This window comes from Molossus molossus, unplaced genomic scaffold, assembly GCF_014108415.1.
Source record: "Molossus molossus isolate mMolMol1 unplaced genomic scaffold, mMolMol1.p scaffold_m16_p_11, whole genome shotgun sequence".
Taxonomy (NCBI): Eukaryota; Metazoa; Chordata; class Mammalia; order Chiroptera; family Molossidae; genus Molossus; species Molossus molossus.
The window spans coordinates 48,862,825-49,310,569 of record NW_023425346.1 but is presented as its reverse complement, the minus strand read 5'-3'; the positions used below and the strand labels follow the sequence as shown (position 1 = coordinate 49,310,569).

At 43.4% G+C, this 447,745-nt stretch overlaps 1 protein-coding gene and 1 non-coding gene across 5 annotated transcripts; one reads left to right on the top strand and one right to left on the bottom strand.

Annotated features, from left to right (window-relative positions):
• Nucleotides 1-135,428: 135,428 nt before the first annotated feature.
• STK39 (serine/threonine kinase 39) lies at nt 135,429-427,253 on the top strand. Of its 4 annotated transcripts, none has more exons than XM_036253502.1 (18): nt 135,429-135,782; nt 196,153-196,265; nt 210,790-210,898; nt 214,403-214,544; nt 215,962-216,017; nt 239,464-239,573; nt 239,804-239,905; nt 242,000-242,133; nt 250,572-250,620; nt 250,723-250,788; nt 304,534-304,656; nt 304,755-304,784; nt 312,493-312,555; nt 314,613-314,680; nt 360,620-360,672; nt 364,884-364,952; nt 414,487-414,551; nt 425,730-427,253. In XM_036253502.1, exons 1-18 carry the CDS (start codon nt 135,569-135,571, stop codon nt 425,802-425,804), a joined length of 1,641 nt encoding a protein of 546 aa, XP_036109395.1. In that variant the 5' UTR covers nt 135,429-135,568; the 3' UTR covers nt 425,805-427,253. The 4 variants fall into 4 exon arrangements, with proteins under 4 accessions (XP_036109395.1, XP_036109396.1, XP_036109398.1 ...); XM_036253503.1 differs by lacking the exon at nt 135,429-135,782 and adding an exon at nt 188,739-188,847; XM_036253505.1 differs by lacking the exon at nt 135,429-135,782 and adding an exon at nt 191,793-191,820.
• LOC118625974 lies at nt 184,578-184,684 on the bottom strand. The gene has a single exon (XR_004958807.1). It is a non-coding gene; the product is annotated as a U6 spliceosomal RNA (small nuclear RNA).
• Nucleotides 427,254-447,745: the final 20,492 nt, after the last annotated feature.

Here is a 447,745-nt window from a genome sequence, read left to right as displayed (position 1 = left end):
AGTTCTGAGGTGGACCAGGAGAGGTGTCCTTGAAGTGAGTCTTCATCAGGGACCGGTGTCACCATCCCCAGCTGAGACCATGCAGCCAGCTGCTCAATGCTGCTCATGACCCTCCAGGAAATTGCCCTAGCATCAGCTGCATTTTTATAGGCCACAGGGAGGAGGCTTGTTAAGGTCTCTTGCCCCCTTTGTGGCAGGAGGTCATGTCATGGTAGAGCCTGGCCTTCAGGGCCAGCCAGACTTTCTCCATGGCTCCCTCTGATCCTTCACATCACTCTCAGGTAAGACCTGACAACATCTTGCTTCTACCCTAGGACTTCTCTGTGGCCCAGCAGGTCCCGCTGTGTTTCCAAACTCGTGCAACAGGAAGTGTTAGTGAGTTAATGCCCTGGGGCCTGAACTTTGGGCGAGGGCGGTGGAAGCCCTTGTGGGTAAATATTTATACCTTTTCCTCGCCTGCCCACTGGGCTACACACAGTGACTTCAAACAGTCGCTCTGGAAATATCCTCCGATACAAAGCAGTCAGCTCGTTTCCAACTTGTGGCCCTAGTAACTCACTCTTTTCTATTTGCTCTCTCTCTTCCTCTGCCTCACTCCTTTTCCCTCCTTCCTGCTCTCTGGAACTACACTTCCCTGGAATTGCATTTCTTCCCTTTTTTTCCTGGAGAAGACAAGGTAAGATCATATTCCTTTCCTGTTTGTTCACCAACTTTGAGAAGGTGGTGGGAGTTCAGGAACATTTTCAAAGATGGGTTTTGTTGGGCAGTGGAATGATCATTCCCGACTTCTCTGTAAATCTTGTGCAAGTCACTCAGTTTCCAAGAACATTTGGTGCCCTCCAGTGTGTGTGGTGCACCAGTAGTTCCTGTCTGGCCATGTTACTCAACACTCATGAGGCTCACGTGAGGTCACTCATATGGGAAGGGGCTTGTAAACTCTTTTCCTCTACACACGTACATTGTAGCAAACTTCTGCTCCTTGATCTGTCCAGCATGTCTTCCACAGGCAACAGCCCCTTCCTGCCACCCTGCATCCAAATGATTACCCCATAAATACAATAGAATAAAATATTCCACGTTGGACCGCATTTTATTGGTTCCAGGATGGACTCTTGGCCCAAGAGAGCAATGAAAGTTTTTCTTCAGTATTGATTGGGACATGGGTCAAGGCCATCTTTCTCTGTACACCTGGGCTCTAAGAGTTCAAACTCAGAAGCTGTTAGCCCCATGCTTCATCATATGTACAGGAGAGTAGAAGCTAGTCTGCAAAAAGGGAGAATAAAGCAAACCTGTAGAATTAAATAAACGTAATAGATATATTTCCACATGGTACCTGGGGGCCAACTGCTTTCTCATCCATGAAACAGTCTTGTATCTTCACAAAATCATTCCTCTTTTTTTATTGAGTTTCTGTGATTTTAATCCAAAGGAGTCCCATGATAGACAAGACATTGCTCTTCCAGTACATATCTTTAAAACTATGCTGACCTGCCCTGGCCAGTGTTGCTCAATGGTTAGAGCATTGGCCTGCCCACTGGAGAGTCACGGGTTCAATTCCTGGTCAAGGGCACATACCTGGGGGTTTGATCCCGGCTCCAGTCAGGGCACGTTCAGGAGGCAACCAATGAATGTGTCTCTCTCACATAGATGTTTCTCCCTCTTCCCCTCCCTCCCTCCCTTTACTCTCCCTAAAAATCAGTGGGATGAATGTCCTCAGGTAAGGATTGACAAGAAGAAAAAAACTATGCTGACCTCAGCTCAGGGCCCAGGGAAGGTTGGTCACCAGAAAGGCACAGCCCAGCACAGCTCCCAAGGAGGCCACTTTATACCTGCGCAGAAAAGACGTCTAATTGTTGACCCAGGAAAGCAAACTACAATTTATTCATCAGATGTGTTTGTAGCTCAGTGAGAAAGCCAATAATTGGCCTATAAATAGAAGATTTAAGGAGGGTAAAAAAAAAGTGAGAAAAGGTTTTGTTGAAGGGCGGGTTGAGACTATCTATACTGCATATTAAGGAAGCAGGCTTTGGGTCCCGAATATGAAACATCATGTAAGAACTCACCCTTGCCCTGGCCGGTTTGGCTCAGCGGTTAGAGCATCAGCCCACAGACCAGAAAGTCCCAGGTTCAGTTCCCGCTAAGGGCACCTACCTCGGTCGCAGTTTGTCCCCAACCCCAGTTGGGGTCGTGTGAGTAGCAACCACTCGATGTGTCTCTCTCACACTGATGTTTCTCTCTCTGTCTTCCTCCCTCTCTCTCTCTCTCCCGCTCTATCTGAAGATAAATGCAAAAATGTCCTCGGATGAGGATAAAAAATAAATAAATAAAATAAAAGAACACACCCTCTTTTTTCCAGGCAACAAAGCTGAGCATTACTTCTCATTCTTGGGCACACCCAGGTCTTACTCCTTCTAAATGTTTCTGAGCCTACTTCTTAGATGCAAGAGAACAGCCAGAAGTCTCACTGAATCGCCACTGTGAATTGTATAACACAAACTTGTGCTTGTTACAAAACGAACACAGAATGTATTTGGGGAGTAGGTGTGGTCATGTGAAAAGCCAGATAGCAAGACACACCAGCACCCATCCGGACGGCACCGGGCAGTTGATGATGATGGGTGCCCAAGTGCTGCGGATACCAAGGGCGTCCTGCTCACAGGAGGAGGAGGTTTTGTGTTGAAGAGGTCAAGGAGGGCCCGGAGGAACGGGCAGACCTGAAATCAGACTTGGAAGAGTGAGTAGATTGTGGAAAGGCATGAACAGAAGAAAAAGTGAGGAAGATTTGCTCAGGGACAATAAACAAACTGTAGCTGAGAAGCCAGATTACAAATGACTTTTACTGTGAGGCAAAGGAATACTCCTACTCACTTTAGTGAGAATAGTATTTTATCTATGATAATAGCATATAAGTGATTCTATAGCACAATGTCATATACAATGCATGCTCAATTATTCTAGGTTTTTAACAATATACAAATAAATTTAGTTATTGCTTAAAACACAGGGCAGAGCCAAGGTAAGCACTGAATTCAAACACTCAAGTCATTGATTTTAAAGGAAGCTTGTTTTCACTGGGAATAATATGGAAATATTGCCAAATGTTATTTCTGCAGTCATTTCTCATGAATAGATAACCTTCTTGCTGTGGTTGGCAAAACTATCGTAAATATTCTCCTGTTTTTCATTGTTCAGGTGGTAATCTCAGGTTTTCATTGATACAGGATGCAGGGAGGTGGTTAGACAAGGATTGGGCAGGATTCATTAGCACAGTGAGAAAACCACTCATAGCATTGCAGAAAACTCAGCATTTCCGCCCTGGCCAGTTTGGCTCAGCGGTTAGAGCGTCGGCCTGTGATCCAGAGAGACTCGGGTTCAGTTCCCACTAAGGGCATGTACCTCGGTTGCAGTTTGTCCCCGGCCCTGGTTGGGTCATGCGGGTGGCAGCCACTCGATGTGTCCCTTTCACGTCGATGTTTCTCTCTCTCTCTCTCTACCTCCCCACTCTATCTGAACAAAAAATGGAAAAATGTCCTCGGGTGAGGATAAAAAAAAGCTGTAAAAAAAAACAAAACTCAGCATTTCCTGCCCTCCTAAGAAAAGGGTGAGTGTTTAACTCATGGCATTGGAATTAAGCTAAGTCAACGGTGTAACCTGGACAGGAATCGAATATACATTATTTGCTGGACGTTCTCCATCAGGACTGCTCCCTCCCATGCTCGGTCTTCCTTACGACCATGTCAGGTATCAGAGGTCTGAAGATCTTTCTCCTCCCTCCTTCCCCTGACAGTTCCTCTCTCTGGAAAATCTTTTCTAATACTGACAACTGTCAATTACTCTTATTGCTCTCCTTATTCCTAGCTAAACTGAATCACTGGCTGGATTTTCTGTCTTCTCTCAATCAAAAGCTAGTTTAAGTGTTCATTTTCTCCCTTGCCATTTTCTTTAACATGCTAGTGTTATGTCAGCATCCCACGAAAATTTCCAGCATGCCAAATGTGTTGTGAAACTAACAAAGAAAAGTGGGGAACAACCAGGTCATCTTACTGGGTAGGTTAGTTAGGGATTATAGTCACCTTAATTATACATCTAAAATGCCATAGATATGGTCCAGCCGATGTGGCTCAGTGGTTGAGCCATGCACCAAGAGGTTGCTGGTTCGATTCCCAGTCAGGACACATGCCCAGGTTGTGAGCCCGATCCCCAGTGGGGGACATGCAGGAGGCAGCCAGTCAGTGTTCTCTCTCATTGATGTTTCTATCTCTCTCTCCCTCTCATTTCCTCTCTCGCTAAAATATCAATAAAGGGAAAAAAGTTTTTAATAAAAAAATAAATAAATAAAATGTCATAGATATGTGCAATAGGTATGGTCAGCCATGATGGCCTTTTCGATGTATACATATAGATGAATAACACTTAAGGAGCAGGGCATCAGAATTACTATCCAGAAAGCCCGAGTTTAACTTTCACTGTGCAGAGGTTTTTATAACCAAAAACAAACAGAAAACTTAACTAATCCTCTGGCTAATTTATGGGAGGAATGAGTAACCTAAAGTATTGCTTGAAATGATTGACTTTATATAGAAACAATATCAGGACTGGAAGTGACCTCATATACCAATGAGTACAATTCATTCTCTGTGCCCATTGAAATTATTATTAAGCATCTCTGAAGACAGGGAGCTCACTCCTTAACAAATTGATTTATGTCATTTTGGCATGCCTATGACTAATAGAAAATCCTTTAATGAAGTCACCTTATCTCAAGGGGCCTAGCAAAATCTCCTTAGGTTTCATATTTGTAAAATAGGGATAATATTTTTATGTTGTCTAGATGAACTTAGAACTCAAGGACAAGATTCATGTCTGGTCACATCACCTTGAACAAAACACAGCATTGTGTATTTGACTAATTACGTCTACAGAAAGGCATTGGGGATACCTCTGAGTGAAAGTCCATGTCACCTAGGCATTCCTTGTCCCTGTGAACAGCAATAAAAAAAGTTTAACTTGCCTACAGTATGATCAACCACTTGCCTAGTGATTTACGGAGAATTCTGTGCTTCTTTCATTTTAGACATAAGAAGAGCGACCAGCCAGCCCTGAAAATTTTTTAAGAGGTGGGCATCATGGGAATCGTCTGTCAGCTGTGTTAGTACAGAACAAAATTGTAATTCTTGAAGTTTAAATCCTATGATCTTCATGAATTCTACAGAGCACGCAGGACTTTATAACATATAGTCTCCTGAATAAAATGTAAAATGTGAAGACAAGTAGAGGACAGAAAGGTCACGTTAGACACAGAAGCTGGTTGGCTAGCTCGTGCCACACAGCGGTTGAGAGGGCAGCCAATCCATATTCATCTGCAGCGGGGTTAGGAGTTACCATGACCATTGGCCTATTGAGTTGCTTTGAGAAGAACCACCACTCTATCAGATCCAAGATGGATGGCAGGAATATGCTATGTTTTTTAAAAGTAGGGATTGCAAACTCTAATGTCTTTAGGGGCCAGATAGGTAACCAATTGCATGGAACAAGCCGAGCAAAAGAAAAAAGTGGTGGACTGGAGATTATATAGGCATTTAAATTCTTCTTTTCCCTTCTCTTCTCCTGTTTTTACTTTTTTTTTTTTATCCTCACCCGAGGACATTTTTCCATATTTTGTTCAGATAGAGGGAGAGGGAGAGAGAGAGAGAGAAAGCGACACATCGAGTGGCTGCCACCCACACGACCCAACCAGGGCCGGGGACAAACTGCAACCAAGGCACGCGCCCCTAGCAGGAACCGAACCCGGGTCTCTCCGGACCGCAGGCCAACGCTCTAACCGCTGAGCCAAACCGGCCAGGGCTGTTTTTACATTTTTAAAAATTATTATTAAAAACAAGAGTTGGGCAAATCAAACACATCTGTTGACCAGTGATTATAATCTTCCATTATTTTCTTGTCTTCATACCTAAAGGACTATATTCATTTAGGAGGTTATCTTTTTTTTGTTTGTTTAGATAGAGTGGAAGGGAAGGAGGGAGGGAGGAGGAGGAGGAAGAGGAGGGGGCAGGGGGGGGAGAGAGAGAGAGAGAGAGAGAGAGAGAGAGAGAGAGAGAGAGAGATCTCACACAACCCTGACCTGGGCCGGAGATCAAACTTGCAACTCAGGTACATGCCCTTAACTTGGAATCAAACCTGTGACCCTTTGGTTTTCGGCCGACACTCTAACCGCTGAGCCAAACCAGCCAGGGCTAAGAGGTTATCTTTTAAAAGGAATACAGTTTTATTTTTGTAAAAAATGGAATTTAACAATCAGAATAGTGAGGAATGTGTACATCTTGAGGAGGCATTTAGGGTACATATTAAGTGGACTAACTTTGGGGTTTAAAAGAAAGTAGGTTTTTAAGTACCAGCTTTGGAAATAATGCCTTTTTTTCATTATAGAAATTACTGGACCTCTTGAAACCTCAGTTTCTTCACATGTACCGAGGGAATAATGTTAGTACTATCTAGTACATGGGGTTAATGTAAGAGTAAAATGAGATAATTGAAGTCTTTAACATTTAAATGGAGGCAGTTAATATCACTATGTATTATAACAATGTGTATAAAATTTCATTGTTTTAGGGAAGGCAGACTCAGACTCTGTGGGGATCACCTACCTTCTGAGCAGGCTGAGCCTTTCACAGCTGATAATGACTAGGCCTTTATTTCTGAGATTAGTAGACTTAGCTCAGCAAGAGAAAGTGAAGATGATAAGAGGAAGGAGCCAGACGGATGGAGGGAGGTGTCAGAAGCCCATGCACCCTGCTGTGTGATTTCTCATGATTTTGCTGCTAAGCTGCCATGAACATATTAGACACAAACTGCTTACAACCAGTGATAGCCCTGGCCAGATAGCTCCGTTGGTTGGAGCGTCGCCCCATACACCAAAAGGCTGCGAGTTCCATCTTTGGTTGGAGTGTGTATGGGAAGCAACTGATTGCGCGCGCGCGCTCGCTCTCTCTCTCTCTCTCTCTCTCTCTCGTCAGTAAACATATCCTCAGGTGAGGATTAAATAAATAAAACCAGTGATATGTTGTGGAAATTCATAAGGTGACTGGGTTTTGATACAAACAATGTCTACAAATAAGGAAGCTGGAGCAGGGATACTGAAGCAAATTTGAGAAACTGTGGGAATGGATTTTCAGTCTCAGGAGGTCAAGAAACTGGAATCTGAGTCAAGTGTAAAGCTGACCAGAAATTAATCAGCAGCTTCATCAGGCAGTGAACTTCCTGTCATGGGAAGTGTCCAGGCAGAGGCCTACCTGTTAGGAGTGCTGGAAAAGGTATTCCTGTCTGAAACTAACTTGGAAATTGACATCCTCTAAGTTCCCTTTAATATTTTGGAGTCAACACAAGGCACTATGAAGAGAACCGCAGGGGTAAACACAGAATCTGCCTAGTCCTCAGAAGTTTCTCCAGTTGGAAGAAGACAGTCGACAATGAACTAATGTTTTAGGACCTCTTCCCTTCTAGATTTGTACTCTCCTACAGGGTGCAGGGAAGACGGACTAAAGAGGGGAAATGGGGCAGGAAAGGAAAAAAGGAGGAGGTTATTACTGTTGGACAGAAATACGTTCAAAAGTTACAAAGAGAAATTTGAAGTCCAAAGAAAGAAATCCTTCTTGCTTCACCCTGTAACATACCCCAAAATGATCAGAGGGACATATTGGAATATCTTGCTAACTGCCGGCAGGATCACATGAGAAAACAGAACCAAAGGTCTCGGGCTGCATGGTTACGTTGGCAATGCCTGTTAGTCACCAGCTTCCTCCCTGGCACTCTGAACATTTTTCTGTGCTGTTCTTAATAGTGGAAAATTAGACATTAGAAATCACTCTATTATATACTATTGGAGAACTGGTACTACCTGAAATGATCATGTTCTTCTTTTCCCTCATGTGTTGATCCAAGGAGGGTAGAATTTCAAAAGTAACGTTCCCTTGTAAGGATTATTCATCATTTAGTTTTGCCTTCAGAAGTGCATCTAAGGCAAATGTTCATGTCCAAGTCTAAAATAATCATTATCCAGCCATCAATAACATATATTAAACTTTACATGCTTATATTTGGAAAGTACACATAATTTTAAAAGTCTTTCCCCTAAAATTGAGAAATATACCAATCTACAGAAAAACCAAACTGATCAGCTGTCGTTCATTGTTAAATTAAATTCAGTGCAGTACAGATAGGAGAAGCATATCGTAAATATTCCAAGAAATTAATTGATGTCATTTAATTGAATTGGAGACCAATAAACTGAAATACCTTCTGCTGCTTTAATTGCACGTGATGTAAGCAATCAACCCCATGTGATGGATGTGTCTAGGCCGAGATGTTTCCATTTGTCTTGCTTTTTCATTATCTCTAAATTCACTTTAAGATGCAATTAAAATACAGCATCGTCAGGATTTAGAAGAAAACAAACTTTCAAAAATCTGCACAGATGTGTGTTATTAGAAGATGTAGGTACTCCAAATGTATCAGCTATATATTTTTCGGAAAGTCTCCCCTGTGGTTGCCACAGAATTATTAACAAAATCCAGAGGCCCTGGAGCTTCCTAAATGCTTACAAATGATTTAGCTTAAAAGATTTTTTGCAGTCCTCATTTACATTGTAAAACGAAATGCAGATCTTAAGTGTAGGGAGAAGTTTTAGAAGCTTTGACTTGGCAAGTTGCCAGGAGGATATTTCCCCTGTGGAGAAACAAAACTCCAGTGTACTAATTAAGGGTGCTTAATATCCCTCAAAATTAATTCTTTGTTACCTGCAGTGACTTAATTACTCCCTTATGGAAGGCTCCTCGCATCCTTAAATAGCAGTGGGCCACTCACTGATAAAGTCAACGTTCCCTTTAAGAGGATTTCCCCTACTCATTGGCAACAGCAATGGGCAAAGAGAGAAGGATTTCACATGTCACAATAAAACACGAAGACAAATTTCCACTGGTGGTTTGTGAAATCAGTGTCATTGATGTCATTACCCCTCACATTAAAAGAACCTTCCAGAAAAAAAAAATTACTATAGCAAAAAAAATGCAGGGAGAGAAAGGGTTGTCGTGAACACCGGGTGATCTAGCTAAGCTCTGACACCAGACGCAGCCGGCCCTTTCTAGGAAAGTAACGGTCCGATGTCCTCGGGGGATACTTGCAACCACACAAGACTGTTTATCTTCAGCAACAGACTTGAGTGCTATTTAGGATCCTGGAATTCTTCCTGAGCCAGATACCTGGGTATAGTAGGAACACAATAAAAGCTCTAAGTGTAGGTACATATCTTGAACTCAAGTGTCACTTTCCCTGGCAGCCAACTCTGACCACACAACCTAGAGTAGCTGCCCCGGGGCTCTATCACCTCACTCACTGCCTTGGGCAACCTCCTCCAGGGTTTACGTGTTTACCAGTGGTCAGTGTTCCCACCCGAGCGCCAGCAGGGGCTCTGGGAGAGCAGGGCCTGGCCGCCTTGGCCACTGCGCTCTCCTTGCTTGAGTCACACTTGGCACGTGATGACTGCTCAGTAAATCATTACTGAAGGAGTAAAGTGCAGATTTTATTTTTAATGTCACACTTCTGTCTAACAATCAAAAAAGAAGGTGTATTCTGGAGCCTGTGCTGGGACAGGAGCTGGAGATTCCGTGTAAACACCTGGAGCCGGGGCGGTGTGCGGGCCTTGGGGAAGGTGTGCACACGCCTGCGCTCCACCTGCTCAGGGGAGTGTGACGGGAATCCGGCAGGGCTTTGTCCAGGTGGGGCACTTGGAGACGTGGTGCGACTCTCCCAGGCCTGACGGTTCTCAGCTAAGTCCTCACCTGTGCCGTGAGCCTGTATAGATTCTCGTATTTGACAGTTAACGAGTGTTCAGGTCAATCCTCTGATGCTGCAGAAAGGAGAACGAGCTACTGAGTGCTTCAGGGAAGAGGGGCGCTCAGTGCCGACAAGGCCCAGGACAGGTGGGCTGCAGCGTTGTGCATGGTTCCTGGGGCGTCCGGGCCTCCAGGCCCCGCGGGCGGTGGTTCCTGGGGCGTCCTGTCTTCCTGGCCCCGTGGGCGGTGGTTCCTGCAGGCTGGGACTGAGGAAAGGGGAGGGGAGTCCTTAGCTCTTCCGTGCGGGGAGCGGGAAGGTCATGTGAGGCTTGCTCATTTAATTCTTTGAAACTCCCAGTATATTAAAATAAATAATAAATAAAAGTGGCTTTACAGAATTACAAAATTGGCATCTTAGACACTCTCATATTAACATTATTTACACAAACACAATGCAATATAATTGTGCCATCATAAAATAATTGTAAAATCTATTTAAAAAGAACACAAACTCATAGAGTGCAATGGGTGGTACGCTGGAGGCTGATGTGGACTGTCTCCACCCTCCAGATATTTTCACTGACCCCAGACCTATATTCCATAAGGTCAATGCCTCTGAGCAGGCACCCAGCCCCAGCCCCTGGGTCCACATGTTTCCTGCCGTACCCCTGCCCTCCTGCTACCCCTCTAGTCTTAACTTTGCTTGGGCCACAGAATCAATGGGTTCAGCCTACTGACTTGGTGAATAGTTTGCATAGGTGTGCATGTGTGTATTCTATTAACTTACATGTGAATGTTAACTTACTTGAACATACGGATATGGTCTCCAATGCCTTCTACACCACCCTCATTCAGTTTTCAGCCAATAACTCTTCAGACCGATGGTTGACCTTCCACGCTCAAGCCAGGCGACCCAGCGGGAAACAGCCGCTCCTGTGGAGTTAGACCATTTGTAAATTATAGAAAGTGTGAAAAAAGAAATTTCATTGAGGCAAAAGCCTGCTTTATCTCTTCACAAGATCTGATTCCACCTGTTCTATTGTAGCAGGAAATGCAGATGAAGTCATTTGCTGAGGCTTTCTAAGGTTTTCCAAGATAAAGAGAGAATGTGGTCATTGCAGACATTGTTTTTCTGGACTACAGACCATTCTCAGAAATGCTAATTCACTGGGACGCATCTCTTCTTAGGTCTCAGCGAAGAATGCCTCTTCTTCTCAGTGTCAAAAATGAATAACAAGCCCTGGCCAGTTTTGCTCAGTGGTTAGAGCATCAACCCTCAGACCAAAGGGTGGAAGGTTCAATTTCCAGTCAAAAGCACGTACTTGGATGGCAGTGAACCTGGCCCCAGTTGGGGTCATGCGAGAGGTAATTAATCAATGTGCCTCTCTCATATCAATGTTTCTGTCTCTCTCTCTGCCCCCCCTCCCTTCCTTCTACTCTATCTATCTAAATAAATAAATCATTTAGAAAAATGTCATGTCTTAGCCTTCAAACAATAGAAGGCTAAAACAAAAAGATGAACAAATGCTATTGAAAAGCTCCAGGGAAAGACCATAAAGGTGAAGATACACTTCTTTCATCCCCCCCTCACACACACACCTCCCTTCCCTAAGTCACTTTCAGGTGAGTTTTATCTCCCTCCATATACATTCTTTGCCCCAGAAAACTTTGCCCCATCCAGCAATGATTATGGCTGGTCAACATTTGGCCTTGGCTGAGAATTTAAGCACAAATCTTAGCCTTCCTTTTGCTACAAAATAAGTAACATGAGAGCCCTCCAAAATACAAAGCCACAAACATCCAACTCAAGGGAATAAAATAGAGCCCTAGCAACAGGAGACAAGGTTTCCATGGTTTTCTACCCAATGCATGTGGCCTTCCCTTTGGGCTGCCCCAGCCAGCTTGGCAGTACGCCAGGTGGATCCTATCATCCATGGAGGATGAGCTCCTGAAGAAGCAGCCTGGTATCTGAAACACCCAGTTTGCCCACTCGTCGGTACCAAAGGCTCCGCATGGCCCTCCTTGTCCGCAGGACAAATCCAGGTTTTTCTGTGGGCAAGCAGGGCCCATCATAGCTGGCTGCCCATCTCTCCTTCCTAATCCACCTCCAAGGCTCTCACCCAAACCACTTCACTTCGCACCTGTTACCCAACAAGTTAACTTTCCTCTCTCACACCATATGTTTGAACAGGTCTTTTTTCTTTATGTTACTTCCTCTGTTTAGAATTACTTTTTCTTTCTTCCCTACCTGTCAGAATTATATTTGTAAGCTAATCCCCATCTCAGAAATTATCTTCTGGAATTTTCCCTAGATCCCATCAGAGTTTGAATGGATCCTTCTCTACTTGGGGCTTCCATAGGTCCCTAAGAGCTCTCCCACAACGCACGCTGTCTTCTCTCGTAAACCACTGGCTCCCTCGGTGAAGAGGCGAGTTCTTTTTTTCCTAGACCTTCATTTTTTATCCTCACTCGAGAACATTTTTGCATAGAGCGAGAGGGAGGGAGGAAGGGAGGAAGACAGAGAGAGAGAAACATCGCTGTGAGAGAGACACACCAACCAGTTGCCACCTACACGACCCCAATCAGGGCTGGGGGCAAACTGCAACCGAGGTACATGCCCTTAGCGGGAACCGAACCTGGGTCTCTCTGGACCGCAGGCCAATGCTCTAACCGCTGAGCCGAACCGGCCAGGGCAAGAGGCGGGTTCTTATTTCCTCTGCTATCCCAGGGCCTAGTGCCCATTGGTGCATGTGGTAAGTGTTTTCAAAGTTTGGTCTAATTGCATTTCATGGGAAAACAACAGCTAACAGCTAACATTTGGGGTGAGCGACAGCTGATAATAATAGCCTAAGAGTTCAGGAGTAAGACTGCTTGGGTATAAATCCCAGCTCCACCTCTTACAAGCTATATGGCCTTCTTCATCGGAAAAAAATGGGGTATTTTTACATCCGTACATACATAACAGCATTTACCTCACATCACTATTGGGAGAACTAGATGAATGCATTTAGCACAGTGTCAGCACTTAGTCAGAATGTTGCTTCTCCCCTCCTGTCCCTCTTCTCCTCCTCTTCATTGTCGCTGTTACTACTGTTGCCACCACTGTAACCTTGACCCCGCAGGGGAGGCCATCCGCGGGACGGAAAGCCTTCTGCTGCCTCTCCCACAGCGGGGCTCCCCTCTCTGGCTATGTCTTAGGGAGAATTTTCCTTCTTGCTAAGAGGACTGTAGCTGTGACCAAAGGTGGCCTCGGTATCTTGATGGAGTCGAGAGGAGCCTGGGAAAACTATTATTCACAGCTTTGGGCAGAGAATTTGTCTTTGGGGTAAGCCCTCTGTGGTTTTGGGAAAACGTTCTCAGGAGTTCTTTGAGGTATACAAGTGAAAAGTAGGTGGCTACCTGTTGTTTTGCCAGAAACCACCAAGTGACCAAAAACTGGAGAACCCATGTTTAGCCCTCAGAGTCGGGGTTTATATTTGGTGCATAATTTATTGCATGGCTGAGCTGAGCTTCTTGCTGTAGACTTGTTGCAGATTTTTTGTGGGGTTTTTTCCCTTTGTTTTTGGTGTGTGTGTGTGTGTGTGTGTGAGAGAGAGAGAGAGAGAGAGAGAGAGAGAGAAGTAAAAAGGTAAACATTTCTAACCCCTGCAGCAGTGAGATCCAGGCTGAGTTCTCTCTTGTTGCTCTGGGCTTGGGAATGAGGTGAGGGGAGTTGTTTTGCTTTGTTTTATGAGAATCAAAGACAGGAACGTGAGAATGGTGTGAGGTCTACGTTGAAAGGATGGCTTTCATCGGACCCTGCTGCTCTCTGGGAAGGGCAGTGCTGGTCCTCTGCCCAGGCGACAAAACGAAGTGTGATCCAGAGTTGAGCAGGTCATGTTCCTGCCTCTGTGCAGAACTCCTCTCCCCACGGCACCCCCGCGCTCTGGCAGTGAGGGCCCAGCTTCCTTTCCCTGGTGTTCTCTCAAGTCCCACCGTTGGCCCAGGAACCAGAAAACAGCCACTGTCACAGTGGCCCGGACAGCGGACGGGTTGTGGGCATCTCTAGGAGCCGTAGAAATCGTGGGAAAGAAAAGGAAACAGTCCTGGTAAAAGAGTGAGAGGTCACGCACTTGAATTATTAGAGGCTTGAGCTTTTATAACTTGGACTTTAACATTATTGTGACCTTATATTACCATCCCCTGCTGCAGGTTTATGAAATCTGTAGCACACTATTTAAATGAATATTTATGTATTTGAAGTAGGTTTTTTTTTAAAAAAGTCTTTTAACTTACAGCTGGGAGATGGAACAGCCGAGTGATTCCGGATACTGGAAACCAGCAGTTCTGTAGCTCCGAGTTCTCTCCCGGCATTTCTCTTCACTGGTTGTGTGATCACAAGCATGTGTTTACCCCCTTTAAGCTTCTGTGTTTGTTTTTTTCATCTATAAAATAAATATAGGTGCATGGCAGACTGTACTCTGCATCAATGCATAGTTCTTCCCACATTCTGTTCTCATAAAGTGACATTCGCATTTCTTCATCAAGAGATGGGATCCTTGCTTGGAAGGGGTGAGCAGACAAGAAAGCTAATCTCGCCTCCAGTCTCAGACCCCAGAGGGCCGTGGACCCAAAAACAACATGTCTAAGAGAGACCCAGTGAAGAGTGCAACAAAAGGAGAAGCGTTGATTGGAGGTTAATATGAAGAAGAGTTACCCTGCCCCTCTCTCCAACATTAATACTTTGTAACTGTCTCTCCACTCAGTAAGGGAAGGATTTGCAGATATATTTGCTCCAAGAGGAAAAATGGATGGTTCTTCTCAAAATAAAGTAAAGGAGATATCTGGGGATTTCTGTTCCACCTATATGGATGTCTGAGCTCATTAATAAAAGCCTTCCCATTTTAGCCCTGGGCATGAAGTAGGGGAAGGACCTTGCAGCAGGTGGCACTCTGTCTGCGTCCTGGAGCACACAGAGCCCCAAGTCAGCCCTCCTACCAAAGAAACTAAAATAAAATGTGTGAGGACAGCCAGCCAAGTGAAAGGTTAAACAAACTAAAAAAACTAAACTCAAAGGGAACAGATAAATGAAAATAACAGAAAGAACTGTAAAAACAAAGCCAAAACAAAATTCCCTTTAATAATTCTTATCAGAGATATTTGAGAACATATAACAGCTATAAGGAAAGAATGGTTTTTTCCTTAAGTTTTTCTTTCCTATAAGGAAAACTATACTCTAAAAGTAACAAAGAGCTCAAAATTATGATAGCTGAAAATTCAATTCAGAAAAAAGAAATCAAAGATAATGACACAAATGTTTATATTTGGGGAAATTGTACCAGAAATGTTCTCACAGGACATAGAGATGGGAAATACAAGATGAAAGGTATGTCTCAATTTTTAAAAATTACAAAAAATAGAATAAAGGTAAGAGACATAGAGAATCAATTTAGGACATCAAACATCTTTCAAATCATAGTTCCACAAACAGAAATCAGAGACTGCAAAGAACAAATTGACAAAGAAATAAAAACAAGAACATCTCCTTCCAGCTGGTGTGGCTCAGTGGTTGAGCATTGACCCATGACACAAGAGGTCACCAGTTCAATTCCCGGTCAGGACACATGCCCAGGTTGTGGACCCGATCCCCAGTGAGGGACATGCAAGAGGCAGCCAATTGATGTTCTCTCTCATCGATATTTCTGTCTCTCTCTCTCCCTCCCTCTCTCTCTAAAAATCAATAAAAACATTAAACAACAAAAAAAGAACATCTCCTGGAATAAAGAGAGTTAAGTGTGTAAGTGAAAGGACTCATTGAATACTAAAGTTGAAATGAGAAAGACCAATACCTAAGAAATAATGAAGACATTTTATACATACCTGGGGAGGGAAACGATCCTAAAAGTTTCCAAAGAGAAAAACAAACAAAGCGAATACTAGGTGGTCGACCAAAGAGAAAAAATAAGACAGGCATCAGACATTTATCACGGAAATAAATACTAGAACATGGACTAAGCATGGCCTTTAAAAATTCTGAGACAAATTTAATTTTGGTCAAAAATTCTCTAGTCGATCACCTCTTCAGTGGGATTTGGGAGAGAAAACAAAATGATTCCTACTTGTATAAGCACATTTTATTTTTAATTTCCAATGAACCTTTTCTGAGGCCATTTCTTGAGGATATACTCCAGCAAAATAAAGATGAAAACTGAAAAGGCAGGAAGGCATGGGATATAAAAAATGCTAATAATAATCCAAGATCCAAATAACAAGAAGTATCAACTATACACAATAGAAAAGGAAATCAGTGGTTGTTAGAACGTATATCTTGAAAGACCAGACAATAAGCTAGAAGGTATTATAGACGGCTTATTCTTTTCTCGCCCAAAGAAATAGAGAAAGGCTATGAGTTATTTCAAGAAATATCAAACAAAATGTACAAGAGAATAATTGTCCCAATATAAAGCAAATTTAAGCATGACGTAGTTTTAAGCAATTGATGAAGTATAATAAAAGAGATTCAGTTTGAGTAGCAATAAGGTTAGACCATTCAGCCCACAGGGAAAGAACAGTAACCATAGATCTCTACTTGACTCTGCAACAAACAAGACTCATAGTCATAATAATGTAAATCCATTTATGGCCTTTCAACTTTTATAATCAATGTTTAGATAGCCCTCAGATGATTTTATTGATATTACAGAACAGAATGTAAATATTACTACCAGATGTCTAAATAAAGATTACTTTTCTAGTTAAAGGAAAACTGAGAGAGATGGGATCTGTATTCCCTTCCCTTAAATCTGAGCGGAACTTTGAAATTGCCTCCACCTAAAAAGTGTGGCAGAAGCCATGTGGCTTCTGGCTAAGTCACAACAGACACAAGGCTCTCGCCTGGCTCTCACTCGCTCTCCCACACACAAATCATAAGAGATAATAAATGATTATTGTTGTTTTAAGCCCCTATATTTTGTGGTAATTTGTTATACAATGACAGATAACTAAAATAAAGGGTAATGGTATGTAGTCCATGGTGGTGTCATAAGGATTAAAAGAAATGGTACAATGCTTAACACAGTAGTGAGTGCTCAATAATGTTAGATACTTTTATTATGGCATAAAAAGGGCAATTACTAAACAAAACTTTGAGGTGAATAAGAGTTCTCGGTGGACACCCTTTCTGGCTCTCTTATCAGACATCCAGGGGGAAAGGAAGTTGAAATGTACAAAGAACCCGGTTTAGAATCCAGAGGTCTGTGGTGGTTTGGCTTGAATCAAGTCATGTGTAGACTTTGTTTTTACTCCTCTTAAAATTCCTGGAGCCAGCACCTCAGGATGGGAGAAGGAATATATTTGTCAGGGCCACTGTCGTATCTGGGGCCCTCAGAGTTGTTGGGCCGCCACAGGAGAAGCTGGCTTCTGTATGGAATTACAATGGCCTCCCCCGTCAGTCCGCCTCAGCCTGTCACGTGATGATCTGATATCAGTTTCTTGGGATATTTCAGCAAGGTATCAAACTGTCAGAAGGCCCTTCCGCAAGGACTGCTTTAATGGAAACTTGGGTGTATGCCAACTTTCTCCAGCATCGCCAAGGTAATTGCAACTCTGTCATCCTCAGGATTTGCTCTAGTTTCCATCCATAATTTCTACGAACATAGATGGGGGCCACCGAACATTTTCTTAGGGCTCCCAATGACCAACAATATCAACAGTAAAGAAAAGAAAGTGGCCGGTTTAATCTTCTAACCTCCCCCTACCCCAAAAGATCATAAAGTCAATCATGGAATAAGAGCAGTGAAAATCAACCAGAAAATGTATTTCTTCTCTGTTCCTGAATATATGTTGTGTAGGATTTGGGATTCACTCCAATTATAAGCAGTTGTTTTATAGGCAATGATTTGAGAAGAGCAGCAAGACTTTCATGGTGGGGTCTCTGGCACAGTAGCTGAGGAAACGGCTCTGAGGTTAAATGTTGTTTTAACATCCTCTACATCATCCTTCAACCCAGCGATCGTCCACATACTAGTAAATCTAGACACCACATATTGAGTGCCTTTTCTTGTTTTAAGCGCTATACTAATCTCCTTGTCTACATGACCTCATTATGGCCCTCATTACAACCAAATCTATGAGACAGGCATCACTAGTCCCAATGTGTTTCATGGAAATGGAGAGCGAGTCAAACAGCTTGGAAGAAGAGGCACGTAGCTGTGAGCCGAAGGCTGTGTCTTGCCCATTGCATGGACTGCCCGGAGCTGGCTGCGGTCCCTTCTCTGTATGTGCAGAGGCCACTTCAGGACTCAGCGCAACTGCTACCTCCTCTCAAACAGTGTTGTCTCACCATCTCCTGTTCTGTATGTCACTCCAAACACGCCAGCGGTACTCTCCCCCCCTCTCCATTTCTGTAGCAATACTGTCCAGTAGAATTCATGGGAGCCACGTGTGTAATTTTATTTATTTGTTTGTTTGTTTGTTTATTTTTTGGTACGTGCCCCTAGTGGGAACCGAACCTGGGACTCTCTGGTCTGCAGGCCGACGCTCCAACCGCTGAGCCAAACCAGCCAGGGCACACATATGTAATTTTAAATTTTGTAGTCGCCACATAAAAAAAGTACAAAGAAACATGTGAGATGAACCATAGACTCTATTTAACCTAATATAGCTAAAATATTATCATGTCAACATGTAATGGATATCAAAAATATGAATGAGATGCTTTGTATTTTTTGTACATAATCTTCTAAATCTGACTCAAACTCACCAGTACATCTCAGTTTGAACCAGCCACATTTCAGATGATCAATAATCAGTGGCTGTTTTACTGGGTTGTGCAGTTCTGTAGCATTTAGCACCTGTGGTTTCCGTCTTATTTCGTGTACGTAAGTTTCTTGAGGCCAGGAAATGAAGCAGACTCATTTATGTATTTCCCAACATCCGCAGAATATCATGCATAATAAATGTTTGAGTCAATGTGTGAATCAAGAGAACAAACTATCGTGCCTTCCTGGGTCCCTAAAAGGGAAGTGTCTGTACCACATCAAGACTTAGGTGGCTCTCACAAAGAGACACTTCTCGCAGGAGAGTCTTGGGAACTGCAGTTGGCTTAGAGAGCTGAACAACAGCCTTGAAGTCAACATTATGAAACTGACAGGGAAGACAAAGACAGACAATTGCTGCAGGGGCCATGAGAACAGGAAGACAGACAAGGCACCAGGTCACTGGTTAGCATTTGAAGAAAGAAGAGATAAGCAGAAGATGATGAGAGGGTACCAAGTGACCCAGCCATCTGAAAATAACAGAGCAGTAATTGATACTTAAGTGTGAAAGGGTTCTTTCGTGATCTCCAGGGTGGTTTGTACACTAGAGACACATCTTGAGCAAATATTTCTTGCATATAAAAGTGGCATATTTGAAATAATAAAATAATAAGTCTGTTTTTTTTTTTGTTTTGGACCACTCAGGTTATATCTGATTGACTCAAAAGTAAGCAAGCAGAATCCATTTTATAAATTAATCTATTTTTGTTACAGATGTTTCTCCTTTCTCCCCCATTGACACCCTCCTACAGACCACCCCCCCCCCAGCATTGTTGTCTGTGTCCATTGGTTATACATGCATGCATATATGTTCTTTGGTTTATCTCTTCCTTCTATCCCCCATCCCCCTCTTGTGAGGTTTGTCAGTTTGTACCCTGCTCTAATGTCTCCGGGTCCATTTTGTTCATTAGCTTATTTTGTTCATTATATTCCACAAATAAATGAGATCATGTGGTATTTGTTTCTCTCTGATTGGCTTGTTTCCCTTAGCATAATACTCTCCAGGTCCCTCCATGTCGTCTCAAAGGATAAAAGATCTTTCTTTCTTAACAGCTGCATAGTATTCCATTGTGTAACTATACCACAGCTTTTTTATCCACTCATCTACTGATGGAGACTTGGGCTGTTTCCAGATCTTAGCAATTATAAATAATGCTGCTATGAACATAGGAGTACATATATTGTTTCTGATTGGTGTTTCAGGCTTCTTAGGATATATTCCTAGAAGTGGGATCACTGGGTCAAATGGCAGTTCAATGTTTAATTTTTTGAGGAAACACCATATAGTTTTTCCTAGTGATTGCAAAATCCATTTTAAAAATTAGTTATTAATTACTGTCCTAAGAAAGTTCCCAGTTTTTTTCAGTTTTTCGTTTTTACAGTGTGTAGCTGTGACAGTTTTAGAATAAAGCTTCACAATATATTTATGGTATCATTTATGTATTTGTATTAAATGATTTTTCTATTTCCCAGGTGGTTATTACAATTAGTAGCATGTCCTAAAATACCTTTCATTTTTGTAGGACTTTACAGTTCACGTTTGTATGTATTATCTCCTCTTGATTAAAAAAATTTCCAGGACATGTTGGGTCACTCCCATGGACTTCTTGAGTAATCAAATCAAAGTCCCAGGCTGTTGATTTTGGACATTATGTTAATTCTACAGTTTCCACGTGCTTGAAGTTCAGTCTTCTGTAGAATCACAGGTCCCCTTTCAAGCGCACACAGGTCTTGCAGCACCAACAGGTTGATTAAAGGCAGGAAAATCTCAGTGCTGCCTCTGCAAGCTCAGATGGTCAGGGTTTGAAAAGGCATTTTATTGATACCTTTTGGTTTCCAGTAAAAACATGTAAGACTAATATCATCCGAGCAGAGAGGCCCCTAATGAAGCAGGGTGAGACCCAGATGTTTGGGGTTTCATTTTGTTTTTTAATTTCCCTGGAATGTCATCCTCATAGTTGTTGTCATTCAAGAGGAGGCCTGGAACAGGTGAGGTCCCTGAGCACTGTTGGCTGGAGCAGGGCTTCCTTTGAAATCTGGCTGGGGACACCTTGTCCTGAGGAGTCTCTCTGCGCCTCACCATGAGGTGGCAGCCCAGTAGCCCCTTCTGCTCAGAAGTTCAGCAACAGAATTTCATGGTTGGTAACAGAAAAGTAAGACGTAATGCAATTTATTTTCTCTTTTTCAAATCCCATGCTCATTTATATTCAAATTATTTTAAGCAACCAGGGTTGAAGCGAAGGTTTTTCCCCTCATGTGGTCACTAAGAGCAGAGTGTGGGTTGTGTCTCTATATGACATTTACACCCAGTAAAGTTCCCACAGGACTGAGTTCCCAGGAGTCTGCTCGCTTTACAGCCCATCCCACCGCCTTGTATCAATATTTGAAATGTACCATGAGATCTTCAATCAGTATCAACCCAAACTGTTATGGGTGTAGCTTAGTAAGAATAGAGCCATTTTTTAAAAGGTGTTTATGGCCCTGGCCAGTTTGACTCAGTGGTTAGAGCGTCGGCCTGCAGACCAAGGAGTCCCAGGTTTGGTTCCCACTAAGGGCACGTACCTCAGTTGCAGTTTGTCCCCGGCCCCAGTTGGGGTCGTGTGGGTGGCAGCCAGTCAATGTGTCTCTCTCACATCAATGTTTCTCTCTCTCTCTCTCTTCCCCCCTCTCTCCCTCCCGCTCTATCTGAAGATAAATGCAAAATTTTCCTCAGGTGAGGGGGAAAAAAGGTGTTTATGTATATAACAGGAAGAAAAAAATATTTTTAAAAAAATTTAAAAACATTCTAAATTCTATACCAATATATCTTTAGTGACAAACGAGTGGGAGTGTGATCAGTGGGGAGAGATCCTCATCTTCACCTGTTGCTTGCGGGGTGGATTTCTTGCGATAGCCCAAGAAAAGGAATTGTCTGAGGCTCACACAGGAGGATGAGATATTGTAGAAAGCTTTGTTTCTGTGGAATCAACCCCTGAGTTTCCAAGTCCCATGTGCCTTTGTCCCGCCAAGGAAGAAATGTAGCTGGATCTCCAGCAGAGCTAAAATCAGAGCCAGTGTCCAGTGTTTTCATTCCGTAACTGAGCAGTGTCCAGTCCAGCCTCAGACTAACTTAGTTTAGGTTTCCAGCTGCAAGTCCATTAGTCCGTCGTGTGTGGGATCTGCATGGCGTGAGCCATATGGGCAAATGCAAGAGAGTCAAGAGCAACAAGAGTGAGAACTCCTTTGCTTAGGGGATTATGTATTCCCAAATGTCCATGGGTTTGCAGTGGCTCCACCCACTCTGGCCAAGGATCTCTGTTCCCAGGTGTGACTGACAGGTGAGTACTTTTCCTATGTCACTCAGCTTCAATGTGCATGCATCTAGCTCCCCTTGGTCGGACCCCTTCCCTCAGGGATCTGTGGGGAATCGGCCAGTGGTTCCGTGGGGAGTATGAAGTTGCAGCTTCCTGGTGAAGATGCTCTAATGACACGCCAATAACATCTGGCTTCCCCTTTTGCTCCTTTCCTAGTATTAATAACTAGCTAATTACAACTGTATTGGGAGGGCGTAGGCTAAAGATTGTGGGAAATAAGAGAGGGCTTTAGGGTCACAGTTTGCAACTGTATTACATCAAACACCTCATTTTATTTTATTTTATTTTTATCCTCACCCGAGGATATTTTTCCATTTTTTGTACAGATAGAGTGGGAGAGAGAGAGAGGAAGGGAGAGACAGACAGAAACATTGACGTGAAGGGACACATCGAGTGGCTGCCACCTGCACGACCAACCAGGGCCGGGGACAAACTGCAACCGAAGTACGTGCCCTTAGCGGGAACCGAACCCGGGTCTCTCCAGACCGCAGGCCGACGCTCTTAACTGCTGAGCCAAACTGGCCAGGGCTCAAACACCTCATTTTAATAATAAGTAATTTGGATTGCCACCTTGACTATCCTGAAATGAAATTCAGGTGATCTTTTTTTGAAAATTTAATATGCTCCTCTAACTGTAAGATAAAGAAGAAGAAATAAAAAGGAAGTAATTTAGGAAATACACAAAAATATAGCTCCGCCAGTGTGGATCAGTGGTTGAGTGTCAACCCATCCACCAAGAGGTCGCCGGTTCAATTCCTGGTCAGGGCACATGCCCAGGTTGTGGGCCCGATCCCCAGTGGGGGACATGCAGGAGGCAGCCAATCGATGCTCTCTCTCATCGGTATTTCTATCTCTCTCTCCCTCTCCTTTCATCTCTCTCTAAAATCAATGAAGAAAAAAATGTATTCCATATGCAAATGCTTGGCCGTGAGGACACTAGAATCCATAGTGAAGGAATCAGATGCTTGTGCTAATCATAGGGTCCGGTAAGTGCAGCCTGTACCTTTGCCTGTCACACTGAGCACCATGGTCACCCCTGACGGGACATCCCCACCTAGTAAATGACTCTTGGGGAAGTTCCAAACCTAATGCAATCTTCCTTCAAAAAGTCCCAAATATTTTGTTTTTATATAGAAAGCAGAGTCTGATTTTAGGTGCAAATCATAAACAGGATTTATTTTTACCTACGTAAGTGTAGGGGGATGTTTGAAAGTGGCACAAGATGCCAGACAATTCTTCATTGGATGGGACTATTTTAGCATCTCTGCCCCGCTCCCAAATGTCAGCATTGCTCCCTGAACATTGCAATATCCAAAAGTGGCCACAAATCCCTCTGTGTGCAGAGCACTAAGGAGAAAGAAGGCCGACGAACATGGCTCGTGGCAAGATTTCTAAGAAGAAAGATTAGGCAGTGAGCAATTTTCAGAGAAGCCTTTCATTCCATTTTAAGCTATTTCCTGTTTTACACTATGCTGAAATCTCCTATTCTAGGCCCAAACTCCAGCAAAGCTGGAAAGTCATGCTTGCAGACGGTGAGCCGCAAGCAATGCCCCCGATCACGCGGTGGTGCGGGTTTGGCGAAGCCCCTACCACTGCTGCAGGGCTCAGAGCAGCGCGCAGCTCCACCGCGGCCCTGGGAAAGGGACCGCAGCTGGCTCCGCAGCGCCCCCTCCACGCGCGAGGACTGCGGGCAACCCCTTCTTCACGCCACTGGCTCTGCTTGGCTCAGCCTGCCACGTGTCCTTGTCTTCACCGAGAGGGAGGCTTGGAAAGAGGAAGGACACCGTCAGTTCCTCTCCTCTAGTGGGGGCAGGCCCTGTGTTCTCCGAGCCTAGGAAAAGGGTTCAGAGGCCGAGCTGCCTGCAAGAATGACCAACGTTCACTCCGGCGGCCACGTTCGTGCCATCGAAGATGGACGATGGGATTCAGAGCAGACAGTGACCACCCCGTGGAGGTCTGGTCACGGAAGGCTTGACGCAGGAGGGGCGATGTGGCCCGGTCTGGAAGGATGGCCATGGGGAAGGACTGCAGAGAGATGGAGGGACTGACCAGAGCGCAGAGCTGGGGAACCAAGGCCGGCGAGGGAGCCCAGCGCCTGGAGCTGAGTTTCACGGAGCCATTAGGAGAAAGGACAGACCTGGCCTTGAGGAGCCATGAGGATTTGGCAACATTGGATTTACGTGTTCAAAGTGGTGTTTGATGGGGGTATTTGCCTATTTTTTATTTACTTTCATTGCTTTGTCCATGTGAATCTCATTCTTCGTCTTTAGGAGAACAGACCTGTTTTTATGAATTGCCAGGAGCCTGTAGGTTTTTTGTTTTGTTGAACTCAAAGAGTCTGGAGGTTTGCTGGAAATAAATGACAACGATTTGTTCAAGGGTCTTAGAGTTTCCAGAGCGGAAACAAAGCCAAGCAAAATCCCAGAAATGTTACGAAGAAGAAACAAAAGTTAAGAGGTTTATCTTTGGTTTATCTCTCCCCCCCACCTCCCACCCCCCTGCTCCTTTGAGATTTATTAGTCTGTTCCCTACTTCCAAGTCTCTGGATCTGTTTTGTTCGTCCGTTTCTTTTGTTCATTAGATTACACAAATAAGTGAGATCATGTGATACTTAAAAGGCACATCCTTGAGAATAATTACTCCTGCATGCTTAGCCCTGGAATTGGTCCAGGGTGGTTATCAGTCAGATGCCAGTGGTCTGGATGGTGGATGCCAGGTGGTTTGGAGGATGGGTTCCAGGAGATCTGGATAATTTAACTTCAAGCTGTTTCCCATTTTATACCATCACATTCATGTGGATGCTGGACATTGGGTGGATGTCAGGTGATCTGGATACATGAGTCCTTCAGAGGGGAGTCAGGGGCTTATCCAGAGGTCTGATGTATGTTCAGGTATTGAAGCAAAATTAATTGATGTATATGCAGGTATTGACACAGGACTGGAAAGGTCAAAAGTTTATGTTCCCTCTATTCTTAATTTAAGGCTACTCAAAACACAGAATCATTCCCTCATGCCTCGACCTCCTTGATTTTAGTAATTTAGAAGCTTGACTATAGTGACTCCATTTTATTTCTTCACTCTATTCCTCAGTTTATATATTGCTTGTTATTTTCATTGTTGCTGCTGTTTTTATTGTTTGTTTGCTTGCTTCAGATGAAGAAGTGAACTCCTTTATACTTTGAGTTTGTATTACATGGTAACCACAGAGGAATTTCACAACTATCTTTTGGATGATTCTAAGAGAGACCCCATCTTCAGCTTTGAATCAAACTAGGTGTCATAATCCACTTTCAACACTTGTTGCACACCTAACAGGTACCAAGCTTCCTGTTTAACGCTTTCATCCACATATGCAGTTTAATCTTCAAATTTCTCTTTTATTTATGACGAAATAGGGTCTGAGAAAATAATTTGCACAATGGCCAACCTGATGCACCTTGAGTGACAGACAGTGACACCTGAGGGCAGGACCGCACTCTTGTCTGGTCCTCTGAACAGGGACTTCAAGTCCTAGAGAGCACTGGTAAGAAAAACCCAAATCCGTGCACTAGGGATTGGGACGAGAAGCGTGGACGATGGAAGTCCAGTGGTGATCTAACAACCTATTTTTGTCCCCACCCCATCCTCCACCCCCACCAAAGCTTGAGCAGAAATTTGAAGGTGTGACCTGCAACATTTGGTTTCCTGTTTCTATTTTCTGTCTTTATTCACTCTTTGGGAGAGAGAGAGCAACAAGCATTAATTTTTTTTTAAATCAGGCAATGGGAGGAAAATGAAAAAAGAAGCAATCTGAGGGCCCAGCCGGTGTGGCTCAGGGGTTGAGCACTGACCCACACACCAAGAGGTCACTGGTTCGATTCCTGGTCAGGGCACATGCCTAGGTTGTGGGCCTGATCCCCAGGGTAGGGCATACAGGAGGCGGCCAATCGATGTTCTCTCTCATCGATGTCTCTCCCTCTCCCTCTCACTTCCTCTCTCTCTCAAATCAATACAGGGAAAAAAAATTTTTTTGAAAAGAAGGTGACTTTAAAAAAAAAAAAAAGGAAGAAGCAATCTGAGGTTTCAAGCTTAGCTGGACGTCTGCCTGCTAAGCTGTCCTTAGTGAACTGGACTGTGTGGCAGGTGTCAAAGTCACCACCCACCTCAAGCCCTCAAGCCCTAGACCCCTCGACCTGCCGCTCACGTTAGCGTCTATTGCACTGAGATCAGTGGTAGCTGTTGGTCCGTCTCTCCTCCCCGCCCCGTGCACCCTGTAGGAGAGTGTGCCTCCCGCCTTCAGAGCCAGCTTTTCCCCAGGCCGCTCACACCAGTCCCACCTACATTCTTCTGTGACTTGCTCAACAAATGACCTTTATTTTCATTTCCCAGCCTGTCCGTCCACAAACATATTCAAGGGCACCATATCTTAAAAATAAACACACAAAAGGTCTTTTCTGCCACATCCCACATGCCGTCGGTTTACTTCTTGTTCCCATCTCACAGGCTTGCTGAGAGCGTGAGGCTTCCTCCCTAGTCTGCGTCGGTCACTTCCCACTCACTCCCTGACCAGTATCGCGTCTGATGGAGCTGCTTCCCCGGGCAAAAAAGGGGTTGCACATCTGGATTGTTGTTGTTGTTTACTAAAGTATAGTTGACATACACCATTATATTTATTTCAGGTGTACAACATAGTGAGTCAACATGTATATACCTTATGATGGGATCACCCCAATAAGTCTGGTAGCCATCTGTTACCATACAAGTGACTTGCTCAAGTTTGTTTTGTTTTGTGTTCTGTCTGGCTTTTCTGACAGAGGTCTCCTAGTGGTCACAGTTGGAGGGGGTATACACAGAGGCCAATCTGGGCCGTTTGGAGTTCCCTGCTCTAGGATTTGACACCTGAGCAGAGACACACAAGGAGGGAGGTGTGAGAGCTGAGCACCAGTTGACAGCACCATAAAGAAAGTCTCCCTGGCCCTGGCCGGTTGGCTCAGCAGTTAGAGCATCGGCCCGTGGACCAGAGAGTCCTGGGTTCAGTTCCCGCTAAGGGCACATACCTTGGTTGCAGTTTGTCCCCAGCTCCGTTTGGGGTTGTGTGGGTGGCAACCAGTTGATGTGTCTCTCACGTCGATGTTTCTCTCTCTCTCTTCTTCCCTCTCTCCCTCCTGTTCTATCTGAAGATAAAATGCAAAAATGTCCTCGGGTGAGGATAAAAAAAAGAAGAAGAAGAAAGGATAGATGTGAGCATTCAGTGACAATAGCTAAGCTTCCTAAGAGAACGTAGCAACGTGGTTACTATGGAAATAGTTTTGTTTGTTCTTTACTGAGGAAGAAACAATTATGTTTAACACATCATTTTATAGGTGTGAATGTTTAGGGCTCCTGATTGTTCAAGGAAATAAAATAATGGGGACAGTGTACTGGACTCAGAGAGAAACTGAAGGTGACAATGGCAATGAGCACTGTATAAAACTGCAGACAGGTGAATGCCGAGTGGGTCCCAGCCGTATGTCACATGGAAATGTGAATGCTGCACCCAGGACAGCTTCAACAGGGTGTGACTGAAGCAATAAGAAAAATTGTAACCGAGTAGAGAAGTATAATGCTGGGGCTTGATTCAGTGTTTACAGGACCCAAACCTGGTATCTTTCTCTGTTTGTGTCACTACAGAGCAGTGTTAAAACAAACTGCTTGGATATAGTATCAGAGGACCAGGCCTTACATCTTTATTCTACTGTTTAGTACTTGTGTGGCTTCGGACGAATAACTTACTCTTTATGCCATCTGTAAAGTGTGGCAAATCAACAACTACCATACTGACTTCAAAGAACTATTGAAAACATCCACAAAAAAATAATGAATGTGTTCATACTTTATAAATTATAAAGCAGGAAAAACATGTTTTTGTGATTATGTAAAATATAGTGGTTAATGAATGGTTAAACACTTTACATTTTATTTTATTTATTTTTATTTTATTTTATCCTCACCCGAGGATATTTTTCCATTTTTTTGTACAGAAAGAGTGGGAGGGAGAGAGAGGAAGGGAGAGAGAGAGAGAAACATCGACGTGAAGGGACACATCAAGTGGCTGCCACCCGCACGACCAACCAGGGCCGGGGACAAACTGCAACCGAAGTACGTGCTCTTAGCGGGAACCGAACCCGGGTCTCTCCGGACTGCAGGCTGACACTCTAACCGCTGAGTCAAACTGGCCAGGGCTACATTTTATTTTAAGGGTACTCTTTTATAGTAACAGCAGCATTGACTTCACCATAAATTTATTTAAAATACATATATGTGTGTGTGTGTGTGTGTGTTTGTATATATACATATATGTGTATATATACATATATATCTTGTATATATGTAAACTGTGGGATTCAGCATTAGGCACCACCTGGTGGCCATTATGAGTAATGCAAGTACATTGCTGAGCTGTTCATATGTCACAGAAAAAGTAAAGTAGGTGGAATGGATCTGAGAACATCAAGAAAGGGCTGAGACTAAAACAAGCTGTAAGGAGACTGAGCATACTTAGGATTGAAGCTATAAAGGGGCTCTAGGGTTTGGTGTACTATGAATTGTAGAATCAAGCCACGGCTGGCTCAACTAGCTACATAGGGGAAGAAGGTTCAGCCTCTTCTTATCCTTGACTTCCCACTGACCAGCACGGTAGTACTCAACAAGCTTATTAAATGAAACAATAAAAAGGAGTAAAAGGAAGGGAAGAGGAGGAAGGAGGGAAGGAAGGAGGGAAAATCTTAAACTATAAACTAGTTTATTTTGTTAGGTTTTTGTTTTTTCTTCTAGTCGCCAATTCAAGTTTCTTTTGAGAAAATCCAGCCCTGTGCTAACTGAACTACATCAAAAGGGCTGAACTGGGAGAGAAGAAAGGAACAATATAACTTTATGGGCCCTTTGTGATGAGACAAATCTGCCCTAACTAGAGTGTTAGAAAGAACCCGGGAAGTAGGGCAAATCAGGCTTTAAAATTGAGACCAGCTGTGGCAGTTCACGTCAGCAGTTCCTTCATGCCTGGATGAGTTTCACATCAGCCCCCAAAGACAAGGGTATCTGCTCCGACATCTGCTCCCTGCCTTTGGATGCTAGCATCTCCCAGCAGAAACAGGGGCATGTCCCCCGCAAAGCCATCACCTTCGTGGCCATCCCCGTCTTCTCTTCCCCAGAAGGTCTCCACCACGCTCCCCGCAGCAGCACACACAACATGACTTGTCCACGATCACTTTTCACAGCAAGGAGATGTGGGGAACCGATTTCTACATCATACCAACCTCACAGACGACCAATAACTTGGGCTTCAAATACAGAGCGAAGTGATAGACATCTTCCAACCAGCTGGTCAACCCCAGCCTTTCACATACACATTCACTCAGTTTACAAAATGTTGTGAAGTGGGTACATTATACCCTTCCTTTGCAGCCTGTAAAGATTTTTCCTTCCTGAAGACTCACAAGGTATGCATACCTTCAAAAATGGTATAACGTAGAACTAGAAAAAAAAAAAATCATGAAACATCTATTGGAAATCTGATAGGATCCCCCAAAGTCATGGCTGTTATGACAAAGACATTCATAAAGGAAAGACAGAGATGCAAATTGAGATGACTGACTTTTTTTTTTTTCTTTGTAATGAATGCTAGGTTTTGGAAATGGCTATTCTTAAGGCTTCTGATATATATGTCAAATTGTATTTCAAAGCATGGATATAATCTACAGTCCTACACAAAAGTCTTGAGAATACCTGTTTGATTTCATAAGGCCTTACACAGTTTAGAGTATTTGCTGCTTTGATATACAAGAAAATAATATTTGAATGATTTTGCATTTCTTTGACCATTTTCTTACATGTGTGCTAAATATATTTCCTCTTCTATGTATTATCTATTGTCTTTTTATATTTAGCAAAATTTAATATTTTAAATGATTTTATAATAAATATATTAACCTTTTAAAAGAAAACGAATGCAGATTGTTGTTAGTTACATTCTGAGCTAGAAGCAACCAATACTATAGCATTCGAATCCATGAAAAACCCTGTAGGAGGAACATCTGTTAACTTTCAACAATAAAGGTACATTAAAAAAAAAAAAAACTGTAGGAGCTGATATAAAAAGATAAAAGATGAGAGAGAGATTGATCCCAAACAGGTTAGAGAATGAAAAGCAATCCTAAGAAATATAGATAGTCCCACGGCTGAAATTGGCAGTGGTGGTAGGATGGGAGGGCAGATGAGATGATCTGAAATAGAAGAAATAACCACGGTGTGTTTGAGAAAGCTGAATTAAACACGGGCTGGGATAACATTTAACAAGTGATTCCACTGTGCGACCAGATTTGAGAGCACTGATTTAACTGATTTTTGCAGTCTCTTTCTGCCGGCATCGTCTTTGAGTTTGAATTCCAGCAATGCATTTATATTTCATCACACCCACTTCCTTTCTGTCCATGGTCACTTTGGAGGGAGAGTGCAGGAGAAGTTTCCACAGGAACTTTTGGAATGTAGTGATTTCGAAATAACATGTGGTCTCAACAGCTTCATAGAAACAAATGTGTGACTTGATAAAAAAAAAAAAAAAATCAGGTGATCTTATAAATTTTTTTAAACAAAGTTCTTTGAGGCATTTTTCCAATTAAAAGAACCCATTATCTTGGGGGGGGGGGCGTTAAACCTTTTACTATCATTGGATTTTACTTGCTCTAATTTTTTTGTTTGTGAAGTTTTTAAAAAAATTAGAAATGAATGATTAATGGACAGAAATATCCCCAAGTGCTCTTACACTAATTAATCTGAATGGAATTAGGGACAGACAATGGCAACCCAAAATGATGACACAGAGGGAGAACCTTCAGACTTTCAGGGGATTTTCTGTTAAACTCTTGACGAGCGACCCACGGTCCTGGGACTGTCCAGCAGCCTTCCCGCGGAAACAGCCTCACTGTTGGGAGCTGGTGCTTTTCAGGGCTTTTTAGTCAAAGGTCAAGGGGACCAGCTTCTTACCAGAGTCTAAATTAAAATAGTTTGCTTTTACATTTTGTTTTGTGTTGTTGTGTGTTTTTTTTGTTTTTGTTTTTTTCTTTATCAATTTTAGAGAGGAGGGAAGAGGGAGAGAGAGAGACAGAAACACCGATGGGAGAGAACATCGACTGGCCGCCTCCCGCAAGCCCCCAGGGGGACCTGGCCCACAACCTGGGCACGTGCCCCGACCAGGAAACGAACCTGCGACCTCTTGGTGATGGGTCGATGCTCAACCACTGAGCCACACCAGCTGGCCTGTTTTGTGTGTTTCAAAGTTGCTCTATTCTCTTGTTGAATTGATATTACATTTGTAATGAGATATAATCCACATTGGTTTCCCCTTTGCAGGGAGCTTGATCTTCTAGATCCCTGTCGGGCCTTCCCCCTGTTCTTTCTTCCCATTTTCCTCCTCCGCCCTCCTGCCCACGTTCGAAGAGGCTGACACAAAGAGGTTCATTAAATTCAAATGTTGGTGACATAACTTGGTCTCTCTTCTCTTCCCCTCTCCGGACCTCCCAACACAGCCATGGCACCCAGTTACAACTGTCCCCTCTCGTTTAGGGGCAGCAGGAGGAGCGTTCTCCACTCTCTGATAACAAAGTAGCAAGCGTGCAACAATTCTCCTGACCCTGCAAAACACCAAGGCTGAGAACAGCTTATGCTTTCATCTTCTTTCTCTTTGTTATATATGATAGACTTTATCTCTTGGGAATGGGATGCCCAACGCCCGAGGTCTTTCCCTTCTATTCTCTCTTAGTAATAAAATACTGCTCCGGGATTCCAGATGAAGAAAATATTGTTGAATGACAGGATTTTCTAACAGTCTACTCATACACAGTCCCTGTAGGCTCAGACATTTTAGAGTTTTATTATACTTTTATTTTTTTATTTTATTGTTATTTTTTTATCCTCACCAGAGGGCACTTTTGCATTTATCTTCAGATAGAGTGGGAGGGAGAGAGAAACAAGAGTGACACATCGAGTGGCTGCCACCCACATGACCCCAACCAGGGCCAGGAACAAACTGCAACCGAGGTACGTGCCCCCAGTGGGAACCGAACCCAGGACTCTCCGTTCTGCAGGCTGACACTCTAACCACTGAGCCAAACCGGCCAGAGCTTATTATACTTTTAATAACACTTTTTTAATGGGGTACCTCTAATAGGCCTGGTGGTATATTTTCTGGTCTGGGTGGATTCACAGAGATGTGCACCTTACGGACATCCTTCACCTGCATGGGAGGCCCGTCACACTCAGACCACCTCTGGACTTGGGCTACAGGGATATGGGGGAACCTCACCCCTGGTGCCCACGCCTAGATCCTCATTCCCTAATTCACAGAATCATTGGTTTGGCATCTTGCCTCTATTTGTCCAAAACTCCCAATTCCTTCCCTCTTCCTGGGGCTTCTTCTATGAACCTGAGGACCCGATCCCCGCCACTGCCGCCCCGACTTAAACACAGGGGCCTCATCTGAGGACAGGCTTTGTACTTTCAGGGGTGGGGGAGTCACGGGGGAAACCACCACAGTCCTCCGGCACATTCCCGAAAGTGGCACATTTTCAACAGTTCCTCAAAGTAAATGTGAACATGACCGTTGTTAGGACATAGAAAAAGACCTTTGGAGAAGTGAAATGTGAGAATAAAACATGGTGATCGGACCATGAGTTGCATGAAGAAGCTGGTTCAATGCTCAGCCCGCCCGTCCATTTTTTATCCCACGGTTCTTGCACCGAGCACCAGGCTCGAGGCTGGGGCAGTTAGACCAGGCCCAGCAGTCTCTGCTCTGAACATCATTCCCGTCTGGACCTAAAACATCTCCCCCGCCGTCATCCTTTCTGAACTTGACCTTTCTGTCCACTAGTCTAGCCAAAGCCTTGCTCTGGTTCCCCTCCTCCTCCTGACCTATAAGACACCGTCATTTCTCTCAAGTTGTCTACAGTTTGGTTGGGGATCCCCACGAGCAGAACTTAAAACAAGGGAAGAGGGGGGGAGGCAAAAGAAGGCCCATTAGACCCGATCCATTTATCACGCAAAAAAGTCAGCTGTAGATATTTTGCCTTATCGTCTATTGAGATATTACATAAAGCACAGAAAAACTAACAGGATCAAAAAACAAAGACATTCATTATAGAACTGCATATCTTAGTCCCATTATTGGAACAGACTTCCATAGTGCACTATGAATTGATTTTTTTTTTATAATGTATAGCTGTGACCACTAGCGTACTTATATTTTATTATAATTTGTATTAAAAGCATTATTAACTGTAAACACTTCATATATAGTTATTTTTCATTTATTTTGTCATTTCATCATTTTTTAAATATGCTGGAGGCTCAAAAAATAAAATGAAATAAAAAAGAAGTGGCTCGAATCTCTCTTGGCCTCTGAGAGGCTCGGTCACCCTATGGCAAGATGTGATGGATGTTAGGTCGAGTCGTGTACTGTTGCTACTCAGAGCATCACGTTAGCATGGACTGGCGTAGAGCAAGGCTTTCTGGAGGGTGGACGTCCGTCTTCCCCCTTCCACCGTGCCTTCCCAGAGCCATCCGCTTATCACAGGAAGAGTGCAATAGTCCTTACCAGTGACATCTTGCCGAAGCTTCAAGGCGCCTCTGCCGTATTTGTTCTTTACTCCCTCTGCTCACGGAAGCATCGTGTCTGTGCTCTGTGGGCATGGGGGACACCGGGCGAAGTCTCCGGAGGTAACTCCCCTCCACTTCCCCTCCACCCCTCTCCCCGCCGTGGGAACCAGGTCTTTCTAAAGGAACTCAGGGTGCTCACACATGAGTTTGGCTTTTGAACTTTCCCTTCTATTTTCTTTTCCATACGTAACCAGGAGGATGACATGATTAGTCTAATCAGGGACCTTTAGAAAAGAAAATTCCAAAGGTTCTTTGGGCATTGGATCTGCGTGTTTACACTGTGTAAGAAGGAACTTATGAGTACGTTAAAAAAATTTGTGCTTAATTTTGAGAGTCAAAGGAGAACAAATTTACAAAAAATAATAAATATAGCAACTATCTTAATTATTCTGAATTAAACATTGTTAATATTTTGTCTCATTGGCTCTCATCCTTTCATTCATTTATTGGCTTAAGAAATAACACACTACAGATATAGGTCAGCCTCTCTTAAACCCTATCGCCATGGTATTCCCCCCCGCCATCCTCAGCACCCTCTCTTCTACTGTGTTTGAAGTATTGTCTGTTTTATTCCAGTTTGTTCTCAAATAGAGTTACATGTGGTTTTGTATAACTCTACATATAGAAATATGTGTGCATATTTTTGTGCACACATATAATATGTCTGAGCATTAAAATGCTATGCATATGAGGATAAATAAAAATACATATAGGGGTTGCTCTTTTTATATGGTGAATGGACATAAATAGCATCATACTACATGTACTAATCTCCATTTTGCTCTTCTTTTTCGGCATTGCTCTTGGCATCTATTTATATTGATAATTATAAATGTAAAGATCTTTTTAACTGCCACTGAGTATCGAATTGCATAAATATAACACACTCTTAGTATATATTAGACACTTAAAATTATTTGTGAAATGAATGCATGTGTAAGTGAATAGTAGTTTCAAAGCAGATTTTGTGTCAGGGTCTCTGTTTAAAACTTGCTGTGGCCGGTTTGGCTCATGTTAGAGCATCGGCCCATGGATGGAAGAGTTGGGGGTTTGATTCCAGTCAAGGGCATGCACCTCAGTTGCGGTTCGGTCCCCGGCCCTGGTCGGGGTCGTGCAGGAGGCAGCCAGTCGATGTGTCCCTCTCACATCAATTTTTCTCTCTCTCTCTCTCCCTCCTTCCCTCTCACTCTATCTGAAGATAAATGGAAAAAGTATCCGCTGGTGAGGATTTAAAAATTTTTTAAAAAAAAACAAAAACTTGTCTAATGCTGATAGAACGACTCATTGTTCATTCCCAGGCTTCTTTTTCCCCCCAACTATCCAGCTGCTTGCACTGATGTGCCAGGTGCTTCTTTGAGGTCCCTGAGCCTGCAGAGTTCCCTGTGGTCCCCTGGCTCTCCATTCACCGCACTGGCACATCGCGAAAATCAGGGACATTTTCTAAAACTAGACTTGAAATGTTACTCCAGTAAACACACCACCTGGTAGGTATTTTCTTCAGTTTTCATCCATGGGAATGAATCACAGGCTTTTATTTATCCTATAAGCCACAGCACAGTTCAGCAAGAGACTGTTACCGAGTTGGGAAACAGTGACTTCTCAAGACCAGAGGTAAGGAGGGCAGCAGGTGGCTCTGGGGGGCCTCCAGATCCTCAACCACCAAACAGAGAGAGGCACTTACGTCCCAGAGCCTCGGACAGTCCCAGCAGCTGTGTGAACCGAGGTAGACAGTTTCTGTTTCTCTGATCCCCTTTCCCACCAAAGGCTCCTGATTTTCAACACAATTACTGAAGTTTAGGCTAGTTCCATGCAGTGTGTAACCACTGACTGAAGATTATCTCGTTCTTTGCCTTCAATTACATCTTGAGAAGGTTCTAGGGAATTACAAAGCTTTTTTTTCTGAATTCTTAATAATATACACATCTTGATTAAGAAAAGGAATAGCTACCTTTGCCTGTAGTGACATTTTAAAATTAATTAATTTTACTTACTGTATATCCAAAAATAATTTCAGGGAGTTGCAAATTTGTTTGCACCAATGATTAGGCTACCAACAGTGGTTAGATTTATTAAATGCATGGCCAAAATAACATCATATGCAAAGTTTGTCAAGTTTACAGTTACGGTTTACAATTAAATCCGGAATGAGTTGTAATTCCAAGGGTGATTATTTTTAATGAACAAATTCATTTTTCTCATAAACAAAAATAGAATGTGTTCATTAAAGTGTTTATCTTTTGAATTACAACTTACTCAGGACGTATTCTGTGTTGAAACCTGTTCCTGGTGCTAGACACAAAGTGAGTGTGTTCCCTGCCGTCATGGAACTTGGAGACTAGTCAAAGAATGGGGGGTTTTGTACTGTGTCAACTTAGCTAAGCTGAAACCATGTCCCTTAGAATCCTGTGTGTCTGGTTCTGGTCTGGTGCTGGACAGGAAACATCGCGATGTTCGGAAGGGTCAGAAAGGGAAGCAGCAGCTCTGAAGGGTAGTGTAAGGCACAGGGGCGCCCCACTCATACACATCGTCCCTGGGCTGCTGCTCACTGTGCTGGCATCCGCCAGAAGCCAGACTGCACCTCCTGCCTCTGCTGTCTGACCTCCTCCTTCAGCTTCTCTGAGTCCTGGGCCAGACATACTGCCCCCCACGGTGCAGGGCACCGGCTCCTGCCCATCTGACGCACCATCCAGGTTGGAGATGGCTATAAACTGAATGCTGGGGTACACTCCAAATTCATATGTTGAAACCTAATCCCCAACATGATGGTATTTTGAGGTGAGGCCTTTGGAAGGTGATTGGTATAAAAGAGACCCCAGAGAATTCCCTCTTCCCTCCCACCAGGTGAGGTTACAGAGAGAAGACGGCATCTGTGCACCAGGAGGCGGGCTCTCACCAGACACTGCATCAGCCAGCAGCTTGATCGCAGACGTCCCAGCTTCCAGAACTGTGAGAACTACATGTCTGTTTCCTGTTAAGCCAACCAATCTATGGCATTTTATTACGGCAGTGGCACAGACCAAGACAGAGGTGGTGTGAGATGGGTGTGTGGGTTTCAGTTTTTCTTCGTGGGTTTTGTCTGTTCCTGATCTCCCCATTTCATGACTAGAACGTCCTCCTGACGGCTGGTCCTGCTGACCAGGAGGCATCAGGGCCACCGCCAGAGTCAAGGCAGTGGTCTTCCCTAGATTTCTCCTCAGCACCCACCACTGCATGGGTTCTAGTCCCCATAAGTAGTCTTGCTTTGATATTACTCAGGGCGGCTCTATTTCTCCAATCAAATCTGACTGGGAGAAGAAGATAGAAATCGATCAAAGAATCATATAATATACAATTACCAATTGTTTTAAGTGTGTAAACAAGAGTACCAGCTGCAATGAGACAATATACGTATAGGGACTTAACTTGGATTGGGGAACGAGATGTCAGGGTAGACCCCTTCGAAGACGTTTTAGCGGAGACCTGGAGTTCAAGTAGATGTTAGCCATGTCAGGAGCCGCACCAGAGGAAGAGCAGTGTGTGAGAGGGCTGCCCGTGGCAGGGACCGAAAGACGACCAGAGTAGCCAGAGCAGGGGAAGGAGGTGGCGGTGGTAGAGGTCATCAGGGCCTGTGTTCCAGCTTACGATCTTCACATTTCTTCAAAGGGGTAGAACAGGAGCTGAGTTCTGTTTTTAGACGCTTACTCTGGCTGCTATGTAAAGAAAGTGATTATATATTTGAAAATGATCATCTGATGGGTAATGACTAAGTACTTTCAATAACAGAATTTGAAATTCAGCACTTGCTGCCTCTTGAAATAGAAATTACCTGCCAAAAAAATTCAGAGCTTGCTGGAAAATAAAGACATGGCCCCAGAGTACTCAAAGCCTGACCGTCAGATACACGAAAGACGGCTTCATTATTATTATTGACACATCATCTTATAGTATCCGAGATACCTTTTGCCTTCACATTGTTGGCAAACTCTTTGAGATTTTGAAATAAGTAAGGAAAACTCTACAATGTTGAGATCATGACTGCAACAATAAATTAGAAAGAGAAGATTATTTGAATTCAAGTGGAAAAACACAGAGGTCCCAAATAGCCACTGAATCTCTTTCCATTATATCTTGACTTAGCTACATGCTGATAATTTTTCCCACAAAAACATCTTGTTCAAGAAATGTCGATGCTCTCCGCCACCTCTATTGCACAACAGAATTTTATAACACCGTTTTATTCCTTCTCGGGAAGGGGCTTTGAAGCCATAAATCACCAGTATCAAACTTGAAAAGTAGATTTGCAAATTGACTCCGTGGTAGCTTAAATGGCCAAAATCCAAATCACATAAAGACAAAATAACAGTGGTGATGACAGTGATGCTGATGATAATAACAGTGATGGACTGCGGGGAGGTATAAGAAGACACAGGCTTAAGAACACGTTTTAAAAATGGAAAAGCTTAAAGAAAATATAATTATGGGTTTGGATTGGTTGTTTTTCCCAAAGAAAGAAAATTCTAAAAATGCAGAAGTCTGATAAATACTGAAAAACAGAGATGAGAACTAGGAGGTGAGTACGACGGGCCTGGGGGGGGGGGGGGTCGTGGGGACCACGGGCTGGGGAGGCTGGCAGATGCAAGGGTCTCCTGAGAAGTAAAGGCAGCAAGACCCGAGCCTGATGGGATGACCCGAGCCTGATGGGACGTGAGCAGTAGGAGAAGCAGTGACTCAGTAATGACAGAGTTGAAATGGAGGGTCCGGGAGAAGACATTTTTTATTTTAAAAAAGAAATTGAAAACTGCTAAGGAAGAAGGTGATAACTCCAGGCCTTTTCTGTAGGTCAGCAGAAAAGGTGGAACTCCTTTTCCAATGTAACAGAATTTCCATTTTCTTCAGGTGCTCAAATCCAACCAAATGACTTCAGCCTGAAGACCAGGAGACCTCGGATACCCGAGAAGGGATCGCTTTGCTTTTCGGGATAGCACAGCACGTAGACACGGTCTCGGGCCAGAATGGTCGCGGCCTTTCATTGCGCCGGGCCTTTCCTGTTTCGTTAAGCGTGCAGCCTCGGTTTAATGAGCGCAGAGGGATAATGTTTCAGGATGGAGTTGTCATGATAATGACAGGATGGGCATCTTGACTGGTTTTCGTATTCATGCGAACATACCTATGATTATGTTATAAGCCTATGACCGTGAACTTGGATATTCTCCTATTCATGTTAAAGGCAGCCCTTGGTATTCACTGTATTCCAGTTCCCCTACAAGCACCTGTTCTGGGGGGACGGGGTGTGAGGAGGGTGGGATTTGCTGCCAGCATCCACCTGGCTCCTCCATCCCAGCTGTTGTGCCGCCTGGATTCCTCACGGCCCTCCTCCCTGTCTGGGCTTCCTCTGCTCCCAGCTTCATAAGCAGGGGAGAAGATCTCATTATTTATCCAGCTGGCAGGAGAAAAATAGCAATTCTTATCTGTGGTGAAAAACTGCTCAGATGGGGGAGTTGTGAACATTCCATTACTGTGCTCAGAGTCATAAAAGGCTGGGAAGCGCGGCCAGGCATTGCGTGCTGAGTCGGAGGCGTAATCCGCCGGAGTTAGTCTGGAGTCCATCACCGAAGGGCTGTGGCTGCAACCCCGGGACCCAGGGGAAGCCTTCGGAGCCAGTGGAGTGTGGTCCAGAGCTCTGCTTCTGGACAGCTCTGGAAAGGGGCGTGTTTGGCCCCTCTCATGCTAGGCATTCTGATTCTTTAAAAAAAGTTTTCAACAGAAAAGCAGTATCAGTTTCAGCCTTAATTCTCTTTCAAGCCTACCATGGATGTTCAAAATCCTCTAAATATTCAAACAGCCTCAAGTAGCTTCAAATTTTCTGCTTCCACTTTCTCCCTTCAAATCACACAAAATCATTAGGTTGCACATGTTACTGTTTCTTTAAAACCTTATCTTTGGAAAGCCCAGAACTCAAGAATATCTGATACATTCTTTTTAAAAAAAATTTTTTTTATCCCCACCCGAGAACACTTTTTGCATTCATCTTCAGATAGAGCGAGAGGGAAACAGGGAGGAAGAGAGAGAGAGAGAAACATCGATGTGAGAGAGACACATGGAGTGGTTGCCAACCACACGACCCCAACCGGGGCTGGGAACAAACTGCAACCGAGGTACGTGCCCTTAGCAGGAACCGAACCCAGGACTCTCTGGTCCACGGGCCAACGCTCTAACTTCTGAGCCAAACCAGCCAGGGCTCTGGTACATTCTTAATCAAACTGTCCCAAGAGCTGTTGTTTCATGGGTACAAAGCGTCAGTTTGGGATGAGGGAAAAGCTCTGGGAATGAAGAGTGGTGACTGCACAGCCACGTGAACGCACTGAACGCCACCGAACTGTCCACGTAAAAGTGGTTAACGTGGTACATTTTATGTTGCGTGTACTTTACCAAAGTTTCAAAATAAAATAGTGAGGCCAGTGGGGGCCTGAAGAAGGAAGTCTGGGGTGTGTTTGGAAGCAATGCTGGGCATTGCTCGTTTGCTCTGGTGACTCCATCTGTTCAGTGATTATACACGTACCTTTGATTTATATTGTGGGGTATGATTGTGTTATATTTCCCAATAAAAAGATGAAAAAAACTATTCCAAGTGATAAGAATTAGGAGGCCTTGGGAAGTCCCTTCTTCTGCTTCAGGCCTCATTTTATATTTTTTTATGTGAAATGAATGAGTTAGACTAGAAGATCCTGGAAGCAAATTGCCAGCATCCTGTAATTGTAACTGTAACTGCTTGTGAATGAAACAGTGACAAAGAGCAAACATTCCAGGCCCCTCCTTTGTTTTGACTGTGTTTTCCTTCACAGAAGTTGAAAAATCAAGGGGAGAAAACCCTTGGGGCAGTCCACTGGCTAACGGGAAGAAACACAGGTGGCCTAAAAAGAAACCTATATCCAATGCCAATCACTCCCCATCCCCCACCCCTTCAGTCCTAGGTAAACACTAATCTACTTTAAGTCTCTATGGATTTGCCTATTCTGGACATTTCAGATATATGAAACCATATAAGATGTGACCCTTTGGGACAGGTTTCTTTTACTTAGCATAACATTTTCAAGGTTCATCATACTGTAGCATGGATCAGTACTTCATTCATTTTTACTTCTGGATAATAAACCCTTTTATTGTTATTTCATTTTTTCTTTTTAATCTTCTCTTTAAAAGTGGTGGTACATATACACAATGGAGTTCTATGCAGCTATAAGAAAGAAAGATCTCTTATCCTTTGAGACGACATGGAAGGACCTGGAAAGTATTATCCTAAGCGAAACAAGCCAAACAGAAAAAGACAAATACCATATGATCTCACTTATTTGTGGACTATAATGAACATAACAGTCTGAGGAATGGGGTAGTCCCAGAGACGTGGAAGTAGGGTACAGACTGATCCCCAGAAGAGGGGCTGGTGGGGGAGAGATAAACCACAGACCTTATATGCATGTGTGCATGACCAGGGACGGGGTGGGAGGGATGGGGAGGAGGGTGTCAATGGGGTAAAAAAGGAGAAACATCTGTAACAAAAATAAAATAATAAAATAAATAAATCAATAAAAGAAACCCAGGTGGCCTGGAATGTGGCCTGGGTGAGGTTGGCTGCTCTGATACAAACGGGAACACAAAGGGCTGCTTGTCATCTCATCTGGGGGACCAGGGGAAAGAGAGCTCCGCAGAGGTCAGGGGACAGAGAAGAGAGGCAGGCGCACCTGAGTGGGAGAGACTGGAAGGGTCTTTTACCATCTTAGGGAGGGAGGGGCTGGCACCCACTGTTGCCCTAACCCTAGCAAACACAGGCTCTGCAGTGCCAGTCTGCTTCCACACAGAACCACGTTCTCCCCCACGAACCCTTCTTTTCCAGACCTACCCCGGAGCTCAGCGGACAGCCACACCGCACTGAGGCCTCCCTTGTGTGTCCCGTTTCCCAGTGTCCTCGTCATGCTTGGATGCCCACCTGGAGTCTTCACCCTCCTGGAGGCCCTAGTGAGTCACCCTGTCCCTTTCCTCGGGTTTCCATGACACACTGTCTCCTGATTTTTCTCCTCCTTCTCCATCCCTCTTCTTCCCTAACTCCACTTTTTCTCCCACACCTAGACTTCCCAGAGCACTGAATATTCCAAAAGCTCATTCGGAAACGCCACATATCATCTCAGGGTTTCTGCTCACAAAAGGGTTGGTAAACCCGTGGCCTGTAGCCCATCAACGGTTTTTATAAATAAAGTTTTATTGGAACACAGCCACACTCATTCACTTATTCATTTTTTTATGGCTGCTTCTGTCCTCCCACAGCAGAGCTGAGTAGTTGCCACACAGACCATATAATCCACAAAGTCTGAAATATTTACTGTCTGGCCCTTTGCACAAAAACTTGGGCTCTGATGAAGGAAGCTGTTACTATTTCTTTTGCATAATTACCTTTGTTAAGTCTGTTTCTTTTCTCCAACTTGAGGGCCAGGACCGTGTCTAATATGCTTTTGTGTTCATTCAGAGTCCACCTCACAGCCTGCTCCTTGCTAGAGTCTCAGTAAATAACAGCCAATTAGTTCATGATTAATGAATGAATCATTGAGATGGCATTTTCGTTGTTGAGATAAAATTGTCTGAGGTAGAGCGGGACTTTCTCCCAGCTCCCCACCTGGGTCTGTCTCTCAGCGTCCGTCCTCCTGAGGCACCAGGCTTGCACAGTGGTGGGGCACAGATTGGGGGGCCAGAGCATCCTGTGCCTGCCTCTGGCGAGCCATGGGACCTTAAACAAGTTCTTAACGTTCTCTAGGAGTCACCTCCTCACTGGTGACATCGTGAAAACATAGTAATTAATCATAGGATTGTTGTGAGGATTTTAAAATAACATATTTTAAGTACTAGGTCTGGTTTCTAGGACATAGTAAACCATCTAAAACTGGTTGGCAGTTGTCATTGTCCTGTTGTAATGGTATCTCATTCCCTTCCATCCCCCTTTCTCTACCTAATCAATATTCTTTTCAAATGGGTATATTTTCTCTATACTTTTTGTGTTTTAAATTCTAGGGTTATAAATTGGAGTTCTCTGATCATGAAGGGAGGGCGGCACTGAATAGATGGCTTCCTGTTGACTTGACTTAACTCTGTTGTCACAGAAAAGCAATAACCATTTTTGCCTAGTTATCAATTCAGATACTCAGTAAATTCAATGGTTTTTTAAAAATGGTAGCCTACTAAAGCAGTGAATGTGGCATGGTTGCTTAGAGGACGAGTAGCATATTGTGTGCTCAATTCCTGATGAAAAGTAAAGGTGCAACAAGGCTAAAAAAAATCAAGGGCAAACCTGCACGGAAATCAAGTCCCCAAAAGCCAATGAAATAGGAAAAGAGAGTGCTGTAGTATGTTACTTTGATGATAACATTATTTAACACAGTGGATTACTCCCAAACTTAACAGTAGTCTACCAAGCACCATCTGTGTTCCAGGCTTTGTTTTGGATGCTAGGCATACATCAGTAAAAATAATCAGATAAAAATCCCTGCTCTCGTAGACATAGGAGAAAATATACAGAGGGATAGAGAGGATAGGTAGGCAGGTAGATAGATGAATGGATGGATGGATAGATAGATAGATAGATAGATAGATAGATAGATAGATAGATAGATAGATAGATAGACAGCTTTTATGGTATTTGAAGGTGATAACTGCTATGGAGAAACAGAATGAGACAAGGACCTGGCTGGTTAGATTCTTGGTCGGGACACATGCCCAGGTTGTTGGCTCGATCCCCAGTGGGGGTGTGCAGAAGGGATCTGATCAATGTTTCTCTCTCACATCGGTGTTTCTATCTCTCTCTCTCCCTTCCTCCCTCTCTAAACAAATCAATTTAAATTTTTTTTTTTTTTTTTAAAGAAAAGGATGGGATGTTGTCTGCAATTTTAAATAAGATGATCGGAAGACATTTGAATAAAACTGTGAAGGATCTGAGAGAGTGAACCGCAGGGACATCTGGAGGAACAAAATTACAGTCAGAGGGAACACACACAAGTATGTCTGCTTGGACAAGGAACAATAAGGCAGCCAGTGTAGAGGCCAGAAATAATAATAGGAATAAAGTGGTTAACTTCTGTTGAGCCCTTCCTAATCTCTGAGCATTCTTCTAAGCTTTTACATGTAATCCTCAAAATAGTGACATAATGTAAGCAAAATTATTCTCTCCATTTTATTTTCTAAATTAAATTTATTGGGGTGACTTGGTTAATAGGATTGCATAGGTTTCAAGTGTACAGTTCTATGATATTTATCTGTATATTGCACTGTGTGTTCACTACCCAAAGTTAAATCTTCTGTCATCATACACTTGATCCCCTTTCCCTCTGGTAACCACTGTACTGTTGTCTGTGTCTATGGATTTTGTTTTTTTCTTTGTGTTCATTTGCTACTTTCAGTTTTATATCCCACATATTCTTGAAATCATATGGTTCTTAACTTTCTCTGCCTGACTTATTTTGCTTAGCATAATATTCCCAAGGTCCATCCCTGTTGTTGTAAATGGCAGCATTTCATCTTTTCTTATGGCTGAGTAGTATTCCACTGTCTCTATATACCACATCTTCTTTACCTAATCATCTATCAAAGGACACTTTGATTGTTTCTATGTCTTGGTCACTGTGAATAATCCTGCAATGAACACAGGGGTGCATATATCTTTGCAAACAAATATTTTCAATTTTTCAGCTAGACACAGGGTTGCTGGGTCATATGGTTCACTCCTTTTTATAGATAAGTAAACCAAGATATTTCAAAAGTTGAATAACTTGCACAAGATTGCACAGCCAGCAACTGACAGAGTCAGATGTGTCTGATTCCATCGCACATGGTCTTTGCCACTATAACTTTTTCTACTCCATCTTTGACTAAACTGCATAAACTGCATAATTCTTTGTTGTGACCTCTTTCACTGGTTACCTTGTCTTTTAGATGCATTTTAACTCAAATGCAGAGTACAAAGCATGGCCCCTTTAGCACCTTATGACATTTCCAAATTCTCTCCTCTTCTTTCCCATTCTGATCTTCTGTAACTTTACCAACTCTACCTTTGAGTGCAAACCAGGTCAGCCTCAAGGGCAAATCTTCATGCCAGTGAGTACTACATCCTTTCGGACCTTCTTCCTCCACAAATCAACAGAAGTATGGTGGAGCCTCTTCAAACTCATTTTTATTTTGTGACTATAGGATTGTGGACAATTAATCATACACGGACACGTTATTTTTACAAGTTGTTTTGGTATATCCTTCTTTCCGCCTGGCCGTGTTTTGGCCTTTGACAATATTACTTTAATAATTCCTAAATTCTCAAACCTGCCTACCCCTTCTTCATCAAATACAAGTATATTAATAACAAAGCCAAGAAATAGTACTGAAATTTGAAAAGTCTGTTCTCTTCTCTGTCCACTGATGAATGTTTTTTCATCAGAATTCCTATGAGCATCATTGCTGTCCAAATGAAATCATTTCCTTCTCTCTTCAAAGAACACAAGAGGATTGAGCTACTTCTTTTCCTTCTTTGATACACATAAAATATTTTCTCCTCCTAAAAGTTGCATCAAATTTCAAACCAGGATCAGAAAGATAGGCTGTTCATTTCTCTATCGGGTTATAAATCCCTGAGCTGGAAAGGCAAGGGACATTACAAAGAAGGCACTGATCTTTTTGCAACAGTTTTTGAACTGAAATGGAGAATAGAGTAGAAAACATGGATATTTCCCCCGTAACAAATACTTAAAATCAGTAGTTGCTCTGGTACTAGTATTCTTGAAATGGGCAATGAACTAGATATGGGTGAAGGATATTATGGGTTTGTGAGTACTGTTTTTGAATAAAGTTCTAATTTTTATTTTTATTTTTTTTTATTTTATTTTATCCTCACCCGAGGACATCTTTCGATATTTTATTCAGATAGAGTGGGAGGGGGAGAGAAAGAGAGAGAAACATTGACACATGAAAGGGACACATCGAGTGGCTGCCACCCACACGACCCAACCAGAGCCGGAGACAAACTGCAACTGAGGTACATGCCCTTAGCAGAAACCGAACCCGGGTCTCTCCGGACTGCAGGCTGATGCTCTAACCACTGAGCAAAACCGGCCAGGGTTAAAGTTCTAATTTTTAAAAAGTGAAAAGACTTAAGTATGTTGGCCAAATTTTTTCTATTGATGGCATAAATTTCAATGGCAGAAAGCCAATTTATGATAATTACTTTCTTCAGAAGCTAAAAGTACTTACTTTTTTAATCATATGGAAAAAGCAGGCATAAGGAATAACCAAGCCCATCTTATCATATATTTTTAATTTTTTTTTTATTTCAATTACAGTTTCCATTCAATATTGTTTTGTATTAGTTCCAGGTGTACAGTGGGCACCTTATCATTTCCAGTAGAGGCCCAGTGGTTCTTAAATCATAGCAAAGCTGATGCCTACGGAAATGATCTGGTTGAACTCTTCAAGGAAAACCACTCATGTTTTTATTGCCCACCTAAAGTGATTAAAAGTCATATATCCCTGAATAAATATAACTTTACACAATTTCTTCTGCTTTATCCGTTCATTGGAATTTTCAAATAGAATCAGAGAGAACATTTTAATGAATCCTCAGAGCCCACTACCCAGCTTCAACCCCTATCAACACATGGCCAATGTTGGTTCATTCATAGCCCATCCTTATAACACCCTTCCCTACAATCATGAAGCATATTTAAGACAGCATATCATTCTATCTGTAAATACATCGTTTCTTCTTAAATTTAAAGAATGGACATCTGAAACATGCAATAATTCAATGTTTAAAAAAAGTGCTAGAAATCTCTCTGGTGTTTAAATGTGCTCCCTGGCTCCCTTGGCCAACCATAGCTTCAAATTTTAGCCCAAAAAGATAAGAGCACAGTTTCAACCAAGCCTAGTAGTCAGTCTATTGCAGAAAAAGTCAAGAAACTGAAGATGCCCTATGTAGTAGACAGACATTATTATGCTTGTCTGCCTAGCTAGCGTCTGAATACTTTTGTTCTGTCTTTAGAGACTTGCACACCTGGTGCTTCATGGGAGTCAGGGTCTTTTTCTCACTGTAAGAGCTGCAATTGCAAAAGGCCCACTTCTTGGCTGCCTTGTATGTAGGGCCAAGGCCATAACTGAGGCCTAGCCATGAGATACACCTGCCCACATTTTATTTTATTTTATTTTTGTTTTTGTAATCCTCACCTAAGTATATTCTTCCATTTATCTTCAGATAGAGTGGGAGGGAGGGAGGGAGAGGGAGAGAGAGAAACATCGATGTGAGAGGGCACATCAACTGACTACCTCCCAAACAACCCTGACCAAGGCACGTGCCCTTGACCAGAGCTGAACCCACAACTCATTGGTCCACAGGCCAAGCTCTAACCGCTGAGCCTAACCGGCCAGGGCACACCAGCCCACATTTTATTTTATTTTATTATTATTTTTTCTTTTGTATTAATTAATTTATTTTTGTTACAGATATTTCACCTTTTCCCCCTAGACACCCTCCTCCCAATCCCACCCCCACCCCGCTCCCCAGCCAAGCATTGTTGTCTATGTCCACTGGTTATGCATACATGCACACTTGCCCACATTTTAAAAGACCAATGGGTGACCCAAAGCAGGGACAGAATAAATAAGTCATGAAGATATAACAAACAGCATAGAGAATATAGGCAATAACACTATAATAACATTGTATGGTCGCAGAAGGTAATTAGATTGTCAGGGTGATCACTTCATAATGTATATAAATACCAAATCACTATGTTGTATACTAATTATACTTAAATAAAAAGGGACTCATTATTTTTCCCTAGCAGCTCTTGTTCTCATTAGTTTAATTGGCATATTTATAATGTAATTATAAAATTCCTACAAAGCCTCAACTAGAGTGCAGTACTTACACCAAATGGATTAAATGATTAGTTTTTTGTTTTTGTCACTTTTTCCTTACAAAAATAATATATTTATTTCAAACTCAGGTAATTCTAAGAATTAGTGAGTTTATAGTTCTCCGTATTTTTTCTTTTCACTCTTCACTCAAAATGTCTTGACAGTATTGCTCAATATTGTTATGGTTGGCATTGAATCCATTGTTTCACTTTTTAAAGCTATTTATTGTGCTAATGTTAATGAATATATGCCAACAAAGGCAATTAACAATAAAATAAATAACAAAGGTATTAACTTTTAAAGGGCAATTCGTCAAATGTTAATATTTACGTTAACGTTATAGAGCTTTGATGCCTTTAAAATTCGGCCCAAATGGTAGATAATAATAGAATAATTTCTAGTTTAAGTGTGTCCTGTGTTTGAAACTCATGATCAGTGTATTTTTGTTTACCTATGTATGTTAATGTCAGGAAATAAATATTTCCTCCACTGTAAAAGGTTCTTCCGTTTTCGTTGTTGTTATATCTAATAACTTCAAATCTACATCTCCTGATGTACAGAATACATGATGGAAAAGTACTCACGGATGATAACCTGTACAGAGATGCTCTCTCCAAAGATTAAAGTGATTAACAGGCCTGGGAAATAACCCAGCCAGAACAACAAAAAACAACAACATAGTTTTTTTATGTTTGTTTCTCAGCCTCCTTAAAAGCAAATGACGGGCAATTACTTCTATTCTTTCACTGGCCCAACATGAATTCACGCTCATTAGAGGGTTGAGTGTACAAAGCCTCGCAGGTGTTCTTTTGTAACGTGGGAATATTAATTAAGCCTTTGTACAATATCCAGTCACTAATTACTATTTAGCTGTACTAGTTCACGTCTCAGAGTCTTTATGTGTTGCTACTTTTCCTGCTCAGCCAGCCCCCTTTGCTTGGGAGTGTTTTGCATTTGCCTTTGCCTTGTGTGTTTGTAACAGTTTCTCTGGTGTAGATTAGTCCCCAGCCTTCACAGAACTTCAGCAGCACAGTGGGTATTATTTTGATTCCATTGAAAGTCTGTTACAAAATTTTCTCTCCACCTCCTCCCACCGCCCACTACTTTCATGTTGATCCCAATGACATCTTACCAACATTTTAGTTTCCTGGGAAACTTTATGAAGATTTTATTTTCCCCTGAACTACATAATCATAATGTTAATAGGTGGATCTGTTATCGTAGAAAAAATGTAAGGAATGGTTTAATCCTTAGGAAAGAATGTAATTGTGCAAAAGTTTTTAAATTAGAACATTTTACTCCTCGTGTAGAGTGGTTAGAGATCAGCTATATAAGGAAGTATCATTGCTCTGAGAGTCTTCAGTTTCGGCTGTCCCTGTATGCTCTGGGCAACTGGTCAACTGGAATGGTTTCAGGCTCTGAAAAGCTACTTGGCCCCGAATATTTCTCTGACCCTTGTTCCGAAGAACCACTCTTTTTATTTATTTATTTTATTTTTTTATCCTCACCCAAGGACATTTTTCCATTTTTTGTTCAGATAGAGCGGGAGGGAGAGAGAGGAAGAGAGAGAGAGAGAAACATCGATGTGAAGGGACACATCGAGTGGCTGCCACCTGCACAACCAACCAGGGCCGGGGACAAACTGCAACTGAGGTACATGTCCTTAGCGGGAACCGAACCCGGGTCTCTCTGGACCGCAGGCCGACGCTCTAACTGCTGAGCCAAACCGGCCAGGGCCGAAGAACCACTCTTTACGGATTTCCTGATAAAAATGTTTTAGGATTAGTAGCTCATCTACTGGGACTAGTTAAACCTGTTATCATTCACAGTTATCTAGTACAGAACAGGTGCTAAAGCAATGGGACCTCACGGCAGACCGTTTTTGGACAAACTGGGAGAAAAGACAGAGAAAAGCCCAGAAGATGCCCGGAGGGCAGTGCAGTGCCAACAGACACCTGAAGGTCCAAGCTCATCAAAGGAAAGGAGAAGTAGAAAAGTTGTAGGGAATGTTGCACAGTTTTCCATAGAGAGATATATGTTTATCATCTCTACAAGGTTCTTATTGTCTATTTGTTTATGGTCCAATTAAATCTTCTGGTATCAGCTTTGTCAAGTAACAGTTTTCTACATTTTTATTTTAGTGACCTCTTTTCCAACACAAGTTACACCTACTCCCAGTGTGAAACCCAAAATGGAAAGAGAGCTCTTTGGATACTTTGTTGTGAACGAGGATTGCTCTCCGCAGCACCTGGCTTCTCCTGTCCCCCCACGCACCCCCAGCAGCCCCTGAGGCAGCAGTCTGATTAAAGGCTGTCAGAGTCATCATCTTTGAAATGAGAGGTATTTATTCCATAGATTCATGATTTGAACCACCATTTGGGGAAGAAAAAGCACTCTTCATTGAAGTTGGCAAATTTGAGAGTGTTGATGCCCCCATTGCATTCATTCATTCACCCCTTTTTTTCCCCAACAAATATTATTGACAAATATTCTGTACCAAATAACCTCCTATGTGCCAGATACTGTGATAAGTTCTGGACACAGCAGAGTGGCCGCCTGGTAGGACTCACACTCGTGAGAAGAGTCCACTGTGGGCCTCCACACCCACTCTCTACCCACCATGCTCTCCCCCTGGCCAACCACACTTCGTTCAAAGCATATTTTCAACATCCTTCAATGTCTTATGACTACTCGCTAATGTTAGAGTAGGTAGTTAGATATGAGCAGGGCAGAGAAAGGACAAACTGACCAGACACCATGCTTAAATAAACAAGGGAAAGGGAGACTAGAAAACTAAAACAGCCATCATAGTTAGACCAAAAAAGGGAAAAGAAATGCAATAAAAATCACTCCCAGCACCAAAAGGACAAAATCATATGAGACACCTGTAGGCACAGGAAGTTCTAAGAAGCCCCCTAGTTAAGCAGACCTAGGATATTTCTAGGGAGCCCACCAGCTGCAGGACGAGTGGTGCAGGGAGGTTAGGACAAAGTGTGGGAGGGGCAAGGATAGGACCAGAGCCAGGACCCAGACCCATTCAGAGCACTGGAGCCTCCCTGGGGTTGCCAGCGGAGAGGCCCTGGGATGCAATTTCACTGGAACAAAGCTTTGCCACTCACTGCCGTTCCCCTCTCTCTGTTGAAATCTTTCCTCCCAGAGACAAGAACCTGGTCTTGCTGATCCCCAGCACCGCTGACACTCATGCTATATGAGGTTCAAAAAAACTATCCAAGAAGGGCTAGTAGAGCCCTTGGAGGACAATGGAGCAAACTGGAGAATTTAGTAGAAATTCTACTAAACTCAAAAAGGGCAACTCACTAGGTCTGATTCAGGAGGAAGAAATAGCACCAAGGAGAAGAAATGGCACAGGCAGTCTGCAAACAGCAAGGAACAGTCTTACCTGTGTCATTTAAGTTCCTACCTGCAGTTGGCTCTACCTCCTATATGCCCCATAGGCCAGTTAATTCCTGGTTGTCTCCCAGCCTGCCAAGGAGAAAGCCCACGAGGCAGGATGGAGGGATGTGTCGGGTGAGGATCTGCGGTCAGTGCATCCAGAGGGAAAAGCAGGAGGTGAAGACATCAGGATGGGAAAGGGAAACTGTCGAAGAGACAGAATAATCAGACATTAACAAAGGAAACTTACACGTGGATGCAAGGGTGACGGTTCTTTAAGAACTTGGAAGTGCACTCTGAATCATATAAGTTTTGTTTTCAGAAATTCCAGTAATGCATTTTCTATGAGACTGAATGCTGTGTTAGAAAATTAGTCTGTAAAAGTATATAACTCTAAAAGGTATTATTTACTGATGAAGAACAAGAGAGAAACTGTGCTGTCCACAGATAGTATTCTTCACTTGTTCCTCTGACCAGATACTTGCCATACGTACACTATTCCTTTCCGTTCTTTTTTTATTCTTCACTCTATTCAAAAGACTATGTTTCCTTTCTGTCTGATCTATGCATTTCTAAACCTAAAATCACAGTTATTCTATCCTCTGCATTGCAATGTCATTTTTCTCTGTCTAGGAGGAAATAATCAACTCTTCCTGAATCCTCAATTAGGTTTTAGTTGATTATCCTGTAAAAGCTATTTGTAGCTTACGCTTGGGAACATTGTCCACATTGATTTGTTTATATCGCAGAATAAAACCTCCGAATCTTCAAACTTCTCTTTCTCACCTGATTTTTTCAGGCTCAAATATTTAAGACAGCCTTCTGAAAAGCAGGCAAATCTCTCAGGTGAATTTTCAAATAATGCAAAAGTAATCTTTTGCCTTAAAGAAATAATGGGAACCTGGTTCTTTGGCTGTTTTATAATGAGGTTTTTCTCTCTAGTGCTCTCTGAAGCTCAATGCTATATTGTCCTTTGAGGGAAAGCAAGACGGTAGCTCTGAACCTGGGTAAACCCAGAGGCACAGATTAGGGCTGCAGACTCAAGCCTCAGAATCTATACACTCATAAAATGTAAGCCCATGACCTACAGAGAAAAGAATAATAGTAAAGAAAGAACCCAACTATTCTAAAAAAAATACAGCTAAAGGAAAGAGTCTTTAAAATTATTTAAGACTTCGTATGTGTCTGTACCTACTTATTTCTATTCAACTTGTATTTATTGGCTATCGTGTTTCAGGCATTCTGAGTAATTCCGGTAATATAAAGATAAATACGTTTCACTGAGTGTAGGTAGTAAATAAAATAAACATGACCTTTCTCAACCTTTTTTACAGAGAAAAGTAAACATGACACCATAGGTGTTACCAAGTCCCCAAAGAATAGGACTGTACACTGGAACGGGGCATTGGAAGGGATTTTTTTTTTCCTAGTTCAAAAAAGCATCTAATGAAGAAGATCTGTCACACAGGTATAAAGCCCTGTATGGAATTTAGGAGGGCACAGTGGCAAGTTTATATTTAGTAATGGCAGGCTGGAAAGGGTCATACTTCTTCTTGGTGTGCCATTCTACCCAAAGAAGAGCATCTCATAAATCCTTGGTTTCGCTTGTTGACAGTTTCTCCTATGTCAGTGTAGGGAAAACAAACAGCTACACTGGCTGAGCTTCTGACCTCCACAGAGGAACGGTGAGGGACATGGAGGTGACAGGAGTCATGGAGGAAAGTGGCCCCATCACATGATGGTAACAAAAGGGGTAAGTCGTGAGTAGCTAAGCATTTCCTGGGACTTTGACAAAGCAGACTGTAGAATGTCCAAAGGAAATGTACATATAATCCATCATCTGAGACTCAGAAGAAACATGGCTAAAGAGATATGGGAGGTTCTACAAAGCAAAATGCTGACAAGGTCATCAGAAAGAGAAAGCAAATGGGGAGGCGGCCGTAGAGACCACTGCAGGCACATTGGTACTCGTAGGACTTTGGATTTTGAAAGAGATGCAAGTTGGATGGAACGTGAAGGGCACCTGAAATAGGACCACCTTGACAGACGACCAAGAATCAGCCTATACAGTCAGATGGGACAGGACACTGGTTTGACACATTAACAGTGACGTTTCCCCCAGAGAATCCTTGTTACCTTCTGACGCTTCCCCATCAGCAAACCAGACACAAGGCACCAATTATCTCAGGTAGGATCCTCACAGCACACAACCAGAAAATTTGTCCAATTCTGGGGTCTACTTCGTTGTAGTGCTTTGTCAGAATGAAAGATACCCTTAATCCCAATTCTGTCCCGTGGCTATGCCAAATCAATTTTATTTAAAAATCAATAAAATAGCCCTGGCCAGTTTTGCTCAGCGGTTAGAGCATCGGCCTGCAGTCCAGAGAGACCCGGGTTCGGTTCCCGCTAAGGGCATGTACCTTGGTTGCGGTTTGTCCCCGGCCCTGGTTGGGTCTTGCGGGTGGCAACCACTCGATGTGTCCCTTTCACGTCTATGTTTCTCTCTCTCTCTCTCCCTCCCACTCTATCTGAACAAAAAGTGGAAAAATGTCCTTGAGTGAGGATAAAAAATACAAAATATAAAATAAAATCAATGAAATAATTTCAGAAATTATGGTTGCTTTTTTTCTTGAAGAAATAATTGTCCTACTATCCTCTCTTTTTCTCTAAGACAATGTTAACAGTAACAGATATTACTCATGTTATTTTAAGACATTTTCACTACAAATGAATTTTTTCATTGCAGTGTACATGCAATCCAGGAAACCACTCCCTACTTATTCCCACAACAACCCTCACACGAGCAAACACACAAGAACTCCGTGGGCATGGTCCACTGATTGCCACAAGGAAAGCAGGTGTTTGACTGCTTATATTTAGAGGCCTAGGGTGGGAATAACGAGCTGCGGAGACACCACCACCTATTGCCAACTTATCTTAGGCAGTTTCCGTGGGCAAGTCCTTCATCATGCTTTATTAAACTCAAGTTAGGTTAACTTCTAACAAAGGAAGTTCTCAAAGAAATTTGGCAATCGTTATACGGTCTCTTCCATTTTGCAACATACAGATTTTTATCTTCTGGCAAAGGGTTTATAGATCTTACTGAGACCTACTTTTCAACCATAGTCAACATCATAAATTGCTAATCCTATTTGTTTCTTACAATAAAATTATCATTATATTAATTGCATAATAGTTCTTCTAGACTGTTGGTCAAAGAATTAAATATAATTGGCTTATGTCCAGCCAGTGTGACTCAGTGGTTGAGTGTCGACCCATGCACCAAGAGGTCACCAGTTCGATTCTCGGTCAGGGCACATGCCCAGGTTGCGGGCCTGATCCCCAGTGCGGGGCATGCAGGAGGAGGCCAGTTGATGTTCTCTCTCATCGATGTTTCTGTCTCTCTCTCCCTCTCATTTCCTCTCTCTCTAATAAATAAATAAATAAATAAATAAATAAATAAATAAATATAATTGGCTTATGACATTGGTCCCTCCTGGTACATGGATTGGATTCATTACGTTTGGATAATTATTGTAAAAGAGAATCATTTTATGGATGAATGGCAGCATGAAAAGAAGCTTCTAGCCCTGGCCAGTTTTGCTCAGCGGTTAGAGCGTTGGCCTGTGGTCCAGAAAGACCCGAGTTCGGTTCCCGTTAGGGGCATGTACCTCAGTTGCAGTTTGTCCCCAGCCCTGGTTGGGTCGTGCGGGTGGCAGCCACTCGATGTGTCCCTTTCACATCGATGTTTCTCTCTCTCTTCCTCTCTCTCCCTCCTGCTCCATCTGAGCAAAAAATGGAAAAATGTCCTCGGGTGAGGATAAAAAAAAAAAGATGAAGAAGAAGAAGCTTCTAGTAGTATCTCAAAGGAATCTGTCCTATTAAAAAAAATGTTTAACAATAACTAGAATGAAGACATGACAAGCCTAAAGAATTATAATAACACAAACAAAATACAGCTGGTGGGAGTAGATAATATACCAGTAGGATCAAAATAAATATCTCAGCTGATTGATAAAGTGGGCTGAAATCAATAACTGAGGAAAGAAATGTTAATTCCTACATTGGAGCTAAAGACAGTTTTTTGTTTTTTTTCAAATCCAGAGCATGAGGAAAATACCTTAAGAGTAGGTCTTATGAAAACATTTTCGGTGTTTATATTGACTAGAATGTCAACTTAACACGATCAAAGGGGCCACACCAAGCAGCCGGCCCAATCAGGACTGCAGGGCATAGTTTGTTAATGCTGTCTCTAAATTTAATAAAGTTCTAGAAAACATGTTAGGCAGATTAAACATAAAAGTATATCGTGTCTAAAGATGTTACATTATAAATAGCACAAAGACATAAGGGAATATTATTCTAATTCTCAGAAACTATAATCTGATTCAGCAAAAAAAAAAAAAGTCTTTACAAGAAGAGGGAAGTTCCCACAATATGTACTCATTAGCTCACTTCCATCTTCCTGGCTTGCATTGGTCAGCTCGGGCCGCCGTTACACAGTGCCATAGACTGAGTGCGTTAAACAACAGAAATCTGCTTCTCGTGGTTCAGAGGCTGAGGAGTCCAAGAGCAACATGCCAGCAAGCTGGGTCTGATGCTGAAGTCCTCTCCTCGGGGTGCAGGCAGCCTCCACCCGCTGGGCTCTCACCCAGCCGCTTCTGTGCGGAGAGAGATTCTCTCTTCCTGTAAAACCACCCCCACACCGATGGATTAGGGTCCACCCTTACACCTCTTCTAACCATGATCACTTCCACACAGACCTTATCCCCAAATATCTCCACACTGGGGTTGGGGCCTTATCTTAGTCGGCTCAGGTCGTTGTAACAGAATACCATAGACTCACGGCTGAAACAAGAGGCATTTATCTTCTCACAGTTCTGGAGCCTGGAAGCCGGAGACCAGAGGGCCAGCAGATTGGGGTCAAATGAGGGCCTGACCTCCTCATCGCGTCCTCAGTGAGGTCCAGTGGGAAGAGAGAGGGGGAGGGAGGTAAAGTGAGAGAGGGAACTCTGTTGTTTTTTTTCCTTTTCTTTTTTTATCCTCACCCAAGGACATTTTTTATTTTTATTTTATTTTATTTTTGCATTTATCTTCAGACAGAGCAGGAGAGAGAGAGAGAAACATCAATGTGAGAGAGACACATCGACTGGCTGCCACCCACATGACCCCAACCAGGGCTGGGGACAAATTGCAATTGAGGTACGTGCCCTTAGAGGGAACCGAACCCGGGACTCTCTTGTCCGCGGGTGACGCTCTAACCGCTGAGCCAAATTGGCCAGGGCTTGTTTTTCCTTTTTTATAAGAACACAAATTCTATCACAAAGACCCACATGTATGACCTCATTTAAGACTGAGCACCTCTCAAAGATCCCACCATCTTTTTTCTCTTTTTATAGAGAGAGGAAGGGAGAGGGAGATAGAAACATTGATGTAAGAAATATTAATCAGCTGCCTCTTGCACACCCCCTACTGGGGATCAAGTATGCAACCCGAGCATGTGCCCTGACCAGGAATTGAACCAGGACCTCTCAGTCCATGGGATGATGCTCTATCCACTGAACCACACTGGCCGGGCTCGAAGGTACCAGTTTCTAACATTATCACATAGGGAGTTAGGGCTTCAACCTGTGCTCTTTGGGAAGACACAAACGTCGGCCCATAACAGTCTTCAACATAATGAATCTGTGAGGGGACACCGTTCAGCCCATAGCACTTCCTTTCTTGTAAAATAAAATATCCACTAACATTCAAGTCAGAAGGCTGCACCCATTCTTCAGTAACCACCATATGTGGCTACAGATGCAAGAGTTTGGCAAATATCAACAAAAGCATTCGATGACAGCCCTGGATGGTTTGGCTCAGCGGTTAGAGCGTTGGCCTGTGGTCCTGAGAGACCCGGGTTCGGTTTCCGCTAGGGGCATGTACCTCGGTTGCAGTTTGTCCCCGGCCCTGGTTGGTCATGCTGGTGGCAGCCACTCGATGTGTCCCTTTCATGTCGACGTTTCTCCCCCTCCCCACTCTATCTGAACAAAAAATGGAAAAATGGCCCTGGCCGGTTTGGCTCAGTGGTTGGAGCGTCGGCCTGCGGTCCTGAGAGACCCGGGTTCGGTTCCCGCTGGGGGCACGTGCCTCGGTTGCAGTTTGTCCCTGGCCCTGGTCGGTCGTGCGGGTGGCAGCCACTCGATGTGTTCCTTTCAAGTCGATGTTTCTCTCTCTCTCTCTGTTCCCCTCTCTCCCTCCCACTCTACCTGAACAAAAAAATGGGAAAGTGTCCTCGGGTGAGGATAAAAAAAAAAAAGGAAAAATATCCTCGGGTGAGGATTTTTTAAAAAGCATTCTATGACAATAAATTAGATAAATCAAATTTCTAGAAAGAGGATTATATATTTTAGTAGTAGTGGTAAGTTGTGTTACACATCCTTTATATTGGTGAAATTTAGAATAAGCTTAAGTATGTACATACGTAAACTTGTTTTCTTCAGAAAGCCAGGTGTTAAACGTTTACCCGCCCACCCCCTGGGCAGAGACCGGTAGAAATGGAGGCCGGAGGAGAACCGAAGGGACGTTGGTAAGCCCCTGGATCCAACGGTGTCTCTAACTGCCAGGCCTGCCCTGTGTTTTCCAGCTACACAAACCAGTACATTCCTTTCATTTCGGTGGCCTAAAGCTCATCATAATTGGATTTCTGTCATTTTCCTCCAAGAGTCCTGACTAATACCATGTGTCATAGGCATGTTCGGGGAAATTTTTTAAGCCCGAGAGAGAAGTTTCTATATTATCACTTTCAGGCTCAATCAGACTTTCAGTAGAGGGGTAACGTGCTCTGTTCTGAAGCTCTGGGTTCTGCACTGCTGGTTTGACTTCCTTGCCTCCCCCATCCTGTCCCACTTTGGTTCCAGGTCCATTTCTGAGCCCAGTGCCCATTTTTCACCCAGCTCTGCAACTAGGTCTCTTCTAGTTCTTGTACCTGACTGCTGTGTCTGGGGTCAGTGCTCTAGGGCTGGCTCTGCTGCTTCTGAGCAGATGCTCCAGGGCCCAGCTGCTGGAGCACAGTATCCTCAGGACGCTGGCCTGCCGTGTGGCTATGTGAAACCTGTTTCCTTCTGATTTCCGAAAGCAGTGCTCCTGGCCCTTTCTGATGTGAACTGCTGTTCTTAGAACCACCTCCCATCGGTAAGGGGACCCATCGGACAGTGTCCTCCCTGCCCCACAGACCCGTCCCTGAGCCTGCTCACTGGAGCCACCCGGCTGGCCCTCTGCGCCAGGCCCCCCTTGCACAGCGGGCTACCTCCAGCCTCTGGGCGGCCCGTCCAGCCCGGCCCTGAGAGGTCCCGTCTCAGAACGCAGTGCCGATGTCGTCTTGTGGAGAAAAGCACACACTGCAGTTTGGGTGACTGCTTTCCAACTGAGGCCTTGGTGTTCCCCTCGATTACGGAGAAAAAGAACAGATCTACCTGTGAAGGTGAAGTGCTCATTATTCCTTAACCGTATCGTTAAAAAACAAATTAATTCTCGGTTGTAGGTGGACGTGTACTTAGGTGATTCTACAAAATAAGGCTGAAGATCGCCCCACTGGGCTGTTTGTAACTTTCCTTCACCCATCCCCTCCCCACCATCTGTTCTTTTGAAATGTCAGAGCCACTAAAATCGAGGGTGGGGAGGGAAGCATTTTTCTAAGAACTCAAACAACGACACAAAGCTCAGCTCCCCAGTCCACAGGACAGGAGCCCTCCGTCGCTGGTCTTGGTTAGTGTATTCCTTCGCACAGTGGCTGCAGACACAGCCCAGCATCTCAGTAATGGGTCTCATTCGATCGCATTTTTACGTTTTGCTTGAGAAAAAATATAGTGTGAACCTTCACATTACGTTATAATGCGTCAACATCGAAAAGCGTGAACCGATGAGTTCCAATGATTGACAATAGGGTACAGTCGTCCCTGCCACTTCACGCTTCGACTTTCGCAGCTTCACTCTATCGCAGTTTTTTCAAATATATTCATTAAAAAGTTGATAGAGACAGTGAAAATGATACAGCACACTCTCGGTTGTCTGAGTCAATTATACACCCCTGTATTACAATTAAAATTAAAATTAAAATGAACTGTAGGCCTATGGATTCGAGCCCCAGGAATCCTTCAACGCCAGGTGCAGCGCTAGAGTCTGGGACGAATTAACCGTGATAAACGAGGGACGACTGTAATTTCACTTGTTCCACTTAAGAGAAAGGAAGAGATGAAGCAAAATGGCACTAGTGAATAACCTTAGCCTATTTGTAATTTTCTTCAGACACTACAGAAAAAACAACGTCTTTGAAAAACAGATGTTGAGTGACTGACGTCCTCTTCCCCGGGGCTTGGCGTGGGAACCACTCAGGGAGCAGCCGAAAGATATGACCCAAATCGGGACCGTTGCTCTGAGGGTGAGCGGCCGTGTACTGAGTGCAAGAAATTCAACTCTCCCAGCAAGGGGCACTGTGTTTGTTGCTGGGCTTGAGGAAGGAGACACACTCAGATTGTTCTAAGTTAACCCTTTCTCTCTCCACATCTAATATCGCTGTTATCCCCAAAGAGAAGGAAAGTGAAGGAATTGATGTCCCCGATTGCCAAAGAACCCTATCAGCTCGGTTGTTAAACCTCAAGGCGGATATAGAAGGGAGGAAGACCCCGAGCTCTTTGACCCCTGCGGCGCGGTGGAATTCGTGGATTTGGTGCACAGTTCTGAAGGCCGAGAGACCGCATCAAGCATAGGAGAACAATCAGCTGACGTTTTGTCAACAGAACAGTTCTAGAAGGCATGAGGGATTGCCGGACTCTCCTGAGAGGACCAAGAAACAGGAATGTTACTCATGGGAGGACGAGCCCTCTTGGCGCTTGTTTCCACCGGACCAGAAGTGAGAGGAGGCGGGGGCTTCGTGTCCGATTTGCGAGAACGAGGGTGTTGATAGCCTGGCTGAGTTACCGGAATATTCGCAGGGTCAGATCACGTATCAAATCGGCAGTTCTGAGCATCTCCATTCGGTCGGAACCACTGTATATGTTCACTTATTCATATAAACACCTTTGTTCCAGGATATTTTTGCTTCAGATCTTACATGGAAATTGAGAATGAGTTCTTTAGAACTAGAGGATTAATATGGAAACTCCATTGACATAAAAAAAACACATTAATCATGTTATTCTCTCTGCCAAGACGATCTGGGAGAAAGCAAATACCAGTACAAACAAAAATACATTCATTCACTTACCAAACTACTTGAGGATTAGTCATTTCTTTAGCTAAGTTTATTCCCTACTCTTACTTTCTGTTAGGGAATTATTTTTTTATTTATTTTTTATTTATTTTTATCCTCACCCGAGGACATTTTTCCATTTTTTGTGTAGATAGAGTGGGAGGGAGAGAGAGGAAGAGAGAGAGAGAGAAACATCGACGTGAAAGGGACACATCGAGTGGCTGCCACCCGCACAACCAACCAGGGCCGAGGACAAACTGCAACCAAGGTACGTGCCCTTAGCGGGAACCGAACCCGCGTCTCTCTAGACCGCAGGCCGACGCTCTAACCGCTGAGCCAAACCGGCCAGGGCAGGGAATTATTTTTATTTTTAATTAAATGGCAGTTGACATTCAATATTGTATCAGTTTCGGATGGGCAGCCTAGTGGTTGGACATTTGTATGGCTTGTGGGGTGGTTCCCCCCACCCCATGAATCTGGTGCCCACCTGACACCGTGCCTGTTGCCCCCCCACCATGCCCATGAGGCATGAAGTTCCTGGTGGCCAGTCCCCCTGGGCACAGAGCAGATGGACAAGACAGAGAATGGACGTGAGGGGCAAGTGGAAAAGAACCTACACTGAGCATTTCTTTCTGCACAGGCTCTGCCGTCCTTCTGCCCAAACCCATCGCTCTGTAGTCATTGGCAGCGTGGGTGGACCGGGAGAATCAGTATGCTAATTCTTTCTGAATGTTGTTAGGCTCTCGGTTTTAACTTGGGACAGATTATTTTATTGAAGGAAAACCACCGTCAAAATGAGGGCAATAAAATTTGGTGTCTGTAGGCGAAAGGCAATTGAGGTCAACAAATGGTTCCAAATTCTTTCCACTTCGCTCAGTTGCGTGAGGGCCATCACCCAGCAGGACCTAGAGAACAGAGGTCCTTGCGACGAGGCTGGCTGTTCATCGCCTCGGAAGGAGCTTATTTCTTCCTTTGGGTGAAGTTCGAAATGTCAATGAATAACTCAGCTTGACATGAACAAGCCCCAAAAGGTTTCAATTCAGTATAAGAATAACATTGTTTTACCCCGTTATCCGGCAGTCGGCACAGAAACCTCACTTTGCTGCCTGGGTGCGAGAGTTTCTGCGTTTTCCAGACTTGTCACTCTCCTGGGCTTTTCACGTTGCCAAGGGGTCAGGTGAGAGAGACAAAGCTGTTAGCCTGCCCTGGAAAGGCCTACCTCACCTTTTGTTAAAGTTCATTTTCTCACCAACACAGTTTTATTATAACGTTTAAAACATCCTGTTAAAAGTTAGAAGTGGTGGGTAAAAAAAAAAATGTTCTATAGTCAAATATTGTTAGGAAATACTGATAATCTTTGATTAAACAAAAATAAATGGGTTTCGTTACTACAGAAGTTCTCATAGCCTTCACATTCTAACATGAACAAAGAATTTTCGTGAGCGGCTGATGGAGTCAGCCGTCCCAGACTTTCGTGACCATGGGCCCTTGTGCCACACACCCCCTTGGAGACTAAAGTTTCAGGGAGCAATATTTGAACCAGTGTCCTAACAACAGCCCTCCAAGCCCCTATTTCTCTAGCAATAATCAACCAATCCTGGCAAGATGAGTGGTGAGACTAGGTTTTTAGGAATAACTATGGGCTGATGGAAACTTCTCTAATTGTAGAGTTGGGAGGAATTGATTTCTTTTTTATTTTACCACTTACTGGCTGAGTGACATTGTTCAAACCAACGTGATACCTCTGGGTCTGCATTTCCTCACTGCTAGGCGGGGCTAATTATGTGTACTTCACTAGGTCATTGAGACATTTTTGAAGACAGCCTGGCAGTTTTGTAGAACATGAAATATGCACCCGCCATATGGTGTAGCCACTGCCCCACTAGGTAGTTATTCAAAAGAAAGGGAGGCGTGTGTCATCCAGGAATGTTCATAGCAGCTTTATTTGTATTAGCCAAAAAAATGGAAACAACTTAAAGTGCCCATTAACAGGCAAATAGATAAACTGTGGTGAATTCATCAAACAGAATACTACTTGGCAATGAAAAGGAGTGAACTATTCATACATGAAACAACATGGGTAAATCTCAAAAAAGTATGCCCAGTAAAAGAAGTCAGACAAAAAAAAAGCATATATACTGCCTTGGCCAGTGTGGCTCAGCTGGTTGGAGCGTTGTCCCATATACCAAAAGGTTGTGGGTTCGATCCTGGTCAGGACACATACAGAAGGCAACCAGTCAATGTTCTCTCTCACATTGATCTCTCTCTCTCCTTCTCTCAGGTGAGGATTTATTTATTTTTTATTAATTTATTTTTGTTACAGATGTTTCTCCTTTTTCCCCCATTGACACTCTCCTCCCCATACCCCTCTCCCACCCCTTCCCCAGCTTTGTTGTCTATGTCCATTGGTTATGCATACATGCATATATGTTCTGTAGTTTATCCCTTTCCTACCTCCACTCCTCCTCTTCTGAGGATTGTCAGTCTGTACCCTACCTCTGTGACTCTGGGTCTATTTTGTTCATCAGTTTGTTTAGTTCATTATATTCCAGAAATAAATGAGATCATGTGCTATTTGTCTTTCTCTGCTTGGCTTGTTTCGCTTAGGATAATACTTTTCAGGTCCCTCCATGTCGTCTCAAAGGATAAGAGATCTTTCTTTCTTACAGCTGCATAGTACTCCATTGTGTATATGTACCACAGCTTTTTTATCTACTCGTCGACTGATGGCAGTTGGGCTGTTTCCAGATCTTAGCTATTGTAAATAGTGCTGCTATGAACATAGGGGTACATATACTCTTTCTGATTGGTGTTTCAGGTTTCTTAGGGTATATTCCTAGAAGTGGGATCACTGGGTCAAATGGCAGTTCAATTTTTAATTTTTTGAGGTAATACCATATTGTTTTCCACAGTGGCTGCACCAGTCTGCATTCCCACCAACAGTGTACTAGAGTCCCCTTTTCTCCACACCCTCGCCAGCACTTGTTGTTTGATGATTTGCTGATGGCGGCCATTCAGACAGGTGTGAGGTGATACCTCATTGTTGTTTTAATTTGCATCTCTCTGATAATTAGTGACATTGAGCATTTTTTCATATGTCTCTTGGTCATTTGTATGTCCTGCTTGGAAAGGTGTCTCTTTAGGTCCTCTGCCCATTTTCCTTTTGTTGAGTTGTATGAGCACTCTATATATTTTGGAAATTAACCCTTTATCTGATGTACCCTTGGCAATTATGCTTTCCCATATAGAGGGTTCCCTTTCCATTTTGTTTCTTTTGCTTTGCAGAAGCTTTTGAGTTTGATGTAGTCCCATGTGTTCATTTTTTCCTTTGTTTCTGTTGCCTTAGGTGATGTATCAGTAAAAATCCTGCTGTGTATGATGTCTGAAATTTTGTTGCCTACATTTTCTTCTCGGATTTTTATGGATTCACTAGTCACATTTAAGTTGTGGGTTCGGCCCTGGCTGGTTTTCTCAGCGGTTAGAGCGTCGGCCTGCGGTCCAGAGAGACCTGGGTTTGGTTCCCGCTAAGGGCACGTACCTCGGTTGCAGTTTGTCCCCGGCCCTGGTTGGTTGTGTGGGTGGCAGCCACTCGGTGTGTCCCTTTCATGTCGATGTTTCTCTCTCTCTCTCTCTCTCTCTCTCTCTCTCTCTCTGTTCCTCTCTCTCCCTCCCACTCTGTCAGAACAAAAAATGTCCTCGGGTGAAGATAAAAAAAAAAAAAAAAAGTTGTGGGTTCGATCTTGGTTTGGGCACATACAGAAGGCAACCAATCAATGTTCTCTCTCACATCGATCTCTCTCTCTCTCTTTCCCTTCCCCCCTCTCTAAAATCAATAAGCATATCCTCAGGTGAGGATTTTTTTTTAAAAGCATACATACCATATGATTCCATTTATATAAAATTCTAGAAAATGTCAATTAATCTATAATGACAGAGAAAAGATCAGTAGTTGCTTAGGGACCAAGGGGAAGAGAGTAGCAGGGGTTGACAGGAGGGAGGATTTATAAAAAGGGATGTGTAAACCCTTGAGAATGATAGATGTATTCACCACATTTTGCTGCATATAGAATTAGAGGTTGGCCCAGTCGGTGTGGCTCCGTGGTTGAGCGTTGACCCATGCACCAAGAGGTCACCAGTTCAATTCCCGGTCAGGGCACATGCCCAGGTTGTGGGCCCAGTCCCCAGTGGGGGGCATGCAGGAGGTGGCCAATTGATGTTCTCTCTCATCGATGTTTCCATCTTTTTCCCTCTCCCTTCCTCTCTCTCTCAAATCAATTTTAAAAAAATGTTTTTAAGAAATAAAAAAAGAATTCGAGGTTGACAGTTTTTGCTTTCAGCACTTTAAAGACGTCACTCCACTGCCTTCTTGCCCGTCTTGTTTCCACTGAGGAAATTGTCACTTTGACCTCTTCCTTTAGTACAGAACGTGCCTGTTTTTGTCTCGTCTGGCAGCTTTCACATTTTTTTCTTTTATTTACTAGTTTTGAGCGATTTGACTATGATGTGCCTTGGTGTCAGTTTTTTCTCATGCTTAAAGTTCATGGAGCCTTCTGGAACTATGATTTATAGTTTTTATTAAATTTGGAAACATTTTTAGTCTTGATTTCTTCAAATATTTTATTCCCCACCCCTGTCTCTTCTCGCCTTCAAAGACTTCAATTACACCTATAACAAGCCACTGGAAATGATCCCACAGCTTGCTGATCATTTGTTTAAAATTCCTTTTCCCTTTGTTTTATTTTGGATCATTTTTATTGCTACCTCTTCAAGTTCGGTAATCTTTTCTTCTGCAATGTATCATCTGCATTTAATATCATCCAATATATTTTTATTTTACCTCAGACATAGTTTTATACATAGAAGTCTGATTGGGATCTTTTAAAAATGCTCTTCTATGTCTCCACTTATCTTTGCAAACATGTGGAATACAGTTATAAAACCCCTTGCAACGCGCTCGTCTGCTCATTCCGGCTTCTGCGTCAGTTCTGAGTCAGCTGTACTAGAGTTTCCTCCTCGCTCTGGGTCATATTCTCCCGAGCCTGCTGGATGGGTACCAGACACCTTGAATTCTGCCTTGTTGGATGCTGGATATTTTTATAGTCTCACAAATGTCCTTGAGCTTGACTGTGGGACACAGTGATTTGAAAACAGTTTTATCCTTTTAGGTCTTGGTTTGATTTGTTCGGCAGGACAAGAGCCGTATTTGGTCTAGGGCCAAGTATTCTCTGCTGCTGAGGCTAGACCCTTCTGAGTTCTCTCTCCTCAACTCGGAATCTACTCACCGAGATGCGCTCAGCTTCACCCTCATGCACTGTGGCCCGGATTCTCGCTTCGGGTCACATCAAAGTCATGGCAGCTGTGGGGCTCAGCTCATCTGTTTCTCATTTCTTAGGGAATACTATCCTTTGTTGTCTGATGTACAAGGTCTCACTGCAACAGCTTTTCATTTAATGTTCAAGTCCTAGAGCCCTGACCTTATTAGGAGTTATAAAATAATGATGTTTAAGTTCTCTCTTTCCTGCATCTGTTAGATGGAATGAGTTTTAAAAGACATTTTCCATACCATCTAGTTTGTTACCTAATAGTACAATTTATAAAGAAAAGGAAGAACACATGCTGTCTTCCAATGTTCTTCAGTTTCAGAATAATCAGCTGTTGCACTAGCATCCTCTAAAGATAAATAGTGGGTTTTTCTTAAAAGATTATATTTAGGTTATCATTGTGAGGTCATAAAAGTTCATGTATTTGATATGTTTTTAACATTTTTTTTCTTATGTTCAAGCTGTTATATCTTTGGCCAAAGTGTGATTTCTATGTCCTCTGATATTACTTCAATAGCTTTTTATTTTTATTTATTTATTTTTTTATCCTCATCCGAGGACATTTTTCCATTTTTTTGTTCAGATAGAGTTGGAGAGGGAGGAAGAGAGAGAAACATTGACGTGAAAGGGACACATCGAATGGCTGCCTCCTGCATGACCCAACCAGGGCCAGGGACAAACTGCAACCGAGGTACATGCCCTTAGCGGGAACCAACCCGGGACTCTCTTGACTGCAGGCCAACACTCTAACCGCTGAGCCAAAGCAGCCAGGGTTATTCCAGTAGCTTTTGATAGCTTCCTTGATTTCTGACAAAACACAATATCCGAGGTTCATTTTCTATAATTCCTAACCCAGACATGGAATGAACGATTTGTCTAGGTGGCCCTCATTCTTTAAAAAGAAAATTTTTTTAATTGATTTTAAAGAGAGAGAAAAGGAGAGGGAGGGAGAGAGATAGAAATATCAATGAGAGAGAACATCGATTGGCCACCTCTTCCATGCTCCTCGCTGGGGTTCTGGCCTACAACCTGGGCATGTGCCCTGACCAGGAATCGAACTGACCTCTTGGTGATGGGTCAACGCTCAACCACTGAGCCACACCAGCCGGGCCTCATTATTATTATTTTTTTATCCTCACCCAAGGACATTTCTCCACTTTTTTGTTCAGATAGAGTGGGAGGGAGAGAGAGAGAGAGAGGGAGAGAGAGAGAGAGAAAAACATCGACATGAAAGGGACACATCGAGTGTCTGCCACCTGCACGACCAACCAGGGCCAAGGACAAACTGCAACCGAGGTACGCGCCCTTAGCAGGAACCGAACCCAGGTCTCTCTGGACTGCAGGTCAACACTCTAACCACTGAGCCACACCGGCCAGGGCTCTTTTCCTTTTCTTTTTCTTTTTTTAAGTAGGAAATGGTGCTTAGAGGCCATAAACTGGGTGTTCAGGCTGTTTGTTTTTCCTGAGTTGTCATTGCTTCTAAGCCCTTTTAGGGGGGACTTCAGAAATAAGTGTTAATAGAAGGACAAAAACAAATCATGAGTTCATACTGATATTTACAATTTAAATGTAAGATTATAGAATTTCACTTAACTTTTTGGTTTTATATTTGTGTTTTTCTCTTATGTTAAAAAAAGTGGGAATCTAATAAAATTATTTGCTTTATCATACATACATATATACACACATAAATATATATACATTATGCACACGTATGTGTGTAAGAAGTCTTATTACTTACTGTAGTAATAAGTAATAAGACTACTTAATGTAGATTAAAAATTCTTTGCATCATTTTTCCATTTAGGATATATTCCAGCAAAAATTTACTATGACAATACTGTAATTTAAAGTTACATGAAATGATTTTTCTTTCTATTGTTATGTTAGCTAAGTGATACACATTTGAGAAATGTGTTTATTTCAGTTTGTTTTTTATTTTTAGTGATTACTTTTTAAAATTTACATTGGCTTTTATTTATTTATTTATTTTTTATCCTCACCCGAGGATATTCTTCCATCTTTTGTACAGATAGAGTGGGAGGGAGAGAGAGGAAGGGAGAGAGAGAGAGAAACATCGACGTGAAGGGACACATTGAGTGGCTGCCACCCGCACGACCAACCAGGGCCGGGGACAAACTGCAACCGAGGTACGCGCCCTTAGCGGGAACCGAACCCGGGTCTCTCCGGACCGCAGGCCGACGCTCTAACCGCTGAGCCAAACTGGCCAGGGCTACTTTGGCTTTTAAATTATGAGACATATTAACATCATTCCAAAGCAGCAGTGTGCTGGTAAATATTTAACAACCAGATCTCGGGAATAAAAGCCCTCATTTTGCCAGTTTCTATGGTGTAAATATCACCATCATGACTGATTTCAAGCTGCCGGTGTCACGGTACTGAATGCAGAATTTGGCAGCTCCTAGTAGCCCTGCATTGTTTAGTATTTCCACCTCCCAGATATAATAGTCTTGGTAGCAAAGACAACAGAAAAATGTGGTAAACTAGTTAGAAATTGATGGTTTTTTGGCATTTATTATCCTTTAAAATATAATTTATTTAATATGAAGATTATATAATTTAATTTTTAAGAATGATTTTAAAAACTGGCTCACAAAATTCTTGAAAATTTAACAATTGGCTGTTATTAGCAGCGTGGCCTGGCTCAGCACTCACTGTTACAAGGTCAACACCACGTAACACACCCTTCACACCTGTCCTCTCGTCCCCGTTCTCTCCCTTGCTGTGTGGTGTCGTTTCTTATTAGACTTGTCTCATCCTTTCACGTTTGTTTCTGAAAATATAAGCACATGCTAGTATGTATGTCCCTACACAAAAGGTAACACACAATCAACACTGTCTGGCTCCATGTTTAGCTTAGAATCTTGATTCCAGTTAAATTGCAAATCCTTAGGAGAGGCAAAGAGGTAATGTTTAAACTATTGCCAACATCACACTTGAGCAGAAATTTGCTTCCTTGAGAGCTAAGAGGTATCTGAATGGGACCAGAGAGTTTCACCGAGAATAGGGATGAGCCCTGGCCGGTTTGGCTCGGTGGTTGGAGCATCAGCCCACAAACCAATGAGACCGGGTTTGATTCCGGTCAAGGGCAGGTACCTCGGTGGCTCTTTGTCCTTGGCCCTGGTCGGGGTCACGAGAGAGGTAACCAGTCGATGTGTCTCTCTTGCATCGATGTTTCCCTCTCTCTCTCCCTCCTAATCTGTCTAAAGATAAATGGAAAAATGTCCTCAGGTGAGGATGAAAAAGAAAAAAAGAATAGGGATAAAAGCAGTAATCTGAGCGCTGCATGGACGAGCCTCCCAGTGTCAGCGGTGATGGGAGCAGCGAGGCCCCGGGCTAGGGGTGTGTCGCAGGGAGGAATGCCCCAGGGCTGGCCAGGCTCCTGCCCTGCAGATCCAGCTGCTTCCACGGAAGTCATCCTGCCTCCCAGCTGTGAGACTCCTGGCCAGAAGAGGGAGGGATTTTTATTTTAATGTGTCAGTTGTATTTTTTTCAGCCAGTTAAATGTGCCAGGGCTATGCTTATCTTGTGAAAATCATTGCTGCATTATTCACACACTTACAATGTGTGAGACTGAAATCTTCCCACTGAAAGGAGATAGCGGAAACCTTGGTCCTCATCATGTGACCACCTTCACCGGCATGAGGTTTTAAACCTCTTGGTTTCCTAGGCTGAGCACAGCCCATCTTACGTTTGCTGAGAGCGTCGTAATGCTGTCCCATGTGCCTGACGGAGGCCTGGGCAACGCAGAGGCGCGTGACGCGATTCGGCCGTTGTCAACCAGGATGGGCTCTTTTATTCTGTGCAGCCTGACGTTATTCCTGGTTATTATTCAGTTTTTCTGTGAACTTTAGGGGAAGATATGCAATGATGTTTACATAGCTGGCGAAGACACACTGATACAGTGTTCTCCATGAACGTCTCCATTAGCCGGGCTGAGCTTAAGGCAAGTGATCCCAGGGCACACAGAACCTTTATGTGAACGCAACAGGGAAGAGATGAATCCAAGATGTTGTCCTGCAGTGCTGAGCCAGCGCTTTCTGTCCTACAGAGAGGAGGAAAAGGGGCCATGGCAAATGACCAGGGCATCCCATGGCCTTACGTAGCACTCCGGCCTGTATAATGGCCAAGCACAGTTTCCTGAGATTGGAGCATAGAAAAGAGGGTGGAAGGGAATATGCATATTCTCACTGCATGCTGCTTTACAAATCTTCATTTAAAGGACCTTAGGACTGTCTAGTCGGTGTGGCTCAGTGGGTGAGCGTCAACCCATGCACCAAGAGGTTGCCGGTTTGATTCCTGGTCGGGGCACTGCCCAGGTTGTGGGCCAGATCCCCAGTGGGGGGCATGCAGGAGGCAACCAATTGCTGTTCTCTCATCGATGTTTCTGTCTTTCTCTCCCTCTCCCTTCCTCTCTCTCTAAAATCAACAAAGATAAACAATTTTTTTTAATCCTCACCCGAGGACCTTTTTCCATATTTTGTTCAGATAGAGTGGGAGGGAGAGAGAGAGAGAGAGAGAAACATCGATGTGAAAGGGACACATTGAGTGGCTGCCACCCGCACAACCCAACCAGGGCCGGGGACAAACTGCAACTGAGGTACATGCCCTTAGCGGGAACTGAACCCGGGTCTCTCCGGACCGCAGGCTGACGCTCTAACTGCTGAGCCAAACCGGTCAGGGTGAAAAACAATTTTTTATAAAATAAAAAATAAAGGGCCTCAGGACTATTGACCTGCAGTGATTATTGCTGCTCTAGTTTAATTGGTTGGCCATTAATATTCGCTCCCTACTCTACTTACCTTGAAAACTAGATCTCAAAGAATGGGCCCAAGTCCCAATTTCTCTCTCTTGTCACTACTGGTTCCTACAATATGCTTGTTGAAATTAGTCCATTGATTGAAATGTAACTGATTCTAGCTATAATCCAGCACCAGAGAGTACCAGAGGCATAGTGTTTGAGCCACCGAGAGGAGTGACAAGTCACTAGACTCCTTTCATGACCCTCTGCGCTCAGCTGTGTTAACATTCAACATGCCACCAAGAGCAGAGGGTCTATATCAGAGACCCATGGCCTCCAAAATGGAAACCCAAACCTACTGCCCTTGAAAGCAGCGTGGTAGAGACTTGGGAATGAATGCAATTCATGGGAAGGAACTGGTGTCACGTGATTCTGTTGTTTACTTGTGTGTCCTTAAACACATTGCTATGGGGACGGTAACCTCTATTTCATAGGGTTCTTGTGATGTTCAAAGAAAATGTTTATGGTAAAGAAACTCTTTAAACCATAAAGCACTGTAGAGCTAGAAAGACTATCATAAGCATCATGGCCAGAGTTTGAAGAAAGGACTAGACTCACAGGAAAGGGTGAGTCAGGATAAATACACCCATTGGCTCAGGGAAACAATAAGGGTGCTTTTCTGCCTTGATCTGCGCTCTGGAGGAAAGAGGGTCCCTTAAGAACTTGTTGCCGTGGGTCTGTCATTACACTGGTTCCGAAAACACCCAAGCTGAGAAACAGACAGAAATTGAGGTGAGGGTGGTCATTTTGCTTGGCAGCAAGCAGACATAAATGCAAAACCCACTCACTGCCCTGGCCGGTTTGGCTCAGCGGTTAGAGCATAGGCATGCGGTCTGAAGAGTCCCGGGTTCGGTTCCCGCTAATGGCATGTATCTCGGTTGCAGTTTGTCCCCAGCCCGGGATGGATTGTGTGGGTGGCAGCCACTCAATGTGTACCTTTCACATAGATGTTTCTCTCGTTCTCTCTCCCTCCCACTCTGTCTGTACAAAAAATGGAAAAATGTCCTCGGGTGAGGATAAAAAAAAAAAAAACCCACTCACTCCGACTAGGTCTCTCAGGTTCCCTCCAGCATTCATGTATTGGAAGATTGTTCTTACATTCCCCATAAGTCTTATACTCTCAAGTCTTAATAGCCTGAACTCTTTCAACCAATTTGCATGTGACAATTTCCAGAACTGTCATCTGTTTTCTTCTGTGTTCTCTCTAATATGTCAGGGTTCCACTTAAAATGAACCTCTTTCTGCCCTGGCCGGTTTGGCTCAGTGGTTAGAGCATCGGCCTGTGTTCGGTTCCCGCCAAGGGCATGTACCACGGTTGTAGTTTGTCCCCGGCCCTGGTTGGGTCATGTGGGTGGCAGCCACTCGATGTGTCCCTTTCACGTCGATGTTTCTCTCTCTCTCTTCCTCTCTCTCCCTCCTACTCCTTCTGAGCAAAAAAAAAAGCACCTCTTTCTCCAGTTCAGATATAAAGGCAATATCCAGAAACTGTCTAACATGTGTAGGATACAATGGGACCATTATAGAAATATGATCATAAACTAATATAGCATCATATCACCATAGTAATTTATTAATATAATGTCACTGTAATAAAACTTTTATTGTACAGCAACTACTACAGAATGTGTTTTATGTGCCAAACACTATAAAGTTTGCATGCATTATCCTTTCTAATCCTCCTGAAATCCTAAGAGAGATTCTATTAACCCCATTTTACAGACGAGAAGACAGCTTAGTAAGTTGCCCAAGGTTGCAGAGTTAGGAACTGGTCACAGAGGTAGCAATGTGTATACATCCAAAGCCAGGATTTAAACCCAGACCTTTCTGCACTTCCTTTAATATGAGTCCAGGAAAATCATCTGAAAATCCAAATGCCATTTTTAGTTACTGTCACACTCTTGATTGCGTTTGCAGCGAACTAAAGTTCCTAGGATTTCTATTTCTTTAAAATTTAATCACAGTTACTTTTCGTGAAGATGGTTTTATAGAGAGGGTGACAGAGAAGAAGGAGGAAGACACTGGGAGAAAGGGAACAGAGGACCAGAAGCAAAGGCAAAGATAAGAGTGGTTAAGGACACTGTAATGTTTTTTATTTACCAAACCTGTAGCCAAACAGACCTGACAGGTGACAAGTAGCCACTTCATTCACATAGCCTGGAATTATGCCTGGTCTTAAAAAATATGTTGGTGCTTTTTATGTATTACATCCTTGAAGGTAATAGTAATATTGCATTTCTGAAAGCCAACAGTCACCTCCCTGGAATCACCTTTGTTTCTCAGGGAGCAATGTCTCTTTACGTTTGGGAACCCTGCCCCCTTGTGGATTTATAAAATATTACATGCCACATTTTCAAAGCACTCCAAAATTGGATATCATTTGTGAAGACGTCTAAACTGCTATTCAGAATTTTGGCAAAAATAAATAAATAAATAAATACAGGTTTTTTTAAATATAACTTTCCTGAGATTCCTGGATTATTTGCATAAAAAATTGGATGGCGCTTAGGGATTTTCAAATCATATCTGCCCCAAAACCTTAAGTAAATGATTTCAGGATCCAAAGATATAGTAACGATCACGGTAAATATTATATTCAGTGCTTTCTAAGTTCTAGGAGTGTGCAAAGTACTCTGTGGACATGGCCTCTTGCAACACTCATCAACACAGGAAGGGACAGGTTTTGTGCATTATCACCCACACCCCAATTTACAGAAAGGCCGAAAGCAATGGACACCTCCTCTACCCCCACGCTCACCCACCCTGCCACAGGCGGGAGGGAGCCCCTGAAGCTCTCCTACACATACTTCACCCCAGCACTGGCCAGAGCTGATTGCGCCAAAGACAGTGAATCAAGCTGGGTTACCCAGATTCTTTCTCCTGGAAATTTGGAATTGGACTTCAAAGAGAGTCATCAGTCTAAGCTGGTTCCGTGCGTGGAGGTCATATAACTCAACGGCTCCTTGTGTGAAAGCATCTTCTGTCGTGTGCGTGGAGAAGCAGGGAAGTGTGATTAAGAGAAAGACAAGAATACAGAGGTTGCTCAGAGAAAAAGCAAAGAGGACAACTTTCCTGTTCTTGGTCCTGGTGCCTCGGATGAGCTCTCCTACGGGTTTCATTGATGGAGCTTATTGAAATAGGCCTTTTCTACTTTAAAAAAAAAAGTGTATATTATCAAGTCACGTGAGCAATAATGTGTAAAAGTGAACCAAATCTGGTGTTATAATAAAATAAAATCTGAAGTTAATGTGGCGCACTGAATGATGTGCATAATTTTTATTGTACTCCATGGCAATTAGGCTCAAATAGGGAGTAATTAATGGAAATGACTATAATTATTGCCATGTCAACAAAGCCAAACCAAGCGATTCCAGAGTCAGCTGTAGGGAAGAGAATGTAGACAGCAGAAATTCGTTCTACAGTTCCTCTGAAGGACCCTGGATTTCAAAACCAGGCGGCCCAGTCCTTCCCTTGCCCCTGCTTCTCTGGGGACAATAGTCCAGGTGGCCCAAGCGATCCTAGCTGGCAAGTGTGCGAGCCCCTAGGAGCCCCTGGATCCTGTCCCTGCTCTGCCTCTCCCCGCACTACCTGTCCAAGAAGAAGAAACCTGAGAGTGACAGGCTGTGGCTGCGTCTACCTGAGGTCTGTCCTTTCCTCAGCGTGAGACTGGGGAGACACAGGGCATGGAGAATTTGAAGCCAGCCTCGGGAAGAAGCTGCCAGCCTGCTTCCCATGGTGTGCCGCTCCTCGGCTACATCTACCATTAGCACGAGGCATTATCATGCAGCCCCCCGGGGTCTGTGCTGAGGAGGGGGTGGACTCCTCATGGCAAGGAGAAGTGTGCAGTTGTGCACCTTGCTCTCTGAGCAAATGGCTATCTGCACTGGGCTGGGGTAGGGGTATGACACACGGTTGAGGGAGGGTTGTAGTTTGGTTGTTGAGAGTGCTGGGTCCCAGCCAAATATCACCTTCTTCAGTGAGGTAAAACTAACAAACAACATTCAGGACAGTTACCAACAGCCAGAATCCCAGACTCCCAGGACAGGTTTGGCTTAAAGTAGCCAGTACTTACAGGGAGAAAAATTCAGTGATGTGGAAATATTTCATGTTCCTCCTCCCACACAAGGCTAAGCTAATACTCCAGTGTGAACTTTGACCGATTAGAGGTGCTTTTGTGTTAATAAATAAATACATGTCAGATGTTTTAGATGTATTACTTTCTTGAATGTTTAAAAAATTGTTATTGATGAGAGAGAGATTTGTTGTTCCATCTATTTATACATTCATTGGTTGATTCTTGTATGTGCCCCGACTGGAGATCAAACCCGCAACCTTGGCGTATCAGGACGTTGCTCAAACTGAGCACCCAGCCACAGCCGAAAATTTTTTTTTTTCTTTTTGTCATAATTAGCTATGAGAGCAATGGGAATATAATGGAAAGGACCAAGAAAGATTTTCCTGAGACTCATTCAACATACATTTCTGAGGAACCACCATGTGTCAGGCATGGTGTTAGGCGCTAGAGAAAAACAATGACAAAATAACGTCTGTGCTCCCCGGGAGCTCCATGCGCCAGCCACTCACCGGCACCCATGCGACGGACGCCTAGGAGCACACAAACAGAAGCTGTCCGGATCTTGGAACATTTTCAGAACCTTCGAACATCTTATACAGATAAAGTTGGATTAAAATAAACATGGAGAGGAGTCTAGGAAAGAAAGGATGGGGGCGGGAGTGGGAAGAAAATTGTAGGAAAGGGAAGGGCTGTTATCTCAGAGCCGAGGATGACTGCGCACACATGCCTCCAGGGCTGTTTTTAACACTCTCTGAATCATCCCTGCAGCTCCACCTTCCACTGCCCACCCCCAGCTCGCCCCTCCGCCTCGGGCATCCAGATTGCCACTGCTCGCTTGGCAAGCAAGCGATTTGGGTGGATTCCCTACACCTGCTGGAATACCTCCACGACAGGTGGGGGTCCGTGCGAAGGTGGGCCCCGAGGGACAGAGGTTGCGTGACTTCTCCGTGCATGTGACGCCGTGTGTGAGACAACGCCATAATGCAATTCACATTTTAGTTATAATTAAGACATATGTGTTGCTTTTTTTAAAAGTAAAAGTAGAGAAGCATATAATATAAAAATAAGTCTTCCATTCTCTGCATTCCAAATGATTTGCAGTATATCCCTACAGACTTTTCCCTTGTGGACACAAATGTGTATTTACACACGGGGCATGTACCATTTTTACATGAATCAGCATTCTGGAGATATTGTTCTATAACTCACTGCACCTAACAAGAATAGCAGGGATAGACTTCCTTGTCAGAACCTATACATTCGCTTCGTTTGACCTCTCAAATGAGTATTCTCTGAGTATTCATATTGAATGAATATATTATATCTTATTTAAGTATTTCCTTATTGATAAGGGGGCCGCTGCTTTGTTTTATTTTGAAATTCAGCATCAGTGTTTTCTTCCTTGTCGTGGGCATGTGAGCTCTTAGTTTAATTCCTGCGGAGAAATTCTGAAATGAAAACCCAAGACTCTCTGTCCTCCATTTCTGTTCCCACTCCCCAGAGTGTGTGGTTGTTGCTTTTTTGTTTTTGTTCTTCTGGTGCTTAACATTGTAACTGAATTAGATTCTGATATTTATAGCTCTTGACTTCTGTGCGTTGGAGGAGACCCGGGTCTCGCCTCAGTGAGAGCTGAGCAGCTGAACGTACTTTGCTATCTCCACTTCTCTCTTCTCATTGTTAGCTCTATCACCATTTTAAATTATTCTAGTTACTTACATTCATACTTGTAAGTCTGTCTTCTGTTCCTTGTTAGAGTTTTCAAAACATATAAAGCCCCATCCCAATAACATTATGACGCGTTCTGATTCTGCAAATAGTATACACTGTGGTGCCGAGTGGGGGCTAGGATCCACGGAGAAGAGTACTGTCCTCCGGGACGTAACCACGCAGGCTGCTCAGGGGAGAAGCACTCAGGTCCGTGGGCTGTCTTTTCTATTTCTTTTTAGTTTCCCTCTAGGCCACACTGGGCTCCTATTGTTTCTTGTAGATCAGGTCCCAGCGAAGGCATCTAACCCCGAGGGCTCCATGTTCCCCAAAGCCTCTAATAAGCACGAGGGGCTGGGCCTTGGGGAAAGACAGAAGTTCCACTGTGTCCCCCGAGAGGAGACATGAAGTCCCAAACAGGGCCACTGAACAGCCAGGGACCACGGGTTGCATTCAAGAGGCTGCCAAGGGCAGAGCTGGGCTTAACCATCAGCGTTGGCTCTGGAGTTGAGAGCATAACATTCATAAGACCCACCAGGGCTAGACTATGCAGGGGGTCTGGATGCAGAACAGGAAGCTCATGAGAACCCACAGGTGCTGATCCTTCATATTCCTGAACCCCAGGCTACTTGCTCCCCAGCCCCAGACACCCGGTCACCGTTCTGGCGTGGAGCAGGAGAAGGGACAAGAAACAACATAAAGGGACCGTTGGAACCAGAAGAGATGAATACATTGAGACTTATCCAGCTTAGTTACTCCCACCCACACACCCAGTGAGAAAGAGACTTAGGAAGTACACTAGCTCACTAGATCATTCAACCCATTTCCCTTCCCAGAGACTACATTCCCCAGCCGTCTTTCTGTCAGGTATAGCCATGTGAATGTATAGCCATGTGAATGAGTTCTGGCCAAACATGAGTTCAGGCCTCATCCATAAAGATCTTTCCTGCATTGTTCTTTTTTTTTTTTTTTTTTTCCTTTATCGATTTTCGAGAAAGAGAAAGGGAAAGGGAGAGAGAGATGGAAACATCGATGAGAGAGAGCACCAACTAGACACCTCCTGTATGCCCCCCACTGGGGATTGGGCCCACAACCTGGGCATGTGCCCGGACCGGGAATGGAACCAGCGACCTCTTGGTTCATGGGTCGATGCTCAACCACTGAGCCACACCCGCCGGGCCCTGCATTGTTCTTCATGTGCTTTTCGCTTTCACAGTGGAAACCATATATGGAAAGAGGTGGAGCCTTGAAGGTTTAGGAGGACTGCCTGCCAGTCAGAAACACCCTTTTTTGGACTTTGAGGTTGTGTTTCAGTTATCTATTGTTACATAACGAACCACTCCAAATTTAGTGGATTAAAACAACATTATTTTAATCTGTATCATTTTTGTAGGTTGACTGGGCTCAGTTGGGTAGTTCTCACTTGCGGTGTCTCATATGGTTGAAGTCAGATAGGGGCATCTTTCTTTTGATTCTTAACTCATTCACTGCCTAGATTCTTTACCAGCCCTTGGAAATATGTTAAAAATTCAATTTCCCAGGCTCTGCTTCTCATTCATTAGGGCTGGGGTAGAGTCTGGAGGTTTGTATTTTAACCAGCATTGTTCGAGGAGCTTTTTTTCCTTTTGTTAACTCTTCCCGTTTCCTAAATCCCTAATTACCTAGAGAACACCAGAGCTTTTATTAATTAATTAATTAATTAATTAATTAATTTTTGTTCTGCTTTGATCTTAGTTTCTTCTTCTCCAACATCCCCTGGAGCTCAGCTCCCTTACTGAAAATTCTTAGCTCAGGTAGAGACCCAGAGGAGAGTTGCCGAGTCATAAAGCAGTTCTCTTCTTAATTTTTTTAAGGAACTGCTATGCTGTTTCCATAGTGGCTGTACTAGTCTACATTCCCACCAGCAGCGAATGACAGTTCCTTTGCTCCACAACCTCTCCAGCACTTGTTATTATCTGTCTTGTTGATAATGGCCATTCTAACAGGTGTGAGGTGGTATCGGTGTAGTTGTGATTTGCATTTTCCTAATAGCTAGTGAAGGTGAGCGTCTTTTCATGTATCTGTTGACCGTTTGTATGTCTCCTGGGAAGAATTGTCTGTTCAGGTCCTCTGTTCAGTTTTTAATTGGATGGTTTGTTTTTTTTGTTGTTGAGTTGTATGACTTTTTAATATATTTTGGATGTTAACCCCTTTCGAGGCGTTGTTTGCAAATATCTTCCCATTTGGTTGGTTGCCTTTTTGTTTTGTTGACAGTTTCTTTTACTGTGTAGAAGATTTTTAGTTTGATATAGTCCTATTCATTTATTCGTAAAGATATATGTACCCCTATGTTTATTGTAGTGTTAATCATGATGGCCAAGACATGGAAACAATCAGAGTGTTCTTTGATAGAGGATTGGATAAAGAAGATGTGGTACATATAGACAGTGGAATACGACTCCACCATAAGAAAAGATGAAATACTGCCATTTGCAACAACAGGGGACCTTGAGAATATCATGCTCAGTGAAGTCAGATGGAAAAAGTCAAGAACAATGCGATTTCATTCATATGTGGGATATAAAACTGAAATCAACAAATGAACAAACCAGAAAAACTAACAAACAAAAGCTCAGACACAGACAACAGTATGGTAGTTACCAGAGGGAAGGGGGTGGGGAGGTAAAGAGGGGAAAGGGAATCAAATATATGGAGATGAAAAGAGACTTGATTTTGGGTGGTAAACACACAATGCAATACACAGAGGATGTATTGTAGAATTATAAACTTGAAACCTATATACTTTTATTAGCCGATGTCACCCCAATAAAGTTAATTACAAATTTTAAAAAAGAAAGTAAAAAAATTCTCAGCTCATGTTTTCGGCAATTCCTCCTGGCTTTTCTGCTCCTTGCTGGGATATGTTTCCCCCACCCTGGCCATGCTACATGGTTACCCTCCTGCCTGGAAGAGCAAGGGGTACAGGGAGGAACAGGAGCTGAGGAATGAGGACTCTTCAACGTGCGGCTTTGCCACTTCCTGGCTATACTGCCAGATAACTTGAATGGCTGGCTTTGCCACTTCCTGACTGTATTAATAGAAAAATGAAGACCAATAACCTGATCTCCATTTTCCTGATCTATAAGATAAAATGAGCCCAGCCAGTGTGGCTCAGTGGACTGAGCGTCTTCCCATGGGCTGAGAGGTCCCGGTTCCATTCCTGGTCTGGTCCCAGGCCTGGGTTACAGTCTCCATCCCCAGTAGGGGGCGTGCAGGAGGCAGCTGATTGACGTAGCTCTCTCACATTGGTGCTTCTATCTCTCTCTCTCCTTTCCTCTCTCTCTAAACATTTTTTTTTAAAGATAATATTAAGCCTACCCCACAGGGCTCCAGGCACCCTGGTTTTCTTTCAGTTCTTAGAAGGAACATGCCCCCTCCTTCCAGTGGGCGTTTGCTCAGCATCCTCTCCGCCTGGACCATGGTGCCCCTCCTCACCCCTTACCCTGGTAAGTGCCTACCCTTCCTTTAGGTATCAGCTCAGTGGTCATGTCCTCAGGGGCTAGGTCAATGTCCCTGTCATACCACCACGTACCTCACCTTCAGGGCAGTGGGCACAATTCTAAATTTATATTGATTTGTGAGATTATTTAATTAGCATCAGTCTCCAATAATATACTGTATGCTTTCTGAGAACAGACACATCTCTTTTCTCTCACCATTTTATCTCCAGCACCCAAACTAAACACATACGTGTGGAATAAAGGAATGAACATGAATATGAATGAATGAATAATAGTCCTGAAAATAGAGGAGATGATGCATGTCAATCATTTACCACTCTTTTGTTACTATTAATAATATTATCCTTCTCCAGGTTTTATAATACCAACTATCAGGATCACAAGAACTGCAGGAGGTAAGGTATGCAAAGTTGTTTGTGAATGAAAGCACAAGACAAATATTAGCATTTTGTGATCATTGATATCCCTTAGCTCTTTTCCCGCGAACACCTGGGTTATCCCCTGCGGCCAGGCCATCGGCTGCCTGCGTACACACAGACAGCTGGGCTTCTGTAACCGGAGCTGTACCTCATCCGGCTGCTAAGTCCTCCCCAGCAAATCACCAGCCAACAGCAATGGCGCTCTTAGAGGAAGAAGGGGTGTATTTTAAGGAAATGGTTTCCTTAAAACTCAGACACAGAGGCTGTTGTTATGGAGCGGGCTTTGTCACGGAGGGTGAGGCCTCCCTCCGTGAGGGGTTGGGACTGTAAGGGCATTTGGGCAGCGCAGGCACTATGCCCAGAAGCGGGCAGCCGCTCAGGAGAAGGGCTCGGGCATCCATCAGTCCTGGTGCACCGTCTGTAGGACGCGGCACAGACCAAACGGGTCCAGCCAGCCACCGTGGGATGCTGACTGTGGTTGAAGCCATAGGTTCTTCATGGCAGAGTAGAGATGTCCTCACAATCTTTGTAGTGCAGTCTATGTCCTCTCTCTCGCATCTGGTCGGATGCTATGACTGCTTTGGCCAATAGAATTTTCCAGAAGTGATGCTGTTTCTGAGCCTTGGTTTTAGGACGCTAACAGCTTCCAAATTCTGCCTCGTGGAACATTCTCTCTGAGGGAGCCAGCTGCCCCGAAACCTCCATGTATGAGGCCAGGCCCTGATCTGAACGGTGAGCCTAGGTGGAGAGAGAGGGAGAGGAGGAGAGAGGTCTCTGAGGTGCCACACCATGAAGAAACCACAGTTATTTGAACCACTGAGTTTTGGGGAAGTTGATAATGCCGCAATAGATAACTGAAAAGTGACCTACTACCAAGAGACAGATAAGGACTCCACGCCCCATCAAGGCAGGTGAGGACATTCAGAGACGTGCTGAGGTCCCACAGGGAGCCTGAGCTGTTAGGTAACTCACCAGGCTGAGCCCTAAGGAGAAGTCAGGGAGATGACTCAAGTTTACCTGGCTCTCAGCATATCCCAAGACCCTGGACGCAGTTAACACAAGCCCACCAGGAACGGGCCTGAGCCCGTTGCCACACTTCCTGGCCACACAGGTGACTGGATGAGAAACTGCCAGAGACTGAGGGGAAGGCAAGACCACTCCGGAGGAGGAGGGGGAGAGAGAGGAACATGGGAAGTTGTAAAAAGATAAGGTGAAACAATGCAGGTGTTGTTAAGAGTTGTGAGTTCCAGTAAGTTTATGAGTTCCATAAGTTTATTAAAATAAATTACTCATCTTTATAAGTCTTAGAGTGTTTATATTACTATTATTACTACTATGACGACTACAAGTTTATTGAAGAAAACAATGGTTTCTGCTCTCTCTCTTTTTGAAATAATTCCTTTACAATGTAGAGTATACATGTTATAGGAGTTAATGTGATTTTGTTCGCAAAATCCAACTTTTTTTTTACCTTGTTTGAGTACCTCTCTGCTCCTGGAAATCATAGCAGTGAGACATGAAACTGAATTTCAGACTCTGAGACCCCACGGGAGGTGAGATTCCCAGGACCAAGTTATTTATATAAAGAGTAGGCAGGAAGAAAGGCTAGTTTGGTTCACAGTATTAAACAGAACTAAGAAAAAAACAAAATATATTCCTGTATAGCCTAGATTATTTTGCTTACTAACCTACTGCAGTCATTTCCATAAAAATAATTTTAATTAAGCAAGTGACAAGTTCAATAACATGTTAAAATAATGTAAACTTTTCCCATTCGAGATTCTAAATGCAGTGTACGCCTGTTCCGCGGGGAACTCGTTGTACTGCTTGTCCTTGTTTTGTGTCCAATCAAACTGAAGGACCTTGCCAAGTTTAAACAATCAGAACACCTTAGAAATGTTTCAAGGGGTGGGGACATAAACCTTTCCTGTTGATGGGAAGAATGTCAAAGAAATTACAACCATTTAAAAACCACCACAATCATACATTTTACTTCTCCTAACTTCCTAAAACCATTTACAGGTCTCATCTACCCGCTGGACTAGGCAGGGTTCTACAGAGAAACGGACCAACTGTAGATATATGTAATATTAAAACTGAGAATGTGGTATGGAGGTGATGTGATGGTTTTTCTGCCTTTTTGGTTTTATCAGCCCTTGGAGCATTCTCTCTAAATTACTGTTTGGAGAGACTGGAGGGTCACGTATATTTGATCCTATTATTCTCGGTTCCCAAAGAGACTCACAGAAGTAAAGCTGCACTATACTAGAACTCTGTAAAGCACAAGTTCAGGCTGGGGAGGAATAACCTCTGTGGTCTCCAGGTTTAAATCATCAGAGAGCAGCTAAAGTGGTAACTCCATTTATGTCTTAATGCAGATCCCAGTTCACATTTGTTATCCTGTTTCCGTGTCCCCAACACTCATTATTCGCATCTATATTCCAGTCTGTTTCCTGCTGGACTATTTCCTGCCTCACATTAATTGCCACTCAGTGTAGAGAGCTCTCAGCCAGTCAATAATTACACAAAGTTCAAGCCATAAAATCCAGGCATTCTGATGCACCGACACAAAGTCTGTCATTTGTGTCTTTGCTGCTCTATTTCTGCTTCTAGTAGTTATTACAGAAAATATGCGATGTAAGAACGGCAGAGGGGCAACGCGCCCAGGTGGCTGCCTTCAAAGGGGAGGAAAGCCCCGGATAGAAGCTTCTAATCGGATTCCTTGTGTCAGGGGCATCGATGGTCTTAAGCAGGAAAAAGAATCTTCTCGTCTAAGTGGTACCTGGAAAGCTCTCCCATGAAGCAAAACTCTGTTCCCTCACTCATGAAAGATTTTACTGCGAAGGAGTTATTTTTCACTAGAGGCGAGAGGCTCTTTTCTTCCAACACCTGCGTTGGAATACCCTGGACTAGGTGTTCAAGTGCACATTGGGGGCCTTACCTGGGCAGATGGCATCACAGTCTCTAGTTGGAGGGCTGCCTCAGGCATTTGATGTGCGTGCGTGTGTGTCAAAATACATGTGTCTATATGTACATATTTAAGTATATGCATAACATAAAATCTACTGTTTAACAATTTTTAAGAGTGCAGTTCAGTGGCATTGAATACATTCACATTGATGTGAAACCATCCCCATCCATGTCTAGAACTTTTCCTCATCTCAAAGTCAAACTCCATATCCATTCAATAATAATTCCCTGTTCTCCCCATTTCTCAGCCTCTAGTAACCTCCATTCTACTCTCTGTCTCTATGAATTTGACTATTCTGCGTACCTCACGTATATGGAATCATAAAATACTTGTCCTTTTCTGTCCAGCTTCCTTCACTTAACATAATGCTGTCAAGGGTCACCCATGTTGTAGCATGGGCCAAAATTCCCTTCCTTTCTAAGACTGAATAATATTCTGCTATATGTATATACCTTGTTTTGTATATGTATATACCTACCCATTCATCTGTTGACAGACATTCGGGTTATTTCCATCTTTTGGCTATTGTGGATAATGCAGCTATGAACACGGGTGTGCAGATATCTGTTAGAGCCCCTTTCAATTCTTTTGAGAATATAGGGAGAAACATTTGCATTTTATTTATTTATTTATTTATTTATTTTAATTTTTATCCTCACTTGAGGACATTTTTTCATTTTTTGTTCAGATAGAGTGGGAAGGAGAGAGAGGAAAAGAGAGAAATATTGATGTGAAAGGGCCACATCGAGTGGTTGCCACCCGCATGACCCAACCAGGGGCGGGGACAAACTGCAACCAAGTTACATGCTCTTAGCGGGAACAGAACCTGGGTCTCTCTGGACCGCAGGCCGACGCTCTAACCGCTGAGCCAAACCGGCCAGGGCGAAACATTTGCGTTTTAAACGAATTTCTCTAGTGAGCCTTCTTCCAGAAAACTTGATTGCCACCAGCTTAAAGGCTTTACTAGTAAATCGTTTTGTCAACTCTTGTGCAAATGCATCTTGAAATTTAGTTTTGTTTAAAGGAGAATGAATGAATGGGTTTTCGTACCATCTCTTTTCTTTTGCTATTTCCTCTTCCACATCTATGCTAAGGTCCTAAAACCACAACACAAATCTCCCACGGCGAGTCTTTCCCTTTTCCAAGTTTTTCTCAGCACAGAGGGTCAGGGTACCCTTCCTAAAACACCTCTCTGATTTCTCAAATCCATCCCAGCTTCTTCCAAAACTTTTCAGCCATTATCATGGCATAAATAACAAAGTTCAAACTCTTTAACCTGACATGTAGCCTCCATTCATCTGTTCCTTTCCTTAGAAATTCTCGCCTAGGGGTCCTCAGAGCATGCTCCCCGGACTACAGCATCAGCATTGCTGGGACCTCATTAGAGCCCCTCCTCAGTCTGATACAGACCTGCTCCATCGGAAAGGGTGTGGGGTGTGGGACTCAGCAATGCTCGGTTACTGAGTTTGAGAACCACTGCTTTAGCCCATGGATTTGGGAGTCTTCCCAAAACCCTTCTCATATTGCCAGCTGAGATCCGTTCTCTCCTGCCCCACCCGCCAGAGATGACCTCTCTATCCCCTCTGAGCCTCTCGCCACCCTCTTCACGCGGCCTCCGCTGAATGCCCTGTGGGAAATTCCTCTCCGGCTCTGCACTCGGACGGACCATTTGGCAGTTCATCCCGAATGGCTTGAGTCCTCTGTGTCTTGCACATGGCAGGTAGTGACCTAATTTATTCATTCGAGTAGATTTGCTTTATCTCTAGCGAATTCAAAAGGCAGCTGAGTTGCTTCTCAGTCAGATTAAACCTGGGTCCCTTCACACCAGTCCCAAATTATTGATGAGGATCCCCAGACTCTTTGAACAGAAATCCAACCACAGCTCACAGGCCCTGCACGGAAGGTGGGCGGTGTGAGCGGGAATGGAGGTCGGTCAGGTGGCACCTGAGAGACACTTCTTTCAGGAAATGCATGCGTGTGGCTCAGCTGTAGCAACGGACGGGGAGAGGGGGTGGGGAATCAGATCTCCTGCATGGACCAGAGGGAAGGGCTGGACTAAAGCCCAGGTGTGAGGCTTTGTTCCCGGGCCTGCTCCCTGGGGGTTTATGGGGATGTCTGAGAGCACCTCCCTTTTCTTTCAGGCCTTATGGCACATAATCTAAGGATCCTCGCTTCTTTGCAATTACTCAAAAAAGAATAAATAGTGAATTTTGTGTAGTAGACCTAGGAGGGTGTGCCAGGTTCAATTAAACCTTCTACAAAGCCTGTGAGAAGAAGCAGTGGGAAGGCGAGGTTTAATTTCCCCCAGACACTGAACAGGCCCCACACCCCACGGGAATGCTGTAATGTGTTCCGAATGGGAGTATGTATCTTTTTGTTCAACTGCTGCCTAATGCACTAGAAAATGAGGAGGAAAATGCTTTTCTACACACAATTTGATAAGAGGATTCATTAGCAATACTGTTGTAGGATTAATAAAATGTTGAATGATCTTTCCATCATTTTTCTTCCTATAGTTGGTTAATGAGGATGAAAAGCAATTATTTTTATACTACATTTTCATGTAATTGGCTGGTAAGTGTACTGAATAGAAAAATAATGAATGTACTCATTTGCAATGAATTTCTTTGAAAAGAATGAATAGAATTGGGAAGATTCTGGAGAATTTTACCCATTGGGCTATAAGCAGAGATTCTCCCCCGTCAATCATTACCCATAATTTACAATAGGTGGTGTTATTTCTTTAAAAAGCTGCCATGCTTGGAGAGTTCTGCATTTGGAATCAGTTTGTTCTGTTGCTTTAAATTCACAAGCTGTGTACGATGACAGGAAAAGCATGTTTGTTTTTGCAAGTTGGCTGTTGTCAGCTATCTAGGCTAAATGAAAAAACAATCATTTAAAATTATGCTACAGTTTCCTGATATATGAAAGGAAACCATTTTCACTAAATAAAATTCAAAAATTACTTAGTGCAGATGGAGGGGTGGGGGGTTGTTGTCAGTCTGTCTAAGACGGTCAAGTCCTCTGCCCAAGAAGCTCCTATAGGAAATAACCTCTCAATATTTATAGGCTGTGATCTCAACAGCCAAAAACCATTTAGAACCTTCTAGGAAACTGCTCTGGTCTATGTCTCTGAAGACTCGATATTTTCTGGGTTCTAGGAAAAGGTCTCAAATGTTTGAAGCACTTAGTAGTTTCTATTTATCTTTTCAATGTAACTATTTTTACTATTACATTTCACTATGACATATATAGCTTTAGGGCTCCCCCCACACACACATACATATACACACACTATTCCCTTGAAGACCGTTCTGCATTTGCGGGAGAGTGTTCTGTCGGGGGGCTGTCGGATTCGGGCCACGTCTGGAGTCAATGTGCCGTGGTGTTCACTGTGAGAGACGATAGCACAGCGCTGACATCTAGTTTCCATTCCTTCTAGAGGGGAACACTCTCCAGTAGCTATGAGAAACACTGGGATTGCTAGATTGTTCTTTGGAGATAGCTTGTGAGGTCTCTGTTTTTAATTTTCCTGCTGTTTTGCGAAAAGAACTTATATTTGTTAGTTTTGTGAATGAATTCCAATAATGTTACTTAAGTTGCTCTCTTCTTCCTATTTCAGAAACGCGTTTGGATTTCACTTTTTCTTTCAAACATATTGTCCTCTCTGGCCATTGTCTGCTTCTCTCCTGAGACATGGCCATCTTCAGTGACAAATAGTCTTCAATGACTCCGCCATCGACCGTCGGATAGGTGAGCTCCAAAGGGCTCCCACCAGGCCAGTGTCAGTTTGATGGGGACCGCTGTGGTCAGCAGCCCAAGAATCAAAATGTCAGTTTGTGGAGTAAAACTTGACAGTGACATTGTGAAATCTTGTATCACTAATGACGGTATTCATGAGTCACTTTGTTCCACCAAGCCTTGCTTTCATAATCCCATGCTTTATTTATGTGAATGTACTTTTCATAACAATATGCCTATTTCCTAAAAAGGCACCCGGTCCCTCCTGTCTGTCTCCACTTTCAGTCACTGTAAATATCATCCAAATTCAGATCTCTTGTGTTTTCCCCCTGGGTACATTCCCCACCTCCCCCCACTATCCACCTTATGTCCTCTGAGCAAATTAATCTTCCAAATCGAAGCTCTGTCGTTATCATTTCCTCGCTGGCCACCCTTCAGCGTCTCCGCTGTCTGGTGAACCTCCACTGGCACCCAAGGCTCTGCACGCCAGATCTTGAACCAGCTTTTCCCACCCTGTCTCCCACTCTCTCCGCCAAACTTGCAGATCCTTCAGCCAAAGGAAACACCCTGTAACTTCCCACAGCCACATCTTCACTCACGTGCCTACAGCAGGGGTCGGCACACCGCCTGCGGGGTTTGGTCTGCAGCCTGTGCTTGTACAACCCAGAAGCTGAGAATGGTTTCTCCATGTTGAAAAAGTAGAGGGTAAGACTATGCAACAGAGACAAGATGTGAACTGCACACATTAGAATGTTTATTATCTGGCGCTTTATAGAAACAGTGTACCAACCCTTGGCCTAGAGGACACCCTTCCCCCTCTCATTGCTACCATAAAGTCACATTTTTCACTGTAGGCTGCATGAAGAGCAGCTTCACACCACCCCCGCTCCACCCAACTGCCCAAAGGGTTCCTGTCTTTGCACTTCCTGAGGGCATTTTTGGACTCTCTCAGCGCTCTAACTTTTCTCTGTTATACATTAAGTGTAAGCGTAAATTTTTATTAAGCTGCAAGCATCTTGAGAATAGGGACTATTTTTACTTTTCCCTCCTCTTGTTATAAATTCCCTCCAGTGTTCCAGAATCTAGTAAAATGAGTTATAGACCAAATAAACTTTCTAAATATTTGGAATTAAATTCAATTAAGGTCAAATAAATATAAGCCATTTCCTGGGTTCCTAAAAATGGATGCAGTTTTCCTCTTTGCTTGGACCTCAGTCTTTGCGGCTCCAAGGAGAAGTCTTCACTCGCCTGGGGCCCGGATGTCATGTAAGGCTGAGCCTGGCACTGAGCGCACCCTCAGGGCCGTGTGAAATTCTCTCCGCTGAAGGACCAGTGCTGGTCGCCCCTCCCGAAGCTGCCAGGGCTCTCTCCCAAATGCTCCAATGTCTTCTGAGTTTTCTACTTAATAGTTTTCTGTTTAGATAATTTCCTATTTAGTTTACTTCTCTCGGTGTAAGTGATTTAGATCATCCCTCCCATGAATTTTTATGTTAGAATGTGGACATTTAAGTTCTGGATCCGTGAGGATCGAGTCTCCCAAGCCAGGCACTCCCTGTCGGTCACTAACGTGTGGCAGAAGTTATGGCATGGCGTAACTGGAATATACATACGCCAGGCAGAAGAGCGACGTGGTCATCTGGGGCAATGGGATTAATAAATTATTGAAGAGCTATGAGTGAGGCTGATCTTTGAAGCCGGGATAAGTGATCAATCATTGGATTCAGTGTCAGTCACTTCCACTTAACCATGAAGTAAAGGAAGTACCCTTCAGAAAGGAAACAAACCTAGTGGGTGGTCCCAGGAGGGACAGGAACTTGGTCAATGAAAGAAGAGCCGCTGCGTTTCAGACAGATTTCAGAGACAGCAACATGGTCATCAAGGTGAAGATCGCATCTCATGTTCATGACACATCCAACCAGACCGTGACACACACACACACACACACAAATAACACACTCTGAACTAAGATGTGAAGTCCAAAGATATGTATTAGGAAACTCGAGTCATATAGCCAGAAGGAGGGCTTGCACTTTAGTTGAGGAAGGAGCAAAATATGGAAGCCGGAAATAGCGTGTCCAATTTCATGGGTCAGGAGTGAAGCAAGGCCACTGTCCAATCAAAAGCATCCACATCAGAAGCTAGGAGGTTGGTGACAGCCCCAGATCCCGTGGGTGAGCCAGGGCAAGGAGACTGAGCCAGGGCAAGGCTGTGCCAGGCCTGAGGCTGTCAAGCACATGGGGTCAGTAACACGGGAAAGAACTTGCTGACGGAGACCATTCAAAAATAGGAATTACTTGGCCAGTGTGACTCAATGGTTGAGCATTGACCCATGCATCAAGAGGTCACTGGTTCGATTCCCACTCAGGGCACACGCCCAGGTTGTGGGCCCTATCCCCAGCGGGGGACATGCTGGAGGTGGCCAATCGATGTTCTCTCTCATCAATGTTTCTATCTCTCTCCCTCTCCCTTCCTCTCTCTCTAAAATCAATAAAGTAAAAAATACTTAAAAAAAAAAAATAGGAATCGTCTAGTGAAAGTATATCAGAGACTAGTCTGGGCTCTAACACTTTTAGCTCTACTGACCTTTTCTTAGGTAACCACAATACCATTGTCATACCTAAAAAGAAAACACACACAAAAGAACAATGATTACTGCCCTGGCTGGTTTGGCTCACCGGTTGGAGCGTCCACCTGAAGACCAGAGAGGCCCTGGGTTTGGTTCCCACTAAGTGCATGTAGCTCGGTTGTAGTTTGCCCCGGCCCTGGTTGGGGTAGTGTGGGTGGCAACCAGCCGATGTGAGAGAGACACATGGATGTTTCTCTCTCTCTCTGCCTCCCTCACTCCCTCCCACTCTATCTGAAGATAAATGCAAAACTGTCCTCGGTGAGGATTTAAAAAAAAAGAAAGAATAATAATTGCTTATTACCTAGGGCTCCTTCTACTTTTTTCATGTTCTCAATTGTTTTTAAAATAATAAAAGGAACCCTGGCCAGTTTGGCTCAGCAGTTAGAGCGTCAGCCTGCGGTCCAGAGAGACCCGGGTTCGGTTCCCGCTAAGGGCGTGTACCTCGGTTGCAGTTTGTCCACGGCCCTGGTTGGTTGTGCGGGTGGCAGCCACTCGATGTGTCCCTTTCACATCGATGTTTCTCTCTCTCTCTCTCTTCCTCTCTCTCCCTCCCACTCTATCTGAACAAAAAATGAAAAAATGTCTTCCGGTGGGGATTAAAAAAAAAAAAAAATAATAATAATAATAAAAGGAAAATTCTTTACACACTTCTTATGGTGTATATATTTTCAAAGACTGTGGTAGAGCCTAATGTTTATTGATGTTATGCTCCATCTGTGGGGGGCTGCCAATAAATATTTCAGAATCCTGTGGTGACAGAAGCGGTAGCATGATGCCGTATGAGACTCCAGCAAGGTCAGGAGCTGGACCAAGTGGTGTTAGTAGAAATGGAAGGGAGGAACGGGTCCAGACTACCCCCAGGTGAGTAAGCACCTGCCAACAGAGGGAAGGTTTCAGGGTAAAATTAAATCCTCTCCTATACTTCCTCCTGAGACTCCTTCTCCATCGACCCTGCATCCCCGTCCTGTTACCTGGGTGGCGCGAGCACAGGCTTGGGGCAGCAGTGGCCCAAATCTGGGTGCTCTGGCTGCTGCTTCCCAGGTTAGTTCTTTTCTCACCACCTGATCTGCCCTCCTGTCCTCTCTGTTCCAAGTCCTGGACAGCAGTCCCTCCCTTTTCTTTCCACGGTTTGAAAATATTAAATGGAAAATTTCTAGAAATTCGTAAGTTCTAAGTTGCATGCCGTTCTGAGCATAATCTCGCACCATCCGTCTTTTTTCCTGCCTGGGACATGAATCATCCCTTTGTCCAGTGCATCCACACTGTATTCCCCACCTGCCCGTGAGTCACTTCCCGGCTCTCTCGGATATCTGATCTACTGTAGAGGTATATGTGACAGTGCTTGTATTCAAGTAACCTTTATTTTACTTAGAATTGGCCCCAAAGTGCAAGAGTAGTTTAAACTTTATCATAGGTATGTATGTGTAGGAAAAACACAGACTAGATAGGGTTTGATACCATCCTTAAATTTCAGGCATCCACTGAGGGTTTCCCTCAGATAATGGGGGCCTACTCTACTACCCATTTGCTTCTTTTTTGTTGTTGTTCCTCACCTGAGGATATTTTTCCATTTATTATCAGATAGAGTGGGCGGGAGGGAGAGAGAGAGACAGAGAGAAACATCAATGTGATAGAGCCACATCGACTGGCGGCCTCCCGCACGACCCAACCAGGGCCAGAGACAAACCACAACTGAGGTACGTGCCCTTGATGGGAATCGAACCTGCAACTCATTGGTCCGTGGGCCAGTGCTCTACCACTGAGCCAAACTGGCCAGGACCCCATTTGCTTCTTAGCTCACCTCTTGCTCCTCTTCATTCTACTTTGACATTCTGACTCTTCCTTATCCATCCTTACATCATCCTGTTTCCTCCGGTCTAATCCCAGTTGCCCCTAAATTTGGGGTTTCCACCCATTGTCTCAATGTGCTTGCCCCCTATTCCTTAATAGTTGCCCCTGCAGCTCCCAGACTCCTCCAGTAGAGAGGCCCTAGTTTATCGCTGCTTCTGCAGCCTGGCCAACCTCTGGACTGCGACCGCATGAGAGACCTGAGCTAGAACCTCCAGCTAAGCCCCTCCTCAATTGCTGATCCACAAGCAATAGAAACCAACTTCCCCATTTCTTCCTACCTTTATTCAGTTAGTACAACTAATAATTATTGAGCCCCGTTGGCTTGATTGCAAAGTCTGTACATCACAGGTTACCTAGGACAAGCATCCATGGATGGAAACAGCGACAGCCCAGACTATGGCCACACCTGGGCCACTCCCAGCCTTGGTTGCAGAACAGCCCCTATTTCCAAAGAAGCTGCAATCAAGGAACCCCTACTAGACAAAAGGAGAACCACCCCATTTTTAAAAACATTTTAGAGAGAAGATTGTAGACATTCTCCAAGGAGTGCTTTCATATCTCATTAGTTGATTTAGGAAGTTTCTTCCCCCCCTCAGGCAAAGTTCTTGCTATTATTTGAGTCCTATCACTTCTTTGATGAATTCAGGGAACATGCTCAGTATAATAAACCCTTCACTGACTCCAAATTACCCATCTCCGTGTCTAAGTAGTTAATTTTTAAACGGCACAGATCCCACTGAGCTAAGTACAGCAGAAATAAATAATGTATATCTCTGTGTTTCTCCTGTGTTTGCCCCAGGCCATATCGCTTGCACGAGAGATTTAATCAATCCCAGTCCAGGCTCAGACTCCGAGCTAGTGATGCAGTGTTATTACCTTCCTCCAGAATCTGATTCTTGTCAGTGCTCAGCCCCACCGGACACAACTTCTGGGGCCGCAGCCTGCGTTTCCTGGCATTCGTTGACTCCCATGTCCCCGTAGGTACGTGCTGACACACACGCTGATATATGACTCTCCTTCCCTAGCAGGTATTTTCAATTAAGCCTGATTTTACATCATACTTGTATAGCCTGTACAATGGCTTTGCATTCTGGAATAAATCGTCGTTCTAGTCATGGCACATCTCTCAGATCACTTTGTTAGACACTCGAGTGGAAAATCTATTCTTCACATCGGCTAAGATGTTTGAGTCCAGTAGAAAATAATTTGTTGTGCACACTGGTCACTGAATAGGACTTCTATTCAAACAGATTCCTCCAGAGCCCGTTTTTAAAGCATGTGTAGAAGGCTCAGATATGCCGATCGTTTATTAAAAGACCTATTGACCACAAGTCACATAAATTACACTTCCTAAATATAGATATCTTTTCTAAGTGAAATTCCTTCGTCTTTCTGCCACAGAAGCAAAAGTGAATCATCTTTTCTTGCAGATTCACTTTTTGGCTACTCCAAAATAATGTGTGATATTTGAACATTGGAAATATTCCTGTGTGGTCAGACTTTTTTTTTTTTTACAGACTTTGAGAGACTGGGGCCCAGGGAGTGTGAGAAAAGATAAATGGATTTTTGGCAACTAACTTTAGCCCTTGTGGCAGAGGATACAATTGTCCAATATGAACACGTTTCTAAAAATAACATGGGCTAAACTGTGGCCTGTGGTAAATTAAAATACCTCCTGCTGAGGACAATCAAGCTTCATGTATATATTCAGCTTTTCGGGTGGGACATAACCCCAAGTCTGTTGGCTGAGACTGTTAACCAAACTCAGGCCTGTCTTAGTTTGGACGGCAAGTTGTCAAAGAGATTGTATGTCCGAGGAAACAACACAAGTTCACATTTATTTTTAAGTTTCAATTGCTCTACACAGTAGAGCCTTATTCTTAAGAGGTAAAAAAAAAAAAAGCACATTTCATAAATGAGTCAATTTACAGAACAGCTTCGTGAGACAGGTGTGTTGACAGAAAGATGGGTTGAGGAGGGGCAGAGAAGGTCTCTCTACGCTCAAAATTCGGTGTGTGTTAATTTTGGAGAGAAATTATTTATGTTACCACTGGGAATGTTTAACTTATAAGAGCCATGCTCTGGAAGAGAAAACGGCTGATGGGTAAGACTTATCCAGCAAAAATATCTGGTCCTAAAGTTTATAATAAGCTTTTGTTTTGATAAAAGAACAAAAAATACATAGTTTCAGCATGTGTGTTTTTCTTAATACCAGATGAAGTGTTTTGTTTTAAGAGGAGTCTATTTAAACTCAGAGTTTATGAAAAAAAGTTTACTCTGGAAATTGAATTTCGATTCGTTTCTATCATAAAGAATAGTTAAGGCAAGTAGTCTGTCCAATGCATCAGCTATTAGCCACACGTGCTATTTAAATTTAAATAATTGAAAATTAAATAAAATTAAAAGATCCTCGGTTACATGTGCCACATAGCAAGTGCTCAGGGGCCACGTGTGGCTAGTGGCTCCCATGTTAGACAGACAGACATAGAACATTTCCATCACCACAGAAAGTTCTGGATAGCACTGTTCTGTATCCTGCCTGGAGAAGAGACAACAATAGGTTCCATCTAACACTGATACCTAATTTCAGTACCAAAGAGAAGATACAAGTAGTTTACTGGAAACAACAGAGGTTTTTAAAAAGAGAGAAGAAGATCCTGAAGATTCCAAGACTACACAGTGGTGTAAAGCGATGGGGTGTCCTGTTGTATATTTAACTTCTATTTTGAGTCGTGTTGTTTTTGGTAGCACTGGTAGTTATTTATTTGTTGCTTTAGCAAAGCACATGCCAGATAGTCCCTTGGATTATCCGGAGCAGGAGAGCTGATCAGGGAAGCAGAGCAAGTACTTCCCATTAAAAATAATCTGGGTCCTTCTCAAAGGCAGGCAGGCTTTGTTTTCCGGCGAAGGGTGTGGAGTGAGCACCCTGTGTCTTGAGGTTCGGAAAGAGAGGCTGGCCAAGCCCTCCCCCAGGCTCCCTGAATTTCTGAGACTGGAAAGAGGGACAGTGTTTTGTGTATTCTATGACGGGCTCACCCTGTAAGCAGCTCAAGCACAGCACTCTAGACAGAAGCACTTAGCTGCACCGACCTCAGGGGATGTCCAGGGAACCCCGAGAAGGCACCTGGGTCAAGCGGAACCCCCAACAGATGCGTCCTCCTTTGAAAGCTGAGGATGACCTGTGGCAGAAGCTGGTTGAGGGTGACTTCCCTCTGGCTGTGGACTCAGGAGGAACGGGGTTGTAGCAAGGAACAAGGACCACAAGGAACAGCAGATCTTAAACACAAAGCTGTTCCCCAGACGGAAATGAAAGCAGATGGACCTCTTTCCTGAGTGAAAAGCCACCACAATTTTGGATGGGGGTTGGGGGACCCACAAGAGTGTATCGTAGGATTTCTTTCCAATTTGGTATGTAGGGGTTTAGCAATTTTAATGTACCTTGGGAAAAAGAAAATAGATTTGATGTTACTTGTTTGATACTTATTTCATGAAGACATACGTAACTGTAGTTTAACAACTCACCCCTGAGGGGTAGGTATAAATACCCAATATTTAGAAATATTCTAATTGGCAAGAGACCCAAATAACTGGTAAATAACTAGATATGCCCACCTGCTGAAAAAACTTAACTCAGGGATTAAAACAGTAAAGTTAATTTTAAAAAACTTTTTTGAGTAACAATGAAATTTTAAAATTTAAATTCTACTAAGTTATAATTTTGGTTAACAATTTTCAAACCCATACTATCTTAACAAATAGCATATTTGCACATATGGACTTTTTTGTTTACTAAGTTCTAAATGAAGCTTTTTAGTTCATTTAAATAGATTTGATCTGTATTGCAATAGGTTTCTGTACAAAACAGACTTTGTATAATGTGTCAAAATTCATGGCAAAATTGTCCTATTTTCGACGAGTTAACCCATCTTCCACATTGAAAGAGAGATTTTTTTTTAATTGACTTACAGTTTGGACAATGGTTCTGTTAATTTGAAATATTTCTATGATTGTCATAAAATGACTTTGTAAATGATAGTGATCTGAATTATCTGACTCATTCCAGACACATGCCTTTCTTAGAAATTTAACTCCTTTATTTTATAATTATAAAATTATATTTATTTCTGTACATAGATTATGAATGTCACAAATTTATAAACAAACCAGCTTGGCATCAAAATGCATAATGGCTTCATGCGTTCTCACTATGTTTCCCAGTTCTCCGTAACCTACTTATTACCTGTAACTCTCAGACGTCACCCTTCCCAGGGCCACATAAAAGATTTCAGTTGTTCAATTTTGTTGATTCCCAGGAGAAATGTTTACCAAAATGTGTTTTCAGATCAGCTGTGCTAGGCCTCACTCAGCCCCGCCCCGTCCCCAAAGCCTGCTGCTCCCACCTCTGTATCCTGGTCTCAGTGGCAGGGTATCTAAGATGATAAAAGGCGAAAGAGCCACAGTCATTCTCCTTGAGCTTTTTCCTAAACGTTTACAAAAGGAAGAATGATTGTCTTAGCCATAGGCACACACTCATACAACAATTAAATCCGTGTGGTTTTGAGAATGCCTAGCAAGTAAGCTGAAAAGTAAAATAAAGATGGGATGGGCTTAACACTTTCACGTTCGCGTTGGCTGCCGGGCCACGGAATGGGCAGAGAAACGTGCGTGCGCATCAGACAGTGAGTGAGAAAGAGAATCAAAGTTCCGTTCGGCTTCAGTAATCATCTAGAATACTGCAATCTGAAAATCCTGGAAAACTATGTTAGTTTCTCTTTCATGTAAACTGTACATATTCTGGCGTGGTGTTGCTTCTACTTTTAGCCACGTGTGTTGGGAAAGGGGCACCGTTTTTTTGTTTTGTTTTGTTTTGTTTTGCTTTGTTTATTTTCAATGCTCAGAGGCTCTACGCAGGGGAGGTGTGTTTGTGCCAAGTCAGGCCATGCCAGCCTGGCAGTAGTGCATGTTGGGTCAGGTATCATCAATGTATGTCCTCAGCCGCGCCAGCCAGAGACTCAGATGGGAGGACATCCCTGAGGGAGTGGTACTAACTACCCTACACATGCCCCTGGGGTCAGCCCCTATAACGTAGCTTTCAGTATTCAGGTAAATCCAGGTATGTGGTGTCTCTGCTGTCACTAGAATTCATAGATCTATCCGATCTACCATAACTCAGCTCTTGGGAGATTTTACCTGCCAAAGAGGCACTTCTTTCTTGGTTTGATTGTGATTTAAACCCTACATGCCCTGGGTAGGCCAGGGATCTCAGAAATACTTCTTTCTTTGGAAAAGAAGATAAATATCACCAAGTAACCTCCTTCCTAACTTGAATTCTTACCTTTGCCAGGGGCACTTTCTTTTCTTCCTCTTTTAGCCACTACTTTCTACCTCCATCAGTAGATTCTCTACAAGTGAGATGAGCGATTCTCTACTGGGGGCTTTGACACAGAGAAAATTCTAGCATTAAGATTTTATGTGCTGAAAGAAAGATTTGTCTCCCACCAAGAGTTCAAAAAAGTACAGCTACTTAACCAAGTCTCTCAATCTCCAACCCACATACATTTTTTTTAGTGAACTGACCCAGAATGTTTTCATTTAAACAGACATGAACAATGTCTTAAAACTATTGTGATGCTAGCACAAAAAACCCAGCTTTTCAATCCACGTAACACTGCTGATGTGAATGACTGCGTTTCTCCTGAATTCTGGCCTTAGTTACAGGATATTTATGATGATATGAGTCTTATACAATGAATGCAGGCAACAATCCAGTTGACTTAATCTGGCAAGATTTTCCTTAGGTATGAGTATGAGTTTGGGCCTTGAGCCAGCAATCAAAAGGGATTGTAAATTTAAATGATTACATCATCTAATGAACTCTGCTTTTTGGCTAGGACAGAGGCACCTTCTCCAGAACGTATGCAGAATGCATTGAATCATTCTAGCTGTGTGACCTTGAAAAAATTACTTGAGCTCTCTGTAGCTTTGTTTTCTTAATCTATAGAGTAAGTAAATGGCAACATTTATCTCATAGGCTTATTAAACAAGTTAACATATGGAAAGTACTCGGATTATCTGGCACCTACTAAAAATCTATTTAAGTATTAGCTATTTTTTACTATTATTATTAGATTGATAGAAGGAAGCTGAAAAGGTTTACATTTATTTTAAACCCAGGTAGTTATCTAGCTAATATAATTTCCACTTAGAGAACATTTGAAGACACATTTTGTATATTTAAGCATTTTCCACAAAAAAAAATCTTAAATCAAATATAAGCCCCTTTGGAAACAGTTTCTTTTTCAATTAAAAAAAAATTGCAAATAAATGGCTTATATTTGAAGGATGAAGGTAGAGATAAAAATGGGAGGGACATACACTGAAAAATCTTGACAAAAGCTCATAATTACTACTTGGGTCTTAAAGTTTTATTTTTCATTCACCTACATATCTACATAAAGGTAGCCACAGTTAAATACCCGGGAGATTTCTCCCACTTATTTTTTATTTACTTCAATATCCCTTTGGTGATTTAAAAATAATTTAAAATAGCCCAGCTGGTGTGGTTCAGTGGATTAAGCATTGTCCCATGTCACTGGTTCAATTCCCAGTTGGGACACATGCCCAGGTTCCTTGCTTGATTCCCCAGTAGTGTGCATGCAGCAGGCAGCCAATCCATGTTTCTCTCTCACTTTGATGATGTTTTTATCTCTTTCTCCTTCCTCTCTCTCTAAAAAAATCAGTAAACACACACACACACACACACACACACACGTGTGTGTATTTTTTAATCCTCACCCGAGGACATTTTTGCATTATCTTCAGATAGAGTGGGAGGGAGAGGGGGGAAAGAGAGAGAGAGAAACATTGATGCGAGAGAGACATATCAAGTGGTTGCCACCCACACAACCCCAACTGGGGCCCGGGGACAAACTGCAACCAAGGTATGTGCCCTTAGCGGGAACTGAACCTAGGACTCTCTGGTCTACAGGCCGATACGCTAACCGCTGAGCCAAAACGACCAGGGCAGTAAAAACATATTTTTAAAAATTTATTTAAAATATTTTCTAAAGTTATACCTCTTGAGGGAAAAAAAAATCTGGTTTAAAAATGTAATCTTGGAATTTAAGGTTTTTGCCACAATGGAGTATTGACATGTACTGGACTAATTATCCTGTGGTAAAACAGTTAGAAAATTGGGTAAAATATTTGAAACAACTATCTTTAGATACAGGACTGTAGGCAGTACAGGACTGTTATCTCTGAGAGAAGGAAAACGAACAAGGTAAACCCTACAATTACCCAGATTTACTGCATAGAGGCACCTTCCAGGCCAAGGGCAGAAAAGAAGAACCAAAGCAAAACACAATAGTCTCACTGAGCTGAGAAGACATCATCAGAAATTAGAAGCTAAGACAGCTAGAATTTGTGGCACAGAAACCAAGAGAAAAGAAAAATACACAGAACTCTTGATAGGGGTTTCTTAAATTGGCTGAAATTAATCTGTACATGCGTAGGTGACACTCAATGAGCCAGGCAAAGACAACAGGGAACTATAAACTGAAGAATCACTAGCACTTCCATAGAATAGAGACATTTTAAGTTCTATATTTGAGCCTAAGTGGAAAGACATCCTTGAACAACCGGGCATTCAATAGAGGCCCCAGAAAGGTACGGCATTGAGAGTAAAGCTCAATTACCACTACAGAACAATATAGATTACACTACACATACTCTAACAAAGCTTTAAACAGCTTCAAAAAGATCAAGGAGATTTGCAATAGATTGACTACTCATAATAATAAAACCCAACCTTCTTCAAAGAAAGATAACAAAATTCATGCACTATATAATATTCACAACACAAGGCATACAACAAAAATTCACTGACCTATAAGGAAGAAAAATATCAGTCAACAGAAGCAGACCCAGAAATGACAGAGACAATGAAATTAATAAATAATGACTTTAAAACAGTTATAATTAATATAATTAAGAATTAAAAGAAACATGTATACAATGAGGAAATAGACACTATAAAAAAGAGCCAAGCCAAACTTCTAGAACTAAAAATTAAAATATCTGAAATGAAAAATTAATTATATAGACTTGATATATTAGACACTGTAGAAAAGAGTATAAGTAAACTTGAAGACAGTGCAATGGAAACTATTAAAACTGAAATAGAGATAGATATGTTATTTTATTAAAAATAAACAGAAAACCTCAAATACTAGACTCAGTGAAAGAAGCCAGACACAAAAGAAAACATATTATATAATCTCATTTGTATTCAATGTTTAGAAAAGGCAAGTTATAGAGACAGAAAATAAATTAGAGGTTGCTTAGAGATGGATAGGAATGGAGAGTGACTGTAAATGGTAGATGATTCCCTTTTTAGATGTTGAAAATCTTCTAAAATAAAATTGTGGTAATAGTGCAAAATCTCTGTAAACCTACCAAATTATATGATTAATACATACTTTAATTTTTTTTTTATCCTCACCCGAGGACACTTTTGCATTTATCTTCAGATAGAGCAAGAGGGAGAGAAGGAGGAAGAGAGAGGGAGAGAAACATCGATACGAGAGAGACACATCAAGTGGCCACCACCCACATGACCCTAACCAGGGCAGGGGACAAACTGCAACTGAGGTACGTACCCTTAGTGGGAACTGAACCTGGGACTCTTTGGTATGTGGGCTGACGCCCTAACCAGTGAGCCAAATTGGCCAGGGCTAATACATACTTTAAATTAGTAAATTCTGTGGTATGTAAGTTAAAACAAGTTATTTTTAAAACAAATAACAAAGCACATATTGTCAAAGGAACAATATCAAGTAGTCTAACGTGTGATTAGTCTTAGAAAAGAGTCAGAAAAAATAACTTAAAACACTTTATTGAGGTATGCTTGACTTACAAAAATGTTTATATAATTAACATGTACAATGTATGAGTTTAAAAATAATTTCCATCTATAAAATCATTATTGGGATTTATGCCATAAATGTATTCATTGCTTCCAAGGGAAAGAAATATTTTTAAATGGTTGAAATTTTCTAGATGTAATTAAAAATATTAACCCAGAAATCTAAAGAGTTCAACATACTCCAGGCAGGAAAACCAAGACAAAGGTATATCATAATCAAATTGTTGGAAAAAATTATTATTATAAAGAAAAATTCTTTTTTTTTTTTTTTTTTATCCTCACCCGAGAATATTTTTCCATTTTTTTGTACAGATAGAGTGGGAGGGAGAGAGAGGAAGAGAGAGAGAGTGAGAGAAACATCGACGTCAAGGGACGCATCGAGTAGCTGCCACCCGCACGACCAACCAGGGCCAGGGACAAACTGCAACCGAAGTATGTGCCCTTAGCGGGAACCGAACCCGGGTCTCTCCGGACCGCAGGCCGAAGCTCTAACCGCTGAGCCAAACCGGCCAGGGCAAGAAAAATTCTTAAAATTAGCCAAGAAAAAAGATTCATTACATACAAGGACGTGAAGATAAAAACATTACTGACTTTCCAAAAGAAACCATGCAATCCAGAAAACAATGGAAAGCCATTTTTAAATCTCTAAAAGAAAATAAAATCTGTTAAACTAGAAATCTATACTCAGCAAAATTTACCAAGTAATTGGAAATGAAAACATATATTCTAAATAATCATAAGTCAAAAAAATCATGCAGGAAATTATAAAATATTTGTATCAAATGATAATGAAAACATAACATATCAAAAACTATGGGATTAGTAATGACTAGGAGTTTCAAATGCTTACATAGAAAAGAAGAAAGAGCTTTAATTGCAGACCAAAAATTGCAGACCTTAAGAAGCTATAAAAATAAGAGCAAATTAAGCTAAAAATGGAGAAAATAAAGAGAAAAGTTGTGAAATATAAACAGGGCAAACAATAAAGAAAAATCAATTAAATTAAAAGATGGTTCTTTGAAAAGGGAACAAGAAAATTTGAATATGATTATTAATTTTTGTATAAGCAATAGATATGATTAAAGTATACCATTGAAAACAGACAAAAATAAAAGGTTAAAAGAGGGTTAAAGGCATATACAGATGAAAAAAAGAGAGAGATGATTTTGTGTTTTGTTTAATATTAGAGAGTATGTATGTGTGTCAAATATAGCCAGGTTTCTCATTATTAGACCAAAAACTCCTGAGAAAATGCCTGATTTTACGACTTGGGCAGGGAAATTGCAAGGGGAGCCTGGAACATTGTATTAGTTTGCTACTGCTGCATAACAAATTGCCACATACTTAGCAGCTTAAAGTACACCTGTTTGTCCAGTTTGTTACCTCACCATTTCTGTAGGTCAAAAGTCCAGGTTCAGCTCAAACGGATCTCTGTTCAGTGTCTCACTAGGCTGAAATCAAGGGGCTGGCCGATGACAAAACTAACCAAAGGCATAAAGGACTTAACAGAGGGAAGACAGACAATTCCTTGTCATTTTTAACTGTTGATCTCAATAAGAACAGATATGAAAAGGAAAAAAAAAAAAAAAGTAAGGAAAACAGGAGACTGGAAAACTATAGAAGAACACGCTTCCTTACTCAACATATCCTTGACAATGTTGTCGAGCATTCATTTTTAACTGTCAAAAATGTAAGTAAAAGAGCTCTATTAGGAAAGGGGAAGGCAGTGTTAGCAAATCTAACCTGTCCATCGATGCTTGCTTCTTTGCAGAGAAATGCAGAGGAAAGGATTTCAAGTAAAAAGAATTATATTTGTAATAAAATTAAAAACCAGGAACTTGGGAACATTCTACTTCTATGTTTTCCTTAGGGCATTTCATTAATAAGTTGGACTTATAGTTTTGGCTTTAAAAGAAAATCTCACAGAAATATAAAGTCCGTCACTGATGAGTCACTTCCTGTTGAGGAGAGCTCAAACAGCAGGTATGAGTTGTCTGCAGCTTGTTTTCTTTTTCTTTTTATGAAAAGAGACGAGTAACAATAAAAAGCTGATATTATCATTTTATGAGAAAAAAATCAAGCAGTGTCTGGCCTTATTACTGTAACACAGATTTATAGAATCCTTATTTTAGAAAAGATATCAGAAACTTATATGTATGAACAACTGCAGAAGCAACAAAAACTTAAAAACGTAGCCCTGGCCGGTTTGGCTCAGCGGTTAGAGCGTCAGCCTGCGGTCCAGAGAGACCCGGGTTCGGTTCCCGCTAAGGGCATGTACCTCAGTTGCAGTTTGTCCCTGGCCCTGGTTGGTCGTGCAGTTGGCAGCCACTCGATGTGTCCCTTTCACGTCGATGTTTCTCTCTCTCTCTCTCTTGCCTTCCCACTCTATCTGAAAACAAAACAAAACATAGCTGTACCTTCCCCTCCGAGTACTGCGTGCTGGCAAGAGATGTGGATGTTTCTGAAGATCCTAAAGATTCTGGGGCTCAAAGGGAACTGATAGAGAAAATGAGAATGATTTCCAGAACTATCTTAACATAGAACACATTTTTTTTTTTCATCTTTTGAACTTCTCTTACTCATTTCTCACGGATTATCCATTTGTTTATTTTTTCAATTCAAATATTACATTGAATTCTCTAAAACATAATTTGTATTTGTTGAACTTGGCTTCTTCATGGGAAATGCAATACTTTCATAAACGCACATGTGAAACCCTTAACGTCCTGCAACTAAAGCTAACAGGTTAACTAAACACATGAATGCATAGAAGAAAAAGCCAAAAGATATTACATGTATTATTGTTAATTAGAAAATTGAAAACAACAGAACACACAGCATTTACTTATGTTTTGGTTAAGTGTAACACTGTGGATCAAAACAATTCCCTTCTAAAACAAACTGCCTTACGTGTAGAAAGGATGCTATAAATAACTGTAGCATTAGGTTGATTAAAAATTACAGCTACATGCACTTCAATCCTGATTAAAAAGCAAATATGCCAATACTATAATTCTCTTCTTCAAAAACAACAGTAAATTGTACTGATGGAAGTTTAGTAAAGAAAGCTAATACCTATCACAGTTTACCTTTAGATTGAGTACATTTAGGATGGATGTGGCCAATATTTCATACTAATGATGAAATATTTCACAGAATGTGTGAGACCTTTCAGAGAACTGGCAAATAGAAAAGAGATGTTGGACATTCCTTGGGCTCGGAATGTCATTGTGAAATGTTGCTGACCAAAGGAGCGTGCCAGGCCTGGCTCAAAGAACCAAGCTTCCAAAATCAGTCAGCTTACCACCAATTCCATAAGGAACAATGGAGGGGTGGGAAGGCTGGAGATGCCTGCTGTTCCGAGGGCTCTGAACAGCTTTCTAGAACCACTAACTTACGTCCTGGCAATAAGGTATCCCGACCATTTCATACACCCGAGGGCCCCCTGGTTTTACACAAAAACTTAACTATTAGAGGAGCCTTGTGTAGTAACAATCTCTCAGGGATTCTGCATACCCTTTGTTAGAACAAAGAATAGATTTCTATGTTTTCTGCCTGCAAACATGGTTTTCTCAAATGCTGATTTAACACTAAGCCTGGAATAAGTTTCTTCCCTAGCAATTATTACTTAAGTAAGTTTAATTATTTTAAGGGCTTTTTTTTAAGAGTGAGAAAGTGTTTTTTTGTTTGCTTGTTTGTTTGGATATGCTCCCACCTACTTCAGAGAGAGGAAGAGAGAGGGAGAGAGAAACATTGGTCACTGCTCCCCGCACCCGCTGATCGGGGACTGAGCCTGCAACGCAGGCATGTACTCCGACTGGGATCGGACTGTTGACCCCTCAGTGCCTGAGAGGACGCTCAACCAACTGGGCCACACGGGCCAGGGTTAAGGGTTCTTTGCTTTTTATTCTTTTAATTGTCAACCATCTGCGTCATAACAGCCTCTTTAGGAACGTCCCGACAAAGCCTGACCGGCCCAGGACCCTAGAGGAACCCCTAGAATCGTCCCTGTGGCCGGCCGGAGGTGATGCAGAGCCACCCCGAGGAATCGTCCTGTGTGTGCTGCACTCTCAGTCAGTTCCCACCTTCTCTGGTCACTGGAGGGAGGGGACACCTAGAAAGAGAACTCCACCCATCAGTCATTATTCGCTTCCTAGCACCAAGACTGAGGAGTTCGTATAGAGAAATCCAGTTTTGATGGCTACCAAGGGTTATGACTCTTTATACTCTATAAACCAAAATTTTAAAACACAAGATTTTCTAATATTCACTTGAAAATTCCATCACTCTGAGGTAAATCTTTATTTCTGTCTATTTTCTTTATCATTTTGTTTGTTTAATACACATTTTTAAAGTTTTTTTTTTTTTTTTTTTTTAATCTGGGCCAATAGGAACAGCACATTTAGAAAGTAGAGATGATCCCTAACCCAACAAATTCAGTGGACGAGGAGTCCAGAGCCAAACAAGTTTCCTGGGAATTCAGATGTATTAGGGAGGGCCCTGGGCTTTCTATTTTACTTTTTTTTTCTTCAATCCTCACTCAAGGAAACTTTTGCATTCATCCTCAGATAGAGCGAGAGGGAGAGAAGGAGGAAGAGTGAGAAACATCGATGTGAGAGAGACACATCGACTGGCTGCCACCCACACGACCCAGACCCAACCAGGGCCGGGGACAAAAATGCAACCGAGGTACCTGCCCTTAGCGGAAACCGAACCCGGGTCTCTCTGGACCACAGGCCGATGCTCTAACCGCTGAGCTAACAGGCCAGGGCAGGACCCTGGGCTTTTAAAAGTGCGTGGATGGGGAGAAGTGGCCTGCCAGCCCTGGGCCCATTGCCCTAGATCCTTCCTTTGCCTTCCTTGCTCTGTGTGCAGAGGGAGGCTGGCTGGGAATTCGGTTTCCTGGGCTCCTTGTGGCTGGTTGACAGCTGAGTTCAGCTGATAGGAGGCGCTGGAGGAGCTGAGAGGACTGAAGGGGGGAGATGCCAGGCTCTTCCTCGCCTTCACCCGCTGCCGTGGCGGGTTTCTTAGCAGGTGTCCTGGGTGGTGGAGGCGGATTCCAGGCAGTCAGGCCCGGTGTGAGTCCAGTTTCCCGCACGTGACCTTGCGTCCCCTGTCACAGTACCCTGTCCCTCTGTCCCTCCAGCCCGCACGTGGTAGAGGCTTCCTGCTGTTGCCGATCTCCAGGTTGCTCCAATGTCCCCACTTTGGCCTCTCAGCTTTTTTATTTCTGTGGATAATCAATTCTCTGCAAGACTCTAAATATTCACACAATTTCTGTCTCCAGGTTAACCTTAGCTGAAACACTGTGTGATTAAATAAAAAATTTTTTAAAAGCTAGTTGTTTTACATCAATTTAGGAATTTCCGCACAGTAGGCTGGAAGGCTACAGGGTTTTGTGGAGGCCCAGCTGAGCCCAGCAGCTTCTCTGGGAAACACAGTGAGCACCTGGGGTCGATGACTCCCCAGCGAGGCTTTCTCCAGTTAGGCCTGGAACAGGGTATGTGGAGCCCGCGGCTGTCCTGAAATATTTTGCCCCATCAAACTGAATTTCTTTTGTTCAGCATCTACGTCTAGGTGGGATAACACATTCCGTGAATGAAAGACAGAGAATGATAGCAGTATCGAGTTCCTTTTCTCTCCTCCAAAGTATTTGCCTCTGGTCTCATCTCACGTATTTCACCCTGTAAAACAAAACACCTGTAGTTATCCTTTCTTGGCAAGCAGGTTAAAAATCAACTAGTTATAAGCATACGAGTCCTTTAGAGGTTTCCCCTCACACCTTAAGGTCTGAAGGGTGGCGAATATGCCACGCCGAAATATGCCACTTTGGCATCAGGATTGTTTTGACCTGAAGGCAGTGGAGAAGAATTAGATACAAGAAAAACTCTCGCCCCTCTCTCGGCCTAAAAACCAGGACATAAATTTGTTAAGGTGTCCTCACTTCCCTCTCTACCAGGAAGGATAAAAATTAATCAACAGAGATCATTCCAGACCCTTATCAGCCCAGAGACGATGATATCAGAAGAAACTAGGTAACAAACGTGACTAAGTAGACCTCATCTTCCACTAGTTCTCCTGAAGTTTGTCCTCCCAGTTTGCAGCCCCAGAAACCCAGCCCTTTTCCTTTGTTCGGTCACTTCCCTAAAGATGTGTGTTCTCTTGTTAAGATGCTCATAAACTCAAGTTCTAAGCCCCCCACTTGAGTTCTTCATAAGTAAGTGCTCCCCTGTGTTTAAATATGTTCATAAACTTCTCATTGTTTTGTTCTCTTGTGAATGTCTTTTGTTTATCTAGAGTTTACAGGACCCCAGCCAGAGAACCCAACATGGGTAGAGGAAAAAGATCGTTTTTTCTCCCCTATACTTTCTCATTCATTCATTCATTCATTCATTCATTCATTTATTTTAATCCTCACCTGAGGATATTTTTCTATTTATCTTCAGATAGAGTGGGATGGAGGGGGAGAGAGAGAGCAAGGGAGAGGGAGGGAAAAACATCAGTGTGAGAGAGACATATCAACTGGTTGCCTCCCGCATGACCAGGGCCGGGGATGAACCACAACCGAGGTACATGCCCTTGACCGGAATCGAACCACCGACTCTTTGGTCCAAGGGCTGACGCTCTAACCGCTGAGCCAAACCAGCCAGGGCCCTGATAATTTCTTAATACATACGATTCTGTGCTTAAAAGGTCTTGACATATGCATTTTCTCCACATTACTGTATTTGCAGCGACGGTTTGGCCCCTGAGCTGGATTCCATTATTGATCCCGATTCTTTACCCCCTCCTGTAACTACACCTTTGCTGCAGCCTGAATGCCAGCGGACTGTCTTCCCTGCCCTGGACTTAGAACTCACCATATGACTCGTTATGGCCAGTGGGCAGATGCGACAGTGCACTTGTTCTAAGCCTAGGCCACGGGAGACTGAATCTTTCTGCATTTCCTCTTGCATCTCTGCCCTCGCCCCACTAGCACACTGGCCCAGAGGGAATAAGAAACACGCAGAGCGGAGTTGCCCCTTCAGCTGACCCACAGACTTAAGAGCAAACCCAGCCAACATGAATGGAATCATTAAACTCATCTAACAAAGATAAGCCAGTCCCTAACTAGCCTGTAGACACATAAGTGAAAGAAAATACTTGTCATTTTTAGCCACTAAATTTTTAGGTTGCTTAGTGTGCAGCAGAAGCTGATCAATATAACCCCCTTATATATTGGCAGCCCAAACACTGGCCCAGCTAGTTCAGCCATTAATCTGGCTTGGGTTTAGGCTCCATGTGGTGAGGATGGAAGGTCAGGGAAAGATCAGGGGTCTGACCATAGCTTGCTGATAATGAGGGTAACTGTGAGAGGCAACAAAATGGGATAGGACCCCAGGTGTCTTCATGCTGCTCCAGGGAACACGGTAAGTAATCATCCCGCTGCAGCTCCCCCGTATCACTATATTCCCACAGGATGCTGGACTTCTAAGCTAACTGCAAAACAAAAGCTCTGCAATATTGCTTGTTCTAGGTCTGAGGCTTTGCAACAGGAGCCTACAGAGAGATGAGCCACAATTGGTTCCAATGCCTCAGAGATGTGAATTGTTTAGAGAGATTTTATAAGTTCGGTAAACATGTAGTATTATTGCCTTTTTAAGTATTATTGCCTTATTAAGTCTGTAAAGGACGTAAAGAGAGTTACTTACTATGTCTCGGATTGGCTAGAAGATCAAAGCAGAACTGCTCAGCTAATCATAAGGAAGCTACAGCAAATTGGCGTAAGGCTGTGGATAACAGAAAACGCCAGGCTCTGAGGCAGTGGCTAGAGACAAAGTCTCAGACCCAAGTGGGGGAAGTCCACACTCCCTCTGGTCAGTGTTCATTCATTCCTTGCTGGTGTGCAGATTGGGATGGGGGCAGAATTCAGTGTGAAGCAGTCTTGTTCATGTGGAGGAACAGAGAAGTTGTAGTATCCATGGGTCCTGTGGATAATATTTAGCCCCCAGTTGTGAAGATTAAACAAATGGTATGTGTCAATCATGTAGCACAATCTTCCTGATAAGTGCACAATAAACATTAGCCATTATTATTAGCAGTATGATTAGAACCCCTTCTGTCAAAATGGTCAAATAGAGAAAATAATCAACTATAGAAAACTATACAACATTTTTTAAAAGCTGGAGCCAGTCTAAATCATCACATTATATTCCTGAGGAAATATAAAAAATGTTTGAAAATCTGTAATGTATGTTTTCAACATGATTCATAGACAATATATTGATGAGACTATAACAGGTAATCATGAAAAAGAAAATAAGAGTAAGAAAATGCTCTTGGAAATGCAAAGTACAATTGCTGAGTCATAAACAATAAGAAGCAATACAATATGATGGAATTAAATATGACATACATAAGTAAATTAAATATGATAGAATATTGATTCAGATAACTAGCAACCTGTTCAAAAAAATTCCCAGAATTTAAAAGGAAAAAGAAAAAGACATTCAAAATGATGAAAGAAAAGATTAGAGACAAAACTGAAAGAGTCAATATCTGTTTAACAAGAATTCTAGAAAGAAAGAAGTAAGCAAGTATAAGAACAAAAATACAGAATAGAGGAAAATGTTTGTAACCTGGGGGAAAAAACTGTAAGTCTTAGCATAGAAAGGACTCAGCAAGTACCAGTCAAAAATTAATTACAGGCTACAGATGCTTAGATAAATCATGAAGAAACTTAAATGTAAAATTAAAAGGAAAAACTCTAAAAGCACATTGAATTAGGTTGCAGAAAGATTACCAATTAAAAATAAAATAAGACTTGCATCAAATGTTTTTACAATATAAAATGCAAGAAAACAATACTAATATTTTGATGAAAACTTATTTTCAACTGAGAACTTCTAAATTATTTGCAATTTTGCTAATCTAACTGGTTATAAATGATATCTCAGTCTAGTTTTAATTTTCATTTCTCTTATAAGAAAAGTAAAGCATTGCCCTGGCTGGTGGCTCAGTAGGTTGTAGTGTTGCCCTATGCACCAAAAACTTTCAGGTTTGATTCCTGGTCAGGGCACACACCTAAGTTTTGGATTTGATCCCCGGCTAGGCATGTACAGGGGGCAACTGATGGATGTTTCTCTCTCACATCCACGTTTCTCTCTCTCTCGTCCTTTCTCTAAACATCCTTGAGTGAAGATTAAAATAAAAGGAAAAAAAATGGAAGCATCTTTCACATGTATTTCTTTTTGTGTGAACTGTCTGTTCTTATCTTTATTCCATTTGTTCATTGGGATTTAAGTGTTTTGCTTCTTAATTGCTAGGAACTCTATTTATTGGGAAGATAAGCACACTTTTTAGTATTATCTGTGAGTATCTTTCTCAGTTTATTACATAGGCTTCTTAAAATTATTTCAGGTAAATTGACCCAAAATATAAAGAAATTAAAATATGGGAAGTGCAGTTCAAATAATTAGTAGTAATTAATAAAACCTGCAGTGGATAATTAAGTAATTGTGTAAACAGTTGTGCACATGAATGTATGATTATAAAAATTAATATACATTTTGAAAATAATTATTTAATAATTATAATTGTTTGACTCAGCAATTAGAGCATCAGCCCAAAGACCAAACAGTCTTGGGTTTGATTCCAGGTAAAGGGCACGTACCTCAGTTACAGGTTAGATCCTTGGCCCTGGTCAGGTTTCGGGAGGCAACCAATTGATGTGTCTCTCTCACATAGATATTTCTCTTTCTCTCTTGCCCTCCCTCCCTCCCTCCTCTCCCTCTCTCCCTTCCATTCTATCTAAAAATCAATGGAAAAATATCATTGGGTGAGGACCAAAAAAAAGGAAGAAAAACAAATAATACTAACACTTGGAACTTAAAGGCCTGAATAATCCCACAAAAGAAAAAAAGTAATGGAGATGGCAGTAAAGACTAAAACACATGCTAAATCAAACCAAACGTACATGGATGTATGTTGACATTAATAGAAAAATTTATGTCAAATTTGTTTTCCAAAAATTTAGAGGTAACTGTCCTGGTGTCCTATTACTGTTGTGACAAATTGCCACAAACTTGATGCTTTAAAACAATTGTGGATTTAGTCTCTCACAGTCCTGGAGCCAGTACCACTGGGCTGAAGTCAAGGTGTGGGCTGGGCTGGGCACTCTCCCGAGCTCTAGGGGGGCATCTGTTTCTTGCCTCTTTCAGCTTCTGGTGACTGCCAGCATTCCTTCAGTTGTGGCCATATCACCCCAATTTCTGCCTCAAAGATTATATTGCTTCATCTCTCTCTCTCTCTGTGTCGGTGTGTCTTTCTCTTATAAGGACTCCTATGATTTTATGTGACTCTCTCAGATAATACAGGATAATCTATCTTAATATCCTTAACTTAATCACATTTGTAAAGACTCTTTCCCTTTAGGGAAACATTTACAGCTTCCAGATTAAGGCCTAATATTTTTTTCCCCCGAAGCGGGAGGAAGGGGAGGGGGGTGGGGTACGGTGGTGTTATTTTGCCTATCACTATAATCATTAGAAAAATTAAAAATTCAAATGACCGAAGGGGAAAAAAGCCAGAATACTAGCCTAACATATTAAATGATATTTTTAAAATAGCAAGAAAGCATAAAAAGATTAAATATAGAGTTAAGGAAAACCAAATATCTCTATTTTCACAATAAGTACAAATAGCTTGAATTCTACTATAAAATAAAATAAAACGAACCTTAGATTGGATTTAAATAAAAACAAATCAAGAAACAACCATCAAAATGGAAAGGCAACCCACTGTACGAGAGAACATCATTGCCAATGATACATCAGATAAGGGGTTAATTTCCAAAATATATAAAGTACTCATACAACTCAACAAAAGGAAGACAAAGAACCCAATTAAAAAATGGGCAGAGGAGCTGAATAGACACCTCTTCAAACAGGACATACAAATGATCAAGAGACATATGAAGAAATGCTCAACATCACTAATCATCAGAGAGATGCAAATTAAAACAACAATGAGGTATCACCTCACACCTGTCAGAATGGCCGCCATCAACAAATCATCAAACAATAAGTGTTGGCGAGGGTGTGGAGAAAAGGGGACTCTAGTACACTGCTGGTGGGAATGCAGACTGGTGCAGCCACTATGGAAAACAATATGATGTTACCTCAAAAAAAATTAAAAATTAAACTTCCATTTGACCCAGTGATCCTACTTCTAGGAATATACCCTAAGAAGCCTGAAACACCAATCAGAAAGAATATATGTACCCCCATGTTTGTAGCAGCACTACTTACAATAGCTAAGATCTGGAAACAGCCCAAGGGTCCATCAGTAGATGAATGGATAAAAAAGCTGTGGTACATGTACACAATGGAGTACTATGCAGCTGTAAGAAAGAAAGATCTCTTATCCTTTGAAACGACCTGGAGGGACCTGGAAAGTATTATCCTAAGCGAAACCAGCCAAGCAGAAAAAGACAAATACCACATGATCTCACTTATTTATGGAATATAATGAACATACCAGTCTGAGGAATAGGGTAGTCCCAGAAACATGGAAGTAGGGTGCAGATTGACAATCCCCAGAAGACGGGTGGTGGGGGGAGGGAAGAGATAAACCACAGAACTTATATGCATGTACGCATAATCAATGGACATGAACAACAAAGGTGAGGACCGGGCGGGGGGGATGGGGAGGAGGATGTCAATGGGGTAAAAAAGGAGAAACATCTGTAACAAAAATAAAATTAAAAAGCAAGCAAACAAACAAACAAACAAATCAAAACCCTACATCCAAGTATCAGCTCTTAATGAAAGGCCCAAGTAATTTTTTTTTCTTTATTGATTTTAGAAAGAGAGGAAGGGAGAGGGAGAGAGAGAGAGAAACATCAATGAGAGAGAACATTGATTGGCCTCCTCCCGCATGCCCCTCACTGAGGATTTGGGCCACAATCTAGGCATGTGCCCTGACCGAGAATCGAACTGGCAATCTCCTGGTTCAAGGGTCAATGCTTAACCACTGAGCCACAGCAGCTGAGCATGAAAGGCCCAATTAAAATAAAATAATAAAAATAAGTTAAAAAATAAAGGTATGAGCCCTGGCCGGTTTGGCACAGTGGTTAGAGTGTTGGTCCGCAGACCAGAGAGTCCCGGGTTCAGTTCCTGCTAAGGGCATGTACCTCGGTTGCAGTTTGTCCCTGGCCCCAGTTGGGGTCATGTGGGTGGCAAACACTTGATGTGTCCCTTCATGTCAAAGTTTCTCTCTCTCTCTTCCCCCCTCTCTCCTTCCCGCTCTATCTGAAGATAAATGTAAAAGTGTCCTGAAGTGAGGATAAAAAATTTTTAAAAAAGTAAAAAATTAAGTTATGAGCAAAAGATGAAACAGAGAAAGAAAAAGTAGCATTATTTGTATCTGAGTAGAATTCAAGGCAAAAATAATTAAATGGAGCAAAAAATCACTTTATATCAATGAAAGGTAAAATCCACAACAAAAATATAATATTTATTAACATTTACATGCCAAATTACATACCTTTAAAATATATGTGACTGACAGATACAAAGTGAAACCAGTATCGAGAATATTTAAGACGACTTCATCTGTTTTTGTAGGTCAATTAGACAAAAATTAAGGAAATTGAAAAATCAAGTATAATTTCAAAGATATACAGAATTTTTTTTTTTATCTTCACCCGAGGACATTTTTCCATTTTTTGTTCAGACAAAGTGGGAGGGAGAGAGAGGAAGAGAGAGATAGAAACATCGATATGAAAGGGACACATCAAGTGGCTGCCACCCGCACGACCAACCAGGGCCGGGGATAAACTGCAACCGAGGTACGCGCCCTTAGCGGGAACAGAACCCAGGTCTCTCTGGACCGCAGGCTGACGCTCCAACCGCTGAGCCAAACCAGCCAGGGCCATAAATTTTTTGAATCAGCTCTGCCAGTGGTCACTTCAGTTTTTCTACATAAATAAGAGAGTGAGTGAAAATGTTCAATGTCTAATAAGGAAACACCAGATGGAATGATGGGTTAATTAACACAAGTCTGATGAGTGCATTTACAACTTAGTAAGCAAATGCAACTTCTTACAACAAATACCTTCAGTAATATGCTGGTAAATGTTTTACAACCAGCTCTCCAGGGGAGAAAAGGGTCCTGATTTGTAGTATTTGCCCATTTCTGTGGTGTAAGAACTCCTACTACAGGTGATTTCAAACGAACAGTGAAGTTACTGAAGGCAGAGTGGTAAGATACATACGAGTTAGCTCTAGCATATGACTGAGGCATGCAATGACTTAGGTAACAGGCATATTTTCTTTAATGAACAAATTTAAGGTGTTTTTTTGGTCACTTAAGCTCCTTGAATAAACAGTGTGTTCTTGGGAACACACTTGAGGTAAACAGTTGAGTATCACAAAAATCCACTTACCCTATTATCAAATATAAAAGCAGGAACTGATAACTAATGCTAATGAGAAACAGAGCATGTATAAGTTTAAACTTACTGCTCCCTATGGTTAATTTCCAGTGGTATTTCTTGTTTATTATGTCTTGTGTCCACCAGAATATAAGTACATCTAAAAAGAATAATTTCCATTTAGCACATAAGTATTTATATCTACAGATTATTCTTTTCAAAGTTTCACTTTAGATAAAATTGTAACCTAATTTCTATCTTTTTTATTTATACATAAATATACGCACATAAAGATTTAATCCTACCAAGCATACATTTCCTTTGAATATTAATTGTTAATCAATATGCAATTTAAAAACCACAAATGGTGAAAAAAATTAGAGAGGACATGATGAGATTGAAATTATATATAGAGAGAGGCATACCTATAAATATATAAACTATTGCTTATTTGTTTTGTGGTAGAGTAGCCCTGCTCCAGGGTACGAGGAGAGGGACAAGGGCAGACTACTTCAATGGGAGGAGAAGAAATTTAGATTCATGTGACAGATGGGAAAATGGTGGGTAATGTTGATCAGAAGAAAAATGCCTCAGGTTAATGATAAGCACATAAATGTATTTTATAAGCATATAATTATGTAATTATGTGTTTGTGCATATTATGTATTATGTGACAATAGAAACAAAATGTACAAAATTAGTGCATCTATGAGAAGATGTCTTGGCCAATTAGATGTATGAAGACACTGGCAGGATAAAGAGGAGGCAACCACTTGTTTATAATCTTGAACCACAACAATGAGACACAGTTGGATTTTATCAAATTGGAACAAAGGATATAGCTAAGACTTAATTATTTAGACACCATTTCTATCTTCTTTCTTTTTTTAAAAAATGTCAGTCATTCCTTAACTTGATATATTATGTTCTACCAGGATATTTTTCTAATACACTTCGAAATGAGACATTATGGTCTTATTAGTTTCATGCTCATATTTATTTTTTAAATTAATTTATTTTTTATACTTGACAGTATTACAGATGTCCCCTATCCCCCCTTCTTTGTCCCCCTCCACCCAGCCCTCACCCTAGTGACTTAGTTAAAGATTAACTGAAAACCCAAACTAGGAGTCACTGTGACCGGACTCCTTCTCCCCGCTCCTCTGCAGAGCTGCCCTAATTTTATTTTACCAGGTGGTGGGCACTTGTTCCAAGCCACCAAGTGGAGGAAGGGGTGAAAGGGAGATGGTCGATGTAAGAAACGTCCAAACCTGCGGAGAATTCTTTTTAAACCACTAGTTTCTTCTGAAGATATAGAAGAAACATTTTCTTTTTTTGCCTTTAAAAAAAATTTATTGTTGAGAGTATTACAGATGTCTCCCATTTTCTCCCTTTTTGCCCCCCTCTGCCCAATCCCCACTGCACCCCAGACCTTCCCCATACTAATTGTCTGTGTCCATGGGTTATGCATATATGCATATATGTTATGAGTTTATTTGAGCCAAACTGCCAACAATTGTCTGGAAGCAAAATCTCAACGAACTGAGAAAATGCTCTGGAGAATGGCAGTTTTTCACCTTACTTTATACATTAGAATCAAAGGAGAAGACATAAGGGGATTACATGAAAGTCATGGGTGGCACATTAGGGAGGCGGAAGAAAGCAAAGCTGGGAAATCTCTGGGATTGGATAAAAAGTAAAACAGACACTTTTTTTTACGTGGGTGGGTACAGGACAATTAACAGTTAACACTGATAGCACATACAGATGGGGAGCAGGGTTACCATGAGGGGTTTTGTGGTCTGTGCTCTGCTGGGAGAGTGTGCCCTGAGGGGTCTGGAGAAAGAGAATGACCCCGACATTCCAAAGGCAAGTTATTGTAGATGCAAAAAGACATTAGACAGACTCAGTTAAGGGAAAGCCTTTCCTTTGCCAAGGAGGATGCCGGCCTAGGACGAGACTAGCCACCGTGACTTGCTCTTAGGAAGTTAGGAAGTGTTAATTTCAGGCCCTCCGATGTGGTTACTTTAGGTCTCTGAGCTTGTCAGTTTCCGCATGCGGCCCCTTTTTCCCTTTTTGAAACAAAGGGTGTTTTGGAGTTGTCGCTTAAGGAAGGTGTCTAGAAGGTGCTGTGCTGCGTTTCCTCCTCAGTCCCATTGACTACAGGACTAACTTTAGCAGAACAGGAGGCTCAGAAATGTCCTATTTGTTTCTGACTGTCATGGACTCAGCCAAATATTTTATTTTTGTGGAAGGAGAGAAAACATACTAAAGTCTTCCCCACCCCCTTCCCCAAGTACCAAAGAATATTGCCTTTAGAATTACTAAGAATATTCTCCCACAGCAGAATAAGGGGCTTTCCCCCATGCTGCATAGTAAAGTGGAAACAGGCACGTGTGAATCATACGGGTGCCAGTCAGTGGCGGAGGGATGTGTGACAGCATTTTGGTGAAATGCAGGAGCAGGGGAGATGAGGTGGAGCAGACTCTATGTCAAGTAGCAGGGACATTCTGGGCCAGTTTTCTCAAGGGCACCGCTGGCGCGTTGTCCGATATTAGTGCAGTGCTATTTGAAGTGCTTTCTGTACACTAATAGCAGCAGCAGCACCAAAAATTCTGTCAGAATGCACATCTGGGGTCCTACCCCAGACCTGACGAATTTCTACAGGGAGTTGGAGGGCAGGATGGGCATAGGAATCCGTGTTTTAATAAGCACTCCAGGTGATTTTAAGGGTTAAAAAAGCATTGTATTTGCAGATGGGCTTGAACGCTGAAACTAAACCTAGTGGTTTGAATCCAACCTGCTTCCCTGATGTTTTCTTTGCATAAAAGAAAACATTAGATGGAGCAGGATGCAGAAGTCAACATTAATAACATAAAAATGGAATGTTTATATATTTAAAAATAAAAATAAATCCTCCCCATACTATTTAAAAATAAAAATAAATCCTCCCCATACTTCCATATAAAATAGAATTTCTGTATTTATAAACATGAATATGTATATACATAGCCATGTATATAATTATTAACTGGCATTGTGCTTGACGTGAAAAAATTAGACACGTTCAATGTGGTCAGTTGTTGCTATTATTTAATATAGCTTTCCAGAGCTAACCAATGCAATTAATCCCCAAATCAAGATAAATACTGGAAAGAATGGTATAAATGTATCATTACTTATAGATATAATTGTCTTTTTAGAGAAATAAACTTGCTTGAAGGAATCATGTAAAAAACTAGCCCTATAACAATGCCAGTTTTTCACAGCCTAATCTAGTTAATTAATGATATTAAGTTAAAACTTGACAGCAACTTTTAGAAACCATTAACTATTCTAATTTTCAACCATTAGCAAAAATAGCTATGAAAACTCTGAAAAGAAATAAGTGGGACCTTGGTTTTATACGAACAAAGAAGAGAAAGAAAGGAAAACGCCGCCATCATCGCACCAGAGTGGGAGGGCAACACGACAACACAGAATGAAAATATCGAATCAGACATATACATACAAAATGATTTCATGCATGAGAAGGAGCTTTTGAAATTAGTGGGGAAGAAAGGCCCTAATCAATAAATGAAGTTTACACCTTGAAACTATTTATATGCTTTGACACAGAGATATGTATATAAATGGGTATCCCAGATATTTATGTATATGTTTGTTTGTTTTTTTTTTGTTTTTTTTTATCCTCACCCGAGGACATTTTTCCATTTTTTGTACAGATAGAGTGGGAGGGAGAGAGAGGAAGGGAGAGAGAGAAACATCGATGTGAAGGGACACATCGAGTGGCTGCCACCCGCACGACCAACCAGGGCCGGGGACAAACTGCAACCGAAGTACGTGCCCTTAGCGGGAACCGAACCCGGGTCTCTCCGGACCGCAGGCCGACACTCTAACCGCTGAGCCAAACCGGCCAGGGCTGTATATGTATTTAGTACATGACAATGGTGGCAATTTATAGGGAGGAAAAGGTATGGTTCACTGAATTTATGACACAGATAGTTGATTACATGATAGAATACAATTCTATTTCTACCTCTTATCTAACAAAACAGTATATTCTAAAAAGATTAGAATGAAAATGTGATTCTTTCTAAAACGTATCAGCTAAGAAGTTTAAAATCACACTATGGCTGGACCAGTGTGGCTCAATTGGTTGAGCATCATCTCCTGTACCAAGAGGTCACCAGCTCGATTTCCAGTCAGGGCCCATGCCAGGGTTGCAGGCTCAATCCCAGTAGGGGGTGTGCAGGAGGCAGCCCATCCATGCTTCTCATTGATGTTTTTATCTCTCCCTCCCTTTCTCTCTCTGAAATCAATAAAAATATATTTTAAAAAATAAATAAAATCTCACTATGTTGGTGAAGGCATAAGGGATACAAGCACTCTTAAATATTGCTTGTGGGTATATAAATTGGCATAAGCTCTTTGGAAAACTATTTGGCAATATCCATGAAACTTAAAAATACTTTTCCTCTTTGACTCACAGTATCAGTCAGGGTTCTCCAGAGAAACAGACCCAATAGGATGTGAGTATGAAGAGATTTATTTTAAGGAATTGGTACACATGATTTTGGGGGCCGGCAAGTCCAACTATGCAGGGCAGGCCAGCAGGCTGGAAACTCTGGCAGGAGTTAATGCTATAGTCGTGAGGCGGAATTACTCCGTTTTGGGAAACACTGTTTTTTCTCTCTCTCACTGAATGAGGCTCATCACATTGTTGAAGATAGTATTTACTTAAAGTCAACTGATTGTAGATATTAAACATATTGTGGATGTATGAATGTACTTCCACAGCAACACCTGCATTAGTGCTTGATCAATCACCTGGCTACTATACCTAGCCAGGTGATACATAAACCAAACCACCACACTCACTAAACTCACTTCTAAGAATTTACTCTAATGACATACTTGCACGTGTAAAATTTTAGACACACACACACACATACACGGAATAATTGCAGCATTGTTATAAAAGACCAGGATCAATCTAAATGTCCAGAAACAGAGGAGTTTTGTACAGTTGTATAAGAATGTTCATAATAGCTTTATTCTCTCTTTTTTTTTTTCCAAAATATGTTTTATTTTTAGATAGAGAGGAAAGGAGAGGGAGAGAGAGATAGAAACATCAATGAGAAACATCAATTAACTGCCTCCTGTCCGCCCCTTACTGGGGATCCAGACCACAACCCAGGCATGTGTCCTGACCAGGGACTGAACCAGTGACCTCTTAGTGCATGGGACGATACTCAATCCACTGAGCCACACAGGCCGAGCAATAGCTTTATTCTTAAAAGCCAAATCTTACAAAATTGAAATCTAGGTAATGATATGCATACAAAGTTAATACATAGTAAACACATATTAACTATAATAAATATTAAATATACTTTCAACCATCAAGAAGCATTTTGTTTTCAGTGTAAATATATAGTATTGGCTATGGTTCGGTGAAATGGGCACTGTTAAACATGACTGATGGGAATGTTCATGTGTAAAAATTATTTATTATGTTAATATTCATAAATCTAATTAATTGGAATTGATATTTTAAATTCAAAATTAATTATTATATATACATAAGATAGAATACTAAGCAAACTAAAATTCTAAAATATTATAGAATATCAATGGCATGGAGATATCACAAAATATTTGAAAATAAAATTTTTATTCCAAAATAGAATAACAAATTATATGCAATATTTAGAAAGTGGACTAGAAAGTTATAGACTCCAATTTTATCAGGAATTATCTTGCAGTAGAATATTATATACTATTTTATTTCTTTTCTTGCATTTCAGTACTTTTCAAATTTTCTACAATGAATATATTAATTTTTAATAGAAAATAAAGAGTAAGTACTATTCTTGGAAGGAAGTACTCCAAATATTTGAGGCAGTCAGGAAATGAAAACAAGGTGAACTGAGAGTAGTTAGCTTTGCTGCCCAACAAACCACCCAAAACTTAGTCTTTAAAACAATAGCCATTTATTTAATTCATGATTCTATGGGTCAGCAATGGGGGTTGTGCTAAGTCAGATGACTGTGTTCAGTGGCCTGATTGATCGGGGTGGCTGGTTGTTGCCTGGGGTGTCTTGGAACTCTTCCATGTTGTTTGTCATCCTCCAGCAGACTAGCCCAAGCTTGTTCATACAGTCACTCAGCAGGTTTCCAACAGAGCTAGTGGAACTGTGCAAGAACTCTTCAGGGCCTGGTGAAACTGACACACATGTTGCTTATATGCCATTCCATTGGCCAAAGCAAGTCAAAAGACCAGCCCAGACTACAGAGGTACAAATAGAGACTCCACTTGTTAATGGAAGGAGCTGAAAAGTCACAATATGGAGGGGTTTGGGTATAGGCAGGGGGATAATTTGTGGTCATTTTTGTATTATGCCGTTAATGCTATTATATGATAAACAGACAATATACTGAATATTAAGAATGTGAATAGAATGTCAAGATCTTTGGTGATAAAATTATAAGTAGCCAACCAGTTCATATGTAATTAATTATAATATTAATTTAAAAGATTACTTTTATAATAGTTATTCAACATAGTAAGGTACATCTACTTTGCTATTTTTTTTTAGATTTGGAAAACCTTAGTCATGAAAAGTTTAATGGGCCTAATTCATTTTAGGATAAAGGAATGTGGGAAGTAAATATAAGAATTCAAAATTAGACAAGAACATCAAGCAGGGTCCACTTTATTGTCAGTCTTTACCATTTATATTTGATTTCTGCTTGTTCACTTTTACCTAATTATAATAAATTTTATTCATGAAAAAGTATAGTGACTTGAGTTTACATGCACAGTACATTCACACATGTGTGTGCACACATGTTCCTATACAAATTCTCTCCCTCCAAAAAGTAAATCTACTTCATGTGCCTCTTTGAACTCTAGCCTGTTGAAAGTTTACATAGTGTTAGCACAGAAGTGCTGTGGAATTTCTATCCAGTATCTTTTCTCAAGAAAGTCCAGAAAACTATGTGGATATATACCAGCAGAAAATATCTGTATGTACAGATTTATACATTGTTAAAAGAAAAGATTCAGAATTTTAAAATTCAGAGTATGTTCTAGAGATCACCTCCAATCTTAGTTTTAGATAGATAATTAAGTCCCAGAAGTGAAGTAGTTTAAAAAATCTTATGCTGGTAATTTTTCAATTCAAGGAAGAATTTCACAAACTATCTGTACTAGATATGATGGATTGGTGTCTAACATCTGTCCTATCTTTCTGTACTGTGGAGAAAGGAAAACAAAGGACTATACTTCCCAGACTCCCTTGCAGCTAGGGTTCTGGATGTGTGATTTGGAATCAACCATTCAGATGCTCTTGTCACTGTGAAACCTTGGCTGTGCTTCTGCTGAAATCTTTTTCCCACTGATGGAAAAAAACAAGGATAGAGATAACTTTATTTTTCTGTGTGAGTGTTAGCTCAAATCTCAGTGTTCAGCTATCACTCCCTGGTTTCTTAAGACAAGGTTTGGACTGTTTGTATCAGCTGTGGCACCACTGTGGAGCCAGCAGCAATAATGACACTTCCTGACCATGGCAGTTTCCTCTCTCCTGTTGGTTTCCTGATTGTAGTACTTTCCTGATCTTTAAGTCTTATTAACTAAGGAGGTAGAAAAATGGAACTGGAGGAGCCCTGACTGTGAAAGCTTCAGCATCTCTCTCGGTGCCTGCATTAGTTTTCTAGGGCTTCCCTAACAAAGTACCACAAACTGGTACTTTTAAAACAATAAAAAATTGTTTTTGCACAATTCTGGAGACCAGAAGTCCTAAATCAAGGCATCAGTAGAGCCATGCTCTCTCCAAGTCTCTGGAGGCAATCATTCCTTGCCTATTCTAGTTTCTGGTGGTTGTGGCAATTCTTGAAATTCTTTGGCTTGCAGATGCATCACTCCAATCCCTGCCTCTGGTTTCCCATGCCCTTCTCTCATGTGTCTGTGTCACTTCTGTTTTCTTTTAAGGACACCAATCATTGGATTAAGCCCCACTCTAATCCACTTCAACCTCATCTTAACTTGATCACATCTGCAAGATCCTATTTCCAAACAAGGTCACATTTACAGGTTTCAGAAAGACAGGAATTTTGTGAGGGGATACTATTCAACCCAGTGCTGCAATGTAGCTATTGGAATCTTTTCTGAATGTTCAGCCCACACGCAGTCCCTTATTCCTCCCTCAAAATCTGAAAATCTTTTAATATCCTGTAATAAATAGTTTTCTTTTTAACTAGCTAGAAATGGATTCTATTCTTTGCAAATGAACTCTGACAATATGTCTTTACGCAGTATTTTTCCTTGAGTGTTCAATTTAAGGTTTTGTTTTTTATTATAGGTATTGGCAAAAGAAAATGCCCCCTAATTTGAAACCTAGGTCTTTCATAACCAATACTTTTGAAATCTCAAGAGTCTTGTTTTTGATTGTTACTTCTGGGTCTATCAATAAAGTCCTAATTAGACACAGATGGGAGGAAGAGAACCGACATTTATTGAGAGACTGCCATATGCCAGAGACTTTATTGGTTAATTCAGCAGTACAATTTGTTATGTGGACTTAACAGAAAAGAAAACTGAGGCCCAGAAAAGAGAAATAACTTTATCAATATTTTGTAGCTATTAAGTGGGAGTCTAATTAATTAAGCAGTAATGTTGTTTCTGTTATTCTAATGTTCCATGAAGTACTTTGTTGGAGGGGAGAGGGTAAACGATCTTAAGTATTCCTGATGGATATAGATCAACATGGCATAAATTATGTAATTATACAGAAATGGAACCAATTTTAAATAAGAAATAAATCTAAGGGATTATCGTTCCTTTCAAATAAGTCAAATTGGGAGCCACTTAGTGAAGTCAATTATTGCCCCAGGTATTTTCAGTCTTTTCTGTTGGATTTGCCATTAGAACCGGAGTCACATTATCTGAATGCCCTCAGTGGTGAGTTTTCTTTCCCTTTGCATTTACATTTTTCCTTCATAGAGTGGGTCTGGTTTTCAAGACCAAGAGTTGTTCAGGGCAAAGTGTAGTGAATAAAATGATCAAACGATGATTTGTGCAGCACACAATCCCACAAATGTTTCAGAATTTCTGCATAATAAGCCTGGCCCACTGTTTGACCTTGTAGATTAATTCAGCATGGACAATACCACTGATGTTGAAGAAACAAATTAACATTGTCTTCGTTTGTGATTCGGGCAGGCACACTTTCTTAGATCTTTGGTTTCTTGGAGTTTTCCACTCGAGATTTTGGCATCTGCTTTTCGGGTCATACTGCAAATATCAAGTTTCCTCAAGTTTCTATTGTCCCAAGGGGGAAAACAAAACACATTACTTTGTCCAGCTTCTCTTGAAAGGTCAGAATAAATGTCGTCTTCTGTGTGTCTTTTCAGTACTCCAAATGCATGGCAGTCTCCACAGCACCTTTGCATTTGTTAAAAATTTCTTTTGAAATGAAACTGTTTCATGGCTTTTAAATACAGGAAAAGATGCTCAGCATCCTTCCAAATAAGAAAAACAAAATTAAAACTACAATTACACTTTTTTCTCCTACCTGATGGGCAAAGATAAAAAAAAGTTTAATAACCATGGTATACTGCATAAATTGTTAACAGGAGTATAAATTAGTGTAAACCTTGTGGTAAGTAATTTGTTAGTATCCTTCTAAATTAAGAATGCACTTACCTTTTGTTCCAGAAATCCTACTTCTCAGACTGTTCCCATAGGTATATTTGGACACATACAATATCATATGTATATATATTATTCACTGCAATTGTGTGTATTACAGCAAAAGAGTCCATCAGTAGAGGTCTGGTTAAATCAGTCATGGCACATCCATGCAATGGACTATTTATTAGCTCTTAAGAAGACTAATTATTAAATATCATGTATATCTTGCTTTGGGAGGTAGTTATTCCACGTATTTAATTCTCAAAATGTATCAAATTGAATCTGTGCATCTTAGTAAATGCAAATTATAGCTCAGTAAAAAAAAGAAACATAAATAGCATAGAGTTAGGTTTAAAAAAAAGTTAGGACTCTATGATATCCTTTCCAAGACATTTGTTAAGTGGCTATGGATTGGTGTGTATATTAGCATTAGGATAGAAAACAATATGTGAATATAGTTGTAAACGCACAAGTATCGCTTGAAGGACGCAAGAACCAGGTAATAGCAGTTGCTTCTAGGAAAGAGAACAATGTGAGTAGAAGATAAAGGCAGGAGGAAGATTTAGTTTTCACTCTATACCCTGTCTACCTTTAAATTTTTATAACTTGTACAGGAAATATGTATTCAAAGGGAAAATACTTTTTTAAATGAAGTACTTTTGTAACCTAAACTTGTCATTAGGCACTATTCCCATGGTTAATTACATATTTGAAAGAACAAATCTCTAATTCTGTCAATAGATCTACGAACGCTTTGGGTTACTGGGCTACTACTACCTTCCCGTTCGCAATAAACATTCTTGCTATCTTTTCTTGTTTTTTAATTATTTTTCCTCATTGATTTTTAGAGAGGAAGGGAGAGGGAGAGAGAGACAGAAACATCGATGAGAGAGAACATCGATTGGCTGCCTCCTGCATGCCCCCCACTGGGGATTGGGCCCACAACCCTGGCATGTGCTCTGACCAGGAATCGAACCAGTGACCTCTTGGTGCATGGGTGGATGCTCAATCACTGAGCAACATCAGCCGGGCCAATGCTATCTTTTAATAAAGTGTTTGTGCCAATAAAAATTTTTGACATGATATCACTTCCATAAGATCTTTCTTTCAGTACGGTGAGTATCTCACTTGCGAACTAAATCCAGATAATATCTATGGAAAATACAAAATGGGCCACACATTTTTATGAAAGAGGATAAAGTGATGTCCTTTAAAAAAAAAATCCTCACCTGAGGATATATTTTTTCATTTATCTTCAGATAGAGTGGGAGGGAAAGAGAGAGAGAGACACATTGATTGGTTGCACGACCCCAACCAGGGAAGAGATCAAACCACAACCGAAGTACCTGCCCTTTACCGGAATCGATCCCACAACTCTTTGGTCCTTGGGCCGACACTCTAATCACTGAGTCAAACCAGCCAGGGCATGATGTCCATTCTTTATGCACACAGCTGGATAAGGCAGTAACCAACCTTCTTTGATAGCCCAGCCACAGGAACACAAAATGATAAGCTTGCTATGATTCTCAATATTCAAATAATATGTACATTAAATGACTTAAAAATAATACCCCCCCCCCCGAAAAAGTCATCATTTTCCCCTCCAAATTTTCTGTTATGTTTTAGTGTAATTTTTAAGTATTTTAACTAATAAAATGAAAAAATAATATTGGGTTATTTATTGAAATATGTTTCAAAGTTCTTTAGTATTACCTGGCCTTTTCTAGTCTCTTAAATTGCTTATATATACCACTATCCTTTGTATCTGAGGAAAAATTGATTTGAAGATTATTCACTACTTGACTGAATTAACTGCTCCATTTAGTTAATGAACCATGAAATACTGGTATATAGCTTCTACTTGATTTGGAGAACAAACTAATAAATTACTTATACTGATAATTCAAACAAAGAGTTACTTTGTCATTTTTAAAACACATTAACAATGGCCGTTGTTCACAGAGTATTGCCAAGGGTACATAAAGATAGTCTTGGAACTAATATTCATAACATTTGGTGGAAGAATAGAGGTATGTATGGAATATTTGTCTCCTATACTCCATTCTTGGTAATTGTTTTCTGACTACCTATACAGTCTACCTTCTGCTTTTACTGATTTTTAGAGAGAGAGGAAGGGTAAGGGGGAGAGAGAGCATGAAACACACATCGCTGCCTCCTGCATACCCCCTACTGGGAATGGAGCTGGCAACCCTGGGCATGTGCCCCAGATGGGAATCTGACCGGTAACCTTGTGGTGCACATGATGATGCCGAACCAGCTGAGCCACTGCAACCAGGCTACCTTCTGGTTTTAAATATCATTAAACTGCATAGCACATCAGGAGTCAGTTTTAATTAAAATTAAATTGTAATTTAATTTAATACAATTTTGTTTAAAAGTTGTTTTGTTTTGTTTTTAATTTTTGTTTTCTTTATTGATTTTAGAGAGAGAGGAAGGGAGAGGGAGAGAGAGATAGAAACATCGATGAGAGAGAACATTAATTGGCTGCCTCCTGCATGCCCCCCACTGGGGATTTAGCCCACAATCTGGGCATATGCCCTGACCAGGAATTGAATTGGTGACCTCCTGGTGCATGGGTCAATGCTCGACCACTGAGACACACTGGCCGGGCTTGTTTAAAAGTTTTAATGTAATGATAGTAAATATGTCTTTGTGAAGAAATAGAGGAATGTACTGCAGAGTGTAAGCCTCAGGCTTCGAGGTTGAACAGAGCAAATTTGAATCTTGGCTCTGCTACAGATAAACTGTGATTAGGGTTTGGTTTAAGTTACTTAACCATTGTGACCTTTGGTTACTCCATCTATAAAAATGCACATACTATGATTTCCATCAACAGGTTAGAAGAAGATCATTGAGACAATATATCTAAAATGCTCTGGACAGTGTCTCCATAACCTATAGCTATTGTTATTGTTGTAAAAGGAAATGTTTTGAATTATAGTTCATTCAAAAGTTAATGCTTTGAATTATAGACATTCCTGGAAATAATCCAAAGCAATACAACATCCAACATTATCTTTATTTTTATTTATTTATTTTATTTTTTTATCTTCACTTAAGGACATTTATGCACTTATCTTCAGATAGAGCAAGAGGGAGAGAGGGAGGAAGAGAGAGAGAGAGAAACATGGATGTGAGAGAGACACATCGACTGGTTGCCACCCATACAACCCCAACTGGGGCCAGAGACAAACCGCAACCGAGGTACATGCCTTTAGTGGGAACCAAACCCAGGTCTCTCTGGTCTGCAGGCTGATGCTCTAACCGCTGAGCCAAACTGGCCAGGGCTCTTTATTATTTTTTTTACATTTTTTTTCTTTATTGATTTTAGAAAGAGAGAGGAAGGGAGAGGGAGAGAGATAGAAACATTGATGAGAGAGAACATCCATTGACTGCCTCCTGCATGCCCGCCACTGGGGATCTGGCCCACAACCTGGGCATGTGCTCTGACCAGGTATCGAACCGGTGACCTCTTGGTCGATGCTTAACCACTGAGTCACACCAGCCGGTCCCAATGTTATCTTTATTATGAGAATTAAAATGTCATTTATTCACTTATGATTCATTCACATGTGGGTCTCTGAAAGAGAAAGTTATGGTGATATATCCTCTGTATTAAAGAAAAACAATCTCTCTATATCAAGGGAAAAGCTTAATTTTGTGTCCAAACCTGATTAATTTATGGTAAGAGAGTTCTTTCAAGACCTATCAGTTTTGAACACTTCATATATTAACAATGTTTGAAGTTTCAGTGGTTTTCAATGGCCCTTCCTCTTTATCTGCTCTTTTGGCCCAGCCTCAGGGATCTCTCCACCAAACCCAGGCCACCAGAGAATGGTTAAAACAGGGCCCTGTAGCCCAATAATTTGAATGTTATGGTTTTGAAGTCTTTGAGGCAAAACTATAATTTTACTCACATGACCGGTCTATTTCTCTCTCCCTGAGGCACAAATTATCTATGTATCTGTCCCCATTAGCTGTTAATCTCCTTTAAGAGTAGGGATGTGTCCCATTCATCTTTCCATCATTCCACTGTCCCAAGCAGAAAGCTAATACATGGTAGATACATAGTTTGTTTCTTTAAAAATAATGCAATAAATATTATTTTATTCAAACCCCTTTGATGACAGTATTTTTAAAAGTAGTTGTTATTTCAACAGTCACTTCAATTTCTTATTTCAAAAAGACGAAGTCCTTTGTAATGGGTATTTTGCTTACATTGCCATTTGTTATGACTAATTCAGGAAAGCTACCACTGAACTTTGAGGGCTGTCACCTCACTGGGAGCCTCTTGACTCGGTGCTTATCCAGTAGTGGCTTTCCTGTGTCACATCGCCCGCGATGTTCTCAGGGCGATCACAATTGTTTTCCACTCTGGCTGCACATCAGAATGATCTGGATGCCGAGTTTCCACACACAGGTTATGGTTTGGGAGGAGATTGGTGACACCCAGGCATGAGGAGCTTAACAAGATGCACGGGTGATTCTGATGCCCAACCAGGCTGCAAAACACTGGGATCACCTGTGCTTTACTTTGGGGCTGATTGAAGGACTGTTCTCCCTGGTCTAATCTGAGCATGGGCAAGGGCTGCAAAATGGGGATTACAATGGTTTGGCCTGCACAGTATTATTGTTTTATAATTGTGAAATATTTCAAACATACAGAGCAGTAGGAACAGTAATGTAATAAAAACTTATGGACTTACCAACCATTCTAACAAATCTTATCATTTTGCTATATTTATTACCGATTTTTATTAAAGTAATAAAACACTGCAGGTGCCATAGGAGCCCTTTGAGTGCTTTTCTCCTGCGTCTCCTCTGCGGGGATAATGACTACCCTGAATTTGGAGCTTATCATTCTGGCCCATGTTTTACTCAATATGTATTTATTCAGAGATCATGCTCAGTGTTTTCTTGTTTTTAAACCTTATGTGTATGGTATCAGAGTCTGTGCAGTATTTTATAAGGTTCGGCCAATATTTAAAAACTGAAACATTTCACAGAAAATCAGATTTGTTGGCTTCTCTTGACACAACCAGAAGATCTGGCAACGTTAGGTTAGCTTTCTGGCATGACAGCATGCTGCATGGGGCCAGCGCTGCTCTGTGTGACTCGGTCCCCCTGCTCACACTGTGGAGACATATGCGCTTGCACCTGGACTGTGTCTCCTCGGATGCAGGTTTGGCCCCTGAATCTGAACTTCCTTCCATTGTAATTCTTTTCTCTCTTCAAGGCCATTTCTGCTGTGCTCTCCTAACTGCCTGATGTCAGAGGCATCTACCCTCACCGTGTGCCTAGCTGCCTGGAACACCCACCTCTCCTGCTCTGGGCTCGCTTTTGCCTGGTCTGCATTTTAATTTTCTTGCCAGTTCTCTTAGGATTCTTGACTTTAGCACCAGAAGGGTGTAAGGTTTTTTTTTTTTTTTTTTTTTCATTTTTGTTTTTTACTTTGCCAGTCGATAGTAAAAGAAGTTATTTATTTTGGTCAGCAAATGAACCTGTCATATTACATCTCTGTGACCTCTGGTTTTGGCTAGTCTCCCTACTTTAAGCGTCACATGTTTTGGTAACTTGGGGGACAGCTGGGGCGCAGGAAGGCTGGGTTTTATGGGTTATACAATGCTTAAGGACTGGAATAATTTTGTCTTTTATTTTCCTGCAGCATTTGGCAAAGTGCTATGGAAACTATAGTCCCTAAAATGTATTTACTGAATGAGAGACTATTAATAAGTTGAATTATACGTGTTTTATTACATGACTCCTTATCCGAAGCTAAGGCAGCCCCTGGCCCTCGTGTGTGTTTTAGAATGCGGTAACTCAAGGTGCCTCTCCCGCAGAGCCCCGGGCCCAGCAGGGACGCCGAGCAGCAGAGGTAGGCGTGTTCAGGTTTGGTGGGTAGTTCTGGTGGGAGGGATTTTTAATAGCGAGGAAGAATGAAGCTTTGAGAGATTCTTGGTGTTTGGAAAACTCTCAAGATGAGAGGGCTGAACAAAATATTTTCAGGAAGCGCTTGTTTGGTGTACGGAGTGGGATTACTATTTATGGTTCTTCCATGGAGAGAGGATAAAAGAATCGAATTGCTTTTAATTACATTTGTATAACATTCTCCTTGGGACAGTTCTATCAGATTTTAGACAGATAACATCGTAAAAGAAATATGAATGCCGAGCAGTTTACTACAGTGCCTTTGGATGTTTTAGCAAAGGACGAGCCTTGCCAAATACAGAGGTCATCCCCACGGGCAGAGAAAGCAGGCCTTCCCGTGAGACCTCGCTCACCAGGACTCAGATCGTGGTCAGCATCCTCTGGGGGTAATGAGGAGGCGCTCTCACCAGAGCAGCTTGGTCTGTAATATAAAATGCAATAGGAAGTCCATTTCAAGGGCTGGTCGGGAAGTAAATGAAAATACATGTCTGGAAGTGATAACTTTAATTCTTTCAATCACATGTGATGAATTTAAAACAGTGTCTTTGCAATAATTCAACTTGAAATAGATTTAAGCCTCTCTTTTCATTTAAGGTTGGGAAACAGGGACTAATGACACCTCAACACTAAATTGTGTTAACCCTAATAAAATCAAATCACACCAGCTCTGGACGTTGGAAAATAGGTAGCATCAGCTGTGTCAGTGAAAAGCACATGACATCTCTATTTGTTATGCTAAGTGTAAGACGGCTCGGTCTTCAACGTTGGACAGGGTCATATATTCTTGAATACATTCTTCAGATGGACATTCGCCATCTCTGCCAATAATTCATTCGCATATTTGCTGCCTTTTTTTTTTTTTTTTAAATAATTTAAAATAACATTTAAAACAAGTTGTAGTATTGAGTGCAGGATTTCAGCAGAGTGGTGGCTCCAGAACAGGGGCTAAGTTCTAGCAGTGCTGACCGCTAAGGGCGGTCCAAGTAACACTCCGTTAGCTAAAGAACAAGCCCGGCGCTGTGTTCGTTCTCCAGGGCGGCTGCAACAAAGCACCACAACCTGGGTGGCTTACAACAACGGAAATGTATTCTCTCACAGTCTGAGGCTAGAAGTCCAAGATCCAGGTGCTGGCAGCCTCCGTGCCTACTGGAGGCTCTGAGGGGCAATCTGTTCCATGCCTCTCTCCTAGCTTCTGGTTGCTGCCAGCAATCTTTGGCATTCCTTGCCGTGTAGACACATCACTCTAAATCTCTGCCTCCTTCATGGCCACATGGCCTTTTCCGTGTGTGTGTGTGTGTGTCCCTGGGTCCAAATTTCCTCTTATGAGGATACCAGTAATTGGAATAGAGCCCAGCCTAATCTAGTATGACCTAATCTTAACTCAATTACATTAGCCAAAATCCTATTTGCTAATAAGGTCACATTCACAAGTATCCGGATTTAGGACTTTAATACATCTTTTGGGGGGACACAATTCAACCTATACTACTCACCTTCCTTGGAGACCACTACCCCTGAGTCCCTCCCAATCATAAATCCTGGAGCCACTACTGTACCACTCCAGTGTGTGCTGTGGGTCAGGTGTATGGCACATACCAACTCACATCCTTATAGCAACCCAACCATCTGGGGCTGACTGTCCCTACTTTAAGATAACAGTCTCAGAGAGTTTAAGCTGCCAGTGAGTGAGTACAGAGCAAATATTTAAATCCAGCTATTCCTGACTCAAACCCATGCCTTTTCTATTGTGCCTGGCCATCACCCTAACTCAAAAAACATTGCATCCTTGTCTTTGAAAGCAATCATTGAAATCAAATTCAACTCTTTAACAACTTTTCCCCGGAAACAGTTACTACACCAGTCAGTAGGAGAGAGCTGGAGATAGAAAACATTGTGACAGAGTTTCTTCACACCCAAGAATATCTGGTTTTTCCCACCAGGTAATAGCAGTGACTTTGCAGTAAATTACAGGTTAGCCATGGGAGAAAGACCATCTGTCAATCAAGAGAGCCTCCTATTCCTTCGAGAGATGAATTTCTAAGACAGTTTATGAATTGTACTTGTGTACATCTTTTTAACGCATTGGGACAATTTGATTTCTAAAGGAATTTCATCTGCCATCAATTTCCATTTCTCTGCTCCTTAAATAATTCTTAAATCTACCCCCTCACCATCATCCTCAATATCATGGCTTTATTCACATACACATTTTTCTAACTGGACCACTGCATTGGTTTCTAAATAGGTCTCTCCACCTCCACTTTCTTCCCATCTAAGCCACTCTTGCATTGCTATTCATTCTGATGCTCAAAAGCCTGGTTTTATACATTTCAAAAGTGTTACATTCATTGAACAAATATTTACTGAGTATACTGTGTGCCAGATGTTATTCTAGGAACTGGGATATAGCAGTGAACCAAAAGAACAAAATTTCTGCCCACAGGCAGCTTATATTCTGTACAGTTCATGTTTGCCATTGTTATATATCTTTCTCTTATGTATTTTGTAACATAAGATAAGAATGATGATGGTGATGATGTCATTGATGGGTTTTCATTTTATTGAACGTTTACTATATGCTAGCCATTATGCTAAGCTGTTTACACATAAATTATGTTGTAACAATTCATGTGTAAGTTACAATGGTGCTGATTTTGTGAAGGAGGAAATTGAGACTCAGAGTTTAAGTCCAAAGTCTGAGATAAAAATATGTTGGAGCCCTGGCCAGTTTGGCTCAGCCGTTAAGCATCAGCCTGTAGACTAGAGAGTCCTGGGTTCGTTTCCCACTAGGGGCACGTACCACAAAAATAAAAAAATAGAATAAAAATATGTTGGAGGCATAATTTGAATATGACACTTTCTTTCTTTAAGGCTTTGGCCCCTACAGTACACATTTTCTCTTAGATGTTCAAAGTGTTTCAGAGGATGAAAACACTTCCTCTAACCTCTCAGATTTAATAACTGGAGGCCTTCAAATGAAACTAACAGAAGACATTATTAACAAGAGAAAAAGGTTTATTTGCCAATGCAATAAATGAGGGAGTGCTCATAGATGAATAACTCAAAGGGTGTTTAGAATCAGGGTCTATATGCCATTTTAAGAAAGGGTGATAAATTGTAGAGACAAAGGAAAATGGGGTTTGGGCTCCTAGGAAGGGTAAACTGGGAAGGTGACTGGAAATATATAAGGAAAACTAATGGGAGATAAGGGTTGTTGATGTAGGCCCCTCTCAGTGCCATCTTGGTGATAAGAGTCATTCTCCTCTTCCTGGTATGGGGGGGGGGGTGCTTTTAGAAATGGAAGTTTGATCTATAAAAATGAAATTTACTCCCCGCTTTTAGGCAATAGGGGGAGGGCAGAGAGCCTTTCCTGTGTCTGTCGTTTGTTAATTGCCTTTAGCTCAAAATAATCCTTGTGCCAAAGTGGCATATTTAGGGGATACTCTGATCCCCTTCAGGATTTATGAACACATACCTGAACACTATTTAAAATTCCTGTAAAGCAAATAACGGCAATACTCTGTTTATAAGATGACAATTTTATATGTTCGGTTTACCTGAAGCAGTGTTTTGCTCTTAGGGGCCATTTGGCAATATCTGGAAACATTTTTGATAGTCAAGACTAACAGTGGGGGTGCTCCTGGCATCTAGTGAGTAGAAGCCAGGGGGACATCCTCTACAACACGGAGAATTATCTCACACCAAATATCGAGAGGGCTGAAGTTGAGGAACCCTGACATAGAATGAAACAGAAACACAGCCAAATTTAGACTCTTACCTTTTTTCTATCTTTTAAAGTCTGACTGAATGTGTTCTTTATGTATTGAAAGAAATCTTGTTTATATTTTAAGGGTTTCCTCCCCTGCCCTCTTTCAGTTTAAATTCAGTAACGCATTTTCCCTGAATTCACTGCATATCAGTTGAATACTGTATAAATACACATATTTCCACATTTTAAGTACCATTTCACTCAACTGTTTATGGAAATGTTAACTTAAAATTCTAATCTATGCTTTTATATAACTGGAAAATATAATTAATGTTCTGTTCTTCATATATAAAAATGATGCCAAGGGCCACTGAGAGTGGACATTCTTTTTTTCTTTCTTACTTTTTAATTTTATTTTTGTTACAGATGTTTCTTCTTTTTCACCCCATTCACACCCTCCTCCCCATCCGACATTCTCCTTTAAACTGATTTACTGGTAGTAGTGATGGATCTGCACTGAGTCATCGGTTCTTGCAAGTCATCACCCTGGTAGTCATTTGGAAAATGATTGGCTAGGTACAAATATCTGGTATGTGGCTATGAACTATTGTTCTTTGTGGGGAATTAAGTGATATGTGTTTGATTCTAATCTGTGCTATTGCTTTTTTTATTTAAAATTTTTTTTTTAAAAAAATTGATTTTAGAGAGGAAGGGAGAGGGAGAGAAAACATCCACGTGAGAAACTCCTATCACCTGCCTCCTGCACGCCCCCTACTGGCCATCCGAAACCGGTCATGTGTCCTGACGGAATCCAACCTTTTGGTGCTTGGGATGATGCTCAACCAAAAGAGCCACACCCACCAGGGCTGTGCTACTTACTGATCTTGACAGCATTATGTTTTCCTATGAAGTTCCAAGAAATCTCCCGACCTTCACAGTTCCACTTCGTGGTTTGAAAGTGAACATTTAAATTCATATGACAAGACGGAAGTAATATTCATTTGATCATTTTTCTTTTTCCTTAAAAAAAGTTCTTAGAAGTTCTTTGGGATACCACTTGAAAAGGTGAGCAGGTATAGAAAGCTGCCCTGTTTGCTATTCCTCTCCACTTAAAACATCAGAGGCCTAAAATTTATTGGTTCATGAAGCCTGTTTCTTGACAGACATTAAAATCAATACACAGTTTTGAACACCCATGCATAAAAAATGTACACTTTTTAAATTCAGCATAAGTTTCTGCTCATAGACCAGCGTACCATAGTTGTTTTATGCCAACGGTTCCATAATGCTAAGAGATTAAGCACACTTATTTTCAGTTTACATCAATGTTTTGATTAGACATATAAGGTTTCTCCTAATGAATTTCTGGTTTCCTCTGAATTATCTTTAAAGAAATGTAGGGCGATTTTTGTGCATAAATGCAGGAGACAAAGTATCACAATTATAAACAAAATTTTATGTTCATTATTCTTATTTATTCAGTCAGTAGTCATCACCATGAAAACGACATAAGATAATTTTGGCCAAAAGACCAATATGAGCATTGGTTCACTGCGTTGTTTCAGCTTAAAACAAGAATGGTGTAATTTTGGTCATCACAACCAAGGGAACACAGAGAACATTCAGTGTTAAATATGACACCTATAATTAGGAAGACCTATGGTTATCCCATAGCAATTTTAAGGATGAGGTAATTTGGGGAGAGTTGAAAAAGCAGCAATTAATTAAAAGTTTTCAATGCAGTTTATTTATGCCATAGTACATTCTTTGACATCCAGAGTGCTCTGTAAAAGAAACCCCTGCTACCTGTTGTCCTAACGGGTTAATGTGGCATACAATTGATGGTATAGAAATAGTGTCCAAATCTCTCTGCAATTTCTTATTCTAACTTCACAGGCCCTTACATCACTTCCCTAAGATCCTCGCGGCTTGGAACAAACGAAAAAAAAGTCTGTGAAACAGCCAGGGGCCTAAGGAATCATGTTTCACTAAGAAAAATAGAAGGGTGGCGATTAGATTAGGCAAGGTGGGAAAGTGATATTGGCAGGTAAAGCGTTGGAAAGTTACCACTTGGGTTAATTTTTTAACTGGCGTCTTACAAAATGCCTGCGTGGAGGTGTCTCGCTCGCTAAGTTGTAAATGAACTTCGGGTTCTGTTTAGTGGGGGTGACTGCTGAATCTGAGAACCTGGCGGCGGTTCAACGACCCCGCCCTCGGGGTCCCCAGGGGGCATCTTTTGGAGAGCCTGATTGTCTGGGGCGAAGGCGCAGGGAAAGCACAGAGTCCAGGGAACGAGGGACGCGGGCCCCGAGAGCAAACACAAACCGGCCTCGCTCCCCTTGGGTGGAAACTTCCCCGGCCGCGAGCAGAGCGGGTGGGGGCGGCCGTTCCCCTTGCGGAGGCAGAGAACCGCGCGCACGAGGTTCGGGGCGCGCGGCGAGAGCTGCGGCCGCCGCCTCCTCCCCTCCCCGCCTCCGCCGGCGCTGCCTCCTCCCTCCAACCGGCTCGGCCTCTCTCGCTCCCTCCCCTCGTTGCTGGCTCTGGCGGCGGCGGGTGGGGAGAGCGTGCGCCGGCCGAGAGGTGTCGGCGGCGAGGAAAGGGAAGTTTCAAGTGGAAGGTCGTCCGTCGACCGGCGCGTCCTCCTGCTCTCCTCCGGCAGCATCATGGCGGAGCCGAGCGGCTCGCCCGTGCACGTCCAGCAGCCCCAGCAGGCGGCTCCGATGACAGTGGCGGCGGCGGCGACGGCGGCCCCGGCGGCCGCGGCACCAGCGCCGGCCCCGGCGGCGCCCGCAGTCCCCGCGCCGGCCCCGGCTCCGGCGGCGCAGGCCGTCGGCTGGCCCATCTGCAGGGACGCGTACGAGCTGCAGGAGGTTATCGGTCAGTGCAGCGGGCGCAGCGGGGCCGGCCCAGGCTGGGCGCCGAGGCCGGGGGGAGGCGCGGCCGGGGGCGGGCGGGGACGCGGGATGCTGGGCTCGCCTGCATGCACGCCCGGGAGGCAGAGCGGCCGGCTTCGGGGCCTACCGGCTTCAACAGTTTTTTTTTTTTTTTTTAATTTATTTGTTCGTCTGTGAGCGCTGGTGCTGCAGGAGGCGGCGCGGCGGATGTGACTCGCACTGCAGACAAGCCGCATGCTGCAAACTTTTATCTCCCACATCGCCGGGGCGGAGGAGCAGGGGACCGGGCAACGCCGCCGCATCTCCCTCCACCCGCGCGCCGGGGCCGCAGCCCGTGGCCGGTGGCCACGCGGGTAGGCAGCCGCGGGAGGGGTGGGGTTGCGGGGGCGCCGCCCTGAGCTTCCAGCGCCCCCGCCTCGCGCCCCGGGGGACCCTGCGGACGCAGCCGCGCCTCTTGCTTTCCAAGCTCCGCGCCTCTGCCCCTAGTCAGCAGCCTGTCGCTGTGAGTAGCCGGGCTACGTAGAAGTCACGGAGGCCCCTGTTCTTACTCGAGGCCGGAGGATGCTGGGCTCCCTCCCTGACAGCCGCTGCTCCAAGCCCGCGGTGCAACTCGGCTCTCCGCGCCGCCCGGGTACCCGCCTCTCGGTGCCGGGGCGCGCCGCCTGCTGTCCAGCCCCGCCGCCGGGGAACGCAGGCGCCCTGGCCTCCTGCCCTGCACCGGGCGGATGCTTTCTTCTGGTACAGGGCCGAGCTCCGAGCTGCAAGGGTGAAACCCGAGGCTGTCGGTGATCTGCTCCTTGCCTTCGGTGCCTTCGAGTCGGCTCACAAATAACACCTTATCTTACATTTTTAAAAACCTGGCAAAGTCGACCGGCAAGAAGCCGGAGTTACTTAACTTGGGCCAAGCACGTGAAGGGCCAGGAGATTTGAATTGACCGTTCACTGAGAACCTTCCCTTTTGGATCATCCTGTATGAGAAGCCTGTAAAATCCTCTTAGGGAAGCTTCTAGGTAGTGTGCCCTCAGCCTCTAACCTTAACCCACGCTGGGATGGGATGCTGCCCTCCCACATCTTGATAGTTAAGTATGGTGATGAAAAAGGAATTCAGAATATTTATCGTAAATATTTTTTGGCTTTTCACTAAAAATATTCTCCAGCCCTTTTAAAAAAGATTAAAACATGAGAATTGCATTGTGTTTAAATGGGCCTTTATCACTTGCTCCAGTGTGAGTGAAACAGTGCAGACTGAAATTATATACATTATATATGAGAAATTATATTATTATATATGAGAAAATGATGGGCAGAACAGTAACCTAGGTATAAAAGCATCAAATAACCTAAAATGGCATCTCTACATAAAATTCTTTGAAATCCAATACCTTTCATAACTTTTGGCCAAAGACTCAAGGCATGGAACTTGGTCACTGCCTGGATTAAATAATGTGAAGGGTGTCTGAAAGCCTACAGTATTCAGTGAAAATCCCTTGAACCTGGCATATAAGCCCCTCATCTTTCCAGTTTTACTGCCTGCCCTCAACTTGTTTGCCCCCTCCCATATTCTGCTTCCATTGACAGTACCTGGACTGGCCAGCTGTCCCAGAACACATCCGTCTTCCATTTCTTGCTGCCTTTGCACAGGCTCTTCTCTAAGTGGCCGTGCTGGTAGTGAATCTCACTCAGCTCCCGAGGCTGCCACAGTGCATGTTCTGGTGGAGCCTTCTGCTTCTCCTGAGGCACATTCTATGCCCCTCTTTTTCCATACCTTATAGCATATAACTCCACAGTTTTTATTTGCTCTACAAAATCTGAGGGCCTTCTATGTCCCAAGCATTGTGCTAGGTGCTCAAAGCATAGAAGTTAATAAAAATGGTCCCTGCCCTCACAGAGTTAAGGTATTCATGTAAAGGCTTCTATAGGATGTGCCTAGTGAAGACTGGGAGAGCACAAAGGAGGGAGTGACTGCTAGGGGAAAGAAGGAAGCAGGGCATTCCACAGAAGACTGAATTTGAGCCAGATTTTGAAGTCTCAGTAAGAGTTTTTAAGGGGCTTACTTATTTCTCTTGCTATCTTCCCTAACCATCTGTGAACTACAGGGTGGTCTTATTTAACCCTCTGTCTGCGGCTTGTAGGGATGGTCCATAAAAGTTGAATGATGCTATGTACCCCGTAGGGGTCAGACTAGAATTTACTTATAATCAATTTATGTGTTCATTTTGTTAATTACTCGGGTTAAAGTGCAGATTTTGTATTTTGAAAAACATAAGACTTTTAGTTAACCAGTTTTGTGAACTAAATTGTGAATCTTATTTTAATTTAAGTAATGGTATTAATTGCAGGGTTTTTTTTGGCTTGTAGTAACAGCATTGTTAATTATGGTTGGTCAGTTTAATAATAATGAAAAGAATTTGAGGCCAGGAACACCTGCTCATTACTTCTATCCTGATTTATTCACGTTCACACTGTGGGAAGAGCTTTCCTATATTTTGAATTTATCCAGCTCATTTGGTTAGAGCGTCATCCTGATACATTAAAGTTGTGGGTTTGATCTCTGATCAGGGCACATACAAGAAACAACCAATGAATGCATAAATAAATGGAACCGCAAATGGATGTCTCTCTCTCTCTCAAAGTCAATAAACAAACTTTTTAAAAAGTTCTAAAATAAATAAATACATTTATCTCATATTTTTGCAACTAAAAGAGATTGCCTGTGTGGAGGACATGTTATTGAAAAATCAAATTGTTGGAATAGGATTTTGTAAGGGCTTAATGTTTATTGGGAATTACAAACCCATTTCCATTTTGTGTGTAATGCTAGTGGAGTAATTAAGAGTGAACCATGGTTAAGCACTTTTGCTTAAACATTATACCCAGAAGTTAGTAGTTCAAACACTGAACCAGTTTGGACGTGAATGTGGGTGGGCAGCCTTTGCCTCTCCTCATCCAGCAGCAGGTGACATCTGATAGGGCTCCAGCAGTGTGAACTGTGACCAGCAGGAGGCTCAGATGTGCCTGAGCAGAAGGCCAAGGTATTTTAACTTTCCAGCGTGGCACGGAGCACTTTTTCTTCATTTCCTTCTGGGCAGAGGTTGAGGCCTTAAGATTAGGAGAGAATAGGTTTGCTCAGATCCAAACAAAGCAGGTTCAGTTGTTTGACTTCTGATTTAGAAAAATAAACACAGGGTTTTGCATGTGTAAAAATAAAGTTATCCCTTTGTTGTATTGTTCTTGTGTTGTAAGAGATCAATGGAGAATTTGTAATGCTCTTTGGGGTAATCTGGTTCAGAACGTTTTATATAACCTAGAAATGATGGGTTAACAGTGTTGTGAAATTATTAAATTTTCCTTTAGCCATTGGTAATCTTGTCTTTGTAGATTTCAAATATTTATGTCTTCTGTAGGAGTAACTGCCGAGGCTTTCTAACCTATTTATATTCTTCAGGCTCATTAATCTTTGTTCCTCACCTCTCCCCACAGCTCACCCTCAAATTCCTTCTTTAGAAGTATAAGGGGCATCCAAATATATGCCAACTGAAACATTGGTTTATTTGTTGGTGATATTACTACTATCACCTTGATTCGATAAACAAAGACTAAAAGGTGAGTCATGTAAGTGTTGACTTGGGCATCCCTAATGGAATTGAACAGCCTCAAGGAACTTTTCTGTCAAGGAGTGGTGGTCACGGCAGGATCGGTTTCTGTGTTTCAATCAGACAGTTCTTGCAAGGGCTGTTCTGTTTGCCGGTTTTCCTCAGAGAAACCATAAATAGACTCATGCCTCATAGTATGTTTGATTTTCTTAGATTTTTTTGCAGAATGAACCTTTCTGTAGTTTTGCACTTGATTTCTCAGTTTTGTCCTGGGTGGTCATTTAGAATGATGAAGTAACACCTCCTGAATTTGCAGTCCTAGTAAACAAAAAGAATTTGGTTCCTTGGCTTCTAGCCCTAGTTTAAGGAGGGGTCCTCTGAGGACTGCATTTACTTCTCTCCATGAGGCTTTGTTTAACCATTCAGGTGCATTTCCCCCAGGCCCAGGTAATAGGCTTAGGGCCATGTCTTCAAGGAGTAACAGCCTTTCTTCCCAAAATGAGACCTGCTACTGCCCAGAGTACCCCTGCTTTGCTGTGTGCCCTCAGAGTTCTGTGGTGTTCCGTGCTTTAGGAATTAGATCTGGATTTATAGATGTTCTGGAGGGTTCCTGAGGACAGTAGGAGCCACACTGGGTCACAGCTGTCTTTGAATGACCTCAGAGGGCCAGAGCCCTGAGTGTGTATTCTGGTCTCCCAGACCTTTAAACTGGGCTTACGTTGCTGCTGCTGCTAGTTTGTTTGACTTCTTTTTCAAAAAAAAAATCCTCACCCAAGGATATGTTTTCTGTTGATTTTAATGAGAGAGGAAGGGAGGGAGGAGGGGGAGAGAGAGAGAAAGAGAGAGAGAGGGAAACATCGACGTGAGAAACATCGATCAATTGCCTCCCGTGGGCACCTCAACCAGGGATTGAACCTGTGCCCTAGGTATGTGCCCTGACTGGGAGTCGAACCTGCAACCTTTTGGTATACAGGATGATGCTCCAACCAACTGAGCCACCCAGCCAGGGTGACATTATGTTTTTTGTTTTTAACTAAGAGAGGCCTGAGATGCCCAGCATAAGTTAGGGATTTTGATATTTATATTTCACATTTTTTTGTAAAGAGAAAAATGTATCTAGAAATATTTTTTTGTATTTTTAAATCTTTGTAGTGAAATATACAAATATACATAGGATTTACCATTTTGACCTTTTTCTAAGTGTACAATTCAGTAGCATTAATTACATCCACAACAAAAATGCTCTTTTATTTATTTCTTTATTTCTTTAGTGATTTTAGAGAGAGAGGAAGGGAGAAGGAGAGAGAGATTGAAACATCGATGAGAGAGAACATCAATCAGTGCTGGGCCAAAAATGCTCTTTTAAATCTGTAGCTCAAACCTATCACATGTGAAAAATCTCTAGGTAAAAAACAACAACAAACCCACAAAAAAACAAAAACAAAAACTTATGGTAAAATTACTATGATACTTGCTTTATGCATTTGATTGTGACCAGTAACATTATGAAACTTTTTCTGACTCGTGTAGAGTTGTAGACTACATTTTTTATGGTATTTGAGAATAAATTAGAACATTGTGGGCTCTGGAGTCAGGCGGCCTGGTCTATTTCATATCTTGGCAGTGGCAGTCATTGGCCGAGCGACCTTGAGCAAATTACTTAGATGTGTCTGCATTCAGATTCCTCATTTGTAACATTGAGATGATAAAAATAGGGTTGTGAGGATTGAGAGAATGTAAAGCACTTAGAATAGTGCCAGGCACAGTGCGTGCTCTCAACTGGTCGTAGCCATAACTACTGTAAACCACATCTGCTAATCAGATTCAGGTTATCAGGAGAGACCACAGTCTGTCTCTGGCAAGATTTTGGAGTGGCTGGAAGAGTTTCCTCTGCTCAATTTCTACCATGGAGGAAGCAGGAGGAAGAGGGTGCCCGGTAGTCTCCTCCATCTGTGGGTGGCTAGAAGGAGAAGGTGGCTTGGGGCTGGGGGTCAGAGGCCCACACGGGACTGGCTTCCCCTTGCTCCTCTGCACCTCAGCCGTGGGAGGAAGCTGGAGAGGCCGATGGAGCTCCTGGCTGTTTGGACAGCTCAGGGGTTTCCGTGCCAAATGGCCCTCTGACAAGTGGTGAGAGCATCCTGCGGGAAGGTTGCTGGGAGGAACGGCCCATTGTGAAAGGGCTCTGGGAACAACCTGCTAAGACTGCACTTTTCCCCACCTCCGAGTTCGCCCTGTGGAGGCTGCCATACTGGCAGGAAATGCTGCTGACTAAAAGAAATAGTCACTGTCCCAGTGAGTGAAAGGACAGGGCATTTGTTTTCAGATAAAGTCATCACTATTGCTCCCTTGTCTCCTTCCTTCCCTTCTCTGCTTTTCCCTCAGTTGATGAATACTCTCAAGTCTCTCCCTCTTATCTTGAACAACAAAAGAGAACAAAACAAGACACTCTTACTACTCCTTCCTCCTCAAGCTACTACGTTATCTCCTTCCTTCCTTTCACAGCTAAGCCATTTGAAAGAACCTCCCATTCATGTCTCAGCCCACTGCAGCCTGGCTCTGCCCTTTTGCTAAGAACCTAAAGTTGCAGCCTCCACAGTTGTGACCCTTCTGTGGCCAGAGCCGGTGGACACAGTCCTTCTCCTTTTTCCTCTCTCTGTAGGACCTGACACCACCTGTCCGTTCTCCTTCTCCTGTCCTGCTTGAGCCTGCTCCAGGGTCTACATCTCTACCTGGAGGCTTCAACCACCACCTGCAGTGCCGAGGGTCTCCCTGGTCTTTGGATTGGTGTGTGGGCTACCTTTTATATGTTTTTGCTTAGATATTCCACAGAACTTCACACTTAAAATTAAACTCACTGTCTCTCCACTTTTGCCTCAATCTGAATTCTACTCCTGCAACATTCTCCACCTTCCTTAAGACCCTCAGGTGCGAAACAGAAACATGGTCATCCTCCACTTTCCGGTCTTCCTCCATCTCCCACATCTAACTGGTCATGAGTCCTAAGTATTCTGCATACTTGATTTCTCCTTTAATCTGTCTCTGACTCTTCCTCTTCACTATCACCAGCTCAGTTCAGGCCCTGATCAGCTTTTATTTTGATTATGGTAGGAACTTCCTACCCAGGTTCTTTTCTCCATCCTTGTTTCCAGCTCTAGTATGCATGGCTCCAAAGTGATGCTGCCACACCAGATTTTTTATCAGTTACCCCCAGGCTTGAGTGGTTTTCCTATCATCCTCAAGATGAACTCCAAGCACAGTGTTTAGGCCTTTTGGGAACTGCCTCTTGCCTCTCTTTTCCTCATACCTTGGCATTTCCATTCTTAGCACAGACTTGCAGCCAGTGGGAACCTTTGCAGTCGCTGAAATGCTTCGTGCTTTCTTAGCGCCTGCTTGGAAAACCATCCCACCACCCTTCCCTTCCATTTTCATCTATTTAACACACAGCCCTGTCTCCTTTATTAAGTCTGATGTGCATGTGGAAAAGTGTACACATCACAAATGTGTAGCTTGATGCATGTTCATAACTTGAACATACCCTGATCTGGGCTCCCTTTTAGGACTTGGAGTAAATGATCCCTTTCCACAAAAACTGTCTCTGTCCCTGAGCCTCCTTCCCCTTTGCCCTCTGGCTCTGTTGGGTATTTCACACCCTGGCAGTCCTCACACTATATGAGAATTGCCTCCTTGCCCATCCTGGCGCTAAATGGTAATTCTTAATCCCTCCTTGAGTATAGCATCTCTTGCTTTTATACGCCATACCCCATATCAAGTATTTGATAAATGTTTTCTGGATGAAAAGTCCGAATTCTGGGGTCAAATTCTCCCTCTCACCCTGTGGAAGAGGAACATTGCCTGACTTCTAAAAAGTTGCCTCTATGGTTCCTAAAGATTTGATCTTGTCTGTGGCTAATGATGATGCTTCTTCAGTTGCGTTTGAGCCAATCAGCTTAACAGGCTCTGCAGAAATTAGTTCATTAATCCTCCCAGATCAGGAGTAAGCACTTGGAGTGCTTCCACCTCCTGTGCTGTGCAGGTGGCAGGCAGAGGCCTGGCCTTCCTGAGGTCATCTTGACTGGGAGGTGGCCTCTCTGGATTGAAGGACCCGCGCTCCCTGCCACAGTTGCGCGTGCGTTTACTTGGGCATCGAAGAGCCACGTGGGGAGGTCCCGACGCTGCTCTCTTCTCTAGAGCTGGCCTTTCTTGAGTGTACCCATGTTCTCGCTCTGGTTTATGTGTTTCTATATAACCCAACCTTGAAGAAGTCGGTGAGGCCTCTCGCTGTGCAGAAATCAGGACTGCTGGAGACGACCAGGGACACAGGTGCAACAGGAGCAGGCATCAGGACAGGTGGTTTGAGAGGTGGTTGTGATGGCAGGAGTTGTAGTTTTGTAAATGACCAGGGCCTGAGGGTGATAGGCTTGGTGTGTTACATGCTAAATCCATAGAGCTGGGTCTTTCCTTCTAAGTGAAAATCAATCTCATAGATGTTATAATTTCTTTATGGTTTATTTTTGGAGAACTTTTTTATTTTGTTCTATTTAAATAGAATTCTCCACGTAGTCACGTGAGATTTTACGCCCCCCCCCCCCCCCCCCAGTCGCTCTCACCCCAGGACAGCTTTGTTTAAATTATACCCAAACAACTCCAAGATGGTTGAAGTGACTCAAGTGTTTCTTTCCCCAAATGTGCGTTCCACTGGTCAAGTTTTCTTCTACTGAGGAAGAATTTCATATATCAGTTAAAAAGGCATTTTAGCCCTGGCTGGTTTTTCTCAGTGGTTAGAATATGGGCCTGCAGTCAGAGAGACCCGGGTTCAGTTCCCGCTAAGGGCATGTACCTCGGTTGCAGTTTGTCCCCGGCCCTGGTTGGTCGGCAGGTGGCAGCCACTCGATGTGTCCCCTTCACGTCGATGTTTCTCTCTCTGTCTCCCTCCCTCCCACTCTGTCTGAACAAAAAATGGAAAAATGTCCTCAGTGAGGATAAAAAAAAAAAAAAAAGGCATTTTAGATTCGGCTTAACTGGGAAGCAGAGGAGAAATAGCAATACTTCAGAGAATGGGTTGGCAGTGCTTTAGTTCTAGAGTTGATTTAGATACACACTTTGGAATCTGATGTGAGTGCTGATGTAGTTCAAGGTTCTTCTCAATTGCCAAACAGTTATTTGAGAATCAAGTCTGACTTCGCTTTAAAAAAGTTCTTGGATATTGAGGAATGAGATGAATTGACCTTTTAAGCTGATTGTGTATTGGATATATGGGAAAACATCATTTTAAGATAGTTTTATTTTCAAACTTCTTCTAAGTAAGTGGCATTTATTATAACTCTCGGGCCTAGTACTGGGGGTGCTCTTTCAGTTCTTCCCTTAGGTGAAAAGAAACATTTTGGTGACATTTACAGGGTTTCTGTTTCCCAACTTTTAAGCAGCACTAGAGCTGCTTAAAGAACCGGAAGAACTGGCGTGGTAAGTAGAGATTGATGGCTTTCTGTTGTATGAGTGATCGAACTTCATTTGGGGAGTATTTTGAAGCCAGTGATCTGTGACAATCCTGAGACTTCTCACAATCGCTCTATTGAGGGTCAAGATCTTAGAAGAATTTGTGATCTTGCTTTGAACTGGTAGCATCAGTTGGTGCCAGGGCTTGTAACAGGGGTATTTCATTTGCTTTTGTTCCTGCCCTGTTTGGTTTGGAGATTGAAAAAGGATTTTATTTTCTGGATTGGTGCCTGTTGGCCTGTATTGTGTTGCTCACATTTTAATTTGAATTATTTGATCTGTCTGTCCTCCTTCCCTCCTTCTGTCTCCCCTTTTCTCTTCTTCCCTCCCTCCCTCCCTCCCTCCCTTCCTATGTCACCATCTACTTCGCTTAATTGTGGGGTGACTCCAGAAGCAGGGGAAGAGAGTGCTCAGGGGAAGGAAGGATAGGCCCATGCTGGCTTTTATAAATCTGTTCCTAAGGGAGGCATAAGCATATAGAAGGACCCTGAAATTTAATTTTGGAAGAGATGGAAGAGAAAATCCATTCCTACCCCTTTGTTTTACAATGAAGACCCTACCAGCCTAATTTGAAGCAATTTGTCTGTGGTCCAGAAATGTTTAGAATCTCAGGCCTCTGATTCGTACCTAGTTCACTATTTTCTTCTACTTATCTCACATTGGTTCCTCATTGATGGGAAGGAAAAAGTTTAAAAAAGTATTGATTGAATTTTATAACTACCGTTTTTAAAAATATGCTTTTATTGATTTTTTTTAGGGAGAGAGGAGAAGTGAGAGAGAGATAGAAACATCGATGTGAGAGAGAAACATTAATCGGCTGCCTCCTGCAAGCCCCCTGCTGGGGATCAAGCCACCTGGGCATGTGCCCTGACGAGGAATCGAACTGGGACCTTTTAGTCCATGGAACTCGCTCAATCCAGTGAGCCACTCCGGCCTGGCTATAACTACCATTTTGATAAGTAAAATGTATATCTATCTGGGAATATATTTACCATGTAGATATCATAGTAAAAGCCTTATTTATTCATTTAAATGAATAAACTAAGAGATGTTAAAATAATCTTTATATATATTTCTTTCTTCACCAGGGTATGTTCTTTTAACATGTAAACCAGGTGATACCTAAACATAAAATAGCTTCATGTTAACCATCATCTTTTGCCCGGTCTGTTACAATACTGTATTTTTAATCTTTGGTTTTAACCTGTCAATGAAGAAGGAGGTTTTGTGTGTGTGTGTGTGTGTGTGTGTGTGAGAGAGAGAGAGAGCGAGAGCGAGAGAGAGGGAGACGGAGAGAGGGAGAGAGAGAGTAAAAGGTTGAGGAGCGACATGTTGAGGATGAAGAAAGTATGTGAAGTAGATACACTTACAGCTGGTCGTGGCTGGAGCCAGGTCCCTTTCACAGGCCGATAACTTTCTAACAGAATGGCAGCAGCATTCCTAGCAGAGTGTCTCCCCCCAGGCTGTTCAGTACGGTAGCCACTAGCCACACGTCACTATTTAAGTTTAAAAGTTAATTAAAATTAAATTTGGGTAGGGGAGAAGGAGGAATAGGCAGAGCACAGAGTATGTTTAGGGTAGTGAAACTACTCTGTATGATAGCATAATGATGGGTACCTGTCACTATACATTTGTTTCTCTCTCTCTCTCTTCTCTCTCCCTCCCGCTCTATCTGAACAAAATATCGAAAAGATGTCCTCGGTGAGGATTAAAAAAAAAAGAAACTCTGTAAAATAATTAAGTAAAACACGGTTCCTCCGTTGCACTGGCCACATTTCAGGTGTGCAGTAGCCAGATGTGGCCAGTGCCGCGAAGGAACTGTATTTTATTTAGTTAGTTTTAAGTCTACAATTCTCATTATTCTGTAAAATACCTTATTGGGTACTGCCGATACTGACTGTTTCTATCACCACAAAAGGTTTTATGAGACAGTGCAGGATGGTCCTTTCTCAGACCTGTTAAAAAAACAGGCTCAGTGTCACTGCGATGGCTGTAAACGGCCCGAGGCCACCTCCTGGTGACATGCTGAGGCGCGGTGCCACTGACCGAGAAGCACACGCAGGAGACAGGCAGGGCTGACCTGATTAATAAGTGATCTTTCATTTTTACTCTGTCAAAGCTAACTGATTCATATTTCCAGAAGAACAGTCATTCCGTTTTGTGTGTGGTGAAACAGATGTCCCCGCTGACGTCGGACGCGGGCTGTGAAGCTCGCGTTTCTGTCTTACCCCTCACTCCCCCTGGGCTGTTCTCCCCCTGTGTGATCGCTGCACACACCAGAGAACCCTCCCAGCAAGTCCCGTGTCGTCAGAATGTCACATCCTAAGAGATCACTCAGAGTCTTGGGGTCGAATGTGGCTAGACAGAATCACTTCAGTTTTCCTTCTTTAACACTGGGAAGAAGGAACCGAGTAGGTTTTCTTTAAGTGAAATTTCAAAAAGGTTTTGAAATGAACTCTACTTAGAAAAAGTAATCCCTCTGTCAATTTTAGTCACTTGAACTATGTGTTTGAATCGTGGTCCCTTCTTTCCCTTGAGTTGAAAACATTTTGGTGTTTGAGTAATTAAAAGATTAGTGGTGTAGTCAGAGTTATATATCACAGAGTAAATGAAACATCCAATATTAAGTCAGTACCTTAATAGAAATTCAGACTTCATAACCACTGTTTGGGTGGGACACCTGCTTTGTTAGGAAAGGGAATGAATGACTGAGGGGTGAAAAAAAAATCTGTGTAGGGAGATTAGCTGGATTTAATTTGGGGCAATTCAGGAACAGTCTCTACTTTCTCACACTCAGCAGCCCTTGGGTGACTGGGCCCGTGAAAGAGAATGTTTTACCAGGTAATCCTTCTTTATATTTCCTTGTAGATGCCCTTTCAAGTTTCTGGAGCCCTCAATCCAGGGCCTGACCTTCAACAAGGGTTGTTGTGGAAACATTTTTAATATGGCACCTTTCCTGGGCACTTGGGTGGCTGAAACAGGGCTAGGAGAAGTGTTTCTGTGTCGTTTCAAATCGTGATCATTAGGACAAACTTGGTGTTTTTGGCATAAGGCAAGATCAGAGCTAGATTATTTATCTTTCCTAAAATAAATATTCATTAGTTGTTTAAAAAGTGACAGTCTCTAGGGCTAAGAGATAATGAGCCTCCCGGTTTATCCTCAGCCATCTTCTTGTTTCCATAGAAGCAGCAAGATTTTTTTAAGTTACAAGTCGGGCACTTGTTTTGCTGTGTTTATCGGTGGTGGCCCACTTAGTTTCCCAGATTAAGAGTGAATTGTTTTCAGTTGTGTGTCATTTAAAAATGAAATGTTCTTGCTGGGCCAGTGTGGCTCAGTGGATTGAGCATCGTCCCAAGGGCTGAGAGGTCCCGGTTCGATTCCCAGTCAGGGCACATGCCCGGGTTGTGGGCTCGATTCCCAGTAGGAGGCAGCTGATCGATGTGATAAATGTCTCTCTCTCACATCAATGTTTCTATCTCTCTCTCCCTTCCTCTCTCAAAAAAAAAAAAAAAAAAAAAAAAATCAATAGGGCTAAAAAATTAAATATTCTTTTGTCTCTTGGAGCTACTTGGAAGCAAGAGGGTGACAAAAATATGAAACGTGATCGTTATGAGAAACGACTGATTTTAAAATTGACCGTATCAAAATGTATTATACGTAAAGGGGTATTGTTCTCTTCAAGGGTACTTGGTGGGAGAGTGTCCACTTATACTTTATGGCTACATTTTATTTTAAATTTAAACAATTACCCATTTATATCAGCCCTCCTGTGGAGAAATGGGACTGATTTTCTAATGTGACATTAATTTGCTCTTCAGCTATTTCCAGAAATATTTTAAGCTGTTGTGACTTTCCTGGAATAATTACTTGACTTTGCAAAATGACTGTAGCCTGAACAGTGCTGTTAATTGTTTAAAGTCCGTTTTATCCACACTTATTTTTAATAGATTCTGCATCACTACTTCATGGGAGTAGTGAGGTTACCCTGGACTGATGTTTGAGATGACAGTGATCTGTTGGTCTAGAGGCAGAGCTAGCTAAAGCAGAAGCCGGTGGTGGACTGAGAGGATGAGGAGGAGAACTCCAAAATCCGATCTGTAAACCAGACACAAGACAGGATCACTGAAGGCAGAGGCTGCCCCAAGGCCCCGGAAGACCTCAGACCTGAGCAGGAGTGAGGAAGAGAGGACGAACTTGGGCATGTACAAATTTACAATTTTCAACGGTTCAGCAGGGGGTCAAGGCAAGTAGGGACAATGTCACTTTTTCCCCCGAAAGCTTCAGTGGCAGCATTTTGTTGAGGTGGGCACCTCATTTGAAGCTTTGCCCTCAAGGGTGCCTCAGACACACTGAAAGCCTCCGTTCTCTGAGTCTCTGTATCAGCTATGTATAGCTGTGTAACAAACCACCCCAAAATTCAGTGGCTTAAAGATAACAACCATTTTATTTGCTTACAATTCTGTGGGTTGGCAATTTGGGCTTGGCCGGGCTGGGCAGTTCTGCTGGTCTCAGGGCTGGAGCGACCTATTTTAAGATGGTCTTACTTTTGTGGGTGGTGGTTGATGCTGGCTGTTGGCTGACCCTCTCTTTCCACTGATTCCTCACTGGCAAGGAGGCTCGCCTGTACTTTATTCCTCGACTGTAGCATGTTCCAAGGCAGCTAGAGTGAAGCTGTAAGGACTCTTGAGGCCTAGACTCGATAAGAACATGGTGCCACCCTGCCGCATTCATTTGGTTAGAGCACATCACCAGGCCAGCTCAGATTCAAGGGACATTGATTTCCCCACTTGTTCGGAGGAGTGGCAGAATCACATGGCAAAGGGGCACATGTACAGGGATGGGCTGTTGCCATCTTTGCAAATTCTCTACCACAGCAGGTTTATTTTTAGCTCCAGAAGGATGAATTACATTGTTTGTCATTCATTTAATTTTTGTTTTTGACTTGTGATGGGGGAACTGAACATCCAATGACTTTTACCCTGGTTGTTGTAGTGTGGTTGATGATAGGTTTCGTAAGCTAATTTGCTGTGTGCACTATCCATTAGAGTTGTTTTTGCTGGAAAAGTGACTTTAGAAATGTATAAGTTGCTAAAAATCTAAAGATGTTGATTGTAATGTGACATGAAGGGCAAAGGTGTGTGTGTGTGCGCGTGTGTAATGCGGATCCTTGAGGTGTTTTATTCCAGACTGACCTTTTTAAACCTGAACACTACATTAAAAATACAGATTGTTTGCATGCATATGTAATTATTTCTCCTGCCACCTAGAAGTCAGCGAAGTAGAACTATCACCGACCTAAAAATAACTTGTCTGTGCCTCATCACGCAGTTTAAGGGTAGATTGGTACTAAGACAACTATGAATGTTTCTTTACTTTGAAGTCAATCCAGCAACATTTTACTGCCACTTATATTGTCAGTTTTTTAAAAAAGAATTATAGTTATTGACAGAATATGCTCATTTTTCTTTAGCTTATCGTATATGAGGGGCAGAAATAGGAGAAGGACAGGAAATGTGCCAGTATACCGTTTATTAAATTGCAAAATTTCTGGTAAAAGCGCTTATCATAAAATATATGCTTTTAGATGTGGGAAGAGGATTGAATGTTATCTTTACAAATTTACAGATTTAAAAGCTAAATGACTTGCCCTTTATTTTAGAAGGGAGACAGATCTGTACATGGCGGAGAATTGTGGAGAGCCCTTTCTGTAGTTGGCCGGCATCTCCTTCTCAGGCAGGGAGGAATGAGAACAGAACGTTACCTAGACCTCTGAGTTATTAAAAAAACAAAACAAAACTCCAAGCTGATTTATTTTAAAATTCCTAAATATTTTACAAGTAATTTACGTGATCACTATACAAAATTTATATAATACAGAAGAGCAAAAAGGGAAAAAAAATCACTAGTTACCTCACCACCTAGGGCTAGATACAAGATACTGTTTGAATATTGGTGTAAGGGTATAATTTGAAATGGGATAGAATTTTTTTTTTAAAGAAAAAGTAAATTGATGTTTTTGGAAATTGATGCTTTTTAGCATGCCCAGAGCTTTCACATTTAATTTGTTTAGAGTAAGAAAAATGAAATAAAAGTCTCATATTAATTCTTGCTTGGCAAAAGTGATTTGTTTCTTGAGAATTTGGTACACACTGAGCATGAGGCACACTTTATCATTACTGAACAGTCTATATGTGTATTTTTCTTATACTTAAGTGTTTGCAGAATCCCAGAATACATTTATAAATTAATTTTAACGCCTGTGCTGCCATTTAGCATTTCTTAGAAGTGTCTGCTACCCTTTGCCTTTCGCCCTGTGGGTGCCGTGGATCGCGTGTGGGTACTGAGCTCAGTACTGCCTTCTAGGTGTCACCCTGCCCTTTCGTACCAAAGACAGCTGGCCGTGTGAGGATTTTCTAGGTTGGTTAGATGTGTGATCTCTTTTCATAGAACTAGTTATTGATTTCATGGGAATGTGGGCAAAAATGAATCTCCATGAATGTCATTTGATGATCTGAATGTTGAATTTTTTTGTCGTTTAACTGTGAAGGATTCCATAGTATTTTAAACAAAATTGCTGTTGGCATGACTAGTCTTGATTTTATTAACAAAGGTTTTAAATTACTGAGATGTAATAAATAACTTTTATATCAACTAGGTGAAAATAAGGACCCTCAATTTTCATTTCCCAGAGATTCCCTTTTGTGGTCATTTTGATGTGTATCTTTCCAGATGTTTGTCTGTGCGTAAATATACACATAGGTTTTTATCCAAAATGTAAATATTTCACATGTAATATGGCAGCTAGGCATATTAGTCTATAACTTAAAAATTTGCTTCTACAACATAATACATTACATGTATATTTTATTTCTGTGTATTTTCTGGATATATTTGTAGTAAAATATGTACATTACAGATAATTCACAGCTCTCATTCTAGGTCATTTCTCATAGATCCACTTCATTAAAAAAATATGCCATTTTATTTCTGTTCCGGGTCCCCTTCTATTCTGTGGATGTACTTTAATCATTTATTGATTAACTTGTTGTTTGCCTCAAGGTTTCCATATTTCTTCTTCTTTTTTTTTTATCCTCACCTGAGGACACTTTTCCATTTTTTGTTCAGATAGAGTAGGAGGGAGAGAGAGGTGAAGAGAGAGAGAGAGAAATGTTGACGTGAAAGGGACACATCGAGTGGCAGCCACCCACACAACCCAACCAGGGCCGGGGACAAACTGCAACCGAAGTACGTGTCCCTAGCGGGAACCGAACCCGGGTCTCTCTGGACTGCAGGCTGATGCTCTAATGCTTAGCCAGACCGGCCAGGGCAAGGTTTCCATATTTCTGAGGGATGGTATCCAGAAGGAGGATCGCAGGGACAAATGGTATTGCATTTGTACTTTTGACAGTACTGTGAAAATTTCCTTCAAGTGTTTTGCTAACTAATTGCCTTCTTAGTTGTTCCCATTCTGCCTTAAAGGTAGAAAGGAATTAGAGTGCGGAGGCATCTTGCCTTATTTACTGCTTGACCCAGACCTAAAATATCTAAGACCCTGAGAGGAAAATGGATGGGCTGGGGGTAGGGGTGGTGGATTGGAAAAGAGAAACATTACCATCCGAGTTTAGGAAATGAAAATTGCATCATTTTATAGACCTAAATTATGAAATGTCATGAAATTTAATACTATGAGCAGATCTGTGGAAAGATTTTCTGAATTGGTGAAAAGTCTAGAGTATAGAATGTAACAAGTTTGATTAATATGACCTTTTGGTTACCAGGGCCAGGGACTCACTAAAATCACCCACAAGCATTCCTTATAAAGTTAGGTGTGGGACCAGGGAGACAGGAATCCCATCCTTAATCCCAGCTTGTGCAGTAGCCCAGGAAATACTGACCATCTAGGTCTTCGGGAATTGCAGTCAGCTGTGATCTCATGAACCTTGGAAATGCTCAAGACCTCAGCAGCACCTCACTTCTGGGTCTTCTGACCAGTCATTGTGGGTGTGTGCATGTGCCTGCTTTTGTTCACAGTTACCTGTTCATCTCTTTCTAGCCCATAGTTTCTGCTGAGTCAGAATTTTGGCTTATTATGGCCCTTCCAGCTTCCCCCTTCCTTTTTCCCTTTCAGCACCAGCTACAGCTGCGAATTGCTTTATTTCACAACTTTAATCCCAAAGATTGAAAATCCAGTTTTTACCAGGGTCCCCTGTTCAGAACACCTGCCAACCTATGAATTGCTTCCTAAGCCCAGGTGTTCTCTTCCTGTAAGGGTTGATGAGGGTGAGGACTTGGGTGTTGTAGCAGGTACTACGAGTTAGTATTTATGTAACATTACCCTTAGGTAAGGGACCTATTCAAAATGTAATTCTGATTAATGTACTTTGTTGTTAAAAATATTTATACTTGTGATGTGCTTAAAAGAAGTAGTTCATTCTTTAAAAATCAATAAATACTTCCCTGGGAAGTGGTCTCCCTTTTTCCACATGGAGTGTAAATTAGGAAAACTGCCCCATCTCAGTTGTAAAATGTCTTCAATTCTGAAATACCGATGCCTAGATTATCAAATATGGTTGTTCTTTTCTGCTGGACTTCAAAGTACTGTGGAATACTCCATCAACCCCAGTCTGCTTCTCTTTCAGAATAATGGCTAGTGCGTGAATGATTCAGTGGCTGTTGAATCCCCGAGCCCTTAACTCTGGTGTCTGTGCCTCTCAGCATCTCAAAGGGCAGTTTCCCTGTTATTTTTAAAAATGAGAACCATGCTCATAAAATGCTGTTTTAGCTTGGTTTCAGATCACTTGAAATGTAATCTGATTTGAGATGCAGCATTTCAGCTCCTGTTTACCAAAAGGTTTTGATGATCATTTTGTAGGAATTTTTGTTGGGTGAAAGGAAGATGAACAACATATTTGCCTTTGGAAAAGACAACCAAATGGTGTTATTTCATTTTGGAAGGTTTCTTCCGGTGGTCTTGAATTCTGTGTTTTAATCTGCTCAAAAATGCCTGTGAGCACATAAGTCAATTTAAACATTGTTTCATTAAAGTCTGCGCAATGCTCTTTATTATTTAGGAGAAAAATCTTTTAATTACTTTTTGGTAAGGACGTGTAATTTAAAACTTTAATTTTTGACAGCCTGATCTTAGCTGATAGACATGTTCATCTATGATTGTTTTGGTGTGGGGAGTTGAAAATGACCTAGTGCCTGGCTCAGGCTGCATTTATAGATGTGCTTTATTTTGTGAATTGTAAAGTAAATTTTCCTGCATGTTGTTTTATGATAGGTCTGATTACCAGATTTAAAGAAAAATCGTTTTTCCTTTTGGCTATATGTCCCCTTGTTTATCTTTTTTTTTTTAATCCTCACCTGAGTATATTTTTCTATTTTCAGATAGAATGGGAGTGAGGGAGAGAGAGAGAGAGAGAAACATCAGTGTGAGAGGGACACATCTACTCATTGCCTCTCACATGACCCCGGCAGGTATGTGACCTTGACCGGACACTCTAACCACTGAGCAAAACCGGCCAGAGCACCTTTTTTTTTTTTTAAATGCTGGTGTATGTGTGTATGTGTAGCGAGCTGCCCTTTCATTAGTTACTTTGTAGCATGTTAGTGCTCTAAGAAAGTGAATTTTCTTGTTCCATAAGAATTTCCCACTCTTTTCTACTTAGGTTTAATTTTCATTATGCTCTTCTTTCTCCCTTTGGAAGTGCCAGAGTGTGTAAAAATGATTACATATATATAACTATTTATCACTTTTATGTGTATAGAGGCAAAAGATGTATGTGTGTAAAATTATATATGACCAAAGAAAAATGATTGGTAATAAAAGTTATTTGACTCCTGGGGGAGAATTTTATTATATCTCTCAAGATAAAGTAATCTTTGGGGAAAAAAGTTGAGAATTAAATTTTGGGAGTGTTTTCATTCTTTACCATGAAGATTTGAGGACACGTGAAGGTGATTCAAGCTGACAGGATGATTCTGGGACAAATTTTTGGAGGACCCACTGTGTGCCAAGGACCAGACTAAGTACTTTACATATTTTATGTCTCTTCCTTACCTCATTCCTGCCAGGATTGGTACGATTATCCCAATTTTACAAATTAGGAAGCGGACTCAGGCAATCACATAATCTTTTGAAGGTCACACAGCTGGATCAGAGCCCGGTGATATCTGGTTGCCAAGCCCCTGCCCGTTCCCGGTTCCCTTTGCCTCTTTCACTCTTTGATCTGCCTTTAGGATTCTCAGGCTATCAGGGCAAGGAGTTAATTTCTAGAAGCAGGGACTCTATTTTTAAAGCAGCATCACATGGCAGTTAGAGCGGGAACTTGCACATCAGGCTGACCTGGGCTTGGATCCCTTTGGCATCATTTACCAGCTTTGGGACTGAGCCAGTTTCTTGGCCTTAGTGTGTTTTGTGGTGTTTCATCATAAAAATCAGGACCATCATGTCGGCCTTTCAGAATAACATAAGGCTAATAAATAATGTATAATGCATAATAAATAATAATGATGATGATTATAATAATAGAGGTTAGCACTGGGGAGCTTTTACATGTTAACCCCTGGGCTAAAAGCTTTTCATAGTTCATTTCATCTTCACAACAACACAGTGAGGCAGGTTCAGTTATCCCAGTTTTACATACAGAATTCTCACTATATTAAAGCTGTTTTTATTTCTATTTTCCACACCAGTGCACCCTTCCATGGGTATAGATAATTGAGCATTCACTGACTCAGAATTCATTGTCGTTCAATAAATTTTAACACCTATTATATGGTCATTAAGATAGATAAAGTTTCTCCTTCCAAGCCTTTTATTTTAGTAGTAACTTTTTACATATATAACTAATATTTGAACAGGTTTCTTTTGTGTTGTTAAAAACGGTTAGTCTTGTTGTAACTTAAGCACTGATTTAAACATTTCACAAATGGAAGATGGTGGCCAGAATTGTCTATATTCCAAACCAGCTAATGCTACTGCATTGGTAGAAATGGTTCTGGAAATTATATGAGAGGTTGAGGAATCTTTGAAAATGTCCTCTGCTGTTCGACCTCTCAGCCTTTCTTTATCACACAGAGTACCTAAGACTTTAATCAATAAATAGTGGTATAAAGCAACATTCCTTAGGGCTTGTCATCTACCTAAGTCAATGCTGGAGACATCGTGAGGTTTTTAAAAAGTTATTAGCATTAATGCCAACCTGTTGACAACTGTAAAGAACAGAATTCTGGCAGTGAACTCAAATACATTTCCTTATAGAGGAAAAAAAATCGTAGGGCTTTGCTCATGTACTTCCCCAAACTGAAACCTGACTAAAAAGTTCAGCCCAAACACCAGACTATTAAACATTTAAAAGAAAAAAAAAATCATGCAGACACATGCCTCTCTCAACACCCCTGTAACATGGTGGAATCACCTGGTAGGTGGGACGAGGCTCGGTGCTGGTGAAGAAAGTTCTTGCCCATTGGAGAAAGTGAACCATGCGTTCAGAACGTGAGGAGGAGGACAGAGAGAGTGATGGGTCTGTCCTTTAGAAAGACCTGAGCAACTGTGAGCTGGCTGAAAGTCGGCATTTATACCTCCCCGTGTTTACTTATCAAACGGTAGGTTGATTATCAGCGTAATTAGCTAGTTATTAATATTAATGAAGGGAAGAGAGCAAGAGGAAGTCAGAAATTGTTGGGCATGGTCAGCTGGGAAGCAGAGGCCTCTTTGTTTCACCGGGAAGCTACAGCTTCATACCCCAGGGAATCCCAGCATTGTCCCTCCAAGTGGATTAATACCCCTCCCTTCCCCCCTCCAGGCCTGGATTGCTGGGGGAGCAGGGGGAGATAGGCACGTGCAGCAGAAGTCAGGGTGGTGCAAGGGAGGTGCTTGCCTGTCAGTCTGGCCTGGGAACAGTGGATGGGCTAGCCGGGGGGTCCCGTCAGAAGAGCCTGCTGTCTTGGAGAGTTGGTTGGTTGGTTGGTTTGAAGAAGAACCTGGGTGAAATCTCCAGACAAAGAGTTCCCTCTTGTTTGTTTGCTCTCGTTCTCCGGCCTGTGTGCTGGCCTGTTCTCCCCAGAGCCGTGTGGCCTTAAGCAGCTGCCTGGCCTGTGGCTGTGCGGACCCCACACACAGTGGCCTGCAGCTGGGAGCACCAACTAAGCTGGCCAGATGCTGGACTGGACTTTAATATGGAACAGACATTCTGGGCAGTGGCCTTAATTCTGGCCCTGCTGAAGACAAAATTGGACTTCTCTCATGGCGAGACAGACAGAGATGGGAACTTGGAGGGAAACCCCCTTAATTTCACATCGTCCATAAAGCTTTCCATGAAACCTGATCCTCCCGTGGGAGCCTCAAGAAATTCTTTTCCTTGCCGTACCCCAAGAACTCCACTTCCACCAAGAACAGGCTGATGATCCTCCATCTGTTTAGTTGGTGTATGTTGAGCTCCAGTGTGTGCCAGGCATTGCTAGTGTTGGTGACATAACTGAGGGTCTAACTTTGAGGAATTTAGAAGGTCTGCAGGAGAAAACAGAGGGACCCAAGTACCCTGCAGTGAGGCATTGCTCTGCGGAGGTGGGTAACATTCAGAGCTAATTGCCCCATCTGCAGAGTTGTCCTGTTTTTCATCAACAGCATGTCACATATTTATTGTCAGAATCCTAAAGGAAGGGATTTCAAATCCAGTTTTTGGACTTCCTGCCACGTGCTATGTATTATGAAGTCTGTTCCAAGGCAGAATTGTACAAAGGGACAGCACTGATGTTTTGATCAATCGTAATAATCTTCATAAAAACAATTTCTGTCATTTAGTGCTGTCTGTGCAAACATGGCTTAAATGCTAATATTAGTTCACTATACAGGGTGGGGCAAAAGTAGGTTTATAGTTGTGAGTACATGAAACAGAGTTTATTCTTGTATTAGTATCGATTAATTATTGAATTATTTTCCATACGAACACCTGTAAACCCAATTCTGCCCCATCCTGTGTATATATAAGTACGTGTTTATGTGTATATATATATGTCTGGCTTTTTGATGTGCATGTGTTAACATCATGCTTTTTTTGTGTAAACTGTGGACTTGGAGACACTCGGTGTTTAAACTTTCAACAAGGAAGAGAAATAATGAAAAGGAACAATGGTTTTTTTGTTTTCCTAGTAACTAAATTTATCATTGTTCTGTGAACTCAACGAATGACCACAGGATGTGAATTTAATCAAGTTGTGCCTTTGAACAAAAGTGTCCTGGTTGTAGTGGAATTTTTTACTTCCCACTGTATGTTCACGACTCTCCCTGAGTTTAAATGAACAGTTCACGATGATTTAACCACGTTAACAAACAGTAATTTCAGTATGAGAGGAATGGAGTTGGCAAACAAAAGGAGGTTATTTCTGACTCTATCTTCTAGATCAGCATGTGAAGTCAAAGATTTTTACCTTTTACTGGGAAAAAACGTTTTTCTGTGTCAGGTGGCTCACTTTAAAATAGAACCCCTTCAGTGCAGCCTGGGTTTCATTGAAGCGCTTTGACTGGCGTGTCAGGGTGTATAATCTTAATCTTTAATCTCCTCAGTTGCACACATGTACAATTATATTATCTCTGACAATTTAAATAGAAAGTTGTCAATTATATTATCTCTGACAATTTAAATAGAAAGTTGTCTTTTTTTTTTTGCATTCAGAAGAAACTAAAGCATTTAGTGGAGAACAGTTAAAACCAGAAGTTTCCTCAGAACTTATATGCATGTATGCATGAACAATGGACATGGACGACAAAGCTGGGGACAGGGCGGGGAGAGTGGGGGAGGGGGTATCAGTGGGGTAAAAGGAGAAACATCTGTAACAAAAATAAATAATTAAATTAAAAACAACAAAACGAACAAAAAACCCCAGAAGTTTCCCTAGAAATATTGGCTTTCATTTTATGGACCCTTTTTCTTGATCTAGTTGAAAAGTCTTGCCCTTGAGTTTGTTCTCTTGGCGTCACCTGTCCATGTCATGGGGGGGGGGGGGACTCCGTCTCTTTGTTGCCCGTCACCTCTTACACTCCATCCGGGCTGTGTCTCAGCCCCTCTGCAGTCCCCTACGTGGTGTCTCGTCTGATACTCACACGTGCAGCCAGTGAGGAAACCAAGGCCTGAAGGTTAAAAACAAATTGGCCAGGGTCATATTTAGTTTCTGTCTCTTCTGAGCCCATCCTTTCCACCGGCACCGCGGGGGAGCCTGGGGTGGTGCTCTCTGTCGCAGGAGACCTCTCACCAGGCACACCTGACCCTGACGGCATATTCGCTGCGTCACTGTTGAGATGCGTTGGCACTTACTGCTGCTGCTAATGGAGACATTTAATTTCATTCCATTACTTTTCCTCACACTGAAATGTATTGATGATCATGGTTATTCAAATACACAAGGAAGTGGCGACTCTTGGACTCTTCTCTGGGTGAGAGCTCAGTCGTGTGCCGTCCTGTTTGGAGGTTCATTCCGCAGTAAGGTGAGCAAATAAAAGCTTACCTGATAAAGTTTAAAGTAGCTTGTGAATCAAAATGATATATATTGAAATTATACATATAAACTAGACAACAGCAAGGAAAACAGCCTCAAGAAACTTGATATCTTCCATCCGAACATCAAGGTGAGCAAGTGCCGGGATGTCGTCTGTGCAGCTGCGAACACAGCTTCATCTTTTTCAAAGGTTGATTCTAAGAAATGGCTGCTTTTGTTCCTAAACCTGGATCCCCTAGACAACACTGGGATCAGTAGGAAAGCATTTGCAACTGAGAGCCCAAAGGCTGTTATTGTTGTTGTTGGTGGTGGTGGTGCTTAGAGAGGAGTGTCAGCTGCCGCAGACCTCTTGGAGAGAAGAGTAAGACGCCTGAGAAGTGTTCTTTAGCGGGGGCATCTGTCTGGGTGGCCTTGGGCTTGGAGAGTAGAGGACAGAGGAGCTCCCAAACAACTCTGTGATCGGATAGGGAAGTAAAAGAACCTGACGGGTTCCTCCCTCTCCCTGGTAGGCAGGGACTGGGCTCTGTGACCTCAGCACGGGGTGCAAGGAAGACCCCTCAGTCAGGATTTACCTGTGTTCTGCAAGTCAGCCGACCAACACGTTGAGAGTTAAGCGTATATGGAAAGCATCTGAACATACCTAAAATACCTGGAAAATAATTTTTTTTTCCTAGTGGACATAAAGAGACATGTTTGGGACAACAAGGTGCTTCAGGTACTGCATGAGACTGGTAAGAGAATTGAGATTTTACTTGGCTAAGACGACAATGCTCAGAGGGACTCACGGGTGTGACCTTCCTGGGTACTTGGGGTCGTTGCTCATCTGTTAAATAACTGGATACCTCTTCTCTCCTAAACAAATAGTACTTAGTGGAGAAGGAACAGAGCAAAGCAACAGTCATCCCACGTGTCCTGCTGCTCTGTTTGGCTTCATTTTGAAGACAGTGCTGTCGGTGATCTTAGCAGGTGATATTGGCTGCCCTGACGTATCTCTGCTCCTCTGCTCCAGGCCCTGCTAGGATTTCATCCTTTCTCCTTGTGAATTATTTAAGCTCGTCCATGATCTGGCTTCAGTCTGCTTTTTTAAGTACTCTTTCATTACTCCTCATCAGTACTGTTTCCCACTCCTGAAGGCAAATGGTTAGTCCCACCTTTTTTTTGCTGCTGTTGCTCCTCCACTTTCTAGAGTGCTAGCATCTCTTGTTTGTTTGTTTTTGTCTCCGAATATATGTTATATGAATCTGTTAAGGTTCAACCCAAATGCCCCTCCCAAATTCTTGATTGATACAGTTCTTAGGGAGAACTCTAGCTGAATAATGCAGCTGTTTGGGCTTAAAGCTTATTTGCTCTGGTGGCTTTTACATTCCTTGAGAATAGGGAACGTGACTGTCCTGGGTTCATATCCTGAATAACGTTGAGCGTGGGTCACTCAGAGGGAGCTGGTCATTATCTGCATGGCTGCATGGACATCAGTCTATTGATGGTCCTGCAGGCTTCTGTCCAGTTCAGGCTTTCCCATCCCCCTTATAGACCTTTTGGAATCTGCTTTTATTTTTTTTCTCCAGGGAGACTCTTCTGTGCTCTTTCTTGCCTTTGCTGTCTATGCCTGGAATTACCTTTGGAGAAACATGACACCCTTCTGATTTTATTTTAGCCCTTCCAGTCTAACATTCAGGATTCACTCGGGCTGGGTGTGATCTTTAGGTGACTTGGCCCTTGCTGTCATGAACCCACCCTGGTTGAGTGTGTGTTGTGGGGAACTGGGAGAGTAGAGGAGTGGGCATCTCTGCCCTTACCTGGTGTGTGTGGTGCTTCTGAACCCCCACGGACACTATTTCTTTTTCTTCTTATTCCTCACCTGAGGATACTTTTCTGTTTATCATCAGATAGAGTGGGAGGGAGGGAGAGAGAGAGAGAGAGACATCCATGTGATAGAGCCACATCGACTGGTTGCCTCCCACACAACCCTGACCAGGGACGAACCGCAACCCAGGTACGTGCCCTTCATGGGAATCGAACCCATGACTCATTGGTCCATGGGTTGACACTTGAACTGCTGAGCCAAACCAGCCAGGGCCACGGACATTATTCCTGATGGTCGGACTTTGTCCAGTCAGCTTCCTAGAAAAGATGATACGTGAAGACACTGTGGAAGTGAGCTTTCCGAAGGCATTCTTCTGGGAATTTTCTCTGCTTTTGTGATTCTGTACAAGTTACTTGCCTGCGTTGGATCCCCAGGGCGGGCTACTGAACCCTCCATAAAAATGAAGCAAAAACCGCCGCGGTCCTGTGGGCCTTCGGTGAGTGCCGGCAGCAGCACTATGGTTCAGACGGGAAAGGCTTTGGTGGGCAAAGAAAGCCTAGTTAAGTCCTTTGTCCCTCAGACGCCCCGTCAGCAGGAATCACCCCAGGAACTTCCATCTTTCACCTCCTTCATGATGACATGTATTCTGTTTATGTGATCCCTATATATGCTGGTATTTGCAAAGTAGAGAGAACTGAAGTGATTTGCTGCTAGTAAGATGTTTCTGCCTAAATCAGGATGCTAATGTGAACTTGACCTTGAAATCAATAGTTATGCCTTTTTATTTTAAAACGAGAACTCAGCTTCCAGGGCTGGCTTTGAGATCTGTATCTATATATCTATCTCTCCTATCTGTGAATCTCCTCTGATAACGAAGGAGGACCTTGAGCAGGCAGGTCTGTGATGGAATGCATTCCCTGTGACTTAAGGAATTCCACCGCATTCACTTTCCAGGCCCCGTTAGTGTTCTTAGATAACTTGGGAGAGTGGGGTGCTTTTGGAGATGCTGTTAGAGCTGCAGTGAGACACCTGTTTGGGTTTGGGAGTTTGTTCAGATTCATAAGGACAGTGTGCCCTGGCCGGCCTAAGAGAGGTCCCCTTCACCTGACAGCGCATCTGCTGTGGCACCTGGGCTGACGTCTTTTTCTTTCTTTTTTTTTTAGAAATATGTTGTTATTGACTTTTTAGAGAGAGAGGAAGGGAGAGAGAGAGAGAACCATCAACGTGAGAGAGCAACATCAATTGGCTGCCTCCTGCGTGCCCCCACTGGGGATGGAGCCCAAAACCCAGGCACATGCCCTGACCAGGATTGAACTGGCACCTCTAGTCCTTGGGATGACGCTCAATCCACTGAGCCACACTGGCCGGGGCTGGGCTGACTTTTCAAAGAGCCTTGTCCCCAGGCATTGGTGGGGAAACTCCCCTGTGCTGAGAGGGGGTGGGCTGTGCAGGCAGTCACCAGGCTGGGGAGCGACACACGACAGAGACCTCCTTGGGAGAGCTGAGTCCTCTTCTGTTCTCGAGGTTGTCCCTGGATAAGGGGGGCCCTGGTGGAATAAACTTCGCCTTTAGAAGGTTGAAAGCACATGGGTAATGTCTTCTGTTTTTTAAATCCTCACCTGAGGATATGTTCCCAGATAGAGTGGGAGGGAGAGAGAGAGAAAGAGAGAGACAAACATCCCACACAACCCCGATCAGGGCCGGGGACTGAACTGCCCTTGACCGGAATTGCACCTGCAACTCTCCAGTCCACAGGCCGACACTCTAACCACTGAGCCAAACTGGCCAGGATGGTAAAGTCTTCTTTTGAAGGTGGCTTATAACAACGTTTCTTCGCTGAAAGTCTTGAATTTCTGTGAAGTTTGCTCGAGCTAAGAATGGGGATTCTCCACTTTTAGATGACTGACTTCCCTGAAAAGTGACAGCCTCTTCTGGACTGCCCCGACCCAGGAATTTCTTGCAGGAATTCCAAGGAGCTTTTTAAACAGCCAAACACTACTTGTGCCTTGGCGTGTAGGCGCACTTCTGTTCTGTCAAAATAAATTAGACTGGTAAGTCATAAATTAGGAAAATATTTTGTGACTTATGTTTGTTATTTAACAAGTAGAATAAATAGCTGGCCTCAAGAAAATTACAAAAAAGAACAAACAATTCTAAACCAATCCCAGGTTGCTTGACAGAAGATCCTTTTACTGTTTGCCAACAGCGAGGACGTACCCTTCTCCGGGAGGTGGGAAGCCCTTCCTCCGCCACCCTCTCCACTGTCCCTTGCGTCTTTCTTTGGTCACCTTGCTCCTCACTGCCTGAGCCTTGTGGTCTGGGAGCGGAGGTGAAGGCCTAAGAGGGAAGTGCCTGGGGGCCCTTTCCATATTGTCTCTGTTTATTTCCCTTCTTTCCTCCATGTTTCACAGTTTCTCCTTACTTTGCTTTTATCAAGTCCATGAATGACTCCCTTTGTCAAGTCTATTGGAATGCCCTGTGGGAGGGATGTTATGCGTAAAAAAAAAAAAAAAAAATTATAGTTGTATTGCATAACTGCTCAGTCCTTAGAGATGCCAGATTGTCCTTGGCACAGGAACAGACCCTCGGCTCTGGCCGGTCCATGAGAGCAGGGCACAGTGCATGTGAGGGGTGGCTCTGCCCTCCACCCCAGTGCCACGGGCATGACCTTTACCCCAGCGCTGATAAAAGGCTTATTTTAGATTTCTGAAGTGCGTCTTTCCTTAGCTCAGAGTGAATGTTTCCCTGTGTGTCTGTTTTCCCTGGGTGATTCTTTCCAGCTGCCATTTCTTCACAAATGTCAAGTTTTTCTCTCCCGTGTCACCTTGAGGCAGCTGACATTCATGACTAATTATTAAGAAGGCCGCCTTTTAGTTTATTTCAATGAAAACAAAATCCCAGGGAAGCCCTGGCCGGTTTGGCTCAGTGGTTAGAGCCTCAGCCTGCGGTCCAGAGAGACCGGGGTTTGTTTCCCACTAAGGGCACGTACCGAGGTTGCAGTTTGTCCCCGGCCCTGGTGGTCGTGCGGGTGGCAGCCACTCGATGTGTCCCTTTCACGTCGATGTTTCTCTCTCTCTTCCTCTCTCTCCCTCCCACTCTATCTGAACAAAAAATGGAAAGATGTTCTCGAGTGAGGATAAAAAACAAAACAAAACAAAATCCCAGGGAACTCTTAGATAAACTAGAATTGAGCGGGTGACACTTTGGTGTTGGGGGTTTGGAAAATAGATCCCAAAGTGAGTTTCCATCATGGTCATCGGAGAACCAGAAACTCCAAGGTGGAGTTCACAGGCTTATTACTGATACTGTGCCATCATCTGCACTAAGTCCAGGTCTTTAAACTTAATACCAAACAGCCAGGCCAGGCGGTCACCGGGCTCAGGGAAGGTCCATCTTGGGGCAAAGAATCATACAATGAGCTCCTGTGCCGCTGACCTTTTCTTTTCCCTTTCTGTAAAGTCAAATTAAACTGACTTCAATTTGGAGGGTGCGGAAATAGAGGGGGATGGGAGCGGTCGTGATTGGGGGAGAGGTTTGGCTACGAAGGACGCATATAAAATAGCTCTAAGAATGAAACTGAGTTTAGTGTAGGGTTTGATTTTGGTATAGGCAGTTGCATGCCATATTTGCTACTTTATTATTAAACTTTTATTAATTGGCATATTATGTATGATCAAGTAAAGGAAGCTGAGAATGTGCAGGTCATGATACCTGCCTGGAGCTTCAGAATGATAAAGGATGGTACGTACTAACAAGAAGAGAGTTCCAAGATATATACCAGTGGGTGGACACAACAAATGGCAAAGAATAGAGGTGAATGTCATTTCTTAAAACACATGCAGAAAAAAGCAGCAAAGCAAGACAGTGTTTGGCTCCCAGGTGTAGAGGGTTTGGACCTCCTGTGCCACGTGGCACACCGTCATTCTGTCCCCCCTTTGAGCCTTTGTGAATGCTTATGTTTACCCTTAAATCTGTATTTATTCTTGTAAAACAATTTGTTGTTTTACATGCATGTATTTTTTTTTCCTGAGGTGAAATTCACATAACATACAATTAACCCTTATTAAACAAATAAAAATCAGTTGCATTGAGTACATTCACAATGTTATGCAACCACCACCTCTATGTAGTTACAAAACTATCTAGTTCTAAAACTGCCATCACCCTATAATAAAACCCTGGACTCACTCATCAGTCATTCTCTAGTCTCCCTTTTCTCTAGCCTCTGACAACCACCAGTCTGCTTTCTATTCCTACGGATTTACTTATTCTAGATATTTCATATAAGTAGAATAATATTGTGTGTGTGTGTATTTTAAAATCAAGTTTATAGAGCCCTGGCTGGTTTGGCTCAGCGGTTGGAGCGTTGGCCTGCGGTCTGGAGAGACCTGTGGTCGGTTCCCGCTAAGGGCATGTACCTCGGGTGCGGTTTGGTTGGGTCATGTGGGTGGCAGTTACTCGATGTGTCCCTTTCATGTCAATGTTTCTCTCTCTCTCTCTCTCTCTCTCCCTCCCTCCCTCCCTCCCTCCCTCCCTATCTAAAACAAAAAATGTAAAGATGTCCTTGGGTGAGGATAAAAAAAAAAAAAAATTAAAAAAAATAAATAAAATCAAGTTTATAGAGGTTTACTTTACATAAGTAAAATACACACTTTTTTAGTGGACCTTATGTATAGGTTTTCTTTTCTTTGTTGTCTTTGACATATATTTACAGCAGCCCCGTGAGGGCCAGTTGTCACCCTCATGTCGCAGATGAGGACTGAGGTTCACGGAGGCTGGGTGATTTGCCCACAAGTGCACAGTTCCTGAGTGGCAGACAGGATGTGAACGTGGGTGGGCTGGCTCCATAGACCACGCTGCTGACCGCTGTTGTCCACCACCTCTGAGGTCTCTTACATACGAATTTCTAGAGCTTACTTTTTCTCACACAACAGTGTGCTGTTTTCCTACATTGACAAAGTGACCACAGAGTATTTTGCTATTTGTATGCGCCGTAATTGAACTGTTTCCCCCCACTGGTGGATTTGGGGGAGGTTTCTTTTTTTAGTCAGGAACTATATATTTTTATTAAATTGCATATTTTTTGTTATGAATTATGAAAGGAACACTAAAGTAATATTTATTCATCGTAGCAATATAGCCGAGCAAGGAGCATAAGCTCACACACACACAGTTCCTCTCAGAGGAACCCGGTGTAAATATTGTTAGCATAGCTTTCCCGTCTCTTACACGTGGGTTTAATCGGGGAGAAGAAAGCCCCTTAAGAAAGGGTGGCACTGTAAACGAAGCTTTGTGATAGAGGGGTTACAATAGAGTGTGAGCATCTGCTAACCTAATTAACAGTAGTGAATATTTACTAACTGCTTAAAAGGTGATAGTGACTATTTTTAGTGTTTTATACCATTTCACAAGTATGTGTGGTTATTACAGCAGATGAGGAGACGTGTATGTTTTGAATTTACATACATGATTTCGCGCCCTCGCCCTTACTATTTCTTGCTTTTGAAATTCAGCCCTGTGTTCTTAGGATTAATCTATTTACCTTGATGTGTTTGCCTGACATTGGTTTCCACCACAGATTCCCTTATCTTTTCCTCCAACTCCATGTGCAGGACTGTAGGGAACGCCTTGCACATGCCCTCATGGACCTGTGGGAGGGGTAACTGGCACATGTCCAGGGGCAGGACAAGTGAATCATGAGAGTGTATATGAGGGTGGGCAAAAGTAGGTTTACAGTATAATATAAATAATAATACAAGAATAAACTCCCTGTTTCCTGAATTACAACCATATGTACTCATGACTACACAGAGGCAGATTCTCCTCCAGAATGACTGTGCTGGAGTCTACACTCCTATATGTTCTGTGTGGTTTCAGAGATATGTGTGTAAATGCCTTGAGAAAGGACATACGCCAGACCTGCAACACCAGGGCAGATACAAGGGGACCAGCAGGGAGATGGTGGTCAGAGCGCACTTGAGCCTTATTGGCCATGAATTGATTATAAGGAGAATGTCTTTGTGTGCAACTTCTCATTATAATTTACTGTTTTGAAAAAGGTTGGGAAAGATGACCCCTAGCTAAGGTTTACAGTTTTGTTCTGTGAACACCTTTGGAGCTGCGAGTGCATGGGTGAGAAAGAGTCATGGCACATGGGATGAGTGTTTTTGCAGCTTGGTGCTATGTAGGCATGCTCTGAACAGTTACCCTAGTCACACCTGGGAGCCTCTTCAGACATTTAATTCAGGCCCCCAAGTGTCCGAGAGGTTGCGTGGTGTTCCCGAGAGCACAGGGTCAGGAGAGCTGGCTAAGTGTGCTGTGGAGAGGGGGTGCTGGAGAGGTGGACCGGAGCAGAAGTCTTTTTCTGGAGGCCTTATTGGTTCAGACCAAGGTTGGGAGGAAGTGGGTGCTGTTTTCCTGCAGATGAGATGGGGAGGAAACACCCTCAAGAACAGCAAGTTTCAGTAACTTCCTTGTGCAAACACTTAACTGAATGAACGTATTAGTTTGGTCTGTGTACTAAGCACAGGGTAGTAAGGTAACCCTTTGCCAAGCACTTCTCTAAAAAGGAAACCGTGTGGTCTTCAAGGGAGGACTCAAGCTTCCTTCTTTGCGCCTCTTCTAAAGTGAGAGAAATAAAGTGGTTGACTGAAGTGACACTTTTCAAAGGTGCCATTCAGATTCCTCTTGGATTTTAGTTTCACCCGAGATGCCTTGTTCTTTTTATGGAGCCCAAATGAGTGACACCGGGCATTAAAAAAATAATGGTGATAGATCAGGACAGTTTTCTACCAGGACCTCTCTGGTCTCTGGCCGCATCACCTTCACCACACCCTGAAATTGATGCGTGACTTGGCTTAAAATCAATGAGTGCTTGTGTCTGAATTTTACGATCGGAACTAAGAATAGGAATATTTATTACATGAATGTATTGTGCTGAAAGGTTCACGCACAGCTGCATGATAGGTTCTTTTTCACTCTAGCTCAGTGATAATACACGTTTCCTCTGATGAGCTGCTTGGAGACAGAAGACAGGATGTTGATGATGCTTTACGAAGTAGACATGTGTTTGCTACTTACAGCTAAGTAAAATAAAAAAAAAAAAAAATTGGAAGGCAGATGCAGATATAAAGTCACGTGTCTAAGACAGAAATGTTTCCTACCACTAAAGAGGTATAAGAACTCACTGGTTTAGAGGGCAAAGGAACAAAAGCGTGGTTGGGAAGGCAGAACTATCGGCTTATTTGTTGTTCCCAGGGTTGGTGAACTCTGTATAAACTGTAAAACAGAAATGACCCTTATAAACAGTTGCACGCGTGTGATAAGTACCTGATGGATGTGTGCTAGCCAATAAATAATTAATACTACTTCCTCTTGACTCGTATGGTTGAAATAAAGGGTAGTCACTCCAATTGCAATACATACTTGTTCTTGAATAGGGATGTTGAGCAATCCTGCCACATTTAGTAACACTCTTGAGATGAAATAGGTAGATTTGTCTGCCTTTTGGGTGAATCTAAGTTAAAATCTTTTTATTGCCTAGATTTATAGCTACTAGATAATCTTTTGTCCTAGAATATTAAAGGTGCAAGATTTTTAAGTGGGGTTGAGAGGAACTGAAGTTTCGGTTTGTCCCGTGTGATCAGATGACAATAGAGAAAATGGGCTAATTAATTACCCTTTCTTTTTAAACTATGTAATGCTTGCTTAGGATTCAAATGTTGGTGGGCACATTTGTGCTTTATTTCAGAGAAAGACAAGTGCAATGATCATTAAATTGTGTGTCATGTTGTGTAGACTGGAAAGATTTTTCCAACGCAGATTTTAGATTCATTCTTCAAAGGGTGACAGTTTGTTTAACTGGTAGATAAACAAATGGGAGTGTGTGCCTTGATGTTTCTGTGTAGCTTGTGTGATCTGAGAACTGGTAATGAAATTTGCAAAACTTGTAAGCTAGAGTTTTTTTTATGAAACCACACACGTGTTCTTTCATAGTTGTTCTCTGAACCTGCACGTATGGACCTCTTTCAGGAAGGGGTGGAAAAAATGGTAATAAATGACTTTTGAAGTGAACTTTTGATATTTGCATTACAATCCTGTGGGTTTCAGCTTTTAATTTTTACAATCGTAGGTGATATTTGTAAGGAGTGTCTGTTTCCAGTATGTTCTGAGGAGTGGCAGTGTGACTCTTAAAAAAATGTAAGCACATGCCGTTTTATCTGTTCTGATGTCTTCAGAGTTGTAATGCCCTTGCAGCCTGGGTGGGAATTGAGATTTGGTTTTTTTTCAGTTACATTGGTATCATGGTAAGAGTAAAGTTTCAAAATTATATATCTAAGTAGACATTCATCTTCATGATTGAGCCTTCTTCTCCCTTAAATATATGCTTTTCTGGTGGTCTCAATAATTTCCATTATTCTTTTATAGGTCTAACTTATTAACATTCGACTTTTGCTTAAGCCATTCATCACCATCAATAAAAATGTATCGAACTGCTCTGTGCAATGTCTTCATCCAGGCCTGTAGATACAAAGGAGAGGGGCCGAACCTAAGATTCTGGGGGTTAACCAGAATAGAAGGTAGATGGGCTTCTCTGGGTTTAGGAGGAGTAGGTGGAGAGTTTGATTTTCGATGGATTTTTGGTGCACTGGGCTGTCCACGAGGTTGTTTCAGCCAGGCGAGGCGGGGCTTCGGTGTGCTAACAAACACCCCCAGGTCACAGGAGCGGCCACAACAAAAGTGTATTTCTTGCAGTGAGTGCCCTGGGAGTCTGGGAGATGCTCCAGGTCAGCTGTCCTTCCTGCAACGACTCCAGGATCCAGGCTGCTTCAGTCTGGTGGCTTTGTCATCTGATTGCCGCAGGAGGGGGAGGGTGGCGGGGAGCTCTCCTCTGCCTCAGTAATGAAGAGTCACTCATCACTGCTCACATTTCATTGGGCCAGCCATTTACACGGCCCTGTCTTTTGCAGGGTAATGCTGAGCTTTTGTGCTTAGGAAGGAAGAAATGGTGAGCTGTGATAGTGTCCACCACGCATGTCTAGTCGAGAGCTGGGCTCTCAGAGAAGAGATTGGAACTAGAGATGATGATGCGAGAGAAGTCATCTGCAGTAGAGGAAATGGTGGAGTGAATTTATAAGGGAAAGTGTACACTTAGGGAGGGTTGAGTATTCTGTAGTGGTTTCTCTGCATGTAGTTTTCTTCACAACCCAGGTGGCATGGTGCTCCAGAAAAGTATAAGGATAGCAATTGCTGCTTTCAGGAAAGTCCGAAAGGTTCTGTTGGTCTTGCTGTTGACTTGCATTCTATGTTGACATTGTATGCCTCCAAAAGTATACTTGCACTTGGTTGATAGATCATTTTAGGGTGGTGTGATAATGTAGGTTAGCAGATCTTTAAATCTTGATGACAACAGGTTGTCTTGGCCAGAGCTTAAGTGATGATCTGGTAAAAATACTCATTATTGTTATATTATTTATTATTGTTATTTTATGATTTTTAATCTCAATAGAACTAGGGGAGAGTTTGTATGTACTCTTATGCATATTAAACATTAGGAGAACATTGGCTTTCTATTGTCTTTTTTTCCAAGAGTGTTTGTTACTTGACCTTGACATTGGAATGTATGACCATACTACTTTTGCCACTGTACCTGGAACATCCACAGACGAGCAACCGACGGGGTCAGAAGATGAGCCACTTTTGGCGGGTGTTTCCTGCTCTGGTTCTTCATCTCTGATCTTGCCTTTCCCACCCCTGTTCCTTCTTCTCAGCAACTCTTCTCTCCATGGTCTTGGGAGCAGGCAGACCTGGGTTGGGAACTCATTCCTGTGGCCAGCTGTCTGACGTTGGGCAGAACACCCTCCAAGCCTCAGTGTCTTTGTAATATGGCACTAAATAGCTGCCTCATGGGATTCTTGGTATTTAGGGATGTTTGCAAAATACCACAGTACCTGGTACACTTAAATTGCTCAATAAATGTCAGCAAGGGTTAGTCATTTCCCATAGCTCAAGGCACAGGTAAATAATTTTTTTCATGGAAACTTTTTCATCATTATTTCACCAGACAGTGGATATGATTTACTCCATTGAGCTGCCAAAGCACTTTAAATCTTTGTTGACATTTTGTGTTACTTTTTTTCTATACATATACGGTGTACTGAGTGAGTCTTAACATCCCACAGGGCAATGGGTATGCTTCACTCATTGCTCTGTCTGCTGCATTGCATGGTGCAAGTAATAGGTGCTCAATTAAAGGTTAAATTTTGCCAAAATGAGATATAAGGGGAGAGGACTCTAATATATTTATAAAATAGCCTCCCTATTTGGTGGGAATTCTCATAAGTTGGAAAATATAACCACTCTTGAAATAGTACTCAATTACTTTCCTGGTTAGAGTACATATATAATTCTCACCATTTATGTAATTGAAATTTTAATGCCAAAAAAAAAAAAAAGGAAAATGAAAAGAAATACTGAAAACCATGCAGATGACATAAAAGGTGATCACTCTCATAAAGCAGCAGTTCATGAGTACTCAGAGGAGAACTTATGACCTTGGTCATTTATACAGCTGAGACACTAGTTTTCATTTCTCTGTGCTCAGCAGCTCGAAGGCTCACAGCTTTCCGACTGGTTCTGTATGGGAAGTTACACCTGGTAAGGCAGAAGAGGTGTATTGAATGAATCTCTTCTGATGGAGTCTCATAAAGTGAGTAGGTTTACCTGGAGTTATGCTTATATATATAACACAACTTGTGTTAATGCAGTTGGTTTCCTTTCCTCTGGAAGGGCAGGGTTGGTCTTGCCTCTCTCTGCCCAAGGGCATCCCAGGAAGCTTGGAGATGATGGTTGAGTTCTCTCCCCTCAATATTGATCACCGTCTTTGAACACTGGATCCTCAGAGATACTCTTTTTTTTTTTTTTTGGTACGTGCCCCTAGTGGGAACCGAACCCGGGACTCTCCGGTCCGCAGGCTGACGCTCCAACCGCTGAGCCAAACCGGCCAGGGCCTCAGAGATACTCTTGAGGAAACACTTGTTTTTTCATTCCTTTATTCTCTCCCAGAAGTGAGTGCAGTGTTGGGTGTCTGCCTCATAGATCTGTGACTGTAAAATGTTAGAGAATATAGAGACACCTTAGTGTGCTGAGACAGGCATTCTTATTTTACGGTTAGGGGTCCTAGGATTTGCTCAGTTGCCCAAGGAATCAGGTATCTTGATCTCGGGTCCGCTGCAACACTTGACTCATCAGACAAGTCTGTGCTTGTGTTGGAAGCAGGTAATGTGCTCTGCGTACTGGACAGAGAAACAAGGGCAGACGTGCCAGCTGTGGGCTTCTGCGGAGACCAAAGGAGGCCCCGTCAGGACACTGCTGTCAGGGATTGTGCTGTGTGTTGGTGGTAAACCATGTGGACATTATGGGGCAGGTAGAATTGTATGAATTGGGGGCTTTGACCTAAAAATTTGCTTATAAGGAAATTACTGCTGAAAAACATTTCCGTTTCCTGCCTAAATTGTCAAGAGTAGGGCTTATAACATCATCGTCTGTTGAGTTACTTCTTCAAAAACTTGCTACTAAGGGAATTGAGTCTATATATAAAAAAATCCACTGCAATAAAACTTACTCCAGTCCATATAATTCTCAATAGTGAGTAATTTAGATTTGGCTTTAGAGGTTCTGTTTTTTTAAACTTTAATGTTATAATGTGATTTTTTATTGCAAGACAGTGCACGCCCATTGATTGAAGAAAAATGGGGAAAAATTAGGAAAGCACAAAGAAAAAAAAGTAACCCATAATCCCATGTCCAAAAGAGAAAATGGTATTTTAGTGTTTACCATATATTCACAAAACTGGGATTATATTAAATATATTATTTTCTACTTGTTATTACATATTATTTAAAGATAAATGCAGGTTTATTTAAAAATGGCTTTCAACATTTTCTTATGAATAATTGCATGCAGCAACATTAGAAGAATTGACTGTGTCCCTTGCCTGTATTCTACCCTCTCCATTTCCCTGCATTTCACAGTAAATTTCCGTATGGTATATTACTTTTAACCAAGCTAGTTTGCCTTCATAACTGTGTCTGGCTCACATCAGGGTTCAGGGGGTTTGTGTTCTCTGAGGACACACAAAGGAAAGCCCAGGGCACTTTCCAAGAGAATGTTGTTGGGTGTAGTGAGACAGGATACCCAGGGCTCGGAGACTGGCCGTGGAGCTCAGTGCGTCGTTCGCATCGGAGGTGGTGAATGAAGAACTGGGAGGATGGTCTCCTTCCCGCTCAGCTGCTTTGATGCCCAAGTCGACTCGAGCATGGGGCACGGGAATCTTTGGAGGGGCCAATACTTTTCTCCCTTGTCGTTCTCAACACTAGTGGTTAGAGACCCTGATGCTGGGTAAATAGTGAGCGTGGACTGACGTGTTGGGAGGAAAAGCCCGTCTGCACGGTCTCTCCCCGCCTGCAGGTGAGATGGTGACCCCCACCTGCCCCGTGGGCCCAGGAGCCCAGCTTCCCGGGGTAGGAGGTTGAGGAACTGCTGCCCTGCTCTGTAACTTCACTCTTGTTTCTGCTGCAGACAGGTTTCCTGCCGGTTCACCTGGCCTCTCTGCTTGAGTGACAGGTTCTTTCCTGTTCTGCCTGGTGTGGAGGAATGTGGAGGGGCCAGCGCCCGATGACCTCAGAGGGCACAGAAAACTGGTCTTGCTGGTAGCTCTCCAGTGCCCACTTTTAAAGTTGCCCTAAGCTGTGTATCCCACGGGGTAAGGGCAGGCGTGAAGACCTTGCTTTATGTACCGTTCCCATCCACCACCTTGTGTGTTTAGGCTCTTACATGCTGATTGACAAGTAGCTGCCCCGTTAAAGCCTCCAGGATCCCGTCGCTGTTCTCTGGGAGCACGTGGTGCCGTTCACCAGCGTTTCAGGAACACCCCTCGGTTCGCCACGTCGGGCCACCTTTTCTTGTGCTTTCAGTGGCTGCGGGCCCTGAGGAGAGCAGGCCCTGTGTTTGTCCCCTTGCCTGTTCCCACGTTTCTCTTCCCAGGGTGTTCAGTCTCAGTGTCACGTCAGCACATTCAAAACGATAAGAGGCCCCTACTCTGCCACCGGTGACAGCTCTCGCATGGTCTTTCTCTTAAACTGAACCTCGGCTGGAACGCCTTCCTAGGAACAGGTCTGTGGAGCCCTGGCTTCGCATAGCCGGGCCCCACGGGCAAAGTCAGTCCTCTCCCTGTCCTTGGTCTCCTCCTCTTCCTTTTTGTTGTTCTTCTGAGGACAGTCGATTTGGGGCCATCCCAGGCAGATCATCCGTTTCCAGGTTGTCCAGGTGCCTCGATTTTTCCTGCAGGCAGTTTCAGTCCTCGCTGGCCAGGATCTTGATCCTCGGATAGGACGTGTGGTTTCTGTCTCACCCCACCTCCTTCCTCTCCCCTCTTTCAGACGGTACCCCCTCTGACTCAGAGCTGTGGTTCTCAGCTGAGAGATTTTGACCTCCCTCCATCTCTTGGGACATTTGCCAGTGTCTGAAGACACCTTTGGCTGTTACTGCTGGGGAGGGCTTCGGGACAGCTGGGGGCCTCTGGTAGACAGAGGCCAGGAGTGCTGCTAAATACCCTACGATACACAGGACAGGCCCACACGACAAAGAACGGTCTGGTCCAGCGTGCAGTAGTGCCGAGATGGGGAAGCCCTGCCCTACGTATAAGGTGCTTTGTTTTTGAAAATCTTCCCATCGATGGCATTATATAGTCTCCATGCCAGTATTACACTGTTCGCTATCAGAAGGGTCATCTGCACATCTAACCTAAGTCCCTCATGCTTCAGTCAGTTGGTCTGAAGTGGAGATGAAAATATGTGCTCACCATCTTCTGCGTATGATCACATTCTCCCAACCTGATCTCAGTTAACTTTTACCATTTATTCTCTTATAGCCTCTTTCTCCTTTTTAATCTCTCGAGGTGTTTTCCAGACGTTTCATGTATTATGTCTCTTAAATTATAGTGACCCCATCCAGAGGCCACTTTCTAGCAGTTTGGTCTGTGATGGAAGTGGTTATCTTTGGGTAGAATTAGAGGCGGGGACGCATTGTGACCAACCAGGTAAATGACCAGGAGGAGGGCGAGACAACAGTTGGTAACTTCTGCTTAGTAGAGGGAGTCACGTGGAAGGAAACTTTTCCACGTATGAGAGACCTGGATACAAATCTTGGCTACTTATGAACAATTTCCTTGGGCCTCAGTTTTCTCAGGCATAAAATGGGGATAAAATACTTCCTAGGGTTGTTGGGAGTATAAGTGAGTAAGACAGTGTCTGTACTGGTGATCGTTAGCACTCGTGAGTAAGCAGGGACTTGGTGTTTTAATTCACTGTGCCCATGATTTCTGTTGGAGAAGGAGGGGCCTCAGCCTTCTTAGGAAGCTTCATCTCTGGCCAGTTGTTTTCTGTTTTTCTGGGACCACTGACAGAGAATAATGTTTTAGAGCTATTTCAAGAAGGACAAAACTGTTCTTTGTTCTTGTTTTTAATGACAACTAGAGATATCTTTTTATTGGATGGTCTCCTTGAACATTACTTTGACTTAGAGTCCTAAGTCTTTTGGGAACCAGCTCAGAAACCCAGGCTGGGGAAATCTGCTTGTTCATTGGCTGATGGAATTGTGATTTGGGGTGGGGATGGAGAGGGTTGGACTGAGGTGGTGTTTATTCTCAATGGGGGTTTTGGAAGGCTTTGGGGGGAAAAAGAGGTGAGACACGGACAGGATTTTTTCCTAGCTCCAAATTGCATTCCTTTAGGAAGGGGACGAAAATGACCGTATTTCATCCACTTGCAAATTGGGTCTAGTTCATCTTTTCTCTTGTTGCATTAGGCCTGGCAGCCCAGGATACTGACGGCATTCGTGTATTAGAGAGTTTCTGTTGGCTGTGGAGGTTCGAGGGGTGGGAAGCTGGCTCACTGAGGGGACCGGTGATGACCTGAGCTCGCTAACTCCTGAAATGCATGTTTGTAATTTCCTGACATAGGGACAAAATAAACATGCCAGGCCTGCCCAGAAATATATTTCAGTGCTTCTCCGAGCCGCGATGCTGGGTCCGCGAGCGTTCTCAGAGGGATCTTGTTCTGTGGGATAGTTCTACCCACCCTGTTCTTTCAGGCACAGTCCTGCTGCCAGCCAAGGCTTGGCCCCTGCAATGTGGGCTTTGAATCCAAAATATTTAAAAAGAAAATCTTGGAAGGAATGTTCATCATTTATTTAATAAATGAAAGTGTGAGGTAGAAATGAAAAGTTAACTGGGGAGTGTCGCTGGAAAATGTAAACCATGTGAGACGTGACTTTAGAGCTTGAACTCCTTGTTAACATTTTTTTTTTCCCCCTCTGAAAACTCCCTTGAAAGTCCTGTCAGTGGAATTTAATGAGTTTGAAGTTGTGATTGTGAGTCTCACATGAAAAGTATATAAATCAAAGGGTCAAGGTGTTCTTGGTTGTGTTTTTCAATCCCACGTATAAGATGTTTGTTGAATAAACCTTAGTCTAACTCAGTTAATAGATTGTTCTGTTTGATATTGTTGGGTCCCCGAGCCCGTGGCAGGTAGACAGTTCTGTGGATTTCATCACAATAAAACCAGGCAGAGGACCTATAGCTGCTTATAAACTGGTACAAATATAAAAGGTGAATGTTAAATGGTTAAATGTTAGCGAAAAATCTGAAAGAACCAGCTGAACTGAATGTTTTTAAATTAACAATTGAAATTTTTTTCCCTTTATTGATTTGAGAGAGAGAGGAAGAGAGAGGGAGAGAGATAGAAACATTGATGAGAGAGAACATCGATTGGCTGCCTCCTCCATGCCCCCCACTGGGGATCAGGCCCACAGCCTGGGCATGTGCCCTGACCAGGAATCGAAGTGGCAACCCCTTGGGCATGGGTCGACGCTCAACCCCTGAGCCACACCGGCGGGACTTAAATTCCAATTTTAGTTGGAAGTATCTCTTAAGTACATCTGCTTTAGAGTTGAGAGTGAGGTGCGGGGTAGGTGGGTTTTCATGTTTCTTGTAGATTTATAGTGCGCTGATTTCTAAGGCTCATGGCATTACATTGAATATTTCCAGGGATTTTTTTTTTTTTTTTTGTCTAGTTAGTCATAGCATCTCCCACTACTTAAATAATTTGGTGTATAGTTTTTGTTTGATACACAGATGAACAAAAGCCTGGAAATGTTATTTTTGAAGTTCAAGAGAGAAATGAGGGTGAATGGAAAATAACCTTTTTTTTTTTGTTGGCCCTATTTGGTCACTTTGGTTCTGGCTGGAGAATGGGAGGAATTGTCACGCGGGTCAGATACTGTCGTGAAACACGCTATGACATCCAGATACTCTTATAGCCAAACATTTTTCCAAGGCCCTGCTGACAGCTTAATTCTTTCAAGCAGTATCTGATATGGCTGAAGACCTGTCGTCCAAGGATTTGGACGTCCTTTGGAGTCTCTGTCCAGTGGAAGGCCTGGCAGAAGATGTGGAAGTCTGCATTGACACAATGTCAAAAGTCAGGGTTTCTGTGTCCCTTTACAAAGGGAATCATCTTGGAATGCCTTCACGTGGCATTTCTCTACCAGCGACGTCAAAATATGGTAGAGTTTACAAGACTCCCGCAGTTTTCCAGGGTGGAGTACCAGTTCTCCCATGATGGGGTCTGATCTGTCCGTAGATAGCCATCGCGTTTTCTCCCCCACGCATTCTCTGGACATGGTTGGACACGCAAGTTAAGGACAGCGAGCAAAAACACAGGAGAAGTGACCCATTTTGCCCTCCAGGGCTCAAGAGAGTCTTCACAGAGAGACTTCTCCTGGCCTCCTTTTAAAGCTGCAGACAAGCTTCAGTGGAGCCAGCCTCTGGTCTGCTGCACGGTATAACCCCCTGAGGATCCGGGTAGCAAGGGTTATGGGATTTTTCTTCTAAACATTTCCTGGAGCTAAAGTCCTGACGTTCCCCGCCCCACCTGCTACTTTTAGCTTTGCCCAGACTGCGATGCCGTGGCCAAGGCGCTGGGGGGCGGCTGGGAAGCTGCGTGAGCACGGGACGTTTTCTCGGATGTGCTTGGAGGAGTGAGGAAGCCTTAAAGGAGAGGCGCCTTTAGAACACAGGCGAGTAGCCTCCCCATACGTAACATGGATCTGTATGTTAATTACCCCTGTGTTTAAATATAGTAAACTATTTTAATGCAGTACTATTCTTAAAACATTCCCGGAGTCATCTCTTGCAGTGTTTCATTTGTGAACTCTTAAGAGTACTTAGCCACCTGGCGAAGGCTAAGACTTTGGTGACATTACAGTGCAGAGAATGTGATGTCCCATCTGAGTCCATATTCCATTCACTCATTAAAAAAAAAAAAGCTCACATTCTCTGGTGTAGGTTCAGCTGATTTCCTGTTGTGCTTTGTGAGTTATTCCAGTATCCTAGGTGAATAATCCCTGAGTGAAGTTGATGTATTTCTTTTTACTCACTTGGTTTGGCAAATCATTGACAGATAAGTGATTTTATAAGCAATGTAATGAGTTACCAAATATGGTGACTTTGTGAGAGCCTCAACACGTATGCGTTTGGCTTTGTTTAGCCTTTCTTTGCACCAAAGGTGGGTTATCCCATTAAAATTATTGTACAAAATAGAGAGGAAGGAGGGTTCAAATGTCCAATGTAGGGTTAAAGGTATTAATTTATGGTTCAGTAACAAGTTGGGATGATGAGTTGTAACTAATGTAAACATATTTTAGAAACATGAAAAATGTTTACAATCTAATTCACCATGCAAATAGCAGAATACAGAACCATAATTATTATGACTATATACGTGAGTGTATATATGTTGTGTGTGTTTCTGTGTATGAATAAGGATTAGAATGTAATAATATGTTACCATGAAAATAGTTGTGTTTGGGTAATGGGATTAATTTTTTTCGATCCTCACCTGAGGATATATTTTTACTGATTTTTAGAGAGTGAGGAAGGGAGAGAGCAAGAGAGAGAGAGAGAGAAAAAATATCGATGTGAGAGAGATACATCAGTCCGTTTGCGGTTTCCTCCCTTATGTGTCCTAACCAGGGATTGAACCCGCAATCCAGGTATATGCCCTGACCGGGAATTGAACCCACAGCCTTTTGGTGTATGGGACGATGCTCCAACTGACCGAGCCACCTGACCAGGGTTAGGTAATGGGATTTTTAAAAATTTATTTAAAACACTCTTTGTTGTTTAGTATGGTTTCATTTTAAGGAAGGGCGGAAAGACGTTTCATTTGATTGGTTAATTATTTCCTTTTAAGCCTCCACAAGGAAAATAGTGCTATGGAAAACAAAACACTTTTAAATACCAGGTATTTATATTTCTTCTTTTATTTTTATAAAATGTTTCTTCGTAGGAGGCAGTACACATAAATATTTTTTTGTAAGAGATGACTGAACAGTTCTTTCTTTCCCAGGACCATCTCTCGAACATGTGAGAACACATCCCCCTTCTTGCTTGCCTCTCCCCACGTAGAAAGTGGGAGATAGCAACAAGGGGGTGTTCGCATCTTCTCCTCCTGCACCCTCACCCTTCCTTGTTCTTGATGTGGTAGGTGGATCGAGCAATGCACGATGCCCAAGCCTTTGAAATCGTCATCCAGAGCAGTAAGAATATATTCTGTTGGATGGACCAGCTATGGTGACAGAGTTTGGGGAGGACTATTCATTATAAAATGCAGTGATGATTGTTGTAGAGGTGATCATATATTTAGTTTTAGTCCCTAAATATTTTTCCTCCCAGATAATTTCCAGTCTGTCAGCAAATCCTATGGTTCTGCCTCCAGGCCGATCTCTAATCCATTCGCTTTTCTCCTCCCCACTCCCTCACCCTTGCTCCGGCCATGGTGACTTGGTGCCTGGACATCTGCAGCAACTCCCCTCCGAGCATCTGCTCCTACTCTTGCCCACGCACATCCTTATCTTCGCAGAGCAGCCAGAATGAACTTTGTAAAATGTGAGCCAGGCCATGTAATTCTTCTTGTCAGGATTCTCCAGGGCACCTGTTTCGGTCCGCAGGGCTCCCTCCGTGTGCTCAGTCCCCTACCCACCCGTCCCCCCAGTGGTTTTCCACCAGCCCTCTCAGCGAACAGCGGCAGCAGGCCCTAGCCGCACCACCCTGGTCCGTCCCCGAAGCTCTGCAACGCATCCCTTCGCGTCGGAGGTGGACTGGTCCGTGCACGGAAGCCCAGGCCTTTGAAATTGTCATCTGGCGCAATAAGACTGTATTCTCGTGGCTGGACCAGCCCTGCAGGCAGAGTTTTGGGGAGGACTTCACTGCAAAATGCGGTGACGACTGTAGTAGAGGTGATCACGTATTTCGTTCTCGTTCCTAAATGCCCCCCCCCCCCGATAATTTCATCTTGGACTGCTTCACCCCTGGGCGTTTGCATGGTGGCTCCTTCTCAGAGCCCAGAGGTCACCGCCTCAGAGAGGTTTCCCTGGCCATCGTAGTTCAAGTGCTGTCTCCACCAATCGATATCATGCCTTTGTTTTATTTTAGTCACAGTACTTATCACAAACTGAAATGATCTTAAAATCCCCTCCGCCATTAAAATGTGAACTCTACGGGGCAGGCATTTCTGCCTCTTTCCTAGCACTCTGAGTAGTGCCTGGCACACCCAGAAGCTCAGTAAAATCTGCTAAATGAGTAAACAAGTGCATATTCTGCGTCATTACATGATTGTAGGAGCTGTACATTGGAAGGCCTGTCTGGCTCCAACATGCCTTATTCTCGGTGTGTTGAGGGCACTGTTAGTTTCACGTAGCTAGTAGGTCCTGTGCCTTGGGCTCTCCTCCCCACTGCAGCTCCATCAGCAGTGGTGGCCTTGTCACACCTGCCTCTCCATTGTGTTCTCCTCACCGAGGCCGGATGGGCTGCAGTAACAAAGTGAAGCTAATTGACAGGCAAGGAGGCAGAATCTGAAACTTGGGCTTTTTCAGCATTTTGGTCCACATACTGTAGCTACTAGGCCACAGCCCGGAGCCTAGACCTGAGGGCCTGGCCGTCATCATCAACAGGTTTTTATTACATGATGTGCAGGGGAGGTCATCTGGCCAGTCAACACAGCAAAGCAGGGGTAACCGCCTTCTGAGAGCTTAGAGTCAAGGCAGACGTGTTGGTTTACCAAGACCTTGACAGCAAAGATGTAAAACTAAATACTATTGATTGTTGAGAGTACATGAAACGGAAAAGAAATGAACATGTTTATCTGTTAAAAGATCAATTTAACAGGTAATTATCAATTTAATCAGCCTAGCTATCACAGAAAGGTAATAAACGAGTGACTAGAAGTCATATCAAAAGATATGCCACCCTAAGCAGCTCTTCAGGAATACACGGCAGCTCCCCATTAGAGATATGGTCACAGACATCAGGACCTCCTGCTGTAAGAAAGTAGTTTTAGGATATATTCCTAGAAGTGGGATCACTGGGTCATATGGAAGTTCAATTTTTAATTTTTTGAGGTAACACCATAGTGTTTTCCATAGTGGCTGCACCAGTCTGCATTCCCACCAGCAGTTACTAGAGTCCCCTTTTCTCCACACCCTCGCAAACACGTGTTTGATGATTTGTTGATGGCGGCCATTCTGACAGGTGTGAGGTGATACCCCATAGTTGTTTTAATTTGCATCTCTCTGATGATTAGTGATGTTGAGCATTTCTTCATATGTCTCTTAGCCATTTGTATGTCCTGTTTAGAGAGGTGTCTATTTAGTTCCTCTGCCCATTTTTCAATTGGGTTCTTTGTCTTCCTTTTGTTGAGTTGAAAGAGTACTCTATATATTTTGGAAATTAACTCCTTATCTGATGTATCATTGGCGATTATACTCTCCCATACAGTGGGTTCCCTTTCCATTTGATGGCTGTTTCTTTTGCTGTGCAGAAGATTTTTAGTTTGATGTAGTCCTATGTGTTCATTTTTTAATTTTTTTCTGTTGCCTTAGGTGATGTATCACTGAAACACAATCAGAAAGAATATATATACCCCTATGTTCATAGAAGTACTATTTACATTCACTAAGATCTGGAAACAGCCCAAGTGTCCATCAATAGATGAGTGGATAAGAAAGCTGTGGTACATATATACAATGGAATACCATGCAGCTTTAAGAAAGAAAGATCTCTTATCCGTTGAGACAACATGGAGGGACCTTGGGAGTATTATTCTAAGTGAAATAAGCCAATCAGAGAAAGACAAATACCACATGATCTCACTTATTTGTGGAATATAATGAACAAAGTGGGCTGATGAATGAAATAGACCCAGAGACATAGAAAGGAGTATGGTTCAGACTGACAAACCTCAGAGTAGAGGGGCGGGAGGGGGGGTATGGATGAGATCAATCAAAGAACTTATATGCATGTATGCATAACCAGTGGACATAGACAACACTGCTAGTGGTGTGTCTAGGGGGGAAAAGGGAGGAACAACTCTAACAAATATAAATTAATAAATAAATTGGAGGAAAAAAATAAAGTAGTTTTAATAAAAAAACACAGACAGTATTTGTAATGACTCTTCTAGAAATATCCTACCAGGTAATCTGTCTATGTGGAATTTATTTTTTATTTTTTTTTCATTTTAATTAATTTATTTTTGTTACAGATGTTTCTCCCCCCACCAATGATTCCCTGTCCCCCTCCCTCCTCGCCCTATCCCCAGCTTTGTTGTCCATGTCCATTGTTCATGCATATATGCATATAAGTTCTGTAGTTTATCTTTCCCCCACCACCCCCTCTTCTGGTGATTTCAGTCTGTACCCACTTCCATGTCTCTGGGACTACCCCATTCCTCAGACTGTTATGTTCATTGTATTCTACAAATAAGTGAGATCATATGAAACTTGTTTTTATCTGTTTGGCTTGTTTCACTTAGAATAATACTTTCCAGGTCCCTCCATGTTGTCTCAAAGGATAAGAGATCTTTCTTTCTTACAGCTGCATAGTACTCCATTGTGTATATGTACCACAGCTTTTTATCCATTTGTCTACTGATGGACATTTGGGCTGTTTCCAGATCTTAGCTATTGTAAATAGTGCTGTTACGAACATGGGGATACATATATTCTTTCTGATTGGTGTTTCAGGCTTCTTAAGGTATATTCCTAGAAATGGGATCACTGGGTCATATGGAAGTTCAATTTTTAATTTTTTGAGGTAACACCATAGTGTTTTCCATAGTGGCTGCACCAGTCTGCATTCCCACCAGCAGTTACTAGAGTCCCCTTTTCTCCACACCCTCTCCAACACTTGTTGTTTGATGATTTGTTGATGGTGGCTATTCTGACAGGTGTGAGGTGATATCTCATTGTTTTAATTAGCGTCTCTCTGATGATAAGTGATGTTGAGCATTTCTTCATATGTCTCTTAGCCATTTGTATGTCCTGTTTGGAGAGGTGTCTATTCAGCTCTTCTGCCCATTTCTTAATTGGGTTCTTCGCCTTCCTTTTGTTGAGTTGTATGAGCACTCTCTACATATTGGAAATATATCTGATATATCATTGGCAGTTATGCTCTCCCATACTGTGGGTTGCCTTTCCATTTTGATGATTGTATCTTTTGCTGTGCAGAAGCTTTTTAGTTTGATGTAGTCCCATGTGTTAATTTTTTTCCTTTGTTTCTGTTGCCTTAGGTGATATATCAGTGAAAATTCTGCTGCGTATGATGCCTGAAATTTTGTTGCCTACATTTTCTTCTAGGATTTTTATGGATTCATGGGTCACATTTAAGTCTTTTATCCATTTTGAGTTTATTCTTGTGTATGGTGTAAGTTGATGGTCTAGCTCCATTTTTTTGCATATAGCTGTCCAATTTTCCTAACACCATTTATTAAAGAGGCTGTCTTTACTCCACTGTATGCTGTTGCCACCTTTGTCAAATATTAATTGAGCATATTGCCTTGGGTCCATTTCTGGGTTCTCTGTTCTGTTCCACTGGTCTATATGCCTGTTCTTGTGCCAGTACCAGGCTGTTTTGATTACAGTGGCTTTGTAGTATAACCTGAAATCTGGTAATGTGATCCCTCCAACTTTCTTCTTCTTTTTCAAGATTGCTGTGGCTATTCAAGGTCTTTTTTGGTTCCATATGAACTTTTGAAGTATTTGTTCTAGTTCTGTGAAGTATGTCGTTGGTATTTTGATGGGGATTGCATTGAATCAATAGATTGCTTTGGGTAGTATGGACATTTTAATGATGTTAATTCTTCCAATCCATGAACAAGGTAGGTGCTTCCCCATTTTTATATCTTCCTCTATTTCTTTTTTCAATGACCTGTAGTTTTTTGTGAATAGGTTCTTTATTTCTTTGGTTAAGTTTATTCCTAGGTATCTTAATTTTAAAAATATGGAACGCTTTATGGATTTGTGTGTCATCCTTGTGCAGGGGCCATGCTAATCTTCTCTGTATCGTTCCAATTTTAGTATACGTGCTGCCGAAGCGAGCACTGTCTACGTGGAATTTAGACATAGTATTCCGACGTTGTTTAATGTGAGTGTGACTGGGGCCCCATATATGTTCAATTAAATCTGGCTGTTCAGCTTTGTTCACTGCGTGTCTTGATGAATCCATGATAGTGGAGGAATCATGTTTTCTGGATAAATAAAATAAATTCCTACACAACTGAAGCCCAACTAAATTTCAACCACAGTTGCTGAACATAATTCTGAAGTTTAAATTGCACTTGGTCCATTGAGGCAGGAAAGGATAGCTGCCCTCCTTTTTCATTTGTAGCGAATTTCTGAGAATGTACCCCAAAAATGGGATAGGAAGCTTACATGTTAAGGGAAGGAGTGTCGAATCTTCATTTTTGAAGGGCTGAATGAATGCACATACAATTCCCAAGTGTGGTTTCCTGGAGAGGAATTTGCTCCTTCTGGACTCTTGCAAGCCAGGGAGGACCACCGCCAGGCTGTCTCTCCTCGCTGACTCCCCGGGCAGCTGCTTTCCTCCCAGTCAGCCACAGGGACGGGGAGGTGGGTCAAGAAGTTTCTCAACTTTCTGCTCCTGTGTTAGGAGGTGGGTACCTGGAGACTTCTGGGTGATTTGTGTCAGCCGTAACCCCAATGCACTAGCAGTTCAAAGTGTGGTGTGTGGAGCAGCTGCATCAGATCCCCTGGAAGCTTGTACAAACGGACTCTCAGACCGCATCCAGACTTATTAAATCAGCACCTTCATTTTCATAGGAAATCCAGGCGACCCTTAATGCTTTCTGCACATCGTCCAATTCTTACATAGTCCTAACACTTTGGTGCCCAGACCCAAGACAGTGAGAGGGAGAGTTCTCCTGATGTCCTGCCAGGTTCCCACTGGTGGTGATGTGGGGTCTTGCTGGTGGCTTCCATTAGGAGGACCCACGGGTGGCACTGGTGGAGAGGCAGGAGCAGAAAGCATGCTGCTGCTTCTGTCTGGGCTGCTGGATGGCCTGGGCCCTTCAAAAGGTGTTTCTTTTTTTTTGTTTGTATGTAAATTCTCACCTGAGGCTATTTTTCCTTTGATCTTTTTAGAAAGAGTGGAAGGGAGGGGGAGAGAGAGAGAAGCATTGATGCGAGAGAGACATATTGATCCCTTGCCTCCCACATGACCTCGACCCATGGGAGTTTTGCATCTTCCTTCTTCCCAGCCATGTCCTCAGGGCCGGCTGGGGTTGCCAAACGCTGCTTTCCACCGCCCTGGACATGTGCGTTCCTGGCGTCAGCACTCCGTGTCCCTCACGCCTCGTCTTTCCTGCTGTCCTTTCAGGCTGGCGTCACCTGCCCGACTTGCGGTGAGCCTTTGTCCAAGGAGAGGGGGAGAGAAGAACGCGGTGCTGCAGGGCTGCCCTCGCTTCCTGTTGTGTGGCTGTAACGGGGGAGAGCCTCAGGTTGCCAGGGGAGACCAGATAAGCAGGAATTTGATTATGAGTAAAATCAAATCAGTTGGAGAGATCAAATCAGGTGGGCAGCATTACTGGGAAGGGAGTTTTTCCCTCTCTGTCCTTGAGCTAGGAGAAACTGTTTCTTACTACTGTGCTCTGTGGATGTGGTGGGCAGGACATATTTGATTACCGGAGAAGTGGATCCAGAACAATGAATCGTTTCTCTCCATAATTTCCTGTACCCGCAGTCACGTGGTGTAGAGGTTCGTTGTCCACGCTGGCTGCCGAAAGCAGGGTGCCACGAGATGGAGTTACTTAAAGAGGCTGGCAGGAGCTGAGGTGCCGGGGGTGTGTAAAAAGGCATTTTTTTCAGAAGCTTGTAGTACACTCGGTTCTAGTGTCCATCTAGCTGGCCAGGGTAATCCTACTGTGTATACTGTCAATTTAACAGTCAAAACAAAATTAAACACCGAAGTGCCAGGCATGCTCATTCGTGTAATGTTGGCATGCATGATCTCATTTAATGTTGATCAGCATCCTGTTGCCGTCCCGTCGTTTATAATGGATGACACACGGAGGCGCAGACGCACAGGGCGCTCGCCCAGGTCGCAGGGCTGGGAAGCGGTCTGCCCGCAGACCCCGCTCATAGCGACTGCGCCACCCACTGCGCCACCGGGACGAAGCGCAGTGGGCGGGGCTGCGTTTGCAAGCGCAGAGTGAACATTTGGGGGGCGTTAGACATGAGAAAGGGTCATCTTAGGAATTACGTTAGAAAACCGAGTGAAATGAAAATTAGAAAAAGAAGCCTGGCTTTTGCTAGGGGGAGCTTGGAACAGGCCCCAGCCTCTGGATACATGTCTGCACATCGTGCGTCTCCGATTAGGTGGTGGTCTTGACGCATTCGGTAGACCTTTCTAGACTGGCTGTGCATTGGGCTGGTCTTAGGTGAAGCACGTTTCTTTGCCTGGTAAACTCTCCTACTAGGAGGTAGAAGGGGGGGTCTAGGAAATTGGCGGCCGGGGAAGGGACATGCTTCATCCTGTCCACTGCCTTCCAGGAAGGGTCCTTCACTCTCCTGGCAGCAGGGGTTTTGGTCTCCAGCTTTCTTCTGCATCCTGGAACCAGCCAGTCCTCAGAAATTTGGTCCCAGCCCATGTGGACTCTCATTGACAGTTCCTCCTCAGGGATCCTGGCGGGTCAGCACCTGCCCCTCGGAGGTCTGGGTGCCCGCTCTGTGGGTCGCCTCTAAACTGTTAGGTTCTGATAATGCCACCCTCCCTCTTTGATTTCCCCAGCCCTAGAGGTGGGAGCTGATTCCTGAAGTTACTCTGGTCTGTGTCACTCAGTCTTTTCAGGCCTCTAACACCAACTGAACCAGTTCTTTATGTTAAATGATGTCCATTACAGTACCTCGTTTTCCCAGCTGGCCCCTGGCTGATACAAGTTAGGGTGTCCTGGTAGGAGAGCGAGGGAGAGGAGCCCATATCCCAGATTCGTGGTTCTCAGAGCATAGGGGAATCTCTGGAGAAACTTATTAAAAATGCAGATTCCAGGCCTCCAGTTGGAATAATTCTGATTCAGTAGATTGGATATGGGCTCAAGAATCAGCTTTATAAACAGACATTTTAGGTGTTTCTACCTGTCTCAGAGGCTTTGAGAAAATCTGCCTTAATCCAGGGCCTTCTCTTGGGGCTATTTCTTGAGTGTGGGGTTGTTGTCCTGGGGCTTAGAAACAAGCTTTACTTATTCTTTTTTTTTTTTTATAGTTTGGGGCCTATGGGTATGCTAATCTTTGACCAAAGGCTACCAAGGTCATACTTTGCCCCTGGAGGCTGAACATTTAACCCTTGTTTAGCCCAACCAGCTCTGAGGCAGTTTGCTGGAGAAAGGAGCTTCCCCTGAGCTGTGCTGTCTGCTGGTCAGGCCTTGCACTCCCAGGTCGCTGTCCGTCAGAGGGAAACCTTTTTCTTCTTCATACAAAGGCAACATGGGTATAACTGAGAAGGGGTGCATGGGACTGATGTCAACGTAGATATTGGCTGTTCTTTTTGCGTCTAGAGCCCTTCCCGTTTTCCGGTGGCTCAGGTTGGAGCAGTAAGGAATTGGAGACCACCGTTACGGCGTATTAGAACCAGGACACTTGCGTGTTCTGGCCTCTACCAGTGGTGGGCGTATCTGTTTATCTGTGTGAATAGCAATGGACATTCCTTTGTGGAATGTTGGCTTCTGTTTGGTCGATTTAATCAGTAAATGAGTGGGTTTTTCTGGGAGTTGTTGCTACCTCCCCAGAGCAGAACAGGAAGTTTTTCAGTTCTGCCAGATCATGGGGCTTTGAGATTGCAGGGCCCAACGACTTCAAAGTGACCTTTAACGGAGTATAAAAATCCAATTTGCTCTGTAGGAATGTGTCCCTCACGCGGTGTTTCCTGAGACGGATTTGGAGGACTGTCATCGGCAGCTATCTGTCACCTCTTCACGTTGTGCGGCGTTTTATATCTCCTCTTCGTGCTCAGTGGAGTCAGGGACGGTCCTGCTGTATTTCAGCCTGCCTCGTTTTGTGTGGCTCCTCCGTGCGGAGCAGGGCCAGAGCATTCCGCTTTTTAAAATTGAGGTTCTCAGCTTGTTCCGGTAGAACATTGCTCTTCAGTATGAGCTTTTCTGTGACTCTTGACTCCAGAATTGAAAGAGATGTTCTGAAAATCAGAAAAGCCTTCAGGCAGATGGCAGATGGCTTCCTTAGGTTCATTGTTGAAGGTAACTGTCACATCCGCTAACTACTTACTTAAAAACACATATGATACCCTCTATTTCTATCCATGTTGTCACAAATGGCAAGGGGTCATTCTTTTTCATGACTGGGTAATATTCCAGTTTGTGTGTGTGTGTGTGTGTGTGTGTGTGTGTGTGTGTATAAATGTGAACTCTCACTATGTTATACAACTGAAACTAATAATACTATATGTCAACTATATCTTAATTTAAAAAAACCTTTATATTCTGAATAAATATCAGACATGAAAAACAAACAAACAAAAGCAAAAATAAAAAATACCACACAGGGTAAACCATCCAGAGAAAGCATATTGAGCAAAGTGCTCTTCTTTGCGTTTAGGTTATATAGCCTATCCCAGGATGTCTTCTCCTGTGTGTAGACCCAGCTGTGAACACAGCTTCACCTCCCTTGTCTGCAGGTGGCCTCCCGAGGGAGGGGTTGATGTGCATTTCATTCACTTAGCAAACACTTACTGAGGGCCTCCTGTGTTCTAGGCAGGGGCCTCAGTGAAAGGGCTGATTCTAGGACAACGAGGCTGAGGGAGCCCCCTGAACATATGAGTGCTACGATGAGGTAGTAGTGAATCTTTGGGAGCAGAGAGGGCATGGCTAACTCTGCTTAGAGTTCTTAAAGAAGGTAGCATCTTGCCCGGCTGGTGTGGCTCAGTGGTTGAGCGTTGACCCATGCACCAAGAGGTCGCAGGTTCGATTCCTGGTCAGGGCACATGCCCAGGTTGTGGGCCTGATCCTAGTGGGGGGCATGCAGGAGGCAGCCATTTGGTGTTCTCTCTTATCGATGTTTCTCTCTCTCCCTCTTCCTTTCTCTCTAAAATCAATAAAGAAAAAAAAAGAAGGTAACATCTCAAGTGATTCATAGCCAATTCCTGGGACTAGATTATCAACAGCTGGGTCCTACACCCCCCAATTAAAATAGGATAGTCTTTTTCTTAAAAAATAAACTAACATTCACTGGCAGCAATTATATGTTTACTCCAGATTTCGTGTTGGTCATTTTCAGCATTAGGACTAGAATCCTAGAATCCAGTTTCACCTCTGAAGAGTCTACCTCTGAATGCTCTTCAGACTAATTGTTATTTTTTCTATTTTTATTTATTTTTGTTATAACTCACCCAAGGATATTTTTTCCATTGATTTTTAGAGAATGGAAGGAAAGGAAGGAGGAGGGAGAGAGAGCGAGATACAGTGATTGATTGGTTGTTTCCTGCACATGACTGAACTGGGGCTGGGGATTGAACCTCCAGTCCAGGTAGGTGCCCTTGACTCCTCGGTGTGTAGGCCGACACTCTAACCTTAACTGAGAAACACCAGCCAGGGCTAGTTCTTTCTTTTTTTTTAAATTGGCAAGTAGATATATTGACAGAGTATATTGTGTATCATTAAAAGAACAAAAAATGCCAAGTAGTAAATCCCAATATTAATCATGTTGAATCTAGTGCCTAGAATTTCCCTGTACCTCCTAATAACTTTAATGATTTTCTTTATGTTAGATCATCATAATCCACCCTGTTCAGATTTTAGTTAGTGTATTATAGGTGTTTTTTTTTTTTTTTAATGTTTTGGTTTAGATGTAGTTTGAGATCCCAGGTGAGTTTATTGACATTTCACTCATTCCAATTCAATTCTACACAACAGTTTCTCTCTCTCTCTCTCTCTCTCTCTCTCTCTCTCTCTCTCTCATGCTTAGAGCCCCAGGCTACATTTTGTTTTTCTGTGCTATTGGATGGTTCTTGCTGAGTTATACAAGTGCAGATTTTCTTTGGTGAGGTCTGTGATCACTAAAGACATGAACAAGCCATGCTTTCCCAAGTCAGGTGGTTTATCCAGGCCAGTGGTGATATGTGAGCACCTTCACTGAGTGGCCATTCTCCACCTCACCCTGGTCTTTATTTACCTATTTGTTTTGGTAAGCTCTCAGTGTGCTCCAACAACCCGAGAAGGAAGCTCTGCTCACTGGTTCTTTTGATGGAGGCAGCAGGACATAACTCAGCCAGCTTGGAGGTAACACAAACCAGGTCACTGAGGAGGGTCACCTTGAGAATCGTGACCCAGTCCAGTGTGTACACGAGGTCTGTGTACCATTTTTCCCGACAGGCCAGCAGTAGCATCTGTTTTTGTAAAGAAATCTGTATAGCAAATTGCACATAACACCTGTCTGACTGTTTCTGTTCTTTGTCTTTAACTTGAGAGTCAACTGTGCACCTGTTCCTTTCACATAGAACACACCCAATGACAGATGAATAGCTTGGAGACGTTTCTCCTTGTGTGAAATAGTGGAATGAGGTAGGTGGCAACGTGTAGTGATAAACCAGTTTGAGCCCATGACCTGAGTGCATTTCTATATTACACATGCGCCATAGGAAATGTGATTTTTTTTTTTATCTAGAAAAATGGCAACTTCATATGTATAATCTAATAAATAATTTCACATTTGAACTGTCCAGTAAGGAAGGGTACACCTTTGATGCCAAATAGCAGTAATGCAGGAAGCTAAATCACAGCCTACAGCACACTTTTTTGTGACTCATGATATTTTAATGTTTAAAAAAATTAATTGTTAGTATCATCCTATTAGGAAGCCTCACACAAAATTCCGATTTTCAGCCTTCCTGCAAAAACAAGGCTCTTGCCATGCTAGGTCAGCCGCCTCGCATAGGGACAGTGGGCAGAGCACAGTGGCAGCTGCGCCCCTGCGGAGCTCGTGTGTCCATTCACACCCTGGCAGCTCTGGCCCTCGCGTGACCTGATTGGCCGCAGGGGCTTTGAGGTTGGACACATGATATAAATAGAGCACATAGAGTAAGCTGGGTAAAGAGAGAGCTGGAAGAAAGCATCAGCTGGACCAAAGCCATTGGTTTTGTTTACTACACGCCACCAGCCAGCACCTCTAAAAAGAAAGCCTGAGACAGCCCTGGACTGTTCGCTGAGAAAGGACAGGTAAGCATCTCATTAAGGAGGCCTTTCATGTGCTAAGGAGATGGGCACAGGCTTATTAAACTGTTGGCCTGGAGCTCCTCAGCTCAGTGGGATGTGAGGGCAGAACTTCCACTGGCCATCATTCATGTGAGAGGCTAATGTAATACCTCTTTCTTTGGCTTATTTAAAAAACCCTGACATTTATGGGTTCCTGGACTGTTGACCACTTTATGTCCTAGCTTTACTATAAAGACACGTTTGTAGACTGACTATATTTTTTAAAGTACCAGATGTGTATTGCTACATTGTTCTTATTGGGAGGCAGCCGGGAAATATAGAGAAGACTCATCAACAGAAGAAGGGCTGAGTACATCGAGGTGCATCAACATGATGAAATATTTTGTAGCCTTTAAACGACAAATTGGCAGGACACCAGTTGAAATGACAAATTGGCAGGACACCAGTTGACCTGGAGAAATTTCCCTGAGGAGTAATACTAGCTGAGATTTAATTAGTGCTTCCTATGTGCTAGGCACAGTTCAAGGGCTTTCGATGTATTCACTCGTTTGATCATGGCAGCCACCCTGTGAGCTCGGTGTTATCACCATCCAGTAAATGAAGACACCGAGGTGCGGAGGAGTGAAGAAAAGTCACCCAAGGATAAGCAGTTAGTTAATATGTGGCCAGGCTAGGATGTGAACTCAGGTGCTCCAGATGGACAAAGGTTTTTTAAAATCATTTTTTAAAGGTCAGTAGAGTCCATTTTCGGTGAGAAGCTTAACTATAGAATATTAATTTATAGCTGTTCCTTAATTTTCTGAATTTTCTCTTATATTTTACACTCTTAGACTCTTTATGCTATATCAGACCTTAGAAATCATTTCGTCTTCTGATATTCCGATTTAGCCCTCCTTCCCCCTTTTAAACCAACTGAATGTTTTTGGTAAGCAAATGAAACTTAGTCAAAACCCGGAGCCACTTGGCCCTCTCTCTTTTCTCTTGGGCACCATACAAACTGCAGATAGATACTACCTCGTTCGTGTTACGGATGCAGAAATGAATCCCAGAGAGACGGGTGAACATGTGTGGAGTTGATGTTTCCAGATGTGAAGCATGTTATGTCATCAGGCCTTACAGGTAGATTCTGTTATGCCCATTGAGGAATCTGACATTTGTAGAGAAATCAGGCCCAGCATTACAGCCGGAATTAGTACCAGGGCTGGAGAGAATCCCCATCTAACCTGCTTTACAAGGATCTTGCTGACCAAGGATTTGGGAACTACAGTGGCCTACCAGAGGCCCTTCAGTTGAATCCTGCCTCTTCTCATTGTTCTAAACTTAATTAGGTTTTTGAGCACTTCTCATTTGTATGGCGTTATCTTCCATGGGTGATAGTGGGGCAGGGACTTGGAGGAGACAGTAAAAGGCTCTTGGATTAGTCAGTTTGGGTTGCCATAACAGAATACCAAAGAATGGGTGCCTTAAACAAGGGAAGTGTATTTCTCACTGCTGGAGGCTGGGAAGTCCTGATCAAGGTGCTGACTGATTGGGTTTCTGGGGAGAGATCTCTTCCCTTCTTCATTCATAAAATGAAGGGTTGGACGTGATGGTTTTCAAGGCTCCCTGCACCCCTGATACCGTTCCAGATCTCTCTCTAGTTGAAGGAAATCTTTGTATTCAAAGCAGGATCCCAAATTGTCCAGTCATGCTATGACAGTAATCTCAGGTCATGAAGTTCCATTTTTACTCTCTCTGGAGAGGAGAAGCTGCCAGTTGTTCATTAGTCAGCTGCAGCTGTAAAGCAGTAACAATTCTCCAGATGTAAAGCTCAGAGTAGAAGCTTCCCCCTCCATTCCCACCCCCTTGTAGAATTCTGTGTGTGTCCATGTTCTGCACGTGTCTGTGGACATGAAGAGGCATTTACAGCCTAGGACTTGACTAGGAGAGAGAGTCCCATGTTACATGCACTTGCTTTCTCCTTTCTGGGAATTTGTTTTCTTTTTTCCTGTCTTTCAGTTTCCCTGATTTGAGGATGCGCTGGAATGTGGATTTAGGTTGGGGGTGTGGGGGAGGTGGGATTGGAGGGAGATTTCCAACAGGTAGGGCTGAGATTGGCTTCCCATCAGCAGCTGGTTAAAGATGTTTGTTGATTTCTCTGCCGGGTGCCAGGCCCAGTGCTCACCAGCTCCTTGTCGCTTTCTGTACTGCTCCTTCAGGGATAGGCTCCTGTCCTGGAGACCTTGACTGGAAAATACACTTTATCAGCGGGGCTCTTTGTAGTGTTTGGCTCTGGTATCTGGAGTGTTTTGGGTTGAGCCCAGTATGCTGTGATCGGCAGGGCCAGGGAGGCCAATCCGGTGGGACTTGGAGTCACAGCTGATGGAGCGAGCAGCCAGGGTAGGGACAGGGAGGCCCTTTTTGGCAGTCTCTGACAATAGCACTCTTTCCTGGAATTGCACTCTGGAGGGAGTGAGGCTCACGCGAGCCTTCCCTCTAGGTGGTTTCTCTTTTCTTCAGCCGGATAGGACCGAAGGAATTACTTCCTTAGCAAGGCCAGCAGGAGCGGGGAAGGGAAGAGGGTGCTCTGGTGCAGGAGGAAGCGTCTGGAGCTGGAGTCTGGAGGACCTGACTCAGGTCCCAGCTCAGGTGCTTCCCAGCTGCGTGGGTAAGTTTTCCATGTCCCAGTTTTCTCATATATAAAATGAGGCTAATAAAAGTGTCAGACTTACAAGGAGAATGGTCTGAGTCAAGTGCCTGCTGTTTAGTGGAAGTCAGTGCGTGTGGATTTCTCCTCCGGAAACGGGTTGGACTTCCAGGAGTGGGGTCTTGACGTTGGAGACCTGGGTTTGGAGCATTAGGGTGGTTTGCTCGAGTCAGTGGGTCAGTTAGGGGGCCAGCGCTGATGATGAAATCACAGGGCAAGAGAAAGGGCAGACCTTTAGCTCTGCAAATACCCATTTGGTCACTTCCATGGGGTGTCTGATCCTTAATCAGACGCTAGAAATGTCCCGCCTTTCTGTCACATATGTAAGGAAAGCCAGTCCTGATCTCTCGTCCTTATCGCCAAAAGATGCTCCTTCTCCCTGTCGAAGACACTGGATGCCTCATTTGGGAAATAGTGCCTGAAAAAGGAAACTTGAAGGAGAAATGTGTACGGTCACACCCGGCCCCCTTCTGCACAATCCGAGCACAGGCTGTTGTTCTCATTGTCAGTCTTACGGTGGCAGAGGATTTATGTGATTAGAATGCGATCTTTGGTATTCTTTGCAGAATTGAGATACCTTAACCTAGAGGTCTTTCTTGCCCCTATGGAATATAAATCCGATTAGGAGCTCTTTGTGCTCTGCCACAAATCATTACATGTCTACATTTTGCTCTTATAAAATATGAATAATGACATGACTCGGTCTCCTAGGAGTTTGAGTGCATTAGCTAACGATCATGAAACCTTAGGAATAGGAAATTCACGTGAGTGCCGAGAGCTGTGGTAATTACACATTTGCATCATTTCGCTTGGCATCCTGGAAAGTCATGCTTCCCACATGAGGATACTCAGGTTGTTTCCTGTTTTGCTAACTGTAGCGCAAGCTCCGAAGAAATAAGCTCCAAGGGTGCTCAGAGCCGGCAAGCTAGTTGTCAGAGTACCTCGTGGAAACCCTGAAGTAGCTCAGGCGAAGTGGTTTGGTTTGGGCTGAAGTGGGAGAAGAGCCTGAGGTTTTCAAAAGGTGCTGAAGTTAGAAAATATCAGGACCTGAGGATGGTAATGGCTACCATGCAGGGTTGTCCTTGGATGCTCGTGTCCCTTGTCCCGGTATCCTCAGACCCGCCACTTTCTCAGCCTTGATCTGGGTGGCAGTAAACACACTGTATGGCAGTGGGCTCTTCGGATGGGGGCGGTCACCTTTTTTTTTCTTAATTGATTCTAGAGAGAGAGGAAGGGAGAGGGAGAGAGAGATTGAAACATTGATGAGAGAGAACATGGATTGGCCGCCTCCTGCATGCCCCCCACTGGGGATGAGGCACACAACCTGGGCCCGTGCCCTGACCAGGAATTGAACCGATGACCTCTTGGTGCTAGGGTCGACTCTCAACCACTGAGCCGGGCTGGATGGGGGTCACCTTTTGTGTCTCATAGAAAAGTCCAGTTTTTCCTTTGTTTTCCCTCCAGATAATTATTTTCACACTTAAGAAATTCTTTAAAAAGATGTCAAATGGTAAGGTTTTGAATACCTTGAGTAGAAGAGCTTTATTTATTTATTTATATATTTTAAATGGCTATCTAGGAAGGGGGTCATGAGCAGTTACCAGAAAGCGGGCCATTTGATAGCTGATGGTGTTTTCATTTCGTTTCAGGCAGCGGAGCGACTGCCGTGGTCCAGGCTGCCTTATGCAAACCCAGGCAAGAACGTGTGGCCATAAAGCGGATCAACTTGGAAAAGTGCCAGACCAGTATGGATGAGCTGTTGGTAAGTAAGAGTGAAGGGGATACCTGCCGCTGCTTTTGTAAACTTCCGGTAGCGGGTGGGGAATGGGTGGGAGACGCAGGAGAGGAGGGAGCGGAGGCAGCGTGGTGGGATCTGTTTGGACACAGGCGTTTCTCGGAACGTGGCCCACACCACCTTGTCCTCCCCCGACTCATGCTGCTGCACCACAGGATTGTGCGGGAGTGTTCGGCCTCCTTTGCCTTGACAAGCAGTATTTACCCCAGTCCTCGTAATTCCAGGGTGGGGATGGTCTCAGTGTTGACACTCTGTTTTATAAACCAGGAAACAGACCCGGGGCGATGACCTCAGGTCGTGTGCTACTGAGTGCAGGGCTGGATGGGAAGCGTCCGGCCCTTGTCCAGAATCGTGACACAGATAGGAACTACTCCCCGGACAATTTGTTGGTCATTTTGGCTTTCCTAAATTACAGAATCACCGACAGATTCCAGTTACTCAGAAGACTGCAGGGTAGCTTGCCTCTGGCGAGTAAGAGGAGTCTGTTGTTTTTTGTACGGGGCCACTTGTCCTTCTTGTAAGTGAAGTACATCACGTAGATAATGGGAGCTCGTCAGCTGTGACGCTGGCAGCCCTGGTTGGTTGGAGGGACATTTGCTTTTGGCTTTACTGTGACTCATTATTAAATGAACAGCTTGACAAATGGTTATTAGTTGCCCGGCAAACTGTGAAGGGTTTGAGAGTTTAATCTCATAAATATAGTTGTCGTTCTGCCTGCCAATTTTCTTCTTTGCCTTTTGGCTATTTATTTGGGGATAATAGAAGACCTCAGTGGAGGAGTTAACTGATTGGTTATCCCAACACTAATCCCAGTACAAATATTAGTCCAGTAGCCCCATACAAGCTACAAACTATAATGATGGTTGGCTTCAAATGAAGAAGGCTTTTGTTATTTTCTACATTGGGAATGGAATGCCATTAACAAGGGCTTTTTGTCTTCACTCAGAATATAGCTTTTATTTCAGGCTTAATTACAGCTCACTATAGTATAAATTAAGTACAAGGATAGGCTGTACTTTTCCAGATCTGTTTGGTCTCACATTTTAAATTAGACTACACAAGGCATAGATTTCACTGGGATTGAAGCATCAGATTGCCAGCTAAACTCAGACTGAAGCCAGGGTTTCCACACTTTAATGTTAATTTTTAAAAATCTGCATACATTTAAGGCTTTCACCCTCTTTGTGCTTTGCAAACTCTTACTGAGACTGTTACTGTGTAGTTGTGTTGCTTGCTGTTACCGTGACCAAGAAAAGTGTGCCTTTGTCATCTGACCGGTTTTCAAGGTCACTTTCTCTGAGTGGAAAAAGTGTTGAACAGACTGTAGGGAGAGTCAGGTCCTGCTTCTGCCACGAACTTGTTTTTTAACGGTAGTCAAGTTACTTAACAGCTTTGCCCTATTTAAAAAGAGTTGAATTGGACGATCTCTAAGATCGCTTTAGGAGCCTCAAATTCTGTGGCTATACTAAGTATACATTAGTTTTTAAAGGAAATTGCGAGTATGCCTTTAAACGTATGCACGGTTTGGAAACATCACTGCAGAGTTTGCCCACGTACCTGCTTGTGGTTCCCTGTTGTAATCTCACAGCTGACACTGTGCGGAACGTGGGCGAGCTTTGTGTGCCTGCCGGGAACCTGCCTTCCGGGCCAGTGCTGTGGTCCCTGGTCTCTGCCGAGCCCTCGTGGTTGCCCAAAGCCTCCATGTTTGCCCTCTGCTGGCTTCTCAGCGGTCAGCTGGGAGGGGTGGTAGCTGTGTAAAGGTCCAAGTGGAGGTCATGGGAGACAGTCATTCCAGGCCCTGCCCTCTGCTTCCTGGGACCAGGAAGCCCGTCAGTGTCACTGGGCGGTGCTCACGATTTAGGGGGAGCTGTCTGTGGCTTTGCGCTGAACTCTGTCGAGGACTTCACATTTATGAGTTTGCTTATTACCAGTTAATTTATCTTTCTCATCCCCCCCCCCAATGCCCACGTTGTGTTACTGTAACTTATATGCATAATTATTTATTTTCATTTATTTTTATCCTCACCCGAGGACATTTTTCCATTTATCTTTAGATAGATTAGGAGGGAGGGAGAAAGAGGGGGTGGGGAGAGCGAGAGAAACATTGATGTGAGAGAGACACGTTGACTGGTTGCCTCCTGTGTGACCCTGAGCTGGGGACGAACTGAGTTCTGCCCTGAGTTCTGCCCTTGGCCAGAATTGAACCCGGGTCTCATTGTCCATGGGCCGACGCTCTAACTGTTGAGCCAAAGCAGCCAGGGCTCTATTTTCATTTAAAAAGGTATAGTGTTTTATTGCTTTGAACTTTCTTTTATCTTGAGCCTTTGACCTTGATATTTCTAGAGATGGGGTTGTAGTGGCTGTGGTTCTTTAGGATGCACGACTCCCAGGTCCTTGTCAAACACACACAAATGCAATTTGTAATCTAGGCTGCCTAACGTGCCCGGCGTTGGCGGCCTAGCTGTGGACACACGGGTCTGTGTGGTGCAGCATTGCTGTATCCTTTCCATTTCCAGCACTGCTGCTGCCGCGCTTGTATTATCTCCGTGGGCTCACATTTTGGCAGGGTTTGGACATCCGGTGTCCTAGTAATCCTTTAATTCCGTGTGCACGCACATTATACACAGGTCAGTGCTCAGCATCGTCTCACACTCTGTGCCATGTGTTCGCTGGAAACCATTGTTTTTACAAGAAACAATAGTCACTGGAATCCTTATCTTGCGTGAGTGTTATGTCAGAGAAGTCACAATTATCAACTGTCTTCTGGCTGCTGGGACATCTGCCTCCCTTGCTGAGACTGGATCAGCTCCTACCCTACTCTCGACCCGTCCCCACCCCCTCGGACCTCAGCTCCCAGAGTCAGGTGGGATTTACACACACAGCTCAGATGGGATGGCTCTGAACTCTGCTTCTGGGTGGGGTGGAGGCCGCTAGATTTTCCTGCCGTCACAGAACTTGTTCCAGGTTTGGCTGAAGGAAGGAGTGAAGTGATTTCACGATTTCTGAAGCGAAGTGGTAGTGACAGTGCCAGCTTCTCTCAACGTGAAGGGAAGAACATTAGAGGAGATCACTGGTGCCCAGCAATCGGCAATTTAAATAAAATCTATGCTCTTGAAACGAGCACAGTGATGTTCCTCAAAGATAGTTTGGTTTTAGATCTAATATACATTTATTAACTTACTTGGTAAATGCCTAACGAATCTCAATAGTGTGTTTAGGCCTATAAAAAGGATGAGTTTGGGGTGTATATCTGGGGAAAAAAAGTACATGCTCACTAAACATTTCACTTTAACAGCAATTAAAACACTTTAGAATAAATGTTTTCCTTGGCATCACACAAATAGCATTTAGTTAATCTACATTAATTATTTTTGCTATGCACTCTTTTAAATTTTCATATATGTTTTGGACTTTGCCTTTAACTATATCCTAACCTCTCTAGGTATGATGATCTTGGTGGTTCATTTTGCAGGAGCTAAGGGGTATTACTGGCCTGTTCCGTGTCCCTGACAATCCTAACCTAGAAGCTTAGAGGATTTCTGAGATGTGTTAATCCCACATTTGTTGTTAACCCTGTATGTGATAATCCTACAGTAGTGTAAATGACTAATTATAATTAGTGTAACACCCTTTGGGAGATATTTGTTGTTTTAGAGCACAATGTGTGAAATCCATAGTTATTAAACCTCACTAGAGAGTAGGAACTGGACTAGGTAATGGGAAAACAAAGAGGTCCCTGTTCCTTGGGAGCCTTTGACTAGTAAATGAGTCATTTTAGTTTTGTGTGGGTCGGTGATATTTTATTTTCAGCTGTGGATATCTTTCTGCACCTTTTTCGTTTATTTGCGTAGAAATGGTCTAGCAGATTCTCTCATATATATCCCACTGAGGGAGCTCATACTTTCCAGTAGTAATTTAAGACTTGCTAAAAGGGTCTGACCCCCTGTCATGCAAACTAGTGGATTCCATGTGAAGAAGGTCTTGAGGTTTCTTGAAAAAGCTTGGTTCTCTGGTCTGTGGCCAACCTCAAAGGTCAGGGATGCTACTCCAGGGCATGCTTGGCTTCCCTGAGAATCCAGTACGTGAGTGAGGAATTAATCTGCCCTTTCCGAAATCATCTGCCTTTTCAGTCTTTGTCACCAGGTGACAATGAATTCCACAAATGCGAATAGGCCTTCTACTTATCCTAAAACCCACTTTCCCAACCTTCGGGGCCCTCTCCTTTATCTTTTCTGGGGATTAATGAACATTTTAGGTCATTACTGTACCTGACTTTATGATTTTTAGACTTGAACCATATCATTCTTATTTTTTTCTCTAGACTTGAGTTCTCATATTTGTAGTCTGTCTTTGGTACCTAGTCATAGAAAACCGAGTGGCATTTTCTCATTCTTTGTCATACATCAATGCCACCAAAACTAACAACGTCATTCTTAGGGGCGGGCACGCTGTGTGTGTAGGAGAAGTCATGCTTTGGGGCCAGGCAAAGTGCTGTTCCTTAAAATAAATAAATAAGTGAAAGAAAAAAATGTCTAGTTAAGTGATTATAAAACAATATATAATGACCATTAAAATATTTTGCTTTGTGCCCTGGCCAGTGTGGCTCGGTTGGTTGGAGTGCTGTCACCCTGTACACCTGTACACCGAAAGATGTTGGATTTGGTTCCCGGTCAGCGCACACACCCAGGCTGTGGATTTGGTTCTCTGTTGGGGCGTGTATGGGAGGCAGCCTGTCAGTGTTTCTCTCTTAACATTGCTGTTTCTCTTTCTCTCTCTCTCTCTCAAATCAATGAAAAGCATATTTTTGGGTGAGGATAAAAAGAAGAAGTTTAGTTTGTGATGTGTGATAAACTGATTTGAGCAAAGTAATTTCAAAAAGCTACACCGAAGTGATGCATGCTGGGACTTATGAGAGAGGGAAGAGAGCTTCCCATGTCAGAGGGCCCGTGTTCTTCCCTGGGGTCCCAGCCTTTGGGCAGACCAGTGTCACCTCTGTGTCCTTAGTGTCCTCGTTCATTCAATAAGGAATTCTACTGGATGGCAAAAATTCATTTTCATCATCAAAGTTCTGTGGCTCTGTGTATTTTAAAATTAATTATTTAATGGAATCACTTTAAAATTGCTTGAACAAAAACACTGATATCTAGTGAATTTTGTTTTATAACCTAGGATAGTGCTGAGCCACTTCAGTCTTGTGCTGTAACAATAAAAACCCACTCTCAGGCCCTGACCAGTTTGGCTCAGCGGTTAGAGCATCGGCCTGCGGTCCTGAGAGACCCGGGTTCGGTTCCCGCTAAGGGCATATACCTCGGTTGCAGTTTGTCATTGGCCCTGGTTGGGTCGTGTGGGTGGCGACCACTTGATGTGTCTCTCTCACATTGATGTTTCTCTCTCTCTCTTCCTCCCACTTTATCTGAAGATAAATGCAAAAATGTCCTCGGGTAAGGATGAAAACCAAAACAAAACAAAACAAAAAAACCCACTCTCGGTTCATAGATTTGAATTTAGAACATGCAGTCTGTTTCTCCTGTGTCTAGAAAGAAAGAGGCTCTCTGTGAAACCAGAAAAATTCCGGTATATTCCCTTCTCTTTCTGTGTCATCTCTGTAAAGATATTTCATTCATCTATCTCATCAATAGTATTGTAGATAAATCAAGAACTTTATTTCCTCCAAACAAGCCATTGCTCTCACTGTGCTTTCTGCTATAGTGTTATTTTATTGATTATTTTTAATTTCTCTGGGTCTGCTCTTTCCTCTCTGCGCCCCCTCCCCTCCTGTCTCTCCTCCCCTCCCCCCCTTCCTCCTTTCCTTCCATTTTTAAGTCTTTTTTTGTTTGGTTTTACCTAATCTCTGTAATTATGTTGGTACTTTTGCATATCTTGCTTATTATAGAAAAAAATTAGACCATTTTGAGAACATCAGCTTTGAAAGCTGGAAGCTATAATGTGTGTGTGTTTATTGCATCTGTGAAAGTATTTTTCCCCTCTTGAACTAACGAACTTTCTAATTAGTAAATTAATTATTCACATTCCAGTTCATTTCTCGTCATATGTGCTAAAAAATTACATTTGACTGTTTCTTTTTTATTCCTCACCCAAGGATATCCTTCTATTTATCATCAGATAGAGTGGGAGGGAGGGAGAGGAAGAGAGAGAGAGAAAAACATTGACATGAGAGGGACACATCGATTGGTTGCCTTCTGCATGACCCCATCCAGGGCCAGGGACAAACCAACCACGACTGAGGTATGTGCCCTTGGCTGGAATCAAACCCGCAACTCATTGGTCTGCGGGCCAATGCTCTAACCGCTGAGCCAAACCAACCAGGCCTACATTTGGCTGTTTCTTATAGAATATTTTATAGCAGGGGTACACAATGAAAATACAAACCTACTTCACTGTTTTTGGTACTGTTTTGAGCATTTCAAGTCTCAGTCATTGAATTTTGTGCTCTCATTTGTCCCTTGCTACTTAGCTTTGTAATTTTTTTTAAAAAAGTTTTTCTTTATTGATTTTAGAGAGAAAGGAAGGGAGAGGGAAAGAGAGAGCGAAACATTGATGAGAGAGAACATTGACTGGCTGTCTCCTGCAAGCCACCCACTGGGGATTGGGCCCACAACCTGAGCATGTGCCCTGACCAGGAATTGAACCGGTGACCTCATGGTGCATGGGTTGACCCTCAGCCACTGAGCCACACCAGCTGGGCAGCTTTGTAATTTTTTTCATGTGATCTGGTGTTTGTATTTACCCAAGTACACTCCAACTGAGAGCAGACTTAGAAATGGGAAATCTTGAAGGTGTACATTTTTTTTTTTTTTATCCTCACCTGAGGCTACTTCTACATTTATCTTCAGATAGAGTGTGAGGGACAGAGAGAGAGAGAGATGGAGAGAGAGAGAGAAACATCGTTGTTTAAGAGACACATTGACTGGTTGCCTCCTGCACAACACTGAGGCAGATGTCCTTGACTGTGAATCGAACCCTCCACACTTTGGTCTGTGGGCTGATTTAACTGCTCAGCCAAACTGGGCAGGGCTGCTTTTTTTTTTTTTTTAAATAGTTCTGGAAAAATGTGGTTGCTTGGGTTGTTCTTTTCTATGTTACCTTTTTCTTATTTTGGTTTGGTTATTTCCATGATGAATTAAGCTGCTGCTGAACAAGATGGACTCTGAAATACTCAGGAAGAAGGCTGGAGAGTGGTGGATGGGCTATCCGCCCCTTTGAGGGGTGTTGTTCCCTGGCAGGTCCCAGGCGGCGCTGTACTCAGGCGTGGGACAGCAGCACCGCAACCAAGGAGACACCTTTCTTCCGCCTCACGGCCTCCTCTTTTGGTGATAAACCCTGGTGCAGCTGTGCCAGCAGGTGTTCTGGTGGTTTCCCGCGGCATCAGTTTGGCTGAGAAGAATTCTTCGTGATCCTGTTGTCAGTGAAGTCTTCGGCTGTACTTTTTCCAGGACTCCCAGTCCTTGACGGTGAAGGGATCACACTGTAGTTGTTGATGACTGATTCAGATTCCATGGTGACCAGCGGAAGAGCCTTCAGAACCCAGCAGGCATCCTATGACTATTTGCTGAAGAACCTTTTCAGCCAACTCTGACAATGGCTCTTCCCCATTAAGTTTCCCTTTAGTATTTCAGCACCACTCTTTTTTATTATTGGCTTTCTTCCCCTCCTTATTTCTTTTCAAGAAAATAACTGCACCAGTGGCTTCTGCATTTCTAAACAAAATGCCGTAGCTTGTTTTCAGACAGTTTGTGCAGAATGCCTAGGGTTGTGACATCATACCCAACATCCTGGGATGTACATTCTATTATCAGCAAGTAGATATTGACCGATCGTGATTTCCCTGGGGGTTTCGCGGGTTTTTTCCTAGACCTCTAACTCCTAAGACACTTTACTTTTTTGCATCTGCTCTCTATAGCTTTAGAAATTTCTATAAACACGGATGTCACAGAATTTATGCTTCCCTTTTTCTAATTTCTTAAAATGTTTTCCTGATTTCAAGATATCTAGACTTTCTCCATTTCTAATCCTGGCCTCAATTGGACTGTACTTAGACAAACACAGATACTAAATTGCATGAAAATAATTACAAAACTAAGTGGTAAGGGATATTGGCTGATTCATTTGTAAGTTGTACAGGTCAGAATATTTGACTTACTCTTCCCTGATTCTTCCTTATTGTCTCTGTTATTCTAAAGAGGCAAGAGTTTTATGCACATGTGGTATATAATTTCTCATAATTTAAAAAACCCCACAGTGATATTTTTCATGGCCGAAAATGACAGTCCAGAAAAATACACTCCTCTTATATAGAAGCTTTGTCAATCTTTTTTTTTTTTTGTAAATGTGTTTTTATTGATTTATGAGAGAGAGAAACATCGATTGGCTGCCTCCTGCACACCACCTTCTAGGGATCAGCTGGCAACCCAGGCATATGCCCTGACCAGGAGTCGAACCGGACCCCTTAGTCCATCGGACTATGCTCAATCCACTGAGCCACACCAGCTGGGCTGTCAATCTTTTTCTTTTATCTTGGCTGACATTTGAAATCATTGAAGTTTTTGTATTTGTTTTTTTTTTCTTTTTGAAAAAATTCTGCTACTTAAAGTATTGGGTTATTTATGAATATTGATTCAATTACCATACCCTTCATAATGATGCTGATGTTCTGGAAGTACGAGCCCAAGAACAACTTTCTGTAAAGCGTTTTTATGTAACACACTACCCTCCTGTCATTTAGAGAATTCTCAACACTTGGTGGGTATTGAATACATTTGAAAGATGTGTTTGGTTATCTCTTGAACCTGGAAATACATATTTCACATAGTAGTATTAGCAGATCATATCTGTGTTTTCCTTTTGAGATTGAGTTGCGGAGTAGAAATGTGCCTAGGGGTACATGTTTCTCTCAGCAGTTCACGGAACGACTAATGCGTCTCCGTGCTGAGCTTGCAAGCAGTGGTTCTCAGCCTTGGCTGCACATTAGAATTACCTGGGAGCTTTTGAAAAGTGTTATTCCTAGGCTGTATCCTAAACCATTTTACATCAGCTTCCCTGAGGCTGGGATCCAGGCATTAGTCCATTTTAAAGCTCCCAGGTGATTTCACTGTGCAGTCAAGGTTGAGAACCCCTGCTTTAGAATGAAGTTAGATAGAGCATCTCCTTAGATTCAACTGCACATAATGCTGGAGCGTAGGTTTGAGTTCTTAACTAAGGCTGAGTAGGCTGTTTTGCCATCAATATCAGATAAAGAAGAATTTGCTTAGAATTTCTGTAAGTGGTGAAAATATGCTAATTTGGTTAAGTATAGTTTAATATTTTGGATTCAGAATTCATTTAAATGGTTTTCCTTTTTTTTTAAAAGTGTGAATCTTGTGGTCTCAAAGGGCGAAAGAATCTAGGCTTTAAACTCTTTCCTAATTCGTATGTCTTCCAAATCTTTTTATTTCTCTTTGTTCTGAGCCCTTTGGCTAAGTATATATTTAGACTTCTTGTTCCAAAAGGGTTTGAGGCAGTTTACCAGGATACATGAAGTGTGGCAAGGTGGAATCAATTCAGCGCAGGGTAAGGCAACAACCAGGAAAAACACGGGTGGGAGCAATGGAGACTTGAGAAGGAAGCTAAAAATCCTTGGCCCCGTGTCCCAAGCACAGGCGGTAAGACATTCCTCGACCCAACAGGGCCTGCAGAGCACGTCCTGTGACGTTTCTGTGGCAGAAGGTGAGCGCCCCTGCCAGGATCAGCCTCTGTGCCTTGGAGGTTCAGTCCAGAACTTGGGACCCTTGAGATTAGTGATCAGCATGGGGATGCTCACCGGCCAAGATGGGGCTGCGACCCAGAGAGACTGATCTGGACCATTTCTGTTACGTGCTAGGCATTTTATAGATCTCCTTTTGCTGATCTCGCAGCAACCCTCCGTCGGCGATGGCGTGATTCAGCTCCTTCCACAGAAATGGGGACTGAGCCTCCAAGATGCCGGGTCCCCTGCCCAGGTTATCACGCTGGTCAGTGGCCCGGCCAGGCCTTGGAGCCAGCTGTGTCAGCCTGGAGCCTTCTGACATGGCCCCTGCTGGGTCACGTCCCTGTTAATTACAGTTCCTGCCTGTCCTCGGGACTCTTTATAGGAAAATAATTTTTTTGGCAAGGGGATGGGCAACAAACGCCATACGTCAGTATCAGAAATCCCTTATAAATATTTAAAGAGGCTTCCCCCCACCCTATTTTTCCCTGTGTTTGTTTTTTTGGCAGTTATTTTTCTCCCAGCCCATTGTATGTGCAGGTAGGGATACTCTATGCTCTTTGTGTTCCCCCCAAACCTGTCCCTCCTGAGCCGCCTGTGTCGCCCCTGGGCTGGCACAGCCACACTGCGGTGTCCCTCTGGTCTGTCTGCCACCCACCGCGCTCCCAGCAGAGGGACACTGCTGTGGCTGCCACTTCAGTGTTAGCAGATGGAAAGGCCTTTTATTTGCTACCCCATTTTAGGTTGGTTTTCTCACTCTTGTGAAATTTTGACTTGTGACATGTTGCAGATGTAGCCGCATGAGCAAATCTAGCTCCTTAAACCCCAGGAAAGGTTAAATACTGTGCCATACCTTGGTTTGGCACATGGTGACATTTTGAGTCTTACTTCACTGGACTTCAAGAGAGCCAGTGTGTCCTATTTCTTGACTATTGTTATGGCAAATGTGTTGCCAGGATTTGAGACTCCCTTGAGTTCTTGCAACTCTGACCTCATGTTTCTCTCCTCTCCCTCTGAATGTGTTACCCTTTCCCGTAGTTGTGACATTCAAACCACTTTAATGCTACAGTCTCCCTTACTTCCAGCTTTGCTTCCTACCCCTTTTCTCAGGCCAGACTCAGCGAGGCGGGGAGGCTGGGCCCGCTCTCCTACCCAGGTCGGCCTTCACGTTCCCGCCGCCCGAGTCCGCTCTGCCTGCCTTCGGCCGCTTGGCCGTTCAGGGTCTGGTGTTTGAACCTGAAGCCTATTAGAAATGCAGACTCTCAGGCCCACCCCAGACCTACTGGATCAGAACCAGGTCCCCAGGCGATCTGTGTGCACATTCGGGTTTGTGCAGCACGGAAGAATCACACTGCTTCCATGGATGGCGTGCTAGTTAAGGGAATGGAATATCAGCCCTCGTTCGCTCTAAAGGAAGAATCAGATGAAAAGGTTTTTAAAAATCATATGCATGTCACCTTTGGCCAATACTTGTGCCACTTTTAGAGACAGGAAGAAATGAATGTGTTTGGAAGTAAATGGCTTTGCCCTGCCCTAGGAGTGAGGTCAGGGCCTTGGGAAAAGCTGGATAATTTAGCTGAGGGATTGTCACCATAAAGGGTTCATCACTGTTTTGAAAAGAAATGGAGAAAGTAGTTCTGAGGAAAGACTATTTGATACAAGAAATATTTATATTTTTCAGAATATAAAATTGTCTTAATTAGTTGGAGCTGCTATAACAAAAAGGCCATAGACTGGGTGGCTTATAAACAACAGAAATTGATTCTCACAGTTCTGGAAGCTGAGAGGTCTGAGGTCAGGGTGCTAGCCTGGTTGGGAGGGCATCTTTCAGGTGGCCGATTTCTCACTGCTTTCTCCCATGTGGAAGGGGCAAGTGAGTTCTCGGGGGTCTGTCTTATAAGGGCGCTAATATCATTCACAGGGGCTTCACCCTGATGATCCAATCACCCTCCAAGGGCCTCACCTCCCAATGCAATGGACTTAAGAACTTTGTAGAGACACCTGGCCGGTGTGGCTAAGTGGATTGAGTGTCATCCCATGGACGGAGAGGTCCTGGTTCGATTCCCAGTCAGGGCACATGCCTGTGTTGCAGGCTCAATCCCCAGTAGGGGGCGTGCAGGAGGCAGTAGGTTGATGCTTCTCTCTCACATTGATGTTTTTATCTCTCTCCCTCTTCCTTTCTCTCTAAAAAGAACCTTGTAGGGACACAAACATTCAGACCATAGCAAACATATAAACATACAAGTTGTGTACCTTTCTAGAAGGCAGCTACCCAAAAGGTTTGAATATAAACTAAAACAAGGGTTGGGCAGGCAGGTAGAGCACCTAGGTCACTGTCCTTTAAGTGTCTTTCCACCCCATTTGTGGAAGTATTTTTTACCGGGGCGTTCAGTGGTAGCACCAGGCAGGGGGACGAGTGTTTTCCTCTGAGGCGGGTTTCATCATGTCTTTAAGCATTAGAGGCTACGTGGACAGGCTGTGCAGTGAAATGGATGGCATAGGAATGTGGGGGATGTGGCCCCCACAGCCAGGCAGAGAAGAGGGACAGTGAGGGGCACGGAAGGAGAGGTTATGACGGATCAGACCGATGCAGGTCCATTCTTAGGCCTCCACCTCTTCCTTGATCTTCCATGCGGGTGTATTAGAAGTGGTGATATCTGCGTTCCTTGCCTTTTTTTTTTTTTTTAATCTTTTAAATCCTGAGGGCCTTTAAATGTCCAGCTGGTACCTGTAAGACCCAAGAAAGAGTTTCTCTCTCCCTTCATCCCCTCCTCCACTCACTCCCCACACACAGCCTCACAGTTTGCTCACCTCTGTGTCAGAGAACCCGATACAGGCCATCTCAATACAAAGGGCTCAAAAACGTGTTTTTCCAGACTCTGACCCAACTTTGCATAAGTGCAAAATAATTTCTTTTCATGTGGGCATTGGTTGTTTATTGTGCATGTTGATGAATGCTTTAAAAGTTTGAAAGCTGAAAGCTACAAAGGCACTCATTTACATTGAATATGAAATGGTGAGAATGTAGGGCACACATATTTTCAAGAAACGTCATTCCCATTTCTGTGAACAGTGGAGGCATCTGTTTAACCTGGACCCTGCCTGTTCCTGCAGGCCTTCGAAGTGGGCCATGCCCGCAACGAGCAGATGCCAGGGACTCCAGGAGGAATGGCCTGGGCAGCGTGCCATCTCTCCTTCAGAAGCATCTTATAGCATCAACACCCAACACCAGAGAGGTGGAAACTGGTACTCCGGTTTCAGATCTTGTTCAAAGGACAGGAGTTGCCGAATTGAAAAGTGTCAGATTTAGAAAGCCGGTACTCAGTTAAATGGATGAGGGGAATGATGAAGGGAAAGTGTTGTTAAATATGAAAAGAAAGTGGAAAAATGAGTGATTTTCTTAGGAGTTTATTCATTGCTAAAAGCACTTACGTAAGCATATATATTAAGGGGTGTGTGTGTGTGTGCGTGTGTGTGTGTGTGTGTGTTACAGGTCATGGTATCTTGGCTAAGTTGTCTGGCATATAGGGTCTTAGTAATTTGAGGATTAATTAGTACTGAATATGCAAAGTTTGCAGCCCAAATTGGAATATTATTGTCAGGCAATTTTAAGTTGACTTGAAGTTAACTAGATGCTCATTGTTACTGAAAATATTTATAGGATGCATAAATACACTTTTCTTTCTCCATAAACACATAATCGCACAAGTGAGTTTTCTTTGATGACTTAGGTTGTTCTTGTGGCCTTTGGACAGCACCTCGAACGTGAGTTACACCGTCTGATGCCTTTGATTGAGGGTTGTCATTTGGCAGGAGCTTTACCCAAGTCATCTGGCGACGTTGTAAAAGGGCAAACTGAAACTAATATGAACTTGACTATTGCAGAAAAATGTGGTTTATTGAAGTTTTCCATTTGTATGATTTCAAAGCTTTGCTGTTTTATATCTTTCTATAAAAGTTTGTTCTCTACGGCAGTGTTGCCTAAAGTAGGACACACACAGCGTTGCTTTCCTGCACTGTTAATCTGGATTCAACTATGACAGTGTACTGCAGGACTTCTCAGAGCCTGTGGCAGTACTAACATTCCCTGTGGTGAGATTCAGTATCTGATGCCTCCCAAGCCTGCTTCACTTTACCAGTGCCTCCCTGCCTCTTCATTTCCTTGATGGAATAGTTTGGGAAATGTTCTTATGTATTTTCTCGTCACAGCCATCCTGAGAAACAAAGTTTTGTTGTCCCTTTTTAGATGAGGGAGGAGCTAAGACACGCACCAGAATTCAGGCTGGCCCTGAGTCCCATGGTTCCTAATGACTCACCTCGTCTCTGGTCTGTCTGTGGAGGCCTCCAGTTCAGGTGGGGGCACTTAGACATGTGTACAGGGGTCTGTGCTGGCAGACGGGGGATCCTCTGGGCAGAATGGTGGTCTGAAATGCCTCTGTCCGGTGGCTGGTCCGCAGGGTTCTATGGGCTCCTATAGAGACCTTTCTAATTCTAGCAAGTTGTAACGGGGTAAGAGGGTTCTTTCCAGTGTAGCTTCTTTGAAGTAAAGGATTAGGCAGCCCCTCATCCCTGCCCCAAAAGGTATGCTTCTGAGTAGGAAAGTTAGCCAGATGCTCAGCTGTGGTTTACTGGTGTTTTGCTTCCCGATTTTCACACCATGGTACTACTGTGTCATCTGTTGCTTTTTTATTTATTTATTTATTTATTTATTTATTTATTTATTTATTTATTTATTTATTTATTTTATAGAAAGAAATTCAAGCCATGAGTCAGTGCAGCCATCCCAACGTAGTCACCTATTACACCTCTTTTGTGGTAAAAGATGAACTTTGGCTGGTCATGAAATTACTAAGCGGAGGTAAGTGGGTTTTGTCATTGTTGGTCTGTTTTTCTTCCATGCATGTGAGCATATGGACTGCGATTTCAGATTTGATCCCCTTCCTCCTATATTTAGAAGTTTTGTTTGGTTTATTATTTGTTTAGAGAATAAAGTCCGTTTAGCCTAACTTCCAGAATGTGTGCCCCCTTTGAGGCGTCGGTTAGACTCCCCAAATCCCTTCCGCTGTCCATGTCTCTGTGCCCTCACCTGCGGTGCTCCTTGCCCTCCGTCCGCCCTTCCCCCTCCACGCGTTCAGGTCCTAGAAGCTCACCTCCTCTCTGCAGCTGCCCCTCACTCACTTCGGAGAAGTTAGCCAGTCCGTCCTCCTTAAACCCTTCCTGTTTAACAGTATTCAAGTCCTCAGCACGCTGCAGTATAGTGAATTATTTCAGTGCGGTGGCGTCGGAAATGTTCTATGGCTGCGCTATCCAGTTTCTGCTAGTTACACGTGGCTCTTGAGCACCTGACATGTGGCTAATGTTACTGAGGGACTGAATTTCTCTGTTCCACTTTAATTAGCTTATATTGCAATAACTCAGGTGGCTAGTGGCTACTGTGTTGGCCCGTGTAGGTTTAGATTGTGGGTCATGAAGATAGCACAGTCTGGTGCACTTCTGATTCATTGAACCTGGTCCCCAGCAGGTGCCTAGCGAGTGTTTCTCCATTGAAATTGGGAGAGACTCTGCATGCTAAATTATTTGTGTGCAGTGCTGTTCAGACAGGGCACTGTTTCCATCACATGTTTGCACTTGGGCGGGGAAAGGACCTTTCCCTCCCGGGCCTCAGATCACTGAGGTTGTAAAAGCCATCGGCAATGCCATTGTTAAGGCACGCTGGCGTGCCTGTATTTTCCTCCCTCGAACCTTCTAGCATCACTAATTGACAGGGAATGATAGTGATAATCGTTAACTTGGTCGAATCCTTACTCCGTGGTAGACCCTGTTCAAGGCAATTTACTTACCTTGTTTCATCTTCTGTGGCCACCGTCCTTGAATGGCAGGTGTCACCGTCCCTGTCTTTCAGAAAGTACACCAAAGCTCAAGGAGTGAAGCAGCTCACCCCAGGTCACACGCAGTGACTCTTAGTGCTGGAATCTGTGACTGTAGGGCCTGCTGACGTCAAAACAACGCTGCATGAAGCCTCACCTTCGTTTTACAGACCCGAAAATCGAAGCATAGAAAGTGGAGTTACTGTCTTAGTACCAGCAGCATGCCCCTCTCCAGTGTGTCCTCTTTCCAGGGTGCCGCTGGAAGAAGCCAAAATCTGCGTAGCAGAATGTATATAGTAGAGCCCATGTCCTCTGCAGACCGTTTCCAGCTAAGCTGAACCAGGGAGACATTCTTATTAATTAATTGATTAATTAAATTAATCAATTAACCACCTTTAAAGAAGTATCTGGGATCAAGCAGAGCCCCAGAAATGAGATGACGAATGCACTGCAAGAACCTTGGGTCTGCTTGCGCAGGTCTTGGTAGGGAGCCTGGGGCTATTAGTTCGGTTCTGTTCCCAGTCTTGTCGGTCCTGTCCGCCATTGTTTCCTTGAGTGCCCACTTGGTTTTCAACTAAAGTGAAAGAAAAAAGTGAAAGGAAGCCTGTTGGAGCCGGACCACAGTGCAAGAGGCAGGCCTGCTTCTCGGTTCTTGGCAGGATGGCGCTTTATCAATGAGAGGATGTTAACCTAGTTTCTTTTTGTGGGCCCACCAGCTTTGAGGAAACGGGGAATCCTGGGACCCTGGGTAGCCCCAAATACTGTGTTCAAGCTGAGGATTTTACTTCCTCTCTTTGTTTCTTTATGTATGTATGTATGTATGTATGTATGTATTTCAATTCCTCACCTGAGGATATTTTTCCATTTATTGCCAGACAGAATGGGAGGGAGGGGGAGAGAGAGAAAGACAGAGAGAAACCTCGATGTGATAGAGCCACATCGACTGGTTGCCTCCCACGCCACCTGACCAGGGCCAGGGACGAACTGCAACCGAGGTACGTGCCCTTGACCAGGATTGAACCCGTGACTCATTGGTCAGCAGGCCAGCACTCTAACCGCTGAGCCAAACTGGCCAGGGCTCTTCATTTTTATCCCAGTTAACCTTATGTAAGACTGAGAATGCCCCCTCCCCACTTTCCTGAGGACTTGATACAAAATTTCTTTTTCTTTTTCAAAGAATAGTTTAATATCCTGGGCTCCAGTGAGTAAGAGGAACAGGTTTTAAACAGGTTTCCACAGGGAAGGGGGAGGTGGGCAGAGGTGGGCTATTGCTCAGTTTTCCTTCCTCGGCCAGACGTGCGTTTATGCCTGGTATGGTGTATCCTTATAAGGTGAAAATAAAATGGTTTTGGAAGAATAGTTTTCTGAATGATCCCCAAATCCAAGAGTCAATGAATAAATGGATGTCTTGTTTCTCTCTATGGTAGAACTTGTGTATTGGTTTCCTTTTATAATATTTTATCCCTTTAAATCTCCCGACGAGGGGTGGGTGGTTAGTCCGGTGTGGGAATAGCTGCTGCGGAAGCTGAGCCCTCTTAGTTAATCATTGAGAGCCCAGAGCCAAATTCAGGTCCTGAGGTAAGCCATTTGTTAACTCTTCAGAAATGTTGAACCCCCAGGTAATTATGGTTTTTTTTAAATGACCCAGAGATTTGCAATATTAATTACTAAGTGCTGAAACATGAATTCACAGTGCCAAGGATACTAATCTTGTTTATCATAGCAGAGTGCTATGTATTTATTTCTTTACTATAAAAGTCAGCACATCAAGCACCAAGTCAGTAAAAATGAAGGTCGCCTGGAGTCAGGGAGAGGACTCTCTGGCTGTAAGCAGGGCTGGAGGCTGTACACCTGCCCCCCTCCGTGCTGCCTGCTCAGAACACTGCTGCTCCCTCCTTGCCCGGGCCTTTGTGGGTTCCGACATCTTTTTTTTTTTATCCTCACCCGAGGACATTTTCCCATTTTTTTGTTCAGGTAGAGTGGGAGGGAGAGAGGGGAACAGAGAGAGAGAAACATTGACGTGAAAGGGACACATCGAGTGGCTGCCACCCGCACGACCGACCAGGGCCGGGGACAAACTGCAACCGAGGTACATGCCCTTAGCGGGAACCGAACCCGGGTCTCTCAGGACCGCAGGCCGACGCTCTAACCGCTGAGCCAAACCGGCCAGGGCGGTTCAGACATCTTGAACCCTCTTTTGCATCTGTATGTCTAGGGCAAAGGGACTCAGTGGGAAGTGGCCCTGAATGGTCTTCTGGTCCCTGACCCAGAATCCTTCTCATTGATTCAGCTGAGAGGGAGCTTGCAAACGTGTGATCAGTGTGCCTGGTCAAGGGCCGCCAGGCCAGTGTTGTCTGCCTTGGGAATGTTTGTGTTAAGTAAACAGAATACATGTTTGTATGTCCTCATTTAGTTTTCTAAATAGGGAGCCCCATTCTGGAAAGGCAAGGAAGATGCTTACCCAATTTTCTCAATTCTTCTGCCTGTCTACTTAGGTTCAATGTTGGATATCATCAAGTACATCGTCAACCGAGGAGAACATAAGAACGGAGTTCTGGAAGAGGCAATAATAGCAACGATTCTTAAAGAGGTTTTGGAAGGCTTAGACTACCTACACAGAAACGGTCAGATTCACAGGTATGACTCTGCAGAGGTGTTTACATTCAGCTGTGTCTTTAGCCCTAGTTCGTAAAGAATATTAGGGAAAGACATATTGTAGGTAGGTAGGTATCGACGTTATTTCTAACTTAGGCTAAATAGATGGGGGGGGAAAGTACTTAAGAAAGAAATTAGAAAGTACATTTTGATGAGTCTTATTGGTATCCTCAAAGTTGGTTTATCTGCTTTCCCTGAAGAAAGAACAGAATATAAAAAGTAGCGAGTGGACTCATTAAAAAATATTTGTTAACATGATGTTCTTGAAGTATGCTCATTTGAATTGGATATCATTTCTTATTTTCTAATGCGGGCAAGACTGTTTCAGTCACTGTACTGTGTTAATTACCTTTGACATGATGGTGAGAGGGAAGGAAGAGGCATTCATGTCATCTTCTTTGTGACATAAGATGCTGATGTAGAGCCGAGCAGCATAGAGCATGAGTGCTAGTGTTTCAAATGGGTTAGCATTACTTGGGTTCCTAGGAACAGTTCCAAATAAATAACCATTTACCAGTAATACTCATAGTTTAATTTCCCTACCCCAAACTTTCAATAATTAGAAAAAATATTACTTTAGAAATCAAACTTACAGATTGTCACTTTTTTTTTTTTTTTTTTTAATCCTCACCCGAGGACATTTTTTCCATTTTTTGTACAGACAGAGTGGGAGGGGGAGAGAGGAAGAGAGAGAGAGGGAAACATCGATGTGAAAGGGACACATCGAGTGGCTGCCACCCGCACGACCAACCAGGGCCGGGGACAAACTGCAACCGAGGTACATGCCCTTAGCGGGAACCGAACCCGGGTCTCTCTGGACCGCAGGCGGACGCTCTAACCGCTGAGCCAAACCGGCCAGGGCGATTGTCACTTTTTTTTAAAGTGTAAAGACTACTCAGCACACTTCTATATAGTGAAGAAATACATTGTAGAATATTATAAGTAGTGTTCATAATCAGTGTTTTCCCAGAGGAGAAGACTGATCACATCCGTTGCTGAAGGGGCTGATAGGACTCATTTGGAATTACACCACAGACAAATTTAAGTGGAAGTTGAACAGCTTTACATAAGCTGGGCTTTAATTCTTGATAAAGTGATAGTATTGTGGGTATATGGACAATCTCTAACATAAAATAAAGAATCTATCCACTATTAATTTAATTAAGTCTAGAAAATGATTGCACATAAAATATTTGTTACCAAAATCCTAACCATTCTCTACGAGCAACTATAAAATCACATGTATCTTGTAATTTTTGAAATCTGTGATATAACTTTAGTATTTACAAAATAATGTCAAATAGTTGCATTATATGATATGCTTCAAAATCTCCCTGAGTGAATTAATGCAATATAATATCAGTACTGCACAATTCTCTCTCTTTCTTTTTTTTAATAGGGATTTGAAAGCTGGTAATATTCTTCTGGGTGAGGATGGTTCTGTACAAATAGCAGGTAAAGCTGATAAAGATACAAAATCTTTACTTGTTTACAGAAGTGTTACATTTTCAAGGAATAGGGAATCGTTCCTAAGAAATGAATAAATGCACATAATCTCTTTTAAGAATGTATTCTGGCTGCTTTGGTATAGAGTGTTTGGTTCTTAGGCCTAACACTTTTTTTCTGTTGTTTTGATAAATCTTTGTTAGATGATCCTATAAATGCTATTTTAGAAGCATAGCCCTTTGATAAATAACAGTATTACTTTTACTTTTATTATATTTTCTACCTTTTAGGTTAAAGAATGGTGATATTTATGTAACTGCAGGAAAAGCACTTTGAGAGTTTATAGATGAGTTTGAGTTTACACATTGAACATACACATTGAAACCTTTTATTTCTGAAGAGGTGGCTGAAAGAATTGTGAGCTCTTAAAATCCAGGGTTTACTTTGCTCTTAAATCTGAGCCTGTCTGGTTTTTCTTTTCTTTTCTTTTTTTAAATTTAATTAATTAATTTATTTTTGTTACAGAGGATTTTCCTTTTCCTCCCACCAATACCCCCCCTCCCCACCCTGTCCCCAGCTTTGTTGTCCGTGTCCATTGTTCATACATACATGTATATAAGTTCTGTGGTTTATCTCTCCCTCCCTATCCCCTCTTCTGGGGATTGTCAGTCTGTACCCCACTTCCACATCTCTGGGACTACCCTCTTTTCTTTCTTTTTAACTTCTCTTTATTGTTGAATGTATTACAGATATTCCCCCTTTTATTTCCCCATTGACCCCCCTCCTCTCCAATGCCACCCCCCTTCTGCCTTCCCTACACTATTGGCTGTGTCCATTGGTGTGCATATATGCATAGAAGTTCTTTGGTTTATCTCTTCCTATCCCACCTCCCCTTCCCTTTGAGGTTCATCAGTCGTTTGGCACAAAGGCAAGTAAGTGTCTACTGGGTAAATGGATCAGCCCGGCCCTTCTATATCCAGAACCTCTCATTTTGTTATTGCTCCTCGAGCAGCCTGAGTGGCCCGGGGTACAATGTAGCCCTGTCCCTGTTGACTCTTGTTTTACCCCATGTCCACGAAGGTCTGTCTCAGCGGTCCTCTCAGCTGTGAGTGCTTTTGGTATTGGCTGGACAGTCCTTCCCTGTAATGGACTGGCCCTGTTGTTGAAGGATGTTCAGCCTTCTGGATCTAGGCATTAAATATTACTAGCAGCATCCTTGGTGCGAATCACTGACCTCACATCTGTTGTTGAAGAATGTTGACGTTTGCCCCAGGTGTTGAATCAGCCTCATCTGCTGCTTTTTGAGTTGGAGAGGAAGAACCCTGTGTGTGTCTTTTTAGCGTAGGTGTAGGGTCTTCACATGAATTTAGTAGTTAGACCAAAGCTGATCACAGTCCTTGGCCCCAGTTTTGTTTCTACATAAATTGGAGGGCTTGTGGTTATTAACAGAAAGCAGGAGTTCCAGCAGAAGGCAGACATGCACCCAACCCCAGGATAAGCCTTGAGTCATCGCTTTGGTTTATTGTTTGCCCCTCTCTGCTGAGTGCATCTTTTATAACATGTTGAATTTTAAACCATGTAGATAGAGCCTGACCTATTAAAACAAATGAAAGGAAATGATTCAGTAAACTTCATGAGCTCTCAATATTCAAAGGCATTTTCAAACCTGTTGTTAGGAAAAATTCCAAGCATAGCCCACAGTAGAGAGACAGTTGGAAGAACCCTCTTGTTGGCTTTAATAATTATCAGTCTTGCCCTGGCTGGTGTGGCTCAGTGGATAGAGCATTGGCCCATACACCAAAGGGTCTCGGGTTCAATTCCTGGTCAAGGGGACGTACCTGGGTGGCAGGTTTGATCCCCGGCCCTGGTTGGGGCATGTGTGGGAGGCAGCCAGACGATGTGTCTTTCTCTTCATCGATGTTTCCCTCTCTCTCACCCACTCCTTCCCTCCTTTCCGCCCTCTCTGAAAATCAATGGAAAAAAATATCCTTTGGTGAGGATTAATAAAAACATTTATTTTAAAAATTATCAGCCTTAAGAGGAGAAACATCTGTAACAAAAATAAATTAATTAAAAAAAATAAAAAAAAATAAAACTTGAAACACACACACACACAAAAAATAATGAGAGAGTAAATAGATGATAGCTAGATCGACAGACACATTTATCTATCTGTGTATACATAAAGATATTAAAAATATAGATATTTAAAAATAAAAATAAAAAAAATAAAAATTATCAGCCTTTGGCCCGTCTTGATTCATCTGTCTCCTCCCTCCTTACTTTGGTGGCTCTTAGTATTAATACTGGATTTTGTTCGTGAGGCATCCAAGTTAGTGCCTTATGTATGTATATCTTGGCCTCATTCTAAAGAGTGAGGCTATTCCACAGGCTGGGGACAGTTTGAAAAGAAAAAACCAAAACTTCAACTGAATAAGTGACAACTGAAAAAATGTGTGGACAAAGCTCCAGACCATCCAGCACCAGAGTAGCCTAGTAAAGAGTATGTGCTCTGGGATCACTGGGCGTGGCTGAGATTCCCAGGTCATCACTCAAGCTCTGTGACCTTCATCAAGTTACTTAACCTCTTAGAGACTCAGTTTCCTTAAAGGGGAATACCTCGTCATTTTTTTGGTGTGTGAAGTCAAATGAGGATCTTTGCGTCCAGTGACCTTAACAGTGGCCAGCTTGCATATAATAGGCACACAGTAAATATCAATAGCTGTTGCCTGATTGCAGCTGTTGCTGGCACTTCTAGTACTATTACTATTGCTGTTACAACCAACAGGATTATACGGACTCCCTTGCACTGCCTGGAGATCATAGGTACCTCGAACTTGTCCTGTAAGAGATTCAACTCCAAGGGGCTTTATGACTTATAAAAAGGTAATGCTTAGCCCAGATGGTGTGGCTCAGTGGGTGAGCATTGACCCATGCACCAAGGGGTCGCTGGTCAATTCTGGTCAGGGCATATGCCCAGGTTTTGGGCTCAGTCGCCAGTAGGGGGCATGCAGGAGGCAGCCAATCAATGTTTCTGTCTCATCGATGTTTTTCTCTCTCTCTCCCTTTCCCTTCCTCTCTTTCTAAAAATCAATAAAATATATTTAAAAAAGGATAATACTTACTAATTATGGAACTCAGAAGTTAACTTATTCATTTTGCTCTAAGCTGATAAAGAAGTACAACTAACTTTCTCTGTGATAAAATGATCATTTCCCACTAAGAAGATCAAAATAGCAGTGAACTGCCTTATTCTGCCCCTTGGTACCCCCCAGTCACCTCATCCCACATGCTCGTCAGGTTCATGACCTGAGCTCCTTCCCTGGGCCTCTGGAGCACATTGTCTTGTGCTTTTTCTCAGTGAGGATCCCCTGAGGTATGATTTCCTGACTTGGTGTCCCTCTCCAGCCTTTGGGTTTTTCCCTCGCCGTGGGTGGTGGTGGTGATTGTGACCCCATGCCCCTTGCTCGGTGGGATGCCGGCCCCCGGGGGGGGGGGGGGGAGACATGTGCAGAAAGCACCTGGGTGGTTGTGAGGATTAATGCATCAGTGTGAAGTGCTCAGAACAGCGCCTGGCACGTAGGCAGGACTGTGTGTACGGCCGTGCTGGGCTCTCCTTGGTACCCTTTTTGTGCTGTGACCTCATGCTTGTGTAATAAATAACACAAACGGGAATTGCCATCCCCAGATGCATAATGGTAGGTTAACAGGCACTCAGATTGCAGTCTGTACAGCTCTGGAGCTATAACTTTCGAGCATTCACGTTTAATTTTCTCCACAGTCTCTGACCTGAGTACAACCTTGAATTCACGCAGTATTTAAAATAAGTTTTTTTGTTTTAACTATTAAGAGTATTGCTTAACAAACACTTGGAGTGTTTCCTTGGAACAGGGAGATACTGTCCTGTCCCTGTTCTACAGGAGTCTGGCTGCTCGGTCAGGCAGGTGGTCACGGAGCGAAAGCTGGCCCCGGAGTCTGTGGGTCTTTGCTGGCATCTGTGTCTGGTGGGCGACGGGGGAGGGGAGGGGGGTCGAGAGCGGAGACTCATGGCGACAGCAGAGCTGGGCTGTCTCTCTTTGTTGCTACCTGTTATGTTTGAACAGACAGCACATCCCTGCCACTCAGACTGCTTGTGCCTTCTTCCTTCTGTATCTTTGTGCCTTGGTTTTGAAATAAAAGTTAAGCAGGAGAGAAGTTTGCATTTATTACTTTGAATATGATGTTTATTCACCTTGTATAATTATGAGCATTTTTTAAAGAAGAGTATTTTTGCTATTCTAATAGAAAACAATTTTTATTTTTTAAAAAATCACTCCCTCTATTGTATATGGACAGATATTCCCTTTCTCAGAACTTTTTGTTAGGAAAGGGAACATTAAGGGGCCTGGTTCAAACCATGGAAAACTCCCGTCTTGCTACGCAGCCAAGCGAGAATACGGCTAATATACTTGGGTCTCTATCCAGTGGTACAAATTCGTGGGAATAATGCACATTGTTATTGACTGTTATAAAATCAGGAACGAATATGTATTGAGTGACTCCCATGTGCCAGGCCAGGTACTGTGTGCTGATGCTTTGTGACTCATTCAGTCCTCTCCATGGCCCCATGGGGAAGTGCAGTTTTTATGCCCATTTTACAGACCAGAAGCTAAAGTTTCGAGGGGAAAGTCATTGCCCAGGGCACACGTGAACACGTGGTGGAATCAGACTGCAGATTCGGGCAATCTGGCTCCGGAGCGTGTGACCCATGTCCGTGGGAATTCGGGAAGAAACTGCCAAGTCTGGATTGAAATGATGTCATTGAGGTGGAAGACCAATAGCAGTCACTCACTCTTCTGCCTCTCTGCATGCATTGATTTCATTTCGAGCTAGGGGACACATTCAGCACCCTTTCCCCCTTTCCAAGCTGAGACAGTGTCATCTGTAAGGTTATAGGAAAAGCAGTCACCTTTGGTGTCATTTGGTGCAGAATTAAGCCCAGTAGTGACCCCACACCCCTCAGACGGGAAGGCTTCAGGTTGGACGTAGTGAATGAAAACCTGAGGACTGTCTCCTCTGGGTTTAAAAGACAATGCCTTTCTTCTTCTTACTCCTTCTGTGCTTAGACAGCCTGCCCGTGTGACTTCCGGATAGTGCACTTGGACGGGATGTCAGTGTAGTCGTTTTTGCTGTCATACGTGATGGAAGGAGGGGCCCTGCAGAAGTCATGCTCTTCCCACGGCCTCGCGTTTTATTTTCCAGTTTGATGCTCTGTCATGTTGTCAGGAAGAGCTTAGTGCCCTGGCAAGTGACTCAGCCTGTTTGTCTGGAATAAATGAGAGATGCTTTTCTAAGCCATTACAAATTCATGTAAAACAGGTACCTTTGGGGGTGGTCACTACAGATACATTCATTTTAGGAGTCTTTTAAATAGTGACCACTCTTTTTTTTTATCCTCACCCGAGGATATTTTTCCATTTTTTGTACAGATAGAGTGGGAGGGAGAGAGAAGAAGGGAGAGAGAGAGAGAAACATCGACGTGAAGGGACACATCAAGTGGCTGCCACCCGCACGACCAACCAGGGCCGGGGACAAACTGCAACCGAAGTACGTGCCCTTAGCGGGAACCGAACCCGGACCGCAGGCCGACGCTCTAACCGCTGAACCAAACTGGCCAGGGCTGTGACCACTCTTAATGTACTATAAAGGTGTTGATTTCACAGCATTTATTTTCTAAAGAACTTCCGAGAAGCATACTACTCTATATTATATAAGGTAGCGCTCACGCTCATGTTCACTTACTTTTGCCTTTTAGGCGTGTGTATGGGTGAGTCTGAATTGCCCATCCTCAGTTTTCCTAACAGAAACCAAATCTGATGCTGAGCCAGGGCCCCCAGAACCCGGGAAGGCTGTCACCACCTCAGTCGGTGTCTCGAGGCCCTCCAGGTCAAGCTCCAGCACTGTTTTCCATTGTGCAAGGCACATTGGTATGACTTGGGGTAGCATCTCTGTTTTCTGGGAGGGAGATGATATTCTTAGTCAGCCTTTGTATACATTTTCAGCCTTAGTCTGCATCTCGAACAACTGAAAACCCGATGACTAAAACGTCTGCCGGGAAAGCATACAACTAGACCTAACTTGCTTCCATTGCTCAGACATCATTCTCGAGGAGCTGGAGGGAGGTGTGCACGGCGGGGGAGTTTATGCCCATAGCTGCTAGGATCTTTGGCTCCAGTCAAGTGCACTTTGATGGGGGGGGGCGGGCAGTATTTCTTGTGTTGTAGGGAAGACATGCTGCTGCTTCAAGCAGGTAGTATGGGCTCCTTGTGTGCATTCTGGAAAGCTCCTGAGGCATCCTGTCAGGAAGTGATGATGTCATTGTATTTAGGAGCATGTGGGCTGACGCCAGACAGCTGTGGTTTACACCCTGGCTCTGCTGCTTCTAACACTGTAACCCAGATATTTAACCTCTCCGCACCTCAGTTTCCACATCTGTACAATGGGAAAATGCTAGAGGGTTAAAGGAGTTAACACGCATTCCAATTTAATGGGGATGGTGCCCTTTAATTATTTAGGCTGTTTTAACATCGCAAGGAGGTGGCTAGAGAGGCCAGGCTGTAAGCACCCTATCTGACCTCCTGCCATATCATGTTGTTCTTCCTTTTTCGTTAGCCCTTCGATTTCCCTAATATCCTGCAGTGGAAAGCCTACAATGCCAATCTGACCCCATAGCCTCCTGGCGTGAAGTTAAGAACCGTTGCTGCTGGAATAAAGCTGCAGCTCCCCGAGATGGCACATGAAGGCCCTGCCTCTTTTCCCTCCACCTGCACCTTCTGCTTCACTTCTTCGTGACCCCCCCTCTTTATCTGGCTCACTTCTCTTTCACGACTCCGTTCAGGGCGTTCTTTCTTTGAGAAGCCTTTTCTCACCCTTTATCTCCTGCCCCCGCCCTCACTACATCAAGCACTGTACCCTGGTGGCTTGAGTGTACCCTCCTTTACACACTCCAGTTAGGTGGCCCCTGTCTCGGCAATGAGGTTGGTTCTCTACTTCCCCCTCTTCCCTATGGATCATCTACTTACCAGTGCTAGACACTCCACGGTGTTCATCTCCGCACCCCCAGTGTGCCTGACACATGGCAGGTGCTCCCACACTTTTGGTCCATGCGATCTGAGCCGCAGGCGCGCTGGACACCCTGTCTCGGCAGGCTGTGCACGGACAGGTGCCCGACGGTGGCAGGGGTGCCTGTGAGTCACAGCTGAGGGCTCAGGCAAGTCCGAATGTATCAGCTTAACAGGCAGGGAGGCGGACATGCTTAAAATATTTAGGTATGTATGCTAGTGCATAGTTTTAAGGCTGAAAATAGTTTTTTAATGATCGTTTTTCAGCTCTGGTTTTAGGCAGGCCCTGCCGGAGCCAGCTGACAATGCAGTAATCAATGATGTTAAGGATGAGTGAAGCAGAGCACATGCATGCAGAGACACTGGGTACATTCAGAAAGCAGAGGACATGTGCAAATTAAAACCTTTGGGGGCATAAAGTGCTTTACTGTGAACCACAATATGTGGTTTGACTTTCAGGAAGTTTATAATTATGTGAATTATGGTTTAACAAACTTGCCAAAATTGTCCTATTCTTTTTTTTTCTTTTCTTTCTTTCTCGGTTTAAGTAAATAAGGACAGCACATGAGCATGGCCCCTGGAACACGGGGACCTTGGTGAATGGTAGCATTTACAAAGCCTCTGGCGGGACCTGAGGATGCCGTCAGGCGTGGGAAGTCTTCCACTCCAGCTGCACGCCGTCGCTGAGACATGCTCGGCGAGCCATTGAGCAGCTTCCCGTCCTGGGACAGCTGCTCGCAGTTGTTTGAGCAAGAGCTTTAGGAAGTCTTACTGGGCGAGCCCCAAGGGGGACACTCACTCTGCTCTGCTCTTGGGTGGAAGTTTTCCGCAGCTGTGCACGCCTCGCTGCGTGGAGGACGGGGTTGCGCCTCCAGGAAGATCGTCCAGGAGCGCACGAGGCAGGTGGCCTCAGCCTCCTCCTCCGTCCCCTCCCTCCTCGCCTCCCTCCCCTCTCCCCTCCCTTCTGTCCTGCCTTAAAGAGCCTTCTGTGCCATCATTAAATTAAATTTTATATATTACCACAAACTGTTACGGTCTGGGAAGCACAAGAGTTTTTAGACTGAGAGCAGAGCAATTCAAGTCAAGTGAGCCACATTGGGTCTAGTTTAGTAGGTTGTCCTGGGGATACGCCTTAAATATGTATTGTAACTGTGAGTGATTCAGGAACAGGCGTTGTTGCCTGATAACATCTTACAAGTTACTGCATGAATCCTAAATAGATGAGAGATTTTTAGGAAATGTAAATACAGTCAACGTGTATTTACACTCTGTGGAATATAACACTTGATTTTTATAGAGTGAGTACACTTGGGGAAACCATAGCCAAGGACTGTCTAGCCTCCTAGGTTCCTAACCTACACTGTGCCCTCCACCGAGTTCTTTGCTGGCCATGTGTCACCTGTAAAATGATCTTCTTGGCTTTTCAAGTCTTCTTTCAACTCTGTAGATTGTACAAGTGTCATACAGAAGACCTCTGTCACCCCAGAACCCCAACACACTGCCTTCCCCACCGTCCCCCCGACTTGTGTTAATGGCAGTGCCATCCTTCTGTTGAACAGACCAGAACCGTGGTGCTGCTCAGCTCTCTGTTTCCTCTGCCCTGTGTCCTCCAGCTTGTCAGCACCTCCGGCGGTTCACCACGTCACGCCACCTCCCTTGCTGTCATCCTGGCCCAGGCCACCATCGGCTCCTGCCTGGATTAATATGGTCACCTCCCAAGGGGTGCTCTTCTGCTTGTGCCCTCTGTGCTTAGGTCTCTCCCTGGCATCCAGAATGCTGCGTTAAGTCAGGTAAAGACTTGTGCCTTTACTCAAGAGCAAAGCCAAAGTCCTCATGGCGGCCTGCTGGGCCTTATAAGATCTGGCTCCTCATTGTCTGGTTGACCTCCTTTCCTGCTGCTTCCTTCTCCCTCCACTCTAGTCAAACTGGCCTCCTTGCCATGCCTGCTGTTGCCTTAGGACCTTTGCACTGGCTGCTCCCTCCATCTGGAATACTCTTCAGTACCTCCTTCAGATTCTTGGCTCCAGCGTCCCATCAGTGAGGCGTCCATGGCCATGCTGTGGTAAATTGCAGCTCCCCTGCCCCGGCTCTGTGTCCCCTGCTCCATTAGTGGTCCTCAAGGTGTGATTCTAGACCAGGGGCATCAACATCACCTTAGAAACTTGATAAAAATGCAAATGCTTATGTTTTTCACTCCCGGATCTGCTGAGTCAGAAACTCTGGAGGTACGACCCAGCAATCTGGATTTTAAGAGCCCTTTAGTGATTCTGAAATACACCAAAGTCTGAAAACCACTGCTGTCTATTATACTTCATGATTTTGTTTACTATCTGCATTTACCTCCCCACCCCGCCCCGACCCCAATTTAAAGTTGACCTCCATGAAGGCAGGGGTTTCTGCTCTGCAGGCCCAGTGTTTAGAACTGGAAATGACCCTTAGTCAAGAGCTCAGTAATTGGTGGTTGAATGCATTACTGAACATAGGACTGTTTAGTCAATTGTGATGAAAATAATACTGTGCAAGAGTTTAGTGTGTGATCCTCATATTTTAGTGACCGTTCAGTGTGGGAGTTTTAGCTGTAAGGTTTTCTTTTTCACAGATTAAAAAAAACTCCAGTCTAGTCCTTTGCAAAACTACATGGACATGATGTAAATTGTTGCTTTAAATACTGTGGCAACTGGAATTGTGCTATTTTAATCATCTCCCTTAGGGACCATCTCTTCAAATTGTACAGATGGGTTATTCTGGTTTGTTGGAAGCTTCTAATAGCAGAGCTAGTTGAGTGGAGATTTGTATGAAAAAGACCACCTGCAGGTATATGAATATTGCATTGGAAATTTAGGCTTATTAATATTTGATCTAAGTTACATGTGCCTGTTTTTGTGGCTATGGCCACTGACTACAGAGCGTGCGTTAGGCTTGGGAGAGGATGATGCCTGCGTAATATGCTCACCTAGTCTCTCCTTGTAGCAGCTCTGTCAGTTCAGCTGGGTAGGTCTTACAGATGAGGTGACTGAGGGCTGAGCGACTGGGGACTCCTTTAAGGTCATTCCGAAGATTGTAAAAGCAGATCACTCTCAGATCTCCTGGTGTGTCTTTCAGTCCTTGGCTCAATTCCTTACCCTTAACTGCCCTCCTCCCTCTTTTGCCTGTTAATTCTATGCCTTTTGACAGTTCAGCTGCCTCGGGGCTTGGTTTTTCAGCTATAAAATAAGGAAGGTTGACAAGACTTTTTCCAAGGACCTATCTTGCATCAAAATGTTCTGAGTATCCCTTTATTAGCCTTAGTCATGAAAGGAAAACATTCAAATCAGAGGATGTCAGGGAGGGAAGAGGAAGCCAAGTATCTGTCCTTTGGCTACTTTTACCAGAGCATCTTTAAATATCCCTCCTGCCCCCCACTGGGGAGCCAAGGAGTAATGGATTTGTGATCTGGGGGTTATCCGCGGGTTTTCGGTATTCATGCTTGATAGAAAGTTCACCACTAGTGAGTTCTTGGTCATGTCTGTCATTGGCCTTGAGAAAACTGGCTCTCGCCTGGCACCTGCAACACAGATGGCCTGGGATCACTGCTCCCTCCTGGGTGGCCCTCCTCCCTTCTGCTGCGGCCCCGCCAGGTGTGGCCTGTGGCTCCAGCTCTCACCAGAAAGTCACCTGCTTTGGGGAAGTTCTGTGGCTCTTTCACAGATGGGCACATTGTCTGCAGTTTGCTATTATCTTAAATTGGTGCTCTCCCTCACACCGTGTCTGATGTCTATGGTAGTCAACTGGACCGCGAGCCAATTGTGAATTGACATCGGCTGCCACTTCTTCTTCTGTCTCTTTGTCCTGTTAAGTCTATGTTGTATGGATTGTGAGAGGTTGGGGAATTGGGGAGGGAGTGGCAGCTTGCACTGCCTTGACATTTTTACCAAGAATCTTCCTGTTTAGGTTTTTTTTTTTGTAATTTGTCTATGTCATTGTGACTTTATATTGGTTCCATGTACAAAGGGCAGGGAAGTGCTGAGAACTTCTCTCCTGTGAGTAAAATTATAGCACATTTGAAGGAAGCCAGTTGATGGCAATTTTAAGAGCCGACCCACATAAGATGCCAGTCATGGGAAGGCTGGCTACTTTTGTTTCTTTTATTTTGAAAGGTGATACTCTACCTTTAGGGAATAAAAAGATGATGCTTCTGATTTCTTCTTCGGCTGTCAGAAAAGGCTGTGAAATTGTCACACTCTGATGCTTCAAAGAAGGTCAGGACTGTCTCTCTCTCATTCGTAGATGGGAAACATGGATTTGTCTGAGAAGTGACTGTCTAGGTCCCAGACTCTGGAAATAGGTCAGATTGTATTTTCTTTTTTTTTTTTAATCCTCACTCAAGGACATTTTTCCATTTTTTGTTCAGGTAGAGTGGGAGGGAGGGAGGGAGGGGGAGAGAGAGAAAGAGAGAGAGAGAGAAAGAGAAACAACGACATGAAAGGGACACATCGAGTGGCTGCCACCCGCACGACCAACCAGGGCCGGGGACAAACTGCAACCGAGGTACGCGCCCTTAGCGGGAACCAAACCCGGGTCTCTCCGGACCGCAGGCCGACGCTCCAACTGCTGAGCCAGACTGGCCAGGGCCAGATTGTATTTTCTGACTGTGGACACCTTGGACACCGTGCCGTGGGTGGGTGGGGGGCCACAGCCTATGGAACCAAACCAGATCATCGAGCACCATTTACTTACAAGAAGGAATAAATGGAGTGGAAAACCAGGACTATTATGGGAGGAAAGAAGATTGGGTGGAAAGTGAGGGTTCCAGAAAACTCCTTTTGGCTCTGTCTGGTCCCTCTTGGGGTCCTCCCCTCCCGAGCAGGACAGGCGGTGTGTCCCAATCCATAGTGAGGCGGTGGTGAGTAATTGATGACTAACAGTAGATAAGGTGCCTGCGTATTTACTACTGACCTGCTTAAAAGATGAGCAGGTTCAGTGTTGTCACTTGAATAATCGAAGGATATCACCTGCACACAGTTGCACTTCAGAGGTTCTCAGGAGGGCAGAGGGAGGAGGAGGGTTACGAACATCTGTGCTGGGAGTGGTGGTCACCGGCCGCTTTTCTCTGGGCTCTGGCACCTCCAGCGAGCAGCTGTTACTAATGGACTGTTAATAAGTATTATGATTACAAATCATTTTCATGTGTTAAAAAAAGATTTTGTACAAGTCTGAGTCTTTCCATAGACGTGTGCCATGTGTGTGACTTTGTCCTGCTTGACATACTAGAATCACTGAGTCAGACAGTTCTATGTAGGATGCGGTTTTTGATTTTAGTATAAAATTGCTCCCTTATCTGCAGGGAATATGTTCCAAGATCCCCCATGGATGCCTGAAACCACGGACAGTACTAAACCTGATATATACTATGTGTTTCTTATACATACACACCTACAGTAAATTTTAAGCTGCTCTCGCACTTTAGGGCCATTATTAAGTAAGATAAGGGTGACTTGAACACTAGCACTTTGTACCCCCACAGTCAGTCTGATACCGAGATGGCTGCTAAGTGACTCGGGTGGATGTGCTTAGACAAAGCGATGATTCACGTCTGGGGCTGGACGGAGCGGGATGGTGAGAGAGTTCGTCACACCACGCAGAACAGCAGGCAATTGAAAACTTATGGATTTGTGTTTTCTGGAATTTTATTTCTGGAATTTTCCATTTAATATTTTTGGACTGCAGTTGACCACAGGTAACTGAACCCGTGGAAAGTGAAATCTGGGATATGGAGGGACGACTGTACTGCCCTTGTCCTTACTGTGTCATAAGGTACATGAATGTGCACTGTGAGGTCTGTCCATCTCGGGGAGGAGGGAGCTGTGGGTGGGCTGTCTTGGAGTCGTCCAGGGGTACTGAATCACGCCCTGGCCCGGGTAGGCGGACAGTACTCCTGGGCAGTGCTTTTCCAACTTGCACATTGAATCAGCTGAGGCTCCTGCTATCATGCAGTTATTTTTGTTTGTTTGTTTTTTAATCCTCACCCAAGGACATTTTTGCATTTATCTTCAGATAGAGTGGGAGGGAGAGAGGGAGGGAGAGAGAGAAACATCAATGTGAGAGAGACACATTGACTGGTTGCCACCCACACAACCCCAACAGGGGCCGGGGACAAACTGCAACCGAGGTACGTGCCCTAAGCGGGAACCGAACCTGGGACTCTCTGGTCCACGGGCCATCGCTCTAGCCGCTGAGCCAAACTGGCCAGGGTTGTTGCTTTTTTTTTTTTTTTTTTGTTAATCCTCACCTGAGGGTATTTTTCCATTGATCCCCTTCCCCCCCTTTTTGGAAGAGTGGAAGGGGAGGAGGATGGGGGAGAGAGACACACACATCAATGTGAGAGAGACATTGATTGGTTGTCTCCCGAAGGACCCCAACTGGAACAGGGGATCGAACCTGCAACCCAGGTATGTGCCCTTGATGGGAATTGAACCCATGACCTTTCGGTACTCAGGCCAGGTCTCTAACCACTGAGCCAAACTAGCCAGGCCTGCAATGCAGATTCTGATTCAGAAGCACTAGGGTGGGACCCACGATTCTGCATGTCTCCAAGGCTCCCAGATGACGCTGACGGTTCTGGTCTGGGAACCACACTTTGAGTAGCAAGGGTCTAGACTAGTAGCAGGGGTCCTCTCCTGGTTCCCTAGACTTGTATTGTTCTGTTTCTGAAATGTTTATATAAGTGTAGCCCCGAACAGAAACTACTGGCAAAAAAGTGAAATAGCATCTCCATGCAGTATGCTTTTTCTGCCTGGAGACTGCTGTGCATTTATTTGTTTTGATTTGTGCCCCTAGCATTAAAAGCCATGCTTAATATTGGAGCTGTTTAAAACTCCAAAATTGCATTGTGTGCTAAATTGTTTTCTTGCTGATTTTTTACCAAGTCCTTTTGGGGATTACAGTGACTTTAGCCTCTGAGGCAATGCTTAACCCTTAGCAGGCAGAGAGGAAACATGTCGGGACTGGGAAGAACGGGACTGTAAGAGTTAAGAAGCCTTTAGGTACAAATACCAGAGTACTTGACTGGCAGGAGGTTAAGTAATCCAGACATTTAATGATCTCCCATAAGAGAAGTCTGGACGTTGGTTTCTAGTTTGGTGTAGAAGCCCAGGGACGCAGAGGTCATGGGCTCTCTCCTACTTCTGTCCTGCGCCTCAGCAGTGCCAGGGAGCGTGGGCCCTCGGGGGCTGCTCTTGCCCCCAGCATCACATTCTCACATGACAGTGCCCCAAGTAGGCAGGAGAGTGGGGAACAAAGGAACCTTATATGGTGGTTCTCGTATTCAGGCAGAAACTTTGCCCACAAAAGCCGGCACCATATTCCCCTCGCATCTCCTGGGGAACTGGGGCAGACCCTCAGACCGTTCACTGATGGGAGGAACCAAGCACCTTGATTGCCTAGATCCCTGCAGTTAAAACAGTATGGTGTTGAGGCAGCCAGTAGTGTGTACTACAATAGTGCTGTGGGCCTACAATATATATTCTCTGCTCCCCATTTTATAGCCTGTGAAACTATTGTCCAAAGAAGCTACGTAAATTGGCCGGGAGTGTAATTGGGATCCCACGCAGGCAGGCCCGTTCGATTGCAGAGGGCCTCCTTGGGTGGAAACGGCTGCTTTCTACTCTGGGCCGCCCCCTCCGCCTCTCCTCTCCCTCTTAGTTTCAGGGAGTGGGGGCGGCAGCCTCACTCGGAAAGGTCAGGACCCTGTGGTGTGCCTCTGCACTGGGCCACATGCCCCTCTCCAGGGCTGGCACTGTTTGGCCTCTGGCTGGGTAAGCTCACACTCATGGTACAATGAAGTACCACTACGAGAACCGTGAGAAACTGTTCCTGTGAGCGGCGCGGCATTATTTCAGAGGCAGTGAGCCCAGTGAGTGTTGGCAGCTGCTGTCCTAGATGTTGCCACATCCTGACTTGGTCCTCTGGGCTCTAGGCTCCGCTTTGCTCTGGGTTTGCTGAGTCTGGCCGAGCACAGTGGGTGCCCAGAGGTGTGGCTTCCACCTGGAGGGCTCCAGGTGTCCCCTCTGCGCCGTGCTCTGCCCCGCCTCCATGTGCAGGGGCTCCCAGCAGGCACAAGGGATGGCCCAGCCCGTTTCCCCTCACACTGCTCTTGCCTGGAGCTCTGATGACACTGAAGCCGGCAAGGCTCCAGGAGAGTGAGTTGTTCCAAATTACTCTAAAAACAGAAATGAAACAGAACCTGGTAGAAAATGATGGGTTTAATCATACAGTAAAAGCAATATGCCCAGTATGCTACACTCAGAGCTACAGGTGTCCTCTGTTTGCTGGTGCGTCCTAGATGCCCTTCCCCCACATTCCCAGGAGAGAGAAAACACCGAGCAGTCCCGGGCCCAGAGCCTCGCCTCTTCCACCTGCACGCCAGACCCCTTCTCTGTCCAGAATAACTTTCCTGACATGCATTTCTGATCCTTGCGCGCTCTGGTGCAGACCTCTCTCCCCACCAGGCAGGAGCGAAGAACCAGGCAGCCATCCCCACCTCGGTTCCTCACGTGGGCGGAAGCCAGCAGACTGCTGTGCTCCCCTGTGACGGCAGGTCCCTGAGCAGAGTGCTCTCAGCTTGTGTAGCCGACCAGACCACCCCACCCTGGCGGTTCACCATTCGAGGACGCCTGTGGAGCCAGGCAGGCCAGAGGCTGGTGGCCCGACAGTGCTCCTGGGCGCCGGGAGTACATGTTGGTTTTGCCGATAAAGTCTTGAGAGTCTCTTGAGAAAAAAAAAAACTGGGAATCAACCCAAATTATGAAGGAAGTGTTCTTTTTTTTTTTCCTTAATGATGTAAATATGACATTTAGGATTAACAAGAGAACCTCAGACTAGCTTTTCTGTGTTGGTTAATCACAGACTGATCTTTACTCAGGGAAGGTCTTAGGCGTTGGGGAGTGTAAACTCCTTACTCCATTGTGCATTTCCCTTTCAGTGCAGAGAGGTACACTGACCTCCCACAGGGGACACTGGGGCGACGTGGCCGACTCCCCTGGGCAGGACTGTGGATTTATTCAGACCCTCATCACTTGCTAGGGAGTCTTGGGCAAGTCATTTAATCTTGTTTCTTTTATTCCTTGCTCTTTTCCAATTCCAGTATCCACCAAAGCGCCATATTTTATTAAGGATCTGTCTGTCCTCCTGCATGTCCAGAGTCTTTATTCAAATACAGACCCTGTTGATTTTCCTCCTGGGCTGTAGCTGTGATCTCCTCGCCCTTAGTCTCCTCCTTTCCTGAACACCCCTGCGTGCTTACTGTCCCCCGAACTCCCCCTCACTAGAGAGAGAGCAGTACTACAGCTGTGCAGGGTGCTAATCGGACCAGCTTCCTTACCAGCTACTTAGACCCTTTGGCTGGGCTCCTCACAGGCCAGAGCTTCTCTGCTTTCTTAGATCGTGGCCTTTGGGGGGAAGAGGCTGCTTCCAGCGAGGAACCACTGGGGTCCCCTGAAGCTCTGGTGGCTCCTGTGGCCCCCGCCCCAGCCAGCCACTTGGAGGTCTGAAAAGATCAGTATCTACTGGACCCCATTTTGAAATCATTTTAGGATGCTCTGAACTGTCACATGTTGATTCCGTTGCTCTCTAGCCAAGTTTTGAATTGACCTAAGCTGTTTTCTTCATGCACGACTCAGGTTCCTTGTCACGGATTAAGTAGTACACGTTGTCGGTTCTCAGGGCCAGAAGGGTTGGCTGCTCAGTCGCCTCGGCACTTCCAGGTTTTAAGGAAATGGAGTTTCAGGCCAGATTTTGCCATTCATCAGCAAGCAAGCCCCTGAAGACCTCTCACAGTTTTTTCTGTCAGCTCAAGGGACTCCCCGCTCATTGTCCTTCCGAGTGAATGAAAAGTTCATCGGAAGCAGGCGTGCAAAACTTCAGCTGTAGTTTCCTTGTACACTTGCCCTTGACATCTGGAAGCTCGCTAGATCCAGAGCTGGTTAGGGCTTTAGCTTACACTCAGGCCCAGCTGGGATCTTCCCGTTCATGCAGGAGTGGAGAGTATATCTAAAATGCCTTAACCGCTTGCCCCGGCCGGCGTGGCTCAGTGGTTAGAGCGGTGGCCGGCACACCGAAGAGTCCGGGTTCAATTCCCAGTCGAGGGCACGTACTTGGGTTGCAGGTTTGATCCCGGCCCTGCTTGAGGTGTGTGCAGGACGCAACCGATTGATGTGTCTCTCTCGCATCCATGTTTCTCTCTGCCCCAGTTCTTTTCATCCCTTCTATTCTCTCTAAAAATGGAAAACATATCCATCCTTGGATGAGAATTAACAAAATGTGTGTGTATGTGTGCGCATGCACGTATGAATGAAATCCCGTTTCTAAAATGCGTCATGCCTGTCCACAGATGACTGTTGTCCCTGATAATAGCCTCATTTTGGACATTCACCTGGCTCACACTGACCTGTACTTAGACTTAGACACAGGTAGCAGAAATACAACCAGCAGCTGCCTCTAGCATCCTGAATCCCATGTTGCCAGAACCTCTCAGACTGGGCCCCTGGGTCCGAATGCCCATTGACTACCCAGGCCATAGTATCAACAGCAGTGATACCGGATGGTGTGTGTTGAAGTATTTTAGGTGAATTTTAGACATCAGAACAACACAGTTGGCAGACTAGTTTTGCAGGCTAACTCAGGCAGACGGAATTGCTTTTCCATTAAAAAATTTAAAAATAACTCACTGCCAACAACAACAACAACAAAAGAGGTTTATATAAAAGTCTTGGTGTTTGGCCTTCTCTGGGAAAACGGGGATCTTGGAGACACCCAATCCACATCTCTCGGTGGCAATACTTCTCCAGCTGGAGAGCAAAAGCCTGTGTCAGGCCTGGGGTGGGAGGGCGCTGAGAAGGGCTCCCGGGAAGGGCCCAGCACTGCCTGACGTCTCCTCGTGCTGAGCCCTCGACCGCGGAGATGGGCTGCCGGTGTTCAGGACCCTCTCCCCGCTCCGTGTTCCTGCCTGGCCCCTGTGGGTTCTTGAGTCTTTGACCCTTGCAGCTGTCAGGAAGTTTTTCTTGCTGTCTCCACACTTGGGCTTTGCTCTTGCCATTTCTTTGGAATGTCATTTCCCTTCAGGCTGGCCTTCCCAGTCTCTCTCTCTCTTTTTTTTTTTCCCCAAAAGTCTTCAAACCTTATTTATTTATTCAAAAATATTGGAGCCCTCTCTAGCCAGTGTCAGGGACTCTTTTGGCGTGGAGATGCCCTCTGAACAATCTAATCTTTTTATTTATTTTTACTTTTTTAACTTTTTATTATGAATTTGTGTTTGTTACAGATGTTTCTCATTTTCCCCCCATTGAGATCCTCCTCCCCTTCCCCCTCACTCCATCCCCAGCTTTGTTGTCTATGTTCACTGGTCATGCATACATGCATGTAAGTTCTGTGGTTTATCTCTTCCCCCACAAACCCCCTTTCCTTTGAGGCTTGTCAGTCTGTATCCCACCTCTATGTCTCTGGGTTAATTTTGTTCAGCAGTTTGTTTAGTTCATTATATTCCACAAATAAGTGAGATCATGTGATATTTGTCTTTCTCTGCTTAGCTTGTTTTGCTTAGCATAATACTCTCCAGGTCCTTCCATGCCATCTGAAAGGATAAGAGATCTTTCTTTCTTACAGCTGCATAGTATTCCATTGTGTACATGTACCACAGCTTTTTAATCCACTCATCTACTGATGGACACTTGGGTTGTTTCCAGATCTTAGCTATTGTAAATAGTGCTGCTATGAACATAGGGGTACATATATTCTTTCTGATTGGTGTCTGAGGTTTCTTTTTTTTTTATACTCACCAGAGGACATTTTTCCATTCTTTTGTTCAGGTAGAGTGGGAGAGTGGGAGGTGTGTGTATGTGTGGGAGAGAGAGAGAGAGAGAAGGGGAGAGAGAGAGAGAGAGACACACATCAACGTGAAAGGGACACATAGAGTGGTTACCACCTGCACGAACCAACCGGGACCGGGAACAAACTGCAACCGAGGTATTTGTTCCTTAGCAGGAACCGAACCCGGGTCTCTGGACCGCAGGCCGATGCTCTAACCATTGAGCAAAACTGGCCAGGGCAGTGTTTGAGGTTTCTTAGGGTATATTCCTAAAAGTGGGATCACTGGGTCGAATGGCAGTTCAATGTTTAACTTTTTGAGGTAACACCATATTGTTTTCCATAGTGACTGCACCAGTCTGCATTCCCACCAGCAGTGCACTAGAGTCCCCTTTTCTCCACACCCTCACAAACACTTGTTTGATGATTTGTTGTTGGCGGCCATTCTGACAGGTGTGAGGTGATACCTCATAGTTATTTTAATTTGCATCTCTTTGATGATTAGTGATGTTGAGCATTTCTTCATATTGTCTCTTAGCCATTTGTATGTCCTTTTTGGAGAGATGTCTATTTAGGTCTTCTGTCCATTTTTTAATTGGGTTTTTTGTCTTCCTTTTGTTGAGTTGTATGAGCACTCTATATATTTTGGAGATTAACCCCTTATCTGATGCATCATTGGTGATTTTGGTCTCCCATATAGTGGGATCCCTTTTTGTTTTGATGGTTGTTTCTTTTGCTGTGCAGAAGCTTTGGCCTATCCAATCTTAACCTCACCTCCCAGGCCAGGCCCGAGGCCAGGGGGGTGCGGAGGCTCGAAAGGCTGTTAAGGCCTCAGCTCCTGTGCTCTGCACAGGCAGCTTGGCGTAGAGCTTGGTTGTGCACACTGTTCTATTGTATACTGTTTCATGTCTGTTTTCCCGTACGTGGAAACATGTTTTTCTCATGTTGTGTATTCATTACTGTGAAAATGTCAGTGCTCCGCCCTCATCACCTCGTTTTTTAAAAGGCAGAGAACAGTTACCTTATTGATCTGCCTAACAATTATTGTAAAGCATATTTATACATGGTGAAAAGAAGTAGGACAGTGTTATAAATACGAAAGTAATATAAAAAGAGGTGTAACCAAGAAGCCTGAACGGAAACAGGCCCAGACAGGGTGAGCACCTTGCCGGATGGCCTGGGCTGGGCTCTAACCACTGTGCACCCGCCCTTGCCGGTTAGGGCTGTGCTGTTTGCTGGAGGATCTGCCCCTCTCCAAATCCGGTAGCTGGCTCCACGCCAAACCCTGCATGTCCTCCTTAAGGCTTAACATTCACCTGTCGAAACAAAACCATGTCCAAAGTGACTTACATAGTACCCTGCAAATTAGGCAGAGGTGTAGATGCCCATCACACTCACCAGGCCCTGGCACAAAGAGGGCTGTGGCAAAGCCCCCTGGCACCACGGGTTAAGATGCCAAGGATGCTTTGGTCAAGCGGAATGCCCTGTGCAGACGGCCAGCCCGGACGATGACAGGGCACCGGTGCAGCGGCAGCCGTACCAGGGCCAGGAACGAAAAGGGCGCAGTGTAGCGGGGCTGGCGCTCATGGTCTGCCTTTGAGAGTAGTGACCGACGAGGCAGGCAAGGGACAGAGTCAGATTTGTGTGTCGTGCTGGGGGAGCAGGGTGCCCTTAGAGGCTTTAGGAGGGGTCAGGTCTGCTTGCCGGCTCCTAGCGCTGGGGAAAGAAGGGAGGTGGTGACTCAGGAGGCTGGCACAGGACTCTTGGCCTAACCCAGGGCAGTGGCATTGGGGAAGGGAAGATGGATGGGTTCAAAAGATACGAGAGCCTTCTAAAAGGTTGCGGGATGACAGCATTCTTTCTGGGGTGAGATGCAGCTATTCCCGGAGATGGAAGCGGGGCTGGCTGACCCTGTGCAGCCTTTGAGTCCACGTTTCCAGAGAAAGGCTCACGGCTTCTGACTCGTGTCTCTGGCTCCGCTCCCGTTGGCCGTATAGATGTGACTTAGGAAACAAGGGCGCTTTTCACTGTTCCTGCGGGGCCACCTCCTCTTCACTGTCGTATGTAAGCTGTCTGCACAGAATATACCAATTTTCCTGTTTACACAAGCACACTATGTACGTTGGTCAAAAGGTCCTGTTTCTCAGTATATGTAAGTCTTTCTGGATACACATTAGCCATACATAGGAGCAAACTGTGCGTTTATTCTGGAGTCGTAAGTGTGAGTAGATGTGAAGAGTGGTGTTTTCTGCTTATGGAATTTTTTTGTTTTGAGTTTTAAAGACGTTTAACCATCTGTGTATGACTTTAAAGTGAGTGCTCTAAGTGGAGGCTATGAATAAATATGTGAATCATGAAAGATATATTGAAGGGGTATTGTCAATAATGAATTACTACTATACATCTTAGCTGTTTTTGCAGCGTTACCAAGGTCTAATGTAATCAGGTTAGGTGTTTTTAAGGAGTTAAAAACCTCTAATATTAAATCTAGATTTTAAAATCTGGATTACGTCTTTTAGGAAGAGACTTTGGGGTTGTTTCAACTGCATTTAAAATAATCTGTTTTTTTTCTTAAAGCAGCTTTTCCCATGTCCTTAATTATTTACAGATGATAATGTATTTATGTAATATGATGTTACAGAATTACTTTAATACAAATGGAAGGTCAGATTCATTGTTGAACTTCTTTTAAGAAATATAAATTAAGTTGCAAATAATATTTTTGAAAGCCTATCATATTGTCTTTTCCTCCAGCCAAACACATGATTCAGTTCACCTCGCTCTTCTATAAGAGAATGACTGCTATCCAGAGATTTTTTTTTTTTCACAAAGCTTCATTTTTCTGACCACAATATACAAATTCACAGAGTTTTAGAGTTTGGTACATGTGTGCAAATTAAATTTTATAGCATTTTGTTTATTTTTTAAAAATACTTTTGATTTTTAGAGCGAGAGGAAGGAAGGGGGGTGGGGGAGAGAGAGAAACATCTATGTGAGAGCGAAACATCGATTGGCTGCCTCCTGCCCGCCCCCTACCTGGGATCAAGCCTGCAACCTGGGCATGTGCCCTGACCGGGAATTGAACCAGCAACCTTCTGGTGCACAGGACGATGCCCAACCAACTGAGCCACACTGGTCAGGACTATAGCATTTTCAAAATACACTTCTCAATATTAATATTAGAGTAGCAGTTGTAACAAAGACTCCATTTGTCAATTTCTATTCCTTTTGTTGTAGTTGACATCCTGTGGGAGTTGAGTAAATTTAAATGTAAATAAAATGAAAAAACATATTTCAACTCAGGGAACAGTGTTATTGCATAACTTAATATTATAGACCTAAAGCAGATGCTAATTTTGACCTTGGTTTGTACTTGACGTTTTTCTTTGGTAATTGCTGACATCCTGGCAGTCAACAACGGGGCCCAGCAGAGGAGAATTACGAGAGCAGTTTGAAGGGGCTCACACTGCACAGTCCGAGGTGTTCACTGCTCTTTTTATTACTGTTCACCAGCTGACAATTGAGCTGTCCTTGAGCTGCTCTTACTGATAGGCCTATACTAGCCCTAAGTAGTCGATACTTACTAATTTTAACCTGTAGTAAACATTTAAGAAATGCATGCATTAATAATCATTGGCTATTTCTTTCTCTGCTGTCACATACAAACATTTTTGCCTCTATGCATGTCATATAAACAATATACCTAATTAAGTTATTTTCTCACAACAAAACTTTTAGTGTATAATGGATATGAAGAACTGTATTACTTCATTCCATGTATACCGAGGTAAATTGTCCAGAAAGCAAACATTGGAAAAAAACCACCTTTGTGGATTGAGCTTTTCCTTTGTGTTGAATCAGTACACGGACAAACCTAGGCAAGAGGGTGCTAAGTACCCGGGTTTGCGGAGCTGCTATTACGGTTCTGGCTGAAGTGTAGAGAACACTGTTTAAGCAAGGGCGTGGGGATGTGGAAGATGGATGTTATGCATCCTTTATTTAAAAAAAAAAAGTCCGCTCCCCAAATATTGATGACCTGAAATTAAAGAGGCTATGAAATAATCATAATAAAAGAAAAACCAAAAGGAGCTACATCACATACTGGTTTGATTGCCTCTGGTGCTTTGCTTATAAATTATTTTCTAAAATGAATCTTACCTAAAAGCTAAGCTCCTTTATATTTAGAGCTTTGAAAATGTGTTTATATTTTTATTGCTGTAATCATTTGTGGTTAGTTATGACTTATGATACCTTTCTGGTGGGAAATATAATTTGGTATGCTGAGTTTTTGGACCCGTGGGCTTGCTCACCCATCACAGTCATGGTGTCTCTAAAGTGTAGCTCATGATGGATAGCAGGACTGCCCTGGTGCATGCTGAGAGAGTGCCATGCTGTCTGGGACAGTTCATCACCACCGTAAAGGTCACCAGGAACAAAGGTGCTCATAAAGTCAAAATTTGTAAGCAATAATGTCTTACATAAAATGAAGGTGACTTTTTTTTTTTTTTCTCTTTCAGATTTTGGGGTAAGTGCATTCTTAGCAACAGGGGGTGATGTTACCCGAAATAAAGTAAGAAAAACATTTGTTGGCACCCCGTGTTGGATGGCCCCTGAAGTCATGGAACAGGTAAAGAAGAACGTGATGATTTGATTGCCTTAGTACAGTAGTGCCTATTAATACACTCACATTTCATTCAGAGCCACCGTTTTATCAGAAGGCATCGTGTAACTAAAGATGAATCCCCAGTTCCTGGGCCTTAACAAACTAACATCAAAGTTCTGCATACACATCTGTGGACTTCACTCAGTGGGACGTGTCTGCTGTGTAATTGTGTTTCCTCTTGATTTCTTCCTCAGGTGAGAGGCTATGACTTCAAGGCTGACATGTGGAGTTTTGGAATAACTGCCATCGAGTTAGCCACAGGAGCGGCGCCTTATCACAAATATCCTCCCATGAAAGTAATTATTGGAAAAAATATGTCGGGTTGGAAATACAGTTGAATGGAATCTATTGTGTTGTTCTCTGAAGCATAGTCATTTTTCTCTTAGACCTTGGGAGATTTAATGGAGCAGTGCGGCCAAGTTCAGTGTTGTCTGATGTCCTCAGTGGACAGAATAGGACAAAAGTAGTACAATGCCCGGCTTTGAAGCTTGCTTTACATTCTTAGCACAGAGCCGAGTAAAGAATGTGATCAGATTGGTCGATGGAGGTTGATAGCTGACAAATGCCGGTCATCACTCTTTTGGTGGCAGACTGTCCCCAGCACCCTAAGGAAAATCTAAAAATAGATTATAGTGATAGCATCTTTGCAGATGGATTTCCCTAATTTTCAGGACTTAAAAAAAAAAAAAGATCTATAACATTTTACTCATTTTCATAATGCCATGTTGGTGACTCATTTGAAATAAGCGAGCCCAGTATTTTTAGGAAAGAACATATATTTGGATACTGTTTTCAGATTTTTGTGACTCTTGTAACTGGTCTTCACCATTTTTCTCTTAGTTTTTGAGACAGTGGTATCAGGGCAGTTTGCCCAACTGGATTTTGTTTTGAGATTGGAGTAGCTGAGTGAGATTATGAAGGTATTTTACAGAGAATATGGTCCATGTTTGTTTCAACTTTCCCTAGGAAAATATTGGAAACATTTAGGAGGATTTTTTTAAAACCCTGAGGATAAAAAGGTTAAATAATTTTACTGATTAAAAAGTTAATACATGCTTATTGTTGAAAATCTGAAAGTACAAGAAAGTTTAAAGAAGAAAATAATCACTTAAAACCTCATCAACTACAGATAATCCCTGTTTAAGTATAGTTTATTACATTGTTTCTCTCTATATATTTTTATATAGATATATTTTTAATATAATGAAGATATTGGGATGTGTGTGTGTACATACCTGATTTTTTAGTAAGTGGAGGTGTAAACAAGTTGTAGTGACCTTTCAAAGGAAAATTACTGAAGCAACTCAGGATTTTTTTCTGCCATTTGATTTTTCTGTATGATTATTATTATTTTTATTTCTTGTTTTCTTTCTTTCCCTACTCAGTGTTTCCCACGTGAATCCAGAGTCACCTTGCTAACCCCAGCCTGAAGTCCTGAGGACTTCCCTTCAGACCTTACAGTTCTCCCACTTTCTTCTGTGTGCTATTATCCTCACAGACAATAGGCTGTCACTGTAATCCTTCATCCATTCACACATCTGAAAGTGTTTGAAAAGTGGCTTGGCATGTATAGCATTTGCATAAATAGAGGCTGATTTATGCATTAATGGGCTTTAGTCATTGTGTAGGGCAATCGTTGACTACAAACTTTTTTCTTAAGCAAAGCACTCTGATGTGTGACAGAGTGGGATTTGTATCTTTTTGATTTGAAGCTGTATTTCGATTTTGTCTCACCCTCTCCAAGAGCACCATGGCCTTTTGCTCTGGTTATGGCTTTTAGCAACTCAGCTGTATTTTGGCTATTTTTCAGTGTCTTTATCTCTGTCAGTTTTGCCAAGCCTTTAAGCAATTTTCTGTATTTTTTTTTTTTTTTTTCATTAAAAAAGAAAAGGAAATCATGTGTTGCTTTCTGGGATGTTGTGAATTTATTTTTAGGGTTGGTAATGTTATAAAGCCTTGAGGACAGGCGGTTCCTTGCTTATGAATGACCTGCACACATGCACATTGACTGCTGCTCTGTTCCCCTTTCCCCTCCACCACGCCCTTTCCCAGCCGGAGCCGCACCCCCCGCTCATGCTGGAGCTACGTGCTCCTCGGGGCTGTGTGCGGGCCAGTTCCCAGGAAGCTCTGTCCCCGTGGCTTTGGGAGATCGTTCTTAGCACATAGAGCAGATTGTATATGTTCTGTCAATGGAATAACAAAAAAGTTAAAAGGCACATTTGCAAAGAGGAATGAATCCTTTCAGTACACACTTTCTGTAGTTATCATCATGGGAAAGCACAGTTGTGCCTAATCAAGGTTGGTCTCTGATGCTTCCGTGCAACATTAAAAAACTCAGTGGTGGCAATTGCTATACTGAGGTTCTGTCTTTATGTTTGTTTCTGCTGCAGGTGCTAATGTTGACTCTGCAAAATGATCCACCCACTTTAGAAACAGGAGTAGAGGATAAGGAAATGATGAAAAAGTACGGCAAGTCCTTTAGAAAATTACTTTCACTGTGTCTTCAGAAAGATCCTTCCAAAAGGTATGTCAGACTTGGTGGATGAGTTATTGACCTGGGTTGAGTCATGACGGAGCTTTGTTTGTGGAAGTGGGAAAGCTGTGTGAGGACACCTGCGAGCTCTTCTAGTTCAAGGGAAATACATGCTGCTCTGGCCCCCGATTTGCAACCTGTTAGTTTAGCGGAAGACAGCGTGGGTCCAAAGGGAAAGAAGTAAATGGGGGTGGGGGAGAGGCAGAGGAAAATTTTAGTGGCAATAAGATTCACTGTGCTTATGAGGTGTGGGCTCCGTCATCAAAGGAAATGAAGTAAAACAGAAATCAAAAGCAGTTGGCCGTGGTGCATTCGGAAGCCGAGCTAATAATTCTGCACCGTGTAGGTTGAGCTGACCTCTCAGGAGCTGAATATCCTGCGAGCTCCAGTCTAAACCAGGCAGAGCTATTGAATTTTGCATGAGCTTCCTTTTAGTTGCAGAACAAGTTGTTTGTACTGTTATTTAAAAGATTATTAGCAAAGAAGATTAATATTTTTGCATTAGAAAGATTAGTCTTATAAACAGAAGTAAATTGTTTTAAATGAACTTGAGAATTTTCTCTTTATTCTCAGGCGGTTGGTTGCCCCGCATCCTGTAGTGTGTCTGTTTCGTGAGTTTGTTTCTTCCTTCTGAATTTCTTTGACTTTGAAATATCCTGAGTGGGACCTCATGGAGCAGCTGTCCTTTCTCACTGCAAGGAGAATATTAATGATGTGAACCACACACAGGCCTGGCCTGGGTAGAGTCTCTCCGCAGGGCTTGGTTGTGCACGGCACCATCCCCATGTGCAGCGAGCGCAGATTACAGACCTGGAGAGAACTCGGAAAAGTTACCTGCTACCCTCATCCACCTCAAGGTCCAATTCGATACTTATATTTTAAAACATAATAACTAGCTTCTCTTCTGGAACTTTCTTTTTAAGGGAAGGACTCTGCTTTTTGAAGTATTCCTTTATTCTGAAATTCTTTGTGAAACATAAGCCTTTTACCTTGACACAGTAATCTACTATTTGAGGAGGGGACCCTTCTCTACATTAAACACAGTGGACACTATTTTACCCATTCTTCCTAGCTACTCTCTTCATTCCTTTACATTTTACTGAATTGACCTTCAGTCTTTTCTGTGTCACTCACCTTTCTCACCGAGCCAGGTCTAAAGACAGTTTGCTGTTAAGCATCTTGAAATGATTTACTGTAAAAGGGATGATGATTTTGTCACACTTATAGACTGTTTCTGCTTAAACATCTCTGTTGCCCTTTGTGTTTGATTTTTAAGGCTTGTTTTCCCTCTGCAGTTCTACTGATCTTTCATTAAAATTACTTATTTACTCTCCGATTGGGTGAAAGTGCTCTTAGGTTTTACTTCTGTTCTGCAACACTTGCTTGCCTTCCCCTTGTAGTTGGTGTCATCTCCAAACATAAATTTTTGGCATCATTAAGGAAACAGAATTTAATCCTCCAAAGCCCAATGAGAGAAGTACTTGTGTTACTGATGCTCTCTGTGATTCTTGAGCGAGTGGAGATGCCACCTACTGGTGATGATGTGTAATGTCACACCATTTCAGTTCTTTCAGAAAATGATCCTGTGTGGTAGAATTGTTAGTGTGCTTAATGATGTCACAGTATCTTTCTTTAGGAGATTTGTAATTTGGTGAAAATAAATTAGACTAGGTCATCATACCTTATACTTAACAAACCATCCTTATTTCTTAATAATCTTGAAAGTCCTTCCAGGTTTGATTTATTTTGTGAACTAAAATATCAAGTTCCCCACTACTCCACTGGGATAAAATATTGTTTAGAAAAGAGCCATACACTCAGATTTGTACAGTCTTTCCCTCAGAGTCCTCTCTTAGAGACATTATTGATCTACAAAGTAGTTACGGTTTAAGGACTTCCTTTTTTTTTTAATCCTCACTCGAGGACACTTTTTGCATTTATCTTTCAGATAGAGTGGGAGGGAGAGAGGAAGGAAGAGAGAGAGAAACATTGACGTAAGAGAGACACATCGAGTGGTTGCTACCCACATGACCCCAACCGGGGCCGGGGACAGACAAACTGCAACCAAGGTACGTGCCCTTAGCGGGAACCAAACCCAGGACCCATCGGTCTATGGGTCGATGCTCTAACCACTGAGCAAAACCGGTCAGGGCTAAGGGCTTCTTTTAGATACGTTCTCTGTGTCATAATCTATTCTCACTATTGGTCAGTTGTCCTCTGTAACAGCATTGGTGGTACACAAACTTCCCACGTGACTCCTTTTAACGAAAAGATGTGGATATGGGAAGTTTGGAGGGAAAAAGCTTTATGAACTGTGAGAGGAGAAAAAAGGCAATGTTGTTGAATTAGTTCTTATATAGGATACCATTTTAAAATATGTATTCATTCTTGAATTAATAACTAAACATTAAATTGTTGCTCAACTTTGAAAGAAATCATGAATATTTCCTGCCTCTCTGCCTTTGCTTATGTCACCCAAGGGTTCTCCCTTTCCCTCTGCCCCCCTTCCACACCTGTCTTTCAACGCTAGTTCACGGGCTCCTTCTCAGAGTTAGACGCCCCTGGATGAGAGTCCTAGCTCTGCTTTATCATCACCCACATGACTTAGTTTCCATGTCTGTAAAATGAGGCCCCAAACTCCTACTGCATAGGAGTGCTGTGAAGATGCAGTAAAATAATGCACTTCAAACAGGTAGCACAGTGCTGGGGGGTCCTAAATAGTCAAGAAACTGGGATGGCCATTTATTATTGGCCTTCTTCTTCCGGGTCAAATGGAGTTTTTGCACATTTTAGTGTTCTTACCCTATGTTGAATGCATCTCTTGTCGCACTTACCACACCGTGTGCACATGTTGACTTACAGATCCGATTTCCTCACGAGTCTGTAGCCTTTTTAGAAAGAGAGCCTGTGCCACTCACCTTTCTGTCTTTCTGTCCAGTGTCTGGTGTGTCTTACACACTCGGTGGTATTTCTCGACTGATGGGAGACAACTGGGTGTTCGCAACTTGGGGATGATTTTGACTCACTGAAAAGAATTTCAGAAACAAACCTGATTGGAGTGAATGCAAGATTTAAAAAATAATTTGTATTTATTTCTGTTGCCTGCATATAGATTATATACTTGTAATCTGAAAGTAGGTGAATGGTACCAAAACCCTGGTCTTGCGGAATATCTTTTTAGCAGGGAACGCAAACATGTCCCAGGGGAGCAGGGGCCAGGACAGGATCACTCCTGTGCGCGAGCCCTCGGCTAGCTGAGAACGGGCTATGCTCTGTCTCCACCTTGAGACTCACGGGACTTTTCTAAGAAAAAAAGAGCTGGCATGTTGGAGCTCTTTGCCTCCTTTGAATCTCTGTGCCTGGCACAGGCGTAGATGAAGAATGACTTATATTCGCAGAGCAGGACATTTTGCTATTTCTTTAAAAGGTGAGCCTTCATCGTGTAGAGTACATGCTCCCTATGGACAGCAACTGTGAAAGGAACCAGCATTTTTTTTGAGCAACAAGGGTGTGGATGTTGCGTAGATCAATCTATTAGAAAGGAGTAAACCGCGAATATTTCATTTGGGGGCGAAGGCAGGTCTGCCTGAGGTCAGTGAGTTGTTAGGAATTATAATGCAAATTCTTACAGCTACTTAAACAGTGTCATATTCATCCCGAATCCTTTGAAAATTATTTCAAGTCTCAGTGGACTTGGGTTCATCCATATGTATTAACTGAGTCCTTTAACAGGTTTTCTTCTGAGAATGCTGGTATTTGCAGACTACCGCATTGTTTTCAAGGATTTAAAATGGAATCATCATTCAAAGCCGGGCACATTATTTTGGTTGCTGGTGTGACATTTCTCATAAAACAGTGTTTGTATTTATGCTACACTGTGTCACCTGATGATGGATGGCAGCCATGTCAGACATAACTGTGCTTGCAGGATTCCTTCTCCGTAGTCCTTAGCCGAGAGGCAGGCAGCACAGCGACCCCACGTTAACCCTGTGCGGGCAGTCGCTGTGACATAAAACTGAAGGAAACAAGACACAAGACCACTAAAGTCAGGTGGCAGCACGCACCTCTGCCTTTTTCAGACGACCTGTCACTTTCTTCCTTGTCTCATTTTCCTCATTCTTTCCAGTCCCGTTTTTCCGTACTTTTCAGGGGTCGGTTTGGCACATGGACTTCACTCCAAAGCTATAGACACCTGAATTCATTTGCACACCAGAAGGATCTGCTGCTTTGTTCTCTGTATTTTTTTTTTTCCCCATTTTTTGTTCAGATAGAGTGGGAGGGAGAGAGAGGAAGAGAGAGAGAGAGAGAGACATCGACGTGAAAGGGACACACCGAGTGGCTGCCACCCACACGACCAACCAGAGCCAAGGACAAACTGCAGCCGAGGTACATGCCCTTAGTGGGAACCGAACCCGGGTCTCTCTGGACCGCAGGCTGTCGCTCTAACCACCGAGCCAAACCGTCCAGGGCTGTTCTCTGTATTGAGTAGAAATCACCTATGAGTTAATATAAACATTAAGCCTATAGAAATAAAATGTGGCTTCTTTAGCCCTTTCTCAGTTCTCAGGTCATTGCATTTCTGTATTTATTAATGAAGCCAAGGGTGGAGCGCAGAGAAAGGACTTTTCCCTGTAGCCAGCTTTTCCCCTTTATAGTACGGTTACCATGGAAGTGACCTTGCTTAGGGAAGGGAAAGTATTTTCCCAGCCCTGAATCTCAAGGTATGTCTGGCATTTCCCAGCCTTCTCTCTACAGTGGTCCAGCACTTGACCCTTCATGTGCAGAAGGAGGAGGTGGGGTGCAGAGGAGAGACAAGCATTGTGGCTGTCCACCTCAGTACATCCACCATGTACAGACTTTCCCGTTCCGGGGGTGTGTGTGTGGGGGGGCTAGCATCAGTTTGTTTTCATTACATCTTTCTGCTGATTCTTACTATATTGCGCAGATTCTTAGACTTCTAGAGGTGACTGAGTCTCGCCCAAGGAGTTGTGGTTGTGTTCACGTGACTCGTAGCATTTCCTTCACCCCACATTTTATTGTGGTATGGAATTGGGCTGCAGCCATTTTCCGCTCTGTGTCAGGCATTGGGTGTATAAAAATGGACACTGTGGTCCCTGTCGTGGGAGGGGAGGGGAACAGACAGTTACACCTGGAGTGTGGCGGGGTTGGCGTGTGAGCGCCGAGAGGGCAGCAGTGCCGCGGACGTGCCGGAGCTGGGAGGAGTCTCTGAAGGCGCCTGGCATTTGGACGGGCTCTCTGCCTCCAAGCAAGGGCGTGCCGGTGACTTACAATGTCTAAAGCCAGAAAATCGGGGCGTGCTGTCCTGAAGGAGCAAGGTGGATGAGGACATCGCTGCAGCTGGAGGACGGCGTTCACACAGTCTGTGATGGGAACTGAGGATGGAGAAGTCAGAGCCTCTCAGGCCACCAAGAACCACTAGGATACATGAAATCGGGTCATTCTAGAGACCAAGTTCAGGGCCGCTGTGGACGTACCCAGTCTGTCCTTGGCTGCACCCAGGGACGGTTCCGGATGCGTCTGTGTGCTTGGGTGGCGGGTTGGAATGAGGAAGCGAAGTGGCAGAGCCCTGCTGGGAGGCTGGCTGCTCTGGCGGTTTCGGCCAAAGCGGTGGCCTTGAGTTTTTTGATCATCTTGGCTTTCCTAGTTTTTCTTTTCACTTTTAAGAAATTCATCTTAAGTCATTTTGTAAGCCTCCTGGTTCTTACACATTCTGTTTCATGTTGCGAGGCGCCAGGTCTTGCTCAGTCCATTGTGCAATGAGTGGTTCTCCCACGTGGTCCCGCGGTGGCCCTCCCCTCCCACCCAAACACGGTGCAGATGCTCCTCTGGGAGTCCAAGCCCACGCTCTCTTATCTGCTAGAGGTAAGCTGCGGAAGGTCGAATTTATATCTGTCATACTTACTCCAGCATGCCCGGCGTCAGGCATCATGCCTCATGAATAGTGGATGCTCAATAAACGCGTATTTACTGAGAGAATGAAAGGATGAATGTCAGTACCTGGAGGCCAGAAACATTGCCGATGATCAGTAAGAGTATCCGTTAAAACAACAGCCAAAGTTAAATCAAGATAAGAGTAGTCTCATTTAGGATCCAGAGCCTGTTTAACAAGGTAGACACTCATGAACTTGAACAAGCTGACCAGGGGATGTGCACACCATGTTTAAGCCGCAGCCCACCTGTTGTTTCGAGCTTTATTGACTCAGCAGTGAGCAGTTGGAGGCTGTTATTGCAGTGGGTACGGCCATCCAGGCACCTGTGACCAGTGTTTCACTGCAACTGAGGGAAAGAGCAGGAACAATTTAAATTTCTGTTTTTTCACACAGAAATACGGTTCAGGTCCCTCGTAGACTGGGCAGTCTGTGCCTCGTTGCACTTACTGACATTTCCTGATTCTTTTATAAGCCTGGGTTTGGTCCCTGGAAACATTTTAATGGAGCTTCCTGGTTCCAAAGGAGTGGTTTCGAACTCTTCAAATGTGAGAATCTTTTCGAACTTGCACCTCCCCCCAAATATACTGTTTGTGCCTTTGCTAATCATTGCCTGAGAGAATACCTAGTGATACTGTCGTGGTTCTCCCCCTCCTCCCCTTTGTTTTTATTATGAAAAATTTAAAACATACAGAAAAGGTGAAAAAACAGTACAGTGTTGACTTCTATACCACCGCCTAGATTCAGAAATTACTAACATTTTTCAGATCTTTTATATCTGTGTACCTGCATTTTACTTGCTGACCTGTTTGGAAATAAATCACAGGCTTCACACCTCAGCTTGCATTCCGTACAGAGCGAGACACGCTCCTACATAACCACAGTACTTTTCCACATCTGAGAAAGTGGGCAGTGATGTCCTACAACCGTCTTACCTAGCATATTCACTTCGGTCTGGTGATTTCCAAATGCCTCCTGTAGCCTCTCCTCCTTCCCGTACAGACGCAGACTGAGGCTAGGGCCACATGTTGCCTAGGGTTTTCCATTCCCTTAGTCTTTCTGAGTCTAGAACGGTGCCCTGCCATCTCCCCTGTTCCTTGCTGACCTGAGTTTGGGAGAAGATAGGCCAATTGTCTGGCTGACTGTCCTATAGACTGGATTTATGTGATTCCTTCCTCCGTTGCTGCTGGTTTTATTTTTATTTATTTATTTTTTTTTTAATCCTCATCCGAGGACATTTTTCCATTTTTTGTACAGACAGAGTGGGAGGGAAAGAGAGGAAGAGAGAGAGAGGGAAACATCGATGTGAAAGGGACACATCGAGTGGCTGCCACCCGCACGACCAACCAGGGCCGGGGACAAACTGCAACCGAGGTACATGCCCTTAGCGGGAACCGAACCCGGGTCTCTCCGGACCACAGGCGGACGCTCTAACCGCTGAGCCAAACCGGCCAGGGCTGCTGCTGGTTTTAGAAGGCACTATCAAGGAAGGAAGCTGTTCTGTATGGAATAACGCCAGAAGTAGAAAATCCATATTCTGCCACCTCCTATGAAATATTTATTTAAGGCACAGATGCTAAAATCATCCGGTAAGGGGTGTGGGGTAATAGATATTCATACAGTGCCAAAGTATTACCCAGCAGAACACTTTTTCATTGCAGGGGGTAAAACAAACTTTTACAATGAAGCGGTCTCAGGCCCGGGGACCGAGTAGTTAAACTTAGCATCACTCCCAGTGAAATGACCTAACGTTACGTGCCTCTGCCGTGCTGCAGCAGGATGTACACAGCGTCATCAGGGTAGCATTTTCCCCCAAAGGCTTGATTCATCCCAGTCAAGCCTTCAGGCCTGACGTTCAGTGAACAGGAAATATGAGCTGGAGAAACAAGTTCGGTGACACCAGGAGGAAACAGTCAGGCCAAACCAGTACTGCTTGCAGATGGATTTGCATTTTACTTATCACCATCACATTTCCCTTCCCCTGAAAAACTGGTCCGTGCACACCTGAGACAAGGTTACCTGAGGGGGCAGACAGCCTCACACCCGGTGCGCGGACCCCTTGCAGTTCCTACCTCTCTCGGGGAATCTTCGAGCACGGTGGACTGTAGTTTCTCGACGGGGTCATATTGCAGCTTGTACGGCTTCTTCGTAGGTAGAGGAATTTAGCTCATAGATACGTCAGTCTGACACCTTTTAGAAGCACTGCATTCACTGAGTGGAGTGTAAGGACGAAGGATGGAACATTGATCGTGCCCCAAATATTTAATGTAGAGGAGTTTGTGTGCTGCAGACGAGGAGTTTGGAATGAACCGGAAAATTGGCACTGTTTCATTCAGTGCCAGCTTGCGATGAATTTAGTGTCTGGTTTGCTCCTCCACAAACTGGTCGTCCAGAAATACTCTAGGATTAAGTTGTGTCGTCAAGGCAGTGTATTTATGCAGTGGTCATTGTTTCAACTCTAATTTATTATTGATCTTTCAGGCCCACAGCAGCAGAACTTTTAAAATGCAAATTCTTCCAGAAAGCCAAGGTAACACGCTTAAAAACCCAAGTAAATCTGCTATTTTGAAATCGCTATGAGTTTCGATGTCTCGGATCTGATGTTAAAGTGCTGGGAATATTTGTTTTGCAGAACAGAGAGTACCTGATTGAGAAGCTGCTTACCAGAACCCCCGACATAGCCCAAAGAGCCAAAAAGGTAAGCGCCATTGGCCCCGCCGACCCAGTAGGCGCGGCTCCCCACCCAGGGACATGACGCCCATAGGAAAAGGAGGACAGAGATTTCCACATGCTCAGGATATGATTCTTTAGAGGCGATCTGATTAGTGATTACTCAGATAACTGCATTCTGCCTTTTGGTTATCTCAGCTCGCTGTCATGTGTTTGGGTGTGGAAACATTGGGAAACTCTAATGATTTCATTTTTCCATTTATCAGCATTGCCTAAAGAAGGTCGGAGGGGAGGGCACTGTCATGAGTTCTGAACACTGGAGAGATAAAATGTCCTCGAACAGCTTTCGTTTGGATTTTGTAGGGGCGGAGCAGTCTTTTTAAAGTAGTTTGAAGCTTTAGTTTTCAATGGTTATTGGGAATATCTTTGGGGTATAGTTTCTTTTTCTTAAAAGACCCCAGGGTGCCTTTTATAGTTCACTTTATGTTAACTAAATTCTGTTAATGATTACTTGAAAAACTTTTCATTCTAGCTTTAAGATTGTTAAAATGGTGTGCATGTGTGAGTGTTTTTATTTATATGTTTAACCAGAGTTTTATTTATCTATAATTACTGATTTAATTATGATATGAAACCTAACAAAGTTAAACCTCTGTTTTTGGTTTAGTTTGATTTTTAAATTATATTAGATATTTATAATTTAAAATATTCATGCAGTCACAGATTTAAAAAGGGGGGGTCCTGTTTGCCCCCCTCCCTCGTTACAGTTATCAGGAAAGCTGATGTGAATCTGAGTGGTCTGCTATGGAAATAAAATTGGCAGATAAGTAGGCATTAGTGATCTCATCACGCCTAGCTATAAGTGACTTTGAATGTTGCCTTTTCTAAAACATTCGGTGTGAAATGCATTTCGGGAATGCTTAAGAATTGTTTTAAATTGCCCTGGCCAGTTGCTCAGTGGTTAGAGCGCCAGCCCACGGACCAAAGAGTTGAGGATTTGATTCTGGTCAAGGGCCTACCTTGGTTGCGGTTCGTCCCCGGCCCTGGCTGGGGTCATGTGGGAGGCAGCCAGTCGATGTGCCTCTCTTAATGTTGATCCCCCCTTCCCCTTCTCACTCTATCTGAAGATAAATGGAAAAATATCCTTGGGTGAGGATCAAAAATAAAATAAAAAAAAGAGTTGTTTTAAATGAGACTTCAAGAAATGACCCAGTCTGCACAGGTATCTGAACGCCTTTGCTGGACCAGCAGACATTGGGGCGGGCTGGCTCTGGGGCTGTGGGCTGGCTGCACGGACTGAGAGGTTGGCCTGTGGGACGTCTCGTCTCGGGGAAAGTGGAAGTTGGGCAGATGGTCCACCAGTATCAGCGTGGACATCTCCAGTGCAGCAGAGAGTTGAAACTTGGGTTAGAGGCAGTAGAAACCAGAAGTGCCCTTCCTGAGTCTGAGGGCAGAGGAGCCTGAAGGAGGAGCCTGGAGTGTTGCAGTCGAGCGTCGGGTCTCTTGATCAGATATATAAAATGTCAGCTGGAGTTGGAAAAAAGCTGTTAGGACGCCATTGGCTTATACAGTGTGTCTCGACAAAGAACATTGTTTTGTCTTTGCCTTCTTTTTTTTGCTGGATTCATTTGATCTCATCCTGCAGCTATTCCCTGAGAAGAGGTGTTGCAGGCCTGCGTTCTCCGGGAGATCTGGCGTCGCCCTCCAGCTGCTAGGAGGCTCCGGCGCTGCTCAGGTGCAGTGTCGGCAAAGGGCTCGCCTTCCCGCCCGAACCTCACCTTCCTGTGCTCCGGGTGTATTTCTGAGTCGCCAACCTCAGAACACTGGATTGTTCTTATATTTGAGACCCTCATCTTGTCTTCCCCATCTAATCACACTGCAGATCCTCTCCGCACTTCCCCGCGGCAGGCTCCCAGCCTTTCCTCCTGGTTGGTGGTAACTGGACGATCGCGGTAGATTTCCATCTGTCCTCCATCCTCCTTCTGTTCCTTCTCAGACACTCGTGCAAGATTAACGTTCTGGTCCCGTCTCTTAATGGCTCAAAAGGGGTTTCCAAAGTCAAAAACTAAAGCCAATAAATGGGGGGGGGGGGCAGGGATTCCTATCAAATAAGGCCAAGCTTCTGAGCCTTGAATTCATGGCATCCTTTCAGACTCCAGCCTTATATTCTAAACTTGAACCCTGTAGGGTAATCCACACTTTCCTTGGGAGCTTCTTCATCAGCTTGAGGAAATGAAGACGGCTGGGGCTGTGACATTAGTTCCTTTCTTTTAAAAAGATACTTCGGTGACTTATTACATGTCAGTGTGCTGTGCCTTCCAGATCCCATTTTGCACGTGTCCGAAGCAAGAAGCGGCTCGAGTCTGGGGAGATGTGATTTCCAACCACGTCATCTGCCATTCCCTCGCCCTGTGGGTTCAGCCTCAAACCTTGGGGCTGGTTTTGTCATCCATCCCTCCATCCAGAAAATGGCCACACATGTTGCTGTCACACAGAGGAGTGAAGGGAGAATGTAAATTGGTGCCTTAAACACTTTGTAGAAAAGAGAGTGACCCATTGTAAGGGCCCTCTAGCTTCGTTACATTCGCTGTTTTCCTGTCGTAATTCTCGTTTTCAAGTGCGCTTTGGTTGTGAGCTCCGCTCCTTGCCCGCAGGTCTGATGGCAGGGGCACCGGCCAGATCCGCGTGGATCCCAGTGCATGTCTGTCCATTGCAAGCTCCCAAAGCCGCTTGCTGGCTCAGTGAGCGCGTGTGCTTGAGCGCACCGAGGAGAGACCATTTGCAGCTGTTTCCCACTCTCTTGACTCCCCCTGGCAGCCACTGGTTCCTGGGAGTCCTATTAATAGCAGACCGACCTCCCTCCCCGGGGCTCCTGATGTTGGTGAGCAGCCATGCTCTTCCTTATTTGAAACTTCTCCTGCAGGTGTGGCCGCTTGGAAGTAAATATTATTTTAATCACCATGTGCTCTGAAAACCCTTGTTGTAGGATGTTTTCGCCTGTCTTAGGATCTTACCGTGTTGGAGTAAACTTAATTTAAAGGTTGGTGCGGGGAGTCTTTCTGTGTGTGGTCTGTGACTGGGTTTGGAGTCCTCTGCTCTGGCCTCTGCCCCGCTGCTCACTTCCTCTGCAGAGGGGCCTCTGGTCGCTGTGCTCCAGTTTCCGGGGAGGTCTGCTCCTCAGGGGCGACCTGTTCTTCCATTACGGTAACCAGAATGAAGAAACATTTTTCAATATGTATTTTGCTTGACCATGAATAATTTTCATGTTTAATGGAGAGAGGGGCTGGTGTGGTAGCTGTTCGCAGGAAGTCCCATGGAGCCCACCCGGCTCCCCTTTGGCGTGAGAGAGGCAGATGCCTGTCACATTCACGAGTTTGGCCAGAATGTGAAGCATTTGTTTTCTCCTTTAGATCAGGAAAAAAAAAATACTACATGAAAAATAGAAACAGATCAGTGTGGCTTTCCTGGTAATTTAGTGATGCAAAATGACTTAGGTGTGTGTGGTAATTACAGAAGTGAGGGATATTATTTTTTCTTCCTGGAGGCAGAGGATTAGGTCCATTCTGGGTCCTTTGGCTGATGGGCAGTGTGGTTTAAAGAATCATCTTCCTTTTCTTTTGCCCTAATTTTTCTTTCTGTGAAAGGGAACTTCCGTCTGACCCCAGGCGTGTGGTGACGGGTCGTGAGGGATTTGATACTCCCGGACCAGGAGACACGCTGAGTTCTAAAGGAGGACGCGCTAGTGACGACCCCTGAGAACAGTCATCTGCAGCTGCATAACCTCTGTTCCACATCTCACCTGTCCTTGTGCATGAGAAGAAGGCTTCATAGCCACTACCCCTTCTTGCGCGGCTTTCGAGGTCTCTAGCCGTCTTTTGGGGTCTGAAGGCTGGACTGTTTACCTGCTGGATTCCCTGGGCGGGGGAGGGTGTGGACTATTCTGTGTGCATTTCTGTCGGAGCACCTTCAGGTTGGCGGATGTCTCCACTGAGTGTTAGTGGGATGAACCTCGAGTCACCAGTTTATGCTCCTACTCACACATTTTCTGTTGCTGAAACCTGCCGATGGCAGGACAGGGCGCTGGTAGGAGCTGCACAGATGTCTAGATGCCAGCTGCTCAGCCAGAAGGCGTGGTGGCCGGAGCAGGTGTGAGGTGAGGAGACGCCGCTCACAGTTCTTTTTATGGTAGTTGCTGTGTTTTCCCAAGAGGTGGAATCGCTGACAGGTTTTTGTCTGAACTTCCCGAATTATGAAATGAGAAGTAGTCCCTGGCAGAAGGAGGAAAGGGATGTTTTATTACTGCTTTATTTCGGCGGGGCAACCACTGGGACCCCTGGGACCGTCCCTGCGGATCCCAGACTTCCTCATGTCAGCCTGGAAGATTGGTTTCATAGGAAGGACCCATTTTTTTTTGCTTCATTTCATCTTTCTTCGTGCTTAGGAAAAAATGGTAGGAATATTACAATTCACATTTATTTACTGTAGTTGACACTTGAACAACACTGGTTTGAACTGTGAGAGTCCATCCACTTATATGAGATTTTTTTTTTCTTTTTTGTAAATACACAGACAGCCCTGTGTGTCTGTGGGATTCTCATCCATGACTTCAAACTACCTCAGATCAAAAACAATACTTATTTTCCACCTGTGGTGGGAATCCGTGGAAGTCAGGGGCCTGCTATACTTAATATATGTTCCATATTTGTCCTTTCTGTGTTTGCGTTATATTTGGAAATAACTTCTGACTTATAAAACAATCAGGAAATGAACACTGATACAGTACTATTATTTAATTTTCAGCTCTTACACAGATTTTTCCCATTTTGCCACTGGTTATTTATCTGGCCCAGGACCCCATCCAGAAGCAGTTGGTTGTTATGTCTCCGTCAATGTGGAAGAAAGAGCCTTTGTTTTCCTTTCGCAGCGGTGACACTTTGAAGAGCACAGGCCAATTACGTTACAGAACGACCCGCGGTTTGGGTTTGTCTGATATTTCTTGATGATTAGAATCAGTTTATGCCTCTTTTGACAGAATGTGATGCTGTGTTCTCAGGGTATCAGTTAAGAGGCGCATGGCATTGATTTATTGCTTTACTGGTGACGCTAACTTTGACCACATGTTTAAGGTGGTGCCGGCTATTGCAAAATCTCCATTGTAGACACAATTACTTCTTAATAGGAGGGTTCCGTTCATATTACTTTCTTTCATTATATTAAACGTCCGAAGGTAAAGTGAATGTACTCACTGTACAGGATCATCTGTCTTTTTTCCAGGAAACGTGTGCTTTACGTCGTTCTGGTTGTACATTCATAGGATACGAATGATGGGGTTTCCTTGTGATTTCTAAGCGGTCTTGCAGACACTTTGCTAGAGTGGATGTTTGGATTTGGGCCGGAAGTGGGTATGGCCTCTGTGTCTGGTCTGGGAGCAGCAGTAGCTGGATCTGTGTCCTTCATCGGGGAGCTGCCTGACCTCTCTGGGCATAACCTGTCAAGTGGATGCCTGGCGCTGTGTTGGGCACACAGTGGGTGCTCAGTCCTGCAGAGGCTGCCAGGACTCTCATGTAAATAAAGAGGGTGATTATTGTGCTTACTTTAAAACAGCGATTTTCAACCGCTTGCCACAAGAATTTCTAAAACATGCAACACCTGACTATTTAGTCAGGGGCACTGACTAAATGACAACAGCCAACACATCAATAGCCAATCTATGTGAATGAATCAAAAGTCTACCTATTTTTTTTGTCAGATTGGCAAAAAAATCTACTTACTGCTGTGCCGCAGAATTGAGCAGTCGGTTGTGTGTGCCACAAGATGAAAAGGCTGAAAATTGCTGCTTGAGAAGTACGTAGTGAGGGGGGCGAGGGAAGAGTCCAGGCAGCCCTGGCCGGTTTGGCTCGGCGGTCAGAGCATCGGCTTGTGGACCAGAGAGACCCGGGTTCGGTTCCCAGTAAGGGCACATACCTTGGCTGCGGTTTGTCCTGGCCCTGGTTGGTGTTGTGTGGGTGGGAGCCACTCGATGTGTCTCTCTCACGTCAATGTTTCTCTCTCTTTTTCCCTCCCTCCCTCTCTATCTGAAGATAAATGCAAAAATGTCCTCGAGTGAGGATAAAAAAAAGAGTCGAGGCAGAGGGGCGGGTGAGGGTGGGCGATGAAGGTGGTTTCTCTTTCTCGGTTGCTTCGGACGGAATGGAGGAGAAGCCCCGGGGCTTACAAGGACAGGAGTGCCATCGCCATGGCCCGCTCGCCTGTCGTCATGTTTTCTTTTCTGCTTCGTCAAGGTGCTGGCAGGGGGCACCAGGACTCCTCCTCACTGCAGCCATCCCCTCTGCCAGCAGAAGTCTGGGGGTGTTTGTGAAGAGCCTAACAGTAGTGAGAATTAAATACACACATGGCTGGTGCCCTTTATAGCGCTGAGAACACTTGCACACAGGCTTCCTTATTTATTCTAAACAGTTGTGCTTAAAGACAGGTAGGGCAGGTATTCTTATCCACGTTACCGATGACAGTGTGAGAGCTGGAATGCCTTGCTGAAGCCACGTGGCTAGTACGAGGGATTCTTATTTCCAGTCCCACGCTCTTCCCACTAAATCATACCTCGGGAGGGAGGAGAGAAGGGAGAGGACAGGAAGGAAATATAGACGGGGAAGCGTAAGCCAAGTTCAGTGGGGTGAGTTGGAAAGGGGGGGTGCGTTTGTCATTCTCGGAGCAAGCGGTCTGCCATTTAACACGTGCTGGGGTGTCCACGCCATTCACGGTCACTCGGGGATGCTGTGAGTGTCATTGTAGGGACCCGGAGTTTGCGTGGTCCTAGCAGATGTGGAGGGAGTAGGTGATAAAAGAGCAGTAGAGATTCCGAAGAGAAGAGAGATGGCTAGTGAGAGTTGGGTAGCATCAGTAGTTGTGAAAAACCTGCCGGAAGCCCGGCTTCTCATTCATGAAATGGGGGAGGTAGTCATACCTACCTGTGCTTTGAGGACCACGTTAGGTGAAGCCTGGGAAGAGCATCCACAGCACTTGGCACGCAATACCAAGTGGCACTCACTGTTACCATAATTGTAGTAACTTTTATAGTTTTTATGACCATCCGTGCTAGTGGTGTGATGATAATGACATTATTGTTTCTGTGACATTCTCCTTTGCCGCTGCAGGTGTCACCGCTGCTCTCATGTCTGTGCTGCTGCTATAACAGTTGCTGCCGTTACAACCGCTGCTGCCAGTAACGGGCACTGAGATGCAGGCAGACAGAGGTCACGGTCCAGGCAGTGAAGATCGCCTTCGGTGGGGGACGCAGGGCCAGCCTTGCAAGCCATGTAAACCCAAAGAGCAGCGGAGGATAAGTGCTTTAGGATATGGTCATAGGACCTGTGCTGCAGGAATGGGAAAGGCCATGGGGCTGGTAGATAGGGGAACTGGGGGAGAAGAGAGAGAAACATCCTTTTTGTGCACCGTGCTAGACACTTGGTTTACATTGATCTCAATTACCGCAGCCTTACAACAATCAATGACGTCCTGAGTAATGGGCAGACGAAAGATACGTTCAGTTACCAAGACTAGTTAAAAAAAAAAGGAAAAAAAAGCTGTGAACATTTTGAACTATCAGTGGAAAAGAGCAACAAGGATCATAAAGATCTCCTAGTTCACAATCCTTCAATTTGAAGACCTGAAAATTGAGACCTAGGGAGGCTAGGCCCAAGGCCACATGGTCAGATGGTGGCAGAGTCTACCTTTTTGCTACCATTTGAGTTAATAAAGAGGGAAAATAACTCTGAATTTCCAAAAATATGCCTTATTTCTCTCCTGCCAGTTTATAATTAATGTATAAGATAATTGAAGGCTACATACTATCAAGAAACTGGAAAAGAAACAAAGTGATTTCAAATGCTTTATAAATGGATTTTAGTTTTGTTCCAAGTCTGCCCAGTAGAGGGCAACAGTGGGTTTTCATTCTGTGAGGTTGTACAAAACAAACTGAACAGATGTTTTTGACTTTGTTGCAGGCCTCAGATATGGAGCAGAAGGCTCAAAGGTGTGTTAAGTCCTTACTGAACCATGGATGTTAGGCCCCTTAGTTGGAGGTTTTTTGGTTTTTTTTTTTTCACTGGGTAGGAGTTGAAGGGTAGATGATTTTAAATTCTTGGAACTATTACCACTTTTATTTTATTCATATGTTTTTATTGATTCTTTAGAGAGAGGGGAAAGGAGAGAGAAATAGAAACATCGATGTGAGAGAGAAACATCTATCAGCCATGTCCTGCTTGCCCCCCACTGGGGATCGAGCCCACGACCCGGGCATGTGCCCTGACTCGGAATCGAACTGGAGACCTCTCAGTGCATGGAAGCACACTCAGTCCACTGAGCCACACTGGCCAGGCACCACTTTTATTTTAAGTTACAAATAAAAGTAATCTAACATTTGTATTTTACACAATTCATGTCAAAACTGAAAATCTCCATTTTGAAGATGGGACTGGAGAGCTCTAGTATGTTGTGGTCACATCGGTGCAGCTCTGGATGGTGACAGGCTGTTTGCAGGAAGTTCTGCAGTTCTCAGGGCTGGGTCGGCAGGGGAAGGAGGGAGCTGCAGGGTTTGGTAACTCAGAAGGACGAGCGCACTGACCTCCACACTATCACATTTATTATGGGTTTAATGTAAACACCCCGAGCACTCAGGCCAGAACGGGTGTGTTCTCTTATTACTTTGGGTTTCTTTCCCCGTCCTCTTGTTTACAAACAGCCAGATGTGTAGTAATACGTCTCATTGGGGAACTCACATGCTTAAAGTGAGGAAGGAGGACTGTGGTGGTTGAGGTTGTTATTTTTCCTACTTTAGCGAGAGCAGGTGGCCGGAGAGGTTAAAGTTACTGGTTTAACTGGGTCTGCCACTGGGACAGATGTTCCCCTAGTATAAGCCCATGGCTGTTTTCATTAGTTTTTTATTTTAAATACATTATTTTTGTCGGTTTAGAGTGTGGAGTTTATTTGGTCAAAAAAGTGCTTTTGGGCACTAGGGGGTGCTATCAGAATAGTTCATTGAGAAACTGTGGCCAGGAACTGCTTACCAGACTATGCATAACCCTCGCAGTTATAGATTTTTTCTTTTTGCACTGTGTCTGCTGTGAGGAGCTTGACTGGTGTTTGTGCTGGGGGTGAATGATGCAGACGTGGGGACAGAGGAAAGAACAAGTGGAAAAAGAATCATAAATGACTTTCAATTCATTTGGTAAAATGAATTAAAAATGTACATATTGTGGGTAAGTGGCCCCGTTCTGGTGGCATTTGACTTTGAGCCAAAACATTCCACTCTGGAAATTGTGATTTGCTAATCCTGATAGCCCCATTTAGGGGAAATACTTGTTTTTTTCAGATTGAAGTGTCTTTTAAAGACATGAGTTGCTTGAGAGAGCTTTTTAAAATTTTTACAGTTCTTATAGATCCACTTTAAGAAATTTCAAAATGACAACACACATTTTGCAGGTAGTATTGTGAGCAATGCTCTTTGCATGAGTGGTTTGCGGAGGACTGATTGTCTTCTTCTACTGGAAATGAATAGGCAGAATCAATGGCCTGTCGTCACACTCGCTTGATATTTGGGATCTGCGTGTTCACATGCGTCATGCAACTCGCTTCTCACCTTGGGGGGTTTGCTAAGTCTCTTCACAGCCGCGTGCGCCCCTCACCTCTGAAACTTAGCTGGCATACGTGTGCGCAGAGAATCCTGCCGCTCACCCCGTGTCCCCGAGCATCACTGCTAACGGATGAGGACCGCCTGCTAAGGAGGCGGTTAGCCCTCACTCGCCGTCCCCGCTCACTCTACTCGCAGACCCTTTCTTTTCAAGGTAGAGAAACCAGGGAGAATGGGAAGGAAATTGGCTAAAGTTGCAGAGAAACTAGTATAAAAAGTTAGTTGCCTTTTTTGTCTCATGAAAACTCAAATAGTATGATTGTACCTTCTCCCTGGTTCAGAACTCACTTATGTGTGGAACCTAATGAACAAAATAGACCGACAAACAAAACAGGTCCAGAGGCATGGATACATGGAACAGACGGACAGATCTCAGAGGGGGTGGGAGGGACAGGGAGAGATTAACCAAAGAACTTACATACATGTATGCATAGCCCATGGACACAGACAATAGTGTGGCGAAGGCCTAGGGTAGGGCAGGGGCTGGGGGGAGGGAAGCAAAAGAGGGAAAATGGGGGATACCTATAATACTGTCAGCAATTAAAAAAATATATATATATATATATATTTTTTAAAAACCTTCTATGGCTTCTTGCTAATTATAGGATAAGCTCCATGTCCTGCTGCTTATAGGATGAGGTCCACATTACTTGTAGGATAAGGACCGCTCCAGGTTCCCATGATCTGTGTTCTGGCCACCTCTCTAGCCTTTCTGTCGACCACTCACCATCTCACCCGTAACACACATCCTTAGAGCGTTACTGATTCCACTTTTCCACCAGTACACGCCTGAAGTTCTCACGTGTTTTCCACGAAGAGGCTTCTCCCTGAACCTTCATCTTGCCAAGTGTAGCACCTTTTCAGTGAAGCTTTCTCATGCCACCGCCCTGCACCCCAGACGGTGTATCAGTACTGCTTCTGTACCTGGGGCACAGTTCCCTTGTTCGGCTCAGCGTTGCGTGTAGTTTATTTCCTCACACTTTGCCTTCTGTCCCTGACCGCGAGTCCCTTGGGTGCAGGAATGGTGTCATATGGTCCCCTGTGTCCTCAGCATCCCGCACAGCACTTTGGTCAATAACTGTGGAACTGAAGTTCATGAGCCAGATTGCGAAGTGATGATGATGGCCTTTTAAAAAAATATTTGTATTTTTTATCCACACCCGAGGACATTTTTGTATTTTTATTTTCAGATAGAGCTGGAGGGAGAGAGGGAGGAAGAGAGAGAGAGAAACATTGATGTGAGAGAGAGAGACACATCGACTGGTTGCCACCCGCTCGACCCCAACCAGGGCTGGGGACAAACTGCAACCGAGGTACATGCCCTTAGCAGGAACTGAACCCGGGACTCTCTGGTCTGTGGGCCGGCGCTCTAACCACTGAGACAAACCGGCCAGGGCAGATGATAGCCTTTTATGGGAGTTGATGGCAGAGCCTGAGGGGAGGTGGAGCAAATCTGCTTTTCGTTTTAAAGGAGAATAGTTGGGATGTTTTTCATTTGGTATTGTGTTACTGTATTTCACAGCTAAGACTCAAAGTTTAGGTTTAAAATCCTTTATCACCAGCTTGCTAAGGGTGGCGAACCCATTAGTTTGACTCGCCTTTGCCGCCTTATCATAAAGTAGAATGGCTAGATTTCATTCTCTCACAATTGTGTAATATCTAGTTTGGATTACTTAATGGCAAAAATTTAGTTCCTAGCACTCAGCATATTCATTATTGGCATTTTTGCCTTTAGCTAGCCAGGCTCCTTAAGTTTTCCTGTTACCCGAAGCCTCATCGAATTAGAAAGATATTTCGAAACAAGATTTAAGTGAGCTTTTAGTGCTTTCTAATTTTGGATTAGCTGTCATTTATCTCCTCATTTAGAGGAAATAATTTAAACCTAACTCTTTAAGTTTAACTTTATACCGTGATCCTGTAAATCTTTAAAATGAGGATGACATTTTGGAGAAGGAAAGGTGAAAGAGACAGACAGTAATGGAACTTCTGTGCATAATTGGGACAGGAAGTTCGTGCCAATAGAAGGAATCCAGGCCTTTTGCCTTCGCCCTGGCTCCTTGCCTTGTGGTCATTCAGGAAATGTGGTGAGGCCAGCAGAGGGCGCCGTGCACATGCTTAAAAACATCCTGGTGTGCGTGCAGGGTGGGTGGGGGGCTCTCCTTGTTTTATGCTAATCAAATTTGATTGTTATAATAGAGATGCATGGCTTTATTTATTTTTTTAAAGCCCAGGCACATGTGTGTATATGTGTGTGTGTGTGTGTGTGTGTGTGTGTGTGTGGTATAAATTTCTTTTTACTTTGAAATTAAGTAGTTTTAAAACAAATTAAAATTCAAGAGGGCCCGTTAATGTTGCACTTTGATACGGGATTTTCTAAGCTTCCCGTTAAATTACTTCTCAAAAATTCGAATACTGATTTAGAAGAGTGCCTAATAACTTTCTAATTTTTTCCCTCACATACAGAAAGGAAAGGAGCCCTTGTGCAACTTACAAAGCAGTAATAGAGCTAAGAAATTCAAACAACAGCCTTTAATTTAACCCACATTTCAAAGGCCACTTGAAATTGTTCTGGTTGTTACACAACCAGTTTGTTAGCTGATATAACTCAGTTGAGAGGACATGGGCTGATCCTGTTTTACAGGACTGGAAGGGTCCCTTAGGGGATAAGGGTGAAGTCCTGGGGGGTGGGCCTTCTCTGGACTCGTCTCTGTGGCCAGCAGTACGAGTGGGGAAGGAGAGGAAAGTAGAGGAAAGTTGAAACACGCCTGGAAAGACGCAGGAAAGGCCCAGGAATAGCCCTTTGGGTTAGGAAGCTGGGATCCACAAAAGTTTGTGTGTGAAGGTAAGACCAAGCTTGGGCTCCTCGGCCAGGCCCAGCGGACCCTGGCTCTGCCACTTGCTTATTGGCTAACCGTGGGCATCAGCTGAACCCCACCCCACCTTGGCCTCGTCTGTGACGTGCAGTTTGTTCAGTGGCTTCTCACTGATCCTCTAGGTTGGAAATCAGATTCTTACTTGGGCCTTCAGTGCTTGGCATAGTTCAGTCCCTTCCTCATCTTAAAAACCTGTCTTGTACTCTCCACCCTCAGTTCTCGATGTATGCATGTACCCAAGGCCCTTGTACATGCCGTGTCCCCTCTGTTTGGAAATGTCAGCTGCCTCCGTCCTCAGCAGACCTCGGTGTCAGCTGAAAGTGTCATTTCTCCAAAAAACAGCATTGCAATCACACATTTATGGCTTTGTGAACTACCTGCATTTTCATTTAAGATACCTGTGGGTGTCTTTTTGTGTCAAGAAACATAATGGCTGCATAATATTCTATTGAAAGAATGGGTATAATTAACAATCAGTTTTTTCTTGATGTTCAGACTGTTTGCAATTTTTTTTTTTTATCCTCACCCAAGGACATTTTTCCATTTTTTGTTCGGATAGAGTGGGAGGGAGAGAGAGGAAGAGAGAGAGAGAGAGAAACATCGATGTGAAAGGGACACATTGAGTGGCTGCCACCCACATGACCCAGCCAGGGCCGGGGACAAACTGCAACCGAGGTACACGCCCTTAGCGGGAACCAAACCCGGGTCTCTCTGGACCGAAGGCCAACGCTCTAACCGCTGAGCAAAACCGGCCAGGGCCTGTTTGCAATTTTTAACTTGTTCATCACACTGGGATGAACATCACTGTGCATGTATTACTGCAATTAGGTTTACTTATTTTGTTAAAATATGTTCTTAAGAATGGAATTGCTTAGTCAAAGAGTATATGTGCCTTATAATTATTGATGCATATTGGCTTATCAATGTTTAAAATGGAAGATACTGTATTTAAATCCCAGGCTGAGTTTTGGGTCTTTCACTGTAGAATAATATATGTTGCTTACACACTCACAGACACACACACACTAAGTGCCTAGCATAGGATATTTAATGATATTATTTATTTTGGGTATTGAAATGTTGTTCCTGCAAACTTGTTTAATTTCATTTTTTCCCTAGATATGAAGGTAGCTGTTTGTAGAGAACCTTCTCCTGGCAGTTTTTGCAACCTTGAGACTTTGAGTAGCTTTGGAAGAGATAAGAAGGGGCCTGTTATGGAGGTCCCAGTGTGGAGTCCTCGGCTCGCAGGGCCACTGACGGTGCTTAGAGAGCCACTGGGGTGAGAAGTGTGGGGAGCCCTGTTGTTCTGCAGCCTGTTCTTGGATAAGGAATTGTTTAGAGTTAGGACAGGCTGAGTGTGCACTGTTACAAGGTGCTTTGCTCCTTGTCCTGTCACTGCTGTCCCTCCTGTCCAGAACAGAGTGGCGATCACACCATGTGCTCCATCCCTGGGGTTCCGGTTGGAGAGGGCTCCCTGTGCAGCTTCCCTGCCGTCTGTCCAGGTGCTGGCCCACCAGCACCTGCAGTCACGGGACAGCACCACGCCGTTTGGACACTGAGCTGTTCCTGCTGTGTTTGCTTCGGTCATTTACTAACGTCCTGGTTCAGATCCCCTATGACCTTACGCATTTATAGTTTTCAGAGTTGGAAACCCCATGTTTCTGAATCATAGGACATTTTAAAAAGTATAACCTTGAGATTCCATCCTCACTGCCCCTTGCCAGCGTTGAACCTTGGGTGAGTCACTGGGCTTCTCCAGCCTTGATTTCTTCACCTTCTCAACCTCTGGGGGTTTCTGTGGCGTGTAAACAGGACAGTTCATGTTGAATGCGCATGGAGCATCTGGGACATAGCAGGGACTCATAAATGCTTCCGCCTTCTCTCCTCCCTCATGCAGCAGAGGACCTTCGTAAGGAAGGAGCTGTGCGTTATAAATGTCATTCGAGGACTGTCGTTTATTTCCTTAAGGAAATTAGTGTCGAAGGTTAGTGATTTCATCCCAGTCTTTCCCTGTCTTCCTGTCTCTGTAGAGCCCCAGCCGCTAACCTTGTTCTTCAAATAAAACTGTCTGATCTCACTCTTCAGCCAGCACGTTCCGCCCTGCGTTTCCTTAAGGACTTCGGAAGCGTATTTGGAGCTCTATTGTTCGTTTCTGTTTTAATTGTAAGATTTCCGATTTCTTCATTTATTTGTGAATTTGTCAGTTAGAACTAGAAAGGTTTCCTATTTAGTGAACTTTTATGAACAGTTATGCTCTGTTAGAACAAAATAAAAGTTTTCTGAAATAAATTACCTCTAGATCAGCCCCTCCCACTGACCTGTTCTGTAGTCTGATGTCATTTCTGTAGGTTGACTCCTGCATTTCTGTCACACTTTGAGAGATTCTGCTGTCCCCAGGCCTTACGGAAGCTTAATGCCTACTTCTCTGAGACGTGCTGTGTAGATACCTGGCCCCGTAACCAGAGGTTCCTGATCAGTGGGCCTAGGGTCATGACCCAGGACTGCGGTTTTTGTTGTTGTTGCTAATACTCACCCAAGGATATTGTTTCCATTGATTTGCAGAGTGGAAAGAAGGGGGGGGAGAAATATTGATGTATCACATCGATTGGCTGCCTTCCTGCATATGCCCCAACCAGGCCAGGGTCAACCTGCAACCCAGGTACATGTCCTTGACTGGGAATCAAACCCATAACCCTTTGGTGCGCAGGCTGATGCTCTAACCACTGAGCAATACTGGGCACAGCAAGACTCCGCTTTTTTTTTTAATCCTCACCTGAGGATATTTTTCCCATTTATCTTTAGATAGAGTGGAAGGGAGGGAGAAACATCGATGTGAGAGAGACACATGGATTGGTTGCCTCCTGCATGACCCAACCAGGGCAGGGGACAAACCGCAACTGAGGTACGTGCTTTTGGTTGGAATCGAATCCCCAACTCTTTGGTCCAAGGGCCGATGCTCTAACCACTGGCCAGGGCAAGACTCCGTATTTTATTTTATTTTTTTATCCTCACCCGAGGACATTTTTTTGCATTTGTCTTCAGATAGAGTGGAGGGGTGAGAGGGGGAAAGAGAGAGAACATTGATGTGAGAGGGATACATCGAGTGGCTGCCACCCACATAACCCCAGCCGGGGCCGGGGACAAACTGCAACCGAGGGACATGCCCTTAGCAGGAACCAAACCCAGGACTCTCTGGTCTGTGGGCCGATGCTCTAACCACTGAGCCAAACCGGCCAGGGCAGACTCTGCATTTTTTAATAAGCAGTTGGATGGATAGTGGTGCAAGTGGCTGAGACTCCAGGTTTGGAAGGAAACCATTTCACTGAGCTCACTGTACAAAAATATATTTAATGCTATTTAAAATGTTTAATAAAATATTTAATATATATATATATATTTTTTTTTATCCTCACCCGAGGACATTTTTCCATTTTTTGTTCAGGTAGAGTGGGAGGGAGAGAGAGGAACAGAGAGAGAGAGAGAGAGAGAAACATCGATGTGAAAGGGACACATTGAGTGGCTGCCACCCGCACAACCGACCAGGGCCGGGGACACACTGCAACCGAGGTACGTGCCCTTAGCGGGAACCGAACCCGGGTCTCTCTGGACCGCAGGCCGACGCTCCAACCGCTGAGCCAAACCGGCCAGGGCAAATATTTAATATTTTTAAATAATTATATAGACATAATTAAATGCCTGTAGTTCATCTGCTGCTTTTCTCCCTTTGCCTCTTGGCCTGTGGGTGATGCCGTTCCCACCTCTCCGCCATTTCACTCTCTGGGCGCCACGAGCACCCGCCCTGGTTGCTGCACGTGAGGTCCCTTTCTGCCTCCTGCCCGATGTGAAGCAGAGCTGCAGCATCTTCCTAAACCTTGGCTTCTTTGGGTGTCACTTAGTACCTCGTATGTTCATTATGAAGGTGGGCATCTGTCTTCAGAGTGCTCTGGCTTCACTGGCATTATTAATGTAGGCACGCGTTGTACCATCCTCATGATGCCAGTTGCTTCGATGCAGAACGCAGGGAGATGTGTGGCGGTCTGACAGGCAAGACGGGGGAGTGAGCTTCCGGCCTACCCGTGTGCAGAGTGGGGGACGCAGGAGTGGATGGAGAGTTTACATTTGGGCACTGAGCTCATGTTACGGGAGAAGTTCTAATAATGGAAAGTAAAGATTAAATAGACTAGAATTAAAAATCGTGAAGGACCTGCAGGACTAGAAGAGACCCTAGCCGGCTTCTCAAGCAGAGCCTCCCACCCAGTGGCCAGAGCACACTGGGGGACTGTGGGTGGGTTACAGGCTGGCTCAGTACTGCCCCCCTCATCCCACAGGGCAGTTGGGCAGGGCTTGGGTTGGCTGGAGTTCGCTGTGAATTGTTTTAGCGGATGATCCCAGGATGCTGTATAGATACTATCATTTTCTATATGTGCCATGAGGTACACAAATTTCTATGAACACCCCAAAAAAAACCACAAAAAACCTCATCTGGAAGTCCAGCATTTTGAATATTGGAGATTTTGAGAAAGCTTAGTTAGGAGTTTGAGGACTATTGGTCTGAACCTGTCAGATACTGAGTTCGATGGAGATTGAATGGATTTTTAATCAATCAGTGACCAAGACCTCGATCACTGCATTTGGATCCTGGTTCAGTGCTATTTTTTAAATTATTATTGTGTACGCTGAAGTTGGATGACACAGATACAAAGAATTAATGGACTATACATTCGCTGAAGAGCAGGGACTGTCGTATTTGGTTGTCTTCAGTGCTTACCATGTCCTGTGACAAAATAGGGGCTTAGTGGATGTGGGCCGAATGAATAACTGTGGGAGCTGGGCTAGGTGTCTTTCAGTCCTCCTCCAGTAGGGGTCAGCTTCTACTTCTTAGCAGTGCTCGGAGGGCAGGAGGGCAGAGGTTTTTCTTTGGGATTGAGGATTGCGAAAGCTTACGTTACAAGCCACATTTAGACTTCCCGGAGCCCTAGGAATTACAGAAGAATTTGAAAGTGGAATTTAAATGGATATTGAAAACAGCTCTCTGAATTTATAAAGAGAAAATTGCTCATTTTTTGGGAATTAATTTTGCTTGTTTCAGAGTTTTTTGTTTTTTTTTCCTTCACTGTGTATATGTGAGAAATAAAATAAGTTGGGCTTCCTAATAACTAGGTCCTACTTCAAGCATAGATGACATTGTATTTCTGGGTTCACAGAAAGTAGAGACACTATGTAAAGAGGCAAAAGAAAAAAGAAGAAGCTGGAGGCTGAAATGTGAGTGGAGAGTTAACACAGGAGGCAAGGTCTGTGTGAGCTCAGCGGCGGGAGGGAGCTGTGTCTAACCTGTCGTTCAGCTCATGGATCCATGTTTCTTTATTTTTCAAGTTGACAATTAAGAGTTGAGACTGAGCCCTGGCTGGTTTGGCTCAGCGGTTAGAGCGTTGGCCCGCGGACCAGAGAGACCTGGGTTCGGTTCCTGCTAAGGGCATGTACCTCGGTTGCGGTTTGTCCCCGGCCCCGGTTGGGGCCGTGTGGGTAGCAGCCACTCAGTGTGTCTCTCTCACATCGATGTTTCTCTCTCTTTCTTCCTCCCCCTCTCTCTCCTGCTATATCTCAAGATAAATGCAAAAAAAAAAAAAAAAAAAAAAATGTCCTCAGGTGAGGATAAAAAAAAAAAAGAGTTGAGACTGAGACTCCTGAATTAAGGTGATAAAAAGGTGGCAAAATGTCCCTAAATGAATTCTGCCTCTTGGCTTTAGGCAGAAGCAAACACAAATATTCTCTTAAGGAACACTTTCCTCCAAACATAAATAAAACATAAATAAACGACTAATTTATGTACCTCCTAAGGAAATTCAGAAATTGGGCTCTGGCCCGTTTGGCTCAGTAGTTCGAGTGTTTGCCCACGGGCTAGAGAGTCCTGAGTTCAGTTCCCAGTAAACCCGGCCCTGGTTGGGGTCGTGTGGGTGGCAGCCAATTGATGTGTCTCTCTCACATCCATGTTTCTCTCTCTCTTCCCCCCCTTTCTCCCTCCCGCTCTGTTTGAAGATAAATGCTAAAATATCCACAGGTAAGGATTAAAAAAAAAGAAGAAGAAAGAAATTCAGATATTGGAATTATCTGTTTTCTGTGCTCTTCTGTGCTCTATATAAATAATTATATATGCAGTGTTGAAATAAATAAAGGATAGCCCTGGCCGGTTTGGCTCAGTGGTTAGAGTGTCAGCCTGCAGTCCGGAGAGATCCGGGTTCGGTTCCCGCTAGGGGCATGTACCTCAGTTGCAGTTTGTCCCTGTTCCTGGTTAGGTCATGTGGGTGGCAGCCACTTGATGTGTCCCTTTCATGTTGATGTTTCTCTCTCTCTCTCTCCCCCTCTCACTCTATCTGAACAAAATATTGAAAAATGTTTTTGGGTGAGGATAAAAATAAAAATAAATAAATAAATAAATAAATGATAGAATCATAGAAATAGACAAGAAACAAAATATAAAGCCTGACCTGGCACATTTGCAAAAGAAACAGCTTTTAGAAATGAATTCTATAACTTAAAATAATCACAAACTAACAAACAAAACCCTCAGTGGCCCTGTCAGTGTGGTTCAGTGGATTGAATATTGTCCCATGGGCTGAGAGGTCCTGGTTCAATTCCCGGTCAGGGAACAAGCCCAGGCTGCAGGCTCGATCCCCAGGAGGGGGTGTGCAAGAGGCAGCCGATCCATGTTTCTCACATCGATGTTTCTATCTCTCTCTTCCTCTCTCTCTAAGAAAATCAATAAAAGCATATTTAAAAACAAAGCGAAACCCTCAATGGAAGGAGTTAGGTGAAAAAGTATTTGGTGATTAGATAGATTAGACACAGGTAGAAAGAGACTTTGTGAAGAGAAGAAATCTCCAAGAACGCAACATAGATAGGAGAATGAACATGACCAGAGGGAGGTTAACAACATGTAGAGGACAGACTGCAAATGGTGACATAAATCTAATTATAGTTCCAGAGGAACACAGAGAAAACAGGTTAAGTAATATTCGAAAAGACAGCAGTCCACAGAAACAGAAAATGTTGTGAACAACAAAGATAAATAAAAAGAAGTCTGTAGTTTGGTATTTTGAAGTAAAATACTGAATGGCAGCAGATGTCTCAATAGCAACAATCAAAGCCTGTAGACAGAGGAATGACAGTATCTTCAAAGTATTGAGAGAAAATTAAGGTTTTTCAAGACCGAGAATGAAATAAAGACTTTTTAATATGAACACAAGCTGAGAAAATTGGTTCTTTTTTTTTTTTTTTTTTATCCTCATCCGAGGACATTTTTCCATTTTTTGTTCAGGTAGAGTGGGAGGGAGAGAGAGGAACAGAGAGAGAGAGAGAGAGAGAGACATCGACGTGAAAGGAACACATCAAGTGGCTGCCATCCGCACAACCAACCAGGGCCGGGGACAAACTGCAGCTGAGGCACGTGCCCTTAGCGGGAACCGAACCTGGGTCTCTCAGGACCGCAGGCCGACGCTCTAACCGCTGAGCCAAACTGGCCAGGGCAGAAAATTGGTTCTTAATAGACCTGCACTGAAGGAATCCTTAGGAAGAAGGAAAACGAGAAGGGGTTGGTGAAGGTCTGAGCCAAAAAGTGTGTGAAATTTGAAACAACGAGAGGATATAACAAATTAAACTACAAGTTCAGCAGAGACTAAAAAGAAACACAGTGGTGCGGTGACTTACCTATATGATATATATCTAGAGGAGATCGATGCATTCGAGGAAAACCTTAATTTACCTAAACTGAGTCAAGGAGCTAAAAGAATCACTGAGCAGTCCTAAAGGTTAACAGACAGAACAGGGTATTATTTATTATCTCTTATTAAATAAATCTAACAAAAGGTGTATAAAGATTTCAGGTAGAAACAAAAGTATAAAACTTATTAAGATATTGAAGAAGGTAGAGGAGAGGGCATAGAGGCGATAATGGTGATGAGAAAAATGTAAAATAAACAATTTTAAAAAGTATTGAAGAAAACCTAATAACAGAAAAATCATGCTTATCAATAAGAAGACTCAGTGTAAAGAAATTCGTTATCCTCAAATTGATTGATAGAGTCAGTGCTATTCCAAATCAGATTTTCTGCAAAGATTTTTGAGAAACTTGACAAGCTAATTCCAAATTTATTTGAATAACAAAGGCTCAAGAATATAGTGTCACTCCATAAGATATTGTGATACTGGGGAGAGACAAATGATCGGTGGAATAAAATAAAGCACCCAGCAACAGAGCCTTGATACATAGCAGGGATGTATTGCAGATCTGTGTGGAAAGAGGGATTGTGTTAAGTAAATTGTTTTGGAACAAGATATACATCCATATTGAAAAAATTCTGTCCTGTACCATATAGATAACTTCATTGCCGACTAACTAAAAGTTTAACATAAAAGCAAAAGTTTAAACTTTTTAGAGAAAGGAAACATTATTTTAGAGCAGGGAAGGTTTTCTTAGACAAGATTCAAAAGGTCTGTTTGTAAAAGAAAAGATGCTAATGTCACCTGCATTAAAATTAAGGACAACTGTTCATCTGAGGACACCATTCATTTAATAGAAAAATAAAACTACCCAGAAAAGATATTTTTAAGACACACAACAGACAAGTGATTGGTATCTAAAATATACAGAGAAATTCTTCATATCAAAAGAAAAATTAGTGTAAATACCTAAACAGGCGTTTCCCAGATGAGGAACTACAAATGGCCCAGAAACATATCAAGAGATGCTATCAATGTTGTGTTTGAATTAGAAAAAAAACAAAACAAAACAATGTTAACTTGAAGAAATTGGAAGGTAGGTGTTGATAAAGGCATGACAAAAATTGGCGAAATCTGCCCTGGCTGGTTTGGTTCAGCAGTTAGAGCGTCGGCCTGCGGTCCAGAGAGACCCAGGTTTGGTTCCCGCTAAGGGTGTGTACCTCGGCTGCAGTTTGTCCCTGGCCCTGGTTGGTCGTGCAGGTGGCAGCCACTCGATGTGTTCCTTTCACATCAATGTTTCTCTCTCTCTCCCTCTCTCTCCCTCTCTCTCTCTTCCTCTCTCTCCCTCCCACTCTATCTGAAAATAGAAATGGAAAAATGTCCTCGGGTGAGGATAAAAAAAAAAAATTGGTGAAATCTGAAACAACAAAAAAGATACCGTAAACAAATTAAAGTGCAATCTCAGCACAGATTAAAAATAAACTAGATCATATCCAGCATATCAGTATCATTAGTATTCAACAAAACGTGAACCAGAAAAACAGCACTGTATCATTTTACCCCTATTAGATCAGCAAAAATTAAAAAGCCTGGTATTAACCATATTTTGCTCAGGATGTAGCCTACTGCACCTCTTACAAATTGTTGGGGAGTGAAAAGTATTCCAACTCATTTGGAAGAGGATATGTTGCCTTCTTATAAATTATACTTCTGTATCTTATAGCTCAGCAGTTATACACATAAAGAATTCCATACCCAGAGAAACTTTGCACACCATGCTAAGAGATGGAGATAACACTTGTTTAAAAAGAGGCCAATGACAAACAGAAAAGTCATGGTAGTGGCCAGGACTGGGACATAACTTACATATATGGAACATACATGTATTCATTTGTATGTATCAAATGTCAGCTAATACCACATAAAGAGTGAGTCAGAGCACCTTCGTTCACTAGAGGTTGAACAGTGGACCAGTTACCCACCCTCTCCAAGCTCGGTTTCCTTATCTGAAAAACAGGTGATAGTAATTGTACCTGCATCACTGACTTGTTGTGATTATTAAATGGGACCTTCCACGGAATTAAGTTAGTGCCTAGTACAGAGTGAGCGTGCAGCATATTTAACTTCTGCTATTTCCTTGTTTTTTCCTTAAAACCTGACGCGTGGTGCTGCATGCTTCATCTGGAATTAAAGGAGCTAGCGCTGCCCCTCGCAATGCGCCTCTGTTCTGGTTGTACGGGAGACATGGTGTTCACCCTGTGCAGTGTCACGTACTGACTTATTCAGAAGGGCGAATGAGTGAAGTAGAGGTTCCTTGCTTCCTACAGACCAAAGAAGAGACCTTCTGAAGGGAGGAGCAACCTGTATGCCCCCCAAGTCTTTGAAATTCTGGAATATTAGCAAACGTGCTGCATCACTGCTGAAGTACATCAAAGGGGTCCCTGGAGAAAGGGGTTCTCTAGCAGTGGGTCACGGGCTCCACATGGGGTCAGGGCATTCCATGCTGTTTGTGCTCCTGACGCGGTCGTCACACACCTCCAGCAGTTCCGAATGCAGCCCCACAGCCCAGAGGATGCTTCAGGTCGTGTGCCTTGGATCATCTGCGTGGCATGTTGTTGCTTCCGGGGTGAAATCCGAAATGGGCCCCATACTCAGAGGGCAGGGAGAGGCCCAGCAAAGAGGCAGAGACCGCTGCACGTGAACAGGTGGCAGGTTTAGTAAGCAAGCAAACTTCCCAGGCTCCTCTAGGGCGCTCACATAATGAGCAGTTTTCTGCCTCTGCCTGCCAGAATTTTAACCTTTATACAGAGGCCTTAGTGGGGTTCAGTCATGTATACCTTCCAGATTGTCTCAACAACACATGGCTCTCCCAGGGCTTGACCCTGAAGGTTGGGGAACAGCATTCCAAGGAGAGGACAGGGTGACGAGCCTCCAAATGCCGGTCCCGCCCTCTTGATCAGCTCCTCCAACACGTTGGGTAATAACTAGGATTTTCCCAGGGTTGGTGAGACAATTGTGTTGTATTAGAAAGAGAACATTTCAAATGGAGGGTTTGAAAAGTTCCTACTGCACACATTGGGAAACACTAAGAGGATTCATTTACAAAAAATGGCATTACTGTCGCAAGAGCAGGAGTCATTACGAAGTGTGCGATTCTTTGGCTCTTAACCTGAAGCTTAGGAAAGTATAAAAATGTTTCTTTATGAGTGGTCACAGGACTTAGTCACCGTGAACAGTATACAGTGGCTATTACCACTGGTGGTGGATTAATAAAGAAGATGCAAGTGAGTAAAATTCCCAGTAATACTGCACGTTTTGGGTTTTATTGACACATGTTTTTATTTCACCATTCAATGTAATGTCAAGGCAAACAAAGGACCAGATGTTACACAAGGCAGTTTGTTTGTTCCAAAGTTGAGCGTAGGTACATAGACATGAAGTGGTTTTTTAAAGGTCAAGTTGGGAGCCGGTGAGTCAAGATCTCCAGTATTTGATGGCAGCTCCCTGATGAGAAGAAATGTTTGTGCTAATCCCACACTTCAGACTTTACAGAAGCCGACCAAGATGGTACTTGCCTAGCAATAAGTATAACTTGTCTAATCGCTTTTAGGAGAGATGCTTTCTTCTTTGAAGTAGGTACGTGGTAAGTGAGGTGAGACATCATCTGGAAAGCTACAGATTCCCAAAAGGTTTCCCTATAGCAGGCTGTGCTACAAAAGAGCCCCCCAAGTTCAAGACCTAAGGGTTTCGAAAAGGCCCATTCATCATGTTGTGAAGTTATTCATCTGAAAATTAGAATCGGAGAAAAAGCAAAGGTTGCGGTATTTGAGAATAAAGCCTGAGGATAAAATCGCAGTCACCCTCTGATTTTCAACTTAATAGCCATCAAGTTAACTAATGATTACTTTAGAAGTATTTTGTATGCAGCGTTGTGAATGCTAAATGGATGATTATGGTAAAATAACTAACAGATCATTTTTTAAAGTTAAAGCCATTTCATATGAAATAACTGCCGTTCTCCAGGTGACTCAGCTATTGTAAAAAAATAGATCATCAGAATGATTCTTTGGTTATTTTTCAGTGAGTTTTATATTATCATATATTCCACATAATTCTGGATTATAGTTTAAATTTTAACCCAGGTGCAACTTAATCTGGAATATAATCTAGTCCTTTCAGATTTTAGTTCTAATCTCTGTGTAGTCAGTAGGAGAGGAGGTAACAACCTTAACAGTAACAAGAATAGTGACAGTAATAGCTCATCTTTATTGAGCGTACACTAGACCCATACTGTGCCGAGTGCCTGACTGACGTCTCCTTGTAAGGCAGGTACTAATGTATCTCCATGTTGCAGAGAAGAAAACTGGGGTGCATTGCCTGTAATTCATCTGGTGCCTCACAGCTGGTGTTAGATTGGGGATTTGTACAGGGGCAGTCTGATTCTAAAGCCAGTATTTTAAAATATGCAGTCTTTGCCCCCACCCTGAGTATGGTTACTTTAGAAATACCTCCGAGTCTTGATATATTACTGTTCTCAAAATCCATACACTAGGACTGCAAGGCAAGACTGCCTTGAACAAAGCCCTCATTGTTCTTCAAAGGAAGACAGCATTCTTATCTTAAATTTCAGTGCTCAAGTCAGGTTCTAGAATAAATATAGCCCTTCAATAGGACTCTGCCGCTTTTATTTCTCCCAGAATTGGAGTCATTACTCACACAAGGTCTTGCCCTTTTGGTTATGAATCCTGCGAACTCTGGCTTTAAAAATCTCAATTAAATGGGTACCGCTTCACGAATCCTTCTGAAAGACACGCTTGGTATTTTCTGCGGATGTTAAGTTCCGCTAAGATACGGGGTTTGCTTATTTAAATTTTCCCTTTTAATTTTGCAGGTTTCATAGCTGCACCTTGTCCGTCCGAGCTTGTATTTGAAATTGATTTACTAGCCCAGACTCCCTTTCCCAAGACCCTTTATTTTTATGCGAGTTAGATCACATCCCATTGTGGGGATTTTCTGAAGTGTGCCTCGTTCAGAAGGCGGTATTCCAAGGCCTCATCTGCTGACTTCGTTGTTTTAGAAAATGACTTCAAAGTACCTGCATGGGCCTGGCTGGTTTGCAGTTTGCGGAATCGTTGAGTAATGTTGCACCTAGTGGAGCAGAGGCCTTGTTTTGTTCCCTGTGAGAACCAGGCTGGGGAAGATCGCAGGAAAGCTGAGAAGCTCGATGGAATGAGTAGGGCGGGTTGAGTTCTCTTTCCTTCTCACATTAGTGGATTTCCTGGCAGTAACTAGAGGTCATAATGAAGAAGCACTTTAAAAATCCAGCCTGCCTACCACTGCCCACCGTTGCCTCTTTGAAATGGTTTTTCATGTATGTGCCCCAAACACTTTTTACTCATTTTAACCCCCAGAGGCAACATATTATACAGTTCTTTGCCTTGCCTTTTTTCACTGAATGTATTTCCACATCTGTATACAACTTCCCTCATTTTTTTTTTTTTTATAACTATCTAATACTCTAGTATCAAACACATTACCATTTATTTAACCAATTCTCTACTCTTGGGCATCTGGGTGTTTCCAAACGATGGCAGTCACAAGCACCACTTCATCAGTTATTCTTCTGTACGTGTCATTTTGCGTGTGTTTAAGTTTTTCTGTAGAGTAAATACTCCAACTAGAAATACTCCAACCAGGATGGAAGAGTGAATGTGTAGGCGTATGTCATTTTGGAAGATATCGCCCAGTTGTCTTCCAAAACGTCAGGGTTTTTCAAACCCCCACTTCCCACGACTCTTCAGGCAGAATGCTCAGCTTTAGCGAGGCTAATTAGGAGCCCTTATTAGTGGCCCTGGAAAATAGATGGGTTTTCACCTGTTTTCTGAAGGCATTACCTCCTTGTAGTGAATCCCACACCTTCCCAGTTCCCCCCAAACACGCGGGACGCTGCTCCCTCGTGGGCGCACCGCTTCACCACGGAGGCTGCTTCCCTTACGGAGCTGTGAAGGTCTCTGCACTCAGAGCTGTGTTGACGCTCCATCTATACTACTTGCAACTTAGTTATTTCTTTGTCCCAATGTCTGGCCTTCCAAGAAGGGTTATCAGCTGCTTGAGAGTTCTTCGCCTTCTTTAACTCATTTTGTATTCCTCCTTAATGCCCAGGACAATGCTTTGCACATTGTGGGATTCTTTTTTAATCTGCTGAGGAAAATAGATGTATTGTTTTGGTAAAAAAGAATAGATCTGTATTATGATGGGAAAAAAATGATACAAAGCTTCCTGGAATATCACTATCCAGAAATAACTACTCTTACATTTTATTACATGTCCTGCCTGTTATCTCTTTATGAATACACCCCCGCCCCCCCGCCCCCACACACACACTCAGAGAGTTGTGTACAGTTATACACACGAGCTCAGCCTATCACAACTTTTGGGTACCTTGCTTTTCTTAAGTAGGCGAATTAGATCTTTCTCCATGTCAGCTGGTGTGATTCTGTATAGTTTTGAATGACTGCATAGCTGTTGGTACACACAGACGTCAGTGTGTATTTCAGTCAGTGCTAAACTGGTGGGTGCTTGTGGGTTCTAGTTTTCTGAGTTCATGTGGCCGTTGGCACTAGAGCCATGTGCAAGGTGAAATCTTCGACGTGAAAGAGCTGTCTTAAAGCGTGGGTACCCATTGTGGGGTCTGAATACATCCTTATAAAAGAGAAGAAAGTTGACAGAAGTCGAGAGTTTTCCCTGGGCAGCTGTCAAATTCTAGTAGCCGAGGCCTTCCATAGCAGCAATCGTCAGAAAGTATCGAGAACTTTTATTATGCAAATAAAAGGGAAAAAAAATCTCGAAGAGATGCTCCAGGAGAAATAACTTTTGCATGTATTCCCGAGTGTACAAACGAATCGTTGCTTACAAGTCCCTTTATCCTACCAGGAAGCAACTGCCTATCTTTCTCCTTCCCCAAACAGTTTTAGAAAGCTTGTCTAATTTAGGATATTGCAGAAGCCTCTCCCCTCCTGCCAAGGTACAGAGAAGATCAGTGTTTTCTGTTCTCAGGGAACCGTTTGCTTAGGAAAATACATAGTCTGCTGAAAGGGCCTATGGCTGGGGCCATTTTGAAACCCACTTAAAAACATTTGGGGGTGTGTATTTCTTTACTACTGTGTACCCCACTTTATTTCCGAGAAGATCTGAGTTTACAAAGATACACACAATAGGCTGGATAAAATGTATCTGATGGATGACGAAAAGGAGGTAAAGGGAGAAGAGGGATAGGGAAGTAAAAGCCCAGGAGGAAGGTTAGTTCACAAATACGCACGAAGCGTGAACCTGCTGTCTCTGCAGTTCCAAAAGGTTGAACACGGACAGTTTTCTACGGTTTAACCGCAATAATAAGACCTTTGTACTTGCTTGAGGTGAGCCTCAGATTTGCTTCTGAGTCAGCATGATGGGCTTGTAGTCTCGTCATCGTTATGACTAGAACACAAACCTCCAACTTAGAAGTCCAAATACTCCTGATACTAAGGCCAAAGAGAAAATTCACCTACAGAAGAGATTTTTAAACAGGGTAAATTCAGGATCCCTGAAAGTCACAGCTGAAAGGGCCTCGAGGGACTGTCCTGCTCAGCCTTCTTAGGATCGTGGGAGGCCTTGGGGTGTGCAGAGAGGCCTCTGCGGGGTGCATTCTGCCTGTGACTCTGACCTTGAGTCCGTTGCTTAATCTGTCCAACCCACAGCTCTTCTGTTTGCCAAATATACATAAGGATTGGTTCTCACCTCACAGGGTTGTCTTGAGGATTGAATAAGAATGCGAGAGAAATGCACATCAGCACCACAGTGAGATTCTACTTCATACCCAGTAGCTTGGCCATAATCTCACAGACGGATATAACACGTGTTGGCGAGGATGTGAAGGAACTGGAACCCTCATGCGTTGCTGGTGGCAGTGTAAAACAGGGCAGCTGTCTGGAAAAAAAGTTCTAGCCGTTCCTCAGAAGGTTAACACCTGACCCAGAAATTCTACTCCTATGTACATACTGAGGAGAAAATACCAAAACATGTACACAGGTGTTCACAGCAGCATTATTCACGAGAACCCAAAGTGGAAACAACCCAAATATCATCAACTAATGAATGGGAAAAGCGATGCTGTATCGCATGATTCTATGTACGATGTCCAGAATAGGCAACTCCATAGAGACAGAAAGTGGATCGGTTTGCTTAGGGCTGGAGGCTACGGGACATGGGGGGAGGGGGCATTGCGGTGGGCAGGGGGTTTCTTTTTTGGGGGTCGATAAAATTTTTCTAAAATTGATTATGGTGATAGTTGCACAATTCTGTGAATGTCCTAAAAACCACTGTACACTTTTAATAGGTGAAGTGTACGGTAGGTGAATGATATCTCAATAAAGCTGTGTATATATAAAAAAGATAATCATGACAAAGTTCTTAGTATCATGCAGTCAGCAGTGTACTGCATAAGCACTCTATATATGTAGCTGTCTTTTTTTTTTTTTAACAAATGATGAAACTGAGGCCCAGAGAGGTGAAATGCCTTATCCTGACCACGTGGCTCTGTTGGCCTAAACTGGACTCGAGTTCTTGCAGACTTCAGCTGGCACGCTCTCCCGGTGGACTGCAGAGGTGGGCACTCGGCTGGCTTTCCCTTCCAGCCTGGTCCTCAGCTGTTTCTGCTCAGTTGGCCTCCATTTGATCTTGTACTTCTCTGCTGTAAAGATTTTCAAGTTTCTCAATTTTGGATGCAATATAAACCTTGATACAGTCAGCAAAATCTTCAGTTAGCCACGATAAACTGTTTGGAAAATGGATTCATGGCCCTTCCTGCTGGTAACTTTTCAGAGGCTGAGTGGACCGCTTAAGAATTGCCCAGGCACTTTGCCCTTTTCCTGTTTGTTTTTGTTTTTGTTTTTCAGGCAGCCTGTTTTTGGCCATTTCCCTTTTCAAACTTTCCTGCTTGAAGTGGGCGGGGTAATCCGAGGGCCATGAAGACCCTTGGCTCTTGAGTTTCCTCAGAAGCAAATCGGGCATAGCCTTTGAATTTATAGTGTTGGTGTCAGGTGAAATTTGGGTTTCCTATTATTTTTTTGTATGTTTATGTTACAATATTTAAAAAAAAACTTTCTTTGGCCACTGCATCTGGGCAGTGCTGTCACTGTGACATGAAGAAATTGTGAAGATCAGTATCAACCTGGTATTCTTAATCCAGTGCAGCTGACAGGGTTGTACATCATTTGAGTTATATTGGTTTGCTATAGATTGGTCTTAGGAAAACACATCAGTTACCGACAACATGAACTATATATGTGGTTAACTTTCTGTAAAGCTTCGTGCCTTCAAGGGTAGCACCTGAGGGTTTCACACACATTACAGTAAAACGGAAGCTTTCTGAAAAGTAGGGTTCAGGAGTTCTCGGATTTCCAGAATAGCTCTCACTTTGGAGCTATTAATCTAGTACAAATGATCGTGTAGACTGATTGAGAAAATGGGCCTCACCGTGGTCCTTTCTCACTCCTCCTTCCCTTGTAACCGAAAAAGTAGTTGGGGAATAAAGGATAGCACCCCTCTCTGGAGCAGGAAAGTAGCCACCAAGTAATACGCATTGATCAGGTTAACGAAGAGATGAGCTCTTCGTGATAACAGCCCCCTTGGGTGCGGATGGGTATTCTCACTCTGTAGACGTCAGGGCACTCTGATGCTTTAGGCCAGGTGGATTGTTCTCTGTTGGTCATCTGTTGCTGTGTAATGGATCATCCCAACACTTAGTGGTCTAACTCAGCAGTAGTCATTTTATTATTATTTCTCAGGTTCTGGAGCCCGACTGGGCTCAGCTAGGCGGACCTCGCTTGAGCCGTCTCGGGTGGTTGCAGCCATGAGTGACAGGTGGCTTCTTGAGGCTAGCCCGCTGACATGGCTGGAGGCCACTGAGGATGGCTGTTGTCTGGGACGACCACTGGGACAGCTAGCTGGACACAGACCCTTGGCTTTGCCCTGTCGCTTCTCTTCCTCACAGCATAGCAACTGGGTTCCAAGGAAGAGTTTCCCAGGTGCACCAGGCAGACTCTGGCCTTTCTGAGCTCTCCTGGGAAGGCACGTGGCATTGCTCCTTCTGCGGTTGCAGGCCCACCCAGACCCAGGAGGAGGGAATATAGGCTCCACCGTTAGAGTCATCGACACATTGTGAAAAGAGCATGTGGGATGGGAGAGCCTGTGATTCTGTTGGAAAACACACCTGTGCAGGCCTTTTAAAATAAAAGGCAATAGGAGGAGGAGACAAGAAAAGAAAAGAAATGAGAAAAGGAACTCCCGGCGTTGGTCGAGGAGTAGCACCAGCGAGCTGCACCCAGCGAAGTGAGGGCAGAAGATAAAGGCAGGAGGCACAGGGCTCAGATGGGGGGGGGGGGGGCAGGACAGACACCCCTTGGAGAATGGAGTCTCCCTGATACTCACTGGACTCACGGTCACAGGAAGTGTACCTGAGGGTAGGCCCTTGACAGTGTCCCATGGAGGACAACAAGACATATTAACTACCCACGGCCAGCCAGGAAGTGGGAAGTGCAGTAGCGAAGTATCGAAATCCCCCTGTGGCTGAAATGGATTTCCAGTCTCCCTGGAAGGGGAAGTGAAGGAATCGAGTGCAAATGATCGTGTAGACTGTGAGTGAGACAATGGGCCTGACAGTGGTCCTTGTTCACTCCTCCTTCCCTTGCAACCAGTATTTATTTTTATTATTAAAACAAGGACACTTGATTAAAAAAACGTCAAATATGTATTGGGTGCTTACAATGTGCTAGCACTGTCTTAACTTGAGGTCTTTGACTAAAGAAGAATAAAGAAGCATAAATCTAGCAATTACTTGGTACTCACTGTTCTATACTTACTACTGTTTTATACAGTCATTTCATTTACCTTTTATGAATTCTGAGAAAGGATTCGTGTTATCCTGCTTCGAGGCATCCAGTAAATCATTTAGCTTCTAAAAGACTCCAAATTTCAGATTCTGTCTGCCATACCCATTTGTACAGCTCTTGTAGGTGTTGGAGAGGTGTTTGTGAAATGAAAAGCACACAAGGAAACACTTCATAACGAATTTCATACCTTTATAGACATCGATTCAATCAGATGCCCTAAAGCAGCATCCTGGGACATACTGGTACAGTCGGCCCTCGTTCATAGCTGTTAATTCCTTCCAGACTCTACTGCAATAAATGAATTTCCGCGAAGTAGGATTCTTTATTTATATACAGTCATCCCTCGCCACTCCATGCTTCGCGGCTTCACTCTGTCACGGTTTGTTCAAATATAGTATAGTAAGTATAGTAAATATAGGGTGAAGCTGCGAACATCGAAGCGCCAAGTGGCGAGGGACGACTAAGTTCAAGCGTTTAGTGATTGCATGCATTCCTTCCTTCCACTGATCTCCATTGCACACCTGGTGTGTGCCTGTGAGTGTACCACGCCCTGGGATTCGGGGATGAACAAGCTGGACCGGTATCTGTTCTGTGGAACCTACATGAGGAGGGTTCCTCAGTGAAAAAGATCTGAAAATGCTTTAAGACTCAGTGAAAAGGTGAGCTGGATGCACAAGGAAGTACAGTCCCTGTGTGCATTCTCAGAAGGGTGCTCACACTCAGGTGAACGTGGTGTGGAAAGGGCTGAGCAGCTGTGAAGCAGTCGTCAGCAGTGATGCTGGAGAACTCTGGTGTTTTCAAAGAAGTTGCCTCAGAGCGCAGTGTTTTGCTGACTGGTTTTGGATTGCTGGAGAAAAGAGTTTACTTGGTGCTGCTCATCCACGGGAACCCAGGCTGGTGTTAGGAAACCAAACCTAGTAGGACAAGGACATGTAGTAACGTGTGGTAAGAAGAAAGGATCCTGGAACAGTAAGGTAACAACAGCTTGTTTTTCTCTTGCCCCCGTAGTGTTGGGGCACAATTATATCTGTTGCAAGTTTTTTTCCCCTATGCTCCCAGATTCTATATATATGTGTATATATATAAGAGTATCATTCAGGATGGACATATGAAAAAGATTTCATAAGGAAGTTTTTCTTTAACTCAGATATTACATCATAAATCATTTAAATCTCATTATAACCCAAGTTGCCACATCCTTCTCCTGTAAGGAGACCTTGGAGAAAAATTATGGCCTGATGCCACCTCCATCCATCCATTCATTATCAGTGCTCAGAATGATGACCTGAAATATCCCAAAATAGCTCTATTAGGCAGAATAGCTCTAAGAAAATAGATGTCTGCAGTAGGTTTTTGAACTCCACGTATTTGGATGTGGTCCACAGTAATTCATTTACTCTGAGAGTTCTTGAAGCTGAGGACATTCCCAGTTTTTGTTTCTTTCCAGGGTAGAATTCAATACAAAACAGCATTTTTAGACACATCCCAAGTTTGGGGCCCTGGACTAAATGTTTTACACACATGATCTCATTGGCCCTTATAGTCTCTGTTGAGGTAGGTATTCTCGCTGAGTTTCACAGGTGACGAAGCCAAGACTTAGGCTAAGGAGTGATGGCCAGAGAGTGGTCACGTTGGAGCTCAGTGTCACAGCTGTCTCACGCAGAAGCCCTTTTCCTGGTGACTGCTGTGTTGTACTGCAGTAGGATTCTAACTTGGTCTTTGTTCTCTCCTTTATTTCCTAATTTTTCTATAATAAACGTGCATCCATTTTATATTCCAAAAAATATCAACCAATATATGTTAAAACATGTTGTGAGACAGGTAGATTAAAAAAACATACTTTTTTTGCGTGTGGTGTGAAAAATAGAAAACTACATAAACCTGAACACTGTAACCCTATATTTAACAAATTAAATAGATAGCATAATTCATGCTTAAAATGAAATGCATTAGACATATACTGTGCGTATTCAGGTTTCTGCTTCAGTTATTTTTCTTGAGAAAATAACACCTATTGATTTCATCTCTTTAGTCCCAGATTCTAAATAGATTTCATTTTATTGTCAGCATGATTAGAGAACTGTCTTTTGAGAAGGATAAGAAAGGTATATTCTTCCTGGCTTTAAGCATTTATGTATATGAAAAGGTCGTAGATGATTTTTGAGGAAGTTTGATGATTCAAGGAAGAGAGCGGTACCTGAGTGGCTAGAAGACTCAGTAAAGGTTTCTAATGATAATAGGATTGGAGCCTGTTTCCCTTCTGCCCCCGCCCCCACCCTACACCATCATTTGATTTTGGGTTCAGCTTTCAGGGCTGCAGGAAACAAATTAATTTAGATAATTAAATCAGCTAAATCAAGCTGTTTCTTCAGTTCTCCCCCTCTCTCCTTCCTCCTGCCCCACACCTGCGCCCAAAAGCTCCTTCCTTTTTGGCCTTGAGCTTGTCCCAAAGATTCTTGGAACGCCTTGTCTCCGTGGGGCTTGGGTAGCACCTGGAAATCTGAGTTTTAACAAGTGACCCAGGTAAAGTGTACAGTCAGGCATATTTGAGAACTGCTGGGCTGGAGCGAAGCCTGTACGATGAAAGCAGCCGGAAAGGAGGTTTTAAAGCTGGATTGGCCCAGAATGCGAAGGGCCTTAGATCATAAGCCATGGGCTCGGGAGGCGGTGCCGCAGGCTGAGGGAGACGATCGCACCGGGAAGCAGGAAGACGACCGCGGAAGGGGCTGGAAGGGGCGGAGCCCAGGGTGCAGTCAGAAGGAGGAGACGCGTGGGCAGAAGCACGAGGCAGTGAGTCCCCACTGGAACCCCGGCGGGGCAGGGAGCAAGAGACCGGAGTAAGCGCTCCCGAAGTGCCGGACCTGGAAGAGCCCGGTAAGTGATTGGGTGAAGGAGACAGAGCACAGGAAGGACACAACAGGAGGGCTGAGGCTGTGTAGGTAGGAGAAGGGGGTGACCAGGGGGACATTTGGGAGGGAAGGTGGATGCACGTTTGTTGGCACCTGTTCGAGTTTGAAGTGCCACTGGGACTCCCCCTCGAGGTGTCCTGCAGGCCGAAGGAAACGTGTGGCTCCGGAGCGCCCCCCCGAGGAGACCTCCATGGAGATGCTGTGGACACTGTGGTTAGATGGGACTGCCCAGGAGGACATCACGGAGAGGCTAGCGAAGGCCTGGGGGAGCAGTAATGGGACGGGGGGCGGGGGGGGCTGCTGGAGGACAACAGGGAAGTGCTGTGCCGGGAACCGAGGAGGTGGAGGTGGAGGTGGAGGTGGCCAGCAGTGCCGAATTTTGCAGAAAGGGTAAGGAGCGTGAGGTCCTATAAAAGAACAATGGATTTAGCTCAGTTTTAACAAAAAGGGGTGGAGAAGCTGGACAGGAAGATTTAACGAGTAAAGAGATGTTGAGGAGTACAAGTGGGTCCTTTTTGAAAGTCTCATGGTAAAGGTCAGGCAGAGACCTCACAGCTTGGGATGTGAGGAGGTTTAGGGGTCAGGGGAGACTTGTATCTGTTCAGAAGCTCACCGTGGAGGAGAGAATGATGAGGGAGGTAGAGCACAGGCCCTGGGGGATGCTGGAGGGCAGCGGTTCACAAAGACAGTTAGTTACTCATCGGGTGCACACCTAGTCTCCATGTTCAAGTCCCAGGATGCGCCAGGGCTGCAGAGATAAGACCGGGCCTCATTCTGTACGTAACCGCAGAGAAGGATGAAAGTTGACAGCACAGATTTGACCAGGGCTGACTCAGGGGCATTGGCCCACAGACGAGGGGAGGACTTGGTCAGGAAGCGGCAGCCCAGCATCGGGATACATGCTACGATGACATGACGTCCAGAGAGCTGGGCTTGTAGACGGGGCGGAGGGGGAGGTGGACAAGGACTTCACCGAGGACACAGTGCTCTAGTTACCCTGGGAGGACATGAGGCAGTCTCCTTTCGCCAGAGGCAAGGAAGCTTATCTCAAGTGGGGGGACCAGCATGAGCAAGTCCTAGGGAATGTGCTGGAAGAACAGTTGTGTGTCTGGTTGAGGCAGAGAGGAGACATTCACAGGTGAGGCTATAGGAGTGGGCAGGAGCCAGAGGAGAAAATGTCATGTCTCTTGATGAGGGGTTGAGGTTTCCTTATTTTCGTGTGTTTGTTTTCCCTGAAAGCTAAGCAGAAATGAGCAGTGAGCCAGTTTGCCTTCGTAAGGACCACCTTGCGGCGGTGTGGAGGGTTTAGAGAGGCAAGACTGGGAGCCGCAGCCAGGTTCATAGGCTGGTGTTGAGTCCAGGTAAGGAGTGACGGGGGCTTCGGGTAGAGCAGGCAGGGAACAGGTAGAAGAGATTTAGGACGCAGAGTTGATGTGGCCTAAGTTTTGAAAGCTTTTCATGGGGCTGGGAAATTTGGGAAAAGCTGAGGGTGGCGTCCTGCTTTCTGCAGAAACTGTTTGGAAGGTAGGGAGAAACATTTACAGGGGAAGGTGCTGAAGGTTTTGAATGTGTCGGGTTTGCGGGACGCCTCATCCCAAATGGGGGTGTCGGGGAGATGAGTTACATGTCTGCAGGTCCCGGGAGGGCGTGGCGTGAAGAGAGAAACGTGGACGTCCTCAGCCCCGGAGTGATAACGGAGGAGATGAGTGAGTGCAAAGGATGTTCTGGGAGTGCGGGCCCCCCGCCCCCACCGTACACACAACCTCGCAACTCAAGAACTAATCATCCGTCATTTGTATTTTCTGGGTGCCTTCTATCTGTAAGTTAGCCATTGGGCTTTTATTTTTTATTGGGATTAGACAGAAAAAGAAGGTGATGGTGCTCAAATATACTTATCTTTACTGCTGATCAGCAGATGTGATGAGAGGATTAGATCCTTAGAAGAGGATCATATCCCACAGCGAGACTTGGATTACTTGTGAAACTCATTATGTGTTGACTCTTGGCTTTCCTCCACCCCCTACCAAGGACTCTGAGTTTCCTTCAAAAAAAAAAAAAAATCACCCAATGAAAATATACAAGTATGTTATTTTGTTTTCTTTTTAAAATCAGTGGTTGGAGAGAGACTGTCTTTGTTTGGAAAGATGTGAATTCGAATATATAGTTTTTCAAGAGTATTTCATTTTGCCGCTCTGGCCATCTCTTTTTGGTGCTCAGTGAACTCACCGAAATAGAATGTATGGCCTTTTTTGGCATTGAACTGAAGCACAGTTGAAACACTGCCCCAGAAATAAAACTCCTGTCCAGGGCATTTTTACATCGGAGCCTTCCTCACGGCCTCTGCCCTTCATTCCCGAGAATTAATTTTCCCGGCGATGAGAAGGACGTGAATGTTCTCCCCGTGGAGGTGGCGTTGCTTGTGAGCAGCAGGAGAACAGTGATGCTCTTACACCATCCTTTTCATTGAAAAAAGCAACGTCTAAGTCAGAGTTTGCTCAAGTGGCATGGTGGCCACCTTCTTAGAGAGATCTTAGTAAAAAATGGTTATAGATTTAAGCGTGAACCATGTGTGGGTCTTCTTTAGATCCTGTTTTGAATAAGTAAACGAGATGACATTTTTGAGATCGTGGGACAAGATTGAACATAGGCCGACATTAAATCCCCCAAGGAGTTACTGGTGATTCTGGTGTTTGTGAAAATGATATCATGCACATGTTCTAAAATGCTCTTATCTGTTGGAGACGAGTGTTGAAGTGTTTACGGGCAAAATGGTACGATGTCTAAGATTTCCTTCACAAACACGGAAGGAAGAAGAGTTTGGGTGTGACAATGGAATCTCCGTGGCAAAATGTTGATAATGGTTGAGGTGGGTGAATAACGTTCATTACACTGTTCTCACCTTATAGGAACCTATGATGAATTCATCAGTTTCATTTAAAAAAGCTTTAACAAACGGGAATGGACTGAAATGTAGGCAAGAACAGGAGGGAGTTGAAGGTCTGTTTGTGCGCTGTTGTTGATGTGTCCTGTGGGTGGGGTGACCATCCTTCTGCCTTTCCGACCCAGAAACCAAGGAGAAGGGCAGCACAGCTAGAATGCGTTTCTGAGATCAGGATGCTGTGCCCCCGGACTTGGGCAGAGGTCTGGGCAGTGCCTAGCTCGCCCTCCTCGGAGGCTCGAGTCTCCAGTAGAAACGACCACGCAGGGGATTCCTTGTCTCCTCATATTTTTAAGACTTTTGAGCGAGTGAGACATGGGGCTTGAGTGCGGTGATCTGTGTAGACAGATGGAATGGGAAGGAGTAGAAATTGAAATCCGAGGCATGTTTCCACATGTAGACCTTGGGATGTAGTCATGGGCTCTTCTTAATTCAGACTTGTGCCGGGATCAAATCCTTCACTCTCTCAAGCCAAAGTGCAAGTCAGTGCTGTGTGGGTGTTTGTTTGTTTTTCCCCTAACTAAACTCCCATCTGAAGGTTCCGCAGACAGCAGGATAGTGAAGTGAGTCGCTTACCAAGGGAACGTGGTTTCAGCAGACCCACGCAGATCTGTTTGCTTCTTCGAGTCATTCCCAGCACAGTGGGATGTTCTGTGTCCTCTCAGAGGCACAGGGGCCCATCCACTTGGATCGTCATCTTTGCTGTCACTTGGCGTTTAGAATTAGGCCTTTCTTGACACCCAGAGTTTTTTTTGACAGTGACTGCTGCTTGCTTTGGGCAGGTGGAATACATTAAGCCCTCCCTTGGCTGCCCTGTACTCATCACCGCAGAGACCTCGTCCATGACGGCAGAAGGTAGTGGTTTCCAGAGGACATGATAAAATACCTTTGAGTTGCAGGTTGAGATATCCTGGCCCAGAACAATCCTGTGCCTGTGTGTTTTAGCCTCTTATTCACTCATTTGATCAACTAACATTTCTTAAGCATCTATGCGCTAGTAGTCTGTATGGGGTGCTGGTTCAGACCAAGGTTTTGTTCACGGCAGCAGATTTCTATTATGTTCTGGATCTGGGGAAGATGAGTAGGATCTAAAAGGGTTTCAGGAAGTAATAGGGTCGTAACTTGCCTTTCCCCTGACATCCCTTCAGTAACTCGGTGATGCTGTGTCTCCAGCCCTGGATGCCCTTCTCCAAGGGGAAATGGTGGGAGGAGGATGGGGAGAAGTTCCCTCCTGGTGCCAGGTTTTCCTTTGGCAAAGCTGTTTTGGGGGGTGGGGGAGAGTGGCAGCAGAAAAATGTTATTGATTCACTTACCACATTTATACTTGGTGCTTACCAAATACAAGGTACTCCAAATACAAGGACTCAGAATAGATTCAACTGCATCTTACCCCCAGAGCATGTGCTTTTCCGGCTTCAAATTTTCTTAGTTTGTAGCAATTCCAGATTAACGAAAACAACAGAACCCATTATTCTGTAGACATAATTTAGAAGAACACAAACTCATCTCCCTAGCTAAGAGAAATATGAGGGCAGAGCACTAATAAACATGAACTGTTACCATTACATTTCAAAATTTGATGATAGTTTCATTGACTGGTCCAATAGTTTATTATAATGAGTTCATTCCAGAATTCATTGCATAAAAATCAGATATTAAAAATGTTGGAGCCCTGGCCTGGTGGGTCAGTCAGTTGGAACATTGTCTTATGCACCAAAACGTTGTGGGTTTGACTCCTGCTCAGGGCATATACCTAGGTTGCTGGTTTGATCCCCGGTTAGGGTGCTGATAAGAGGCAACTGATGGATGTTTCTCTTTCACATCAGTGTTTCTCTCTCTCACTCTCGCTATCTAAAAATGTCAATAAACATATACCCTCGGATGAGGATTAAAAATTTTTTTGGAAATCCTAAATGATCACATTTATTGTAATAAAAGATGGTGAACATGAGTTGATAGTCTTGTTTTGATTCCATTGTGTTGTCAAGGTTTTTGAAGACTTTGCATTTGTAGTTCTTGGAAATTTGTTAGACAGCTCATCTTTCCATCACTCCTTCCCCTCTAGTAAAAGTCATAATCTCTGAACATTTTTTAGAAGTAGGAAGTGGTTACTTTTACTTTGTTTTATACACTACCATGGTGTCCGAATTTCTTAAAAGAGGTATGTCTTTAATTTTTAAATCCTTGGGTTTTGACTGACAGCATAATACATAATCATGATGAAAATTCAAATGATGCAAAGGGATATACTAGGTGAAGAAGCAGAGGGACCGTTTCTTCCCCGCTGCCAATGTTCCTTGAACAAAACATCCTTGGCTTCTGTCCGCCCTGTGGCTTATCTGATTGGTGAGTTTGGAGCAAGAAATCGGGCCCAGTGGCCCAGCCCTCCCCTCCCTCTCCTGGAGTCAGCCTGCTCAAACAGAGGGGTCACTGTGGCCCCGCCTGCTGAGGGAGGAAAGTGCCGGTGGTTATTCTTGCTGGGGACCTGGGAGGTAAGTCTCGTCTAAATCCCAGGGTCAGTTCATCAAGAGAGGTCGCTGGCTCAACATGTAAGCCACGTCCTCAAGTATCACCTTTATAAAGACTAACGGTGACATTTTGACCCCTCTATACTTACTGGTCTTATGTCTAAATTAGTTCAGAACTAGGGAGGGGGAGAGGGGTGTTACCTATTGTGGTTCCTTAAGTTCCCCCTCTCAGCCCAGACACCATCACCGAGTCCTATAAATTCTTCCAGAAATGCTCTGTGCATGTGCAGATGTGCCTAGAAATATATGTGTACCTCCCTTCTTTTCTACTGATGAATGTTCTGTTCTCTCCTGGCTGTTTCCATTCTGATGATCTGTTTGGTATTTGTTATTGGCTGCATACTTTTCCATAATATGGATGCTGTATCTTGTAACCAGAAAGATGAAACATGCCTCCATTTCAGCCTCACACCTGATGAACCTTGAGAAACTGTGAGGCTCTGCTGCTAGCCAACAGGCATAGCAACTGCTTTCTGTGACTTCTTTTTCATAGTGAAGAGGCATGTGTGTATCTCAAGGAGATAAGACTTGGCTCTTGGTCATGGGGAGCATCCTGGAAATCTGGTATGTAGGGACCTACTTTTTCCAGAAAACCTTCTGCTGACATTTAACTGGGAACAGTAAGCTGAGAAAAGCTAAAATGTGTCTTTAGGGCAGTTAGTCATACTTTTTACGAAGGAACTCCTCGGTACTGACATCTAAAGATTATTCTAAAATGTTTAAAAACCAAAAAAGAAATAAAATGTGTAAATGTGTATGTTTTAAAAATCAGATATCTTAGTGAAATTATATTACAAATATTTTCTGTAGCACATTCTATGTAAGAGTTGTAGAACTTGGATGTAGTTTTCATTCTACAGAAGTCAGTGCATTTGGGTATCTTTCATGGGTCATTATTCCCTGTGCAGAGTTAGTTCTTGCCAGAATGTTTTCCAAGGTGCTGGTGTTGATTACCTTACTCAGAGTTAACAGAATGACATTTAACCAGTACCCCTAATCTTTATGTTGGGTGTTTTTACAAGGCAAGAATACGGTTTGTATTAAGTTATGGTAGTTCATATCATCTTAGTTATTTTTTTATTTTATTGTCCTTTCTGTTCACCTCTCTTTATATTTCATTTGGGGACATTAACATATTCCATTAGCAAACACCAGTGGATGCTGTTTCTGGTACTGCTCTGCTTGCTCATTTGCCATCTGTTTATCAGAACCAATAGTGAGGCCACGTGGGGGGTGGTGGTGGTGGTGGTGTGTGTCAGTCATGCTACAGCTAGAGAAACTGTGTGTGTGTGTGTGTGTGTCAGTCATGCTACAGCTAGAGAAACTGTGTGTGTGTGTCAGTCATGCTACAGCTAGAGAAACTGTGTGTGTGTGTGTCAGTCATGCTACAGCTAGAGAAACTGTGTGTGTGTGTCAGTCATGCTACAGCTAGAGAAACTGTGTGTGTGTGTGTGTGTCAGTCATGCTACAGCTAGAGAAACTGTGTGTGTGTGTGTCAGTCATGCTACAGCTAGAGAAACTGTGTGTGTGTGTCAGTCATGCTACAGCTAGAGAAACTGTGTGTGTGTGTTTGTGTGTGTGTCACACTATAGCTAGAGAAACAGACTAGTAGGAGCTGTAGAAAACATTTTTTTTGCAAGGAACAGGCTCATGTGTTATGGGGGAAGGCTCGGCAAGTCTGGAATCCAGAAAGCAGGCCTTCAGGAAGGGCAGCTGAACTCCAGGGCACAGCTGCAGCTGTCGTCCGCAGGTGGAATTTCTTCTTCAGAGAAGCCTCCGCTCAGCTGTTGAAAGCCTTTCAACTGTGGAACTGGGCCCACCGAGATTATCAAGGATAATTTCCCTGTTCCAAGTCCATAATGGACTCGAGTCATACCTGCTAAATGCCTTCACAGCAACGCCCTGGTTCCTGTTTGGTTGAATAACGGGGGGCCATAGCACTGCCAGGCTGACACCGGCTGACCGCCGCCCGCGTTCCCCCGTTCTCGTTGGAGTTGGGGTTCCCGCGGTCAGGTCTGTGGCCAGCCTGGAGTTGCGTTCAGTCGGCTGGCTGCTCTCTTCCCCACCCCTCCTTCTTCTGCAGTTACGTTAACTTTGCAGTTTACTGCTGTATCCAGAGCAGCTTTGACTCTGCTTCAGTGCCAAACATGTATTTTTCCTTTTTTCCCCTTTGGTTTTTCGTGAAGTGTGCTATCTCGTTTGTGTTATTTGTCTACCCAGGACAGAACGTTCCCATTGTTTTCTTTATTAGCTGAAGTTACAGATCAGCCTGGCCCCCGTTCCAGCAGGAGCTTCAGTTCTCAGAGACAATAGTTGCAAAATTGGATGCCGCGTTCTTGGCTCCTGGCTGTTGTGATTGTTCATTGTCACCCTCACTTGGGGAAATGCCACATTGGAGGCTTGATAGGATTAAAACAGAATAAGGAATCTAATTGCTTCTCTGTGTTTCGTGCTGCTTCTTCAGAACAGCTTCCAGAACATTCTCTCTTGAGACATTGCGCTTTCATGTTGGATTTTTTAAATTACAAAATCCCATTATCATCATCTGAAGAGCAGCATTTATCAAATTTGATTCTTTTCACATTAGAAAATGCTCAAGTATTATAAGGAAGTTGCCGCAAGTGAGTCCTTCGCTGAGCTGGCCCAGTGTTTCGAATTGTTATTATTGAATTACAGAAGTCTTTGTTTCTCCAAATTTTTTCTAATTGCCTATAGAACATTTTAATATTCTCCTTTATCCTTCTACATTCGAGAAAAAGGAGATGCCACGTTTTGGCAGAACTAGATAAGCATTGAATTCCAAGAGGTCCCAAAAAAAAATGTTAATACAAATTACGGGCAAAAAGGTCTAAGATTTAGCTGTAGCCGCTTATCTGTGATTAATAGAAATGGACATTTTTTTTCTTGGTTTTTAATGAGTAATAACATGGTCAGATGGAAAAAATTGTAAGTATAAATTAAAATCTGAGTGCACGGACCAAGAAGCCAAGCATGGCCAAGTCTGTGGTCTTTTGTGGTAAAGGGTATCAAATAGGACTGACTAATTTTCAAAGAATTACTAAATATGCAAAAGTGAAAATGAAATTCAGTAGATCAGCTCCTGACCGTCTTTATTTTGGTGATCTGTTGCTGTGTAACCAATCAACCTAAATTTAGCAGCTGAAGGTCACGAGTCATTTTGTTAAGTTTCTGTGGGTCAGGGTTTCGGGAGAGCCTTGGGCGGGCAGGCTTCCGGCCTCACGCAGCTGCAGTCAGGTGGTCAGGCCCTTCTCTTTTCGGGGCCTACCCAGTCGGGCTGCCTGACAGCTTGGAGGCCTCGAAGCAGACAAGCCACTTCATGGTGGCTGAAGGCATCAATTGTAAGTATTCAGCTAGCAAGTGGGGGTGGCATCGTCTTCCTGTTCGGGCCTCGGTAGGCGCATTGCTTAGTTCTGTTGGTCAGAGGTGAGTCACACACCTACCGAGATTAATGGACAGGTTGCCGGACTCCATCTTTTGATGTTGGAGTAGTAAAATTCTGGAACACATGGGACAAGAGACACGGTTATGGGCCTCTTTGGAAAAAAGACTCTGCCACAGTCCACCATCTGGCCACAATAATTCACCTCTCTCTCTTGTGCAAAGTATACCCATACGCTTTCAAGACCCTCCAGAGGTCTCAGCCCATTCATTATGGCTTTAGATTGAGGGACCTGCCACCTAGATCAGGTCTGGGCACATATGTGGTCCCTCAGAACCAGTTCCTTGGGTGTAGCTTCTTTTTTTTTTTTTTTTTTTTTTTTTTTAGAGCGGGAGGGAGAGAGAGGAAGAGAGAGAGAGAGAGAGAAACATCGATGTGAAGGGACACATCGAGTGGCTGCCACCCGCACGACCAACCAGGGCCGGGGACAAACTGCAACCGAGGTACGTGCCCTTAGCGGGAACCGAACCCAGGTCTCTCCAGACCGCAGGCTGACGCTCCAACCGCTGAGCCAAACAGGCCAGGGCGGGTGTAGCTTCTTGAGTGATCTTCTCAGGGATCTGCCCGGTACCCACCCAAAGCACAAGAGGAAGACAGGCACCCTGAAGGCCTGCCCCAGCGAGGGGAAATGGAGCACGCAGGTCCGTGGCACCTGGGTTCCGGCCGCGTCCTGGTTGTCAGTCCCCGTGCCGCTGTCCTCCGTGCCCTCCCTTCCAGTCTCCGAGCTCTCGGTTCTGCTCTGTGTCATCCTGTTTCATAAGCAGGAGAGAGTGTTTGCAGCTGGGTAGCCAGCTCATCTCACTTCCTGCCCGTAAACCTTTGGGGCTCTGGAGGCTTCTCTGTTTCTCTTAGTCTAACCTGGCGGAAATTTCATAGCACAGATATCTAAATATTTGCGGGTTTCCTGTGAATCTTGCGGGGTCCACGCCATTAGACACGAGCCACGACCCCAAGACACTTTGTCCACTTTGGGCTCCCTGTGACACTGCTGAGGGACAGCGCCCTTAAGACTCGTAGAAGCTTTGTAATGTAATGTGGACTCGGCCAGGGAAGCTCGTGAGACGCTCACGTGGCCTTAAGTCACGTGGAAAGTGTCTGGGAGGCAGCGCCTGAAAGCGTTCTGAAGCCTGCACGGGTCCCGGATTTGGTCCCTGCTCCGAAGCCGGCTCTTGATTTGAGAATTGCTTGACATCTGGAGAGGCTGAGAATGAGAAACGGTTTTATACTTAACAGTGGCCCTTCAGCTCTTCCCTCCCTGCTCACATTGTATCTCAGGCAGCAAGCAGGTGTCACCCTCAGGATTCGCCTGGAAACCTCTGCCGCTCCATCACTGAGTTCCCCACTCTCCCATACGTACCGGTGTGGCCACACTGCCACTGCACAGAGGCTCCTCTTGTCCCCTAGCCAGCGTCCAATCACAGTCTCCTCACTTTCCTTTAAGCCTGCACTGACGACCTTCTTAAAACTACAGTCCTTCCATGATCTCGCACTGATTTTGTGCGGCAGGAATTGGGGAAGGGCTTGTCCTGACCCGGGGTTCTCTGGCGTTGGCTGTCTGTGGAGCTGTTGCCCGTGTGCCAGGGTGAAGCCTCCGGGAGCACGTGACTGCCCGGCTTCTGTGATCATTTGGGGCGATTGGGTACATGTCATAGTCACTGGAACAATGAACAGTCCTGTTTTCTCTCTGGCATTTGTCACCCTCCAGCCCCAGTCCATGCTCAGCTCTGCTTTCAGAACTCCAAATACGGTCACCTTCTTTCTGTGTTTTTCCACCGTCTGAGTTCCAAGCCCTCTGACTTGGTGTACAGCAGAAGGTACAAACCCACAGACGTGTCATCTCTTAGGCTGTGCAGAGGAAATTTTTTTTTAAACTCGACATACTTGTTAACATTAAAGAAAATCAAGACCATTCACATCAAAGCCCGGCTTACGCACTGCCCTGGAAGACAGGAGATCTGGCAGCACCGGGCTGCCTTCCTGTGGCAGTTCCAGCTGGTGCTGGGCTGGCCCGGGGGCAGGTCCTTTCAGGTCCTCCAGCCTTCACTGGCTCAGCTTTCCATTTCCTGCCTGGTCCGTAGTCCTTTACACTTGCTCTTCTTCCCCCCTCCTCACTTTTTTGTTATTCAGAGAGAGAGAGAAACATCTGTTTGAGAGAGAAACATCCATTGGTTGCCTCCCACATGTGCCCCCAACAGGGAACAAACCCCACAACCTGGGTATGTGCTGTGACCGGGAATTGAACCCGTGACCCTTGAGTGCACAGTGCACGGGATGACACTCCAACCAACTGAGCCGCACCAGCCAGGAATGAATTTGCCATTCTTGTTGTACCGGTTCTTCACACAGCTTTTCCAGACTTATTCACAGTTGTTTCCTTGACCCGACCCCCAGACTCCAGCACCTTGTGACCCAGCCAGTTCATGAGTGAGAACTCAGTAAGCTCTTGCTTTCCTCGGGCTGGAATAGCTCCTCCGTTTTCTCTGCCTGGTGAGCTCTCCCTGTCTGTCCACAGCCAGCCTCCATGCTGTCCTCCGCAGATGGACAGATGTTCCGCAGCATTCGTGTGTCCCTTGTAGCATTTACATTTTATTGAAATTATTAGCATAAATTTCTGTTCACTTCTCTGGATTGTGACCTATTCCAAGGTGTAGGCTTTTATTTTATCTGCCTTTTCTTTAGAACTTGTCATCAGGGTAGGTATTAAATAAAACTTTGTTGAGTGAATGAATGAGTAGGTGATTGATTTTTTAGAAAGGCTAAGGCTAGCTCTCTACCCTGAAGGAGTTTACAGATCACTGTGTCGTTTGTTAACTAATACGGAATAGAGTGCTATAAAGTGCAGGCGAAATGCCCATTGGGAGAACGGCAAAAGCCTCTTCAGTTAGGAGAAAAGAGATAAGTAGCAAATGTGGAAGGGGCAGATCAGGTCAAGGTGTGTCTGTAATTCATATGTAAAAAGGTACAGTGGTGGAAGTAAGTAATTTGTGCATACTGGATTGTGAGGTATCTAAAGGGATATGGTGGGAAATAAGTCTTGAAAAGGTAATCTGAAGCTAGGGGGTGGAGAGACCTGAATATTAAGGAGTCTGGACTCATTCTGTAGGCAGTGGTGAACTCTTGTTGGTTTGTTGTTTTGTTTTTGAGAAAGTGCTAACTAACATGTGACTAGTGGCAGAATGAAGGGTGAAGTAGGCAAGAGATTAGAGGTCAGAAGGTTGATGAGCAGATTGTTTGAATCGGGGAGGCAAGATCAGCACTGAAGGGGATGTGACCCAGCACAGCGGAAGCTGAGGAGGTAAAATGTGCTGAATCCAACGTGTGATAGATAGATTTGGGTTGTGAGGAAGATGAAATGTATTATGATAACAGCACCTGTCATGTCTTAGTGTTTATTATGTGCCAGGCATCATGTTAAGGACTTTATATGACGGCGCCTTTTGCCAAAATGACAGGTGGGAAAGTTTAGGAGGGTGTTATTTTTTTAACCCAAAGTGGGCTTTAATTTAATTTAATTTTTTAAAAATATTTTTTCTTTATTGATTTTAGAGAGAGAGAAAGAAGAGAGAGAGAGAGAGAGAGAGAAACATCAATAAGAGAGAACATCAATTGGCCGTCTCCTGCATGCCCCACACTGGGGTTTGAGCCCACAACCTGGGCATGTGCCCTGATGGGGAATCAAACCGGTGACCTCTTGGTGCATGGGTCGATGCTCAACCACTGAGCGACACTGGCTGGGCTGGACTTTAATTTTAAGTGCTTTGTGATTAAAACAATTTATAGGAACTATGTGCCATGTTAAGCCAATATCTAGTGAATGCTACAGACAAACAATTTACAACCATATAAACAGGGTGGGGCAAAAGTGGTTTATAGTTGTATGTGAAACAGAGTTTATTCTTGTATTGTTATGTATTGATTATTTTATTATTTTCTGTATGAAGAGCTGTAAACTTATTTTTGCCCCACCCGGGGTGTGTGTGTGTGTGTGTGTGTGTAGAAATGTTTAGTAGAAATAATACATTTATTTACTTTTGTTCCTCTGGGATTAAAAGGCACAAACAGCAATGTCAACTAGACATTGTAGTTCTTCATCTTTTACATTTTACTTCTCAAAAGAGTCTATCAAGTAATCAAGGTTTCAAATTGTTATAAACAAAGTGAATAATTTTCCAATGACATTTATGTTTATCATTCAACCTATTATTACTATTTACAGGAAGTCTGAGAGCCTAATTTCATGCTTTAAGTGCCAAGGATCTGTATTTCCATTTTGCAGAAAAATTATCAGGTGCAAAAATTTTTATCCTGTTTGCAAAAATATATCTTACATTCCTTATTATAGAGATAACTTTAAAATAATGTGATACTTTTCAAACCTAAAGGTTAGAAAAAAGTTTTCTGGTCAGTTTGAACATATGAACATTTGGGAACATAGATGAAATAAAATATGTACTTATAATTTATTAGTATAATCCTATATAATTTAAATAACATACATGCAAAACATTTTTATTTTGAAATACATTAGTTTTTTTTTTCTTAGTTTGTATGAAGCAATATTTTTTAGGCTCTTGACTTAAAGTTTTGGCATCGATCATCATAGAGCCGATTTTCGCATCATCTAACAGTTTTTCAGAGGGACACCCTTTTCACTTCATCAAAATTATATAGCACTGTGTTTCTTCATGATGCTTTTATAAGAACTGCTCAGCCATGTGTATCAATTTGAGTAATATTAGTATAGTCCCCACCCCCAGTACTTATATTGGTATGTGTTTGCTACATAAAAATCAGTTAGTGTGTTGCTTTTAAAAGTGAAATTTGAGAGGCTTGTACAATAAAATTGAGGCATTTGCCACTGTAAAGTAAAGTTGTTATTCCCTGGAATAACTACTAAATTCATGTTAAATGTGCCTGTCGGACTTTAGAGTTTCCATGAGCTGAGTTCTATCAGCAGTGGTCCTGGTGAACCCTGGAAACTGGCACCCCAGCAGTGAGGGCCAGGGTGCGGCATTTTCTCATTTCATTGTGTTAACGAACACTCCTGCTCTGGCCAGTTTTAAGTGACGAATGTGAAGTCAGCTGTCGGGCAGACTTTCTGAAATGTTGACAGTGGGCTTTCCTGAGCCAGTGTGAGGCAGCTGCAGCAGGGGGTGTTGTGATAGACAACAGCTGGAGAAGCGGCAGGAGGAGGCTGGGATGGGAGCCTTACGGATGGGTGGGAGATGGCGAGCTAGAAATTCATCAGGTGCTCATATCCACAAGAACATTTGGAAAACAAGACCACGAGTTCCTAAAGTCCTCAGCTTAAAGGAGCGCGGAGAGGGCGTGGCCGGGGAGAGGGCGTGGCCGGCGCCTGGTGCGCGGGCCACAGGAGGCCTGAGCAGCCAGGTGTGTGGTGGAGACCAAGAACCAAGAACAGCGGGAGAGGGGAGGAGGAGGAGAGACGTTGTGAACACAGGTTTGGAGAGAGCAGTGGAGTAAAAGAAGGGGATTCAGCTGTGTCTACAAGATAGCACTGTGGCAACCAGAAAGGAGCATTGAACCAGACAATTGCAAAGTCATTACATCCTTGGAACGAGAGAGAGAGTTTTGGTGGCCTACGGGGGACAGATAACATGTTGCATGAGCAGGAGGATGGGCTGAGGAAGTGAGGGCAGCAGTCAGGGAGGATCTTTAGAAAAATGTTGACAGTGAAAGGGGAGTGACCGTGACTGCTAAGGAAGAAGCACCATCTGCTCCCCCGCCACCCCCTTTTGAGAACAGAAGTACAGGAGAGAATGAAGCATGCTTATGTTACGCTGGATGCAGAGGAGAGGGCCTGACTGTCAGTGCCTTGAAGGAATAAATGAGTAGATAAATGAGGAGCACAGCCAGAGGCGTTGGTCTTTAAAGGAAAAGGAATCCGGTTTCCTTACCCAGGAGGGAAAGAGGCTAAGAGTGAGGAGACCGTGAGGAAGCTGACTGGGAATAGGATTGGCTATAAGTGGCTGCTCTCAGGGCAGCATGTGAAGTTATTCAGGGTGATCGGGGCTGGGTGAGATGGGGGCGCTCCTGTGACTAACAGAGGCGGGGTCGAGAGATGGAGAGTTGGGGTCAGTCTCCTAGCACCTCTCTCCTAGCTGTATGAATGTAAGCAGGTAGGAGCCACGCCTCAGTTTCCCCTCTGAAAAGTGGGTAACAAAAGTACTCAAAGTGTGGTTAACTCCTGTTACATTGTCAGCTGCTGGCATTTTGGGCTGGGGAGAGGCATAGGCTAACTGTGGGCGAAAAATCTGTTTCTCACACCTGCGTGAGCTGTGAGTCACCTGGGGATCTTGCTAAAAGGAAGATTTGAATTTAGTGGGTTTGGGGTGGGTGGGGCCCACCACTCAGCATTTCTAAGGAGCTCCCAGCTGGTGGTGTCACTACCCTTGGAGTGGCAGGGTTGTAGCAGTACTAATCCCCACAGTAGGCATGGCCAAGGCCATCTGTAAGGGCACCGGGCTGCTGGCCTCTTGTTCAGGAATGCAGCATGGGCGTGGGTCCTAGTACGTGCAGCATCGGGAGAGTCAGCTGGGAGCTCCAGATCCTGTATGACGGGCAAAGCCAGCAGGAGCCCATAGAAGCGGCAGGAGAAGACCCAGGGCTGCCGAGCACGGTGAGGCCAGGCCGAAGGTGTGGATGGAGGTGCCTCAGAGGTGGTGGTCGTGGGGCAGCGTCAGAGTGTAAGATAAGATATGTGACAGTAAAATGTTTACTGCTGAAACCTTACTGGGTCTGCATTTATTTTTAAATATTTGATGACTTAGGGAACATTACTTGGTAGTGCCTCAAGGACATTGCAAACAGCATTGATTAGAAACATGTTTTATACTTCCGGTCAGTAGAATGCGGGGTAGGAGAAAAGCTACCGGGTGGCGTTTGCTGCTGTGTCCAGCCCGTCCTCGGTGGGCACACATGAGGGGTGGGCTTCCTGCGGCACTCGGGCTCGGGCGCAGTCAGCCATGCCGTCTGCCTAACATGGGGGACTAGGGTGTGGAGTTCCCAGGGACAGGGACAGTCATTCCAAGAAGCCAAAATCCCACCTCCAGGGAGATGGTAAAGTGACAGCACAAGCTGCTGGCAGCTGCCTGGGAGGGGGTGTGGCATGCAGTGGGACAGATGTCCTAAATTTGGGTCAGTATATCTTTGTTTTCCGTCTTCCTGGGAGCAGCAGTGAAATCATTCAACAACAAAGAAATCACACTTATTCTTTTTTTAGAATGTATGAGAGAAACACTTCCATTTCTAACATGCAACCTGCAGAGGCAGCGCGCTCACATTTTCGTTCATATCCTCCTTCCTGTTGGGGGTGGGGGTCAGGGGCAGGAAGTTCCTGTTCTGAGGGGGAACCCCTGGGAAGACTGGTCAGACCGCTCTGGTGACTGCCTGGCTGCTGCCCTTCCCCCTCTGGCTGCTCCACCTTGCCTCTGACCTCTGACCCCTGGGCCACCAGCCAGCGAGCCAGGGGTTCCTGTCTGTCTGTCTGAGCCTGACTTCTTTTCTTAAGAGAAGCAGGACCTCAGTTCCTTTCCTTAGTGGATTTTCCTGAAGATGCTGTTGCAGATATAAATAGAACTGTTCAGTTGTGTTTTATTCCCAGTCTTGGGAATAAATGTTATTGCAGGTAAAACTTTTCTAACCTCACTATTGCCAGCAGCAGCCCGAGGAGTTTGTGGGTTTATGAATATCTCTAGCCAGCATTTAAATTGAGCTCCTTTCTCTGAGAATCAGTGGATTATATTTTTAAACCTGCAGTAGAGAAAAAAAATGTCCTTCTACCACCTGTTTCTTGGTTTTACTGAGTAAATCATTTCCTAGAATAATGAGCAATGTAGGGATGACGCAGGGGATCTGAGGGTGAAAACCTCCATTCTCCTCCTAGGGCCTGGGGAGAAGAACGGCGTTTACACAGCTGCTTTGAAGTTTTATTCTGTAGAATAGTCTTCAATCCCTAAATAACTCCACTTGTTAAACTATTGTGAAACTTAGTTGCCTTGGTTCGAGAATATAGAATTTGTTTCCTGTCCTCCCTACCAGCAAGCAGAGTGCCCTGCAAGGATGTAACTTTGTAAAATTGCTTTCCTGTCTCTTCAGGGGAGGTCAGTGCCACATAAATACATAATGAGGCCTGGGTGTCAAATTGTGCAAGTGTTTTCCCGTCCAGAAAACTGAGAGGACATTCTTTTTTTTTTTTTTGGTTCGTGCCCCTAGCGGAACTGACCCCGGACTCTCTGGACCGCAGGCCAACCAACACTCTTAACCGCTGAGCCAAACCAGCCAAGGCGAGAGGACATTCTTAATGAACAAACTTGTGTTCTTATCCTCGCTATTGTTATACCAGTATTTTATGTGACATATTTTTGAATGTTCTGTCTTAATTTCTACAGTTATTTGACAACTAGTGTTTATTACATAAAGGTCCGTTCCACCATTTCTTTCCGTGCTCGAGCCTATAACCCTAGACATTTTGCTTTGTCTTTCTGTCTCCCAGCAAATAAAGCCAAGAGGGAGACAGCCAAGTTCTAAAATAACAGAGAAATAGAAGACGGTCATTTTATTGTTTGTAGTTGGAGCTGCTTGAAGAAATGAAACTGATCGATCTTATAAACAGAGGGAAAGGAAAAGGAGCATAAACTAAATTTCAGGCTGTGAGGCTGAACTATCTTTGTGTATGTTCAGTAAGAGCGAGATTTCCTTAGTATAATCTTCTAGATGAGTACTTAAAGAATCCCAGTTCATTTCCATGCTTGGGAGTACCAATTCAGTAAAAGTAGCTTTGCTCTGTGTCTAAAACAGAATTTTATTTGTTTTCTCACTGTTCAGTTAATTTGCTTTCTCACTTTTCAGTTCTTTTGTTTTGTGATAGGTGTGGCTTTAAAGTCTTTTAAATGTAGTCATTAACAGATTTTCCTCTATGTTGCTGTCATGATTAGTGTTGTTAAAAAAAATAACTAATTTTATTGTATAAGTCAACAGAAAATTATTTCCTCTTCTCTTCTCCATTTCTGTGTAGCTTTAAAGTGGACAATCTGTTCTGAAGATTCTGAAGTGCATTTCAGCATTTTTTTTACCATACTTTGCCAGCATCTATAAGCACCATTAAAATCACTATCATTTGAATAGGTCTTTTCAGTGACTCAACATGCAATCGGAAAAAAAGAACTTATGCCACCCACAGAAGGGGTTTTACTAAGTACTAAGTGTTTCGAAGAAGAATTAGTTAAAAAAAGTTTTTGGTGTGGAGAAAAAGCTCTTTTTTTTCTTTTTAAATTGAGCATAATTGTTTGCAATTATAATAAGAACTTCTTACTTGCTTTTTAACTTCTTTTTTTTTTTTTAACTTTCTGTGTTGGAGCTCAAACCTTCTAGACAAGTGGTCAGGCCGACTTTTACAGGTTCCACGTGGCTGTGCCTTAAATCAGACCCACCTGAGCCTGCATTGCTTATGCCTTGCTGATGGGACTTTCCTCACTGCTTACTTTGCATATAAGACTGGGGTGTTTCCCTTGGGATTAGTGACGCTCCGCTGATATAACTAAGAAGTTTCTATTATGGAAAATAGCCATTCTTCACATTCAAAGTCTTCAGGGAACATTTTTAGACAGCTTTCTTTTTTCATAGTATCATGTGATGGCATAAGAAGACTCACATTTGAAAGGGAGTCTGAAGGCTTTTATTCTTGTCTTCATTTTGCCCTTAGAATTGTGGTCTTGGACCCCTTCCTGGGCCTTCGTCTTATCTGTAAAATATGGGGTTGAACTAGACAGTCTCCAAGCTCCCTTTCTACTTGAAATGTCTTTGAATCAGTGGATCACTGGCTGTTATAGTCACATCATGTTCATCTGCTGCATTGCTGTGTTTAATTATGTCTCAGTCTTTTTTTTTTTTAAGGCACATGACTTTGGTCAGAAGTTCATCATTCTCTCAGTCAGCCTGTCCTTTTAAAAGTTTTGCTTTTTCAACCACAGAGATGTTTGGAAAGCATGCCCCATAGATTCCATCTCTACCTTAGTTAAAAAAAAAAAAAAGAATTGCAGAAGAATTATTTTAATCTCTTTAGATTATCTGGTATGGCTGCTTCTTGTCTTTCTGCATTCCTAGCAGTCTCAAAGTGTGATACAAGGCGTATTAAGAATAGTCTGAGGCTGTTCTGTTTTGCTCAAGGAGGTTGAGCAGAATCTCGGGAAAACACGCATGATGTCAGGTTCTAAGGAAGAACAAGGTGTCAACAGAGGGGTATATTTGCTTTTCTGACCTAGGTTTTAGAGAGCTGGCCTCTAGTCCAGCAGCTGCATTCAGCTCTCTGGGTCCCTGCCTACCCTTGGTCAGCAGTCTGTTGCTTGTATGCATTTCCTTAGGCAATGTTGAAGCCCACCATATAGCCTTTTATGTATAGTAGTTAATAAAATGTTAACTGAAGCAAAGCTAAAGATGAACTTGATCCTTAATGGCTGATGCGCGTGCTATTCTTCCAAAACATTTTGTTCTGCGTGTTTAAAGCATTTCGGAAACACAGTGTCTTTGGAAAGTGGATGAGTGTGGGGGTCCGGAGGCCGTACAGTGTGTCTGGGTATTAACTGCCGCTGATCCCTGGATTTATGACCACTTGGGATATTTCCAGGGTAGGTGTATGCTTAGTAACCCGAGTAGCAACACCAGGGAGCACTGTTCACATTCGACTAGTGAAGAAGTGGTGGCTTTTTCTTATTCAGGTGAGAAGAGTTCCTGGATCGAGCGGTCACCTTCACAAAACCGAAGACGGTGACTGGGAGTGGAGTGACGACGAGATGGATGAAAAGAGTGAGGAAGGGAAAGCAGCTTTTTCTCAGGAAAAGGTACATGGCATTGATGGCGATGACCGGCTTACCTGTGTAAACTTCATTTTTGTCGTTTTTTGTGTGTGTGTATTAATGGATGCATGTTTGCTTTGCAGTCACGAAGAGTAAAAGAAGAAAATCCAGAGGTGAGTGGTGGTTATTTATTGATTTAAAAAACTTCTGCCACTTCATTTCCCCTCCCTCCCACCCCCTGCAGTATCAGAGTTTGATCCATTTGAGAAAGAGACTTCAAAATACTGTTCTTATGCAGTAGTAGAAAAAAAAAGAAAATGGACATAGTCCTTGCAGGTCCTGATTCTGTCTGAGTTACTTTTGAGTTGTATAAATTGGGGCAGGTTACTTTACTCTCTCAGCCTCAGTTTCCTCCTCTGTCAAATGGGGATAATCACCGTGTTTATAAAGTTGCCCTGAGAATTGGTGAAATCTACATAAAGCACTCAGTGGGGTCCTTAGTACAGGCTAGTAACATAATTAATTCTAATTCTTGGTATTCCTGTCATTTAGAAAACACAGTAGGCATACAGGAAAAAGTTTCTTTAGATTTCTAGTTTTCAGTAAGGTAAGATATTAAAATGGTTAGCAACTCTAGGTTGAATCTGTTAATCTTGATTTTTAAATCTCCTGGGTAACTAAGTAGGCAAGGAATACTCTTTTATCAGCTTCCCTTTGAGACCTGGTCATCTTTGATTAACTTTACTTCCTCCATCTGGTTAATTATCTTAGTGACTAATGACGACTGTAGTTCAAAAGACTTGTTATTTCTCCTAGAGGGAATTTGAGCATATTTAAATGGTCCAAATATTTTACAGACCTGTTAATTAATGTGTACCTTGATAAATCGTCACTAAGGACACAGAAGACTTTGGGTTATAAATGAGTCCACCCCAACTTTTAAAAAATTAGCATACATTTACTTTTGATTAAATGGAATAAATCTTATTCTGCTTAAAGTGGCTATAGCCAGCCGGACCTTCTGTGAAAACAGCATCAGAGCAGCAAGCCATGCCTTCCCCTGTTGTCCCGCCCACTGTGTTCTGCCATCCTCACGCCATGGTGACAGGCCTTCCTAAGGGGTTTCTCAGTCTGCCTGCCTCCTGTGGGTACTGTTTTTCAGATCCTGTTTCCTTCTGTCTTAGGAATTTATCTTTTCATTTTACACATGAAATATAAGCTTATCCCATCAAGGGAGTGATCCCGTGAGTTAGTAACATGGTGATGAACCCTGTAGTAGGACACACTGGCTACACACAGGTGCTGGGCATTTAGAATGATCTTCACCGGGTATCATGAACTCTGCCCTCTCCTTGTCCACCTTCCTGTTTTAGCTAAAGTAGAGAGTCAGCGTTTTCCATCAATACCTAAGAGGATCTCTAACTAAAATTGTCAGTTCCACTAAGAAATAGAGCAAACAACAAGATTCAGGTAGCACCATAGACCCAAAAAGCATTCGTCATTGGTTCACTAGAGGATATCCTCATTGGATAACAGTCACTGAATCCTTACCAGTTCAGACTGAGGATTTGTTAATTTTAATGTGACAGAATCTCACTGCATTTGTCAAAATTGCTCTGACTGATGTGTTATTGGGATAATAACAGTATCTTTTTGGAATATACAAGAGTATTTTCTGCGTAGACAGCAAAGAGTAATGTATAGCATGTTTTTAGGTGATCACGTATTACTGTTGACCTTCTTGAGTGGGGTTTGAAAGGCTTAGGCCCTTGACTATATCTAGACTCCTTTGATTTCCAGGGGCATATGTCTGTTCCTATACTGATTTACAGTTGAAGAAGCATGTACATAGATTCCTTGTTTCTGTGAAAGGATGCATGTGTCTGAATATAAACACTCTCACAAATTCTAGGAATAACCAGCCCACCTGCTGTTGCACAGCTTCTCGGGCAGTTTTTATGGAAGGCGGCATTTCAGTATCTCGAGCTGTGTCAAGAGCAGCAACAATGATGGTTCCTGTGTCCTTGAGCTTTTCATTAAAGTAATCCCCTGGCTTGCCAACCACCCCAAATCACTCTTTGTGAGCAAAGCAGAAAGTATTTTATTCACCTATTACAAAGGGAATTAAAATTGTTGAATATGTAATTATTTAACAAATATACATGTATAGATGTATATATAGATATGTACACGTGCGCGCGCACACACACACACACCCTACTATGCCCACTGTTTTAGTAGGCTTTGGGGATACATCAGGTAGAAAAACAGAATGAAATTCCTGTCCTTGTGAAGCTTACATTCTAATGAGGATACAGAATATTTAATAGCCTTCATAAGTACATAAATTATGTGGTTTGTTACAGTGGAGTAGGAATAATGGAAAAAAGTAGAACGGGTAGAGGTCCAGGTAGTGTGATGTGGGAGGTTGTCATTTCCAGCGGGTCCTTGTTGAGGAGGGATATGGAGTCAAGGCATGTAAACGGCTTGAAAGAATTAAGTAGAATAAACACTGAAGGGCCACTTTCGTCTTGCTACCCACCTCACCACTGGGACTTCGTGTCTTTCCACAGAGGTGTAGAATTGTGTTTGCTTTGTTTGAAGTGTCTGCTGATTTTGATTTTTTTATTGTTGAAAGTATTACAGACGTCCCTCCTTTATGAATTTTTTTTATAGCTGCTATAAAATACAAAAATAGTTTAAATGTCTTACTATTTATTTGTCAATTACACCTCAGCAAAGCTGGGGTGGGGGGAGATGTACCAATGTATACAACCACCAACATTGTACCTTCTTCCCTTAAACATCTTTGAGGGAGAAAATGCTTATCTGTGTCAAAGGGCACATTTAAATACCAGACTGTTTACATTTTACAAGCTTTCCAATAATGCTTGTCACTTAAATTGCAGTTTAGTGTCTTACTGGACTGTAAGCCACTAAAGGACTGGGATGATATTTTATTCACGTTTGTATCCCCTTAGTGTCTACTGGCCACACTGCACGTGTGTGTTGGGGACACAAGTTCCCATGCAGTGAGATACAGACATGCGTGAGTGTATGAACAGGCATGTCGTATTTCTTAGCAGGTCAGAAGTGGGTAAGGACCAGAAGATGATATACAAATGAAGTGAAACGCAGAAAAAGTAGCCTTAGTAGTTCCATGTTCAGATAGAGTAAGAGGCCACACTGAGGGAGGGGTGTCTGAGGAGTGCTGGCTGGCCAGGGGCTGACTGGCTTCCTGGAACGTACCGGGGGAGAATGTCCAGGTGATAAGTATTAGTCGGAGAAGATTGGGAAGGCCAGGGTGGGGTGTGTGTCAGCGGGGCACTGGATACATGTGCCTGGTACTGGGTCATATTTGGATCCCTAACTCCAAGAGAATTTTTAATGTAAACTGTGAAGCTCTAGAGTTACACCACTGATCTTGAGATTCATAGCCAAACCCATTGAAAAATGCGTCCTGTGTCCTCATGGGATTTTTTAGAAATAGCCTTGCAAAGGATGTCACCTACTAGTAATTCATAGTTTGTAGCAAGTAGTTAATTCATACGCATTTTGTTTATTGTATTCCACGTGAACAGTGGAGACTACAGGTTAGAATATAACGGCAACAATAAAGTTAGGTAGTTGAACAAATATTAATGTGTTTCTTTTTACATGGAGCTGTGTTAGGCATTGTGGGAGTTACACAGAAGAAGAGAGCTTGCTCTAGAAGGTTCTCATCTCTTTGGCCAGGGGTGGTATTTGCAGGAACTAGCTTCCTTAAGTGGGGTTTTCCAGCTTAAAAAACATCCTAGCTTATATAAGGCTTTTCAGGTATTGCCCCATTGATTGATTTTCTTTTTGACCAGTGATTTTCGAATCTTTTGGTCAGACTCTGTAATAATAAGTACGTATCTGTTTTATGGTTTTTTTGGGTCAATTTTGTTTTATACCTGAATTTTTTATATAAAAGTGAAATTGGCGTTGTCTTTGGACTCAATTTCTTTTGGTTTCATTTAACCAAGGAGAGTATTTGCAAGGCTTCTATTCAAGAAGCCTCCTTTTCATAGCAGCCCCTCCATCGGTGGCATGAAAACAGGTGGTTTGCAACCCTGGCTGCACATCAGAGGCACTGAACGCTTCACAAATGGGGATGTCTAGACCCAGCCCTGAGGTGATGGTTTGGGAGTTTGGGGTGATGTCCTGGCAACTCTAATTTTTAAAAAGCTGCCCACAGGATGCTGATACGTAGCTAGGATCAAGGACCACTGACTAGGAAAACTACACCAATCTCTCTGAATCCAGTAGACCAGGCTGGAATTTAAGAATTGTGTGCTCAAAATATCTGAAGACTTGTTTTAAATCTATCAAACATCTCCAAAAAGAAGAAGAAGAAAAAAGTTAAGAAAGATATTTCTGAAATCCTTTGGAAAAGTTGTCCTTATTTAATCATGTATAATGAAGCCAGGTGGGAAGGTTTGTTGATTAAAGCCCTGTATGGAGTGAATGTGTGTGTGTGTGTGTGTGTGTGTGTGTGTGTGTACACGTACATGAGTACACGTGCGCACACGCGCCTGAACAACAGAAATGTGTTTCCTCACAATTCTGGAGGCTAGAAGTCCAAGACCAACGTATTGGCAGGTATGGTTTCTCCTGAGGCCTCCCTGCTTGGCGTGCAGCGAGCTGTCTTCTTACTGCGTCCTCACAAGGTATTTCCTCTGTGAGTGCTAAACAAATAAAATAAAATAGGACCTTTAGGGTAAGCCCCAATAAACTCTGACTGGTGTCCTTATAAAGATGGAAATTTGGACACAAGAGACACCAGTGATACGTGTGCACACAAGGCGTAGTGAAGAATTTTGCTCGAGTCTGAGCTACATTCATTGTGCAGATGTTGTTTCCCAACACTGACATCTTACTCTGAGGAGAAAACACATTTGGTGTGGATTTAGGTTGAGCTAATTTTACTAGAGATTAGTTACACTGTGGAAGCTAAGTTTATCGCTTATATCACTCTATTGAATAACATGCCTGATGATTAATAAAACTGCTTTTAGCTTTAAAAATCATTTTCCTGATGACATCATGTTTTCCAAATGCCTGTTAGCTCTCATGCATGTTTTTATATATATCTCCATTTGTAGATGGCGAGAAACATTTGATTTCTTCTTCCAAAATTGTTATACTTAGCCTTTGAAATCACAGGTGGCTTTAACCTGATACTTTTATGATAACACTTTTTTTTTTTAATCCTCACCCAAGGATGTTTTTGCATTTGTCTTCAGATAGAGCGGGAGGGAGAGAGGAAGAGAAAGAGAGAGAAACATTGCCACCCACACGACCCCAACCGGGGCCGGTGACAAACTGCAACCAAGGTACATGCCTCTAGTGGGGACCGAACCCCGGGCCTCTCTGGTCTGCGGGCCGAAGCTCTAACCGCTGAGCCAAACTGGCCAGGGCTATGATACCACTTTCTAAAAGGTGTTCTTATTGCCGGTGGCTGACTTTCTGACTAGTTTTGATAAAACTTAGATATGTGATCAGAAATCCTCTGTATTTCTGAAAATCTTTTATTTGGGGATTATTTTAGATTTATGAAAAATTTGCAGAGGTGTGGTCCGGAGTTTCCATCTGCCCTCCACCCAGGTTCCTCCACTGCATTCGTTTCTCACGTAACCCGGAATGTCTGTGGCAGCAGGCAGCGCCGCCTTGCCCTCAGCCACCCCTCAGACTGTCCGCGTCCCGCTGGCTGCCCACGGACGTCCTTTCTCTCGATGCGTTCAGCCGCGGTGATTGTGGAAACAGGACCGAGCAGATGAGGCTGCGCTCTGTTAAAACTTGGAGAGCACACCTTGTCCCTTCTTCTCTCCATCCGGGATCTTTATCTTTCCCCTTCACCCAGCGCCGGGGCGTTCCAGGGAGGTGTCCCGCACGAATCTAGTATGTTTTCTTTCCCCCCTCCTGTCAAAACACAGTTTTCTCAAATGTTCTTATAAGAAACTGTTTGACAGCAAAAAAAAAAAAAAATTCCAGTAGACACATTTATTTGACACTGTTGGTGAAGGGTGGCTGCTTCACGTGTGCTTGTAAAAATGTGTGTTCGAAAGGCCTGCCCTGCACGGAGAGACTGGGATTTGTAATGGCGAAGTTTGGGGACTCCACCTGGTTTCAAGGAAGATGTTTGCTGGAGGGACCCTCCCCGCGACCACTCCTGTGCGCTCTGCGCGTTGTCAGAGTCACCCGCGTGGCTCTTGGAGCAGCGAGAGCCCGAGGCCGGTCTCTTCATGACGTGTGGTTCCGTCTGCTCAGTGAGTGAGGTTGCAGAGTGCCTGGGGTTCCGGCCCCATCCAGAGAACTCTCCCCCCGATGATGCTCAGCCATAAGGGGGCTCCTCAGGCGAAAGAGAAGTTGTCACCTTGACGAAATGCCAGTAAGGTTTTTCAGAACACAGTGGTTCTTTGATTAAAGGTAGGATATCCCACAAGCGCCTTTTGGTTGTATCTCAAACCTTAATTAGACTGTGGACTCGGCCCTGACCGTGAGCGTCGGCCTGCACACTGAAGGGTCTCAGGTTTGGTTCCCAGTCAAAGGCACTTACCTAGGTTGCAGGTTCGATCCCTGACCCCGAGGGGTCGTGTGGGAGGCAACCAATCAATGTCTTTCTCACATCGATGTTTCTCTCCCTCTCCCTCCCTCCCTTCCACTCTATCTAACGATCAATGGAAAGATATCCTCAGGTGAGGAGTAACCAAAAAAAAAAAATAGGAGAGAGAAAGAAAGACTGTGGACTCAGCCTTAAAGATTCTTTGCAAGAAATCATTTGGTGCAGGCCCAGGCCCTCTGGCTGGTTAAGGAACACAGGTCATTTGTTCTTCTAATGTAGTCATTTTCCCCCAACAATTTAGTATGAAAAATCTAAAAGATATAGGAACACTGGAAGTATGTTACAGTGATATCCACACACCTATCATCTGGATCCAACCATTACTACATTTCCTTAATCACTTGCACCTGATCTATATGCGCCATCAGTCTGTCTTTATTTTGTGATGCATTTCAAAGCACACTGTAGACATCATGCCCTTTCCCCTATTACTTCATTACTAACATAGTTATTTTTGAGGAAGCACAGAGTAAGAATTTTATACCCTTGACCTTTAGAAAACTCTTGGCACAAAGAATTTCTGCTGACTTCTGATTATTTTAGAATCGATAGTGAGTGGAGAAATGGGAACTCCTTTTCATTGCTGTTCCTCTTTGAATTTTTTCATCTTTCAATTTTTGTTCAGGGCAGAGTTCACAGAAGTAGGGCTTGAGGCCAAAATATTTGGGGTATCACATTAGGGTCGGGTTTGCAACTTTGAGAGAAAAACATAACCTATTACTCTGGCATTTCTGTTTGAGAAAATGTTTTAGAAACCCAACTATCCTTTTATATTTTTGATATCCAGTGAATCACTTGTTATTATGAAAGGGGTAGGTTTTACTAATCTTAACATCCTTTTATTTGGAGGCCCTTAAACTTTAGATGAAATTATGGGACAAGAAGACATCATCCTGGGCATCTTTCCGATACTGAGTTAAGAATAGCAAATAGCCCATGTCTTTCACGTCAGCTCAGTGGTTCTGTAAAGGCATGAGGCTCAGTCTGGTAAGATACAGTTCTTTCCCATCTCCATGAAATTCTGGTCTGGGTGGGGTGCGGGAACCTTCAATACACGTCTTAGGTAAGTTCAATGCAGAGAGCGAAAGGACCACACTTTGGGAAATACTGCTTTAAAATCACTTAAATTATTTGAAGTGGTTGTCTCTGCCGGGTGGGACTTCAGGTAAGCACTCTGACCCTGAGGTCTCGTTCTGGCTTCCCTTCGTGCTGTGACGTGAGTGGTCTCTTCACAGGTGGCGGTGAACGCCGGCAGCATCCCCGAGCAGATCCAGTCCCTTTCTGTGCAGGACTCTCAGGTATGTTTCATGTTTCTCCACCAGTCACGTGTAAGCTGCCCTGTGAACACATTTTTTTTTTTTTTTTAGAAAAACTAACACTTCAGAAAGACAAACAGTATCAGGGCAGTGCTTCCAAATCGGAGACTTTTTTTTTTTTTTATCCTCACCCGAGGACATTTTTCCATTTTTTGTTCAGATAGAGCAGGAGGGAGAGAGAGGAAGAGAGAGAGAAACATCGATGTGAAGGGACACATCGAGTGGCTGCCACCCGCACGACCAACCAGGGCCGGGGACAAACTGCAACCAAGGTACATGCCCTTAGCGGGAACCGAACCCGGGTCTCTCTGTACCGCAGGCCGACGCTCTAACCGCTGAGCCAAACCGGCCAGGGCTAAATCAGAGACTTGTAAACTCTCTTTTTTTTGATAGGTATGGAGAAAAGAATACTGTCACTATTGACCAACATTTTCAGGGCCTCCGACCTTTAAATGATGGGTTCAGGAGCAAGCATTGATTACCCGACTGCTTCTGAAGTGGCCAGGACTGTGTGGAGCAAGGAAAGGAAAGACAGTGACTCACCATTCGGTTAGAGTCCAGCCACAGAACACTGGAGTTAATTGATACTTTTCTTTTTTGCTCCTGGCTGGATTCCTGTAACCTGTTTTTCATAATTCTTTTATCACTGAATTTTATGGGCCAATATATCTCTACAACTTGCCTTGTAAAAATAATAGTTCAGTGACCGTGAAATGCATTTATATTAAATGTTCTAGGAGACAGGGCGTGTGCCGCGAGCTGTGTGGGGTGCTAATGAAGGGTGATGAGCAGGACAGGGAGAAGCAGTGGACGTGGAGCCGGATGCCGGCACCCATTCTGGTTCTGCCGTGAGATTGATGGGCAAGCCGTCTGCACTCAAGGCGCTTATACTGTCAAGCTTCGCTAGCCTTAGGAAGCACATCACCCCCCCCCACCCCCCCGCCATCTGCATATTCCATTTAAATTCATTTCTATCCTACCTGACCTGTGTTTCACGAATCAGCTGTATAGTGAAGAGACAGGGCTTGGATTTCATGGGCGCAGGAAGCCTGTTTGAGGTCGGATATCTAGTCCTTGGCCCTTGTTTTATAACCGAGGAAGCCCAGATCTGCAGCGGTTGAGTGCTCACGCAGGGTCATGCAACTGATTGGAGGCAGAGGGAGGATTCAGGGCAGGTCTTTGCACTGGATCAGGCAACTCAGTAAAACATGCATATAAACTGTAGGGATTAATTGAATGACGAAAGGCGAGGTCGACATAATGAGTCAGAGGCAAAGAGAGGAAACAGGAAAAGGGATTAGGATAACTAGTGTTGTGTAACGTGTTGTAGTTCATGCCTTATTTTCATATATATTATTGTGTTCTCCAAGCAACCTGTTGAGGAAGCCATTACCCCGTTTGTAAATGGAAAAGCAGGCTCAGAGAATGACTTGCCCACAGTCACATAGCTGGTCAGAGGCAGAGCCAAGGCTTGACTTGAAAGCCTGTATCTTTCTAGTCTTACAGGGAGATCTACTCACATCCAGGGATTCATTGGAGCGGGGATAGGCTGTGTAGTAGAGACATCCTGATGGGTGATCTGTAGTCAAGGAAATAGGCTATAGGTGAGGAAGGGGGAACGATAAATAGTGGCCTAATCTACTGGTCCCACCTCCTGCATCCTGAGGTTGCAGGTGCCCAGACAAATCTTTGTGCATCACCAAGGCCCAGTGGGGAACAGTCCACAGCTCTGGTTGCAAGGTGCCCGATTTATGGCTGAGCTGCCTTCTTCGGACTTACTGCAACTTGTACCAGTTGTTTACAGGGCTCATGCTATGCTGAGGCTTCCTGTATGAAGTATCAGTGTTCAGCGCTGGGATGGAATGAGGCATCCTTCCAACCTTCCCACAGAGGGTCATGTGGCTAAATAAGACCAGCACACGTCAAGATGTAGTTTTGAAATTTCCAGAAAGAAAAAGGAATGTATGCATCAAGGGATGTCATGCTTTTATTCGTCTGTCTCCTAAGTTTATAATATGGTTTACTGTTTGTTTGTAAAGGGCCTACCCAATGCTAATGAGGACTATAGAGAAGCTCCCTGTGCCGTGAACCTCGTTTTAAGATTAAGGTAAGTAGTGTTGTTCACTTTGCGTGTCTTGTCCTAGGGTACAGTATTCTCTTCGCCTTCATTAATGATTCATAATATTAGCATACAATAAGGTTGTTAACCTGTTTGATTTCCTGAAAGAGCCTGTGTATGCTGTTTTCCCAGGATTAATTGCTCTCATCGAGTTGCTTACAAAGAAGCAGTAAGAAGGAAAAGCGCCATCTGAGTGTGTCTGCAGGCTCCGTGTACCCTTCATTACGTTTTTTTCCCCTTGCCTTTTCATTCTTGGGTGTTTCTTTTCCTTTCTTTCTTTTTTTTTACAACATGAGATCACAGTAAGAGACTTTTAATGAGTTTCTTTCGCACTTCAGCAGTCGGTCTCGGTCAGAAAGAAACCACGCTCGTACGACAAGCTGCCCGCTCGGAACATTTCTCAGTGGCGGGTTTGATCCGCCACTGTGGAGAAATGAAAGATCTTTCCGAAAGACCCTCCGTCTTCTAGGAGATGGATGCAGATACGGGGCCTGGCAGGATGGTCTTTGTATCCAGTAAACGAAAGCCCTATTTTAAGGATTTTTGAATTTTAAGGTCCGTTGTAGTGTATATTCTTTGCTAAGAATTTGGTGTCTCAGGACAAAAGAAACTTGCCTCAGGTTAACTGCAAATAGCTGAATTGACCAGGTCAACCAGAATACGGTCACATTTTTTAAGGTGTTTAAAGTAAGCTATCCATGTTGTCCTTTGACAATTAAACACATAAAGAACATGGCTAATGGGCCATTTTCAGAGCTGTGGCTGTAAAAAGCAGGTTCATTTTCAAGGTTAGTTTCCAGTCCTCTGCGTTTTCATAGTCCGTCCGGGTGGATTATCGTTGCGGTGATCACCCCTTCCTCCTGCTGGCCATTTACAATCTGCGGTGCCTTTGCACGTACTTACCAGGGGACCCTCCCCACCCCCCTTGGTGTGATTTAGCTCCGAGTTGATTTCCCAGTCCAGAAGTGAAATTATCACAAGACCGTTTTCCTTATATTTGGAAGTAGCCTTGATTGTAACAATGAGTGCATTTTGCCATCCTGGGAGAATGAAATAGCTCCTGCCCTTCTCGTTGGACGTGGGAACTAGGTACTCTTTTCATTTCTTTTCTACTCATTCATTTATTCTTTCATTCCACCTGTATTCATGAGAGACCCACTCTGAGTGGGCTCAGTGTTTGTCATTGGGATGCAGAGGTGAACAAGACGGAAGGTCACAGTTTAGTCCACTGAGTGTGTGGGGTTGTAAGTGACCTTTAGAATCCAGTCATCCAGTCTCCTACTTGGTTTATGCAGGAATCTCTTCTCCAGTGTCCCTCTGGGCATCCTTCAGCTACTCCTTTTCCACAGTCACCCCTATGAACCAGAGAAGCTTTCACTGTGCGAGTTCATCTTCCTCCTGAAGATTCAGCTGACCCCCCTCTTCTGGTCTCTTCTGGGCTCAAATTCTGGCCTTCAGAGTGACTGTCAGTCTCTCTGCATAAAAGTCTCCTGAAGAGTGTGTTAAAAACGCATATTTCAAGCTTTACCTTCAAATATTGTTTTGCTCTAGGTACTAGAATAATATAAGACTGGTGCATTTCCTCATTTTTCTGAGGGCCATTTGTATATTTGCAAGGCTTGTTCTCTCTCTCCCCTTCCCTCTCCCTCTCACCCTCCCTCCCTCTCCCCCTCTCTCCTTCCCTCTCCCTCCCCCTCCCCTTCCCCCTCCCTCTCCCTCTCTTTAGGTAAAACAGTGCATGGAACTTTAGCCATGCTTCTCATAGTAGAGTTCTATGTCTCCCTCATAATCCTGGTTGTTCACCTTTATTGACATTTAGTCTGTACCTGCTTTTGTTACCTTTTTCCTCGTGGGTCTAGGTGGTGGTTTTCCTGGGTTTGGGGGTTAGATCACTACTGCTACAGGATGCTCCATGAAGAAAGGGTTCCATGTTCAAACAACTTAAACAGTGTGCATGGTATCCACCTATTATAAACACACACACACACACACACACACACACACACACACTCACACACACCTTTTTTTGAAATCACAAGGAATATTAATGTTAAAGTTTCTTGTAGGAAAGAAATGTATTTACTCTGAAACCTGTTTGACCTCAGAATTCTTTTTATGGAATTGTTTTCCTATTTAACATTATCCATTTAAATGTGGCACCTATATTTACATACAGGCCTCCAGATGTGGTCTGAGCAGGCTAGAATACAGCAGTACAATAGTGTGACCTTTGTACCTCACATGCTATATTTTTTCTAAATCAGCCCAAGTTTTCAATGCCTTTGGAATACCCATGTACCTTGGCACATTTAGCATGACCTAACAGACGAAACCCGATTTTGATGTTTTCATTTGAAGGGCTATCAAGCCTAATTCTGAACTGCAATTGTGTGTTTAATACTTTCTCTGTCTTAACCTTTATCACTATAATAATGAATCTGTTGGTTTTGACTCATTGCTTGCCCACCACACATTTCATTCTTGATTGTCAGTGTGTCATATTAGTTACAGTGTTAGGTTTATCAGATTGGCAAGTGATGATATCCACCCAGTCTTTGACATCTTTCTCCAGAATACTGATTAACATGTTCAACAATTCAAGTAGGACAGAGCCTCTGGCATCTGTTAGAAACTGCTCACTGTCCATGTGACTTTCACTAATTCACTAGCATTTTTGTGATATAGTTGTTCAACCAGAACCAAATCCTGTGAACTCCCCCGGCCTTTCTGCGGGTGTTAACTGATCAGCAGGATGTCATGAAAGGGTGCACTGGAAGTGTTGCTGAGGTTAAGATACAGTGTACCAATGGTATTTTCCTGAGTCTCACCACCTAGAAACACCATCATACAGAAATGACTTTTAGTATAGCTTATTTTTAGCGAACATATTGTTTATGTACATGTTTTCCCTATATTATTACAAGGTTTTTGTTTAAGTTGGTGTTTTTTCATATCGGAGAACTTGCGACTCTCTCAGAATAGACTGTTATACTCCTCAAAGGACAGTCTTCTTTTTTTTTTTTATCCTCACCTGAGGACATTTTTCCATTTTTTGTTCAGATAGAGTGGGAGGGAGAGAGAGGAACGCAGAGAGAGAAACATCGATGTGAAAGGGACACATCGAGTGGCTGCCACCCGCACGACCAACCAGGGCCGGGGACAAACTGCAACCGAGGTATGTGCCCTTAGCGGGAACCGAACCCGGGTCTCTCCAGACCGCAGGCCGACGCTCTAACCGCTGAGCCAAACCGGCCAGGGCGGACAGTCTTCTGCTTCAACTTGAGAAATCGCCTTTGAAAGTTAAAAGTTAAAATGTTATTACATTATTGTGATCACTCTGTGCTGATATAAATGTAAACAGCAAGTTTACATGCAACAGGGAGAAGAAACATAAAAGACACATTTCTTGCCCTCCGGGAGCTTACATTTCAGGGGTGGGGAAAGGGACAACTCAAATATTCATATGTTATGATGTGTCGAGGTCTCTGGAGGGTCTAAAAACAGCCAGGGCCCCAGAGTGGGCGAGTGGTAGCGGATGAGGTCAGAGAGTTAGCAGGGGCTGCATGATGTCGCCTGTGGTGAAGACTTCGGATTTTGCTGTTAGTGTGTAGGAACCATCGGAGGTTCGTGAATGGAAGGGTAATGTGATGTGAGTGAAATTCTGAAATGAGCACTGTGATTGCTGTATGGGGAGCCTGTTTAGGGTGGGAGCAGAGAGCGATGTGACCTGGTCCAGGTGGGAAGTAATGGAGGTGGTACACAGTTATTGGACTTTGTTTGGAGGAGTGAAAACTCAGAAATTACTGAAAGTTTGGGCCTAAAAATACGGATGTGTGGAGTTTCTGTTTTCTGAGATGGGGAAGAGAGTGGGAGTTGCAGGTTGGGATAGAATCAAGAGTTCAGATTCAAGCAGGTTAAATGTGGGTTGTCTTGTGGATAGCTACATGATGATACAGGTGCATGAGTCTCGACTTCAAAGGAAATATATTTCCAGGCTGTAGCTGTGAAAATCACGAGATCACCTGAAGAGTGGTGAAGGCAAAGGAGGGAAGTGGTCTGGCGTGCTCTCGGGGAGCCTGCCCGAGGAGCAATCCACGGGGGGCTGGAGAGGCAGCGGAGAGAACCGCGGGCCTGTGAGCCAGAGGCAGCGTCTCGGGAAAGGAGGTGAAAGCTGCTCCTGTTACTAGGCCAAGTACCACGGGAACTAAGAATTCACCGTTGTATCTGGCAGAAGGCAGCACGCTCTTGACCTTGGCAAGGGTGGTTTCGTTGCGGTGGTAGGGAAAAAAGCCTCATTGACTTGGGTTCAGGACCGAGTAGCAAGAGAGAACAGGAGACACAAGGGCGGATAACTGTCAGTACATCTAACTTTTCCTAGGAAGCTGCTGTATACAGGGGACTAAAGAAACAGCTGATAGCTCGATGAGAATATGGGGTGAAGGGAGGTTTTTTTTTTTTCTCTTTTGGAAAAGCGTTGTTTATAGGTTAATGGGAATGACCCAGTAGAGAAGGGAAAATGAAATGGGAGAGGAGACATTCTAAGGCTGCTGTCCTCGGGGGGGCGGGAAGGGATACCTAGGTGTGCACGGATGGCAGACTTAGGAGCATGGGGAGGTCACCTGCGGAACACGACAGCCACCCAAGGGAGGGCAGGCAGAGGTGTAAGGAGGCGGTGGATTTGGGTAGGGACTCGTAGACGTCCTCTTCTGTTGTTTCTGTTTTCTCAGTCAAATAAGACGTGTCATCATTTGAGAGTGAGGAAGAAAAAGAGGATCAAGGTTGGGGAAATGGGGAGACAATTGTGTAGGCAAGCCAAAGAGTAAATTTACCAGGGAAATGTAGTAGGACGAACACGCTGCGCCAGGGATCACTTGCCTGTAGTGATTGTGAATTTAAGGGCATTATCCTGAGGCCTCAACATAAATGTGCGTGTGACTGATTGTAATTGAAATGAAACACAACATTTAAAACATTTATAGAGATAGTGGAATACTATGTGGCTATTAAAAAAGGAAGAAGAAGAAGTAACTCTTACCCTTTGCGACAGCATGGATAGACCTGAAGTTTATTTTGCTAAGAGAATAAGCCTGTCAGAGAAAGACAAATATCACATGATCTCACTTATATGCAGAATCTAATGAACAAAATAAACTGACAGAAAAATAGATCTAGAGACATGGATGCATGGAAGGACTGACAGATCTCAGAGGGAAGGGGGGTGGGAGGGACGGGAAGAGGTTAACCAAAGAACTTATATGCAAATGTACATAACCCATGGACACAGGCAATAGTGTGGGGAAGGCCTGGGGTGGGACAGGGGCTGAGTGGAGGGGGGCAATGAAGGGGAAGACAGGGGACATCTGTAATACTGTCAAGAATTAAAAATAAATAGATAGAGGCTTCTGTGAGCACACCCACAGGCCCTGGTATTCCAATCACTGATTAAGTTGTAAATCAGTTGGGGTTATAGAGGTATTCTCATGGAGCTCTTGTGTGCAGGGTGGCCGTCTCCTGCCCTCTTCTGTCACCACCAGCACCCCCTCATAGGTCCAGCTTCCTTCTCTGGGAACCTACAAAGTCACAGGCTCATTGAGCGTCAGAAACCTGCCCTCCAGCGTTGGCTGCTGCCACCCGCTTTCTTCACACCCCTTCCTCATGTGACGTTGACTCTGCACCACGTGTCCCCCCTCCGGGCCCAGGAAAGCTGTCTGCAGGCTGTGCCAGACGAAACCGAAAGGCTGTCCCGGCCGGTGTTCATCAGATTGTAGAAAACCCATGCCCTCCTAACTCTTTGTACCCTTGTCATCTTCATATCAGGATTCTGATACACACACACACACACACACACACACACACGCATGCATGCACGCACACCCTCTGTCTTTGCAAATCACTGGTCTGGACAATGTGGTGTGGCTATCGGGTACTGTATTGGGAAACTGCTTGCCTTTCCTATTCCCTGAGATCATTAGGGCATAACGTGTGTGTGGATTCTGCTCCACAGGCTAGTGGGTGGAGACTTCAGTACAAGCCAGCCTTTCGTCAGTTCTTCACTCATGCTGTGTGGATGGCTGCCCTCTCCACCTCTCGGAAAGGTCATTCTGACTTTCTCTTTGACATAGCATTTTACAGACCTACCTGCGAGGAATGTGCCCCACCCACCCCATCCTCCGTCCCTGGTTGCCAGGTAAACCTCACCTTTATTCTGTAAGGAGGAAACTGGGAAATATCTTACTTTTCAAAATGTCATATTCCACATGAAAAGACAAATACATAGTAGCTACAAGTACTATATTTATTTCTCCATTTTTCACTATTCATGTCTGGTGATTATAAGCAAAAGACTGAGGAGAGGCAAAGGCTAATTCCTTCCTTGAAAAAAAAAATAATATTGCTTTAACTTGCTTTTTTATGAGACAAATAATTTTTATTTAAAAGAAGAAATATAAATGGGTGGATTCAGCCAAGTACTTAAGAAACATGACCATAACAACAAAGAACACAAAACTTATCAAAGGGCATTTGATTAGATACTGGAACAAATAACAGCTCAGGTTCAGATCTATGCTTTCTTTTATAATTATTTTCCTTTATTTTATTTTTTCCCGTCACCGTTTATCCCCTCCATGCCCTCTTCCACCTCCACACCCCCTGCAATCACCGCACTGTTGTCCATGTTGATGAGTTCTCTTTTTTTTTAAATGTTTTTTGCTCAATGCCTCCACCCCCAACACCTCCCCACCCCTGCGCTGTCTGCCTGCTCTGTATCTGAGTCTGCCTCTGTTTTTCTTGGTAGTTCAGTTTGTTCATTAAATTTCACGTATAAGTGAAATCATATGGTACTTGTCTTTCTCTGACTGGCTTATTTCACTCAGCATAATGCTCTCCAGGTGTTCATGCTGTCACAAGGGGTAAAAGGTTCTTCCTTTTTATGACAGAGTAGCAGTCCATTGTGTAAATGTACCACAGCTTTTAGAAAGGACCTGTTATATGTAAGATTGGCGGGAAAGGATTAGACCTTGGGAATGCTGGATGGAGATAGTTAAAACATAGATTTTTTTAAAAATTATTTTTGTTACAAATATTTCTCCTTTTTCTCCCATGAACACCCTTCTCCCCTGATCCCTCCACCTCCTGACTTCACAGTATTTTTGTCTGTGTCTGTTGGTTATGCATATATGCATATAAGTTCTTTGGCTTACCTCTTTCTGCCCTGCCCCCCTTTCCTCTGAGGTTTCTCAGTCTGATCCCTACTTCTATGTCTCTGGGTCTATTTTGTTCATCAGCTTATTTTGTTCATTATATTCCACAAATAAGTGAGACCATGTGGTATTTGTCTTTCTCTGATTGGCTTATTTCACTTAGCATAATACTCTATAGGTCTCTCCATGTCCTCTCAAAGGATAAGAGATCTTTCTTTCTTACAGTTGCATAGTATTCCATTGTGTACATGTACCACAGCTTTTTCATCCACTGATCTACTGATGGACACTTGGGCTGTTTCCAGATCTTAGCTATTGTAAATAGTGCTGCTATGAACATAGGGTGCATATATTCTCCCTGATTGGTGTTACAGGCGTCTTAGGATATTTTCCTAGATGTGGGACCACTGGATCAAATGGCAGTTCCATTTTTAATTTTTTTAGGAAACTCCATATTGTTTTCTATAGTGACTGCACCAGTCTGACAGGTGTGAGTTAATACCTCATTAATTTGCATCTCTCTGATGATTAGTGACATTCAGCATTTTTTCACATGTTTCTTGGACATTTGTATGTCCTGTTTGAAGAGGTATGTATTTAGGTTCTCTTCCCATTTTATAATTGGATTCTTTGTCTTCCTTTTGTTGAGTTATATCCGTACTCTATATTTTGGAAATTAGCCCGTTATCTGAAAAAATTTATACGGAACCAAAAAAGACCCCAAATAGCCACAGCAATCTTGAAAAAGAAGAACAAAGTAGGAGGGATCACATTACTGGATATCAGGTTATACTACAAAGCCATTGTATTCAAAATAGCCTGGTACTGGCACAAGAACAAGCATATAGACCAGTGGAACAGAACAGAGAACCTAGAAATTGACCCAAGACATTATGCTCAACTAATATTTGACAAAGTTGGCAAGACCATACAGTGGAGTAAAGACAGCCTCTTTAATAAATGGTATTGGGGAAATTGGACAACTACATGCAAAAAAAGAAATGAACTAGACCACCCACTTACACTATACACAAGAATAAACTCAAAATGGATAAAAGACTTAAATGTTACTTGTGAAACCATAAATCCTAGAAGAAAATGTAGGCGGCAAAATCTCAGACATCACACACAGCAAAATTTCACTGCTACATTGCCTAGGGCAAGAGAAACAAAGGAAAAAATTAATAAACGGGACTACATCAAACTTAAAAGCTTCTGCCCAGCACAGGAAATAAGCATCAAAATGGAAAGGGAACCCACTATATGGGAGAACATAATTGCCAGTGATTTTTCTTTTATGTACTTTTCTGCAAATGTTCTCTTGTTCATTGTGTATGTAGTAATATTATCCATGTTATTTAAAAAAACCCTGAGTATCATAAAGTTAGGTATAAGATAAGGAGATCCTCTTAAACACTTCTCAGGAGGAAACTATTAAGTGGGCTACCTCCGAGTTTGTATACTGTCAGTAGATGGTAGTACAATTTCTGATTTGAGCTAAACATTGTACCAATATTTTGTCATTAGTATATTTTTCATAAAACTGAATAGCCAAGTACTGGACATAAACATGTTTTTTAGAATCAGGCTCAGTGATGTGGAAACATGATGCACTTAGTTAAGTTGTCCATTTCATTCTGGTGGATACTGTTCATACTTGGTCAGCTCAGCCCTATGATTTGCAGTTACATTTCGGTGAAGGCAGCCATGCCCATTGTCCTAGGTAGATGCTCTGGGACCGCGTAGCCCATCAGATTGCTCATGATGAGCTTACCTTGCTATTGCACAGCACTGCCATTAGACCGTGATGGGCCGGTGCAGGACCCCAGGCCAGCGAAACAGCTTTTCTGCTTGGAGGGAAAAAGGATCTTTCAAATATGATACCTGTTTTAACACTTGAAGATGACAATACTGCTTAATTCAACTTACTATTCTAGTTTAGTAAATGATGAACTTCACTTAGACTTGGTAAATTATAATTTCATAAAGAAAGTTGAAGTTGATAAAAAACAATTTATCACTTTTAACATCAGTATGCCTGACTTCAGATTCTGTATCATCATCGTTCAGGAGGGATTATAATTTTTTTTTTTTTTTTTTTTTTTATCCTCACCCGAGGACATTTTTCCATTTTTTGTTCAGGTAGAGTGGGGGGGGGAGAGAGAGGAACAGAGAGAGAGAGAGAAACATCGATGTGAAAGGGACACATCGAGTGGCTGCCACCCGCACAACCAACCAGGGCCGGGGACAAACCGCAACCGAGGTACATGCCCTTAGCGGGAACCGAACCCGGGTCTCTCAGGACCGCAGGCCGACACTCTAACCGCTGAGCCAAACCGGCCAGGGCGGGATTATAATTCTTAATGTGTTCTCTAGCCGGTAGAACCAGGTTAATTGCATATTCTTGCTAGTCAGGTGGTTTGCAGGCCTGATTAATTTCCCCCCCGAAAGGTTACGTAGTGTAGCGATAGTGTTCAGTTGTGGCCATGATTTTATGTACCTGTTGGTCTTTTTTCCCCAGCAGACTACTTATTTATGGCTTTTTTGGTACAAGTCTTTGTCAAAAATCTAAAATGAATAAGACAGGGTTTCTACACTTAAAGATTACCGTGTAGGTGGAGAGATCAGACCCTGCACAAATGACTCCAGCTCAAGGTAAAAAGTGATAAATGCAATGGGAAGAGCTCTGGGTAGTTAAAGGAAGGTGAGAGCCCTTTTCTCTCAATGCTACCTTTGAGTTACTTGTTCCCATAGTAACCAGTGTTTATTTTTTTCAACATCCAGATTTTGGGAAGAGTGATGTCTAGGTTGAATTCAGAGGCAGTGTCAGGGTATGGTCTTTGTTCAGGGCCTTATCAGACTTCAGTGATTTTGGACAGGACCGTGTTTGTTTTCCACTATTGGTACATACTATTATATAGGCAGCAAGTGACTAGAAATAGAGTTCTTTAATATGAAAAACATATGGCATCTTCCATAATTTTTTTGCATGTTCTGTTTTGGTTGTTTCCATTTCTCTGAGAATTGAAGGCATGGTTGCACCTCTTGGCTTCGTTATCAGTGAGGTCCTGCCATGTTCCAGGCACTGTGATAAGCACTGTGTGCGCTTTGTGTTGTTTAGTTATCGTGAAGCCTCTACAGCATTGCCCTGGACAGCGTGGCTCCGCGGTTAGAGCTCCAGCCTGGGCATCGAAGGGTCTCGAGTTTGATCCCCGACCCTGGTTGGGGCACAAGTGGGAGGCAACCAATCGATGTGTCTCTCTCACATGGATGTTTCTTTGTCTTTCTCTCCCCCACCCCCATCACCCGCCCCCTTCTACTCTCTCTAAAAAAAAAAAATCAATGGAAAAAATATCCTCAGGCCCTGGCTCAGCAGTTAGAGTGTCAGCCCTTGGACCAAATGGTTGCAGGTTTGATTCCCGGACCCCAGTTAGGGTCGTGCAGGAGGCAACCAACAGATGTGTCTCTCTCACATGGCTATATCTCCCTCCCTCCCTCCCTTCCTCCCTCCCACACTATCTAAAAATCAATGGAAATACATCCTTGAGTGAGGATTAACAACAACAAAATATCCTTGGGTAAGGATTAACAACAAAAAACCCTCCATGTCAGTTCTGCTACTTGCATTTTGGAACTGAGGCAATCAAAGTGTAAAGTCGTGGCAATAACTTGTCCAGTGCCACGCAGCTCAGAAGGAGCAGATGGGTCTTGTACACGCTGGTCCTTGCTCCCTTCCACTTGGCCTGTGGACATCCTCCATCCGTTCCATTTTTAATGCCATAAGAAACTCCTGTACTTTTTGGATTGTTACACTTACCTGTCTTTCCATTCACATAAACACATGAACAGTGTTTCCTGATAAACTCATCATTAAATATGACCAGAATACCTGAAGTTGTTTTAGAGGAAATGCTAAAGATGACGGTGCAAAGAGCAGCCCACATCTGGAGTGTTCTGTGGTTTTGAAAGCATTTTGTCACTTGCCCAATGTGATTCTACCTTTCACTCTGTGTGTGTTGCCTACAGACCGAAAGAAAGGTTGAAAATGTGAAGTAACTTTACCACAGTCACAGCTGGAACACCCGGCTGGAGACTGGGTCTTCTGACGTTGATTTAGTGGTGATGGCGTGGTTCAGGGAGACAGTGTATGGATGATGTGGGGTAGGATGGGGTTACAGGCCTTTTGCACACACACAATTTTTCTGCTGCTAAACATGCTAAAGGAAGGCAGATTTATATTCAGAAAGAATGTGGTAATAAGGGAAGCAAAATAGAAGAATGAAAAACCATTCATTGTGAGATGTCATTTATTTTCTTGACAATGGAGCAGGATGTTTGTGAGCACAAATACCTTCAGCAATAGGGAATGTATAGTTTCTTATGTTAAGCAGTATATGATCATCTTAGAAATTCAGAAAATCAAAGTAAGTTAAAAGAAAAATAAGAACAAGAAAATAAAATCCTTTTTAATCTCACTATACAGAGAGACATCATGATTGGCGTCTTGCTAAATATTGTTCTAGTCTTTCTTCTACACTTACGTCAATATATAGTTTAAAATGCTACAGTGTTACTGTGTGCCCCAGGTAGCTCAGTTGGTCAGAGCATTGTCCTGATACACTAAGGTTGCAGTTTGGATCCCATACACGAATCACCTAGTGAGTACACAAATACGCGGAACAACAAATGGATGTTTCTCTCTCTCTCTCTCTCTCTCCCTCCCCCCCTTCTCTTAAAACCAATAAAAGATATTATTTTGCAAATATTTTATATATTTTTATTAAACACTGTTTTATAATCTTTATTTGGTAATATCTTTGATATCTTTTCATATCAGTGAGTATTAATCTATACATTCTTTTAAAGTGGCTGCCTTACCTACAGACCGGAGAGTCCCAGGTTCGGTTCCCGCTAAGGGCACATACCTTGGTTGCAATTTGTTCCCAGCCCCGGTTCGGGTCTTGTGGGTGCAGGCCACTCGATGTGTCTCTCTCACGTTGATGTGATGTTTCTCTCTCTCTTCCTCTCTCCCTCCCGCTCTGTCTGAAGATAAATGCAAAAATGTCCTCGGGTGAGGATATAAATAAATAAATAAATAAAGTGTCCGCCTTATATTTTGACTGAATACACCAAAACATATTACTTAAAAAGTTATTATTTGATATTTACAGAGTTCTCAGTTTTTAAGCATAGCAACATGTGAAAGTTTATATGTGCAAAAGCGATGTTTGAAAACTGCCCAGGAGAAAAGTCCCTTTTAGCAGTGAATTTTGACCTTTGTGAAATGCTCTGACTTTGAGAAACCTGGAGGCACATAGCTGCGTGAGCCCGGTATGGAAGCACGTGGGGATCATGAGGGCTGGCTTGGCCCTCGGGTCAGCGGAGGGTGTCACTCTTCAGCTCGCTCTGACACCTCTTCCTCCGGCTGGTTGGGGCTGAGTTCTCAGGGCCGTGTTCCCGCTAAGGCGCTGCACGGCAGTCACAAAAATGGGTAATTCCCGAGTGTCATTTACTCGCCAGTGACAGAACACAAACATAGGGTTCTGTTTTGTCACTGTTCTTTGGGGTTCTTCCTTCTAGTGCATATTCCTTTTTTTATCCTCACCTGAGGACATTTTTCCATTTTTGTTCAGATAGAGTGGGGGGGAGAGAGAGGGAGGGAGGGAGGGAGGGAGAGAAATATCGACATGAAAGGGACACATCGAGTGGCTGCCTCCCGCATGACCCCAACCAGGGCTAAATCACAACCAAGGTACATGTCCTTGACCAGAATCGAACCCGTGACTCACTAGTCCGCGGGCTGGCAGTCTAACCACTGAACAAAACCGTCCAGGGCTCTTCTAGTGCATATTCTTTCAGAAATTCTCCCCGGCTTGGCCAGTGCGGCTCAGCAGTTGAGCGTCGACCCATGCACCAAGAGGTCGCCTGTTCGATTCCCGGTCAGGACACATGCCCAGGTTGTGGGCTCTGTCCCCGGGGGGGGGGGGGGGGGCACGCTGGAGGCGGCCAGTTGATGTTCTCTCTCATCAGTGTTGCCATCTCTCTCTCCCTCCCCATTGCACTCTCTCTAAAATCAATAAAGAAGAAAAAAAAAAAATCCTGCCCTGGCTGCTCTCTGGGCTTTGAGGAAGCAACACGTGAGATGTAACAGTCGGAGAGGTGAGAGATTGTGTTCGTGCTCTCGGAGCCTTACACAGTGCCTGGCACGCGGCCGATCCTTAGTGTGTTACACAAGTGCCGACAGAGGCTTCCTAACTAGAGGCACGTTTCACAAGCTTTCAAGATGCCTCGCAAGACCATTTTTGTGCGTATAGCTCTTTATTTTTGATGTAGTAGAAATATCTACAAAAACTACTCTTTGCTAGACTTCCTCTACAATAATTCCCAAGTAAGGTACTACTTTGGATATAATATCTATGTCTTACTTTTAAGAACACCAAGCTGTAAGAGCTGAGAGAGAACTTCCGCGGCAGAGATGTGAAGACGTAGTAACTGATGGACCCTACCGAGCGCCCTCTGCCTTCCTACGCACCCAGCTGGGATTACTTCTCCTGGTGTCCTTGGGCTGCACCGATCTCAGGGTCGCAGGACCAAGTCTCAGCGCAGGAGTTTTGAAGTGTCGGTGTGATACGTTTCTTCCTCCTGACCCCCTCCCCGGTAGAGGATTCTCTAGTATATAAAAAAACAGAAGTCTTCCGACTCCGTAGACTGTTCAAGGGTGGGAGCTGGCGGGCCTCTGGGAGCTGACCCGCAGCTACCGCTCTGGTGCAGGGGAGCTCATCCCTAACCTCAGAGAACTGCAGTGACGTGTGCAGTGTCGCAGGACCCATCACTCAGTGCAGGAGCAGCAGCCTCCCTGCTGTCCTCTGTCTCGGTTCCCCAGGGCTCTGGCTGGCGGTCTGACTTGCCGGACTAATTATGTGGTCCCATTTCCGGGACTTTCACATCTTCCCTGTACTCTCCTTTCTCACGAGCTTTAAATTGTCATTGCACGGATAGACATGAAGAGGAAATGTCTTAAAAGTAGTGGGTACCTTACAAAAGCTTTGGTGGCATTTAAATCAGTATTAATCACATGATACTTTGGCAGGTAATAGCCTGAAATCTTCACAGATGCCGTCGTGGTGGAGCTACCCTCTCTGTGACTGGGTAAGCTGCCCCCTCACCCTCATAGTCTGCATTTCCTGGCTGCTGCTGAGGTGACCTGCCGCTCTTAGCAATCTAAACATTCCCCTCTCCGGTTTTATTGGGGAAGAGTGTCTCTTAGGACTTGTCCTCTTGATCACAGCTGAATAATTCTGAGGACTGTTTGCCAAGTTATTTCCAATCTCAGTTACCATGTCGCTAGAGATAACGAGTGGTAAGATTTTGCTCTTGAAGGTAACAAGCATCTTTCAGTTTGGGGGCTCTCTTTGCATTAACTTTTTTTTCCCCATCCAAACCAGACTTCCTGGAATATACGTTCAGCTTTTTGCTTGGCAATTCCCAGAGTTGTAGAAAACTTTGTTCTCCGTACAGTTGTTAACTGGTGGTATAGTGGGACATCTTTGCTGCCCAGTGAACTTTTTTGGTGGGTCTTTGCATTCGCTTTCATCTCTGCCCTCAGAGATTACCACACACCATGAGACCCAAAACAGCACGCACTGACCATCTCCCGGGTCTGTAAGTCAGCACGGTCTCCGCGGGCTGACACCAGGTTGACAGCTGGGCTGCGTCCCTTTCAGGAGGCTCTAGAGGAGAAGCTGTTTCCTGGGCTTCTGTTTTAAGACTTTATTTTCTTTATTTATTTAATTATTTTAGGTTCACATCAAACTTAAGAGGAAGGTATAGAGACTTCTCATTTTACCCCTGACCTCACATGTTCATAGTCTCCCCTGTTATCAACACTCCCAAATTAATTTGACACGTCCCTATTACACAAAGTCCACAGTCTACATTAGGGTTCACTCTTGGTGTTGCATACATATACTTTTTTTTAATCCTCACCCAAGGACATTTTTTCATTTCTGTTCAGATAGATTGGGAGGGAAGGAGAGAGAGAGAAACATTGATGTGAAAGGGACACATTGAGTAACTGCCTCCTGCACGACCCCAACCAGGGCTGGGGACGAATTGCCACCAAGGTTTGTGCCCTTGACTGGAACCGAACCCATGACTCATTGGTCCGCTGGCCGACACCCCAACCGCTGAGCCAAACCGGCCAGGGCGATGTCGCATATTCTATGGGCTTGGGCAAAGGTATAATGACCTGTACACCATTCTAGTGCCGTACAGTGTTTTCACTACCCTGAACACCTGTACTCCGGCTACAAACCCTCTCCCACACTCCTGACAACCTGAGCTTTTTACTGTCTCCATAGTTTTGCCTTTTCCCAGAATAGTTGGAACTATACAATATGTGGCCTTTTCAGATTGGCTTCTTCCACTTAGTAATGAGCATTTAAGATTCCTTCATGACTTTTCATGTCCTGACAGCTCATTTCCTTTTAAGTGTGAATAAGATGCATTGTCTCTATATTCCACAGTTTATTCCTTCGCCTACTGAACGACATCTTGGTTTGCTTCCAAGTTTTGCAATTACACATAACAGCTGTCACAAATATCCATGTGCAGTTTTTTTGTGTGGACATAAGTTTTTGATTCCTTTGGCTAACTGCCAGGGAACACGATTGCTGGATCATTGGTAAAAGTATGTTTAGCTTTGTTAAGGAATTGCCAAACTGTCTTCCAAAGTGGCTGTACCATTTCATGTTCCACCAGCAGTGGATGAAAGTTTTGGTTCCTTCACATCTCGTCAGCATTTGGTGGTAGTGTGGTCACTACCAGTGTTCCAGATTTTGGCCCTTCTAATAGGTGTGTGGTGGTATCGCATTCTAATTTGCATTTCCCTGGTGACATATGTTCCACATCTTCTCATGCTTATTTGCCATCTGTACATCTTCTTTGTGTTACATGTCTGTTATGGTATTGGCCCTATTTTTCTTTTCTTATTGAGTTTCAAGAGTTCTTTGTATGTTTTGGATCACAGAACATTATATGTCTTTTGCAAATGTTTTAATGAAGTCCAGGTTACCAATTATTTCTTCATGGATTGTGTCTTTGGTATTGTATCTAAAAAGGCATCACCATACCCAGGGTCATCTATGTTTCCTCCTAGCAGTTTTATAGTTTTGCATTTTACATTTAGATCCATAATCCATTTTGAGTTACCTTTGATAAAGGATGTAAGGTCTGTGTCTAGATGTCTTCTGGATGTGACATCCAGCACCATTTGTTGAGAAGGCTGTCTTTGCTGCATTCTGTTGTCTTTGCTCCCTAGTCTCCTTCGTCACAGGTCAGTTGACTATATTTACAGAGTATATTTTTGGGTTCTCTATTCTGTTGCATTGGTCTATTTTTTCTGTTCTTGCACCAATACCTCACTGTCTTGATTATTGCAGCTTTATAATAAGTCTTAAAGTTGGATAGTGACAGTCCTCCATCTGTGTTCTTCCCCTTTAATGTCACCTTAGCTGTTCTGCATCTTTTGCCTCTCCCTGTAAACTTTAGAGTAAGTGTGTTGATAGCCACACAATAACTTGCTGGGAATTTGATCAGAATTGCATTGGATCTAGTTGGAAAGAACTGACATCTTGTCAATATGGGTCTTTTTATCTAGGAGCCTGGAATATATCTCCATTTATTTAGTTTTTTTGTTTCTTTCATCAGATTTTTATAGTTTCCCTTGTATGGATCTTGTACATATTTTGTTAGATTTATACCTAAGTTTTTTATTTTTGGGGAGTGCTAATGTAAATGATACTATGTTTTTAATTTCCAGTTTTACTTGTTCATTGCTGGTATATAGGAAAGCAATTGACTTTTATATATTAATGTTGAGTCCTGTAACCTTCCTATTATTACTTATTAGTTCCAGGAGTCTTTTTTTATCTACTTTTTAAATCTTCACCTGAGGATATTTTTCCATTGATTTTTAGATAGCGTGGAAAGGAGGGAGGGAGGGAGAAACAGAGAAACATTGAGCTGAGAGACACACATCAGTTGGTTGCCTCCTGCAAGATCCTGACCAGAACTGGGGATCGAACCTGCAACCCAGGTATGTGCCCTTGACCAGGAATTGAACACTCGACCTTTAGGTCCACGGACGATGAACTAACTGCTGACCAGCCAGGGCTTTTGTCTATTTAAAAATTTTTTCTACATAGATGATCTTGTCATCTGTGAAGGCAGTTTTATTTCTTTCTTCCTAATCTATACTTTTAATTTTATTTTCTTACCTATTTTTGCTTGTTATATATATGTATGCTTTTTTAATTTAAAACTTTTTATAAAAAATATTTTTTATTTCTTTTTATTTTATTATTTTAGAGGGAGAGAGAGAGGGAGAGCTAGAAACATCGATGAGGGGACATCAGTCGGCTGCCTCCTTCATGCCCCGTACACGGAGGGTCAAGCCGGCAACCTGGGCATGTGCCCTGACCAGGAATCAAACCAGAGACCTCCTGGTGCATAGGACGGTGCTCAATCCACTGAGCCACGCCGTCTGGGCTACAATTTTTAATGTTGACATAATTGCAGGTGTCCCCTTTCTCCTTACCCTTTGCCCACCTCCACCCACCCCAGCCTCCCCCTCATTTGGCCTTCACCAGAGTATTGTCTGTGTGCATGGGGTTTGCATATAAATTCTTCAGCTAATCCCTTCACCTTCTTTATCCAGTCCCTCCCGCCCCCGCCCCTCAGGCACCTGCCAGTCTGTTCATGTGTCCGTGCTTCTGGTTCCATTTCGTTTGTCAGTTTATGTTGTTCATTAGATTCCACTTAGCAGTGAGATCACGTGCTACTTGTCTTTCTCTGACGGGCTTATTCCACTGAGCACAGTGCTCTGCAGGTCCCTCCGTGCTGCCCCAGAGGGCAAAGCTAGTGCTGCCAGTGTGCTGTGGGAAACAGGCGGTGAGGGGGTCCTGGCTGTCCCCGCTCTCGGGGCCAAGGCTTCGCGTTTCTCGCCACCAAGGGTGAGATTTGCTGTAGGTATTTTTAGACTTTTTTCTTTTTATCACGTTCAGGAAGTTGCCCTCTATTCCTAGTTTCCTGAGAGTTTTTATGATTAACTTATCTGAACTTAAAAGCATAGACGGAGGAGGAGGTAGAAAATATCCACTCTGTTGTAGGGAACAATAACAAAGTAAAAACGCATCACTTGATAAGGATCTTGACTGTATTAGAACCTGGCCACACAGAGTGACTAGAGATTCTCTGCAGAGTGCCCCGTCCCTGGGCCACGTGGAAACCAGACAGCCACACAAATATGAGAACTACTCCTTTTAAACTGTTTCAGAAAATAAAACTCTGTACTCTCCTCTGGTGATCTCCTTATTTCAGAGAGTTTCCCCAGTGAGCTAAGTAGTTAAGTAACTTTAATCTCCAAAAGAAAATAGGAGTTTTGGTGGAGTTTTTAATGAATTTGGAAGCTGGAGATGCTGTAAAGCATACCTGGCCATACGATATTTACGTAAGTTCTTCAAAACCCTTGGCTTTTTTTTTTTATCTTCACCTGAGGACATTTTTCCATTTTTTGTTCAGATAGAGCAGGAGGGAGAGAGAGGAAGAGAGAGAGAGAGAGAGAGAAACATCGACTTGAAAGGGACACATCGAGTGGCTGCCACCCGCACAACCAACCAGGGCAGGGGACAAACTGCAACCGAGGTACGTGCCCTTAGCGGGAACCGAACCCGGGTCTCTCTGGACCGCAGGCTGATGCTCTAACTGCTGAGCCAAACTGGCCAGGGCTGGGTCATTTATTAAAAATCCATCTTCATTGTTAAAAGTATTACAGATGTCCCCCCCCCCCCCCCCCCCCCATTGACACCCTCCTCCCTGCTCCTGCCCTTTGGCTCATTTTTATTTGCAGAAGTATGTCTCTTTTCAAGAGAGCGTTGGAGGGCTTCTGCCCTGGGTAGGAAAGCAAACCACTTTCTCTGACACAGGGAGCCCTGGGGATCTAGGGTTGGTTTCCCATACCCCCAGTTTGGGCCCTGAGTTTGCATAAGTCAGAGCATGCATGGGTGACAGTTGATTGTTTTGCTGTCTTTTCGTTGTTGTTGTTCCTCGAAGATGTTTTTTGTGTGATCTTCATTATAGTTTTTTATTTTATTTTATTTTTTAATTAATTTATTTATTTTTGTTACAGATGTTTCTCCTTTTTCCCCCACTGATTCCCCCCTCACTCTCCCTCCCTGTCCTGTCCCCAGCTTTGTTGTCCATGTCCATTGTTCATGCATACATGCATGTAAGCTCTGTGGTTTATCTCACCCCTACCACCCCCTCTTCTGGGGATTGTCAGTCTGTACCCCACTTCCACGTCTCTGGGACTACCCCGTTCCTCAGACTGTTGTGTTCATTATATTCCACAAATAAGTGAGATCATATGATACTTGTCTTTCTCTGATTCCCTTGTTTCGCTTAGGTAATACTTTCCAGGTCCCTCCATGTCGTCTCAAAGGATAAGAGATCTTTCTTTCTTACAGCTGCTTTGTTGTCTTAATGGAGAAGCTCTGGGTATTCAAACAAATCAAATTTAGCATGTTTGTCTTGAATTCTAGATTTTCTCTCAGTGCAATAGGTACAAGGTCAGCTCAGTGGAGAAGACATTGGGTTTTGTACTTTGATACAGTCTCTTTTTTTATGGCTTGATTGTACCATTTTGCTCCCTCCCTCAAAGAGAACTTTCTCTGAGAATGTTCAGATGAAGTATTAGTCTTTTAAAAGGTTTAAAATGAATGTTTATTACCACAGCATGGGCTCTCCCATTTTAAACCCTTACATTATAAATCACACCACGGACCCTTGTCTTGTTGGCCCTATGACTGCGTTAGACTAACTGCTCTGTTGAAGGGAAGTGTAGCATTTACTAAGAGTATTTTTAGCAATAGCCAGGTAACGAAAATGAACCTTTTTTGCTTCTCAAAATATTCAGTCTCTCTCACCCAGAAGATCTAAAATGAAATGAGGAACTGAAAAAAATGAGGGCTGCAAGCTATTTAGTAATCCTTTATGCATTCTTTTGCAATCAGTTTACTGAATAATCTATACTTCCTGGTATAACAAATTGAAAGTTTTAGTTTTCTTCAGTCATTGACTTCAGTTTTGTTGAATCTTCCATTCCCATCTTTTAATGGCACAGTGGGCATTAGGCCATAATTTCCCAGTCAGGATATAAAACAGTGGAGTCTAGTCTAGACGTCAATCTTACGTTCAATTAAGCCTTTATCCCCTCCCCCACCTGTGTGCTCTGGCTGAGGAAGGGACACCGTCAGCTCTTTCGCCCTTTTCACCCTCTCCTTCCTGCACTTTCCCTCTGGATGGTCAGTTTCCCTCAGAGACTCTTGTGCAAGGCTGGCTCTTTGGTGGGGACCTGGGTGGGACACTGTCGGTGGGAATGAAAATTGGTGCAGCCACTATGGAAAACACTATGGAGGTACCTTTAAAAATTTTAAATAGAACTACCACATAATCTTGCAATTCTACTCCTGGATATGAAAAGAAAATGAAAAGCCTTAATTCAAAAAGATATCTGCACCACCCTGTTTATTGCAGCATTATGTACAATAGCCAAGATATGGAAACAACCTAGATGTTCATCCGTGGTTGAATGGCTAAAGAAATGGCTGTGTACACACACACACATTGGAATGTTACTCAGCCATAATAAAGAATGAAATTTTGCCACTTGTGACAACAGGAGGACCTCAAGGGCATTATGCTAAGTGAAGCAGTCAGAGAAAGACAAATGCTGTGTGATTTCTCTCTTATATGTGGAATCCAAAACAAAACACACCAAACTCGTAGGTACTAGAGAACCTTGCAAAGAATGGGGGGTAAGATATGAGCCACCTGTTTTTGTTTGTTTAAATAAATTGAATAATTGTTTTTACAACGAGGCAGTGAATAAAATAACGCAACATGTTGCATATATGAACAAGGGCTTTAAAACAACCTCTCTAGGGAATTGAATAATTATTTTTAGAAAATGCTGCCCTCCCCTCAGTTTGAGTGGTTGCGTCCCACTAGCTAAATCCACAATAATAATGCCCATGTGTATTATTGTTCTTATATAAAGAATCGTGTGGGCATTATTTTATATAAAGTGATTCTCACTGTCGGGGATTTCTCTACTGAATCATCTGCAGCCTATTGAGCTCATATAAAAAAATGGAAATTAGAATCCTCTATATTTCAAGTTTACATAAAAATGCTGCCAAAAGTACAAGGTCAGACATCGTGAGAAGTTAAGACTATTCACAGAGTAGTACATGCTTATAATGAAGTACAGGGGAGAAACCAGGAAAAGGACTGCAAAAGGATTCTGCTGGCATTAGCAGCATCCTTGTCGGGGTCAGAGGTGTGCCGGTTTGTCGCCGGAAGCTAACGGACCCGTCTGCTACATCACTCCTGCAGAGGAAACTCGCACTTGCATTGCTTCCGTGTTATAAGGTTTAAAAGCAGCTGCAACATGATTTAATCAAGCAGGGAAATATTGCTTATATTTAAAGGGTTGTTTGTTTGCCTTGTTTTCCTGTACATATACACTTAATTGCTCCTATTACTGCGGTTTATGTTTATTTTCAATTAAAAATTAGGAATCATTAGCCTCCAATTTAGACTTGCCTCTGTTAGTTATTGGTGAGTGTTTTTTGTGTTGTTCTTTTTTTGGCTATCGACGACTAATAAATAGAACTCCATAGATTAGTTAATTCTCTTTGTTCAACAGTTTTTTTTTTAGTGCCCGTCATATATCAAGCACTGTGCTTGGGGGTGCAAAAATGAATAAAAATAAGCCAAAAGATAATGGGAAACTTGCCCTGCTTTCTGAGTGAAAGGTGGCCTTTGTGTTTGTGGTTCAGATGCTGGTAGTTGATGATTGATTAGGTGCAGTCAGACATTTGGGACAGGTAACAGTTCAGCAGTTCTTAACCTTTGCAGGGGACGGTTATAGACTTAAAAACAAACAAACAAACAAAAAACAGATTAAGCTGTGGCAGGCCGCCCCCACCCCCACCCCCAAGTGCACAGTTAACATTTGCACAGCATTTTGTGTGCAGCTGAGGTGGGTGTGCTGATTCTCTGAAACCCACCCATAGACCCCCAAATCTCCTGGGTTAGAAGAAAGGGAGCTAGAATTAAGGCCCTTATAACCTGTTGTTACTGTTGTTATTTTCCCATTAATGCCAGACTCCATGAAACCCCTGCCTTTGAACTCTGCCAACCTGGCTTGACATACGAATCTGTGTTGCCATGTATCCGTCGGCTGTCTTGAATATGCCGCGGGAAGACTGCTCCCGTCTGCGTGGAGTGTGAGCCTGGGCTTGTGCACGGGTGACCTCTAGGTGGAGAACTCTTGCCCTGGCTAGTTTGGCTCAGCGGTTAGAGTGTTGGCCTGCGGTCCGGAGAGACCCGGGTTCGGTTCCCGCTAAGGGCATGTACTTCGGTTGCAGTTTGTCCCCGGCCCTGGTTGGTTGTGCGGGTGGCAGCCACTCGATGTGTCCCTTCACATCGATGTTTCTCTCTCTCTCTCCCTTCCTCTCTCTCCCTCCCACTCTGTCTGTACAAAAAATGGAAAAATATCCTCAGGTGAGGATAAAAAAAAAAAAAAATTAGATGGAGAACTCTTTCGTGGACAGACGGGCCGATGTGGCTGATGCTAATCCAGTGGCAGAGCAGAAGAATGAGAACTGCCATAAATATTCACAAAATAATGGCTATGCATCTGACCCCTGTTTTAGTTTTAACTTCTGCTTATTGGTCATTGAAATAATTAGACATTTGTGGAAAATGGAGCAAGGAAGGAAGTAAGCACTGATTCAAGCAAGGGGACGTGAATGGAGATCAAAACAAAACAAAAAAACCCCAATAAAACTCATGCATTTAACTCAGGTGCCCACTGGAGCCCCACAAGCTACAACCAACAGTCTCCTTCCTGAGCCTTTGCCCAGCATCTACCGCCATGGGCGTTTGCCTCCTGCTTGCTTCCCTCTCTCCATTCCCAGAGCCCTAGATCACACTCTGGCTTCTTACCTTATTTATTTTTTATCCTCACCTGAGGACATTTTTGCATTTATCTTCAGATAGAGCAGGAGTGGGGGAGGGAGGAAGAGAAAGAGAGAAACATCCATGTAAGAGAGACACATTGAGTGGCTGCCACCCACACGACCCTAACCCAGGCTGGGGACAAACTGCAACCGAGGTATGTGCCCCTAGCGGGAACTGAACCTGGGACTCTCCAGTCTGCGGGCTGATGCTCTAACCGCGGAGCCAAACTGGCCAGGGCTTCTTACCTTATTTTTGACCGATCTGGTTTGGTGAACCCCTTGGATTACACTCCTGAGTTTTTGTTTTTTTTTGGGGGGCGGGGGGGAGGTTGGTTCAGGCATAACTCTCAGCTCTACTTTTTTTTCTATCTGGACTTGTGTCTTCCTCTATCAGAGGCTGGAAATATCCCACAGTAGCCAGTCCTCGGCTTCTGAAGGAGCGCTGGTGGACTTGGACATAGAATTCATGTAAAATTATGGGAAGGCTAATATGCTCCATAAAATACATGTTTTGAGAGCATGTCACCCACTTATGGAAATAGGGGAGTAAACATTGTAAGAAATACAATTTTTAAATAGTGCTTTGCCCGGCCTGTGTGGATGGAGTGTCGTCCCATGGACTAAGAGGTCCTGGTTCAATTCCTGGTCAGGGCACATGCCAGGGTTGTGGGCTCAATCCCCAGTAGGTGGCATTCAGGAGACAGCCAATCGATGTTTCTCTTTCACATCGATATTTCTCTCTCTCTCTAAAAAAAATTAATAAAAAACATATTTTAAAAATTGTGTTGTTTTAAACTAAGCAAGAATTACTTAACCAGAGGAACTTCGTGATGTGCATAGAAAACATATTGAATAACGACTGGGAAAGGGGGAACTGATGTGACATACCATAGAGCTATTTAGCAGAACCAAACCTGAAGTATGCATTGATTTAACCACATGATATAAATGAATGATGTGTTATTTCTGCCTTGCCTTTTTCCAGAAAAGATTTGAGGCAATTTACAATATGAAAACATAAAGTAGGAGAAAGAAAACGAAGCCAACATGAGATTTTAAAAGTATTTAGAGAATTGGACCAGGAGCCCAAAGTGATAAAATTATAATCACTGAGAAGTAAATTTAGCAACCAGGAAATTATAGTTGTCTATATAGTTCTCTCCTGATAAAAGTAAACCTGCCTCTACAATGAAAAGATTATATAGAGAGGCAAGCTTTTGCTTGAAAAACTGAATTCAGGAGAAATTTATCTCATGGTTCTTTCTATAAAGAACCCTGGATAACATAGCAGAAAATGTGACCTATTGTATTTTTGCAGAAAGTGCAAACGTGTTCTCGAATTGCTTTTTCTTAGATTGACCGTCCTTAGAAGTCAAAGGCTTGTCCTCATTGAATTACAGCATAAAGTTAATACTTTAGGGGCTTATTTAAGTTCATGTCCTTTTTTTTTCTTTCTGCTGATCAACCCGGAGAGGGCTGAGCTTAGAGAAGTTAAGGAAATGCTTTTGACAGGAAGAGGAGAGCAGCAGTTAGTCCAAGTTAAGGGCTCTGACAACAAAAGTGCCTGTTTGCAGTGTGTTGATTGAAGGGAATTCTTACGTGTAGGTATTATAGGAGCTATAGCAATGCTGCCGTTCTCATAGGGACATTCAGAAAGCTGATTTATTTGTCTTGGCACCCAGAAGGAGGAGCCCTCATTTGCAAATGTGCTGCAGAGAAGGATCTGTGGGAACAGATCCTTTTTTTTTTTTTAATGAGCCCCTAATACTTTTTCCCAGCTATTCAATTTGTACCCCATAATTCTAAACCATAGAATATAGGAAAAGTGCTTGTGGCTTGGGCAGATCACTTTGCAAGTAGATGTGATCAATGGCTTCCTCTTCCATAAGCCTGAGGTATATCCCTGGGAACTTGGATTACACTAAATGCTGTATTCTAAATCCATCTCCAAGAGTTTGGCTTTAAGAGTTGGAAAGATTAGATAATCTTTCATTTTAGTGGCAGTTTATCATCACAAATGATAATGTTGGTTTTAACATGCTAATATTTTACTTGTTGGAAACCAAGTCAAAAGGATCAGCTGTTCCTAGTGAGACTGGTCCTGTGATGTTCGCACTAGGTGGTAAGCTGTGGGCAGGCAAGGACCAGGTCTGTTCACCACTCTATGTTCCGTGCCTTGCATGGTTTCTGCCAAAGAAGAGCTTAGGAAACACTTGCTAAAAAATAAATGAAGCACGTTCTTACTTTCCTATATGCTGTGTTAAATAGGCATAACACCAAGTAATTTAAAAACCAAGATATTATTTAGATGTATTAATGAAAGAAATTAGAAACAAGCCCTTTGAAAATAGAATTGATAAGATATATTAGAAGATGCGTTATGTCCTCAATTTCCATAATGCATAGAATTTAAAGGGTCATGTGCATGGGACATGTGCAGCTTGAGTTTCATGTACTAAAAGAGTGCTCTTTTCACTAAGCCTAATTATTTTGAGATTCGTCCGTGTTGCATGTGGGAATAGCGCCTGACTTTTCATTGCTGAGTAGTATTTCATTAGATTCACAATTTTCAACTGGTGTGCCCCGGCAGGCACTCACTCTTATTTCCTCCTACTCTTTCCTTTGTTTTCTTCTCGAAGTTTTACCATTTCAGCTTTAACATTGAGGTCTGAGAATCTTTTTAAATTAATGTTTGTATATGGGGTAAGGTAAAGGTCAATGTTTACGGTTTTTCCTTACAGAAGAAATTCAGTTGTTCTGGTCTCATTTGTTCAATGAGCTAAACATTGGAAATAAATTTGTCATAGTGAAAATAATGTGGTTCTTTTCTGCCCAGGCGGGGATTGGGTCAAAAGAATAAATGTGGAGTCTCCCACCTAACCAGTACACCAGTCAACGTTTAGGTGTTTTTCTGTCTTTCCTCCATGCTTCCCTATGTGTTTGTAGTTTTACCATAGACAAGGCTTTGTGACCCAGTCTAGCCAAGGTCATGGAACATGTCTCTGAATGTTTCCTATTGTCATCTAAATTTTACCCAAGGAGTCCCTATTGACTGCCCAACCCCGCATTGGCGACCAGAGACACTTACTGGATTGCTTTTATTTTTTAAGTTTTAGCTCAGTTCTTTGCCTTTTCTCTTTAAGCCTTTTCCACCCAAATGATGATGAATCGCAGCACAGCATCTTTCCAATCTCAGTGAATCTTTTAAGAGGAACTTTTTATTCCCCTGCATTATAAAAGTAATAGGTGTTCATTAGCGGAAATCTGAAAAATGCAGACAGTTATAAAAAAGAAAATTACGCGTCTAACCACCACTCAGGGATAAGCAAGATTAACATTTTGGTGTATTTTCTTCTGTTTCTTTTACTCTGCATTTTTTTTATTGTTCCAGTTATATTACATACGAAGTTTTGTACCCTGATTTTTACACCTAGTATTACATTATCACCATTTCTCATGTCATTAAAAATCCTTCATAAATAACATTTTATAACTCTTTTAAAATTCTGGAAACATGTTGCCAACCAACCCTCTCAAAAGATAGTATCACTTTATACTCTCAGTAGCAGTGAGGGAAGGTCTGATAGACTGTTTCCTTGTGGGCATTTCACGTTTCCTATTATCATTTTGTAATCTTTGTTAACTTAACTTGGTAGATTAGAAAGTAGTGATTAGATTTTTTAGTTTGCATTTCTGCTGAGCCAAATCTCAAAATCCCCAATGTGGACAGAATCGGGGGTGGGGGTAGGGGATGAAAAGACCCTTTGATCATTCCAGGTTTCCAAGCCCAGTAACATAACTTATTCCTTGTAAGAAGAAATTGATATCTCTACTATTACTTTAAAAGAATTCACACCATGTCCCAAAATGTGTGCATTAGTATTAACAAAGCAAGCCCAAGGCTTTCCTTAGGAATTGAAAGTTTATCATGTTAGCAGAGAAAGAAATGAGGTTATCCTGAACTTACTGTTCTTAGCGCTTACCTGCTGAAGTCCAGTGATTGTTATTTTCTCTTTTGAGTGCTGTCTCAAATGAGCCCTTTAATAATGCGATGCTGAGGCGTAGTCTCTTCATAGCTGTCTCTCTGTTCCTGTCCTTTCCTAACTTTTCCCTAAAAAGAGTTTGCATACTCTGCTTTCACCCTATTCTGTCCTTGGCCAATAGAAACCCTGTCGCTAGGTGCCCCGTCTGGCTTGTAGAAAGCAGAAGCAAGGGAAGCCCTTGACTTACCAGCGTCCAGCGGGCACTGCTCTTCTGAGAGAGAGCTCACCAGCCAGAGACTCCGATGAGTCTGGAAATATGTCACCTTCTCTCCTTAAAATCTCTGCTCCTGCACCTGCTGTCTAATTATGAGGGGAAACATTTTTCCTTCACTAAGAACAATAAAGCCCGTTTTCAAAGAGAAAGCTTCGTAGAGCTATTGGGCCAGTACTGTTTTCTCAACTCCAGGCCTGCCTGACGCCAGGAAGAAGTCAGTAATGTGGCACCTGTTGTCCCTGAAAGCGCCTGGGGATCTGTCTCGGGCTTCGCTGGAGTTCTGTAGTGTGACCTAGTGATGAACAATTACCAGGACGCTGAAGGGCGGGAGCTCACTCCGCAAGCCTTCCTCTGCTTTCTCCTCTTCCGACTGAGGCAGCAGGTCTGGCCCCACACAGCCTCGCTTTTGTAGTCTGGTCTTGGCAGAGGAGCCACATGGACCTGGGCTAATCCCACAGGGCAGATTCTGAGTTATGCATTGTTCCTTGGTGAACCTGTTCTCGTCTGTCTTAATGTAAGAAACCTGCAGAGACTCTGAAATCCCTTGGTCATTTTGTCCCTAGTTTGATAGACTTTTCTCTATGCTAAGTGTCTACCTGTGAGTTCATTTTAGGAAATGAGTCTAGGAAATTACCTTGTTCTGTTACCATTAATCTTACAACATTGTAAGCTGTTCCCTTGTTCTTCAAGTATGTTTAAGGAGAGGACGGTGGGAATGGGGGTCGCAGGATGTGATAGGGTGGACATTTGAAAGATAAAGAAGCATTCATGATCCCCGTGTCTGAGATGATAATTCTCCTAAGGGGCAGCACTCCTCACCCCTTTAATGTATCTCAGCTTGTGCACCTGTCGAGTTTCTTTCCAGATCTGAATTCTGTGACTGGCCATAAGCTCACGGAGCACAGTTGGCGTCTCATCTCACCTCTTTACGATCTCTCCTCCCCACTCCTGACATGGCCCTCCTGTGTTTTGTGTATCTAAACTGAAGGAGTGTATCTGCTCAGCTCATTCTTAACTCACCATCCACGTAGCATCTGTCTTAGTTCCCAGATTTGGTCACATCTATTCAGTTAAAAGGCATATTATGCATTTTGTTTGAAGTTTAAAGAATTATATTTGATGCATATTTTTGCTTATGTCATTTTTGTCAGAAGAAAGGAAAGGCAAAATAAAATGCAAACTCTTCCCTGATTTTCTTTTAAGAACTACCCATTGGGTTATTTTAGAATTGTAAGAGTAGTAATGTTTTTTATTGTAAATTATTAGTCTAAGATCGAAAGGAGCTCGTTGGGCAGCGTGTCGGTGGTCCCACATCAGGTACTGGAGTGAAATTAAATCAAGTCCTAATGTGTCCCAAGCAAAGCAAGGTCATCATCACAGGCATCCTTATTTCCGGCTTTTAGAATTCTGCAAGAATGGAAATCTTTTTTTATTTGTAACGAATCAGAAGTATAAACAGCATTCTGGATATAGGAGGTTCCCAGAGCAAGCTTGTATCATCAACAGCCAACTATGGTACCAATACCAAGTCTGTCAAGCACACAGCTGTTTGGCAGCCAGATCCAGGCTCTATTTCACAAAAAGCCTTTCCAGGTCATTTTGAAATGTTTTATTAATGGCCACATCAACAGGCTGAAGGGGGTCAGAACGCTGAGGCGCAGATAAAAATATCATGTTTTTTCTCTCCCAGTTGGCCCAGTGGGAGAGCCCATTAGTGTTCTCAAAAGTTATATAATTAGTGTGGCACCCGCTGCTCATTTGGGGAGCCAAACTGGTTTTTAATGTTCAGAATACAAAACATGGAAATGTCATCTTCATAACGCTCCATGCTGTCACTGATCGCCGAGAGCGTTTCAGAACGACAGAGCTGCTGGGGACAGCGGCGATTAAATGGCACTCTGAGCTTGGAGCACTGTTCCCCCGGGCCTTCCTGAGTCCGGAGAGGCCCTGGGTGGTGGAGAGTATATGATATAAATGACGTGTGTGCCACACTGTCTTCTGGTGCAGAGGGAGGAAGTTGCCAGAATGCTGGCCACATAGATGTTTTTCTTCGGTCTCTTTTCTTAGGGAGCTCCCCTCATCTGGCAGAAGGCTTGCTGATCTTTTCTACTTCCCATAAACTGTGATCTTTGATTTGACCAAACTAAGCGGAGGATGTAAATTATTCATACGGGAAGGGGGTACGGGATGGATAACAGGAGGCGTCTCCGGTCCTCATGTGTCTTTTGCCCCCTCCGAGGATAATCAAGGACTCCAGGCAGCCCGGTGACCAGTGTCTGTTTTCTTTAGAGTCTCAGTTGGAGAGCACTTTCTCCAACCCCATGTGACTAGGCCCCATTCATTTAAGCAATGGTGGGATTCTTAAGGAGATATTGTGACCTGTACCCTCTGAAATCTTGTTATAGGTGTTGGGGTTTATAGTTAGAAGCTAGAGGGGGATTCAGTGGAGGTCTGGACAGCTACCTCCTACTCAGGTTAGGTGAAGGGATGAGAAAGAACGGATCTCGGGGCAGGCTCCAATATCTGACATGGAGAACCCCATGGCTAAAGGTTGTATTTATTCTTACTGCTGCTGTTGTTATTGAGCCAGTACTGCCTGGGTGCTTGCTGTGTGTCCGTCACTGTCTAGGCCTTCGTATACTAAACCTCTTAGCTACCTGTGAAGTAGTTATTGTTACTACCGTATGTTACAGATACTAAGACTTGGAGAGTTAAGTGAATTGTCAGAGGGTCTCATAGGTAGTCAGTGTTACAAGTCAATGTTACAGTTGGTATATAAATTCAAGATTGTTGTCTTCAGAAGCCAAGCTATGACAGGCTGAATGGACCTAGTAAGAACGCATGTTCTCTTCTCCTTTAACTCCCCACAAAACCAACTTGAAGATTAGAGGTAGGGGGAAGGGGAGGAGATGAGGTGGAGAAGCAGCCTGTTATCAGGACCTGTACTCCCTCGCCTTCTATACTTAAATAAAAGTAAGTGTGTTGTGGACATGAGAATAGCCGAGAGCTCAGTGCACAGGTGGTGTAGCCGCAGCATTTCCTAACTGTAGGTGTGACACCTCTTCAGCCACCTGGTGTCAGGCAGACTAGTCCACAGCTGATATTTAACATGAGTCTTGTTTGGGTTGAATCCACTACCTTGGGTGTTGACTGTTGGCTTCCTGCTCATGGGGAATAGCTCCTTGGCCAGAAGTCTCTTCAACAGAACAGACCCTGCTGACCTCGCCCAGATTCGTTCCTAATGTGACATCGACTCAGTTGGTCATAGCTCTGGCCCCCGTAGCGACTTGAATGTCCTCATCCCGCAGATGTTCTTTGCTGTTGTTACTGAGTTATTTATATAGGGTTGCTTACCTCCACACCTGGGAGTTTTGTGAAATGTTCTTACATTTGATATAATGTCATGCAGCAGGTAAGAGGAATAAGGTTTTGCTTGGTCCAGTTCAGTTTCCTGACTATTTATTGAGCGCTTCCCTGTGTGCCAAGCCCTGTGCTCGGCCCTCTTAAGGAATGGTCCACCATAGCATCATAGCTCCTCTGGCCCATCTTTTGAATTCTGTGTGCTTGCTTAGAATCCTCATAAGTCACCTTTACCATCCTTTTATCTTTCCTGTGGATAGTCAGTGATATGCCACATTCCGTATCAGCGAATGCTCTTTAATTAGACTAATAGTCAGTGTTATTTTATTTTGCCCCACATCAGTAGAGAACGGCTCCACTGTATGTCCGTTCTTTCGGAGCCCCCTTGACTTTTCCTTCGGAACCCCTTTCCCCTCCCAAGTCCAGCGGCCCTGTTTTTTGTGCTTCCTTTATGAGAAGCACATCGATCCATTTACAGTAAAGAAGCAAGTAGAAAGAAGTGTGTGGGATGCACTGTATAAATATTTCTGTAGAGCCAGAACTCTCCTTTATCCAGCCTGGCCTCCCTTATTAAATGTTTACTTAAATCAAGAGATCTAGAAAGCTGAGTTAGTCTTAAATTTGTCAGTGACCAACAGCCTGGTTATAAAGGTCAATTATTGAAAATAAAAACACCAAAAAACATCATGAGGGAAATTGTTGGGTATATCATTCTTTTTTTTTTTTTTCATCACCCGAGGACATTTTTCTATATTTTGTTCAGATAGAGTGTGAGAGGGAGAGAGAGAGAGAGAGAAACATCGACGTGAAAGCGACACATGAAGTGGTTGCCACCCACACGACCCAACCAGGGCTGGGGACAAACTGCAACCGAGGTACGTGCCCTTAGCGGGAACCGAACCCGGGTCTCTCCGGACCGCAGGCCGACGCTCTAACCGCTGAGCCAAACCGGCCAGGGCTATATCATTCTTATTAGTGATTCTTAGGTAAGGAAAATGCATGATCCCCACAGTCTCAGTAAGTCCCTCACTTTGTGGTGGTTACATACGTGGGCATCACTTATTAAACATTTCAAGCATGTTTATCAAAAACCATCAAAATGGGAGGCTGCAAAACATGGATTCCATGGCTCACACATGAAAATCAATTTCGTTATTTGACAACAGCACATATTTGAACACAGGCAAACAATTGTTTTAGGGTGAGATCCCATGTTACATGAGTCTTCTTTGGGTTCTTGTCCTCAGCTGTGCTATTCATGGTGGAGTTGGAGCTGCACCGTTGCAGAGTCAGCTTCAGGATTAAGCCAGGGGTCTTGCCACTTGGGGTGACTTATAGGTACTTGGAATTTTCCAGTTAGGATGGTCTTATTTCTATGCCAAGTGATCAATGGCACTTTATTTACCTTATCTGGGATTACTTTATTTGGGGATGGTGTTTTTTTGTGTTGTCCCCCCCCCCCAAAACATCGTGATAATGAGTGCCATAAATTAGTGCTCCAAAGACCAAGAACAAACTTAGTGTTTGCTAAAGGCATAAAGTTGACTTTCAAAGCCTCGGCCAGAGCCAGATGAGAAGACTGTTGCATTGCTTGGTGGGTGCATTTTAGGGACCACGGGACAGTGGTAAGAAGGGTTGTGCTCGAGATCTGGGGGGTGGGGGGCTTTCAGAAGGGCACCGCGAGCAGCAGACGAGACCAAACCCCGACCTCCCTTCTCCCCTTGTGGCAATCTTCAGGTGTCGAAAGGAAACCAACCCTGTAAGAATACCTGGAACGATTTCAGATGTCAGGCCCCGCTTTACATCATGTTATGCACATAAAGATCTCCTTCCTGTCCCCTTGCCTTTCTGGGGTCTGTCCCCCACTCTGCTCCCACGTACCCGCCCTGCTCTTCGTGGGTTTCCAGCCCTGAGGTGTGGGTGTCAGTCATCGTTGGAGGATCACATAATTTGAAGCAAGTGGATAGGGTGGTTTTTTGTTTGTTTGTTTGTTTTTTATCCTTACCTGAGGACATTCTTGCATTTACCTTCAGATAGAGCAGGAGGGAAAGTGGGAGAGAAACATCGATGTGAGAGAAACACATCGAGTGGCTGCCACCCACATGACCCCAACTGGGGCCGGGGACAAACTGTAACCGAGGTACGTGCCCTTACTAGGAACCGAACCCGGGACTCTCTGGTCTGCGGGCCACGCTCTAACCGCTGAGCCAAACCGGATAGGGTGGGGTTTTTTGTTTGTTTGTTTGTTTTAATTGTTTGTTTTGTTTGCCATGAGAAAGTTTTTGGATTTTCTAAATTTTGTTTGTACATTATTCAGAATAAAAGCCCTGCCTGACCCAGCCTCCTGACCACTGCAGCCTGATGCGCTGACAGACCTGTTTCCTTCTGGTGCATCAGCACCCCAGCAGATGCCCAGTAACAAGGTGATTTTGCTGAAGTAATTTCAGAGAAATCCAGCTTGAGGATTGATGATGTCTTTGCCAAAGGGTCATCCACACTAGGCTGGACCTACATTTACTCATAGGTCATTTCTGTGAGATGATCAGGAGGGATTGTACCTGCTCATTCTCACTGATCATCAAATGTGATTGTCTTAAGATACCATCTGTGGAAAAGTCAGTGCGGATTCTGCTTACATTTCTAACCTAGAGGACACTGATTATTCATTAGTTCTTCCTATTTTTCTCTTTTGTTAGGTGGTTCTTTTAAACCTAGTTGAAAGCTAAATTTGGTCATCTTGAGTGTAGCTTTCCCTGGATATGACTCTACGTATAAATTAACAGGAAAATACAGGAATAGGAAAGTTAAAATAGAAGATGGTTTGTGCCACATTTGTGATCACCTGGCTAAAGTTTAAAGCATTTTATCCTTGTCTGCTCACTTTATAGTATTTCAGCGTGTACTAAAACTTCTTTTATGGTTAACTCTCTTGATGAGTAGCGCACATTCTTTAAAATTTTTAAGCAGAATACTGTCCTGAAGCAACTAAGTTTGGTGTTCAGCTGAGTATGCATCCAAGTTCTTGGCCAGACACAGAGCTTCCTTCTGAAGTTCAGACACGCTGCAGCCCACCTCCCTTTGCCATTAGCCAGCTCTCTAAGGGAGGATCAGTCTCCCACATGTTCACCACAGAATGTTACTTCTGCTTCTCATGTATGTTTAGCTAAAGTGAAAGGTCCATGTTTAATCAACACACTGTCGGGCGCCTTCGGATACTTGTCAGAGTTCAGACATGAAATCGCCCGTTGCAGAACTTGACAAAGATGCTTGGGGCATCAGGAAGCAGCAGTCGGTATAGGCCATTCATTCTCCGGGTTCTTGGAGCTTCCTCTGTTGAGCTAAATCATCAGGAAACAATGTACCTCAGCTCTATTATTTCCACTCTCAGCAGAAACGCCATCACTCAGGTAAGATTTAATATTGTGCCTTCAGCACATGGGAGAAAAAAATCCCCATCTTTTGTACCACATAGTTGAAACCATTTATATGAAAAAAGTTTCTGTTTTTTTGCAACACAGAGTTGAAGACATTACTCAGTGTCTCTTATAAAGTGGCTTCCATAAAAAGTTTCTCCTTGGTATTAATGCCGGGGTGGGGGTGGGGGATTGGTGCCTTGCATGTTTCTTTCCTGATGAAGTAAGGACTGGGTCATGCAGTGTCCCTCCCCACTTCTTTCCTTAGCTGCAAGCAAAGCTAAAGTCAGTGCTGTGTGGGAGAAACTGACATCTCCAGCAGGTGTCGTCCCTCCTGCACCCTTCCCGGAATTAATTTCTGTTGTTTTTCATAATCAGATGTTCAGTTGATCAGTATTCGGTTTCATTTTGAAACTACTTACCATCCTTTTTGCAAGAATTAAACCAAATACATTTTTGGCAAGGAAGGTGATAATTGCCAATCATAATTAGAGTGCGTAACACTTTGTACCTTAAAGAAGTCAACTTCCATTATCTTGAAAATTTACTCATCCTGGACCAGCCACCTCCGCACATACTGTATCAGTCTGTATAAATATACCTGCCATGACATGATGTCTCGTGTCCAAATCGACATGTTTTGAATCTGTGGCTCAGAGATGCCTTCACGGTTTTAGTGTAATGGACTCGGCATGTTGACGGGAGCCTGAGGCATAGAAGAGAGGTACCCATCATGGAAGCGTGGACACGTCTGGGTTTTCTGCAGTAAGCCCAACACACCCTAAACTTTCGAGCAGGAGTAATGCTAGTGAAGGCTGCTAGGCTGTTCCTATACTATGTCAGTGGGTTTCCATCAAGAGACATACACAAAAAACTCTTAACTAATAAGTGTACTTAACAATTTTCCTGCCACTAAAAAACGTGGACTTTGGCTAGGCCATAATGCTTCTGCTCCCACCAGCTGTACATATGATTGTAGTTTTTATGTGGCCATTCCATTTCGCCCTACAGGTGAAAAACCAGTTCAGTAAATACGGGCACAGGACATTCTAAATGCTAAAAAGAGCTGCTACCCATGAAAATCTAGTTCTATAATCTTGACAGGAAGCAGAGCCCGTACACAGTAATGTGTTCACTCATGATTTACCACAGTGGGATGCAACACATTCAATTTTGTATTGTGTAGGTAAAACAGTATTAACATTTTATGTACTGAGCTCTGAAGTAAATATGACAAAATGTTACCATTTTAAAAGTTCTGGATGGCAGCTCATGCATGTTTGTTTTATTACTCTCTCCACTTTCCTTTACGTTGAAGTGTTTTTCATGATTTTCCAAAGTATGGACTGGAGGGAAAAGGACCGTGTTTGCTTAGGTTGGTGAGTGGGTAGAGAGAGGGAGAGGAAACAGCTAAGCCCTCTACCTGGCTGGCGTGCAGATTTTCAAGAGGTTTCTGTTAAAGAAAAAAACCCTTAAGTCAGTTTGGTTTCTTTCCAGATGAAAACTATTTTTTTGTAGACAGTAAAGGCAGGTATTTGTGACAGTATTTTTGCATGGGATTTGTTCATGGGTGTTCACCGTTTACAGCGTGTTCATTTCTGTATGCAGGGCTGTGCACGCGCACCGCTCAGTCCAGCTGTGTGAAATCCTGTGCCGCAGACGGCTCCCTGTGGGCTACAAGTCAAAGGGTCCCTCGGGCTGCCGATGGCCGGTGGGGTGCATCGGGCCCTTAGCCTGACGTTTTAGTTGCAGAAAAACCTGCAGACAACCAATGTGGAAGGTCACATTCTTTAAGATATGTCAAGATGCCTCGTTTGAAGAAAATTTTGCATGTGTGTGCACACGCACGTACATGTTAGTCACCGCTGTCTTTGTTGTTCTTAAAGGGAACAGTAAGAGTACCTCCTGATCTATTTGACGTTGGTCGTGGGCTGTGTGATGGTGCATTGCTTGCTGTAGACTGGAATTCTGGATGCTACCAACTTGTAATTTCTGGGTCGTAGGCATATTTCCGGGGGACTGGAAACACAGTGCTGAAAGAGATTGTCACTCTCACTTTTTAGGAGACTCGCTGGTCCAGAGGGCTCTTTTGAGGCAAGTCAAATGCAGGCCAGGGTTGGGGGTGGGGGTAGGTATATAACTCAGTTATTCACACGCGCTTGGTCACGTGGCTCATGTATGTGGAGATTGTTTCTAGGAGAGCTTCCACTTCGGCAGGGCTTGGAGTGTGTGCCGATGGGCACAGCGGGGGCTCTCGGCCTGTGTGTCGCCACCGCGGTCACACGGAAACCTCCTCCTCTGTGGCCTCTCTTGCGTGCAGTACTTCTCAACGAGGGCGGGGTGTCATTAAGGGGGATTCTTTCTGCCTGCACTTCGGGAACCGCCCGTCGAGAATGGAAAGCAGTCATCCAGAAGCCTTCGTGCCACGCCTGAGTGTCATTTCGGCCACGAACGGCTCCTAGGAGAGGCCTGGCACCTAGCGGGCGCTCAGCAGGTACTCGTGAGGGGCGCCGTGGGTGAACCGTGGTGGAACCTTGAGCCACTTCATCCCTCCGGCTCTAGTTGCATCCCCTGTGGAACGAGGGCAGTGGGTTAGGCGACCTCCAGGACCCCTCCCAGGTGTGACATTTGATGATTCCGCAAATGGGCCTTTCCCTCGGGCAGATCGATGTGACCGGAGTGTGACGGGTGAGCAGAGCGAGGGAGCAAATAACCCTTTCTCTGAATTAGTCTGATTTTTCCTTTTTTTTTTTTTTATCCTCACACAAGGACATTTTTCCATTTTTTTTTTTTTTTTTCAGATAGAGTGGGAGGGGGAGAGAGGAAGAGAGAGAGAAACATCGACGTGAAAGGGACACATCGAGTGGCTGCCTCTCGCACGACCAACCAGGGCCGGGGACAAACTGCGACTGAGGTACGTGCCCTTAGCGGGAACCGAACCCGGGTCTCTCTGGACACAGGCTGACGCTCTAACTGCTGAGCCAAACCGGCCAGGGCTGATTTTTCCTTCTTGACTCACCATTCTTAAACATTTATTTAACTTGGGTTTTTCCGGTAGTTTTACATATGTCCGCTGTCCTCTGGGAAGATTGTGAAGTCTTTAAGGACTCCCCCTACTTCTGTGTGCCTCAAAGTAGAAGGTGCCGTCATGCCAAACAGCAGGGCGAGGGGATCCACACGGGGTTGGCACATGGCCCCTCTTTCTTGCAGAAGACACTGACGGTCACAGTGGTGAGTGGCTCACCGAAAGTCATGGCTGGGGGGTGGCTGCATTGCCCTGAGCCCAGCTGATCCGTGTCCAGGTGAGGGTCTCCAGCTTTGAGGTGGTCCAGGCGCTGACTTGAAGACTCGGCTCTCGGAGAACCCCAAGAGGAGCATGGAGACGGCTTCGGTGCTGCCGGCCTGGCCATAGGCGGCTTCTTTGTTCCGTTCCTAATTCTTGGTTTCTGGCCTCATGTGATAGGGGTTCTTCAACCTAGTGTTCTGTTGGCATCATTTTTCACATCTCATTAAGTCCAGCAATGTTCTTCCTGGGCTACAACAGGTTTACCGGTCAAAGATTACCCTGAACAATAGGTCCCTCAGCCTCTTCAGGCCCTTTTCCCTCTGCTGTGCACCTGTAACTCTCCTGTGTGTATACCGGTGGGGTCCGTAGGTGTGGATGAAACATCCTCTGATCATCTAGGCATTTATCCTCGTCTTTGGCAGGTAGTGGTCTTTGGTCAGTAGTAGTGGAGTTTCAGAGAAATAGATGATTTGAGAAATCTTAAGGGGATAATAACCCACAGGTCATGCCACCATTTACTGCCACAAGGAGCAGAGAGGAAGAAGTTAATTTGAAAGGAAAAATGATACATCCCAGCGCTGGCTGGTTTGGCTCAGCAGTAGAGGGTTGGCCTGTGTACCAAAGAGTTACGGGTTCGATTCCTGGTCAAGGGCAGGTACCTGGGTTGCAGATTTGATGCCCAGCCCCAGTCAGGATTGTGTAGGAGGCAACCAATCGATTTGTCTCTCTCAAATCGATGTTTCTTTCTTTCTTTCTTTCTTTCTTTCTTTCTTTCTTTCTTTCTTTCTTTCTCTCTCTCTCTCTCTCTCTCTCTCCCTCCCCCCCTCCTTCCCACCCATCCTTCCTCCCTCCCTCCCATCTTCCCTCCCTCTCTTTCCTCCCTCCCACTCTGAAAATCAATGGAAAAAATATCCTCGGGTGCAGATTTTTTAAAAAAGCATCCCATTTTGGATATGGTGAGTTTTCTGGTGCCTGTTTGGACACTGCATGGAGAGACGCTGTACGCTCATGGGTTTATAGCTCTGGAGCGGCCTGGGTTTGAGTCATGGATGTGGAAGGAGTCGTCCAGGGAGAGAATGAGAAGACAAGAGGGTGGAGGATGGAGCATTAGCAGTGAAGGCACTAGCAGACAGATGGGGGCATGTTCGGACACACAGGGAAGGGCAGCTAGGGAACCGGGGAGGACCAGAAGAAGGTGGTGTCACAGAGGCCAAGGGAGAGGCACTCCGTGAAAGCCGAGCTGGTCAACTCTTCGTTCACTCATTGATTCCGGTTGATTCATTTGACAGATGCTGTCCGAGTGTTCCCTAGGCTCTGTGCTGGGTGCTGGGGGGAAGAGCAGTGAACAAGGCAAGAGGAGGGTCTTCCTCTTGACACCTATGTCTAGGGGATGCACTGGCATTAAAGTGATAGCCACATGATTACATGTGTGCAGAATTGAGCACAGAACTGGAGCCTAGGAGAGCACACAGGAAAGGGCTTACCTTTGTCTGGCCGCCCTGAGCCTCCTTCCCTGGTCTCCCAGCAAAGACACAGCCGGTACAGAGCATGACTGGAGCCAGTCGGGTGGAGGGTGGGTGAGGGTGACAGATCTCCAAGCTGGGGGAGAAGCTGGCTCCCCCAGAATGCCCCCCCTCCAAGAGCAGTCCTCTGTTCCTCCTCATTCTGTTTCCCTCTTTATATGTTTACCAGCACTCAGATATGTTTCTTTTCTCCCATCTTAAAAAAGCCTTTTCTCCCTGACCAGTTTGGCTTAGCAGTTAGTGTCAGCCTGCGGACCAAAGAATCACAGGTTCGATTCTGGTCAAGGGCACGTATCTCGGTTGTGGTTCAGTCCCTGGCCCTGGTCAGCATCATGCGAGAGGCAGCCAATCGATGTGTCTCTCTCCCATCGATGTTTCTCTCTCTCTCTTTCTCCTCTCTTCTCCCTCCCCCTCTGTCTGAAAATAACTGGAAAAGTATCCTCGGGTGAGGATGTAAAAACACACACAAAAAAACTCTTTATTTTATTACAGCTATTTCTCTTCATCCCTTTACAGCTAAACTTCTCAAAAGGATTGCTTCTGCCCTGGCCAGTTTGGCTCAGCGGTTAGAGCGTCGGCCTGCGGTCCAGAGAGACCCGGGTTCGGTTCCCGCTAAGGGCATGTACCTCGGTTGCAGTTTGTCCCCAGCCCTGGTTGGGTCATGCGGGTGGCAGCCACTCGATGTGTCCCTTTCACATCGATGTTTCTCTCTCTCTTCCTCCCAGTCTATCAGAACAAAAATGGAAAAATATCCTCAGGTGAGGATAAAAAAAAAGAATTGCTCCTGACTTTATTCCTTTCCTATCACCGTCTCCTGAATCTATTCCTGTCAGGCTTTTGACTTCCCTGCACCATTCAGACTGTTCTTTGCAAATACGTCTGGGGAAGGAGGGCGGGTGGGGATGGCAACAAGGTGAGCAGGGGAGGAGAGGCAGAGGTGAGGGAGGGAGGTGGAGGAAAGCAGGTGTTGGAGGGTCATGCTAAGGACTTTGAATTTTGTTTTAATAATAAGGGAGGGAAATGGATACTTTCCACAAAGGAGTGACATGATCAGACTTCAGGGAACGAGCTGACTGACTGCTGCAGATTGTGAGCTTGCATGCAGAAGGGCCCGTTAGGAGCATCTGCAGATGTTCAGGGCAGGCTGACAGCGGCTGAACTAAAAATGGTGTCCTGATTCCTGGCCCGTGCTGTTTGAAAGGTCCCCATCCCGCTCCTGATACAGAGGGGCAGTCCCTCTGGAATTCCTTCAGCTTCCCCCTGACCTGGAATCTCAGGTTAAAGTAAGGAGGGAAAGGGCTGTTGGCTAAGAAAATCCTCAGCTGCTTGGGAAGGGGGGACCACCTCTGGGTCCTGGGAAACACTGTACCTACTGGCCTTCCAGGGTTCCTGGGCAAGGTTACCCTGATTGCAGCCTCCATCTCAGAGTGTGGGGAAGCGGTGGACTCAGGCTCACTCCAGAGCACCCCTATAGTGGGAGGTGCACAGTGCCAGTGACACACTTTATAACACCCTTTGTCAATACCTGCGGGGCTTTGGCCTTCTAAGCCTTTTGGTCACATCTGCTGCCCAGGGTGTGTGTGCCCCCATGCATTAGTTGGCATGGGCAACCAATGTGAAGCTGGAGAATGCAAACAGTCCTCAGCCAACATTTTGGCTTTGGCGCCCTCCGGGAGCAGTGACTCTGCCAGGCTGTCCTGACGTGGTGTATTAAGAGCTGCAGAAAAATGCTACATCCCATAAAACAGGCACATCTACCACATGGGCCTCCTGCACCCGGACCACCAGGAAGGGTTCCGTGTTCACCTGTGTGTTCCTTCTCACCAACCTCATTTGAGTGTCCACTCTGTCCCTTGCAGATGAAAGATCAAGAAGAAGAACCTTACACATGACAATCTGTATCTCTGAACTTCTCATTTTGCATGGACATAACACTGTATCAATTTACTTACCAAAACTGAGCCCACATTCCTATCTGGCCTAACCAGCCAGTTCTGAGTACTAGTTACCCCTTTAAATGGCTAATAAGCTTTCTGGCTGGCAGAGTTCCCATGTCTCCTGATTTTGCTTTTGTTTTAAATACACTTCCTGCTTTAATTCATTTAAAGTTCCTGCCCTGGCCGGTTTGGCTCAGCGGTTAGAGCGTCGGCCTGCGGTCCGGAGAGACCCGGGTTCGGTTCCCGCTAAGGGCATGTACCTCGGTTGCAGTTTGTCCCCGGCCCTGGTCGGTCGTGCGGGTGGCAGCCACTCGATGTGTTCCTTTCACATCGACGTTTCTCTCTCTCTCTCTGTTTCTCTCTCTCCCTCCCACTACCTGAACAAAAAAATGGGAAAATGTCCTCGGGTGAGGATAAAATAAATAAATAAATAAATAAATAAAGTTCCTGTGGTGGGGCATACAAAACACTGGTGAGAGTGTAAATTGGTACAAGGGAAACTTAACAATATCTACCAAAGTGCAAATGCATCTATCTGATCAAGCACTTTGCTTCTAGAAATTTATTTTTATACTGTATAGTCATATTTGCAAAATGGCATGAGAACAAGGTTATTCATTGAAGCGTTGTTTATAATAGTGGAAGACTAGAAACAGCTGGTTTTTAAAAAGGATATAGCGTACAGTGAAATACTATATATCTATAAAAAAGGAATGAGAAAGCTTTCTATGAACCAATATGGAGAAATTCCAAGGTACGTTACTGAGTTTAAAAAAGAAGGGGCAAGGTACATAACGGTGGTTACAGTAACACTACCATTGTATTAAACAGGCGAGAGGGAACTGTGTGTGTACATTTGCTCATCTGTGCATAAAACATCTTAGGAAGGATGCAGAGAGGGCCTGAAATATTGGTCACCTCTGCGAGGGCAGTTGAGTGACAGGAGCCAGAAGGCTAGTTTTTACACACTATCCTATTATCGTTCCTTTTGATTTTTAAACAATGTAATCGTATCACCTATTTTTTTTTTTTAATTTCTTTCCTGAGTCCTGTAGGCATTTGCATTTATGATGCAATATATACATACAGAGAAATGAGAAGTGAGGGCTTGTATCTTACCAAATTTAAGTGTGGTTTTTGGTATTTACTTTTTTAAGCTTTAAAGGGTTTTTAATAAAAAATTATCACAGGTGGCCTGGGTCTTGCAGCTGTTACTTCCAACTTTTTAGTTTCCTCTATATAATCGCACAGACTTAGTTTCTGGCCTTAAATCATACCTATTTTCAGCTTCCCTGAAATCAAGGGTACCCTGTGCCATATCAATTAAAGTAAATGTACTTTCAATTAAAGGTGTTAAGTATGAGTCTGAAAAGATTAATTCTTTATAAAAGGATGACCTTCAGTAGTTAGATCCAATTAGGCATTTGTCCAACTATATTTCATCTTGATGGGGCAAGTCTACCACTCACAATCAATCACTGTGCTCTTTTCAAAGGTGGGTATTTTAGGTTCAGAGTCCGAAAAGAATGACTTGATTAGGCAACCTCTATACTGTGAGCCACAGATGATGTAGATAAGAGATTATGGGTGTTGGATATTACTTTTGTGGTATTAACATTTAAAGATTCGGGTTGTGCTTTACAATATTCTAAGTACCGTTCTTACACCCCTCTTCTTAAGGCCTCAGTAGAACAAAATAATTTAGACAAGACTGATCCAAGGACAGAGAGGAAAGGCACAATGATATAAATTACATCAAACCAAATTCCTTTTCACCTTTTTCTTCTTCTGTCATTTCATTATGAAGTCACTATAAGTACTTGCCTTCCTGGAGACCGTTTTTTCTTATTGGACAGTTTTCGCTGTGATTCGGCCTTTGCTGACACGGTACGCAAAACCATGGCTATTCGATAAGCAAATGCTTGCTGATCTTTTTATGATAATGTAGAATCTTGAGGGCTGTTGTTTCTTCTCAAAAGTGGAAGGAATTGAGCATTTCTATTTGTATCAGGTATTTCCAGTATGGAATTCTTGGTCCTCACTCTGCCAGTTGTCAAATTTGTAAAGTTGGAAAAGCCTTTGATGTACCTAAACAATGGAAAACAAAGTAATACCTACTTTGTGTCCCTCAGAAGTTGCTCGTTGGATAAAATGAGATTTGATTCATGAGATTTAATATCAGTGTTTCTCAAAGTGTGGTCCTGTGATCCCTAGGGGTCCTTGAGACCTTTCAGGGAGTCCATGAGGTCAAAACTGTTTTTATTATAATGTTAAGAAATTGTTTGCCTTTGTCACTCACATTCTGTCTCACATGTACAGTGAAATTTCCCAGTGGCTGCCTACATGACATGCAGTATTGCAACAGTTTGACTACAGAAGCAAATATAAGAACCCAGCTGTCTTTTTTTAAAATGTTTTTATTGATTATTTTAGAGAGAGAGAAACATTAATGTGAGAAACATTGACCGACTGCCTCCTGCACGCCCCCTACTGGGGATCAAGTCCACAACCCCGGCATGTGCCCTGACTGGGAATCAAACCAGGACCTCTCAGTCCCTGGGACCACGTTCTATCCACTGAGCCACACCAGCCAGGCAGAACCCACCTATCTTAAACCAGACATTACAGAGGCTTACAAAAATAGAAAACAATGCACTCTTTTCACCGATTTGTTTTTCTTTTGGAAAGTAAAGTAATATTTAAAAAATTTACATTAACATGTGACACGTTAATTATTGTTACTTTCAAATAAAGTAGTATTTTTAAATTTGTCAGTTTTAATTTCCAATACAATCTATCTTGATAGAAATAATCAACATAAACAAAAGCTCCTTAGGGGTCCTTAATGCTTTTTAGGAATGGAAAGGGGTTCTAAGACTAAAATGTTTGAGAATTGCTGATGTATATGAAAGCACTGTGTAAATGTGTTCTCACATTGGTAGTTTATTAAGAAAACCTGGGTTGTTTAAACAGTTCAACATGCAAATAGCTTCCCCACTGCCGGGCTGATTGCTGTGGCACAGTCCACCTCCAGGGCAGGGTGGCTCATTCCCGGGTACACAGGGATCTCTGAACCATCTACTATTGTCTGCAATTTCCTGTGTCGGTGATGTGTCGATATTTTTTTTTTTTTTTTGAGAGTTCAGAATTTTCACTGTGTTCAGATTCTCAGGAGGCCCTAAAAGAAGCCCAGCTTCAGGAATTGCTGATGTCCTCCAGTTCATTCTCTCTCTGGGAGGAGTAGCGATCAAGTTAGATTGGGGACACCTGAGAGGAGACGTAGCGTTGTTCGGTGTACTTCTGTCTGTGGTCTGGGCTTGGGCATCCCTGGCTCTCATGACTCTTGACTTCTGTGCTTGTGGAGAGGTGTTAAACATGGGCCAGTTTCTCTAGGCACCGGGGAGAAGGGCTTCCTCTCAGCCTGCACCATGCCTTTGTTGTCTTTCTGGGCTCCCTCTCACTTAGTTCGGTGGATGTGGTTGGACATAAAGAACCAAGATCAGGCTATGGGCCAAAAAGGGGCCCAGGGACTGGCTGGCGTCATCACGATCCGGGACTTGTACATAGAGGCCAGGAGGTAGAGTCCTGAAGCTGGAGTACTAAGCAGGATGTGATCAGTGTTTAGGGATGGGTATTTAGGCTATTTCTGTCTGCTTTTGACCCCCTAGACGGCTGAGCAAGTAATGAGTGCTTACAGAAATTACTATTTCATATTTTCTACTGCAGTTCTTTTAAGGTGTTTTTATTAACTTTAATTTAGCATCGGTTGAGTGAGTTATAACACTTAAATATTCCTATGAAAATTTAAAACCATTCTAATTATTGCTCACTGCTACGTTTTATCAGTTTTTGGAATTAAAATGAGTGGAAAAGTTCATATCTTATTTACTCACGCTTTATTTCCTGTCACTTAATTTTTCGATTGAATATCTGCAGTGTGGGGCAAAAGTAGGTTTACAGTTGTTCCTATGGAAAAGTAGTATAATAGCCCGGCTGGTGTGGCTCACTTGAGTATTCATTCATGCACCAGGAGGTCGCCAGTTCAATTCCCAGTCAGGGCACATGCCCAGGTTGTGGGCCTGAACCCCAGCGGGGAGCTTGTAGGAGGTGGCCAATCGATGTTCTCTCTCATCGATGTCTCTATCTCTCTCCCTTTCCTTTCCTCTCTCTCTCAAATCAGTAAAGAAAAAAGAAAAAAATAGTACAATAATTAATAAATAATACAAGAATAAATTCTGTTTTATGAACTCAAAACTGTAAACGTACTTTTGCACCACCCTGTATGTATATATTATAGTTTTATATAAGCATTTTATTTTTACTTAACTAAGGTTTTATATATTCTATGGGTAATTTTATAACGTTCAAAGGTACCCTCTATTCAGATAAAAAAATTTAACTACAAAATACATATTTTATTCTTGGCATTTTGTTGCATGATTCAAGGTATAATGCTGTCATGAACTTCATTGCTTCAACTATCTCTGTTTGTTTCGCTTTAAAAAATAAATTGATATGGTACTAGTTTCTCAGAAAAATATGAAAAATATATTGAATATGATTTATTCTAAACTTAAAAGCTTCTGAAAATTTTTATTATGAAATTAATCTAAGGTTACTAATTTAGTGTAGATTTATTAAATGAATGTTTTATTTTTGGAATTTTGTGATATGAGCAGGTTTATATAAGGTAAATTCAATCAGTTAAACAAATATCTGCCTTTATTATTGTTGTAACTATCACTTTCAGTTGACAATAAAATGCTATCTACATGTTAGTAGCATCTTGTAAAAATTATAATACATTTATCTAGATTAAACTCTGTTCATTAGATTTTAATGTTCTATATGTTATGTATTTCAGAAACTCCAGAAAGGAACTTAATGATATACGATTTGAGTTTACTCCAGGAAGAGGTGAGTTTTAATTGAAATTATTACTTTATTGCTACAGAGAACATTTTGGAAATTGATTACAAGCACACGTTTATAATTTGCTTTCAAAACTGCGTTCTCCTAAAACAAAGTAAGGAAAGAGGTGGGGGGAGGGAAGAAAGGAAGGGGAAGGACTTATAGTTGTAGGGAATCCAAACTGAACCTTGCTTGACTACGTGAATTCCACTGCCATGTGCTTCACAGAGTGTATGTGTGTGTGTGTGTGTAGCATATTAGCTCAGCCATGACAGGAAGTCCTGGCACGGTGATGTAGGGCCTACCGGCTATTATTATGAGTGCGGTGAGAAGCATACAGCCCTTCTAATGAGGGCTGAGCAGCAAACAGTGATATCATGCAGCAGGGATTGTACTTTGCTTCTGTACTCAGATCAGATCACAGGAAGCCTATGTTAGGGAGCGTCTGTGGCCTCTGTTTGCTCTTGGCAGAACTGGTAAGCTCGGTAGGAATAATGCCTTTCTTGCATGGGAACATACTTTTTAGTATTTCATTTTGTTATTAAAACAGCTCAAAGGCTGGACTGGTTCCTTTTTCAGCTCCTGGATGCCTAGGAGTCACAGAACTGTGGCATATTTCTTGGTATCACCTGGCAAGAGGTGGTTTTGGTTAATTAATGGATGAGTAACATATATGTAAACAGACTTCAGAGACCCCAAGACTAGTTGTTTAACAAAAATTGCTATTTCTACAGTTTAGTTTATAACCAAAACAACCTAGAGACATGAAAATAAGATGCAAATGCTAAGGCTGAACGGTTATCCCTGATCTCTGGTTTTAGATTTTTATGCACATGAAAACAGTCTCGATATCTATATTGAATATCTTTCTAAATATGTTAGTCTTCTACATTTGAATGTATTACCATAGGCTGATAACATTGTATTTATTTTATGTTATTAGTTCTCCATGTAAATTTTGATGGATTAATAAATTGTATTTGCTAAAATTTTTCAAACCCCGAAGTGTACAAGACTTTCTTTCTCTTTTTTTTCAATTTATTGAGATGACGTTGGTTAACCCTTTGACCTCCCTGCTGTTACCGCCTGTAAGAAAACACAATCTCACCTGCTCAAAGGAGCCAAAGTAATGGTGAGGACTCAGGAAAGTAGAGTCTTGTCTACATACAATCAGGTTCCGATTTAAAAGAATCAGAATGTGTTCCAGGGCCACATGTGGTCACGGACTCACTGGCTCTGATTTAGTGCTGTGTAATCACAAAGACCTACTGATTCCCCTTGTATCAAAATTAAACCAACATTTGAAGCACCTTTTACCCAAAAATATAAATAAGGCCCTACTGAATTTGCTAACTGATCTTTCTGGGAACATCCATCTTTAAGTTTAGAGCCAATCTGTAAAAGTGTACGGTGCCAGTCACTGTTATCAAAAAGCTATCTATTTTGTTATAATGTAAAAATATTGACCAGTCAATGCATTGATAAAATCTAGTAATGACATAATAAGTGTTTCAAGCACAGTAAGTAAAAGAACAGATTCTTATTTTAAGGTTTGTTCTTTTCATCTGATTGTTTTAAATGGACGATGCCAATAAAAATCAATTTCAATTTAGAGAGCTAACAAAGAAATTAATTTCTGAGTGGAGGATTTTGGGGGATAAGGCAGCCCTATCCGCATTGCCTGGCTTTTTGTGCTGGTTTTGGCAGCCTCGTTTGTCTTAGTTAGATCAAGAGTCTCTGCTTTTTGTTGCCCAGACAGGAACCATAGCATTAGCTTCTGGATGATGACTGACCTTCCCTGGGCAGCAGGCACAGGCCCATCAGTAATGGGAACACCATGGATATATCGCTGTGCCTCTGTGATTACTGATGCTGTCTGCAGTTCAGACATTGTCTGCACTACCTCTGTGCGTGCACACCACAGGTATACTCTGTGCTGTGTATACACTAAATATGTACATTATGGCCAGAAAACATAACACAAAGGTATCCAATATTCTCTGCTCTCCTTTGGGGGCAAGCCCTTTGTGCTTCTGATGTTCCCTGATGTTCTGGAAACCAGAACATACACAGTTATTTAACTTGTTTACATATCAGGAATGTTAAACAGCTTAAAGAAAAATAAAGTACCAATTACCTTCATGTTTCTGTTCTAAACTATCACTGATATATTACTTATGTGTGTACTCAATAACTGCTGGATGGCACACACAGGCGTGGAGCATTTCCATCCTGGGCCAGCCAGCACGATCTGCTTGCGATTTTAATATGACTCGTTTGGTCCCCAGGAGTCCTGAAGACAGGAGGTGATGCTGCACACTTGAACCATTTGTGAATGTCATTTGCTCTGGTTCTGTTTTGAGTGCTAACCTTCAGTGTGCCTTTGTTTGATTGTTCCACTACATTCTGTGATTATAACTCCTTATGCAAGTGCAAAGTCTTACTTATACTTTAGAGATGATGGTAACACATGCAGATGCTTTAACAAATGATCAGTCAATAGAAATACAATGACTGCCTGCTCCGTGCCCCAGTAAGCCCTTTAATTCAATAGGCTTCTCTTCCCGAAGTTTCCTGTGGCATCCGGGAAGCCAGAGATTGTGAAGCTGAATGTTCTCGCAGGCTTCATGAAGCCAAACCCCATTCTGAGTAGAACCTTCTGTTAGCTACCCAAGGTTTCATGGTGGGGGATAATTTTATTCCCAAGAGAACTAGTAAGGTGTTTTCTAGCAGTAAGGACAAGGCCTAAGACAAGCCCACCTTATATGGAATTTCATAGTTTAGTGAGATTTCTGTGTGTTTATTTTCCATTTCCATTTTATTTCATTCAGTGTGAGGTGGAATGAATGAAAGGATAGAATACCACAATTTCTTGGCAGTACAAAGAATATACATTGGCTCTCAGATTTTTATTGGAGATTTGGGAATTTGGGCTGTGTGTGAAAGGGAGAAAGAGAGTGCACGAGAGTATAAGATGCGTCTCGGATGATCTTGGCTGCTCCATCATCACCCTAGTTTTATTGAGCAATTACTGTGTCAGACCCTGGACTGAGCCCTCTAAAGCCCAAGAATTATGCAAGATGATTGTACCTCTAGTTACATGCTTACGTTTGCGTGCATACACACACACACACACACACACATTCACACATGCACTCGCACGGTTACACCTGAAACACAGGTTAACGAGGAAACACAATCTGTGTTGAGGGCAGCCCGTGGCCTTGCAAACTGCAGTTCCGTTGAGATGCTTGTCTGATTCTGCAGCTATCCTTGCACATTTTCCCTGACTGTAGAAGATACGGAAAGGCAAACGTCCCTCTAGGCTGCTACCAGCTACTGAGCTGGTTTCTTTTTATCCAGCTACCGTTCTGGATGTTTCTGAAAATATCAGAAGGCCGTGGGGACCACATCATCTCCCGAATAAAAACACAGGGGTTCCTAATGGTTCTTTTGAGCACATCGCAGATTATCAGTTTCTCTTTACAAGGTCTTCCAGCAGACTGCTCATTATTATCATGTTCATTCATAGCCTTACAATTAAGTAATTTCAGCCATATTCACTTGCTACAGCCTGTTCCGCCCCCTTTTCATGAAATTGCTAACTCCTGTCACTTCCCATGGGGAACTGTATTCTTTTCTTCAACCCCATTTTCTAAGGAAATGAATCAGTTGCTGTCAGGTGATCAGTGGTCTTGTTAAAGGAGTTTCTTAACAGCAGACATTTTAAATAGCTCATCTTAATAGTCCAACAAACTCATCGGATATTTATACCAACTATATGGTTGTATCAAATGCTACTTATTCAACCTTGGCCATAAATCCAGACTCGGTAGCTACTAACGAAGGAAAGGATCGATGCTGGCTGGAATGGACCTCGGAAGGGAAGAAAGCCGGGCCCTAGGGACCGGTTATGAGATAATCCTGGAGGTGATTTGAGGATTAATTGAGATCGTAGTCAAAGGGCACACGTTTCTTGGTTCATCCAAAATGAAACAATGATTTTGTGTAACGTCTGTTGAATAAATAACAAGATGCATATTGTACATGGCGATGATTTTTCCTCCTGCTAGAATCTGAATTGTTGAATTAAAGCACATGTGGGTAATTTTTGTAAATTAAAATAATATGTTTTACATTGCCCTGGACTGCTGTTTTCTATTTCATTTTATTTTTTTTTTTGGTTACTAATACATATTCATTTCATATTTGGACAGATACGGCAGATGGCGTGTCTCAGGAGCTCTTCTCTGCTGGCTTGGTTGACGGCCATGACGTAGTTATAGGTAAATCACTTCTTAGTATGCAGTGTCGTTGTGTTGACATATCAAATGGAAATTCATTTAGAAACAGAAGTTTTCATAAAGGTATAATGTAGTCTGTGAATTTTTTAAAATTTCTTTTTGAATTCTCCTCTTTTATGTGAAGGAAGTGGATTTAAAGACTCATATTTAATTTTATTTTTTTAAAAGCCTTTAATGTTCTCTGGCTGGTTTGGCTCAGTGGTTAGAGTGTCAGCCCATGGACCAAAGAGTCACGGGTTCGATTTTGGCAAAGGGCACATATCTCTGATGTGGTTCACCCCGGCCCTGATAGGGGTCATGCAGGAGGCAACCGATTGATGTTTCTCACTCACATCGATGTTTCTACGCCGCTGCCCCCCCCCCCCCCCCATCCAAAGATATTTGAGAAAATAACCTCTGGTGAGGATTTAAAAAAAAAAAAAGCTCTTAATGTAACTTAATATAATTCTTTCCCATTTATCTGGATGTGATTTAGCCAGTAAGGAACCTCACTTGTTGGAAACATAACTAGAACCTAGAAGTAAGACTCAGAAGTCCACCACATAGCAAAAATAAGATGCTGTCAATTCTGCGCACCAACGTACGGGGACCTCTGAGGTCCGTTTATGAGAATTTCTCAGTTTTTTCTTGGGACACGGTTCTAATACTCTTAGATGTTAGTTTCTTCAGCCCTTAGCAAGATCCCTCATAAAGTCTTAAGGTTGGACTTAAAGATCATTCAGGCTAGTTGTGTCATTGTGTAGACAAGGAAGCCAATTCCTAAAGCGATCCAGTGGTTTGCCCAGGGCCATGATGCTGGTTTGTGGCCGAGCCAATTCACTGTGAGACTGGGGCTCTTTCCACCACTTTTAGAATCAAAAGAGAGCCCTGGGGAGACAGGGAAGCCTGCTAAATAAATAACACACGGGATGGAGCAGGAAACGGGGGGCAGAAGGCTGGCTGAGGCCGACACTGCCATCTGCGAAGCGCAGCCTGAGCCCACCCAGCTGAGGGTGAGCAGCTTCTCACTCCTCAGACAACTCTTAGCGGTGAAGATTTTATAATTTAGTCTGTTGCTGGATATTCGTAATGATGTCCCTAAGTAATCCAGATTTGTCAACACATTAATTTTTTTTTTTTTAAATATCCTCACCCGAGGACATTTTTCCATTTTTTGTTCAGATAGAGAGGGAGGGAGAGAGGAAGAGAGAGAGAGAGAGAGAAACATCGATGTGAGAGAGATACATTGAGTGGTTGCCACCCACACAACCCAACCAGGGCCAGGAACAAACTGCAACCGAGGTACATGCCCTTAGCGGGACCCAAACCCCCAGGTCTCTCCGGACCACAGGCCGACGCTCTAACCATGGAGCCAAACCGGCCAGGGCAACATTATATTAATGTTAATCATGATATATTGATTATATTGTGAGTTATAATATATTGTATTAAATAATATAATATATTAAAGAAATATGTATTATGATAAAAACTTTCTTCAAAAATATTCAAATCAAAACCGATGCTTGAAATGAGTTAGACCCCTTAAATGACATGTTTTAACTAAGAAACATCACATACTTGAAATAAATCCTTCCCTAATAATACTGGAGTGTGTGACTGCGAAGAAGCTTGAAGCAGGTATATTACCAGAATGATTTCTTCCTAGAAACTCTGTAACATAGATCATTATGAAGTGAATTATTTTGTTTAAATCAGAGTAACTGGGTTTTTAGTGGGAGATGAGAATTCTGGCTAAAGTATCAGTATCTAATATATTATTCAGATCCAAACAATATTTCATTTCATAAATATAAGAATCTGTCTTTGCAATTTGAAAACAATAAGCTTTTTCTTATTAACTATATGAAGTGTACATACTGACTTTGTAATGAGGCTCTGAGTCTTCTGCCAAGTGGTGCATGTATAAGAAGATAGAGAGGTTTTTTATTTTATTGTTTTTGTTTTTAATTTATTGGGGTGACATTGGTTAATAGAAGCATATAGGTTTCAGGTACAGATTTCTGTGTTACAAGATCTGTATATTGCTCTGTGTGCATACCACCCAAAGTCAGATCATCTTTCATCACCATATATTAGACCCCCTTCACTTGCTACCTCCCACCCTGTTCCCTCTGGCAACCACCACATTGCTATTGTGTCCACGAGTTTCAGTTTTATATCCCACATATGAGTGAAATAATTTGATTCTTAGTTCTTTCTGCCTGACTTTTCACTTAGTGTAATATTCTTAAGGTCCATCCATGATGTCGCAAATAGCAGCATTTCATCATTTATTATGGCTGACGAGTATTTCATTGCATCTATGTACCACATCTTCTTTATCCAGTCCCCTATCGAAAGACACCCTGGTTGTGTCCATGTCTTGGCCACTGTGAATAATGCTGCAATGAACATAAGAGTGCATATATTTTTGTGAATACATGTTTTTGAGTTTTTCAGGTATATACTCAGGAGAGGGATTGCTTGGTCATGTGGTAGCTCTGTTCTTATTTTTTGAGGAACCTCCATACTGTTTTCCATAGAGCCTGTACCAGTTTACATTCCCACCGGCAGTGAATGAGGGTTCCTCTTTCTGCACAACCTCTCCAACACTTGTTATTGCTTGTGTTGTGGATAATGGCCATTCTGACAGGTGTGAGGTGGTATTTCATTGTAGTTTTGATTTGCATTTTCCTAATTGCTAGTGAGGTTGAAGATCTTTTCATATATCTGTTGGCTGTTTCTGTGTCTTCTTGGGAGAGGTGTCCAGGTCCTCTGCGCACTTTTTTTAGATAGGTATTTTAAAGTAGAGTGTTGATGTGTATCTCTTTATACATTCTTTCACATTTTCCTTTAAAACCTTGTGAGATCTCATGACCAACAATGTTTTTAGCTAAGTTTTCTTAACTGGGTAAAAAGGTCAGTTCAACTTTGGTATCTATTATCAATTCCATATCAGAGTTCTTTATGTTAATAGTTCCTAGGTAAAATAACACATGAAAATAATAATATAAACAACTTCTTTTAAATACCTAATAATACCTCCTATTGGGCAAGAAGTCGAGGATCAGATAATCTTTTGATTTGAGTTGATCCTGGCATTTGATGGGGGGAATATGGAGAATAAAAGAGATTCATGAAAATATATTAGGTTACATCTTTTTTTTTTTTTTTTTTTAAGAATTCTTTTTTTAATGTTTTTATTGATTTTTAGAGAGAGAGGAAAGGAGAGGGAGACAGATAGAAACATTGATGAAAAGGGAACATTGTTCGGCTGCCTCCTGCATGGCCCCTACCGGGCATCGGGGATCGGCTTGCCACCTGGGCATGTGCCCTGACTGACCAGAATCGAACTGGCGACCTCTTGGTGTGTGGGTCGACGCTCAGCCACTGAGCCATACCAACTGGGCAGGTTACATCTGTTTTGAAGCACTGTCTTGCTTCAGGTACTACAGTGAAATTTAGTGTCCTTTTCTTTTATTTATTTTTTTACCTCATGCTCAGCTGACTCTAAACTAGAAGATTTTTTGGTTGAGGGCATTTTTTTTGTTATGGTTGTTGGTTATTTTTAATTTTATTAAAGTAGAGCTGGCATAATTTTACATCAGTTTCAGGTGTATAACACAGTGATTCAATATTTATATACCTTACACTGTGATCACCACAAGTCCGAGTAACCATCTGTCACCATACGTAGTTATTACGATATGATAGACTGACTCTCTTCCCTATGCTGTACATTACATACCCGTGACTAACTTATTTTATAACTGGGTGTTTGTACCTCTTATTCCCCTGCACCTCTTCACCCAACCACCTCCCTCCTCTCTGGGCAAACATTAGTTTCTCCTCTATATCAATGAGTGTTTTTCTGGTTTATTTGTTTATTTTTATTTTAATTTTTTTAGATTCCACATATAGGGTGGGGCAAAAGTAGGTTTACAGTTGTGAGTACACAACAGTTTATTTTTGTGCCATTATTAATTATCATATTATTTTCTTTACAAACAACTGTAAAGCTACTGTTGCCCCACCCTGTATAAGCAAAGCATTGCATATGGTATTTATCTTTGTCTGATCTGTTTCACTGAGCGGAATACCCTCTAGGTTCATCAGAGTTGTCACAAATGGCAAGATTTCATTCTTTCTGTATGGCTGAGTAATATTCCATTATATATACATCTGTATACGTGTGTGTGTGTGGACACACTCCTATGTTCACTGCAGCATTATTTACAGTAGCCAAGATACAGAAGCAGCTTAGGTGTCCATCCCATCGTCTCTTTCCACTCGCCTATTGATGGACACCTAGAATGCTTCCATATCTTGGCTATTGTAAATAATGCCTCAGTGAACATTGGAGGGCATGTATCTCTTTGAAATAATGTTTTTGTTTTCTTCCCAAAGTGGAACTACCGGGTCATGGTAGTTCTGTTTTTAATTGTTTAAGGAGCTTCCATACTGTTTTTTATAGTATCGGCCCCAGTTTATAGTCCCACCAAAGAGTGCATGAGGGTCCCCTTGTTTCCACATCCTCGCTAACACTTGTTATTTGTTGACTTTTTAATCATAGCCATACTGAGAGGTATGAGGTGATACCTCACCGTGGTTTTGATTTGCATTTTCCTGATGATTAGTGACGTCGAGCATCTTTTTATGTTTATTGGCCATTGGTATATCTTCTTTGAAGACACAGTTATTGCCCTGACCGGTGTGGCCCAGCAGTTAGAATGTTGGCCCGCAGACCAGAGAGTTGGGTTCGGTTCCCGCTATGGGCATACATGTACTTCGGTTGCAGTTTGTCCCCGGCCCTGGTTGGGGTCATGTGGGTGGCAACCACTCGATGTGTCTCTCTCACATGGTGTTTCTCTCTCTCTCCCTTCCTACCTTTCTCCCTCCTGCTCTATCTGAAGATAAATGCAAGAATGTCCTCAGGTGAGGATTAAAAAACAAAACAAAAACCTACATAGTTATTCAGGCTTTCTGCCATTTTTTAATCGAATTGTTTGTTTTTTGCTATTGAGTTATATGAGTTTTTAAATATATTTTGGATATTAACCCCTTACTGAATATATGATTTGCAAATATTTTCTTTCATTCAGTAGGCTGTTTTTGTTTAGTTTTGTTTTGTTTTGTTAATGGTTTTCTTCAGTGTGCAGAAGCTTTTTAGTTTGGGGCAGAAATCTCTTTATATGCACTAATAACAAACTATCAGAAAGAGAAATTAAGAAAACAGTTTTATTTATAATTGTATCAAAAAGAATAAAATACTTAGCAATAAATTTAACCACAGAGGTAAAAACCTGTATTCTGAAAACTATAAGTAAGACACTGATGAAAGGAATTGATGACACAAATAAATGGAAGGCTATACCAAGTTCATGGACTGGAAGTATATCCTTAAACTATCCCTACTGCCAAAGCAATCTACAGATTCAGTGCAATCTCTATTAAAATACTAATGGAATTTTTCACAGAACTAGAACAAATAACCCTACAATTTATATGGAACCACAAAAGACCCCCATTAGCCCAAGAAATCTTGAAAAAGAACAATGTTGGAGGTATCACAGTCTGATTTCAAACTATGCTACAAACTTATAGTAATCAAAGGAGTACAGTACTGGCACAAAAATAGACACATCGATCAATGGAACAGAAAAGAAAACTCAGAAATAAACCCTATTGATATCAATTAATCTGTGACAAAGGAGGCAATAATATACAATGGGGAAATGACAGTTTCTTCAATAAGTGGTGTTGGGAAAACAGAGCAGATAGATGCAAAAAAAAAATGAAACTGGACCTCTTTCTTATACCATATACAAAAATAAAGTCAAACTGGATTAAAAACTTATATGTAAGACCTGAAACCATAAAGCTCCTAGAAGAAAACAAAGACTAAACTTTGAGTAGGTCTTAGCAATAATTTATTTGGCTATGTCTCCCCTGATACGGGCAACAAAAACAAATCAGTTGTTGAGTTTTTTAAAGGTGGATATTAAGACATACTTCATGTACAACTTATGAGTGCATTTTCAATATAGTACATAACCAGAATGCTGCTGTTTTTTCATGATTTAATTCTTCTTCCAAAGTTTTTTTGTGTTTTTTTTTTTTTTTTTCTTAATTTTGCCTTTTTTTCCCCCTTCTTGGCGCTAAACAGTAGTGTTGGAGTAAGACCCAAGTTTGTGGGCTTCCTTATTGAGTAGCATTAACAATGCCTGCCTTAAAGGGGTATCACACCTAAGAGATTGCATATTTCATTTGGTCATCACATCAATTCTATAAGGTAGAGAGGACAGACTGTTTTTGATCAGTATTTCATGGATGAAAAAGGCAGATCAAAAGAAGTCTGAGATATTGCAACTTGTCCTGGTCCTTTAACTCGGATCTTTTGACATTCTCTCTGCAATTAATCTGATACCTTCAGCCTTGAAAAGTAGGTCCAGATGCATTTAAATGATGGTCATTTTTGTGTCTCCTGGGAAACAAATAGCTTGTCCTTCCTTACTTGATTTTCCTACATCAGTAGATGATTTTATTTTCATTGTTGACTACTTAACAAACAGATTAAATGTGTTTACTTCTGTCTCCGCTAACCTATCGCAGCGATTCTCTGCTTCCTCCCTTGTCGTGTTTCCCTCTTACTGAATTTGTCCCTCCAGCATATGAAAATATTTTTATTCCTCACATCCTAAAGAAGCCCCTCCTGCCTCACCTCCCATTATAACTAACCTCCAGGAAAGAATTGCCCTCCCTTTCCCTTCAGTTCCTTTTCCTGCCACTGTCTCTTGAACCCACTCCAGTCGGTTCTTTGACTTCCCATCTGCCTACCAGTTCCTTCAAAGCCATACCTGGGTGAAGCACAGCCTGGCAGATGAAGTGGCGAATACAAAGGTGTGGCTAGAGCCGGGGGGGAGTTAAGTGGCCTGTGAATGACTGGAATGACTGCCGTGTCCCTCAATCCAGTCGTTAATTCTTGGGAGTGTTTGAAGGTTCTAGCAAAACAGCTCCTTCATATACCCTTGACCGAAGACCAGTTCCCTCCTCTGGGGGGAGGTCGTCCTCTTCGACCGAGCACGCGGCTTCCGGAGAGACACACATGGATCGGTGAGGGAGGAGGGGGACACCTGCCTAGGCAGCCAGATCAACCGAGTCAGCCCTGGCAATCAGTGGGGTGACAGATGTCGCAGCCAGATCGCCCTCCATCCTCCAGTGGTTACTGCTTTGTTCTTATCTTACTTGACCTGTCAGCAGCGTTGGGCATAGTTAACGATGCACCTCTCTGTGGTAGGTTTTTTTGTTTGATTTTTAAGACTATTCTGTCTTTGTTCTCCCTTCATTCTGGTGTTTTCTTCTCAGTCTCTTTTGTTAGTTCCTTCTCATTTATCTGACCTCTGAATATTGACTTGTCCAAGGACTCTTCCTCTAATTACTTACTCCTTGACAGCCTCATCTAGTTTCAGGGTAGCTATGCCTTTCCTTCTCTGTCTCCCAGCTTTACACCTCTAACTCAGACATCTCTTTTGAATGTCAGACTCATACCCAGCTTGCTTTTTGGTGTCCTCACTTAGAAGGCTAATGGGCACCAGGTTTAATTAACATCTCCAAAATCCGGGCCCTGGGGTTTTCTCCCAGCCTGCCCGGCCAGTAGCCTCACACTTGAGGTTGACGAGGTGACATCATCTCCGTCTTTTCAGCACTCCAGCCAGAAACCTAAGAGTTGTCCTTAACTTTTCTTTCTCTCTTACCCGAAATCCAGCCGATCTGATTGTACCCAGGATCCAGCCATTACTCACCATCTTGCTTTGAAGTCTCTCTGATCCCTCAGCTGAATTATTGCATTCATCCCTCCACGGTCTCTCTGCTTCTGTTCTTGCCGCCCCTCAGCCTTTTCTCACCTCGGAGCCAGAGAGAGCGAAGTCCAGAGTAAGTCACGTGCAGAAGACCACATAGTTTGATGCCATTTATAGGAAATGACCATAATAGGGAAACCCATAAAATCAGACAGTAGATTGGTGGTTGCCAGGGCCTGAGGGACAGGTGGGAAAGGGAAGTGACCCTTAATGGGTATGGGTTTCTTTGGGGGTGATGAAAATGTTCTGGAATTAGAAATGGTAATGATTACACAACCTTCTGACTAACTAAAAACCAGTGAATTGTGCACTTGAAAAGGGTGAATTTTATGACATGTGAATTATATCTCAAGGAAAGTAAGCCAAATCACACTAATGCTTTAAATAAAACTCTCGAATCGCTTTCCGTCCCCTGCATCATCCGTCCCGTCACTTCGGACCTCCTTCCTCTCTCTACTCTCCCCCTTGTTCTTTCTGCCCCAGCCACGTGGGGTTTTGCACTTCCTGTTCCTTCTGCAGGGTGCTCCCTCCCGAGTACATCCGAGTGACTCCTAGTGCTTAGATACTGCCTCTCAAGGGTGCCTTCCCTACCAGGCTGGTTACACTCTCTGCCCGCCTCCCTACCTGTATTATCTTACCTGCTCTCTCCCATCTAACAGGCTGTATGTTTCATTTATTTATTTTGTTCACTATACCAGGTTTCCCTGGAGAAGTTTCTTGAAGGGCCAGGATTTGTATCTGCTTTGTTAACGGCTATGGTCCCAGTTCCCCAAACTGCATTTTCCATAGTAGGTACTTCGTGAACACTTGTTAGAGATCAGTTCCATTTTGAAATATACAGATATCCCATCACATGTACTTTAGAAACAGAGACTATTTGGAATGTAGGATTCCAGCATTTTAAGAATCTTGCTTTCAGGCAGCGCTTTATAAATATAAAATACGCTCACTTGACCAAGCTGTACGTGAGAAAGTCCAGTTCGACTCAGAACGTTGGCTTAAAGAGGTTGGAGTGCTTTCTTGTGTGCGCATTTTTTTCAACTTCCATAATATAAAACAAGTAACATTTAAATAGATTTAAAAACAATGTTTTCCCATCAGAATTTTCTCTTGAATTGGAGTACATGCTTAAGGCAACATGAAAAACCTGAAGAAAAATTTTTAAAAAGCAACAGTGTATGTTACGGAGCAGTGAACGCCGTGACTTTTACTATAATGTAGCAACTGTTACAGAATATTCTTCCCTGCCCAGCTGCAGGGCCCCCGGCCTGCGCCGACCTTTCCAAGGCAGCTGGCTGGAGGAGGGCCTGGTGTGGGACGCGGAGTGACGGCTTCCATGCAGCAGCAGGGCCGTGCAGAAATTCGGTGCAGTGTTTATAGACTGTGGGCTAAATAAAATAATCTCCCTCTCACCTCCTAAGTTCCTCTAGCTGGGCTAATAATTAGTAGGAGAAAATGGCCAAAGTGTATTACATGAGTGCACATTCAGGGGTGCCATAAGAATGAGACCCAAAATGTATTGGGCACTTGAGAATTGTATGCCATGTGGACAAAGGAGAAGAGGGGACAGGGTCTGGGGCTTCGGAGGGGAAATAGGCAGTGTACAGGTAGCCCAGACAGGGCTGAACACGTCGGTAAACACATTCCTGCCCAGCAACCCAGAAACAGTGGGACACTGGGGTCAGCCTCGCTGACAGGCCTCCGCTGGGATCCTTCCCGCGAATGCTAAAGTGCACATGCTAAGAGTCCCCTCCGAGGCAGGCCTTTCAATCACACATCACACTTCCTAGGCTGAAGGGAGAAAGTCAAAGGCCCTTTCTGAGTCTTTTATTTCGCAATAACCAGCTTAAAATCAATATCCCGAATGGCATGTATTGGGGAGGCAAACGAGCCCCCTTTAACTTCAGTCATGAACCCCCTCCATGGTGCTGAAGTGCCACACGCCCTTAAATCTTGCATAAAATGGAAACGGACAAGGTTTGGTGTTGGGTTAGAAAAATAAGTTAGCTTTGCAAGAGGCGAAGGAGATGATACACCTGTATAAATTTGCATATCTCACCTGGCTGTGGTGACTGACAAATGAAATAGACCCATCTGAGTCCCCATTCCAGTGGTTTCCAAGAAGGATCCCAAGGATGACTGGGAGGCAGTAGAGAAACTTGTGTCCTTTGCCTCCCAGTGAAAAAATGGCAATCAGAAGTTTTCTTGGCAATAGAAACACAGGGGAGGGGGGAAAAAACAACTCATGTACAAAAGACAACCAGAGTTCTGAATTTCCTTCAGGCCGTGTGATACATGGTATTTTTGAACCTCTCTTGAATAAATGTTAGAACCCCTATAGGTGTTTCCTAGTTACCTGGCCTGCTCACTAGCTCCTACTAAGCTTCCAGGGGCCAGGGTGCCACAGTGCGGGAATGTAGGAGAGGAAGCCACTTGGCAGCTGCTTTCCGGAGAAGCGCCTACCAACCGCTCTTTGCTCGGTTTCTATATCAGCATTTCCTGGCTCTGTGACAACATATGTCTATTTTTTCCCCCCATTCAAGTGGAGTTTAGAACCAGATGTTGGCATTTCTGTTCCCTGAGAGGGGAACATCCGTTTGTATAATTTTCCTTTGGTGGATTTGGAGCCCAGAGGACTATTTATCACTGCCCCAGAAGCTGAGATTAGCGCTAGACATCCTCATGGCCCGTCAGTGGACTTCTGAAATCTGCTGCTGTCCCTGGTGTGCTCTTGTCCTGCACGTGGAAAGTCCTCTTCACCTGTCTGCCCTTCAAGAGTCACCGTAAATGCCACCTCCATGAAGCCTTTTCTGATGCTCACCCTCGCCCTCGCCCTAACAGCTTCTGGAGAACATCTTTTCCTTGTCTTGAATGCTGGAGAACCGTGTTTTTACCCTTGTTAGTGACACGTGGTTTCATCCTGCCATACTTCCTGGTGTCTGACTTCTCTCTCAGTGGAGGTCAAGGGCGCCTTTGGAGCCGGCCTGTCTTCCATTGTATTGTTCTCTACCATCCTTATCACACAAAGGCACTTAATAATTATGCCTATGCATAAGCGAATACATTTAATTCCATTTAGCAAATTGAGTACTGGAATCGTTCATGAACTGATGATTTGGACAATACTAATATAATTGTACCCTCTAAACTGAAGAGTAATTCACCATAATTGATTTTTCTCTCTCTGCCCCTTTTTCTTCCTTCTTTCCTTCCTCCCTCCCTCTCTTCCTCCCTCCCTCTCTCCTTCCCACACCGACTTTCCATGTGACTTGAATCCTGCCTCTTGGGAAGGAAGTGTAGTTGGTCTAGAAGCCTCTGACCTCTAAGTACTTGCAGAGGTTACACCGTTTGTCTCAAAGTATGGACTGTCAGATGCCTACAGCAGAATCTTATCATGGTTCCCTATGAAAAATGCACATTTCTGGCTTCCAGCCTAGAGCTACAAATCTGGAGTCTCAGGTATAGAGTGTGGAAATTTGCGTTTTGAACAAGCATCTAGGTGATTCTCATACACGATGGAATTTCTGTGACCACTTCTTTAGTTTCTACGTGCGGTGAACTTGGAGACTGTTTTAGCTCATTTTATCATCTGAATCATCGTTCTAATTTCACTGGTTTCCTTTGGTTTTCTGCTTTACTTGATTCTCTTTTCAGAGTATTTTAAAGCTATGCCAGTTACCTTTTTAACGTAGCACGTGTGTGTAAGTGGTTTTCGAGAGTATTTTAAAGCTATGCCAGTTACCTTTTTAACGTAGCACGTGTGTGTAAGTGGTGTAGACGTGTGGAATAGCATCATTGCAGGTCTGAATTTTCACCGTGCTGAGCTGCTCCAGTTTTTATTAGAACCACTGTTGCTTCTCAGGGCACAGTGGACCGTGCAGGCCCCCCTCAGCGTTTGTATTTCTGTGTCACAGCCAAGTACCTCTGGGCTCCAGCATACGCAGGCAGCAGAGTCTCTGCTCGTTCGTGAGCATGAGGCTGGTGTGAGAAGGGTGTTCCCTGGCTCAGTTGGGGTGTTTAAGTCTGGGGTGAGTGGTGAGGAATTGTTGGCTAGCAGCACCCTTTCATAGCGAAAGACTTGGAAAAGAGTGAACATATTCTCTCATATCAGTTCACTGATCATGCTGTGATGTTTACTGATGCTGAACTTCACTGGAGGAAACTTTTGTACACAAATTAGTGTCTCTATTGCACAACTGTGCTGTGATTTTAATATGGTGACCAAAAGAAAAAAAAAAGGAAGAAAATGCCTTAAGATGCCCTTTTGGGGCTTAGGTAGGCTCGGGGTTGAATGATATTAATAAATACAGTTGAGTGATTCCTGATTAAAAGTTGTCTGTATGTTTATTTTAATAGTCTAGGGAACTAGGAACTAGAAGTAGCTTGGGAGCCCTAGACTGATTACTTTCCTTGTCTATTTTTAGCAGAAATAAATATTGAACAATTTAGTATGGCAGAAGGTTACCATTCTCAGAAATGTGCCACTGCTCCTGGTTTCCCAAATATCTTTTTTTTTTTTTTCCTTAAAAAATACCTCTATTGAGATATACGTGTGCAGAGAGCTGGCTCCCCTGTGTGCATGCTCGCTCTCTTTCTCCTCTCTCTCTCTCTCTCTCTCTCTGAGCATTAAATTGAAATTATTGGCCTATGGGTTGTTATATGTTTAAGTTTATTCAACTGCCACAGAAAGACAGATTTATAATCAGGGGACCATACTCCCCTGCCCCCGCAAATTCAAAACAAACAGAAGAAAAAAATTTCCTAACAAACCACATCAGAAGCCAAAATAACTCCTGCGATTGAATCCATTACCAGCCACAGCCACACCCTGTGCCTACTTGTCTGCCATTTCTAATGGAAAATGATAAGAGTTGGCAGAACTATTAATAAAGACATTCTGATGGGGGGGGGTGATAATTTAGAATTACCTTTCAAAATATGGACAAATGTTATTTCCAGGAAATTATGAAAAGCATAAAATAATATCTGCAGTATCCCCAAAGGTGTTCTCAGTTTTTCTGGTACATGATTCGGAAACAGTGCAGCAGTAAATCACATGGTAAGCCTTGGTTTTCTGACTACCTTTGTCACTTTTAGTTAGGACTTGTGGGTCCTCTTTAAAACCACAGCTATCGATAGACTCCAGGTTAGGTCTATATTGTATTTCACTGACGTGAAGCTAGAGCTAGCTAGTAGGTTAGTCTTAGATATTCACTAAGTCAGTAGAGTCTTGCTTTTCTCAATTACACTAAATTATTCTGTTTTAATTTGTTCATCTTCCCTTTAACTCTAGAATTATATATGCATTCAGATTACACTCAATCCATCCAAACTTTCTGACTACAGAATTAAAGTAAGCCCCAAATTACTGGTCCCCATTTGTAACAGAGTATCTTTCTGGTGGAAGTAAAGTAGGTTTAATCTGTTGCAGGACACCTAGTCTTTCTGATAGGATACATTTTTCTAACACAACCAGCTTTGTAGTATTTAAATGAAATGGCTCTTTTCCTGAACAGTCTGCTCCATTAGAAGATTGATCTGTCTTTGACTCTGGTTATAGTACATGCATGTGTGTGTGTGTGTAACCACTTCAGAAATGTCTGGGTTTGCACGGATTTTGCCTATTCCGTCAATAGTACAATGTTGTAGATGTAAGTAGATGCCTACTTGTGCCTGTGACTAGTTTGATAGGCAGATCTAATCCCAAACCAAATCTCTCTGCAGTTTTTTATTAATTTTTATTTTTTTATACTCTATTAGGTGAGGTAAAAGAGAAATCACTGTCTCCTAATTTTTTATGTAACAGAAAAGAGGACACTTTGTTCATCCAATCAAAAAAATTTAAAGAAACGAAATTAGGTCAACATTTTTGATGCAGTCTGGGCTCACCACAATTTTTGGCTTCGTGTCTAATTAGAATCTTAAAGCTGATCCTGTATCTTGCATTTGGTTACCATTTTCAAAAAACAAACGGGAACCGTTTTGCCAACCCTAAGGAAACGTACCTTCTTAATTTTACACCCCTTCACCTGAGCATCCCGAAGGGATACAAGAATGCTTTCACCTCGGAGTCCTTTTAAGACAGAGAGAGACCCCGAATGGTCACCTCCTGGAGAAATGTCCTTTTCATCAGGTTTCTCCCATTGTATCATCAACGTTTTTGTCCAGTTTTGTTCCCGAGCTAATGTGTTTTAGAAGTACCCACTAGACTAACTCGTGGCAAGCATTCCTTAAAAGCAGCTTTTCCTGGAGCATCCCATGACTGATGAACTGCAGAACCATCCGGCCGGAGTTTGTAGTCAGGAAAACATTCGAACAGCCATGGGTTCAAACCCCTGGACCTGGCGGTACACCCCTCTGGCCAGAGTGCACTGTGGCAGGAAGTGAAGCGGGTGCATTAAACTTGGCAGGCAGAGTTTTTGTGATTGTCTAATTTTTAAATAGCAAAATGCCTTAATCTTCACCCGTAGGAAACTTGTTCAGCCATGAGAAGTGTGTTAGTTGAAATGAGGGTATCAGATTCAAAGTATCTTTTCAGTAATAGACCCCAGGAGGGCTAATTTATAACAGATTTTGAGACTTCTTACCAGTTTGTGATTGTTAGCTGGGTCTTTAGAAACTCAGTATTCTCATGACTCATTTCTTCATTGGATGGATGGATCCAGGGTCAGAATTCTGCCAGTTCTTGCACTGTCTTGTCTGCCTCTGATATGTAGGGTCAGAAGGACGGAAGAGGACTTGCAGGTTGCTTGGGCACTAGCCCCACTCTCTTTCCCTGTGAGATGACTATTAATTCCTCACATACCCTTCTCACAGTTGTGCTTCTAATGCTTGTAGTTGTCAGTGGAACTGAGAGATATGGTAAGAATGGCATACACTGGAAATTTAACAACTAATAGAAAGGTAGAATACAGATTAGGGGACTTGATTTAGACAGCACTACTCTTGGGAAGCATAAAAATGCTACAGGTTATTTTGACTAATGGGCTCCTCGGCTGCCAGTACAGTAGGCTTGCTGGAACTCTCAGGATTTCTTTTTTAAAAAAGTTGGCTTTTATATTTTGTGTTTATGAACGTTGTTATTAGGTGTAGAATGGGTATGAGAAATTAACTTTATTTTTTTTCGGGATGGATTTTTTTTTTTTTTCTCTTTGATGTCAAAAATAGAGAACTCTGTACTTCATGATGTAACTCTGAACAGTGGTTTTGTATGGTTAATTAGCAATAGTTAACTATAACAGCTAAGGCTTTTTGACACAATCCGAAATATTCACGCAGTTCAAATGTTTGCCAACTGTATGGTTCTTAGCCAACTATAAAGATACCTCCCCTGGGATCCTTCTGGGCGTCTCCACAGGGATGTGCCCCAGGAGTCCTTGAGTTGCTCCATCAGTGCTGGTTACGTGCCGTGGGCTCACTGGCTCCCCTTTGTGCCCTGCCCAAGAAGCAGCTTGAGAAAGGCTCGCCAGTCTCACCAGGCAGCACGAGGGCCCCAGTGCCCGCCTCAGTGGTGCTGCTTGCAGGAGGTCCTGGGATGCTCCTGTTAGTGGGCCAGAGGGGCACCTGCTTCCATGCAGACATGAGGAGGGCTTTCTACCGCTCGTCGTCGTCCAGGCCCTGAAGCCGCCCTTCCCCATTTATCCAGTAAGAAAGCACCGAATCTCCTCTGTGCTGGGGGCACCGGGTGAACAGAGCAGACAGGTTCTTGCCCCCGTGAAGCTTCCAGCCTAACAGGAGACAGACACTGGGTTACGAAGTTCACAGGTGTAAGTGAAATTGGAAATAGTGAGAAGTGCTCCAGAGAAACAAAGTGCAGTAAAGAAAGACAGTAATAGCAGGGGTCTCCAATTAGACTCAAGAGCAGGGTCGCCCCTGAGGGAGAAACACCTGAGTGAAGGCGTAGCTCCAGCCCGGCTGTGCTGGCAGAGGCACAGCTTGTGCGAAGACAGTGAGCGCTGTAAAAGGTGGCCTGTGTGGCCAGAGCATGTGACTGAGGAGAGGGTGACACGAACTGAGGCCGGGCTGGAAGCAGGCCTCCGTAAGTGTCCATTTGCCATAGTGCCTTGTGAGAACAGAACCTAGTCATTCAATTTCAGTTGAGTCTCTATGTAGGTCAAGTATAAATCTTGCACCTTCCCTACCTTTTTGCAACCAAGGAAGACAAAGAGATGCTCCCCATCCTCGTTCATTCTGCAGAGTCTGACTGTACAGTGGATGCTGGCTCAGGCTCTTCTGCTGCCCGGACCATGAGGGGTAGGAACCTCAGAGACACAGGACAGTGGGCCTGGGTGACTTGAGAAATAGGAGCTGAAATTATATTTCCACATTCTAGATCCCTTTAAATTCAAGGCATTGAAATGTGATTTGTAGTTTAATGTTTGGGGACCAGGAGAACTTTGGAGATACCTTCCAGTAATTCTGAATCCGATTATTCTATCAAAAGGAAATTAGAATTCCTAGAGAAGGAAAAAGTTGGGCATTGCTTGCAGGCATTTTCTTTATATTAATTGGTAACCAAAAGGCCTTCACATATACAGCTGTCCCTCGTTTATCGTGGTGCATCCGTTCCAGACTCTAGCGGCTGCACCCGGCGTTGAAGGATTCCTGGGGGCTGGAATCCATAGGCCTACAGTCCATCCGTACAGCAATTTTAATTGTAATTGTAATACAGGGGTGTGTAATTGACTCAGACAACGAGCGCGCACTGTATCATTTTCACTGTGTCGATCAACTTTTTAATGAATATATTTGAGAAAAACCGCGATAGAGTGAAGCCGCGAACGTCGAAGCGCGGAGTGGCGGGGACGGCTGTATCTGCAAAGAGGATGAAGTAGATTTTCATTTCACAATATTGCTTTATTCTCATACAAATTATGGTGAGGGTTAAGGTAACACTTGCCATTTCAAATTCATTAATTGCAGCTGAATCTGGTGAATTTTCTTTCAGGGACTAAGACTCTAATTACCCAAATTAAAGCAGGCATCCGAGCGGCCGCGTTCAGCGCGCGGGCAGAGTCAGGCAGGTTCTCGGCAGCTGACCTCTGGTCCCGTGGACAGACGTGGTACAGTGTTTCCTCATGGTTTCCAGAGTGTTGGTAAACTAGCCAAGCTCTGTGACCGCGCTGGTCATTCCTTCGTGGACCCTCTCCCTACTGGCTTTATTCTCTTATGCGATACTTTATATCTAGGAAGAGACTTTTCAAACTCTGAGGAGTAGAGGTGAATAAAAACAGTAAGTGGCCCAGAAATTACTATGCAGGACTCTGCATGGGCTCCATTACTATGAAGGCTCCATTAACTGACGTCTCCTGTAACTATTTCAATAACTGATTTCAGATGGATTGGTTATGGGCACATTTTATTTTTTTATTTTTTGAAGTTCTTTTTTATTTTTTTTATTTTATGAATTTATTTTTTTGTTACAGATATTTTACCTTTTTACCCCATTGGCACCCCCCACCCCACCCCCCCTCCACCCTGTCCCCGGCTTAGTTGTCCATGTCCATTGGTCATGCATACATGCATATAAGTTCTGTGGTTTATCTCTTCCCACCCCCCCACCCCCCATCCCCTCTTCTGAGGGATGTCAGTCTGTGCCCTACTTCCATGTGTCTGAGTCTACTGTATTCCTCAGACTGTTATGTTCATTATATTCCGTATATAAGTGAGATCATGTGGTATTTGTCTTTTTCTGCTTGGCTTCTTTCACTTAGGATAATACTTTCCAGGTCCCTCCATGTCGTCTCAAAGGATAAGAGATCTTTCTTTCTTACCGCTGCATAGTACTCCATTGTGTATATGTACCACAGCTTTTTTATCCATTCGTCTACTGGTGGACACTTGGGCTGTTTCCAGATCTTAGCTATTGTAAATAGTGCTGCTATGAACATGGGGGTACATATATTCTTCCTGATTAGTGTTTCAGGCTTCTTAGGGTATATTCCCAGCAGTGGGATCACTGGGTCAAATGGAAGTTCAATTTTTAATTTTTTGAGGTAACACCATATTGTTTTCCATAGCGGCTGCACCAGTCTGCATTCCCACCAGCAGTGTATTAGAGTCGGTTATGGGCACATTTTAGCAAAATCATTTTTTACGTGTCTCGGGTGGCCACATGGCTCTGCATTGTTGACATCCCCATCTTATTTCTTAGGCTCTCAGACTCTGACACAGGGGAGACCTTGAGGGATGGGAATGCTGGCTTTTGAGAGACGCAGGGTCAGGTCCCCCTCCGTCAGCTAGTGGACGTGACTGTGGAAGTTCCTCGCTGTCCAGTCCTCATTCCTTTCCCACCTGGCGACCCCCTCAGAGACTTGTGAGTGTGTTGATTAGCTGGAGTGGTCAGTGTGGTGGCCGGGCTCTAAGAGGCACTTGGAAAGCGGCAGGTATTTCCCCCTTCTCTTTGGGAGGCAGTTCGTCTGGCCCCCCATCCAGAATAAGACCACTGCTATGAAATACCAGACGGCGGATGGAAGGCAGCGCTAGGGTTCCCCGAATACCTGAGCCTCGGGGCCCTTGCAGGAGTGGAGCTGGGAACGCCACGTGGGCAGAATGGCGAGAGCGCCCTAGCCCACGGGATTCTCTGTGTGACCTCTGCCACCTGCGTGCCAGCACGGGGTTCCTGTCTCCAGTCACTGCTCTGGCCCGTGCACCAGCATGACAACAGACACTCAGGTACAGGTAACTAGATGATTGGTTCAGCCTGGATGTGACTCCAGGGGCACCTCCTTGTCAAGTGAAATTGCCCTTACCCACACCACCTGAGGGACACTGAGCCTGTGCGTACTGCTTGGCCTGAGAGGTCCAGAGGGAAATGGGAATCCCTCGTCCGCCCAGGCTCACCTACTGAGCTCTAGTTCCGTCACTCGTGCTCTGTCCCTCCTCTCCCTCTCACGCCTGCGCGCTAGTTCCAACCCCAGAGGCCTCCTTCTTCCTTTGATACTTGACAACAGGAATGTCTGAGCTTCAGGGGGGGATTCACCCCCACCTTAAGGAAGCGTGGCCATGCTCATCGGACATCCTAGACAGAAGGCAATGCAAAAAGCCTAATATTTTTACAGAGAAACAGCTCACTTTCGTGAACTTGACCCACTGAGTCAAGTGATGCTCTCAGCTCCCTCTCTGAAACGCACTGGAGATCCCAGGGTGCTCGCTGCTGGGCGATGACCCTCTGGGGTACCCCCTACCCCCATGTCTGCTCCCACCAGCTAAGTTTTGTTAAACCAGAGTTTGTTCCCAAATGTGTTTATGCAGGCTTACATCTTGTTAAAACTATGTCATTTAAATAATAGATAAAACATGAGTTCAAAAGTGAGTGTTTTCTTCAAAAAACAAGTGCTTTAGGAAATCAAATGATGAAAGCAGATTGTTAAAATAAACACAAACTTCCCTGGCCACTTTGGCTCAGCAGGTATAGCTTCGGCCTGCGGACCAAGGAATCCCGGGTTCAATTCCGGCCAAGGGCACGTACCTTGGTTGCGGTTGGGTCCCCAGCCCGGGTTGGGGTCGTGTGGGAGGCAGCCAGTCGATGTGTGTCTCTCATATCAATGTTTTTCTCCCTCCTTCCCACTCTACCTGAAGGTAAATGGGAAAAAAATATCTTCAGGTATTTAAATTTAAAAAATTTTTTTAAATAAATAAACACAAACTGTTGTTAAATTAGGATTGGAAAAGATCACCTTAAAAAATAGAGAGATTTTTAAGACCTAGGACTTTTTAAATGGCCTTGACCCTATATCACAAGATAGGTAACTGAATGTACATTAATATGATTTAAGTTAAAGCATTAAATTTAAGGTTTATTTGTATCACAGTTCTATGTTTCCTTGCTTAAACTGCTTTTTTACATCAAACAATCAAGTATTGCTGCCACCTCCATGAGATAAGAGTATTTCTTCTACATCTGCACACACAATCGGCTACATGATCTGCAGCGCCCTGTGCGAGATGAAAATGCAGGGTCCCTTGTGCTAAAATTAATTAGAAGTTCAAAGTGGTGACAACAGACTATTAAAGCAAGTGCAGAGCCTTTCTGAGCCTGGGGCCCTGTGTATCTGCACAGGCTGACATTCATCCCCATAGACGGAGGGTCTGGGGAGGAGAGGCGCTGGGGGCCTGATCTAGCTCCCTGGCTGTCTCCAGCGCTAAGAGCTTCCCCTTGTGGGATGCACCTGCTCCTTGTTGCACTGCTGGTTAGAGGCCTTTACACTCAGCCAGACCCACTCTCCTCTCGTACTGTCCTCTGAAACAATGCAGAATCTATCTAATCTCTCTTAAATATGTATTCAAATATTTGAAAACTGCCCAGGCTTCCCTGTTTTCTCCTTTTAATGAATGTTCTTGGGTGGCAGTATCGTTTTTTAAACCATCATCATCTCATCTCTCTTGTAGTGCCTAGTTGCTCTGTGCCCTCCTGAAGGACAGTGCCCATCACTCTCATATACAGGCTCCAAATTGCTGATGTGATGTGGGGGCTGCAAAGGATGGGGACTCCCATCCCTGCTGGGAAGGCTGCATTTCCACTAATGACATCAAAGACTACATTAGGATGTTAGATCTTCTAGCTGCCATCTTTCATACTGAACTTATTCTTTGCAAAGAAAACCACTTACTCTGTTAAAAAAAAAAAGTTTTATTATGAAATAATTCAAATTTACAGAAAAGTATGTAAAATACATAAAGTTACACTCGTATTATTGGGATTTGAATGTTATTGCCATGTTTGCTGCAGATCACTCCACTCCCCTTTCCCACATCCCCTCTTAAAATCTTTTTCCGCCTAGCCAGTGTGGCTCAGTGGATTGAGAGTCACCCTATGCACCAAGAGGTCACCAGTTTGATTCCCATTCAGAGCACATGCCCGGGTTGTGAGCCTGATCCCCTGTGGGGGCATGCAGGAGGCAGCCAGTCTGTGTTCTCTCTTATCAATGTTTCTGTCTCTCTCCCTCTCCCTTCCTCTCTCTCTCTCTCAAACAAACAAACAAACAAACAAACAAATAAATAAATGAATAAAATCTTTTTCCAACTGGCTGCTACTTACCCAGTGTACTCTTATTCTGTATTTGTATAGTTGAGTTTTCTCACCCGAGTCTTTCACTTCATGTAATATTAGTTTATTTGGTCTGTGCAGCGTAGCCCTACTGGAGACTTCTTTCCAAGGAGTTCTAAAACCAACACACTTTCTGACATAATTTTTAAGTTTATTAAAATTTTCTGAAATGAACCTTGAAAGCATTATGCTAAGTGAAAGAAGCTAGATGCAAAAGGTCACCTATTGTATGATTCTGCTTATATGAAATATCCAGAATAGATAAATCCACAGAGACAGAAAACAGATGAATGGTTGCCGGGAGCTGCGGGGAGGCGGGAATGGGGAGTGACTCCTTGGTGGGTATGGGGTTTTCTGTGGACAGATGAAAATGTTTTTGAACTAGATAAAAGTGATGGTGGGACATTTTTAATGTATTCAGTGCCACTGAATTGTTCACTTTTATTTTTTTAAACTCATCTTTATTGTTGAATGTATTACAGATGTTTCTCCCTTTTTTCCCCATTGACCTCTTCCTCCCCATTCCCGCTCCTTCCTGCCCTCCCCACGCTATTGTCATATCCACTGGTTGTGCATATATGCATAAAAGTTCTTTGTTTATCTTATCCCACCCTCCCTTCCCCTTTCCCTTTGAGGTTCATCAGTCTAACAACCAATTTTTACTTCTTAATTCCTTCATCTTTTTCACCCAGCCCCCCTGTCTCCACCCATCTGGCAAGCAACAAAAAGTTCTCTGTATCTATGAGTCTGTTTCTGTTCTGCTTGCTCATTTTGTTTGTAGATTCAATTATTGATAGATATGTATTGATTGCCATTTTATTGTTCATATTTTTTTTGTTCTTCGCCTTCAAGAAGACACTTCAGTGTTTCATATAATACTGGTTTGGTGATGATGAATTCCTTTAGCTTTTTCTTGCCTGGGAAACTCTTGATATGTCCATTGATTCTAAATGATAGCTTTTCAGGATAGAGTAATCTTGGTTGTAGGTCATTGATTTTCATCATCTTGAATATCTCTTGCCACTCCTTTCTGGCCTGCAAAGTTTCTTTTGAGAAATCAGCTGACAGTCTTATGGGAGCTCCTTTGTAGGTAACGAACTGCTTTTCTCTCACTGCTTTTAAGATTCTTTGTATTTAACCTTTGGCATTTTGATGATGACGTGTCTTGGTGTGGACCTCTTTGGGTTCAACTTGTTTGGGACTTTCTGTGCTTACTGGACTTGAATGTCTGTTTCCTTCACCAAGTTGGGGAAATTTTCTGTCATTATTGTTTCAAATAGTTTTTCAGTTTCCGGCTCTCTCTTCTTCAGGCACCCCTATGAGGCGAATGTTGGCACACTTGAAATTGTCCCAGAGATTCCTTACACTATCCTCATTTTTTTGGATTCTTTTTTCTATTTTCTGTTCTGGTTAGGTGTTTTCTGCTACCTTATATTCCAAATTGATCGTTTGCTTCTTGGCTTTACCTACTCTACTATTGATTCCCTGTAAATTATTCTTTATTTCAGTTAGTGCATCCTTAATTTCTGACTGGCCCTTTTTTATGTTGTTGATGTTCTCCCTCGGAGGTCTCCTTAAGTTCCTTGAAGGTCTCACTAAGTCCCTTAGATGTCTCACCAAGTTCCCTGAGCAACCTTATAACCTGTGTTCTGAATTCTGCATCTGTTAGATTGCTTATCTCCATTTTGTTTAGTTCTTTTCCTGGAGTTTTGTTCTTTTCTTTCATTTGGGACATGTTTCTTTGTCTCCTCATTTTGGCCGCTTCCCTGTGATTGTTTCTATGTATTAGGCAGAGTTGCTATGCCTCCTAGGCTTCATAGGGTGGCCTACTGTTGTAGGTGTCCTGTAGGATCCAGTGGCACAGCCTCCCTGATCACCCCAGCTGGCCCTCATGGTGCACCCCTAGTGTGGACTGTACACCCTTCTCTTGTAATTGAGTCTTGATTGCTGTTGGCACATCAATGGGAGTGGTTTACTCAGGCTGGTCAGCTGCAAGGACTGGCTGTGCCCACTAACCACTACCTTGGAGGATCAGCTGCGCAGGGCCCACCACACAGAACAAGACTTACTTCAGCAGGGCTCTGGTACCCACTGAGTCCACTCATTGAGTGTGTCACTTGTGGAGGTGGTCGGGTGGTGGTGGTTCGATGTGGTCTGAAGCTGTCCTCCAGGTGTGCTGGCTCTGGGACAAGGTCAGCCACTGCCTGTGTTCTACCCAGGGCCACCCAGCATAAGCTACAAAGTGAACTGCAGATGGCTGCTTCTTGTGCTGGGCTTGGAGGTGCCCAGGAAAAGCCAAGTTGTGAACCAAGGCTGGCTGCTTCTAGTGCCAGGCCTGGGGCCACTTAATGAGAGGTATGGGGCTTCCTGAGACTGGCCCCTCTCCAGCCCCGACTCCATACCACACTTGTGGGCCGCTGGGTCACACAGGCCCCTCTGGATCCCTGGCTCCCCACCGCTCTTGTGGGTAGCTGTGTTGCACAGGGCCTTATGAATCCCCAGGTCCCACCGCTGGTGGCTGGGGAGATCTGCTGCCCAGTGGGGTTCAGCTCCTGCTCAGCCTTTGCTGTAGTTTTTGGGGATGGTTCTCTGTTGCTGGTCTGTGCTTCTGTTGCCTGGGGATGGCTGTCTGCTCCCCAGCCTCTGTTGCTGGGGATATATCTTGACTGTGATTGGGCTGCTACTGCAGGGGATGGTGCTGGGCACCCGGTCGTTTGCGGTTTCCTCAACCAGCACTTTGACACCTCTGCTAATGCGCACTGGTCTGTGTTGACACAAGGTGTCCACTGGCCCGATGGTGCCAGGTATAAGGAATCGGGGGTGCCGCCGAAAAACAGAGAAGAGACTGGAGAGCCAATCAGCTGAATAAACAGGGATCAGGCTTTATTGGGTACACTCTGGGCGGGTTCACAGACTACGGGGGTTGAGTCCTAGAAGCCGCGCCCGATGCTGGGGTTTGTGCTTTTTTATATCTGCCCGTTGCAGCGGAGATTTGTCTGATAGGGTTTGACCTTGCGGGGGCTATGCATGGGAGCCTCTGGCATGTGAGTCGATAAGAGCAGGATGGGAGTTAGTCTACCAGCTCAGGGCAGGCCGTTCCCGGAACAGGGTGGGAGGCAAGGCTGAGCAAGCAAAACGATGGTGGAGCAGTGTGCCTGGCGCCAGTTCCCAGGCTATCGAACACCAGGTACACTGGTGGGCTCAGGTGCTGCTTGTTTGAGAGATTTTAGGAAACTCTGAAGCAGGATCCAAGATAGGCCAATCCTCTGGTAAAGCCTTTGGAAACAGCTTGGGTGGGCCTGAAAGTTGAGTGGGGCGGGGCCTCGGATTCACCAGGGCGGGACCAACAGTGTGAGTCAGGTTGCTGGAGTCCCAGATATGGCCTCTGTCTGCCTGCCCTGTGGGGGAAGGGCTCACCAAAGGAACAAGACCTCCACCAGCACGTCTGTCCAGGAGAAAGCTGTCCCTCCAGCCTCGTCCAGAGGCCAAACAGCTCAGTTCTTCCCTGTTCTCTGGTGCCCCTCATGCTGCCTCCCCTCAGAGCTCAGAGGGACCGGGTCTGAGTAAGTCCTTGTGCGGGCCCTTTAAGAGGAACTGCTGGGGCTTCTGCAGCCGCAGCCTCCCTGAGCCTCAGTTCCCGCTGGTTTTACTGCCAGAAGTTATGGGGATTCTCTTCCTGGCACTGGAACCCTGGGCGGGGCACCTGGTGTGGGACGGGGACCCCTCAGTCCTCAGGGAGGACCTTCCCAGTCGAGGTGTCCTCCTGATTTGTATCCGCCACACGTGGGTGTGGGACCAGCCCGTCCGCCTCCGCCCCTCCTACCAGTCTCGATGCTGCTTCTTTAATTCCGTAGCTGTAGGACTTCCATTCAGCTCGATTTCAGGCGGTTCTGAATGATGGCTGTTCTGTAGTTTTGTTGTAATTTTGATGTGGTTGTGGGAGGAGGCGATACTGCATTTACCTACGCCACCATCTTGACCTGTCATCTTTGAATTGTTCACTTTTAAAGAGTTACTTTTATGGTATGTAAGTTTCATCTCAAAACACATTCTATGAAATGATACTAAAATATTTGAAATTTGGCATTGTATATAAATATCAGAATCACTAATGTTGCTATTTCTTTGCTAGTAACTATATGAATACTGCTTACTGCACACCCAACTCTGAAGTTCTAGTTTTTCTTGGTAGAGGGAAGGGGTTATTATGGACAATGTAGCAATCCTTGCAGAATATAATGTTTTAAAAACAAATGAAATCCATTCATATAACCTTCGAGATGGTGGTTTCATTGTGCTCACAGCAGTGGAAAGTCCTGTAACTTTTCAGAAGGTGTGGAGCTCTGGTATGTGTTCTCTGGCCATTCTCCTAAAATGCTCACTCGTTGATGTAAGGTGGAATTCCAGAATGACAAATGAAGGTGGCTGGGTCAGTCCCAGAAAGTTTTCCTTTGGGGAGATTCCCGAGGAATGTCTGTTGGACGGAATTATAAACACTCCTCCATGTGTATTTAGTCTCTTAACATTTATTTCCAAATAAAATATATTATCCTTAGCAGATGATGGTGTGTTAAGAAACTAATAAGACAAAGGGAATATTTTCTTCTGATTCTGTATGTTGTTGAATGAACACAATCACTGCCTATCAGAAAAGCACAGTAGGGAATAACTGGAGAATTTGAATCCTTCTCCAGGAGAAAGGGCATTTTTAGTTGGACTGATTTAAGCTAAAGGAAACATGAAACTGTTAAAATGATTTAAACAATAGGACCTTTCGCCTACAAAACTGGGGATGCAGAGGAAGTGAAGGTTTCAGAGCTGGTCGGCATCTCGGCCGCATCAGTCTGGACCTGGGTCTGTCCTCCCGGAGCCCAGCTGTCCACAGCCCTGACTGTGGACCGAGGCTCGTTCCCTTCGCTGCTCCCCGTGCTCCCCGTGCGCCCCGTGTCCTCCGACTCACAGCTGGCATTTCATGGTCCTTCCCAGGGAGCGAGGAAGGTGTTCTCTTAGAAGCCCCCAACAGCCTTTTCCTCTTGTGTCATTGTTCAAAATGGTCTAACTGCCCATCCCTAAACAGGCCCAGTGCTTGTGGGGATGGGGTGGGGGGTCCCCAAGAACTCATTGTGAGGCATCAGCCACATTATTCACCGCTGACCCCGTAATATTGAATATTCTTGTTAACTAGTCTCAGATCTGCCTTTTACATTGTCTTCTTTTTTAAATTGTCTACATTCTAGGTCTAGACCTGCCTTTGAACATTATGTTGTTTTCAAGTTATGCCGTGATAGTGTAACTTATCTTCTAAATGTGCTGTTGAGAGGTGCTGTTTGAAGCCCGCTTTTTAAAAGCGAGGACTATTAAAAAAGAGGAAAAAGCCAAAATGTGCCTTCATTTGTGCTCATTTTTCCTGGGTGAGTGCCTCACACTTGACAGAAGAGCAAATTCTAGTGTGTTTATGCACCTTTTTATGAACTTTACACGCTCTGTAGGTTTGTCTTTTGTAGACAACCCCTCTTTTAAAATTGGTATACACTTGGCACTTCATTGCTGATTATCTTGTTTTGTTCCATTTTCTTAGCTACATTTGGTATGTGAAAATTCAACCCTAATTATATGTCACAGACATTCCCCTGACTTTAAGCCATGACTCCTTTTGTTTGAATATGTGAAAAAAGTAAATCCCAAACTGTGAGACACTGATTTTTTAAATGACTTCAGCCCACATTTTCTGTCCCGGTGTTAATTTTCTGTCCCGGTTCTTGAGGCCGCGAACCCAGGCAGTGGTAACGGCCTGTCTCCCTGCCTGTGGGGTCTTTTCCTCGGTCGGCAGACCAACATGGAAATCTGTGCTTTTACCACAAAGCCTCTCAACGACATTGTAATCAATAATCCATCCTACAGTCTTTTTTTCTGCTCTGACTCCAGTTTCTGAGAGTTCCTTGAGTTTGTTTTTTGTTTTGTCCTGTTTTTTTGGATTGATGTTTTGTTTGTTTGTTTGTTACAGGGCAGAGGTTGCAGCCTAGTGTCTCAAGGCTTGGATCTCGCCCACAAATGTAGCTTGTTTGGCTTGCACAGTATTTCTAAATTTCGGGCTTAGTTGCCAACATTTAAAAAGTGCACGGGTTGACACATATCCAGTTATGACTTGTCTGAGATAAACCAGGAGGTCTGAAAACAATTGGGCATAAAAGCCCAAATGGCAGAAGTTCTGCCCCCTCTTCTCTGAACTGCATGATTGCCCTGGCCCCTGAAGGCATGTGGGTGTCTGACCCCTGTGGAGTGCATTAGTGCTGACTGGTGCCATCCTGTTTTCTTTCTTCATACACAGCATGTTGTCTCTGCAGACCTAGATAAAGTTACAGAGTATTTTTCCAAGCAGGCACAATACGACTCTTCTTCTTTGATCAAGCTATCGGTGTAAGACTTCACAGCTGTAAGAACTCCCATCCCCTTATAACTCACTGGAAATCACCAGCGTCCTCAGACAAGCTCTTGGACCAAAAGAATTCAGTGTGCACCTAGTTGTCCAGTTTTGGGAAAGGTTTGATACCAGACTGCTAGAACATAAAGTCCTAAACTGTTCCCTTTAAGGGAGGAGGAGCCATATGTACCCATGAGGACTGGTCATATATAGCCAAAGAGACAGAATTCTCAGGGAGCCCAGCCTTTTGTCAGCCAAAGCTTGGATGCCTGCAGGAGCAACCCCCATAAGAACACCCACTGTGAGGGTCTCTCCTGTGATATTCCGCTATACAGATTCCCTGGTCACTCATTAATGCTTAACTGATAGAACTCATCATTGCTGACCTCAGGTGTACCCCCCACCCCCAACACACAAAGCTGTGGCGCTGACGTGCAGGCCATAGTCAGCACTAGATGCTAAAGCAGCAGCAGCAGCAACACGTGGACTTCTTGCTCCAGATAATCACAGCATCATCCGAACGTGCTCTTAAAGATGATCATGTTGACCTAACTTCATGATCTCTTCCACCCCCATCAGATAGACTCATCTTAAGTCTAACTCACATCCCTTTACATGTCTTTAGGCAGGATGTGAGTCCTACCCACCCCCTTCTGAAACACTAGGGTGATGCCCAGGGCCAAATATCCCAACACTAATGACCACCTCAGGCCAGGCACTGAAAGGAATGTTCTGTTCTCGGCTTTGTTTTCCTGGTCTGACTCAGATGTTATAATGGGAAGTCCCATCACTGGGCAGGAGCGTACATGAGAAGAAATACTTCTGTTCTCTCAGCATTGACTGAGCTGGCCATTATCACATATCTGTGATAAATAGGATTTTGCAGGCTGGCAAGTTTTGAACAGTGTTCGTCAACGTCTACTCAGTGTTTGTTCCTTTACCAATGAGGGAATCTGGATTGTTCTTAAAACTGAAGCTAGTTACTCTACCATTTCACCTGTACCATCCCCTTCTGGCCTAGGTTTCTAAAGGTCGATGTCACCCAGGACGCTGAGCATTGTGGCTGGCAGTGCCTGGTAGAATGTCATTTCCAGAACATGTTCATTCAGTGGCTTTGTTGAGAGAGTTTACTAATCACTGGACTAAGCTCCATGCACACAGGGTTTTTTGTCTGTTTTGTTGACTGGTGTGTCGTGGAACATAGAATAGGAAGCACAGATTATTATTTGAGTGCTTAGTAATTACTCAATAAATATTTGCGGAATGAATGATCCACTTAACTTAAAACATACCCTTGTACATACTGTAAAAATGTAGGAAGTTCTTTTTGCTGTTGGGTTTTGTTGGTTTTAATCAAATCGCTGACTTGTGATAGCAGCAAAAATTGGGGGTCCATATTTGTACTGTTCAGATTTATAGATTAAGCAAGGATGGGGGCATTCCAGAGGTTTCTGTCTTGCAGAATTATGTCTCAGAAATGAGAAGCCGGAATGTAATCGTTTTTTACTACATTACCCAGGCAAGAATGAATCCATCATTTTTATCTCACCATTTCTCATTAAGAGCCTAATGCCAATATCTCATCCAGAACCGTGCCAAACTCCGCATCCTGCGAAGAAGTGCACGTACGTTTGAACGGCACACCGCGGGCCTACGGCAGAGTCACTCTTTGGAGATGGAAAACATACATATTTGACTGACCTCCAGCTCATCAGACATAAATCTGCTGCATAATCTTTGCCAAATGTCACTTGGTGGTGAGCAGGGCCCCCCGCGTCCGCGGAGAGCCTGCATCCCGCGAGGGCCGCTGCGGTGCCCCCGCCTCCCTCCGCTCTGCCAGCAGCTGCCGCTCTAACCAGGAGGAGCAGGGCCCTCAGCCTTCCCTCTGTCGCCAGCTGCAGTCCCACCTCGCTGAAGCGTCTCTTGGTTGCGAACTTTTGCTTCGGTCCAGTTTCTGATAATCATTTGGTTGGTATTTACCCACGTTTCTCACTTGTTCTTCGACTTTCAACCTATTGTTTCTTCGCGGTCGGCCCTGAGATCCTATCTCACGTTCTATTCTCAGGGCGACTGGGAGTTTTAATCTACCTTCTCTACGTGTAAATGTAAGTTCACTTAAGCATCTGGGTGGACAACTTTGATCATGGTTTCCCATTGCTAACGGCCTGTATATGTAGCTGTGCTTCTAATGGGTGATTGATGTGTTTTGTTTTTTTTAAGTTCAGAATTTCCTGCGGTTTAAAAAGAAAAAGAAAAAGAAAAATTCCCCGTCTGTAATGTGTGTGATGTAAATGACACTTAATTAGACCAAGGGACTATTTCATTTTTGCTCTTCCAGAAAAACATGCCTGATTCTGCATATCTACAGAAGGATGAAAACTTACGAACAATATCCTTTTAAAACATCTTGAATAATTCATCCCACCCCTAAAGTTCAAATGTTCGACTTGGCCCCATTAGCTTTGTCACCCAGTGCCGCCTGGCTGCCCCCACCAGGGACCTCTTCGGTGTGAGTTTACCACCTCTCTTCCAGCACTGGCTGAATGTTTATCATCTTGATTTTTGTTGTTCTTCTTCTTGCATAAAAACCCAGTGCATTCTCCGAACCAGGTACTGTCAGTTCTTCGGGAACAACAGAGAGGAATGCACGGGGTAACAGGAATTCCACCTCAGGATAGCTGTTCAGGGAGGACGATTTACGTGCTGGTTCCCTGATGTTACTACCAAGCATTGGACTTCTGAAACCATGCGTACGGACCCCCGCGTTTGCCACAGTCCTGTTATTTCTTATTTGGGCGAATGACCAGCTTTGTTGCTTAGAGATGATCCAGGTGGCGGCTCCCTGTGACAGCTGGGAGTGGGTTTGAAGCCTGGAAGCAGCTGGTGAGTGACGGGACATGGATCACACTGCTCGCCCCTCTCTAGCCGGTCGTGTGGGAGAGCACCTCGCCCTTGGTCTGTGAGCACTGAGCACTGTGGTCTGAGGAGGCGGCGCCTTCAGCACGGCTCCAGGTCAAAGCCACAGGTTGCTGGTTACTCCCCGTTCACCACTGTGGCTGCTCTTCGCACGGAGCACGGAGCCTGGCCAGCACTTAAGCTGCCCGGCTGCTCACCCCCTTGGCCTGCCAGACGCCTTGTTCTGAATATTTCCAAACACAATAGATGTTGTTTTGTTTTGTTGTAAGTAGTTTTAAACAAATTCACGATCTCTCAGAAATTTTACATGTGAATTTCTGAAATCATCATGTTATAAACTGAATCAGCTTTCACCATCTTCTATTCCAGCGATACTTTCCCCCTTATATTAAAAAGAGGAAGCCTTCACCTAAGGAAAAAAAAAGTATTGTTGTTGTTTTCTTATATCAGGAAGACAAACACAGAAGCATCAACAACGAAAGAACCCTCAAAGCAGCTTTTCTTGTGTGCAGCTTTAACTGGGACCAGCTGTCAAGTTTTTGAGTGTTAGGTGTTTAAAAAATTGTGCCTGAAAGGTACTAAGATAAAAACGATGACGGTACTTTATGTGGGGAGGCATTAGCCTCAATTCTTTCTAAAACCATCGTGCTGGCCCTGGCCAGTTTGGCTCAGCGGTTAGAGCATCGGCCTGCGGTCCGGAGAGACCCGGGTTCGGTTCCCCCTAAGGGCATGTACCTCGGTTGCAGTTTGTCCCCGGCCCTGGTTGGTCGTGCGGGTGGCAGCCACTCGGTGTGTCCCTTTCACATCGATGTTTCGCTCTCTCTCTCCCTCCCACTCTATCTGTACAAAAAATGGAAAAATGTCCTCGTGTGAGGATAAAAAAAAATAAAAATAAAAAAAAAAAAAAATAAAAAAAAAAAAAATAAAACCATCGTGCTGGAGAACACGGAGGGTTGTTTGATGTGAGTTTCAATTCCTCTCTTGGTTCATTCACTATTCAGGTCCTGAGGGGGTCTTCATATTAGCCTCGTGACTGCTGTGACCGCTTCGCACGACCAAAATGGGCTTTTAGATGGAAGCCCTCTGGCACCTGCTTTCATGTAGGGGAGGGGACCCCAGACATGAGGGGCGCCGGTACTGCCTCGTAAGTCCTGGTTATTATTTTAAGTACCTGCCTTAAAACAGGAACCGTTTGTTTTAAGAAGGGAGATATCTAAGAGGCAGCATGCACCGTGGTTGTGTGCACAGGCTCGGGAGAGCCAGACCGCCTGCCTCCGGGTCCTGCCTCAGCCCCCGCCTGGCCGTGTGGCCGCGGGCAGGGTGCTTCATCTCTCCGAGCCCCCGTTTCCTCTGCAAAATGGGGCAAATGATAGTTTCAGCCTCAAAGTGTGGCTGCAGGAATTACAAGTTGATGCATATAAAGCGTGACAAGTCTCAGTCAGTGGCATCGTCAATCATTAAAAACAGTGATTTACTCAGAACTATTTCATTATTCCAATTTGAAGAATTCCTCCATCAGTTGGAGGAACTGTGAACTCAGGGACTTGCTCAACCAGTGGTCATTAGCAATCAGTGAAATTAAAGTCTCATTAAAAGGAACACAGAAAGATAATTATTTGGGGGTTACTTGAAGGTTTCACTATTCCCTGGGTGGCTTAGTGCATAATGGTTTTTGATTGTGGACACACCAGGATCTCAGCCAGATGGGGTCACCTCTGCCGTGCCATTTCTAGGATCTGATTAGGATTTCGGGGATCATCTCCTTAATGACCTGTTTTATTAAATGATTGGACATCCATGAACAAAATACATCAATGAAAAAGAGAAATGTTATTTGCCTTTTGTAAAAAGAGAAATATCATTTGCCTTTTGTAAGTCTCAGGATTAGCATATCTTGATTTTTCGCACAAAGACTCTGTAACCTTCCACAGTAACTCTGCTGCCACGGAGGTTTTTATGAAGAGGAGAGATGTTATCACAGCTTAAAAAGGCTGCGGAGCCTATACATGCTCGCTCTTCTCACAGTTGGCTAATCTAAGTCTGTTAATCCTCTTCTTAACACCCTACCAGTATAGGATTACGATAAGCCTGGCAAGGGGGAAGAAGGGAGGGCCTTGGTTTTATAGGGGCTCTGCAGTGGGGCTGGGAACTGCATTGTCTTTGCTTGGCCCCCATCTTTTGAATCAGAAATCGACGTTAGTTGCAGCTCACGGCTTTTAATTCTGTTTCTCCCAGTGGGTAGGAGAAGGCAGACATGCCCAGAGTCAGTGAGATCTTGCGGCCTGAACGGCGGCGGAGTGAGCAGTGCTGACTTGTTCCTCGGAGGTTGCACAGACAGCCCACAGCCTTGTTTGCCCTTTTCATTGCTGTCAAACGTTCTTCTGATTTTTTTTATTCCTTCGTGCATTATTGATGATCCTCCCCAAGTCAGCATCCCTTTTCTGGCTTCTCTTCTGTCTTTTGATTGCTTACGACTCCTCTTAGTCCTGGATCTCATCGCTGCACACGGCTGAGCCCTTCTCCACGTCCTCCTCCAAACGGCTCCCTTCCCTGAGACAAGCAGCCGCTTCACTTCCATGGATAGCAGCCTGCCTGTGCCTGGCAGTGGCCTCCCGGCGTGCCTTTGTCTCTTCCCCCGCCGGAGCCGTGTGTGTGTCTCCTGCTTTTTATTCCCCAAATCAGTGTGACATCTATTCCACTTATTTACTTTTTTAACCTGCTACCTGTCATAAAAAAGTCTCAATCCATTTGTTGTGCTCAAGCATCTAGGGCTGAGAGAGAGCAAATTGGTTTCTTCTTTTATCTATGAGGGAGGGACTGGAAATCTGACATTCAGATAGTTCTGTGATGTTGCATGCACTTGTGAGGAACTGGTGCGAGCCGACTGCTGTATAAATGCATAGCATTTTTGGAAGCTTGGTCATCTTTAGTTCAAAAACCCCAGGATCAGTGCGAGGACCAGAGCCACAGTGACGGCGGTCGTTCCCCAGATTGCCTTGGGCTGCTCTTTGTAAGCGTAAGAATGGTTTGTTTCCCCCGCAGCCCTTGGACATCCTCACTGCAGGCCGTTCTCTCAAATCGTTTCTGATCATGGCAACCAGAAAATCTTGACTGTGTTTGGCAGTGAGGACAGAGTTCCTGAAGTGTGCATTTAAGACGATCTCTGTGTTCCCCACCCCAGCAAGATCGGAATTTCCACGGTGCGGGCCAGGCACATACAGCTGGTGAATCCCATCTAGAGAAACATTGGCGGGCTAAGGACTTATGCTGTGACTGCGGATGCTGTGATCTGAGGGTTTGGTATGCTCAGTGTTTCCTTTCTCCCCCACACACTGCGTTTTAGTCATGAAGAAGATAGAAGCACAGGCCTATTACAACAGCGAGTCTCAAGCTACCACGAGTTTTAAGTATAAAGTTGTTTGGAAGCTTTTGACTTTTTCGGGTATTTATTGCCCCCAGAATACCTTCTTACATGACTTGTAGTAGGTGCTGAATGACTGTCTTGATACCTAAAGCATGCAAGTGAGTGTTCAGTGTTAATAGTAATAGTAAGTGCATGCTGGTCTTTGAAGCTATGCCCGACTGTTTGGATAACTGCTCTCCCCCTCGTTAACGTCATGTGTCCACCAGCGTTCAGCAAGGCTGTGGGGTCGTTCAGATGCACTGCCAGGTACCAAAGCGGTAACCGCGTGTATGGAAACGGGAAATGAAGGAAGATGGGGGCCTCCTGTAGACCACCCCAAACATAGACAGACAGCTTCCTCCTCTTGGTCTGGAACGATGTCCAGACAGTCCTGCCTGAGGAAGAAAGGCTGCAGTTGGGAACCCTGGATGTCCCTTCTACCACCAGGACACGACGTAAGCTCCCTTCTCATTGTTAATTTTGTTCATACAGTGTTGTGAGGACACAGGCAAGTGTACCAACAAAAAATCGATTCAGAATTTCTTCCCCTGAAGATGGATTTGTCCCAGTGTTGATTTATCTTCTTTGTAATGCTCGCTCTTCTTTCTCCATTACCCTGGTGGTAAGGGAGCAAGATCAGGAAAGAAAAATGAATTCCCTGATAGGGTTTTTTTTTTTTTTTTAACCCATTCAATTAGTGCAACTGCTACAGTGAGATCCAGTGATTTCTCAGTGAGCGAGTCATGCCCGGAGAAAGCTCCTCTGCATAAGGTTAGTTGTGTGGAGACCCACCCGGTGCACGCAGGCGTCTGAGAACACGCGAGGCAGAGCCGCCCGCCAGAGCCAGGTGTTCTCATGCCCACTTGGCCGCGATCCAGGCCGTGAACACGACCACTGTCTATACATGTATAAAGCTTACAGTTGTAGTGGGTTAAAAAAGTTATCCTGTTGAACACATTCAGGTCTAATCAGCACATCACAGGACTGTGAAAAATGTTTTTACTTTGACAAAGCCAAGTCACCATTTTAGAGTTCTTTCTCCGAAGTCTTACACACAAGTGTGATGTCTTCCAGTGTGTATCGTTAACATCATTCTTAACTGGTGTCCTATTTGAACCCTCTTCCTACAAGATGGAGCCCGCACTCCGTGGTGGACAAGACCCGGTGGTTGGCCCCTGCTGGCCTCGTCACCTGCCTCTCCGCGGTCCCTCAGCTCCAGCCTGGCCCAGCACCTCGGGCCGTCAGTCCGCTCACACGTGCTCCGCTCCGGTCCTCCACCTGCTCTTCCTCCAGACCTGGGATGTCCCCATTCCCGGGCAAACCCCAGCCCTTCGTCAGGACGTAGATTAGGATCGGTCTTCCCCGAGTCCCACCCTGGACCCCGCGGGCCGTCTGCCTCTGAGCCGTGCTCGCACCTACGTCCCCCCTCCGACGTAGGGAGGGGCTGTGATCATTTGTGAACCTGCCCACACCGCGCAGGCAGGGTTTGCACTTCTTGTGTTGGTACCTCCCAGCATCCAGCAGGAACGCCAGCTGGTGTACACACTTTCGTAAGAATTTGTTTAACAGCTGAATGATCACAGTACACATATTGGAACACAGACCTGCTATTTTAAAATTTAAAAAGTCATGGATCTGAATAGGCAACAGCTTGAATTTCCTTGTCCACAACTTCTCAACACTACATCACCCAATCCCCCATCTTGGCTCACGGTACAGAGACCAAGTTCACTGTGGTCTCCTCACGAGCTACTTTCTCATGACAGAATGTGCATCTGAAAGAATCTTTGAAGAAGTACCACTGCTCATCCCTCTTGAGACTCTGCAGGGTTAGAAACAGTAGGAATCAGAGTCCACAGGCTTTAAGTTTTCAAACTGGGACGGGAGCCGGCACAGGAAGGTAGGAACACATAGCCCAGACCCTTATTACAGTTTGGGGAGCGAAGCCCAGCGCGCGTGTCTGGGTAGAACGGGTGATCTTACAGGAGTGAGAGCTCCATGCCCCCCCTCCAGCCCCTGGGAGACCTAGCAGGGGGAGGTTTGAGGGCGCCTCACATTCGGTGCTCTATAATCAGAAGGTACCCTTGAGTGCCTCAATGCTCCTTGCAGACCCAAGCCATTTCCTTCGCGAAAAGCCTTTAAAAGTAACTGCCATCTCCTGATGCTTCTTTAGCCACCTTGTGTCTCCTGGTGTTCTGGGGGTCTGTGGGGGAACTGCAGTCCCCAGGGTGGGTGGTAAATATTGACAAACTTCATGTGGGTTACATAGCTTACTGGAGAAACCAATTCATACTTTTTATTAATCATGCATTTTTTTTTACAAAGCTCGTTGATTTCAAAGGGTTTAAATGCAAAATAGAAAATGCTTACTAAATAAGAAAGTGAATAAATAGTTGTAGACTGATCTCATACAACAAACTGTCCTCTCTCTGTTCATTGACAGGCTGGCCAGCCTTTAATTTCTCCACATATTTTCTGTTCACTAGCCTCTCATTTTCTGATGACTCTACCAAGTAGTGGCCAAGCAGCTTTCTGTATCTTTCAGGCTACCCAGTAGACCAGAGCAGATCTGGCTAGTACCTCAGATTATCTGGCAGGGGCATCAGCACCGACTGTTTCTCCCACCGCCCTAACCAGAGCAGTTGGCTATCCCTGGCACTCCCTTCCTGCACCAGCAACCTCTGCCCGCTGTCTTTCCCAGTCACCTGGAGTCACCTGCATCAGGGAAGGGGGCGGGGGTAGGGAGAGGAGAGGGTTGCAGAAATGGCCTTTCAGACTTAACGGTTAAAGTGAGACCTCGTTCAGGGCAATCATGTCTCACCCTTTACTGGATAAGATCAGAGCTTCAGGTACAAAGGAAAAGATGGCCCACCTCATCCCAACTTATTTTTGTGCAACAATGAACAATAATTTGTTTTAAAAAATAAAAATTCAGGACAAATGTTGAATTGAATATGATGCTGGGACCAGAAGCTTCTTTACGAAGTATTTAATTTTCACATTCCGTAAGTTCTTTTCCATGTCCCATAATTTTTTCCTTCTTCTCTTGTTCTACCACTAATTGTGAGGTTTCTGCAAAATGTTTCATTTAAGTACTTGACCTTAGTCTTAGAGATACTATATAACACAGCCAGTTTTCTTACACTTGATCCAAAGCAATCCATCTAGCATGGTGGAGGTTTATTTATTTTGGAAACAGTCTAAACTAGAACTACTCACAGTGTGATCCATCCCTGGCCTTAATGCTGCAGTGTCAACCAGCTATAGTGTTAAGCTCATTGCATTGTATAGCTGAGTGTTTGTTTGTTTGTAGCAAGACTTTCTCAATGAAGGAAGCAATGGTTGATTTATGTTCTGGTGTGCAGTCCATCCCTCATGTGGACGGGTACACATGTTGGCAACTGGTTACTTGAGTTTCACTATTTTAAGGTACTGGGAAGGTGGTGTTCTACTCTCATATCAGGTAACATAAGCAGGATTAGATTTCCTGGCCTTTACTTTTTTTTTAGGTTATGGCTTAACCTACCTAAAAGTCCAAGGCAACCCTTGACTTGACTTATTATTATTAAAGAAGTGAATTATTCAAGCTTGCTCGGTTCCTTTTACTGGCTACTGAACCCTTTAAATGCTAAGAAAAAAAATAAGAAATGAAGATGAAATAGATGTCCTCTGGGGTGTCGCCACATAATGTAAACACAAGCCCAGCCCTTGCCCCACGTGGCTGGCAGTAGGTGTGAGAAGTGCTTTCTGTGGACGGCTGCCGCCACACGCCAGGCTCCATGGCCCTGCAGCCTCTGCGCTCTGTGCTCGTGCCAGACGGCTCTGCCTCAGTTGGCTGCATTGACCCATAATTTCAGTAGCATTTCTCATATCAGCCTGACTACTCTCACATTCATTTAAATTTTTCCAGAGCTTCTCCCAGTCCAGAAGCTGCTAGGTTAAATCTCAAGCTGTGCCCTATTAATAGGTGACTATTTAAAAACCTCTATAAAGTTGATCAAGGTAAATCAAGAGTGACAATAAAAAAAATGTTGAGCCCTGTTCGGTTTGGCTCAGTGGTTAGAGCGTCAGCCCATGAATCAAAAGGTCTTGGGTTTGATTCCGGTCAAGGGCACGTACCCGGGTTGCAGGTTCAGTCCCCAGCCCCAGTCAGGGTCGTGCAGGAATCAACCAATTGATGTGTCTCTCTCATCAGTGTTTCTCTCTCCCTCCCACTTTGTCTAAAAAAAAAAAAAAAAAAATCAATGGAAAAATACCCTTGGGTGAAGATTAACAAAAAGAAAAAAAAGAAAAAGTTGATCCTATGAAGTTTGGTGTTCCTTTTTCTATATTTTCTGTTTGTTTAGAACTTTTCTAGAATTTGTATGATTTGACAAGGTCATAAAAACAGCTTAAAGCTGATTAAAAACAAAGTGTTTCTGTTTTTAATCAAGTGATTAAAGAAGACACACATTGTTTTAGTCTTATACAGAGTTGTCCTGTGTCTTTTTTTTTTATTAATCCTCACTCGACATTTTTCCATTTTTTGTTCAGATAGAGTGGGAGGGAGAGGGAGGAAGAGGGAGGGAGGGAGGGAGGGGGGGGGGAGAGAGAGAGAGAGAGAGAGAGAGAGAGAGAGAGAGAGAAAGAGAAACATCGATGTGAAAGGGACACATTGAGTGGTTGCCACCCGCATGACCCAACCAGTACCAGGGACAAACCGCAACCAAGGCACGTGCCCTTAGCGGGAACCGAACCCGGGTCTCTCTGGACCACAGCTGACACTCCAACCACTGAGCCATACCGGCCAGGGCTGTCCTGTTGTCTTAATGTGTAGTATTTGCTGCATGGAAGTCTTCCCTCAACAGTGATTGTGAGATTGTCAGTAGAGTCCCAAAGTGGGTTTTATCTTCATGCCTAGTATACATATAGTCTTTGTTAGTATTTCCAGAATGTGCTCCTGGGTGTAAGACTCTTCTTGGAATCTAGACATCCAGCATAATTCAGTAGACCTTATTGTTGCAGACAGTGAAGACCTGGAAAGGCTTTCTTGGTGCCTCAAGAAATCAAAGTTGGATGGATTTGCTGTGTCTTGTCTCTTTGGCCTTCGGCTTTCCATGATATGATGCTGTTCTTCTCTTACTTCTACTCATACTCATGACTTACACATTTATTTATTTATTTACTTGTTGATTTTAGAGAGAGAGGAAGGGAGAGGGAGATAGAGATAGAAACTTTGATCAGAGAGAACATCGATTGGCTGCCTCCTACATGCCCCCCACTAGGGATTTGGCCCACAACCTGGGCATGTGCCCTGACCAGGAATCAAACCAGCAACCTCTTGGTGCATGGCTGAACGCTCAACCACTGAGCCACACTTGCTAGGCTCATGACCTACACATTTAAAAATCCCTAGTGGAAGAGGTTTGAGGTTTCTGAACTGCACAGGATGTTCTAGGTGATTTTCTAAGATATAAGCAGAAGCTGCTTGAGCTCTGTCTGCCTCATGCATGCATGTATGTGCGTGTGTGTGTGTTTCATTTACTAGATGTGCTAGGAGATCTGGTAGGCACTATCTGAACAACTTACTTCTTGGATGAAGGAATACCTGTGGTTCCTTAACAAAGGCATTTGGGTGTTTTGTTTTGTGTTGTGTTGTTTCTTAGAAAAAGCCCTCTGCTTAACCCAGAAAAACCACACTTGATTTATAGGCATCCTTAACACTTTCATATACTCTTTTACTTTACCCTTTCAATACACTTTTAATTTTTTTTGGTCAGAAGTCAGCCATTAAAAAACACCACCAAAACATGCACATAGAAAGATGCTCTGTCAGGGAAATGCAAATTGAAACTACAGTGAAATACTGTTACACATCAGTGGGAATGGCTAAAATTAAAACAACTGATCATACTAAGTGTTGACAAGCATGTAAGAAACTGGCACTCTCAGACAGTGCTGGTGGAAATATAAAAATGGTACAATCACCCTAGAAAAGATTTTGGCAGTTTTTTGTTGTTGTTAATCCTGACGTGAGGAGATTATTTTTTCCGTTGAATTTGAGAGAGACTGGAAGGGAGGAAGGGAGAGAGAGAGAGAGAAAAACATTGATGTGAGAGAGACACATTGATTGGTTGCCTCCCACACGACTTCACCAGGGCAGGGGAACAAACCTGCAACCAGGTATGTGCCCTTGACTAGGACTCGAATCCACTACCCTTTGATGTGCGGGCTAACACTCTAACCACTGAGCAACTCCAGCCAGGGCATTTTTGGCATTTTTAAAGAAAGTTAAACATTCATCTACCATTTGATCCAGCCATTCTAATCCTAGGTATATACCCAAGTGAAAGGAAAATGTATTTCTATATGAAGACTTATAAAAGCTTTATTTGTAATAGCAAAAGCTTAAAACAACTCAAACGTCCATCAAGAGGTGAATATATAAACAAACTGTGGTACATCCATACAGTGGGAACAGGGATACATTATTGATACATGCTGCAACGTGGGTGGATTTCAAAACAATTATAATGTGTGAGAAAAACCAGACAAAATGAGTAAACACTATATATGACTCCATTTGTATAAAATTATAGAAAATATAAAATCTGTAGTGACAGTGATTTCTGGAGAGAGCAGAAGGAAGGGCAGGAAGGGGCAGGGGGAGGGTTACAGAGGACATGAGGGAATGTTAGGGTGTGATGAATATGTTTATTATCTTGCACGTGGTGTCAGTTTCACTGATGTGTACACATATGTAAACTTACCAAATTGTACACTTTAAATATATGCAATTTTTTGTATGCCAACTATAGTAAGATTGTTATAACCAGACAAAAGACCTCTAAGAGAAGATGTTAGGAAGCATTTGGGACAGTGATGGTTAAGATTACAAAGGACATGACCCCACTGGCAATCTGGAGAAAGCTACACACCCTCTCCCCAGAAATGTGCACACAAAGTTTTGTCTACAATTTCCAGGGTTACAACACTAAAAACCCCAAGTTAAAACATCTGTAGAATTCTTTATATTTTTGAAGAAACAGAGTACTTTTCAACAGCTGTGTCTCCCAAGCAATAATCTTTATGTTTCCAATAAATTAATTCTTCCCTTCATCTCAGATGAATGTTGGGTATTCTTAGCAAGCATGATTTTAAAGTTTAGCCATTCTTCATATAGTATTATAATTTTTATTATTATTTTTTACTTTATTCTTCTTCATTCTAAAGAGGAATTAAACTATACATACACAGGTATATTCTTTCTACCAGTTAAATGAAGCTACAGTTTCATTAATTATACCATTTTATTGTTTTCAAAATGAACAATAGTAGATAGTATAATGATTATTGGGCATTTTCATTACCACACTGTGGTCCAGTTCATAAAGCTCTACGTTAAAGACAGAAAGGAAATTTAGGCTCAAAATACCAATTTTACGATTATATTTTAAAGGACAGATTAAATAGCCAGTTTCGCTATTCTAAGCTGCACAATTTTTTATTGTGCCAAGATAATACTAATGCACTGGGATCTTAAGGAGACTAGCAAGTGTATTTCTGTTTATCTCTCTTAATTCCTTCCTGTTATATTTAAATAATACTAATATTCAAGTCTGTTTGACATTTGGTTTCAAAGCTGCTTGTTTATAGTACCTGTAACACTCCTAAAATCTCTTTTAACTACTTTTTTTTTCACTTTCTCTTTGGCTTATTAATGAACTGAATAATTCAAAATGTGTACATAAAATCAAGGCACAGTGAGTGCATGTGACTTCTAGATGCTCCCTTGTATCACTTGAGGTTCAGGCTAAGCCGCTACAACAAAGTGGACCTAATCTAGACTGTTCTGTTTTGTTTTTACCTTTCCATCTATTTTGTTTTTAATTTATCTTTATTGTTGAAAGTATTACAGCCCTCGTTTTAACACCCCCCGCCCATTGACCCCCTCCACCCTGCTTCCATTCCCCCACCCCCACAGGCCTTCACCACACTTGTCTGTGTCCATTGGTTAAGCCTATATGCATATAAGTTATTTGGTTAATCTCTTCCCACCCACCCCCTTCCTTCTCATGTTCCTCAGTCTGTTCCATGCTTCCATGTCTCTGGATCTGTTTTGCTCATCAGTTTATTTTGTTCATTAGATTCCACATATAAATTAGATCATGTGATACTTGTCTTTTTCTGACTGGCTTATTTTGCTTAGCATAATATTCTCCAAGTTCCTTTATGCTGTGCTTCAAAGGGTCAGACATCCTTCTTTTCTACAGCTGCATAGTATTCCATTGTATAAATGTACCACAGCTTTTTTATCCACTCATCTACTGATGGACACTTGGGTTATTTCCAGAACTTAGCTATTGTAAATAGTGCTGCTTTGAATGTAGGGGGTGCATATATTCTTTCTGATGGTGTTTCGAGCTTCTTAGGATATATTTGTAGAAGTGGGATCACTGGGTCAAATGGCAGCTCCATTTTCTTTTTTTTGTTATCCTCACCCGAGGACATTTTTCCATTTTTTGCACAGATAGAGTGGGAGGGAGAGAGAGAGAGGGAAACATCGATGTGAAAGGGACACATCGAGTGGCTGCCACCCGGACGTCCAACCAGAGCTGGGGACAAACTGCAACCGAGGTACATGCCCTTAGCGGGAACCGAACCCGGGTCTCTCCGGACCGCAGGCGGATGCTCTAACCGCTGAGCCAAACCGGCCAGGGCTCCATTTTCAATTTTGTGAGGAAACTCCATATTGTTTTCCATATTGGCTGCACCAGTCTGCATTCCCACCAGCAGTGTACTAGAGTCCCCTTTTCTCTTCATCCTCACCTGCACTTGTCCATTGTTGATTTGTTGATGGTAGCTATTCTGGCAGATGTGAAGTGATACCTCATTGTCGTTTTAATTTGTATCTCTCTGATGATTAGTAACTCTGAGCACTTTTTCATGTGTCTCTCGGCCATCTGTATGACCTCTTTGGAGAAGTGTCTATGTAGGTCCTTTACCCATTTTTTAATCGGATTGTTTATCTACCTTTTGCTAAGTTGTATGAGTTCTTTATATATTTTGGAAATTAATCCCTTATCAGATGTATCATTGGCAAATATGTTCTCCCATACAGTGGGATCTCTTTTCACTTTGATGATGATTTGTTTTTTTTTTCTGTTGTGCAGAAAAGAAGCCTTTTATTTTGATGTAGTCCTATTTGTTTTGTTTCTCTTATTGTAGGTGATGTATCAGTGAAAATTCTGTATGTAAGATGTATGAGATTTTGCTGCCTACATTTTCTTCTAGGACTTTTATGGTTTAATGACTCACATTTAAGTCTTATATCACTGAGTTTATTCTTGTATATGGTGTAAGTTGGTGATCTAGTTTCATTTGTGTGTGTGTGTGTGCATGTAACTGTCCAATTTTCCCTACACTATTTATTGTAGGGAATATCTTTACTGTATGCTCTTGCCTCCATTGTCAAATACTAATTGAGCATAACGGCTTGGGTGAATTTCTGGGTTCTCTATTCTGTTCCATTGATCTATATGCCTGTTCTTATGCCAGTACCAGGCTGCTTTGATTACAGTGGCTTTGTAGTATAATTTGATAACTTGGTATTGTGATCCCTCCTACTTTGTTATTCTTTCTCAAGATTGCTGCAGATATTTGGGGTCTTTTTTGCTTTGATATAAATTTTTGGAGTATTTGTTCTAGATCTGTGAAATATGCCATTGGTATTTTAATAGGGATTGTGCTGAATCTATAGATTGCTTTGGGTAGTATGAACCTTTTAATGATGTTAATTCTTCCAATCCATGATGTAGATTCTTCCAATCTACCCAAACAATATATGCTTCTACTTGTTTATATCTTCCTTTATTTCTGAGAACAAGTCTTTTACCTTCTTGGTTAAGTTTATACTTAGGTATCTTGATTTTTTTTGTTGGAATGGTAAATTGGATTTTTTTTTTTTTTTTAGTTTCTCTGATATTTCATTATGTAAAATGCCATCAATTTCTGGATGTTAATTTTGTATCCTGCTACTTTGCCAAATTCGTTTATTAAATCTAGTAGATTTTTTATGGAGTCTTTAGGGTTTTCTATGTACAATATCATGTCACCTGCAAATGATGACAGTTTCACTTCCTCCTTTCCAGTTTGGATGCCTTTTATTTTTTCTTCTTGTCGATCACTGTGGCTAAGACTTCCAGTGTTATGTTATATAAGAGTGGCGAGAGTGGGCATCCCTGTCTTGTTCCTGTTCTTAAGGGAAACGCTTTTCGTTTTTGCCCATTGAGTATGATGTTGGCTGTAGGTTTGTCATATATGGACTTTATTATGTTGAGGTAAAATACCCAATATTCATTTGAAATGAGCCCAGAGTTCATTCATTTGCTTTGGGAAAACTAAATGGAACTATTGCTTGAGACACATTTGTAGAAAGTCTTTTATGATGTGACTAATTCTTTGGGTTTTAAGCTGGGGTTTTTAGAACCTTGGGACCCTATAAATTGACAGGCACTATATATATGTGAAGACTGGGAACAAAGCAATGAATAAGACAGATACACTTCCTGCATCCATTGGAGCTTATGTTCCAGATTGGGGGGGGTGGTGCTAAGTGAAAGGCCACATCCAAAATGTATTCATGAATACATAGTATGTTTAATGCTATGAAGAAGGAACACTCTGAGGAAAGAAGTACAGAGTGTGGCGATACTGGGGATGTTAACAGGCCAGCCAGGGGCGTTTGAGCAGAAGCTGGAAGGAAAGGAGGGAGACAGCCATGGAGGAGGAGCGTTTATTTCAAGCTGAGGGACTGGCAGGTACAGAGGTTCTTGGGCAGCAACCTGCTTTGAATGCTCAAGGGTGAGCACCGGGACTCTGGCTTCCCAGAATGGTGAGGGGTGGGGTCAGGGAGGGAGCAGGAGGCCCGGCCAGGTGGGTCTGGCAGACCACTGTGGAGACTGTGGCTTTTCCTCTGAGCTGTAATGCCGGCTGAGGGTTTTGAGTAGAAAAGTGACATGGTCTGACTGCTGGGTGACGGCGAGGCCGCTGAGGGACAAGAATGGAAGCAGGGAGACAGCAGGCTGTGGTCCGGGTCCGGAGGAGCAGTGGTGGTGGCTGTACTTGGGAAAGAGCAGCAGGGGTGGTGAGAGACCATGTCAGTTTCTGTATGTGTGGATAGATGTCAAAGATTCACCTTTTGCAGAGGTGAGTAAGATTTTGTCTGGGTTATAAAAGAGTTTGAATCTAGTGAGGAAATCATATCTGTAATGAATCCACTTAGCACATAATGGCAGAGGTCTGGAGGATAGTGGGGGTTATGGAGCCCCTCCTGGGAAAATCTGGAAAGTAAACTGAAGACGGAGGTCAGGAGTGGACCGTGGACGGTCTCATGGACCACATGGAAAACCTGCATTTTATCCTGAAGTTGATGTGAACAGTTAGACAGTATCCCCTAAGGAGGCAACACATTCCAATGGATGGTTAGGTACTTCAGGTAAGTCTGGTGAGCAAGAGAAAGAAGGCTCACGAGAATAGAAGAGTTAACACAAGGAAACCAGTTAATAAATACATGCAGTTGTCCAGGGTAGAGATAATAAGCTAGTATTTATTATGCACTGGCTGTACATTAAGCGCTGTCCTAAGCACTGTCTGTGTATTAGCTCAGTTCTTGAAACTACTCTATCAGGTAGGCACGATTTTCAAGATGCAGAGCCACAAGCACAAAACGGCTGAGTGAACTCGCCAGTCACACAGCTCTAAGCAGGAGGCAGGATTTGAATCCAGGCCCTCTGGCTCTCATACACCATGCTATATTCATCTCATAAGAGCCTGGAGGTTTAGGGAAAATAACAGGGTAAATCTCTCTCACTTTGTCCTAAACGGAATTGTTAATAAGCCGTAATCTTGCATTAGTGTTACAGCAGTGTCAATAAGGAACCCGCCCTCCTATCTCCTTTTCTCCTTACTCAGAGCTTGGCTTCTTTTTTGCCACCCCTTTCACATTCTTCCTGTGCAATCTCATGCCGCCTTTCTGTCGCAGTGCAGCGTACAGAGCAGATGTCCAGGGTGTGTCTTTGGGTATAAAAATATTGTGACCGCATCACCTTGTCCGGTAACCCGAGTCTGTGCCCTTGTACTTATCTGAGACGTTCTTACTAGGAAAGAACATCGGCCTTGGGTTCACTGCTGTGCTCGTCCCCTCAGCTTGTGTTTGGGGTCATCCGGGTTTGAAGAAAGAAACTCACGGCCACCAGAATGTCAGGACTCGGTGTGGTGGTCGTGAAATATACTGGTATCTGGGGAGAAAAGTGTGTCTTTTGACTAATCAGAGTACAAACACAGTAATATGGTCATTATATGACTGTTCTTTTTCTGCCAAAATGTGAGGCGTTCTGGTAGCCCAGGGTCTTGGGGAGCGACCTGCCTGGAGAGTGCCCGGCTTAGTCTGTGGCAGGGACGCCAGCTTTGCCGCCTTGCCTCTGCCCGCCCGCACGGAGCTGGGGGCAGCAGCGTCGTCTTCGTGTGGTCCTTAAGGATCCTGTTGCAGCAGAGTACTTACCACAGTTTAGGCCAAAGGTTATCCAAAAGAGCAAATAGAAACTCCTAGCGTGACAGGTATTCGAGCCTAAAGCATGCCCCAGGGACACAAAATTAGCAAGAAATAGCTTGCTCACAGGAAGGTATCATGTCGCCCCAGTGGTGGGGCAAGAAGGACACAGTCCTTGGAGCCTCAGTGAGCATCACCGGTGTCCTGTGAGGCCGAGACAGAGAAAGCACTTGTGGCCGAAGACAGGGGGCTGGGGAGGGAGAGGGACAGGCTCAAAGAAGGTTACGCAGAGTGCATTAGACCCGAGGCAGTGGTCTCCCCCTTCCTAATGCTGCGACCCTTTAATACAGTTCATGTCGTGGTGACCCCCAACCATAAAATCATTTCCGTTGCTACTTCATAACTGTAATTTTGCTACTGTTATGTCTTAGGCGACCCCCGTGAAAGGGTCGTTTGATCCCCAAAGGGGTCCCCACCCACAGGTCGAGAACCGCTGCCTAGGGGAGCGAGTTGTAAGTTGGGAAAGCCAGGAGGGATTGGGAATGAGTTGATAGCCACTGAGTAAGCAGGGTTCCGAGGCCCTATTTTTTGGAAGCGAGCATGCCTTAGAGCATGAGTTTCGGTGTTGTGAGCATATACTTGAGCAGCTCTACCCAGCCCTTTCTTCTCCGCTCACGTTCCAGGTAAGGAGCATTTTTATTTTTGAAACCCAGGTGTACAGTCAGGAGAAGGGAGAAAGCGGTGACACCCATCTTTTTAATGAGCATTGCTACTGGAAAAGAAATTAGCATCACCCTGAATTTTATGTGATGTCAGGTAAATGAAGGTGTTTTATAGCACTTTACAACAAATTAGAATCAACTAAATTGAAAATAAGCCCAGCAGCTGGGATAAGTAATCAGGTAAGAGGCCAGTTTTGCTATTTTTGCTTTGAGCTGAAGACAGAATTTGAATTTCTAATGTCCCTGAGGTTCACAATTGGGGAGCGTGGTTGCTGGGATGATTGTTTAAGATGCTAGCAGCTCCGTCTTGCCCTCCAGCCTACAACCTGCTTAGCGCGGTCCTTGGAACTGGCCGAGCACACAGTGTGCAGAGCAGAGAGGCTGCGAACGAGGGCAGGACACAGCTCTGCTTCTGGCGGCCCCCGAGAGAACAGGCTGGAAATAGAGGCCCCAGAACGAGGCAGTAAATCAGCCACATTAACTGAGAGACTTTCATGAAAGGACTGAAATTCACATGAAGACTTTATGGCCACTTGTGAAATCGGCCCAAATCCGAGGAGATGTTAGAGCACTTGCATGTTTTCAGGAAACGGCGACTGTTTAGCGGCTGCAGTTTGCATGTGGTCGGGACGCCCTGACACCGTGAATACTGACTTGGGTGGGCAGCATTTATGCAGCTTTTCACTCCACGAGCTCATGTTTCTGGCTTGGATCACCAGCCGAGCTTGGTGTCGGGAACATGTCAGGAAACGGGTGAGGAGGCCAAAAGAAGTCTGATGATAACTGTGCAGATTGGTGGCCCCGGGCAAACCTCGTGTGCATGTCAGTTTGCTTGTGTGGGCAGAAGAAAGACGGAGGGGATGTTACCATCTATGAAACTGCAGATATCTCAGAAAGGAAGTGTTAAGAGGGCAACAGAGGGAGATAAAATGATGCTTATAATGATGGTTTGTAAAGAGAAATAATCCATGTTGAGTACATCAGTCCCCCCTAAGAGGTGCTTTTCCTTTGTGTGATTTCAGCTACCCCCAGTTTGAAAATATTAAATGGAAGATTCCAGAAATAAACAATTCAAAAGATTTAAATTGCACTTTGTTCTGAGTAGTATGATAACATTTCACACCATCCAACTTTGTTCTGACCCAGACGTGAAGCCTCTTTTTGTCCAGTGTATCCACCCTGGATATTTCTCCCACCTGTAGTCACTTAGTAGCCATCCTGATTATTATGTCAACTGCCACAGTGATTTTGCAGTTTCATCATGCTTTAGTTCAGGTCATGCTTATTTTGCTTAATAATGGCCACAAAGCACAAGAGTAGTGATGCTGGCAATTCAGATGTGCCAAGGAGCGCCTAACACGCTGCTTTTAAGGTGTGTACGCAGAGGGGGAAACACAGAATATATAGGGTTCTGTACTATCCACAGTTTCAGGCATCCACAGGGGGTCTGCTGTATATAATTCTCATTGGTTGCCCTTTGCAGCTGATGGATTAAATGAAATAAACTAATTTGTACAAAATCTATGTATCTAAGTTCTCAGTTAACCTTAGAGAAAAATAAAATCGGCAGATTTCTTTCTACTTATAAGCTTTCTCCTTGAAACACTTTTCCCAAAATATCATTGTTTATTATTTATCTTAAATGTTTTTTATCTTAAAATATTCCAGTAACTTTTCAGATCCCTAATGAGTGATGCAGTAGACAATTTGATAATGAAAAACAGGGCCTTCTTCCCTAATGTCTTCGATAGTAACTTCTCTTTCCCTCACCAACAGCCCTCACTTGACCTCAGTACTTGACACTGAGGTTTGGCTATGGAAAGAGGAGGGTGTTACATTTCCATCATCATTACCTTTTGATAATGTTGCTCACAAACTGTACCCCAAGCCAGAAGAGTCAACAGGAAGAGTGACTCCTCTATTCAAGTCCCAACTAGATCCTGACGCCGTGAGAATGAATGGGTCTCTGATGAGCCTGGCTGATCGTGAACATACATCCTCACTGTCAAGCTCAGGACACACAGCCTTCAATGCTTGACCCTGTTCGGCCGACTGGGGATTGTTCAAGGTGGCTGTTCACTGGTCTGACAGATCACTGTGCTCCGAAAACATTAAAACATGTACCCAAGTCATAAAGGTTAACCGGCCACTGTATTTTGTGACTTTGATAAAAATGGGCGCAGAGAGTTGAGAGAATTTATAGGACAGGAGTTCAAATGTCCTGACCTTTTATTTCCAAAGAAACAATGCCGGGTACTACCTCTCCTTGGTGCTTTGTGCTGCCCTCTCCTGGCTCATACATGTCTCAGTAATGAGTGTTGAGAAAAACCAAGTGGTGGAAACATTGGTGTCATTTCTCCTTTGCATTAGAAAGTAATTTCTCATTTTCTGAAAGTGAGGTCAACGTATAAAGTTAATTCCAAATTAACTATATATTAGTAATTTAGATGTGTGGAAGATATAAGCGGGTGTAGAAAATACATAAGAGTAATTTATATGGATTTCATAATGTCTGTGAAAAAGAAATGATTTTGCAGCTAATTGCATCATTAGTCAAGTTTCCTGAATTATTGATGTGAAAATCCATTGTTATTGGAAATAATTTGGACACTCTTCTCCATGTTTGTGTTTTACAGTGGCTGCTAACTTACAGAAGATTGTAGATGATCCCAAAGCTTTAAAAACCTTGACATTTAAGTTGGTAAGTGGAAAGTTATGGGGAAAAGGTAACTATTTTGCCACGTGGTGCCATCAAGGAATAATAGTGGTTCTATACCCTGCTCTGTAACTTCGTTGCTACTCTCTTCTTTTGGGATCTATTTTGCATCCGTCATTTGCCCATTCAGCATTTGGGAACATTTTCTGATCGTGACCGGAAATGCCCTCTTCCACCAGCAGTTCTTTCACCCTTACATCTTGAACGAAGAGTGGCCGCTCGAGGAGTCTGGGACACCAGGCCAGTTTGCTTCCCGTTTGTGTGCCAGCTTGACCATACAGAACAGAATTAAACCGAACCCCAGCAACACTCTTTCTCCCCCCACACCCCCAGGATTAAAACATTTATTACGTGGATGATGCATTTCATAGTTTTCAGTAATTGGGGTTTTTTGTTTGTTATTTTTAATCCTCGCCTGAGGATATTTTTTTTTATTTATCTTCAGAGAGAGTAGGGGGGAGAGAGAAACATCCACATGAGAGGGACACATCAACTGGTTGCCTCCCACACGACCCCAGCCAGGGCCGGGGACAAACCGCAACACGTGCCCATGACCAGACTCGAACCCGAGACTCTTTGGTCCATGGGCCGACGACGCTCTAACTGCTGAGCCAAACCGGCCAGGACAGTGTTTGGTTTTTCTAAAGAGCACTTTATTTCCAGTCCAGTGACACACAGTGCTGTAGTCGTGTCAGGTGGATGTTGTGCACAGCCAGGCGAGCTACACCTGCAGTCGCTTGCAGCGTTCTTTCTGGCCATTGATATAATTAAGGTCTGATCTTAAAACAAGTCACTCAATGCCCTGTTTGCTAAAACTTTTCCTAAAGCAGTCCTGAAGCAAAAGCTAAGTGGTTCTAGCTTTTTAAAAATTGAGGCTGGTTATTGTGAAAGTGGAATTGGGAGCCATTGTGGAAAGCTCACCACAGGCTCGTGGACAAAAGCGTTCTAACTGCACGTTGCCAATCGCAGTAACAGTGTCTCAGAGGGAGCTGCTCCAGCAGTTTTTCTGCACAAGTGGGTTTTTAATTTAATAACTGGGGTCACTGTCAAACCAAGAAATTGTGATCATGGCCCGAAATGGAGAGGAGTCCAAAGAGACAAAAGTGACTATTCCTTGAAAGTTTTAACAAGCCTCACATTAAGTGACTTATTTTTAAACTATAAATCAGTCTTATCAAGGGCCAGTCAGAATGCTGCAAGCAATTTAAGGTCTAGATGACCAGCACTTCACTGTGTACAACACGTATTGATGTTCTGTCTCTTTTATGTCTTGTGAAAATTTATTGGAAATGGTGTGTGGCCCACAATGCTCAGTGGTTGGTTATTGTAAATGTAGCCTGGTGCCAATTAGCTTTCTGGTTCTCGGTTCTCATCTGATTTCAGGTAGGTAGGCTGTGTGATTCGCACAGAATTTATCTGGTGAAATTTGTGGTAGTAAAAATTTTTATTCAGACTTAGAGTGATAGATTGAAAATTCCACCTTCTTGCTCAGGACTCGTCTGTCACCTCTCATGTTTCCAATTCACCTGCATCTCTGTAAACATGTTTCGTGTGTATGAAAATCTGTTGGTGAAGGTGTCTCTCTGTGCCAGCATTTCAAGCAATATTAATGCTTCTTTCTTCATACCCTTAGAAAAGGTATACTGCCTCAAGAACATTTTTCTAATTTTGGACATGTAATCAGAGAGATGAGAACAGACTTAAACTTTCCGTGCTGGCTTATCCCCACTGTCTCTCCACTTGCTTCCATCCAAACGAGGAGGAGCAACCCTGACCCTTTCCTACAGCCGAAGGTTTTATACAAACAGCTCCTCTACTGTCTCAGAACAGAAGAGTCATAGGACACTCCCCTCATCACCTACTCTAACCAGTTTTCCTTTTCTGGATTCTCTCCTCTTCCTGCCTACCACTCGCCAGCCTCCGGCTCTATTTCCCACACCGTGGCTACAGTCAGAGGAATTCTTGTACAAGTCCCAACTACTTCAAATACCTGAGTGGCCTCCCACTGCCCTCTCCTAAACCTCAAACCTCGGACCCTGGCTAAGGAAGCCCTCCCCAGTCAGACTTCCCTCTAGGTCTCCTGCTTACCCTGTCCCCATTCCTTCCTTCCTTCCTTCTCTGTCCCCTTGTTCCTTCCTGTTTTCATCTGTTGGCCCTTCGTGTGTCCTTTCCCCTCTCACTCAGATACCCTTCCTCTCCAGCCTCAACAGTGCCCAGGCGTCCACGTGTTCCAACCCTGCCTGGTGTTCACTGTCTCTGGGAAGTTCTCTCTGATTGCCGGTCCTGGTTCAGGTGCTCCTCCTCTATTCTCCCCCACAGGGATTGTATTGAAATGCGGTAGAATCTTATTTGTATCTCTAGGAAGTCTAGAGACGTCACGTGGACAGATTCGTGTCTTGGCTCCCCCAGTGCCTAGCACGTAGCAGGAGCCTGGCCGTAATTAAAATGGATCAGAATAATACAATGCTCATTTAGAAAAACGTATCTTCATAGGACACTAGCATCTTGGTAAAACCACAGAGATTCAAATTCATGTGCCTCCGTTCATCACGTTTGTTAGTTTATTGAAAAATGAAAGATCAAAGTATTTCACAACCACTTTTTCTCATAAGCCACTGCTACTTATAGTGCTTTGGTCTCTCAGCTCCTGAACGTTTTAATCTCAGAGTTTTCCTTGCGTTCTGAAGGAGACCGTTAGGGACCGAACTTTGTTTAAAGAACTGTAGTATCTTGGTACTGTGGTCCTTACCTTGCTAGTGCCTGGGTCCTACACCAGACGTCCTACTTTAATTGTTCTTGGTGCAGCCTGGGCTTTGGGAATTTTGAAAACACCCCTGGTGCGTCCAGGTGTGGGCTCCTTCCCACCCTACTCCACCACTATTGGGAACATTTGGCTCACGTCTTATCTTGTCTATCTGCTTGTGTAAGAAAAACAGTGGCACAAAGGGTACATAAAGAAGTGCAATTTACTTTTGTCTCTGCCCAGTCCTGAGCTTTAAATACATTTGACAGATAAGTGAAGTATGATTTCTGTGTTGACATGGCCAGGGACAGGCAGATCAGTGTTTTTAAAATCACTTTTAACCAAGTGGCTCAGGCATAGAGGGCATTTCAGCTCAGGAATAAATGCGGGTTTGCCGTGTCTGTCTGTTGTAAGACAAGGCTCCACGAATGTTTTGTAAAGCAAATGAGTCTTGCTGTATGATATTTAATTTGCCCTTGAAGATAGAATACAAAATTGCAAGTACATGTAATTCACATCCAATTGGTACACATTTACATGAACATTATAGATTTTAGTTACTGAACATGCAGGTTGCAATTTCATGAGCATTTTGGTAATTAACCATGAAAGGGTCTTATTTTTAGAGGCTCTCAGCTTTGGTGTAGTTGGAGGCTGCATATCTAAGGTGACATTTTCCAAAGAAAACAAAGCTGGGAGATGGTCAGGAAAGTCCACGGAGCAGGCTTCACCAGGAACAACCTGGCAACAGTGTAATCCTAGGGCCCTCAGGGCCTGAGGAGCCAGACTCTGGGCGGGGTCGTAGGGATCTGTTTTTAACAAACCTTCAGGGGATTCTGATGCGGGCTCAGGTGTGATAACCTTTGCTTCAAAGGAAATTTGGAGGTTCACTAGGGTAGAACAGTGGTCCTCAAACTCTACCAACCTTTGATTCCCCTGGCAAGCTCAACATATCCCGGTACCCAGACCATACCCCAGAGCAATCACAACCTCGGGTGAACACGGGCAGTGATCGGTGTGTTCCCAAGCTCTCCAGGTGGTTTTCAAGGGAATCCTTGGGGATTCAGCTCCTCCTCGGGCAGGAGTCCACACTTGAGTGAGAACATCATTATGCTGAGTTCCTGGAACTGATGATACATTTCCCTTCAAACCACACTTCGCAAGTGTGGGCCTTGGCATTCTGGGGTTCCTTGAGACCCTTTTTAGGGGATACTGGGTGTGAAAACTCTTCATCATAATACTGTTAACTTGCCCTTTGCATTGTGTTGACATTGGTCGAAAAGCCATGTGGGTAAACGGCTAATGTCGGCCAGAATTAAGGCAGGAGCATCAGACTACTGGTGGCCATCGCATTCCTCAAAGCCACGCATGCGCGCTCTGTAAAAAAGTGTTAATACCAAAAAGCCAGTTTCATTTAATAATTTTTCTAATAAGGCAAGAAATATTATAGATTTTATTAAATCTCCTTGAGGACACGTTTTTTAATATTCTGTGTGACGAGAAGCAGTTCTTAAGAATACTCAGATACGCCCTGGCCAGTTTGGCTCAGCAGTTAGAGTGTCAGCCTGCAGACCAAAGAGTCCTGGGTTCAATTCTGGTCAAGGGCATGTGCCTCGGTTTGTCCCTGGGTCATGCAGGTGGCAACCAGTGTTTCTCTCTCCCTTCCACTCTGTTGAAGATAAATGTAAAAATATCCTTGGGTACATTGTATCTTGTGAGCTGAACTACCTATTTCCTCCTTTTTCCCATGGAACACCGTTTTTACTTGGAAGAATAACTGATAAACTGTGGTTATTCAGACAAGGGATATAGCAGATAGTCTTTCCAAAATGAACCAAGTAAGCCTAGCAATTCAAGGAAAATGACTGACAGTATTTATTAATAATAATACATTTTAGCTTTTGAGCAAAAACAGGATTTTGGAAAACTTGCATCTGCCACTCTACATTTGACAACTCCCCCGGACTTAAAGACTTTTCTGATGAGATTGGTGATACTAATGAAGATGATTTGTTGACATGGTATAATGACATGTTGTTATATTGTATGAAATATGTCAACATTGGAAAACCTGCATAACTCCACCATGCTGCACAATCAAGCATGGGTAACAGATCCATTCAGACTTCCTTGCAAGACAGCAGAGCAGGTGAGCGCTGTGCTCCTCCCACGACCACATCAAACTGTAAACCACCATCGTTGAGAACCATGGGAAGACTAGCTGAACAGAAATTCTGTAAGGATATAAAGCAGCAGCCAGGACAAGACTGGTGGGAGGGGTGGGTACACATAACCAGCAGGCCCCACACCCACATGGGGTGATTAAGAATCGAAGGGATATCTTGGCTGCACAGATCCTCTCAGGAGTAGGGGTCCCAGCGCCAGGAAGAGGAGTCTCCGTACATCTGGCTGTGAAGACCAGTGAGAATTGCATCTGAGTGAGACAGAGGGCTGCTGGATTCCAGGACTTTATCTTCTTTTATCCTCACCTGAGGATATTTTCCCATCCAACTGCAGATGGAGTGGGAGGGAGAGAAACACATCGACGTGTTGCCTCCCGCAGGACGCCGGCCAGGGCTTTCTCTTGCGGAGCCCACGCGTGGACTTTGCTCACTCACAGACTCACTTGCTCTGGGCTCCAGTGAAGGGGCCGCAGCTCCAGCAGTGCCAGGGGAAACTGGGAAGGAAGTGAACTGGCTGGCTTCAGGGTGAGGGCTGGAGTCAGAAGCACTGCGGACGCCATTGCTCCTCTGTTGAACTGTTTTCCCACCCAGCCTGCAGGTCTGCACCAAATCTGAGCTCACCATTCCCCTCTGCACCGGTGATTCCGAGACCCTACCCGACGCACATGTCAGGCCCAAGCCTCCCTGTGGCGTTTCCACCCAAGCAGCCTGCCTCCGTGTACCCCTTACTAAGCAGACACAAGCTTGGCACAGTTGGTGACTGGTCTCAACTTGCATTGTAGCATCCATCACGGGGCCCCAAGCCTGGCATAAGTGGCGGCCAGCCTCAGTCCACATTGTGGTGCCCACCAAAGGGTCCCAAACTCAGCACTTAGGAGCTCCTATCAGGTGGCCCCAAGACGGTCAAAAATAGAGGCTGACCTTGGCCTGCACTCAGCACCCCCAACTAGCTCCACAAATAAATCTGAAGGGTGGACTCGGCTGGCACCTGAGCCCTGCTCTGGGGGTAAGCCCCTCTCCGACAGCTTGTCCACTGCAGTCATAGCCAGCCACCCTGAGGGTCAGTGCTAAGAGCAATCAAGACACTCCTGGGCCCTAGCCAGTTTGGCTCAGCAGTTAGAGTGTCATCCCGCAGACCAGAGAGACCCAGGTTCGGTTCCCCCTAAGGGCACGTGCCTCGGTTGCAGTTTGTCCCCGGTTGGGGCCGTGTGGGTGGCAACCAGTTGATGTTTCTCTTCCTCTCTCTCTTCCTCCCTTGTCTGGAGATAAATGCAAAAATGTCCTTGGGTGAGGATAAAAAAGACACTCAGCTCAAGGGGCCAAAGATACAGCAATGCTGGGCCCCACAGGGCCCCCACTACTTATCTCAAGAAGCAAGAAAAATCTCAAATCTAACCTTCAACCTATAGGAACTAGAAATAGAGGAACAAACAAAGCCAAAGTGAGTAAGAAAATGTGATACTATATTTAGAGAATCCTAAAGATTCCACCAAAAAAACTATTAGAACTAATACATGAATTGGGTCAAACAGCAGTATACAAAATAAATATTCAGAAATCAGTTAAATTTTTATACATCAATAACAAAGATATGAAGACGATCTTGTTTACAGTTGTATCAAAAACAGTGTCTAGTACTCAAAAAAATAGGACATTTGAAGAATGAAATTGAATAAAGATACAAATAAATGGAAGGATATACCATGCTCGTGGAGAGGAAGAATTGACAGCAAAATGTCCATACTACTCAAAGCAATCTATAGATTCACAACAATCTCTATCAAATACCAGTGTCATGTTTCACACAACTAGAACAAATAATATTAAAACTTCTATGGAATCACAAAAATCGCTGGCTAGCCAAAGCAATCTTATGAGAAAAAAAAAAAAAAAGTTCAAGATATCATGCTACCTGATATCAAACTATTCTACAAGACTATAGTAACCAAAACAGCAGGGGACTAGCATAAAAGCAGACCCACAGATCAAACCCATACCTCTGTGGTCAACTAATCTATGACAAAGAAGGCAAGAATACACAAATACACAATGGGAAAATGGGAGTCTTCAATAAATGGTGTTGGGAAAGCTGGGCAGATAAATTCAAAAGAATAAAACGGGATCACTTTCTTACACCATATACAAAAATAATCTCAAAAATGGGTGGAAGACTTAAATGTAAGACTAGATACCATAAAACTCCTTGAAGAAAACATAGGCAGTGAACTTTTTGGTATTGCGCTTAGTAATATTTTTTGGGGTATGTCTTCTAGCACCAGGGAAACAAAAGAAAAAAAGTAACAAATGGGATTACATCAAACTAAAGAGTTTTTTGTACCCCAAAGGTAACCAACAAAACAAAAAGACAACCTACTGAATGGGAGAAGATATTTGCCAACAATACATTCAATAAGTCATTAATATGCAAAATATATAAAGAACTCATATAATTTAACACCAGAAAAACAAAGAATCTGCTTTAAACATGAGCAGAGTATCTGAATAGACTTTTCTCCAAAGAGGACATATAGATGGCCAAAAAGACATATGAAAAGATGTTCAACATCACTCACCATCAGGGAATGCAAATCAAAACCATACTGAGATATCACCACACCTGTCAGAATTGCTGTCATCAATAAATCAACAAACACGAATTGCCAAAGATGTGGAGAGAAGGGAACTTCACAGTACACTGTTGGAATTGCATGTTGGTACAGCCTCTGTGGAAAATAGTTTGGAGGTTCCTCAAAAAATGAAACCACTGCCATATGACCCAGCCATCCCACATCTGGGTTTTTATCCTGGGCTATCCTAATCACTAATTAGAAAAGATATATGCACCGCCAGTGTTCGTTACAGCATTATGTGCAAGAGCCAAGATATAGAAGCAACCTAAGTGTTCATTGATAGAGGAATGGATAAAGAAATGGTACATATAGATAATGGAATATTACCCAGCCATAAAAACAATAAAATCTTGCCATTTGCAACAACCTGAATGAACATAAAAGGTATTATGCTAAGTGTATAAGTCAGACTGAGAAAGAAATACCATTTGATGTCACTTATATGTGTATTGTAAAAAAAAACAACAAAAAAAAAAACCCAACCAACAAAGCAAAGTCATAGAGAACAAATTGATGGTTGGCAGATGGGAAGGGGGAGGTAATTGAAAAAGGTGAAGGGATTAAGAACAAATTGCCAGCTATAAAAACAGTCACAGGCAAGGGAATATAGTCAGTAATATTTTTATAACTATGTGTGGTGTCAGAATGGTACTACGCTTCATATTGTAGTGGTCACTTTGTAAATTATATAAATATCTAATCACTATATTGTACACCTGAAACTAATATAATATTGTATGTCGACTGCAATGGAAAAATGTAAAGATCTGTTCCACGATCGGCCAATGGATTTTAGTATAGCAGACTATGAAAAAAAGTTTAATGCTGTGGTTTCAGATTCCACATTACAACTAAGCTTTAAGACACTACCACTTGGGCAGTAATTGGTATGGCAATAAAGGATATCCGTAAGTGTCCAGAAAGGCTATTAAAATACTCTTTTTTTCAACAACTACATATTTGTGTGAGGCTGGATTATCTTCGTCCACTCTTCAAGGAAAACAACATCAACAGTAGATGGAATGCAGAAGCAGGTGTGAGAACTCAGCCATCTTCTACTAAGGAAGACATTGTAAACATTTGCAAAATGTAAAGCAATGCCAGTCTTCTCAAATGTTTCTTTTGGTATAAACTGTAGTTTTCAATGAAGGTTTTATTTATAGTAGCATGTAATGGGTATATTTTGTTCAATGAATTAGTAAATGAATATTTTTGAAATTTTTCAGTTTTAATTTCTAAGACAGTATAAATAAATGTAACCTACATAAACGTGTTTAAAGTACATAACATTTGCCCTGGCCGGTTTGGCTCAGCGGTTGGAGCATCGGCCTGCGGTCCAGAGAGACTCGGGTTCAGTTCCCGCTAAGGGCACGTACCTCGGTTGCGGTTTGTCCCCGGCCCTGGTTGGGTTGTGCAGGTGGCAGCCACTCGGTGTGTCCCTTTCACGTCGATTTTTCTCTCTCTCTCCCTCCCACTCTAGCTGAACAAAAAAAAAGGAAAAATATCCTCGGGTGAGGATAAAAAAATATATATATAACATTTTTCTTAGTTTCTAAGAGATGTTAGTACAATAAATATAGCCTACATAAACATAAGCTTTTGAAGTCCTCGATAATTTTTAAGACTGTAAAGGGATCCTGAGACCACAAAGTTTGATTTTCTTTCTTCCAGATTTCAGAATCATTCACACATTGCCGCCTCTAGTGTCTTTGCAGGCCAGTGAAAGGCACCAGAGCTCCGCTTTGGCTAAGAGAAGGAGCGCGGTGGAGCGTGGAGAAAGGGCTGAGCGCCTCGAGGCAGAGCCAGGCGACCTGGCCCGAGCCCCTTGCGGGGAGGACAGTCTAGTGTAGCCGCAGGAGGCTCTGGGCCATGGGTGGGATGTGGACAGACAGCCTGTGACGTGCCCACAGTAACCACGGTTCGGTCACCCACTCTCACTACAGATTCTCACTTCCGTTACTATTCACAAAAAGGATTTAGAATTTTTCTTTTATTTCTGTTCGGTTTAACTGCTACGGGATATTTTGTTTTTCTTCCTAATCATTTGAACCTCCTGCCATTCACATCACCAAATTCCTGACGGAGCTTTCAGATGCGCTCCCTACTCGCCAGCCTTACCTCCCTCACCAGCAGCACTAGCGTCCCCAGATGTCCATCAGTTTGCCTGTTAATTACAGATGGTCTCTGCCCCCACTCAGTGGGTTGCATAAGTGACGTGCGCAGTAACGAAGAAGGGAAGGTGTAGGGAGATTGATAAACAGTGATAGTAGAATGAGGAAATTGGTGGGGGGGCGGTGAATATGACAGTCTCAGCATGAAAAACACCCACCCGAAAATCTCAGCTGAACAGCCTTCTGTGCCTGAAGTGCTTTGTTAAAAGCGATAAGGGAAGGAATGTTTCTGGTCTGCCCCTGGCAGTGGGAACTGCACTTCACTGAATCTTATCTGTCAAGTAAGACTGAAGAAATCACTGGGTAGGCACAAAGTAAAATGTTTAAATGCTAACTAATGTTCCTATGCTTTAGGCTATTGATTTTCTTATATAAGGATAACTACTGCACTGAATGTTATTTTAAAGGTAATTATTTTGAAATATTCAAGTTGTGTGTTCTAATTAGCTGCTTGAAGGAAAATGCTGGGTTGACAAAGGCTGGGTTTAGGTGCTGCTTTGTGAGAGCAGGCGCATTGTGATGTTGGGAAAGGGCTTTCTTTTTCCACAGGAAACCAATTACTTCGACAATAATTTAGCAAGAAAAGGTTTGCATGGTCCTTTGGTAATGAGTTGCCCATTTCCAGTCATCCATCAGATTTTTTTTTTCTCTCCAGTTGTGGTACTTATATAATGTCCAGTTCTGATTCGTGTACTGTGGTGAGCTGAGCACCTGTGTTAGTGGGAGGTGAGAAGGAAAATAGAAATAATTTATGAATTAGGACCAGTGAGAGGTTTGATGGGCAGTGGCTTATTTCCAATTCCTTTTGAAGAAAAATAATAAAGTATTTGACACGCTATAATTTAAGCCAATTTTAGGCAATAAATATGTCCTAAAATATTAGAAACAAAATTCTGTTGTGGCAAAATATCTATTGTACCTTTTCCTGTAAAAATTACTGCCTGGTATTTAGATAGCAGTCATCTATGGAGAGCCATTCTACTGGGTGGCTGCTCCTTTTTCTGGCCAGTTTTACTGAGGAGATGATTCCGTTAAAAACCAAATTACCCCCCAGTTGACTTCTTAGGTCTCTTCTGCTGCCCATTTTCATAATACTCTTTTTAAAACGTGTTATTAAGGAGCTCTAATTTGAAAGTATATTTAAAAACCACCCGAGTTGTTGAAAACGCGCGTGTGGTTCCTTGGCAGTTCCAAGCTGAGCCCCTGGGCACAGTGGTGCTTTAGCGGGTCACGAACCCCGTCTCCCGTCTTCGACAGCATGACCACCTGACTTCTTACAGCAGTTAGCAAGCACCCAGTGGTCACTTATGAGTTTGATTCTCCCGGAAGAAGGGGGACACGTGGTCCCATACCGAATACGCCTGTGCCTGCTTCTGCCATCACATGGACAAGTTTGCCAAACCAGCCCTCAAGGTTTTGTTGTTTTTCATTTTCAGGCTTCTGGCTGTGATGGGTCCGAGATTCCTGATGAAGTGAAGCTGATCGGGTTTGCTCAGTTGAGTGTCAGCTGATATATATCCCTCGATGTGCCCTGATCTGCCATGGCCCCTGCCCACACTCCCCCTCGCCCTCCCTACACCTTCCCACCCCCCTCACGCCCAGTTCCCAGCAAAATCGGAAGATTGTGAAGAGGCCAGCTTCGACGAAATGGGATAAAAAAGAATTTTTTTAAACTTAACACTCCGAGTCCTGCTTTATTCTCTAGCAATCCACAGTATAAGAACAAGCAAATGCCACAGCTGCACGACTGTTGCTAATTTTTCCAAAAGCTATTTAATGTTCTTAGCAATTAATTCGGATATCCCTTAAGTGAAAAGAATCTGAAACACACTCAGGTGGTCCCATTTATTGGCAACAAAAGGAATTTTTTCTATCAGAAGCTATTTCTTCTTTGGTTGTTGTTCTGTTAGACTTTAACTGTACATCTGACAATGCTGCCTCTTTTATGTTGTCTTTAGGATTAATATACTTATAAAAATTAAGATTTATTAGCCAAACTTGAATTCTAGTTTTAAAACTGACTGTGAATTTTATTTTTCATATATTTATGCATTACACACCTTAGCTATGAAAAGTTTTTGATTATATGCTTCTTGCAGTAAATCTCTTGTTATTTAAACAAAAAAGTTTCAGGTCTATCTTTGGAGTATTTATAACTTCTGATTTTTGAGATGACTGAATTAAGAACTAGGATGCTTATTCTTTTGGTTTGTTTGCCGAAAAACCAATCCGCAATCTGATTGTCTCCCGGGAGAGGGAGGTGCCTTGCAAACTTTCATATTAAGAATGTGCCTGAGGCTGCTTTACTCTGGAATAGTCTCAGATCTAAAATTTCCTCTACATAAAGTGGCATCTGTAAGTTTTGCTTCATTGGAACATTTAGAATGCTATATAAAATGTTGCCATTCTGTTAGATTGCGAATTATGTACCCATCTCTGATTTGACATCTCCTTAAATGATAGGATTTGTTGTCCCAAAGGTGATAAACTTGAAAATCCCAGAATCTGAGTTTTACTTGAAATTCTGCAGAATACCCAGATGGAGTAAAAACTACAGAAGGGGTTTTGTGCAATGACTAAAAGGTTAAATGCTGTTAAGTTTCAAGAATAAATACTTTCAATTCAAGTAGCCCTCTGCTTGACTACATATTATGGAATGGTCAACCTTAGGATTTTCAAAATTGGAATCTAAACTTTCAGGGAGGTGGGCTCCCAGGATGGTACCATTTGCTCTTTCCTTGCTAACCCTAGATATGGCAGCTCTTTAATGTCCTTTAAAAAGCAAATATATATTACTAAGGAAAACAAAGTTATTTATAATTGCCTTGTCATGATTGTTAAGGTGTTCTAGAGCCATTTGCATACAATTTAATGTAATACCATTCCATTCTATTGTTTACACAACGATTACTCAAAGATGACTGCAAAGGTAAAAGGAAAATAAAAGTATTGCACAAAGAAATTGTGTCATTGTTCTGTTCTCCCTTTCGGTATCATCTGCATTGCTACAGCGGTATCTAGCACATTCATAAAATTGCTAGTAAGCATTAACTAGAGAAAAGTGTTCTGGAGGAAGAATAAGAATCCATCCAGTCACAGGAAATCAGATTTGACAAATAACCTGAATTAGCCTTAGGAGAAAAATGAACATTCACACTTCACGCAGACAGTCTTTGAATTACAACCATAGGGCTATGGACGGGCCTAGGATGGTGACATAGGAAGACCCCAAACTCATCCCCTCCCACGAACACATCAAATCTACACCCAGAGACAAAACTGTGACCCCTGAAAAAGAACTGAGGGCTGACTGAACGGCTTCTGCACAGCACATGAGAGCTCGCACAGGAATGGGTAGTAGAGCTAGAGACAGCATCGCGGGAACCCTGTCCTGCAGGAGGGGGGAAATACCGAGGGGCCTGCGCACAGACTCACACACCAGGGACACAGCAAAAAGTGGTTTTAATGGCACCTAAACAACATGAGAAGGAAATCCATTTACTGACCAGAAAGTATCTGCCAAACAGGAGGGAAACAGAGAACTTGCCATTGTTGGAGGCACCCGAGTGCCATGTGTTGCACTTCCTCTCCACCTGGATTGCTTGGGCAGGATCCTGATCCAGGTGTTCTAGCCAGCGGGCCAAGGCTAGCTCTGTGCGCCAGGCCCACTCCCTGGCTCCCAGGCTTGCACAGGGACTTCCTGCAGCATGCGCCTGCTTCAGCTACTCCTCCAGGCTCCAGCACAGCTTGCCCCCAGGGCCCAAGTGTGCTCCAAGTACAGCCCCAGTCATCCTGCTAAGGTGACCCTGGCACAGCTTGTACCTGGTACTTCCCATGGCCTGTTTCTGCTTTTGGTACAGACTCTGGCATGACTTGCCCCTGGGATTTCCTGTGCCCAAACTTAATCCAGCTCCATCTGTAACCTGCTCACCAAGGCAGCTCCAGTTTGCCTGTCCCCCGGGTCTCTCTGCAGCTCATGCCCGCTCTAACTGCAGCTAGCCTGCCAAAGACATATCACACACCCAATCTACAAAGGGAAAGCTCTCTAAGTCCACTCCTTAAGGACCTGAAGAGGTTGCTCTTTCACCTAATTCATAGAAGCACAGACGGCCAAAATGAGGCTAGAGAAATATTTTCCAAATGAAAGACAAGGACAAAAACTCAAGAAAAATAAAAGTGAGGCAAGCAATCTCCAGATAAAGTTCAAAACAGTGGTTATAAAGATGCTCAACAGCCCTGGTCGGTTTGGCTCAGTTGTTGGAGTGTCAGCCTGTGGACTAGAGAGTCCCGAGTTCGGTTCCTGCTAAGGGCATGTACCTTGGTTGTGATTTGTCCCGGACCCCGGTTGGGGTCGTGTGGGTGGCAACCAGTCAATCTGTCTCTCTCACATTGATGTTTCTCTCTCTCTCTCTTCCTCCCTCTCTCCCCCTCTGTCTGAAGATAAATGCAAAAATGTCCTTGAGTGAGGATTAAAAGAAAAAAAAAAAAAGATGCTCAACAAACTCAGAAGAATAGATGAACTCAGTGAGAACTTCAACAAAGAGATTTAAAATATGAAAAGGAACCAATCGGAACTGAAGAATACAAGAACAAAAGAAAAATACATGGCTCTCAACCTTCCTAATGCCGTGACCCTTTAATACAGTTCCTCATGTTGTGGTGACCCCCAACCATAAAATTATTTTTGTTGCTACTTCATAACTGTAATTTTGCTACTGTTATGTCTTAGGCGACTCCTGTGAAAGGGTCATTTGACCCCCAAAGGGGTAGCGACCCACAGGTTAAAAACAACTGCTTAGAGGGAATCAACTGATTAAATGACGCAGAAGAATGAGTCAGCAAGCTGGAAGACATTGTGGTGGAAATGACCCAATGAGAACAGAAAAAACAATTTTTTAAATGAGAATAGTAAGGGACCTCTAGGACAACATGAAACATATCAACATTCCCATCATGGGTGCAACCCAGCAGGAGACGAGAGAGAGATGGACGGAAGCCTAATTGAAAAATAATGGCTGAAACTCCCTTAACCTGGTGAAGGAAACAGACATCCAAGTACAGGAAGCACAGAGAGTCTCACAAAAAGAACCCAAAGAGGCCCAAACTAAGACATGTCATAATTAAAATTCCCAAAGTTAGAGAATCTTAAAAGCAGCTGGATAAGTACAAGAGATTCTCCCATAACACATATCAGCTGATTTTCAGCAGAAACTTTGTAGCCCCAGTTAATAGCGCAAGGTATTAAAAGGGATAAAAGAGAAATTTAAAACCAAAAATACTCTACCCTGGAAGATTACCATTCAGAATCGAAGGAGAGAGAACTTCCTGGACAAGCAAAAGCTAAAGGAATTCATCACCACTAAAACAGCACTATAAGAAATGTTAAAGAGACTTCATTTAAAGAGGAAAAGCCAAAACTAAAAATAAGAAAATATATGAATGAAAAAACTCACTCATAAAGGCAAAGATTTAGTAAAAGTAGTGGGTCATACAATTTAAAGTTAGTATGAAGGTTAAATGACAAAGTAGTAAGATCATGTATCAGTAAATTAAGGGATACAAGCACTCAAAAGATGTAAAATATATCAAAAACAAATGCAAGTGGGTAAAAATATAGTGCTCTTAGAATGCATTCAAACTAAGCAATTACCAACTTAAAATAGATTACTATAAGCATAGCTTGTTATATATACATGACTCTCATAGTATAACATGAATATATATATAAAACATAATAAATGTACAAAAATAAAGAAAAATGAAACCAAACCATCACTACAGAAAGCATTCAATATACAAGAGAAGAAAGGGAAGAAGAAAGGAATTACAAAAACAATGAAAAAACAAATTCATATTAATTTAAATGTAAATGAACTAAATGCTCCAATCAAAAGACATAGGAAGGATGATGGGGAAAAAGACCTGTATATATGCTGCCTACAAGAGGCTCACTTAAGATAGAGAGTGACAGTGAAGAGATGGAAAAAGATATTTTATGAAAATGGAAATGAAAGCTTGGGTAGCAATACTTATATCAGAAAAAATAGATTTTTAATTTATTTTACTTTATTTATTTTAGAGAGAGAGGAAGGGAGAGGGGGAGAGAGAGAGAGAGAGATCGAAACATTGATGAGAGAGAACATTGATTGGCTGCCTCCTGCATGCCCCCCACTGGGGATTTGACCCACAACTTAGGCATGTGCCCTGACCAGGAATCGAACCAGCAACCTCTTGGTGCATGGGTCGATGTTCAACCACTGGGCCACACTGGCCAGACCAAAATAGATTTTTGAAACAAAGATGGTAATAAGACAAGGGCATTTCATAATGATAAAGGGATGATTCAAAGAAGAGGATATAACTCTTATATTTACCCACCCAGTGCAGGAGCACCTAAATACATAAAACAAATATATATACATATATATATATATATATATATATATATATATATATATATAAATAAATAAATAAAGGGAGAGATTGACAGTAATACAATGAAAGTTTCTTTAACAGCCCATTGACATCAGTGGTTAGATCATGCAGACAGAAAATCAACAAGGAAACAGTGGCCTTAAATGATACATTAATCCACCTGGGCTTATTAGAGATGTATAGGACATTCCACCTCAAAACTACAGAATACATATTTCTTTTCAAGAGCACGTGGGACATTTTCCAGGATAGACCACGTTAGGCAATAAAATAAGTCTCAGTAAATTTAGCAAGATAGAAATTATATCAGTTGTCTTCTCTGACTATAATGTATGAAACTAGAACTCAATTACAAGAAGAAAAATAGAAATAATGCAAATATATGGAGGCTAAACAACATGCTACTAAACAATCAATGAGTTAATGAATAAATCAAGGAGGAAATCAAAAGTATCTTCAGACAAATGAAAATGAAAACACAATAATCCAAAACTTTTGGGACACAGCCAAAGCAATTCTAAGAAAAAATCCATAGTGACAGAGGCCTACCTCAAGAAACAAGAAAACTCTCAAACAATCTACCCTTTCACCTGTCCTAAAGGTAATAGAAAAAGACTAAACAAAGCCCCTAGTCAGTAGAAGGAAGGAAATAATAAACATCAGTAAGGAAATAAATAAAATAGAGCCTAAAAAAAGAAAATAACAAAACTAAAAGCTGGTTCTTTGAAAGATAAATAAAATAGATGAAACTTTAGCCAGACTAAACAAGAAAAAAAGGAGTGTCCAAGTGAAATAAGAAATGAAAGAGGAGAAGTTTCAGTAGACCCCAGAAATACAAAGGCGTGTAGGGAAATATATAAACAATTATGTAACAATAAACTGGACAACCTAGAAAGAATGGACAAAATACTATAAACAAAAAATCCTAAGACGGAATCACAGGAAGAAACAAAATCTGAACAAATAACTGCTAATGAAATCAAATGAGTCATCAAAAGTCCCAACAAAGTCCAGGACCAAATCACTTCATGGGTGGATTTTACCTATCCTCCAACTATTCAAAAAATGAAGAGGAAGAAAAGCTCCCAAACTCATTCTATGAGGTCACCATTACTCTGATACCAAACTGAGACCAAAACACTACAGACAAAGCAATTTATAGGCTAGTATTCCTGAACAACATAGATGCAAACCAAATTCAGCAATACAGTAAAAAGATCAGAAACCATGATTAAGTGGGCTTTATTCCAGGGATGGAAGGTTTGTTCAATATCTGCAAATCAATCAACATGATACACCACATAAAATGTAGAATAGAATATGATCATCTCAATAGATTCAGAAAAAGCAATTTGACAAAATTCAACATACAGTTGTTATAAAAACTCTCACAAAGTGAGTAAAGAGGGATCATATTTCAACATAATAAAGACCATATATGATAAACTAACAGCTAACATCATACCCGATGGTAAAAAGCTGAAAGCTTTTTCTCTAAGACACCACTCTTATTTAATACAGTATTGGAAGTCCTAGCCACAGCATTAGACAAGAATAGAAATAAAAGGCATCCAAATTAGAAAGAAGTAAAGCTGTCACTATTTGGAAATGACATACTGTATAAAGAAAACCCTAAATTCTCCACCCACAATTTAGGAATAAACTTAGGCCTTGGCCAGTGTGGCTCAATTGGTTGGAGTGTCATCCTGTACACCAAAACGTGGCTAGTTCATTTCCCAGTCGGCACATACCCAGCTTGAGAGTTCAGTTCCCATTTGGGACATGTGCAGGAGGCAACCAATCCATGTTTCTTTCTCTCTCTCTCTCTCTCTCTCTCTCTCTCTCTCTTTCTCTCTCTCTCTCTCTTCCCTCCTTCCTCTAAGATCAATAAAAAGACATTATTTCAGGAAAGTTACAGGCTACAAAATTAATATTCAGAAATTAGTTGCATTTTTAGGCAATAATGAACTGTCAGCAAGAGAAATTAAGAAAACAGTCCTATTTACAATTGCATCAGAAAGAATAAAATACTTAGGAATAAATTTACCAAGGAGGTAAAAGACCTGGTACTTTGAAAACTATAAGAAATTGATGAAAGAAAATGAAGAAGACACAAATAAATGAAAGGATATATACTATGCTCCTGGATTGGAAGATTTAGTAGCATTAAAATTTCCTTTTTACCCAAAATAAGCTACAGAGTCAATGCAATCTCTATCAAAATACCAATGGCATTTTTTACAGAACTAGAACAAATAATTCTAAAATTTATATAGTACCACAAAAGATCCCAAGTAGCCAGATCAATTTTGAGAAGAAAGGAACAAAGCTGGAGGTATCACACTCCTTGATTTCAAATTATACTACAAAGCTATAGTAATAGGAAAGTATCATACTGGCACAAAAACAGACACATAAATCAATGGAATAGAATAGAAAGCCCAGAAATAAATCCATACTTATATAGTCAACCTTTGACAAAGGAGGAAAGAATATACATTGGGGGAAATTACAGTCTCTTTAATAAATGGTGCTGGGAAAACCGGCTAGATACGTGCAAAAAAAGTGAAACTAGAACACTTTCTTACACAGTATTAAAAAATAAACTCAAAATAGGTTAAAGACTTAATGATTAAACTCCTAGAAGAAAATATAGGCAGTAAACTCTTTGATATTTTTCTTTAGCAATATTTAGGGGGTGGGGGGAGCATTATGTCTCCTCGGGCACAATAGCAAAAATAAACAAACCGGACTAAATGAAACTAATATGCTTTTGTATAGCAAAGGAAACCAAGAAAACAAAAAGACAACCTACTTGGAAGAAGATAATTGCAAAGTACATATCCAATAAGAGGTTCATCTCCAGAAACATATAAAGAACTCATACAATTCAACACCTAAAATAAATAAGCCCATTATTGGGGGACATATGCAATAGTGTCAATAAAAAAAAATTTAAATTAAAAAATAAATATCAAAAGAAAATAACTAAGTTGGAGAAAAAGAAAAATAGGCTAAGGACCTGAACAGACATTTTTCTAAAGAGGATATACAGATGACCAACATATAAAAAGATACTCAAAATCATTAATTATCTGGGAAATGCAAGTCAAATCCAAAAGGAGATACCACTTTATATCTGTCAAAATGGCTATTATAAAAATCTCAACAAAGAGTAAGTATTGTGAGGATGTGGACAAAGGTGAACTGTTGATGGTATTGTAAACTGGTACAGCCACTATGCAAAACAATATGGAGGTTCCTCAAAAAATTAAAAACAGAGCTACCATATGACCCAGTAATTCCACTTCTGGGTATTTACTCAAAGAAACAAAACACTAATTTGAAGAGATACAGGCACTCCTCTGTTCATTGCAGCATTGTTTACAATAGCCAACATATGGAAGCAACCCAGGTGTTCATCGCAGATGAATGGATAAAGAAATGGTACATCTACACAATGGACTATTACTCTGCTATAAAAAAGAATTAAATCTTGGCATTTGTGACAACATGGATGGACCTAGAGAGTATTATGTTAAGTGAAATAAGTCAGACAGAGAAAGACAAATGCCATGTTATGTCACTTATATGTGGAATCTAAAAAAAAAAAAAAACAAATAAAATGAAACAAACTCATAGATACAGAGAACAAACTCCTAGTTGCCAGAGGGGAGGTATGTACAAGTGGAAGGGGATTAAAAAATATAAACTTCTAGCATTGGCTGGAGTTCTCGGTGCTTAGAGCATTGGCCTGCACAACCCAAGGGTTGCAGATTCAATTCCCAGTCAAGGGCAGGTACCTGGGTTGCAGGTTCAATCTCTGACCTGAGTCAGGGTGCATGCAGGAGGCAACTAAATTATATGTTCCTCTCTCGCTCCCTCCTTCACCTTTCTCTAAAAATCAATGGGAAAAATATCCTCAGATGAGGATTAACCAAGAGGAAAGAGAGGGAGAGAAAGAAAGAGAGAAAGAAAAACTTCTAGTTATAAAATAAGGTATTGTGATATGATGTACAGCATAGGGAATATAGTCAATAATATTATAAGTATACTCAGTGACAGATGGTTACTAGACTTATGGCGATGATCACTTTTAAGGTATATAAGTGTTGAAGCAGTCTGTTGTACATCTGAAACTAATATAATATTGTATGTCACTGCAATTTAAAATAAAAAAAAAATTAATAAACCTAAAACTGTAGGTCTGCAGGGGACAAGAGAGAATAATTTCTGCCAACGGCTTCGGTTTCGTGCAGCGGGCACTTGGGCCTGGAGTGGCTCCGTGACTCGTCCAAGGCCCTTCACAGCTCCCAGCAGCACTAGACTCCCAGGGTCCTGGTTTCCCAACATCCAGAGCATGTTCTTAACATTCTTCTGTACAATCACAGGCAGAAACAGTATCAAGACGGTCTCCTCCACTCAGAGAGTAAAAGTACATGAATAACTGGAGAACCCTTATTTTGCAACCTGTTGTCAGGTATCATTTAATATCTGTATGTAATGTATTCCCATATTGTACCAAATGGTGTTTGAGGAGTTTATATACATTCATATAATAGGATAAAGATGTAAAAATACATAAAGAAATTAGGATGAAGAGTCAATAAGAATTGGTCCACCAGATAAATGCAAGGGTAAAGTTAGGACACAGAAAGAATGAGGTCGTTCCTAACTGCGAGAGGGGTGCAGCGATTTAGATAGAGCTTCCAGCCCACCAACAGTGAAAGAAATGTCTGATCAGACACAGCCTACACTTTCTGTGATACTTTTGTTTTTGTTTTTTAAAGGTAGAAGAAACCTGATTTTTCCTAGTAATAAAGCCTGAAATGAAATTCTAGGAAGTTGGAGTTACGTATTCAGAAACTTAAAAACTTTCAAAACATGCATACAACCCTGGCCAGCTGGTTCAGTTGGTTGGAGCATCATCCTGTACACCAAAATGTGGCAAGTTCGATTCCCAGTCAGGGCACATACCCAGGTTACAGGTTCTATTCCCAGTTGGGGCATGTGTGGGAGGCAACTAGTCGATGTCTCTCTCTCTCTCTCTCTCTTTTTCTCTCTCTTTCTCTCTCTTCCCCTCCCTCCCTTCCTCTCTCTTAAATCAATTAAAAATAAAATAGATTAAAAATAAAATTAAAAAAGAAACCATGCATGCAATACATACCAAGTTTTGAACACTTTCCTTTTCAAGTACTCTCAGTGAAGGCCCAGAGGTAGGTTCCACGATAGGAAATGCTGGTTAGCAAGGAGTTGAGAACATGGTCCAAGCAGTTACTCTCATTTGTGGTTCCAAAAGGTGCAGTAATCAAAGTTCCAGTTTAAAGGAATGACAGGAGTACCTATGATTTAGCCAGTCCAGTTAGTTGAGCTTCTGATTAAACATGGCAGCACCACTGTGCTGTGGTTCTGCTCACTGACCTAAACATCCCTAAACACAGATATTTGCTGTATGTTTGGGCAAACAGAAGAGTTTACAGCCTTTCTGTAAAACCAAGGCACCGGCATCTCATACATCGAAAGCATACAAAAACACTTCTGCATCTACTGGGCCGCTCCTGTGGTCAACTGGTAAAGACGTGAACTGGAAGTTCCCTTTTCTCTCATCGTAACTCTATTCTGATATGAACAAAGTGCTTTTCGATATTTACATTTTTTATTATTGATTTGAGAGAGAGAGAGCAAGGGAGAGGGAGAGAAATATTGATTGGTGCAACTGGGGTTTGTGCCCTAACCAGGAATCGAACCCATAACCCCTTGGTGCATGGGATGATGCTCCAACTAACTGAGCCACACCAGCAAGGGCTGGTTTTCTGTATTTAAAACAACTTTTAGAAAGGCCTATAAATCGTATGTGATGAAAATGTTTTAATTAAAAATATTATCCTTGTAAAGTCCCCTATATCTTATATACCGTGTACTTGCAAATACGCTAGCTAGCCACTTCATCGTCCCTGACTGAGGAGGGTGCAGTGGTTGTCTGCAGAGGAGGAGCCAGGAAGTCCCTCAAAAAATAACTGTAGTCCTGTATGCAATGACCTCAGCATGGGCAATTTTCATATCAGAACTTTTAAAAAAAATTTTTTTTTCTTCATTAATTTTTTAGAGAGAGGAAGGGGGAGAGAGAGAGAGAGAAAGAGAGAAACATCGATGAGAGAGAACATCGATTGGCCGCTTCCTGCATGCCCCCCACTGGGGATCTGGCCCACAACCTGGGCATGTGCCCTGACAGGGAATCGAACTGGCGACTTCTAGTGCGTGGGTTGACACTCAACCACTGAGCCACACCAGCCGGGCTTGTATCAGGACTTTTAATCACTCATTCCAATAATGTACCCATGGTCTGTTTAGTGTTAAGCAATATGCTTTCCTGGTAAATCCTTCAAATTAAAATTAGTGAGCAGAATCTACTGTTAAGTAAATCATAGAGAGGGTGAATAAGAGCCAATTAACATTGGAGGGCTTCTGCCCAAAATGGGGATTTGCTTTCAATAGTAAATGATCTTAGGTCTTCTTTCTTGGAAGTATATTTGATGAGAGAAGCTGTTGCTTAGTGAGGCCCATTTAGTTTGATAGTAAAATAATTTGATCAGTTTAAAGTAAAATATGTACCCATCCCTTATAGCTGAGAGGAGCTTCTAGCTTATCCAAAACTGGCTGTTATAGTTACAGATCAGCTTAAAGGGAACACACATATTCCTGTTCTGCTGCTGCACACATCTTTTATCCAATCTGTTAGGAAATCCCACTTAACACTTCTGACTTTCCCCTGGATATTAAGGGGCTCGTAGGGTATAAGTCATGTGCCAGGGTGGGTAGTACTAGAACATTCCCTCAGGGCCAGACTATTCCAACCTAGAATATGTAATACTTTCCAGGGTTCTAGGTTTCAAGAAGTCAATCATTAGGCCTAATAACCATAAGTGAATGGCCTTATTATTTTTTTAATCCTCACCCAAGGATATGTTTGAGTTTAGAAGGAGAAGTAGAGTGGGGGAGGGGGAGGGAGGGAGGGAGAGAGAGAGAGAAACACTGATTCGAGAGAGAGAGAGATCAGTTGCCTCCTGTATGTGCCCCACCCAGGGATTGAAGCCACAACCCAGGTATGTACCCTGACCTGGAATTGAACTCTCGACCCTTCCATGTACGGGACGATGCTCCAACCAATGGAGCCACACCAGCCAGGGCAACAGATGGCTTTTAACTGACAATGTCCATTGTGTATTGGCATAAATTTAAAAAATTCAAGTATAAGAGGTTTGTGAGTGTTTTCTTTAAGCTGATGCAATACTTCTTGGAGTTTGCTGCCTGGAATGTGCACCACCAGGAATGATTAAAATGTGTAATGCATGCAAATTGTGTGGCCTGTAAGAGCATATGTTTAAAGTATGATAAAGTGACGACTCCCTCGAGGGCCCTAGATACAATACTGTCAACACCCAAAACACCACCAAATAATAACAATAATAATAATAATAATAAAGGCTGGCATTCCACTGGAAAGAAGAGCCACTGAAAAAAATGGTTAAAAGTACCTGTTTCCAAAAGGTCCGAGTGATTGCTTAGATGCTATTTTGCTGTAGAGAAAATGCACGGTCAAATACCAGTGATGTCACGGTATCCGCCGCCTTGTGCCATGCTCACCAAACCTAGCCAGGGCTAGTTGGAGGATCTAAGAGTAGTGAAGAAAATTCTGCAAAATTTGATTATCAGCTTCTGTGCACTTTGTGCCAAACCAGAAGATGGCATTTGTATGTATTTTGCACCCCTAGTTGAACAGCTGAGACAAACAAAACTTCCCCTACATGAGTGGAAGTCGACAAAACAAGCATCGTTAGCTGAAGAGACTCATTAAGCCCATAACATTTAGCTCATAACTCATCAAAGGGCAAGGGATGTTATTAAAAGTTACTATCGTATGTGGTTATTTGAATATGCTACAGAATAATAAAAGATCAGTAACAGAATAATCATTCCAACAGTGTATTTATTCCTCATGTAGAATACCGGTTTGAAAACCAAGACCTGTTATTTGTCACAGTGGCAACCGCTTATTGTTTAGGCAGAATGTTCAGTAAATAAATGTGTCCATACTATGGGAGAAGATAGTGTCCTTCTTTAAAAAGTGGTATAGACAATGTCTGGCCCACCCTTCACCCAGATAGACAATTTGATATTGAACAATTCTGACAGCAGCACTTAGATGTGTTAAATAGGATTAAGTTCAAAATGAACAGGGACCAAGTTTAGTACGTTCAGGTAGATTTTTTCACATAGTTAACTCTTTTTTCCTCCTCTCTCTAAATTCTTTGGGATTCTGAAAAAGGAAGTGAATAAAAATGAAATGGAGGACTGAAGAAAAGACAAGCATGTAGCTTACTGAGATGCTAATGCTGTTCAAGCATATTACTGGGGGGGCAGCCTGAAACTGATCGAGCATTTATCTTCCCATTCGAGAACAGTGTGTGAAGCATACAGTGTTATCAAAGCATATGTATTACCAAAAATGTATAAGGTGTTCACAAAAAATGTATACACAACTTTGAATAGAGCCAGTGTTTACTAAAATACATTTTATTTTCAAAATGTAATTAATAGAATCTACAGACACCCTGTATGCCTCTTTTTATAATATACACTATCAAATTTGATTCACACACTAGTCCTGTGGTAATGTGTATATGTGCACTGAGTAACCATGTAAGATCTATTTCTTACTGTGGGCTGTAACCAAAAAGTTTGACAGCCACTCTTTTAAGGCACATGGAGTGTTTCCTGGTTGTTGTTCTTCCTTGCATCCAAAGCAGTCGCTCTGCTAAGCGCTTTACATCATCTCATTTCCTCTTAAACAACCCTAATGGTTAGGTTTTATTACTCCACTTTAAAGATGAGAAAACAAGGCTCAAAAAGAGTAAGCTGCCCAAGATAAGATAGAAAATACTGGAATATGAAGCAGGAATTTGAATGTAGATATATTTATTAGACAGGATAGATAGCTACTAGGGCAGGAGAGGGGGAAGAGGGGAGTAAAGGGAGAGGTCATCTTTCCCACTAAACAAAGAAGTCAGCAGTCTTGGGACATGCCAAGATAAAATCGCCAGATGTTCTCCACAACAATGTAAAAGGGGGCCTTGAAATCTAATCTGTTGCCCAAGATACTTGGCAGGGAAACCTTGAAACCTATAGGGGGAAAAGTATAAAACTCTTGAACTTTCACCAGGTGGGGCGCTCAGACTAGCTGAGTTGCCTGCCTGTGCTTTATGCCAAGTGTATTCTTAATAAATTTGCTTGCTTTGCTTCAACACTGCTTTCTATTACTCATCTGAATTCTTTCTCATGAGTGTGACAAGAACCGAGGAGGTGGCTCTCAGGTAACATATCTGGTTCTAAAGCCCATTCTCTTAATCATATCAGACATCCTCCCTATATAATACAAGATACAATTTATGGCAGGTTTTCTCTGGACCAGGCACTAAACCAAAGACTATTCCTACCTTATCTTGTTGAAACATCCCACAACTCTAGGAAATTGGTTCCATTATCTGCATTTTATAGATGAGGAAACAGATGTACAGAGATCTTAAGTTCTCCAAGGTCAGCCAGCTAATACTCAATAGAGGGTAATTGAACCCAAGTCAGTCTGACACCAAAACATTTTCACTATACCTTAGAGAGCTGCCTCTTTAAGGGAAAATCCAAGTTTTAGGGGGCCTGAAGTTTACACAATTTGGAGTAGGGGACCCTCTAAATTTTGGGTTCAAAATTTTCCTTAGAAAATTAATACTAAGTTTTGGAAGGGGACCTGAAGATTATTTCTGGTAACTCTGCTACTGAGTCATAGATGTTTCACTTGTGTTTCATTTCATGATTTGTATTACAACTAACTTTTGTGTATCTAGATCAGAACCTTTGATGATGTGGCTTCCAAATCCAGGAAGGCAAGTAATTTCCCCAAGATCAAAGAATCAGAAATACTTGTCTGAGAAGGGACAGTGTCAGTCTGATTCTTTATCTTAAATGCCTTAAAAAAAAAAAAGTTAAATAAAATATAAACAAAATACATTCTTTGGTAATAAAATTGTAATACCAAAATGCCTTTTGCCCAGGCTTTGTTGCTGTCAGTGTGACCTCACCCAAGTTCTATTACACTTCCCTAAGCCACAGTGTGCTATTTTTAGATAGAAGGGCATTAATTAGTTGACTAGTAACTTCCTTTCCAACATGAACATTCTAGGGGCCTAATTGAGCAAGGAACAAATGGGTTGCTTCTTTCTTTCTTTAAAAGTTTAAAAAGCTTCGAGTTTTTAAGAGAAATTCAACTTATAAAGTTTCTGTGGGAACTGAAAGAACCAGTGTTCACAAAATTTCACTAAATCTGTTGGTAAATGGGCTACAACTCAGTGAAATATGCTGAGGCTAGTAGGCTGTTTAGTTACTTGCTCCATGAAGCAATCCCAGCCACTGAAGTCTCTGAAAGGGCCCCATGCCTCAGAGGTCAGGATATCCACCAGGGGTAGAGACATGTCGTATACCCAGGACTTAATTTTGTTCTGAAAAGTGAGGATGTGCTTGACGTGTTGATTTAGTGTTTACAGGGAACTTCCACAACATGATTCTGCTTGAGCTTTATACCATAATATCACCTGTCCTCACCCGAGGATATTTTTCCATTTTTTGTACAGATAGAGTGGGAGGGAGAGAGAGGAAGGGAGAGAGAGAGAGAAACATCGATGTGAAGAGACACATCGAGTGGCTGCCACCCGCACGACCAACCAGGGCCAGGGACAAACTGCAACCGAAGTACATGCCCTTAGCGGGAACCGAACCCGGGTCTCTCCGGACCACAGGCCGACGCTCTAACCGCTGAGCCAAACTGGCCAGGGCAGTGGTTGCATCTTGACTGAACTGGTCCATGCTTTCAGCTGTAACAGTTGAGCTGGTGCTGAATTGGGTTTTAGAAACTCCAATCAGCTCATTAGAATCCTTTGTTCTACAAAGAGTAGTACAGGGAGAGTCAGGACCTACCTCCAGGAAGCTGAAAGGATGGATATGTCAATTGTGGTGACTATCAATCAAGCAAGTACTGTCACATGTGTATCAAAACCAAGTTATATACCTTAAATACAAATAATTTGTATTTGTCAATTATATCTGGGAGAATAAAGCTGGGAGGAAATAAGAGGTGGAGGCTCATAGTTTATGCCACAGACTTATTGCTTTCTGCTTCTTCCCCTGGAGCCTCTTGAAGGGAGAGAGATGGTGGGAAGGAGGAGACCAGGTGGTGCTAGGGGGTGGGGACGGGGTAGCGGGGGCGGGGATGGGATGAGGGGTAGAAATGGCAGATATGGCGGTCTTCCGGCTGCAGAAAGCATCAGACAGCTCTGGGCCCCTTTCTTATATTCATAGGTATTTTCTTTGGATGCTCTATTAGCTTGTGGACATAGTCTTACAATACTTCAACTATTTCTATCTCTGGGGTTCTACCCTAATAGCACAGCATTCCGGGGGCCACTCCTCTAAGCAGGTTCTTTCCTCTGGATCTCTCATCACAGGCAGACTGCAGAAGTGTGTTGAGGAAGGGAATGCCCAGGAGGAGACACCTACCAACAGTCCTACCCCACATGGATAAAAGCAGTCACAGTGTCCTTATTGACTCTTAGGATCTAAGTCAGAACCAAAATCTTGCAGATTGCGTATCCCTACTATTTCTAGCATTTTTGTTTTGTGAAGCATTAATAATAATGAACTAATTTAAATTATTAAAAATAGTTAACATTACTAAAAATAGTAACCACAGAATGTCTAGCTTATTCCAGTATTTTTCATATGTATTGTATCTCAATCTTATAACTATGCAAAGTAGGTATACCTGTTCAATTTACAGATAAAGGAAATGAAGTTCAGAGAAGTCAGGTGACTTAGCCAAGGTGAACAGCTAGTAAGGAAATGGCAGGACTAGATGTGTTATGTCTTCCTACCATATCACATTGCCTCCCAATGAAATCTGCATTTCCCTATATTTATTATAATGTTATTTGATTGCCTTTCAACTCACCCATAGAGTATAAGGATCTGTTTCAAATGAAACTTGGCAATGTTAAATTGTCTGGTACCAGACCCTTACTCAACATGTGTTGGAAAATCTAATACTATAACTGGCCAAATATATTGCTGAAAACCAATGACTGCAATTAGACCAGCAAAGGATTTAAACTATAAAAATGGCAAATACTCATTGCAAACCAATCAAGAAAAAGACAGTCTGGCTGGGTAGTAGCATTTTTCAGCTGTTCCCCTGTGTTGACAGTCTTTCAAAACCATACGACTATTAAATGCATTAGTACAAGGAAGACTGTGATAACACCATAGTCAGCTGTGCAAAATGAATTTAAAAGTGATTGACAGATAAGTAGACTTGCAGTAGTGAATTGCTAAAAAGATCAGCTCAGAGCTGTGAAACACACAATGATACTTTTTCATGTGGGTTAAAAGAGAAGGGTTCATTTTTATGTCCATCACTAGAGCCACCTTGGGGATAGTCAAGTATTTCTTGAACTTCTCAGTACCAACATGGATATAATAAGGTTAGACTTCTCCTTGAAGTATCACTTGGACAATGCTTACTACCATAAAAAGATCACCTTTGAGTCTAAATCCTTTCTGTCTGTCCCTAGTTTACACTAGAACTCTTTGCTCTCCATCAGGAAGAGAGGAGACTTGTTTTTAAACTATGATATGCTGGGTTCTATGTGGTGGAGCCCTGTAAATTTCAGGAATACTTCAATGTTGCCTCTTAAAAACAGTATTGTTGGTGTTTATGCTCCATTTGTGCAAGGAGATTTTGCATTTACATGGTTAAGCAATCACAGCCAATATCTTAATTGAGCCTCAGAGCATTTTTCAAAACAGCTACCCAGACAAAGCCCAACAATTAGGCACTTGTTAAGAGAGCTAAGCCATGAAAACAAGAGCTTCAGATCTATTTTATTAGTATCCATATACGTAGATCTTAGCTTGGAATAAATATACAATATGCCTTGGCAGGGTTCGCTCCCTGGTCAGGGCACATACAAGAAGCAAACAATGAATGCAAAAATAAGTGGAACAACAAATCGATGTTTCTCTCTCTAAAATCAATCAATAATCTGTTTTAAAACAATAATTAGTCCCATTGGTATAACTCAGCAGTTGAGCGTCAACCCATGAACCAAAAGGTCACTGGTTCGATTCCTAATCAAGACACATGCCCAGGTTGTGAGCCCGATCCCCAGTGGAGGGCATGCAGGAGGTGGCCAATCAGTGTTCTCTCTCATTGATGTTTCTATCTATCTAGCTCTCCCTCTCACTTCCTCTCTCTAAAATCAATAAAGGGGAAAAAAAGAATAATTACACAATAATTATTGAATGAATGAAGGAATATATGTCATGTCTGATTTCTACTAATTTCCTCAAAGTTAGACTCACTGAATATATTTTTAAAAAGATACCAAGAGCTGATATAATCTCCTGGCAATCTTCCTTGGAACCCACACTTTCTAATTCCCTGCCTTATATTTCTTATACTCATCAAAGAAAGAAATTCTCTTATTTTTAAAGGAGAAATATCATACAAATAGGAGACCAGCCAGTTTTCTGAGTTAGGGCCAGGGTTTGTGTTTCTGAAGTTTTAAACTATATAGAAAATCTATTAAATGCAGGATGATCCCCAGACTTCATCCTGAAAGACACCTGGTCTGGAATAAGCACAAGGAAATGTTTGATACATGAACCTAAAGTTTTACCAAATCACTTTGAAAGCCTCTAACTGCAGAGAATGATTAAGCTCTCAATAATGACTGAGCCAGGACAAGTTTTCTATTCCTGTGTTCTCTGTTGGAGACTGTCGAGGCTCTGTATTCATTCCTTGTCCTTGAGTTTGCAATTAATGTCTCTGTGGCCGTCATATTTGGAAAGTCAACCTCAAAGGAAACCTTTGACCAAAGCCTCCTACAAAATGAGGAAGGAGAGCCAAGCATTCAACTAGGGTGACTTCTAACACATTCTCCCAAGAGCAGGACTTTGTCCACCTACCCTAAAATAGGAGAGTATGGGAGCACAGGTTTCAATAATGTTTTCAACTTTTATTTAAATATGAAGCTTTGTATTACCTTGTACTGATCTTGAGAAAATACAATCAGTTCCTAATCTACAAAAAGTTGAATCCTCCGTCTCCCTTTTCCAATTTTTATCTTCTACCAAAGGCCCCTGTGTACTGGGAGTAGAAGCGGAGAGCTAAGGATCTTGAAGTTGTCTGCTCCCCACACCTCCCTGACCTCTCCCCTGCTCCTCTCCTACCCTCTCTCCGTGTCAGCCGCACTGACTCCTTGCTCTTCCTTTAAGACACCAGGCACTGTCTTAGCTGTTCCTCCGAAGACAGGCTTCTCCCACATCTTACTAATTCCCTCTCCTCCAAATTCTGCATAAGTGTTTCTATGTCAATGAGGCCTTCTTGAACTCCGCATTTAAAATGACAATCTTGCCCTGGCTGGTTTGGCTCAGTGGTTAGAGTGTCGGCCTGCGGTCCTGAAAGACCTGGGTTCGGTTCCCGCTAAGGGCACGTACCTCGGTTGCAGTTTGTCCCCGGCCCTGGTTGGGTTGTGTGGGTGGCGACCACTAGATGTGTCCCTTTCACATCGATGTTTCTCTCTCTCTCTCTCCCTCCCTCCCTCCCTCCCTCCCTCCCTATCTGAACAAAATATCGAAAAATGTCCTTCGGTGAGGATAAAAAATAAAATAAAATAAAATGACAATCTTCAACCCACCTGCTCAGCCCTCTCATACCCCCTAACTCTGCTAGCACTTATCACCATCTAAGTCTCTAAAATGTATTTATGAGGTCCAGTGTATAATCCCTCATTCTGCTCCCAAGGTTAGAGATCTTTGTTTTGTTTACTAATGTGTTTACACTTCCAGAATAGTAACAAGAACATTTTAGTCTGTCAATAAATACTTGTTGAATTCTTAAGGGAAAGCACCGGAAATGCTGGCAAGAACTCAGTGAACCCAGCCAAGAGTGCTCCCTTCTGGGGCTTTTTATTTTCCCTTTCACTTGGCCTGAAATTTCACAAATTTTAGATTTATTTGACTTAAGAGCTGTTATCCTTTAAAATGCAAATGCTATGGCGGTGTTGCTAAGGCCTGCCCGTTACTGGCATTGCTGTAAATTGATCTGAGCTCATCGCTGTCTCCCAGTCTCTTGGCGACCAGCTTCCTGAAGGGAACAGGAATGTAGAGGAAGCCAGGACATTTCAGGACAGGAACGTGGATGTCCTGGGTGGGAGCCAGGGCAGGGAGGCCTAAGGCAGCACGACAGGGCTCACTCTGGAGAGGTAGAAATGGTAACACCACACTTACATATTAATGTTTAGTTCTGTGATCTTTTCAAAATCCCTTCAAGAAAAGCTTGTTGAGATCAATGACCTCTCTTAAATCGATAAGGTCTGTTTCCCAGGTATAGCCTACTTCCCAAAAGGTGCCCAGCGGGAACCTGTTTAGAGGAGTAAATGGGAACAGGGATGGGCATTTGGCTTCTTGGATCTCTCCATGTGTCTCTCGCCAAGGAACTAAACATGCTCATCAGAATGGCTCCATCTAGAGAGAGTGGCTCTGTATTTCCCCGCAGCTCTCTTCAGGCCGGTCCAGCTGATGCGCTACCCAGATTGCACTGCCTAACATCGTGGCACTTCCATAATTTATTTGGCCACCATGAATAAAACCAGAATTACAGCCCACACAGACACTAGTTTATAGCTATTTTATGATTGTTAGATTGTTGATGGTCAAGCTGTTTTCAGAGTCAACCTATCATTCTTTCGTGTCCACAGATTTCAGACCCGAAGATTTGAATCCAACAACGCTGGGATAATGGCGAGGGGCTGTGGCGGGTGGGCATAAACAGCAGTATATATTGAAGAGCTCAGGCTTAAAAGTTTGTGGCCATTTAAATTATTCACACTCTATAGGGATGCAGAAGCTTAAGGAAATAATTTTCCCTCCCATCCTTCCTGGAAACCAAATGACTATTCGTAGGATAATTGGAGAATTTCGAGAAAACAAGAAAAGAGAATGGGATGAGGTAATTTTGGGCTCTCAAGACATGCGCCCCTGTGAGCCAAATGGAGGAACATCTTTACAGAAACACTGAAAATTCCTCTACAAACTCTTCTGGATTGAAAAATCTTCTGCAATAAATAATAATAAAAGCTACCATTTACTGAGTGCTTGGTCCTTGCCAAGCACTGTATACGCAAGATGCATGAGACTGCATTTATGATGGCCCCTAGACGTGGGTGTTATCCTTGTTCTACAGATGAAAAAAATAAGTTCCAGCTCATTGGATATCTGCTCAGGTCCCCAAAGTGAGGAGGGCCTAAACCAGTGGCTGAGCTAACATCCATGTCCTTCTTCACTTTTCTGTACTGTCTCCACACAGGGAACATGAAGGGGTATCTAGGTCTCTTGGCTCTTCTGTAGAGTTTGGAGAGATTTGCTTTACATCAGAAATGTCCCCCATTAGCACTTGGTGTCAGGTTTTAGCATGAGAATTCCCTTTATTCTTGCTTTTTCATCAAGCCCTGTGACTCAAAGAGGAGTGTGGACTTAACCTCTTCCTCCCTCCTGGACATTCACAGCCTGTAGAAGGCGTACATTCTTCTCTGCTGCTCAAATCCATGAGCTTCACATGGCCAGGCTTAGGGACTATATCTAGAGAGGAAAGTCACCAAGATAGCAACATAGGACATTCCTGACTTCACTTCCCCTTATAGGGAAAACAATTAACAACTACTCATGAACAGCACACCACTGAGAGAATCCTAGAACACCTCCCTGCACTACAGAGACCAAGACAGATTGCATTAAAAGGTAAGAGAAAGAGCTACACACTGACTGCATAGTCCCTCCCCCAGGCCAGAGCAGCACCGTGCAGGCAAGACTCCACTGAGCCTCCAGTTCCTCCAGTGGGAAAAGAGAGCCAAGG

Excerpts from the sequence above, each read along its gene's own strand:
- STK39 (XM_036253502.1), top strand. The coding sequence starts at position 135,569 with ATGGCGGAGCCGAGCGGCTCGCCCGTGCACGTCCAGCAGCCCCAGCAG. Across the intron at positions 135,783-196,152 it reads CGAGCTGCAGGAGGTTATCG|GCAGCGGAGCGACTGCCGTG; the intron begins GTCAGTGCAGCG and ends ATTTCGTTTCAG. Across the intron at positions 312,556-314,612 it reads TTTCTGTGCAGGACTCTCAG|GGCCTACCCAATGCTAATGA; the intron begins GTATGTTTCATG and ends TTGTTTGTAAAG.